Source organism: Stegodyphus dumicola, chromosome 6, assembly GCF_044657685.1.
Source record: "Stegodyphus dumicola isolate Sdum_Otavi_A_Nest chromosome 6, ASM4465768v1".
Lineage (NCBI taxonomy): Eukaryota > Metazoa > Arthropoda > Arachnida > Araneae > Eresidae > Stegodyphus > Stegodyphus dumicola.
The window spans coordinates 76,184,585-76,663,950 of record NC_140773.1 but is presented as its reverse complement, the minus strand read 5'-3'; the positions used below and the strand labels follow the sequence as shown (position 1 = coordinate 76,663,950).

The 479,366-nt window shown below is 33.1% G+C and overlaps 3 protein-coding genes and 1 long non-coding RNA gene across 5 annotated transcripts; 2 read left to right on the top strand and 2 right to left on the bottom strand.

The window, feature by feature from the left end:
• Window positions 1–17,438: 17,438 nt before the first annotated feature.
• msps (msps cytoskeleton-associated protein 5) lies at window positions 17,439–59,787 on the top strand. 2 transcript variants are annotated; one of them, XM_035366497.2, is made up of 3 exons: window positions 17,439–17,682; window positions 29,039–29,208; window positions 43,623–59,787. In XM_035366497.2, exon 3 carries the CDS (start codon window positions 43,636–43,638, stop codon window positions 49,645–49,647), a length of 6,012 nt encoding a protein of 2,003 aa, XP_035222388.1. In that variant the 5' UTR covers window positions 17,439–17,682; window positions 29,039–29,208; window positions 43,623–43,635; the 3' UTR covers window positions 49,648–59,787. The 2 variants fall into 2 exon arrangements, with proteins under 2 accessions (XP_035222388.1, XP_035222389.1); XM_035366498.2 differs by lacking the exon at window positions 29,039–29,208.
• On the bottom strand, window positions 58,250–308,531 carry LOC118197042 (kinesin-like protein KIF21A). Its single transcript, XM_085818558.1, has 35 exons — window positions 308,380–308,531; window positions 305,144–305,323; window positions 280,873–280,915; window positions 273,849–274,031; window positions 269,889–269,945; window positions 262,590–262,682; window positions 242,934–243,065; window positions 236,335–236,511; window positions 227,279–227,394; window positions 223,863–224,058; window positions 221,647–221,836; window positions 214,846–214,912; window positions 214,198–214,413; window positions 213,731–213,779; window positions 213,190–213,259; window positions 209,923–210,114; window positions 184,945–185,138; window positions 182,742–182,988; window positions 182,609–182,661; window positions 180,412–180,480; window positions 157,277–157,348; window positions 153,748–153,867; window positions 151,259–151,360; window positions 144,173–144,344; window positions 141,590–141,638; window positions 135,779–135,836; window positions 124,480–124,637; window positions 110,308–110,409; window positions 102,120–102,253; window positions 83,691–83,874; window positions 77,594–77,761; window positions 72,711–72,831; window positions 70,765–70,938; window positions 66,975–67,174; window positions 58,250–61,818 (listed from the first exon to the last, which is right to left on the bottom strand). The coding sequence occupies exons 1-35, from the start codon at window positions 308,412–308,414 to the stop codon at window positions 61,752–61,754; spliced, it is 4,440 nt and encodes a 1,479-aa protein (XP_085674684.1). The 5' UTR covers window positions 308,415–308,531; the 3' UTR covers window positions 58,250–61,751.
• A 19,354-nt stretch (window positions 308,532–327,885) lies between these two features.
• Window positions 327,886–430,053, bottom strand: LOC118197043 (uncharacterized). The gene is made up of 5 exons (XM_085818557.1): window positions 429,614–430,053; window positions 415,967–416,093; window positions 357,419–357,561; window positions 345,227–345,368; window positions 327,886–331,748 (listed from the first exon to the last, which is right to left on the bottom strand). Exons 1-5 carry the CDS (start codon window positions 429,654–429,656, stop codon window positions 331,553–331,555), a joined length of 651 nt encoding a protein of 216 aa, XP_085674683.1. The 5' UTR covers window positions 429,657–430,053; the 3' UTR covers window positions 327,886–331,552.
• On the top strand, window positions 403,989–412,357 carry LOC146996786 (uncharacterized). Its single transcript, XR_015041468.1, has 3 exons — window positions 403,989–404,091; window positions 406,425–406,624; window positions 412,153–412,357. It is a non-coding gene; the product is annotated as an uncharacterized LOC146996786 (long non-coding RNA).
• Window positions 430,054–479,366: the final 49,313 nt, after the last annotated feature.

The window sequence follows — 479,366 nt, the reverse complement described above, 5'->3', positions numbered from 1 at the left end:
CCCTGGTGAAGTAAATGGAATTAAAACAGCAAATAAAAATTTTACACGTTATGAATTATCCAATCAAATGCATTGAAACGGAAACTAACCTATTCTGAATTAAGATTTCATCTTGAACAGAAGTCACTTGCTTTCTACTCCTAGGCCTAGATAGATTGCTACTTGCTACTTTCTTTTCTTCTGCAAAACAGGATCTAAAATGTAACTGCTCAACATCATCTTCAACAAATTCCTCAGGATAAATTCGTGTTTGCATTTTATAAATGATTTTGTGGAAATTTGCGGCGAACTTAATTCAATTTTACCTGGGGCCCACCAGCGGCCGAGCGGTAAAGTCGCTGAACATTGGTAGTTCGGTCCGAGGCTCGTATCCCGCGAACGGGCTGGCTGCAGGGGCGTTTTCGTGGTTTTCCCCATGTGTAACGTGTATACGAGCCAGTTTTCCTTAAAAAGTCCTCCACGAAGGCATCCCTCTCCTTAGGCAGATAGCCCTAGTGTGCTTTGCCATAATTAAATAAACCAAAACCAAACCAATTTTACCTCGTTAACTTCTTTTCTTCCTTTTCGTTTTTTTAAAGTCACTATAATTATGTAAATACTTTAAACAATAAGTCTGAAGATCGTCGAGTAGCAATAGCTATGAGGCTGCTGTGAGGTGCTGGCGGAGAAATCAAGTTCTGATCATTTCGGTGAAAGCTGGTTGGCGGAAGAGAGTCATGTGATGTGAGTTTGGTTTCATGCACATTTCATACTTAACCCTGACATTACTCAAAGAAAGGAGGTTTAAACGGAAGTGAGACAATAAAAGATTCATGTTTTGTACTGCCACGTCAATGAAAACAACTACGTATTTCATATAACAGTAGATGACCACCATGTGCTAATAGATTTATTATCTATAATTAATACCGAAAATACCTTAGAAAATAACGGTTTCACAAAATTTCAAAATAGCAAGAAACACAGATATTCAGCATACCATACACAGATATTCAGCATATTCAGCATACATAGCCTATAGCAAGAAACACAGATATTCAGCAAAGGTACATCATTATTGCAATCTTTAGCTGGCATTCATCTTAACTTGAAAAGTCAAATGACCAATTACTCATACTTCTGGCAATTAAAATACCACATATATGTATATATAGAGCTGAATTTGTAGGACGATTTTAAATTAGGCTTATTTTTAACTTTAACAAAACCTTATCTCTTGGCTTAAACGCTGATTGTCATTCGCAAATATAGCAAAATTTTACGTAAAGTTTTTATCATAGTTTTGAAATAACAGCTCTTAATTAATAATACCTATTTTATTTCAACAGAAATTTATTACTGAATAGTGTTGTTTCATCATATTTTATTCAAAAGTATTTGAATGAGGATGAAAGCTAAGATCTGTAATTTTGAGTTAATTTATTTTTTCTGAAATTTAGTATGTCTGTCTACAAATTAGAAAGACCTTTTGATACATAATCTAAAGTATAAAAGAGCAATCTGTTTAAGGATAGGGATGTTATCGTGGAGAACGTTCTCAGGGAATTTTGCTCATTTTCATGAACGTTACCGACACAGTAGGAAACGTCTGCATTTTATAGAATATCTAATAGGTATTTTATAGAATGTATAGTATTTTTAGGCGGAGTATGAAATATGAGAATTATTATGTATTTTACCTACATAATAATTACAATGCATTGTATATAATATTTAGGCATTCTATAAAATGACAAATGCTCTTTAGGCAAAGTTTGTAAAAAAGGTCATGATAAAGCTATTATTTTAAAAGAAGTGCATTCCTCAAATGCAAATGTTATTTTGAAAAAATGAATGAGAAAGTGCAATTAAAATAATGCTTATTCAAAATACATAACGAAAATTAAATTTGTGCGAAACGAAATTTATGCCTTTCTTATTAAAGAAAACAAACTTTTTGTATAAAAAATAAGAAATTAAAATTATTGTTGCAAGCGGACTTCAGCGAGATTTGATTTCACTTTATTACTTTTTTCACATACAAACATTTCACATTTCGGCACTTCGTTTCGCATATGAAGGAATTCATGGCTGCTTCCATTAGACTGAGCAAATGCAACTGACCATAGAGGAATTTCGTGGTCAGGAATATCTTCAATTCTAAACTAGTTTTTAGAACATAAAATGAATTGTGATCTCGTATAGTTGTTTTAAAATTCTTTCAAAAGTTCAAGATGGTAGACACTATGCTCTGTCACATTTATTACGATTGCAAATATATGGCACGAATTATTATACGCTTTCCCTAGGCGTTATATAACATAAAGATGTGTTTCATACTTTGCGGTTTGTCATTTGGCTTTTTATAGAATACTTAGACAACGTGTGAAATGTTTAATGGTTTTATACACAGCCGGCCAGTTTCCGCATTCTATAAAGTGCCTAGGTATTCTATTAGAATGTCGGATTTCATACCTTGCTATTAAATTATATATGAGAAAATCCACGAAAACAATTGAGCTAGTGCGATGGGACTCGAAGTTAAATCGAACTGCAGGTGCTCAACAGTCTTAACTACTCGGTACGCTTCCAAGTTAGAAGGACTTTGACTCTCTTAAATCAGATCTCATAGTTGGGAACTTTTACAGATTTCAGATTAAAAAATCTGAAAATCGAAGCAAAATTACTAAAAGGAACAGAAAGAAGTCAGGGAAAGCTGCAAACTGCACGGCTTAAAGGCATGTGAGAAATAAAATGTTAGATTGTTTTTAATGTAAGTATTAAACAAATTTAGAAAATTTAAGTTAATATTTTATGTTTTTAATTTAACCATCACAAAAGTGTAACTACAATAAATATGTGCATTTCAAGATTGCGTTGAAATACGTTTCCCAACAAAAATCGTTTGCACCTCTCCTCATTAAAACTGCGACACCATGAAGAAAGCTTACAATAAACTTTACATTTGTACGAAAGGCAGAATATGGAATGTGTACATCATAGACAAAATAACAAAGCAATGCCAAAAGGCAGATTTGAAGAAAGGAAGAATTTGAAACAGTGTCAAAAAGTGCGCTTACTCTGTCACATTACTGATTGTTACTCATTGTTTTTCGTGTTGGAGGTTATGTTATGCTTCATGTAAGAAAAAGGAACTCATACCAGTATCTCTCAGACTTCAGTCTGGAGAATTCGTAGTTTACCGGGACTGGCGATTATTGCAACGTGCAGTTACCTCTTGCATTAGTTGAACCCCAATGAATCCTATAAGAATTTGCAGTCGAAGAGAAGAGGGCCTCGCAGTGTAACGTGCGGGATCTCAAACATTCCTACTTAACTAATGCTTCAGACAATCGACATTCTTGTCGGTGTTGATGCATCGATGATATAATGTAATCTTTTCTCACGAATACGGTTTTTGCTTACAGCATCTTGATGATCATGTCCTTTTGTCAAGGCGTCGAAGGGAAAGAAAATTGAAAATTTGCTTTATTCATCATTGTGCTCCTCCCAGCAAATTTGTATGGGGGGGGGGGAGAATGACTACACGTTCCATTCACTTTAATCCTCATACCTGATACTTTGACTAGCCAGTTATACCCTGCTGAGGTTTTAATGCTCGTGGCTCTGCCATGCCTTCAAAATTTCTTTCGCAGGACAATGCGAGACCGCGAGCTAACCTTCGTTTCTTCAATAGGCAGGTACAGATAGATGACAGCAGAGTACCAGAATTCTAGCTTTGTTCGTAAAGATAAAATCCTATTGCATTAACTGTGCGTCTCCGTCCCAATTTTGATGGATTTCATCCCGGGGGACAGATTCATGTTCTCTCATCCTTCTTGCTCTACAACAAAAAACTAGAGAGGACTTAAATTTTAGTCCCTGTGAATTCGTGCACGGAAAAAATTTTAGAACTCCCCAAAACGATCGTGTACGAAAATTGGCTAGAGAAAGAAAATTCAGTTCCCGCTGTGGTCGAGTATGTCTTAGACTTGGTAAATAGATTAAAAAAGGGTCAGGCGTTGGCTGTAGAGAGGATAAAAGAGTGTCAGAGTAAAAGGAAACTCTAATATGATCGCAACGCTGTTACGGTTAAGGTTTAAGGTCCGGAATCTCGTGCTTGTTTTAGCGACGTCTAAGCCTCACAAAATGGCGGTAAACTGGTAGGACAAGGGAAGGTATCTAATGTGATTTCTGAAACCAACTAAACTGTAGAAATTCTGGGTAAGCGTAACAGTGATACCATTTAACATGTGAATTTGATGAAACCCTATCAGCAGCGCTCCGAGTTTCTGAATCTGATGATGGAGGAGAATGTGGAGGATATCGAGGTAGAATCTAATATTCCTTATCCTTTGGTTGATTCAATGCAAATCGTTTCGAGGAAAATGATAATTGTTGCAAAAGTTTTTGTAGTGTTTGGGCATTATATGTTTTTAATTCAAAATTATTTTCATCGAGTGTTTCTTTTTTAAAATAGTTAGAATCAAATGTTTTTCTAGTAAGTACTAGTACTTTGTAAAAATCTGGAGAATGCTTAGTTTCGAAGTGGGAATTAGAAAATTTTAGTTTCCAAAACTGAGTGATGTACTTTGCGGCAGAAAATAGTAGTAGTTTAAATCTTTTTATTGTATATCTGCTTTTATGTTATTTGTCTCAAGATGGTGTAATCTAAGAATGAGTATAGATAAAGTAACTGGCTTCTCTATTATCACTTAAATTCACTTTTGTTCTTGAAGCAGTGAAAAGTACTTCAATAGTCTAGGAAAATTCTTCTATGAGTCGAGTTGTAATAAGGTCGCATAGAGGTTCTTTGTCTAGTTTGCCCAGAATGACTGATTTCCGAACGCAATGATATCTCTTCCACACCAGAGGAGAAATCCGGTTGTAACGAGGTTCCTTTATCAATTATTTCGTTGCAGTCTCAAAGATCACTCCAACGGTTCCAGAGAGTGTTTCACCGGCGTCGGAATATGGACACCTTTATTATGTACGAGTAAAAAATCCCCCCCCCGGAGTTCAGCGGAGGTAACAACAGCGAGAGTGAGTAAAGTTTTGGCAGCATGAAAGTAAGGTGGTTTACTGAGAAGAGCCAGGTCCTTCCTGTTCGAACTATGGGCATTTTGGCCAGTTAGAACTATGACTCCGAGTATATGCAGTCAATAGCGCACATTCTTGTTTAACAAATTTCTGAAATTATAGAACTGAATTTATCCAAGTCCCACATCGTCATAAACCGCAATTGTTAATGTTTTTATTTTAGTAAAATTCATGTTAATGTTAGAACTTGAGTTAGAAGTTCATTTCAACCTTGTATTTTCATTTCAACCCGGGTTTGTGTAGCGATTTCGGCCACTACACCATAAGGCATTCGATAATTATTCCATTAGTGAGTTGCTAGCTAGTTTCATGCTAAATGGCCACCAGAATTTCATTTATCCACATTTTTATGTACATAATTTTTCGTAAAATTACTAGAAAGTTATCTTTTTAAAATATGCCACAAGCCAGGAATATACAGTATGTTTAAAAACGTCTGGGGAGGTGGGGTTCCAGAGTTATTCCTCTAGACACTTCTTTCTTTCTGTACTAAATATCAATCTTATTTACTTAGGAATCAACGAAAATATTTGAATATTTTCTGTCATTGGACAAAATAATGCGCACAGTTTTCTATTGAAAGATTAAATGAGCCAATCTGATACTTCCAGCGTGAAAATGTATTTTCATCATCAACTTATTTCGACTGTAGTGCAATTTTACTTTTGGTATACCCTTATCTAAACATAATCCTTCTCTAAATAATGATTTGTTTGTCGTTATTAAAATGAAATTTCGGTCAGGTCCAAGAATTTGGGGCGTTCAAGAAAGAAAAGTTTGCTCCTGTTATTCGTGAAGGTTTTTGTGGCACTTAGGGAGCGTTCAGATGGTGATATAGCGGTCACTATTGTCATCATAAGGCATTCGAGTATATTTTAAAAACCTCCATGCTGAAACGAAATACACATCCATGTAAGACAGCATGCATTCATAAGTATTCATGTGTTCTTCGGGATTCAAACCCGAAAACAAATCTATACAGGCCACCCTGCATTTACCACCATGTTGGACTGGGCAATAAGATTTCTTTAAATAAACGAAACATACCTTTTAGATTAGATTTTTCAATAAACAAAGAACAAAATAGATTGATACATTTTGGGTTGTTTTTTTTTTTTTTTTTTTTTTTTTTTTTTTTTTAATTTTTAGTTTTATTTTTTTTTTTTTTTTATTTTTTATTTTTAATTTATTTATTTATTTTAACTGACAGTACTTATTTTGGAAACAAGAACAGAATTCTAAATGTAATAAAACTAACTCATTCAATTTGAGAGTGACCAATATTCAACTTTCTCCCATCCATATCTTTCTGCAGAGAATTGTTTTACGTCTGTTTTCCTGTATAACAGAAAAGTTCTTATTAACTTCCCAACCGGATCCAGCGACGCCAACGTTTTTTACTAGCTGGCGTGCACTCAAGCATTTTAACTGCAAAACAAACAAGCCTAGCTTCTCTTAGCATCTGCTGATTGCAGAACTCTGATTTCCGGCATCACGGCATGTTATCAAGTTACGCGGAGATAAACTCCTTTTCTTTTGCGTATAAGAGACACGTATTGGATGTTAATGACATACAGTGGTACCTCGATATACGAGTGCCCTAGTATACGAGTGTTTTGAGATACGAGCCGACGAGCGAGCGACATTTTGCTTTGAGATGAGAGTAAGATTTGAGATACAAGAATCGCACACTACACCGCTGCTCGCGACCGCAACATGCGCGCCTATGTTGGTGTCGTGTGCAGCTTCTAATAGTTTCTCCCACCTCAGTTACATGACCTACATTCGCAGCAGCATACGGTGGTTCAACGGAAAATTAGTTTTGAAGAGGAGCCAGAGATGGAGAAGGTTATCCCTACAAGAGATATAAAGGAGATCTTGGGAATGTGGGAGAAAGTTGTAGAGTTCGTAGATAAAAATCATCCCGAAAAAGTTGCAAGTGGTCGTGCATCGGAGTTGTTCAACGAAACTTGCCTAACTCATTTCTGCAATATCCTTAAAGGGAGAAAGAAACAAACCTCCTTGGACAGTTTTTTTCTAACGATTTGCGGGTGAAAATGAGCAAAGCATGACCGTAAAAAGCGAAGAACAGAGACGAAAATTAAGCGCTTCCGTAAGCACTTCCCTTTTTTCTTTTAATTATGTTTTTATAGAATGTGTATTTGTTATTTATAAATAAATCTTTCTTCTTGTAAATACATTTTTCTTATTCAAAAACACTTAACAAAAACAACTGAGGTGGTGTTTGGGGAGCTGGAACGGATTATGGCATTTCAGTTAATTTCAATGGGGAAAACTACTTTGAGATACAAGCAACTTGACATACGAGCAAGGTTACAAAACGAATTAAACTCGTATGTCGAGGTACCACTGTATATCAATAGCATAACCCGAACCTTCAAGCGATATGACTGTTAGTGCTGCCATCTACGTAAAGAAGGTGAAAACTAATTTCAATCTGTTTTCCAAAATATTGATTTTGAAAATGGTACAGAATAGTTTCACTGTACGAGCACTGTTTCTTACCCATACAGCCGAGTTTTCAGTAATGGAAGAATAATGCAATTAAATTTCACATTCGCAAGTACACTTAATTTATGAATAATAATTATAATAAAATTCATTGTTAAATTATTTTCAACCAAACTTAAGAAGGTAAAATTTATATTATTATTAGATATTCGATTATTTATGTTATCATTAAATATTCGGTCTTATTTTTTTTAATCTAAAGAACGCAAAGTAATGCATTTATAATTGTTATAATATTTAATATTATCTATAGATATCGAAAAATATTCAGATTTTAAACAGTTAAAAAAATATAAGTTTAATTATTTGGTTAAATAAAATTTTATTGTGTTGTGTACCAAAATTCTAAAAATTTTTAGATTCAATTCTACATATCTTGCAGTAGAAAAGAAACTATGATTAATGATATTACTTATAAAATCAAATAAAAATTTGGTGTACATTTGCAGTTACACAATTACTCCAATGATATCAAAGTTAACAACAAACCCATTAATTCAGGATGTTACCTCTCTGCTAGTTGAAGTGAGACGTAAGAAAATACCTTGTATTAAAACTTTGCATTCTACAGAAGTCGGTGAAATAAGTATCAACCTTCAAGACTATACTGATACTACTGTAATAACTCACTTTGACCGTGTAAAAAAGCACGAGGAAAGTAAACGAGGGTATAAAAAAGCACGAGGGTGTAAAAAAGCACATTTTTAACTTCTTGACTAGATGTCGGCTCTGATTAAATTTTACAATAGAAGCTTTATAAGAAATTCTTTTAAAAAAAAAGTTAATGATGAAAGAGTGATTCTTTAGACTGGTTTCGGCGAGGGGAAAGAATAATTGCATTTGAAGAACACTTATTTTCTAGATTTTGTGAGTTACCGGGTAATACCTCAAATACATAATTTTTTCCTCTTCTTTATTTTTGATTTAATATTTATGTAGCTGAGTTCGGCCAATTACCGATATATGCTTGAACAGAATGCTTCCAGCTATTTCTGAAATACATATATCCGCCTAGAAGTGTGTGAAATAATTTAGAACAGAAGATTCAAATTCTTGCAATAATGGCCGATTAAACACATTTTTCTTTATTCCTAAGAAGCACATTCTGAACAGCTGAGCGGTGAGGTGTTTGTTCACAAGAAAGCAACCAAGAGCAGGAATGCGTCACTTCCCTGACGAAAGTTCAGCTCAAAGTGAGTTTCATTTCTGAAATTTCTTACTGGATATTAAAAAAAAGTTTCGGTATTAACTGAAATTTTATTCGCAGAAACTTTGTGTAAATGCATGCATCATAGCGTTATGTAAGAATCATACGACTCTGTTTAATCAGTAAAGGACGTAGTTTAGAGAGATTTATATTATAATAAATTTACTTTTTTAATACAAGGAGAAGAAAATAATAAATAAATTAAAATAGATATTAAAGAAAACAAAGGCGTAGCTAGAGATTTCAGCGCCAGGGGAACAACTGAAGATTTTGCGCCCCTTTCCCTGCACCAAGAACGGAAACATTTCATTCTAAAATTTCGTAACATCAATTTGGCGCCCTCTGAATGCTGCGCCCGGAGACAGATGTTCCCCCTTGCCCCGCCCTAGCTACGCCACTGAAAGAAAATGAAAATGAAAATACTGAAGCAAAAAACTCGTGTACTTAATCGCTGTTTTACTCGTGTAAAACAGCGATTAAGTTTCTATCACAGAAAACGAAAATTTATGAAAAATGAATTTGTGAAAAGGAATCAAAAGGAAATTAGAATTATAAACTAACCTAAATTTAATTTTTTAATTAAAATTATTTTGGGGTTGAAAATCAGTAATTTTAGTTAAACTTATAGATAATTTAGTAAAAGTATTTTAATTGTGTGAAAAATAGAAATTTAAGAATAGTTGTCTTGAATGTAGTAATTTATAACAAGAAGTAACTTGGATGAAAATGGGAGAAAGAAAACTTGTGAAAAGGAAAAAGGTAAGTAACAGTAAAAGTTTTCGCCCATTTTTTGACGTGTAATGGGACAGAATAGGAATGGCTGTTTGTTTAGCAGAGATACAGGTGCTGCTTTTAAATCCAATAAATACCTGTAAGTATTTCCTACCATTTTCATCAGTATTTCCTATCATAAGTAAGTATAAAAATGAAAACGACCTAATGTGTAATTTTTGGAGTAGTTAAATTAATGAAATTAAGAGGAATCTGATTATTAAGCGTAATGTTTTAATTCTGAATTTCTTGTTGTAGGTCACCAATGGCAGCGAAAATATTTTTAATTCTCAGAATCCGATTGATAATGGCAAATTTATTTATGGATATAGTTTAATTACTTTTTAAAGATATTAGAATTCAGTGTTTTAGTTTAATGGTATGAAAATTAAAGACTCTTTTATCATTTTTTTTTTTTTTTTTTTTTTTTTTTTTTTTTTTTTTTTTTTCATTTGAGAGTTTTTAGGTCAAAATAATAATTGATAACTAAATTTCGAAATTTATTTATAAATGCATATATATATGTACATATATATGAGAATAACAAACAGTATTAAAACGATCAATTCTAAAAACTAAACTCTCAGAATTTTATTGTTTGCATTGGACGGGGGGGGGGGGGGGAATACGTGAAATAAAGTTTTTTGAGATTTTTATGTATTTCTGATTTCTGTTTATATAAGAGCTCCTTTTCTCTCCTACAAAGTTCTCTGCTTCGAATAATTTTCCCTTTTCGATTTTTAAACTGCAAAATTAGCCAAAAAAGGGGAGGGGATTTATTAATGAATACAGTAAAATCATTAATAGGTTGTTGTGCAGATTTCAAGCAGGGTATTAAAGGTGTAGCATAAACATCTTTATTTTGCATTGGTTTTATCCAAAGATGTCTCAACAAAATACCCATTATTTTGTCCAGACACTTTTTGAAAGCTATTGAAAAGCACTGCTGAAAGGTCAAAATGTAAAGGCCTAAAAATCAATACTTTTCATAACAACTATGAGTCTTTGGAAATCCCCCTTTTTATGATATCATACTACTGTATCCACCTTCAGTTCCGCTTGTTAGTTATTAAAGCGCTCATATCGTTTCCGTAAATGTTTGATTTCCAGGGGTGAACGACATAGCTGGAATACCGTTTCCCGCGGTCATTGATGAACATTAATGCTGCTCGGAATTATCCGCTGCAAAAGAATTTAATTTCTTCATCTGAAATAATATATTGAAATCTTAACATAATTTCTGATTTCTTAGTGAATTTTCAAAAATTTCCTCATTTTTTCGACTACTTGACGTCAATTTTAAAACTTCAACATCTTAAATGTATAGGGTACAAAATTTTGAAATTTTTACAAATGATAAAATAAACTCTTTCCCTTCTTAATATTAATATATTAATATATTAATTAGGCGGGTTTCTAATTTTTTTAAATATGCTACAGTATGAAAAGAAGGGGAAATATCCGTTCTTCGAGTTTAAGATTATGATATCATTACGTCACACTATTTTTCTTAATTTCGTATCTCAAAGGTAATAGGATTGATTAGCGTTTAAAATTTATTTGAAATGAAATCTACTTTTTCATATTTAATTTTTTATATTTCATAAGTTTATGTATATTTTTCTCAATACTTCATTTAGAAAACTGATTTTCTTAATTAATTTTATTGCGATACGTAAAGAACCTTAAAATTCTAACATCCAAAAATGTATCTATCATAAATATTTGAAATTTTCGATGATTGTAACATATATCTATTTTAAAGAATTGAGATTTTCAATGGTTGTAAAATATATCTGTTTTAAAGATTTCAAATTTTCAATGACTGTAAAACAAACTCGTCCCTTTTTCCTAAAACAAGAATGATTTTAAAATATTAATTAGACGACTTTCTAGGATTTGGTAAATCTAGTTTCATTTTCGTAAGCTTTTAGTTAACTCTCTCGAGATATTTGTCACTATGGATTAAACTTTCCCATTTTTCATTTAAGCTATCCCCTTAAAAGTTACAGAGATCAAATTTTCCACAAACTGGACGATAATACAATGAAGCGAGTCTTTCCAAATTTATGTTCAGTTCTTTAAAGTTGAAATAATTTTTTTTTTTCACGTATCTTTATCCAATGAAGAAACTAAAACTCTCAAAATTTTATTACTTGCAGCATCGAATAGCAGAAAAAAATATTTTAAGTAAAGTTTCTTGAGATTTTAATGTATTTCTGAAAATTTAGCAAATTCCCTGGATGTTTATTTTTACCATTTTATGCAAAAGATTTGTTCAAAATAGAAGAATGACTATTCATTGTTGAGAAAAGATTTTTCACTGGGTAACCATCACCATCAACCTGACAACTATTACATAGTTTATTTTCCTGCTGATTACATCGGTTGAAATAGAAAGGAAACCTACCATGTCGAGGTAAAACCTGATTAATGTCAATATTGTTCATACATTTCATCTTACGCGTGATTTTAATTAGTTCCATAAATACTTTGTTTTTAGGTGAAGAGAAATACTGAGTTTTCCATTTGTTAACGTAAAACTCTTTCATTCTTCTAACAGCAATTTTCTTCGAACTTGTTACTTCAATATCAATTGCACACTGGCATTTGAGACGGCCTGCTTGGCCAGGCTGTCAGCCCTCTCCTTACCAATAAAACCAATATGGGCGTTAGCCCAGTGTAGCTTAATATTTAAATACGAAGTTATCGGCCTGTATCATATTTAAAGAAATTAAATAATGAAGAATATGTATGTTCTCGCACTGCGAAAAACAAACGTATTTAGATACATACAATTTTGATTAACGCAGTCCTCCACCCGAACATAGGCACCTGCAAGCCCGAATTTTGAATTTCAAATTTGTTTTATTATTTATTTTATATTTTTTAAAACTTGAACTAATTTTTGATTAACAAACTCAAAGATTTTAAAGCTGGCAATGTCAACACTGTGCGGGAAAAACATATCTTTATCTCCAGCGTTCGGGACTGTCTATTGGAAATTTTAAAGATATGCTGTTTTTAAATATTTTGTGATATTGCTGGTGAATTGAACTTTATGTGGTTTAAGGGCTAAGAACATGATATTTAATAAATAAATGTAACGAATAAAACGTTAAAAAAAGTTCCTTGGGGCGAAATATAAAATCTGAAAGGTTTCATAATTTTTAGCCCAAAGAGCGTTAGACCAGAAAGGCTACTAATTTCATTTGGGCATTTGCGTTAATTCACTTTTCAAACTGCTGCCACCAAATATTACAACCCTGTATTATATTTAAATAAATTAAATAATGAAGAATCTGCATAAATTGTATGTATGCTTCTCTCATTGTAAAAACAACGGTAACTGGAGCCATCAAATTTTGAATAACTTAATCCTCCACCCTAATTTGGAATTTGTTTTATTATCTATTTCATATTTTGTCAGACATTAAAGAATTTTTGATTAACAAACTCAACGCTTTCAAAGCGAAGGAAGGTAACACTTTACGGGGGGAAAAAATTATCTCCAGCTCGCGGTTTGTGCGCGCGATTGTCGTGTTTCGGTAGTTATTTATTTTTTCTTATGTGAGTGACATTACCCGAGTCTTCATTGAGCATCAGTCATGCCAAAACGAAAGTCGAAATTCAGCGATGAATTATAAAGCGAGTTTCCATTCATAAAGAAGGTTAAAAGCAAACCGATAGTGACGTGAAGTGCGACAAATGTGCATTACATTTCTCCGTCGCTCACAGCGGGCGAAGAGATATAATAAAGCATTTGAATACGGATCGTCACAAAAATGCCCTGAAGATGTCGGCATCGTCAAGTGCAATTACAAATTTTTTTTCAAGATCTGAGTTAGGTGAAAAAGGAGCTCGGTTGGCTGCTACAGAAGGTACCTTTGCGTACCACACGATTTATCTCAATCAGAGCTTTAGGTCGATGGCCTGTACTTCCAAATTAATGCAAAAGTGTTTTAATCCAAAATTCACTTGCGTACGAACAAAATGTGAAGCCATTGTCACGAATGTACTTTGTCGATACATAATGAACCAGTCAAGGCAAAATTAAATGTCGCGAATTTTGTGACAGTGTCTACAGACGCGTCGAACCATAAGGATGTCAAGCTATTTCCTGTGATAGTGAGATATTTTGTGCCACTGTCAGGCGTGAAAGTTAAAATTCTGGACATGCAATCTCTTTCTGGAGAAACAGCACAGACGATTTGCAATTTTCTTGTAAATGCATTAAAACGGCATGGTCTGACGAGAAAGACTGTTGGCTTCTGCGCAGACAACGCTAACACGAATTTCAGGGGATTAAGAAAAAAAAGAGGTAGAAACAACGTTTTTGCTATATTACAAGGTACCCTTAGGAGAAAACTACTAGGTATTGCTTGTGCTGCTCATATCGTCCACAACGCAATCCAAACAGCAGAAGATAGTTTGCAAATTGATGTGGAAGCAGTTACTATGAACGTTTATTATTATTTCTATATCTACACTGTTCGTGTTGAGTCATTCAAAGAATTTTGCGACTTTGCCTGTGTAGAGTACCAGCGCATTTTAGGATATGGGAAAACTAGATGGTTATCACTAATGCCTGCATTAGAGAGAGTTTTAAAATAGTTCCCTGCACTGAAATACTGTTTCTTGTCGGAAGGGAAGTGCTCCACCCTAATCCACAACTTTTTTTTAGAATCACTGTGCTGAATTGTGGCTCTATTTCGTACATAACATCGCTGTGGTGTTTCAAGCAGCAATTCTGCAGGTAGAAGAACAGACTGTTACAGCATTGGAAGTATCTTCTGAATTGGATGATTGAATACATAAATACACTGAGAGAAGCATAAAATACATTTTGTCCAATGAAGTACGTTTGCTGATTACCCAATTAGAAGAGAAAGGATTGACGAGAAAAAATGACATTATAACAGAGTCGTAGCTAGGGTTTTCAGCGCCCAGGGAGAACTAAAGATTTCGCGCCCCCTACTGCTTGCCAAAGATGGAAAACTTTTAATTCTAAAATGTCGTAACATCAGTTTGGCGCCCTTTGGATTCTGCGCCCAGGGACAGATGCCCCCCTTGCCCCCCTCTAGCTACGCACCTGCATTATATGAACCATTGTAAATTTTTAAGACAACTGTGCTGGATATCTGAAAGAGAAGGTGGAACAATTCGAAGATCTAAATGCATTTATTTGGGTTACTTTATTTATTTGGGCAATCTACATCCCATCGTCCCATCGTCAAACAGGCCCATCGTCCGCGTCGAATGAATACATTCGCGGCGCCGTGTGCTGGATGAGCACATTCAAGCAGTAAGGTAGGTAGGAAGTTACAAACTTTGTCACAACTTCAGTATAGCCCACCCAGAATTTTAACCAAATCAATATCGCCAACAGTGTCGATAAATGATATGATGTAGTAACCTATACTTTTCTCCAAACGCAATGTAAACAAGAGGATGGAATTACGGTTACAGCTAATATAGTAGTCAGTTACATTTATTCAACTTCAATACAAATTACCGAGATATCCATTTACTCATAGTTAAATGTACGTGCCAATGTAGTCTTAGTTTTACGGCATAGCTTTTCTTAAAATTTACCTCGCGCTGCATTGTACGAGGAAATACAACATTTTTTAATTAGAATTGTAAAAAATTAACTATCTACACAAAATTCGTAACACTATTTTCGGCGATTGTTTAACGCTTAGATATTGTGGAGAATACTGTTTTGGAGATCAGATTTTTGCATTTAGTTATGGATTGCTCTAAACCTGCTGTTAGTGATGTTGTAAATAAGTATCGAGAGATTTAAAAGGAAAATTTAAGGTGGGAGTTTTTAAACAAGCGTAAAACTTTAGGAAAGCTAGGCATTCCAAACAGATATTTTATGTATGAATTAACAAGAGAGTATGAACGTTTTAGAGGATTTTTGATGGATTGTGGATTATTGAAGGATAAAACTTGTTGTGAAAAATGTAAGATACCATGCAAAGGTACCTTACATTTGGAAAAGCCAAGCAAAGGTGAGATTTTCCGGCATTGTTTTTGAAATTACATCCTTTTAACCTTAATCATTTTCATTAATGATTCCTTAACCTTTTCCCGTTAGCTCGAAAAACAGTTGTGTACCTTTACTGGGGGCTCTTGGCTCAGCGGTTATGGAAAGGGGGAAAAATTATCGAATCGAGTCCTTAACGAGTGGGTGATTAGTGTTCTTTTGTCGGCAGGCAGGCAAACGCTCAGGATTTCCTTTCAATCTAGTTCCAACGCTTAAGGCGTTAGAATGCGGGATGTACTCTAATCGCTCTCACACTGCAGGTAGATGAATACAGTTTTCCCAAGGGAAAAAAAAAAAGTATTATTTTACCTTCAAATGAAATGTATGCTATAACTAGAAATTTTGTTCTAAAAAGTGTTCCATTTTACGATTAAAATAATTTTTTAAACTTGCACCTATATTATGTACTAAAAAACTAGCGAAGTAATCAGTGTTAAATATATTCACTTGTCGTCGTATCGAAAATTCAGTAATTTAACATATTCAAACATTTCCTTCAAACAATATATGCATTTTCATTTTAATAGCATTATTATTCTGATGTTGAAAAGCAAATTAAATAGAGTTTATTTATTACAAGTGCCATTTAAAAAGCATTTTCGGATTCCAAAATGAGTGTTAATACTTTTACATCTCTGGTAATATTCATTCCCGGAGAAATAGAATTTGCTCACTGCGTTTGTACTGCACTAAATTATTATTGAACAACGCCAGCACTAAATTATTAAATATATAGTATATATATAATAACTACTTTATATTTATACTATATATAAATATATAGTATAAATATAAAGTAGTACACATCAGAGTTGATCTACCTTTACATCAGGGATATAAGATGTTTAATTTATTTAATCGCTTTATAGTTTTTGGTTCAAGAAAGAAATGCAGATGCAGACCCTGGAGATGGAAAGGGAACAGTTGTTCGATGATTTATATTGCTACTCCATTTTTTCTTTGAATGCAAAATTGCATATACAGGAACGCATTGAAATTTCAAAATGTAAACATCTTTGTCGAATGGCGAAATATTTCTTCAGTTTTTTATGATCTACATTTTCAGAATGCTAAAATCGCCTTTGAGGTGTCAAACTGTTAAGCGAAATTTTCAGATCTCAAGCTAGTTACTGTTGCTTTCTATGGAAGTAATGAAGCTGTGAATGAAGATTCGTACTGAGTTAATGAATATTAATGAAGATTCGCACTGAGTATTAAATTCAGGGAACTAAAAAGTAGTACACATCTGAATTCCTGTATACATGCTTAGTATTCCAATATCTTGTTGATTCCCTCCAAAACACGATTCTCACGTAAAATTAATTACTTTCTAAACACTACAAGTTACTGAGAGGTTAAGGCCGTTGAATGCTGGTAGTCAGACATAGGTTTGACGTTAGGCGATCGAGCTGGCCGCATGGTTGGTTTTCGTTAGGGTTTTTACTTTTTACAAATTATGTTAAAATATTATTTTGTATTTGCGCATAAACGAAAGTTTAATTTGAGAAAACAAAAAAGAAGATGAATTCTAGAAATGAAAAAGGAAATTTAATTTGATCAAATAAAATGAGAACAAATTAAATTTTCTTTATTTTTTTTCTGTAGCTATTAACAACTCGTAATTTAATATCATTTTCTAATATTTAAATCAGAAATGCTTTCTGATAAATTAACCATTTACAGAAAGAGAGGAAAAGTGAAAAGGTATATCTGTATCTATCTATACAACATAAATAACCCATAGAGGGTGTGATAAGCATCATCTCAGGAAAGACAGAATGCCAGAAAGTTTTTGTCTCAAATCTACGTCTGTCTGGATAAGCAGCGCCAACTCTCTGTTATTATAAAAATGAATGACGGTTAGCGCTGTCAAGTTTATCGGCGAAAATCTGGCAATACTGATTAATGCAGTTCAAAATTATTCTTTTTTAATAAGGTAGCAGCTAGTATAATATTGTAGTATATAAACACGATTATTAATGTTACTGCCTGAATTCTTTTAAGAATTTTGGAATTTTTTCACTTGGCAACTCACTAAGTAAGCAATTTTCTTTGCAAATTATCACTCCCAGCTTTTTATTGTCAAGATGAAATGAACCGTATACATATTTTACAAATAAATATGTTTTATTTGTGTACTTTCTGTTTGTATATATCAGTTTTTGATTCTTTACGATTTTTTCTTACTCATCGTTCTTGTATATATCATGACACTGAGGCATTGTAGACGGGCGGCTAATTGGTTTCTAACTTGGCATCTGTGAGCTAAATTTAAGTATGTGCCATGCATACTCATTTAAATGCAGTATACATCGTACCTTAAATTTAAGAATTGTTTAAGAAATGTATTTTGTATATTTGAGAGGTGAACAAACCTTTTCTGAGCATGTCCAGTTATATGTGGCAATATACCATATCAGGATAGTATACCTTATTCGTGGAAATGAGTATGAAGTTATTCATTGACAAATTAAATCGAAATTGTATAGCCACTTTTGCGAAAAGCATGTATGAACAATTGTGTGTAGATGTCACTTTATTGAAAATGCTGAATTAAAATGTTTTATATTTAAGTTTTAATATTCTCTAAAATGATTAGTGAAAATACATATTTCTTGATTTAAGAAATTAGAAATGAAAGATTAGTTTACAACGAATTTACATTTTGTATTGGGATGACTTTTCAGTGAAAAAAAAGTTCTGAAGTTCTATCTAAAGGAACACTTCAGAAATCATGATAAATGGTGGTTAATTTATGAAATATCAGTTAAATAGTACTTTTGTTGTATTGAATGGATCTGTGAGACTTAGAAAGGGATTCTGACATGGATGCTGTGTGATCTGTTCATGTGTATGTAAATGAAGTTATCTAAGGACTTGTATGGGACATTAATTTGGATGCTAATTTGTCTATCAAAGCAGTATTATTCTTGTGTTTTTCATAATTTAGAGTCCAATTTCTCTAATAAGTATTGAGGAGATCAAAGAGGCTATTAGTGGTCAAAGGGGCATTTGAAAGTGAGGGGTTTAAGGACATACTTGAAAGATTTGGTTCCTTAAATATTTTTGAAGTAAACATTAAACAGGCTTTTGATTATGCAAATATAGCAATCATGCATTTTTACAATATTATCAATCAACCCATCACATAATCTTGGTTTGAAGTTGGGGGTTCATTTTTTACTCCAAGGAAATAAAAATTATAAATTGTTAATATAATATTCTAAAAACATGCTTATGAATCCATATTTGCAATGCTATCCTGAATATGTAAATTGCAAGTTCTTGAAATATATGCTCATGCATGTATTGGGATAAGAATTTGTTCATTATTGCAAATGCTTTAAGAAGTCTTTAATTGTTAGCATTTTTTTTTAAAAATATTATCTGGTGAGGTTAAATAAATATTTCGATGCAATAAATGCCTCTTAACGTCAAGTGTTTTGAGTTAATACGTCTTTTGGTTTTCCCCATGTATAACATAAATATGAGCCAGTATCTTAAAAAATTCCTGTATAAAAGCATCTTTTCCCTTAGGTACATAGCTCCTGTATGCCTTGGCTAAATCAAAGTCCAAATTCAATCAGTGCCTACAGCTTACATTCTAAAAACATCTAATATTGCATATGGTATTGAGTGACAAAATGCTGGAAAACAATGTTCTGCAGTACTTTATAAGTAAATATCACTAAGTGTTTTGAGGTGATCTTTACTGTATAGTCACTGGTAATTAGGCAGTAACTTAATAAGGAAGGTTGTTGGCTGGTAGTTCAAAAATGATCTCTGTTTCAGATTGCTGACAGTAACCTAAGAATTTAGTTTTTCTTAGTATATTTATGTAAAAATCAGTATCCTGAAAGGGGATAAATAAATAACAAATTCTGCAATACTTTATACCATTTTGTATATTTTTTGTGTTGTGTACATCGAGTTTTCTTGTACTTTATGACTTCAGTCCTGATAACAAGAGAGTACAATAATAATTGTCTGAATTTTAAAATGATGAATAATTATGAAAATCCCTTTGATACTTTGAGTGAAAAATTACTGAGGAGGTATTATAAATCATGGTTTTTAGTATTTTTAACCATTTCTATTTTTTCTGTTTAAAACAGTGTTTATATTTTATGTGTTATTTCATAATATTTTGTGATACCGATGATCCATTTATAAATTAGCATTTATTGTTTTTTCTTTTTGCAAATATCTATTAAAATTCATTTCATTATTTTTACATTAAATAAATAATCTTAACTCCAGCATTCGTGATTTTGCTATGGTGCTAGCAAAATATTATTTTCATATGTAGTTATTTGTATTACTCTGTGGAATCATATATTTTCTCCCCTTAAAATTCTGAATATAAATTTGTGTAAGTTTCAGATTTGAAGTGTTTTAATTACAATTAAATAAAATAGCGGGAAAAGTAGCGTGAAACAAGTAAAGCAGAAAAGTGTCTTGCCAGAGCAGTGATATGGATGAGGCAGTTGCCTCAGTAGGAAAAATGCCAAATTTTCTCTGGAAATTTAGAAATTTTTAAAAAAGAAATTACGATTGCTAAGTTTCAACTTTGGATCACATCAAGACAATACAACAATTTTGTGTTACACAGTCCATCTGAATTAAGAGAAGGATTAATAATAATTTTTCCTTAAAAGTGCTGAGATTTCAATGCTATATATAGTACAAAGTCTGAGATATGGACTCGTAAGGATTTCAGCATTTCTGTATTTGGGACTTTTTGAGTTATTAGAACATCAGTTTAAATCTAGTTAGATGACAAATAGAAATTATAAAATTAAAAATATGAAACAGTGATATAAAAATATGAACAGTGATTAAAAATATAAAATAATGAAACATTTATGATCTAAAGGGAATCAAAATATTTTTAAAAAAATCTTCACTCTTTATTTGTTTGCTTTATTAAAAATTTCTTTTAATATGAGTTATTTAATTTTTTTTGGGGGGATAATACTTTTATTTTAATTCTATAGATAGATATAATTTCTTGTTCAGTTTCAAAGTTCCATTTGTTCAAGATTTGCAAGAACTAACCATTCTCCTTCCTCCTAATAAATTTAAAATAAAACAATTTTACATCTAATATTCCAAAGTGTCATGTTTGTTTTCAAAATCCATAGAACTGCTACAAAAAAGATCAGATGGTTGTCACTCTTACAATGACAAACCATGAAAGAAAGATGACAATTGAGGCTTAGTTCTAACAATACTCCCACCTTTTGGTTTATGACACATACTTAATAAATCGAAACAATATATAAAAAATACTGCCCATACAAATATTAGGGCTAAATAGTAAATAAAAAGAAAATTAAGTTCTTAAATTTCTACACTAAAATGACTCAAGTAGTGTTCAGGTAAGAACCTAGATGGGATTTTAATTTGTCATCCGCCTCTCGTCACAACAGTCTTAATGTCCTTTGATAAATCTGGAGCTGTATTATTCTTTGGTAATTTTGGGACTAAATTGGGTAAAAGTTTACAATTGGGTGCCCCTTGTTTTTTGGCGATTCTTTTTTGACGTCAAGATCGGCGCCAGGAAGAAACAATTTCAAGATGGCCGCTATACAAAACCAAAATAAGAAGTCAAAGAATTGCATACACTCTATGTCCGTGTACACATCGATCTGTTTTCACTTAAAAAAAACATCTCAGAATTGCACAAACTAGGCATTGCACACTGCTTTAAATTTGTCCATGTACACATCAATCTATTTTTATTTAAAAAAAAATCAGCAGGCTAAAGCAAAGTTAAACTATCATGATAACCAGAAATGAGATTTTATCGCCAAAATTTTACAAAAAATTGTCGCTAATCAAAGGGGCACCCAATTCTACTGTCTGTCTATGGTAAGAACAACTCTCGCCAGTTTGTCTGCGGCTGTCTGTTGCCGTAGAAACGAGCCCTGACCTATTTTTTGTAGGGGTGTCTTGAAGATTTACTCCTCAGTTTGCCACCTTGGCGCATTTAAAGATGATTTGGCGATATTCACATTTTGTTTTAGGTTCAAGTAAAATGCTTGTTGACCCTTTGCATCGACCCCGACATTCAATTTCTGAAAATGAAAATTGGTGGCGTAGATAAAGTTTTTGCAGTTAAGAAACGGTTTTTGATTTTGCCGTGTGAGGTACAAGTCGCTGAATTTGCCATCCTTTTAGATGTACAATGAGTAAAAATATATCAAAATAACTTGTAGGGAAATACATTTAAAAATCCGTGCTTATTTTTGAAGAAAAATTTTAATTTTTACATTTAAAAAAAATCATGCTATTATTTTGCTTGCAAAATCTTAGAAATCTACTTGATTGCCCCATTCTCTGTAATATAATATAGACACACTTCATAAATGTCAAATAAATTAAATTTTTATATTTCTCCCCTCTAGCTAATCTACTGTGAGCATTCAAAGCAATTTCTTCAGTCTTTAAATGACGTTCTGCTATGTTTTTATTTCAAAATTTTCTATTAATTTATTGCTTGTGCTTTAATAATGACTAAAAATTTCATCGTTAAATGTATATGGAATCATCTGAAAGTAAAAGCGTTTATTTACATATCCATGCTCTCAATAAATACTTTTTGCGAACATTTCTTCTTTTCCCATACCTTCAAACTAAACCAAAAGCTGGTCAATTTAATGACGAAAGGAAGCGAAGGTAAATTAAAATCAAAACTGCATTTTACTTAATTAGCAGCGGTTTGGGTTGGTTTATATGATTACGGAAAACCTCCAGGGTTAAATGCCTAAGAGGAGGGGTGCCTTCGTGGAGGGCTTGCTAAGGAAAACTGGCTCGTATACACAATACACATGGGGCATGCAGCCAGCCCATTCGCGGGATTCAAACCTAACTACAAGTGTTCAGTGACTTTACCGATCGGCCGCTGCTGGGCCTCTTAATTACTAGCGCCCATTTATGCATTATGCTGCTTTTTATAGACACTGTAATAGCTTGTAGCATAATAGAATGTTAAAATCAGAACAAAATTAAGGTCTCTTAAATTGTTCAGTTACCTATTTTACATTTAAAATTATACAAAATTTGGCTTTATAACTGCAGTGAGCATTGTTGCATTAACATAATTTTGTATTAATATTTTCATAATAAAACGAAACTTATTTAATTTCCATTAAAGATTAAAAATTATTTTTTAAGCAAATTATACATGGCTTGTGGGTCTCCAAGAACACAGTAATGGGAAATGAAGCAACCATTCAGTGTTCTTTATTATCCACAGGAGGAGGTTTCGCCTCTGCCGAAGGCTCATTGTTGCCCACTTTTGGTAATCTTTCATTTACATAGTGGCAAAGAAAATACTGAACCTAGAAATATCCTCACAACTTGACAAAGCTATCAGATGAAGAAGAAGGATGCCTTCGTGGAGGACTTTTGTAGAAGTATAACATCTGAAAAGTCATCTGAATCACCGTCGCAAGATTCCGTTCCTTCTGAATCAGAATCTCTGCTGCCAGTTTGAATTATTAATCCATCCACTATCTCTTCTAGAAGTTCGTCCTTGTCCCAATAATAATTTTCAAGTTTTTCTACGTGGTTGCAGTGCGCCTGCCATTCTTGAAAAGGGACTTCATCCAAAGCTTTTTGTGTTAAATTTTTCAAATTTTCCAAGCTTAAGTCACATTCCTTTCCCTGATCAGTCTTTTAACTGATGACCAAACATATTCAATTGCGTTTAGATCACAGTGGTAAGGAGGGAGATGCACAGCATGATGCCCATTTTCATTTATGATGTTGTCAATTTTATAGATTACTTTTTTAGGACGATTGCATTCTATTAAGTTAAATAGTTCCGCTGTTTGCATTTTGGGATCGCAGCATATCATCTTCTTCATCAGCCAGTTTACCATTGTTCGCTTTGTAGCATATTTCGTGGGTGTCGGATCTTCAATTTTTGTGTGATACGGGGCATTATCCATGCATACCACACTTTGGGGTCGTAAATTTGGAAGAAGCTTTTCCAAGACCCATTTTTCAAAATTTCCATAGTTTTCATTTGCCCATGGTAATCCCCACTTTGAGCTGATGCTTTATATACAAGGTGGGCACCTGGAATAAATCCTGTGGAAGAGCCAGCATGGACAACAATCAGTCTATTTTTTGAACTGACATTTATCTGTGTGCCCAAAACCATATCATGCTGCCAACATTTCTTAAAAGTTAAATTGCTGTCAATCCATGTTTCATCGATGTAAATGATGTGGTGTCCACTTGCTCTGAGTTTCCTCATTTCTCGTAAATAATTGTTCCTCCAAAATACAATGTGAGGTCTTTCGATAAGAATTTTTCGAATTTTTCTTTTGTTAACGCATTTCTTCCAGCGAAAATTCATTGAACGCAAAACTTTGCACAAAGAGTCTTTTTGCCAAAGTCTATTTTTTGCCTCAAGACAGGCAATAATTTCCACACAGATGGCACTTTCTTTTCTTTGATGTAAAAGTCTTGTATTGTCTGCCATATAACGCATTTGTCAAAATCATCAATTTCGCACTTATGATTAGCAGAGCTTTTACGTTTCTTTCCAGGTGTATTTAGAAGTTAATCTTCACCCATTGTTGATACGTCGTGCTTAATTTTTTTAATTGTATACTCCGATACTCCAGTAGCTTGCGATGTTCTCTTCAAAACTTGAAGAAGAGGAACTACTAAAGAGTTTGCCGAAGCTTCAGAAGCACAAAATTCTGCGACATTCAACACGATTTGACGTGCCTGAGACTTTAAAGATTGACCTTTCTTAAACTGGAAGGGCATTTTAAAAAATTGGCGATTAACAAAGCACTACAAAAATCAAGCTAAATAGAAGCAAATTTGAACAAATACCAGTACAAAAGATATAACAACGAAAATAAAAATAGCTAATAGTAATAATATAAGGCTTAAGAAAAGATGCGTGCAGCTGGAATGAAACCGAGAACACTCATTATAAACTCTTTTCCCTTCAGCCAACAGTCGCCAAAAACAAAATAACAATAAAGCAACCCTTGGTTCGTCCCTATTTGAAATATACTAGCCCTGTTGCTATAGCGACCCCCACCCGCCAGACACAGTGGCGGAAGGTGTTCTTACCTTAGACAACACTAGAGCCCTAAATTGTCTTCACCCTGCATCTCAGTTTAATTTGCCTTATTTGACTCCAAAGATGAAGGTATTTCGAGAGGGAATATTCTCTGGAGTGGTTGAACTAATTCTCCAGACGTAGTTCTGACACGTACTACTCGAATGTTGCCGTCTTTTCGTGGATATAGCTCAATCACTTTTGTTAGAGCACACTCGATGAGAACTATTTTCCCAATTTTTATCTGTTGAAAAATCAGCACTGTAGATGGACATTGCACTAGCAGGCCAAGGTATTCACTTCTCAAATCTCTCTCAAGAGTTCTCATAAATTCTGTAGATGTCTGTCTCTTGTTAAAATCAGCTTTATCAAAGTGATTTAAGTCGGAACTCTAAAGACTGGAATTTCACCTAAAAGCAAGGACTGTGTCAAAGGGGTGAGATCATTAGAGTCCTCTGACACATAAGTAAGTGGTCTGGCATTCACAGTTGCTTTGCATTCGCACAGCACACTTATCAGTTCTTCATAATTCAGACATGACTCGCCTAGTCCTCGACGCAAATGCTTCTTAATCATTTGAACTAGTTGTTCCCAAAAGCCATCCTACCATGGTGCTGTAGGTGGACTGAATTTCCAGTTGATCTTTTTTGTGGCGGCTTATATCAAGGGAGGTGATGGTATTCCAACTAATTGATTTTAAGAGATTATTTGATCCGACAAAATTGCCTCCTTTGTTGGTATAAATTATTGATGGCTTCCCTGTACAGGCAGTAAATCTAAGACCAAGTAAAAATCCTTGAGTCGAAAGGGGCAAAATCAGTTTCAAATGAATTGCTCTGAAAACAGCACAGGTGAAAAGTAAAATACAGTCAAAAGTCTTTAATCTGGACTCGTCGAGACTTCAGCGATTCCGGATTATAGATCATCAATTTAAATCTGGTAAGATGGCATGCAGAAATTATAAAATTAAAAATATGAAACTGTAATTTATGAAATAAAGAACAGTTATGATCTAAAGGGTATCAAAATTTACAAAAAAAAAAAGCTTAATATTTATTTGTTTACTTTATTAAACATTTCTTTCAACGCGTGCATGCATAAAGCATACATTACGCATAGTCAAAATTAGAAAATTGCAACCAGAAAACTATTTGATGTGTATTCGGGATATTTATAATGAATTTGACTTAAATCATATCAAAGACAGAGTACATCGAGATGAAATACTACATTTAGTAATGAACTATAAGCAGAATAAAATAAAAACATCTTCCCTGAAGATAAGGATAGTGCTGACAGATCATTAACTAAAATAGATAATTTTAGCTAAGCTTATACCATCCGTTATACATTAAACGCGCATGCGTAAACGTATTATGCGCATGCGTAAAAGCATATGTGAATGCTTGAGCGCATTATGCATTGACGCATGTGCAGAAAGTTGTAGCTTTGTGGTCTGTATTATGGGTGTCCAGATTAACAACAAGCTTTTCTTTTATCTTTAAAAATTAATAGGCCAGCTAAATCAACTCCGACAATCTCGAAAATACAAACATCTCTAACTCAGTTTTCTGGTAGATTAGCAGGCACAGTCTCTAGTCATTTACTTCCATGTCTCGTGTACCTGACATATGCATATAAAACTTTTTGAATTGTAGCTCTGCTTTTCAGGATCCAAAACGTCTCTCTAAGTATTCACATCAGTAAGTGAATTCCTGCATGAGACATAGATAGATGTTTATTAATTATAAATTTCTCCACAGTTTCATGATTCTTTGGAAGTAATATCAGGTAAATAAAATTTTCATGGTCGTTCCTCTCAGTCGACCTTTCAGTTGACATATAAAATGCCTTCGTCATCTTTGAACACACTAATTAACTTCAGCTTCTTAATATCATCTGATGAAAAAGAATCATTGAATAATCTTCACAATAGATTTCTCAGCTCTTGTCAATTCATAAACTTTTAACTGTTCTGCTTCTCTTTCTTTCCTCTTTCAGGTATTTCCTATGAATCTGTGTATCTACCCAATCATTCTCAATATTTTCTTATACTTTGAAAAATAGCCAAAGAATCATGAAGACATACATCACTAGCATTGCTTAACTATAACTGCTAATTAACCTCTTTATTATCGATTGAGATAGAACGAGGCCATTCCTGTTCAGGCAATCCCAACCAAAGTGGGTCTTTCCACCATCTTGATTAGTGATGGGCAACTTCGGTACTTTCTTGTACCCGGTACAAAATACCCGTTACTCAAGTAACCATTACTTTGAAAAGTACCGAAAACCGATTTCAAGTACCGAGTACCCAAGTAACGATTTGGAGTACCGAAGTAACGAAATACTGGAGTAACGGTTTGCTGTACCGGAGTACCCTAGTAACGATTTGGAGTACCGAAATACGCAGCTAACGATTTTGCGCACTGAAGGAACTCTGCCACGTCACCACATGTTTGATTTTATCTGTACGGAGGAAGATTTTGAATATCAGAAAACATGTCAACTACGTCTGAGGAGCAGGCAATTCATGGACACAAAGAGTGCATATCACCATTTCGCAAATACAACCAGATACTACTGTCCTTGTACCAAAACCGAAGTGAGCTGAACCCTCATCGATCCTCCAGTAATGAATACCGAAATACCGAGAAGAGACGCATATTTTCGTTACAAAGTAGCGAATACCGAAAAGTACCCGTTTCGGTACAGAAGTAACGAATACCGAAAAGTACCGATTTCGGTACTGAAGTAACGGGTACTTGGACGTACCGATTTTCAGTACCTGTTACAAAATACCCAGTTCGGTAGTACCGACTCATCACTAATCTTTTAAAAATTTCTAAACTAAAAATTTCTTTACAGAACATCCTCTTAATCGCATATTGGGTGGGTTTTCTGCACCCAGTACATGGTGCCAATTTTCACGGTGCGATAGGATTCCAAGTTCTGAAACCCTGTTATTTACAAAAGTGCTCCAAACTTCTACGTTCTTTATCCAGAATAGTGCTGTTGAAGAATCGGTACAGTAATGAAATTTCTACCTTAACCCGTTCAGTACGGGCGTGTCATATATGCATCAGCAGCAAACATTATCTCGCGGCCAGGTGTGTCATATTTGAATCGCCATTTAGTTCACTCTATGGCTGGGCGTACCACATTTGACTTTTTAGATAGAACATTTAATTAGTATTTTTTATTGCCGCTAGATGTAGCTGTATGTCTGTTATGGTGAAATATAACGAAAGTTAAGATGTTTACCTTCATTCCCACCCAATGTTTTTTTATATTTGGTATTTTTCGGAATGAGAGCGAGATTCGTGGGTGGGTGTTGAGCAATGTAATGTCCCTTTAACTGCGTCATAATGCACGTGTTCTCGCTGCATCGAGGTACATTTTTATTTTTTCAATATAGTGGGATAGATGTTCTATCATTAGAGATTTTTTTTATTACACTTAGATTTTTCGTTTTTTTTTTTTTTTTTTTTTTTTTTTAAATTACTGTTAGATTTTTCGGGCTTTGAGTTGAGTATTTTTTTATCATCAGCGAAACCTATTTTTTTTTAATGGCAAATGAAAGCAGTATCTAAACGTAGAATATACACAAATGCTAATTCATTAGTGTTGAGTAATGTAATGGCTCTTACTGCATTTTATATAAACAAATGAACATGTTCTCGATGCTCTGGAATACTTTTAATTTAATTTATTAATTTTTATTATTTTTATTTTATTTTTTTATCCATTATAGTGGAGTAGATGTTCTATCATAAGAGACTTTTTTTATTACTCTTTGAGTTTTCTGGCATTGAGATGAATATTTTGTATCGCTTGGTGAAAGGTCTTTTTTTTTTTTTTTTTTTTAATGGCAAAACGAAAGCACTCTCTGACCGTAGAACATATACAAATGCTAAATGAGTGTGACATATGCCACGTTGGACTTTGTGTACACCCATGTTTCAAAGAATATCATACACTGTCTCATTTTGAAATATTGCTTACTTTTCGTTATTTGCTCTTTGAATTTTTATGAAAGACAGTTTTAATATTTTTTAATTTTAATTGTGTGTTTTGTTAAATAAAATCTGTGATTGTTTGGATATTTTGCCATATATATTTATTTGTGGGATAAGGGGAAAATTATATTATTCTAGAATGAGTATTTTATAAAATTTTTAAGGAAAATATAATAATAAAGCTTTAAAATTAATTCTGACAATTACCTGAATATTCTCATAATGTACCAAAAATTGGAACAATTGGATGAAAAATTAAATTTATACAAATTTTTTTCCAGAGTTAGGCTTAGCAGCGCGAATTGCGCATCTCCACAAGACGACGCATCCGGTTAACGTGCTGTCCCAAGACAACGCTTTGGTAACAGAGATGCCCGTCGTGAACGGTTAAGGTTCTTGACAAATGAGCCTTATCACACTCCAATAAGACAAGCAAGGGATTCAAGTCAAGGTATATATTTTTTCTCAATGGAGCTACTCATGATTTGGCTTGCAGTAGACAGGGTTCGACTCATGATTTGGCTTGCAGTAGACAGGGTTCGTACGATTCTTAAGAGTCCTTAAAAGTCCTTAAGTTTTTGGAATCGATTTTTGGTCCTTAAAAGTCCTTAATTTCGGCCAAAATCGGCAGAAGGTCCTTAACTTTAAACATCGGAAATAGCTGTCTGTTTTTTACGACTGCCATTTTGAGTGTGAATTAGCATTTTGGAGGAATGTTTTTGGTGATTCAAGTGACAGATATGGTTATCTTTTGAATGGGTGAATGGGTTATAATTCGTTCCTATTTCTAATATAAATCGTGGGATTTTCGAGTTTTATAGTAAAAGAAGTGCAGCATAAGTATTTTAAAATGATTTCATTTTTGCTAATGAAAAGCTCTTAAACAACTTTTGGCTTTTCGCGATGTGAATTCTTTTATTAAACGACTCTGAATTCGGCAACTTGTCGGCATTTTGGCGATTTTAAGATCAGTTTCTGTAGAAAATTTTTAATTTCGAGATCTGGGAATTTTTCGACATTTTTAAAACATTGTAACATGGATAATTTTCATTAAAATAGTGGTAAAATATTGAAATTATGTTTAAAAAATAACATTAAAATAAAAAGTTTTTAATTTTCGCTGTCATATTATAAAGTTTCATTTTGGCCACTTTTTTTACAATATTTTGAATCTGCAAAATAAGCAAGGTATATGAAACAATTAACGAAACAGTTTTAGCAAAAGCAAAATAGCTATGTAAATAATATAAAATGTCTTTTTAAATTTTTTCATGGTAAGAGTTTTTCCAATGTAATTGTCTCAGAGTATTCAAAATTATCAGAATATTCAGTTTTCTCTATAAAATTAATTTTACATCTTTTCCCTCTGATATTTTTTCTCAAAATATTTCTGGCTTTTTACTGTTACAGAATTTTTCTTTAGAATTTTAGACATTGCAGCTTAGAAAGTTTAGAAGGATTTGAAGGCAAAATTTATAGACCCAAGATTCTAGAAAATTACAGAAAAATGTCTCCGTGCTATTAACACGTAACGAATGTATTTTGCAGAAAGTTTACAATGTATTTCTTACTTTTTGGAGAAGGTCTGGAAGAACAAAGAAAACATAATATTTGAATGTTTTACTTCTGATACTAGAATCTTTTTCTTAACACGTTTATCTTCCCTTTATTTTCTCTAATTTTCACTAGACACAGACATGGAAAATATCAAAAATGTTTTATTCTTATCTTATCTTATTAGGGTAGGTGAAATCTATTAGGTCAAAAAATCTCTGTATAATTAATAGTACATTGCGTCTTGTCACTGAGAGATCAATTAAGTTGATATTAGGAATGTCATAAAACAATGAATCTTCATATTTATCCCACAGAAGACCACGTACTTTCAATGGTTTGCTAATTGTAGATTTTTCACTGCTCAGTTCTGTTTATTCCCACCCATAAATCAAAATTAGCACTTGCCATTAAGTGAGTTGATTTTGCAATAAAGTATTCTGCTTCACTTGAACATTCATTACTGAAGTGACACAGTTGTCAACATAGAGGGAATTTTTCAATTTTGTAGCCACTTCCTTCAAAGAAGGTTCACATTGGTCTAAATAAGGGTTGATCACTGCTCCTAAAAAAAAACGGACTATATTTTAGTCTGAAGACTACTCTGCAATGGCGAAATTTTTTTTTTTTTTCCTTTTGTTTGGAGTTTTTCCACCACAGAAATCGACAATCATTTCTTTGAACAGATATTTGAAGAAAAGCACTTTTAATATCTGAGATAATCCCTGTTTTTCCTTGCCTAAATCCAAGAAGCAATCTAGGTATCAATTCAGTTAAATTTTGACCTTTTGCTAAATATAATCATTAAGTGACAGGAAATCCTTTTGCTTGCATAAGGCATCAGATACAGGTCTTATTGCTGTTGTACAGTTATATTTGAAGACTGGTCTGTGGGAAAGATAATAATTAACTAGTTCCTCTTCTTCTGGTACTTCTTCCATTAGTCCAAATTCGAGCCACTCTTCGAACACTGCATTGTATGTTTCAAATTTATCTTTCAACATCAGCTTCTTTGTGATGGAAGTCAATTGTTTTTCTGCAACTTGTCTGTTTCTTGATAAAGCTTCTTTATCGTTGATCCAAGGTAAACTAACGTCATATCGATCGTCTACCCTCTTCAGAGTCTTGTGAAAGTACCGTAATTTCGCGCGTATAGTCCGCGGACTATCTGTGTTTAAAATGCGAATTTTTGAACCTGCGGACTATCCACCAGTGCGGAAAATACGCTGGTTATTCACGGTTAAAATTGTTGAAATTTAAAAAACACGCTGTTGTGAACTGCCGATGATGAAATATAAAAATAGCGTGAGATTCCAAGTATCCTTCGCACTGCTTTAGCACAACTGCCGGGAGGGGGAAAAGTCGATGCGTCAACTCGGTTTTTAGGAGCCATAGTAGCAAGTACCTGGAGTACGAAAAAAAAGCGTGATTTGTTTACTTTAGCGTGGTTTGGCAACACCGAGTGAGTGGGTGGGGTCGAAGGTCACATTTCATTACCACTTATCACGAAGATAGCACGTTGCACAGTATTTTGTTTTCGTATTTTGTCTTTCATCTTCGCTAACGTTGATGAAACATCGCCGGAGATTTACTGCTGAGAGGTAGTTGAGAAAACTGAAAAAGATGGAAATAGAGAAGCGGGCCATTATTGGTTTAATCCTAGTATCCGGTGCACAGGGGATTTGACTACTTTTGGCGACTTTATGATGAGCAGTAAAAACGGGACATATACGATGAGTAGTTAACGGGTCATTCAAAGAAAATATATAGTTAAACATAGTATATACTATGTATATAGTATATATACTATGTGTGTATAGTATATATATAGACGTTCTTTGGATCATTTTTGGTGTTGGCAAAGTCGCGCCAAGGCTGCACCGTATACTAGGATTTTACTCTATTATTTTGAAGTGGACAAGAAAGCGGTGAGAAATTTGCGCAAACAAAAGGATGTGTTTAAAAAGCATGGGAATATTGCCGTATTAAAAAAAACGTAATTTCGGACGTATAGTCCGCGGACTATCCAGTGGTGCGGACTATCTGACAATTTTTAAAATTTTTTTTATATAAAATCGTGTCTGCGGACTATACGTGCGAAATTACGGTAATCCCACACTGCTTCTAATTCTGAATCAGTTTTATTTTCTTTAGAATATTAATTCTCAGTGCTTCTAGCTTCCACAAGTTTTCTATGCCACTGCTGTGAGTCAACATGAATGCTATTGTGGATGACATGGACAAGGAGTTTCTTTGTGAAACGTAATCAACTATCTTTCCTGTGACTTGTTCATCCAAGTAGTGATTACACAGCAGTCAGCCCATTTTCTAATTTCTGAATTCTTCCGGTTAACATTTCACCTGCAACGTCAGCTCCAATTAACACTTTGTGGGCCGCTGTCATGTACGCATGACTTATTTTTGCCAATGACGATGCTTCACATCGACGTTTGTATAGATAGACATACTATAGCAAAACATTTGATGCTCAGGAAACATTGGTTTCAACTGTTTTCCTCTCCCAATTCACCAGACTGTCTATTATTGAAATCTTTTTTCGTGGATGCTTGTTTTGTTAGTTTGAGACTGTCTTTCGCTGCCTTCAAATATTGGAAACTTACGTTAGATTTAAAGATATCCTTCAAAATGCTCTTTGATGAGGAAATATATGCTGATCTGTTATCAGAAGAGGAAAATTGTTCTGATAGTGAAAGTGATTTGGACTGTGGGAGCGATATAATTGTGAGATGATTCAAAAATAAGGGAAGACCAATAATTAGTGAATCTGAAAGTGATGAAGAGAATTCTGTGGCAAATGATTGGTCAGAAGTTGATTTTAAACCTAACTTTCATGCTTGCTTGGAACGGTTTGGGTTACAGGTACCATACACACCAGATAAATTATCAACTGTGGAATTGTTCATTGGGGACAATTTATTTAATTTCTTTGCCACACAAACAAACTTATATCATAATCAGCAGAATAATGATAACAACAATGCATCAACAAAGAATAAAGCTTGGATTGATACAAATTGTTGTAGAAATGGAAAAAAACTTTTGGGGCTTGTTATTCTAATGGGAATAGTAAGAAAACCAGAACAAGATGATTATTGGTCTACTCACCCTGGATTACCAGGGTTCGTAGCGGTCCTGACAAGTGCTTTATAAGTCCTTATATTTGAAAATAAAATATAAAGGCCCTTATAGGTGCTTACTTTTTCTTTAAAGCCCTTATTTTTTTGTTTTTGTTTTTAGTGCTTATTTTTTGCTTTTAGTGCTTTTTTTAATGAACGTGCATTTTCCCCCCGTACAAAAGCCGAAACTAAAACAACTTTTCTTCCTTATATGGAACGTCAGATGGTGAATCATACTCCCGGAAATAGCTTTTCCCCCTTTCTCTGCATTAACGTAACCTATGGTGCGCGCGAGAGTAGAGACAGGTACACGTTGTTCTATTGGTCAAAGAATTGCGAAAACCGTAGAAAATTCCGGTACATTCGGTATTCTTTTCCTCCCACCCAAATACTACACACATTTGAATTTCTATCAAGATTTTAATAATTTACATTCTCGTTCCGCGGGGTCAGTTCATATTCGTGTTTATTATGATTGTTATGCTTATATTATGAGCATATGTATGAATATTTATAATAATATAGTTGCAGTAGCTGCTGAAGTGTAGATAAACTTTCAAAAATGGGTTTATTTTTACACAGATTAGCTTTCTAAGGAATAATATTCGGAATGGCTTAAATAAAAGGAAAGTAATCGAATAGTCAAAATAATTTAATTAATTTCTTTTTTTTTCCAATACATTATACAGTACAGAGGTTGAGAGGTTCTCCCCTTTCTCTGCAAAATCTCTAATATTGAAGCAGTGCTGTCCAACCCCAGATTAGTAAGTCTCTTTCTTTTCCTTTATTTAGTTCTTTATTCTCCGAATACCGGCAGCTGTTGATTCCGATTACGATTCCGTTATATCACGTATGGAAGAATTACGCCGCACGTATTGCGCAATAACGTTTGTGGTATTTTGCAGAGATAATTAATTTTGATGTTCAGTCTGATTTATTTATGAACACTTAAAAGAGTTTTACTGTTCTTTCTAAGCAGAATATTTCTCAGTTCCATTGGTCTATTTTTATATGATGCACATATCGAAATGTCAGAATCATTTATTTAGCCGAGAAATCTAAAGAACGGCTACAATCTCCCCCCTCCTCTTTTTCCAGTTCGCTCGACTATATGGAATATTCAGCAGTTTCCGAGTATGCGGGTTAGTCAAGCTTTTACTGTTAAAGAATGACTGCATGAAGCAATTTCCCGTCTCCTGATTTCAGAAATGTTCCACTTTTTCACTTAAATTACTTTGCTTGGAATATATGTTAAGGGAAAACTGTTATGCAATGAAAATGTAGAAAATGTTCAGAATTTTGATTTAAGTTAAATTATTTAAATATTAATATGAGTGGAAAAAATAAATTGTATTTATTATTAGGTGCCAAGCGAATACAATTAGTATGGCTTATTATTATTTATTTTCTATATTTTGAACTGAAATTTCATCATTAAATCTTGCAATATAGTTTAGTTCTGCATAGTTTTTTTTTTTCTCTCATTGTAAACTAATTCTGTAAATTGAACTGTCATTTAAAATTAAAAAAAAAATAATAATTGTTTCCCATGGTTGAGGTAATGCTCATTCTCTTAATAAATATTGCATTGCTCATATTTTAAATTGCAAGTCTAATTTTTCTTTTAAGGTTATGCAGTTGTGTATAATGTAATTAGACAGGTGCTTATTTTTTTTCTTAAAATGTGCTTGAAAAGTGCTTATAGGTGCTTATTTTTTTAACTAAAATATAGCTATGAACCCTGATTACATACACCTATTTTTGGGAATACTATGCCAAGGAACCGATTTCGGTAGTTATGGAAGTATTGGCACTTCAGTAATAATGAGCATTGCCAAGAAAGGCTTGATAAAATAAAACCAGTTTACTCATATCTGCTAGAAAAGTTTCAAAACATTTATAAACCTGAGAAAGAATTATCGCTGGATGAAGGTATCATTCCATGGAGGGGCAGGCTATCTTTTCGTACATATAATCCTGCGAAAATTATAAAATATGGAATTTTAGTTCAAGCAATGCATTGCATAAAGATGATTATAAATATATTTCTTTTTGCTTATGTCATATACAGTTGACTTTCCAAGGTCATACTCCTCGCATAATTTTGAGACAGATATGCCTTTATCCATTTTTTACAGCAATTCCACCTTTTATTTGATGGACATCGAAACATGCTATCGCTTTGTAGATCCTTTGGCAGCTTCAGAATTAGAAACTCTTTTTGACATAATTGAAAGTTCAAGCTTAATTTTTATAAAATTCCTCTAACAGTCTGCAAAAAATAATAAGCCAGATCCAATTAGAATACAGTCAAAAGTCGTTAATTCGGACACCCAAAATCCGGAATGATCTATAATCCGGACCTCAAAGCTACAAACTTTCTGCGCATGCGTCGCGTTGACGCATGCGCGTAAGACTTTTACCGCTGCTAATTTGCGTGTGCGCGTGCACAAAATACGTTTACGAATGCGCGTTTAATGTATAACGGACGGGATAAGCTAAGCTAAAATTATCTAATTATCTATTTCAGTTAATGTTGCAGATTGCGTTGTTCCTTAATCTTCGAATTGGATCCGGATTATTATTTTTTGCAGACTGTTAGAGCAATTTTATAAAAGTAAGCTTGAACTTTCGATTATGTCAAATAGAATTTCCGATATATATTTACTAATATGTAAAGGATATACAAAGCGAAAGTATCTTTCGGAGTCCATTAAACAAAAAGTGGAATTGCTGCAAAAAATGGATAAAGTTTATCTAACTTTAACGTTTGTTTATCTAAACTTTGTTTATCTTTAACGCTGCGGCGGCGTGCATTGAATTGGAAGTTGATCTGTCAACACTATCCTTATCTTAAGGGCAGATGTTTTTATTTTATTTGGCTTATAATTGCTTACTCAATGTAGTATTTCATCTCGTCTTTGATATGATTTAAATCAAATGCCCCGTCATTATAATTCGCTTCCGATAGCGAAGAAAATGACAGAGGTTATTGAAAACGAAAAAATTCCGATTGACAAATTAGTCGGTATTCTCGACACAGCAATTATATCACTTGAACAGCGGAACTTTGTAACTGAACAAGAAATTATGTCTGTTTATAGAATTAAAGAGAATGTATTATAACATAAAAAACGAAGCAACTTAAACAACTTACATTGAAAGAAATGTTTAATAAAGTAAACAAATAAATATTAAGCTTTTTTTTTTTGTAAATTTTGATACCCTTTAAATCATAATTGTTCTTTATTTCGTAAATTACGGTTTCATATTTTTAATTTTATAATTTCTGCATGCCATTTTACCAGATTTAAACTGATGATCTATAATCCGGAAAAATCGATAATCCGGAATCGCCGAAGCCCCGACGAGTCCGGATTAACGACTTTTGACTGTATTAAGGGACAGTGCAATCTGCAACATTAACTGAAATGACTTAGAATAGAAAAAGATAATTTTAGCACTAAGTTTATTTTTCTTCACATGAATAGAAATATTTGAATAATGTGTGAAATGTAGAAAATTCATTTCTTTTTGCATGTTTTATTACTTTCATTCCAAAATCATGTGATTTCTCTCAAAATAAATTTAGGTTTAGTTAGCAGACCAAAACTTCTTTTATGTTATATGCTGGCCTTTTCACATAGAGGGGGATTGGAATTTATGTTCATCAAAGCAGCCTTTGCAAAGAAAGTCGCATCTCGCAGATTTCACATTCCCATTCGCTTTGAGTGGATTTGTTTGCATTTTATTTTTTTGTTACTGACATCTAAAAGCCCCGTTCAGAAGAGCAGATTTGACCGGTAGCGAAAACTGGTTCTTCCAACTTGTCCCATTCACAAGGTGAACAAGCATTAACTGCTTCTCCGAATTAGAGGTAGAATTTGGTAGAACATTCCTACCTCTCAGGAGCAGGGCAAATGGGAGATTTCCCATACTGTACTGCACGATTGCATGGTTCACTTAATTTTAACAAACAACATGGCTGACGTGCAACTGACTGCTCGCTGTACTGTCAGCGAAATAATCGCATTGGTAGATATTTGGAGATGTGATATCATCCAAAAAAAATTAGATATTTTTTCTCTATTATACCATTTTCAAATTAAAATTAAAAACACGCATATCACCTTCAACACTACAAGGGGACTCTGTAACTTTTGAAAAATATTTTTATTTAAGAACTTGCATCTGCTTTTTATGAATATTATTAAATGGTTTAGTAAAAGAAAATAATTTTAAGCTGAAAACTTTTTTTGCCAGTAATTTTTTTAATTAAAATTTTTAGAAGAAAATTTGAACAATTAAAATATTTTTCTTCTCCTCCAATTTTCAGTGTTTTTCCCCCAAATTTTCTGATTGTATTTATTAGAGCGTTCTTAATAACTTTAAGGATCGATTTTGCAATTAATGAATTAGATTCTGAGAAAAAAATAAAAACACATTCTTATGTAAAAACTTTGAAACAAATATGATCTCAATCACGTTTTCCTTCAAATAATTTTTCTTTTCAGTATTTTGCAAAACCTATTCATGTTTCTATAAAGTACGTAATTTTAAATAAGCAGTAAAAATATTAAATAATTTAGTCCATATCCCTATATAAGTTTTAAGACTTTAAGTAAAAGGATTTATTGAAAAAATGTAAACTGAGAAAATGCAGTTTGAAGAATGTAATCTATTAGTTTATTGTGAGTTTTAGGTTTCGCTCGAAGCAAATACAAAGTAATTTCTCTTCTAAAATTCACATGAGTCATTTCTAATGTGGTGTTTTTGTGTAAATCAGTGTGCAAGATCCACTCAGCAGCCACAACCATATTCAGTGCGTCGATAAATACGTTCCAGTACAACGTTTTGCTGTGAAATTTTGGTTGATATCTCCAAGAAGTCAGTCTAACAAATCTACTCCACCCATTCCTTCATTATGTTATTTTATAATTTAAGATTGCAGAACATCAACCTTCTTTTTTTAAGCTCGGATTCATCTTTTTGCTTTTCCTAATGGTTCGTGAGTGATAAAATTTGATGCAATAGTTACGACAGAATTGTCGTCCCAATGGCACATATAAACTTCTCCATCGCATCGGTAATCAAATTCTCCACGTTGAAATTTCGACATCTCTTTTGCTCATACTGTGCCAATTGCCTTAAAGCCGTTGTTAGACAAGTCTGTTAGCAGACTGTGCGATGAAAAAAAAAGGTTGATCTTTGGATTATAGTAACTTGGCGATTTTTTGGCGAAAATTTGGCGACCAACTCTGCTACAGCAGCCCTCTATTTTTTTTTTCGCCGCCATTTTGTCTTCACGAAGTAAAGACATGTTTCTTTTCTTTTTATTTACTGAACACTTTTTCCAACAATCTACTAGCCGAATTACACTTATGCTAGAAATTTTATGTAACAAAACTGCTTAATCATGACAAATATTAACTGCAAAATTGGGAAAAAGTGTACAATCACAATCTCTTTGCGCGTTTTTCAGAATAGCACATACACATAAACCATTTACACGTCGACTTATTTTTACTTAAAAAAACATCCAAGAATTCCACAAAAAGGGCATTGCACACACTCTTAACTTTATCCATCTACACTGCTATTTTCTCATAAATTACAAAAAATTTGCATGAAAATGGAAAAAAAAAAAAAAATACTGTGAATCTTTAAACTCGGTAAAAAGCACATATATGAAATTACCTGATCGCAAAAAAGTATATACCCTTTCCAAGGATGAACATTTCCACGTATAAAATATCCAAAAACTTACCATACTCTAAATTATCTATTATATTATAAACGTCACCAACGAATTCATACCGCAAACATTACAAATGGTTACAAATACTTAGTGTCAAATATTTAAATTATTTCCATGCACGTTTACTTCCATTGAAACGTATACCAAATTCCTACAAACATAAAATTCACAAAATAACTATCATTTAACTAAAATATCACTAAACCATGTACACGTCGACTTATGTTTACTTAAAAAAACATCCCAGAATTGCATAAAAATGGCATTGTGCACACTCTTCACTATATCCACGTACACTGCTTTTTTCTCATAAATTAGAAAAATTTCACGAAAATGCATGAAAATTTTTTGAATCTTTAAATCCAGTAAAAAGAACATATATGAAAATACCTGATCGCGAAAAAGTATATACCCTTTCCAAAGATGAACATTTCCACGTATAAAATAAATAAAATATCCAAAAACTTTTACCTCTAAATTATCTTATTATATAATGAATGTCACCAACGAATTCATACCACAAACATTACAAATGGTTACAAATACGTAGTGTCAAATATTTAAATTATTTCCATGCACGTTTACTTCCACTGAAACGTATAGCAAATTCCTACAAACATATAATTCACAAAATAACTATCATTTAATTAAAATATAATTAAATTCAAGAACACTACTTAAAATATAAATAAGCACATACATTAAATTAATAAAAATTAGCTTACCATTCAACCAGTTCTTTTGAATTATCAGATAAACGCATTAAAAGTTTAGAATTCACTTTAGACAGCGCCATGCAATCCGAAAATTAATCAACACTACTTCACATAACACACAATGAAACTTAATACAAAATAATAGACTGCTACAGATATTTTTCCAAATTTTCCCCCCTTTTCCGATTAAAGAACTGTAATTCGTCCATTAATATTACATGACATATCTCATGGTCTCTCATTTCCCTCACACAACATAATGCGTAATCGGAACTGAGTACTTCTCACATTATTACCAAAGTCCTAGGTAGTAACCTTTATCGCCTCCAAAATGTCACCAAACTACCAGTTACCATATTCCAAAGATCAGACAAAAAATTATCAAAAAATACTTTGTGTTTCTCTGGATTGTCAATAAAAGATAATTGTTCAGAGACAACTTTTGATCTAAGTGGGAAATTTTAATTTTTTAAACTTTTTGAAAGACCTAATATAAACAATGAAGCAGATGTGGTCATTTCTAACAAAAGAAACAAGCAGATATCGGAGCTCAAAACGGGGAAATACAGCTGAAACCAATTGCCACCATGCCTTGGCGAGAAGTCCTTTCCTTTCTACAGAAATAAATGACACACCATTAATGCCTCTAAAAAAAGAGCTTTTAAAATTTAATAAAGAAAAATGTACATGTGATATCGCTGATTTTGTATATCATTACATGCCAATGTTCATTTTTTTTTTTTTTTTTTTTTTTTTTTTTTTTTAAACATTGCAGTTTTACGCAGTCTTGAGGAAATATTTCTTGTTATTATTTGAATTTCTTTTATTAACTCATTAAAGTTGTCCTTTGCAAGTAGGATGGGAAAATATTTGGGTCGATTTGAATTTTTAAGAATTTTATAGAATTTCTTTCTTAAGTGCTGTAAAAATCGTAATGAAAGCCGATTTTTAGAAATTTTTCTATGCTGAAATATTCATATTTGAAAAATAAATTTTACGTCAAAAAATCAATCATACATTCTATAATAAATGACTTTTTTAACTTTCAGATATGATAGTTTCAGAATTTTTGAAACTGACAGATATAACTGTTTATTTTTTAAAAAATATTAAACATGATGTTCCAAAAAAAGAACATTGGCATGTTAAAGGTTTATATGATTTGTTTCTTAATCATTTGTCAATTCTGATAACAGAAAAAGTGCATTTATTATGAAAAATATGTACCCTTGGAGGTAATATGTTATGCACATTTGTGTTTTCATTACAAAAATGCTACAGGTAACATAGTGCTTTAAGACATACCAGATTGTTCAATAAGTTCGCAGAACGGAGATGAAGAAACCAATTTTTATTTGTAAAAATGACTTTATTTTTCAATGTAGTTTCCCTCAACTTCAATACACTTATTCCAACGGTTTTCTAATTTATGGATCCCTTGACTGTAGTGGTTTTTCAGCAGCTCTGCAAAATATCCCTCCACTGCAGCTATTACCTCTTTGTTTGAAGAAAATCATTTTCCGCTGAGATATTGTTTGAGGTGTGGGAAGAGCCAGAAGTCGGAGGGAGCTAAATCTGGCGAAAAGGCTGGATGTTGCAACAATTCGTCGTACTTCAATTCAGTTATTTTAGCAATGGTTTTTTGAACTGTGTGCACAGGTGCGTTATCTTGGTGGAAAATGATTTTCTTCTTCTGTAATCCGGCTCTTCTTTCATGAATTTTTCCATCTAATTGATTCAGAAGGTTGCAATAATAATCCAAATTGATTGTTTTGCCAGTTTGAAGGTAATCTATAAACAAAATTCCTTTCGCATCCCAAAACACTGATGCTGACACCTTCTTGGCTGATTTTTTGCACACGAACTCGCTTCAGCGCCGAAGAGCCGGGTTCACACCACTCCTTAGCCTCCTGTTTTGATTCAGGATCATGATTGTAGACCCAAGTCTCATCCATTGTGATAAATCGACGGATAAAGTCGCTTTTATTCTTCTTAAAACGCTCCAAATGTTGCTGGCAAAGTCGCATACAAATGTGTTTTTGCTCCATCGTTAGAGAATGTGGCACCCATTTTGCACAGAGTTTTTTGAAATCCAAATTAACACTCAAAATATTGCTCACGTACGACCACTTTTGAATAAACTAGCCCACTTGCAAACCATTGTTTTTGAAGGAGCAGATTCAACCCAACACATTCACCATTTCGGTATGAATTTCCATTACCTTTAAGCCTTTCTTTACAAAGAATTTGATAACTGCAAGTTGCTCAATTTTATCATACCTGAAAAAAGGCACAACACATTAGATATAAAGGGCGGTTAAACAATGAATAAATTAACAGATCGAAATGAAACTTTTGACGTGTTCCTAAGAAAGAACAAATATGAAAATGGCGTCAAAGTTTTAGGTCTGATATTGACAAATAGATGGCGCTCCACGAACTTATTGAAGAACCTTGTATGCTAAAGCATCCTGGTTGGCAAACTACAGGTATTTGCCCTAGAGAGAGTGTTCAAGTAGCAAAACATGTAAGAGTCTGAGATGGGAGACAATTCTGGTGAATGTGTGAGATGATCAGTCCCAAATTTTTCTTTTTTTGCTTCCAATAGACGTATGTGATCTGGCTTCATCTTATAGTCTGCAACAAAAAATGAGTAATGTTTTTTACAGTATAGTTTATGGTAACATTCTAGTTGCTTGTGATTGTTTGATCACAGGGCAAAAGTTCACATTGCATTACAATTTTAGTAGACCCCTTATAAATATCAAGAACTTCAATAGATGTAGACTGGGTTTGGATGTTTGTTGCAGTGATTTCATTTTACACAGTGGTGTTGATTTTCTTGTGAACAACACAGAATATCATAAAACATCAATTTTCCCATCTACTCTAAGAACTGGATGTAGAAGGCTAGGCTTCATGATTTTGGAGAGCAGTACATACTTCCAGATGCTGCATCTGTTGATATTCAGTGAATTCATGTATAGCCTAGAGATCAATATGTCTGAAAACTGTGCGGTGACACAACAGGCACTGAGCTTATGTAATGTTGATTTCCTTCTAATGTATACCTTAATTCCGTCTCGCATGCAAACAGTTAATCAACTCTTCATTAAAGGTTTTATCATGTTTAATTAATAAAAAAGTTAAACTTATCTTATAATCAAGGTGAACATTATTGAAATGAAACTTTTGAAACAGTCTATGGACAATTCTGTCACTTATCATCACTCCATATATTATTCATAGTGACAACGTTTTCAGACAAATTACATCCAAGTTTGTGCATAATTGCTATCTTTCATTTTGTGTCTTCATCACATCATAAACTGTTTTATTTTCACTAAAGTACCTTTTTCAAAGCATGAACTGACCCTGTTCATTCTGAATGGTATTTTTTATTTATTTATTTATTTTTCCAACTATGATGTATCCATTGCAACCAGCTCTGTAAGTTATTCTTTTTGAAACCGGGCGATAATTACAAGACCCACTGTAAGTAGTGTGTAGTAACCATTAATTTATAAGTAGCACTCTTCCAAAAAAGTTATAAATAAATTAAAAAGATGTTAAGAATTATTACAGATGGAATTGAAACATTATCTTACATATATGTATATTTTCAGATTCACTGCTTGAGTATATATTCTGTTTGTGCATGTAGTTAAGTTTTTTTTTTTTTTTTTTTTTTTTTTTTTAGTTTTTGTAAAAAAATGGAGGAAGAAAATGATTTTTTGAAATTATCCATTGAAGACAGGTGCCAACACAAGTTATGGAAAGCAAGATTAAGTGGTTATGAGGATGCTGCCAAATTGTTCCGGACACAGGATGATGAAAAAAGTGCAGAATTCATGAAATATTTGGGTTTGTTGAAAAAATTTGTTATTGATAGCAATGCTGTGGCACAAGAGAAAGGCTTAGCAGCAGTATTGGCATTTATAGAGAATGCAGCATGTGCTTCCAAGACAGTTAGTGATGTAATGAGTGGACTTGTAAGTAAATGTTTTTCTTCACCTCGGGCAAAAACTCGGGAACTAGCTCTTGAAATAGTTTTAATGTATATAGAGATAGAAAAACAAGATGTAGTTTTAGAAGAATTGGTGAAAGGACTTGAAAATAAATCACCTAAAGTTGTATCAGCATGTGTAATGGCATTACATGAATCCTTGCATTTATTTGGTTCTCAAGTCATTACCGTGAAACCTCTCGTTAAAGTCTTGCCAAAGCTTTTAGAAGATAGAGATAAAAGTGTGCGAGAAGAGTCAAAGCTTTTGTGTATTGAAATATATCGGTGGGTGGGAGATGCTATTAAACCACAGTTGCAGACATTAAAACCTGTTGCGCTTACTGAATTAGAAAATGAATTTCAAAAAGTTGGAGGTGAAAGAATATCACCTACTAGGTTTTTAAAATCTCAACAAGAAAAGATGGCCAAACAGAAAGAAACCTATGGTGAAGCAGCAGAGGAAATGGAAGATTTGGAAGAAAATGCTCCTGTACAAGTTGATCCTTATGATTTAATGACAGAAGTTGATATTCTTTCAAAACTACCCAAAAACTTTTATGAACAGTGTGAAGCCAAAAAATGGCAAGAGCGTAAAGAAGTTCTTGAAATCTTATTGCAGTTAACAACAAATGTTAAATTAGAACCTGGTGATTATGGTGATCTTGTTCGGACATTGAAAAAATTCATTACTAAGGACTCTAATGTTTTAGTAGTTGCTTTGGCAACTAAATGTTTAACAAACCTTGTTCTTGGTCTAAGGAAAAAATTTCAGCCATATGCTTCAGCATGTGTTCCAGCAATATTCGAGAAATTTAAAGAAAAGAAGCAAAATGTTGTATCAGCTCTTCGTGAAGCTATTGATGCACTATATAGTATTAGTTCTTTAGAAATAATGCAGGAAGACATTCAGACTGCACTGGATAGTAAAAATCCTCAAGTGAAAGCTGAAACTTGTTCTTTTCTAACACGTTGCTTTTCTGCATGTTCTTCCACCCAGTTGAATAAAAAACTGCTTAAAGCATTTACAGTGTGTCTGTTAAAAACACTTAATGATACTGATTCTGCTGTCAGAGAGAATTCTGCTGAAGCTCTAGGTACAGCTCTAAAAGTTGTTGGGGAACGTACTATGTCACCATTTCTACAGGAAGTTGATGCAATCAAAATGGGTAAAATTAAAGATTTTTGTGATAAAGCTGTGGTAACAGCCAAAACTGTGGCAGTTGTTGAGAAGAAGCCTGTTTCAGCACCTGTAAAACCAAGTGTTGTAAAAGTAATGCCTGAAGAAACAGTTAGCAAGTCTGCTAGTGGAGGAATTAAAAAACCTGCTTCTGCTGGTCCTGTCAAAACTAAGGTTGCTACTGCGTCCTCACGTGTTGTAAGGTCCGGAGCTAATAAAAAAGGAGTTGGTGACACCATTGAACCTGAATTCAAGGAACAAGAACTTTCAGAGGAAGAAGTTTTGGCTCAAGCTGCTGCTATCTTACCTGATCATGTAATAGCTGGTTTAAGTAGCTCTAATTGGAAAGACAGATTAGCTGCTGTAGAGAAATTTTTTGAAGTTGTTTCAGCTATGGAAAAAGGAAACATACCTGCACAAGTTCTTATAAAATTATTGGCTAGAAAACCTGGCTTTAAAGAGAATAACTTTCAGATTTTGAAACTTCGATTTGAAATCTTAACCTATATTGCTGAAAACGCACAGATATCTCATACTGCAATTGAAAGTTGTTTGTCTGATATAGTTGACAAAATTGGAGATGCTAAGAATGGTGGATATGCCGGATCAGCTTTGACTGCTCTGGCAGGAGCAACTAGTCTTGAATATATAAGCCTTGAAGTTTTAAACTTAGCCTTTAACCAAAGAAATCCAAAAAATCAATCGGAAGCTTTACTTTGGATGTCCAATGCAATTAAGTTATTTGGCTTAAGAATTCAGATGAAAGAAGTTATAGATCATCTGAAAAAAGCTTTTTCTTCAACTAATCCTGGTGTCAGAAATGCTGCATTATCTCTTATTGGAGTAATGTATATGTATGTAGGAAAACCTCTCCGAGCTTTCTTTGAAGATGAAAAGCCAGCTTTGTTGCAACAGATAGATTCTGAATTTGATAAAATAAAAGATGCAAAACCTCCCGTTCCAGAAAAAGGAAAGTCTGCCAAATTATCTGGATCTGGAGATGCTACAGAATGTTCAAAATCAAACGCCCAAGTTAATCTTTCAGATATGATGCCTCGGGTTGATATAAGTAATCAGATTACTTCTCAATTACTGTCTGATCTATCAGATAAAGACTGGCATTTACGAAGTGATGCTTTGCAGAAAATTTCCAATATCATTAGTGAAGCAAAATTTGTATCTCCAAACTTAGGAGATTTACCTAATGCACTGCGACCTCGATTAGCAGATACAAACAAAAAACTTGCATTGCAGGCTTTAAACATATGCCAAATGCTAGGTACATCCTTAGGGAGCAACTGTTCAAAGCAAATACGAAATTTTGCACCAGGAATACTTATATGTCTTGGAGATAACAAAGCTCATGTCAGAGCTGCTGCTCTTCAGTGTCTAAATTCATGGATGGATCAATGCCCATTGGCGAATTTATTCGAAGGTGAGATGATTTATGACGTTCTCCGAACAGATAATCCCTTTTTAAGGATTGAACTCTTTTCGTGGTTAACAGAGAAAATGACAACTGTTACATCATTACCTGCAGCTGATTTAAATATCTGCTTACCTGTTTTATATACTTGCTTAGAAGATCGTAATGCTGATGTGAGAAAGAAAGCATCAGAGTGCATTTTACCTTTTATGATGCATGTTGGTTATGAATCCATGGCTAGAGCTACAACAAAACTAAAACCTGCCTCAAAAGCAACTGTTATGTCTCAGTTGGAGAAAGCTCGCCAGAGTCTACCAGAAAAACCTAGCAGTAAACCTAAACAATCTAAAAGCTCAGTTCCCTTGCCAAGTGAAAGAACATCACCTCCTCAGACGGTTAGTAATGAAGATGCTGTAAAAGGTAAATTGCATCGTAGTACATCTAAATCTAAACTTGCTTTGAAAACTCCAGGAACTAGCAAAGGAAAAAAAGAAGAAGAAATTGATATATCACCACCTCTTGTAGCTAACAATATGAAAGATCAAAGGTTGTTAGATGAAAAAGCTTTAAAAGTCTTAAAATGGAATTTCACTAATCCTAGAGAAGAATTTTACATTCAGTTGAAAGATCAAATGATTGCTGCAAACTGGAGTAAAACATTAATTTCTCACTGTTTTCACAATGATTTTAAATTTCACATAAAGGCTATTGATTTGCTAATTGAGTCACTTGAGAACAGTGTGGAAGCATCTGCAGCAAACTTAGATCTAATATTGAAATGGCTTGCTTTGAGATTTTTTGATACGAATCCTAGTGTTTTAATCAAAAGTTTAGAATATTTATTAGCATTATTTCGATCACTTTTAAGTATAAATTATCGCTTATTAGAAGCTGAAGCTGCATCTTTTGTTCCTTATCTCATTCTAAAAATAGGTGATCCAAAAGATGCTGTCCGTAAAGGAGTTAGAGAAATTATTAAAGTTATTGGTAAAATTTATCCATATAGTAAAATGTTTTCTTATATAATGCAAGGATTAAGTTCAAAAAATGCAAGGCAACGAGCAGAATGCCTTGAAGAATTAGGTTCGATGATAGAATCGTATGGTTTAAATGTCTGTCAGCCATCCCCAGCAATAGCTCTGAAGGAAATTGCTCGTCAGATATCAGATCGTGACAACAGTGTAAGAAATGCATCCTTGAATTGTGTTGTGCAAGCTTATTTCATTGAAGGTGAAAAAATATATAAATATGTCGGGCAACTTTCTGACAAAGATATGAGCTTACTGGAAGAACGTATTAAACGTAGTGCTAAAACTAAAAGCATGAAACCAGTAGAAAATACACCTGTGATCACTCAAAAGTTTAGTGCTTCACAATCTATGAATAACACTTTTGGACCAGCAGAAGATGAGCCTAAGGTATCAGAAGTAGTTGCTTCTGCTCAACCTTCTGGTCCTCTTCGACTTGAAACTGAGGACATAGAGCAGATGTTCAGACACAAGCAAACAGAAATAAAATTACCTGGTCTTGTACCAGTTAATGCTGATGAAATACTCAGTTTACCTGACATTCAGCTTCCACGAACAAGGCTGAGGCCACCAGCATCTTCACTAAAATTACTGAATAATTCAGCTGAAGCAAATACTGCAGTTAATCTCGTTATGGCTCAGTTGGCTGCTCAGGAAATTCCTGTTGTAGTTGAAGCATTTGCTCAAGTTGAAGAAGTACTTAAACAAAGTGAACAAGCTATTACAGTTTTGGGACCTAGAGTTGATCAGTTATTAGTTATGGGAGCTATGCAGTATCGTTATGCTCATAATAAACATATGGCAGATGAAAATATTTGTAAAGCTGATGTCATTCGTTTGTACAGATGTGTAACTGTGGCATTAGTAACATTATTTGAAAATCCTGTTTTGGCCAGAAAGGCTAGTAGAGATGTTCTTAGGGATCTAATACCCCATCTTCTTACTGTTATGCTCGATAACCGCTTGGATGATTTGCAAGAAGGTGCACAAGTAGTAAAAGTAATTAATGTTCTAATAATGAGAGTTCTTCAGAAATCACACCCAACTCATGTTTTAAGTGCTTTAATAAAGCTTTTGCACGATTGTGTTGGTAGTGCTAATGTTTCAGACCGTTTCACTGATTTGGTCATGAAATGCTTATGGAAAATGATTCGATTAATTCGCCATGTTATAAATGATTTGAATATTGATAGAATTGTATTAGATATTCATGTGTTTTTAAAAACATATCCATCTTCCACCTGGAAAGAGAGACGAGATGACACCCCAATAAGGACTATCAAAACCATTTTATACAAGCTTGTTGAAATTAAAGGCGAAGACATTATGAAACATTTGTCATTAATATCAGATCGGCAAGAATCAGATTTGTTGAATTATTTGCATAAGCTTCTTGATAGAATCAAAGATGACAATCGTAAATCCTCTCATAAAAGTACAGCACCTGATGATAATGCAGGTGGGAATCGTCACAAGCGAAGTAAATCTTCCCCATTAAAACTTTCAAAATCCACTCATGAAGCTCTCACTGAAATATTTAAAAAGATAGGTAGTAAAGAACAAACCCAAGAAGGTCTTGCTGAATTATGTGAATTTACCCAGAAACACCCTGAGGCCGACATAGAACCATATTTACAAACATCTTCAGATTTTTTTCAGAATTATATTCGTGAAGGCATAAAGGAACTAAAAAATAAAAAAAGTTCAATGAAATCTAATGAAAGCTCCTCATTATTTATGTCTAAGAAATTTGAGGAAATAGGGTGGAATTCTAACCTCTCTACTAATGATAGTGTATTTTCAAAAGAAAGAATCCAATCCCAGACATGGGAAGAAAAATTTCCACCATTGCCCCCTCCAACAATTGATACCACACCAATGGATTTAGTTGAATGGTTAAAGAATGTTGTAGCTCGGCTAGGCATGGATACATCAAACTACGATAATCCAGCTTTTTTAGATAAAATAGCTGGCAGTGATGAACAGCTCACTGATGTAGAAATAGCCCAGATATCTTCAGATATTGAAAAATATAAAAAAATAATAAATGATCTTAAAAATGACACTGGCTTAAAACTGAGTAGTTAATTGTTTAAAAAATGAATCACGAATTATAACTTTGTTGCTTGCAGTTTAATATACAGTAAGAATATCTGTACATGATCTCTCTTCTGATACTGTAGCTTATGTTTTTGTAACATTGTCTTATATCAATGTATGATTTGTTTTAATTTTAAAATAATTGAACCACAATGGCTTTCTTTTCTGCCCTAGAAATAGTTTGTATGTAAAGAGTTTACTGAATTAAATAGCAAACTTTTTTTTTTATAGTTTGACCATAACCTGGGCCCATTTTCTTCATGGCAGTATTATTATTGAATCTATTTCAATTAATGTAATTATTTTCAGATACAAATTTGAATAAATGTGTCTGATTGCGAGAATTTTCAACGTCTATGTAAATATTGCATTACTGTACATTTTTGCTTGTCTAATTTTGTGAATATGTTATATCACCATTAAACAACTAAATTTTTGAGGAATAAAAATGTTAATTGCCAGTTTTGATCAAATGAGGATATTTGGAATGTACTAACTAGCATGTATTTTTCTAAATAATTTTCATATTTGAAGTGCTAAAAAAAAGAAGGAATTTTTGAATTAAGTTCTGAAAAGTATTTTAGCTAAAATGTACAGTGAATTTGAGAATAAACTTATCGTATCTATAAAATATTCCATAAAGTTGTTATTTGAAATTTATTCATAAATGAGCCTTTTCTTTCAAAGTGATGCAAGTCCATTTTATATTGTATGGAGATATTTAAAGGTTTTTATTTGAATGGTTTGAAAAATATTGGTATATGCTAATATGCTCATTTTATGTTTTTTAAAAATATTAAATTGATTTAAATTTATTATGTGATAATTTGTAAAGTATTAGGTAAAAAAAAAATATATATATACTTTTAATGAACTTGAATGGACGTATACCTCTTTCAAAGTCATCAAAATGTGAAAATCATACATTTATGAAATATTAAATATGGGATTTCAATTAATCAAATCAATTTTTTATTAAATAGATATTGCTTTCATTAGAATGATTCCAAGATTATTTTTGGTTTCTATTTATTGGGATGATTTCTATAAAATAATGAAACATTAAAATGTAAAAGGTAATTATCAAAATAAAAGTTTATTTTACAAATACCTATCTTAATCACTGCCCGATTCTAAGGTGACATTATCCATTTTGAATATTACATAAAATGACACTTGTTATATAAAATTAACAGTTGGTAATTTTAGAGGTAATCGTACTTATTTACTCCAAGTTAAGTGCACAAACAAAACACATTACTACGTATTTTACTCTGCAAAAAAACGGACAAATTACCAAAATTCCAGTGAAAGAATGAAAATTTTTGTCATTAATAGTGTTACTACACACGTAAAAACGAAGTAGAGAAATTATGCAATATAATTTTTGAAGTAAATTTTTTCATCTCTGCAGAAAGTGGACTTAACTACTTGCAAAGTAATTATATTTGTAACTTAACTTACTATGTAAATTTATATTGACAAAATGATGAACATTTTGAAGGATTCTTTTGGGCAGGGGACTGTTTATAGATAAAAAGCTCATAGCAGATAGTATTTATTGTTATTAACTAACTTTTGTCAAAACTGTGTACTTACACCACTTTCAAAGAAAATGGCTCAAATAATAATAATATTTTTGTTTTCTACTTATTCAGATTTTTTTTTTTAGATTTCAGTTCATGCATTTTGTTAAACTGTTTTGAATTTGAAAAGTTTTAGAAGTGCATAATCAGAAGTTTATTTCTTAATGCTAATTTTAATTATGTAAATTATATTTTTGAAATTTAACAAGCAATTAATGTAAAATATTTTTAAGCATAAGTTTTTAATTGATTTGTTTTTAAATATACATTTTTGCATCCCATATTTCTACATCAATGATTAGGTGATCATCCTTCCATTCTTCATTTACTATTGTAATTATCCTAGGTATAAATGTTAGCACTGAGATTTTTCCATTCTTATCATGTAACATATTACTTTGTGGAAAATGTATATAACTAATCTGTAGTAAAAATAAATAAATCAGTCAGTATTTATAATTTATATGAAATAAGAGTTATTCATTAAACTTGCAAAGTTATGAAAAAGTTTCCTAGTTAATTTACTACATTGAAAATGTATTTTCTTTTTTCTCCTATTTACCATAATTTCCGGAAGAAACGCCGCGGCGTATACGTGTTTAAAACTTAAAATTTTCAGCGGGTGCGGCATTTCTACCCATGCGGCGTTTACGTGCACTAAAAATAAAATATTTTTAGGATGGTCATAGTTTGGATGGCCTTGTCATTGTGCATAGACTGGTGCTATTCCCACACAAAAGACCACTCAGTTGCTTTTTGCGAACGTTATTTTGTTTACATTCTTTCCCTTGAACGGACCTACATGCCTTATTCACCCTAAACGAGATCTCGGAACAATAACATTCTTCCCCCTTTCAAATCAACATTCTCATCAGTTTGAATAGTCTCTCTTCTCTGCTATTCGATGAATCTTCCAGAACCCATCCTCTCCCCACCCCTGCCTTTTCTGCAATTTTTTTCAAAGGCGGACACGACTCCACCTGCCTCGCAATAACGAACTCTGACGTATTTCCCCTTCAGCATAAATGGATTTTTCTTGGCATTCTGCCAAATACAGATCCCATCAGTTTGGGTACAAGTACTTCTTGAATAGTTTTGAAGTAAGAAGGGAGCGGAAAATTTTTGAAAATGTCTCTAAACGGCACAGAAGCTATACATTTCTTACCTTTAATTTATTTTTGAGTTATGGTTTCATTTCATGCATTTTTCTTAACTGGTATGTCATATATCAGGACTTAGGTTGAGTTTTTGCATCTATACGGCCCACGATGATGTCACGCGCAATTTAATCTATTGCTGCATTTCTGTGTAATTTTAATTTTTTTCCTGCCATTTTTCTCGAGTGCGGCGTTTACGCTGATGCGGCCTTTCTTCCGGAAATTACGGTATTAAATATATTCATTGTAGGTATTATTAATCTGAAATTATTACATTTGTGAGTTTAAAAATATATTCATGCATTATAAAGATTACAAAACCATATTTAAGATGCATGATCTCACAGATTATAAACTTATACTAATTTTGAAATATTGATATCAAAAAGTGGAGCAATATTATGAAATTAGAATTCATACAGTTGTTCGTTTTCAGGAAAGGATTAAGTGATATGACACATAGATTGTCAGTTTTATTAACTTTGGAGTTGTAGCCATTGAGTTTCGGATTCCAGTTACAGCAACAAGTATATAGTACTGATTATTTAATAATTAAAATGGACAAAAAAAATATTTGGCACTTGGCATCAGTCCAATAGACTATATCAAGATGGCCAAACTTTTACAATGCTTAAAGCCAGAAGTAAATATACCAAATTTAGCAGCAGTATTTCAGTAGAAATAAATATTTCCAGTAATTTAACAATAGTAACATTACATTTAATAATTAATGTGGCTGTTTAACTTAGGTATAACTAATTTTTATAAAATTTTAATTTTTTATATATTCTGGAAAGTGTGTTCTTATTACTCGTGAATTTTAAATTGACAGTCGAATATTCTTCAGACATAAAACCACGTATTTTTTCCCTCCCTCTTCTTCTAATTATTTCTTTTCTCATCACTTCCTCTGGTTATAATTATCAATTGATTCTAATGAAATAAAAGATATATCACTCTTCACTACAACGTAAAAAGCTTTTTATTTAATTGAAGAATAATGCACTGGAATTTTATATTTGAAAATTATTTGAAATAAACGGGATTTTTCCAAAAAGAAATAGTTTAGTTTCCCTATATTACTGATATGAGAAACAACATATAAACTTCAATTAAATGGAAACTGGATCATCGTATACATTTTGCTTTTTTTAACACAGTGATTCTGAGCCCCCCTGGCACCCCTTTCACCATTGTGAGATGATGATTCGCCACTGCTTTCCAAACTTGAAGACTACAAATTTACATTTTTTCGATTTGGATTATTTTCTAACTTATTTAATAGATTAAATAACAAAAAGTATAGAAAATGTTGGTAAATACCAAAACTTGAATAAAAGTTTTTAAGTTCATAAACTAGAAATGAATACTTGACAGTTCAATAAAAGGTTGACTTCCATGGAGGTAGGAAGTAAGAGGAGAGCCCTAACCAGTTTTTTTCTCGATACACTGTGTAAGTACTGGCAATCCCTTCGTGGCGACCAAAACATTCAGTGACTTACCATTATAAGATCAATTGGTTTTGACACAATCAGATGTAAATATTTTGCAATTGTGTTGTAAATATACATATAAATGTATGCATTTTCTTTTTGTATGCTATTTCAGAGTCCTAAATATGTGAAAAGCATGCATTTTTAAACACCATTCCATTCTGAATGGAATTAAATGCTATACTTTTCACAGAACCGTTTAATTTGAATGAAATATTATCAACTTTTCGTTAATTACATTAGGAAAAAAAAATTAAGGTAATTCGATTTTATTTGGTTAAGGATTACAAAAATTAAGATCAAAGTTTATTGTATTATGAATATTAAAATTATCCATTATTTCTTTTCTATTTATATCTCAAATATGACATGATTTTTTAGCTTCTGAAGCATCTTTAAACTGAAAAATCTAAGTCAATTTATAATTAATGCTCTATTCTGTCCATTTCAAATTAGAGCACCTTTTATTTTAATAAATACGTTAAATATTGGTGCTGATTTCCATGTACTTAACTTTCTCTGGATATTTCTGTAAGAGAATAAAAATATTTAAAACTTGTAACTGAATTATTATAGAATGTAAAGGAATAATTCTTTTAACTGCTTGCATTATTATCCCGAGAAAACTCGGGCAAAGAGGAATTTGTCAGTATGATTCGATTTATCACGGTTTTACTTGGCTTGGAGGAAATATTCAGCATTTATTGGCACTTTGCCAAGTTTTGTTGGTTTTTTTGGTGGGACTGATGATGTGTTTTCCCTATTGTCTAGTATACATCGGCTTGTGGATTAGTAATGTGTAAAGAATGATTATTGCGTTGAAAAAAAGTAAAATAATGGCAATGATGCAAGATAGCGAAATTGATGATTTTTCAGATAGTGATGATAACCTCAAGGCATTTTCCAGATGTTATTCCCGCTACTGAAAAAAAATCAAATCCAATGAGACAATGTTCTCTGTGCTCTCCTAAAAGAGAATCCAGAGGTAAGCCAGTAAGAAAAGAGACAATATACCAGTGTATAGAATGTCAAGTATCACTTTGTGTTGTCGCTTGTTTCAAAAACTATCATATAATGATTAATATTTAATTTTTTTTTATTTGCCCAAGATAACTTGGTTTAGTAAACTGATATTAAAACTAAATGCTTTTACACCTGTAAAAAAATTAAAAATTCAACTTAAAGCCTATATATTTTGTTTTCTTTCCTTGTATTTAATAATAAAATGTGATGATTTTTTGCAATTTTTTTCAAAAAATTTGTAAGGGAAGCGGTTAATTATACTTATCAGATTTTTTTTACCCTTAATTTCAACAATACATATTCCAAAACTCTTCTTTATTAGTTCCTTAAGTATACAATTTACAAAACCTTTTAAAAGATTGCTTTCCAGTAAGAATTTCTTGCTTGTTTTATAAACGTATTTGTCTTCAATTTATGTTTACAATTCAATGTTAAGGTTTATATATTTAGGTAATATTTATAATCATTATAAATTTAGACTAATTTAATAATTGGATTTCTTCGCAGTAACTTTTACAGGAGTTTATGCATGTATAAATCCTTCATGTCAAATACATTTATAAATATTTATGTATTTTGTTAAAGGCAGATACATGCTTTTTGCAAGCATATGCATAACTCAGGATAGTAAACTAATAATACCCATATGTATTTCGTATTTTTCATTTTCTGCATGTGCAAATCTAATTTCTGTGCATTCACTATATTTTTCGAGAAAAGTAATTTACAATAATTTAGCATATACCCAAAATTTTAACATAAAAATATGTATAAATATACTTTGAATGAAAATATGCATTATTTTTAATACCTACTCAAAGATAAGTTTTTCTTTGAAATTCCCCCACGATGGCAATCTTCCTTTAGGTAGATAGCCCTTGCATGCCTTACTCAATTTAATAAAAACTTAACCTGACCTATGTGCCTAATTACACATATTTTAACATGCATAATTTTATATTTACATTTAGCCAACAAGTTTCAAACTTTTTGACTTAAAACACATTTTGTGATTATTTTTCAGTTATATAAAAATAAAATGATGAGTTTAAAATCAGCAACTATAAAGCCTCTCCTCTAAAAATTTTTGAAAAATACATGTTAAAATAATATGTGGATGACAAAAAAAATTATTTAAAACATTTTGGCATTTGAAACATAAAATAAAAGTAGCAAATACTCTATCAAGATTATTGAAAGACGTATACAATTTTAAAGGTGCCATAAGGCATTTTTCAACAAATTACTATTATCCATCACACAATGAATATTTCTTTTATGCGGAAGTGTCCCATTTTTGATTTGTATGGAATTAATGATGTCGAATTAACATCAAAGCACTGGCAAGAGAGCTTTTGAATGTAACAAAAAAAAAAAAAAAAAACACCTCATCTGGAGACTGAAACCTCAGAGCAGTGTTTCACTCATAGTGCAGGGTTGGTCCCTCCTTCCTTTCTTACCTCCACGGTGACTGCATTCCATCTCTTAAACTATGAAATCCCGTCTGGTTGAGAACCACTACTATAATACAAGTTATGGTTAAACAAGTTCATAGTGTGAGATCATAGTGTTTGAACTAGTTAATTCTGCATGAATATGTGAGAAAATTAATGGATTATGTTCCACTCCCTTTATCTTTCAAAGGGCTACAAGTGTCATCGTTGTTCAATGGAGCTGAAAGGAATGTATTGAAAAGGACCAGGTATAGTCTCAACTTTGATTCTAGACATATTCTGAGTAGGAGGGAGTGAAGAATATACAATTTGTCCTCCCTTTTTCATTAAAGATACCATTTCCATGGAAACTGATTTGGAATAGAATAATAAAAAATAGTCATTGAACTGCATATCTTTAGAAGTTCTATAGCCAGTCATAAATATGTGAGGTCTTGTAAAGCCACTTAAAAGTGCTGTTGGACCAAAATTTTTATAATTCATGACAGAACTCATCTGCATCCAGTGTGTATAGTGCCAAAAAATTTGTAACAGAAGATATCAGTTAGATGGATAGATTAGCTTACTTACTAGACTTGAACGTGGCTGAAAATGTGCAGGATGCTATATCTGCTTGAACTGCAGGTACAGCAAATACCTTCTTGGACTCTCCAGGCAAGACTTGATAAAAGGGTTAGTGAAATCAAGATGCAAGTTTATACAGGGTGCGGCAGGGAAACTGCCTTATTTTAAAAATGAATAACACAAATAGTATAAGCGATATCAGTTTAATTTTCTTCCAAGTTATAGAGAGACAATTTTTTTTTTTTTTTTTTTTTTTTTTTTTTTAACGGTTTAAAAATAATATCATTAAGGTAGCCTCCATTCTGGTCAATGCATTGAGATAGTTGAGTTTTGAAGTTTCTTCCCACTTTTACCAGCATATCAACGAGTATGTTGTCAATAGCAGCTTGAATATTGTTCTTCAGTTGGGTGGTCTTTGAACGTTAGAGATTTCAGATAGCCCCACAAAATGAAATCACACGAGCTAAATCAGGTGAGCACGCTGGCCACTGACAATCGCCTCGTAAGGAGATAAAGGCGTCCAGCGAAATGTTCTCTAAAAAATCGTGGTCCAATGATGCCTATTCTGGACAATGCACACCAAACAGTTACACGTTCTGTATGGAGGGGCCGCTCATGAAATTCTCAGGGATTCATGCCGCTTCATTATCGCATGTTTTGCTTAATGCATGCTGCAACCGAAAAGTTGAAAATGAGCCTCATCGCTAAAGAACACAAAGGCGTATTGTCAAGACCAGCTTTGCATACATTTTTTGAAATGAATCACATTGATGAAAGAAAATCACATGGATTAAATTTTTGGACCACTGCCAATTTGTCTGAATGAAAATGCAGCATGTTGAAAAGTACGACTCCATGGAGAACGTGCGCTCCTCTCTCAAAAATCGATATGATCGGTAGTAAACCTACATGACATAAAACTTTAGGTACCACTCTTTTCAATGAGCGCCACCCTACCCTTCTCAGAATAAATGTTGCTAGATGGCGCACGTTTCAAATAAGGAAGTTTCCCTGCCGTACCCTGTGTTTTTCTTAGAATTGACCAGTTTTTGCAAAAAAGGGGAGATATATGTCAATTATGTTAATATTTTCAGTTATTTAAAACACAGAATTGTTACTGCCTAAATCCATTTCACTTTTGACCAAGATCTTGTCATTGAAGGCAAATATTCAGTTTCACCTTGTCATTGAAGGCAAATATTCAGTTTGACATCATGTGTATGTGTCAGTGAAAGTAATAAATATAGATGTGCTTTTTAATCCCTGTGTCGCTGGAAAACAAAATTTCAGTAAAAGAACAGTAAAATCATATATATATGTTAAATATTTTTATTTAAATAAGTCTTCCTATATACAAATACATATTAAAAAATACAACCTATTTTATAAGAAATGGAATGCTTGTTTACACCACAGCTGCCACATAACATTAGGGTAAAGGAAGACATCAAATCTGGAATATTCGTGACTTGGAGTAAGTGATCATGAACAAAATTATTCTGCTGTTGTCAGATTTAATGGGAACGTTGTAGATGTAAATAAAAAGTATTTCAGGATATTAGCATAATTAGTACCACAAAAAAATGATAAATTACATAAACGCACATTTCAAAGTTCTGAAAACTGTGAGACGTTTAATTTACTCAATAATATGCAAGACTGAATTATACTATACAATTTAGAAAATGACACTATAAAAACATCACTAAAATATATGCACTTTTACGTAATCAAAAATATAAGGCACATACATTGTGTGTTAATCCTTATAGTAATAATATGCAATTTAAAGATTGTAATTTCTAGCTACTTTTATAAAAATGTATTTAATATCCTGCATTAGTAACTGAATTATACACTGAAATTATCGAACATAAAATTTGGGTTTTAAGCATTTAATAAAAAACATTAAGCAATTTTTATATCCACATGTACTCAATTGTTAAATTTTGTGTTTAATATACTGTGAAAATCAAGAATATCACATGCCAAAAATAATAATTTTCCCCTTTCTCATGAATGTAACATGAAGGGTGAAAAATAATCACATATTATAACTATCTGAAGTTTAAAAATAAAAACTATTTTATCAATAGTAAAAAATGCTTAGTTTAAAAATAAAAACTATTTCATTAATAGTAAAACATGTTTAGGATTTTCAAATGTTATAAAAATCAATGAATAGAAAATTCTTATGAATACCTGTATATTTACTTCAACATAAATAAAATTATTAAGTCTAAAACAATAAATACTTAATTAGGGAAACATAAAATTATAGATAAAAAAACAATTACTATTTATGTATATATCTCAACTACTTATATATATGTTCTAAAAAAGTTACTCTATAATGATAACAGAGTTACCCAACCTAGGCTTACAGGCCAAATGTAATTCTACCAAGCATTTCAATAATGAATGAAATTAACAAAATTACTAGTTTTAGCTATTATAGACATAGGTATAAAAGCTATAAAAAATTTAACTATTTGTTCCCTTTATTTACTTTTTTTTTATGTGTAAGCTACCAGAAGAATTACATGATCAGCTGTAATTGTTGGCTGATGTACAATTGCAGCTGAGCTGTATGTCAAGAATACATTTATTTTGTAGTAGTTTTTGTGTGTCTAGTAAGATCATTGCACAGTGAAAATTCAACTATTTACAGCATAAATTGCATGTTTTAATACATTAGTAGCAGAAAAAGATATGATTTTTTTTTTTTTAGCTTGGGGAAATAAAAAGTCAAACACTGATAAAAAATCCCATTTGTTGTGCTATACTTAAAAAGTATTTGGTCAAATCTATCACATACATGGTCACTCCAATTTATAAGCCAGACACATATTTAAGAGTTTCAGTATTTTTGTGGTAATTAAATTACTTGAAGTATTTAAAATTTCCCCTTTTACAATGGCTTACAATTTGCGTGTAATGTACATCTGGCCCAGGACAATAAATAAGGAGAGTAAATTACACAATATATTTTGAAACTTTGAATTTAGCAACTGGTTCAAAAAAGTCACATAAACATAAACCTTCATTCAACTTTTAAATTTTGTAAATAGCAGCTTCATCTATTAGCAAACCATGAAAGTAAAAAAAAATAAAACAGCTTTTTAAAAAATTCTTGAAACTTCATGGAATTTTTAGAACAAAATTTCAGCTACTGAACCATTCATTACACAGCAATGAGGAAAGGAAACATTTCCCGGCAGGAGGACACTTTTAATATGGTGGTTAAAATATTTCAAAGAACTCAAAATTTTCTGATATCCATTTGTGGCTAAAATACCTGTTGGCTACAAGAAAATTAGGAAAGGGGGATTTGACAGTGGCTGGATTTGAAAATTTCGCATGAAACATACCTTATCTATCTCTCTCTCTATATATATATATAAAGACCATTTGCTAATGATAACTGTATTACAAATTTGGGAAAATTCATTTCAAAAGCATGCAAGTTATTCAAGCCACATAACTTGTATAAAATTAACACAAAAAGGGAAAAAATAAAGAAACTGCACTGCTGCCTGGCAGAAAAATAACAGCAGCATATGCTTAAAAAAGTACAACTAAGAATTCTCATAAATATTTTTCAAGAAATAAAACATCATTATTAATTGTGGATAATCATATGGTTCGATTGGTCACATACCAAATTTAACTGAATTATATTCTTGTTGCCAAATCTCACAAACAGTGTATTATAAGTTTTGTATTAAAATGCAATAGTTGCATTTTACAGATTTAACAACAAAAATAATTTTGCATTTTCATCTCAGTTGTAGCATTCAGCATTATTAAAACTTGAAATGTGATACTCATGTAGTTGATTTTGAATTGCTTCATATGTATGATTTTGTTAATAGAAGTAGAGGAAGAAGGTACAATATTCCTTCTTGTAAATCAGCTGAGCATCTTCAGAAATACAACAGTAGTGCTTAGATAGATCAGAATGTGTAATGTAGATAACTTGGTTTAAAGTTGCCAATGAGCAAAATGATAGTATTTTAGATGTAAAATTTTTAATGGCAACATCTGATACTATTAAAGAAAATTTCAAAACCTGGTAATAATTTATGCAGAGCTGTTCAATTCTTCTGAAAGAAAACAATGTATTATTTTATTAGAGCTGTTCAATTCTTACTGAAAAAAATAATAATGTATTACAAATTTATGTCAATTTCAGAGAGTTTTTGATTTAATTTAAATTCCTATGCCATGTTGTCTAAAAATCAGGTAAATAAATTTTAAATGAAGCATCAACATACATTTAAATTTTAATTACATAAATTATACATTGAATGCTTAAAATTTTTAACTGGTGTCAATATTAATATTTTATATTATCATCATTATATGTCTTTATATTGTTACAAATAAGCTCCCTTTTGTTAATCTATAAGTATGATCTTATAATAGTGTTTGACTACATATAATTTTAATCATTAAATGTTTTTTCTAATTCTTCATTTCTGCATTTCAAATTTAAAGTTGCAATAATATTTTAGAACTAGAAAATCCTAAAACATACAATTTACGTGTAATATCGAATTTAAAATATTTGAATTCAGTCTTCTGATTATATAAAATTATTAGCCTGTGCCTATGAAGATTGGGCAGTCCATTAAGCTATCAGTAAATATAAGTCAGTGACATAAGTTAGTGTTTGAAGGTCTCAAAATAACATTACAAACTCAACATTACCTACATAAAAAGTTGTACAGGCTATTCAAATGCTAAGGCACTAATATCACATATTAATGTATTAAAATGGAATGTAACCAAAGTTCAGAAATTCTTTAAGACCTATCTTAGAACCCTGAGTCCGGAATGTTTTTCTTTGATCATTCTCCATACACCCACAGTACAATCGCTAAAATAAATAAACAAAATATATATTAGTAGAACACAAACTCTAAACAATAAATCAACCTAAATTACTTAAGATTCTAGAAGGGATAATAGTTCAGTTTCACTGAAGTCTTAAAATCCTGGCTCTTCATTTAGAAGATGCATTTTCTGCTTTATATGGATTATTTCAATTAATATTTTTAGAGGAAAAGTATGAGTCCAGTTTTCCCACTATTTTGCACACATAATCTAATACGTTGTTAAATAGATATACTTATACTAGAAGGAATGTGCAATTTATAATTTTAAAAAAGTGCAATTTATATAATTTTACGTAGTGCTGTGATTCTTAGTATTTAAACTTTCAGAGGAGAAAACAATTTTCATAATGGAAAGACTATAATGACTCTGCTGGCTTTGACTGTCACTTTACAGATAAAGCCTTTATAATACTGCAATGAAAACAATCATGGTGTTAAGTTATCAAATCACATTAACAGGAAAAGTGTGTAACACTTGAAATATTAATGAAATCTTATGCAACTGACATTAATAACTTTGGTTTTCATCAGTAACAGCAAAGCACACAAGGAATATCTGGCTACGGATACTCTAAGAGAAATCAGCTCCTAACAGCTTATTTGATGAAAATCACTTGCATAATCATCAACAGAGAGTGATTTTGTCATAGCTAAAGTAAGGTATTGGCTATCAGCTCATAACCAGTATCATATCTGCAAAAATTCACGATAAAAAACTAAAACATTATAACAGGGTTCATACACATATCTGCAAACGGAAATTAAGGACCATTAATGAAAAAATTAAGGACCTATGAGCAAATAGGAACTTGATGAATTCAATTGAAAATATTATCTATGCCTGAATTTCACTTTTGTAATACCATCCAAAAAATAAAATAGATCCCTAAGTAGTATGCATTATTACTAAACATGAATTAACATAATTGTTAATAAGTTTGAGAATAAAATAAACTTTGTACAATTTATGAGGTAGCATCAAATATTTTACACATATAATAGTTGTCATATTTGAAAGAAGAAAAATGACATTTACGTTTTACTAACAATTAGCTTTATGTTAATTTTTTTTTTTTTTTTATGTCTCATTTTGTCACATACTTGGTCAGTCTAGAAGTTTAGTAAATAAGCGGGTATATTTTATGTCAAATGGCATACATTCAAATGACAGATAAGATCCTAATCAGCATGATTCATAACAAAAGGCTGAATGTTGTCACCGCTGCTGCTTGCCTAGAGAGAGAGACCTGCTGATTCAAACAAACCTGAAACGCCTGATGTAGGCACGGTTGGCAAGTGTTGAAAGTTAGGCTATGTTTGATGCATTAGTGTCAGCTTTCTGTAGAGTTCCAGAGGTTGTAACCCAGTTAATATACTTTAAGGTTCCAATAAGCTATTAAAGCACCAGAGGTGATAAGTTGTTTTGTATTACTTTAAGTCTCACTAGATGCAGAGATTAAGTTTTACTTGAATTTTTATATTTTATCTTGTGACCATAGTGATTATTAATAAAAGGCAATAACTCACATCAATATGTAGAGATAATTTCTAGGCAGTTAGTTATAATTAATTAAATTAGGTAGTTAGATAACCTTAGTCATTATGGATTTACATGACCACTATTAAATTTTATTTTTTAACAATATTTGTTAAAAAAGCCTTATTAAAATCAAAATCTAATAAAATTTCACAGTTTAAAATGCATGTAATTTATGACACAGATTCTTAAACAATATTGCGATAATTACACATTAAAAGCTACAAAACATTTATGTTTTGTAACAACAATATTCAACAAAATATTTATCCATCATTTTAATTTGAAGCCTTCCCAGACATTTTGGCTAGTTTATATCGATTTCCTTCTCTTTAAGCATCTTTTCTAACAATTAGAGATTTGTCTCAATAATCAAACAAATGCTCTCGCTAGTTTCTGCATGCTTTATCTCATAACTTGTCAAACTCTCCACAATGTACCTATGAGGGTTTAATTGATCTGGTAAAAGTTAAATAGTCCAAAACACTCGGCAGACGTGAAGCAAATTATCTCTATGTCTGAAATTAACTACAATATCAGACAAAGGTTTGAATAAGCCTCTTATTTAAAAATTAATTAGAACATAAAGGCATGTTCTGTTGCTAACAAAATCAATTACAGCTCACAGTGACGTAATTAAACAAGAACAGTCAAATTCAAAGTAATAATGCTGACAAACATATAAGAGTAAAGAAACTGAGATCACTGAGCTGGATAACAGAGTGGATATATACCGGGTGGCCACAATTAAACTGATAGTGATCACAATGTTCTGTAGCGCGATCTATTTGCGAGAATGACACCACATTTTGTAGGAAGATTAAACAAGACGGAGGACGAAGGATTCCACGAAAAAACAAATTAGTTCCAAAAGTAACCGCTAGGGGAATATTGGCGCTGTGTAATAGAAAATAGAGTGTTAACAAATGCAAATCAATACGGAAATTACCTTTTATTTTGCATTCAAATGAGGTTCAATGTGGCTGCCGTTGTTGTGGACCACATATTGCATTCTGTGCACAGTATGCACAACAGCAGAAAGTAACATGTCTGCAGGAATCTCCCGTACAGTCCGTGATATGTTATCCTTCAAAGTAGCCAGGGCCTGGAGCACTCCTTGATAGACCTTGGACTTAAGGTAACCCCACAGCCAGAAGTCGCATGGGGTAAGATCAGGCGACCGAGGTGGCCATGCTGTTGGAAAGTAGCGGCTAATGACTCTTTCTGTTGTGAATTTCTGTTGTAGCATCTGTTGCACCCGTACAGCTACGTGTGGAAGGGCTCCATCTTGCATAAAAATGATTTCCCCCAATCATTGTCTTTGCTGAAGTGCCGGAATGACAAAGCTGTTCAACATGTGGCGATATTTCTCTCTGGTAACAGAACAGGCTTCCGGTCCTGTCGGGGTAATGTTCTCATAGAAGAATAGATCTACAATAAATTCTGCTGTGAACCCACACCAAACAGTTACCTTTGGTTAATGTAAGGGAACTGCTGTGACTGCATGTGGTGGTTTGTCATCCCAAATTTGGCAGTTCTGGGTATTCACAGTTCCATTCAGGTAAAAGTGGGCCTCGTCTCCCCATAAGATTTTCCACGGCCAAGCATCATCCACCTCCATTCTGGCAAGAAAGGTGAGAGCAAAAGTCAATAGCTTATCATGGTCGGGGTACAGTAACTCCTGTACACGGCTAATCTTGTACGGATAGAAGTTGATAATCTTTCGTAAGATTTTCCGTACCGTACTGTAAGGCATATCCATATTCCGAGCTACTGCGCGAGCGCTAGAGGTGGCAGCAATATTGTCTGGGCCTCTGTCGACAATCGCCGTGGCAACTGCTTCGATTGTATCCTGTGGTTCAGGTTTTCGTCTTCTGCCTGACTGAACCTTCAGAGAACCTGTTTTCTCAAACGTCGCAACCATTGCTTTTAGCCCATTAACTGACACAGGACCGTTACCTTTATGCATTTTTTTGTGCATTCTAAAAGCACGAAGAACGGCTGATGCGTCGCACTGGTTGAGGTAAAAGAATCCGACCAGTAACGCACGCTCGACTAAAGAAGGAGACATTGCACATAAACTTTCAATCCGATTGATTCGAAACATAACACACTGCCTTTTAAAACCCAAGCAGCTGGCACTGTGCGAATGGATGCAACGTGAAATTTGAAGAAAGAATTCTTCTTCTTCTGCTCAGCATACGTGATATTGCAAATGATGAGACTTTATCGGTGTTTATGTAGATTTTATGCTTTTAAAAAAGTGTTGCCATATTGCACTTGAACTAAATCAGAAAATGTGCATAATAAAAGGTAATTTTATTCTGTATTAATTTGCATTTGTTAACACTCTATTTTCTATTACACAGAGTCAAATATTCCCCTAGCGGTGACTTTTGGAACTAATTTGTTTTTTCGCAGAATCCTTCGTCTCCTGTCTTGTTTAATCTTCCTACAAAATGTGGCATCATTCTCGCAAATAGATCGTGCTACAGAACACTGTGAGCACTGTCAGTTTAATTATGGCCACCCGATATATAAATATATTTATATACGTTTGGTGCATTTGAAATGCAACCAAAATACAAGGTGCACATCTACATGTTATAGCAGTCCTATATACAAAATTTCAACGTTCTGAGGCTACTCATTTTTGAGTTATGCGAGATACGTACATACGTTCGTACAGATGCCACAAAAAATTCTCTTCTGAATTCATTTTAAAGCAATTTTATAATTTTTTTGGAGGAAAAGAGTATTTTATTCTGTCCTTATGTACAAATATCACGCAAAAACATCGTTAAATTGCATTCGATAGTGGTCAAAATGGATATATTCGTTGAAATATGCTGCCTGAAACTTTTCGCGATTACAACACTTCCTTTTTACTTCGTACAAGGAAGCAAAAAATCATCGAAAAATTCTCAGATCTCGGAATTAAAAAGTTTTTATAGAAACTAATCTTAAAATCGCCAAAATGTTGAAAAGTCGCCAAATTTAGAACTGTTTAATAAAAGAATTCACATGCCCAAAAGCGAAAAGTTGTTTAAGAGCTGTTTATTAGAAAAAATTAATTTTGCAATGCTTATGTTTTACTTCTTGCTTAGAAACTCGAGTATTATTAGTAGTCATTTATATTAGAAATAGAAACAAATTATCACTCACGAACCCTCTCAAAAGATAACCATATATACGGCAGTGAATCCCAAAAAATATTCCTCCAAAATGCTAATTCACACTCAAAATGACAGTTGTAAAAACAGACAGAAATTTCAGATGATTAAAATTAAGGACCTTCTGCTGATTTTGGCCAAAATAAAGGTCTTTTAAAGGACCAAAAATCGATTCCGCAAAATCTAAGGAGTCTTAAGGACCATACGAACCCTGTAATAAACCATTTGCTATTATTATGCAAACAAACAATGGCCAAATTTTATAAATAACACATAGCATATACATTATTATTCTCAAATCATTTGATATATTGTTTTTACGGGTTTTAGATTCAGATTTTCAAATAAGAAGAAAGCATGCTATGATTCAAATAAGTTAAATTTCCCCCTCTTCCCAAAAATGCATTGAAAAAAATTAAGTACTTACCTAGAAGCTGTGAAAATAAGTGAACTATTAGATGCTATGCTGTTAATGGAAGACCCATGAGCTCTGACTTCTTCTAACATTTCACATTTATTGCTCAACCATAACTTAATGTACCCAGACCTACAGCCACTAACAAATTTGTCATTTCCTTGCAGAACATTTAAAGAACACACCCAGTCTTTATGAGCTTGGTAAACAGACTGAAATGTAAAAGTTGTTACTTATACAACTTAAGTAATTCCATAACTATAATGATCATAAAAAATTATATATTACCAAAAAATATACACGAATAAATTTTAACATGTCGCACATATTTTTGCAATTTTAATATGTTGCTTCAACAAAATGAATATCAGTTTATACTGATCTATGCATTATCTTGAATTAAAAATGATTCTTGTACAATCTGATAGACATTCATATCAGAAGCAGTTGCCAAATGCTTTACCACGCAAGATCCCAGAGATGGCACTTTCATCTTAGTATAACAACTTTAATGCAATCATGTTTTTGGCACTACTATGCAGGGCACATGTAAAATTCCAAAAAGTAACTATGTATTGCTTTGTTACAATGAATAAGGCTCAGCCCAATACTGATACCTGTCTAACTGATCATCAAGTTCAGTTGGGAGGTTTACGCCTCAATCAGTATGTTTTATAAACCATCTCCTCATTATATCATCTTTATTTCATCATTATATCATCATCATATCATCATTATATCATCATTTCTAACTGATCAACAAGTTCAGTTGGGAGGTTTATGCCTCAATCAGTATGTTTTATAAACCATCTCCTCATTATATCATCTTTTCTGAAATGTAGTAGCATCATGTATCATAGAATAATGGATGGACTTAGAAAGATTGATATTTTGCTGATAAATTATACATGTATTTCTTCCCTCTAAAGCTAGCTCTCCAAGACTGTGTTAGCTCACTTGTCAACTGATTGTACAATGAAACCAATTTTGATTAGTAGAGATTTAATTGTGCAGTGGGAATCTTAATTTCTTATAAATATGAGTTTGAGGGTTTGCTTTCTTTCATAATCTAAGCTGAAATCACTAATGAAACTAACATTTCTTTTTCTTTTTAATATCCAACAAACTAAGAATTTTTTATTAATATTCATATTTCAGTAAACATAACTTAAACATAATGAACTTAATAGCATATTTCATTAAACATAACATTTCAGAACAAAACAGAAAATCAATCGGAGCTCTCAACTTTATAGTAATACTGCATATTGTAAATTTTTTCTAACAAAACTAGGTACTTATGTATTATCCCATTGACCAAGAAACTTGGCAGAGGTCCTGCCAAAGTTGCGCAAATTGTTTCTGTAAAATTATGAAGGAACTGGCATATCTTTATTTAATGAAAAATCAGTACTCGACCCACTTTGTTCGTGCTTCATAAAAAGGCTGTTACGAATTTGAAGTTCTTCTTCTGGCTAGCATTTATTTTTTTAACTTTTGTGGCAACACTGCATTCACACAATTGAGATCATCTGGGCAGCCATGAAGAGAGCTTGTTTCTTCCGTTTTCAATACAAAATTATGTTACTGTAACTGTAAAACAATTCTGTATATTAAAGTTTGTGTTATGAAAATTACAGCAGTCTACTAATTTGATGGATATCATGAAAGGTGATGGTCAACGTCGGCCTGATGAACTTTAAACTGTTTTTTTAAAAAAATAATTTGAAAGCGAAATGATTAGCAGAAAATTGGCTCCTGTTGAAATCTCACAGGTCTTTAAGCAAAAATGGGGTTATATCAAACTGCAGATAACAAGAATAAAGTTATTCTTACAAGATAAAGTGCCATTGGATAATACAGATCAAAAGCTTCAAGCAGTGGACAAACTATGTTCTAAGTTATAGGACTTATGAAATGAATGCTACAGCACATTTTCAGATGCTGACTTGCCAGCCCCTGAAGAAAGCCCTGATGAACTGCAAACTGACCTCGAAACATACGAGTTTTAAAAAACTTCTCAATCCAAATTCTATTGCAAATGTTAAAAGTAGTTCGTCTTCTGGCAACTGTAAAGTAAAACTGCCGTCAATTAATTTCCCCAAGTTCTCAGGTTTATATGCTGAATGGATATCATTCAAATCACAGGTTATGGCATTAATTGATAATAATGATCAGTTGTCAAAACAACAAAAATTATATTATCTTCAATCAGCACTCAAGAGTAACGCAAAACAAGTAATTACGGTAAATGATACATATAATAGTTTGAGGCATTGAAAAAACATTTTTTTTAAACGTACGGTTGCTTATTACGAGTTATATTAATGAAATATTTAATTGCTCTAAATTTAATTTGAATCTGCTTCTAATTTAAGACAGATGCTTGATAAAATTGAAAGTAATTTGCAATCGTTAAAACACACAAACCCTCTTTGCGAAGCAATCTTAATATATGTAATTCTTCACTGACACTCGTAAATTATAAGAAATTATATTGGGTTCTGAATTACAAAGCTGAGAAAAATTTACAGGAATTATAAACAAAAGATGCCAAGCTTTGGAAAACGTAAACAAAAATATGGGAGGAAATTAATTTAAACAGGAATTAACTCCAAAATTTAAAACACTAATAGTAAAAAATGACAAAAATATTTGTATGTTAGGATGCAGAGTCACACCCTCATTTTCAGATGTAAAAAGTTTATTGATTCAAATGCAGACAAGAGATTAAAATATGCTAGAAAATTTAATCTCTGTTATAACTGTCTTGGATCTCATACAATGTCTAAATACAAGAAAATTCATTTAAAGTGTAAAACACATAACAAAAATCATAGTATAATGTTACATGAAGTGAATTTTGTGATTGAAATGCAAAAACAAAACAATAATGAACCAAGAATCAATTATGGTTACAAAAGTGAGATATTATGTGTGTTGTTACTTCATGCTTAACAGCTTGCCTGATTATCCCGAGTTATCTCGGGTTCGTATATATTGCAGTTAATTATTATCCCGAGAAGTACGATTTGTTTTATCATGGTTTCATTCGGCTTGGAGTTAATTAAAGGAAATATCCAGCTTTTATTGGCAATTTGCCAAGTTTTGTTGGTTCGCGGTTCTTTTGGCGGGACTGGTCACGTGTTTTCCCTATTGTCTAGTATACGTCGGCTTGTGGATTAGTAATGTATAAAGAATGATAGTTGCGTTGAAAAAAGTAAAATAATGGCGATGATGCAAGATAGTGAAAGTGATGATTTTTCAGATAGTGACTATAACCTCAAGGCATTTTCTAGATGTTATTCCCGCTACTGAAAAAAAATCAAATCCAATGAGTCAGTGTCCTCTGTGCTCCCGTAAAAGAGATTCCAGAGGTAAGCCAGTAAGAAAAGAGACCAGGTACCAGTGTATAGAATATTAAGTATCACTTTGTGTTGTCCCTTGTTTCAAAAACTCTCATACAACGACTAAAATTTAATTTTTTTTATTTGCCCGAGATAACTCGGGATAGTAAACTAATATTAAAACTAAATGCTTTTACACCTGTAAAAAATTAAAAATTCAACTTAAAACCTATATGTTGTATTTTATTTTGTTTTCTAGTATTTAATAATAAAATTAAAAAATGTGATGATTTTTTGCAGTTTTTTTCAAAAAAAATGTATAAGGGAAGCGGTTAATCCATAACTGGCCCAGCTTGGCAACAGTTTCACAATAGGATAATAAATAAGTACCCCAAAATAACACCTTTATAAAAGTGTGCTCTGAAATGCAAACCACATATTTAATAAATACTTACATGCTCTACAACCTGATGCTTCAAATCCCATTTTTTGATGGACATATCCCTAGAACCAGAAAACAGGGTATTGTCACTTATGGCTAATGCTTGAATTGCATCATAATGAGGAGGAGATAGACTGAAGTGAGAATGGTGAACTCCATAATCATTTTCTTCTTTAACTTCAAAACCCTGAAAAAGGTTTTTAATAGTATAAAAACCACATTTACCTTCTTCCCCCACCAAAAGAAGTATTTACAATTTTATACATTTAAAATAAAGATATAAAAAAAAAATAATTAATGTGAAAAAATATTAATATCAAATTTAAAATCTGAATGGCTAGTTATTTAATTTTAACAAAATAAGACCAATCTGGACATCAAAAATGTCTTCCAGTATGGGAATCAAGAGTCTAATACAAAACTTTCATCATTTGATAACTTTATACTTTTGTCTAACTCATTTTAAAACACTGAATAAAAAGCAGCAACTAACTTCTTTCAGCAAATTATCCATAAAACGGATGCACTGATTCTCCTCAGGGGATTATCATATATATCAAACGCCGCACTCGAGAAAAATGGCGGGGAAAAAATTTAACTTACACAGAAACGCCGCAATAGATTAAATTGCGCGTGACATCGTCGTGGGCCGTATAGATGCAAAAACTCAACCTAAGTCCTGATATATGACATACCAGTTAAGAAAAATGCATGAAATGAAACCATAACTCAAAAATAAATTAAAGGTAAGAAATGTATAGCTTCTGTGCCGTTTAGAGACATTTTCAAAAATTTTCCGCTCCCTTCTTACTTCAAAACTATTCAAGAAGTACTTGTACCCAAACTGATGGGATCTGTATTTGGCAGAATGCCAAGAAAAATCCATTTATGCTGAAGGGGAAATACGTCAGAGTTCGTTATCGCGAGGCAGGTGGAGTCGTGTCCACCTTTGAAAAAAATTGCAGAAAAGGCAGGGGTGGGGAGAGGATGGGTTCTGGAAGATTCATCGAATGTCAGAGGAGAGAGACTATTCAAACTGATGAGAATGTTGATTTGAAAGGGGGAAGAATGTTATTGTTCTGAGATCTCATTTAGGGTGAATAAGGCATGTAGGTCTGTTCAAGGGAAAGAATGTAAACAAAATAACGTTCTCAAAAAGCAACTGAGTGGTCTTTTGTGTGGGAACAGCACCAGTCTATGCACAATGACAAGGCCATCCAAACTATGTACAATGACCATCATAGGAAATATTTTATTTTTAGTGCACCTAAACGCCGCACCAGCTGAAAATTTAAGCTTTAAACATGTAAACGCCGCGGCGTTTCTTCCGGAAATTACGGTAAATTTAATTATATGATTAAAACAGACAAACGAAATTTTGAATCACCATAGCTTTTTCTCCTTTAACTTTTGATTACAGTCACCAAAAATTACAATTTCATAGAATTGCACTAGTTTTATAATAGAATACAAAATCTCAGTTAAGAAATTTAATATAAGTTAGCAATCAAATTGAAAGCTTTTCATTTTCAAGGTAAAAACATGATTAGATATGTTAACAAAAAAAGCACAGGAAATCTCCTTTTGCATTTTTCCTTACATATTTTATAACTATATACAGAAGTTATAGATCACAACAATGTAACATATTTTATATGTAGAGTTACTGTGGAGAATACAAAATCATCATTAAAAAAAACTTATAATTAAAAAAAAAAAAAAAAAAAAAAAGGCTGAAATTGAAATGGCTCAGGTCCCTAAGAAAGATTGGCTGGCTTGGGATGTTTTGCCTACTAAAATCTCCAATATGAAAAGTACTGGATAAATTAGGCTCATGAACTGTATAACTATTTTTGGAGTAGAATGCAGATTTAAGCACAAAATAAAAGCAAAAATAATTTATTAACTTACAAACAAAATGAAGGATTAAAATTTAATAATACTAAGAAGAACAAATACTTTTATTGATTGATCTTGAGATCCACAAATAATTCTAATTTTTTCAAATTCAATATCATTTACAGCTAAGCAAAGAACATTTGCCTGATATCCAACATTCAGAGCACCAATCCACTGCATCCTACAAGAAGTGGAAATACAAAATACAGAACAAGTTTTAAAAAGTGTAAAGTACATTAAATATATTATAATTTCTATTTCTTTCAAAATTAATGTATTTCCAGCACACAAAAATTGCAAAAAATATGCATACATTTCCTAACATAATATGAATTGAAAAATCAATGCTTGGTTTTAAACTAAGCTAAAAAACTATGCACATTAATATAGCCATCTCAAAAAAGCTATGTAATCATATATAGATATTAGCTATAACAAAACTTAAATTTGTCTTCAGTAATATCAAATCTTTAGAAAACAGTTTTCATAAAATATACAGTGTAAAAAAAATCCAAAGCCTTTTGTTATCCAGATATGATACACTTAAAGGATTTCACCATTTCCTTTGCATATCAAAACATGTAATGAATAACTTGTTATCATACTGTAAAGAATATTCAATCAATCGGATGTATTCTTGTGTAAGTGTTTCTCATTGTCAATAACTGTCCGCTTCAAAATGATTTGATTAGATGAAGCAACGTAAAAAAAAAAGTAAAATATTAATCTAGATTTACTGTTTAACTTTTGTTAATATGATGTGTCCCCCCAAAAGTAGAATGAATCGAAAAGGAAAATCTATGAGCATAATCACAAATCCATGTGATCATATTATTGACAACGATGATGACTACATTGTTCCTTTAAAGTGCAAAAGACAACGCATTTTGAGTACTTCAGAGGATAGTGATAGTGATTTATTGCATCAATGTCCACTGAACAGTCTACAAGTTGCTGAAGACGTTTCTAATCAAGGTGATCCTCTCGAGCATAGCGAAGAATCTGGTTCGCGATGTAACTTCTCTAGCCAGAGTAAACGCATTGAAGACTTTGAACTATTCTTTAATTCGACACTATGGTCACTAATAGCTGAAGAAACTAATAAATATGCAGAATATTCAAGACATTCACCTAGAGAATTGGAATCATTTGATGCAGATATTTGAACACCAGCTACCGTTTTAGAGATGAAGGCATTTATAGCAGTGCTAATGGAAATGGGAACACACAATATATGAAAACACAATATATGTTCATATTGCTCTGAAAATTCGCATAACATACAGTGGTTTTGAAGAGTGTTCTTTTGAAACAGATTTCAACACATTTTGAAATATTTTCACTCAAATGATAATTTTTTATGTTTTCTACCTGGTCACTATAAATACGATCCTTGTGCAAAATTTAAGCCACTTGTTGAACACGCTAGTAAAGTATTCAAATTACATTATAAATTACACAAAGAATTATCAACTGATGAGTCGCTAGTTGGGACGCTGTGTCATTCTAGAATAAAGCAATACTTGCCAAATAAAAAGCATCATCGTTGGGAAATACAATTCTGGATGCTGTGTGATTCTGTTTCAAAATATTGTTTGTTGTTCTCTTGCTATAAAGGTGCAAAAGAAACAACTGCTACTGATAGGAAAAAGTTTGAACTTGGACATGATGTGGTGGTAAATTTATTAAAAGATAGTAATTGTTTGAATATAGAGCATCACATTTTTGTCGATAACTTCTTTACCAGCATAGAATTAACTACACTCATGTCCATAAATTAAGGATAATGCAAAATCAGGCAAAGAAAGAGTTAGAAGCAAAACAAATTTGACTTTTTGTAAAGCTTATTTAATAAACAAAAGGTAAAGAGTAAAAAAAGATGCTATATTTTTGATATTATTAAAAAATTAGCGATTTTTTCTCCCTGGAACAAATTACAAAAAAAAAAAAAAAAAACCTATTTACAAAAAACCAATATTACATGGTTGGTATGATTGTTAATACATTGTATGTCTCCCAGATGATGCAATACAGTCCGTACAACGCATAGGCATGCTGAGTATCAAATTATCGATCTCATCTTGGGGAATATTACACCACTCAAAAAGCAATGCTCTCTGAAGTTCCGGTAGACATGTAGACATGTAGGAGGAGGTTGACGGGCTACAACTCGTCGGCCGAGCATGTCCCACACGTGCTCTACTGGATTCAAGTCCGGTGAGAATGCTAGCCAGTCCATACAGGTGATATCCTCCGACTGAAGGTATTCGCTTACGATGTTTGCACGGTGAGGATGGGCGTTGTCGTCCATAAACACAAATTGTGCGCCCATGGCGCCACGAAACAAACGTACATGTTGTTCCATAATGATGACCCGATAGATTTGGCTTGTCATGGTTCCAAGTTGAACATGCTGGTCAGTTCTGAAACCCAGAATAATTCCACCCCAAACGAGCACTCCTGCACCACCACAATGGTGTCATTCAATGATGTTTTCTTGATGGTAATGGGTACCTGGAGCTCCCTATGAAAGTCCGGCGAGATTCAGACTGCAAGCTAAACCTGGACTCTTCGGAAAACATCACACAAGCCCGCTGTTGCAGTGTCCACAATGCATGGTCTCTACTCCAGGCTAACCGCAGGCGACAGTGAGTTGCAGTAAGTGGAACGCATCTGACAGGTCTACGAGCATATAGACCAATCTGCCCTAAGCGTTTGTACATGGTCTGCCTTGAAATTGTCATACCAGTGGCTAGAGAGAGCTGACGAGACAGGTCTGAGGCTGTGCTCCGCCTGTTTCTTTTGGCAGTAACTGCCAAATACCGGTCCTCATTCAGCGTTGTAACTCTGGGGCGACCTGTGCTGTAACGTCTACTCACATTACCATCATCTTGGAATCGTTGCCAAAGCCTGGAGATGACACTCTGGGCAATTCCAAGTTCGTCTGATACTTCTAGTTGGGTATGCCCACATTCCAGACGGCCGATAATTCTACCACGTAAAAAATCATCCAAATGCATCCTTTGTGTCGTAACTATTCGGTTATTGCACTGAAATGCTTATAAAGCACCCGCGAACAATTTTACTTCTTTGCCTGTATTCCTTATATATCACTCTCTTACACTCTCATCATTGTGACGTACCATCGGTGTCATCTGGTTACTTCCTGAAATTTGCATATGATTCTTGAAGATGTGTGTAGTGATTTTACAGGTGATATATTTATTTTAAAGTTTGATTTCCGCGTGACTCTGAATTATCCTTAATTTATGGACATGAGTGTAGATATTTATATTCTATGGATACTTACTTAACTGGAACCATTAGAAGAAACAAGAAATGCATTCCCGATAACTTGAAACAAATAAATGTAAACGAGGTAAAATATTTTCGAAATATGAAGTATTATTCTGTGAAAATATAGCGAAAAAAAGTTTAAAAAATCCTGTATTATTAATTTCCACAAAAGCAGAAGAGCAAAATGTAACTATAACACAAAATTGGCAAGGCAGAGAAATACGTTAAACAAAAATCGCTATTAATCAATCTTACAATGCCTTCATGGGAGGTATCGGATAAAATGCTGTATACCTAACTCGATGAACAAAGATCAGTTAAATATTGGAAAAAGGTAAAATTTAACATAATCAAACACATGGTTTTAAATGCATATATAATCTACAAAGAAAGAATTGAGTGTAAAGCAATACTTCGGTTACATTTTATGCTCAATATTATTTTTGAAAAATTTGAGTGCTATGTAAAAAAGGAATTCATCCAACACGTTTTGATAAACACCCATGTTACAAATTATAATTGTTACTCTCCATTTAAATTGTTTGTTCATAACACAAAAATATTGTTAATTTGTAATTCCGTATTTTATAAAATACATCTGTGTTATTACATATGCATACTGTAAATTTATAAATATTTCAAGTTTTGTTTGATAAAAATTATTAAGAAGATAACAATGAAATAAATTTTATTATTTTGTATTGTATTATTGCATTATTATAGTATTACTCTACCTATTGTAAAAAGTACTCTTTACATTAAAAGAGCTGTGTGATGTACTTGCTTCAGTATATCTAAGCGCGCAACTTCAACAATCGATAACGCACTGTCAGTTATCCACGATGTTCGAAATATACTGGGTTTTCTTGACATAAAATCTCAGCAGCAGAACCGTGCTGCTTGGGTCTCAAACAGTTAATAATGTAAATATCATCTTAATGAATGTAAGTTTATGAAGATACAGACTAAAATAAGTAATTATACAAATTCAATTAATAAATGCAGTTTAAATACCGGTGTTCATGACGGATCTAAAATCCTGCACCTCTCAGAGGGTTAAACAAATGGCCCAAGAGAAGTGAAGGTAACTGCAAAAATATAATTACAACACCAACAACAAAACTCATGCAAATGACTTTATTCTTAATCTTGCAATGCATAGCTCAAAAACTTTATAGCAATGTCTTTTTTTAACTTTTACACTACTGCATACCAATTATATGATATAAACTGAATATCTATATCAATAACCGAGTTTGTCAGTTATTTTATATTAATAACTCAGAACAATAACTGGCAAACCCAGTTTTGTCAATTTTCATCAACCAATTCTCTGGAAAAATTATGATATTACAAAATACACAAGAAAACTTAGAGTGTAATAAACACAATATAAATATAAATTATGCATTAAAAGCTTTTCTCTGCTCAGACCCAGAGGTATTGAATAATATTTTTTTCAGGCCATTCACTCTTTTTAAAGTTCGCATAAAAGCAATATATATAACAAAACAAATAAAATCATATGATTCATTCCTTTTAAAAATCTAAACCTCACTAGAAACAAATTTAGTATGTATTATAAAACAGTTTCAATAATCAATTTCTAAGATCCCATCATATATAATAAAATTTTAATTACTCACTTTCTCAAATCCCATATCTGTACAGACCGTGAAGTAGCACAAAACAAAAGTGTACCATACTGGCTCAAAGAAATATCATTTATCTGGTATTCTTTAGCCCAGAAATGATCTTGCATTTCATTTTTAAGAGCATGAGATGTACCACCAGAAAATACTTGACCAGAAGACCTGTAAAAATTATAATAAAGAACTGAAAAAATAATTACACATTTACAGCTATCAATTTACTGATATAGCTGGAAAAATAAGTAAAAAAGTAATTAATTGATGACTTCTATACATGAAAGAGTACAACAAAATTCCAAATGTCTGTTTAATTTCATGTGCATATCCCTTGCATTCTACAAGGCAAGTGAAATAAACGTATGCTATAATCCAACATATTCTCTAACAGAGTGAAAGTAAGCACAAAATATTTCAGGACTAAGAATTTTATGATATACATGAAAATTACAAAATATACAAAGAAAAAAAATTCAAGGATTCTGGATTGGATGGTAAAGCACAAAGCACACAAGGGTTATCTACCTAAGGGAAGACAGGCCAACATGTAGGAATATTCAAGGTAAACAAGCTCGTACCTACCTTACACATGGAAAAAGTCATGATAACTCCCATGCACACAGCTCATTTGCTGAGATTTGAACAGATTAAACTTTCAGTAATTTTACAGCTTAGATAGTGGCATGTCTCAAGGGTTTTGTGTTACAAAAGTCATTACTATACTCTGTGTATTCAACAAATAAATATCTCTATAAGAAAATGATGCATCCAAATATCAAATGTAAAAGTGGAGAATAATATATTAGAGTGGTATAGATTTTACAGAAAATTCTGTACAATGATTTAGTGGGCATTAGTTTAATTTATTTTAACAATAATTTAAAAAACAGCTCTCATTGTAGAATATCTTTTCTCCTTTAAGATGAAGAACCTTTTACATGATGCACGTGGAATTAATAAGTTTTCATTCCTTACATATTTTTCTATCAACCATTTTTGACAAAAACTGTCAGCAAACAGTGCAATTTAACAGCAATCACAACAACGAAATCACAATATATTCATAAAATCATTTTGGTTTTATATAACTAGATTCTCAACAAACCAGGGAAATTTTATAAAGAAAGATATATGTTAGCTGATTTTTTACAAAAGAACAAGCAGTAGTGCATTTTTAGAATTTAATGACTGGTTATACCAGGATTGCCACTCAAACAGGAGAATGAAAGTCACTGACTTTTCCATGTGTGTTTTAACAAAATTCCAGTCTATCTGCGTAGTGCGCATTAATTGTGCTGAGAGGTAAATTAATTATGATACCACTTGAAAACACCAAAGTTTGTGTATTACACATGACTTATATATATCAGGGTTCACACACATTTCACACACATACCCGAAGAACTAAGAAGCTGAACAGACCTTTCGCTGAGTAAAGAAAGTCAAATTCATACAATTCTAGAAATCATTTGGGATCTAAAGAAGAAGTATTCAGAATTAGAATAAACCCACCTATGGATGGTGTTTTAACAAAACGTTAACTTCTGTCAACTAATGCGAAAATTTACGATGCTCTTGGGTTTTTATCACCTACAACGATACAATTAAAAATCTTAATGCAGCATTTACGGAAGAAAAATATTGAATGGGATGATTTATTATTTAATGATATTTCCCAAGCATGGAATTGTTAGCATAAATTTAGGTATTTTGCATAATGAAACTCGAAAGGCATACGAAACGAACGTGCGCCAAGATATATATTGGCGAGATAAAATAAAGTTCGTGTGCAATGCAGTTCAGTTAGTACTTTCTTTTTTCACATACAGTGTTAAAGTATGTTCCTGTTTTTTCTTATTGCCTAAAATAGGTAAGCCTGATGATATTTAGGACTGATGATGATTCTATGTAAGTTATTCTTTTCAATACTTCAGTGTTTTAATGTCTGTGAAGATTATTACTTTTTGTTATGCTTAAGTTAAGAAAAATTATGCTATTTTATTAAAGAAAGATTTCGTAGTTAATTTTTTGACTTATGATTCTTTAATGAAAACAGCGTCTGAGGAAACTTACTCACTATGCCTTCAGTGCTAATGCACAAACCGACAGGAATCTCATTGTATCGCACTCAAATCTCACTTGGGGAACAATAAATAATCTGCCTGGTTCTTTGCTCTGCGCACCTGCTTATCTTGTTCGGGATGGTTCTCTTGATGCTAATTTTGACCCAGATGATCCCTATTTCCCTAAATTTGATGTGTTAAATCTCAAATAGAACATTTAGCTGAAACCAAGATTTCACGAATCATGATGAAAAACAGTTCTGTTAAAACTATTCAATTAATTGGCTTTTGCGATGTGTCTGAGCATGTCTATGCAGCAACGTTTTGTCTATGAACAATATTCGAAAATGGAACATTCCACGTTTCATTTATTACTTCAAAAACAAAAGTTGCTCCTGTAAAGACAATAGCATTGCCAAAACTTGAACTATGTGCAGCACTTCTTCTTTCTAGACTCTATAAAGTTGTTTCAACATCCTTAAGGAAGAATATTCACATTGATCAGACTATTTTATATTCAGACTCAAAAATAGTTTTAGATTGGCTTAGTTAATCTTCTCAAAGGTGGAAATGTTTTGCTGCTAATAGAATATCAAACATTTAAAACTCAGCTTCAGAAGCTTCATGGAATTATGTAAAAAGTCAAGAAAATCCAGCAGATTGGGCCTCAAGAGGTATTTCTGCATTAAAACTGAAAAGTCACACTTTGTGATGGCATGGTTTTCAATGGTTGTATCAGCATAATATGCTCCCTCTGCCTAGAGACCCACAGGAAGCATACATAGATGATATCAGATGCGAAGAAAAGAAATTGTCTCTGTCCGTCAATATCACCATTTCAGATACACCTGAAGTTACTGTTATGTTAGAAATTATTTCAAAATATTCATCATTTTCAAAATGCATTTGAATAATTTTGTGGTGTTTAAGATTCATAAGAAATTGCAAAATACAAGCTCAGAGTAAAAAAAAAAAAAAAAAAAAATCAAAGGTATACTATCACCTGGAGAGCTTGAAGAAGCAACTAAATCTATAATAATGCTCATTCAAAAATTAGAATTCAAGCTCGATTACAACTATTTACAAAAGAGACTTTCCTTGCCTCAAAACAGTAAACTGATTCCAATAAATGTTTCCCTTCATGGAGAAAGAATCATATTAGGAGGACGGTTAACAAACTCGAACTTAGATCACAATCAAAAACATCAAATTCTTATGCCAAAGAATTATCATTTCACTACGCTATTCATATAATATTATCACAAAATGCATTTACATAGTGATCTTCTATTTACTTTGTGTTGTATCCATCAAAAGTATTGAATACCCTCTGGAAGAGATGCAGTCCGACAAACTCTATCTAAATGGTTGACTTGCTTAAAACTGAAGTCGCAACCATGCCATACCATCATGGGAGACTTGTCTTTTAGTAGATTTAGTGTTGGAAGAGCATTTCTTAACACTGAACTTGATTTTAGTGTACCATTCATTACAAAATCTAACCTAACACACAGCAGAGTAAGATTTAAATTGAACATTGCTCTTTTTATTTGATTTGCCATTAAAGCAATTCATCTGAAGGTTGTTTCAGATTTATCAACAAATGCCTTTTTAGTAGCTTTAAGACTGTTTATCTCTAGACGTGGAAGGCCGGTAAATCTGTATTCTGATAATGCAACAAATTTTCGAGGAGCAGCAACCTACATAAAAGACGAATCAGTGCTTCTCAATTCTGCTAAAATTCAAAACTTTGCAGCTCAAGAATCTATTGTATGGCATTTTAACTCACCTCCAACTCCACATTTTGGAGGACTGAGGGAGGCTGGAATCAAAACTGCAAAGCAACATTTATTGAAAGTTTGCAAGTCAGCTATCTTAACTTTTGAGGAACTTACTACTCTAGTAATATACATTGAAGCATGTCTAAATTCTAGGCCACTGACTTCTCTTTCTTCAGATCCTCAGGATTTAGAACTGATTAATTCCAGGACACATTTTAAAAGGCGCTCCTGTACCTTCCTTTCCTGAGAATGCTCCAACAAAGTCTCTTTGCTTAAAGTCAAGATGGCATCTGATTCAACAGCTTCATAACCAGTTTTGGTCAAGATGGAAGAAGGAATATCTGAATCAACTACAACTACAAGAAAAGCGGGCTTTGCATGCAAACAATATTCAAGTGAATGACTTGGTTTATCTCAAAGAGGATTCTCTTTCTCCTTTCAAGTGAAATCTTGGAAGAATCACAGAAGTTTTTCTTGGAAAAGACGGAGTCATTCGAGTTGTTCAAGTAAAAATGTCAACTGCATTTTATTGATGTCCAATTTCCAAATGTTGTCCTCTTCCTAAGTAGTCATTCTTGAACTTGAGTGTTCAGCTCAGTTTTTAAAAATGTTTATGCCTAATTTTGTCCTTTTCTATAGATGGCGCTGCCCTCGTGCCAGATGTTTAATTCGTAATGCATTTTTTAATTTCACCCTGTGTTTGTAGAAACAGATTAAATAAAACAAAATGACTAGTATTCGATGATAAGAAAGAATGAACTTGTACAAACAATTCTAATAGTTGATAAGGTCAAAATCTTATTCAATTCTTTGAGTCTCTTTACTGTGTCAAATTCAAGTATTTCCAGATAACTATAAGTCGATGAAAATTCTAGGTAAGCTATTTAATAATTATTAATTATTGAAATTACCAACAAACAGCTGGTATTAAATTTATTTTTTAAATATATTTTTAAAAAAAAGCACTATTAAAATCACAATATATTAACATGTCACAGTTTAAAATACATGAAATTTATGACATTTGATTCTTAAATGATATTAGGATAATTACACATTGAAAGTTACAAAACATTTATGTTTTGCAGCAACAATACTCAACAAAATATATCTGCATCTTTTTAATCTGAAGCCTTTCCAGACATTCTGAATAATTTATATCAATTTCCTTCTCTTTAAGCATCTTTTCCAACAATTAGAAATTTGTTTCAATATGCAAACCAATATTCTCACTAGTTTATGTGTGTTTTATCTCCTAACTTGTCAATCTCACCACAATGTACCTATAAGGTTTTACCTGATCTGATAAAAGTTAAATAGTCAATAGCCATTACAGACGTGAAGCAAATTATCGCTATGTCTGAAAGTAACTACAAAGTCAGATAAACGTTTAAATAAACCTCTTATTTAAAAAGACCTTAGAACATAAAAGGCATGTTTCTATGCTAGCAAAATCAACTGCAGCCTATAGTGATCTAATTAAACAGGGACAGTCAAATTCAAACTAAATATGTAGACTAGTAGTCAAAAACTACACAATTTAATTTTTACCTAAGCTGGCTCAGTAACATGTCGTAATGTAGTTATCGTGTAACAAATTCAAATATTGGCAACGATAACGCAAAGACGGATAATTACGAATTACCAAAGGTGGTAGGAACTAATGCAGCATGCAAGCGAAGACCAGAAACAAATTCTGTCTTACAACCCCAAATTTTCTACAGAAACTGATATTAGAATCGCCAAAATGTTAAAAGATCTCCAAATCTGGAACCATTTAATAAAGAATTCACATTCCCAAAAGGGAAAATTGTTTAAGAGCACTTCATTAGGAAAAATGAAATACTTTCAAAATGCTTATGTTTCACTGTTCCTCAGAAACTTTATTATCCCACCATTTATATTAGAAATATGAAAAAATTATAATCCATGAACGTATTCACCCATTCAAAAGATAACTATAATATTTGTTAATGAATCGCCAAAAATATTTGTCCAAAATTCTAATTCACATTCAAAATGGTAGTCTTAAAAACAGACAGAAATTCCAGATGATTAAAATTATGGACCTCCTGCCGAATTTGGTCAAAATTAAGGACTTTTAAAGCACCAAAAATTGATTCCAAACACCTACAGAATTTTAAGGACCGTACAAACTATTATGCTTATAAAACATTTAACACAATATTTAAAAAATGAATGTTTTAAGAATTATTTTCAAATTTTGAAGTTTTAAATTTAAATACATACCAAAGGACAGAAATGCAGGATGAAGGTCTCTGGCGCACATCCCATACTTTCACCATAGATGATGATGCAGTAAATGCTTGTCTAGTATATTCACAGTAGCAAACTTTAACAACACTTGAAGTATGATCATCTAAATTTTGTATTTCTGTACCTGTACTTAAATCCCAAATCTTTACTGTGCCATCTAAAGTACATCAAAAGATCATGTTCTATATTAAAAAATATCCAGTTACTAAAAGTACAACTATAAAAGTTTTTTGCAATAAATCACTTTCTTGAAGAACTTTCAGAAATCTTAGAAATGTAAGTGGGAGGGATAAATTTAACTATAGTGTAATTCCAGTTAATGCAGGAATCTAATTTGCTTCAGAATAAACTTTAAAAAAATTTTTCATTGATTAAAAAAAATTGCTTCTTTGATACAGCAGCTATTTAACTATTATCCTAAATTTGGGAAAGAGGGCAGCACCAGTTTTTTAGCCACTTCAAATACCATAAAAATTATGGTATTTTAAGTCAGGGAACTGATTTTAATATAACTGCTCACAAAAGAAAAATTCTCAAATTTCATTTTGACTTTCTTTCTCTAAGCCTGCAACAGAAAAGCTTTTAAGCTCAATGAGCTGGAATTTTGAAAAAAACATAGCATAATTCTGGTGCTGTGCCACATAAAGAATCATTCATCTGCCAAGAATACACTGGAATGTACTCAAGGTAAGCATAACAGATGTTGACTATGACGAGATTGTTGCAAGAGACAAATTTTTTTTTTATCATGCAATTTTTTTGTCTCCACTGATGGCTCTCATTCCCTATCACTGCTCTAAGCATTTCATTCAGAATCAAAGTGCTTCTGTGTTGTTAACACAATTGCACCTAATATTTTTTGTTAAAAGTCATTCGGGGGAAAATATAAAGGTAGAAAATTTGCTAATTTTATAAGTATGTACTCTTTTCTTTGAATATCTGCATTCTTAGCCTCATTCTGTGTAGCAGCTGTGCATTATCAACATACCATTTCAAAGCCTGCAACACTTGGTTATGCTTGTAAAAAATTTTAGCCTTGGAAGTCCATGATTACTATTAATAAAAAAACTGATGTGTACACCACATGACTTCCTTGAATTGGAATATTGAACTATACGCATTTTTTCTCGCATTTCATTTAAACTTATTGGATTGAATTATATCTACTTCGCCGACAGCGCATAAACCACAACAGAATAAATGCACTCTTTAAAATTCACTCTAGTATTTGTTTACCATAGCGACACTGGCGCTAGATTCACTTAACAGTATTAATAATTATATAACAGTTAACATATATAATAATTATATAACATAAACTAAGTTAACTGTTATATAATTCAATAATTATATAACAGTTAACTTATATATTTCGTTCATATTATAACTCATAATGCACAAAATTTATGTCATTTAAAGAATAGAATTATCTAATCGTTGCCACATGTTCTATTCAAATACTATAATAAAGCTAGAATGATGTATAAAAGAAATTAAGCGAACAAAACAAAAAAGAAACAGTTTTTCACAGACGATTGAGTATTTCTCATTTAATTAATTCAGTTCTCACTTCGCAAGAAGGCAAAAGTACATAAAAACTCAAAATATCTATATTAAAAATTACAAAGTAAATCTTAAACACTTATTTCCTCGAAAAAGTTCCAGAAAGAATTAAACATGATTTAATTGGCAATAATAAATGAATGTGTTATCTTTGTTGTTGCGAAGCTAAGTTTCTCTAGATTGGCAACAAATCCACTAGTCTCCTGTTTCAAATGTAAACATCAATGGCCGCCATTAAAAAAAGGCTTAGCTGCACTTAGACAACTTTAAAATTGTTGATAATTCTAAAAATATTGCATACAGATTTACTAAAGGCATAAAAACCTTAATAAAAACAACATAATACAATCATTTTTAAAGCAAAAAATATACAATTTACAAACATATAAGAGTAAAGAAACTGAGATCACAGAGCAGGATAACAGAGTGGATACATATATAAATATATTTATATACGTTTGGTGCGGACGATTGCAACCAAAATACGAGGTGCACATCTATATGTTATAGCAGTCCTATATACAAAATTTCAACGTTCTGAGGCTACTCATTTTTAAGTTATGCGAGATACGTACGTATGTTCGCACACACATACGTTCGTACAGACGCGACGAAAAATTCTCTTCAGAATTAATTTTACAGTTGTTTTATCATTTTTTTTGAAGGAAAAGAGTATTTTATTCTGTCCCAACCTACAGATATCATGCAAAAACGTCATTAAATTGCATTCGATAACGGTCAAAATGGATACTTTCGTTGAAATATGCTGCCTGAAACTTTTCGTGATTACAATACTTCCTTTTTACTTCGTACAAGGAAGTAAAAAGGGGAAAATTTATGATGAGACATCAATAACAAAATTCTTTTTTTTTTTTTAGTCTTAAAATTGACTAGTAAAGAACTGTATCATATTTACATTTGAAAGTTATGAGAAAAAGAATAGTACAATTTTAAATAAAGGAAAAAATGACATCAAAGGAAACAAATAACCATAGATACTTGAGAAATGTTATGCAGGTTACAAGCACTGTAGTGATGTAACAAGTCTGTTGGAGAGAAGGATATTTTTATTACTTCAAAAAGTGATCTGATCACTCTTCTGAGAGATAAAATTCATTGCAGGTAGTTTGACGAGACAATAAAGAAAAGATTTCTTTCATTGCAGCTTTACAAAGTTGGCCATAAAATTAACAGAAATATTTGAAATAGAGTTTAAATACATCTCAGAATTTCAGCGACTAAAGAACTATGAAGAATTTGAAATTATTAGAAATATAATCCTTTACTGCAATGACATACTTTCAATCAAAACATCTAGCCTGGGTAAATATGAAGACCTCATATAGAAGTTAATCAAATGAACATATGAAAGCAACAGCAGTTTATTGTCATTAATATAGTGTTAAATATCTGTGATGATTCTGTTCAATTCATACTCAGTCACAAATTTTTCTAATTTCTAAAAAGACAAATACATGTAATATGTTAAGTTAAATATATAAATATCAGGAATCCATCATCTCCCTATTTTTCCTAAAACTATTATTTTAATTTAGTCATTGTGAGAAATATTTTCAACAAGGACTCCTCCGAAAAGCTACAATATTGGGGAACTTATTGCAATAAATGAGTATAAAATTAATAATATTAAGTATAACATAACATAAGTATGTCCAAGAGCAGCCAGGCAGAAACAAAGTTGCTGAACACTGGAAGTTTGACTTGTGTTTAATTCCAGGTGAATGGGCTGACTGCATGGGCATTTTCATGGTTTTTCCCTGTTTTTAAGGCAGATACAAGCCAGTTCTCTTAAAAAGTCCTTCACAAAGGCATTCCTCTCCACAGGCAGCTAGCCCATGAATGCTCTGCCATAAACAATTAAAACCAAACCAACCTAAATGTAAGTATAGGGATCAGGGAACGTATAAAAAGTTTGGTTTGAAATTTTTATAAATTTTTTTTTTTTTTTAGATTTGAAAATGCAAAAACATGATTTCTTGTATCATTTAAAACATTTTTAAAACTGAAGTCTATGATGAACAATAGCAAAAATATAAAAGGGCTGTAAAAATAAACCAGCAAGGAGATTTGTGAACACACTGCATATATGTGTGTACATACAGTGTCTCACAAAAAAGTGATGGGACGCTTGTGCTTTACAAAAGGAAACTGTAATAAAATTTTAAAAAAAAAACATGTAAAATTTTTTGTGGGTGTGTTTCATACTTAAATTTAGTAACAATTATTACATAACATACATTTTTTCAAAATATTAAAATATTAATTTAATAAAAATACAATTGTTTAGAACGGAGCAAAAAAATGGCTCACATAAGTGATGAGACACCATTAGATACTACTACGTACTACAATAAAAATATTTTTGGAGGTTTTTATTTTTACTCAAAAGCAATTGGCAATAATTTATAAAATCGTCTGCAGTATTTCTCTCCAGTTTGTTTTGGACTTTTTGTGTTTTTTAGACATTCTGCGCAGCCACGAATGCTAAACGAAAAGAAACTTTGCCTGAAATTCGAAAATGAGTTATTAATTTGCATATTAAACGTGGAAAATCTATTAGAGAAAGTGCTGAAACAGTTAACTTGAGTCATTCAACAGGTTTCAATACCATTAAATGATATAAAAAGAATCATATGATTCAGGATAAAAGAAGACCTGGCCGACCATCAAAGCTATCCAATGGAATAAAGCAAATTATCCTTCGAAATATTAAAAAAAATCCAAGAATGAATGCTCCTACAGTTCCTACTGATTTACAAGCCTTATATGGAGTAATTGTTAATCCTGAGACTATTAGAAGAGTAATTCAATCTGCTGGATATCACGGAAGAGCAGCCAGGAAAAAATTCTTCGTAAGTGAAAAGAATAGAAAACTCAGACTGGCTTTGGCAAAATCCATCATAAATAAGAATTCTGATTGCTGGAATGAAGTTATATTTGCTGATGAGAATAAATTTAATATATTTGGTTCTGACGGTAGAATCTTGGCGTGGAGAAAACCCAGGGAAGAATTTCGCAAACAGAACTTGGTGCCAACAGTAAAACATGATGGAGGAGGAGTTATGGTAAGGGGGTGTATGTCGTCCGCTGAAGTTGGTAATCTTGTTTTTATTGACAGTATAATGGATCACTACAAGTATATTGACATTTTAAATCAAAATTTGAAATCTCCAGCATGAAAATTGAACCTTCATAACGATTTTAAATTCTATCAGGACAATGACCCCAAGCACACTGCTTTGAACGTTAGACTTTGGCTGCTGTATAAATATCCTGAAATAATAAAAACAGCACCACAATCTCCAGACTTAAATCCCATAGCGAATATTTGGCAAGAATTGGAATCAAGAATTCACAAACACACCATTTCTTCAAAACAATTAAAATCAGTGCTTGATGGAAAAGTAAGTGTCCTATCACTTATGTGAGCCCTTTTTTGCTCTGTTCTGAACAATTGTATTTTTATTAAATTAATATTTTGAGAAAATGTATGTTATGTAATAATTGTTACTAAATTTAAGTATGAAACACACCCACAAAATTTTTTTACATGTTTTTTGAATTTATTTCACTACAGTTTCCTTTTGTAAAGCACAAGTGTCCCACCACTTTTGTGAGACACTGTATGTATATGTAGAACTATGATGTGTAGTCGTGATGGAAGAGTGGCAAGACGAGATGAAGATGACGAAACTGGATTCCGACAAATCGCCAATCTTTATTTTCACACCTATCCAGGATTCGTACACATTTCTGCACACGGAAATTAAGTACTTTTAAGGACCATTAATGAAAAAAATTAAGGACCTATGAGCAAATGGGAACTTAATAAATTCAATTCAAAATATTATCTATACATGAATTTCACTTTTGTAATACCATCTTAATAAAATAGATCCCTAAGTAGCATGCATTATTACTAAACATGAATTAATTTACATAATGATTAATAAGTTTGAGAATAAAATAAACTTTATGGAATTTATCAAGTAGCATTAAATATTTTACATTTATAATAGTTGGACATATTTAAAAGAAGATAAGTGACACTTATACTAACAGCTTACTAACAGCTAGCTTTATGTTGATTTTTTTTATATCTCATTTTGTCACATACTTGGTCAGTCTAGAGATTTAGTAAATAGCAGGTAGATTTTTATGTCAAATGGCAGAGGTTAAAATGAGAAGAAGACCATAATCAGCATGATTCATAATAAAGGCTGAATGTTGTCAACGCTGCTGCTGGTCTAGAGAGAGAGAGAGTTGCTGATTAGAACAAACCTGAAAGGCCTGATGTAGGCATGATTGGGCAAGTGTTGAAAGTTAGTGTCATAGCTTTGTGTAGAGTTCCAGAGGTTGTAACACAATTAATATACTTAAACTTAATTAATTAACTTTAACTTGATTAATATACTTGCAATAAGCCATTAAAGCCCCAGAGGTGATAAGTTGTTTTGTATTATTTTAAGTCTCACTAGACGCAAAGAATAAGTTTTATTTAAATTTTATATTTTATCTTGTGCCCACAGTGAGTTTTAATGAAAGGCAATAACTCGATTTAATATGTAGAGATAATTTTTTAGGGTAAGCAGTTAGTTATAAATAATTAAATTAGGTAGTTTGATAACCTTAGTAATTATGGATTTACATGACACTATTAATTTTTATATTTTAACAATATTTGTTAATAAAGCCCTATTAAAATCAAAATCTAATAAAATTTCACAGGTTAAAATGCATGTAATTTATGACACAGATTCTTAAGCGATATAACGATAATTACACATTAAAAGCTACAAAGCACTTATGTTTTGTAACATTGTAACAACACTCAACAAAATATTTATCCATCATTTTAATTTGAAGCCTTCCTAGACATTTTAGCTAGTTTACCTGTATATCGATTTCCTTCTCTTTAAGCATCTTTTCTAACAATTAGAGATTTGTCTCAATATGCAAACCAATGCTCCTGCTAGTTTCTGCATGCTTTATCTCCTAACCTGTCAACCTGTCCACAATGTACCTATGAGGTACACAATGTACCTATGATTGATCTGATAAAAGTTAAATAGTCCAAAACACCCGGCAGACGTCAAGCATATTATCCCTATGTCTGAAATTAACTACAATATCAGACAAAGGTTTGAATAAGCCTCTTATTTAAAAAGAAATTAGAACATAAAGGCATGTTCTGTTGCTAACAAAATCAATTACAGCTAACAGTGACGTAATTAAAATTCAAAGTAATAATGCTGACTAGTGGTCAAAGATTATAGAATTTAATCTGGCTCAATAACTTTATCATATGAGGAAACAGAAATGGGAAATTATAGTAAAGGCTGAAATCATAAACAATTGGGTAATTTACATAATAATAACTGCATATATCTTTGAAGAATAATTTTCTCTATGTATTCAGTTCCTTTCTTCAACATGTTTCCTTTTCATTTTAGAATTTTTGGATTTAATTAAGGATTTCTGCTATTCTAAAAAACATCAAATGCATTTAGAATGCACAGAAAAAGGTTGCTTATTTTATTTCTTTAGTAATATGAACATTCAGAAGAAATATGAAATATATATAGTAAAGGCCATCTACAGAGCTGATGTAGCAGAATTTCTAGAATTTAGTGACACACCGAACAACAAAATCTAGACATGGCAAAACTTTTTAGAATTTAGAAGCAGAATTTAGAAAGGCACTAGGCAGCAGAACTTAGGATCCACAGAGACTGCATCAGGTGGGAAAATGTCTAGTGCCAGCTAGGTGTATAATGCATTAAGACAGATGATTCTTTTAAATTTTAAGTTTTCAATTCCTTCATTAATAAAAAAATCTCTATATATAATGCTTGCCCATGTTATAAGATGAGAAGCATTTTTGATATTTTCCATGCTTGTGTCTAGTGAAAAGTAGAGAAGATAAACATGTTAATATTCTAGTATCAAAAGTAACACATTCAAATATTATGTTTTTATTGTTCTTCCGGATGTTCTCCAAAAAGTAAGAAATTCATTGAAAACTTTCAGTAAAATACATTCATTACGTGTTGATACCATGGAGCCATTTTTCATTTTGACGCATATGTCTCAAATCTTCTAGAATCGTGGGTCTATAAATCTTGCCTTCAAATCGTTCTAAACTTTCCATGCTGCAGTGTCTAAATTCCTAAATAAAAATTATTCTTACCATTTCTGTAACAGCAAAACACCAGAAATATTTTGGAGAAAGAAAGGAGGGGGAAAGTATAAAATTAATTTTATAGAGAAAACTGATGCATGCACATTCCGAGAATTTTGAACATTCTGAGACAATTACATGGGAAAAGCTCTTACTACGAAAAATTAAAAACAACACATTTTTAATTAATTTCATAGCTAATTTTGCATTTGCTAAGAGCTGTTTCGTAAATTGTGCTTTATAGCATTATATCTTCTTTATTTTTCAGATTCAAACTATTGTTTAATAAGTGGCCAAAATGAAACTTTATAATATGACAGCAAAATATAAAAATGTTTTATTTTAATGTTATTTTTACATATAATTTCAATATATTACCATTATTTTAATGAAATTTATCAATGTTAAGATGTTTTAAAAAAAATCGTCGAAAAATTCTCAGATCTTGGAATGAAAAAGTTGTTATAGAAACTAATCTTAAAATCACCAAAATGTTGAAAAGTCGCCAAATTTAGAACTGTTTAATAATAAAATATTTCACATCTCCAAAAGCGAAAAATTGTTTAAGAGCTCTTTATTAGAAAAAATTAATTTTGAAACGCTTATGTTTCACTTCTTGCTTAGAAACTTGAGTATCCCATCATTTATCACTAATGAACCCATTCAAAAGATAGCCATATATATGGCAGTATTTTTGGCGTATATAACCATATATATGCCAAAAATATTCCTCCAAAATGCTAATTCACACTCAAAATGGCAGTCATAAAAACAGACAGAAATTTCAGATGATTAAAATTAAGAAACTTCAGATGATTTTGGCCAAAATTAAGGACTTTTAAGGACCAAAAATGGATTCCAGAAAATCTTACAGACTTTTTAAGTACTCTTAAGCACTGTACAAACCCTGCTATCCAATTAATTTGGCAGATACTTATTCAATCACAATTAAATACGATAAATTTCTATGTACATAGGTTTTTTGAAAGAAATGGTATAGGCATTTAAGAAGCGAAGATGTTAGCAAGGTAGAAGCTAGCAAAAGAATAATGTAAATAATCCACCAGCAGTATTTATACTAAGTCTGATGTATAAGTACAGGTAATCTGTGATCGCTTAATTTTAGTTTTAGTTGCTCTTTTTAAGTAGCGTTATATAACATAAAAGGATCTCGAATTTGGGATAACAGATAAATTTAGGGGAAGAGCATCAAATCTAGAATAGTTAATTTTGAGGTTGCCAATTATTCTTAAAGCAGCTATCGTGTTTTGTTATATCTTACATGTATGCATACACAAATCCTGCAATGGAACTTGGCATTTCAGCCATTGTAAAAGTTTTCAAACACATCAAAAGTTAACATCTTCTATAGGATTACTATCTGCACATCATTAAAATCACGGTAATTGTATAGATCAAGGGTTGACAATTTTGTTTCTTTTATCAGGAAGGCACATTTCAGAAAAGCGGGAGTTTGACAAGCATTGTAGCAGTGATAAAATCTCTTTCCATGTTACATTTTTCAGCAATCGCTACAACTGAATTGCATAATAAATATACACATTTTTCTTTATAACTATACGAAACAAATTTTATCTTTCCGTTCATTATTAAACCGATATGCGTTCTGCTTCTTATTTCCATGGTGATACTCTGTTTACAACTCTAAATACAAATTCATGAAATGACAAACAAAAGATATGAATGTAAAACATAGTGCTTCATGGTTGGACAGAGTTTCTAGGATGAAAACTGATTCTTCTAGTCATGCAGTATTATTTAGATGTCCCTAAATTCAGTTTTTGTCAAAAATTTAATTGTACTATTTGTACATTTGCTTAAGTGTCAAAGATAAAACAAGAATTTTCATTAGAATTATTCATCACAATTATGAGTGTGAATTTTATTTTTCACCTAAAATTTAGGTGACTGACAGGAACTCAGGGCCGATTCCTAACCGGGGGGGAGGGGGGCAAGATGATGCACAGCAAGTAGGCAACAAAGTGGTTGTCAAACATTGTCAAAATTTCTGTAAAAAAAGGGGGGGCAATTTTAACTTGCATGTGGGCGGCCGACAGTCTAGGATCAGCATTGTGGGCAATTTAAAATCGCTTCGTTAACACCACGTTGTTGACTCCTCGTATACAGGATTATGTCATTGAGGACATATAATGGTTACACTGGTACTAAGAATCTATAAACAGAACTCTTTAAAATTGCTGATACCAGTTTACATTTACACAACATAAAAAATTATAATATATAAACTAGTAATTCATCATTAATAACATGAAATCTAAAAATAGAGCTCCTAACACTCAAAAAAATTTTACACAAGTTTTTAAAAACCAAAATTAAGGAAGATATATAATTACAGAAAAATGCATATATCTATCTTGAAAACACATTTTTCAAAAATTTATGTAACAGAAACAAATTTAATTGAATGCACAACAATACAGAATTTGAATAAAAATTACACACATAATTTAACAATAAAAATGTGAACAATGTAAATTAAAATTAACATTTAGGTACTATCTATTAGCACAATCACCTGGCACAGTTTAGCACTTTTTAGGGGGGGAAGGGTGATTCAGCGAAATTTTTTATTGCAACTTACGACGAATATGGTTATACGAAGAACTGCTATGAAAAAGGTTGCAAGAATTTGGGGCACTCTGACAATTTGCCGACTTCTATTTAAGTGGCTGCGATAATACACTGAAGTGACAAAAGTCATGGGATAGCAATATGTAAATATACAGATGGCAGTAGTATCTCGTAGAAAATGTATAAATGTGAAGTGCTTTGGCAGGGCTTTCATTTGTGTTCAAGTTATTCATGTGAAGAGGCTTTGACGTGATTATGGCCGCACGACGAGCATTAACAGACTTTGAACGCGGAATGGTAGTTGGACCTAGACGCATATGGGTCATTCCATTTTGGATATCGTTAGGGAATTCAACATTCCAAGATCCACAGTGTCAAGAGTGTGCTGAGAGTATCTAATTTCAGGCATAACATCCCACCATGAACAGCGCAGTGGCCGACCACCTGCACTTAACGACCGAGACCAGCGACATCTGCATAGAGTTGTCAATGTTCACAGACAAGCAACACTGCATCAAATAACCGCAGAAATCAATGTGGGATGTACAAGGGATGTGTCCGATAGGACAGTATGGAGAAATTTGTCTTCCTTGGGCTGACAGGACGACATCGCCTGCAGCGACTCTCGTGGGCTCGTGAGCATATCGGTTGGTCCCTAAACGAATGGAAAACCGTGGCTTGGTCAGATGAGTCACGATTTCAGTTGGTAAGAGCTGATGGTAGGGTTCGAGCGTAGCGCAGACCCCATGAAGCCATGGACCCAAGTTGTCAACAAGGCACTGTTCAAGCTGGTGGTGGTTCCATAATGGTCTGGGCTGTTTTTACATGGCATGGACTCTGTCCTCTGGTGCAACTGAACCGATCGTTGACTGGAAATGGATACCTTCAGCTACTTGGAGATCACTTACAGCCATTCATGGTCTTTACGTACTCAAACAACGATGGGATTTTAATGGATGACAATGCGTCATGTCACCGGGCCACAATTGTTCGCGCTTGGTTAGAAGAACATTCTGGACAATTCCAGCGAATGATCTGGCCACCTAGATCTCCCGACATGAATCCCATCGAACATTTATGGGACATCATCGAGAGGTCAATTCGTGCTCAAAACCCTGCACCGTCAACACTTTCACAATTATGGACGTCTATAGAGGCAGCATGGCTCAATATTCCTGCAGGTGACTTCCAACGACTTGTTGAGTCCATGCCATGTCGAGTTGCTGCACTTCGCTGGGCAAAAGGAGGACCGACAAAATATTAGGAGGTATCTCATGACTTTTGTCACTTCAGTGTATGTTAAGTACCCAATTAATCTAAAACCCTCAGGAACCATTCATTACACACCACACATATACACACACATAGATATGTTTTAAATATATAACATGTATAAATTCAAATCATATTCAGACTGGAATAATGAACTGGAAAAAATTAATTTTAAATGCAAAATAGCTAGTAAACATTTCAAAATCCCCAGACAAACCAATGTGTTTAAAAAGCAAAATTACTACAAAAATTACTACTATAAGAAATTTTATAAAATAAAAAATAGAAATAGTTTTACATCTGCTGGTAAATATTAATCATGGGTTTTACTTCTCTTAGGAAAAGCCTGTTTCAGAACTGAGAAATGCACAAATATTATTAAAAATTAAGTTACAAAAATATAAATTAAAACAGTATGATACAAATTACATTATTATGTGAATCCATAAGTCCAGGTAGGAAAGGAAAAAGCAAATTACACAAAGTAGCTGCAAATAATATAAAAAAGAAGTCAAGCGAAAACTGAAAAAACTTCAGGAAGTATAATGCAATACACAAAGATAGAAATACAAATAAATGTACTGTAACAAAAAGAATTATTTCTCTCTTATTCTTAACACAATAAATTCAACTCTATTTATATCTTTGCATATTGCGTTGAAGGTACTTTCTAAAGCTTTTTTAACTTAATTGTTACCACAAAATTTATCACTTCACAGTTTGCATACGTTAGGGTTAGTTTCTTCATTTTAAAAATTTTTTTCAGTATTTTATATACCATTGTATATTTATTATTCAAAGGTTTCTTGAATTTATTTGCATAATTTGTGATCGTACATAATTAAAATTAAATCTATTATCTAATCTCTCATAAAGCTTTGGTTTTGGGTCTGTAAATTACTTTCTATTTATGACCAATTACTTGCTTTGCAATGCAACTCTTTTTTATTTATTTTGCACAGCTTGTTATCCGTAACACATTCCACAAAAATATAATAAATCTAAATTGTTATTTTTTACTCATTTTTTAAATTTTTCAGTTCTGCTTAATTAGTTTAAATTTGTGCAAGGTGCGTTTTCCTTTCCAATCTGTAGAAGTTGGACTGATAGATGCACACATTATTTTGAACAGTGTTGTTTCAATTTATAATTTCCTAATTTAAAATTAATTTCATACATATTTCTGCATTTATGAATTCATAAACAAGCTTTTGCTTTTACATCCCTTGCTAAACCAACCCTAGCAATATATTAGGAGATGTAAAATGGCCTTTATGAAATTTCCTATTACAGCAATTTTTGTACAAAACTTGCTTTTACATATGCTTCGCTTGAATAGGGGATTTAAAAAGATTTTGTTTATGTGCTATTTCGCATTTACAAAAATTACTTTTTTCAATTCATTATTTTATTGTGAATATGATTTGAATTTACTTTGCTCATGCTATATATTTAATAAATACTGCCACTAAATTATTGCAGTTACTGCAACTTAATTTGTCCATTGTTTAAAACATAATATATAGTGTGTGGTAATAGTTAATTCTACACAGCCACCAGAGGGCATCACCTGCAGCGAGAGCGAGGTGAAAGAGGAGGATAACATATGGACAGATGTCGATCCCATGCGAAGGTGGTAACCATAAAACTGTATGAATCCACGCGGAGGTGGTAACTAAACAATATACGATAGAGTGTGAGTAGGAGCCAAGAAACTATTTAAAATATGTAAGAGTAATAATGATGCAGAATTTTGTTTGTATCCAACAGCACTGTGATTTGATTAAATCTGTACCTTTTCTGCTATTTTCATTAATCTGTTGTATTCATGTGGTGTGGAAAACACTTGGAAATGTTATTTACCTTAGGATATCATCTTCAACTCCCCTACCATAGAAAATCTGGGGGCTTGACCGAGATACTTCAATGAAGGTACTGTGAAAATTTTGCTTACTTTCTTTCTTCAAGATAGTGATACTTCTGTTTCGTTTTTGAAATGAGTTTCTTAAGTAATTTAAACAAGAGTGACTTAAAATTAATTCCCGAAAACATTGGAGAGACTGTTCCAAAAAAATGCTAAAAAAGCTGACATTAGAAAAATTATCAAAAATTCTGATGTCTTCAAAATGAATGTTGAGTTTGTTCGTGGCGTCATCAAATCGATTGCCGAGGATTGGACGCCTACAACAAGTAATGAACACTATCTGTTAAAGATCGAACGTCTTAAATTAGCCCAAATTGAGAAGCAGATTGAGCTAGAAAATTAAAAATCACAATTATTATCAGGTGATCGAAGAAACGCGCAGTCTAGTGTTGAAAATTTACTAAAAAGTGTTAAAACGCTTACAATCTCTGTCCCTAAGGGGCCAGAGGCATTGCATTTGTTTTTCATTTCTCTAAAAAAAGCTTTTGCCACCATAATTCTATACAAAGAAGTTCCCCAAGACTTACAAGCTGAGACAGTAATTAATTTGCTAGGGGTTAAAGGTAATAATGTTTTAACGTATGCTTCTGAACAAGAGATCACGGATTATGATAAATTAAAAAACACTAATCTAAGCACTAATCTTGAAAGAATTTCAGCCGACACCGCGTGAATGTTTGAATAATTTTAAAAATGCTCAGACACATTCATCTGAATTGCATGTTCAGTTCGTGTATTGACTCAGTACAACTTTCAATTATTATTGTAAGTTAAGAGAAATAGATGATTTAAAGAAATTGTGTGATCTGATTGTATCTGATAAGTTCTATGAAACTCTTCATTCTAAAACAGAGGAACATGTTAGTGTTCGGGAGGGGCAAAGTTGGTTCCCACCTAATCAATTGGAGTGAGAATGTGATTTATTTTATTTGTCCAGGGGTAAGTCTTTAGCTAATACCAGTAACATAGCATCAAAACTCCAGAAAATAAAAAATTTTCCAAAAACAATCTTTGAAAAGCTCAAAGCAATTTCAAGGATTCAGGGAAGCTTGTAAATCAGAATAGTAGTAAAACAGAACGTATTTGCTATGTATATGGGAGTAAAGGTGAATTGTTTCATTTTGGGAGAAATTGCCCCACATGTTTGGAAAAGGAGGAGAATTTGTCTCAAAAAAAGGTATCTGAGTTAAAGATTTTATTGGATAATGCAGCTAGAAATAAGTTAAAACTTATTGAACTGTTGATTGATGGTAAGAAAATAAAATGTTTAATAGATTCTGGGAATGAAATCATAGTTGTAAAGAAATCTCTTTTTTCGGATAAAATACCATGTGGATTAATAGAAATCAAAAGTTCTTTTGGTCACGTGGTTAAAGCGGAAACGGCTAAGTTTATTTTTTCTTTATGCGAAAGCGAAAAACAAGTTGAACTAGAGGCAGTGATGGTTTATGAGCTGATAACGGAATGCATTCTGCCGCCATCGAGTCTAAAAATGTTTGCTGGCATCTGTTCTGATCGGGTGATGATTACGGAATATGAAAATGATTCAGTCTCTCTGGAAAGGATTTTTTTGTCTTTTATTTCTGCAGCCATTGAGGGATTGGGTGCCTTCACGGTGTAATGGTCAGCACACTGAGCCGGTATTTCAGCCATTGAGGGAGACAGAGAAATAGATTTATCACACATTAAGGATAGAAGATTATGCAATACTGTTTTCATTCTTATGAAAGAGTATAAATCACTAGAAATCACTAGAAATACAGACTTAAAGATGAAAGTAATATTAAAAGATGAAATTTCAGTTTCTCAGCGTTCGAGGAGAATTCCTTTTGCTGACCAAAAAATTGTTCATGACCAAATAGATGAATGGTTAAAGGATGGGATCATAATCAGAATATGCTTCGCCAATTGTTTTGTGTAGAAAAAATTGTGGCAAGACACAAATTTGTGTTGACTTCAGGCAGTTAAATAAAAAAATAGTTAAGGACTCTTTTCCCATGGCACAAGTAAAGAGGTTTTAGATCATTTGGGTGAAGCACAGATTTTTTTCGACATTAGACTTCTAGAAGTAAGCAAAAATATTCCGGTTCCGGTTTTTCATGTTCCGGTGAAGGAAAACTGCACTAAACATTTGGCATTTATTACACATGCAGGCTTGTACGAATTCCTAAAAGCACCTTTTGGTTTGTGCACGTTTCCTAGTGTGTTCCAAAGATTTATTTATAATGTGTTTAGAGATTTAATTCGGGATGACACTGTTGTTACTTACATGGATGATTTTATTATTCTAGCACCAAACAAGAAAGAAGGTTTAGAAAAGTTAAAACACATTTTAGAAGTAGCCAAAGAATTACGGTTTGGAGATCAATTTTAAGAAATGCCAATTTTTGCAAAGAAAAATAGAATTTCTCGGGTATGTTATTGAGGATGGTACAATTCGCCCCTCTCCTGAAAAAACCAGGGCTGTTCAAAATTTCCCGGAACCCAAAAACCTTAAGCAGAGTTTCTTGGGTCTTACTGGGTATTTTAGGATATTTATTGCCAAATATTCAAAAATAGCGAAACCACTAAGTGATCTTCTTCGTAACGGAGCAGAATTCAAATTTGGGCGTGAACAAAAAGAGGCATTTAACAAATTGAAAGAACTTTTATCAACAAGTCTGGTTCTTCATATTTTTAATCAAAGAGCACCATTAGATTTGCATACAGACGCAAGCAGTCATGGTTTCGGCGCTGTATTGCTACAAAAGTCAGATGATGGACAGTTACAACCCATTACATCATGAGTAAAAAAACTAGCCTCCGACAAGAGAAGCTATCTAGTTATGAGCTTGAAGTTTTAGCTATAGTAGAAGCTCTAAAGAAATTCAGGAATTACCTTTTAGGATCTACGGTCAGAATAATTACTGATTGTGACGCTTTTCAGAAGACTGTTCAAGAAAGATTTAACTCCCAAAGTGGCGAGATGGGGGTTACTTCTAGAAGAATTTAACTATGAAATTGTTCACAGATCTGGGCAGCAAATGAAGCCTGTGGATTTGTTAAGTAGAAATGCTGTCATGATGGTTACTTGTTCTCAGAGAGAACGTGCAGCCAAAATTGCAGCTGCCCAAAGAAGTGATGAGCATCTCCAGTTGCTAAAATCCGTAGTCGAGCAAGGACTAAGGAAAGATTTCCTAGTGAAGAATAGTTTATTATACAAGTTCGACAATGGTCTCAAGTTACTTGTGGTACCCAAAGCATTAAAGCTAGAAAATCATATGTAGTATCCACAAGGGACACTTCGCAGTATTTAAAACAGATGATCTGCTGAAAATTAACTTATATATTCCTAACCTTAGAAAATGAATTGAACAAGTTATCTCAAATTGTGTAGAATGTATTTTGTGCGACAGAAAACGAGGTAAGGGTGAAGGGTTGCTGAATCCCATACCAAAAGATAGTGTCCCTTTGAGCACTTTTCATCTCGATTTTATAGGACCATTACCTTCGACAAATAAGAACTACAATCATATCTTAACTGTGGTTGATGCATCCACAAAGTTCCTGTGTCTCTATCCAGTAAAGTCTGCATCCGCTTAAGAGGCATTGCAGAAGGTGAAAGTGCAACAATCAACTTTCGGTAATCCTTTGAGAACAATAAGCGATAAAGGTATGGCTTTTACATCTAAAGACTTTGAAAATTACTGTAATCAAGAGAAGATCCAGCATATATTTACAACTACAGGCGTTCCAAGAGGAAATGGACAAGTGGAAAGAATTCATCTCACTCTGATTCCAGTCCTATCCAAATTATTCATAGATGATTCAACCAAGTGGTACAAATATGCTGGAGATGTGCAACACATCTTGAACAGCATTAAGAGCAGAAGCACAAAGAGTTCTCTTTGAGCTTCTCACTGGTGTTAAAATGAGAAATCGAGATGACTTAAAGATTATGGAAATTCTCGAAGAAGAAGAAACAAATATTATGATGAAAGATCGAGAAGATATGAGAGAAGAAGCAAGGAAAAACATTCTAAAAATTCAGGAAAAGGATAGAAAAACATGCAACAAGAAGAGAAAAGAGGTACAGGTATACAATGTAAACGACCTAGTTGCCATACAAAGAATGCAGTATGGTGGTAGTCTAAAGTTCTTCGGTCTGTATCGTGTAACAGCAAGGAAAGGCAAGGATCGGAAAAAGTAGAACACCATGAAGGTCCTGGTTATACCACTACAGCAGCTGATAACATGAAGCCTTGGACTGTTCCCGTTTAGGACTGTGCGTGGTTTTTCCAAACTTCTATCTTTCCCTCCCCCCCTTTTTTTAAAATTTATTTTTAGGTGCTGTCTTGATGTACCAGTGTCGATCTGTGTTTTCGAGGGCAAAAACAGAGTCAGGATCGCCGAAACTGTAACAGTTAGTTATACACAGCCACCAGAGGGCATCACTTATGCACCTGCAGCAAGAGCGAGGTGAAAGAGGAAGACGACATGTGGACGGATGTCAATACCACACGAGGGTGGTAACTATAGAACTGTATGATTCCACGCGGAGGTGGTAACTGAACTATATATGATAGCAAGCATGAGTAGGTGCCAAGCAGCTATTTAAAATATGTAAGAGTGATGATGCAGAATTCTGTTTGTACCCAACAGCACTGTGATTCGATTAAATCTGTACCTTTTCTGTATTTTCATTAAATGTCTGTGGTGTGGAAAACATTTGGAAATGTTATTTACCCTACGGTATCATCTTCAACTCCCCTACCACGTATATAATGTCATATATACATACATATATATACATGACTTTAAATTCAGTAAAATGCATAAATGCTCTTACCTTCAGATCCACTAAAAAGAACATCTTCAGTGCAGTCAACAGTGAGGACTGCTTTTTTATGCCCTTCTGCGATGTGAGAACATTTCAAGTATGAGCTCTGAATTTCATTTCCTCCAATAAAAGGTTTAAATATGCTGTAAAAAATAAGAAAGAGAAATTAATTCACACACTATACAAAATATCTGTCAATTTGATAAAATAAACAACAAAAAAAAAAAAAAAAAAAAAAAAAAAAAAAAGGTAGGGAGGGAAAGAAAGAAATTTTAATCTAACTAATTAAATTTAAAAAAATATATACGAACAAAAGTGAAGCTATATGCAAACTCGCGTAAATATTGCATAAATTTCGATTCGCAAAATATAAATTTCTAATATTTTAGAATTCTTTACTCAGTTAGACAATTACACTGGTGTGCAAAACTTAAGCAACAGCAGAGTTTTTAGCCATAACTCCATGAGAAATCAATGGAGAGACATGAAATGCAAAAATGAAGAAGAGTATTATGTACATAAAGGATGACGAAATCATCGGAGCTGAAATAAAATACAATGCATACGGTACGGAATCAAACAAAAACAAGCTTTATTGAACGCATAGTATCGTGACTCATGATTGTCTATCCAAGAGGAAGAACAACAAGCAGATGTTCCTTAATATGGGATATGCTCTTCCCTCACTGCAATGGTTGCTTTGCACCATCTTCGCATACTCAGAACCAGCTGGTGTAACATTTCTTGCGGTAGGAGTGCCCATTCCTCAATCAGCATCTGTTTGAGTTGTTGGCTGTTCTCTGAAGGATGTAAGTGTGCTGCAATGCGTCTCCCCAAAGCATCCCACACATATTCGATGGAATTTAAATCTGAGGAGTACGCTGGCCAATCCATTTGAGTGATATCTTCACTTTCCAGTAGCACCTCAACAGCAAGAGTCCGATGTGGCTGGGCTGTGCATTGTCATCCATAAAAATTAAGTCTGGGCCAATGGTACCTCGGAACAGATGCACATGGGGAAGGAGTACCTCCTCACAAAAGCGATCCCCGGTTACAGACCCTCTGTCGAAAACATGGAGCTCAGTTCGCCCATTCAGCATAATGCCTCCCCAGACAAGAACTTCAGGACCAACATTACGGTGTCTTTCCTTGATGTTACTGGGATAAAGCCGGATCCCGACCTCTCTCCAAATCAAGACGCGTTGAGAATCGCTTCTGGTACTGAACCGACTGTCATCCGTAAAGAGGACATGACTCCATTGATCAGTTGTCCAGTTTTTGTGCTCTCTACACCACTGCTAACGGTGGAGTCGATGGCCAACTTTCAACGGGAGGCAGCATTCAGGACGGCGGGCGAATAGGCCCCCTTTGTGAAGGCGTCAAGCCACAGTAAACCCCGACACTGCTGTACAGAGTTGCTGAGCAATGGTGCGGCGCTTGCTGACTGCTGTCAGCCTCTTTTTGCTTGCAGGATGATATATGGTCATCCGCTGCAGTTGTTGTCCTTGGGCGGCCACCACCAACCTTTCTAACAGCTGTACCTGTGGTTTGGAAGGCTTTCCAAGCACGCGAAACGACACTTTTGTTGATTCCGAACTCTGCAACTACACTGGTGACAGTACGCCTCTCCTCCAGCTTTCCAATCATTCTTCCACGTGTGAAGTCGTCCAGGTGATTTCTTCTAGCCATACTTCATGAACTGACTCACCGACACTTGCAGCCAATATGTTGAATTGCGTCTCCATCCTTCCTTTCATTCTACTGTTCAGCTGCACGTTGACATCATGCGTTTTGTGTATGCTCACATCGCCTCTGACATTTCGTTCCTGATATTTGCATACGCATGATGTTTCTACTGACTTACGTGTTCATTGTACTGATCTCCAGACCTCCTTTTCTGCAATTTCATGGCTATCTGCTAAATTTTTACATTGTTGAAACAGAAATGGGAAATTACAGTAAAGGTTGAAATCATAAACAATTGGGTAATTTACATAATAATAACTGCACATATCTTTGAAGAATAATTTCCTTTATGTACTCAGTTTCTTTCTTGAACACGTTTCCTTTTCATTTTAGAAATTTTGGATTTAATTAAGGATTTCCAATACTCTAAAAAACACTAAATGCATATAGAATGTACAGAAAAAGTGGCTAATTTTATTTCTTTAGTAATATAAACATTCAGAAGGAATATGAAATATATATAGTAAAGGACGGTTACAGAGGTGATGTGGCAGAATTTCTAGAATTTAGTGCTAGAATCTAGTTTTACTTTTAGAATTTAGAGCAAGCATTGGAAGCAGAATTTAGAAAACCAGTAGGCAGCAGAATTTAGGATCCACAGAGATTGCATCAGGTGGGAAAATGCCTAGTGCCAGATAATGCATTAAGAAATATTAGATGAATCTTTTAAATTTTAAGCTTTCAATTTCTTTATTAATAAAAAAATCTCTTTCTATAATGCCTGTCCATGTGATAAGATCAGAAGCATTTTTGATATTTTCCATGCTTCTGTCTAGTGAAATGTAGAGAAAATAAAGAGAAGATAAACATGTTAAGATTCTAGTATCAGAAGTAATACATTCAAATATTATGTTTTCATCGTTCTTCTAAATTTTCTCCCAAAATTAAGAAATTAATTGCAAATTTTCTGTAAAATACATTCACTACATATTGATACCATGGAGACATTTTTCAGTTTGTCACATATTTCTCGAATTTTCTAGAATCGTGGGTCTATAAATCTTGCCTTCAAAATCTTCTAAACTTTTTAAGCTGCAATGTCTAAAATCCTAAAGAAAAATTATCCCTACCATTTCTGTAACAGAAAAAAGCCAGAACTATTTTGGAAAAAAGTAGGAGGGAAAAAGAATAAAATTAATTTTATAGAGAAAACTGATGCACATTCTGAGAATTTTGAATATTCTGAGACGATTACATGGGAAAAACTCTTACTATGAAAAAATTAAAAACAAGACATTTTTAATTAATTACATAGCTAATTTTGCTTTTGCTAAGAGCTGTTTAGTAAATTGTGCTTTAAAGCATTATACCTTGTTTATTTTTCAGATTTAAAATATTGTATAAGTTGCCAAAATGAAACTTTATAATATGACAGCGAAAAATAAAAATGTTTTAATGTTATTTTTTAAATATAATTTCAACATATTACCATTGTTTTAATAGAATTTATCAATGTTACGATGTTTTAAAAAAATCGTCAAAAAATTCTCAAATTTTTTAATTAAAAAGTTTGTATAGAAACTAATCTTAAAATCGCCAAAATGTTGAAAAGTCGCAAAATTTAGAACCTTTAATAAAAGAATTCACATTCCCAAAAGCAAAAAGTTGTTTAAAAGCTCTTTACTAGAAAAAATGAATTTTGAAATGCTTATGTTCCCCTTCTTGCTTAGAAACTCGAGTATCCCATCATTTATATTAGAAATAGGAACAAATTATAACTCATGAACCCTTTCAAAAGATTACCATATATACAGCAGTGAATCACCAAAAATATTCCTCAAAATGCTAATTCACAGTGAAAATGACAGTCGTAAAAACCGACAGAAATTTCAGATGATTAAAATTAAGGACCTTCTGTTGATTTTGTCCAAAATAAAGGACTTTTAAGGACCAAAAATCGATTCCAAAAAATCTAAGGACTTTTAAGGACTCTGAAGGACCGTATGAACCCTGTCCATAGTATTCGTTACCAATTTGCATCTTCTGGGTGGAAACAAATTTGTCTAAACATCTTCTCTACGTCGGCACATACCACAATTTTGTAAGTTCTGAAGAAATGGAAACATCTCCTGCTGAACTCTTGGCCCAACCATCAAAATGTCATTTAATGAAAGTTCCAATGTTGTTTTAGCTGAAGCATCGCAAACATCTCTCAGCTTAGTAGTAGTACTTGATTTGTTCAACACGGCATGATGAGGCATGTAATATGTAGAACTAATAAAAATCTCTCCCTCGGGCACTCTTTCCATATGTCTCATCTCAAGGTATTCCCTCATGAAATCCTTACATTGTTCATATATCTCACGTTTTAAAAGTGAATTCTCTGAAGACTTTAATCTACACGCATAGCTGAGATAGCCGAGATTCATGAATCTACATGCATAGCTGTCTCAAATCCCCAAGCTTAGAAGGCGGAGAATGGAACAGTAATACACCACTTTCCTCTCTTGTAAATGTAGATTTGAAGTAATCCTCACACGCTCTTTCTGATTTGGTAAGCATGTCAAATGTAGGTACAGCATCAAATTTCCAAAAGTTTAGACAGCAATTGCACAGTTTCCACTTGTATATTATTCCCACAGATAATGGGATTAACCTCTGCTGAATTATTCACACTATCCAAAATAATCCATCCCAGCTCAGAACTAGAGGCTACTGGTTTACTTTCTTTGCATTTAATCACTTCCCCCCCCCCCTTCAAAAGAGGTAAAGCGATATCTAAGCCTAAAAGTATATCAGCAGGCCCACTCTTATATATAGAATGTTGGATCCGCCAATATTAAATCATTATATTCCTCAACATTCTTCTTATTTAATGTAACATGTGGCAATGTTCCAATAATATTATTGATGTTAAATACTGGTGTTGTTAATGACACTTTCACTGGAAAATGTGGGACGAAATTGATTTCTGTATTTCCATTAGTTTTTGTATCCAATGGCTCTAAACATGAAATAAAACTTTTGCATGTCTTCTTGGTAACTTTAGTTTCTGTATATAATCTTCTGAAATCAGGCTTACTTGACTGCCTGCCTGCACATTGAAAATTAAAGTCTTGTACATAAGATTTAATTACTGGACTAGAACTCATGAAATTCTTCCGACTTAGCCGACTGCATATGAGATTCTGGCTTCGGAAAAAAAATGGCTTGGCTGTCACCGATAATTCGTTCGAACTGTTTGTCACTACTTTATGCACTTTTGGACTCTTTCAAAATGCAGTAATGTGTGATGATTTTTAAAGCCTGAAGTAAATTATTTTCTTCATTGATTATCGCCATATAACATTTTGCTTGGCACGTATCATCATCTATTTTGATCCTACAGAAAGAATTTCTTTTCATTCGGCAATGACAGCTCCTTACTGATGGCTGCAGTAAGAGATGAAAGCAGGTCAAAAAAAGATGGAAAAGAAGTGTCAGTGCAAGAAAAACTGAAGAAGGTCAAGAGAAAATAAAAAGAGAGATTATTAAAATAATAGAAAAAAAATTTGAAGCTATGAAAAGCAGAGCAGACAAGGTTGGGAATAAAGTTGGAGAAAATGAAGAGTATCATCTGTCAAAGAACAAATCAAGGAGTTTCTGCCATGACTTGGAAGATAAGGGCCATTTCGTATAGCTTTTCCCTCTAAAACAGGAAGTGAGGAGTGATGATATAGTCATGTTAACACTGGCAGCAATTTGTGCAATTTGCAGATATAAATGCTTGAAACACCAGCCGAAAAAAACTGTGTGAAAAAATAACTTTAATTAAAGAGTGATTTTATTACTGTAAACATTGATAATGTTTAAAGGTTACTTATTTATTATTTTTAAAATAATAGATACAATACAATATGTTTTCTTAAAAGTTGCAAGTTTTTCCCCTGTGTGTTGGTTATTAAACCATGCAGAAAAAACTATAGCATTCAATATCTTTTCTTCATCTGCATACTAAAAGGGAGAATTCTATTACTCTTTCTAAGATAACTATAATAACAGATTTTTAAAGTTAGACCAAAATAAAATTTTCCTCCCCATTGGTATGTTTCTCTTCCGATTTGATATAAAAACATTTTTAAAATAATTATCTAACTTATACTCACATTTATACACATACGTTACATTTAAATAAATAAATACAAGATCATTGTCTTAAGTTTGACAAAATAACTCTGCTCACAGTATTGAAAGAGAATTACTTTATCTTTCAAAAAAGGGCAAAGGAGGAAGATCTTTTTTATGCAAAATTCCATCAAACATTCCTACATTCTACTACATGTGTAACATTCAGACTGTCTGTATCTAGAATAAAATTTAATAATTTTTTTCCAAGTTTTCACTTGAAGATGGCCAAATTTCATGGATATGTCATCTGTATCTAGAATGAAATTTAATAATAAAGATGAAATGCATACTATTGCTTTAATTTTAATAACTATAACTGAAATACATACTATTTATTGCTTTTAATTTTATTCATGTGTTAGTGCACTTTAATATTTTTGATATTTTCATTATTTATTTATTTCACTTGTTCTAGCAGCTAATCATGACAAAATTAAAGCCATAATTGAATCAGACCGTCATATAACTGTGTGAGAGACTTCAAAAAGTTAAATGTATCACACACAACAACTGAAAATCACATAAAATGCCTTAAACTCATTAAGAAACCCAATATTTAGGTTCTGCATGAATCACTATTTGCGATACTCATTACAAACATAATACAATCAACCTTTTTTTAAATGAATTATAATTGATGATGAAAAATGAATCATTTACAAAAACACTGATTGACAAAGATCATGGTTCAAGCAAGATGAATCAGTACAAATCATACTTAAAGCTAAATTGCACCAGAAAAAGCTCATGCTGACAATAATGGAATTACAAAAGTGTTTATTTTGAGCTGACTTCAAATAAACAAATGATAACCTCAAATGCTTATTGTCTACAACTTATGAAAATGGAGACAGTTCTCAAAGAGAATAGACCAGAATTAGCAAATCGGAAATGAATCATGTTCTACCACAACAATGCAAGGCCCCACTCATTTTTAGCAGCACTTTGGAGTTTGTTTAGGAAGTGATGTCACATCCCTAATATGGCCCGACCTTGCAGCATTGGATTATTTATTTCAAAAACTGAAATTACTTTCTTGCCAACTCAGCATTTGCTTTCAAGAAAGTTTTTAAAGCCAATTTTCATACTACAGTCTGTTTTTAAACATTTCCAAAATAAAGTTTCTTCAAGGTTTTATTATTTACAGTTTGCAACAAAATTTTGTCCATGAAAATACACATTGTTGCTAATCTATAATTTAAAAAACATTTCAATTATCTGTAAAATTTTAAAGTGCAGTATTCAAAGCAGCATTTACAATCTAAAAAAGATATTTTACTGGAACTTCTTGACAACATTTTATGAGTACTTTTTTATTCAATGACTACCATAAGTAAAAAAAAGGTTTCTAATATGCTGTTACTGAAGGACAGAAATATTCCTACCAATAATTTCATGGTTATCTGTATCTAGAATAAAATTTAATAATAAAAATGAAATGCATACTATTGCTTTAATTTTAATAACTATAACTGAAATATATATTATTTATTGCTTTTAATTTTGTTTACATATTAGTGCACTTTTTTTATATTTTTGATATTTTCAGTTTAACTTATCACAACCCCTCTCCAAAAAGAGACAAACAGAGCTCTTATAACTGAATTCATTTTCAGTTGACTTTTAATTTTATTTACTTATACAAATTTAATATCATGCACATATCAATTAGCAAAAGCAGGCATGTTTTTTAAATAAGGGTTAAAAATTGTAAGCATTTAATTAAAATTTAAAAAAAAAATCTTTATTTTTAAGTGTTAGATCTTTTTTAGTGTTCTCCTCTGTCCCTTTCAATTTCAGGAAATTTTGCTTGAAAATAAAATATTCTGAAAATTCTAATACGATGACTTTCCTTCTCATTCATTATTGATCTCTCCCTCTTATACTCCACACTGCATACAGATGATACATGTCATAAACTATGTTATAAGTGCACATTATTCCAATAAAAATAAAGAAATAAAGTGTAAGATATCAAATCTAATTTAAAAGGCAATGCTTATCCCACAAACAGCTCACTGTAATTTTTAATTCACATTTAGCTTCTTTTGCCATTTTTGTATACAGTCTCAGGCTTTTACATTAATTAAAATAATTCTTAAAATTCTATTTTAATTAATACAGAAGACTGAGACTTCCTGGGACAAAACTGTTATAGGAGAAATGTATTATTACAAACTTCGCATAAATTGGAAAAAAAAAAAAAAAAAAGCTATCTTTAACTAAAAGCACTTGAGGAAACATGAAAACTTTCTGCATAAAATCTGTAATATAATATATTTAATACTGAAACTTAGAAAATAATTACTATGATAATTTTCAAATTTGCTTTGATGCAACTTACGAAATTCGGGTCGTTTCTGCATCTCCAGAGCACACATGGGATGCTTTATCAAATTTATCACAATCTGATGCTGGTAAGATAACATATGAAAGAGATTTGTTGCTAAAAATAAAATTCATAGATTAAAAAACATTAATAGGTAACTTGAAAAATATTTATCCACTTAACAAGCTTTAGGATAAATTTTTATTTAGGATAAATTTTTATTGCCCTTGAAAATAAGTGGTATTTTTTTTTCCCTAGTTGTAACACGTTACCAATAATTTAATACTGAAATTTTAAACAAACGAACCACTTCATATACATTATAATAAAAAAAAGTGATATAGATATTTCTTATTTAATACTATTTTGCACCTTGACTAACCGAAAGTAATTGCACTTGCTTTACTAACTGAAAGTAATTCATGCAGAATTTTTTCTTTTCGGGAAGATGGGGGGGGGGGAATAGATTCAGCTATTCCTTTTTATACTAAGAGATAAAAAACATAATTTCAATTTTGAAAGGACACATAGTTTTAGGGTTTCAAGCCTATTATCTCATTTCAGACTTTCAATATCAGCCACAACAAAACTAAAATTACAGTTTTCAGTACTCAAGCAGAAAAATATAAAAGTTGTAGAGGTGCATAAACAGATAAAAAAAAATGAAGAAATATTAATATGGTAATTAATCATTGTGTCTTATATTGGATTTCTCAGCATTTCATCAACTCAGTCTCGCATACCCCATCATTGCTGTCACCAGCTTTAAAGCTTCAGGTGGGTTCCTATTCTTGAAAGTGAAACTAAACCATATTTACATTATTTCTCCCCTTTTTTTTATAGATTAGGACATTTATCACATAATTTCTATTTTTACAATAAGTTTTTATTCAGTTCATTCATGGTGTATCATTGTTGGTGGAATTTTGTCATCAATTTTTAACTTACTTTCTGATAAACTACAGAGTTCAAATTTTGTACACATGCTATTAGTCGAAGATAATGCAATGTGTTGAAATGATTTCTTCAAAATTTCATTTTGATTTTTTTAACATTTCATAATTAAATTATTTGTTGCACAAATCTTCATTTAATGAACAAACTAAATACATCAGAATGCTGCTCTTTGCACTATTGAATACGGGGGGGGGGGGGGATGTTTTTAATGAAATATGTATGAAAATTGTAACTTAGTTTTGACAAATTTTTTTAAATTGCTTGATTTTTTTAGACTATTTGATTTTAAAATTTCAACATCTAAAAATGTATTTTATATAAAGTTTTGAATTTTCAGATTATAAAACAAATTTTGTGTCCTCTTTTAAAGCAAGCATGATTAAAAAATATTAATTGAGAGAATTACTACTCTTTCTTTTACTTTTTATTTATTTCCTTTTATGTGTTGCAGTCTGAAGTAGACAGAAGATAAAAGCACTTTGAGTTTGCCATCTTGTCACAATGAGAAAGTTTGTCATATTGCAGCATTTAATGATGAATCGACAATATTAATTTTTTTTTTATTTTAACTTTAGCTAAAATGCTTGCTGCAACACTGTTATTATATCCAATTTCTAGAACTGAATATTCAAAGCTTAAAGTTCAAGGAACTTTTCATTCTTTGAACAACATTCAGTTACTTTTCATTATTTCATTATTTTCTTATAATTCGTTGTTTATAATAACAATAAATTAAAAATATATTAATTTTTTTAATATGTTTAAATAATGCTAAAAATTTCATCATTAATAATGTGTAAATGAGAATAAAAAATAAAATATAATAAAAAAAGATTTCTTTATAATAAGCTTTTATTTAAAATAGGTATGATAATTAATGCACTAAACGTAGAAAAATAATTTATCCAGGGTTCGTACACATTTCTGCACATTTCAGAAGATAAAAGCACTTTGAGTTTGCCTTCATGTCACAATGAGAAAGTTTGTCATATTGCAGCATTTAATGATGAATCGACAATATTAATTTTTTTTATTTTAACTTTAACTAAAATGCTTGCTGCAACACTGTTATTAGATCCAATTTCTAGAACTGAATATTCAAAGCTTAAAGTTCAAGGAACTTTTCATTCTTTGAACAACATTCAGTTACTTTTCTTTCATTCTTTGAACAACATTCAGTTTTCATTATTTCATAATTTTCTTATAATTCATTATTTATAATAACAATAAATTAAAAATATATTAAATTTTTTTAATATGTTTAAATAATACTAAAAATTTCATCATTAATAATGTGTAAATGAGAATAAAAAATAAAATATAATTTTAAAAGATTTCTTTATAATAAGCTTTTATTTAAAATGGGTATAATAATTAATGCACTAAAAGGAGAAAAATAATTTATCCAGGGTTCGTACACATTTCTGCACATGGAAATTAAGTACTTTTAAGAACTTTTAAGCACCATTAATGAAAAAAAAAATAAGGACCTATGAGCAAATGGGAACTGAATAAATTCAATTAAAAATATTATCTATGCCTGAATTTCACTTTTGTAATACCATCCTAAAAATAAAATAGATCCTAAGTAGTATGCATTATTACTAAACATGAATTAATGAACATAATTATTAATAAGTTTGAGAATAAAATAAACTTTAAGCAATTTATCAAGTAGAATTAAATATTTTACACTTATAATAGTTAGACATATTTGAAAGAAGATAAATGACATTTACGTTTTACTAACAGTTAGCTTTAAGCTGATTTTTTTATGCCTCATTTTGTCACATACTTGGTCAGTCTACTTATTCATTGGTCAGTCTACTTATTCATTGGTTTCGTAAACAGCAAGTAGATTTTGTCAATCGGCATAAGTTAAAATAAGAAATAAGATCATAATCAGCATCATTCATAACAACAGACTGAATGTTGTCACCACTGCTGCTAATATAGAGATCGATCTGCTGATTCGAACAAACCTGAAAGGCCTGATGTACGCATGGTTGGCAAGTGTTGAAAGTCAGTCAGACTCTTTTTGATGCAGTTAGGGTCGTAGCTTCGTGTAGAGTTCCAGGGGTTGTAACCCAGTTAATATACTTTAAGGTCCCAATAAGCCATTAAAGCACCAGAGATGATAAGTTGTTTTGTATTATTTTAAGTCTCACTAGATGCAAAGAATACGTTTTACTTGAATAAAGGGAGGGATGCCTTTATGGAGTACTTTTGAAGGGAAACTTGCTTGTATACACGTTACACATGGGGAAAACCATGAAAATGTAAATGCAGGCAGCTCGTTCATGGGATTCGAACCTCAGACTAAATTACCAGTGTTCAGCGTCTTTACCGCTCAGGAGCTGGTGGGCCTGACCACAGGGAGTATTAATGAAAGGCAATAACTTGCTTTAATATGTAGAGAAAAATTTTAAGGGTAAACAGTTAGTTATCAATAATTAAATTAGGTAGGTTAATAACCTTAGTCATTATGGATTTAGATGGCCACTATTAAATTTTATTTTAAAACAATATTTGTTAAAAAAGGCCCTATCAAAATCTAATATAATTTCATAGTTTAAAATACATGTAATTTACGACATTGATTCTTAAACGATATTAGGATAATTACACATTAAAAGCTACAAAACATTTATGTTTTGTAACATTTGTTACAAAACATAAATGTTACAAAACATTTATGTTTTGTAACAACACTCAACAAAATATTTACCCGTCATTTTAATTTGAAGCCTTCCCAGACATTTTGGCTAGTTTATCTTTTCTAACAATGAGAGATTTGTCTCAATATGCAAAAACCAGTGCTCTTGCTAGTTTCTGCGAGCTTTATCTCCTAACTTGTAAACCTCTCCACAATGTACCTATGAAGGTTTATTTGATCTGGTAAAAGTTAAATAGTCCAAACCCTTCAACAAACATGAAGCATATTATCGCTATGTCTGAAAGTACCTGCAATATCAGACAAAGGTTTAAATAAGCCTCTTATTTAAAAAGAACTTAAAACATAAAGGCATGCTCTGATGCTAACAAAATCAATTACAGCTCACGGTGACGTAATTAAACAAGAACAGTCAAATTCAAACTAAAAATGTGGACTAGTGGTCAAAGATTGTACAATTTAGTTTTAATTTAATCCTCTAAACGGCAAGGCTGTATATATACGGCCCAGAATATTTTTTGTGATATCTGTAAGAATGTATATATACGTGCATATTAAAATATGTTAAAGAAATTGACGCAATATATCAAAAGTACAAAAATCCAGGTATGTAATACCAGGAGAATTTTTACATTAAAATCAAAAACATAATTTGTTCTCATAGTAGTTTTGGGAAATTTGTGCTTAGTGAAAACCCTAGCCGCTCAGAGGGTTGGCTCAGTAACTCTATCATATGAGGAAATAGAAATGGGAAATTATAGTAAAGTCTGAAATCATAAATAATTGGGTAATTTATATATTAATAACTGCACATATCTTTGAAGAATAATTTTCTTTGTGTATTTAGTTTCTTTCTTCAACATGTTTCCTTTTCATTTTAGAATTTTTTTGATTTAATTAAGAATTTGTTATTATAAAAAACACTAAATGCATTTAGAATGTACAGAAAAAGTGCCTAATTTTATTTCTTTAGTAATATAAATATTCAGAAGAAATATGAAATATATATGGTAAAGGCCAGTTACAAAGCTAACGTGGTAGAATTTTTAGAATTGAATGACACACCGAATCTATAAATGGCAAAACTTTTAGAATTTAGAGCTGGCATTGAATGCATTTAGAAAGGCACTAGGCAACAGAATTTAGGATCCACAGAGATTGCGTCAAGTGGGAAAATGCCTCATGCCAGCTATGAGTATGGTGCATTAAGACATATTAAATTAATCTTTTAAATTGCAAGTTTTCAATTTTTTTATTAATAAAAAAACCCCTTTCTATAATGCCAGCCCATGTGATAAGATTAGAAGCATTTTTGATATTTTCCATGTCTAGTGAAAAGTAGAGAAAATAGAAGGAAGATAAACATGTTAAGAAAATTATTCTAGTTTCAGAAGTAAAACATTCAAATATTATGTTTTCATTGTTCTTCCAGACATTTTCCAAAAAGTAAGAAATTCATTGCAAACTTTCTATAAAATACATCGATTACATGTTGATACTATGGACACATTTTTTATTCTGTCACATATTTCTTGAATCTTCTAGAATCCTGTGTCTATAAATCTTGCCTTCAAATTCTTCTAAACTTTCCAAACTGCAATGTCTAAAACCCTAAAGAAAAATTATCCCTACCAATTCTGTAACAGCAAAAAGCCAAAAATATTTTGGAAAAAAAAAAAAAAAAAGGAGGGAAAAGTGTAAAATTAATTTTATAGAAAAAACTGATGCACATTCTGAGAATTTTGAATATTCGAGACAATTACAAAGGAAAAACTCTTACTATGAAAAAATTAAAAAGAAGTCATTTTTAATTAATTACGTAGCTAATATTGCTTCTGCCAAGAGCTGTTTCATAAATTGTGCTTTATAGCATTATTATGTTTATTTTACAGATTCAAACTATTGTATAATAAGTTGCCAAAATGAAACTTTATGACAGAGAAAAATAAAAATGTTTTATTAGTCCAAAGGGGCCTTGTCCCTGAAGGACTATTGTTTTTGTTTTGTGATTTTGCATTGAATCATTATAAATGTCCATTTCACTTTTCAAACTGTTGCCACCAAATGTTAGAATTATGCACTATATTTGAAGAAATTAAATAATAAAAAATCTGCATAAATGTATGTATATTTCTTGCATTGTGATAAAACAATGGCACATAGAGCCATCGAATTTTAAATGACGTAATCCTCCTACAAATATGGACATGTGGAAGACCAAATTTGAAATTTGGAATTTATTATTGATTTCATATTTTGTAAAACTTTAAGGAATTTTTGATTAATAAACTCAAGGATTTCAAAGCGAACAATGGCAACACTCTACACGGGTGGGAGACTTTTTATTTACAGTGCATGGAACTGTGTGTTGGAAATTCTAAAAATATGCTCATTTTAAAATTATTTTGCGGCACTGCTATTGAACTGAATTTTATAGTTTAAGTGGAAAGAACATGATATTTAATAAATAAAGATAACACTCCTTTAGATGTAATTTAAAATCTGAAACCTTTCAGATTTTTTTCCCTTAATGTTATATTTTAAATATAATTTCAATATATCACCATTATTTTAATGCAATTTATCAATGTTACGATTTTTTAAAAAAAGGGTTGAAAAATTCTCAGATCTCGAAATTAATAATTTTCTATAGAAACTGATCTTAAAATCGCCAAAATGTTGTCTAACTCGCCAAATTTAGAAGCATTTAATAAAAGAATTCACATTCCCCAAAGCAAAAAACTGTTTAACAGCTCTTCATTAGAAAAAATTAAATAATTTCGAAATGCTTATGTTGCATTTCTTTCACTATGAAACTCGAGTAACCCACCATTTATATTAGAAATAGGAACAAATTATAACTCATGAAACCATTCAAAAGATAACCATATATACGGCAGTGAATTGGCAAAAATATTTCTCCAAAATGCTAATTCAAACTTAAAATGACAGGCGTAAAAACAGACAGAAATTTCAGATGATTAAAATTAAGGACCTTCTGCTGATTTTGGCCACAATTAAGGATTTTTAAGGACCAAAAATCGATTCCAAAAAATCTGAGGACTTTTAAGGTCTCTTAAGGACAGTACGAACCCTGAGGTACATGTTAAAATGTAACTTCCTACCAAGTGATACACCGATTCATTTAGGCTACATTCAGCTACTCTTCGCATTGTATGTAGAAATACTGTTGATCTCTTTGAATGTTTTTCATCAAAGATTCATCATTAATTAGCCAAACACTACTCCTGTTGTAGCAGGTTTTCTAAACAGATGCTCAAACTGATTTACAAAGTATGTTCCTCTTTATTATGTAAACAACAAGCAATATTTTTGCTTCTTTTGTTAATATTCTGCGATCAATTCTTAGTACATAAAATAAAAATAAGAATTCATTTCTTTTTCACTATAATGGATCAAGATTTTATAGATACCTAGTCAAAGTGGGCCGAGGAAATACAAAACTGGAGGAAATGTGTTGCTTCCTTTCGAAAGGAAATGAGGCCAAGTGGAAAAGTTTTAATTCTTTTATCAGCATGATGAACTATAAATCGGATTTTAAGAAAGTTTTTAACCTTCCAGCGGGTGCGCGTATGTGTGACATACATTAGATTTTAATTTCGAATTTGTTTCGTAGACCAGAAGGCGCTATGACCGCGTGTCCTTGGCTATTCTCTCCTCTTCGTTCGCCCTTCTTAAAGTCGTCTGATGAATTTCGAGGGTTGATGCGAGTCTGCAGATTTACTAATTGTATTCCTGAAAAATACGTGCGACCATTGAATTAAGTTTTTGTTATATCTAATTTCCTTTTTTATTATAGAAAATCTTTATTCTTTTGCATCTAAATCTTATGATTTTGTATAATTTGTGTGCATACTTACTTTTAATGATAAAATAGAAGCACTGTATGCGTCACATACGCGCGACCGTGTATGATATTTTTGTTCTTTTCTTTTCAGTTATGGCAAATAAAAGTAAAATGCTCGACATGAATGATCCGAAAGATCTTGAGATTATAAGAAATATGCTTTTATGTGACAGTGATAACGATGAGGACATTATTTTAGATGAAAGCATCACAGATGAAGAAGAGCAAATTTCAGAAAAAGGTGATTCAGAATTAGAAGAAGTGCAGAGAGCAATTCTGAAGAGGGACATTGCGATGATAATTCTTCCGAATTGTATATAGCTTATCAAATGAAAAACAGAAAAATCATCCATTCTTGGACATAACATAAAAAGAAAACTAAACGAGTGCCTCTTAACATATGTGTTCATGTTTCTGGAGTCATCGGTGAAACTAAATATCTAACAGACATTTTGGATATATGGAAATGCCTCTTTACTGATAGTTTGATAGAAATCATCGCTGAAGATACGAATAAGTTTATTTCTTCTGTGAAGTCTAATTATTCTCGTATAAGGGACAGCAGAGAAACGGATGGAGCAGAAATAAGCTCCTTTGGGCTTACTTTACTTAGCTGGTATTTATAAAGGTAACAGAGTTCTGGAATCTTGAGGAACTGTGGAGAATGGAGGAATTTAAAGTAGTAATGAACTTGAAGAGATTTTTGTTTTTACTAAGAGCTTTACGGCTTGATGACATAAATACAAGAGCAGAACGAAGAGGAGTCGACCGCTTGGCTCCAATAAGAAACATTTTTGAAAAGTTTGTCTCTAATTGCCAGAAGTGCTATTCACTTGGAGATAATGTCACAACCGATGAGAAATCAAAGATTTTGAGAAAGATGCGGTTTCATTCAATACATTCCCAAAAAACCGAACAAATATGGCATAAAAATTTATGCCATGGTAGACGCTAGTATGTTTTACACATACAATATGGACATTTATGCTGGAGCGCAGCCAGGTAGTCTTTTTACTTAAGCAGCAAACTACAAGATGTTGTAAAAGGGTTGACAGAACCTATTGATAACACTGGAAGAAATATAACCACAGACAACTGGTTTTCAAGTTTTGAGTTAGTACGAGAAATAGATGAAAAAAATTGCCATTTGTAGGTACTTTGAAAAACAATAAACCACAAATTCCGGTTCAGTTCAAGCTGACGAAAAGTCGGGAACCCAATACGAGTCTTTTTGGATTTAGAAAAAATATGACACTTCTCTCCTATGTACCCAAACGCTATAGAAACGTCCTATTGATTTCAAATCTTCATGATGACGTAGCAATAGATGAAAGTATCCAAGACCAAAAAAAGCCTGAGATTATCACATTTTACAATCGTACCAAAGGAGGTGTGGATAAAGTGGATAAACTCTGTGCTTTCTACAATGTTGCCAGGAACACCAGGCGTTGGCCTCTTGTAGTTTTCTTCTCTATGCTGAATATAGCAGCAATCAACAGCTACATAATTCATTCAACGAATAGTAGTGAAAAATTACTTAGAAGGTAATATCTGCTAGCAAATGCTCTCGTGAAGGAAAACGTTGAAAGAAGAAACCCTAACTCTCTTCAAAGTGAGCTGAAATTTAAATTGTTGAAACGAAAAGCAGAATTAGCTGTTGTTGAAGAAATGACTTCAGAGAAAAAAAGATGCAAACCCTGCCAAAATGACAAGCATATTAGAATTACAAGGTTCAACTGTGAGATTTGTTTAAAATTCATTTGTCTAGAGCACTGTAAACATATTTGTTCAGACTGCACCGATGCAATGAAGTGACTATGAAATTGATTTGTTATGTAATATTTAATGTGTTTTTTCATTTACTGATTAAATATATAAAAGTTCAGTTGAAATATTGACAGTTTAATTTTGTTTTACTTTCAAGTTAGTTTGGTAAGTCTTTAGTCCATTTTATATTGTTTTTTTGCTTTATACTTATTTTATTTTCCTTAATTTAAAGTTAATATTGTTTAACTCAATTGTACTTATTAACATTTAACTGTTCACAAACTAATTTTAATATTTTTGTGCTGGAAAATTTATTTTTTATACCGTATCTAAGAAATACGTGCGACCTTTCTTGTTGGTGCAGAAGGCGCGCCTGCCGGAAGGTTAAGTATGTTAACATTTTAAAGGGTTAAACCTTCCCAAATTGCTAGAGCCCCCTTTAAGGGCCATCATGGCATTTTAACTAGTGACAGATATGGCAAATGATTTTATTTCGTTTTATTCTAAATCACAAAGACTGACAGTCAAGATTCCAGGAGAATTTAAAAAAATGCTGAAAAGTAATATTCAAAAAGCTGTAACTGGTCTTGGCTCGCTTTAGTTGGTGTTTAGTGCTGACTTTACCAAATTTAAACTTGAAGGCTCAATTAAATACCTTAAAAAGCAGAAAGAGCCCCGACCCAGACTGTCTCCACCCAGAATTTATTAAGAAGCTAAGGCCTAATGGTCGTTCAGTGCTTTTAATGCTGATCAACAGAAGCTGGAACTCTAACATACCAGCAATGTGGAAAAAAGCTATTACTGTCCCAATACATAAGCAGGGCAAAACCTCTGACGAATTTGATGGATATAGACCAACAGCCCTCATGAGTGTTTTGGCAAAAATTATGAAGTAGATGACCACTGCAAGACTGACCTAGTTTCTCGAGCATCATGGTCTTATCTGTAATTCCCAGGCTGGCTTTAGACATTTTCCTTCCACTGCTCAGCAGGTGGCCTACCTTAGCAAAAATATTAAGGATGATCTTGCAGATTTGCTTTGCTGCTGATGAGAAGTCCTTTATTAACTTCTCATCAGCATATGATAAGGTCTGGCATACTAAGATAATTTATAAGCTGATTTCCACAGGAATTACTAACAATACATAGTGCTGGCTGAGTGATTTCCTTGGTCAGCGGTTTTGTTCACTGAAATCTGGAAACTCTTTATCCATATTCAAACAAATGGAATCTGGACTTCCTCAAGGCACTGTTTTGAGCCCTATACTGTTTAACATTTATATCAAGGATCTGACCAAGTCATTGGAAAGCATTTCCAGGATAAAAACTGCTCTGTTTGTTGATGACCTGACAATGTGGGCAAGCGAGCTAAAGAAAAACCAGGACAGGCTTAACACTACATTTAACAAAGCCCTTGAGCAACTCAGTTTTTGATATTCTGACAATGTTAAGAATGTCTGCTAAGAAAGCCAAAATCACCTGCAAATTTTTCTCCCTAAATAGGCGTCCTTTTGTACTTAACCTTAAATTCCAGAGTATGGAAATTCAAAGAGTAGAAAGCACAAAGTATTTAGGTTGCTTTCTTGTTTCTGAGTTTGAACAGACATGTTAATTATGACAGTGGAAAAGCTGTTAAAAAACTACCTGTTCTTAAAAGGTTGGCTGGTTACAAATGAGGCTGCAGCCAAGACACCTTGAATACCGCCTTCAAGCTTTTCATTCAGCCAATCTTCAGTTATTATAACGAAGTTCTGGTGTCTGCTGCTATTACTACTATTTGAAAACTTGAAACTGTCTAAGAGAAAGCACTCCATATTATAGGTGCTGTAAGAACCACTCCTATTCTAGCAATGCAGTATTTATCTCAAAACCCTTCAATGAGAAACATAATTGAAAGAGATGCAGTCCTTCTTTATGAAAAGCTGATTTGCCTGACCAATAATACTTTTTGGAGGGATTACGACACCAACACAGCAAGAAATCTTAAAACTCAAAAAGGGTTTATACAATATGCTTATTTTGTAGCCACTAACATGAATGTCCACCTCAATCCTCAACTTCTCTGCAGGCATGTTTGTACTTTGGGACATGGAGGGATCTTGGTGCATCTGAAGCTGGATATGCAGATTAATAAGAGTCATATGAGTGAACAACAGGTTTGTGCCATTGCTCTGTCTACCATGAAAACAAATACCCTACAGGCACATGATTACATGTCCACACAGATAGATCAATGTTTAACGAAGACGGAGTGGGAGCTGGTGTGCGTTGTGATCATTTTCATGCTATGCACCAACAGGTGCTCACTCCACCCATTACAATGCCAAAATCAAGGCTATTTCTATAGCATTAAAGCAACCGGCTATCCACCCTTCGTCATTCTGCAGAATGGTTATTTTGCCAGACTCCCTGTTTGCTCTTCAATCTCTTGCAAACAGACAATACACAGATAATACCCGTATACTGGAGTACAGAGCACTCTCAATGTCAATCTCTGTTTCTTTCCAGTGGATCCCAGTTCCTTGCGGGATTTCCTAGAAACGAACGTTTCGGCCAGATGTGTGCAAGTGTCCTCCAGAGACCTTTGAAAATCCACTTATTTCATTCTGTCAAACTCCTGATAAAAGAAGATGTCTCGAGGATAAAGCAGAGAGCACTGCGTGACTCTGCAGGTAAGCCCCGAGCCCTCAGTGCTTATGAATACACAGTTGATCCCAGATTTTTTTAGAAGTGCAGTTGCGGTACTTTTGCACATTACTGCATGCCATGACTGTTTGCCCTCATACTTGTATTGGCTTGAGCTTTGTGATTCTCCCTTATGTCCTCTGTGCAGACAACAACCAATTTTTTATGCTACTCATCTCGACTCATGCTCTGCATTTGAGTTTTTAAACTTTACAGTTCAAATATATTGGAAGGCTAGAGATCTAAAAACGTCATAGCCAATCTTTTGGGCATGTTTAATAACTAAATAGATACCTAGCAAAAATTAATGATAGGTGCTTCTTTTGTTTGACTTACAAAATATTTCACAGAGATGCTTTATCTTTTATTAGTAAGGGTAAACATGCAGCAATATGAACTAGACTACCTCTGAATGCTTTATTGAAGAGTGACACATTCGTCGCAAATAAATGCAAATATACTGCCAGACCACCATTTATCAGAAAGCTCAACAGTAGTGAAGTGTTTTCACTAAACAACATATATGAGTGCTTCCTTTCTCAGTTAAGATATATTGGCAGATTAAACTAAATCATATTTGCTAAAGTGACACAAACGATGTGCAATATGTAATATATTCCAATACAGTCAATAGACAGCAAAAGCTTATGAGCTTTTGAATACTGGAAAATCTTAATTTATACCACGTAATTAAATATATAGCAAATTTAAATCAAAAGCAACTTTTCAAGTAAAAAAAAATTAGCCACAAATAACATATGTGTGCTGCTAGATCACAGAAATAATACAGCATTAAAATATTGTTACAAATTTTGTATTTAGATACATAATTTTAGAAGAATTTTAATTAAGGTAGCGCAAGTAAAATTTTAAGAGAAAGCTATGCCGGAAAAGTTAGAATACAGGAGCATGTGCATTTAACATAGAGAAAATGGGTATCTAGCTAATCTGTATTGAAATTGAATAAATGTAATTGACCACTATGTTAGTTGTAAACATAATTCCATCCTCTTATTGCTTTTCAATACTTTCGAGTAGCAGAAAGTGCTAGAAATACCTCATAGGCGGTTGAAAACTATCTAATAACGAAGAGAGAGCATCTGTTATCAGTTGTTTAGATAGCTGCTGTTGTTATTGCTGCGAGTTCGGCATGAGATTGGATTAGCTTTCTTTTAGATTGTGTTGTGTTTTACGTTCTTGGGAGTTTCTACTGTAACAAGTGATTAAATTGTGTGATACTGTAAACACTTGTATGAATATTCCTGTGGAAAATTTCCAGAGTTCTGAAATATTTCTTTTGATAAAACCAAATTTTTATCAACCTATCAGACTTGTGCATTCAATCTATTACGAATCCATACATACGTAACACTTTTTGGTGTCAGATGTGGGTTTGAATGCCAGTAATAAGAGCGATGGAAGAGCAGTTAAGACAGCTGGTGGCAGCCTTTGCTGCATTTAAAGAAGAAATGAACGTGGAATAAGAAGAGATGAAAGCTGGCCAAGATTCTGTTAAAAAAGAGATGAAGGCTGATAACGTAGAAATGAAAGTGGGCCAAGAAGAGATAAAAGTTCGCTAAGATTATGTTAAAGAGGAAATGAAAGTAAGTCAAGAGGAAATGAAAAGAGAAATTACTTGCATAATAGAAAACAAATCTGAGACTATAGAAGGCAGAATAGACATTGTTGAAAATAATGTTGAACACATTTAAAAAAAAAAAAAGTTTTTTCTGTGAAAGAACAAATAGAAGGAAGAGTTTCTTCCATCCTATAACAAATCGAACAACAAACTGACGATAGGGTTTCCACGGTCGCCAAAGAAGTTGATAACTTGAAGAAATTCATAGTGACAATAGGTAGCAAAACTCATGGTTTTAAATTTTACCCAAGCCTGCTGGTCCCTCTATGAAGCTATCCATGTATAATGTGAAGACCTCCTGCCAAGTATATAAGACATAATTTTTATAGCGGCGGATGCGAATCTAAGGCCTGTCATCTTGCCGCTTCTAGTTTGTAGTGCAACTACTAATTATATTGCGAGATACTGTGAACAATAGTCTGAATATTTCTGTGGAAAATTCTAGAATTCTGTAATATTCTTTTGATAAAACTAAACTTTTATTAATTATTAACCCTATTATCGGACTTGAGCATTCAATCTATTACCAACTAATACACATGCAACAATATGGCAACATGATATAAACAAGTCATGGAAACAGCATAATAATCTTACTTTAAATCACCATTAGCTTCCTGTAAAATTGCAGGAGCAGCAGGCTGTGTATATATTGCTCCAGATTTTATATCATTTAACTGCTGATACTGCTTATCAGTTGGTCGAGAATCTGGTGAAAAAAGTAATTCCTCGGTAGTTGCAGCAACATTTCGAGCCTAGGATTTAATGTAATTTCAGACCATAAATAATAAAACTGAAATTGGTACTTTAGAAAACAGGTTGACACCACTAAATTCATACAAAATATATAAATAACTTAAGGGATAAGTGATAAACTGGAAAAGTTCAAATAAAGATTCACAAAAGAGTTCAAATAAGTAATTTTTATTTATAATAAATTATTCCAGACTACTAATTTACACATACAATATATAAATAGTATTTTAAAATTACTTTTAATTTTGTCTGGGTTTTTCACAGTTCACATTTTCACAGATCAAATTTTTAAAAATATTAAATAAAATGATTAGAACTAAATATTATAAAATGATACAGACTCTAGGAAGTATCTGCAAATTAAACTGCATTCCTGCAAATTTCGTGAAAGTAAAATTGAAAAATTTTTAGGAAAAAAAAAAAAAAAAAAAAAAAAAGGAAATAAGCATAAAATAAATTTTATAGAATAAATTTATACCTATCAGAATATTTTGAAACCTACATTTAACAAAAACAAATGAAATTAATTTTAGCTTTCTTACTTTTACTCAAATATAATTCAGAAATTACATTTTATAACATTTAATACCTTATATTTCAGACTCAAGGAGATTCAAAAATCGCCAAAGTAGAGACATTTGAGAAACATGACAAATGGAACTTAAAATATTTTATTTTAATGTTATTAAAAATATTTTAATACAACATTATATTAATGATTTATCACACTTAATTTTTATATTTGTTAAAATATTGTCCTAAAATTTGCAAATGAGGCAAATAAAATTTTTGTAAATGAACTGATCTTAAAATTACCAAAATTATGACAAGTCACCGAAAATAGTGTCACACTATAAAACTATCTGTATTCCAAAAACAAAAGAAATTGCTTTTGATAAAGAGAGTGAATCTAAAAAGTAACCCAAATATCTGCCAAAGGTATGCTATGTGACTACAAAATTGATAAGAAATAGCCAGTTTTCATGTTTGGCAAAATTTTTGGTGCTTTTTATAAAATTCATAAAAAATGAATTTTGCATGTAAGGTTGCAAAACTAGAATAGTTTTAGGAAAAATTATGAAAAATTTGTGCAAGTTGTTAAATATGATTAAGTAAATATTTAAAAAATTTATAACTAAAATAAGAATTAAATATTAAATTCATATAAAAAATGCAAAAAAAGTCAGATCCAGAACTATTAGGACTTGGGTCACTCCAGATTTCTGAAATTTCCCGATTTAAGATTATCAGTTTAAATCTAGTAAGATGACTGGGGGAGAGGAAAAAAAAACTCAATATTTATTTGTGTGTTTTTGAAGTTGTTTAACTTTTCTGTGCTAATACTTTCTCTTTAATTTTATAGACAGACACAATTTCTTGTTCAGTTACAAAGTTCCATTGTTCAAGTCCTGTAATTGCCATATGTCAACTAAACTGTTAATCAAAGTCTTTTCATTCTCAGTAACATCTTTGACACTTTCTTCACTATCAGTGGCAAGAAGTTATAGAATTTAAGTACCAATTATGCTTTTGCTTTGCAGATTCTTCTACAACTCCAGAAATAAAAACTTTTTTGACATAATCAAAAATTGAAAATTGTATTTTGATAAAGAACAAACAAATTTAAAGTTAATTAAATTTTAAATGAAATTGAATTACAAATAAATGATTAATTATTGCTGAGAACTAATCTAGTTTCCTAATTTGGCATACTGCTCCACTCTCCAAATTCAAATATAGTTGGTAAGTTAAATTAAGACTTACTATTACTTGCCTTTTTAGCATTATTTTAGTATCATTTATCTATTTTTTATAAATAGTATCTAGTTTCTTTTTGATTTATATGCATAATTCGTGTCGGGGAAGTTTTTTGTAGGCAAGAGTTTCTAAATTTCTACTAAAATTCTTAAATTTGTTTTCTACTTTATTGACTTTTATTTTAATTCTAGTATTTACTTGCTAATTTCTCTAAATTTCACTTGTTTAAACTTGTTTAAATTTCTTTTTAGTAATTCATAAAATTTGGTTTTACTTTTGGTTTTGATTTTTAACGAAACATGAATTGAATAATTGACGAATTAGGTTTGAAGGCAACTTCCCCTTGACAAGTCTGCCTCCTGCCTGCTCAACAATTATTCACTTATCCATTTTTATAAATTTTTAGGATTGAAAAATTTATTGGAATTATATATTCATAGATTTTGATACTTGCACTTGATTTACATATGCTCTCAGAATTTAAATGATACTGCAGATTAGTTTGCAGCAATAATTAATCATTTATTTGCAATTCAAATTTATTTAAAATTTAATTAAATAAGGCAGTTTTCATGTCTTTATTATTATTTATTATTTTAAGTCTTTTAATTAACTAAGCCAGTTTTTGCAAATTTGCTTTTTACAAATAGAGAATGTTTGTTAAATTCAAATTTCATTCCTTGCAGCAATGGCACAAGATAATTATTTAAATTTATCTTTACTATAGCTTTTGAAGCAATTTTATTTTGATAAGATAGTTGTAATAATAATAGCTTGAAAAAAATTAAGCTGGATTAAATTAGTAAGTTAACTGGAGTTTACTAGGTTAACTGAACTTAAGTTCTAATTCTTTCTCTGTTTGCTACTGCTATGCCAACAGAAGAAAATAAGTATGAGCCACTCCAAACAAGTACATCTTGGGGCTTTACTTATTGCCAGATAGAAAAATATTAACCTTTTTACCATAACCATTCAAGAGTCAAAAGCATGATCATAGCTAATGTCAATTAATGTGTTGTCAATGGCTACGCAGTTAAATCCCTTTGAAGTAAGATGGCACTGCCATCCTACTATTAACAGAAAATTATTCTTTCCCCTCTTCAGTGGCAAATCAGTGTGCGGTTGTTCAAGTGTCTTTAGAATAATCCAAACGACAGGTATAACAAATACTAATTATAAGTTAGCATGGTCTCTACTTGAGGAAAGATACTCAAACCCTAGAGAACAAGCGTATGCACAACTCAAAAGATTTACAAGTACTCCTGTTATTCAAAACAAGTCGGTTTCCGTGATTGTAAATTTAACAGTGTTAGAAGCGTAGTTGTAAGATCGTTAGAATGTCTAGAACAAATGTTAGATGGGGTTTTGTCAACTACAGTTGCCTTTATTCTTAGCCAGAAACTTGATCAGAATACTAAGTTACGATGGGAATGAAATTTAGAAAAGGAAAAAATACTGAACATCCCAGAATATAATTTCTGAAAGATCCCACGAGGACATTAAAGGCTTCTAGAATTCCATTTTTGTCTAAACGAGGTCAACCAAAGGTTTCTTTAATGATTTAACATATGACTGAGAAACATGTATGTATATGTAAACTGTATTATGTGGAACAAATTTATAAATTTAGGACATTTAAATAAATTTGTTTTGGACATTTAAATGTCCTAAATTTATAAATTTGTTCCACATTACACAGTCTACATCTTGAAAGATACAGTCGCATATGTCAAAAAGCACAAATTATGTTTCTGCTGTTTTAGAAATCATGGAGTGAGAAATTGCCCTTCAAATTACTTTTGCCGGCTATGCAGAAAAAAGCATAATTCAGTATTGTGTTATGAGGAAGAAACAGTTTTGATTCCACAAAATAAAAACAACTGTAAAATCGCATCTCCATCAGATCAAAAGTCAGATGCCAATCACAATAACAATCCATTTAGAATTTACAGAAAAAGCGGCTAATTTTATTTCTTTATAATATGAGCATTCAAAAGAAATATGAAATATATATAGTAAAGGTTGTTTACAGAGCTGATGAGGCAGAATTTCTAGAATTTAGTGACACACGAACAACAAAAATCTAGAAATGGCAAAACTTTTAGAATTTAGAAAAGCACTAGGCAGCAGAACTTAGGATCCACAGAGATTGCATCAGGTGGGAAAATGTCTAGTGCCAGCTAGGTGTATGATGCATTAAAACATATTAGATGAATCTTTTAAATTTTAAGTTTTCAATTTCTTTATTAATAAAAAAATCCCTTTCTATAATGCCTGCTCATGTGATAAGATGAGAAGCATTTTTGATATTTTCCATGCTTCTGTCTAGTGAAAAGTAGAGAAAATAAAAATGTTAAGATTCTAGTATCAGAAGTAAAACATTCAAATATTATGTTTTCATTGTTCTTCCTGATGTTCTCCAAAAAGTAAGAAATTCATTGCAAACTTTCAGTAAAATACATCCATTACGTGTTGATACCATAGAGACATTTTTCATTTTGACACATATTTCTCAAATCTTCTAGAATCGTGGGTCTATAAATCTTGCCTTCAAATCGTTCTAAACTTTCCAAGCTGCAGTGTCTAAATTCCTAAATAAAAATTATCCCTACCATTTCTGTAACAGTAAAAAGCCAGAAATATTTTGGGGAAAAAAAGGAGGGGGAAGTATAAAATTAATTTCATAGAGAAAACTGATGCACACACATTCTGAGAATTTTGAATATTCTGAGACAATTACATGGGAAAAACTCTTACTATGAAAAAATTAAAAACAAGACATTTTTAATTAATTACATTACTAAATTTGCTTTTGCTAAGAGCTGTTTTGTAAATTGTGCTTTATTGCATTATACCTTGTTTATTTTTCAAATTCAAAATATTGTACAATAAGTTGCCAACATAAAACTTTATAATATGACAGCGAAAAATAAAAATGTTTTATTTTAATGTTACTTTTTAAATATAATTTCAATATATTACCATTATTGTAATGAAATTTATGTTGTAATGAAATATTATAGTAATGAAATAATGTTGAAAAGTCGCCAAATTTAGAACCGTTTAATAAAAGAATTCACATCCCCAAAAGTGAAAAGTTGTTTAAGAGCTCTTTATTAGAGAAAATGAATTTCGATATGCTTATGTTTCACTTCTTGCTTAAAAACTTCAGTATCCTATCATTTATATTTGAAATAGAAAAACAGAGCTTAATTTCTAAAATTAGAAGTGCCGGAGTCCTACGGTAGACCGTCAGAAAAGAGGAATAAGAATAAATAAATAAAATTTAAAAAAAAAAACTGAACGTTTTCATATTTTATAATACACACAAAGGGACTTTTTTCACGTTTTGTGTATTACCTTTATTAAATATTATGTTCTTCATACTTAAATCATAAAATTCAGTTCAACAGAAATATCGAAAAATAATTTTAAAATTAGCATTAGTATTTCCGATGCAGTCTTGCGCGCTGGAGATAAAACTGTTTCTTTTTCCAGTGTTGCCATTACTCACTTTGAAATCAAAAATTCCTTAAAATGTTAAAAAATATGAAATGGGTGATAAAACAAATTTCAGATTCCAAATTAGGACTTCCAGATACCCATATTCTGTGAAAGGTTACATTACTCAGAATTTGATGGCTCTAGGTACAGTTGTTTTAACTAGATGGCTCTAGGTACAGATGAGAAACATACATACATTTATGTAGATTTTTCATCATTTAATTTCTTTAAATATAACATAGGGCTCTAACATTTGGTGGCATGAATTTGAAAAGTAAACAGACATTTATAGTGAACCAACACAAAATGCCAAAGCGAAATTAATAGCCCTTCTGGGCAAACTTCCTTTTGACTAATAATATTACTAATAAAATTGTTAATAATTAATAAGTTAACTAATAAATGATTTTAGCAACAATTTTAATACTAAAAATAAAATTTTCGACATCAAATTTGTACTGATATTGTTGTTCAATTACATAAAAGAAGTGCCTGAGCTTTCTTATTTAAGGCTCCGGTGCACTCTGCCTAGAATTATGATTTATCCCCAAAACTAAGAAGTTCCGGAGCCAGGTTCTCATGGGCTCCGGAGCAATTTAAGCTCAGAATAGAAACAAATTATAACTCATGAACCCATTCAAAAGATAGCCATATATGCATCAGTGAATTGCCAAAAATATTCCTCCAAAATGCTAATTCACACTCAAAATGGCAGTTGTAAAAACAGATAGAAATTTCAAATGATTAAAATTAAAGACCTTCTGCTGATTTTGGCCAAAATTAAGGACTTTTAAGGACCAAAAATCGATTCCAAAAAATCTAAGGACTTTTAAGGACTCTTAAGGACCATACGAACTCTGAGTCAGTCTAAGGAAATCCCGAAACTCAAAGTCCATGCGGAGCCATTCATAAATATCTATAATGAGTGCTTTATGACAGCTATTATTGTAAATAAAAATTGTAATAGAGTGAATAGAGTGCTATTATCGACAGCAATTGTTTGTATAAAGGGAAAATATTTCCACCCAGAACTTTGCTTGACAGTGGAAGTATGATCCATCTTTGTTCATCAGAATAGCTGAAAAGCTTCAATTGCAAAAGGAAACTGTAAGTAGGATGTTTATCTGAGATTTCAACAACGATGAAATCAAAAATGAGTGCGGTTATTTTAAACAGAGATAAACGTACAGTTAAATTAGATGTTTTTTATAATTAAGAAAATGACTCATTTGATGCCTTCTAGATAAATTGATGTGTGTAATATTGAGATTCCATAAAGAGTTACATTAGCTGATCCAGACTTTCACAAACCGGGTAAAATTCAGTTACTTCTTGGATCTGAAATATTTTTTGATTTGGTAAGATTTGGGCAAATTTATGTACCCAATACAGTTTTAGTGTTACAAAAACCAGCATTCAGGTGTTTGGTGGGAGGATGCATTGAAGATTTACCATATGAGAAACCATTCATCCATTGTGGGTTAATTTATGACAATGTCGAGACACAATTGAAGAAGTTTTTTTGAATTGGAACAAACTGGTATTAGAGATTATCCCAATTCTTATTATAAGGGTTCGTACATATTTTTGCGCATGGAAACTAAGTACTTTTAAGGACCATTAATAAAAATAATTAAGGACCCATCAACAAATGGAAACTGAATAAATTCAATTAAAGATATTAGCTATGTCTGAATTTCAATTCTGTGATACCATCCTAAGAATAAACTAGATCCACAAGTAGAATGCATTTGTTATTTTTTCTGAATTTATTTTTGATTTATTTCATATTTTTTACAAACAGAATGAATTTTTGTTTAACAAGCTCAGCGACTTGAAAGCGACAAATGGAAACACTGTTCGAAATAAAATATTTTTATCTTGAGCACACCAAACTATTGCCATTCGGCAAAATGTAAGATACAGTACAAAGTCCAAGATCTGAACTCATTCAGATTTCGATTTGGGATTTTTTCAGATAGTAGATCATTAGTTTAAATCTAGTAAGATGGCATGTAGAAATTATAAAATTAAAAATATGAAATTATGATTTATGAAATAATGAAACATTTATGATCTAAAGGATATCAAAATTTACAAAAAAAGTTTAATATATATTTGTTTACTTAATTAAACATTTCTTTCAATGTAAGTTGTTTAAGTTGCTTCGTTTTTGTGCTATTACCTTCTCTTTAATTCTATAGATAAGACATAATTTCTTGTTCAGTTACAAAGTGCCATTGTTCAAGTCCTGTAATTTCTGTGTTGAGAATTCCAATTAACTTGTCAATTGAAATTTTTTTGTTTTCAGTAACCTCTCACTTTCTTCACTGTCAGTAGCGATATTTTCTGGATCTAGAACCATAATACAGATTTTGCCATTCGTTAATTGATGATTGCGGCATTGTCATCGCAATGAAAGATTTCTGTTATATCACCTTCATTTATTACCACTTCTTAACATTTTTTAAAAATACAATATTCATTAATTGGAAAATTTCACCTTTGGTTTGCAATATCCGAAAACCTTCAAACTCGCAGCTATCATCTTCATCAGCTCCACCATGAAATATGGTAGCAGGTCATAAATTATACAAGCAATTTTTAAAGTATCTGGAGACATCCTCCCACGATCTTGTGATGCTCTACATTGCAGATTTTATGCTACAATTATTTCAAAAAATTCTTGAATAGTCTTGCCCTTATTCAAGAAATTTAACATGGATTTTAAAAATGCTACTTTATATTTCCAATTCAACACATGCACTATTCCAAGAACCATAGGTTGAACGATGGACATACAATTTAGAAGAAAGACTAATACAGATACATTATCTTTCACTAAAACTTTAAAAGGAAGTATGAGCCAAACAGTTGTCCTTAATCAGGACAATTGTTACGTCATCAGGTAAACCAACTGAATTCAAATGAAATGTTGCTGAGCCTTGGGTATGAAATGACTTTCAATCAATCATTCACTAACGTTTATGTCATCTATGCTTTTTTATTTGCATGATATATAACAGGAAATATCTTTACTTCTTTAAATGCTCAAGGTCGTGTATTTTTTCCAATTACAAAAATAGTTTACACATGTGCATTTCTGCATGCTAAAATTGTTAGTTATTAGTTAGTTAAAATTAGTTATTTACTAACATCTATTTCTTGCACATGCTTAAGGACTATCTGAGTTCTGAAAAAATAAATTCATACATATACTTATTGAGGGTCGGCTCTAGTATCATACTGTCTGATGCAGCATCTGCGACCTAAACTCTGGTACCAAGTGCCTCCCTAAGTTCTATATTTTAGCCATCTCTAAATTATGGATCCTAGCGTTTTCCCTATCTTCTAAAAGTTTTGTCATCCCTTAAATTTGTTGGTGCTTCTCTGAATTCAAAAATTTTGTCTTCCCTAAATTCTGCCGCCCGCTGCAGCAATACAAGCTCTGGCGCCAGTTCTGGGTAATAAATCAGTTATTTTTCATTCACACAGCACTAAATGTAATCTTTTGGCTTATGAGTATCAAAAACAAAATTTATTTTTAGCACATGAAAAGAAATTTTTTTAAATTTTTCCTCACCAACATTTCAATGCACATTTAACTTAAATCTGTAATCATCACCAAGCATAAGTAATGTCAACATAAACACTATACTCTTTGTTAATCAATTACTCGTATATATATAAAAAAATTTAGGCATCACTGCACGAGTTATTACTCAAGTTGTCATGTGTCGATAAAAGTGCGGTAAAGAAAGCAAAATATAATAAATAATGATTCGGCAGATTAGTGTCAAGGATATAAAATATTAGTAGGTGTAAAATTAATGATGTTTTTATGTAGAATGTATGAGATGTATGCCAAGCAGATATGCAGCTACGAAGCCAAATTATTGATCAAATTTATGTTAAAATGATTGTCTCTTCAATAACGAAGTTTTTTTTTTTTTTAGTACTGAAGTGAAATAGAGACTCTGCACACATTTGTTTTTTTTTGGGGGGGGATAAAATGTGCATGTGCAAAGCATACAAAAAAATTCATTAAAAAAATGGGGGTTCTTAGTGGCCTTTGACGTCCAGATTTTCGATCATTCCAAATATTTGACATCCGCATCTTAGATGTCCAATACCTGGACCTTTATTTTGCATTTAGCTTTCAATTTTAATCCACACATTCAGCTATTTGAAAGGGATGAATTGCCAGTGCGTCAAACAAGATCTCCATGTACCATTGCATTTTCATTCAAGAATGAACAAGATATATAATTTTCAAATTTAATCTGTTACAGAGCAAATGCTTTTCCCCCCACTGGTGTTTTAGGGGCCCCAAATTTTAGAATTTGTATTATATTTTCTCTTTCTAATAGCAATAAAAACTTTTTTCTTTTCTTTCTTTTTTTTTTTTTTTTCTTTTTTCTTTTCTTTTTTTTTTTTTTTTTTATCAAAGTTAAGTTACTAAAGCATAGAATTTTTTTTTTTTTTTTTAATCAAGCTTATTCATGACCACAACTCAAAAATAGACTACCTGACATTGAAAATGCAACAGCAAGAAAGAGTGGCCAAAAAGTGATGAAGCTTGGCAAACAGAGACAGACAGCAATGAACAATAAGTGATCTTTATTTCAAAACGATATGCATGATACAGAGCAAAAACAGCGTCGGCTCAGTAGGTTGTAGGACCACCTTGGACGGCGATACATGAAGCAACTACAGAATCAATGAGACTACACATGGTGTCTTGAGAAATGGCTCTCCATTCCCTGATAACCATTTGCCACAGTTCCTCTTCTGCAAATGGTGTCCATTCACATCCCAAATGTGTTCAATTGGTGAGAGATCAAGAGAGAATGGTGGCCAGGGAAGCAACTGTACACCTTGCAGAGTGTGTTAATTGATGCGAGCAGTGTGTGGTCGGGCGCTATCCTGCTGATAAAGGGCCCTCCCTGAAGGCAGGGCAGCACATCATCCACATATCATTGGGCCATCATAGTGCCCTGAATAAGAAGTAACCTAGAATCACATGCATTTGCGCCCCAAACCATGATGCTACGTTGTCACGCTATGGGACATTCCACAACCGCTGCCAGATAGGACCTGTCTCCACCTGATGCCACACTCGTATGTGGCGACTTTTATAGGAGAAACAAAAGCATGACTCATCTGATCAACATTATTCTGTGCCATTCTGTTGTCCATATATAATTCGAGCATGACCATTGCAGATGTTGGTGTCTATGATGTGGTGTCAATGGCAGTCTTTTAGCAGATGCCATGTGCAGGCCACTAGCCACTAATTGATGGCAAATCGATATGGTAACATCCAGGGTGTCTTGAACGTGCTACAGAATAGAGGTAGAAGTGGTGCTTGTGAATGCGCCACTGCTTGTTGGCAGATGCATCGATCCATGTAAGCTAATGTCACTCTGCCTGCACTGGCACCCCTCAAACTTGCGACATTTCCTTATTCCAACCATTGCCATCACAGCTGGTGCACTATGGACGTGTTTAGGGGTGCGTTGGTTGAAATTTGCCATATGGACCAATCTACCCTTCACAATCCAAACACCATCCACCTTATAAAATTGTCTGTATGCTTTAACTGTCTCTATTGATGACAGCTTGGCCTTCTCTGCTATAACATATGCTCTCTGAGACAAGAACAAAGTTTCTATGATGATTTTCCTAGCAGAAATAACGGCACAAAATTTGGACCACATCATTAGCATAACTTGGTGACGTGCATCTACCTTGAAATTTGCTTAATTTTTGGGCCACTCCCTCTGGGTGTTGCATTTTGAATGTCGAGTGGTGTACATAGACACTTACAATTCACAAAACACAACAGTATGATACAGATTTGAATATATAATCCTACCTTTCTAATTCTTGATCTGTCACTGGTAACTGTTGATTCCCGGAAAAAACTTGTAATACTATAAATGAGGAGTTATGTAGGTAGGGGTACAAATCAAGCAGAATGAGAAGAAAAGGAGCAAATAATGTAATAAAACAATATTTTAATAGTTGCAACATGCATTTACTAGCTACATGTAAATAACAAAAATAAAATAAAATATATTAAAAAAGAAAGAAATATAAAATATAATAATTGCATAAATGTAAATAAAATTACAATGATTAAGAAGCAAAATGAAGGCAACAAGTATCAGAAAGTTAAAAAGGTGGATCAAGTTTTAAACTGTTATAGAAAATGTTAAAATAAGCATGGAAACGAAAATGCACAGAAGTTTAATTTACATGCAAAATATACTGGATTTAGAATGTTAAGTGATTTTCACTGCACTGTTTTCCATCCAAAGAAGACAAAATGAAAACTTAGGAAATTACTGTAGCATGCTTGAATAATGTCTCATATAAAACTTAGTATGCTGAAGAGAAAGTAGTCACCTGTTAAAATTAAGAAAGAATAGCAAAAAAAGATAGATGCTTAGAAAAGCAAAAATGAATAGAAAAAAACTGCTATATGCATTTGCATTAATACACATGCATATAAAAAAAATTGTGTTGAAGGGAAAGAAAAAGGAAAGAAAAACTCTTATTAGTTATTAATGCATCAAATCACTATAAATACAGTAATCAAAACCCAACAACTTTTTTTTAATTCAAAATATTACTGATATATTAATTATATAGTTATAAGTTAATAATACTCAAACTTTTATGAAGGAGAGAAAGAAATCATTGTTTACGCTGAATAATTCAACTGAAAAAAAGGATTACTAAATTCTTCCAATAAATATTTTTATACATTTTCTAAACCATATACACATTTAAAAGAACAGCATTCTTAAATACTCGATGAACAAAGAAAAATGACTGGTAATTACAAAATACAAACATAAAACATTACTCAAATCTTAATCATAAAATTTCAAACTAAAATAATTATTAGAAGGAAATATGCAACATTTAATTCATCTAGACTTATGAACAACCACAAAATAATGAATAAAACAAAGTTAAATACCCCCCTTTTTTTACCTTAATGGCATGCACTAACCTTTTTAGACTCTGGCCACTAAGGTCAGAAATAGCAGTCATTTCATTATGGAGGCACCTAATAAACTGCATTGCCATCTGGGCGGTGTACAAAAAAAGTAAAAAGTAAAATATTGATTTTTATATGTTATCCTTTAAAGCCTTTGTTAGATAAATCTGTTGGCAGACTGTGCAATGTATAAAACTGAAGTATTCTAAATTTTTCCAAGACATTTAAAAATTTTAAAATTATATAATGATAATCATCAGTCATCAAGATACAGCTTTCTTGATCCGAAGAAAATTATATACAAAATACAAATTACATTTTTTATGCTAGAAGAAAACTTGGTTTATATTTGTAAAATAATCAGTAACGTGAAAAACTGAAGTGCTAGAATGCACAAAATAACTGCAAAGAAAAGACAAAAATTGACTGAAGTATGAAAACACAGAAATCTTAAAATAAACATAAACATAAAATTCCAAAATTCATTTGCCAAGATGTTGGATGAGCAGAAAAGGAACACTCTTGAAAACCAAAGTAAACGACTAAATAGCTAATGTTTTCCATTAACCTTAAAAAAAAAAAAAAAAAAAAAACACTGAAAGATTTCACATTTTAAATTACATCCAAAGGGGTGTTTTTTTAACATTTTGTCTGTCATCTTTATTTATTAAATATCGTGTTCTTCGCACTTAAAGCATAAAATTCAGTTCAAGAGCAATACCGCAAAATAGTTTAAAATTTAGCATATCTTTAGAATCTCCGATACGCAGTCTCATGCACTGGATATAAAAATATTTCTTCTGTACAGCATTGCCATTGCTCGCTTTGAAATCCTTGAGTATGTTAATCAAAAATTCGTTTAAAGTGTTACAAAATATGAAATCGATAATACAACAAATTTCAAATTTGCGCTTCCACATGCCCATATTCGCAATAGGATTACGTCATTCAAAATTCAATGGCTCTATGTACCATTGTTTTATCACCATGCAAGAAATATAGTTACATTTATGCAGATTTTTTATTATTTAATTTCTTCAAATATAATGCAGGACTCTACATTTGGTGGCAAAAGTTTGAAAAGTGAAATGGACATTTATAATGAACCAACGCAAAATCGGAAAATGAAAATAATAGTCCTTCAGGGACAAAGTCCCTTTGGACTAAAAAAAGAGAATATGGTTAGTTTGTCTTTAAGTACACCAAGATGGCAAACTCATTTTCGTTCAGGCGCCACGATGGTAAACTCAAAAGCAATTTTTCGCGAGAAACACTTTTTTAGTTATTTTTTTTTTATCATTCTTGTTTTAAAAGAGGGCCAAAAAGTTTGTTTTATAATGTTTAAAATTTCAAAACTTTATATCCGATACATTTTTAGATGTTGAGATTTTAAAATCAACCCCGAAATAGTCTTTAAAAAAAATCGAACGATTTTCAAATATTCTGAAATTAAGTTCCAATTTTCCTGCTTAGTTCGTTCATGAAAAAAACATGCGAAAAATCTTTTAACCGTTAAATAAAAAAAAAAAAAAAAGAGAAACTTTTTTTTTGGGGGGGGGGAAATTATATTGCATTGACAAACAATGTGTATGCAAACTTTGAATTCTATACCTTATAACTAAAAAGGTTAAAAATCTTTGACAAAATTTCACCCACAGTGAAACACTATGAGTGAACTAAATATTAGCTTACAATAAAAGAATAAATTTGAAAGTAAAATTATTGTAAATATCTTGTATTCGCTTTGCTGAACGAGAGAACACTTTTCGTGTAAGACTAAAATATTTTAATTCAAGCAGTGGCAACTCATTTCTGTTAAATTGCGAAGTTCCTTGATTGAATTCGAAAGGCAAATATGTAGCGAGTGGCAACATGTTTCATATTGCCGAGTTTTGTAATTAAATTTTAAAAATAACCTATCATATACTTTTTTCACAGCCGCAACACAACGCTTTACCGATTGACACATGACACACATCCTTAGCACATTATATTATAAGATGGTACAATGAAAAACCTTAAAAATTAAAGCAAAAGAAAAATACTGTCATAATCATGGGAGCATTCTTAATCTTTTATACTGATGATAATAGGCAGAGTCGATATTGTTCAAAAGCCATGATCACAAAATGAGTAGTTTAAAAATTCATTTACTTTTTTAAAATAATTTATTAAGCAAGTTATAATTATCATATACAGAATTAAACCTTATAAGGTATTTCTCCCCCCTTCTTAGTATGCGTTCGTGGTGTAATAATCAGCACGCTCGACGCGTATCCGAGAGGTCCATGGTTCAAGTCCCGGCCAGGGCATTGCACCTTTTCCACGTCTCTCCAGCATCAAAAATCCTATTGTCTCTATAGTAGCTCCCGAACTAAAAAAGATGATGGATGATGATTCTAATAAGAATTTGACGATTGGGTCCTCTAATCCCCACTCGCACTTTAAAAGGGGAAGTATATAAGGTATATCTCCTGCCTTCTTAATATGCCTTCGTGGTGTAATGGTTACATGCTCGACGCATATTCGAGTCCTGGCGAGGGCATTGCACTTTTTCACGTCTATCCAGCATCAAAATTCCTAATGTCTCTACAACGTGTGTTAGGAATTTTGTATATATGTAAATAATTTTGGTGAATTTCATGCATAATGTAATTTTAAAAAAAAATTAGATACTTTAATGTATGAAAATTATGCAGAATATGAGTCTTTATATTTCAGACTTGATATATTTAGCTTCTTGTTCAAAGCTGGCATAATTCACAAACTTAAAAAACTTCTAATTTAATCACAATTTTCAGGCAGCAATCACTACAACAAGACCTTCAGGGCAAACAAATCCTTCACTGGTGGTTGCTTGATTAGGTCATAATTTGCAGAACTACATCTGGTTACTCCTGAAAATCAGCAAGAACAACAACATAACATCCAATATATAATGTAACAATCTAATGTCATATGGTGGAGGAATAAGCTGGATCCATTTTGAGTACCATTTTTCCTTGTCGTTCATAATTTTTAAAGAATTTTATATGCACCCACTGGCCATATACAACTGCTCTTAACAGTGAAACCGCGACCATCAATCAAGCCCTACTATAACTACAAACTCGCCTGGGCATTTTTCAAAGGTGGTTTTCTTATCAGATTCCAGAACCATCCTTTAAGCTGTTGAATTAAGAGTGATTCCTGCTCTTCAATTGTCAATTCTGTTTCAATCTCCTTAACTGGTTCTCAAGTAATGACAAAGATGTTGTGTTTCAATCGATTCTTGCTCATTATGGAATATCTGGGTAATAAAACCACCAATTTCTTAGCTGAGAAGGGAGCTTTCTGCCTTTGAAGCATCACAACCTGGTCTCCCTACAACTCCAAGTCAAATGTAGGAAAGTCCTCAAGAACTCCTTTTCCCAAGAACTCATAGATAGAAATAAATCAGATTCTTGAAGTACCCAAAAGACAGTTTAGACACATTATTGAAGTACCCAAATAGCAGTGTAGCAATCTTGAGAGCAACTGAACGCTTGCAAATTTGACAGAGTTGGAATTCTTGAACCTAGCACATGGGAGATCATTTGCACTAGTAATTCAACTTGAATTAAACAAACCCAGAATCGAATCTCCAGGTCATTATTATCTTCAAGGGAATGTGAAACTTATGTGCTGCTACACTTCTCATTGGTGTTCATAGATGGCAACATGAATAAGCAACTACATACTCAAACCCACCGAGGTCTCTCACACCATGTGATCACTACATTGGTGACCCAGAGAACTACAAACACTTCTCTTTGCTGAGGATGAATGATTAACTGCATCACGCAAGCCAAGGCCCCTCTTCACACAAGCTCCACCTCAACCCAATGAAGACACAAATGCCAACAGAATGGACCTTCTGAACCATGCTCCACCATACATCAACGGTTCCAACTGAGCATGCCCACAAACTGGAGCCACAGTCATCGCCCATCAAGGCAATGATCAATAATATCAGTGCACTGTGGTCGTAAAACCATGCTCACACACTAGGCCTCTCTTCAGATCACATCAGAAATACTTGGGAAGGGAGCGTGTAGTGATTTGGAGAGCAACTCCAATGCTTGCAGATTTTAAAGAGTCAGAATAGCTAGTGCACAGGAGCTATTTTGCGCTAGTGGTAAAGATTTGACTCGCATTAAACAGACCCAAGATCGAATCCCAAGGATTTTATCTTCTTCAAGGGCATGCGAAACTCATGTGCTGCTACACTTCTCATAGGTGCTAATAGATGGTGACACGAGTAAAGCAAATACACACCCGAAGCCACTGAGGTCTCTCGCACCATGCGATCGCTACTGTAGTTTAGACAGATTCCCGAAGTACCCGAATGGCCTAGAAAGAAATTTTGTCACATTGTTCCATCTTATAGCTGGCCATGACTGCCTTCATAGAGTACTCTCTACATATTCTTTGTCTCTCTCTCTCTATATATATATATATATAAATTTACCAAGAAATACAATACCTTCTCATTTACTTATAATGAATTCTATATTATTTACTTCTAATTATTTATGGTTTACTTATAATGAATTTTTAAAGTATTTTGAATTCATAAAATATTCTGCATAAATAGTACTTAATATGAATTTTGAAAATATTGTAAAACAGAAACTATTTCATATATTTCAAACTTACCTATCAACAGGAGAAGCTGACCTTGAACTCGAACTACTTCTGGAATGATCTATTAAAAAAATTAAGAATGCATTTTTTTGTATTCTACAGATTTCAAATAACTGCAAAGAAACATACATTATAAACCGATCTAATAAAAAGCAGAGCAAGAATCAACTATATGGAATAAAATCTCCTAAACAAAAGTTATGATACTAAGCCATTGCATTAATATCTTAGTGATCATTCCTGTCAATATATAGAACTGAAGTGTAAAAAACCTATTACTTGTTGCCATTAGATTGCTCAGTTATGATGAAGTTACCTGCAAAGAAAGCTTATTTAGCAACCCCCCCCCAAAAAAAAATTTCTTAATACATCAGATTTTACAAGAAAAATCAAATAACAACATGAATGTGTATATGATTTATTAAATTAAGATTACAAGCAGATTCGTAGTAGCTTAGAAATTTGTTAATTACATACAAGTAGGCTTTCTATTTACAATACCTGCAATGCAATTCTATTTGTGCCCATTATAAATTTTTACAATATGATTACAGCAACTGGAAATAATACTGGAATGAGTAAATTTTTAAACAATACAGTTAATAAATCAGATAAACAGTTGTGACTGAATAATCAGATAACAAGTTGTGCAATATTACTAACCGAGTACACATTTTGGTTGCTGTAGCAAATTATGAGATTACTTTTCAATAAACTACCCATAATTTCTAAACCAATAACACTGCTATAAATCATTATCTCTTTTACACTCATTTGCACATTACAAATTATATTCTGCAAATTGCTTCCTCATAATATCTAATAGTTTCCCAAATTAACTCTTTTTATATTAAAACTGCTAATAAATAATTAGTCTTATCAAATTGATACATTTCTTCAATAAACAAGAAACATTGTATGGGGATTTCTACAACTAAGCAGTCTCTAAGAGGTTAATTACGAGGGTAAGTTGAAAAATAAGTTTCCCCTGTCGACTGTGGTCAGAGTTGTGTATGAAAGTCAAAAAATAGAATGAGACATTAAAGATATGACATACCTTTATTTTATTATTCTCGTACGAGTACATTGACAAATTTGTCATATCGCTTGATAAAATTCAAAAAAGTCCTCCAAGAAAAATTCACGCTTTGCATATGGAAAGCGTTGAACGGCTATGCGCGAAAGGCAACACAGCAGGAAAAAGCGCAAGTCACCGATACACCATTGGATAGAGATCGCTGAAAATCAAGCAGATGGCTCTGTTGCAGTGCCAGCGCAAAGCGGAAACCAGCCTCTCATTTGAGCCCCGGTAGGTATGGAGAGAAGGTGCATTTTGAATTCATGGTCAAAGGAGGAAGTGAGAGCGGTTATCCGCTATGAATGGGCACAGGGAGTATCAGGAACAGAAATTCATAACCGCCTCGTGGAAGTCTGTGGGCCAGGTGTGATGTCGAAGCAAATGGTGCGGAGATGGTGTTGCACATTCAGTGATGGACGTATGCAAGTGGAGGACATACCAAGAGCTGGACGGACGCGCACGGTCACTACAGATGCAAATGTCAGGAAGGTGGATGACATGATTAGAGCAAACCGGCGTATCACCATCGATAAAGTAGCAGAACTTGGAATCTCACATAAGTGAGCTCAAAACATCATCCCCGACATTCTTCGATACAGAAAAGTGTCAGCGCGATGGGTGCCCCGACAATTGACCTCGACACACAAGGAACAATGCATGGGGGTCAGCCTGGAACATCTCGTGCGTTACCATGAAGATGGCAATGACTTTCTGTTTTGGATTGTGACGGGGGGATGAAACGTGGGTCCACCATTTCATGCCAGAATCGAAGGCCGCATCTATGGAGTGGAAACATCCGTCATCAGCTGTCCGAAAAAAGTTCAAGACAACTCTCTCTCTGCAGGTAAAGTGCTCCTCACAGTTTTCTGGGATGCCCAAGGAGTTTTGTTGCTGGACGTTTTGGAGGTTGGAACCATCAATGCTACGTGCTACTGTGACACCCTGTCGAAACTGAAAGAGGCAATTCGGAAAAAGCGGCCTGGCCTTCTGCTGTTAGATGACAATGCCAGACCACATTCAGCGACGGTAATGCAAAACCATATTGCAACTCTTGGTTGGGAGTGCCTACACCATCCGCCATACAGACCTGATCTCGCACCAAGCGACTTCCATCTGTTTCCAGCTTTGAAGAAAAATCTCGGGGAAAGGCGCTTTGGAAGCAATACTGAAGTGAAACAAGCCGTTCAACGCTTCTTCCATATGCAAAGCCCTGATTTTTTCCTGGAAGGCTTTTTGAAGCTTATCAAGCGATATGACAAATGTCTCAATGTACTTGGTACCTATGTGGAAAAATAAAGGTATGTCATATCTTTAATGTCTCATTCTATTTTTTGACTTTCATACACAACTCTGACCACAGTCGACAGGGGAAACTTATTTTTCAACTTACCCTCGTACATCAAAAAATGTTTTAGAAAAGTATTTATGCATTTAACTTGCAGAAGAGAATCATATACACTCATTTTAAAAATGTCAATTTACCACTTAAAACACTAGATAAAACAAATTATAAATACCTGATTCTTCAAAAGGAGCAGGTAAACTAACATTCAAATCAGCAAAATGCTCACTGTTTTGTTGAAAAACATGAAACAAAAGCTGTTCTTGCACAGCACTATTATCAATCACTTGTTTCAATTCAGATTCCAATTCTTTAATAGTTGCTTCCTTCTGCGCAACTTGAAAACTCTAAATTATTAAAAACAGTTTAATACGCTGCTCATTTTTACTAAAAATTAGGAATCTGTAAACTAATAAGCATCAAATATAATTAGCATACAAAACTGTAAATAATAAAGATAAAACACAGTTTAAAAATTATCTTCCCTGTGTATTATGCTTATTAATTACAACCCATGAGGAAATCCCATATTTGAAAAACACAATTTTAAAATACAAAAGTAATTTTAAATACAAAAATTAGTTAAACATATTAATTTTGTAGGATAAATTATTTTGTATCACTGTTTCAAATTACATCATTTTAAATACCTTTCTTGTTAAAATAATTTCGTTTTCTTATTAGGATGGAAAATTTGTAAATTCATTTGAAATGGGAAACTTCCTTTGATAAAATTCTATATTAAGAAAGCATCAGGTTTTTTAACCTCTTTTTTATGCACATATTACCACTTTATTACTACTGCTATTAGTAATTTTTAATGTAGTTCTTATTGAAGAGAATTTTTAAGTGCTTTATAAATTTAACATTCATTAGAAGATATTTAGCATTAAGATAATATAAATACTTTTTTCAGTTTTGCAAACATCTATGGCCAAAGTAATTTTAACAACATAAGATTAAAACACCATCAGCTATACCACCACTTTTGTGACTGAATATAATATATTAAATAAGCTATATATTTCAAATAGGAAAAAAGAAGGGAAATTAAATAAAAATATTTTATTACTATTACTATTGTTGTGTACGTATGGGTTCATTATGAAATAAATGCACAAGTCTGATGAAAAATGAATAAAAATTTATTATTATCACAAAATGCTTAATTTTCCTTAGATATTCGTACAGTATTACAATAGCTCACAGTAGTTTATCTATTAACTACTCAAACGTTCAACAGAAGTTAATTCAAAACAGCTAAAGAAAGCTAATCCACGAATTCGCTACAGTCAACAAGAACAGTTTACTAAATAAACTCTTAAAACAACAACAAACTAACTAAAATCACCGAACTGAGAGGTTGTCCTCCTTTTATAAGATTTTAAATCGTGCACGAGAATTTTCTGGAACTTTCTCGAAATCATAAAGAGATATTTATTTATTAAATTTTAAATGCACATGCTCTTGCATTTTTAATCTTCCGGCTTAGCTTTCTTTTAATGTTCATCACACGCTGCACTGCACGGGGAATAAAACAGTTTTATTTATAATTCAACTAACATTAGCTATTCAAATACCAAATCCATAACACTGCCCCCTTCCCAAGGACTGCATGTCCTGGGCAGTACAATCCCTGGACAGGAAGCCAAACTTACAACTATGGCATAAATGAAATAACTAAAACAAATCAAATGCAAAATACAAATCAAATACAAAATACAAATCAAATACTAAATACAAATCAAATACTAAATACAAATTAAATACTAAATACAAATCAAATCAAATACACATTTGGAAACAAAACGGACCATGGTCTTACACTATTTGAAATTATTTACGCTATGTACTATGGCCATAGTAATGAGCTAACCTGTCATAATGAACGACTTTAGGTTTAGAGTTCGAAGACTTACGAATCCGAACCACGATGTCATTCAGCCTGTTTAGGACTGTGTACGGGCCATCCCAAGGTGACTGTAATTTCGGACAAAGTCCTTTCCGTCGAGTCGGATTCCACAACCACACCTTGTCTCCTTCGTGAAATTGCTCAGTAGCCTTTGTGTAGTATCGGGTCTTCATCTTCTCCGTCACCAAGTTGACTCGCTCTCGTGCAAAGTTGTGCATCACTTCAAACCGGGCCTGTAGATGTTGAATATATTCCTCAGACTATGAAGCACCATCCAGAGGGCGACTAAACAGGCAGTCACAAGGCTGACGACGGTCTCGACCGAAGAGCATCTGAGATGGAGAATAGCCGGTAGTCTGGTGTTTCTCTCCGACCCTAGTATGATTTCGACAGCTTTCTGAGCAGGGTCTTTCACATGAGACGTCGGCGTTTCCAGGCGATGATCCTTTTTGAAGATGGATCGTCATGTCCTCAGATGCTGAGAACAGCTTATTGTTTTTGAAGTCTAAGGAAAAATTATATTTCCTTAAAATGTCCAATCCAAGGCCGTGTGATGGTAGATGGCACTTCCAAACATGATGCTCACATTTAACTTCCCAGCTATGTAGATTTCTTTGCCAGAAGCAGTCTGGAAAGTAACATAAGATGGCATCCAAATCAGTTTATCTTTAAATTGTTGAGCTAAATCTTTCCGAATGATCATAGCATTAGCTCCTGTGTCAATGATCCTATCGCAAGGAACTCCGTCGATATGCCCATTGATGGATAGTCCATTACTGTTACCACTCACTGCAGAAACCTTGAGCACTCTTAAAGGGTGTTTTTCCTTCTCCTGCAACAACTTCAGTTCCTCGATATGGTCACTAATTTGTTTCCTGCGTTGTTGCTGGGAAATAGTCTTAATTTCCATGCTCTGGGGTGTTCTGCAGTACCATTGCACGTGGCCTTCAGCTCCGCAGTTCCAGCACTTTGGTCTCTTGTCACTTCTTTTTCGTTTCAGGGCATTTAATATTCTGTTTAACTCCTCTGTCTTATTTTCTGTGCTCTGGGATGTTCTGCTGTTCCTTCGTATGTGGCCTTCAACACCGCAGTTTCAGCACTTTAGAGTTGGTTTCCTCTCACCAATATTCTGTCTCAAGGCATTCACTGGTCTTGTCAAATCATCCGTTATATTATCTGTGACCTGGGGTGTTCTGCAGTGCCATCATATGTGCCCTTCAGTACCACATTTCCAACACCTTAGATCCACTTTGTTCTTTCTCCTACTCCATATAAAAGCATTGACTTGTCTGGATAAATCATCTAAATGAGAGATCAATTGATCCACAGGCTCGTGGACTCGCAAAGCTCTGACTGGGTAGCGATCTCTACGAGTAGCTTGCTGCGCTGACTCTAATTTCACGGCGTACAAAGAGCGCTTTTAATGTCCTTTACATCTGCCATTCATAGAGCTTTCTGTATTTCAGAGTCCCGGATGCCGTCGATAAAGTATTGCAGGGAGAGTATTTCCCTTGTTTCTGTCGGGCACTCTGAAAAGGCGAGATGGGACAGCCTTTCAACATCTGTGACGAGCTCCTGAAGTGTTTCGATGGGCTTCTGTTGATGGGATTTTAGTTGAAGCCTGCTGTAGTCTTTTAAAAATTTCTCGCCAAAGCGCAGCTCCAATTCACCAGATACAGCTTCGAAGTCAAGTCTCTGGTTTTCGGGAAGAGTCTGCAGAATATCCACTGCGTCTGCTCTCAGAGAAGCAGCGAGATGACAGGCCTTAGCTTGGAAAACCCATCCATTCGCGTCCACCACTATTGAAAATTGTGTCTTATACACTTGCCAGGAGGTCTTCCCATCATAAGTGGATAGCTTCAGAGAGGTACAAGGAGGAATAGGTAAAAATTTGAAACTATCAGAATTGCTCCCTGCCATCGCTATGAACTTCTTTAAAGTATCGACTTCTTTCGCAATTACTGAAACCCTGTCATCAATTTGTTGTTCTATTTGGTGTTGGACGGCAAAAACCCTTCCTTTGATTCGCTGTTCTACAACAGGAACTCTATCTTCTATTTGATCTTTGACAGAAGAAACTCTTTCTTCTATTTGTTCTTTTACCGAAGAAACTCTTTCTTCTATTTTTCCAACTTTAGTTCCAACAGTGTCAATTCTGTCTTCCATAGCCTCAAAATTGTTTTCTATTATGCAAGTAATATCTCTTTTCATTTCCTCTTGACCTGCTTCAATCGCTTTCATCTCCCTTTTAACGGATTCTTCTATCTTTTCCTGGCCAGATTTCATCTCCTCTTTAATGGATTTAATCTCTTCTTTAAATGCAGCAAAGGCTGCCATGAATTGCTTTAACTGTTTTCCATCGCTCTTGTGATTGGCATTCAATATCCCACCGCTGCCACCAAAAATTGTTGCGTGCGTATGGGTTTGTTACGAAACGAACATACAAGTCCGATGAAAAATTAATAAAAATTTATTATTATCACAAAATGTTTAAATTTCCTTAGATATTCATATAGTATTACAATAGCTCACAGTAGTTATCTTTTAACTACTCAAACGTTCAACAGAAGTTAATTCAAAACAGCTAAAGAAAGCTAATTCGCAAATTCGCTACAGTCAACAAGAGCAGTTTACTAAACAAACTCTTAAAACAACAATAAACTAACTAAAATTACCGAACTGAGAGGTTTTCCTCCTTTTATATGATTTTAAATCGGGCATGAGAATTTCTGGAACTTTCTCAAAATCAAAAAGAGATATTTATTTATTAAATGTTAAATGCACATGCTCTTGTATTTTTAATCTTCCGGTTTAGCTTTCTTTTAATATTCGTCACGCGCTGCATTGCACGGGGAATAAAACAATTTTATTTATAATTCAACTAACATTAGCTATATAAATACCAAATATGTAACATTATTATTATTATTTATTTTTATTTATTTTTTTTTTTAATTGACAGGGGGAAAACTGATGGTAGGCTCTCTCTGCTAGTTTAAAAAGCATTGTTTTTTAATGCATAGGATTATTAATGGAAGTGTGAGGATGTTACAGATCAAATAAAACAAACAAAAAATTTTACACACATGCATATTTTATTTATTTTTTACTTATTATGTTTAATTCATTCTGCATTGCACGGGGAATAAAACAATTTTATTTATAATTCAACTAACATTAGCTATATAAATACCAAATATGTAACATTATTATTATTATTTATTTTTATTTATTTATTTTTTTTAATTGACAGGGGGAAAACTGATGGTAGGCTCTCTCTGCTAGTTTAAAAAGCATTGGTTTTTAATGCATAGGATTATTAATGGAAGTGTGAGGATGTTACAGATCAAATAAAACAAACAAAAGATTTTACACACATGCATATTTTATTTATTTTTTACTTATTATGTTTAATTCATTCAAAATGACCATATGTTAAATTAGTCGATGATATGAGAAATAAATAAGATACATAATTAAAAATGTCTGCAGTTATATTTCTAGTAAATGTTAAATATATTAATGAACTTCCAAGTGTACTTGGATAATTACTTGGCACCATACAGAGATTTAAATGATGTTTCATAAACTCAAATGCCTTTTCACTTCGTTTGACAGCTACATTGAGAACACCCAGGGAGAATGCGATAACTGTAATTAATTTTTGTTGTTTAAAAATACTCAGTATTTGATAATGTGAGACCTTGTGCTATATATCCCTTAAGGTCTGTGTGCTGCAACATGATGTGGAGGGAGTGAATTAACCTCGGTCGGTTCCTTTTGCAAAACCGCATTTCTCCTTTCTTTTGCAAACCTGCATAACTCCTTAGAGTTATATGTTGTCATCATCTGAGGGCTCCGTCAAAAGGTCTAAAGTTACTCTTCACATAGTAGTAGTTATTGGTGCAAACAGGGATAAAGAGAAGAGCTAGTTCATTCCTTTATGCGACTCCTCTCTGACGTGATCCTCATAGGGTTTAACAGGAAATAGTCCAGCGTCATTATGTTGCATCTGCTTTAACTTCGCCTGTTTAAAACTAGCAATGTGGATATCCCAAAATAATTTTATTCACATATATTGTTTTTAGTAAAGCAGTGTCAAAGTCAAACTGGCGCATTTGAAGTAATTTTATGGTGGCTGCGAATAGATTTCCTGTGAATTAATTAACATTATTATTACAAGAAGCTGAAGAAAAAGTTTAAGAATTTAATGGTTTGGAGTCCAGTTTCACGTTATGTTCATTACCAAAAACAAACATAACTCTTTCAAAAAATTCCCCCGATGCAGCTACAACAGACCTGGATTTAAGTGAATAACAAATCATTTACTCTCAATTCAGACAGCATGAAATGTAATCTTGATGTAATGATAAATGTAATGTCCTATGGGAAGAAACTCCTATTAAATTTCTCCATGGCAACACACTCAATATTTCACAGTGAGGCCAATCAGTAATTAAGTCACTGAACACTGGTAGTTTGGTCTGGAGATCTAATCTTGCTGAACACCCTGGTCAGCAAGACAGTTTTTGCAGTTTATCCATGTGTAGGCATCCCTTTCAATAGGCAGATAGCTCTTCAGTTGCTTTGCCTTAATCAATTAACCTAATCTAACCTAACCTAACTTTGCAGCAGAGTTAGCTGAAATCTGTAATCATCTCCAAGTGTAATGCCAACGTAAAAGGTTACCATGCTCTTTGGTAACCATTTATTGATATTAAAAACAAAACAAATGTTTAGGCATTACTATGTAAACTGCGAGAGTCAAAAAAAAAGATAATAATAATAATAATTGCCAGGTTGGTGTCAGTGGTGAAGCGAAATTAAGAACTGGGACTCTCCACATATTTCATTACGAAAAAATATCAAATGTGCAAGCCTAAAGCATAAAATATTTTCTAAAAAAATAAGCAAATAAATAAAAATGTTTGCTGGAGATCTGGATTTTAGATCATTCCGGATATTCGATGTTCGCATTTCAGACTTAGTACTGTATTACAGCAATTCTTGGCTTCAGTGCACTTTTAAACTATTTTATTCCTCTTATAAACCAAATCAAAATTTATGAAATTCAACAGTCGACATTCCACATAAATTCTCATCATGTATATTACTACTATTTACACGATCAATACCTAAAAAATATTACAAATTGAACGAAATAAAAAGCAAAAAACAGAGAAGAAACGCAAAAATTGTACACAGAATAAAAAGAAGAAAAATAAACTTTTTGTGCTATTTTCAAAATTAAGGAGAAAAAAAAATTTTTAAACAATTACAGTAATTTTTTTTTAAATTTTGATTCATTTTTCAATAAAGACACATATCTAAACATAATTTATGATTTACCTGATTTATAACCATATTAACAATCTTTTCTATCAAATAGGGTGCTTCTTCCAACTGCATATTACATAAGGTATTTATTATATCACCTGGATCAGCATCTTCCTGAAAGCACATAAAAACATTTAAAAACTTTGAATAAAGACTATTTTCAGACACGAGTCTTAAACAGTACTCAAAGCTCTTAGCTTAAAACTAGAACAATAATGTTCCTATGCATACAGAATACTTTAATAAACTTTCAAAGCTTAGAATATGACACTATTACCATAATTAAATATAAATATTAGTAATGAAATGAAAAATGATACAAAATATATCAATATAAATATAGCCCAACACTGAAGGGCTTAAAATTGTTTTAGACTTTATCTTAAAAGAAAGGAAGGGGGAAGAAGTTTTATGGTCTTAAAATAATGAAAGCTTCTTGCTTATATTTTTGCTTTGCAGCATTCTTTGGTTAATTTTTTGCAAAAGTTTCTTTACTCTTCTTTATCCAGAAAAATGAACAGAATATATCTTGTAAGAAAATAGATGTCAGTCAGTCTTAAAATAATGAAATTTTTCTATACAAAACAAAAGTCAACTTAGATATAGTTTAATTTTAAATGACTAGGATATATTCCCTAAAATGACCAAAGTACAAAGGCAAGCATTATATAAACAATACTTCATATAGCTCAAATATGCCACTTTGTAACTCCTTAATTTTCCAGTACCAACAATAAGTTCAGGTTAAAAAAAGTTTCTAACATCAACAAGAAACATCCAACAAAAAGCATAAATTCCTCATCCCCCCCCCCATTTTCTTGATTTTGTTCCAGACATACATTTCATGTAAATTTACAACCACAGTCAAGATAAAATTAACTGAATTAATTAATTTATGAATAGAACTGCAGTGGTTTGCAGGATATTTCCACTGCTTGTTGTTTTGAGGTTTCTGCCAGTCTTTTGATACCATCTATAATTGGTATTAAGAACGAACTGCTCCTTGGTTTGGTTTTAGTTAGATATTTTAATGGTGACATTTATCAACAGAGGTCATCTGAGATGTGTCTGCTCACTTGGATAGTTGCAGCCAGCTAAGGATAGATCTTAGGATCTCTTCGAATGAGGAGCAGATTAATGGCACTACAAAAAACTTTTTTGGAGGGAGCTATAAATATCAATGTCTTTCAGTGGCAGTGCTCACACCACACCTGAATGAGCTCCCTCACAGCATTTTAAACTTGACAGATACAGTATTTTGATAGACAGCTCATATAATATGGCAGGCACATCTATTTCAAGCTTCAAGCACATGGGCAGGATTGACAGACCCCAATCTCTTGCCATTAGGTTGTGGATGGGATGTAAGCAGTTTAGTTTTTTTAGTGTTGCTGTTATGCAGTTGGTTGGTTGGGAATGGCCCCGTGGGTGGTCGATGCAACTGTGATGCAGTTGTTTTGTCTGAGTTGGAAAGGCAGCAGCAGAGCACCAATCACATCTTAGGGTCCCCATTGTGGCAGCATTCTTAGATGTTTATGCAGCTTTCTGTTTTGACACTGTGCCAGTCTAGTAGTGCTATTTATAATTGGTACTGTGAATTAATTGCTCCCTGGTTTGCTTTCAGTTAGATATTTTAATGGTGATGTTTCACAACAGACGGTGCCTATGAAGTGCATGTTCATCTGGACAGTTGCTGTCCACTGAGGACAGAATTTGGGTCCTTAAGGTCTTCAGCACCTATCATGACAAAAACAATTGGCTTTGGGGCTAGCCACAAATACGATGCCTTTTGTGGGCAGCACTTGTAGTGTCCCCGCACATCTCACAAAGATAGTTAAATCAGTAATGAGCTCGCTTGCAGAAATGATTTGGCATATTTAGCACTTGTACTTGAAGTATGTATTTAATCCAATCACTGTAGTATTTGAACCTTAAGCTCAGTGGTTCGGCACTGGACAATAGGATCATAATGTCATCAATTTTTCTAGATAAATGTTAAGGTAACTACCATCAAATCAACATCTATGAGCCATTTCCATGGCAAACTGGGTATAATGCAATCTGTTTTACTCAATTCAATCACAATTTTCCCTCAATTCGAAATAATTACTTCAGTTACATCCTTAATGCGATATCTATTTTACATCTTCCTCATTTCAAAACAAAAACTGGAGTTATGCATATCCTTCAATGCACTAAGGGCTCACTTGCAACACAGCTGCCTTTTCAGATTATGCTGTGCACTAAGGAAAGACTATATAATGATCTGCTTGCAAAATAAAAAGATATGCTGTATTTTGTGTCTGAACTAGAACCATGCTTTTGGTCCCGTCACTAAGCTACTTGCATAATAGTGAAAGTAATTTTATAAAACACAATGGGAAAACTAAGCTTTGAATTCCCAATAATAAATTATTACACCACAGTAAACATTGCTAAACCAAAAATAGTATGCCACTTCAAGCATCTAACTGTTGTGCTTGAAAATTACAGAAACTCACCTTTGCCTCCTCTATCTGCATAATGCTTGTCTGACAATCATGCAGATTCTCATGAATGTACTCTATATTTGCCTTCAAACTTTCTATTTCATCTTCCAATTCAGCAATTATCTGAGGACTCTGAAACACAAAATTTATATACATATTTAAAATATTTTTAATTTTCACACAGTTTTTATTCACTAATTTACATGTCTCTAAAACGCTATAACAAATACTTGTAAAAATGCATAAAAATTAATTTCCTTTTATTATTATTTAAAACATAAAAATTAATTTCCTTTTATTCCATAAAATAAATTATTTTATATTAAAAGATGGCAAATATATTTCTATTAAAACAATCAATTAATTAATTTTTAAAACAGCTAATTTTAAATAGCGGTATTTATTTTTAGTATTACACTGCTGGGCATTAAAATTGCAACATGAGGAAGGAATGATCTGACGAACGTTAAAATCATATGAAAGGAAGAAAATGTTGGAATATGCAAATGACTAGTATTTCAGCGCATTTAAACGATGCAGGAGTGAGAAATGATATCTAAAGCACTGCATAAAAGGAAAGTTGTGTAGTGGATTTTCCATTCAGAAAGTGCTTCATAAGGTTGAAGTTTGCTCAGAATATGATATTATGTCTTGAATAAAAAGCAAGCAAGTTTTGAAATTTGGTACAGGCAGGATTGCTCCCTATCGAAAATGCAGATTATCATTCCACGATATCGCTGGTTGCACTGGTCGACATCGAACCACTGTCATATGAATATGTGACCAATGGGTTGTTGAGGTTCATACAGAATGGCATGCAGGATCTCAATGCCCTCCCATGACTAATGCCCGGCAGAGCAGACATACTGTGAGGTCAGCCCTGCAACACGGACTACTAGTCAGGAAATGAGCATGTTTGTAGCATGCCCAGTATCGGCTCGTACGGTGAATCCCTGTTTGCAGCAGCATAGACTATCAGTATGGCGGCCATTACTTCAACTTCCCTTGACACTGCAGCATAGAGAGAGGAGGTGAATCTGGCATGCCAAACAACAAAGCTGGATACAGAAGCGGCACAATGTTGTCTTTTTAGTCGATGCCTGGTTCTGTGTGCAGTAATCTAATGGCCATATACGCATCTGGAGGCACTGAGGAGACCGCACATCGACATAAGGGCCCTGCACCTGGTGTTAAGGTTGGTTGGTAACGGAGGACGGGGACGCCTGATGTCTAACAGAGGTAAACAGGCATGTGTCCCTCACCCTTCACTAACCAGGAACAACTCCCTGGGGCCTCAAGAGGCTGCCTCGGGAGCTTTTTAGGATGTTAACAAGAGCAGATTGCATTCGTTTTACCGTTTTGACATTTGTTGTTGTAATTTGCTATGGTAATTTAGCACATTCACAATAAAATTCAAATAAAAATACAAATTAAATATACAGATACATAAATACAGTTACAAAATAATAGGATTAAAATACAGGCTCATAGGGAAAAAAAATAAAATAAATAAATAAATAAAAAATTAAGTATTATGCATATCAGAAGAGGAAATGTTAAATACATTTGATTGTACATTATTTGAAAGGTGTCTGTAATAGGGACTTATGTAAGTTTTAGGAGTAGACTTATGTGTCTGAGAATGTGGAACTGCATGCTGACTTAGTTAGTGTATCATGCCTTGAGAGTTTTGGTTAATGAGGAGAACACAAATCTTGGCTCATTCTCTTGAGCTTGTTAACAACTTTGCAAATTGTATTTACTGCCGGTTTGTGCTTTATAAGGAAGCGGTGATAAGCTTCATTATTGTTGATGGGAAGAGGGAGGTGATTTCCTGCTGTTAGATGGCATTCAAAAACATAGTGGTCTGGGGAGCCTTCCGCTCCGCAGGCGCATATGTCCGTGCTTGTTATGCCATGTCTATTGAAGTAGGTCGGGAATGGGCCGTGTCCCATAATATAAGCCATAAGAGGAGCTATTGCAATATTGCGTTCAGTGCTGACTTTCGGGAGGTAGCTGTATGTACGTCTTCCAGTTGTGCTGTGCGTCCAGTCTTCCTGCCAAAAATTTAGGCCTTGAACCTGTAATAGCCCTTTGAGGTAGGAAGGAGGGGCTGGGATTGTGATTTTTTCAGCTTCTGGATCAGTGGCTGCTTGCTTGGCCAGGCTATCAGCTACTTCATTCCCCTCATTTTCTGCATGTGCCTTGATCCATGTTAAGGAGAGATGTTTCTGCGGGTTGTGCTGTAAAAGTTGTTGTAATTTGATGATCAAGGGCGAGGTGTGGTTGTGATTATCTAGTGCTAGAAGCGTTGACATACTGTCAGTGAAAATTTTTGCCCGTTCTATATTATTGAAAATGTAATCTACCGCGGTTATAATTGCCTGCACCTCTGCCTGGAACACACTGTTGTTTAAGTCAAGGCGTCCTTTCCATACATGGATGATTCTTCCTTTGTCATAGTGTGCAAAGGCGCTGCCTACTCTGTCTTCCTGCTTAGAGCCGTCGGTGTATATTTGCATATTCCTTGAAACTCGCATCATTGACAGTGGCTGTATCCGTGAGATGTTAATTCTTATTCCTGTGCCTTTATGTGCAGGATGAGCGTGAAGAGTGTTACCTGGGCTTTGAAATTGCAGAGGGCTGTATGTTATGTTGCCAAATGTTGCATCTTTGCGGAGGTATATGAGGGTGGTGTAGACTGCCTCTTGTTCTGCCCGTATGTGGAGTGGAATGAGCCCTGCAAGGACTGTCGCTGAGCTGGTGGCTGTGGTGCTTTACAGAGATTCAGGGCGAATGGTCATTGAAGAGATGTAAGATGTTTGATCTTTCGTCCTCCCATCGATCCCCATGTGAAAGTTGGTCCCCCATGTGAAGGTTGGTACAGGACATACTTATTTGTAGTTTGGATCGATGGTAATTTGGTCACAGATGGGTACATTTCTGAAATCTTATGTCCAGTGGTTTGCCCTATCTTTGAGGCCTTATTCCAACAAGATAATGCACGACCACATATTGCATGTTGTGTCCTGACCTTCCTCGATATTCAGGGTATTTAACTGCTGCCCTGACCTGCATGGTCTCCAGATCTGCAACCACTATAAACATCTAACCATTGGGTTGCTGAGAGACTGGCCCACTACCCCTCTCCAGCTAATACAGTTAACGAAGTGTGGCATAGACTTGAAGCAGCATGGAACGAGTTGCCCATTTCTGTCATCCATGCCCTGTTTGACTCCATGCGTAATGGGATAAGGGCCATTTTAGCTGCCATGGATGATAGCTGTTTCTACTAATTTCGCACCCCTGTAAACCTCCAAAATGCTTACAAATTTAATCATTTTGTCTTCATGCCATATTGTTTATGTGAAATAAATATCTTTTTTGCATTTATTTTCCTTCATGGTGTTGCAATTTTAATGGCCAGAAGTGTGGCATAGAAATACTAAAATTAGATAAAAAAAAGTCGTAAATTATCAATCTACATACTAATACGTAATTATTACTATTAATTTTGAATTTTTGTGATAAAAAAGGTAACCTTTTGTTCAATGAGAGCTCTCTGGTGTTTCCTAGTTACTTTATCAAGACATCTACCCAACTTTTCTCTCTCCTGCAACAAATTAAGTTATATAAATATATTACTGTCACAAATCAAAGAATCAAAGGTAAAATGATTATACATTAAAATGACATTTTTTGACAGCTGAATAATCATTCAAGACCTACTGAACTTAATGAAGACTGATTCAAGACTTAATGAAAGTAGCTACACTGTATCCTTATTACTGCAGCATGCGTATAGGTTCATAATAGATTGAATGCACAAGTCCGATAAACAGTTAATAAAATTTATTCTTATCAAAAGAAATATAACAAAACACTGGATTTTTCCTCAGAGATATTCGTACAATATCACGCAATATAATCCGTAGCCATATTTTAAACTACTAAAACATTCAATAGCAAGCAATCGAAAGTGCAGAGAAAGCTAATCCGATCTCACCGCGAATTCGCTACACTCAACAACAACAGTTAACAAAACCAACTCAACCGTTTCTCTCCAGCTTTTATACCTTTCTAAATTAGCTGCACAAGACAGTCCTAGCAATTTCTGAAAAGCAAAACGATTAGAATTACGGTTACAGCTAACATAGTAGTCAATTACATTTATTCAAATAAAATATAAATTACTGAGATAAACTTTAATTCAATGTTAAATGCATGTGGCCTTGTATTTTTACTTTTCCGGCATAGTTTTCTCTTAAAATTTGTCATGTGCCGCATTGTACGGGAAAATAAAACAATTTCAATTATAATTCTACTAAAAATATCTAACTAAATACAAATTCCATAACACTACCCCTTCCCAAGGACTTCACATCCTGGGCAGTACAATCCCTGGACAGGAAGCCATAATTACAACTAAAGCATCAATACAATAATAAACATTACAATACAATAACAAACAACAAAGAATAATTGAAATAAGTAACTTCAAATAAATCAAATACAAATTTAGAAACATACAGGACCATGGTCTTGTACTATTTACATTATATACACTAACTACAGCTATAGTAAGGAGCTAACTTGTTATGATCAACAACTTAAAGAGTTGTTGGCTTAGAGTTCGACGACTTACGAATCCTAACCACGATATTATTCAGCCTGTTTAGGACAGTATATGGCCCATTCCGAGGTGAGGTGACTGTAGTTTAGGACAGAGTCCTACCTGTCGAGACGGATCCAACAGCCCCACCTTGTCCCTTTGTTGAATCGATGTCCAGTAGCTCTTGTATTGTATTGGGACTTCATCTTCTCCGTTGCCAAGTTGACTCGCTGTCATGCAAAATTGTGTATCACTTGAAACCAGGCCTGGAGATCTTGGATGTATTCCTCAGGCGATGAAGGTGACTCTGGAGGGCGACCAAACAAGAGATCACAAGGCAGCTGAAGGTCATAGCTGAAGAGCATCTGAGATAGGGAATAGCCGGTAGTCTTGTGGACAGGACTGTGGTAAGCCAGTAAAAAACAATGGTAACTTCTTGTCCCAGTCTTGTTTCTAGAAATCACCAATGAGAGGTTTATTAAGGATGGTTCAATTAAACCTCTGTACCATACCACTGGGGATGTAAAGGCGTCATTTGGACTTTATCAATGGCTAGTAGCTTTCAGAGTTCTTTCTTTGATTACAGACAAGGTTAAATTCCTTCCCTGATCAGAATGTAACTGAAGAGGCACTCCGAACCTGGAAATCCAGTGCTGTATCACACCTCTGCTACTGTGACAGCCTCTTGATCAAGAATAGTATACGCTTCAGGCCACCTGGTGAAGTAAACTATGACAACAAGGATGTTTTTGTTGCCATCAGTGGTTTGTGGCAGAGGTCCCAAGATGTCAAAGGGGATACATTCAAAAGGCGCTCCTATGATGTAATGCTGCAGCTTGCCTCAACTGCATTTCTGCTGTCCTTTCTGACTCGCACAGGCATCACAAGATTGGCACAACTTTTGCACATCATCCTTTGCATTGCTTCAGTAAAAGCGCTCACGAAACTCTCTGCAAGTTCCTCATTATTCCGAAGTGGCCTCTTGTAGGGTTGCTATGTAGTTGTTTAAGGACATCCGGAATCCAGGAAGTATCAATTATCATCGGAAAGTTTTCCCTTCATCCAATTCCAATTTCTGGAACAAGGCGCCATTCCGAATATGGGTTTAGTCCCAGAGAGCCCATATTGTTTTGTCATAGGGCTGTAGATCAAAATGTCCTGCCTGGTAGGTTTTCTGTTTGAAGACTCAATTAAATCAATTATGGGTTAAATGCTGACATCTTCCAGCTGGTCTTTTCTGAGTTCTTTGTCTCTTCATGGGTCTTGATCAGTCGATGCTGATGTTGTAATCTGTCATGCAACCGAACTCAGCAGCTCGTATTTCGCTTCGAGCCTGGAATAATACCAGAAGCTTCCTGAGCAAGGTCTTCTACACAGGTATTTCCGTGCGATAATTTCTTCCGATGATGGATAGTAATGTCATATTTCTGGAGTCTCTGTATTCACCTGGTAATCTGTTCTTCAGGATTCTTGAAATTTAAAAGGTTAACGAAGCATGATCCATGTGGAGTAGACATTTTCTGCTGTAGAGATAATAATGGAAATGTTCTATGACTTTAACAATGGCAAGCAGCTTTCCTAGAGACACAGTAATTCCCCTCCAATTTTGATAGGCACTTGCTCCAGTAGGATATGACACATTCTTGGCCATTTATAATCTTGAGACAAAACAGCATCGACACTCTCATTGCTCGTAACCGTGTTAAGGATAAATGGTTTGTCGAACTGAGGATATGTCAGGATTGGAGGTGATATTAGAGCTTCCTTCACGCTGTTAAGTGCATCCTCACATTCTTTCGTCCACAAGAACTTTTCTTCGCTTACTGTCACTTTGCAAAGGGGTCTTGCAAAGAAAGAAATGTCCTATAGTAAGTGCAAAGGCCTAGAAAACTTCTCAGCTGATGAACATTTTTGCTACGTTTCCAGTCTTTAACAGATGTGTAAAAAAGATTACCTTAAAAAATGTTCTTGGCCCATAAGATGGCGCCACTGTTTTTTATATTCTTCTATAACTGTGCACTCCAATAAAACTTCACTTGTGTTCCAAACTCCCAACAGGTATGTTGTGTATTATTTATTCTCATGCATGCACGTAACCACTCTCTGCTATATTGAGTTTCTAATAGGTTATGGGCCCAGGCCAGATTAAGAAATGAGAATAAATAATCTAGTAACTAGTTAAGTTAGTTTGTTTATTCAATTCTATTTGTAAATTTTTAGAATTACTTTAACCAAAATTGACCACATGGTTATGTTAGGGTTAGCCAAAGCACATGGTTGCAAAAGCTTAACTAGTACAAATATTTTTGACTGTTAATTATTTGGGCAAATGTTTCTTTGAGAATAAAATTAATTCAATAGAAAATTTATTTGAATTTATCTCAAATTATATTTTTTTTTCGTCTCTTGTTGATTAAAGTTAAAAAAGAAAAAATGCCAGGGGGAGAAGGTTCATTTAGTCACAAACAATTGAGTGGAAGGGAAAATTACATGGATTGGAAATTTTCCATGAAAATGCATCTTATTAAATTAGATTTATGGGCTTATGTAGAGGGTACAAAAGAAGATCCAGTAAAGGATACCAAAGCTCTGTCTTATATAGTTGAAGGGGTAAGTGAAATTATTTTCAATGATATAAGGGATTTAACAAGTGGAAAGGAAGCTTGGAAAGTATTAGCTGAAACATATGAGGATAAGGGAATCACAAGAAAGGTTTCAATAATTAAAACATTAGTGAATACCCGTTATACTGATTGTACGGATATGGCTGACTATTTATATAGGGCCATTTCAGCTTATCAGCAGTTAAAATCTACTGGTGTTAAACCTGATGAAGAATTAATTGCAGGAATAATTTTAGCTAATTTACCTGATAGGTTTGAACCTCTTATAATGGCTTTGAAAAATTGTGGTGAGGCAATAACAGTTGACAATGTTAAAAATCGCTTGTTAGCTGAAGATTCAAAACCCCTAGTCAATGAAAATAAGGAATATGCATTTGTTAATAAAAATATCGGAAGCAAAAGGTACTTTAAAGGAAAATGTTTTAAATGCAATTTGTTTGGCCACAAAAGCTCCGATTGTCAGAAGTCACCTCTCAAAAAGGATAGATATAATGAAAACAAGTTTAACAAAAAGTCTTATGTTGGATTAAAACATAAAAAAGGGGAAGAAGCTTATGTAGTGGAAATTAGTGTAGCTAATTCTAATCCACATCCCAATATTTGATACATGGATTCTTGTGCTTCTTACCACATGACTCCACATAAAGAATTATTAGATGATTATCAGGATGCTAGTATTCATCAAATAAAAACAGGAAGTTCAGTAATAGAAGTAGAGGGTAAGGGTAAAATAACTTTCCTCTTATCTAGAAATAAAAAAAGGGAGTCTGTAACTTTTAGTAATGTTTTACACGTTCCGAAATTAACAGCCAATTTGCTGTCCATTAAGTATTTAAATAAAGTATTTGGAATGGTTAGTACTTTTACAAGTGAAAGATGTTTTGTGTATGATGGTAAACATTTAGTTGCTACTGGAACAGGTATGGGAGATAATTTGTATTCTCTTGATTTATGTAATGATTGGGCTTTAATTACTGATAAAAATATTTCAAATGAATTATTACACAAAAGAGTGGGCCATTTAAGTGAAGGAGGAATGACCAGATTAAAAGGTATGGTCGAAGGTTTTACATTTAACGGAAAATTGTTAAATTGTGTGTCATGCATTAAAGGCAAAATGCATAGACAACCATTTCCCAAGGGAAAAGCTAAGCGTGCAAAAGAGTTATTAGGCATAGTACACAGTGATCTGTGTGGGCCTATGAACGTTACATCAATTGGTGGTTCTAGCTACTTTACTAGTTTTATTGATGATTTGTCGCGAATGACTTTTGTTTATTTTTTGAAAAATAAATCTGAAGTTTTTGAAAAATTCAAAATATTTGTTGAAAGGCAAACTGGCAAATCAATCAAAATCTTACACTCAGATAATGGTACTGAATATGTAAACAATGAGATGGATAACTATTTAGCATCAAAAATCTATTTCATTTACACCAGAGCCGAACGTAGTAACAGAACTCTTGTAGAGCGAGCACGATCAATGTTGGTGGATGCTCAACCTTGATCAAAATTATTGGGCTGAAGCAGTGCAGACTGCAAATCACTGTAAAAATATATCTCTAACTATTGCAGTTGCAGGTATGACCCCTTATGAAAAATGGTATGGGGATAAGCCAAATTTAGAATACTTGAGAGTATTTGGATGACATTTGCTCACATTCCAAAACAAAAATGTAAAAAGTGGGATATAAAAGCAAAGGAATTAATGGTTGTTGGGTACTGTCAGGATAGAAAAGGCTATCGATTAATAAATCCCAAAACTTATGAAATAATAAATACACGAGATGTACAATTTTTGGAAAATGAAATGTACTACAAAAAGGCAAGTAATATGCCAAAATTCTATGATGAATCCTCATTCAGTGGGAGCGTGATTATGACATTTTCAGATACTGAGAATGCAATAGCTGATGATCAGAACGGTGAATTGGAAGGGATGGTTAATGATAATACTCAGTCTGATCATGAATTAGTTAATACTAGTATTAATTCTAATCACGATGAACATAATACTGCTCAAAATGATAGCCATGATAACAGTAGTGTAGTTGATGAGCTACCTACATTGACTAGAAAGAGAAAACTTAGATTCCCAAATAGTTATCAGGACTTTGACACACACGGGATGCCAGAAATGCCAATGCCAAATTTAGATCGAATGTGCTTTGTTAAAGCTTTGGCAGCAGCAACAGATGGTGTGTATTCTGAACCGAAAACCATTGATGAAGCATTAAGGGGCAATGATGCAAACCATTGGAAGGATTCTATATGTGAGACTATATTAAGCCTTATTAAAAACAAAACATGGGAAATAACAGATAAACCTTATGATAAGAACATTGTAGATTGAAAATGGGTTTTCAAAATTAAATGTAATTCAGTAGGCAAGATTGAAAGATATAAAACACATTTAGTTGCTAAGGGCTATTCTCAGATTGAGGGAATAGATTATACTGAAACATTTGCACCAGTTGTCCGATACGTAACATTAAGAGTTTTATTAGCTTATGCAGCTATATATGATTGGGAAATTGACAGGGTTCATAGCCACATTTTAGTTAAAAAAATAAGCACCTATAAGCACTTTTAAAGCACATTTTAAGAAAAAAAAATAAGCACCTGTCTAATTACATCATACACAACTGCATAACCTTAAAAATTAGACTTGTAATTTAAAATATGAGAAATGCAGTATTTATTAAGGAAGAATAAGCATTACCTCAACCATGAAAAATAATTACTTTTATTTATTTTATTTTTTTTAATTTTAAATAACAGTTCAATTTACAGAACTAGTTTACAATGAGAGGAAAAAAAAACTATGCAGAACTAAACTATATTATAAGATTTAATGATGAAATTTCAGTTCAAAATAGAGAAATAATAATAAGACATATTTATTGTATTCGCTTGGAACCTAATAATAAATACAATTTATTTTTCCACTCATATTGATATTTAAATAATTTAAATCTAAATTCTGAACGGCGTTAAATTTCTGGAATGGAATAGAATCATTCTTTGCTTGGGTTGGTAGACCGCAGAACTTTTTAGTCCTATTCAATCCAGATTGAAAAGTGACAAAAAAAAAAAAAAAAAAAAAAAAGGTCCGTTGCTTGTTTTGCAGCGAACTGTTACAGTTTCAATATTCGAGATTTTGCGGAGAAAGGGGAGAACCTCCCAATCTTCATACTGTATAATGTATTGGCCAAAAAAACAAAATTATTTTTACTATTCGATTACTTTCCCTCTATTTAAGCCATTCCAAATATTATTCCTTAGAAAGCTAATCTATGTTAAAACACAAACATTTTTAAAAGTTTACTATACTTCAGCAGTTACTGCAACTATGTTATTATAAGCATTCATATATATGCTCATAATATAAACGAATATGAACTGACCAAGCGGAACGAGAATGCAAATTATTAAGGTCTTGATAGAAATTCAAACGTGTGTAGTATTTGGGTGGGAGGAAACGAATGCCGAACGTATTGGAATTTTCTCTATTTCCGGGAGTATGATTCACCATCTGACATTCCATATTAGGAAGAAAAGTTGTTTATTTAGTTTCGGCTTTGGTACGGAGAAAAATAGTGCGTTCATTAAAAAAAAAAAAAAAAAAACTAAAAGCAAAAAATAAGCACTAAAAACAAAGAAATAAGGGCTTTAAAGAAAAAGCAAGCACCTATAAGGGCCTTTATATTTTATTTTCAAATATAAGGACTTATAAGCACTTATAAGGACCGCTACGAACCCTGATTGACCAAATGGATGCTTGTAATGGCTTTTGTACAGGGAACTCTAAATGAAGACATTTATATGAAAATTCCAGACGGTTTCAGTGAATTTTACAGGCAAAACTTAAAGGGAAAGGTCCGAAAATTAAACAAAGCATTAGACGGTTTAAAGCAGAGTGGTAGACTATGGTACCAACTGTTAGAAAAGGGTTTAATAGAAATGGGACTGAGGCAAAGTTCTTTTGATAGTTGTGTCTATATTAAAATAAATGAAAATAAAGATCTTGTTATTGTTACTATTTATGTTGATGATTTACTCATTTTTAGTAATAACATAGAACTTAAAAATTGGGTAAAACAACAACTTAAAGAAAAATTTAAAATGAAAGACTTGGGACCAGCAAATTATTGCTTAGGAATTAAAATTGAACGAGATAGAACTAAAGGGTCCATTAGCCTTAGTCAAACTCAGTATGTAGAGAGTATGCTTTGCAAATATAATATGCATGAATCTCATGGTGTAAAAACACCATTAAACCAAAAGCAAGTGTTATCTAAACTGCAGATACCAACTAGTGAGAAACAAAAGCTACCTGTTCCTTATCAGGCTGTCATTGGGAGTCTTCTTTATGCAGCTCAGGCAACACGGCCAGATATAACTTATGCTGTGAATTTCCTTAGCCAGTTCCCCAATAATCCGGCAAGGGTTCACTGGAATGTTGTCAAGCGCATCATGCGGTATCTTCGAGCCACTACAGATGCTACATTGTCTTTTTCAAAGGACTGTAGTGCTGATGTCCTTGGTTACAGTGACTCAAACTATGGAGGTGATGCTGGGGATCGACGATCAACCACTGGATATGTTTTCCTCATCGGAGGTGGTGCAGTGTCATGGTGTAGTAAGCGTCAACCAACCATAGCAACTAGTACAACAGAAGCCGAATATATGGCTCTTTCTGCAGCTACTAAAGAAGCCATATGGCTCAACAAAATTGTTAAAGAACTTGGAATTATTACTGCAAAGCCAGTATTATTATACTGCGATAACAACAGTGCTATTAATCTCAGCAAAAATAGTGTGTATCATGGTAGATCAAAGCATATTGATATACAACATCATTTCGTGCGAGAAGCTGTGAAACTTCAGCACATTGGCATACAATATAAGACTACTAATGATATGATTGCAGACTTTTTGACAAAAAATGTAAACAGTGCAAAACATGAAATGTGTGCAAAAATCATCGGTTTAAAATGAAGACCAATGTAGTTTAATGTTTTATTATATGTATGTGTGCTGATGTAATTTCTCATTGTATTTAATTAGGATGATATTTAAACCTAAAGTGGGAGTGTAAAAAAGGTTAGCTTTAAATATGTTCTTGGCCCATAAGATGGCGCCACTGTTTTTTATATTCTTCTATAACTGTGCACTCCAATAAAATTTCACTTGTGTTCCACACTCCCAACAGGTATGTTGTGTATTATTTATTCTCATGCATGCAAGTAACCACTCTCTGCTATATTGAGTTTCTAATAAGATGTCACTTTTCCAGGATCTGTACACACACCTTCAGTGGAGATAACATGTCCGAGATAAGTCACTTCCTGTCTAAATAATTTAGACTTAGTAGGACTCTACTTTAGATTGACAAAGCAAAGTCTAGTAGAATCATCTTTCTTTTCACCAGGACAGTTTGACTTGCAAAGGCTCGATGACATTGCTTTATTGCAAATCCCTTAGAAATTTTCCTACCTTTGCCTGTTTAACAATCGACAAACATCTTGGATGTTGCTTAATTGGCGAGTGATCCCCAGTATCGATTCTATGGTATGTCAAACTGATTCGACCACGTCAGAAGACAAGTGGTGAAAACACCTTGAAATTCTTAAATGACACATCCGGCAACAATCCTCTCTTCATCGTTTAATTGCGCATTTTGCAATAACTCGACATAATGCTCTCTGAAGGTACAGATTTTGAAGTGTTACTGTTTCATTTAACGCTGGTTACTGAAGTAGTTTCTGCAACCACTTCACCTCTCTTAATAACTCTTCTCTTCTCAGTTATGCTGGCAACTCTCACCAGCATAACGGTCCTTGATAAGTTGATAAGTCCTGAGGCTACTAGTACTCCTTTCGGGCTGTTACAGTTCTGGGGATAATCTATGATGCCATAGCAGAAATTTCTGTTCTCGGCTATGTATCCAAGGCATAAATATTCTGTTTTTGAAGGTATTGTAATTTAGTCTTGAGCTATGGTTTTCTGGATAGATTTCACTCCTTTATCATTAATATCGAATAGGGCTATGTCCCCAATGGCAGAATGCAGTTCGTTATTTTTAAAGTCCAAAGAAAACTGCATTTCCTTAGAAAGTCCAATCTGTGTATGCAAGGATGTGTAATTTCTGATACATATGCCATGTCATGTTAGGCTACACTTCCATATGTGATGTAAACACTTGATTTTTCATCAATGTCGATTTTATTACCGGACACAGTCTGGATGGTGATGCAGGACAGTGTCCAGATGATGACCTTTCAACTGTTGAGCCAAATTTTTTCTCAAATTTCTCTTTCAAAATCGCTTTCTTTCAAATGGTAACATTAGCTCCTGTATCGATGGTCATATTGCAGGGAAATCCCTTGATATGTCCCATGATGAAACGTCCATTACTGCTGCCACTCACTGCAGAAATCTGAAGCGTTTTGAACAGGGACTTTTCGTTATCTGGCAGCCTATGCCTCGCAAGATGATTGCTAATTAGTTTCCCTCCTTCTTGATAGGTACTGTCTTAAATTCCGTATCTTGAGGTATTCTGGAGTTTCTTCAAATGTAGCCTTCAACACCGCAGTTTCAGGACTTAGTGTTTATTTCACGCTACTCCTATTCTGCCGCAACTCTAATTGGATGGCGATCTTTGCAAGCTGCTTGCTGGGCTGCCTTGAATTTCATGGCGTACAACAAAGTGCTTTCCAAGTCCTTGGCATCCACCATTCGTACAAAATTCTGAATTTCCAAATCCTGAATGCCATCGACGAGAGAATTTCCCCAGGTGAACTCCTGGAGTGTTTCTGTGGGCTTCTGTTGATGGGATTTTAATTGAAGCCTGCTGTAGTCTTATAAGCATTTCTCCCCAAAACACAGGTCGAATGCGTCGGATAAAGTTTCAAAATATAGCCTCTAATTTTCGAGAAGAGTCTAAACGATATCTGCTGCATCTGCTCTCAGAAATGCAGCATGTTGACAGGCCTTAGCTTGGGAATCCCAACCATTCGCTTCTGCCACTATAGAAAATTGTGTCTTATATACTTGCCAGAAGGTCTTCCCATCATACGTGGATAGCTTCAGAGAGAGACAAGCAGGCATGAATAAAATTTAAAACCATCAGAATTGCTCCCTGCTGTTGCTACAAATTTTTTGCAACTGCAGAAACCTTGTCATGAATTTGTTGTTTGATGGTAGAAACTCTTCCTTCTATTTGTTCTTTCACAGAAAAAACTCCTTCTTCAATGTGTCCAACTCTGTTTTCAACACCTTCTATTCTGCCTTCCATAGCCTCAAATTTGTTTTCTATTGTGCAGGCAATTTCTCTTTTCATTTCCTATTAACTTGCTTTCATTTCTTCTTTGGCAGCATTCATCTCGTCTTTAACAGAGTTTTGGCCATCATTCATCTCTTCTTTAAAGGATGCTTGGTCAGCTTCCATCTTTTCTTGGAATCAAGGCTGTGAAGTCGGAGTCATGGAGTCGGAATTGGAGTCGAGCAGATTTTGGGGTAAAAGGTGTCGAAGCTGGAGTCACTAAAAACAGGTCAACTCCAACTCCGAAACCGGTTTTGTTGCACAGTTTGAATTTGAAATGAAATTAAAATGAATTGAAAAAAATTAATGACAAGTTGAGTTATTATATTTATTTATGGACTATATACATTAAAAAATAGTTACTTTCTATTTTATTGACATATTAATAAATAAATATAAGGGAGGAGGATGGATGTGATATTTGCCATTAGTGATTAAACTGATTCATTTAGTTACAAATCTCACTGGTAAATTTAGGTAAGCAGCAATAGCAACAAGAACTCCCAAAATTGATGCCATTCTTAAAAAGCGAGCAGGAAAAGGAGCAATTATTGATCAAGCAACGCGATAAGGAAGTACATATTTGATTATAAAGAGGTTTTTAGAATTAAGAACTTTTTTAGAAGATGTACATAACCCTAATGTTTCACTAACAGAAAGACTGTGGAATGATCTTGCAGAATTAGAAACTCTTCTTTCTACACCATACATAGGGGAAAAAAAAAAAAAAAAAAAAAAAAAAAAAGCTGCAATCTGAAGAATTGATAAGACACAAGAATGGAAGAACGAGATGTTTGTTCTTTCTGAAACAGAGGTTTATTGAAGAAGGAATCATTTCTTCAATTAAGAAAAGAGAAACTAGTTGTCTAGACAATGAGATCTTGCTGGGTTCAATATATGTAGATCCAAAACACCGAATTTTCTTGGATGATGAACAAATTAAAAAGGCAAAGAAAGCCAACTATGAAGTTTCAATAAGAATGAAATTATTCTCAGAACAGTTGAAGAATTTGAATCAAACTGCAGACATTGCAATTGAGTCTCTATTCATCCTCTTGCAGTGATAAATTAGATTTTGAGAAATATTTTTGGATAATATTGAAAAGGCTATGGCAAAGCAAATGAAAATAAAGAACCAAGAGCCTTTAGATATAAAAATGAAAAAATACAAACAAGATTTCTACACGGCCTTTGAAGAAATAGATAAATATGATTGCACTTGCAAGACACCTCTTTTAGAACTTATAAAAATCTATCCTGAAAAATTAAAAGAAGTAGCTCTAACAGTAATAGCTTTTCCTTCTACTCAAGTTAGTGTGGAAAGACTCTTCTAAGCTCTGAAGTTTATCAAATCGGATCTATGGCTCTCCAATAAAGAAGATCTTGCTGAAGCTATACTGTTTCTTAGAAATAATTAATGCCAGTTTTTCCATTTCATAATAAATGCTAATTTATATAAATAACTTCCTATGCCATCAATTCTTCCCTGTAGCATCTATTACTTCTTTTATATTAAAAAAAAAAAATAAGCTGTAACCCATGTGTATATGTTTATAAATATATATATATATATGAGAGAGAGTGGGAGTCTTTAAAATTCCAGGAGTCGGAGTCGGTCATTTTCCCTACTGACTCCACAGCCCTGCTTGGAATGCAGCAAAAACTGTGACGAGCAGTCTTAATTTTTCTTCCATTGCTTGTTACTGGCATTCAACCCCACTTCTGACAACAAAATGTGTAGTGTGCATATGGGTTCATAATAGATTGAATGCACAAGTTGATAAAAAGTTAATAAAATTTATTCTTTTCACAAGAAATATAACAAAACAATGGATTTTTCTACAAAGATACTCGCACAGTATCACACTACATAATAAGTAGCTATATTTTAAATTACTAAAGCAATAAATATAATGCAATCCAAAAGGTTATTCAAAGTTTTTCATTATTCAACTTATCACAGGCCAAATAGTGACGACTGCTAAGTATGGTAGTTCACTCCTAATTTAAATCTTGGTAAATATGCTAGCTGCATGGGTATTTTCATAGTTTTTTTTTTTTTTTTTTTTTTTTTAAATGTATGATGACAATATTAGACAGTTTCCCTTAGCAAATGCTTTATGAAGTTATCCCTCCCTGTTACATTTTCATCATAATGAAAATATTAAAACACAGTCATTAAGAATTTATTAGCATTAATAATCATATGGTATTCATAATATAAGCATTAATAATTAACATTAATTAAGCTATTAAAGTTATTAATGATGAATATTAACATTGTCACTTAGACCTTATAGTGGTTAGGGGAGCCTACTAGGGGACCAAAGGGCCCGGTTTCAATTCCCAGAGAAGACATGGATGTTTGTACATGCATAATGTTGGTGCGGCATGGTGGCATTCTAAATATGCAGTGAGCTGAAAGTCCTCTTGTGTGGATTGATGGAAGAGGAGAGGTGTGGGACACTCAAAAAGCACATTGCTACAAATAAGTACTCAGTGTATACCATGACTGAAAAAATAAACTGCTTAAGTTTTGATATGATTTCCTCAGAAGTCTTGTTTGACAGTTTTATTATATACATCCGCTTTTCTAAATAATATCAGGTAATATTATCCCTGTATTGATAAATATCCATTCCAAATTTTAACATAAAGCAATTTTGAACTTCAACATTACTGCTCTACATTGGCATTATCACATCAGATTTCTCTGAACATATATGTCATTTTAAAATTTGAATTATTTCTGAGCTTCAGCAGGTACATTTTTCTCAATTGAAGTCCATTCTTCAAATCGCAGTTTGATAAATTAGGCAAGACCAACATCACTTAGCATTGCTTCTTTGAAATTACTTTCCTCATTTGCATTCATCAATAAATATTTGGTTAAAACTGTATAATTTTTGTCCTTTTCCGGTCATCCTTAATAGATTTAGATATAAATGATAGTGATAATAAACCTGCAATATACATACATTTGCTAGGAAGATACTTAAAATTTAATTGACATTTTAACAATTTTATTTTCATCCATTATTAACTAGAAGATACAGCACTGGCTAAATTATTATGCATTATGGGCTTTAGAGGCTTGTGATAAGTTAACATTTCCTAAATAAATAACACTGAGCATAAATGAAATAATGGAATTTAGCAATAGCAAACACTATACTTGAAAATTCGTTTTCAATTTGATATTAACCTTTTTCTGCCTCACATAAACTTTCAAGAAGCAAATGGCCATTCATCCTGCAGCATACAACCTAAGCTATCTTTGGAACTATCTGTTTTTATTACAATGAGCTTTGAACATTCAAGAACATCCAAAACTAACGCAATCTCAGTTTTCAGCTGAAAGAGATTCCGATTGTACAGGTAACCATTGCCATTGTACACCTTTTTTAGAAGTTCCCTAAACGGAGCTGACATAGTTGATGCCTGGTGCACAAATTGCCTTAAGAAATTAATTATGCCTAATATTCTTTGCAATGCAGTTTTACTAAGTCAGGCATTTTAGTGTATCAGGCATTACTTTGACATAATCTGGATCAGATTTCATTCTTCTAGAATCAAATACATACCTCAAATATTTCATTTTTTGGTACTTAATTTTATTCTGATTGAATTTCACATTCAATTCGTTAGCTCTTTAATTTAAAAATCTCGTCATTATCTTATTCTGTTTCCTCAACAATAAGGATGTCATCAAAATAAACTAAAACTCCTGGAAGGTCACCAAAAAAAATTTTTTTTTATCTCTCTTTTGAAAAATTTTAGGTACATACAACAATCTCATTGGGAGTCAAAAAAATTTGTAGCAACCAAATCGAGTGGTAAACGTGCATAAACCACTGTTTTTTTAATTCACTTCAATTAAAAAAAATAAATAAATAAAACTTAAGATAATGTAAACTAAAGGCGGTTTGACACATAATTTAGAAACATGTTCCTCAATTTTGGGTGTTAAGATATGGCCTCTCATAATTGCTTTGTTAAGATTTTGTTGATCTAAACAAAGTCCAAGAGAATTATCTGTCTTCTCCACTACCACAAAATTACTAACCTATCCTTGAGGACTTGTAAATTAAGAGATAATCCCTTGTTCTAGCAGCTGTTTCAATTTCTTCATAAGTTTAGAGAACAAACTGGCTCGTAAATGTCTTAAGTGGGGAAATAATAAGTGAACAATTTTCTTTAATTTCAATATTGCATGTTCCATCAAATTTTCTTATATCTTTTTTAAACTTCCCCCCCCCTGCAATTTTGCAGAAACTGCTTTGTTCAATTGTGACTGTAGCTATTTGACCAATACATTCATTCTTAATCCTACTAATAAGATTCATTCTTAATCCTAGTAAAAGTTGAGATTTGTTATTGTTTACAATAATAAAATCCCCAATCTTTTGTTACCAACAAAGCAATATAAATTAACTTAGGTTTAATTTTTTACCCCCATAAACTTCTAAAATTATATTAGTTTTCTCAAATTTACCAGCCAATTTTCTTTCACCGAAGTGAAATAACTCTTTTGAATTGTACTGGGTTCACTTCCCCCCTCAAAAAAACTTCTACAGTCATTCTAAGAAAATATTTCTGATTTTTGACTATCACTACCAGACTCTTATACACAGGGTTCATACACATTTCTGCACATGGAAATTAAGTACTTTTTTAAAGCTCATTAATGATAAAAATTAAGGGCCTCTAGCAGAAAGGAGCTGAATATATTAAAATCAATCAACTTATGTCTGAACTTCACTTTTGCAATAACACTCTTAAGAATAAAATAGATCCGTAAGTAGGATGCATTCTTATTAAACATAATTTAGTAAACATAAACATAAAACAAATTTGAGAATAAAATCCACTTTATACAATTTATCAGGTAGCATTAAATATTTTACACGTATAATAGTTGAACATATTTGAAAGAAGATTACGGACATTTTATTTATATTTTACTACAGATAGCCTTATGTTGATTTTTTCTTTTATGTCTCATTTTGCCAAGATTAGCTGTTGCCAGTGCTGCTGCTTGAGAGAGAAACCTGCTGATCAGAACAAACCTAAAAGCCTGATGTAGGCATGGTTGACAAGTTTTGAATGTTAGTTTTTCTCCATCTGTATGACATAGTTAGTGTTGTAGCTTCATATAGAGTTTCTAGGATTGTAACCCAGTTAATATATTTTAAGGTTCCAATAAGACACTAACACACTAGAGGTGATAAGTTGTTTTGTATTAAGTCTCGCTAGTTGCAAAGAATAAGTTTTACAGTAATTTTTACATTTTTAGTGCTGTATCTTGAGGCCAAAGTAATAATTAATGAAAGGCAATAACTTGCTTTAATATGCGGAGATAATTTTTAAAGGCGAGCAGTTAGTTATAAATAATTAAATTAGGTAGTTTAAATATTCTTATCGTTATAGACTTACATGACCACTATTTAAATTTTATTTACAATCAGAGTTTAACATACATGTAATTTATTGATTCTTAAACGGTATTGGGATAACTTTACATTAAAAGCTATAAAACAAAATATTTATGCATCTTTTTAATTTGAAGTCTTCCCAGATATTTTGGCTAATTTATATCAATTTTCCTTCTCTTTAAACATCTTTTCTAACAATTAGAAAACTGTTTCAAAACATAAACCAGTGTTCCCACTAGTTTCTACGTGCTTTATTTCCTAACTTGCAAATCTCTCAACAGTGTACCTTACAAGGTTTTACTTGATCTGGTAAAAGTTAAATAATCCAAAATCTATGAAGCAAATTATCGCTACGTCTGAAAGTAACAACAAAAACACAAAGATTTAAATAATATACAGGCTTGTTCTTATGTTGACAAAATTAACTACAGCTTGTAGTGATACAATTAAACAGGAACAGTCAAATTCAAACTAAAACTGTATACTAGTAGTCAAAGACTACAGAATTTAATCTAAGATGGCTCAGTAACTTCAATATCGTAGTAACAGTCTCAGTAATTCAATATCATGGTAACTAATTCAAATGTTAACAGCGATAACGCAAACATGAATACTTACAAATTATCAGAGCTCGCAGGAGCTAAGGCAACATCCAAGTGAAGGGCAAAAACACTCTGTCTTACAATCCAAAAATTGCAGTTTAAAAACTATCAGATTTGCATTAGGGTGAGAAAACTGAAAGGGGAAGTTGTAGTAAAGGCTAAAATTATAAACAACTGGTTAATTTGCATAATAATAACTGTAAATATCTTTGAAGAATAATTTTCTTCCTCTTTACGTATTCAGTTTCTTTCTTCAGTATGTTACCTCTTTAGAATATTTGGAATTAATTTATGTTATGTATGATTAATGTTACTCTAAAAAAGCAAATTCATTTAGAATGTAAAGAGAAAGCTGCTAATTTTATTTCTTTAGCAATATGAACATTTAGAATTAATATGAAATGATATGTGGTAAGGGCTGGTTTCAGAGCCAATGAGGCAGAATTTTTAGAATTTAGTGACACACCGAGCAACAAAATCTAGAAATGGCAAAACTTTTAGAATTTAGAGCAGGAACTGGGGCAGAAATTAGGAGAGCACTAGGCAGCACAATTTAGGAGCCACAGAGATTGCATCAGGTGAAAAAAAATGACTAAGCGCCAGCCCTATCTATGATGCATTGAGACATATAAGGTAAATCGTTTAAATTGTCAGTTTTCAATTTCTTTATTAACAGAAAATTTCTTTTTTTACAAATGCCTTTCCATACGAAAAGATTAGAAGCATTTTTGACATTTTCCATGTTTGTGTCTAGTGAAAAGTTGAGAAAATAAAGGGAAGATAAACATCTTACGAAAAAAGACTTCTAGTATCAGAAGACAACATTCAAATATTATGTAATTATTGTCCTTCCAAAAATTCTTCAAAATATAAGAAATTCCTCACAAAAATTTCTGTAAAATACATTCGTTATGTGTTAGTACAATGAAGACATTTTTCATTTTGTCACATTTCTCTGGAGACTTCTAGAATTGTGGGTCTGTAAATCTTGCCTTCAGATCCTTCTAAACTTTAGAAGTTGCAATGTCTAAAATCCTACAAAATTAGCCCTACCAATTCTGTAACAGAAAAAAGGCCAGAAATATATTGAAAAAATAAAATCAGTGGAAAAATGTGTAAAATTAATTCTGTAGGAAAAAACTGATGCATATTTTGAAAATTCTGAAACAATTACAGGGGAAAAATTCTTACCATGAAAAAATTAAAAGGAAGAAATTTTTAATTAATTACACAGCTATTTTGCTTTTGCTATGAACTGTTTTGTAAACTGTGCTTTATAACATTTATTACCTTACTTTCCAGATTCAAAATATTATATAATATGTCGCCAAAATGGAAAGTAATGCCACTTTATAATATGACAGCAAAAGAAAATTAATTTTTTAATGTTATTCCTTAAATGTAATTTAAATATATTACCATTATTTTAGTTAAATTTATCAATGTTATAACGTTTCCAAAAAAAACTGCCAAAAAATTCCCATATCTCCGAATTAAAAAAAATTTCTATAGAAATTGATCTTAAAATTGCCGAAATGTTGTATCAGAAGTCACCAATTTTGAGCCGTTTAATAAAAAAATTCACATCCCCAAAAGCACAAAGTTGTTTAAGAGCTCTTCACTAGGGAAAAAAATGAAATTATATCGAAATGTTTATGTTTGACTGCTTGCTCAGAAACTCCAGTATCCCACCCTTTATATTAGAAATAGGACAAATTTAACCCATTCACCCATAACCATTCAAAAAATAATCATATTTGTGAATCGCCAAAAATTTTCCTCCAAAATGATAATTCACACTCAAAATAGCAGTAGTAAAAACAAGACAGAAATTTCAGATGATTAAAATTAAGGACCAAAAATCGATTCCAAAAAGCCTAAGGACTTTTAAGGACTCTTAAGGACCGTATGAACCCTGATATATTATGGTATTTAAAACATGAAGTAAAACTATTTAGTTTATTCCACTATTCTATAAGATTTGCTTTCTCCACACCTGTGTTTTTTCCAGTGGCATCTCTCGCAACGATGGATACTTCCATATGAATTCCGAAAACCGATATTAGTGTTAAAGTCATGTATCCTTGATAAAGATTTCTTTCACATCAACACTTTTGGATTGCACAACTTGAGCCTGAGTTTTACTTCAGCCATTCTATATATATCTACAACTATCCAAGATACAAGGAAGACCTACTTCTCTTAAAATTCTTTCTTGCAGCACCTTGTCAGTAATGTCCAGTATGATTCTGTCTCTTACAATATTATCAGTTTGATCCCCAAATTCACAAGATATCACCATTTTTCTTAAATGGATGCAAAAAGCTATCTAAACTTTTGCTTTCTTATTGTATATAGTTGTTGAATAGAAATCATTCCATAATAACACTTCCTTTAGGTGTTGTGTACTGTTCAAATGCAGTTAAAACTTTATTACAGTACAATGTCCAAAATATGGACTAGTCAGGACTTCTGCGATTCCGGATTTGGGATTTTTCGGGATAATAGATCATCAATTTTATTCTGGTAAGATGGCATGCAGAAATTATACAATTAAAAATATGAAACCGTAATTTATGAAATAAAGAACAATTATGATCTAAAGGGTATCAAAATTTACAAAAAAAAAAAAAAAAAAAAAAAAAAAACAGCTTAATATTTATTTCTTTATTTTATTAAACATTTCTTTTAATGTAAGTTGTTTAAGATGCTTCCACAAAAAATTCAAAAAGTTCCTTTTTTTTTTTTTTTTTCCCCCCTCTTGTGTCATATACAGTGGACCAACGCGATACTCCTCGCATAATTTTGAGACAGGCATGACTTTATCCATTTCTCTGCAGCAATTCCACTTTTTCTTTAATGGACATTGAAACATGGTTTCGCTTTGTAGGTCCTTTGGCAAATCCAGAATTGGAAACTCTTTTCAACATAATCGAAAGCTTAGTTTTTATAAAATTGCCGTAATAATAACAGTCTGCAAAAAATAATAAGCTGGATCAAATTGAAGATCAGGGAGCAGCGCAGTCTGCTACATAAAATTGAAATGTCTTATAATAATTGTCTTATAATAATAATTGTCTTATAATAATAAGATAATTTTAGCCTAGCTGAACAGCATTCATTATACATTACTGGCTGAGTATCACAAAATTGTCGACAAGCTAAGTTGTTTCGCTACATTTTGTCTTGCTCCTATTACATATTGAATTAAGCCTGAATTGTATTAGTTATTTACTACACTTAAGTTTATTTTATGCACATGCTTCAAACTAATCTGAGCCCTGAATAAGTAAATTTCCACATATACTTAAAGCTTTATCTTATAATTTGTAAGAATTTCTCTCCAAAGCAGCTTTATCAGAATTTAAATGCCATCAAACATCAAACTATGGTAAGAAATAAAGAAGTTTGTAATTATTTACATATAAACAGATGTACTTTTATTTATGTGTCGAAGAAAAGTTGAATAAATAAGAGAAATAGACTATAGGCTGTCATTATTTTTTTCTTAAGTTTTGCAGCACTTGGGAAATTTTCTCTGAAAACTTTGAAAGTTTTCAGAATTTTAAATTTTTAGCTTTAACTCAAATAAGTTAATTTATTATTAATTAAATATATACAATTATTTGAAATAAATTTATTATTTAGTTGTCCACATATTTAAATCACAAAATGTAACCAACAAAAACATCTATATGTACCAAACTTTAGATTTCAGATAGAAAATATATATGAATTTACTGAATTTTTTTTACTGTGCAATATTATTATTGTTGTTAACATATGCTTTGATGAATATTTAGTACACAACATTTAAAATTTATTTTAAATATTTTATTTTGTTAGTAAAAGTTTTTCATTTTGTTAATATAAAAATATCTTCATCAATTGTTTTCAGGCATTTGGCCCATGAGTTCGAGACCATTCTTCTTCGGAAGATTCACCGAGTTATTTAAAATATCCACTGTAATTTCAGTTTTAAAAAAAAAATACTACATGCTTTTATATACACAACAAATAATTGCTTAAACTTACAGCAACTTTTGGTCACATTCTTGTCTACGCTTAAACCCACAAGTGGTTTTAAGAATTCTAAATTTGATTTATGCTTTGAGATGTACATTGAGCTTTCATACAAATTATTTAAAATCTGGCAATGATTATGCTATGTTACATTTTCATTATAACTGAAGTATTAAAACACAATCATTAAGCAGCACAAATATTTACTAACATTAATAATCCTTTACATCATATTTCAATCCTATTACAATTCTTTAGTTACAATGTTCTGGTGTCACAGGCAATGCATTTTTTAATATTGTCAATTTTTTTATTATTCAAGGTAATATTATTCAAGTACAATGTAATTTTCTCAAATTTCTGGAAGAAATACATTTCTGATTTTTCCCATGAACTTAATGAATAATTTACTGTAATTACACATTCATTTTTTCAAACATAATGACAATTTCTTTTCAGATGAATATCTTAAATTATTTAATTAGGCACCTATGAACGAATTAATCATACATATATATTCTCAGGCTTTTCCGTCTAAACTATAATGAGATTTTTATATTTTGAAAGTTTCAATTAAAAGACTATCACAATACTGCAATATATTTTAGAATTTATAATGACTTAAATACATAAAAACACAGTTTTATCATTTTAAAACTACACTAAGCTTATATTTAAATGAAAAAACATTAAACCAAACAATGAATGTTTCTATTGCCTCGTAATCCAATCAAAATTCCTACTATGGGGGAGGGGGAACACATTTAATCAAGTTTTCACGGTTTGCATAATGCAATCAAAATCCTTATTATCAAAAATGAGAGGAGAATTAAGATATTTATATAAACAGTGCTTTTTAATTAATGCTACCCAACCTGGCACCAACCTTAAACATAAATATTGGTGTTAAATCTAGCAAAACATAGGAATGGTAGCTCAAATGATATATAAAGATTCATGAAAAGAAAAATTATTTAATTAAATCCAAAACAAATAAAAAAGACATAAAAGTGCATGTTATTATTTCCATCAACAATTTCACAGCTATTTATTCCAAGCTGCAGTTGATGAATTCTAGTAATGCAAGTTTCTGATACCAGAAGAAATAGATCAAATAACCGTCAAAAAAGGAATATGGAAACTTTTAAACTAGTTTCTACTCTATAAATATTTCTCCTTGCAGTATGATCTTCTATTGTAACATCATTTTGGTGCTTTGATATTCGTAAAATATTTTTTTTAATTATTATTTTCCAAACAAAGTGTTTCATGCATCGATGATATATCCACAAGATCCAAAATTCAATGTTTTTATTCTTTTATATGTGCTTTACCATTGTTAAATTTTGTTTACATACATCTGATTTTATTTTGTTTCAGCTATTTAGCTCAGTACATTCAAACTACAGTTGTAGAGACATTAAGATTATATATATATATATATATACTGGAGACATGAAAAATGAGCAATGCTCTTGCCAGGACTCGAACCTTACACCTCTTGAATACGCATCGAGCGTGCTGACCATTACACACGAAGGCAGGAGAAATACCTTATGTACCAAGAGGTATTATGTACTACCTTTTTTAAAGGGCGATGGGGACTACGGGACCTAGTCGCCAAATCCAGGTGTGGAGAATCATCATCCACCACTTTTTTTAGTTCAGGCGCCACTGTAGATACATTAGATTATTTCAAAGCAGAAGACATGAAAAATTAGCAATGTTCTCACCGGGAGTCAAATCTTAGATCTCTTGAGTATGCGCTGAATGTGCTGACAATCACACCATGAAGGCATGCTAAGAGAGCGGGAGAAATACCTTATACAGTCAGTATATTCACTAAGATATATTTCTGAATCACAGCAAAAAGGTTGAAATAGGAGTAAAACAGATTATAACACAAAATTAACTATATTTGATTATTATAGCAAAAAAAAATTATTTTTCAAAAACATTGCAAAATAAATCATAAATTCATTTGAGTATTAGAGATAACTCTCAAGGAATTAACATGATTAAAAGGCTTACTGCAGCATAACATATTACTTACTTTTAACCAACGATTCATATCTTTTTCTATAGCTGCTACACTTTGTTTGTTTAATGCTAATTTATTAATCTGAAAATAGAAAAGTTATTTAGATCTAATTATTATGTTACAGTAAGACTACATTAAAACAAATTACATATTTGTAACTTAAAAATCAGCTTGATAAACAACTATAAGGATAAACAATAAGAGTAATATTAATGTACAAATGGCGATTAAACTCTGAACTTTTATCAGGAAGCAAATACATCAGTTTATTAAAATTAAAACTGCATATTGACACTAATTAAGTAACAAGTAACTAAAAGATAGTTGACAATCAACCACCTGTTATAGAATGGCCTCATATTAATTAATATTTACATGGTCTAAGTTAATGAAATTGCATGTTCGTTATCTGAGTTGACAGCACTGAAATAATTATGACAAAATATCAATAGAAAAAGCCCATGTGGTACAGAAATAAATCCTTGCTTTTGTATGACAGCAGTGCTACTGTACAAGTTTCATAACTTCTCTTAAAAAATCTGATGTGTACACCACATGACTTCCTTGTACGGAATATTAAATTATACTCATTTTTTCTTGTATTTTATTTAAACTTATTAGATTGAATTAAACCTACTTTGCCGACAGCGCATAAACCACAATAGAATAAATGCATTCTTTAAAATTCACTTTGTTTACCATAGCGACACTCTGGTGCTAGGTTTACTTAACAGTATTATATTTCATTCATATTATAACTCAGAATGCATAAAATGTGTATCATTTAAAGAATTATCTAATCGTTTCCACGTGTTCTATTCAAATACTATAATAAAGCTAGAACTATGTATAAAAGAAATTAAGCAAACAAAACAAAAAGAAACAGTTTTTCACAGACGATTGAGTATTTCTCATTTAAATAATTCAGTTCTCACTTCACAAGGAGGCAAAAATACATAAAAACTCAAAATATCTATATTAAAAATTACGAAGTAAATTTCAAACGCTTATTTCCTCGAAGAAATTACAGAAAGAATTAAGCATGATTTAATTGGCAATAATAAATGAATGCATTATCTTTGTTGTTGCGAAGCTAAGTTTCTCTAGATTGGCAACAAATCCACTAGTCTCCTGTTTCAAATGTAAACATGAATGGCCGCCATTAAAAACAGGCTTAGCAGCAATTAAACAACTTAACAAAATTGCTCAAAACAAAATTAAACAACTTAACAAAATCAACAATTAAACAAAATTGCTGATAATTCTAATATTGCATACAGATTTACTAAAGGCATGAAATCCTTAACCGGAAGATAAAAACAACATAATTCAATCATTTTTAAAGCAAAAAATTTACAATTTACAAACATATAAGAGTAAAGAAACTGAGATCACTGAGCCGGGTAATAGAGTGGATATATTTATAAATATATTTATATACGTTTGGTGCGGCCAATTGCAACCAAAATACGAGGTGCACATCTACATGTTATAGCAGTCCTACATACAAAATTTCAACGTTCTGAGGCTACTCGTTTTTGAGTTATGCAAGATACGTATGTAAGTACGTACGTTCGTACAGACACCACGAAAAATTCTCTTCAGAATTAATTTTAAAGCAGTTTTATAATTTTTTTGAAGGGAAAGAGTATTTTATTCTGTCCTTACGTACAGATATCACGCAAAAACATTGTTAAATTGCATTCAATAGCGGTCAAAATGGATATTTTCGTTGAAATATGCTGCCTGAAACTTTTCACGATTATAATACTTCCTTTTTACTTCGTACAAGGAAGTAAAAATGAAGCTAAGAATGTTTATCCAGCCTTTCCTTTCACCTACCTAGCCCAATTTCACTTTTTGTTATTTCTGAAATTAATAAAATTTATTTATAAAATATGAAGGTTCAACAGAATTCGTGACATTAAGGAAAATTAATAAGCAGGGATATGCAAGACACAAAAAAGTATAACAGGATTCCTTAAAGATACGGCAATGATATAGTAAATAAGTAGGGCTATTTTGAAAATAAAAAGCCTGAATAAGATGTTAAGCACCCTAAAAAAATTCAGAAACTTTTTTTAACAGATCTTGTACATGAGCACCTAGTTTAAAAACTACATTAAGCTTCATAGAAAAGGCATATTTTATAACTTAGCAGCCAAAATCATAAGTGGAAAATATATTCTTTAGAAAATGCATGCATTACCTTTTTCTCCAAATTCTGCCATTTTTGCTTAGCTGACTTAAGGGAAAATTGGCCTAAAAAAATTATTTCATTAAATCAGACATCAGTTTGAAAATCGTAAAAACTATGAGTAACATTAATTTTAAAAACATACCTAGTTTCCACCGTTCAGCAGTTTTAGGAGACACATATTTTGGAACTGCTTTTTTGCGTAAGCTTAAAATCTCTTCTGTCTTGCGCTTCAGAATATTATCTTTGTGCTTTTTCTCTGCTTCAAGATTTCTAATCTGAGTTTCCTTATTTAATTTTTCTCTTTTTAATTGTGCTATTTCCTTATTTTTCTTTTGCTCAGCATCTCTGAACTTTTTAGCTTCTTCTTTCATTTTTGAAAGCAACTGAACCTACATAAAACAGAGTGAGAACATTAGGCCTTTTTTTTTTCAAGATGTGTCTAACAAACAGTACTAGCATAGAAATTTAAAAATATGCAACAGATATTCTTTAATAATGGCAGAAAGAAGGTAGAACTGAATGGTAGTTGATATCCCACAGTCTTCAACTTCAGAATATCAGTGATTTTATTTCAAATGTCAAACTAAAGCTGAATTTTGTTTTTAAAGATAAATCATTTAAAGAATCATTTAAAGATGACAAGTTTCAATGCTATATATTGAAATAGTATATTTCTTACAGCAGAAATGCAACATTTATGAAAGTAAGTAAAATGTGGTATAACATTTTGAAAATATCTAACTTAAAGTTTTATCATAAAATTATGAATTTAGTTTGCCCAACAAAGAAAATGCCACATCATGAAATTGTTAATGCAGCACCATGCAAACTGCACAGCACATACAATACATGCAAGTTTTTAAAATGATTATATATTATTATTATTATTATATTCCGTGCAAGTTTTAAAAATGATTATAACTTCTGTTTTATCATATACTGTGTGCATAAGCATCTAAGCAGATAACCAGCACATGAAGACATCCTCACAGTCATAAAAAGAGTGTGTCTTTTCAGTTATTATGTTTGAAGAACAAAAAAGTTTTCCCAAGCCTTTAGACTGCCAATGTATGCAATTTCAGCAAACAGGTACATTCACAAGAGCTTTCATCAATGGTCTCCATACTGCGATGTGACCCTTATGTTGCATTAAAGAAAAAAAGGTGACATGATATCACAACCATCAGCTGAGTACGGAGACAATGATCCCAAGGAAAAAATAAACGTTAAAAAATCCATTGCCAACAATATTTTGTGAAGTGGTTTACAGGAAGTTTTCAATAATCATATATCAACACAGACAATGTAATATCAAATGGCTGTAACAGACGTGTTGCTAAGACGTGCTGCATTATCAAAGTTATGCTCAAGAGTGAGCAATCATCAACACTACTAAATAACATCAATTATTGCATTTGTGTTCCATGAGGTGCAGAATGGGAAAATGTCCAGCAAAAAATCTCATTTCTGACTCATCAATAATGATGACCATCTGCAAATCTGGCAAATTCCTCTGCTGTCTTACAGTGCCACACAGCTTATTGCTATTAGTATAAACAACAGTATAAACAACAACTCAAGTATGCATTACAACAGATTAACAGTATGTCACCATGTTGATGCAGAACATAGACTACCATACCTGGAAAACAACTTAAACATAAATTTTTAACAAGATAAAAACTAATTATATATATATATATTAGATCAGTTTAAATGGTTTATAAGGTATGTAAGTGCTATCCTGGCCAGCCTGATGCCCTGTCTCTCACCATATGAGAATTTGATAGATAGAACTGTACATTAGTTGAATTTTCTCCTACGCCTACAAAAGAAACTTGAATTTAGACTCAAATAAACACTGCATGGCACAAGACATACCAATAGATTATTCAGATATTTACTGAACTGATCTCATTAGCAAGTTCAACAACATATATAAAGTTGCAAGTCCCATTTCTTAATGATTATTCTGTACTTGGATCGTTGGAGCATGGTCTATAGGTGAAAATTAAATTACATCAATTTTATGCCTGTATTCCTACCTAAAACTGCAGTTTGAGCATTCTTTTACAGCTGGCATTTTCTTTAACGCATAGCATACAAAAGGATTTATTATTATTTTATTTATTTACTACACATAACAACTATTCCTTTGAAATTTTATTTTTACTTATTCTCTGGAGTCTTAACGTCGTAAAAAAAAATCATATAAAAAAGTAATATTAACATTTACATTAAAAGATTGCACTTTATATTTAAAACGTAAAAGTTAAAAGTTTCCAATTAATTGCAAAAGTTTATTTTACAATAAGATTTAAACATTCAAAACACGACTTTGATACCTTTGCTTGCTTCATTTCTATTACTTCCTGTTTCAATCGTTTCAGTCGAGCATCTGAATTAGATGGTGTTTTCATATAATTCACATGTTGCTTTTTGGCAGATTCAAAATTCTTTACATCATTTTTTAATGAAGAAAGCTTTTTCTCATAATCAGCTCTAATTTTTTGTTCTTCAGATTTGCCTTGCGCATTTTCTGTATGATAAAAAAAATAAATTAATCACCAAAAAAGGAACACATGTATGGTCATATGATTAAAAAAATTTATCTGTGTAACAAACATTCCCATATTTACAACAATAATATAATTTTCAATATTTTTATAAAAAATTCTTTTCAAAATTTTTAAACAGAATTATGAATTACAGCAATAACTAATTTGATGTATTAATTCACAGAGCTCATGTAAACTTTAAACTAAAAACAAACTTTTTTGCGTAAGCTCTGAGCATGTTTTCTTAAGAAAGGATATTTTTTTGATAAAAAAAAAACATTGGAGAGAGAATATAAACTGAAAATATTCCAGTAGTAACAGCAAAATTAGTTTGTTGGGCAAAACAGCACATGTTTCAAGAGATTAAAACTTTAGCACATGTTTCAAGAGATTAAAATTTTAAAATGGAAATAAGAAAAATATTGGGGAATAACATAAATTGAAAATACACCAATCTGAACAGAAAAATTAGTTTGTTGAGCAAAACACCATATGTTTTAAGAGATTAAAATGGAAATTAAATATAATGAAATCTGTCAAAGATGATTATCCAATGGTTCCAAATAATTCAATCTTCTGTGAAAATGATTACTTAAGAAACTGATATTCAGTATTAATGTTTGTATAATGTCCTCCGAAATATTAAGACACTTTCAGAGGTTGTTTTTAAATTTTATTAAGATGAAGAAACAAATTTTCTCATGTAATAAGATGGTCCTAGAGTTAATGTAGTACAGTTACAAATATTTTACCAGGAGGGAGGTGGAAGTTGGATTAAATAACAATGAAAGAGGCCTTTAATTATTCAAGAGAAATTTTAGAGAAAAATGCAAATTTAAAAAAATAATTTTTTGCATGCAAGTATTATGCATACATATTTGGCACACATATTAGTAAATCAAAGTATTTAGTATTTGATCATTTTTACTAAATCTGTGATAGCCCTTTACTGACTGGAGCAGTTGTATAGAAAACATATGAAACCTAATGTGGTTCATACCTTTTTTATCATCAACCTCCTAAAACCAGGCAGAAACTCTAGTAGTATAGTCTTCAGACTTGCACATTCCAAAATATTTTTCCCATTCCTGGACTTTTTCCTACTCAGAAAAGTCACTAGAGTGGTCATTTGTCCCCTCCATAGATGCAATAAAATTTAAATGTTTGTCGGATGGTGTTGAGTAGTCTAGAATAGGTTGCTAAATTTGAGGTTTTTTAAAGTTTTGATTTAATTTAAACTAACCTGTATTATTTATTTAGAGCAAAATGTATGTAATGTTTATACAACACTTATTATTTCTGATTAATTTTTTATAATAATTAGCAAATTTTATGAACTTTTTTTTCACACTTCACTTATATTTCCATATTTTTGTATTAGACATTAGGAAACAAGAGCAGAACTTTGCAAAATATAATAAATATAAACTAGCTTTGTAGGTCTTCAGGTTGAAATGCAATTTTTGATAATCTATTTTCATTAATAAAATAATAGTAATGGATAATTTAATGAAATAATAATAAATTCATTAATAAGATGATCATTACTACTTGACGATTAGAATAAAATTCATTACTATTAGATTTTGAGATGAACGTATAGCAATAATAAAGGTTTAAATTATTTTTTTCCATAATTGTTATTATAAGAAAATCATAAGTTGTGTTTGATTATTTAACTTTCATAAATATTACATTGGACTATAAGCCAAAGGCTATATCTTTAAAGAGAATTTTCTTTGTAAAATTGGTTTTTGTTTACATTAACTGGGAAGAAAAATCTCCGACTTATACATGCAATCCATTTTATACCTGCAGTGTAAAGTCAAGTCTGATAAGATAATTTCTTAAATCTTTGCATTTTAATGATGCCCATAGAGAGAGAGCATTCTTAAGCTTCATTTTAATATTTGCTAAAGAGAATTTTAATACATGATTTAAAATTTTAGAAAATACAAATTCATCAAAAATATTTTTCAGAACAGTTTTAAACGTTTACAAAGAAGAAATTATATGTAAATTTTCTTTCGTAGGCACAATTTCATCTAAAACCGTTGTTATATCCAAAGCTTGAATGCTGCTTGATTTTAAATGAGATGGATGTTCACTGCGAAAAAAAAGGCAGCCCAGTAGAAGGGGCCCAGGCGTCAGTCGGCCCAGTCGAACGGGAGCAGCTCTATATCTCCCATTTTACTGGGCCGACTGACGGAATTCAGATTGCCTTTTTCATGTCTCGAAAGGCTGATTTAGGATATATGTTAGATTTATACGTAGCATTGTTTTAAAACAGGTATTTTGACACAAAATCTGACTTTTTCTGAAATGACATGCCAATGTTTTTTCCATATTTCGATTCTCGACACAAATTATGCCTAGATGCCTCAATTATGCCTCAAATTTAGATATTATGCCTCAAATTTTATAAAATTTGGAGCATGAAATTTATGTAGAAATTAAGAAATTTATTTTGGTGCATCTTTTTCACGTTTGTGCCAAGAATAATTCACATGGCGAACTCCTTAATTTATAGCAACCTGTTTCCCTTTTCCTTTTTGCATTGTAGACAAGTGGAAAAAAGTCATCAATCATGCTTTCAAATAATTTTAAAAAAGTGCATAAACACATTTGGCATTATTATCGCTTTTAACAAACATGCCAAATTTCAGAATGTGCCATTATGTAAATTCATATATACCTTAGGAAATTTTGAATAAAAAACTAATTTTCTGCAGGTGTGCCTAGAACTACATCTAATTTAGGATGATGTTAAAAATTTTATAGGCTATAATTCCAATTTTTTTTCGAAAAAATTATAAAAACTACTTAAAAATACCAATTTTAAAAATAAGACAAAAAAATGGGCAAATTTTATTTGGAATGAACCCAAATTTTGAAATGTGAAAGGAAAATTCAAATAAGTATAATAAAAAAAGAGATATTAGAAAATTCAATCAAATCTGGGGAGCTAATTTTTAGAGCTAATTTTTTAAAAAATGCAATTTTTACAAACTTGGCAGTTTGACATAATTTGATCTGAAGAATCAAAATATGGAAAAGATTTTATGTGTCATTTCAGGAAAAAATCCGTTTTTTTTTTTTTTTTTTTTTTTTTTTTTGTTATTGTTGTTAAAACATCTATACAGTCAAAAGTCGTTAATTCGGTCACCCATAATCCGGACCTCAAAGCTAAAATCTTTCTGCACATGCGCCGCATTGACGCATGCTCATAGGTGTTTTATGCGTGCGCGCAAGACATTTACGACTGCGCATATGCGTCTGCACAAGCGCAGAATACGTTTTCGCGTGCCGTTTAATGTATAATGGACGGTATAAGCTAAAATTATCTAATTATCTATTTCAGTTAATGTTGATGATTGCATTGTTCCTTAATCTTCGAATTGGATCCGGCTTATTATTTTTTGCAGACTGTAAGAGCAATTTTATAAAAGTAAGCTTGAACTTTCGATTATGTCAAATAGAATTTCCGATGCTGGAGCTCCCAAAGGATCTAGAAAACGAAAGTATGACTCGATGTCCATCAAACAAAAAATGAATTGCTACAAAAAATGGATAAAGGTATATCCTTTGTTTATCTAACCATTCTGAAATCTGTTTATCAATTTCACGCTGCTCTGTGCGCGGGGGGGGGCATCGCGGCGCGCAATGAACTGGAAGTTGATCTGTCAACACTATCGTTATCTTCAGGGCAGATGTTTTTATTTTATTCGGCTTACAATTCCTTACTAAATGTAGTATTTAATCTCAATGTACTCCATCTTTGATATGATTTAAATCAAATTCCTCGTCATTATAAATATCATGAATACAAATCAAATAGTTTTCTGGTTGCAATTTTCTAATTTCGGCTATGCGTAAGGTACGCATGCGCGCGTTGAAAGAAATGTTTAATAAAGTAAATAAATAAATATTAAGCTTCTTTTTTTGTAAATTTTAATACCTTTTAGATTATAATTGCTCTTTATTTCATAAATTACGGTTTCATATTTTTAATTTTATAATTTCTGCATGCTATCATCTTACCAGATTTAAACTGATGATCTATAATCCGGAAAAATCGATAATCCGGAATCGCCAAAGTCCCGATGAGTCCAGATTAAAGACTTTTGACTGTATTAAAACAATTCTATACATAAATCTAATACAGTACAAAGTCCAAAATCCAGAATCCGGGACCTCACGGACACAAATTTCGCCCCTCCCCCCTTTTTTTGTATGCTTTACGCATGCGCATTTGATTTTTCTTTCCATATTATAACGTGGAGATTTTCATTTAAAAATTCCGATTCTTAATTTCACTTAGGCACTAAATAAACTACCTCGTTATGGAAAAAAAAACTCATGTAAGCATGAATTTGTGAGATTAATAATTTGACTCCGTAGCTGAGTATCTGCTTGGCATACATCTCAAATGTTCCGTTCCCTTTACCGCGCTTGCCGAAACATTCACCTATTTTATATCCTTGACCACGACCTGGCGAGTCATTATTTATTATATTTTGCTTTCATCACTGCATGTTTATAAATACATGACAGCTGCAGTAATAACTCATGCAGTGATGTCTAAACTTTTTTTATATTAGTAATTGATTAACAAGAGTATGACAACTTTTTGTGCTAACATTACACTTGGCAATGATTATAGATTTTTAAATGCTCTAAGAAATGTTGACGAGGAAAAATTCAACAAAAATTTCTTTTTATATGCTAAAAATAGATTTTTTTAATGAAACTCATAGGCCAAAAGATTACATTTAGTGCTATTTTAATTAAAAATAACTGACATGTTATTTATTCACCATAAACCCAGAAGCAGTGGCAGAATATGTTGGCTTTGGACGGCAGAATTTAGGGAAGACGAAATTTTTACAATTTGGGAGAGCACCGAGCGGCAAAATTAAGGGGTGGAAAGTTTTTTATAATTTAGGGAAATCACTGGGATGCAAAGTTTAGGTGCGGTGAAAATTTAGATCTTAGAAAGGCGCTTTGTAGCAGAATTTAAGACCCGTAGAGACTGCACCAGGCAGTATTTAGCGCCGGTCCTAGATAGAGCCATAAGTATATGTGGGAGTTTATTTATTTAGGACTCGGATTAGTTTGAAGCATGCGCAAGAAATAAACGTAGGTATAGTAAATAACTAATACGAAGTTAACAGTTCTTAACGGTTTCAAATAAAATTAACAGTTCTTAATGGTTTTATGCACTCCACTAAAAGGGACAAAATAACATTTTATCATACATAAGGCTCAAGTACGAAATGAAACCTAAATGATAAAAGTAGTTTTATTTACTTTGTAAAAGGAGCTTTAAAAACACTAAATCCGGTAATCTTAATGTGCGTGCAAAATAGCTGAAGTTTGAATCCTAACATCAATTTATATGCATATGCGCCGAATGTTAGCCATATAAAAAAAATTTGGTTCTTTGTAACAATGGAATGCATGTTGCTTAGTTGATTTTGATAAAGCAGGCTAGGACTAGTTACCTAAAAATAGGGATCCCTTTGTGGAGAGGTATAGCCACCAAGGGGAAAGCAATAACATTAAAACTCGCAGTTCGACCCACTTTAAAATCCAGGCAATCATGGGAGGTTTTGTGGCTTTCTTTGGGTATACCATGAATATGGGCCAGTTTCCTTTAGGAAATCTTCTATCATGGCATCTCTCCCCACAGAGCTAGGACCTTGAGTTCCTTCTCTTAACTAATTAATGTAACCTTCACCTTCATCAAGGACTTTTGGTGAGAAAGATAGTTATAATCACGTAATCACATGGGGGGAAAAGCCTATGAAGTCTGTTCATGCACTTGTATTGGAATCTAATCAAACTACCTGTTATCAAATGAAATTGTCAAATGTCTTATTTGCATAGCAACTGGCTGTTATGTAATTAAATACAATATTCACTGGCCTGAGGGTAAAAGCTTAAAGATCAGTTGGATTATTTGATTAAGGCAAAGTACAATATAGGGGTTATTGTTAAACAGAGCGAACTTTTACGGAGGACTCGGAAGAACTACCTCCCGTTCACATTTTGAGGGAAAACCATAAAAAAGATCATACAGCTGGTTCATTCGCTGGTACCTCAAACAAAGTATTTAAATGTGAAAAATTCAATGTTGTGTATTTCTTTACACTAGGATCTTCTCAACATAATTTCTTTTCCCAATGTTTCTTCTTTTTTTTTTTTGGGGGGGGGGGGGGTTAACCTCAGCTTTGTCATGCTCATTTGTCTGTCTCTATTCAAATTAATTATGAACATTACCTTTAAAGTCTATCTTTTTTAAAAGACTAATCAAAACATATTCCTTCTGCACCTGAATAGTCAGAATCAATATCAGCAAAATTTTCCTTTCCTAAATCTCTCAACTTGTCGTTCTGACTAAGACCTTCGAAACGAGGTGCCATTATATGAATTAAATAGTGCAAGGAAAAATTTAGCACTATAAAATAATGAAACAGTGTTCTAAAAGTATAAGAAAGAGATAGCTTCCATTTGATTTTCAAGTATATTGGTGGGAGATGAAACCTGCGGTTTTTGCCAAAATGCAGCCAAGCTTAAAGAAATGGGAAACAATGTGTAACCAGAGATACTCTGAACAGTGACAGTGGACAACCCAGAGATTGATCTAAAATGGGGAAGGGAATGCTGGTATGACAGTTATACCGCAGCCAGCGTTAAGAGAAATAATTTTCCCAGTAAAACATTTGTATCACTGGCTTTAAAAAGTTAAGTAATCTGAATGAGACTTGCATTTTTTTAGCATTTTTCTTTTAAAATGCACTTTTTCTCAGGCAACACCTGTCTAACTTAAATTGTATAAGATCTAGAAGTTTAAATTTCATAAGATCTAGTCGGATAACACGCAAGCCACTACATAACAAAAGTAAATAAATACCATTTTTACACCTTTGTTTATTATTTAATTAAATGTACAGGTAGCCCTCCTACAACACAGTTTTGCTACAGCACGAATCATAAATTGCAAGAACCCTCCCACAACATGGCATCCTATAACATGGTTTTGTTCTAACATGATAAAAAAATTGCCCAAGCAATCTCAAGAAATTTAACGAACTCCGCACAACATTTTTTCATACTGAGCAAAGGACCAACATAGTCCACTTTGAAAACAGCAGACGAAATATAGGCCAATAGGTCAGATTTGCAGGGTCTCGAAAAAAAAGGGGGGGTTGGCAAAACTCTCACCCTTCAAGGTGTGAGGATAGTCATTGTCCAACAAATCTTCCCTGCCATTCGCCCGATGACCTTCGTGCCTTCGTCCTAGTCTGTTATTTATAAAACGAACAAATTAACAAAGATTAATTAAGAAAATTTACAAAGGCAACACCCTAAAAAAATCTGATGTGTACACCACATGACTTCCTTGTACAGAATATTAAATTATACACATTTTTTCTTGCATTTCGTTTAAACTTACTGGATTGAATTAAATCTACTTCGCCGACAGCACATAAACCACAATAGAATAATGCATTCTTTAAAATTCACTCTATTTGTTTACCATAGCGACACTCTGGAGCTAGGTTCACTTAACAGTATTATAACTCTTCTGTCTATGTCTTATCACTTAGTAAGAGGCAATCGACCATTAATGGCCTTTACCAATATATGATACTTGACTTTTAAATGCTTGAAGAATCGAGTAAGTTGTATTCAATAATATGGAATTACTTGTACACATGCTGTGCTAAAACTCGGAGATTACTACTAGCGACAGAGGCTCCTGTGCCGCCGTCCATAGAATAAGCAAACTTTGAACAAATGAGGTGCTCGTGTGGCACCATCTATTAGTAGGGATCAAAAGCACTTTATTTGACTGGAGCTCTGGTTGCGTCATCTCTTGCAGGATGTATTGTAAGGCATTTTTAAAATTTCATAAAAATTGTTCTTCTGATAAGCAATAATTCGTAAGTAAAATGATGAAAAACACAATTTGCAGTACATTGAAACGTTTCACAAGAGTAAAAACTATTTACACACAAAGTCTACCTACTTTGGCAGGAACAAAGTCCATAGCGCTTTGTAATTTGATAAGTAAATCTATAAGTAAAGAAAATGAAGTAAAATCTTGGCTAAATAAGAAAACGAAAATATATACATTACCACCGACCATTATGGTGAATAGTGCGGGGTATCTTGTGGCGTTGTTCAATTATGAAATCATAATTTCCTAGTTTTTTGATGATATTCTTAGGATGACTGTCACATTTCATAAAAAAGTTATGAGAAACTTTTAGAATTTCAGAATCCGTGGGTTTAATTTTTAAAGTCATTGTGAAGAGTGCCATTTCGTACGAACCAAGGCGCATTTGTAATTATTCGGAAGGCCTTGTTTTGAATTCTTTGTATATTTTCGCGATGAGTTCTTGCAGTTGCAGCCCACGCTGGAGAAGCATACAGTAAAATCGGGCAGATAGCTAATAGATGAATAACTCTTTTTGTAACGAGACTAAGTTTATAACTCTTCTGAGTTATAGCACAAAATTTATATAATTTAAAGAATTATCTAATCGTTGCCACATGTTCTATTCAAATACTAAAATAAAGCTTGAACAATGTATAAAAGAATTTAAGAAAACAAAACAAACAAGAAACAGTTTTTCACAGACGATTGAGTCTATCTCATTCAATTAATTCAGTTTTCACTTCGCAACAAGACAAAAATACATAAAAAGTCAAAATATCTGTATTAAAAATTACGAAGTAAATCTTAAACACTTATTTCCTTGAAAAAATTCCAGAAAGGATTAAGCATGATTTAATTCGCAATAATAAATGAAGGCATTATCTTTGTTGTTGAGAAGCTAAATTTCTCTAGATTGGCAACAAATTCACTATTCTGCTGTTTCAAATGTAAACATCAATGGCCGCCATCAAAACATTATTAGGCTTAGTGGGACTTAAACAACTTTAAAATTGTTGATAATTCTAAACATATTCCATACAGATTTACTAAAGGCATAAAAACCTTAACCGGAAGATACAAACAACATAATTCAATCATTTCTAAAGCAAAAAATATACAATTTACAAACATATAAGAGTAAAGAAACTGAGATCACTGAGCCGGGTAACAGAGTGGATATATATATATATAAATATATTTATATATGTTTGGCGTGGCCGTCTGCAACCAAAATACAAGGTGCACATCTACATGTTATAGTAGTCCTATATACAAAATTTCAATGTTCTGAGGCTACTTGTTTTTGAGTTATGTGAGATACGTACGTACATACCTTCGTACAGATACCACGAAAAATTCTCTTCAGAATTCATTTTAAAGCAGTTTTATATATTTTTTGGAGGAAAAGAGTCTTTTATTCTATCGTTACGTACAGGTATCACGCAAAAACATAGTTAAATTGCATTCGAAAGTGGTCAAAATGGATATTTTTGTTGAAATATGCTGCCTGAAACTTTTCGCGATTACAAGACTTCCTTTTTACTTCGTACAAGGAAGTAAAAAGGTTTCAAAAGAGTAGTAGTTTCACATTGAAATAGCAATTGAAGGGATGGAAGTAACACTCCCACTTCTCATCCTTTTAAGTAAACCTTTCCAAACGTTTCAGTCTTTTAAATGTTAACACATAAGAACCCTTGTTTCAGCTTGTTTCAGTTCTGCCAGATGTCTTCCAAGATCTGGTTCACATAAGAACAAAAATCTTCAGGGAGACGAGCCACATGGTGGAAACTGATCCTTAAATTTTTAACCAATATCAAGGGAAAATCGTTTCCTTCCATGGCCGTCAACGTAAAGCACGATACAAACAATACACAGTCCATATGGACACAGACCCCAGGTAACAATGAAGAAGCCTCACTATCGCAGAAGATGAACAACATGAGCTCAGAATAAGAACTCCAAAATTTAAAACCTGAACGTTCGGCTTCCAAAATTCGAATCCTCATCTATGTGGCCTGAAAAACAAAAGTGTCTCATGCCGCTGGTTATCAGTCTGCGTGGAGCTACGATGTGTTAAAGGACAACGTTTTTGCATTAAAACATTAAGTTTCAGTCCCAAAATATGTCCGATAAAGATAAAAACACAACTTTTAAGAGAAAGTTTATTTCTTTCCAAGTAAAGATACAAATCTTAAATAGTCTTTTAAAAGGAGAAAAGGCATCTCACACTGGAAAAAGTCTTAATTAAAAAAAGCAAAAGTCTGGAGTATTAAGAAAAATGAAAAAGAAATAAGTACATGTTGCTGCAGGATGTTCGACATACACAAAACCGGCAGCTTGCCATCCCCCGGGCGCCAATAATTGAGAAGATGGAAAAAGCAGTCAGCATTTGGATTTATGATAGTTGTCAAAGAAGAATTCCATTGAATGGTAATATCATTAAACAAAAAGCGCTCAAAATTTGCAAGCACCTTAAAGAACATGGAGAATCCTCTGTTAACCCAGATTTTGTGGCAAGTAAAGGTTGGTTCAAAAATTTCAAAATGTGCTTTGTCATTCACAGCGTAAGAATTCAAGAAGAATCTGCACTGACTGATTATGAAGCTGCTAGGACGCTTCCCGAAAACATTCAAAATGCTATAGAAGAACAGGGATACACAGCAGAACAAACTTGCAATGCTGATGAAACTGGGCTGTCGTGTAAATAAATGCCCAGTAGAACCTTTATATCAAAAAAAGAAAAAACTGTACCCAGATTTAAAGTATCTAAGGATCATCTAACATTACTTTTGAGCAGTAACACGTTGGGGGACTTTATGACAAAACACTTGTTAGTTTAGAGATTTTGAAATCCTTGTGCATTTAAAGGCGTAAATAAAAATACTGTCTCAATATATTGGAAAGCAAATCCAAGAGCTTGAGTTATAAGGTATTGCTCCCGCCTTCGTAGTGTACTGGTCAGCATGCTCGACACGTATTTGAGAGGTCCGAGGTTCAAGTCCCGGCGAGGGCATTGCTCATTTTTCACATCTCTTTCTTTCAAAAAAATACCTAATGTCTCTACAGAGTAACTGCATATTTATTTAAAGATTGGATTTAAATTTTTTGTGCAAGACATTGAATATTATTTAAGGCACAAATATTTGAGCTTCAAGCCGCTATTACTATTAGATAATGCTACATGTCACCCACAAAATTTGAATCATCCCAACGTTAAAATACAGGGTTCGTACACATTTCTGCATACAGAAATTAAGTACTTTTAAGGACCATTAATGAAAAAAATTAAGGACCTATAAGCAAATTGGAACTGAATAAATTCAATTAAAATTATTATCTACGCCTGAATTTCACTTTTGTAATACCCAGAGCCAGACTTAAGGCCCTACGCTATTCAAGGTATGGGGCCATTTTTGAGTCTATTATACTATATTTTAACTTTCTGAGGCCCTAAGCTATAGCTTGTATAGGTTATACGTAAATCCTGCACTGGTAAATAAACTATATCTGTAAGTAGAATGCATTATTATTAAAAATGAATTAATTAACATAATTATTGATAAGTTTGAGAATAAAATAAACTTTATGAAATTTATCAAGTAGCATTAAATATCTTACACTCATAATAGTTGGAAATATTTGAAAGAAGATAAGTGACATTTTATTTATGTTTTATTAACAGTTAGCTGTATTAACAGTTAGTTTTATTAACAGTTAGCTTTATGTGGTTTTATTATTATTATTATTATTATTACAGTCAAAAGTCGTTAATCCGGACTCGTCGGGACTTCGGCGATTCCGGGTTATCAATTTTTCCAGATTATAGATCATCAGTTTAAATCTGGTAAGATGGCATGCAGAAATTACACAATTAAAAATATGAAACCATAATTTATGAAATAAAGAACAATTATGATCTAAAGGGTATCAAAATTTACAAAAAGAAAAAGCTTAATATTTATTTGTTTAACTTTATTAAACATTTCTTTCAATGTAAGTTGCTTCGTTTCATGTGATAATACTTTCTCTTTAATTCTATTAAACAGACATAATTTCTTGTTTAGTTACAAAGTTCCGCTGTTTAAGTCCTATAATTGCTGTGTTGAGAATACCGACTAAATTGTCAATCGAAATGTTTTCGTTTTCAATAACCTCTGGGTCACTTTCTTCACTATCGGAAGTGAATTATAATGACGAGGAACTTGATTTAAATCATATCAAAGACGGAGTACATAGAGATGAAATACTACACTTAGTAAGGAATTATAAGCCAAATAAAATAAAAACATCTGCCCTGAAGATAAGGATAGTGCTGACAGATCAACTTCCAATATGCAGCGTGAAATTGATAAACAGATTTCGGATTTTGAAACATACTTTCGCTTTGTAGATATATATTAGTAAATATATATCGGAAATTCTATTTGACATAATCGAAAGTTCAAGCTTACTTTTATGAAATTGCTCTAACAGTCTGCAAAAAATAATAAGCCAGATCCAATTTGAAGATTAAAAGGAACAACGCAATCTGCAACATTAACTGAATTAAATAATTTTAGCTTAGCTTATACCATCCGTTACACATTAAACGCGTATGTGCACAAACATATTTGCAGCCGTAAAGGTCTTACCCGCACTCGTAAACGCCTGTGCGCATGCTTGAATGCGACACATGCGCAGAAAGTTTGTAGGTTTGAGGTCCGGATTATAGATCATTCCGGATTATGGGTGTCCGAATTAATGACTTTTGACTGTATTATTATTATTAGCTCATTTTTGTCATATTATTGCAAAGTATAGAGGTTTAGTAAATAACAGGTAAATTTTTATGTCAAGCGGCATAGGTTAAAATGAGAAGTAAGATCATAATCAACATGATTCATAACAAAAGACTGAATGTTGTCACTTCTGCTGCTTGCCTACAGAGAGACCTGCTGAATGGAAGAAACCTGAAAGGCCTTATGTAGGCACGGTTGGCAAGTTTTGAAAGTTAGTTGAGTTCTGTCTGACGCAGCTAGTGTTGTAGCTTCGTGTAGAGTTCCAGGGGTTGTAACCCCTGGAACTCTACACGAAGCTATACTTTAAGGTTCCAATAAACAATTAAAAGCACCAGAGATAAGTTGTTTTGTATTCTTTTAAGTCTCACTTAGATGCAAAGAATAAGTTTTACTTGACTTTTTACATTTTTGTGTTTTATCTTGTGACCACAGTGAGTATTAATGAAAGGCAATAACTCGCTTTAATATGCAGAGATATTTTTTAAGGATAAGCAGTTAGTTATAAATAATTAAATTAGGTAGTTAGACAACCTTAGTCATTATGGATTTACATGAGCACTATTAAATTTTATTTATTTTTTTAACAATATTTGTTAAAAAAAAGCCCTAGTACAATCACAATCTAATAAAATTCCACAGTTTAAAATACATGTAATTTATGACACTGATTCTTAAACAATATTAGGATAATTACACATTAAATGCTACAAAACATAAGTGTTTTGTACGTCTTTTTAATTTGAAGCCTTCCCAGACATTTTGGCTAATTTATATCAATTTACTTTTCTTTAAGCAACTTTTCTAACAATAATTAGAGATTTGCCTCAATATGCAAACTAATGCTCTCACTAGTTTCTGCATGCCTTATCTCTCAACTTTTAACCTCTCCACAATGTACCTATGAGGGTTTACTTGAAGTTAAATAGTCCCTGACAGACGTGAAGCAAATCATGTCTTAAAGTAACAACAACGTCAGACAAAGGTTTAAATAAGCCTCTTTCTTAAAAAAGAACTTAAACATAAAGGCATGTTCTGATGCTAACAAAAATCAATTACAGCTCATTGTGATATAATTAAACAAGAACAGTCAAATTCAAATTTAAAATGTGGACTAGTGGTCATTCATTTTGTATAGAAAGAGATTATATCATGATGCATGTGGACTTAGTGGTCAAAGACTATGCAATTTAATTGTAATTTAAGCTGGCTCAATAAGTCTATCATATGAGGAAACAGAAATGGGAAATTGTAGTAAAAATTGAAATCATAATCAACAGGGTAATTTACATAATAATAACTGTACATATTTTTGAAGAATAATTTTTTTTCTTCAACATGATTCCTTTCCATTTTAGAATTTTCGAATTTAAATAAGGATTTCTGCTATTCCCCCCCCAAAAAAAATGCATTTAGAATGTATAGAAAAAGCTGCTAATTTTATTTCTTTTAATAATATGAACATTCAGAAGAAATATGGAAAATATATGGTAGGGGTTGTTTACAGAGTTGGTGTGGCAGAATTTTTAGAATTTAGTGACATACCAAGCAAAAAAACCTAGAAATGACAAAACTTTTAGAATTTAGAACAGGCATTGGAAGCAGAATTTAGAAAGGCACTAGGCAGCAAAATTTAGGATCCACAGAGATTGCATCAGCTCTAGCTCTAGTTCTGTGTATGATGCATTAAAACATATTAGATTAATCTTTTAAATCATAAGTTTCCAATTTTTTTATTCCTTTTATTCCACCCCTGTCCAAGTGATAAGATTAGAAGCATTTTTTTTTTTTTTTTTTTTTTTTTTTTTTTTTGATATTTTCCATGCTTGTGTCTAATAAAAAGTAGAAAAAATAAAGGGAAGAAAAACATGTTAAGATAAAGATTCTAGTATTAGAAGTGAAACATTCAAACATTATGTTTTCATTGTTCTTCCAGACGTTCTCCAAAAAGTAAGAAATTGATTTCAAACTTTCTGTAAAATATATCCATTATGTGTTAATACCATGGAGACATTTTTCATTTTGTCACATAGTTCTAATTTTCTAGAATAAGTCTATAAATGTAGCCTTCAAATCCTCTTAAACTTTCCAGGCTTCAATGTCTAAAGTTCTAAAGAAAAATTATCTCTACCAATTCTATAACAGCAAAAAGACAGAAAAATTTTGAAAAAAAAAGGAGGTAAAAAGTGCAAAATTAATTTTATAGAGAAAAACTGATACACAATCTGAGAACTCTGAATATTCTGAGAAAATTACATGGAAAAAAACTCTTACTATGAAAAAATTAGAAAGAATACATTTTTAATTAATTACATAGCTAATTTTGCTCTTGCTAAGAAATATTTGGTAAACTGTACTTAATAGCATTATACCTTGTTTATTTTTCAGATTCAAAATATTGTATAATAATAGAACTTTATAATATGACAGAAAAAAAAATAAAAATGCTTTATTTTAATGTTATTTTTTAAATAGAATTTCAATATATTATCATAATTTTAATGAACTTTATCAATATTAGAATGTTTTAAAAAATACTGTCAAAAAAAATCCCAGATCTTGGGAATTAAAAATTTTCTATAGAAACTGATCTTAAAATCACCAAAATGTTGACAAAGTTGCCAAATTTAGAACCGTTTAATAAAAGAATTCACATCCCCAAAAGCGAAAAATTAGGAGCTCTTCATTAGGAAAAATGAATTTCGAAATGCTTATGTTTCTTAGAAACTCAAGTATATTAGAAATAGGAACAACCATTTATATTAGAAATAGGAACAAGTTATAACCCATTCAAAAGTAACCATATATATCAGTGAATCGCCAAAACTATTCCTTCAAAATGCTAAATCACACTCAAAATGGCAGTCACAAAAACAGACAGAAATTTCAGATGATTAAAATTAAGGACCTTCTGGCGATTTTGGCCAAAATTCAGGACCAAAAATTGATTCCAGAAAATCTTATGGACTTTTAAGGACTGTTAAGGAACGTACGAACCTTGAAAATACTGTTCCTATCACCTACCACTACTCGTTACTTCAAACATCAGATCCAGGTATTAGTTATACCTTTAAAATATATTACATAAGAAGAGCATTACAGTGGATTTTACACGTAACTGATACAAAATTCCTTAATGTAATCAAAGCTCGGAAGAAATTTTCAATCAGGCACTGTATCAGCATCATATCGTTGTTGCTGAAAGAACTGAAAACATCAATGTTAAATGCGTGTTGGAAGAAGATATACTGTATTTGACGGCATATAAGACGCACTTTTTTCCGTAAATTTGGTCTCAAAAAAGTTATCTGCATCTTATACATGAAAGACACAGGTTAACTTTCAATACTGAATGGATTAGCCCGGATAAAAGTCTAGACACAACTTTTTCTATATCTGCCATAATTATTTTTCGCCTGTCGCCAAAAAGCGCTAAAGCTCGAAGCTGATGTCAAAAACAGGTTCGAAGGTCACATTACGTCTATGGAGCCTTTCCTTCTTTACATACACTTTCTTTGACTCAGCCGACACATGGCTATCGGTGCTACTCTGTATACACGTGTCGGTAGAGGTGCTTAAAACTATTTGTTTAAAAAAAATACTCTGGAAAATATGATTACAGGAAGCAAAAGATTAAGCTATATAATTCAGTATAAACTAGGAGTGTTAAACTATGCTAAAGTGCATCGAAACAAAGCAGCAGCAAGGCATTTTGGTCCACCACCTACCGAAAAAATGATACGTACTTGGCGACTGCTGGAAGATCAACTGAAGACTGATAGACAAGAGGAAATCTTGGATAAGTGTTTCAACCAAAATGATAATCAATAAGGCCAAAGAATTTTCTGAAAAACATGGGAATCGGAACTTTTCAGGGTCTGAGGGCTGAAGCTACAGGTTCAGGAAAAGGCAAGGCTTTTCAATGCGAACAAAAACAACTATTGCACTGAAAATGTCAGCAGAAAGAATAATGAAGAAAAATACTAGCATTTCAAGGTTTGTTATAAATGCACGCAAGAAAACTTCTTTTGAGCTCGGTCAAATAGGAAACATGGATTAAATTCCACTCACATTTGATGTACCATCCAATAAGACTGTGAGTATTAAAGGGTCTAAATCAATAACCATAAAAACCACGGGTCATGAAAAAACTCGATACACGGTAGTTCTAACAGGTTGTGCTGATGGCACAAAACTACCGCCGTTTTTCATATTCAAAAGAAAAACTCATCCAAAAGAAAAACTTACAACGGGTGTAATTGTTCATGTTCATCCGAAAGACTGGATGGATGAAGCTGGAATGAAACTGTGGTTACAGAACGTATGGGCGAGGCGACCTGGTGGACTCTTAAGCAAACCCTCTCTTTTGGTTTTGGATCAGTTTAGCACCCATAGAACTGAAAACATAAAGAATAAAGCGAGAGAATTAAAAACTCAGATAGCTGTCATTCCTGGTGGACTGTCTAGCCGCAGCCTTTAGATGTATCGGTGAATAAGCCATTTGAGGAAAAAGTGCAAGACTGATGGAACAACTGAATAGAAGAGCCACATCATGCCCTCACACCCTCAAGTAGAATGAAGCGGCGCTCTCTTTCACAAATGTGCGAGTGGGTACAAAGATCTTGGGAGGACGTAAAGGTTGAAGTAATTGTTAAGTCCTTTAAGAAGTGTGGAATCAGTAATGCTCTTGACGGAACAGAAGACGACACATTATTCGAAGAAGGTGATACTAGCGATGACAGAAACAGTAGTGATGACGATATTCTCATTTTTGATGATTATGATAGTGAAAAGGATTTTAATGGTTTTGAAAGTGATTAAAGTCTAATTTCATGATAGGCAACAATTTACTTGAATCTGTGTTTTTTGTTGTTTCTGCTTTTTTTCGTATTATGTTTGATTGCTTGCCGTTCATTCATTTATTCATTATTGAAATTTACATATCATGTTCAAAATAGCTTGCCGTTTGTTAATTTTCCTTAATAAAAATATGTTTGGTAATTGCATTCAATGATTGTTTATTTGGCTTTTACGAAATGTGAGAACTAAAAGAAACCACATTTTAAGTTATTGTGGTACTGTGCTCTCGCGCAGACTATTGAAACTTTTTCCCCTTGTGCGTGGCCTTCTAAATAAGGGTGCGTCTTATATGCCATCAAATACGGTAACCCTTTTCAGTTGAAATAGAAAACGTGAGTGAATCATTAGAAAATGAAATTGGTAGCATATTAGAACTTTCTAAGTCAATCGGAGGGAAAGGTTTTCTGGATATGTCTATTGAGGACGTTTGAAGATTTATTAGTGGAAGAAGAAATTGACGAAGCAGATTTGATGGAAATGTCATCTGAAACTGTAAATCAAATCGATTCTGAGGACACTAGCACAGATGAAGATATGAAGATTGTGCAGTTGATAATTTAACAGTAAAGCATTAAGAGAAGGCTTACGCTTAGCTGAAAATTTCAAGTCATTTTTCTTGAATGCAGACCTTTCTGCTGAAAGAAGCTGAAAATTCAAAAGAGAGCTGCAAAATTGTCTAGCTCCATTTCGAGAAGTTTACAACGACTTGGTAATAATTAGTAAGCAAAGTAAAATTACAAATTTTTTAAAAAGGGAAGAAGGTGCCAGAACTTTAAATGATGAAAAAAAATTCTGAAAATGAAAGCGATCTTATTCCACCGAAAAAACGTTCTGGGTTGATTATACTGGGCAATGATGACAAAGAAATTAATTAAATTGAAATTGCATTAAATTAAAATAACATTTTTTGTTTTGTGTTGTACATACATTTATATTTTTAATAAAAATTAAAGTTATTTATGTAGAATTAAAAACAATACTTGGTTTTAATAATGACTTATTAAAAACAATACTTGGTTTTAATAAGTCTTCAAAAAGTAATTCCCCTTTTTGTACTAGCTCTGGATCTTGTACAACATGGTTTCACACAACACGGCATTTTCTGGGAACCTTTCTACCATGTTATAGGAGGGTTACTTGTATTTAAATAACTAAAAATACTTATCCATATGTTATATTTGCTTGTTACCCACAACTTTTCTTTTTAAATTACTATCTTTATTGCACATGTATTCAAAACAACCCAGAGACAGCAACCTCCTCAAAACTTAAGAATGAAAAACGTTATGCAAAGTTATTTCTGCAGAATCTAACAAACTGTGAATTTAAAATAATCACAGAGAAAGTCAGTGAACACGCAAATTTTAGATTCCTGCATTTAGCGGTCACATAGCAGAAAAGCATGTAAACAGATAATTAGCACTACTGATGAACAGTGTTTGTAATTCTAAACAAAAATGAATAAATCTCCAAACCTGAAATTTTCTCATATCTCAAAGATAGTGAGGTGATTTTATATATGGAAGTGTTGTAGGAAAATTGGAAGAAGTCTCACAGCCTCTTAGTTGCAACAAAGTATAGAATCATGTAAAGCATGTTGTCTCCAGCAGGGCTGTGGAATTGGAGTCACGGAGTCGAGTAGATTTTTGGGTAAAAGGAGTTGGAGTGGCTAAAACATGTCGACTCCAACTCCAGTTTTTGTTGAACATGAATTTTAAGTGAAATTAAAAAGGGAATTGAAAAAAATTTAATGACAAACTGAGTTAATATTTTTATTTATGGTTTATATACATTAATAAATAGTTATTTTCTATTTTATTGACATATTAGTAAATAATTATAAGGGAGCAGGATGGATGTGATATTTGCCATTATTGATTAAACTGATTCATTTAGTTACTAATCTCATTGGTGAATTGAGGTAAGCAGCAAGAACTCCCAAAATTGTTGCCATTCTTAAGAAGTGAGCAGGAAAAGGAGCAATGCAATGGAGAAGTACATATTTGATGATATAGTGGTTGTTAGAATTAAGAACTTTTCAGAAGATGTACATAACCCTAATATTTCAATAACAGAAAGACTGTGGAATGATCTTGCAGAATTGGAAACTCTTCTTTCTACACCACATATAGCCACAAAAAAGCTGTAATTAAACTGATTCATTCAGTTACAAATCTCACTGGTAAATTTAGATAAGCAGCAATAGCAGCAAGAACTCCTAAAATTGATGCCACTCTTAGGAAGCGAGCAGGAAAAGGAGCAATTATTGATCAAGCAACACAATAAGGAAGTACATATTTGATGATAAAGAGTTTTTAGAATTAAGAACTTTTTTAGAAGTTGATAATCCCAATGTTTCGCTAACAGAATGACTGTGGAATGATCTAGCAGAACTGGAAATCCTTCTTTCAACACCATATATAGCTACAAAAAAGCTACAGTCTGAAGAATTAACAGGAGACGAGAATGTTAGAAGATGTAAATAACCTTAACGTTTCACTAACAGAAAGACTGTGGAATGAACTTGCAGAATTGGAAACTCTTCTTTCTATAACATATATAGCCACCAGAAAGCTATAATCTGAAGAATTAACTAGAGGCAAGACTGGAAGAATGCGGTGTTTCTTCTTTCTGAAATGGAGGGTTTATTGCAGAAGGAATCATTTCTTCAATGAAGAAAAGAGAAACTAGTTTGCTAGACAATAAGATCGCACTGAGTTTAATATATGTAGATACAAAACACCGAATTTTGTTGGATGACAAACAAATTAATAAAGCAAAGAAAGCCATCTATGAACTTTCATTAAGAATGAAATTATTCTCAGAACAACTGGAGTATTCAAACCAGGACAGTCAAACTGCACATATTGCAACTAAGTCTCTATCATCTTCTTCCACTGGTGAATTATATTTTGAGAAATATTTGGGTAATATTGAAAAGGCTAAGGCAAAGCAAATGAAAATATACAACCAAGAGCCTTTAGATATAAAAATGAAAAAATACAAACAAGATTTCTACACAGCCTTTGAAGAAACAGATAAATATGATTGCACTTGCAAGACACCTCTTTTAGAACTTATAAAAATCTATCCTGAAAAGTTAAAAGAAGTAGCCGTAACAGTAACAGCTCTTCTTCCTACCCAAGTCAGTGTGGAAAGACTCTTCTCAATTCTGAAGTTTATCAAATCGGATCTATGGTCCTCTAACAAAGAAAATTTTGCCGAAGTTTTACTGTATTTTAGAAACTACTAATGCCAATTTTTCCATTTCATAATAAATGCTAATATAAAAAATTTGCTATGCACCAATTCTTATCTGTAGCATCTACTACTTCTTTCATATTAAAAAAAAATAAGCTGTACCCATGTTTACATATATATGAAGGAGTCATTAAAATTCCGGGAGTTGGAGTCGGTCATTTTCCCTACTGACTTTACGGCCCTCATCTCCAGACTTTGAAGAATATTTTAAATGAATGGATTGCATTCTAGAAGTTATATTTCTTCTGTGGCTTTACAAGAAGATTAATACTTAGTGGTAATAGCCAAACACTATTGAGACACAGCCAATTCATAAGTATTACACACAGAAAAGAAGATATTTTGTAAATTGCAACTCCATCTGAATTACATACAATTACATACTATGAGACCAATCATCTGTTTGGTACCAATGAGAGAAGACAATAAAATGCATTTGCAAAAATGCCGGATCCACCCAAATTAATCAATGCAGCAATCTCATGTTATCCAGAGCGAATTCACATGTCAGTTCATCTGGTATGAAAGGGGCAAGCTGTAAGCAGGAAGGTATATTAAAAAGAAATTATTATCATGGCATTATAATAAGAGGCAGCATCAGGACTGATGGATAGTTACAGGTGTTGGACAATAGCCTGCGATTTTCAATTGTAAAAAGGTTACTGAACACCATGGATACTTGTTCTATGATATTGTCGACAAAGTATTTCTTTTTATGGATGATAAAGCCATGCCACAACAAACCTGAATAAAGAAATCTCCTGAAGAGTGGGTATGTCTATTAAATGACTGACCTTCATATTCTCCAGACCTCAGCGTCATTAGGTACATACATAATATTAAGAGAAAACAAATACGGTACAATATCTGTAATTCGGAATGATCTATAATGCGGACCTCAAAGACACAAACTTTTTTTTTTTTTTGTATGCGCTACGCATGCGCGTTGCAAGGATGTGTTTCCAGATATGTTAAAAAATACTTGGCATAATTTATGTCTAGCTACCATATTTCATGGTGAGGACAATGAAGACGATAGCCATGAATTTGAAGGTTTTCGGACATCGCAAACCAAAGGTGAAATTTTCCAGTTATTGGATTTTGTAAAGAAATGTGGAGAAGCAATATTAAATGAAGATAATATAACAAAAGTTTTTCATTGTGACAATAATGCCCCAATCATCAATCAATTAATGGACGGCGAAATCTGTAGTATGGTTCTAGATCCAGAAAATACTGCTTCCAATAGTGAAGAAAGTGACAGAGAGGTTATTGAAAACGAAAAAATTTCGATTGACAAGTTAGTCGGTAATCTCAACACAGAAATTACAGGACTTGTACAGTGGAACTTTGTAACTGAACAATTATGTCTGTTTATAGAATTAAAGAGAAAGTATTAGCACAAAAAAAACGAAGCAACTTACATTGAAAGAAATGTTTAATAAAGTAAAGAAATAAATATTAAGCTTTTTTTTTTTTTTTTTTTTTGTAAATTTTGATACCCTTTAGATCATAATTGCTCTTTATTTCATGAATTACAGTTTCATATTATTAACTGTATAATTTATGCATGCCATCTTACCAGATTTAAATCGATTATCTATAATCCAGAAAAACCCCTAATTCAGAATCGTGGAAGTCCTGACAAGTCCCGACAAAATGATGTGACCGACAAAATGATGACAGTCCCGACAAAATGATGTGAACCAAGTGATGTATGAAACCCTGGAGCAGATTATTCCATTTTGTTATTTAGAGCATGGATTAGGCTTTGCTTCTTTTCTGGTGAGGGACTGCAAGCTGCTACAGTACAAAGTTCGTAATGGATTACGCAGTCCCTCACCAGAAAAGAAGCAAAGCCTAATCCATGCTCTAAATAACAAAATGGAATAATCTGCTCCAGGGTTTCATACATCACTTGGATTACGGACTTTGTACTGTAGCAGCTTGCAGTCCCTCACCAGAAAAGAAGCAAAGCCTAATCCATGCTCTAAATAACAAAATGGAATAACCTGCTCCAGGGTTTCATACATCACTTGGTTCACATCATTTTCATGTACTTATTAACTCATTACTCTTGACTCATATATATAACTTCTCTGTAAAAAGTTTTGATTTCTTTGATTTGCAATTTCCACTAAGGTCAGATAAGGTCATTATCTTGCATCAGATAACCACAAATAAATAATTTTCATATGTCTCCCCATTCATATACAGTACAGTTCTCTGTATGCAAACAAATGTTGCTAATCCTTAAGTTCTGGACATATATGTAGAAGTATTTCAATATTTATTTCATTTTATATTAAATATTACAAATTTTAAAAACTTAACTGTTTCTTCATATTTTATAGACGTGATTATTTATCCATTCACTCAGCAAATTTCAGCTCTAACTTCGCTAACTTATCAATTAGATATGTAGTAGGAAAAAACAGAATAACTGACATGAGAACACAAATTTTATTGCAGTCGTTCATCACTAATCATGTAAATCCAGCTCGCCGATAAAAGAAAAAAAGTATAATACAAATATCCATTCTCTATTCAGAATGCAAACAGGTCGATCAGCATTAAAAGCATTTATGCTTGCCACCATACTTAACAATGGAGCAAATTTGGGGGATCTTTAGGAACTTATTTTTATTTTGCCTATCTAATTAGTAATTTACAGCATTAAAAAAAATAATCATCCTAAAATGCATTTGCATGTAGTTTAGATAAAAATACTGAGTATTATGAGGGGGGAAAAGGGCTACTGTTGTTAAAAGTGATCATGATTCTGTGTTTGAAGGAAAACTAAATAAATAAAATGAAAATGAAGATGATTATTGATCTCAGAGAAATGAAATGTGCATATCATGATCTCAGAGAGATCAATGATATTTCTAAATTAATTTATATTCTGAATACATTCGAAATATTAAAAACACATTTAAAAATTTCTATTTCAATATCTTTAAGATGCTAATCTTAAAGATATTGAAATAGAATCTTTAAGATCTGCATCTTTAAGATGTTTTAACTTTATTTAAAGGGAGATAAACTGTTACTTTATTTTGCAAGAAGATTTTGAAAAATAAGATCTACAACATATCATACAGTACTTTCTAGTTTGTAAATTGTTATACGTAAGCTTATACACAAGCATAGTTGAATGAATAACTTTATAGCTTAAATACAATTACAAATTGTATTTAAGCTATAAAGTCAATTAAATCAATACTAAATTTTGTATTTTAGTTGCCTGCACTTAAGACTGACAGGTAAAATAATAAATAAATAAATATAATCTTATATAAACTTTATTATTTAAAATATAAGTACTCAAATATAATAAATTTTGCTCTTAATGAACAGAAATTAATGATTTCTCTTGAAATACACTCATTTTTTGATTGAAAAAATATCACGCCCCCCCCCAAACTAGATTTCTAATAAAACAGCTGCTATTAATTAGAAGAATTGCTGCCCAGATGGAACAGTGGTTATGGAAGCCTGACTGTGATCCCGAAGGGCCCGGGTTTAAATCTTGGAGAAGACATAAATGTAAAATTGTCTTTCTCTTCATAGGAGGTAATGGTGGCCACCTACTAGGTGCCGTCACAACAAAATGGCTACTAGTGGCCAATGCTGTTATAGGCAAGTACCAGGCATTGGAGAGGGAATAGAAGAATTTACTTAAATTTCTTTAAAAAATTTTTACTTTATATAGTCCCCTTTATAATATTCTTATGGTTTAAGTTTCTTGTTTAAAAAGTGTTAAACAAGAAAGTAATACACAAGAAACAAGTCGTTGTCCCCAGGAAATGTTTCATTGGTTTGACAGTACTGGTCTTTAAAGCAAGAAATCTATACTAAGAAAAACAATTTTTTCACACTTTGCAAGACATTTACAAGTATGATTGTAAATTTACTTACTTGCCAGATTGGCCAAAATTTTGTCTCTCTCCTTTTCAGTCTCAGCAATTTTAGTCAAAAGCTGACTAATTTTCCCTTCGTAATGGTGCTTCATATTCTGCAAATGCTTCTGGTTTGCTTCTAGCTGCCGAATCAGTTTTTCTTTCAATGATATGTCACAAGTAAGTTCAGCAAGATTCGCACTCAGTTTTTCTGAAATAAAAAGATATATATATATATAAACAAAAAAGACATTATCTATGCACTTTGAAATATCAGTAGAAAGGTTCAGGGAAAAAAAACCTTTATTCATCCCTGCATGCTGATGCCAGATGAATAAAATATGCTTAGGGCTATTATACAGTTGATAAACTCTGATCTGAGTCAAATTAAGTAAATTTTTGCTTTGATTATATTTAAGTCTAAATTAATAATTGATGCAAAAAAAAAAACCTTACAAAACATAATAAACCTGATCATTCCACATCCATTTTTTTTTATTCTAAATAAATAACAGTATCTTAAATTGAGTATTTTTAATAAACTCAATTTTTAAGTTATGAGTTAGGCAGTTTCACAAAAATGACCATCTGACTGACTGATTTATCTCCTTATTTATTTCTATCACCTCATTCTTCAACTAATTATGATATTAATATTTTCACTTTTCTAAAAATATTTCAAGTTGAAATACAGAATGCAATGTAATAAATACTATGTGAATAAAGTAGAGGGCTGACTAACTGGTTAATCTCAGTGTGCTTTTTAATCGCTTGTAGGTTATCCATCTCTTGCATTGTAAGATTCTAGCTAATTTGGAAGTCCTTCAGAGCTAGAACATTGAAGTACTGTGTAGTGACTTATCCCACAGTTCTATTCAGTGAAAAACCAAAGAGGGGTTAAATTTACCCTTTATCCAAACTCAAAATGAATGAACAGATGGCCCATTCTCGGGTTTACAATAAGCCTCCATTCGGGCAAGAAAATAATCTAATACTAACTAAAATAAAACCAGCCAAAGCTGCAGAGAATTAACTAACAGACTTAATGCTTATTTAAGATCACCAGTGGATATTAGCAGGCACGTAACAATATGCCCGAATAGTAGTAAAATTAGACTATTATTAGCAACAGCATGTCAGAACACACTCTTTTAACTCTTCTATGTTCTACTAGGCTCCCCTAGCAAAGTGATCCAGACTTCAGTTTAAATAATGGTTTCAACCTCACTTGCATAAAATGTAATCCTAAAAACACATTCTGGCAGAGACACATAGGTGGGGAATGAGAGTAAAGGAAAGGCTTCTCCTGAAACCTTTCCTTTACCTCAGAAATAGCTATTAGAAAATTAAAATAAACTCCTACAGCATTGTAAGATTGTTATTTTATATCTTTTCTGTGCATTGTATATAGCAATATCACTGCAGGAAAAAAGTGCAGCTCCTGTTGACAAAAAGGTTGAGCACTTTGGCTTACTATTACTTATTAGTACTTTACATGTGTACCTAAAAGAGATATAGTAAAAGTGCAGAAATCCGCAAAGCTTGGGACCAGAGGTTATGTGGATTTTAAAATTTTGCTGTTTCAAGACAGGAAAGATAAATCATAATATTCAGGCTAAAAGTGCAAAATAAATAAGGCATATTAGATACATTTAATTAAATAATTACATAAGAATAAAATTGAATTTAATTAAATAAATACAAATTTAATAAATTTTTTTAAAAAATTTTAATTTTTTTTTTTTTATTATTTAAAAAAAAAAGTTTAATACTTGACTTTACTTGCTTGTTTATCAAAAGAATTCTTTAATTTTTTTTCTTTTTAGAACTTTAATTCTTAAATGCTAATTTATAAGGGTACCACTTTATTAGTATTTCTTTTTGGACATTCATCCCTTTTTTACTTTTGGTTTTAACTTTTACCCTTGCCTACATGAATGACGAAACATGAATTGAATGATTGGAGAGATAGGTTTGGAGGCAACTTCCCCTTGATAAGTCTCTCTCCTGCCTGCTCAACAGTCATTCACTTATGCATTTTTTAAAAAATTGTTTGAATTAATTTTAATTTGCTAAATTATTGAATTTATTTTCATGGATTGTTTTTGCACTTGATTTGCTTATACTTCTGAATTTAAATGATATTGTAGATTAGTTCGAGAATTAAATCTTTTATATGTTTGCACAATGTTTTTTTAAAAATTATTTTGGCTTTAAATTTAATTTTGGCTTTAATTTTGCTTTTTTACTTTTATACGTGTTTGTTAAAATTTAAATTTAAATTTGTTTAAATTTTAATTAAATTATTATATATATTATTGCAATAACTTATTATATGCATTAAATTATTATTACATATGTAAATCGATTATATATTATTCATTGTATTATATGTACACAGCACTGAGGTTTGCCGATTTCTCATGCAAAGATTTCCGGTTTCGGATTCCGGTGTTAGAATCACTGTTGCTGTAAAATTTCTACAGCTTTTCTTTATTTTTCCATATATCATACACAATCGTGTCTCAATTCCATACGATTCTGCTATAAACCTAGGAGTAGCACCTGCCTCCATCTTTTGCAGAATTTGCACTTTTTACATTACTGTCAACGTAACGAGTTTACGTTTTTCAACGTTGCAAGTAGTAAAATCATGAATGCGTTTCTTATCTGTCATTGCTTTAAAAAGGGCTGAAATTTAAAATATTCTTAATTCTTCTTAATATCCACAAAATATCCGGATTAAAGAAAAAAAAAAGGCAGCACTAAATAATCTCATGAAATAACAAAGCTTAGAAAATACAAAGTGAATAGTGAACTTGAAAGAAGAGTTGAGTGAATTGTCTGCTTTTTTTACCTCGATGCAGATTAGAGGTGGGGAGAACATTTATCATGATGTAAATAACTTGGTATTTCCGTTATGACTCATTCAGTATTTATGACGTCATCATTCGGTAAGTATTTTTTCTTCGATATTTCATATTCAATATTGCGGTTTCCGGAACCTATAAACTGAATGTTTATATTTTGAGAGGCAAAGTGAATTTCATGAGTTGGCGGATTTCAGGTCGGCGGATGTTCAGTATTTGACTGTACTATATTTGGAAAATAAGTTTAAAATTTTAATAATCATGAAATAAGCAGATGAAAAAAATTAAGTTATTAATTAAATAAAAATAAAAGTTTTAATAATAAATAATGAACAAAAAATGAAAGAAAACAAGTTGTGCAAGTCTCTAAATATATACAAATTATTTTTAAGATTTAAATTAATCATTTTATTTACCTTTTACATCAGGCTTTTCTGTCTCAGATTCAGAAGAACTGTTTTCATCTTCATTATCCTCATTATTATTCTGGAATATAATATAAACAGAATTAATAGATATTAAGAAAATATATTTCCGTGTAAATTACTAAAAAAAGTTTAAAGATGTTTAACATTAATCTATTAAGATTGCATACATTTTTTTTAACTATAGATAGTAGCCACTAAATTTAGTGAATATTGTTTTTTAAGTTTGCAGCATCTGAATGTTAGCACTTTGGCTTCTAAGAAATCTTTTAAAGCCATAAAAATTACCTAATTTTCTCCCTTATTACACACATTCAATATTTATTTATTATCATGAAAAAGGGAGCACTAAATCAAAAATATATAGATCTTTGTGTAAAACAATATTGGTGTAATTTGATCATTAAAGCAAATATGCCACTTAATATAACTTGATTAATATATTTCAGCTCAAATCAAACCTTAAAAAATATATTTAAAGCAAGTTTAGCACAAAATGTTATGCTTGATTAATCCAAAAATAGCGACTTACCTCATCGTCAACTTTGTCCTTATCTTCATCACTCACACACTCCTTTTCCCTAAAATGAAGCAATACATAAAACCGTCAGTGAAACTGTAATTATCAGTCCTCATACTAGAACAGCTTTTGCTTCAAGTTAAACTCAATTGAGGAAAAAAAGATAAGTGACATTTTTAATCATCTATACTGACTGAAATTTTAAAAAATTCCAAAAATTTGAAATAAAGCTAATTTTAACTTCCACTTATTTTTGTGAATACTGAATTCGGGAAGGGAGCATTAATTTCAATAATACAAAATCAAAATCTCATATATATTTATCCTATGGCATGAAATGCATAAATTATAAAACATTCAAGAATAAATGGATGCTTCCCATATTTTAGAGAAATTGTATGGCAAAACTCTAAAATCGTACTTCTATACACTCAAAATCATAAAACAGAAAAAAAGTAATATACAATTCTGAATAATACCCTTTTAATTTCTTTTCTTTCTGCTTCAATTTCTTGACGTTTCTTTTAGCCTCTTCCAGAATTTCAGTAACAGACTGTGTTGCATCAATTCTTATATCATACTGACCAGTAACTGCCACTGTAGATGTAGGACTGAATGCATAACGTTGAGGAGAGACTTTCATAACACTTTTACGCAATAAAGCATATGCTTCTTCAGATTCAATAAGTTTTGCCCTAAACAAGCACAAAAAGATAAAAATTAAATATAACATGGAAAAAAATTATTGGAAAAATTATATTATGGTATTTTAAGTATTTATAATTTAAAATTAGATATCATATTATTTAAAGGAAGGGAAAAAATTCATATTTAAGTCATTAAAAATTTTACAAGTTAGGAGAAATGAAAAATTTTAAAGCCCTACATATAATCATTACAACAAAATAAATTAAATGATCGGTAGGAAAAAAGCAAACAATATTTACAAATTCCAAAACTATATTTTAATCTGTTCAGCAGTAAAATATAAGCTGAATTACAAAGCACATTAAATATCAACAGGGCATTGCAAAATTAAGTTACCTGAAATCAAAACTATAGATTAAATATTTCATCATAAATGAGCTCAGGTATTAAAGAAATAGTACTACCACTTCTTTTATTACCTAAGAGCTTCTATCTCTGCAACATATCCTTGAATTACAGCAGATATATCTGATTTGCTGCCATCACCTAAAAATTCAATTGTGATTTAGATCGAATTTGAAACTCAGGTATAAGTAATTAAAATTATTTTTCCCATCAGTTTTATACAATATACATATAAAATAAAGCATTTAGAAGACATACCAATATTTTTATGTATTTTCAAATATATGCTACTAATATATAATATAAAAATATATCTAATATATAATATAAAAATATCTAATATATCTAATATATTGATATATAATATAAAAATATTTAATATATAATATAAAAATAATATACAAGAATATAACATAAATAAACTCTTTTAAAAATGATATTATTTAATGTTAAGCAACCCATCACCTTAACAATAAGTTGAGCCCAGACATATAAGAAATACATCAAAATATTATCGTGCACTGGTAAGCAAATTTTTTTTATTTCCTATGATTACATAATATTTATTATCATCCAGTAATAGCATAACAGTAGACAATTAGGTCTGAACTTTAGTATAAACCCATTGGTACACAAAATATTTGCGCATTACAATAATTATTAAAATATTCTTGTTTATATCAGTTCTAATATTTGACTATTATATAAACATTTACATATATTTATTTAAGCAATGAATTATTGCCAAATTGGAATAAAATAACTTGGTTGAAAATGATTCTTTTAAAATACACAAAATATTTTTATGAAACAAACATCAAGTTGAATTGGCCTTATTTTAAATATTCACTTCCCACTCTTCCGACTTGCAAAAGCCCTCATTTGCTATGCCAAACTATTTCAATATGCTAAAAAATAATGATGCTTAGAGTATACAATGCCAAAGGTTACAAAAAACTTTGTAATACCATATGTATATATTTTCAGAATATACAGAATAAAAATAAAAAAGATTACACAATGTTTATTTTTATATGCTGCATAACAACTGCCAATCTTCCATTTAAATAATACAAGTACGGATTGCTTTAAAAAATTTAATTTTTTTTTTTTTTTTTTTTTTTTTTAATTTACATACAAAAAAAATTATGTTTCTTGTTTCACTACATAAAAATATCATTCAAAATGCTTAATCTGAAATACTTTTTACACACTTTTGTCTCGAATAAAAATTAAGAAAAACAAGACTAGGAAAAAAATTTAATTTTTCATTTAATAAAATATCTATTGTTCATACTGATACATGTAGCCTCCTCCAAGATACAGCAAAACTTGTCAGTAGTCAACGCGCAAAAAACATTTTTACAACTTTGAGAATGCACATTTAAGGCACATTTTTTAATTAACCATTTGTTAATTTTTAATCAATTATTAACTGGTTTTCGATTCATAGAAATTTTGGTTGCTTTAATTCATGGAAATTCTGAAGAATATGAATCTTTAAATTTCTGCTTCGATAACTTTAGCTTCTTCATTTGAGACAGCATAATTAATAAAAAAGCTTCCAGCTAAATCCAGTTCACAAAGATGCAATAGCTACGCTTTCACTTTAATCTAAACAAAGAATCAAGGCAGGCTAAACAAGCCCTTTACTGCAGCAAAGAATCTGGGAGTGCAGAGAGAATTACATTACAGAGATCAAAGGTTGGAAAAGTTTACTTATCTACGCTTGGCTACTCTTCAAAGCCAGCAACACATTTAACACCTTATGCAAGATGACATGAGTATTCAGCCAATCATCATCACATGAATTATTTGATTCCATTTTGTGTATTAGTTCCTCTACCCTCTTTCTGTAAAATCTGTAGTTTTTTTCCCATATTTTTCGCAGCTCGTAGTTTTTCAGGAATTTCTGTAGAAACTACGGAGAACAGATCTGCGGTTCCTACAGATCTATGGATATACAATCCAAGACCAAAAAATCCAAGACCAAAATAAATAAAAAAATCATAACACATCATAGTATAAACTTTACTTTTAAAACCAGAAATATGAACAGAAAATAGATTAACAAGTAACTATTCTAAAAATGATGCAATAGCACAATATATAACTTTAAAATAAGTACTGGCCCTCTATAATTTTATCAATGATTCTGTCACAATAACATATTTTTCTACCTTCATAGTGACATGCCTTTCATTGTGAAATTTTATTAAATCACACCAGAAGTGTTACATTAAAATCTTTCTAAAATGTTTGAAACTTTTAATCATAGGTCTCAAATATTTTTAAAAGAAAATGCATGTTATACTAAATATCTATATGAAATGACATCTTAAAACAAACTAAAAAATGTAAGCGATGCTCATGAAAATGCTTCAAAGTTTGATCACGCAGAAAGCTAATGAACAAGGAATTTAACCAACTTTTAGTTTTCTGGAAGGAGGATGACATTCTGATATCACAGGTTACTTTCTTTCCAACTAAACTGGTGGATAATTGCTAAGGACGGATGACAGTAGCAGTGATAGCAACCACAAAATGGAAGGCTGGAAAATGTGGAAATTAGCATAAGTGCAGATACAGCAAGATGTGTTGTACACTTAAGAAAATTTTGGCTTGCAGAAATTGTTCGTCACATTATAATGCTGATAACCAATATACAGGATTTGATGTGTATTGACCATTCTTGGTCAAAAGCGAAATTTAATGGGAAAGAATCAACTGACAAGTTTGAAATTTTTGGTATGTCTTCCTGATATCACTTAGATGATGTTATGTGTGGTCATATTATTGGCAAGATTGAAGAAGGGCGAAAAATAAATGTTGCTAGGGAGTTTGATGATACCCACAGTATTGTTTCAAGGCTTTGGAAATCATTTCAAATAAATGGAATGTAGGACAAATGTAGCAAACTTCATGAGGGAGGTCATGTTCACAGTACCACGTCTACAGAAGATACATAGTATTATTGGCAAAAAGGAACCAGTGCAGCACAGCTATTGAGGAAGCAAATCAGCTACCTGCTGCTACTGACAAGCCAGTGTTCCAAAAAGCCATAGCCAGATGTTTGCATCAAGGAGAACTATATGCCTGCTGTCCTGTGGTGTGCATTCCATTGTCTAAATGGCACCATCCCAGCCATTTTCAATGGTGTTGCAAGCATCGCAATGGGAGGGATGACGATTGGGCTTGTGTATATTCTCAGATGAAAAGAGGTTCAGTCTCTCACCTGATTATGGATGATAACTGATGTAGCATGAGAGTGGTACTGCATAAAATCTTCAAACATACAAATATCCTACATGTAGTACCATGGTTATGTGCTGAAGTGATGGTCGTACATTGCTCTATATGCTTCCAACTGGGACTATGGCCGGCCAATGATACATTAATTATATTCTGCTGCTTCATGCTTGCCTGTTCCGTGGTGCTGTCAGTGATAAATTTGTTTTCATGATGACAACACAAGATGTCATCAAACAGTCGCTGTCTAGGAGTGTCTAGAGAGTGAGGATATTCAACATCTGGTATGGCCAGCATGCTCTCAAGATCTGAATCCTATTGAAAATGTTTAGGGTGCTTTGGGTAGGAGTCTTGCTGATTGACAATGCCCTCCAATAAACAAGAACAGCCTCATCCGTGCATTGACAGAGGAATGGGATAAATTATCCCAACAGCTGCTGGATAATGTTGTGCAAAGTGACCATTTTGTTCCCTGAACACATTTCAAAACTTTCTGGATTTCAGAGCACAATAATAAATTACCCTTGTTATGTCTTAGTATCCTGGCATTATTTTATTTCACTTGGCATCCAACCACACTTATTTTTTTATGCATTACATAGCTGCTTGAAATCCATCCTTAGCAACTGTTCAGACCTTAAGAATTATATTTCACATTTGAAATCTCAGAGAATTTGCAATTCCTTATCATTCAAATATGAAGAGAAGTATATTGAAATTCATGTTAAAAACATGCCAGGAAAGGAGAAATAAAGAACTCTTCTAAAAGTAAAAATAATTGTTGATCAATTATCTTTTCTTTTTAGTTCTACTAAAATTACTCACAAGACTCCTTTAGCTGTGAATTATGACTTTCTTGAAAAACTTTTACATTCATCACAATAATTTCAGTTAAACTGAACCTAAACAGGTCCTTTCCTAAACCTAAATCAGTTTTTCCTATAGTTTAAGCCATATAGTTTCTTTTCTTTGTTTTTTTTTTTTTTTTTTTTAAAGGCACATAAGAGCGCTAGCGCGGATAGACTATGGATGGATAGATAGTCTCGAAACAGGATTTTGTGGCATATCACTTTAAATGTCTGAGTCACTTTTTAAATTGTTGCCACGAAATATTATCGCCTTGTATTACTTTCAAAGAAATTAAATAATAAAGAATCTGCATGAATATATGTATGTTTCTCACACTGTGAAAAAAACGATACCTAAGGCCATCAAATTTTGAATAATGCAGTCCTCACCCGAATATGTCCATCTGAAATCCTGAATTTTGAATTCTGTAAAAATTTAATGAATTTTTATCTGAAAGTAAAAAGTGCACTGTACGGATTTAAACATTGCTATCTCCAGCTCACGAGACAATACATCGGAAATTCTAAAGATATGCTATTTTTTAAATATTTTGTGATTTTGCTATTCAACTGAATTTTACATGGCGTAAAAGCAAAGAACGTGAGATTTAATTAATGAACTTGACACATAAAAAGTTACTAATAAAAGGACAAAAAGTTTTTTGAAACATCTTGCTAAGAAACCTTTACATTGATATGATAAACTGAGAAAAGACTGGACCCAAAAAATTAAAAATTTTAAGCCAACACTTAACACTTCACCAAGAATTCTAAACACATGCTGCTTTTAAAATTTTTTTTAAATTTTGCTATTAAATTATATATATAGCATAAGTGTAAAAGAAAATTATGCTTAATAATAAAGATAAAAAAAAATAAAAAGAAATGGGTTAGCAAGATTGAATGCAACAGCAGACTGGTAGACTATGGTCTCAGTGAGAACGTTGAAAATCTTTAACAAACCCTTTTTGCCGACCATTAAAATCTGAGCCCTTTCACATTTTTTTAAACATATATATATAATGGCACCTGACGTTACAACTTTAATCTGGCTTGTTTGCTAATCACAACTGTCTTAACCACTGCTCAAGGGCTGAACAAGGCTGTCCTGTTTCTTTGAAAGGAAAGACTGAATTTGAATTTATCACCTTGCAAAATTAAAACGTGACTCTAAGTCTAAATAGAAGTGAGTGATTATCAATCAGAATAATTACCAAAACAAGTGATCATTTCCTCAAAAAAGATTTAATCCAAGCAAAAAATGATCCTTTAGAAGAATGCCTACATACAGCAAATTTAAGAAAGAAAATATTATTTCTCTGAAAATCAAAAGGGCAATCATTTTTGTCCATCTAAGAGCTTCACAGTGAGACTGATCAAGTGACAGAAGAATTTGCCTCACACCGGCGAATGAAAACTTGTATTTTCAAAATTCAACAATGGTTCCAGTTTTAAAAAATGCAAAAAGTGCATGCAATTTGCAAAATTGTATCATATCAAAAACTAACCAGAGAAATTGAAGAAATGTTAGAGAAATATATCTTAAGAGGTGAAATAAAATTAAATTTGCTTGGAATGAATGGAAAACAATATGTTTGTCTACTTGAACACCATACATATAATCGAAAATACACAAGGAAAATTATTAAAGGTGGAAATGATAGCTTTATGTTGAGAAGCTGTTTTTTGTAATATGACATAGACAGAGTTTTTCATACAGACAGTATGATGACCATAGAAGTATGGTTATCTTAGACAGCACAATGCTATCAAACGAGAAGAAAACATTCCCTACCATGAGATGGTGCTGTCAACAAGATAATGATCTGAAGTTTTCAGAAAAGCTATCAAAAATGCTGGTTTGAAAAAAACAGATTTAATGCTTTGCCATGGCTCTCTACGTCACCAGACCTAAATGTAATTAAGAACAAACTAAAACACAAAAAGTGGGGACAACCATCACATATCAAGTTTGAAATACTATTTAACTCCTGTTGAAAAAAGTCATAAATATGCTGACTCTATGGCAAACAAATAGTTCAGACCATAAGAAAAAAGTTAAATCTTTTTTAATAAATAAAAAGCTTTTTGCTCTCAACAATCACATGTTCCTATAAATTTAACTATTAAATTGGTAGATTAAACATCTCAGGATAAATACTAAACTTCACACATGGAGAAAAATCTCAGCAGACACAGGTTGTGTCAGTACATAAATAGATCAAGAACAGTTCTCCATTTCTCTTCTGTTTGTCTGATTCTGTTCGTCTTAACCCCTCAGAAAAAAGGGAGGCAGTCAGCAGAAGCTTTTCATTCTTGAAATCTCCTTTTCAGATCACTGAATTTTAATGTGAAGTAAAGACCCTTCCATAGGCTTGAACTTAGGTTCCCATGGAAATGAAAACCATTGACTATAAAACAGATACTGTAATGTTACAGTTCAGAGAAAAACATTATGATGCAAAAATAGTAATGACATTTACATAATCAATAAATTATATCAGTTTCTAACTACACATTAACCATGACTTAAAAAATTGACACATTACTCTTAAATCTGCGGTCTTTTGCAAATTTAAGAAAAATGTCTAATCTTTCTAAAAAGGTCTCTATTTCTTTAGGCCTTAGCTGGTACACAATCAAATGCATAATGGGTAACACAGGTTACCTAATTTATTTTGAGATGCACTTAATTATACAGCACCTATTTCGAAGAACATTCAATACTACACATTATATAATGCACTAAATTATGCATGCAATATAAAAAGAGATTACCATTTAGAATCCATTCACCATTTTGTTTTTCAACTATCAAAGCAGTATTTTTGGCAGTTAGACGATCAACAGTTTCCTGAAGTGCTTTTATGCGAGTCTTCAAAGAATTATTTTCAGACTGCAACATTGTATTTTCATGATACATGTCATTAATACATTCCACACCATCCTCTCCTACTAGTCTCTTCCCCTGTATTTAGAGAATAGCATAACTAATAAATAATTTGTTAAAAATTTAAAATAATTCATTAGCAGCTGAAATCACCTATCTGAATACTTCATTTCACCTACCTGAATACATAGCTGCAAACAAGGCAATTATGAAAAACTGGATAGTTCTTGAAAGAAAGGCAGGAGTTTCAGAATGTTTTCATAAACTCCAAATTGGTTTAAATTCACTTTACAATGACTGATTTAAGTTACAGAACTATTTATAACACAATTGTAATGCAAAATATGCTAATATTTAATTATCTTTTTTAAGTATTATGTTCTTTAGTTAAGTTTTGTAATTTTCTTACACTTTTATATTGAGGAAATCCTAAATACAAGAGCAAAGCTTATCAATGAAAAATCAAATTGAACACTAATGAACACACCGTGTAGATAAAGTTAGTATTGTCCCAATTATTGATGTAAAAGTAAACACAAACTCGTTAAACATTGGTTAAATTTTCATAAAAAGTCCTGCAAATATCTACAGAAGATTAAGAAAGTTTGAATCTAATAAACTTTAATAAGAAAAATATTTCAGAAAATTAGTAAGTGTTTAGGAATGGAATTGACACAATTTAAGTTTCATTACCTCATTAAATTTCATTTACCACTGGGAAATACTTTTCTAAGTTTTCCTTAGCAAAGGCTAAAAATTAAAAATTATGAGATGTGATGAAAAACTGATAGTTTCTCAGTAAAACTTGAACAGCTGGCAACTATGTAAATCCTATCATATATTAATATTTTTGAACTTAAAAAGTGCAACTGGACAAAAAGAGGAATAATGAATTTTTCACAACAGAAATTATTAAAAACAAGTGCTCTTAATAATATATATATATATAGAGAGAGAGAGAGAAAGGAAAAGAGAAAAAAGAAAAATTGCTTATTTTTCCATACCATCTTCAAGATAAAATGCTGTTTCTTAATTCAGCAGCTTAGGCATTGTTAAATAGAAATACAGTTTAAAAAAAAAGACAATACTTATATTATGTTTATTGCAAAAAACATCAATAAAATTAACATTAATATGAAAATGCTTTGAAAGTTTTAAAAAAATCACACTATAGCATTAATAACATTTCTTCTTACAATATGAAATCTCAAATGTGAAAAATTAAGAAAATTAAAACTATAATTTTGAATATTATGAATATTAAAAACTGCATACTAATACAAAGCTGAGGAGACATACGAGGGCCATCCAGGAAGATTACGTTTCCGTCTGTGTCCGCTAGGGGCGGGGCTAGCGCGGCCATCCTGGGGTCAGAGCGTTGCGCAGCTCAGTCTGCATCTAGCCGTGCTAGTGAGAGGTTCGTGCTGTGCTCTGTTCAGATACTGTGACGGTTTGAAATGTCTGCGTTAATTGAAAATCCCGCGAGCTGCGAGGTGCGCTCAGTAATAAGGTTTCTGACTGCAAAAAACTGTAAACCGATAGAAATCTATCGGCAGCTTCGTGAAGTGTATGGGGACAACATTATCACTGAAGGTGGAGTGCGTCAGTGGGTCATAAGATTTCAAAATGGCCGAACCAATGTTCACGACGAAGATCGAAGTGGGAGACCCAGCATAGTGACCGCCGAACTTCTCGAAAAAGTCGATGCTAAAGTCCATGAAAATCGAAATTTCACAATAACGGAACTTTCTTTGAGTTTTCCACAAATTTCGCGAAGTTTGTTGCACGAAATCATCAGCGAAAAGCTTGGTTACCACAAGTTTTGTGCAAGATGGAAGGCAAGAAGAGGTAACGAAGTGGTTGAAGGCGCAGGCGGCCGAATTTTTCGACGAAGGAATTTCCAAGCTCGTACATCGCTACGATAAATGCCTTAATTTGTATGGTGACTATGTAGAAAAGTAGTATTTGAGTGTGGCTTTCATCTGTATATAATAAAATTTGTTTCCTATACTTTGTTTATTTTTTTATTCCAAAACGTAATCTACTTTCTGGATAGCCCTCGTATTTCATTATTATTTCAAAGTTATATTTAAAAGTTACAAACCTGTTTGAATTCCAACAATTCCATCTGGAGATTTTCTACTTGCTTAAGAAGTTCACTAATAGTTTGACTGGACTTGTCTTTATTAGCAGTTACTTTATTCTTGATATTTTTAGCTCTGTTAGCATATTTCAGAGTGCTTAAAGTCTCTACAAAATCTCGATCAGATGGGGAAATACAAGCAATCATTAATGTCCGACTAACAAAATAAAAAATAAAAAAACAATAATTCATGTGGCAATATTTTAATATTTGTCATAATTATGTTATTCAAAACAATCACTAATACCAGATACAGGGCCGGATATAAGATACTAGGATAGCTCGTTTTACAATACATAATGTAAAAAGCCCATTATTATATTTGATTAAAATGTCATATAGACTGATAAATTACAATTTTAAATGTTATTAAAAAAATAAATGTAAAATGAAAAATTGGAATATTTTTGTAAATTTTTTAAACCTGTCAATTTCATTTTTTAAAACTAACTTAAGACATTTGTCATATATGATATCACTTACACAATCATTAAAAATGGTATTAAAATATTGCAATTGTTTACAAAAAGTTGACACCTTTCAATATGTTATGATGATATATTTATCAATACATTTTATTAACTTACTAAATGTTGAAAAAAGCAAAACAGGCATAAGTCACTGTAAAACCACAAAAAATAAATGTTACGTGTTTGAATACTAGACTAACTAAAAATAGCTGCCCATGTATCGTAATACCATTTTAGCATAATAAATAAGCATAATGAATTGAATAATAATTATTAAAGAAAAATATTGCAAAGATAGTAACAATAACTATAATGGTAGCCATATAACAAAACTGGCAACTTTCCTTCATCGCAGCAAAATATTTAAATTAATTTTTGAACTAGTTTCATATTTATACAATTAAATATGTATTTTATTCATATGTAGCTGTACACACAAATGCATTTTATGCCTTTATTATTTTGTCCCCCCCCCAGGACCACATGACCTATATGTAGCATTTTGAACATTATATTGGATATCTAATTCCCTTTTATTCATTTTACAATGCAAGAAATAAACACAATAAAGGTTAAAAAAATTACTCTTTTCTGAGAGTGAAATAAAAATGAGTATGAACAGATGTGTACAAGTGCTCAAAAGGAAAATACCACACATTTCCAAATATAAGCCGATCCGTGTGTAAGCTGAGAGTGTTTTTTTACTTTAAAAGTTTACTCAAAACTTGCATATTAGTCGAAATGAAAAAGGAAAAAAGAAAAAAAAAAATCTTGTACTGTTCAAACATGTCATCATGAAGGGAAAATAATGACAAGCAGGCAAAATAAATGGAATACTTTCGATCAAATCACTGTAAAGTAAAACATCACACAACAATGATGATAGTTTTAACTCTGGTAATCTTATATGAAGCTAGCACATTTATTCCATCCATTTGTTATCTTGTATGTGATCTGCAGTATCAATGTTAGTCTTATTTTCTGTGCTACTTTTGTCTGAAAGATAAGCAGGAAGAAAAATTCTTATAAAGTTTCAAATCACACATGACCGCTTTAGCTGAAAATTTTAACAACAGTATTTTTAGCGATTTGTCACTTAGCTTGGCTACCAGAAAAATACCTACATTTTTTTTAAGATTGGCAGATCCATATATAAGCTGACTCCCATAAAAATTCTCAACTTATACAATGAAACATAAGGTAAATGAATTAATAGTTAATCATGATATATAAAGGTAAGCTCATATGCAAAGAATTAATAAAAACTTTTCTTGCAAAAGCAGGTAGAGCTTCTTTTGCCAAGAACTGCCAGTTGAAGGAAAAAGGAGGGCAAAGATGAAAAGTAAAACAAAATATTCCATAATTGAGGCATGTTGAAAACATTGATGTATTTTATCTAAATATATAGATTTTAAAAAAATAATTCATTTATAAAATCTTAAAATGTAATGATAATTTTTTTACTGGGACAACATGTTCGAGAAAGAAAAAAAAAAAAAAAAAATTCAGCGAACTATTACATCAGTAAATGAGTAAAAATTCAACCAAACTGTCCACTGGGCATTTGAGGGGAAATTAATTTCAGTACATTGCATTTTACTGCAGAAATAATACATTTATTTTGATAAGAACTGAAGAAATATTAATGACGATAAACTGCACACTGATGCAAATTTCCCTAGAGATTTTGTTTGAGACTTAAGAGTATATTCCCAAATGAAAAGAACAAGAAAAATCTTCAATTAAAATCACAAAAAGTGCAACAAAGAGCTTCTTTAGTTCAGCAGAAATGCTGCTATCATACTTGTTTAATGTCCATGAGTGGCTGAGTGGATAAGTTCGCTGAAAACTAGTAGTTTGATTTGCATTCAAATCTCTGTTTTTTCAATCGTTTCACTACATTATTTTGTGCTGCTACCTACTTTTTTGGTTTCTCAATATTTTAAAAATAACTGCTGTGTTTAGCTTGTTTTCTGTTTGATGGGGGTTTAATTTTTTTACACTGCAGCATTAATATTTTATTTTTGTTATCAACTGAAAATTCAGTAAAGCACTTTGATATTTTGGCTTTTCACTTAATCTTTTAGATTTAAATTAGAACTTAAAGTATGCATATTAACAGATGTTGAAGATGAGGTATTTCTAAAAGGAAGAGAATGGTTCATCGATTTGGTAAAAGAAGAGAATGATTCATTGATTTGGTAAACTGTTCAGCAACAAAGAAGTTAGTAAGGTATATTCTAATTTCCTTACTGCTTATTTCAACACTAAATTATTTCTAAAATCTTAACCAATAAGCTATTCACAAAGAACTTGTAACCCAAAAGCTTCCCATGTATTTTGATATAATGAGAATAAATAATGTCCCATGGTCTGCACATCTAGGTTATCAGTCTTCAAGAAGGTTCTACAGTGTCATTATATATCAATCACAAATTAATTGAACTTTCAGCAACAGGTACATGGAAGCAAATTTGGACAGATTTAATCAGTTTTATCAATAATGGGTATTTCTGTTTTCTATCTTATTTTAGCCTGAATACTTCAGCTTCTAACATTCCTCAATAATCTAAAAGTTTTAAACTTATACAAACTCTAAATGATATTTTCTTTAAAAATAATATGAAAAATATAAATACATTACACAAATCCTGAAATTCTAGATTTCAAAAGTTTAAAAATTCAGAAGTCCAGCTACATCTAGGAAACAATCACTCTTGTAAATGGATTATGAAATTAGATTACAAACAATAAAACTGTATTCCACTGTTCCTATTAAATCTGCTATTGAGTATAATGAAACATTTAAAAAATATATTAAAAATTCACATTTATTACCAAAAATTTTTGAAAGCAAAAAAAAGACAATAAACTGAAAAAATAATAGCATGACGATTTAAAGATTACCTATTTCCACCAAGAGAATCTTGTAACAGCCTGGTCAGCTTTGAATCCCTATAGGGTACGTGAGTGGCTTTCCTTGATTTATCCCCAAGGGCAGATATAACATTACCTAATGCAAGCTGAAAATTCGAAAACATGCATTTTTTATTTAAACAATTTATTTTACTGTCTAATTCTTTCTACTTCCTTTTTTTTTTTTTTTTTTTTTTTTTTTTTCCAAGTACTTATCAGTATACTTTTAATCCTAAAACTGAATTTTAACAGCATGAAAACAATGTTTCAACTTACAACTTTCTTAACAAATTGAAAACACAACAAATTCTTCTTTGGAATAAATTACAAATGATAAGAAAGTTCTCGCTCTTCTTAGCCCCTTAACTGCCGCGGGCGTATGTATACGCCTTGCTCAGCCGATGCGTTAACTGCCCCGGGCGTATATATATGCCCTTCCAAAATACTATCATTTGCTTTGCGTTGCTATCCGTAAAATTATTCGCAAAACTTTGGAATGCAACACCACAATGACCTTGACAAAGTATGTGAAGGAGGATACTATTTCAGAGAAGGGTGGGAAGAAACTGGAGAGAGAGGTGTGTCTAAAGCGGTGAAAGTAATGACTGTATAAAATATTATACTAACCGTCAAGATTTCAAGTTATCCTGGTTCAAGAAACACTCATTCAAATCACACATAACGCCAAGGTAAATGAACATTATGAATCAGGTTTCAAAACTGCCAAGTTTATTCACGTCCAACACACATTCAACTGGCACTGCCAGATCGAAGAACAAGAAGTATCACATCATGAAAGATTTACGTCCTCTTTGGCAATTAAAATATATTTCCACATAAAATTTCTTACACGCTGGGCCCGGTTGAACAGTACTTCAGAATAATCAAAATTATCAGTGTTACATGAACATTTTCAAGAATTATTTTCTAGAATCATTATGCATTTTAATACAAATTCAAGTTTTTGTAATCAAGAAATGTCACATAAACATCAAGAACATGTAAAACTTACCGTATGTTTCAAGAATATCAAGTAAATTTTTATTCATCAAGGATTATTGTTATAACATTCCTGCTCAAGCATCAGGATTTAAATCAAGAATTTATATAACTCAAGATATTAAACAAATAACATTTCTATAATCCAACTAAAATACTAGAATTATTACAAGAAACCTGTCTTTTTTTTTTTTTTTTCCTTCAGAATTAAATTAAATTTTAAATACACTTATACATTTCTACAACCTGAAAATTTTCTAATACATACATTTCTTTAAATATTAAATTACTTTAGCAATTGAATAAAATAGATGCAACATTAGTAGCATTAAGATTACATTTTCAATAAGAAATATACTATCATGCAATATTAATACTCTTAGCATTCTAACTTAACTAATTATTGAAAAGGTCTCTTTATAATGCCTTTTTCAGTCTTTATTTCACTACTGCGAGTTAGTCCATCTCTACCAGTAAATATTTTGAGAACCTTTCCTAATCTCCACATGTTACCTGGTAAATGTTCATCATGTATTATCACGATATCATTCACACTCAAGTCGTGCTTTGCACGGTGATTGTTCACACAATTTAGAGATTTTACATTCAACAAATAATCTTTATAAAAGATTCTCCAAAAGTTATTTAATAATTTTTCATGATATAGATGCGCTTTTAAAAGAATTTCTTTAGTACTGCACACTTCATGAGTGTACATGACAGGAGGGAAATTAGCAAGTTTCTTCCCTAGCAGAAAATGAGCAGGTGACAGAACTTGGGGCTTTTTATCTTGGACGTAAGTCAAGGGTCGACGATTCATCACCGCCTCAATTTCAATCAGTACAGTTTCCAATTCTTCAGGTAGCAGTGATGTTCTACCAAGAATTTTTCTTAATATTGTTTTGACGGATCGCGCAAGTCTCTCGTAAAATCCACCCCACCAGGCTCCTCTTTCAATTATATACCTCCATTGAATGTCCTTTGCTGCATAATAATTCTTTACATCGGGATGGCTTAATACCTGCCACATCTTTTTTAGCTCTGCATCAGCTGCCTTGAACGTATGCACGTTATCTGAGTATATTCAAGAGCACGAAAGCAAGTAGGAAAGATTTAGTTGCGAGATCTTTTGTTAGTTCAAGATGAATGCCTCTAGTTACAGCGCAAGTAAATCTAATTATCCAGTATTTTTTATGGAGGAACATGAGAGTACTAGCTACACCTGTATGAAGAACTTGTTCGTGTGCATCACGTACCAGAAGATCTGTAAAATGAGTTTTTGAAGGAATAATTATAGGATGCTTTTCATGAAAACTTAAAGTTGATTTTTGTAGTCTTCCCCCTACTAACAACAAAACTCTTTCCTCACTTAGAAAGGGATTTAATTCATAAATGTTTGAGGTTTTTGAAATCAACTGTCCAGACTTTAAACTATTAACTTCATCAGCGAAATGTTCATATTGAGCATCTTTTATCAAATATAATTCTGCGGCAAAGAGTTCTTCTGCTATCAAGGATCCAGTTTTCTTGTCAGTTTTATTTTTCAGATTGTGAATAAATCTAAATATCCATGCAGTCACTCTAATAGCTCTAATCAATTTACTGTAATTTTCAAGATTCAACAGAGAACTAGATTTTTCTGCAATAGACAGTAGTATTGTGGTATTATTTATACACTTTTTCCGCTCTAATTCAGCATCGGAAAACTCCATTGTCGCGATAAATTTACTAGGCCAAGCACTCGCTGATTCAACTAACCAATCTGGCCCAGACTGCCATAATCTTGAAGACAACAAATATTCGGCTGAACATCCTCAAGATAAAATGTATCGGACTTCCATTACAATATCTCCAGTTATTTGGGCAAATTAATGATTGTATTTCAGATACTCGATTTTTTACAAACATTTTCCATCGTTCAGGAGCACTATGAATCCAGTAAACCACTACCATACTGTCAGTCTACAGATAAATATTATCTTCATGAATTGAAAACAGCTCTTTTAAATTTTTAGCATGCTTCTAACAATTCTAACCTTGGAAGTGTGAGTTTTTGTTTTATTGGTGCAATTCTAGATTTTGCCATAATGAATACTACCTGCTCTTCTTCAACCGATCTAAAATATGCAACTGAACCATTTACTTTAATAGATGCATCACAAAATAAATGAAGTTCGATGTCTTTATTTTGATTCAATTTGCCGAGGAAATATTCTCAAGAAATTTCAAATTTCTTTAATTTTTCGATTTCACTGCTCCACTCGGACCACAACTGCTTACATTCTGTTGGAACTTCATCATCAAATTCTAAACCCAACTGCCAAAGATTTTGCATTATCAATTTTGCACGTAATACAAATGGCGCCAAGAAACCTACTGGATTGAAAATAGTAGCCGTCACCTTTAATATATTTCTTTTTGTGGTTTTTCTACAACTATTTAATGTTTCTCACAAGTCATCTATGTTCAAGCAAATTGCATCTTTACTCGTACACCAGTTAAGCCCTAATACTTTTAAGGAGCTATTTACTTCATTTCCTGATTTAATTATTCCACAATTATTCCAAAGTTTTTTTAGTTTCTCTGAATTTGTATAAAACTGACGTAAATTCATTCCGGCATCTTTAAGCATGCAATAGGCTCCAGTACTTAACTCAAAAGCCTGTTCCACAGAATCTGCCCCATAGAAAACATCATCTACGTAGATCAAACAGTTCAGCATCTCGAAAATATCTGGATTTTCTAACTCTATTTTCTTTATATGCTTTTTTATAGTGCATGCCAGAGTGAAAGGGCTACATGATACACCGAAAGGAACGCGAGTCATTTTATAACGTTTCAAATTGTAATTATTATCAAAGTATAAAAACCGTAATACATCTCTATCAATTTCAGAGATTCCAATCTGGAGAAAGGCCTGCTGAGAACGCATGTTTGTATTGTCTGAACCACAATATCAAGTCCGAAACAGAAGGATTCAAATTTGGGCCAGGCATCAAACAATTGTTCAGAGATACCCCATTACACTTCAAAGATGCATCAAACACGATACGGACTTCAGTTTTTGATACATTTTTTCTTACCACTGGAGAATGTGGCATATAATACATTTTACTACTGTCACAACATTCAATTTTGCACTTTTCAGTTATTTCATTTTTTAACTGTTCGTTTATTATGCTATCATAATTCTCTTTTAGCCATTCCTCATTTTTTAGTTTATTAACCAAAGATACTAGACGTCGCTTGGCATTTTCTAAATTATTACCTAAGTTTTCATGATGTGATTTCCATAACAAACGAGCTACATATCTACCATTAGTAAAATGTAGTTCTTTTTCAAATTTCTCAATGACTGATTTATCGTCAGGATTCTCCTTCTCCTCTAAACCCAAGTGGTCCAAAGTCCAAAACCTTCACAAACAGTCATTAACTGAATTATTATCATCCTTCAAGCAGTGAGAAGTACCAGTTGTAAAAATACAGGCACTAAACTGATCACCTTTTAAAGATCCAACCAAGGACCAACCAAATATAGAAGAAACTGCAAATAATTTACTACTTACTCTTTTCTTTTCACCTGTTTGCACTTTCCAACATGAATCAGATCCTAACAATATTTTTATTTCAACTACTTCACCATTATCGGCTAATTTTAGATTTTTTTTATTTTAATATTTCTAAAATGTTTTTGGAGGGAATTTTTATGATCGCTCCAGAAATTGTATCCGTAACAAGAGCTTCAACAGTGATTGAGTCATTAGGGCAATGTATACTTTTCAGGGTAATTTGAACAACATTATATTCCATTAGTCTACACTGGATATACCCAAAGGAATAGATATATAACCTTTCTTTCCTTAAAATCCTTAATTTTAGTTCTTTAGCCAAATCAGATCTAACAAATGATCTCTGTGATCCACCATCAATTAAGATTTTTACTATTTGGTTTCTAGTATTATCTGTATCTGAAGCGTAAACTGTGCAAGTTTGTAAATATACACCTTTATCAGCAGTTTCAGAAATAATAGTCTTAGAGTTAAACGACAGGGATGCAACTACATTCTGCTTAGAATCTGATACTGTAACTACTTTCTGTTTAACATCTGAAACTGCTTCCACTTCAGGAACAATATTTTTATAAAATAACTTATTATGATTGAAACCATTACACAACTCACAAGGCTGAAGTTTCATTTTACATCTGGAAGATACATGGCCTCTCTTACACATCTGTAACAACGTCCATGGTTTTTTAATATCACTCTTTTTTGGCCGTTTGTTTTCTCACGTATTCCTACATCATGTGTATTTTCATTACAATAGAAACAACACGTCTTAGTCACTGTGGCTAACGCCAAAGCAGTAGGAACGCTTGCCCCTTTTAAGTAATTATTTTTATTCTGCTTAACACCTTAATTTGTGACTCATTTCTTTGAGTTTATTATTAAATTAGAAGCTTCCCGACTCTCAACTTCCAATCTAATGAATTCGAGAAGTTATGTTAGGCTATATTGCTGTTTAGAGTTTCTTTTTCTATTAAACTCTAGATTCATATCGTCTGGTAAAAGCTTTAAAATAACAGGTCCTAAAAGGGTCCCGTAAGCTTCCGACACAATACCTAATAAATTTAAACTTCTTATATTGATTTTACAGGAATCGTAAAGTGTTCTTAGTGCTTTCACATTGGACAAACTTCTAACCGGTTCAAGATTCAAGAGTTTATTCATGTGCGAAGATATTACCAAATCTGTTCGTCCAAATCTTTCTTTAATTAAACTTATAGATGAGTCATAATTTTCATTAGATAGTGCAAACCCAGATACTGCACTTAAAGCAGGTCCTGCGAGTAAGGATTTAAGATAGGTAAACTTCTCTACCTTTGTTTACTCATTATTATTACCAATAGCATTTTCAAAAGAATTATAAAATTCCAAAAATAAACTAGGATCACCATAATATTTAGGAATTGAAATTTTAGGTAACCGAATGTTAGTTTTGTTTTCGACCTTTACGGCAGCAGTATGGTTACCAGGCGATTCATTTTCAATGCTCACTATCTGAGAACTTAAATTAAGCTTCTTTTTAGCCCTAAAAATACATAAACTCATTTTTTCATCATACTCTGACACAGTATTTCCTTCTTTCTCAATTTCAGACTCATCCTCTTTAAAACAATCCAGTATTTTTTCATTAATTTCTTTCAACGCAGACTGTTTAGAAGTAAGTAAAAACACATTTTCTTCTACCATATTCTTATCTCAAATGTCTTTTTTAATTTCAGGTTCTACAACATTTATTATTTTAGCAATAGCTTGTCTCATAGTTTTTCTAGTAGCTTTCAATTTAACAATATCGTCTGCCATAATAATAACAAAAGTAATTTTATTCTATTACCTGTGCAGTCTTCAAATAGTTTAATCCTAATTTAGTAACTCACTTTCGTGGTGAAGCACATTCACTAGTATTCTGAACATTTATCTTGCCACGTTCAGTGGCGAGGAATAATTTTTCACTAACACGTAAAAACACTGCATTCTAAATAAAAAAATCTGATGTGTACACCACATGACTTCTTTGTATTGGAATATTAAATTATACACATTTTTTCATTTCATTTAAACTTATTGGATTGAATTAAATCTACTTCGCCGACAGTGCATAATCCACAATAGAATAAATGCATTCTTTAAAATTCACTCTAGTATTTGATTACCATAGCGACACTCTGGCGCTAGATTCACTTAACAGTATTAATAATTATATAACAGTTGACTTATATAATAATTATATAACGGAAACTAAGTTAACTGTTATATAATCCAATAATTACCGTAATTTCCAGAAGAAAGGCCGCATCAGCGTAAACGCCGCACTCGAGAAAAATGGTGGGAAAAAAATTAAAATTACACAGAAACGCCGCATCCGCTTAAACGCCGCAATAGATTTAATTGTGCGTGACATTGTCGTCGGCCATATAAATGCAAAATCCCAACCTATGTCTTGATATATTACATATAAGTTAAGAAAAATGCAGGAAATGAAATCATAACTCAAAAATAAATTAAAGGTAAGAATTGTTGAAAATATATTTGCGTTCACGAATATACTTATATATATCCACTAAAGAAGTCCATATTTGTAATACTCCGACTATATTATAAAAAATGTTGCAACAACGAACTATTAAATTTGGATTACAAAAGGAAATTTTTAATTTTACTTACGAAAGGAATTACAGCAAACTATACATCATATGAAGCCATCAAAATCCGATTCTTCACTTTCTGAATTAAAAAGATTTAGTAAATCCTGATCTAAGTTCATGTCTTCCAGATCGTCACATTCATCCTCTTGGTTTACAGTCTCTTTATCTAAAGATATAATTTCATCTTCTTTGAATCCTGCTACTATTGACGATGTTTTTACCAATTTCCACGCACTTCCTACCCACTTTGCAACTTCTTCATAAGATGCTCTACGCATTTTGCCGCTTGTGGTATACGTATGCAATCCTTCACTCATCCAACACTCCCACCACTTTCGGACTTCAGCTTTGAAAAATTTATTACCTGACAAATCTAATGGTTGTAAAATTTTTGTCAAACCACCAGGAATTATTGCTACGGCCGACATCTGGTTTTCACTGACTCAAGTAAATGCGCATGCATGGAATCCATTATCAATAACCCTTTTGGTTGGAAAAAAGATCCCTTACGATACTGCCAAACATTTTGTAGCCACTCAAGCATGATTGTTTCGCACATCCAGCCGTTCTCGTTTGCACAAATAATTACGTCATTAGGAAAATCTCCCTTCGGAATAGTTTTCCGTTTAAAAATGATCATCGGCTTTAGCTTGTCACCGTTTGCGGCACAAGCTAACACACACGTAAATGATGTTCTTTCATGCCCCGTCGTAAGCACAGATAAGCACGTCGTAAGCAGATTTCAAGTTATCCTGGTTCAAGAAACACTAATTCAAATCACACACAACAACAAGGTAAATGAACATTATGAATCAAGTTTCAAAACTGACAAGTTTATTCACGTCCAACACACATTCAACTGGCACTGCCAGATCCAAGAACAAGCAGTATAACATCATGAAAGATTTATGCCTTCTTTAGCTATTAAAAAATATTTCTACATAAAATTTCTTACAGACTGCACGGTATTGGCTGATGTTGTTTGAGTAAAACGTATTCTTTTTTTTTTTCCCTTCTATTCTGTGTACTTCATTTTCGTTTACTTTTTGTAATAGGTTTCAAGTATAAATAAAGATATAACGGAAGTTACAAACCCATTTACCTTTTTAGAATTATTTTTTGATGAACTGCTCATGCTTCATATTGTTACTGAAACTAACCACTTTGTAGACGAGTATATGAACCAACACCTTGCAAACGAAAAATCAAGAACAAAATCGTTGCATTCAACCAGTTCAGAAGAAATATATGTTTTTTTTAGGCATACTGATTTTACAAGGTATAAACTGAAACCTGATATTACACTTTACTGGTCTAAAAATGAATTGATCGAAACTCCATTTTAGGGATTTTTTAAATTTTTATTATACTTGCATCTTTATCTTATACTTTTACTCAAAACATTAAATTTTGAGCATTCATTTTTTCCTTTATTTTGTGAAAGTAGAACTTGCACTTATTTTCCCTCAAACACATCACATAACTAAGCACGTCTGTGTGAAAAAACATGGCACTGGGAAATGAATCTTGTACGTTTTCCGCGGAAGTTATGGGTTAATACTCAACTTCAATCTTTTTAAATGGTTTGGTTGAAAGGAGATTTAACTATATATATTACATTTACCATATAACTCTTTCATACATTAATTAGCATCTGAATGTAAAAAAAAAAAAAAAAAAAAAAAAAACCTTACATATCAACCTAAAATGTCTTGAATTCATTATGATTACTATAACTAAAAGCTCATTTTCCTTTTAGTTTATTTGTTTATATTATAGAGAAATTCCTTTAATAAATTTCTTTACAAAAGTATTTTCTTTAAAAAATAATACTGCTTACCAGACCAGAATTGATAGAGATGCTTTCTTTCTGCCTTTCACCAACAGCACCAGTTCGTTTTAGACGCTCTGAACCAGCCAAGTCTACAAAATGGAACTTTGCTGTCAGTGTTTCAAATTCTTTAAGTGATTCCTTGTGCTCATGTAACTCTGAATTACATGTGTCAGCAGACATTGACTATAGAAAAAATCCAACAATTTGAAATAAATATTTACCATTTTTGGATCTATGAGTATTACATTTATATTCATTATAATAAATCATCATTATGAAGGCATTAAGGACACTTTTTTCCTAGGAACAAGGTCTCCTCAATTTTTCAATTTGCATATTATAACTCAATTTTTTATGGGAAAGAATTATATTTTTCAACCAAAGAACCTTATATTTTTGCAATTTATGCCTTAAAAAGGACAAAACCATACACTAACATTTCATACTACACATGATTTTTACCTGGCAATTGGAAATATAGATAAATATTATAAACTAATTATAAAAAATATATCTGCTTTGATTGCTAATAAGAGCTTACATTTACTCACTTTTTAATTTCTTTTAGCCATGTTAAATATGTAATATTCTTTCCAAAAATACAGTATTTTGCTTGCATTTGAACACATTAACATATTCCTATTTCAGGGTTCGTACACATTTCTGCGCAAGGAAATTAAATACTTTTAAGGACTTTTAAGGACCATTAATGAAAAGAATTAAGGACCTATGAGCAAATGGGAACTGAATAAATTCAATTAAAAATATTATTCTAGGCTTGAATTTCACTTTTGTAATATCATCCTAAAAATAAAATTGATCCCTAAGTAGTATGCATTATTACTAAACATGAATTCATTAACATAATTATTAATAAGTTTGAGAATAAAATAAACTTCATGCAGTTTCTCAAATAGCATTAAATATTTTACACTTATAATAGGTTGGACATATTTGAAAGAAGATAAGTGACATTTACGTTTTATTAATACTTAGCTTTATGTTGATTTTTATGTCTCATTTTGTCACATACTTGATCAGTCTAGAGCAGAGGTGCTCAACCGGTGGTACGTGTGCCACTGGTGGTACACAAGAAAAAAATAGGTGGTACACAAAGAAGCAAAGTATTTTTAACTATTTATTTCAAAAATTAAAATCCCAACATCCTGATCGAGTTCCTTTTTCTACCACTCATAAATTTATGTGATCTCCCGCTTTGTTCAAGATTGGTGGTGGTCATACTTTTTGTAGTGGTGGTACTAAAGGTTTTCAATTTTTGTTTAGATGGTACACGTAAAGGTTGAGAACTGCGGGTCTAGAGGTTTAGTAAATAGCAGGTAGATTTTATGTCAAAAGACATAGGTTAAAATGAAAAGTAAGATCATAATCAACATGATTCATAATAAGACAATATTATCACCGCTGCTGTCTAGAGAAAGACCTGCTGATTAGAACAAACTTGAAAGACCTGATGTAGGCACGGTTAGCAAGCGTCGAAAGTTAGTCAGGCTCTGTTTGATGCAGTTAGTGTCATAGCTTTGTACAGAATTCCAGGGGTTGTAACCCAGTTAATATACTTTCAGGTTCCAATAAGCCATTCAAGCACCAGAGATGATAAGTTGTTTTGTATTATTTTAAGTCTCATTAGATGCAAAGAATAAGTTTTACTTGAATTTCTACTTTTTTGTGTTTTATCTTGTGACCACAGTGAGTATTAATGAAAGGCAATAACTCGCTTTAATATGTGGAGATAATTTTTAAGGGTAAGCAGTTAGTTATAAATAATAAAATTAGGTAAATAAGTAACCTTAGTCATTATGGATTTACATGGCCACTATTAAATTTTATTTTTTTAACAATATTTGTTTAAAAAAAGCACTATTAAAATCAAAATCTAATAAAATTTCATTAATCTAATAAATTTTCAATCTAATAAAATTTTTCAGTTTAAAATACATGTAATTTATGACACTGATTCTTAAACAATATTAGAATAATTACACATTAAAAGCTACAAAACATGTATGTTTGTAACATTAACAATCAACAAAACATTCATCTGTCATTTTAATTTGAAGCCTTCTCAAACATTTTGGCTAGTTTATATTGATTTCCTTCTCTTTAAGCATCTTTTCTAACAATAATTAGAGATTTGCCTCAATATGCAAACCAATGCTCTCACTAGTTTCTGCATGCTTTATCTCCTAACTTGTCAACCACTCCACAATGTACCTATGAGGGTTTACTTGATCTGGTAAAAGTTAAATAGTCCAAAACCCCTGATAGATGTGAAGCAAATTATCACTATGTCTGAAAGTAACTACAATATCAGACAAAGGTTTAAATAAGCCTCTTATTTAAAAAGAACTTAGAGGAAACATAAAGGCATGTTCTGATGCTAACAAAGTCAATCATGATGATGTAATTAAGCAAGAACAGTCAAATTCAAACTAAAAATGTCGACTAGTGGTCAAAGATTATACAATTTAATTTAATCTGGCTCAGTAACCCTATCATATGAGGAAACAGAAATGGAAAATTATAGTAAAGGCTGAAATCATAAAAAATTGGGTAATTTACATAATAATAACTGCACATATCTTTGAAGAATAATTTTCTTTATGTATTCAGTTTCTTTCTTCAGCATGTTTCCTTTTCATTTTAGAATTTTTGGGTTTAAATAAAGATTTCTGTTTTTCTAAAAAAACACTTTAAATATATTTAGAATGTATAGAAAAAAAGACTAATTTCTTTAGTAATATGAAATTCAGAAGAAATATGAAATATATATGGTAAAGGTCGGTTACAGAGCTGGTGTGGCAGAATTTTTAGAATTTAGTGACACACCAAACAATAAAATCTAGAAATGGCAAAACTTTTATAATTTAGAGCAGGCACAGGTAGCAGAATTTAGAAAGGTACCATGCAGTTGAATTTAGGATTTACAGAGATTGCATCAAATGGGAAAATGCCTAGTGCTAGCTCTGTGTATGATGCATTAAGACATATTAGATGGACCTTTTAAATTGTAAGTTTTTAATTTCTTTATTAATAAAAAATCCCGTTCTATAATCTTTCCTTTTTTCTCCCAAGTAATTAGATTAGAACATTTTTGATATTTTCCATGCTTGTGTCTAGTGAAAAGTAGAGAAAATAAAGGGAAGATAAACATGTTAAAAAAAAGATTCTAGTATCAGGAGTAAAACATTCAAATAAGTATGTCTTCATTGTTCTTCCAGACATTCTCCAAAACGTAAGAAATTCATCGCAAACTTTCTGAAAAATACATCCATTACGCGTTGATACCATGGAGACATTTTTCATTTTGTCACATATTTCTCGAATCTTCTAGAATCGTGGGTCTATAAATCTTGCCTTCAAATCCTTCTAAATTTTCCAAGTTGCAATGTAAAAAATACTAAAGAAAAATTATCCCAACCAATTCTGTAACAGCAAATAGCCAGAAATATTTCGGAAAAGAAAAGGGGGGAGAGAATAAGTGTAAAATTAATTTTATAGATAAAGCTTACTATGAAAAATTAAAAAGAAGACTTTTTAATTAATTACATACCTAATTGTGCTTTTGCTAAGAGCTGTTTTGTAAAATGTGCTTTATAGCATTATACCTTGTTTATTTTTCAGATTTAAAATATTGTATAATAAGTTGCCAAAATGAAACTTTAAAATATAGCAGCAAAAAATAAAAATGGTTTATTTTAATGTTATTTTTTATATATAATTTCAATATTTTGCCATTATTTTAATGAAATTTATCAATGTTACGATGTTTAAAAAAAATCGTCGAAAAATTCTGATTTCAAAATTAAAAATTTTCTATAGAAACAGATGATAAAATCGCCAAAATTTTGACAAGTCGCCAAATTTAGAACCGTTTAAAAAAAGAATTCACATCCCCGAAAGGAAAAATTGTTTAAGAGCTCTTTATTACTAAAAATGATCGAAATGCTGATGTTTCACGCAAGACTTAGAAACTCGAGTATCCCATGAAACTCGAGTAAATATTAGAAATAGAAACAAATTACAACCCATGAACCCATTCAAAAGATAACCAGATACGTCAGTGAATCGCCGAAAATATTCCTCCAAAATGCTAATTCACACTCAAAATGGCAGTCATAAAAACAGATAGAAATTTCAAATGACTAAAATTAAGGACCTTCTACTGATTTTGGCCAAAATTAAGGACTTTTAAGGACCAAAAATTGATTCCAAAAAATTTAAGGAATTTTAAGAACTCTTAAGGACCGTACGAACCCTGTATTTAATGAAAGAATTACGAAATTTAGATCAAGTTGAACCCATTCAGATATTCAAAAAATTCTAATAACTAGATTTTCTGCTTCAACAGGCCAAATACATATTTAGTGTAATGCAAGTGATGAGATTTTAGCCTCTAATTTATTTAAACATAAAATTAGATAGGTAAAAACATAAAATATTTCCATTTTTTATGAAATAAAATAAGAAGCATTCTTTTCCCCCAGCAAAATTAAAGAAAGAAATTATTTTTTATTTGCCTAAAACTAATTCCTTTTCCAAATAAAATGAAACAATGGAATTAATTTTTATTTGTGGGCCTAAAAACTACTAGCTATGTAGTCTTGTTTTAACTGTTACTGCAATAAAAGAGAAATTATTTTTTTATTTGCATAAAAAATATGTAACATACTAGTCTTTAATTAAAATTAAACTGAGTTATCATACGTTATGTGAGGTGCTAATTTTATTTTTCATAAAGGCTTGTAAGCTACATATTTCATGAACACTTACAGATATATCTGCAGGTTCTACATAATCATTCAAATTAATTGTATAGTAACTTAAAAATTATGCATGCCACTGTATTATCTTTTATACAGTTTAATCAATAAAAACATTAAAATCAGTAAGTCTTTCAAAAGCTTAAATAATCTAGAAAAAACAAGCAATCTGGATAACTGAAGTTATACAGCACTTTGCAACACATGAAGGGGGGGAATTACTATGTATCTGTAAATGACGCAAAAGTATTCTGCATAAAAAAAGAATGTATATTATAATAAAAGTGTTTTAAAATAATAACTTAATTATGTTAGCCATAACTTAATTATTTTAAAAAGTAATGCTAGCAAACATATGTCAGAAATTAAAACTTGACTTTGAAATAGAAACATACAATTGATATTATATAAAATACTAAATATGTTTTATATTCAATACTAAGTTTAATTAAGTCTAATACTTATCTAAAATAATACTTCACTTAAAAAGTTTTATGTTTCTTAAAAAGGTCTTGTTCAAAATCACTAATGTGCAGTAATTTTAAAGTAATAATATATATATAGTAGCATTTTACTGTGTTTCAGATTTCTAAAAAAACAATAATAAATTCTTGGATATTTATAAGACATTGAAAATAATGGTTCTCTCCCCCTGAAAACATCAAAAAATAGCTGCAATATCAGTTACTGAATATTTATTTTTTATACCCATTTTTTTTAACAAATGTAGCCATTCACAAAGTAGAATCACACATAAATAATTTCTCACTGATAAAATGGCTTTGGTTTTCTTTCATACGTAATAAAAGAGGAAAACCAAGTGCTTTTAGATACCCAAAATCACTTTTCTTTTTTTGGTGCAAATAACGAAGTATTAAGTCAAGTTACATAAAAATCATGAGAAATTTTAAGAATAAGAGAAAGTTGGGAAAAATATGTAAATCGAATTGGTGGGAGAACGGTTGGAAATCGGAAGTGATGGCAAGTCTGCACAATTATTAGATTGTTTTTATTATTTAAAAATCTTAATGCTGCTTTTATTAGAATTTCATAAAATATGTTATGAAGTAATCTAAAATACACCCAGATTCTACACCAAATCTAAATCCCAAAAATTATCAGACTTCTGGAAACATGAAAAACACTGTTTTCCTAAAATGTTAAGCAACCATATTTTAGGTTATCTGACAGTATTCACAAAATCTACGTAGGCATACACCATCCACCTAAAATAGAAAAATCTTGACTTTGAATATCAGCACTAATTACACTGACATAATCTGATTAATTAACAAATGTAAGTATCAATGCCTAAAATGCATAATATAATATCTATCAAGTTTCATATTAATTGTCTTACTCCTTAGCCTCAAACAGATGGTTTTGAAAACATAACGTGAATCTCTTCTTGAGAACCTGTAACTTCAATTCTAAGTCACAAATTTTTTTTTTATTTTTGCTCAAAATCAATCTATTAATTTTGTCTCATATTACCAAGAACTTGGCTTCTTTAATAAAATTGCTATCATAGCTAATAATACTTAATTCAAGTTATTTCCTTAATTTCCTTTATGCAGATAACAAGGAAATCATTCAAACTCATATTCATCAATCAATTATGTCAAATTTCACAAACATATCATTGATATACACATACTATTGAAAATACTTATATAAACTTATATAAAAAGACATATTATAAACAATGAAATACACATGTATTAATGTATGAATGTTTGTTTATTGTGCTGCTAAAAATTAAATTATGAACGTAATAATTATACAAGATATAGATGACTATTCTAATAGAGTTTCATTCATTACCTTGCCTAATTTTACCATTCTTTGTTGTTTGATATGAAGAGTAAAAATTGCATGAGATCTGGAAGACTGAATATTCATGCCAGTGCTGGCAGTCGTTCTAGAAAGGGAACCAATTTTCAAACACTGCAGAGCCTAAAAAAATATTAAGAAAAATGTATATATATGCAGTTCAATGTGCAAAATTTTTGACCAACCAGGTCTTTTTTAATTTGTTATCCTTTCTAAAATTATATATATATAACACACTAATACATTAATTGTTATATATATATATATATATATATATATAAATTAAAAGATAAATTCTAGTACGAACACTAAAAAGCTGCTTAAATACTGTGGTTCCGTGAAAACTTTAAGCAAAATAAGTTGAAATGAAATGTGTTAAAAGAGAAAAATATGGCATTTGATTATTTACAAGTAAAAATCAATACTAATAGTAAGCAATATGCTAAATTAATTAAGGTATATTTAAAACATAGTTAAGTATTAACTAATTAATCAAGATAAAAATAAAAATTAAGAAGCAGTAAATGGTCGATTAGCCCAATTCGAAGTTCATTAAGGAACGTCAGGGGAAATATTTTTTTAATGAATTTTGAACTAAGCCAACTCCATCACGCGTTTCGCAGAAACAGACAATTGAAACTGTATGGGAGACATTTTTCAATTAATTAAATAAACTTTGTCAAAATCTTGAGTCTCAATTCTCTGTTCCAATTTCTTGATGCGTCCGCTTGAAGAAACACATTAAGGTGTAATAAGGAGAATAAATAATGGCATGGAAATGCTGATGTACAGAATAAAATAAATAGCAATATGCTATTAGTCAAAATATACAAGATTTTATGGGTGGACCTGCTAGCTTAAAGAGTTAATACTTTGTAAAAGTACCGAAAATTATTTTTAATTCAAAACTGAAATGATAATAAAATAGAAGAATTGAAGCAAGGGTCTTGCCAAGACCTAGAAATTTTTTAGAGAAAAAATATTATTAAAAACAAACCTGGAGCAGTGCCGTCTTCTTTGGCTAGCGATGAAACTCAAAAAGGGCGGATCAACCCTGAGCATGCTTATTGCTTTCCAATTCACAGGATGATGTAGAAAGAGGGGGGAAACATCACTGGGAAAGAACCAATATAAAGTGACTGACCATTGGCAAAAACCTGACTCGGTGCAAAGGGGGGTAAAATGTGTTGAAATAAGCGAAAAAGGTTCAAAATGGCGTCTTGCCATTTTGAACACATCTATGAATGTTTGAACAAATCTATGGAGTTTGAAGAAAATTGTACTGGGTGAAAGAAAAAATGGCTACTTCAACAAACTATTATCTAAAATGGCCACCAAAGTCAGCAGAAATAATGAAAAATAGCAATTTGTTAATTAAAGTTGTAATTCTTCAAGCTAGAGGGTGTTCAAACTGCCAGAAACGAAATAAGTTAAATGACAGGATAGAATTGGCCAGCAAATGTTTAAAATCTATTTAAGAATAGAATTAAAAGTATTGTGCCAAATTTTAAGAGGAAAAATAGATGCTGTGACAGGAATATTTATACATTTATACATTAGATCTTCTGAATCAGCCATCCACTTTACACCGTCCCATAGGGCTTTAAGCATAAAATTTCATTATCTAACTCAAAAAATCTAAAAAATAATAAGGTTAATGCCAGCTTTTTTAACGTATTTTTAATTACTTTTTGAGGAATTAGGTAATTTTTCAATATTGTGACAAAGTACAGTACTTCTTCTTGAAGGTGTTTTGTTGTATTTCAGATTCTTTTAATTCTAAGCAGCTGTGAGTAAATTGTATTGAGGATGACTTTTTTAGAAATATTGGGATTCCAGTTGGTTAATTTAAGTCTTGTAAAGTTGAATTCCCTTCATTTATCATAGATTTCAAAAAATTGTAATCTATAATATGCAAATCAAGGTAGACTATATCATGTTGCACGGTATTTGTAATATTAAGTTTAAGGCATGAAGGGTAGATATTAGCATTTTCAATCTTGTTGAAGTTGTTGAAGGCTATTACATAATCAATATATTGAAAGATGTGTTGGTAAAATTTATGATCTTCATTTTTGAGTGAACGTATAAAAGTCAATTCTTTTGTAAAAAGGAATAATTCACAGACAGCACTTGAAAAACTGCCTCCCTTAGGAATTCCCTGTATTTGTTTAAATATGTTGTTATTGAATTGAACATAATTACTGAAAAGTATGTTTGAAAGAAAAAGTTGCCATTTTTGAGCATTTAATATTGTAGAAATTTGGGGAAATAATTCAGGAAGAGCAAGAAAACTTTTATAAATTTCTTCAAGTGGCAAAGTAATATAGAGGTTTTTCAAAGTCGTATCATTGGATATGTTCTATTTTAAGTGTATTTAAGGTTATTAGAATTTGTTCGTTGCTTGAAATCATCCAGTTGCAATATATATCTTTAAAATCATAATTATTTATGAAGTCATGTATGAGATGAAGTTTTTGTGCAAAGAGATAATCGATTTCCTTTAAATAACTTTTGGTACTATTGGTAACGAACCTAAACTTAACTGGAGTCTTGCGAAATTTTAGAAGTGCATATAGATTTGCAAATTTGTTATTATATTTGTGAGGATGGATTTTAGGTTTTTTATGAAGTGCATTAAATTTATTGAGAAGAATCTTAGCACTGGTAGTGATATTTTGATAGGTTCAAGCACTATCCAGTTTTTATGTAGAAGGTTGAAATAAAACGTTTTTTCAAATGACACTAAAATTGTTGCTAGCTTTGTCAATCTTTGTGATGATAAAGTTATCTTGCTGTTTCTGAATAAGAGTTTCTAGATGCATGTTATTGTGTAAATAATTGAAATTGGGTAACTCGAAAACCATAAGCTGAAATTCTTTAATTAGTGCAGCTTTCCATTCTAGAAAAGTAGTTGTAGGCAAGTTGGTTCTATTACTAGCTAAAATTATAAATTTATCAAGATCATTACTAAATTGTTTAAAGCAAAAGTGCTGATTAATACTGAAAGTTGAACAAAACTTGGTGCCAAGTTGCATAATTTCACGCAATTGCTCATCTTCAATGATATTGAGATCTCCTGTAACAATATGCTGGTGAAACGGATCTACATATTTATTGTAAGCAGGAAGCTTGCAATTACAAATGCTATCTTCTATTACATTGTGGTGGTTGATAATTAGTTAACCTAAGGTCTTTTCAAATTTAAAACAGGGCTTGACCTGAAGTGGTTGGTCAAGTAGCAAGTGTTGACATTTTTTAAAAATGCTTGGAATTTTTAACTGATCATAAGAACGATGCTTAACCAAGAGATAATAAATCAAAAAAGAAGTGAACAATTCCAGCGGGTAGTACATTTAAAACAATAAACAAAACAACTCGATAAAACAACATATTAAAAATAATGTAACAAATTGTTTAGAATCTTTGGTATTTTTCATAGTGCAGCAAAAGAATTTTCGACAGAGCCACATTTGAAATATAGCTAATGATTATAACGTCTTGAAATAATTCAAAAAGAAAATTTAAAAAAAAGTGGCAAAAAAATTGAATTTAAAAAACTAATTAAAGAATAATAAAAATGCTATAAAGTATAAAATAATAAGATATAGTCTGCTCCGTATGACCCTAAAACAAAAGATACAAACAAATACAGTGAAATATGTTTAACGCAAAAATGCTTAAGATGAAATATTGGTTAATATGAAATAGTACAATGGTCCCAACAAACTAATATGTATTTTCATACATTTTGTTTCCTTTAACACGAAATAAAAATTGCTTTACATGAAAAGATTTCCTATCTGGGAATGAACAAAATAAGAAAACAGTGGCCTCGCAGCTGAGATTCAAGAGGGGGTGTGAAATGAAAGAGAGGCGGTTTCACATGTTTCATAGAAAGGAGGCTAACTTGGCTTTGAAATACTCTTGGACACGAGCCAGTTTTGGTTATCTCAGCTTCTTTCCCTCTCCACCCCTACAAATGCCACACTCGGTTGGAACTCGGTGACAAGTACATCGTAGTGTGAGTAAAAATCAGTGATATATGTAATCAGTAAAAATATGTTGCACTCTGCATGGAATTCAGCGACTCCAAGGGTGATTGAAAATTGTTTTTGTCATGCACAATTATCAAAAGTACCCGATTCTTTCATGCCAAAAAAAGTGGAGAAGGATATTGTAACTGAGCCTACACTTAAATGAAATGTTTAAGAAAGTTCCCGTATTATTGGACTGTCCTACTGTATTATCTGAAGAATTCGTTGCAGTAGATAATGATAATGTGTGTACATCCCCAATTGGCAGACAAAGACATTTTGGAGTTTGTTCAAAGCTCAAAAAATACCATTGATGCAGATTCCAACAATGAAAATGAAATGAATAATGCAGCTTCTGTTCCCACGTCATCTGAAATGAGGAACATCATAAAAAGTATGCGTAGCTATTTAGACGCACATTCCAATGTTGAAACGGATAACAAAATGGACGACGTTGAAAAATTTGTTAACAATTTGATGCTAAAAAGGACAATGCAAAGAAAAATAGCAGTTCGTTTTCCAAAAACTCAATAAATGTTTTGTTTTTCATAAATCTTGAAAATTTTGTATGAAATTTCATTATATTTTCGTTTTATTCATTTTTATTAAATACATGCATAATACATATCTATATAATATATACATGCATATATACATATCTATGTACTCTAATAAACTTAAATATTGTTGAATATATTTTTTTTCCAATATCCTTTAACACGAAAAAAATATTTCAGTCCCCTCAGTTTCATGTTAAACGATTTTCATTGTAGTATAAAATACGAAATACTACTATGTAAATTAAAAGCAATGTATGAAATGAATATAAGTACATTTTTTACCAAAGAAAAAGCAAAACTGAGAACAAACATTGTAAATCAAAAGAAAATATATTCTAAAATAAAAAATTTGAGAAAACAAATTTATTTTAGTGAGAATAAGAAGCCTTAATAATAAGTTAGGCTGTTATGAAGAGTCAAATTGAGAGATAGGATGGATGGATGATGAAAGGAATTACTAAAAAAGCTAGAACTGAATTACTATAGCCAGTAAAACTGAAAATGTTAGAGAATATAAAGTAAATTTACAAGTATGTTTACAATTGTTATGCATCCAGTAAATACCACCAAATTTCATTAAGCATTTCTTATCATTAGCAACAATAAAAATTAAAACTATGTCATGCGCAATTTCTGAAGCAATAGTTGATGAAATTACGAGAAGTTTGATTATTAATAAGTATAATTCTTAGACACTGAATTTCTTGATTAATATCTTCATCAGTAAAAATATTCTTAATTCTCAGAATCTGCTTAATAATGGTGTTAGTAATTGCTATTTTAAAAATGTTGGAATTCCAATACATTAGTTTCATGGCAGGAAAGCTAAAAAGTCTTTTTAACAAAAAGTTTAATTTCTTTAGATTTGAGAATTTTAAGGTAGAAGTAATCAATTACGTCCTTAATGGAATTTATTTCATTAAGTTTCAAACATTTAGAATAAATATGAGCAGTTTAGATTACCCCAGAACTATTGGAAGTTAAAAGACCATCTATGTATCTAAATGTAAGGTCCAAATTTTTCTTTTTGATCACATTTTTGCATAAAACTGAACTCGTGTACAAAACAAAATACACTGCAACAATGAAGTTGAATAATCGATGCCCATGGGAATACCATTAACATCTAGGAAGATTTTATCTTAAAATTTAATAAAAACTATGGAAAAGTGAATATTTAAGATAAGCAATTGATTTCAAAATTAAGCATGCTTTTGAGTTTATCTGAATGTTATTACTAATCAGCTCATCCACTGCTTAAGTGGAAGAAGCATGAGTTACAATACAAAGATATCATATATACAAAGATATCCTATTTTATATTATTTTTCATTTACAAATGAAAGCATCAATCACTCACTTTTTTCTGGACAAAAGGTAAAGCTCCATCCAAAATTCACCAAAAAATGGTGGAAATGTAAAGTTATGCTTAAACTGCAAAACTACAAAAATATCTAACTAACTGCATAACTGCAAAAATATCTCTAGCTTCTTCGAAGACAGCCATGTAAATATTACTGATTTACTATTATCTTTACCATCTGTAATCATTTCATTAATTACCACTATCAGAGATAAAAAAACAAACAACTAACAGTGGACAACATATGCAAACACTGTCAAAAAAGCCCCCAAATGCATCTACATTTTGTTATTATAATTCCAGAAAAATTTTTATGGAAAAGGTACACTAAAACTGGTACCATGCTCACAGAAATGTTGGTACTTGAATGTTGAAGGAGACAGACTGGCTTTGAACGATACTGATGAAAATGAATATGCCACAATTAATTTTAGTTTCCATCATCTGAAAACTTAAAACACATTTCAAGATTTGAGAATAATACTAAAAAAAGTCAAATTAGTTTAAGCATGATACCAGGTTGTCATGCAAATTCCTGCTTTTTTAAGCCAGCTATTGAGCATTTAAATCACCATGCAAGAGGCACATATAATTACATTCTTACGTGCTTTTGAGGAAGTATCCCTTGATTGAAAGAATGAAACTGGGTCGTCTTTGTATGGCAGATCTTAGATTACAGTTCAATAAAATAGAAAATTAAATTAAATTGAAATATGTCAAAGATTAGGTCCTGTACCAGCAATCTTCAAATAACACAGAACTAACAAACAAAACAAAAAAAATCAAAATAATAACTATATAGGAGTCAAGTGCTGTATCTCAAAATTTAACATATATTTGGCAATACAATATAACAGATATAATCCCTTTAATACGCAAGTTCTGAAAATTTTTAAGCATCATGGTCCATGCACATATAAATAGCTAGGACATGTAGCCTCACACAGAATACATTTTGTTATGGCTATGTGTTAAACACTTTTAGAGAGAAATATACACTGCTCCAATATTCTTGTAATTAGCAATATTTTAAATCTCTGACATGGAATCCCTGAAGAATAAATGAAAATTTATAAATGAATAAAGTAGGGAAAAGAACTCTTCACATATGCAAAAATAACTACCCATCAAAGAAAATACACTCAATATATGGCATTTTTCTGTTAACGGAACGCCACTTAGTGCAAAATATAAATACTGGTTCATAACCTAATTAGATCGCTGCAATCTTAATTATATGTAAAGCTTCATGAAATGAATATCAGTTTTATTAAACTCAAAACAAACAAAAATATACGAGGGCCATCCAGGAAGTAGATTACGTTTCCGTCTGTGTCCGCTAGGGGCGGGGCTAGCGCGGCCATCTTGGGGTCAGAGCATTGCGCAGCTCAGTCTGCATCTAGCCGTGCTAGTGAGAGGTTCGTGCTGTGCTCCGTTCAGATACTGTGACGGTTTGAAATGTCTGCGTTAATTGAAAATCCCGCGAGCTGCGAGGTGCGCTCAGTAATAAGGTTTCTGACTGCAAAAAACTGTAAACCGATAGAAATCTATCGGCAGCTTCGTGAAGTGTATGGGGACAACATTATCACTGAAGGTGGAGTGCGTCAGTGGGTCATAAGATTTCAAAATGGCCGAACCAATGTTCACGACGAAGATCGAAGTGGGAGACCCAGCATAGTGACCGCCGAACTTCTCGAAAAAGTCGATGCTAAAGTCCGTGAAAATCGAAATTTCACAATAACGGAACTTTCTTTGAGTTTTCCACAAATTTCGCGAAGTTTGTTGCACGAAATCATCAGCGAAAAGCTTGGTTACCACAAGTTTTGTGCAAGATGGATTCCAAAAATCTTGACAGAGGACCACAAAAATCAGCGAATGGCTGCAGCGTTGAACTTTTTGGATGCTTACCATAAGGATGGTGACTCTTTACTCGATCGCATCGTTACTGGTGACGAAACATGGGTGAAACATGTGAACTGTGAAACGAAATTGCAATCAATGCAGTGGGGGCACACAAGTTCTCCCCAAAAACCCAAGAAATGCATGCAAATAATGTCGGCAAGGAAGATGATGGCGACTGTTTTTTGGGACAGAAAAGGTGTAATTTTGGTGGACTTCCTGGAAAGAGGCACTACAATAAACTCTCAAAGGTATTGCCAAACTCTCCAAAAACTCAGAAGAGCAATTCAAAACAAGCGCAGAGGAATGTTGAGCTCTAAGATCTTGTTGATTCACGACAACGCCCGGCCCCACACGGCAAATGTCACTCGTAAAGTTCTTGAATCTTTTAAGTGGGAGTTGTTTCCTCATCCGCCGTACAGTCCCGACCTGGCACCGAGCGACTTCCACCTATTCCCAGCAATGAAGAAGTGGCTGGCTATGCAGCGTTTTGATGACGACGCACAGCTGCAAGAAGAGGTAACGAAGTGGTTGAAGGCGCAGGCGGCCGAATTTTTCGACGAAGGAATTTCCAAGCTCGTACATCGCTACGATAAATGCCTTAATTTGTATGGTGACTATGTAGAAAAGTAGTATTTGAGTGTGGCTTTCATCTGTATATAATAAAATTTGTTTCCTATACTTTGTTTATTTTTTTATTCCAAAACGTAATCTACTTTCTGGATAGCCCTCGTAAACAAGTAAAAAAAAAACTGAAAGGTTTCAGATTTTAAATTACGTCCAAAAGGGCATTTTTTTAACATTTTGAGTGTTACCTTTAATAATTAAATATCACGTTCTTCGCACTTAAACCATAAAATTCAGTTCAAGAGCAATATTGCAAAATAATTTTAAATTAAACATATCTTTAGAATTTCCAATACACAGTTTCAAGCATTGGAGATAAAAATGTTTTTCTGTACAATGTTGCCATTGTTCACTCTGAAATCCTTGAGTTTGTTAATCAAAAATTCGTTAAAGATTTACAAAATATGAAATTAATAATAAAACAAATTCCAAATTTCAAATTTGGGCTTCAAGATGCCCATATTCACAGCAGGATTACATCATTCAAAATTTGATGGCTCTAGGTACCATTGTTTTATCACAATGCGAGAAACATACATACATTTGTGCAGATTCTTCATTATTTAATTTCTTCAAATATAATACAGGGCGATAATATTCGGAGGCAATAGTTTGAAAAGTGAAACGGACATTCAGAGTGATTTGACGCGAAATCGCAAAGCGAAAACTATAGTCTCTCAGGGACAAAGCGCCTTTGAACTAATAAAAATATACTCTTTCTGAGAAAAATGTTTTGCTTGACTATCTTAATAACTTGTAGCCTGCTGCTCATAAATAATAATAAAAAAGAGCATTTCATATGAAACAATTTTACAAGGGGAAAAAAAGAAATTTATGTGAACAATTCCTTTTCTACAGCCAGTTACAGCTGTTGAGCTGTAACTGGCTGTAGAAAATACTGATCAGTGAAATGATAGAACAAAAATCACAAAGTATGATACACACATTTCTTTAAATGCAAATTAAGGACTTCTAAGGATTTTAAGTATTACCAATGAAACAAATTAAGGATCCTCTGGTTCCAGATATATCTGGAACAGTATCAGAAGAAAAACAAAATCATTGATTCGTCAGCCCTCCTCAAATTGAGAAGCTTTGATGACAGACATAGTGCAGAATGCTAAAATCTCTTGACATTGGTCGTGAAGTTATGTCTCTTGCACTTCCAACTGGAATGAATTACTGCGTCTGCAATGTCAGATCAAGTCGTGTGACACCTTATAAAAGCTTGAAAACAGTGACTTGCGAGGACCGCATGCATGATTTTCTCACCTCTGTGTGGTCCGTAGTATACACCGGGTCACCACTGTGGCAGGTAGCACTTCTGACTCCATGAGCAATTAGTATATTTGTGAGGTTGCGTAATACTTACATTTTTTGGACTCAAAAATATTTACTACAATTACGAGAAGCTCTTTATACATATATATAATTCATGGATAGCATAGAGCATTATTGTAGTGAAGTATAATCCTTGTGACGTGAGAAACCTGCTGACGAGGGTTTTTCTAGTTGAGAGTTCAAGAGCATTCTGGCATGTTTTTCAGTTGGAAAAAATCTGCAATTAGCCATGCTTTCTTAATTTTTCAGTAGTATTTTACATCCTTTGATTCATTATGTCTGGAACGATATCAGAGGAAAAACAAGATCATTGGTTTGTCGGCCCTCCTGAAATATAGAGGTTTTGATGACAAGCACAGTGCAGAGCGCTAAAATCTCTCGACAGTGTGAAGTTATGTCTCTTGTACTGTCAACCAGAACGAATTACCAGGTCAGCGATCTCAGACCATATCGTGTGACACATTGCAAAAGCTTGAAAACAGTGACTTGCAGAGACCACACACACAGTTTTCTCATTGCTGCAAGGATTTTTCAGTAAGTAGAAGAAATGTAAAAAAATTATCCACTCATTCACTTTTACTCTTGCAATACAATTCCAAACGGTTCTAAGTAAAACACAAAAAAAATGTAGAGTGTGTTATTACTGAATGCAATCTAATATTTAAAATAATTATAAAAACAATTTCGAAAACACTACTATTATGACTTGGTGGTTAAGGAGCTGAATGCCATAGTCTTGCACCCCTAAGAATTCAGGAAAAGGCATGGATAAGTGTACAGTATCTTTGTGCAATGGGTGCACTTAAAATGCTGCTAGGCTGAAAGTTCTCTTGAGAGGTTTTGTGATTAGAAAAGAGAGGTGGGAAACTTCTGGAACATCCTCAGGGTGTTCTCCATAAAAACAAGGATGGAACTTTCTCTTCCTTGCAGGTGCAATTCAAAATGCAAAATTCTCACTGATGAGATGGCTCAGTGTTGAGAGAGTCCAATGGATTTCAGCCCTTCCCAATGTACGCATTAAATTGCAAGTGTCTAGATATTTTAAAGTGTAATAATTTGAAAATAAAACTCTTTACATCTTTTCAAGTAATTAATATTAAATTACAAATATAGTTTTCTAAAACACATACTTATAACAGTGAAACATTTTTTAAACATAATTTATTTTTTAAATCACTAATTAAAAGAAACATTTAAATCAAAAGCTAAGGAAATTTTGCAGTTTAAAATAAAAGATAATTACATATCAAATTTGTTATGCTGATTTTAATCATCACTTACTTCACAAATCACTAAATCAAAGTTTAAGCAGACAAGTTTGGCAATGCAGAACAAAATTGATTCTTCCTTGTTTATGATCAAATTACATTCTAAATGACCTGGGCGTTCCCATCAAAACAAGGATAGAATCTTCTCTTCCTTGCAGGTGCAATATAGTTACCATCACTGCAAAATTACCATTGATGAGAAACATTCTCAGTGATGAGATGACTAAACGTCCAATGCGTTTTAGCCCTTCGTATTACATGCTTGTTCGTAAAATTTTATAAGATTCACTACCTATATTTCCTAACAATGTTCGTAAGATAAAATGATGTTATAAATAATACCAAATAATTAAAAATACTAAAATGAATAGATAATATAGTTTAAATTTTAAATAAAAATATTAAAAAATAAAATTATACAGAAAGAACTACTTTACTAATTACAGTATGTAACCTGAATTGCTGTCTTTACAGCGATGAAGCTAATAGACCTTTACATGTGTGACACACTCTGGAGACTCAAAAAAAGTAAAGGGGACATTTGTGATGAAGAGGTTGAATCAGAGGAGGAAAAATTTGGCATGTGTGAGGGGCCAGCAATTGATTTCTGAAATGTCTTTATTGTGAAAATAAGTGTCTAACCTTGTTTGAACAGGTTTTCTTTGTTTTTCATCATAAATAAAACCATAGCACTGTATGGTCTCGTGCACAGCAGAGTGTAATTTACTTAACCTCTCAGAATTTGGATCTTGGTTTCCCCCAAAAGTGAGGTCTTCAAATATTGAAAATGCTACTGCCATAAATTTTGAATAAACTGGTGCACGCTCTTCCTTCTGCTCTCTCTGTTGCTCTTTAAGATGCATCAGAATAGTCTTTGTTAGTCAATTCTTCTTCATATGAATTAAGGAATTTTTTTATATACTCCTCCGATAAATTTATATAATTGTTAGATAATTCCTATTAATGTTGACAAGATTCAAAGAGATTTCTTCTTTTCATCATCTTGATTTTAAAACTATGAGAAAGATATGCACGTATATTTTTCCAAATACCATTTATGTTAATGTCTGTTACATCTCCCCATGCATTTATGGATGTTCTGTACAGAGTTATAAATGTTGTAGTCTATCAAAAAGCACTATAAACAGATAAAAGCTTTTCATCAATGTCTTTAAATGCCCAGGAGGACATAAGGCATGTATAATATTTTTTTTAAAAATAGCAATCACACCCTGGTCCATTTGGCTTCAAGTTCAATGTTGTATTAGGTGGTAAAAACACAACTTTAATTTTGGGATCGAAATAATCTAAATGGATGGACAGGTGGATCTAAGATCAAGAGAATTTTGAAAAGAATCCCTTTTGTGTGACAATATAATTTCACCTCCACTCCTCAAATATTGCCAACACCATTTAAGGGTTCTCAATATCCATCCATCTGCTGGGATGTCAATTCTGTTGGGATAGAAGGTTTTATTTGTTTTGCAATGTTCTAGGATAGAATAAACTAATAAATACTTAAAAAGAGTTTGCACTACTGTAACAGCACAAACTAGTATTAAACTTCTAATAGATGTAAAGAAAATTATCACTGGTCTGAAATACCAGTCTTGAAAATATTTAAACAATCTCTTTATTGAAGTAGAATTTGAACATAAATGCATATCACATGCTTGACAGCCACCACTTCTTGCAATGTGACTTAAAAAGTAACAGTCAATTTCAAAAGTTAAACTAAGTTTAGTAGTCAAAGAGTTGGCTAAAAACTTCTCACTAGTGTAATAATTTAAATGTGAGCAGCAATAATACAAAGACATAGAATTACAATCTTATCAGAGCTGGCAAACCTCAACAATGTAGCCTTGAAAGGCAGATACATGCTCTATCTTACAGTTCCAAACCCTCAAACTCATTTACATTTCTGGTGAGGAAATGGACAAGAGAAACATACTAACTGGTTAATTAAAATAATAATAATAATCCTACATACTTCGGTTTAACCCTTTCAGGATGGGCGTCCCATATACGCATTCCCTAAGAACGTCTCTTACAGCCGGGCGTCCCATCCACGCATCAGTAAAGATCGCATTCAGAGGACGGGTGATGCATATACGCATTTTGGTGTATACGTTTATATTGGTGTATACGTTTATTTTGGTGTATACGCAGGTGGAACGTTTTTCTGAAGGCCACTAGATGGCATCCTGTGTCCATTACTTTTGAAATGAACACAGTTTTAGGTTCCTGACCTTGAGTTTGATATATTCTGCTTGACTTTGGCATTTTACACATCAGCTGTTTGAAGGTGGGAGGGCGGAGGGAAAGCGTAAACAGAGGTGGGCTCTTTAAATCGCTGCGTGCTAATAAAAACATTCTCGTATCTGATTTATATCCAATTCCTTTTTTTAGTCTATTTTTTTCCTCTACTATGTACGGTCTTTTAGGGTTACAGTGTGGAGTTTTTTACGTTTTGCATTGCCTTCAGATACATTTCCGTTCCTTCTTTTTTTATTTAGGAAAGCCTCACCTCCAGTCTATTACGGCGGGAAGGCGCTATTTATCAGAAGAATACCCTAGTATGGTTAGTGAACCATTTACTAACGCAAATGAGAGTACTGATTCATTTTCTAAAGAGTTAAAAAGTGATACTTTTTCTAAGAGTTACAAAGTGATACTTCTCTGTGCTCCGAGATTTACCACACTCGTTTTCATTTTAAATTTTGTTACTTCTGTAAATACTCTTTATTGTGTTCTTTTTATTAATTTTAAACTTTATTGATGGATTTTATCAATTAAAACTTTGGAATAATTTGAATAGCGCTTCCGAAAATTATTTTAGAAGATAAGCAATTTTTTAAGTATATTTTCATGTAAAATAAAGAAAAAAATGTTTTAAGGGCTAATTTTAACATATATAAGAGCTCAAGTAATAATCTAAAATGATACCAACAATTATGATGCTAGAAGTGAAACTTTTGTTTGCTTTTCTGATTTTTGTTATAAAATTAGACTTAGCAATGCAAAACCTCCGTCCTGTACAGTGACTGCCTTCGATTCTCTTCCATCCTGCACAAGCGTCTTAAACAAAGGTGCACCGTCGCGAAAAGGTTAAAGTCTCTAACAGCATTTCCTTCCAGCAACAACATCAGTCTATCCTTCGCTGCTTTTCACAAATCATAATTTTTCCTCCTTGAGTGATATTTTTCCCCTGCCATATTCTTCCAAAAAAGAATTATCTCATTTGCATTGATTATTTGTTGTGCAATACTGCTGCCAGCTTTAAGAATTTTATTTAGTGTTGATTTCAATTCTTCAGCTGCAGCCACATCAGCATTTACAACTTCTCTATCGATAGCAGTTTTTTGAAGACAAGAGTGTTTCTTGAATTTATTAAACTACCTATGATTTTTACTGAGTGTTTCATTGGTAAAAGTTGAACCACATTTTGCTTTTACAGTTTCAAATAAAGAATTCACTTTTCTTTTCTTGAACGTTCAACATTCACCATTTTCTCACCAATTTTAAGTCTTAACGCAATGACTTTTGCTTCAAACGAAGGCATTCATCACTTTTTTGCAATTTCACTATCAGCAATTGATTTTCTCTTTCACCAACCATTTCTAATATTATTTATTTACAGACAATCCAAAATAGAATAAATAATGCACAATGAGTGAAGGTGATATATAAATACACACACACACACACATATATATATATATATATATATATATATATATATAATAAGACTGCTCCATTACTGTAATGAGTTGGTGAAAAGGAACTTTCAACGGATTGGCGGTTGTTCTCGGCATTATAACAGCACAACTGGCAAGATGACACTCGAACACACATAAGGATAAATTCCACACATAATTTTATTCCTTGATAATGCACATCATCATTGTGGGTGTGCTAAGCACCCGCCAATTTTGTACAACTTACATTTCTTAAACAATGGAAGAAAATTGGAAAAGTAAACTCTGTGTGGCTAGTTGCAAGATAAAACAAGCGTCTAGAAGAAGTGAAGAGCGAAGAGACGAAGCTGTGACACAGTTAACCTTTTATACCGAGTCCCATTTCAAATCACGACAGATTAATAACCAGATGTTGGTTTTAGATTTCATCAAGAAGTGTGCAATACAGAATTGCAGGGAGTTTTAGAAAATTATTGCGCTGTTATTTTTAGAATGAAAATGGAAATTAAAGAGCTATTATTAATTTATTATTTGAAAGATAGATATTTTATACGAGGGCTATCCAGAAAGTAGATTACGTTTTGGAATAAAAAAATAAACAAAGTATAGGAAACAAATTTTATTATATACAGATGAAAGCCACACTCAAATACTACTTTTCTACATAGTCACCATACAAATTAAGGCATTTATCGTAGCGATGTACAAGCTTGGAAATTCCTTCGTCGAAAAATTCGGCCGCCTGCGCCTTCAACCACTTCGTTACCTCTTCTTGCAGCTGTGCGTCGTCATCAAAACGCTGCATAGCCAGCCACTTCTTCATTGCTGGGAATAGGTGGAAGTCGCTCGGTGCCAGGTCGGGACTGTACGGCGGATGAGGAAACAACTCCCACTTAAAAGATTCAAGAACTTTACGAGTGACATTTGCCGTGTGGGGCCGGGCGTTGTCGTGAATCAACAAGATCTTAGAGCTCAACATTCCTCTGCGCTTGTTTTGAATTGCTCTTCTGAGTTTTTGGAGAGTTTGGCAATACCTTTGAGAGTTTATTGTAGTGCCTCTTTCCAGGAAGTCCACCAAAATTACACCTTTTCTGTCCCAAAAAACAGTCGCCATCATCTTCCTTGCCGACATTATTTGCATGCATTTCTTGGGTTTTTGGGGAGAACTTGTGTGCCCCCACTGCATTGATTGCAATTTCGTTTCACAGTTCACATGTTTCACCCATGTTTCGTCACCAGTAACGATGCGATCGAGTAAAGAGTCACCATCCTTATGGTAAGCATCCAAAAAGTTCAACGCTGCAGCCATTCGCTGATTTTTGTGGTCCTCTGTCAAGATTTTTGGAATCCATCTTGCACAAAACTTGTGGTAACCAAGCTTTTCGCTGATGATTTCGTGCAACAAACTTCGCGAAATTTGTGGAAAACTCAAAGAAAGTTCCGTTATTGTGAAATTTCGATTTTCACGGACTTTAGCATCGACTTTTTCGAGAAGTTCGGCGGTCACTATGCTGGGTCTCCCACTTCGATCTTCGTCGTGAACATTGGTTCGGCCATTTTGAAATCTTATGACCCACTGACGCACTCCACCTTCAGTGATAATGTTGTCCCCATACACTTCACGAAGCTGCCGATAGATTTCTATCGGTTTACAGTTTTTTGCAGTCAGAAACCTTATTACTGAGCGCACCTCGCAGCTCGCGGGATTTTCAATTAACGCAGACATTTCAAACCGTCACAGTATCTGAACGGAGCACAGCACGAACCTCTCACTAGCACGGCTAGATGCAGACTGAGCTGCGCAACGCTCTGACCCCAAGATGGCCGCGCTAGCCCCGCCCGTAGCGGACACAGACGGAAACGTAATCTACTTCCTGGATGGCCCTCGTATTTTACATATATATACAAAAACACTATTGATATCTTGGCTGCCTGAACAATAATGCAGTATGCATCATATAATCTCATTCACTACGTGCTATTTGTTTATTTTTGACTCTGAACAAATCCTAATTCTTTGAAAACAGATTTATTTGTATCTCCAAACGTTCGTAAAGTGGACAATGTCTGCATAGTAAATACGGAGAAATGTTGTTTGCACAGTAAAGGGAACAAATTTAAATAGTAAACCAAATTTCTGACAACAGTTCATGTTTTAAATACAAATATGATAAAAAAAACTGGTAAATGTTTTAGCGGCATTAAAAAAAGTTAATTTCCCATACAAGAACTTAAAACTAGTGCAATTTTCTTAAAAATTAAGGAAAATTCATCAAAGCTGGCCAATATGATCTAAATTTTGCTATAAGCCATAATCTGACAGAAAGAGTGTCTCAACAGCGAACCACCACTCCAAACTTTTTCTTAAAATGTATTTATTATTCTTTGATGGTCAGTTTTTCTCCAAAGAAATGCTCTAAATCAGTGGTCTTCCCAGTAGGGGTCGTGGAAAATTTTGGGGGGCTGCAAGGTTGCTGAAAACTTTATAAGAGGAGGCCAAACCTATTATAAAACATTTTTGAGAATATGGAGTCACAATACGGAGTGAGCAACTAAAATGGGATTGTAATACTAAAATATTTGGAAGCCACTGCTCTAGATGGTCTCTGATGTTTCTAATAGGACTGAAGCAAAAGCAGGCGAACTCTCTACATATATGTGGCTTTCTTCAGTTTTTGACTGTTTTAAATCCAGCATTTTTTTTAAAGAATATCTTCCATTTTTTTTTAGAAATCATTCTTCCATCATTTTCAAATGCCCTGTTTATGACTTTTGTCCTCCCCTCATACAGAATTTCTAGATAACAGTGAGTGGAAGTGCAAGTTTTATGAAGTCTGAACTTCAACTTTCCTGAAGGTCCTATTTTTCTCACAGTAAATCACAGCATGACCATAAGATTAAGATTGAACTTTAAAAAAATTAAATAGATGGTACTTTTGCTAATCACTTATTTGTTTTCTAAAATATTATTTCCCATTTTGAATGGCAGTCACAGAAAAGAAACAGAAACATCAAACAAGAAAAATTAACGACTATATAAAAACTTTCATCCAAATTAAGGACTTTTAAAGACCAAAAATCATTTCTAAAAAACCTAAGGACTTGTGGACAACTCTTTATTTGCTAGCTAACCCAAGAGAGGGTGCTACCAGCTTTCTCGCTCTTGTCCAGTAGGGGAAAATTTGGATTGGTTTTACACTTTGTTACCGGCTGCCGTCGGTGAAGCATGAACTCGCCTCTCTTCTCCCTTATGATGCTTACCTGTAATACAACTTTTATGCTTATAGCTAACATGGATTTATTACCTGTAAAATTCTTGAGTAACTTGCACCTGATGTTATTTTGTTATTAGTGAACGTGCCTTGAAGTACATATGTATTTTCTAACCTTAATAAAAATGGTAATGTGAACTCAGCCAAGATATCATTGTTATATCTGCAGTAACAATGCACACCCCACTCTAGACTCTTAAGGACTTTTAAAGATTGTATGAATAGTTTATATATCTTCAAAAATACACAGGTCCAGAACTTGCTTCAATCTGCACCTAAATCAAGATCAGTGTCACCCCGATGGTATACTGGTTAGCAATGCAAACTTCCATAGTAAATCAGCCTGGGTTCAAATCATGAAGAATGCATGGATGTTTGTAATTCAAGAATGTGCAGGTGACCCCCTTGCGACAAACTGTACCTGCCTCAAGATTAGTAATATATTCCTTGTTAACTTGCAGGTGTTCATGTTCTACAACTACCAATTCATTAACTTAAAGCAACTGAAAAATCTAGGAAAGAAAATTCCTGCATTGATGTTCACTCTTCCCACTCATTCACACCAACTCTGTTGCACAACTATTCATAAGGCAATATAAAGACTACCACACTTGATGCTTTGGCACACATGATTGATTTCCATTACTAGAAAAATAGTATCTAGTATTACTATTTACTAATTTCTTTTTAATTCTATGCATTAGGGAAACAAATCCTACACATACTATTTAAACCCAGATGTGAAAACAAATAACATAAATTATGATGAATGTAGTGAAGAGGAGGAGAATTGACACTAAGCATTTCCATATGAAATTTTGTATAAATATTTCTCTCTACATTTGGTAATCATATTTATTCTTCAACACAGACATGAAACTTGAATTATTCTAAACTGTAAATAATATGTGACCTCATAAATTTATATTAAAATGAAAAAACCACAGGTTTCATCAGTTCTCCCTTATCACTCACAGAGTATAATATCCATAATGCTCTATTACAAAATCAGTCCATTCTTTAAATTTTTCTCATGAATGGTCTTTAAATTACATATCCATCTTTCAAGAAGCAATACAAAAGAAACTACATAAACAGTTCCAAAAACTTTTAATTTTACTATGCATTTATCAAGGTCATAAAAAAAGTATGATTAACAAAGATACATTCCTCCTTATAAAAAGTTAAACCAGCATTAGACATTTTTCAAAAAGAACATTTTTTTAAAAAAATTAATACTAATATAAGACTTAATTTTTCTTATCTGCAGTTTAAATGGCCAGCATTTTTTTGCATTTAATATTTACTTTTTTATTTCAATTTTAATTCTGAATATTTTAAAGTTTTCATGGTAGAAATGTTTCCATATAGGAAAATTATCCATAAAGCATACATATTTAACATTCTTACAAAAAGTGTAGATTTTTCTGTCATCCTGATGATTTAAAGTGGATAAAAACCGCATTAGATATTTGAAAAAATATAAACTTTATAATCTGCTTAAAAATTAATAGAAATTTGTCTTCACATATGTAAAGCAGAGTCAGGAGAAGGAGACAAAAAATAAATGACTGCAACTTACTTCTTGTACATTTGTAACACATTGAGCAATAACACCATGAGTATAAATCTTCCCATCAGCATCTTCATGAATTCTGATATGAGCCCGTTTGTTCTTCAAAACAAAATATATTAAAATAAAAATTATGGTATTAAAAATATAAAAAGAGAAGTAAATGAAAAGGTTGCAATTCACACAACATACGCTACAAGAATGAAATAACAATAACATTGTATTAATATTAATTCTACAGTGGAAAATAAATTGGCAAATACAAAGTTTCTGCAAAATAAAAAACTTTCGTGTAAACCCAGATAGGTCTGGATCAAACTAAGCACCATATCTATAAATTCTGTTTTGAGATGATATCAAAACAAAGTTGACATATATATATATACACTTCATACAGGTTTTGATCACCTTATAGCAATTAATGATGTAGTTGATTAATAAACAGATCTTTTTATGATATCTGCTATAAATAGACTTGCTTAAAAAGATGGTAATTTTAGCACATGTTGAGGAACTTTATAAGAGACAACAGAATAACCATTTAAAACATTAAAATTCATCTTCATGAGTAAAATACCAGAGCCAATTTTTAATCCAAGGACATGATAATAATAGAAATTGCCATATACTTTCAATGGTAAATAAAACAACTATGAAATATTAATCACATCATTTCTTAATATTTTTCATATTCATCATTTCTTAAATCATTAAAAGAATGGCTGGACAGGAGTTAAGCTACTAGCCCCATCCATTGATGAAACATGCAAACTAAAACATAATTTCCTTAAGGGCTGAAGGTAAAGATGGATTGGAATTAGAATTTTTTTTTTTTTTTTTTTTTTTTTAATTTGAACCACCTCTTGAAAATCTAATTCAGCAACAGAATACGTTTTTCAATAATTTTGGCTGCAGAAAAATGGAAAGTGTGATTTTTGGACTAACAATGCTGGGCAACAGAGGACTTGTGTTTCCTTTTTTTAACACACGCCTCATGTTCCTTAACACGAAATTTTAAGGCTCTCTTAGTTTGAATGTAAATTAAACCACATTGGCAAGAAATCCTGTAAATACTCCAGAAATTCATATTCAGAATGGAGTCCTTAAGTATAGAACTGGGAATTTTATTGATAGGAAAATAAACAATCCGAAAGTTAAATTTCTGTAAAATACATGCAGTTTTATAGCTAATTGATGCAACGAAAGGAATGACAAAAGAATGCTTATAATCTCTTATAACAGAAGTGTGCCTTTCGGTGTGTTGAGATCAGAATTTTTTAAGTGCTTGGTTAATAATTTTGGGTGAAAAGGCCCCGTCAATAGCTTCTGCTTTTAAATAATTTAGTTCTTGATCAAGAGCCAATTTGAAGGAGCAAACTTGAAGTGCATGGAAAACAAAGGAATAAAATGAAGATAACTTTTGTTTAGATGGATAACATGACATGATTTGAAGTGTGGTGGAAGGCAAACTGATGAAAGTTTACAGTAAACTGCAGTACTGAAGCTGGATGTCTTACTTATGACCAAAATGTCGAAGAACGGAAGAGAATTGCTTGTCTCAAGTTCAAAAGTGAACTGAATAGCAGGAAAAATGCAATTCATTATTGAAAGAACTTTATTCAAATCATCTTTATTACTGTCACACAGGGTCAAAGTATTGTCTACATAGATAAACCATACAAGGAAGTTTAAAGTTTCAAATAATTTTCATTAATAATAATGCATGTAGATACCAGCCAGGATGGGACTAAGAGGCATCTCATGGCTTATCCCTCAGTTTGTTTGTAGTACTTATTTTGGAAAACAAAATGTGCTTGTTTCAAAGAGTTGAGTGAGGGAAATTAGCTCATCAATTTCGATGCAGGAGAAATGAAATTCACGAAGTCTAGACATCTTAATGCACCCTGCACAGGAACATTGGTGATAATGATTTTACCTCAAAAGAAACCATGAGTAAATTTCTAGGAGAAATGCTTTTAACTTTTTTTACAAGCTCTATCGAATTTTTTATGGTATAAATCAGCGGTTCTCAGCCTTTTGACTAACGCATATCATCTAAACAAAAACTGATAATCTTTAATACCATCACTACATTTTACCATGATTATATTTCAATTTCTCAATACAAATATTTTTAAAAGAAGTATTTTGCCATTTGCACAACCTATTGACTATTTGTAGTGTGTTTAAAAAATATATATACATATTTCAAATGCATATATTTATTAAACAGTATGATAAACGAATATGAAACTTCACACACATATGTACGAACCTCTCAAGTTCAGATTACAGATGTTACAAATGTTCAATATGTCCTCCATCATCGACATGGACAATATCACATCGATACTCAAATTCCTCCCATAATCGGGCAAGCATGTCCATCGTCTCTGATGTTATGACTGTACAGATCCGGTTCTTTACCTCGTCCAGGTTCTGTGGGAGTGGTGGTACATAAACGTTGTCTTTAATGAAACCCCACAGGATGTCAAATCCGATGACTGTGGAAGTCAGCTGAGACATGCTAAGTCGCCAGCTCCTTGATGACCAATCCAACGGTTTGGTAGAGTTTCATTTGGATAATTACGCAATTGACAACACCAGTGAGGGGAGTGCCCCGTCTTGTCGAAAAATGAAGTTGTCTTTGTGCAGCCTCGGAAACAACCAGTTTTGTAACATAACGAGATACTGCTGACCGTCAACCATGTTTCCATCAAAGATGAATGGCGAGTAAACAGATGATCAGGATATCGCACAAAACACATTGATTTTGGGCGAATCTTGTACATATTCAATGGCTGTATGTGGGTTCTGTAGGCCCCAAATTCAACATTGTGTTTGTTTACATGACCACTAACATAAAAAGTCGCTTCATCACTGAACATGATGCATTGTGCAAAAGTGTTATATTGTCAATAGCATCTGTTTGGAATTTTTGCGCTCCACGTGTCTACTCATTTCGCTTCTGTTAGAAAGTTTATTTTTCAGTACATACAAATGTACTTTACTTCATTTGGATAGTTTTGTTGTTTTGACCTGTTTACCATGTCACATAGAAGCGTTGGTAGAAAATATCGAACACAGAAAGGGATGGTGAAAGATTTTGAGAGCCTTTTGGATGAAAATTCTGCTTCAGAAATTAAACTTGATGAAGAGTTTCATTCCGAAACTACATACAGTTTATCTGATGAAGACTGAATTGTTCCTAGTGAAACAAGTGAATGCGATTCATCTGATGGAGAACCTGTTCGCAAAACAGAAAAGGAAAGTAAAAATTTAGATCAATATCCCAAAGACTGCAAACTGATTCATTTGCCCTTGTTTTGGATATCTGGAATGCTTTTATAGAAAACTGCTTGAAATGTCATAAGATGGGAGAAAATATGACAGTGGACGAACAACTATTTCCCACGAAGACCCAATACTGATTTATTCAGTGTATGTCTAAAAAGCCAGACAAGTTCAGCATTAAATTTTGGCTTGTTACTGATGAGCAGTCAAAATATTTACTGAATGGTTTTCCTCATTTGGGAAGTGACGAAACAAGACCAGCTGGAGAAACAGTAGGTGAGCATGCAGCTTTTTGCTGGAAGGAACCGCTGAAATTAGTAAAGAAATGAGGAATTCAGGGATAAGCTATGTTGGCACAATAAATCGTTCAAAAAGAGAAGTACCTTATTCTTTCAAAAATGCAAGGGATGAGCTCTGTTTCTAGTAAAATTGCTAAGGCATGACAATATAATCCTTATGTCTTATCAGGAGAAAAAAAAACAAGAATGTCATGCTCCTGATTACCATGCACCCAATATTGGAAATCGCATCTGATAGAAAAAATACACCAGAAGTAGTGAATTTTTACAATTCAACCAAATATGGAGTTGATATTTTGGACCCGATGGCCAGAAATACACAGTGAAGTCCTCATCCAGCCATTGGTCGGTTCAATTTTTTTATTTTTTATTTATTTATTTATTTTTTTTTTTTAATATTCTTGATTTCTCTGTGACAAATGCATGAATAATTTACAAGGAAACAACTGAAAATAAGAATATCAATCATCGTCATTTTATTTTGAATATGCCTGAGAAGCTTCGAAAGATGTGCATTTCATCCAAAATTCACAAACTTTCTGTATTAAATGAAAAGAGAATTGGTACTTGTGTCAATCCTTCCCGTAAGCGTAAAAAATACCAAATAAATGCATGCAGATGCAACAAAACTTTGAATAGGTGTGAATACTGTAAAAAATATATTTGTGGAACCTGTATCAGTAAAATTAGCAACATGTTACGAATTGCAAAGCTAAGTAATGTAAGTACTAATATGTGTAATTTTTAATATATTTATTCAATACTGAAAATGTTTATGAGGCAATTTATTAAATGATAAATTTAAAAATATCTAGCGTGATCTGCATTCTCTTTCAGCCCTTTGTTATATTAAATTATCCTTCAATTTATATATTTACTCACTTTGCTTTATTTTGCTCTTTGTTATATTAAATTATATTTTGGTTGCATTACTTACTCAGTTTACTTTATTTACTAATTAACAAGCAAAATATATCATTATAAGCATTCACTTTGCATAATATTAGCAAAACGCAAGCCTTTTCTTTTATTCGAAACAAGTGGTCAAAATGACCACTGATCATAGCTATAGGTATATGGAAAATGCCGTAATGCTAGTATTAAATGAATATTTCTGTATTTAGGATTATGTTTTCTGCCCATAACAGTACAGATAGGGGAAATTTTAAATAGAATTATCTTATCAAGCCTAGGTTTTTAATTATTTGTGATTGCACTTACTGTCAAATTGTTCATATGAAAGAAAAATTAAAACTTGGGTACTTCCTTATTATAGAGGCTCCCAAAATTTAATCACTAATCAAATGAGGTGTAACACACAGCAAGGTATTCCAGCGAGATATCTTGTTTGATAAGCGATTCAATCTTGGAAGCCAATATAATAAGGAAGTACCAAATCTGTGTGTTATCCATTTTGGTATGCAATTACTGATCTAGAATTTTTTCTACACAACACATTCAGTGTCATACAGTGAAAAGAATTTTTCCCCCATCCATTTCACTTTTTTGAAAAGAATATTTGTGTGTTGTTAAAGGTTTAAAGTTCAGAAATAAAAAATAAAATTGCATAAAGATATGGTTTTAAAAATGTCTTTAAAATAAAGCTCATGAAGAAACCTTAAACGGCATACAAATAAAAAAAGAAAAATTCCTTTTATACACTTAAATTAATCCTCATTCTAGCTTTAACTGTATTAAAAAGTATAGCCTAACCCAATGTATTTATTACAGAATTTTTTAAAGGGTTACTTCCCAGTTTTTGAAATTTACACTCTTGGAATTCTATGAACTTAACAGTCAAAGTCTGCAAAAAGGCGTTTTCTTAAAAATCACATATCACAAGAATTCAGGCCCTTTCCTAAAGCATATATTATAGGATGAGAAGAGAATACATTTCTAATGCTTTGTCCCCCTAAAAACAAACATTTGAATTGTTCTGTCATGAAAACAATAAAAGTGAGCTTAAAATTACAAAATTTGAAAGCCTTTTTACCTGTGGTATTTAGACTGAAAAAGAAATAAAAGAAAATACAAAATGAAAATAAGAAAAAGGAATAAAAGAAATTAAATACAAAATGAAATTTCATTACACTATTTTTTTTTGGGGGGGGGGCAATATTCCCCTCAAAATGCTTGAAAAACTGCATTATTCTCTCTAAAAGTATGTTCTTCCAGTTTTTGTAGTTATTCTTCAACATAGTTTAATACAATGTATTCATCATTTCTCATTTTGTTTTTGATCAAGCTAATAAAAAAAAGCAAATTTTACCAGATTTTTTATTTCAAATGTATTAATTCAGTTTTTGAAGCTAAATAATAAGGATTTTTGAAAATGATTAAAGAAACAGGATTAACTGTTAACATTTATTATGGCCTGCTATTAAAAAAATCATTATCAGGCCAAAATATTGTGCCTTTTTATTATTAAAAAATGAAGAACTGCATTAAATAGATCCTACAAAATATTAAACCATTTTTTTTCATATTTTTTCATTAATAAAAGATTATTTTTAATCAAAAATATAAACACACATTTCAAAGAAATACTTCTAAAAAATACTTAAAATTCATTGTAAATGCTGCCAGTAACTTTCTTTGATTGAGGAATAAGAAATTTTTAAAGCATTATTTTAAGAAATTTTTAAAGCATTATTTTAAGGAATTTACTTAAGAATTGGGTTTCAGTATAGAAAAAGGTGGCCTTTGATCTAGCGCCCAATACCAAAGCTGCTACCAGTTTTCTGGTAACCCAGAATCGATTCTGTTTCCCCAACATTATAGCAGCTATTTGTTACATACTAATGTTTTTCTTAAGTTCAATCTGATTGGAACTTCTTAGATTAGTGATCGAGGGCTACACGATTTGTAGTACGTGTATTACATACTTTAAATTTTGGCTCTATTTTGAACTATTGGAATTTTAATTGCCATTAATTGACTTTTGATGGGTGGCTGATTCTAATTAACCACTGTCCTGCCACTTTCGCAAAGTATGCCTGGCAAGATAATTACTCATTATTTTCATGATTTCAAGCAGAAGAGTAAGAAAACTAAAACTAATTGACGTATGAATGATGGTTCAGTTAGTTCCTGTTATGAATGTCAATTTCGTATGAAAAAAATGTGTCTGGTTGAGCTTAAGGATCAATCGGATGGATGGTTATGAAAGGGTTTGTTGTCAGAAAAGCGCTCAAAACTGATGCTCATACCAATACCATTGAGGGCATGTTGATCCAAATTAAATGAGTTTCGCAAGTGGGGTCTGCAGCAGTCAGTGGTTGACATTTCCAATTTCTATTTGAGGAATTTATGAGGCATCGTTAAAACCCAGATCAGGAAAGGAGGATCCATTCTGGGATTATATCAATTACATAAAAGAATTATAGTTGCTGCAATCATCTGATACTCACAAGAAATAGCCAAGAACAAGCGACATGAGTACTTTTGTTGTTTTTGCAACATATGTTTTCAGAGTTGTTTTGGACGACAGCCATCTTGGAAACATTCTTGGTGTCAAAAAAAAAAAATCGCTAAACGTATCAAGGGGCACCCAACTGTAAACTTTTATTAAAGACACCTCAAAATGCTTAAAAGGTATTAAGAACAAATTACAAATAATACAAGAATAAATAAAAGAATAAATAAATTCAAACTATGCTTATTCTGCTATCTAAATCTTAAAGCAGTATCCAAGAGGTAAATAAACTATGCTTACTTTGTTATCTAAATCTCTAGCAGTATCTAAAAGGTCAATAACTTCTTCATTGTACAGCTGAAAAAAAAAAGTAACTTGTTAATTCACACACACACATACCAAAAAAAAAAAAAAAAAAAAAAAAAAAAAAAAAACTATAATCAAAGTTCAAAAGGTATTCAATAAATTCTTAGAAAATGTTTAATCTAAAATTTAGTGCCAGTAGCAGCCAGGGGTACTCATGCTGCAGAAATAATTACAGAAAAAGGACATGGTCTCAGTCGCAATCACGTTAAACTTCAAGTGTTGCGGATGTGTTTGAATTACACCATGAAACACACCTTTAATTTATTTTGTGGCAACAATATTTTGTCAAGTTTTATTTTTTGTGGCAACCATGATTTTTTTTTCATTTGTGGCAACAATTTTATGAATCACGTGCTTTGAATGTTATCAACTTTATATTTCTTTAATATTTTCAATTATTTAATATGTGATTAATTTTAATTATCTAGTACATCATTATTTTAAATTGTCTAATCTATTATTTAGTTATATTTAAGCAATAAATTTTATATAATTGCACGAGTTTTAAAAATACTCTTAGAGGTGGCATTCAAACCTGCTGCTTCTCGAATGGGAGACACGCACATTACCGCACAGCCAGTTTTGTCATTTGAATCCTGTTACTATCTTGTCCATTTGACCTTATGCAGGGAAAGACACCAGAATGCCAACTGGGTGAAAGACTGCATATGCACAAACTTGTTGAAGTGGACATAGATTTATTTTACCTTTCTAAATATCATTACTTTATTCTTTTAAATGTAAGATTTTTCTCATATTTTACATGCCCTTTTTTTGTTTTAAAAACATATATATATATATTTTTCTTACTAAATTAAATTTGTTGATTTTTCATCCCACATTTATATTTTTTTCAAACATAAATTTTACTTTTAATTTTCACAAATTAATGTTTCTTCATTTTTATTTCTACACAAAAAATAAAGAAATCTATTTTTATATTTCTTTTCATAATTTTTTTAAATTAGGGAAATCTCCCCCTTCCCAAAAAAGAATTTTTTTCTCCTTTTCACTTTTTAACTTTTACTTTTAAAAGTCATTTTTTTTCCTCTTTTACTTTTTTTGTTTACACAAATGCATATTTTTATTTTTCCTCCGAAAATAAAATTTTAATTTTTTTATTTTCATTTTTTACTTCCCTGTATAAAGTAAAGGAACTATTGTAATCAAAAACCATTTCAGGTATAATAGTTCAACGAAAATATCCACTCTGACCATTCTCGTATCCATTTGAATGATTTTTATGAATGATTTTTTCGTGAAATGGAATTATAAGAAGTTTGACACAAAAATTGAGCAGGATATTTAATTTAAAAATTGCAGTTTTTTATGTTAACTAAGAATAATTCAAGAGAATAAGTTTAAAAAAAGAGCAGCAAAAAAAATCTGTATAATTCAATAGGCTTTACAAGGAAGTCAAGTGTTGGAAAGAAAAGCTGAATAGCATGATAGGTGATTACCTATCATAAAAATATTTCTTCAATCTTAATTTGCTATGCAGTCTTCCTTTTTAGTCCAGAAGGACTAATGCAGTCTTCCTTTTTAGTCTAATGTTGCAATTCAAAGTAATGTTATATAATTATTTTTAGTTTTTTCTTAATTTATGCACTTAATCTTATTTGACACTATAGTAAAAAAGTACTTTTATCTAAGATCAGGAGTTTTCACTGATTCCAAAACTAGTGATCATTTGCCAATAAAGGCTTGCATCTTTGTTATAATCCTACCTTTAAAACTTCTTTTAAGCATGTAGTTCAGTTCTTCCACATGTTTGTAATTTGTTATGTTCGTCACGAGTCTCTGAGGTGTTTTAAACATACAAAGCTATACAATTTACTCAGTGTTACCATTCTACTTTTGTTCTGAATCTATACTGAAAGTATTAATTAAGCAGTATCTACCAGGGGGAAGACACATGTCAGACAAGACAGTTTCAGTTACTTCTGCGGCAAACAAAGTTATCATTACTCTGATTGTTACCAAATTCAGCTTAATATATATTGAAGCTACTGGTCTGGATGAGACACAATCCATATTAGGATTTTACTTCATCTTCTGTGATAAGTTATCAACTTATCACATAAAGTGCTATTTTAAATAAACTACCAAAGTGCTTAAATTTACAAGCATATACAGTATTTGACGGCATATAAATAACACTTTTTTCCTAAATTTGGTCTAAAAAAAAGTTACCTGTGTCTTATACATGAAGGACACAGGTTAACTTTCAATACTTAGTGCTATTTTTAGCCTGGATAAAGGTCTAGACACACATAACTTTTTCTACATCTGCCATAATTATTTTGCGCAAGCATGAAATATCTGTCGCCAAAAAGCGGCAACTTTTCCTTCTTTACATAGACTTTCTTTGACTCAGCCAACACACGTGTCGGTATCGGTCCTACTCTGTATAAATGTGTCAGTATCGGTGATTAAAACTATTCGTTTAAAAAAATTACCCTGGAAAATATGACTACAGGAAACAAGAGATTAAGCTATAAAATTCAGTATAAACTAGGAATGTTAAACTACGCCAAAGTTCATGGAAACAGAGCAGCAGCAAGGTATTTCGGTCCACCACCTACCGAAGAAATGATATGTACTTGGCGACTGCAGGAAGATCAACTGAAGACTGCTAAAAAAACAAAAACATAACCTTCGATGTCCAGTTCCATCTTGGCCTGAACTTGAAAATGCCGTAAAAATGTGGGTGATAGATAAGAGGAAATCTGGGATAAGTGTTTCAACCAAAATGATAATCAACAAGGCCAAAGGATTTGAAGAAAAACATGGGAATCAGAACTTTTCAGGGTCTGAGGACTGCTGCTTCAGGTTCATGAAAAGGCAAGGCTTATCAATGCGCACAAAAACAAGTATGCACAGAAAATGCCAGCAGATTATGAAGGAAAAATACTAGCAGTTCATAGGTTTGCTATAAATGCACGCAAGAAAACTTCTTTTGAGCTCGGTCAAATAGGAAACATGGATGAAATTCCACTCACATTTGATGTACCATCCAACAAGACTGTGAGTATTAAAGGGTCTAAATCAATAACCATAAAAACCACAGGTCATGAAAAAACTCGATACACGGAAGTTCTAACATGTTGTGCTGATGGCACAAAACTAAAGCCGTTTTTCATATTCAAAAGAAAAACTCATCCGAAAAAAAACTTCCAATGGGTGTAATTGTTCATGTTAATCCGAAAGGCTGATGTATCGGTAAATAAGCCATTTAAGGAAAACGTGCGAGAATGATGGAACAAGTGGATAGGAGAGCCACATCACGCCCTCACACCCTCAGGTAGAATGGAGCAGTCCTCTATTTCACAAGTGTGCGAGTGGGTAAAAAGATCTTGGGAGGACGTAAAGGCTGAAGTAATTGTTAAGACTTTTAAGAAGTACGGAATCAGTAATGCTCCTGACAAAACAGAAGGCGACACATTATTCGAAGAAGATGATACTAGCGATGACGGAAACAGTAGTGTTGACGATATTCTCGTTTTTGATGATGATGATAGTGAAAAGGATTTTTATGGTTTTGAAAGTGATTAAAGTCTAATTTCATGATAGGCAACGTTTTCCTTGAATCTGTGTTTTTTGTTGTTTCTGCTTTATTTTGTATTATGTTTGATTGCTTGTTCATTCATTTATTCATTATTGAAATTTACATATCATGTTCAAAATAGCTCGCCATTTGTTAATTTTCCTTAATAAAAATATGTTTGGTAATTGCATTCAATGATTGTTTATTTGGCTTTTACGAAATGTGAGAACTAAAAGAAACCACATTTTAAGTTATTGTGGTATTCTGCTCTCGCGCAGACTATTGAAACTATATTTAGATATTTGTGCACTATTTTACACAAAAATGCATAAAACATAAAAACCTACTTCCATAAATTGAGCATTGACTTTGAATTCAGGAGGCACCAAACCTTTTTCTTTCTCCGCTTCTTGAATTTCAGTAATTTTCTTAAATAAGTGCTCAACAGCACGAGGAATGATGCCTCTTTCTTCATGGTGAAAGCTGTGATCAAAACCAGTACCCATAGTATAAGTTTTGCCTGAACCCGTCTGAAATACAGTTTAACAGTCAAAAGGCATTATAAACAGCTACATAAATGCAATATGCAAACATGAAACATAATAAAGCAATATATTAACAGCAAATATGAAAAATAAGAAAGAAAGGAAATAAATAAATTATAAATATCTTGTAATTTAAACTGAGAGTATGTCTAACACGAAAGATAGTTTCAATGCAATCACTTTTAGCTCTAAAATAATAAACTAATGCAATAATAACATACTGGTGCAACTTAATCAACTGTGAGTTGTAACTTAATTAATTGTTAGGTTAGGTTATTTAATTACGGCAAAGCCTCGAGGGCTATCTGCCTAAGAGGAGGGATGCCTTCATGGATGACTTTCTAAGGGAAACTGGCTCGTATACACGTTACACATGAGGAAAACCACGAAAACACTCATGCAGCCATCCCGTTCGCGGGATTCGAACCTCGGACCAAACTACCAGTGTTTAGCGACTTTACCTCTCGGCCGCTGGTGGGCTAATTAATTGTTAAAATCCAGTGAAGTTTTTCTTTTCTTTTTCTGTCAAAATAGTTATTTTCCAAATGTTAAAGAATTTAAGCTAATCTCTGTACTGATTTCACAACAGATGCCACTTACAGCTATTTTGGTACTTCAGTGTTAACCCTAGAAGCCTAACCTAACCACAGAAAAACACTGAAGGCAACCTTTCATAAAAACACTACTACTAACATTTTACTTCAAAACATGCCTTAAACTTTTCCAAAACGTATTTGAACATGCTGCAACACATTGTGGCCATTCACTGCTTAGAATCAGGGTAGAATGTACAAATTGTCATCTTGCTTCTCTTCTACTTGACAATATCTTGGATCATTCACATTAAGAATTCTGCATCATGTCAGAAAACGGGTCAAAGTTGGAATTGTAAGATGTTTCCCTAACCAAAGTTTGATCAATTCCTTGCTTACATCTGTCTTAAATTCTTGTCAGTCCCAAATTCTTTGCCTTTACTGATAAACATTTGATCATTAAAAATTCAAATTTCTAACCATATTATCAGATTTAAGTCTTTTCAAATCAGACTCATTTAAATTACCTAAGTTAAGATGACATTTTATACAATCACTTACCTGTGATATTGCAGCTCTTTCAGTGCTTGGATACATATAATAAAGATCAATAATATAGATCCATTTGGTTCTATATTATTGATCTATTAATTTGGTTCTATTAATTTAGCATGCCATTCTGCACAAAGCACTGAAGGATTATTTGCGATAGGTTTAAATGTTGACAGCAAATTGCATTTTAATACCAGCATACATAGCACATTTCTGAGTGTCAGATTAGTTGTCCCATTCCCATTAGGTACTGTTATCAAGACAGTTCCAATTCCTGTAATTTTTACTGTTTTGTAAATTGCTAGTTTTATTGACGAATTCATTTGAGGATGAAATTCTGAAAATGATCTTCTATCATTGCATATGCGAGATGTGCAACCACTATCTAAACGTCATAAGGAAATCTGTTGATAAGCATTGTTTACTGCCAAACTAGTCAGTTCTTCATAACTAGTACCTATCATTAGAACCTTGGTTTCCCTTACTTGATTGCATGTTTTCTATCAGCTGTTTTCTTTTTACATTTATTTGCCTTGTACCCAATTTTTGAAAAGTGATTACACTTCAAGTTGCGATAACTTCTTTCCCCAGGAAAATCTTTGTTTTAATTTAGCCTCCATCTTTTAATTTTTCTTCTGTTCTTGACACCTCCTTTTATTTTCAGTATAGTACTCATTTTGTAAATCTTGAGATGCTTCTTGCTTCCTATACTTGTAGCCTCTTAATTTTAATCTTTCAGGCTTAGATTTTAAATTTATTACTGTCTATAATTGAATCAAACTGAAAAAAACCAACCTAGAAATATTGTTATTTACATTAAAAAGTAATGTATTAAATAAAAAAGAGAAAATGTGTTCTGTGTTCCATCTTGTGATGTATTATAAAGAGATACTGGTCACCGGTCAAGTTGGCCTCTGCTCGGGGTGTTAATCATTTGGAGTTCTGATGGCAACTCGTCAGAAGAAACTAGGGCTATATGGCTGTAAGGTAAGTTCTGTTGATCTGTCCAGATATACATTACTGTAGCTTGGAAACTGTTAATGGTGATAGGACACTTTGATTTACAGAACATTTGAGCATACACATTACTTGGAGCAATCGGAAAGACAAATCTGTAACAGTGCTGTATAAACAAAGTTAAATTGCAGCTAGAACATGAAATAACACCTAAAGCTATGGGTAGCTGATAAGCAAGCAAATAAACTGAAAATATGTAACAGTATTGAATATAAAGGTATCTTGTGCAGATCTGTTACTGCTAGCGATCACAGCCCATGCTGACCAGTTTGCAGGAGCTGGCTTTTTAAGATAATATCTTGAAGTATGTGAGCAGTCAAATATATAATGAGCTGTTTTTCCTTCCTTACCGCATACAACACAGAGATGTGTTACCACACAGTGAAACTCAAACAGAATGTTAGATATTTTTTGCTAGGAAATACTTTTCAAAATTTACTCTTGCATTACTTATGTTACTTCAACTTGCCACTCCTCAGAGGCTCCTTAGAACATACTCTTGAATTCCCTATCTTTTAGAGAAGGAAAAAAATTCTTTTACTCATACGTTCTTTCTAATCCTTTATTTGAAATACCATTTTCTAAGAAAAATTTTAGATAAATACTTTTTATTGCCCACCATCAGAAATGGGTCCTTCTTTATTATAGCAGCCTTCGAGATTGAATTAACAATCAACCAATGATATCTCAACAAAATCTGTGTACACATTCTTATATCTCACCACTTACTCATGTTTTAGGGGCATGTTACATTTTTGCTCACACTAAATGTTCTTATATTATTACTTTTTATGAGGTTTTTGAATTCACATTGTTTATATTTGAAAATATACTCATTTTTTTTATGTGTGAATATGGCGTTAACAATCTTCAGTTTACCAAGTAATGAGTTGGATGTCATATAATTTTCTTTCCAGAAAGATATCTTTTACCTGACAAATGATAATGCAAAAATTGCCGCAACATGAGACTTTATGTTAATGACGAAATCATTTGGAGATGCACTTTTAAAAAACTTCAAAAAGAAGAAGGGCCTCAGTGTCAAAAATTTGTTTTCAACAGTTTCAAAATATCATTCATCACTGCTACTACATTTATATTCTTAGGCAAAGTAGTTAACATCCATGAAATGGTATAACAAACAGCTTAATGTGTTTGGAAGTGCTGCAGTTGACTGGAACAATTAGGTGTGATAAAATAATAATACTTAAGATAAAGATACTTAAAAATATTCTTAGAAAACAATATGTATTATTTATTGTTATTTTATATTATGTTGTTTATTTACTTTCTCACTTTACAAGCTTGGCAAAATTATAGCCGAGATCTTGACCCAACGCAAATCTAAAATTGCCAAATATGGTTAGGGGCCGCTATAACAAAGAAGTACCCAGAAATGTATGTGTTACGAATTTTGTACACATGTAAATAATTTTAAGGTAATAAGTCAAATTGTAAGCGTATTTTTTTAGCTCAAAGGGGCAATTTGCCCAAAGTCTATTAATATCATTTTACATTTTCCGTTGATTCACTATAAACAGAGAATCACTTTAAATTGTGGCTACCAAATATTAGAGCCCTGTATTATATTCAAAGAAATTAAATAATGAAAAAGCTGCATAAATGTATGTACGTTTCTCGCATTGTGATAAAACAACGGTACTTAGAGCCATCAAATTTTGAATAAGGTCTTTACCTGAATATGAGCATCTGGAAGCCCGAATTTGGAATTTGTTTTATTATCTACTTCATATTTTGTAAAGTATTTATGAGTTTCTGATTAAGAAAATGATTTCAAAGGGAGCAATGACAACACTGTATGGGGGCGATTCCAGTGCGCAAGACTGTGTATTGGAAATTCTAAAGATATGCTCTTTTAAATATTTTGTGATGTTGCTGTTGAACTGAATTTTACGGTTTAAGTGCAAAGAAGATATCTAACAAATAAAGGTAATACACAGAATGTTAAAAAAATGCCTTTTTAGATGTAATATAAAATCTGAAAGCTTTTTCTTTTCCTCTTATTTTTTATATTAATCAAAGAATATGCTGGTCAGTGTTGAATAAATTAGTAATAAAGAGCCAAAGAGTGTGAAACCACATAAAATTTCTTCTCTTTGGCAATATTTCTAGTGCAACTTTTATTTATATTCTCAATAGGTAAAAACTGAAAGAAATTCATATAAATACAGTGAACTCTCAATTATCTTGTTTGTCCATTATCTGTGAGTGGCAATGTCCAAGTATGCACACTCAACACTACGTGTGAAAATGTGCAAAAACTAAACATGCACAAGTTCAAGCATGCTATGTAAACTGTTGAACTACATCTTTAGGTTCAGTGTCAACAGTTACCTCATACCATCCGAAGATAGAATTCGGAGATTTATTTAGTTGTGAAAAAGTCGAGGCAAAAACTGAAGTTAAATGCCAAAAACTGAAAATGTAAAATTCTTCGAAAATGTCGATAGAGAAAATATCAAGGAATGGTCTGATGCCGATTCAACTGAGCCAAGTTTTACATGCCTCAGTGATGCGGATATCATTTCAGATGTCAGAACAACAGAAAAAAAAAAGGGGGGAACGAGAATGATAATGAAAATGCAAGCAAAGAAGATACTGATAATTACATTAGTCCAGAGACAGCTATAACTGCTGTTGCAAATCTGTCAGATCTTGTTGACCGAAGAGAATTTGAATTCATTGATAAAATAGTGCTTCCAAAAATTGGTGTTTTTTTTTTTTTTTTTTTTTTTTTTTTTTTTTTTTTGGTGTATTTAATTATGGCAAAGCACACTAGGGCTATCTGCCTAAGGGAAGGGATGCCTTCGTGGATGACTTTCTAAGGGAAACTGATTTGTATATACGTTACACATGGGGAAAACCACGAAAACACCCATGCAGCCAGTCTGTTCATAGGATTCGAACCTCGGACCTAACTTCAGCGACTTTACCGCTCGGCCGCTAGTGGGCCCCACTTCCAAAAATAAACAGTAAAATTCTACAAATAACTAATTGTTCTCAATAACAAAGTAAAATTACTGATTTTTCTAGAAATAAGCACCTTGGATGATGCTTGATAATTAATAGTTTGAATATTCCTTTCTTTTTCTTAATCCAAAGGGGCAATTTTCCCTGAAGGACTATTGATTTAATTTTGGCATTTTGCATTGAAAACTTTCAAAGGCTGTATCACTTTTCAACTCACTGCCACCATATATTATCACCGTCTTATATTTAAAGAAATTAAATAATGAAGAATCTGCATAAATGTATGTATGTTTCTCGCATTGTGATAAAATTAATGGTACCTAGAGCCATCAAAATTTAAATAATGTAATTTTTATAGAATATGGGCATGTGGAAGCCTTAATTTGAATCTGAAATTTGTTTTATTATCGATTTCAGATTTTGTAACACTTCGACAAATTTTTTACTTAAAAAATAAACGATTTCAAAGCAAGCTGTACGAAAAAACATTTTTATCTCCAGCACGTAAGACTGTCTTTCGGAAGTTCTAAACGTATGCTGTTTTTAAATATTTTGTAATATTGCTCTTGAATTGAATTGAATTTTATTTGGTTTAAGCGCGAAGAACATGATATTTAATAGCGTGCAAGACGCTGCACCATAAATTCTAAAGATATGTTTTTTTTTAAATTAATTTGTGATATTGCTGTTGAACTGAATTTTATTGTTTGAGATGTAGAACATGATATTGAATAAATAAAAGTAACACAGAAAATGTTTTAAAAAATGTCCCTTTGGACATAATTTAAAATCTAAAACCTTTCTTTTTTTTTTTTTTTAAATAATGTAACATGAAAATCTAAAGTAGTGGAAGCTCTGCTATAAAAGTAAGAAACAGGCCAAGTGTTCTACTTAACATTGAGTAAATGGCTATCTCATTAAACTGGCGAGATATCTTGGTGACATTTTTGTCCAGTCCATGTATAGTTGTAATTAGTATTGTGACTGAATAAATGTAATTAATCTACATATGTAAAATTTGTAACTGTATCTGACCCTCATATTCCTTCTAGTAATTTCAAGAAATGGAATGTAACAGATTTCTTGCCGGCCAGGTGAAAACTCTGTAAGACAGAAGAAAGCACTGCTCTCAATTGATGGTTCAGAGTTGAATTTGGTGTATTGAGATATCCATGAAAGCTTCGCCTTTTAGATGCACTTTACATTGCACTGTGTTTATTGGTCTTAGTAGTTTGAAGTGTAACTATTGATGGTGCTCTGTGATACTGAGAAAAGCTGTTTTGAGTTTTTTTGTGGAAGGTTCAAGAATCGTAAAATGTTTCTTTTGATAAAATAAATTTCATCATGTTATCATCAGTTCTGAGTGCCTTCAATCTATTACGAACACATACGAATGCAACATATGCTATAGGTGAAGTACATTAATGTTTCATTTCATGAGTTTCATGAATCCGAGAATTTGGGAACTATCCTGTAATGAAAAATATCTACTAAACAATGATGTCTGAGATTTGATTACAGAACTGTTATGAAAACAGAGGGAGAAGACCTCAGAAATTTTCAAACAGAAGTACTATAATAAGCTATAGTCCATAAAACTATTTAAAAAATCTGACTTATCTAAAATATATAATAAAACTAAAACCTAAACACTCCTAACTTCTTTTCGGTGCATATATAATTAAAGAAAGGAAAAATATATACATGTACAAAAATATGCTTAATGTACATACTTGTCCATAGGCCAAAACAGTTGCATTGTACCCATCAAAACAACTGAAAAAATACATACAGAACAATAATCAGGTCATTAAATACAAATTTTATGAGAAAATATTGCTGTAAATTAATGCAAACATGTGAACAGTCCATTAATGCATATTTATTATCATTATTATTATTATTTTAATAATAATTAAATTACATTACTTCAATGAAGAAATGAATAATTACTCCAATGAAGTAATTGCATTACTCCAATGTTAAATATATTTTTTCATTAAATTTATATATATATATATATATATATATATAATAATTTAGAAGAAAAGGCTGAGATACCAGTATTTATGGCAAGTAGAACAATTATTTTATTTCTTGACAAACTGCTTTTGATGTACACAAACATTTTTGATAAAAATATGCATAAATTGGCACAGTAAGTGCACCTGTTCTTAAAGAGTTGCATCAGTAACCTTTAGAATTTTTACACATGCCATATATTTCCAATTACAAGCTGAGAATTTTTTTAACTTTTTTTACAGGGTAAACTAAATTACGGGGTTAGCTTACATATGGATCTACTGATCTCGGAAAAACATAGGTACATTTCCATTAGCCAGGCCCAAGCAATAAATTACTAGTTTATATTTCTTAAGCTTCCGAAAAAATACTTTAAATGAAATATTTGTATTATGAAAATAAGTTTATTTTTTAAATTGTTTATATTGCTGGTTTGTTGCATCATCATCAAAATGAAAGATCTTGTGTTGGTAAAATTAGCACCCAGCTTTCTACATTCTTCAACTTATTTTCATTGATGGAGATATGCCAAGCAGCCATACTGTTATTAGAATTTTCAGCAAACATCATCGCAATTTGAAAAATGACCATATAAAAATTTCTTTTCCCATTCATCTTTCAGACAAAAAATAAAACGACAAAGAAAATAAGAATACCACAGATTGTACACGACAGCAAATGAATCGAATAAATGTGCTAGCTTCAGAGTTACCAGAGTTAAAACTATCATCATTGATGTCTTGTATTTTGATTTACAATGATTTGATTGGAAAATATCCCAACTGTTTTATTTGTATGGCAACATTTTCCCCATTATGGCAACATGTTTGAATATTTCGAGTCCCCCCCCCCATTTTCGCTTATATATAGTTTCTTAATTTTAGGTAAATGTTTGGAAGAAAAAATGCACTCTCAACTTATACACAGAATGGTTTATATTCAGAAATATATTGTATTATGGTATGACAAAGCAGCAGAAAAATTAGCAAGTTGATAGCAACAAAGCCAGACAGAAAATGCAGCATGTCTAAGAAAAGATAAGAGTTTGGTTAAGAATGACTTAATTTCAACCAAGCTTTATTTTCACTGGTTAATTTCAAGTTTTTATTCCCATGTTTGAAATTATTATTAGCTCAAATTATTATTATGTAAGTTAAGTATCTGTAACATGAATGTTTGAAATTATTATTATGTAAGTAAGTATCTGTAACATGAATGTTTGAAATTATTATTATGTAAGTAAGTACATAATAATAATTTCAACATGAATGTATCAGGTGAGGAACATTAATTTTTAATTGATGCATTTTATTGAAGTTCATTACAAGCAATTACTATTTTTTGGATAAAAAATAGAAATAAACAAATTAAAATGGACAGAAGGAACCAAAACAAATTAAAGCTAGTGTTCTGATTTACATATTTTTTATATTACGCATTCTGTATTATGGCTATAACTGTTTTATTGTTGCAGTTTGTCAAATTCAGTAAATAAAGTAACCAGTTGCAAATTAATAAAAATATGCGTTTCGCGTGGTTATGAATTAATGCATATTTGTTTTTGTATTTTGCATTATTTCAGTGTTAACTACGTCTGGAGCATTAAATTCATATAATTATTTTATTGTAGTAGTTTGTGTAGTCTGTGGATATAATCATGAAAGCTTGCAAACAAACATGTTAACAAGTTAAACAGAATGGACATACTGATGTGAAATCACTAATAAAATCACCCTTAGAAACATCTGGTAAAGTATTACCAAATTCAACTAGCTTCACATAGAAGCTTGCTCATCACAAACAGCCACTAGTTGCCTATGAATTTGTGCTGCTGATTGTCCTTTTTAAAGAAACCATGCAGTCCACTTTCGAGCATATGCATGACAATCCGTTGAAATATCATACACTTGCTTATGGTTCTCTGCACCATACCTCATACAATGAGTTCATATTGTTACTGTTTTTGCTCTGGGACTGGGTGTAAACCATTTTATGACAGAAACTGTACTCACATCACCATCTGAAACAAACATCGCCACAATGTTCCACTGTTTACAAAATTAGAAGAGCAGCATAGCCCTTGACTTTTGCACTATTCACCATTTCACATATTTAAAAAAATTCAATATTTTAAAGATTTTTGTCAATATTCCAAAAATTGTTCATTTCCACTATTACCTCTTATGAGGGGACAGACAATTTACATGTATGCCTTCTCCAGGATTCGAACTCGGCCCCTTCGATACCCCAATCAGCTCCACTAACCACTCAACCATCTGGGCATCAGGGCTGAATACATAAAATGCATTAAACAGGTTTAGTCTTGCATTAGGGCCAGTGTTGATGCATTGTGTATTTTGCCCATTTATTTGTTTATGTTTCAATATTTTGTCCTTATAAATTTATAAGCATGACTGAGAAACAGAGCTACAGTGTTAATACAAACAAAAAGAAATTTAGGGCTCATAAACTTCATATGATCAAGACAAAGTTAGAAATAATTAGATGTTCTGAAAGTGCTGAATCTTTTGCTCTAATCAGCTGTTCATATGGCATAAAAAAGTCTATGTGTTCAGTTTTGAAAAACAAAAATTAAATTAAAAAGTGCCTTTAAAATTGTGTACTATATCTTCAGAGACACAACAAAGTGACGGATGAAATGGAAAGCTCTTTATCATCATGGATTGATAATCAACACCAAAATAGTGTCCTTCAGAGTTTTTCAATTATTCAAGCTAAGGCTTTTATTTTGCATGAAGACTGGAAAACTAGATTAAAAGAAGACTCTAACATGGTTTTTAAAAGCACGTAATGGCTAGTTCAACAAATTTAAAATGAGGTATTCTTTACATAATTTTAAATTTGGTGATGAATTGACTGATGCAGATAAAGATAATGCAAAAGAATTTATTTCCTCATCATCCAAAATTATTGTAAGTGGCGATTATTTTAGCCAAATATTCAGTGTAGATGAGATTGGTTTATTTTAGAATAAAATGCCTAATTATACCTTCTTATCGAATGAAAGATGAGTTGCCCTTGGACAAACTCAGAATATCCTCCTTGAACCAGGAACCTGGTCCTTGAACCAGGACACCTAAAATCCCCTCAGAATTTACACTTAGAAATTAATGTTGTCCATCTACCTCCTGTACTATCTGCCTTATACACTCCACAGATCAAGCAGTGATAGCTATGTTTAAACAATATTATTTGAGCATAATAATGAATCAGACCATCAATGCAACTGGAAGAGAAAGTGGGTCTACATTAAAAGATTTTGGAAGAGCTATAATATATAGAGATGCAACAAATAATACTGAAGACTCGTGGCTGAAATTAAAGAACAAACAATGAAAAGTTTCTTGAAACAATTACGCCCACAAATGATGAGTAATTTTATAAATTCTGAAGAAACTCCTGAAATTATCACAGATAAAATAGAATGAATGAATTAAACTCATTAGAGTTGATTGAATCTCATTTAGTACTTGATCAAATAAATATTTAATTTTAGCAACAAGAGCTAAATGAAATTCACAATGAAAGGGAGAAAGAATAACCTTATAAAATTACCAAGCCTTTTACAATAAAAAGTATGAATGAAGCCTTCAATGCATCTTGACAAATTAGTAGTGAGCTGATTAATTTCACTCAGTACCTTAGCCAAATGAATATAGTACTCTTCATTATCCAAGTGAGGATTACTCAGTTTGAGGATTATCCATGTGTGCCCATACTTTCACCTTCAAAGTATATGTAAAAGCATGTAAAAAATAAACATATGTAAGTTTGATTTTAAAGAAAGATTCTTTTTGATATAGAAATTGGAGTTTTTACTTCCTTATACAGGAAGTAAAGGAAGTATTGTAATCGCAAAAATTTCCGGGTATCATATTTCAACAAAAATACCCATTTTGACCGCTATCGAATGCAATTTAATGATGCTTTTGCATGATATCTGTTATGTAAGGACAGAATAGAGGACTCTTTCTCCCAAAACTGGTTGCAAAAAAGGTTTTAAAATGAATTCAAAAGAGATTTTTTCGTGACATGAATACGTACATACGTATCTCACATAACTCAAAAATGAGTAGCCTTAGAGTGCTGCAATTTTATATACAGGACTGCTATAGCATTTAGTTTTGCAACTCTCTTTTTGGTTGCAATTGGCGACACCAAAAGCATATAAATACATACAGTACAAAGTCCGTAATCCGGACTCATCGAGACTTCAGCAATTCCGGATTAAGGGTTTTGCCGGATTATAGATCATCAGTTTAAATCTCCTAAGATGGCATGCAGAAATTATACAATTAAAAATATGAAACCATAATTTATGAAATAAAGAGCAAATATGATCTAAAGGGTATCAAAACTTACAAAAAAAGCTTAATATTTATTTGTTTTATTTATTAAACATTTCTTTCAATGTAAGTTGTTTAAGTTGCTTCGTTTTTTGTGCTAAACACACATGCTTAAACATTAGACGCTCATGCGTAACATTAAACCGCATGCGTAAAGCATACAAAAAAAAAGTTTGTTGCTTTGAGGTCTGGATTGCAGATCATTCCGGATAATGGACATCCGGATTACAGACTTTGTACTGTATATACCCACTCTGTTGCTTGGCTTCGTGAGCTCAGTATTTTTTTTTAATTCTTATGTATTGTAAATTGTACATTTTTTGCTTCAAAAATTATTGAATTATGTTGTTCTTACATTTCAGTTAAGGCTTTTATGCTTTTAGTTAACCTGCATGCGATAAGTGTAGAATTATTAACAATTTAAAAGTTGTTTAAGTGCTGCTAAGTCTAATTTTTTTACTATAGTAGCCATATTTGTTTACATTTGAAATTTGGAAGAATAGTGAATTAAGTCAGTTTCTGCATTTTCAGTGTCATTTTGCCAAGTGGGACCAGTAGTAAACTTTCAGTTTTGTGCACCAAAAAATCTGCCTTCTTGTCCACTGGCTGAATTGCTTGTTTTTGCATAGAATTTTAATTGTATATATTTTTTTAATTGTTTTAATTGTATTTTGTGTTTTATACTTTTCTATATTTTTTAATTTTTAATAAAGATATTTTGAGGTTTTATGTATTTTTGCCTTGTCGCGAAGTGAGAACTGAAATAAGTGAATGAGAAATATATCTAATGAAATTCAAGGAAATAAGTTTAAATGAAATGTAGCAAAAACTCCATATAATTTAACATTCTGTACAAGGAAGTCGTGTGGTGTCTACATCAGATTTTTTCTACATGTGAAAAAGTCTAGGCAATAATGGAACTTGTATGCCAAAAAACTGAAAATGTCAATTAAGAAAATATCAAAGAATGATTCAACAGAGCCAGGCTTTCGCTGCTTGAGTGAAGTGGATATCATTTCAAATGAACATGAACAGAAGAGGCAAAGTATGATACTGAAAATAAAAGAATATTGGTGCTGGAACAGCAATATCTTCAGATAAAAGTCTGGTGGACTTAGTCTATCAAGAGGATTCAAGTACAGGATTAAAATAGCACTTTGAAAAATGCACAGTGAAATTCGACATATATTTAAACATTCTAAAAAGCACAAAGTAAAATTACTTACATTTTTTAGGGAATAAGCATGCACAATATGCATAAAAATCAATAGTTTGAATTTGTCATGCTTTTCAATTATCCATGGCCTATTTCAATGGAATTAGACTGTACACTGCACTTATTTTTAACAAGAAGAACAAAATGAAATACACAATATAAGTAAAAGACACAAACTTATCAAGATGTTGACAATCAAAAATATGAATGAAGCCTTCATGCATCTTGACAAATTGTTTACTATCATGGAAGAATGTGATCTCAATGGAGACTATATATCTCAAGTGAGTTTGCTAGTCACAGGAGGGTGCAGCTTTTTCGGTTTACGTTTACTGTTTTTCTTATTGCTTTGTAATTTTTTTTTTATTGAGACGTAGTGGCAACAGCAGAAAAAATGAGCAAACGAATTGTAAATAGCTGTAAATAAAATTTTTACGTGTGATAAAAGGGCAAAGAATTTCAAATGTCCTGTGGATGAAAGGTAAGCAAAAAGAAAAGGAAAGGTAAGCAAAAAAATTTTCTCATGAAATATTGTTAGATGTCAAAGGTAACATCAAGAAAACACAACTTAAAAAATAAGGCAAAATCAAGTATGGAAAAAGACTAAGAAAGACACAGCATGTTATAGAACTCGAAAAGAAAAAAAAAAAAGAAAAAAAGGATAATACTCAAGGGGGAGTAAAAGGTAATATTCAACTAACTCTTGATCAGCTTACAGAGTTTATAAGTGTTTAATACATCCCTTCGACTTTTTAAAATCAGAAGGTTTCACTTTTAAATGTTAACATGTGTATTTATGTTCTGTAACACAGTCCAGTTTTGTCTATATTATAAATTTTGTGACGCTTGTATTCATTCAGCAAACCAAGTAAAATGTCTTTAATCCAGTTATAAGGCACTTGATGAAATGTCTTTTCCTTCTCACCATGCAATTTCTGATAACAATGTTGGATTTCTTTTACTGTAGCTTGCCAGTTATCAGGCAGTTGATGCAAAATTCTTTTCCTATCTTTTAGCAAATTACTGAAAAAAGCTCTAGCAATAGAAACACTTTTTTGTTTTAGATCTTGAAACAATTCTAGAAAAACCGTTTCAACATCTTGTGATTTCCTTTCTTCTTCTTCTTCTTCTTTTTTTTTTTTTTTTTCCTTGAGACATTTTCCTTTTTTTATTAGTTCATTAATTATAAATCCTGGTTTAAGTAAACTGAATAATGCTCTTTGCTTAAATATAGTTTTTCTCTGGCTGCAATTACCAAGAACATCAAAATTTTTTTAACAATTTATCCTTTTCTGTTAGACTTTTTCATTAGGCATTTTTGACATGTTACATGTAATGGGCACAACAAATTTTTTTTAAAAAAAAAACTTTCAGTAATTCATTCAAATATTTAAAAACTTATGTTTCCAGCCAGCAGAAAGATTGTTCTTTGTCTATTTAGTTGATCTACCATTTCATGCTTATAAATCTGACCAATGCCTTTTTTGCTTTTTCTTCAGCCTACAATTATCACTTCCTGCTCATTCAGAGATTGTAATGTATGGTTGTGCTAAAAAGCATTTCATGATTTTTTTATAACCCTCTATGAACATAAGTTATATCAGCTTGCTTGACCTGGATGTACTGCTACAGAACAGAATGTTAACACTGTCCAGATAATTTTAGATGATCAGTAAATGTCATGGGAAGACACTGCAGTATCATCTAACATTTCAAAAATATTGGTACAGTCAAAAGTCGTTAATCCGGACTCGTCGGGACTTCGGCGATTCCGGATTATCGATTTTTCCAGATTATAGATCATCAGTTTAAATCTGGTAAGATGGCATGCAGAAATTACAAAATTAAAAATATGAAACCGTAATTTATGAAATAAAGAACAATTATGATCTAAAGGGCATCCAAATTTACAAAAAGAAAAAGCTTAATATTTATTTGTTTACTTTATTAAACATTTCTTTCAATGTAAGTTGCTTCGTTTCATGTGATAATACTTTCTCTTTAATTCTATTAAATAGACATAATTTCTTGTTTAGTTACAAAGTTCCGCTGTTTAAGTCCTATAATTGCTGTGTTGAGAATACCGACTAAATTGTCAATCAAAATGTTTTCGTTTTCAATAACCTCTGGGTCACTTTCTTCCCTATCAGAAGCGAATTATAATGACGAGGAACTTGATTTAAATCATAACAAAGACGGAGTACATTGAGATGAAATACTACACTTAGTAAGGAATTATAAGCCAAATAAAATAAAAACATCTGCCCTGAAGATAAGGATAGTGCTGACAGATCTGCTTCCAATCCGCAGCGTGAAATTTCAAAACATACTTTCACTTTGTAGATACAATTTACATATTAGTAAATATATATCGGAAATTCTATTTGACATAATCGAAAGTTCAAGCTTACTTTTATGAAATTGCTCTAACAGTCTGCAAAAAATAATAAGCCGGATCCAATTCGAAGATTAAGGAACAACGCAATCTGCAACATTAACTGAATTAAATAATTTTAGCTTAGCTTATACTGTTCGTTACACATTAAACGTGCATGTGCATAAACATATTCGCAGCCGTAAAGGTCTTACGTGCACTCATAAACGCCTGTGCGCATGCTTGAATGCGACACATGCGCAGAAAGTTTGTAGCTCTGAGGTCCGGATTATAGATCATTCCAGATTATGGGTGTCCGAATTAACAACTTTTGACTGTATTTCACATTCTATGTGGCAGTTTACTACTTTGCCATGCGTGTTTCAGATGGCTTCATTATCACCTAACAGGAGAACCAATGGACACAGATAGTTGAAAAGACTATGAATTTCCAAAAGAGAATAACAGCAGTTGATGAAAACTGAACATAATTCTGGCATTCCCTTTGAAACATATGATAAGCATCTTCAAGCACAATGTTTTCAGTCCTTTAAAAAAAAAAAGATCTGCCAAACCTTTTGGAAAGAGAATAATATTTCTTTATTATTTTTATTTTATGTGTAGTCTATCAGCACATTTTTCCATAAACTAGTGTAAAAACTGCACACTGTTATTTGAGTAGTGAAATATCTGCAATATCAAATATCAAAAAAGCAATGTTAATTGGTAGACAAGTGCATGCTGTACCTCAGCGTTTAACTGTGGGTTGCGAACCTCATGGGGGTCTACTGCGGGACCGTCCCATGTGGGTCATGGGGTCTACCACCCTCATGGGAGGTCTACTGCAGGACCGTCTCATGTGAGTTATGGGGTCTACCACCCTCGTGGGGTCTACTGCGGACCGTCTCATGCGAGTTATGGGGTCTACCACCCTCGTGGGGGGGTCTACTGCGGGACCTGCAGTAGGGAGTCACCAAAAAATTTAGCAGTTTTAATATTTCTTTAACTTATTATAATAATTTTACAATTACCAAATATTTTTACACAATGTATCTGAAAATAGATAAAGATAAGACAATACAGAAAAAGGAAAATATTTTGATGCATTCTTTTTATAATAGAAATGTTCATTTTACTTGCTTTGCACATGATGCTGTCATTTTGATTTTTACTTATTTAAAATTTTCACATTGTTCTATGTCTTAAAATTATAAATTAAAGTTAATGACCTAAAACTGCAATAGTATGTTACAGTGCAAGTGAGAAAAATTGACAGTTTCACATATGCGTGTGTCAGATTTGCGCAATGCTTATGGGGTCCCACAAAATTTTCGTAAATATTATGGGGTCCTGGGGTTGCAAAAAAAATCTCAGTGATAAAAGGGGTCGCGACTGAAAAAAGTTTAAGAAGATCTGCAATACCTTAACAGTGTCTACCCACTTGACAATACTTGTGTGCAGTAATTTCTTTTGAAATGCACTATTAAAATCTTGCCACAGTTTATTTACAATAATGACCTTACTTACTCAATGTGATTTCTAGTTTCTCCATAAGGTAAAACAGAAGCTCCGTAGAAAAAAAAATTCACTTCAGGTGCTGATTTTATTTCAGATGCATAAGGTTCATTGAAGCAACTCACATAAACCATCTTCGCTACATGCTTTGAAAAATGGATTGAGCAAATGAAACTTTTGCATATCATTTGACAAAAGGTGTTTGGAAAAGGATAACTTTTTTTTTTAATTGTATCTAAATTTGACTTTTATGACCTACTCTTAGTTTTTATGAGCACTCTCTATATTTTATGATGATTATCCATCAGAAATGTTTTTAAGTTTACTAAAATTGAGTTACCTAGTTGTTCAGTATTTAAACTCCAGTTTTGTCTGCACTCCCAGTTTCAACATTCAGAACTGCTGCACTCTAGGTGAATTTCCAGTATACAAGTGATAATAATCAACCTTCACATACCCATACGACACACGTGTTTGAGTACACATGGATTTACACAATTTATATTTAACTATAAATTTGCAACACAGCAGCCATCAGATGCAAAAATGTAAATACTGGCCATACAGTTTTTGCCTTTTTCTCAAAACATTCGTTCTTATAAAAGGGTTCTATTTATTATTATTTATGAACCTTATTTGTCATTAAAAATTTTACCATTCAATGAGTTTTGCATGGATCGAAGTAAGTAGAAATTTGAGGGACAAGGTCAGGGCTATATGATGGATATGAGAACATATTCCAATCTGGCTGTAATAATTTTTGGTAAGAGACTGAAGATGTGTGCATAATCATTTTGGAAAGTAATTCCCTTATGATTAGATAATTTTGACAGCTCTTTTCAAACTGCATTGATCAGTTTGGTGACTTGCTGAACATAGACATTTGAATTAACCATATGATTTCTTAGTAAAAGTTCCAAAGTGCAGAAATCCTTTATAATCCTACCAAACAGCATAACCTTCTTTTGGTGAATCTCAGCTTTTGATGTTGTCTGGGTTGGTTCATCTTGCTTCACCCACAATCTTTTTCGATTAAACTATTCACTTTTAATCACCACTAATCGGTCATTTCAGGAATGGATCAATTTTGTCAAGTTCAGAAGCAAATCAACATACTAACATGTTGAGTCAAATGAATTTCCTTAATCTGAGGGACCTATAAGTTCAAGTTTTTTAACCCTCTAACTGTCAAGTTATTTTGATGATTTGGGTACACAAATTGTCAAATTTTTTTATTGCAAAAACAAAATGTTTAGTACAAAATAAAATATACTTAAGTAGTTAAAAATTGATATTTTGACGTACATGGGTAAAATTTTTAAAGTTTTGTAGCCACTGCATATTTGCTTTGAGGCGGCTGCCACTCAACATGGCAGTTGCAAAGTTCGCTTCTAGTGGAGCATTATTTTCTAAAAATGAAAAAAATTAATTATTTTCTAAAACATAAATAAATAAATATAAGTGAATACCTATTAGTAGTTCAGTAATTCAGTCTTGTGTGGTACAAATGGAAACACTTTTCCAAGCACAAACCAACTCCACAATCACTACACCAGAATCGTGATTCCTTCCTTATCTTTTCCCCATTTTTATCCTTTTTTGAACAACACACTTTGCACTGTCTTGTAGGCTCACGTTTCGCAGGAGTAAGAGGAAAATGGGATATAAAATGTCGTTCAGTAAGACAAGCTATTGTAGGTGGTCTGCGAACATTCTTTTGTTCAGAAGCTGCATCATCATATTTATGTAAAAGCTCTTCTACAACTTGGATTCGAAATTCTAAAAATGTAATACATTTCCCAACTACATTTTTATAGAGCAAATATGAGTTCTAGAGTACCTTGTCTAGTAAATGTAAAAATATCTTTCTTATAATATTTTTTCTGACGTTTTCGGATTGTTGGATGAGAGGATATTTCCTGATCACAGCGATCTACACCACCCATAGTTAGACCGTAATTAAAAACAATCTTCGGCTTGAGTATATCTCCATTTTTAATTTTTGAGGCTGACCATGGAAGTATCATGAATACTGCTCATCAAACACACATCCTTCACCTTCGGTTGAAGAATCTAAATCATCTATATAACGTTTCAAAGAACTGGAGGCTATTTTACAACAAAAAGACCCCATGCACTTTGAACCAAATAACCTCTAACCTTTGAAATCTTCAGTAAAGTGCTGTCATCTATTGAACTGAGCGCACATTAACTTTTCCCGAGATACAGACGGGTTTGACAAAGAGATGAAGCCGAAATAAACGTCTCCCAATATATATTCGGGTATAACAATACGATGCACTCAAAATAAAAATTACCCCGAGTAATACTCGGGCGTGACATTTTCGAACACCAGTGCTGTACCCAAGATTATCTCGGGCATGACAGTTAAAAGGTTAACATAAGCTGTTTTGAATTTTTTGAAGCAATGAACATGATACAATGAGCTTCAATGCTGTGCTATGACAACTGGAATCGATAGTAGCCTTGATATGGTCTCATCAATTTTAACAGGATGGCTAGATTGTTGCACATTTTTGAGTGAAAAAAAAACTAGAAAGAAATTTTGAAAACCAATTCTGCGCCTTTCGAAAATAATGCAATAAAATATGTCAGACATTAACATTTTTGTTCTTACATTTTTAAATTGGGATAAAATCGAAATTAAATAACTAATCAATACAGTTTTCTTCTGAATTAAAGGCGAAAATCCAAACAACAAGAAAACAATATAGTAAGTCCTTTGAACACGCTGACAAAACAAAAGAATCTGATAAAACCATCTATTGACAAAACCTGCAATTACTTAGTTGTCAACCCAATGTAATAGACAGCTTTATTCGGTTGATCTTTGGATTATGGTAACTTGGCGATTTTTTGGCGAAAATTTGGCGACCAACTCTGCTAAAGCAACCCTCTATTTTTTTCGCCGCCATTTTGTCTTCACGAAGTAAAGACATGTTTCTCTTCTTTTTATTTCCTGAACACTTTTTCCAACAACCTACTAGCCGAATTACACTTATGCTAGAAATTTTATGTAAAACTGCTTAATTATGAAAAATATTAACTGCAAAATTGGGAAAAGTGCACAATCGCAAACTCCTTGCACGTTTTTCAGAATAGCACATACACATAAACCATTTACACATCGACTTATTTTTACTTAAAAAAACATCCCAGAATTGCACAAAAATGGCATTGCACACACTCTTAACTTTATCCATCTACACTGCTATTTTCGGTTGATCTTTGGATTATGGTAACTTGGCGATTTTTTGGCGAAAATTTGGCGACAAACTCTGCTACAGCAACCCTCTATTTTTTTTCGCCGCCATTTTGTCTTCACGAAGTAAAGACATGTTTCTTTTCTTTTTATTTACTGAACACTTTTTCCAACAATCTACTAGCCGAATTACACTTATGCTAGAAATTCTGTATAACAAAACTGCTTAATCATGACAAATATTAACTGCAAAATTGCGAAAAGTGCACAATCGCAAACCCCTTGCGCGTTTTTCAGAATAGCACATACACATAAACATTTACACGTCGACTTATTTTTACTTAAAAAAAAATCCCAGAATTGCACAAAAATGGCATTGCACACACTCTTAACTTTATCCATCTACACTGCTATTTTCTCATAAATTACAAAAATTTGCACGAAAATGGAAAAAAATACTGTGAATCTTTAAACTCGGTAAAAAGCACATATATGAAATTACCTGATCGCGAAAAAGTATATACCCTTTCCAAGGATGAACATTTCCACGTATAAAATATCCAAAAACTTTTACCTCTAAATTATCTATTATATTATAAACGTCACCAACGAATTCATATCGCAAACATTACAAATGGTTACAAATACTTAGTGTCAAATATTTAAATTATTTCCATGCACGTTTACTTCAACTGAAACGTATACCAAATTCCTACAAACATAAAATTCACAAAATAACTATCATTTAATTAAAATATCACTAAACCATGTACACGTTGACTTATTTTTACTTAAAAAAAATCCCAGAATTGCTCAAAAATGGTATTGCGCACACTCTTCACTATATCCATGTACACTGCTTTTTTCTCATAAATTAGAAAAATTTCACGAAAATGCATGAAAATTTTGTGAATTTTTAATCCGGTAAAAAGAACATATATGAAATTACCTGATCGTGAAACCCCTTTCCAAAGATGAACATTTCCACATACAGTCAAAAGTCGTTAATTCGGACACCCATAATTCGGAATGATCTATAATCCGGACATCAAAACTAAAAACTTTCTGCGCATGCGCCGCGTTGACACATGCGCAGAGGCGTTCACGCGTGCGCGTAAGACCTTTTACGACTGCGCATATGAGTGTGCGCAAGTGCAGAATACGTTTTCGCGCGCGCATTTTATGTATAATGGATGTATAAGCTAAATAATTATCTATTTCAGTTAATGTTGATGATTGCGTTGTTCCTTAATTTTCGAATTGCATCCGGCTTATTATTTTTTGCAGACAGTAAGAGCAATTTTATAAAAGTAAGCTTAAACTTTCGATTATATCAAATAGAATTTCCGATATATATTTGTTAATATGTAAAGGATCTAAAGCGAAAGTATGTTTTGAAATCCGAAATCTGTTTATCAATTTCACGCTGCTCGGCGGCGGGCGCGTAATGAACTGGAAGTTGATTTGTCAGCACTATCCTTATCTTCAGCGCAGATGTTTTTATTTTATTTGGCTTATAATTCCTTACCAAATGTAGTATTTCATCTCGATATGCTTCGTCTTTGATATGATTTAAAAACAAGTTCCTCATCATTATAATTCGCTTCCGATAGCGAAGAAAAGTGACAGAGGTTATTGAAAACAAAAAAATTTCGATTGACAAATTAGTCGGTATTCTTGACACAGCAATTATAGGACTTGAACGGCAGAACTTTGTAACTGAACAAGAAATTATGTCTGTTTAATAGAATTAAAGAGAAAGTATTATCACATGAAACGAAGCAAAACTTAAACAACTTACATTGAAAGAAATGTTTAATAAAGTAAACAAATAAATATTAAGCTTTTTCTTTTTGCAAATTTTGATACCCTTTAGATCATAATTGTTCTTTATTTCATAAATTACGGTTTCATATTTTTAATTTTATAATTTCTGCATGCGATCTTACGAGATTTAAACTGATGATCTATAATCCGGAAAAATCGATAATCCGGAATCGCCGAAGTCCCGACGAGTCCGGATTAACGACTTTTGACTGTATAAAATAAATAAAATATCCAAAAACTTTCACCTCTAAATTATCTATTATATTATAAACGTCACCAACGAATTCATACCGCAAACATTACAAATGGTTACAAATACTTAGTGTCAAATATTTAAATTATTTCCATGCACATTTACTTCCACTGAAATGTATACCAAATTCCTACAAACATATAATTCACAAAATAACTATCATTTAATTAAAATATAATTAAATTCAAAAACACTTAAAATATAAAAATCATTGCTAATAACAATTTTCCAATAATACCATATTATTTTATTTACTCCTTACATTTAGAACAATGCATAAAAATAATATCCTCAAATAATTAAAAATACTAACTTACCTAATCTTCTTCAGAATCTCGATTATGTGTCCGATAAACTTTTCTTATTTCCTCCGCTAAATAAAAAGCAAGCGCATACTTGCCAACCTATGACACTCAAAAATCAGGAGATTTTTTTAAGAAATCGGGAGATTTTTCACAATGTTAAAAAGACTTTTTAAATGATGAAAATATAGTTTTTAATAATGAATTAACTTTAAATAGTAACTAATTCTTAAATGCAAGCAACACAAAAATACCTTACACATAAAAAAACATTTTTATTACTTGCATCGATTAAGAAAAAAGAAAACCACTTTAATTAGTTTTCGTACAAATGTTATAAACAGTGGCAGATTTTGCTTTCTTGAAGAAAGAAACTTCATAATTTTGTTCATAGTAATTGCCACGTAGGCCTGCTTTCGCTAATAAAAGCTTTTCTAATGTGTCATCACTAATATTAGATCTAAATTTAGTCCTCGTTTTTGCAACAATACTGAAAATTTTCTCACACTCTGTATTATTATGGGGAACTGTCAAGATGGCCAACATAATTCTAGACAGCTCCCTATATTTTAAAATTCCATCAGCAGACATTCTGCATTAGCAACTTTTTGGTCCTGTGTTTCCGAAGAAAAATTCTATTTTTCGTTTTTTTCAACACAACTCATGTTGTCCTTGTGTTTTTGTGTACGCACATGTTTGAGAACATCCGCCCTTCCACCATGCGAAATCGAAAAATCTCAACGACAGGCAGTACACATCACAAATTTATTACATTTCCTTGAGGAAATAATGGAAAGAAAGTCAACTGTGTACGATTTTTGAAATGTACACGAGTATTTCACCTTTCTGGCAGACATAACAAAAGATGATAATTTCTAAAACTATTTCCCTAAGGCACATATATTCAAACAACTCAGGATAAAATGACCGAAATAACTAAAGAACATCCAAATAACAGCTTGCTTTGTCCTCATTGGCTAATTAATATATGCCAGATGACACGTAGTAGAGCACGATGCCCCCATTGGAGAACTGGAGAACGACGTTTCTGGATACATATATGCTCTGCTCTCACTTACAAAGCAGAAGTTATCTAATTCGCAAGGTTTTGTTTTAGATATAACCTAGAGAAAATTCAATTGCTTTCAGACTGCCAGCCAAGTTCCATAAAAATCGTGAGAAATTTTAAGAATAAGAAAAAGTCGGGAGAAATATATTGTAAATCGGGTTGGCGGGAGAGCGGTCAAAAATCGGGAGTCTCCCGCCTAAATCGGGAGAGTTGGCAACTCTGCAAGCGTATGTGCGCCTGTTTCAGGATCTTTAAAATCATACTTATAGTTCACAGCAAGGTACCAAGTAAAATAAATAACTTAATAAAACATCTTTACTTCTATCTCACACAACCTTAAAAAAACACTTATTACTACCCCTTTCAATACTACTAAATACCCATTTCGAATTCACTTTAGTTAGGGCCATGGGATCCAAAAATTAACCAACACTGTTTCACACAACAAAGAATAAAGCTAAATACAAAATTTCCCAATTTCACCCCTTTCCCGATTAAAGAACTGTAATTCGTCCATTAATGTCACATGACATATCTCATGATCTCTCATTTCCCTCACACAAAATAATGCGTAATCGGAACTGAGTACTTCTCGCATTATAACCAAAGTCCTAGGTAGTAACCTTTATCGCCTCCAAAATGTCGCCAAACTACCAGTTACCATATTCCAAAGATCAGCCCTATTTTCTCATAAATTACAAAAATTTGCATGAAAATTCAAAAAAATTCTCTGAATCTTTAAACTCGGTAAAAAGCACATATATGAAATTACCTGATCGCGAAAAAGTATATACCCTTTCCAAGGATGAACATTTTCACATATAAAATATCCAAAAACTTACCATACTCTAAATTATCTATTATATTATAAACGTCACCAACGAATTCATACCGCAAACATTACAAATGGTTACAAATACTTAGTGTCAAATATTTAAATTATTTCCATGCACGTTTACTTCAACTGAAACATATACCAAATTCCTACAAACATAAAATTCACAAAATAACTATCATTTGATTAAAATATCACTAAACCATGTACACATCGGACTTATTTTTACTTAAAAAAACATCCCAGAATTGCTCAAAAATGGCATTGCGCACACTCTTCACTATATCCATGTACACTGCTTTTTTCTCATAAATTAGAAAAATTTCACGAAAATGCATGAAAATTTTGTGAATCTTTAAATCCGGTAAAAAGAACATATATGAAATTACCTGATCGCGAAAAAGTATATACCCTTTCCAAAGATGAACATTTCCACATATAAAATAAATAAAATATCCAAAAACTTTCACCTCTAAATTATCTATTATATTATAAACGTCACCAACGAATTCATACCGCAAACATTACAAACAGGGTTCGTACACATTTCCTTACATGAAAATTAAGGACTTTTAAGGACCATCAGAGAAAAAATTAAGGACCTATCAAAAAAAAAAAAAAAAAATAGAATAAAGCAATTATCCATTTAAGAAACTAACATAAGTGTGTATTATGCACTTTTATTAAATTCATTAAATTCAATTTAATACTTAACATAAAACAATTTTGAAAATTAAACTAACTCCCTACAAGTTATGAAGTAGATAACATTAAATTAAGAACATAATTTCTTGAAAAACTTGTATAAGTGTATTTAACACTAATAACAGCCACAGATATTTTAGAGATTTGCATGATTATTATTTAACTTATTTGATATTTATTTAAACACAGTCAACTACTATTATAATAGCAATGTAAGAATATTTTGCAGATTAAAATAACAGATTTGTAAATATACAATATATTTCTTTGGTTTTTTGAATGATACTAGAATAATAAACTATGCAATAAAAGATACAAAATATTTATGCTTTTTTAAAATCTGAAATTTTTTCAGATATTTTAACATCTAATTTATTTATGTCTATGTCCTTTTCTTTAACTATTCTTCTAAGTTCATTTGTTTTGATAAACAAATCAATGTTTCTGCTGGTCTCGGCTTCATCTGCTAAAAGCATCTATCAAAGCTGCTGCTGATCTTATTTCTTTATTAATTTCGATATTAAGAATACCTCCAGAAAATTTTAGAAATGTATAAATTTTCAATTTCAACTGCTTTATTTACAGAGAAGCCCCTTTCCACAAAGGCCTGTCCATGTGACAAGATAAGAATCATTTTCACTATTTTCCATAGTTTTAGAATAGTGAAAATCATGAAAATAAGAAGTGAGAAATGCATCAAGAGAAAGATTTTGAGAATCAAAAGTAGAAAATTCATGTAAATTTGTCTTAACTACTTTGTCTAGAAGCTCTCCAAACTGCAGCAGAATTTCATCACAATTATCTTGTAAAACACGTTTATTCCGCGTTAATACGGTTAGAACTATTTTCATTTTGTTCTGGGCTTTTTCTGGACTTTTAGCCATCAACAGTGGGTCTATACAAGATGCATTTCGAATAAGAGAATAATTTATTGGACATTTCGCCATTAAGTGTTGTACCATTGTTAAGACACATTATTGACCTTCTTGTTTCAATGCAAAACTTCCAGCTTGTGAAATGACCTTCTTGCGGCATTTATCATTCATTAACTGCTCAGCAATGAATCCCAAATAAACTTTACTTTTATCATTATAACAATTTGGATCATTAAAATTAAATTTATAAAGATTTCCTGCTTTAGTTATTTTTTAATATTCTAGTTTCAAAATTTTAAAGTGATAAAAGCAATCATTTACAAGTTTTAAGATATCTTCAGCAAAAAAGGGAATAAGTGGTTTATCGCTTTGACAATATTCAAGGAAAGGCAATATTTTCGGCAGAGAGAGAAGAAAATTTAATTTTATAAGAAATGTTTTATCCTTAGTTGCCTCCAAAATATTTGAGAAGGATTTTAATGAATTTTTTAAACTGCCCCATTTCAACTTTTTTAACATATCATCCCATATTTCAATGGCTCTTTCAACTGCTGGGACATTTTGCAACCATCGGTAAAAGCAGAACTTCACAGCAGAAAATTTTAATTAAAACATTATTTCTTTATCTATCAGATGATGGAGCAAAGATAAAAATTCTGCAATAATTGGTTTTATTGTTAAACAAAAATGTATGAATTTTTTTAGGCATTATATTTTAACACTTAAAAAATGTACTATCTCGATAAAAAATTGCGACATCGCGAAATATTCTAGGCAAGCATTCCTGCAGAGATTCCGTTACATCGCTCAAATTGCCATAAGAATGCTATATTGGCAACACCATGAACACGTTTTCTCCGTGTAGCAACCATTCCGCTTATCGGTCATTTTCTTCTAATTTATTAATCTTCCGTTTCTTTTATTTTTTCCTTATCATTTCAACACTGACTTTTTATTCAGGATTTAGCTTTTATTTTAATTTCTAGTTATAAATAGGTGAAATTAGCTTAATAACAAAAGATAATTTCAATCATTATCACAATGAAATTTTATATCGACAACTATTTGGATAACTGATGCAATATTAAAATTCAAGGTACTTTTCCGTTTTGCTGGCGCAAGCGATAAAGTCGCCAATAATGGTACAACCCATGCCAAACGAAATATTCTCGCTGGTAACCTTTTACGCCTCATTTTCAAAACAAGTCGCAGCTTTTTCTTATCAGATTGATTGTTTCTTTCAATACTGGCATATCATTACATAGAATTTTTATCAGATAGTTCAGTTTTATGTTTAAGGCAATTTTCGGTAATTAAGTTAATTAGGATGCACTCACAGCACTTACCCGAAGCCGAAAAATATAGAAAAGGTAAAGTCAAGGGTTAAATTCATCACTTCTAATGAGAATGCATTAGCGAAGTAAAGCACTGCAGTTTTACATAATTTCTGAGTAAGCTATTCGTACGAATTGAAATATTTCTTGCATTTAAACTTGTGTTCCAAATTAAGATTTAACTTGAAATTAATGTGGATAATTACTAAGAGCATTAGATTTTTGTAGAGTAGTTTACGTGAGATGAGATCGCTTGGGGTCACGTGATATGAACCGGCGAATCAGGATGTTGAACAATGAAAGCATAGTAAATTCTTAATGTCTTTTTACAAATTTGTTGTCTTTATTTATTGGCTTTTTATAAAATTTTAAGCGATATTAAAATGTTTATGCCTTCTTTTTTAAAAAGAATTCTTAGAACTAACATTTTTTTAATATTTTTTATGTGTATACTGTATGTTGTCGCCAATAAAGTCTGCTTGGCGAGATTTGCGCCGGCGAAACGGAAAAGTACCAAATTCAATAACATTCTTCTGAAAGCAGTATTCCTTTTATAAAAATACTTAATAAAATTCTAGTATACGGTGCAGCCTTGGTGCAATTTTGAAAACTATCGCCAACACCAAAATGACCCGTTTAACTACTCATCGTATACGTCCCGTTTACTGCTCATCATAAAGTTGCCAAAAGTAGCCAAATCCCTTATGCAACGGATACCTTGTGCATAGGATTAAACCAAATACTTAATTGTCTATTGAAGCTTCAAAACGTATTTCCGAACTTCACTTTTTTTCGGCTAGCATTACCGAATTTGCCCTTGGCGACCTCAAATCGAAATGGAGCCAATAGATTTCCCGCGAAATTGATAACAGACCCTCTGCAGAAATAAACTCATAATCCCGATATCCCATACATACATATATATGTGCAAAGGAGAATATACATATATGTGCAAAAGAGAATAAGGTTGATCTTTACATTACGGTAACTGGTAGTTTGGCGACATTTTGGAGGCGATAAAGGTTATTACCTGGGACTTTGGTAATAATGTGAGCAGTACTGAGTTCCGATTACGCATTATTTTGTGTGGGGGAAATGAGAGATCATGGGATATGTCATGTGATATTAATGGACGAATTACGGTTCTTTAATCGGAAAAGGGGGGAAATCGGGAAAAAATCTGGAAATTTTGTATTTGGCTTTATTCTGTGTTGTGTGAAATAGTGTTTGTGAATTTTTGGATCCCATGGCCGTAAGTAAAGTGAATTCGAAATGGGTATTTAGTGGTATTGAAAAGGATAGTAAGAAATGTTTTTTAAGGTTGTGTGAGAGAGAAATAAACATGTTTTATTATGTTATTTATTTTACCTGGTATCTTGCTTTGAAAGATAAGTATGATTTTAAAGATTCTGAAAGAGAATGAAGAAAAGTGTATCCGCCACGTAATGAAGATTCTGAAGGAGATTAGGTAAGTTAGTATTTTTAATTATTTTTATGCATTGTTGGAAATGTAAGGTGGAAAGGAATTTGGTATTATTGGGAAAATTGTTATTAGCAATGATTTAGTTTAAAGTAATTAGGATTGTAAGGTAATTTTTATTAATTGAATGTATGTGCTCATGTATATTTTAAGTGGTGTTTTTGAATTTAATTATATTTTAATGAAATGATAGTTATTTTGTGAATTTTATACTTGTAGGAATTTGGTGTATGTTTAAGTTGAAATAAATGTGCATGGAAATAATTTAAATATTTGATAATAAATATTTGTAATGCTTCATGTATGAATTCGTTGGTGACGTGTATAATGTAATAGATGATTTAGAGGTAAAAGTTTTTGGATATTTTATTTATTTTATATGTGGAAATGTTCATCTGTGGAAAGGGTATATACTTTTTCGCGATCAGGTAATTTCATATATGTTCCTTTTACCGGGTTTAAAGATTGAGAAAATTGTCATGTATTTTCGTGAAATTTTTCGAATTTATGAGAAAAAAGCAGTGTACATGGATATAGTGAAGAGTGTGCGCAATGCCATTTTTGTGCAATTCTGGGATGTTTTTTTAAGTAAAAATAAGTTGGCGTGTACATGGTTTATGTGTATGTGTTATTTTGAAAAACGCGTAAGGTGTATGGTATTGTGCACTTTTTCCGAATTTTGCAGTGAATATTTGTCATGATTAAGCAGTTTTGTTTGATAAAATTTCTAGCATAAGTGTAATTCGGCTAGTAGATTGTTGGAAGAAGTGTTCAGTAGATAAGAAGAAAAGAAACATGTCTTTACTTCGTGAAGACAAAATGGCGGCGGGGAAAAAAAAATAGAGGGTTGCTGTAGGGGAGTTGGTCGCCAAATTTTCGCCAAAAAATCGCCAAGTTACCGTAATGTAAAGATCAACCGAGAATAAACTCCATAGGTGATCAAAAATTAATTTAAGGCTTAATTCAAACAAACACAGAAATTAAGGTAAGCAAAACCGTATAAAAACAAATTGAAATGATAAAACGAAACTTAGCTTTAATGTGAATTTTCAGCGCTGACTCTCCCATTCTAGAAATTTCAATTTGTTTCAGACAAAGACCACATTTAGCTTTATAAGGATTGTCATCCATCAATATCCAGTCTTTGTAGTCAGCTTGATGAAGCCACAGTTTATTGAAAATGCACTTTCCAGGCATCTCGTTCCTATTGGCGTCGGAGGGGTTGTGGCCTTCCAGGTTGGAATTGTTCTAATTTTGGCAAATATTTTCAGAATCCCTCCCCCTTTTTTTTCCTCGAGCACCTTCTTCATCACTTTCGCCTCTTAAAGAACTTCCGGCTTCACGCTTTCATCACAATCTGCATAAATTTATGGATAACACCTATTTCGAAAGATTGGGTGAATAGCCAATCAGACACCAGATACTTTCGTCCTAGGGTAGCTAATTGTTTTTTTATCGTTTGCAATGCAAATCCGCCAACAGATTGGTTAAGAGCCGTGTAATTTTAATTCCACATTCATGAGAAATCGCATTTCACACTTATAATAGCAATCATTAGAAATGATAAGAAATGTCAAATGAGAAAAATTAAGGACCATTTATTCATTTTGACCAAAATTAAGGACTTTTAAGGACCAAAAATCATTTTTGAAAAATTTAAGGACTTTTAAGGACCGTACGAACCCCGTACAAATGGTTACAAATACTTAGTGTCAAATATTTAAATTATTTCCATGCACGTTTACTTCCACTGCAACGTATACCAAATTGCTACAAACATATAATTCACAAAATAACTATCATTTAATTAAAATATAATTAAATTCAAAAACACTACTTATAAATAAATAAATAAGCACATACATTAAATTAATAAAAATTAGCTTACAATCCTAATCTAATTTTTCCTCCATACTTCCTCCGATAAATAAAAAGCAAAATTCTCTTTATCACAATACCTAAATACCCATTTCGAATTCACTTTAATTACGGCCATGGGATTCAAAAATTAACCAACACTGTTTCACACAACACAGAATAAAGCTAAATACAAAATTTACAGATTTTTTCCCCGATTTCCCCCCTTTTCCGAGTAAAGAACTGTAAATCGTCCATTAATGTCACATGACATATCTCATGATCTCTCATTTCCCTCACACAAAATAATGCGTAATCGGAACTGAGTACTTCTCACATTATTACCAAAGTCCTAGGTAGTAATCTTTATCGCCTCCAAAATTTCGCCAAACTACCAGTTACCATATTCCAAAGATCAGCTCTTTATTCAGTTATTGCTATATTCTTATTATATATATTGCACAGCTATATTGCTTATTATATATATATTATTGTTTATTCAGTTATTATTATTTATTATTGCTTTGTAGCATTTTAATCCTACAAAGATTATTACTTAGTCAATTTAGATGTAAATTTTAAAAAGGATAGAAGCAATGTAGCTGCCATCTGAATGCAGGAATTGAGAACTTTCAAATTTGCATATTTAATGTATGTAAATAAAACAACTCAATTTTACAATATTTTTGCTCAAAAGCAAATATTAGAAGTCACACACAGCATATTTTGAAAAATTTAACAATCTCTTACCCATCCACAAGATCTTTGACACAGCTTTCAAATATTTCACTCTGTTGAGTTGGCATGTCAAACACTTGATCAAATGTGTATGATTGCTCATTCCCAATCCAGATTTGGGGAACATTTGGCACCGTTCTTGTACAGACATGGCACAAATCTAATATATCACGAGAAATTTGAGGACGGATTCTATATAAAGAAAATTATCTCATAAGAATTTTTAGAAATGTACCAGATTCCATATAAAAATATGATAAATAAACTAGGAAAATAATACTAGGATAAATAAACTAGAAAAATAATTGTTAGAGATTATCAGTTATCTCTTTGATTAATCTCTTTGAATGATCACTTTCAATAACAGGACGAAATTAACTATCAAACTAATTACAAACAGCAATTTAAACACCTTAAGTAGAATGTAGATATAAGTAGTTTCTTCTTACGGTGCAAAAAATATTGGCAATTGCCAAAAATCGCTTACAGGAAACTCACTATTCAGCTAAATTCTGCAGTTGAATAACAACTAAAATTGCAACAATAGCCCAGGCTCTCTTACCAGTATTTATATAAGAGGAGCATTCCAGGAAATTTAGGAAAGATCAGTCACAAGAAGGTGTATCTCGCTTTCACTTAAGCTATTTTTACATTCTGAGCATTTGTCATTCTCAGATTAACATAATCAGCAAGTCCATATTAGATATAAGTACACATGCACAAACATAAATGTGACAACAAATACAAAATAAATAAAAAATTAAGACAACAATGTAGTAAAAAGAATTTAAATACTCATAAATATATACACATAACATATAGATACAACAATACATATATATATATATATATATAAAAGAATAAACAAAATAAATACTCTTTAATAAGACAGCACAAACCAGAACAATAAATTCCAAGTATGAACAAATATGAAACAAAAGCAATAATGCAACTTTGCTGCATTTTGTATATCAATACAGCAGTTTGAAAATTGCAAAATTAAAAAAAAAAAAGTTGTATAATTTTTAAAAAAAACAGAGCACATAATTAATTAATACAAAAGCTTTGTAGATTTTAATGTTAATTAAAGAAATAAGAAAATCCCCCTATAAATTCACTATAAGCAGTATTGTGCTCAAGACAACTATTATCATGGTATATTCTAGTATTAATGGTGGTGCCTCAGATGTACATCCCAGCAGAAGAAAAGCTAAATGATAGAACTAAAGTACATTTTAAAAAAATCTGTAAGAGTTCAGATTTTAATGATTGTCGAGAAGACCTCTTTCAGATAATAATGTTTATCAGGAGAGATTATTAATAGAGAAAGCCCAGTGGAATAGCGAAACATTTATAGGATATTATATTTAATAAGATATTAGACGAATATACATTTAAACTAATACTATAACATCTGTGTATATGAAAAGTGAAAAAATATGTAACCCAAGTCTATAAAAATATTTAGCATGTTTAATTGGATATATCACGAATTAAATGCATTTTTATTTAAATCAGTCCTAAATGTAAAGGTAAAAGAATAATATTCTTAATAATTACATCTATTGCTTTTAAACGCAGCAGAACTCCAGTTGTCCGAATCAATTAGGAAGAGACCCCATTCGGATAATCAAAAATTCAGATAATTGGATTTTTTTCAAAGAAATCGTCTACATAAACTTTAATTAGTTACTGTATGTTGAAAATGGGAGGGAAAAAACTATTTTTAAAGAAAACGAGGTTTTAATTAAAATGAAAATGAAACACTTTTATGTACATGTTATATAGCGAACTGTACAATACTTACAAGTGCTGAAAGTCGCTGCTTGCTGAAAATCTCGGTCAAAATAAGCTGTTTGACTGTCTTCATCTGTTTTCCAGCAGCCAAGTTGCACATCTGCTTGACAATGAGAAGGTGAATGTAGTCACACTCAGTTTGATGCTCCATCTACTTTAACACAGTTTCAAGGCCAGCAAACACTTCACCAGCCAATGGTCCAGCATTAAAGTCATCTTCCTCCACACTTTCTTTTCTCACACCTTCTTCACCTTAGAATTTGAAATGCATGGTCTGATGAATCACACACCATTCATTCTGCTGTATCCTCAGCACTAACTTCTGAACATCCAGGAATTTTCAAAAGAATGTTTCTTAATTCCTCAAGTGGCACGTCATCCTCATCTTCTCTTTTTCTTGAGCTTTTTTTTTTTTTTTTTTCCTTTTCAGTTCTGAAATTCTGCAAGCGATTTTGATAGTCGAGTTCAGATAATTGGAGTCGTAGTTTAATTTGTCAATCAATAACAGGCAAATTAAATTTGAAAAATCAATATCTTATATTTTGCCAAATAGTAACAGGCTCAAATGAAAAGTGAAAGAACACATTCACAGTGGACAGCATTTATAGCTAATCAATGCAAAATCATGGTTTGATACCAATAGCACTTTGGGCTAAGAGCAAGTAATATAATCATTATAATGATGCCAATAATAATATAATTATGAAAATTACTTTCTATTTCAAACATGTTTCTCTATAAAACAGAAAGACATTTCCTAACTTAACTGTTTGGATTAAGAATGCTGTCAATTGTCAAACAAGCACCAAATAAAAATTACAGTCATCAAGAAATCAAAAGTAGAGTGCCAGTAAAATTCTAGTATACATATGATATGTTTTTCGGGAAACAGATATATACTTTCTATTTTGAAAACTTTACAATTATAAGTTGTAAAAAATTTAAGTAAATCGCCATTCATCATTGAAGTTCATCAGCCATCAGGTTTTATACATTTTATGTTGTTTTGAATTAAAATACAAAAAAACTCTTAATTTTCAAAATGGTTTATTTCACCACTTAAGTATTTATTTCGTCTGCTGCCCATTTTTAATAAACACATTATTATAATATGTAAAGCATTAATGTGATATATTGATTCGTTAAACATATTCTCCATAACCTCTTTTTCGCAAAACCAAAACCGAAAGTGAAAAAGAGATAAAAGACCAGCTCACGTAAGTAGCATATTTTATTCATATTAACGATTATAAAATACACAAGAAGAATTATCAATATTGCTTCCGATTCCCCCCCCCTTTCTACATCATATTGTTGAAAGTAAGATGTATTTCGGCCGCCTACATGAATTCAGTTTAATGATGTCAACAGTAATTCGCAATGCCTAATTTGGCCAAAAAAATGAATAAAAATTGTTAGTTATTGGAATGTCAGTCTGATAGAATACTCACCTCACAACTACCTTCACCGCTGTTTCATCCATCATTTACCACAGTTTGGCAGAATATTATACATTTCGTTCGCAGGTGGGATGTTTAAATTAAGGCACATATCATTTTCGTACAGAATACTCGACTTTTAAGAGTTGAGCAGAAATGATCCTGAGAAAAAACATTCATTTCCATTATTGGATAGCTGACAATCATTAAGGTATCCGACTACGTTCTGATCGTCAATTTTAAAGAAATTGTTCAAAAAAATTTTATTACTTTAATTTAAAGCTTATATTTTTAGCTTCCAAAAACTATTTTTGTTTTGTCTCTCCGGTGATTAGAGTTATGGCAGTTTTTGTTCTACACCATGAACCGGAAGTTGCTGGTTAAAAGGACGGAAGTTGCTGTTTAAATGGCAGGAAATTGATATTTAAGGGACACAGACTGCTCTAAATAAGAATATTTCATTTGAATACTGTTGGCGATATTCAAAAGATGATTTGAAATATATATATTATTATTATGTGCTTGGAAGCAAAATTACTTTCGAAAGATTTGACATTTCCGTTTGTCTTTACATTCTGATTTAGCGTGCTTGCTGTTATTCAGTATTATTTTTTATCTTATTCTGCTTTGTTATTTTAACATTGTGATAAAAATATTTTCACTTTATTATTGTAAATGTCGTAATGGGTCAGCGTGGAACTTTTCGTTCTAAAAAATGGCGATTTGCTGGAAACAGATATACTGTGAAAGTTTTTGCCAGTGAATCGAAACTAGGAAACAATTAAATTTTCTGAAAATTATAATAAAGCTAATAATGTTGCTGGTAATGAAGCTGGTAATAGAATATTCGATGTTGAAATTCTAAAATCTGTATTTCCGGCATTATCCTGTCCAGTGTGTTTCGAAACTCAAAACAATGAGAGTTTTAATAAGTGTCATGCCAAAAGTATCATACCAAAACAAGTGTTTGTTGAGTTGACAACATTGTGTTTTGGTTCCTATATAGGAGTAATACAGTTTAATAATGGATTTTTGGGTATGTTAAAAATATCGGCAATACTTAATATGAAACATGGGCAATATACTATCAAGGGATATAACTGTATTGATAAAACTCGGATTGTCGATTCAAAACTGCATTCTTTACATTCCGCAAAAATCACAATAAAAAAATTAAGAGCTTCCTTAAAGTAAAAATCTTCTAAAATAGAGTTAACAGAAGGTGTAATATACAAAACAGAGCAGTTTTAGCAATGTAATATATCAATTTCTAATATATTTTCTAAAGATAAAACTTTAAATTTGTTTTTTGAGAAACTTGTTTTTGTCAACATTTCTAATACGAAAAACACCGTAGCTTAGAAAATTTTATGATACTTCCCACAAATATTCTATAGAATATTGGGAATTAAATGGACTAAAAGTTTAGGTTTATATACATATTTAAGATTTTTTCAGACAATTTTGTAAATGAAGAGAGAAAAATTTCTCGAAAAATAGCTAGTGTATGTACTCAAACAGGTACATTTAATAGACATTTTGTTTTATTACTTAGATTTTAGTCCATTTTATTCCTTATGCTTTAATAACTATAAGTGAAAAAAATAAAAGTAAAATATTGATAAAGCATTTTGAGGGAACTAATCTCGTGATACTGAAATTTGAATACATTTTTTATCCAAAATGTGAGAAACAAGTAAAAATTACATTTTAATAATATGTTTATTAACCGTTTCTATCATTTTAGGTAGCATTCTGCTTATTAACACCAAAATTAATTTATTTGTACACTTTTTAAAAATTAGGGTATCGAACGTAGTCGGATACCCTAATAAATTCCTCAAGAAAAATTCAGTAACATAAGATATACAATATATCAACAATTCTCAGCATTATATTCACATATTTGGGACTAGTAGCTTCCAGATTTCCTAATAATTCCGCCAATAAGAACAGTGTAGTATGGGACGGAACTGGAACTATCGGGTATTCTGCGGAGAACAGCCTTGATGCCAAAAAACGGAAGAAGCGGTCCACTGGGTATTTGTGCTTAGAATTGGGAGGCAATTAGATGATTACTGTGGTTTCTGACTTTATTGAAGAAGTTAGCTGCGGTTTCTATTATATTATCGAATATTCTATAATCGTTAATGCGCTTGACTTTGAGATCGTCGGGAATATTTACATTCGGGAGGAACCAGGGTGCGTCAGTGATTTCTCTTAAAGTTTCATTTTGAATCACTTGGAGTTGTTTTAAATTTGTCTTTGCGGCATGACCCCATATTTCACATCCGTAGAGTAATGCAGGTCTTAAAACTTGGTTATAAAGAATGATTTTGTTTCTTAAGGAAATATCGCTTCTTCTTCCTAGGAGGGGACGCATATTGACCCTGGTGTAATTGAGTTTTTGTTTTGTTGCTTTAAATTGCTGACGAAAAGTGAGTTTATTGTCAAGTATTATTCCAAGGTATTTTGCTTCGATTTTCCCTTCTATTTCTTATTCGAAAATGATAGCTTTAGGAGGTCTTTTATTAGAGTTGCCTTTTTTAAATAAAACTGCTTTGGATTTTTGGGTATTAATTGCGATTCGCCATTTGGTGAGCCAGTCTTCAAGTTGATTTAGATAGGTTTGTAGTTGCAGCTAGACGTTAGTTAAGATGGAGGCATAAGTTAAAATAGCTGTATCATCTGCGAAGAGCACTACTGTGATAGATGGATTTCTTTGAATATCGTGAGTATATATATTATAAAAATATGCGGAAAGTGCTGATCCTTGAGGTGTACCTGCAATTGTACTTCTTCTAGAGGAGAGACTGCTATTAATTTTGACCGAGAAGGTTCTGTTATCTAGGTAGGAGGCGGGAAGTCGGATGAAGTGGTCCGGGAAATTTAATTTGAGGAATTTGAATATAAGGCCTTAGTGCCATACCCTGTCGAACGCTTTTGCGACATCCAGGAATATGGCACCTGTGGGCAGTTTGGCGTTGAATCCATGCGTGATATAGTTGATGACTCTTAATAATTGATGTGGGGTGCTATGTTTTTCTCTGAAGCCAAATTGTTCGTCAGGCAGATAGTTGAAGAAATTAATTTTTTGCTGGATATTGTACAATATGATACGGTCAGCTATTTTGCAAGGTTGCTCAGTATTCTAATGGGACGGTAATTTTCTGGGAAAGCCGGATTGGAGTTAGGTTTTCGGAAGACAACAATAATTGCGTGTTTCCAAATTTTAGGATAATAAGCCAGTTGATGATGCTGTTGATAATTTTAGTGATACATGTGATCGCGTTGATGGGAAGATTCTTCAGAGCAATATTTGTGATCCCGTCGTACCCTGGGGCTTTTTTCTCCTTCTAATAATTGATAAATTCCGCTACGGTGATAGGATTTGTGAGGAAAGTATAAAGTTGCGAGGTCCAGGTGTGTTGTTAACATGGCTATTGACTTCATTTATTGTGTCTTCGTCATATGGGTCTGGATTATGAATGAATGTTTCTTGCAAAGTGTCTGCGATGGCGTTTGCTTTGTCTTGGTTGGAATATACTACGCCGGAGCTGGTGGGAAGATTAGGGATTTGTTTATAACTATTTTTGAGCTTTCTAGTGATTTCGTAAATACTATTGTCTTCTGTAGATAAGTCATTTAAATAATTTTTCCATCTGTCTTGCTTGAAATTTGCGATGCTTTTTTCTTAATTTCGTTTTGGATCCTGTTGAGTTGGTTTTTAATAATGGGGTCTCCAGTGTTTTGCCAGATTTTTCGAATCCTGTTTTTTCTTCTAATCTTGTCCTTGATTTCCCTGGGAAGCGGCATATAATTATTTTTGATAGTAATGTTATTGGTAACTAGATTGATGGCATGTTGATATTTTTGGGTCAATTTATCAATTTCTTCTTCTATTTGGGATTCCTTTTCAATTTTTTGGGTTGTCTGGTATCGTAGAGGTAAAAATTTCGGAGAACTTTGGCCAATTTGTAATTCCCACACAGCGTTCCAAATTCGGGGAGTAGGCATTAGTGGATATTTCAAGCATGATCGGGTTGTGGTCGGATGCTAAGGCTGGAATGGCAGAGATTGTGCAGTTTGGAGTTAGGTTACAGGAAAGAAAAAAGTCTATTGTAGAGTGGCTATTGTACCCGTAATGGGTGGGCTCATCGGTGACATGTATGTTAAGATTTCTATTTTGAATGAAGTTGAAAATGTCCCTGCCTATTTTATTAGATGAGTAACGATTCCATAGTCTATGTTTGGCGTTGAAGTCGCCTCTCAATATTTGTATAAGAGTTTGTAGGAAGTAGAATTCCTAGTTCCGTCCTGTCCGGGTTATTTCTTGGTGGGATGCGAATATTAGAGATGATATATCTTTGATTGTTGAATTTCACTATTATGCTGTTGCTTTCAAATGAGATTGAATTATTGGGGTGAATTTGATGATCAAGACTTCTTTTGACATAGGTACAAATTCCTCCTCCTCTTCCTGTGTCCCTGTCTGTCCGGTAGATATTATAATTTGCTATTAGTACTTTTTGCACTGCTTCAGGTGAGTTTCTTGAATGAGAATTACGTCTGGTTCCAGTTTCTGAATTAGGCCATTAAATTCTTCTTTTTTGCCTAACAGACCGTTCGCATTTCAAGAGAGGATTTTTAGTGAGCTGCGACTGTTACTGATTGGATTGTTAAAAATAGTTGCTAATTTTTTCTAAGACGTCTATAACGACTCCGAACTTTTCGATTGGGTTGGTTGCTGATTTAAATTGCTTGATTCCGTTAATAACGACTTTCCACGCATCTTTTAGACTATTGAAGTTGATAAGTCCGGAGAGTAGGGAGCTATTGGATTCTTGGGAGGGTTCGCTACTATTTTGTGTTAAATTTGCATTAGTAGGTAGTACAGTTTCTGTCTGGATGTTGTTTCTTGTCCACGGGTTGATTTTAGGTGGTGCACTTGGTATGAACTTGTATTTATCTAGGTTTGGGCGTGCCGGACACTGAGAAAAATTGTCTGCATGAGGCCCATTACAATGGAAGTCCTTTGCTGGTTCCGTGAGTGGTACGTGTTAAGGGTATGCGAGCCTCCGAACCTGACACATACCCAATCTCTGGTGCAAAGCAGGGAGTTGTGAAAAAAAATGATTGATATTTATAACATTGGGGGGGGGGTCCGTTTTTTTCTCTTGAGTGATTCAATCTGAACATTGAGGTAGCCAATTCTTTTTATTTGGTGTATAGCCTTATTTGCATCAGTTTTTTCAAGGTGTATAAGAAAAAGGAGTATTGGTCTATTTTCACGTCGATTTCTGAGAAGAGTGATGTATTTGACGTCGAATCCTTTATTTATAAGAGAGATTAAAGATGCCAGGAAAAATGTAAAGTACGAAAAATAAATAAAAAGGGAAGCGAGAAAAAAAAACAATTATCTGTGAAATATAATGTGTGTGTATATATTGTTGCGTGCGTACGGTTTCCTAATAGATTGAATGCATAAGTCTGATGAAAAAGTTAATAAAATTTATTCTCATCACAAGAAATAAAACAAAATGCTGAAAATTTTCCTCACAAATATTCGTACAATATCACAATATCGCACAGTACTTATATTTTAAACTACTAAAACGTTAAATAGAACACAATTCAAAGTGTAGAGAAAGCTAATCCGATCTCATCGTCAATTCGCTACAGTAAACAACAACAGCTATACAAACAACTGAACTGAGATGTTTTTCTCCGGCTTTTAGAAGATTTTTTAATAATGCACGAGAACATTCTGGCATTTTCTCGTGGTTTCTGAAAAGCAAACGAGTACAACTGCGAAATATCTATTTATTAAATGTTAAATGCGTGTGCTCCTGTATTTTTACTTTTTCGGGGTAGCTTTCTCTTAAAAGTCGTCCCGCGCTGCATTACACGGGGAAATAAAACAGTTTTAGCTATAATTCTACTAAAAATAGCAAATTAAATACAAAATCATTAACACTATTATGTAAGATATGGGAGAAGATTGTAAATGCCATATTTAACCCTTTGTGGTGCAGTATACTTTAAAGTCGGAATTTCAGCAAAAAAAAAGTTGTATGCAGTCTATTTAGGCTTAAAGCAGTATACAGGTAAAATTTTGTATAAATTGCAGTTACCGTTTCAATTCTGTGGGTGTTCCATGAGGTGGAACACTGCGCCGCCAGAAATTTTAAGTGTGACTAAGCGAGCATTGCAGTGAAGCAAGATACTTCGATAGCTGCAACATTCAAATCTGTCTGCCTTTTTAAAAATGGGACAAATGAAGCCCTCTTCCCATTCAATGGGCATCTGCTCCATGGTCCAAACATAAAGTATAATTTTATGAGTGGCATCAATTATCAATATTAATAATTGCCTGGAGACACAAATGGTATTAAAACAATTTTTTGCCTTAATACCATCTGTTCCTGCAGTCTTGTTGCTGTTTAAATTCTCAATAGCCTTCCTCGTTTCACATAAGGATGGTGCCTCATGTTCCAGAGTTCGATGAATTTCAACATCATCCCCAGGGAAGATTTCTAGAGAAGTCTCTCCGTCTTTTTAGAATTTCAAATTGATCACTTGTAAGTTCGAAATCAACTTTTCTACAAATAATTGTCCCGGGATAGTCAAAGCGAGATAGAGCGCTGATTTTGTGGTAAAATTTTCTCGATTCTTTTTGTGTTCTTCATTTTTCTACTTCACTAAACTGTTATTTCTTATATGCTTCCTTTTTCATACGAAACAGTTGTTTTTCTTGTCTTCTCATTTCTTTATAATATTCCTCTGCTCCTCTAGTATAGTGTTTTAGAATCATAAGTTTATAAGCTTTGTTTTTGCCCTCAGTAATTTTTGCACAGTCACAATCATGCCATCCATGTCTTTTATTTCTTTTCAGTTCTGGCATAATTTCCCTTGCATTATCCTTAATCATTTCTTCAATCTGTTTCCAGGACAAATCGCCATTCTCTAAATCATCACATTTCAGTAGCCTTTCTTTGACTTTATTTCTATAATCTTTCATTGTCGCAGGTCTGCACAATGTGTCAACACCTAAGACTCCATCCCTTTGTTGCCTATTCCAAAAGGTCTTACTTATCCTTCTTCTCAGCTTGGAAACCACCAAAAAGTGATGGGAGTCAACATTGGCTCACGAAGGTGCCTTAGATCCACCAGGAAATGATCAATCTGATTTAGTGTTTTTCCATCTGGGGAGCGTGACTTTATGTATACATTCAATAATAAATGAAATGATCAATCTGATTTGGTGTTTTTCCATCTGGGGAGCGTGACTTTATGTACTACATTCAAACAAGGTACGCTGCAAAAAAAAGGGGGGGCAGTTCTACATCTCACGTTCTATTGCGCCGATTGACAAAATTCAAATTGCGTTTTTCATGTCTCGAAAGAGTGATTTAGAACATATATTAGATTTATATATAGCGTTGTTCTAATGTAGGTATTTTGACACAAAATCGGACATTTCTGAAATGGCATGCTAACTTTTTTCCATATTTCGATTCTACGATTCAAATTGCGCCTAAATATTAAATTTTGTAAAATTTGGTGCCAAATTTACAGAGAAATCCAAAAATTTATCTTGGCGCATTTTTTTAAACTTTACGCGAAGAATAATTCTCTTGGCGATTTTCTTTATTTATAGCAACCTATTTTCCTTTCTCTTTTCTTCACTGTGCACGAGCGGGGAAAAAAGTCATCGTTCAATGACTTTCAATTAATTTTAGCAAAGTTTAAACAACACCTGATGTTTTATCGCTTTCAACAAATATGCCAAATTTCAAAACGCGCCAATATGTAAATTCCCGTATATCTTATGAAATTTTGAATAAGAAACTCAAATTTATTGCAGATATGCTTAAAAATACATATACTTTAAGAAGATGGTAAACATTTTGTAGGTTATAATACTGTTACGAATTGTACAGGTGCGGTAAGATAGTTTCCCCGCAAAGCAGGTTTAGGGTTGCCATAAAATGGCAAAAGAAAGCAGGGTTGCCACGTTCGGCGAGAAATCGCTCATTTGGCTACAAAATCGGCGATATGCCATGGACGGATGGAGAATCATCTGGAACGAATTCTTACTTGTTTAGCCCAGAATGTTCCCGAACACAAGCCCAAGGCTATATAAACCCTGCTGGTCCGCAATTAATGTCTCTCATAGAGGTCGAGTGCGAGTGTCCATGCGGAGTAGATCGAGCTGACAGCCGGCCAGCGAGTGCCGAGTGGGTCATCGACTGCATCGAAGAGTCTCTTAGTGTATCGCGGCTAGTGCATCGTCGAGAGAGTGTGCTAAGCTCCGGAAATGACTGGACCGAAGAGTCGGGAGCTATGCTCTGTGTGTCGTCGAGCGCATCGCAAGTTGTAGCGTGGAGAGCCTCGAGAGTACGTGAAGTTCCGAAAACGACCAAGCAGAGTTGGGAGCTGTACTCTGGTGCTTTGCAGTGAAGCTGTCTTCACCGTTATTGCCTGACAGTGTAAAGGCTGTGTCGCTGATTATTCCAGCGGGTTTATTGTAGATCTCCAATGAATGTAAAAGTGTTTTTTAACTGTCCTGATTAATATTGGCTAAATAAAGTGTGTTTCGATAGTTCATCAAATAGTATTGTCATTATTCACTCCAAATCCTCACAAACAACTGGTGTCTGAAGTGGGATTTGAGGGTGAATGCCAGTGACAAGAACAATGGAAGAGCTATTAAGACAGTTCGCTATTGCCTTTCCTGAATTCCAAGATACGATGAAAGCTGGACGGGAAGAGATGAAAGCTGAAATGAAAGTCGGATATGCTGAGATAAAAGCTGGATATATAGAGATGACAGCTGAGATCAAAGCCGAACTGAAAGAGATGAAAGCCGGGCTGGAAGAGAAGAAAACCCGACCAGACGAAATAAATGTCGATCAAGAAAAGGTGCGAGAGCAACTCCGACAGGTGAAAGGGAAGATTACAAATGAAACTGGAGCCATAAAAGACGATGTGGAAATGAGAGGAGTGGCATCTGAAGAATCAAAGGATGAAGAAATGAAGGAAGTAGCTAATGAACTGCCTGAGAAAGATCAAGAAATGATGGATGAACCATCTAACGGGATTAAATGAAAAACAACGAAAACATGAGGAAATAAAAGACGGGAAAGAAGCTTTTGGATTCACAAGTGCAAGAAGTGGAAGAAAGTGAAAATGCGACTGTCAAGTTCGTAAAACTGATAGTGAAGTTATGAAATGAAGTTATGAAGTAAGTGTTGAACCATCTGAAAGTGCATGTGATACAGAGATGTAAAGACGGAGGAAGCTGATGTGCGGCTTACGCAGAGTGCTCCTGTACTGCAAGAAGATTCACCAATTTCTCAAAGTGCGTGTCGCCTAATACAAGTTGTACAGATACTAACTAGACTTTTAGCGAGGATACTTGTGTTTGTGAAGAATCGGGTTCCGTTCATGACTCTGATGCAGAATTTGGAACTGCTTTTCAGGAATCGGAGGAAAATAAGCATGCACCAATCGCTAAAAATACCGAGGTGAAGTGCACGCATGCTGCGAATGAAATACAGAGTGATGAACAGACCGTTTCAGATCTTCCTGTGGATGGGAAGTCGGAACGGACTGAATCTTCAGATTGTGATATGCAAAGCAGAAATACATCTGAGAACTGCAGTGGAAAAGTATTTGAAACGGGTATATCTTAATGAAAAGACTGAGACTATCAGATTCATTTTGGATTTTAATTTGTAAAATTTGAAATTGTTATGTGTTTAATTTGTGTATATAACTTGTACATAGTGTAAATATTTGTTTCTTTAGTTATGTTATCTGTATGTTTTAAAACGTTTTATTTGCACTTATTTGGCTTCTGACCAAGGGTTGCACTGCCCGGGACGTGCAGTCCTTGGGAGAGGGCAGTGTTACGAATTGTACAGGTGCGGTAAGATAGCTTCCCCGCAAAGCAGGTTTAGGGTGTTTTAGGATTGCCATAAAATGGCAAGCAAAGCAGGGTTGCCACATTTGGTGACAAAATTGGCGATATGCCATGGACGGATGGAGAACCTTCTGGAACGAATTCTTACTGGTTTAGGCCAGAATGTTCTCGAACACAAGCCGAAAGCTATATAAACCCTGCTGGTCCGCAGTCGAGTGAGTGTGTGTCTCATCTAGTTAGTCCGTGCGGAGACGATCGAGTTTACAACCGGCTAGCGAGTGCCGAGTGGGTCGTCGAGTTCACCGAAGGAGTCTCTTAGTGTATCGCGGTTAGTGCACCGTTGAGAGAGCGTGTTGAGCTCCGCGAAAGACTGAACCGAAGAGTCGGGAGCTATGCTCTGTGTTTCGTCGAGCGCATCGCGATTTGTAGCGTGGACTGTCTGGAGAGTACGTGGAGTTCCGAGAACGACCAACCAGAGTCGGGAGCTGTACTCTGGTGCTTTGCAGTGAAGCTGTTTCCACCGTTATTGCCTCACAGTATGAAAGCTGTGTCGCTGATTGTTCCAGCGGGTTTATTGTAGGTCTTCAATGACTGTAAAAGTGTTTTGGAGCTGTCCTGATTAATATTGGCTAAATAAAGTGTGTTTCGATACTTCATCTCGTGTTGTCGTTATTCACTCCAAATCCGCACGAACCCGTACGTACGTAACGTCAAGAAGGAGAAAAATAACGCAGCAATACAAAATTTCTTTTGAAAAATTTATAAAAATTATTTAAAGATACAAATTTTAAAAATAAATCATGAAAATGGGCGATTTTATTCGGAATGAACCTAAATTTCGAAATGTGAAAGGAAAAATCAAATAAATTTAATAAAAAAGAGATATCGCTAATTATATACCAAATTCAATTAACATAGAGGAGCTAAAACTTTGAGAACTAAGTTTTTAAAAACTACTCGTGTGATTTTTAAAATACTTGGCACTTTGGCATAATTTGAGTCGCAGAATCGATATATGGAAAAAAAAAATTGGCATGTCGTTTCAGAAAAAGTCCAATTTTATGTCAAAATACCTTTATTAGAACGATATGAATTTTACAAACATTCTCTGTTCGTGAAAAGCAAAATTTAAAGCTAATTAAATTTTAAATGAAATTGAATTACAAATAATTGATTAATTATTGCTGCGAACTAATCTACATTATCATTTAAATTCTGAGAGCATATGTAAATCAAGTGCAAGTATCTAAATCTGAGAATACATAATAAATGTATAATATAATTCCAATCAATTTTTTAATCCTAAAACTTTTTAAAATGCAATTGTTAAGCATAATTGCTGAGCAGATAGGAGACAGACTTATCAAGGGGGAGTTGCCTCCAAACCTAACTCTTCAATTATTGAATTCGCGTTTCGTCATCCATGTAGGCAAGGGTAAAAGGAAAATTCAAAACCAAAGAGTAAAAGTTGTGAATTACTAAAAAGAAATTTAAACAAGTGGAATTTAGAGAAATTAGCAAGTAAAGACTGGAATAATTAAAGTCAATTAAGAATAGAAAACCAAAGTAGTTTAGAAACTCTTGCCTACAAAATACTTCCCCGACACGAATTATGCAAATAAATCAAAAAGAAACTAGATACTATTTATAAAAAATACATAAACAATACTAAAATAATATCAAAAAGGCAAGTAAAAAGTAAGTTTTAATTTAACTTACCAACTACATTTGTATTTAGAGAGTGGAGCAGCTTGCCAAACTAAGTGATGTTAAACTAAGTGATTAATAGAACAATGCTGTATATAGATCTAATAAATATCCGAAGTCGGCCTTTCGAGACATGAAAGACGCAAGTTGAATTTCGTCAATCGGCTTAGTAGAACGAGAGATAATAGAACTGTCCATTTTTTTTTTTTTTTTTTTTCGCAGTGTACCTCCTATAATAAGTTCATTTGCATTTGAAAAATCATTAAGTCTTAGGCCGTTATCACTAATTTCCTCATGTAAACTGTGATTATCCACAGAGTTTCCCTCTAATGCCAATCTTTGCATTAAATTCATGCCAATCTTTGTATTAAATTCAACAATAATCAATTTTATATGATCTGAGGGACACTTGTCGTAGGAGTCTACAAGTTTATTATAAAAATCATCCTTAATAGTATCGCATTTGTCCTCAGTAGGTGCATGTACGCTGATAATACTAGCATTTTTAGGACAAGCTTGAATCCGCACTTTACAAATCCTTTCATTTATAGGTTTGAAGAATTAGGAAGTTCACTTGGGAATAAAACTGTGCATTGACCATTATTATAGAATATCTTTCTGATATAAACTGCAATAAGATGCTAATACTTCTACTATTTACATACATAATTATGCTTATATTTGATCTAAATTCGCAATGAAAATGTTCATAAGAAATCAACGATGTTTTAATTAGTTTGTACAGGAAATTGCGTGGCAAAACATTTTCAACCATTTTGTTAAAGTGTGGCAAATGTCATGTGAAACGACAGAATATTACTGGAAACCCATTGGTCCATTCTAGAAGCTACGCCTTTTGATGAAAACAGCTGTGAAATTGCATCAGATTATAATGTGGACAGCTAACAGAGTTTTATCAGTTTCTATTGGCGATACGTTATTCGCCAACTTAATTTGAGTTTGATTGATAAACTAGAGGAATTTTATCATTGGTTGTTCTTCTCATTGGGGAATTTTTTCATTGGACGAAATGCTTAATTTTTGCATTATTTACATGTGTGTACTAGCTTATAAAAAGCGTGAATCTGTGAACCCGAAAGCTTTTCTCCGCTTCTTTTGCAAGTGAGAAAAAGAGAATTACTACTGGAGGCGAGTTTATGCGCAGATGCTGTTATGAAGGCAGTTATTGTTATTTCCAAGCTCCTTTAATGCGCGTAATTTCACTTTTTTTCTCTTCTCGAGTTTGCTGTCTGGGGACTTGAGATGCCCCGATTCTGAGCATAATGCCCGGACTTGGTTTTCCGTCCAGCGCTTACTGAAGATAAGTGCGCATAACTGGGTGATGTTGGCTGCTATTACGGGGGCTACGTTCGGAGTATAGGAATGCCGGTTTTTAATGCCAGGAACAAGAGGAAGATTTCTACTTTCGCAGGTTTCGAAGCATCAATGTGGATCTCAGTCAAGCAGGAGAAATGAATAAATAATCTTTGTAAATGTAACCAAGTCCCGTTGCTCTTTGTTTTGAAGACAGCTCATCATGACCCGAACAGGAGATTAAGAAGGAGACACGAACAGGAGCCTATTTTTTGACAAGCGAAACAGTTTAACCTCATAAAGGAAAATTTAATAATACGTATCCTTCCAGCAAACGCTCAAAACAGCAGGATAATTAGGTGAAAAGTCATTGTCTACATCAAAAGGATTTGTTGATCATAGTAGAACTTCAATTGTTAGCAAAGAAAAGTATGAACATAAAATATTACTGCTAAGATAATTTTTGTTTTTCGAAACGTTTTAATCTATACAGGCATCTTTATCACTGCGCCTGGCCAACTTTAAATCCACTTTGTCGACATTTACAATTCATTCGATGAAATGTAGAAAGTTAGAACTCTTTATATCTGATGGCTGCTGTAGTCTTTTCTCCCTTTATATTTGTTGAAAGTCCAAATATCTTGCTCTCTATTAAGCCATGTTATGTTAATAATGAATGTGAAGTGTGTAAAAACTACATGTAAAAAATATTGGCTCTAATTAATAGATCCTATACTTAAAAAAAAATTATTGCGAATATTATGAAAATACTAAAGAACTAGTAACAAATACTTTGGCAAGGAATATCTCATGAGACCATTGATAGCCTCGTAGACAGTGTGCCACGCCATTTAAACGCCTGTCTAGCCGCCTGTGGTGACCACTAGATATTGAACCAACAGTTTAATTTTTATTATCTTGTTTGTTTCATTAACATCTGCATATATCTTACCCCAACCGATATTGTTATTTTCACACTGCTACGCGCTTTTCTTCATGGTATTGCAATTTCGCTTTTGACAAGTATACGAAATCCCGGGGAGAGCATCTCTTTTTATTTCAGAATCAACTGAGATAGCTATACGGAGTACTGAGATATCTATGTGCGAACTTCGCTCTTTAGAGACGCTTTTCATTGCATTGTGTTTAACGTTTTTAGTAGTTTGAAGTGGTAACTACTGGTTGTGCTCTATCGTACTAAGAATATCTGCACAAGTGATTCTGTGGAAAGTTCCAGAATATTTAAGTGTTTCTTTTGGTAAAATAAATGTTACCAAGCTATCATTATTTCTCTGTGCATTCAGTCAATTACGAACGCGTATGCACCAACAGTATAAACTCAGTTTTTCAACTTTATTCTTATGTCTGCTTCTAATTTCGTCCTATCTTTCACCATGGGAAATGCATTTACAAAGGCGTTTTTAAATACAACGAACTTAAAATTCTCGCTATCCGGTTCACTAGACAAAAATTTACCAATGCATTTGTACCAGATCAGTGCCTGTCCTGAAAGCACAGCAGTTGCTATAGTGACCTTCTGCACTATTACATATTTCCCGCGTCATTCTGACTAGAGGGCGCTGTGTTCGTCCAATAGTCAGTGCTAGGCAGTGTGCGAATTTAAGGGTGCGAACATGGAAGGCTGAGATGCCTAACAATATATCTCCAACTGTTTGAAAATTCTATATATTTATTTGTAAATAAATGTTGTTAATGTTTACAAAATCTCTTGTTACCTCTTGGATGCATCTTTAGACTCACAGAACCATTAGATGCAAAATGCACTTCTGTAACTCTATCAAGTAAAAAGTGGAAATCTTATGGTTCCAGAAAGGTAACTACCGCACTTATGGTTAAAAAATAGCTGCTGATTTCATTGACACTCGCATCGTATCTATGATGAACACGAAGCCTTCCGTAAGATATCCTGGTGCTGCCGTTGCGATGATCGGAAGCAATGAAACGAAAGAAACTTGTACCTTGAGCGAAATGAGCAATAAACAGCTAAGTATGGCAATCACCTGTCTCAACATCGGCGGTTTCCTTAATTTATTATGTAGCAGATTCGTAAGTGACATTTTATTATACCAACGGATGTTAGTGTCATGTACATATAACGAATAACCCGTTTGTTATCAAAGCTGTTCTTAGAATACTATCTGACTTTTGGATAACAAGGAAAATACTGCTACAATCAATAACACTAAAACTGGGTATTTTTGCTCGTATATCTGCTATTACATTCCTGTTATGCATATCCGTTTTGGCTGTAATCTCCTCGAAGCCATAAGCAATGCAACGAGTGTTACGTGAACAATCTCTGTCGCTATAGCAACAATCTAGCCTAATGGCCAGAAACTTCTTTTGTTCCGTTGATAAATATCTCAGAGAGTCATAGACAGTATTGTTATCATGAAAAAAAGAAACAATTCTTACTTCTCTATAGGTAAATACTCTTCAAACGATTCGAATCACGCAAACGAAATAAGTCACTTAAATTTTAAGGGCCACTATGCCACACAGACACTATATATGCAAACATCCATACTTCCTCCGGGATTTGAAATCGGGCCCATCGTTACGGCAGCCAACGTAACTAACCACTATACAGATCAGGGTAGCAAGCAAGCAATATATCTTTTTTTTGCTGATTGTCACTTCATCTAGAAATAATATTGTAGAGACTTTAGGTATTTTTTGAAAGCAGGAGAGATGAATAATGATGAATGCCCTCGCCAGGATTTGAACCCCGGACCTCTCGAATACGCGCCGAGTTTGCCGACCTCTACACCACGAAGCCATGCTAAAAAGCCTCATGCTTGTAATATTATGAGAGCGATTTCCTTAACTCCAAAAAGTCTTTGTATCAAGATTGCTTTCAAACAGTTGTCAGTATTCTCAATGGAGCCCAATGCAGATCCTTATTAGCAACTCCCTCTTGTCATATGTTAACATATGAAAAATGCCGTTCTTGGGGACACGCGGGATTTCTGTTAGAAGAGCATTTGTTCCCAATTTGTTAGATTTCTACATTTGTAGCCTAACTCTGATAGATATCGGATATCCTGATTTTATGCCATCTGGAAAAGATACCTTATTCGCAGCAAATGACTGTACATACGAAGGTAACAGCACAATCAAAAACTGCATCTCTAGGCATCTAGAGGATTGTCTGAAGAGTTTCTATTCGTTGTTCATCCTCAGCTTTTACGTTTCTGCATCCCATAACACTCATTGAACTGCGCATTAAAATGTTATGAATCAATCATTTGCTGTGTCTGATGTACCACAAGATGGGAGATGGTTATTATAGAGACTTAACGTTCAGAAAAAAGGCATTAGATCGAAGATTTAAAAAAATACGCTTAATAATTTAAACATTTATTACCCTACCTCGAATTCTAAAAATGCGCAAACACTCTTTGTACTTAAGAAAATGTATTTTAAATAATCAAAATAGAAGGATAACTGTATTTCGAGTTAAATAATTTTTGCAAATTTTGTATGCATGCAAGTAATTTTAGTGAAAATATATGTAAATCGTAGGATCGTTTGTACAAGCATGCAGGAAAAATAGGGATACAGGGTTAAGTCCATGTAACACTGAGGTAAATAGTTATCTTGCCAATCGAGAAATTTTTGTTCCCAAATTTGGCAAGAAATCGCTTAAAGTCGCCAAGATTGACGATATTTTGGTCCAATCTTTGTGTAACTCTAACTGTATCCGGCCCTGTGTAACTTTAGCTGTGTATGCCTTCCAACAATTTCAAGAAATCAAAACTACTCGAAATTTTTATTGCGGACGGGAGGGGGGACCATATATCCAACGAGAGAGAGCATCATTTTTCAGTTTAGCTAAGAGTACTGAGTTCAGACCAGAGACGTAGCTATGGCTTTCAGCGCCTGGAGACAAGTGAAGATTTTACGCCCTCCTCCTATTTGCCAAGAATGGAAAACATTTCATTCGAAAATTTCTTAGCATCAGTTTGATGAGCATGGGAACAAATGTCCTCCTTTGCTCCCCCTAGCCACGCCTCTGGATCAGAATATTGGGAGATCACCGTGCTTTGCATAGTCTTGTATTTAACATTACTATTAGTTTGAACAGATAACTTCTGATTGTGTTTTGTCATACTGAGAAGAACTGTACCAGTACTTTTGTGGGAAAAGTTCTAGGACTGTGAAGTGTTTATGGGAAATAAATTTCATGAAGCTTCCAACTGTTCTGTGTGTTCTGTAATGGATCTAATTACCAACATTGGTATTACGCACATAAATGATGATTCAACTTTAAAAGCAAACAAATAATTATGAATTGCACTTCAAGAAAGAAGTTATTTTCTAATTATAATTTTTATTATATTATGAATAGAGGGTATGGATAAACGCAGATTGTCAGTCCCAAACTTTATCAGTTTTTATAAAACTTTAGCTCAACAGTCCGGGAGCATTGAACATGGTGATTCAACCCGAGCTCAAATCTGGGACGAACGGGCTGGCTGCACGGTAGTTTACTTGGTTTTTCGTATGTGTAACATGAATAAGAGCAATTTTTCTTTAAAGAATCTTTTCCATATGCATCTTTTCACAAGACTAAATAGTCTCTCGTTGCATTGTCATAATATATATAATCCAATCGTGTACAATCTCTAGGTCTAACATAAATCGATGAAAACCTGTGCTTAGTATTACTGGGTCGGAGCATAAGTCCATGTCGTTCTTCACTGGGTTGGCAACACTGTATTCTGAAGCCTTGGTTTTTCGCTATTAAATCGTTTCTTTTCAGTTTGTTTTGATTTAGTTTATGTGGTTATGGCAAAGCCTCGAGGGCTATATGCCTAAGGGGAGGGATGCCTTCGTGGAGGACTTTCTAGGGGAAATGGCTCGTATTCACTTTACACACGGGGAAAAACACGGAACCGCTCATGCAGCCATTCTGTTCGCAGGATTCGAACCTCGGACCAAACTACCAGCTTTCAACAACTTTACCGCTCAGCGTTGTCTTTTCAGTTTGGATTTTGATTGCTGCAAATAGGAGCTTGTATGCTGTTAACAGCTTGTTTTGGCCATTTTCAAGGATAATCTGCATGGAGTGTTAAAAAGAAAATAAATGAACTCATTTTACTCTTCGAGTTTAAGCAAGGATCTAGTGCTGCAGAAGAATTCATCGTGTATACGAGAATCAGCAGAAAGTTATGGAATCGCCAGAAATTATGAAATGCGAACACATAACCACCTTGCGGAATTTTGATTCATTGGGTAAGAAGAGGCAAGAGAGTAATTGAACTCCTACCTGAACGTTGGCGGGCGGTTATTGACAAAGGTGTTGATTGCATCACTGAGTAAATTAGTGAGTGAGTAGTGGTTTATGACGTAGCGTATCAGTGTCTTGTTATTGTGTATTACATTGTTTTGTAGTGTATTTTATACTAATAAAATTACAGCATGGTAAAAACGATACTGACTTAAGTACCGAACAAATAATAAAACTGAATATTATGCTTAAATAAAAATAAATAATATAAAATCCAATCTTGATCAATGATTGAATAAATAAATAAATTCATAAAATTCAATCTTATATTTCTGTTGCTCTTAAATATGTAAAGTTTTATAAATTTCGAAAATTTCGAGATTAATTTTAATGTAGATTTCACTTCTTCATACAGTAGGGGTTTGTGCTATTTCTTGAAGTAAAGTTTAGTATAACTCATAAACAGTTCCTAATTTTTAGTTATCCAGTTTAAAAACTTTAAAAATGAGAACATTCCTTATTGAAATAAAATAATATGTATTTGTACAGAAGCTACTTATTTAATTTCTTACTTTATACTTATTCCTCTGTTAACAAAAGCGATCTTCGATAGATAAGTTCTAAAACATAAATGAGATTTTTTTCTTTTTTTTAAATTTGCAGTGAAGCTACGTATTTTAGGGATTTAGGAAACACGGAGACTATTTCTTTCTTATTCTTCCTCATTATTTTAAAACATTTTGATCTCCTTTCATTTCATCTGCAAAATTCTAAATGCTCATTGCATAATGCTACGTATTAAAAGAATCCAAATAAATGCTACTATTTATTTAACGGAATGCTGTTTAAAAAGGTGAAAACATTACTATAGGAATGTGCGTGGTTGTAAAGTCATTACAAGTATATTGCCTAAGTTAACTTTGTGTGCTCATTCTGATAAAGGTGAATTTGCCCTACTAACCTCAGATAGTGGGTATTTGGTATTACTTCTACGTGCGTCTCATTTGCCATAGAAGTAAAACGTAGTATTTCTTCTTGAGAAAAGGAAAATTTTCTATATCATGCTTTCAGAAATTGCGCAGTTTCTCGAAAACTGAGAATTTTTTCCCAAAAAAAAAAATGTAAAATTTCTGAAAATTAATTTCATTGATTTTGAGGAAAAAAAACGCATGAGAAATGTATCTCAGTATTTTCTGTCGCAGAGACTTGAACTATAAAATAACTATCGAATGCCTAAGCAGAGAAGTTTCGATGTTGCAAATTGTGAAAACATTTAAATTTGTGTTTTCAAATTTGTAAAAGAAGTAAGTCAACAGTTTTTCAGTTTTTTTATTGAAATTAAAAATGAAGTTACAGAAAAAAGAAGCAATAATATTATCACTAAGTACTTTTTTTATTTATTATAAATAAATTTAAGTAACTTAATAATAAAAATATCATCAGCAACAGTTTTGTTGCTGAATGACTTCACAATGAATGTCAAAAAAACAGTAGTCATAAAAAAATCATTCTAATTATAGAATTCTTTAAAAAGGATCTTAATGGTATATTATTTTATGATAATAGAAAATATACTTTAATTCATTTAACATTACAATTTTTAATAACGGTGTATAGACGAATTTGCCGTTATTGCTTTGATAAAATACAGATTGAATTCTATGATAGAAGAGGAAATATTACAAGATCATCTTTTTCTTCATGCTGCAGAAGATAAATATTTCGTAATTATTAACATTACTCTTTTACTGCGAGTTTACTTATCTTAAAGTACACTGATAGAAAATGAAATCCCATTACCAAAAACGATAAATTAAATAGATAAATTAAATTTGGAATGCGTGTTTGTAAGTATGAAAGATGACATACTCGTATATTCGAATTTCGTGCTAGACGAATATACGTGGCGTTACGCCCCTATGAACAAGAAAATCACGTTTGATTTAAATGCGCGATGTAAACATCGTGTGTTTATTTATCTTGAGGATTAGGCGTTGTCAGCGAGATTTGATTTCAGAATGCCTTTAAGAAGATAAAGAACATAAATCGACATACGGTATCAGCAGCTTGCTGAGTTTGATGGAGGCCATGTATCCACTGTGCATGTGTGTTGGCAGGGGTGATCACAGGGAGGTACTGTCTCAATAAGAGCAGAGTTCAGTCACATATATGTGCCACCGAAGGGAAGATGCTGTACTTGTCGCATATCGCACTGCATCTCCAACTGGCATTCAAAGTTTTGTTCACACCAGACTGAGCAGCGAACTATAATAAACAGATTACTTGAGGAAAGCTCTGAGCTAAACGACCTGTAACATTCATACTATTAACTCCACATCACCGACATCTGCAACTGTGATGGTGTCAAGCTCACTGGAGAGTGGAGTGGAGAATCTGTTGGATTCTCAAATGAGAGCCGTTTCTGTTTTGGTGCCAAGGATGGTCATATGTTGGTTACAAGGAGGCCTGGTAATGTCGTCGAGCCGAGCTGGCTGTGGCGTGTATACACACTGGACTACACCAGGAGTTATGATCTGGAGAGCAATTTCCTATGACAGCTGGGGTAGTCTCCTTTCCCACACCTTGACAGAAAATTTGTACGTCTGGTGATTGCACCAGTTGTTCTGCAATTCTTATGCAATATTGCAAGGGTATTTTCCAACAACATAACTCTCGTTACAGCATACCGCTGTTATTATCCAAAGTGCTCTACAGAGCATCGATATGCTACCTTGGACTCCCAGATCACCCAATCATCCGCACATGATTGAACGATAAATCTAACGTCATCCACAAGCAGCATGGACTATTGCTGATTTGATTTACCAAGTGCAACGTTTGTGGAATTCCATCCCACAAAATGACATACGGTACCTGTGCGGCACAGGCATGCGCATTTACATGCTTGCATTCAACATGACAGCAACTACATCTGATATTAATGTAACATATTCTGGAGTACCGAGGGAGATGCAGACCGCCCCGAGTCTCTGATCAGGATATTCTTATTTATATCCTTAACTAATTAATCAAGGTAAAACAAAACTGCTTACCTTGTTCCAATGGGTTCGGCCAGGGACACTGGGCTGAAGTTCTTCTCTATGAATACCTGCATCTGCAAAATCTTGAGAGGGATAATCCATAAATGATAAACTTTCTTAACACAAACATATTTAATGAAGACGCAACGGTTACAGAATATTTATATAATGAAAGGTTTAAATGTTCGCACGACGCAGCGTGCGATTTCTCAGTTCGAGTTCTCGTGATCTCTAAGCGAGAGTTCAGAGTTCGAGATGACGTCACTCAGCCATCGGATCTCAGCAAGAGTTGCAACACAGGAGGACCTCGGAAGAAACTTCTGTTCTCAAATGTACGTACATGTAAGAAAATATAAAAGTGATTTTGTATTCTGGGAGGTGTTTTTTGGGTTGGGTATTTGATTACGGCAAAGCACTCCAGAGATATCTGCCTAAAGGAAGAGATGCCTTCGTGGAGTACTTTCTAAAGTGAACTGGATCCTATCCACGTTACACGTGGGAAAAGCCACGAAAACGCTTAAGCAGCCAGCCCGTTCACCGGAATTCGAGCCCCTGACCGAACTACCAGTGCTCAGTGATTTTACCGAGGAGAAATGTGTATAAATGTATCGTGTTTACTTTTAAAGTTTTCTCAAGTAAATATTGATTCTTAAATATGCCTAACAAATGTTTTGCTTATATTTCATCCCTCTAAACCAGCGGTTCTCAACCTTTCGATTAACGCGTACCATCTAAACAAAAATGGAAAATCTTTAGTACCACCACTACATTTTATAATGATTATTTCTCAGTTTCTCAATAGAAATATTAAAAATTTATATAATATATGTATTTTGCCATTTGCAAAACCTATTCGCTATTTTAATTAAATATGCACACATTAAAAACATACATTAAAAATTGGTTACCATTTTAATTATCAAAAACTGGTTACCATTTTAATTATCAAAATTTAAGTTTAATTAATTTTAAAATTTAGTGTAAAATGTAGGTCTGTTTAAGAACGATCAATTTCTTTACGTCTGGTTTTTATTTTAATTAGCTTTAACCGTATATTAGAATCACTTTTAATTTTGTTCTATATTTATTTTTCAAATATAACATGGAAGAAAATCCTTGTTCGCACAAATAGATTGTGCAAAAAGGCAATAAAAATTTGATAGCTTTATTTATAATGCCTTTAAATTCTTTCTTTTCGGTTCAGCCAAAAGTTAACAAGCGTGTTGTTTTTGAAATCTTTAGTTAGAGTTCTATCACAGGAAATTCCCATCAATTGCTCTTTTTCTTCAAGAGATTTTTGAGTTTAATAGTTAAAAATACTTTGTTACCACTTATTTTTATCTTCCTTACCAGGAGTGGTACGCGTGCCAACGGTTGAGAATCCCTGGTCTAAGCGGCTATTGACCTTGAACAAAGCTCAGATCGCAAACATTTACGAGTGTTAGAGAAAAAATTTTTGAATTAAATAGCTAAAAATACTTTGCCTCTTTGCGTACCACCTATTTTTCTCTTGCGTACCACCAGTGGTACGCGTACAACAGGTTGAGAACCCTTGCTCTAAACTGATTTCTTCTTGGTGTAGGGATTTCATTTTCCATCAGTGTATGATGCAAAAGCGCTCTTAATCCTGCTCTATTTTAAAACACGAAAACTTACTTTGTCAAATATTTTTAATGCAACAGAATCAGACTTTAAAAAAATCAAAGTTCATCTGATTTTAAAACAGGAACAAGAACAGGCATTTCAGTACCCGATACTTCCTTTTTTAAATGACCAACGCGTTTAGTAGCCGAAACTGGCAATCTTAATTGCCGATCCCGTTATTGAAACATTAAAATTCCGCTAGAAACTTATGCAGTGGGCGCTGTAAAAAGGAAGTGTCCAATATTCTTATCTGCTATAAATTTTAGCCTTCGTGTAATATTTTGGTTCTTGTAACATTTAAAAAAATATTTTCTTTTCTTTATCCAAATCATCCGGTATGTCAGGCTTATCCGCGTTTTCAAGAAGACCACATTTGAGGTACCTGAAAGGTCTGACAGATCTCTCAACTAATTGTGCAATTAACCGTCCAGCAGATTCCCCACAGTGTGTTCCAGCAATATCTCTCAGACAGCCAACTAATTCGATGTGAGCCCTATATAAATAAAGAGAATATGTCACTTACATCACACAAAAGTTAATATACAAATACTGGATATTCATTATCATTCATTATATACAGGGTATCGACAGTGGCCTAACTGGAACTCTAGGACCCCTATGCAGAAAACTTTCTTGCCCTTACCCAATAAATTTACAGTACTCCTTCCTCCCCCACCCCAAAAATCGAGGTTTCCAGGAGCCAACATTTTGATAATGATTTTTATCAGAGCAAGATTAATAATTAAAAATCTGGTACCGCCTATATTAAATTCTACACATTTTTGGCTGCACTTCATTTAAAGTTATTTCCTCCAATGATTTTATCTTAATTAACCGATCCCTAAGAGCAAGGTAAAAATGACATAAGAAGTTACAATTTTTGAATTAAATATCCCGGTCAGATTTGTCGGACAGGAGTAAAACTAATTCTTATTTATTTTTTCATAACGAGAATAAAACTTTTCCAAGTATAAGTATAGGAACCGGGAAACGGCAGGAAAAGTTAAATTTCGCTATTTGTCGAAAATTTATGATTTTTTAAAATTTGGCATTACCAAAATATTTTTCGTCATTTAAAACACTTCTGTAATGGGAAGATATGACTACGACCAACGATTGCGAAAACAAAGGCCAGGTAAGGGGGTGGTATATATATATATATATAATTATTAAAAGGAAGGGAAAGCCAGATCTTAAAATGATTGCATATAATTTAATGAAGGTCCTAACTATATATAGCCCACCAGCGGCCGAGCGGTAAAGACGCTGAACACTGGTAGTTCGGTCCGAGGTTCGAATCCCGCGAACGGGCTGGCTGCATGGGCGTTTTCGTGGTTTTCCCCATGTGTAACGTGTATACGAGCCAGTTTCCCTTAGAAAGTCCTCCACGAAAGGCATCCCTCCCCATAGGCAGATAGCCCTAGTGTGCTTTGCCATAATTAAATACACCACACCACCTAACTATATATATGTGCACTACCAATTGCAATAAAAAAGAGAAGTACACAAATGGATATATAGTAATCCCATGTACAAAATTTCAACGCTCTATGGCTAACCGTTTTGAGTTATGCGACGCATATATATACGTATATGTACGAACGTACGTACGTGCGAACATACAGATAACAGATATCAAGAAAAAAATCTCTTTTGAATCCATTCTACAATCCTTTTTGGAAAAAGGAGTCCTTTATTCTATTCTGTGTATATACGTACAAACGTCACGAAAAAAAAAAAAAAAAAAGAAAAAAAAAAAAAAAAGATTCGGTTTGGTTTATGTGGTTACGGCAAAGGCTCGAGGGTTATCTTCCCAAGGAAAGTGATACCTTCGTGGAGGTCTTTTTAAGGGAAACTAGCTCGTATACACGTTGCACATGGGGAAAACTACGAAGGCCCATACAGCCAGCCCGTCTGTGGAATTAGAGCCTCGGACCAAACTACCAGTGTTCAGCGCTTGGCCGCTAGTGGGCCCAGATGGGTTAAAGAACGGTCAAAATGGATATTTCCATTGAAATATAATAGACTGAGTTTTTTGCGATTACGATACTTTCTTTACTTCGTACAAAGAAATAAAAAAGAGAACTTTTAACTTCATCCAAAAGCTTTGTTTTCAAACGACTATTTCTTAAACAATCAGTTTTTTCTCCTAGTCAAAGTCTGCCTGTTCAATGGTTCATTCCTGAAAAGGTCGGCGAAAGTTATCTCATTTTATGTTACAGAATTCAAATATTTAACAGTGCTTGAGAGCATTTTTATAACGTCATTTATCACAATATTATATGCTGCCAATAATTTGACATCAGATAAAAAATTAACTATATATGTATCTGAGGTACTTACTCTGTTCCGCAAAACGATGTGAACTTCACTCGTACTTTTTTCTTATGGGTAATGTTTGCCAGTACTGTATTTCTGTCGTCCACATCTCTCCTTATTTGAAATTAAACAATATGGCTCGCAATAGTCTTTGTTAAGTGAATAACAAAGCAAAATCTGTCTCTAAAACGGAGTTATTAATCATAGTATAATGAACAGAAGAAAATGATTTGTTATTTTGATTTTGGGGAAAATCGGTATCTTTTGGTCTACAAACGCCAAAAGTTAAAATAAATCCTTTCTTATACTTTGCAACAATTTCTGCATAATGACTAAAATCGGACGGATATCTTTCACTTTTTACATCTCTAAAAGCGATTGGAATATTGTCTGACCTTTCATCACTGTTTATGACTGGAGCTGAAATATTTTCTGATAGTTCTCCTTCTTCAGTGATTTCAGTCGAAATATTTTCTGGTACATTTTTAATTCTTAAAATTATATTTCAACTGTCTGATGATGCATTCAAATGTTCGCAAATTTCTGATGGCTGTTCCTGTGAGCTCAAAGTTGATGCCCGATATTCTTCTTAACTAGAATTTTCAACTCGGAAATACTGATCAGCAGTTTTGATCTTCATTATTGCCCATTCAAAAGCATCGCATAGTTCTTCTCTCTTTTTGCGCCCCATTTAAAGTTTTCTTCTCAGTGTTATAAGATTTTTTAATGTTCTAGTTTATTAATAAAAAGGTAGAGTAGTAATAAAAAAGTAGAGTAAATAATTTAATTCGTCATTTAATTAAATCAAGAAGAAAATTTCAATAGTATAATTCAATATTTTATGCCTATTGAAAACAGTATATTCTGTATCGTTTCTTAAAATCATAAGCAATTTGTTTCACATTTTTCTTTACGTTCATTTCCAATCTAAACATTTATTTACTCTTAACATTCCATTACTATCATCTGCGCGAGCTAAAATTAAGGCAGCCTCATCCTACATGTGGTAAATTCCCACAAGTGGCCGAATGAATTAAAACCACTGAACAGTAGTAGTTCATCCTGGGTACGAAACTTAGAGAACAGTCTAATTGTAAATATTTTTGTTGTTTTTTCTATGTAAGTAAATACGAGTTACTTTCTTTTAAAAAGCATTCTTTCCACTAGGCAGACAGGGCTCTCGTCCTTTAATATAATCGACTTATGAACAAACAGTACCTTAACTTCGCTAGCCTATAAGGAAAACAATATCTAGACTAGAAATCGCTGTTTTAATCTTTCACAGCTAAATGCAATCTTTCACATAAATGAAAATAAAAAATTTAACTGAAATTTAGCAAGTCATGAAATTTAGCAATTAAAAACATGAAGTGAAATAAATTACATTTCATGTTTTTCGTTTAAATGAGTTGTTTAAAATGAGTTTCGTGTTTTGTTTAACTGTGCGAAAAGTCGCCAGGTTTCTTAGTAAGATCTAGTGGTATTTATGAAAACAAAAAGAGTGAGATCTTACAACTTTAATTCGATACTAAGCCATTGTCATAAGATTTATGTAAATAAATTAATTGCATAGCCAAGCTTTAAAATAAGAATTGCTGTAAAGTCTACAATGCGCAAGAAAAGTAGTAATTCTTACCGTCAGCCAACTCATTCTTTCTGTATTTACGAGAAAATTTGATATGTGGCTACAATACAAAATCGTTTCCTAAAAGTGGGAGTTCTGGGCATTCTAGTGGACTTCAAGAGTCCTTCATTTTTGCCGTTTGCTGTCACATGCTAGCCTCCAAAAATTAAGGAAGTGTTCTCACAATAAACCCAAGGAAAAGTCTGTCCCCAGTTAGCACTAATGATTTGAAAGCTCTTCTCTAGAACGGAATCAAAATAAAAGCAGACAGCTTTTCCGTTTTGTATTCAGTTGAAGTTTTGGTGTATGTAATTCAGCTTTTTTGTTGCTTCCAAGGGCCCCCTAACCGTATCATATGACGCAGAGCGCCTCTGAAAATTTAAAAGCAGACGGATTCTATATATAAAAGAATCAGTGGGCTTTTAAGTTAGCATATGCTAATTAGTTACACATAATGTGTGTGTGTGAATAATGTGTGAGTATGTGTATGTATGTAGTATATATACACGCATATTATTAAATTATATTTACATGTTGTTGATTCAATAGAAGTAATTCAATGCAATTCAATAATAAAGAGTTATAAAATATTCTACAGAATTACTTCACTGCCTAGATTTTTATAAGCTTCATCATATTTCTTAAAGAGAATCTCAATGCTAATTCCATTTCCAAGTCTCTTTTGTTTTTCTGTACTGAATTATATTTATAGAATTATTTCACATGATTAAAAATGAAAATGCAGTTTTATAAACGAAGAGGGAGAAAAGAGGTTTAGGTCCTTTCTAAATTATTTTTTAAGCATTTAAATTATAAAAAAAAAATGGTGCATTAATACAGATCAATGAACCAAGATACTTGATAGAAGACAGATTAATTAGCTAATAAATTTTAGTTTTCATTGAGTAAAAATGAATTCATGTGCATTCACGAGCTTTTCTACAGTATACCACTGTGTTTAAGCATTTCGTGGTTTTCCTTAAGTGCAATGTAAATATAAACATATTTTCCCTAGAAAATTCTTCGTGAAAGCATGCCTTTGTCTGCCAGTCCTCATATGCTTTGCCATATTCAATTAAATAAACACACAAAATCTCTAATTCAGAAGTCAAACAACAAAAATCAGAGTTATATCTCCAAAATTTCACAGGACTAGTTTTGATGGTTTTAACGAACCAACAATGTTGAGCAACAATGTGGACCAACAATGTTGAGCAACAGAAGACTTCTATGTTTCCTTTTTTCTAACATATGCCTCATGTTCCTTGACGCGAAATTTTAAGGCTCTGTTTGTTTGGCCAATGGTCCGAAAATCACACTTTCAATTTTTCTGCTGCCAAAATTATTCAAGAAACATCTTCCATTGGAGAACTGGATTTTCTAGAGGCATTTCACATTCAAAAAAATCTTTCTGTTCTAGTTAACGATCCTAATTCCAATCCATCTTTGCCTTCGGCCTTTAAAGAAATTATGTTTTAGTTCTGGTTTCATCAACAGATGGCGCCACTTGCTTATTCTTGTCCAGGCTTTCTTATCTTATCTAATCATTATTTCCTACTTTGTTCATTTGCAGTTTTGCAGCTAAGGATTGTGGTTCGGTAAAACCATCAAAACTAGTCCTGTGAAATTTTGGAGATATAACGCTGATTTTTGTTATTTGACATCTGAATTAGTATTTGTTCGACGTGTTATTGTGCTTTAATTACACAAAATCTCCTTATTTTTAACATATTAAGCAATTAATTTCACGAAGATTTTAAAAGCTAAGGTAGTTTTTATAAACAGTTATAGTGGTAATTAGTGCTGTTCAACTGGAATTGAATCAGACGATTTATTTATAACAGTGTTTCCCAAGCTTTTTAACCTCGCGGTCTACATGTTTATATTTCTTAAAGGAAAAGAAAAGGAAATTCTTAGATGAAAATAATGTAATAATGAAATGTTAGTAAACTAATAGCTTTAATCAATAAAATTATTTAGTAATTTAATTCGCGATTATAAGTAGATATATGTTATTCATAATGCAAAAAGTGCATACTAATATTATTAAACTGCTTAATAATACATAAAACAAAAAGAACATTTCAAAACTTTTTGCGGCCCGTATAATTTGTCTTCATTTTGATACCGTGTACATCCATTCATGGACACATTTTTGTAACTACTCACTTACAGTAAAGTATAGATGAGAGCTCTTTTGTCTGTAGCACCATTCTAGATTTATTCTTGATATATTGATATTGAGAGTGACCTAAAAACAACTTTTACAATATATCTCTCCTTATGACCTCTAACCCCCACCCGTTTACTTTCCTTTCGCCATTAACGTCATTCTCTCTTTCTTGACTACATATGCGACGACACCACTTAAAATGTCATCGACTGTCAGTTCTCGGTTTACAGTAAAATTAACAGCTCGTTTACTAAATGGAAACAGAGGGTATAATTTAAAAAGAACAGGAAAGTCGTCCTAATGAGACACTTTTCGTATTTGCAAAAACTCCTGATGCTGATCATCTTTTAGTTTACACGTGGAGTGCAGTGGCCATAGCAACTGCTTCTTCCCAGCAGACAGCAATTATTTTCAATATCACTATTAGCTGTTCTTTCATCTTTCTGGTTATCGGCATTGAAAGAAATTCAGAATTCTGACACTAGTTGCTGGAAGTCGTTCTCCAATCCAACCAGTTGTTGGAAGCCACGGGTTCGTTTATAGTTCTTTAAGTGGTCACTCCAGATAAGCGGGAAGAAACCGACAATTTATTATGAAACTTCATGATACACAATAAATAACTAAAAATAGGTCAAGGAGGACGCGGAATTTAAGCAATACTTACTTAGTGTTTGAGAAAAATCGTCAGTTAATAAAATCATTCACAAAGTAAACATCAATCGCGATTTGAGCGAAATATCACCGCTGCTTAAAAATTGCTGAATTATCCTCGAACCAGCATTTATAGAGCATAACATGGGCTTTTGGAACAGTCGATCGCAAGGCTTCGAAAATAAGTTTTCCCGAATCTTCCAAAAATTCTAGCTAGCGGCAATTACGCTAACTTGGCGACGAAAATTGCCGTTGAGGCCTCCCAGGAGTCAATTTACTCGTATTTCATATGCTGCTTGAGCTATTTTTACTATTTAAACATTGTTGCACGCCAAATTGAAGCCATTTGACACTATCATCGGTATGGAGATACTTAAATAAGTTGAAATGATTGTTGGTGTTCGTATTTCTAAACATGTTGTTGAACAAATTGATCCGGATATAAATCAATAATATTTCCTTTAATGAAACATTTGAATTAGAAATAGTAGGTCCTACTGCTACAAAAAACAAGTTACAATTATTGAAAATCTTGTGCCCCATTATAAACCTTTCAAAACCGAAAGTATGAGCATTGTTCTAATTATTTCTAATTATTTAAGTGAAAGATAAAATATCTATTTCTCACAGACTTAGAGATTATCTTTTGTCGAAAGAGACGTTGTAGATAAACAAGTCCAAGCTTGTTTAGCTGACGTCATAATTGAACCGTGTCCTTCCGAATGTTCTAGTAACAAAAAGGAAAGAGGGTAGACTTAGAATATGTATATACTACTGGAAATTAAATAAGAAGATAGTTAAAGATCGCTATAGCGTTTGCAGAAGATTTACTCGATTAACTGAAAGATGCCCGTACGTTCACTACCATACACTCAAAAAATGCCTTCTTCCATCGTAGTGTCGATTCGATTTGTGTACCTCACCTTCTGTATTTCAACAATTCATAAACTCCGTTTTCAAGGAATTAATCAAGGTCATGTTTAACTGTATTTAGATGTAACTGTATTAGGCGTAGTTAGATGATATCGTAATTCCCGCTAAAGATGAAGGTGAAGGTATTAGTTGTTCGGAATTTGTTTTCTCAACAGCTTCTGATTATGAACTCGAAATTAATTTTAAGAAATTTAAATTTTTAAGTTGTAGAATTAAAGTCTTTGGTCATGTCTTCGAAAATGGTAAATTGTTGTCATCTCCTCTTAAAACAGCTGCTGTTATTTATTACCCTGAACCTAAAAGTCACACAAACTTACAAATTTTTCTTGGTTTTTCCATATATTTTCGTAAATTTACTCTAAGTTTTTCCAGAATTGTTCAACCATTAAGTGATATACTTAAGAAAGTTAATGACTTCCACTTTGGTGAAAACGAACAAAAAGTTTTCAGTCTTTTGAAACGACGATTATGGGAAAAACCCGTACTTAGCATCTATAATTAGCGCAGCGGTACTGAAATACGCACTAATGGTCAGTATCTATGGTTACGTTTGCATTCTCATGCAAAACTCTATGAATGAGAATTGCCTACCTCCTGCTTACTGCATGAGCAATAAGACATCTGATGTTGAAAAGAAATTCACCAGTTATGAACTTGAAGTATTAGCAGTAATTCAGGCTTTGAAAAAATTTAAGAGTTTATCTTTTAAGCAAATACTTCAAAATTATTACTGACTTTAATGCCTTCAAAATGCCAATGAAAAAGAAAGACTTAAATGCACAAATACCGTTGGGCACTGATGTTAGATGATTTCGAATACGAAACAGAACACCGAACGGGAGCAAATCCTCCGTTATGGTTATCGCTCAAGACAGCTACATTTTGAAATTAAGAAATGCTCAAGAACAAGATAACGTGGGAGTTATCAAAGGTTAAACCTTATGATGACGACTGTGTTAAATCGATATACTTAATAAATTTATAGACAGTTAATGAATTACTTGTTCCAGAATCATTGTAAACCGGTATAATAAAACACGCACATCTTAGTGGACTTTTTCCTTCTAAACGAATTGAAGAACTCATCAAACACGAATTTTATACACTTAAAGACAAAATTGATAACCATATTGTATTCCTTGCATATTAACTAATCATAAATTTGAAAACAAGTAGGTATGTTGCACCCTGTATACCCAGAGAAGATGTACCACTTCATACATAATATATTAATCATTTAGGACACTCGACAGTAGTCATAGAAATTATACGTATGTATTTGCAGTTATTGACCTCATTTACAAAGTTTGTATGGCTTTACCCGGCAAAATCTACTGATAGATAATCCAAAGTAAATTGGAAAATCAAAACTTTGTCTTTGGAAACCCTTCTCGTATAATTTCTGATAATCTAATCTCGTATAATTTCTGATAGCATTTGCTTCTAACGATTTTCAAAATTATTATTCAACCAACAATATCCAGCATATTCAAATTACTACAGGACTGCCTCGTGCCAAAGGTCAAATTGAATAAATTCTATTATAATTTCTGTTCGCTCCAAATTATTAATTCAGTATCTGACAAAAGGCTACACACAAGTTGCTCAAGTTCAGCAAGTGATTAATTCAACGCACCAACGGGGGATCAGTTCCATTCAAATTCACGTTTGAAACTAAAATAAACTATATTAAATAATTATAGCAAAATTACAAAGCTGTTAATCTTCTCTGGGTATACAGAGATCTTCTCTGGGTATACAGAGATCCAGTTAGCTATCGTGAATGCTCGTGATGATCTTTGGCAGGAAGCTAAAGAGCAGATTTTGAAAGTGCTAGGCTGAAAATAGTAAAACGTACAATCTACGACGTAAACCGGCCCGTAAGTTCTAGCTTCATGATCTAATGGCAATCAGGCGTACACATTATGGACCTGGTCTTAAATCCAAGTTTCTCGGACCGTACAGGATTGTGAAAATCAAGCCAAATGACAATTACGATGTTGAAAAATGTGGCTTCTTCTACGGGCCTATGAAAACAAGCACTTGTGCCAACTTCGTTAAACCTTGGACTAGTTTATCAGAACATATTACCTGAATTTTAGTGTTTTATATACATTTTCTCATATGAAATGATTAATAGCTTTGGACTTTAACCCTATCAGTCTCTTCTTTGATAATGATTACTAACTTTTTATTTTTCTAGATGCTGTTATTAGAGAATCCTGATTCCATACTATTTTATTTATCCTTATTATCCCAAAGGGGCAATTTACGCAGAAGGGCCATTAATTTCGTTTTGGCATTTTGCGTTGATTCACCAAACACGGAGAATCACTCTTTAAATTGTTGCCGCCAAATATTAGAACCCTATATTATATTTAAAGAAATTAAATAATGAAGAATCTGCATGAATGTATGTATGTTTCTCGTACTGTTATAAAACAGCGGTAGAGCCATCAAATTTTGAATAACGTACGTCTCCATCCGAATATGGGCACCTGGAAGTCCAAATTTGGAATTTGTTTTATTATTTAATTCATATTTTGTGAAGCATTTATGAGTTTTTGATTAAGAAAAGCGCGAATTCAAACCGAGCAATGGCAACACAGCACGAGCGAAAAAAAATATCTCCAGCGCGCGAAAATATCGGAAATTCTAAAGATGTGCTCTTTTATATATTTTGTGATATTTCTGAAATAAATTTTATGTATTAAGTACGAAGAACATGATATTTAAAAAATAAAGGTAACACATAAAACATTAAAAAAACGCCCCTTTGGGCGTAATATAAAATCTAGAAGCTTTCAGATTTTTTTTTAATGTTAGTATTTTCATTCATTGTTTAATAGTATTATTGTTTTCAATTTTAATGTATTTTACATGTTAAATTTCACGGTTTGGTATTGTGATCTGAGGTCAGGTGACAATGTAGGATGGCCGAATTATATGGAAATAGCCATGCAACTGTGACTGTAACTGAGTTCTATAATGCTAAAGAGCCATCTGGATCAGCGCAGATAAGAAATAAAGACAGACGAATGAAGACGCATGATGTAACAATTTTTATTTTCCTATCAATTTTTATTTCATGTAAATAAATCGTAGTTTTGTAATAACTTAATGAGTATTAGTGATTAATTTAGAAGTCAAACAACAAAAATCAGTATTATATTTGCAAATTTTCATAGGACTCGTTTTGATGGTTTTACCTAAGCATCAACCTCAGCTGCCAAAGTGTGAATAAACGACATAAGATATAGTGAAAAGATAAGATAAGATAAGAATGGCTGCGCAGGAGTTAAGCTAATGGCGCATCTATTGATGAAACAAGAAAACTAAAACATTATTTCTTTGAATGCTGAAGGTAAAAATGGATTGGAATTAGGGTCGTTAATTAGAACAGAAAGAATTTTTTGAATGTGAAACGTCTCTATAAATCTAGTTTACGAACGGAAGATGGTTTTTGAATAATTTTGGTTGCAGAAAAATGGAAAGTATGATTTTCGGACCAACAATGCTGGGTAACAGAGGACTTCTTTGTTTCCTTTTTCATAACATACGCCTTATGTTCTTTGACGCAAAATGTTAAGACTGTTTTATTTAATGTGTTTTAATTAGTTTAACTAATGTCAGTTAAACCACACTGGCAAGGAATGCTGTGAATACCCCGGGAATTTATATCCGGAATGGGGTCCTTAATTATGGAACTCGGAATTTTATTGATAGGAGAAAAAAACGACCCGAAAGTTAAATTTATGTAAAATGCGTGCAGTTTATAGCTAATTGATGGAAAGTATTGTGTATGTGTGATTATGGCAAAGCCTCGAGGGCTATCTGCCTAAGGGGAGAGATGCCTTTCGTGGAGGACTTTCTAAGGGAAACTGGCTCGTATACACGTTACACATGGGAAAAACCACGAAAACGCCGATGCAGCCAGCCCGTTCGCGGAATTCGAACCTCGGACCGAACTACCAGTGTTCAGCGACTTTACCGCTCGGCCGCTGGTGGGCCCTAATTGATGGAAAGAAAGGAATGACAACAGAATCTCCTAAAACAAGAGTCTGCCTTTTGGTGTGCTCAGATGAGTATTTCTTAACTGCTTCGATAATAATGTTAGGTGAAAAGCCCCTGTCAGTAGCTCCTGCTTTTAAATAATTTAGTTCTTGATCAAGAGCCAATTTGGAGGAGAAAACTCGAAGTGCGTGAAAAGGAATAAAATGAAACTAACTTTTGTTTAGTCGGATGACATGATTTGAAGTGTGATGAAAGGCAAACCGATGAATGTTTACGGTTAACAAGTAGATATGTTGCACCCTGTATACCCAGAGAAGATGTACCACTTCATACATAATATATTAATCATTTAGGACACTCGACGGTAGTCATAGAAATTATACATATGTATGTGCAGTTATTGACCTCATTTACAAAGTTTGTATGGCTTTACCCGGCAAAATCTTCTGATAGATAATCCAAAGTAAATTGGAAAATCAAAACTTTGTCTTTGGAAACCCTTCTCGTATAATTTCTGATAATCTAATCTCGTATAATTTTTGATAGCATTTGCTTCTAACGATTTTCAAGATTATTATTCAACCAACGATATCCAGCATATTCAAATTACTACAGGACTGCCTCGTGCCAAAGGTCAAATTGAATAAACTCTGTTATAATTTCTGTTATAATGTTCTTGTACTGAAGTTGTGTGTGTTACGTGTGACCAAAATGTCGAGGAACGGAAGAGAATTTCATGTATTAAGTTCAAAAGTGAACTGAATAGCAGGATCAGTGGAATTCATTATGGAAAGAACTTTATTTAAATCATCTTTATTACCGTCAAACAGAGTAAAATATCGTCTAGGGAGCGAAACCATGCCGTAAAGTTCAAAGTTTCAAATAATTTTTATTCATAATAATGCATGTAGATATCAGCCAGGATGGAACTAAGATGGCTTCCCATGGCTAATTTCTCACTTTGCTTGTGATTCTTATTTTGGAAAACGCATTTTGTTTAACCTAGAGCATTAGTGATGTTTTTCCTATATAGCTATTCATCTTATGGAACTTTATGTATAGCTAGTTAGATTTCGCTCCAGAGTTTATGTTTGACGTTAAGTGGTACCCCGTTCAAAGAAGAATATGAAACCAGTTAATGGCTTCAGTTACGATTATAAAGACTTGAACACTGAAAAACCAGGACTTAAAAGAGGACTAAACCAGGACTACTTATCCCTGCTAAAAACCACCGAGGATGCGATTTCCTCGAATTTCGAATTTCTTTCAAGAATTCATTTCCAAATATTAAACACAAATGTTTACATGAAATATTTATATCTTGTTATCCTTATTATGCCTCAGCTTTTCTCCTATGCCTTCTAACCTCAGCAAATATACATCCTTAGATCCTGACATTTCGCAACTGCAAAAGTGAATGACAATGGAAAACAGTTTAGGACACATTGTCTAAACTTAATAGAGGAAATTAAATTTAATTTGCTTTTATCAAACGGATAGAGCTGTAGGTAAAGTATAGAGATGTTTTTCGAGCATGGCTAGGGAATCTCTGTCTCAAATAAACAACATTATAAACAGACTAGCTTAAAAGAAATACTTTCAACAGCATTTCTTGTTTTTCTTTTTGTTGCTGGTTACAGCAACTCTTGATTCTGTTGCTGTTCTGGAAATACAGAGTAATCTGGAAGACGTAGCTTTTCACAACTAACTGACCATTTTGAATCAACAAGACGTAAAAATGCTATTATTTGGTATTCAGTTAACCCTATAAGTTCTGTAGCAGGTCTAGAATTTTAAGTTTAGGTAACCTTGGAGAAAAATCGCTTTCTGGGTTCAAATTAAAATAAACTCCCTTTATTTCGTGAGTTATGACAATTAAGAACTCAAGATTTAAAAGCAAGAAATAATGCTATTTAGTTTCTGTCTTTCACTACCAGCAAGTTATGATAGTGGGAAGAAAAATAAAATATTCTTTGTCAGTTTAAATTATTTCTGATTAAAAAAAATGCTCTCTAGTCGCACATTTCTCATTGCCGCTAGAGGGCAATTTCAAAATTATTTCAGAAACTCGAACGTGGATGCGACATTTCTTTTAATAAGCAAGTAAAAATTTATACATTAAACATAATTTAAATAAGATTTTAAAAATTAAATGCGTTACTGTGTGTTAAAGAAACTAAATTAGTGAATTAATTAGTTTCGCGAATTTTGAGTACATACAAAAATGAAATTATTCTTAAAAATATCTGGAACTTACAAACAACGATAGTAATGAACGTTCAACAAATGAAGATTAACATTATTTTTCAATAATACAGCTACTTTCTCTTCAGCAATGGCAGTGCAGTTTTGAAGAGTTTCTGAAATCTTCGAATAACATGGTGCATGCTTTGCGTAATCTGTAATAAAGACAAATTCAGTAAAAAAGTAAACAGAAATTTAAATTTATGTATATAAATAATGTTAAGTAGAGCATAAGAATAAATAAATTTAATTTGCTTAGATGAAAGGCAGACTTTTTCTGAAGTAGTACTTTGCACTATATTAAGATATTTTTTCCTTTTCCTCATAATTTGTGTGCCTAAAGCAAATTAATTTAGTTTTAACCCATGAAATAGCATACAGACTCATTTAAAAAATCGAATTTCGTAATATGTGAGACCATGTTATATGAGTTTAAAATATTTTCGAAAATGAAAGTCGTCTTTTATGTGAGACCTACTTATTTCCAATTATAGCAATTCGCAAATTTAAAAAAAAAAATTAAAATACGAAAACGCAAGCAAATACGGAAAACATAAAATTTTGGTGTGATAAATGATGTGTAAACGACAAAGCTTTCTGTAATAAAAGTATATTTTCCTTGGATAGTTTTCCAATTCTAGTGAATTTTTTAGGAATTTCCTTTCGTATGTATTACGTATTGTGTTAAATGTAAAAATTGTTAAAATGTATTGTGTTCATTATCCTTTTGATTTCCAAACTGATTTACAGCTGAATTACTCATTTTATTTATAATACTAACTCGAAATAAACGTGGGATTCGTAAATCCGCGTTAGTTGCTTAATGGACTAAAAATGAGAGACAAGATAACTTGAAAGCTTCTATTTAACTGAAGTTTACAAATTTTATAAAATAAAATATCATTGGAAATACAATAGAAGTAGTCAAAGATGTAATTTGCATTAAAATATTGCTTAAATCATTATGAACTATTGTAATGTACGAAAAATTCAGTATTATTTTATTTTTAATTCAAATGTAGACATCAAAAGTTTTCGAAAACCTGCAAAATTTAATGTATTGAATCTTTTTGCTTTGAAATCAGTTCCAAACTAAGGCTGTGTTTTAATTATTTTTCAATATAATGCTGTTATATTGAAATAATTATTTTTCAATATAATGAAGTTCAATATAATGTGCATCGTTTAAGTCCATAAGTGTAGGAACTAATAAATTTTATCCTGAAGCGATTAGAAGAACCGTATTTGTTTCATTATTCACATATTCTTACAAAATAAATACTACATATGTTTTTATACTCCCTTGTGGCTTTTCGTTTAGTTGAATTTGTATTACTTAGGGTGATTCAAAAGGCTTAAGAAGAATTTTAAAGATGGGTAAGGACCATTTTTAGACGAGAGCGCATAACCGCAACATACCACCGACGTGTCTGTAAGCTTTTATTTGCTAAAAATTCCGTTGGGCGGCGCTAGTCATTATCACTCAACACACTGACATTGAATTATATCTGGACGATTATAAAATAAATTAATAAAAAATTCAAAAGTAAGTGCAAAAATAAATAAATTTAATTAAATTTAAATTAAAATGCAGGGCCATTATTTTTTAAAGAATGCTATTAAATTTAGGTTTAAAAAATTTAATTAATCAACAGAATGTAATCTGATCCGTCGTGACCCTGACCATATAATATTGTATAAAAATTAAGCAGTATAAAATAAAAATTTTCGAGATTAGAAACCAGAAAAATAATCATTCAATTTTCAATAAATGTTGAACCTAAGAAATGTCAAAACTGCTAAATAACTGTTGCCAATCAAAGTCAAAATTTAAGGAAAGAATGTCAGAAAATTCGTGCCAAGCCGGATTCCTGTACCAATACCAGCTAATAGAATATAAGAAGCATATCCTTTTCAAACGACTGAATTGGATTATTTATGACCCTTATACGATCAAGGTATTATGAAGAAGACTTATGTACTGCTTTTCATTTGTGCCGCAACGAGAATGATAATTTGGAGTTGACTGCTGACCACTCATATTTTTACAAGCTTTTCAAAAATTTGTTGGAAGGAGAGGCATCATCAGTAGCACTGCAGTCTACAGTGAATTTGCGAGAACATTTCACAAGGCAAATCGAGAAATGAATTTTCTGTTAAAAATCGCAAAAGGGAAAGAAGTGTAAAATTTATTTGGGCCGTTTTCTATCAAATGGAAATTTATCGTCGAAAGGGCCGTCTGGTGGGGTGGATTTTTGAAACGCTTAGTGAGGTATGAGGGGAATTCCAGGAATTTTGTTTCAAGAACTGGAACTTATACTGATAGAGACAGAGGCAATTATCAACTCCAGGCGTCTCACATATTTTTAGTGTTCCAAATGAACCGGAGCAGAAAACATCTAGACATTTCTTGCTCGGATGACGATTATTCACTTTTCCTCAAGAAAGTAAAGGGATTTCTTCCTTTCAATCCCAACATTTGAAAATGAGAAGATACCAAGAACATTTATTTAATCGAATTGGGAAAAGAGGGAAATCATGTTATCCTTTTCAACTTAGGTGAGCTCATTAATCACGATCAGTCAAGGGGCCCACAGAACTTTGATAGAACACTGGAGGTTCCATAAGCGATGACAACGTGCCTAGACTTTTACGGAGAATGGGCATTGTGACAAAATTGCATCCTGGACGCGATGGCTGTATTCGTGTATGCACAGTGAGAGTTTCGAATGGAACTTTAATTGCGAGACTTGTGCAACTTGTCCTCTGTGTTACTTGTGTTATGTCCTCTGAAACTCTCAGTCAGAACTTAGGCGGATTTTTTTCTTCTGACAAATTTTTGGCCATTACATTATGCGCACTCTAGACTATAGATTGCGCTGATGTGTTCTAAATGTTTCGTTGTGGTTAATGTTTTAGTGTAGCTATGATGTGTTGCGTATCGTCAAGAGTATAAAGTTGTCCCTTAATATATTGTACCAACAAAGGAATAATGTCTAAAATATCTTTAATTAATGTCTGGAAAGCTCATTAGATCAAAAACTAGGTGAGAACTTTCTATTTTATATTAGCTGACTGTCGAGTGAACCTTTTTGTTTTAACATTCCCTAATTGGCGTGTCATAGGACTAGAATAGAAATGGCTATGTTAGTAAAATATGTAGAGGAAATATTTTCGTATTTACATGGATATTTGCAATTGTTAAGTGTCCAGTAAGTAACTTCAAATTTGTTCTACCTATTTCCTATCATAAGTAACAACAAATATTAAAACAACCCAATGTGTAATTGCTTGAGATGGAAGTAGATAAAATTTAGAGGAATCTGATTATTAATAACTGTAATTTTTGGATACTGAATTTCTTGATCGTGGTCTTAAATATCAGTGCCAATATTTTTAATTCTCAGATTTTGGTTGATAATGGTACCACTAATTCCGTTTTTAGAATGATTTAGATTTTAATGCATTAGGTTAATGGTCTAAAAGTTAAAAAGTTTTTTTTTAGCAAAAAGTTTATGATTTTTTTTAAGTTGAGAATTTTTAGGTCAAGAGAATCAATTGTTATTATTGGCATTGGTTTTATTGACTTTTGAACATTTAGATAAATATTGACAGTTTCAATTAACCGAGAATAATTGAAAGTGATAAAGTCATGTATATATCTAAAAGTAAGATTTTTTTTTTTTTTTCTTTTTTCTCCCACATTTATGCATAAAATTGAACTCTTGTACGATAAGATAGAGATTGCAGATTGAAGTTGAAACTGATGCCCATAGGTATTCTATTAATTTATTGGAATATTCTACCTTTAGACAAAATTATAATAAAATAAACATTTAAGCCATGTAATCAGTTTTTAAATTTAAGGATGCTATTGAGTTCTGGAAAAATTCCGTAAAGTTTAATAAGAGTAATTTATATCATTTAGGAGAAAAAAAGATGTGCAGGTTTTCAAAATCATAATTTTTAATATCATAAGTACTACAAATTTTAACGATTTTAATAATATTTTTATTGTTTTAATAATCCAGTAATGGTTAGGAAGGAGATTAGTGTTATAGGCTATGTGATTACAAATTTTAATATTTTTCAAAAGTAAAGTCTATATTCTTTTTAAAATGTTTAGTACCATTGGCAATAAATTTGAACTTAACTGTTTTTTTTTAAATGAACTTTTGGAAGGGCATAACGATCGGGAAATTTGTTTAGTGAGATTTATTAGGAATTTTAAAATTTTCGTGAAAGACTGTTAATATTTTTATAATGGTTTTTTATTAAATTTTATATGTGATTTCATTATTTAACTCTTTCAATGATTTCATAATAAAAGGATTGAAGAATAATCTACTATTTCAAATGATACCAAAATTATTATTAGCTTTATCTAGTAATGTGTTGATAAATTGATTTTTTAATACCTGGATGTCATTAAAGATTTCTGAGTATTTATTTTGAAAAATCTAGAATTCTGATTTTGAAAATTTTATCTTTTAATAATTTTAATAACATAGTTTTTTATAGTAGAAATGTACTAATAGGAAGACCAAATTTAGAGCTTGTTAATTATGTATTGGCTGATATTGTGATATTGTGGTCAAAGCATTTTTAATATAGATTTTGGAAGTAACACAGAATTTAAAATCTCGTTGCACAAGATTTTTAAGTTTTCGATTTTTAATTATTTCTAAGTAACCTATAATATAACATTTATGATAACCACCAACAAATTTTACAAACGAAGTATCATGACAGAAGCAGATATTTTCATCATATATTTGGTTATGGTTTTTAATTAAGATTTAGCATATTGTAAGAAAATCATAATGTTGACGCTGGAACTAAAAATGGGATTTCATTAAAATTACTTTGACCGAAAACTGGGTGTTCGAAACCAGTAATGGAATAGTAGCCAATTTTATTTTAAAATGGTAATTTATACTGTAAAAGACCAGTAATAATGTCTCTAATAATAAAAACTTTGAAATATAGAGGAAAAGAAGTTTTTTTTAGAATTTTAAGTTTTTTTCCTTCCTATTTAGAGAGAAAATTAATTTTTGAAATTGGAAAGTGTCTCCGATTGCCAGAGTTTTGGAAACGTAATATTGCTGTCCACCCAGGTTTCGTAAAAAAAAAAAAAAAAAAAAAAAAAAAAAAAAAAAAAGAAGAGGCCTTTTTTTACGATGACATAGCCTCATTTTTTTATGTTATTGCAATCTTTTCAACATAGTATCGCTTCTTTCAATTAAAACGTTTTTCTTATTTTGGCATTTTCTCTGCAGAAATCTAATACTATAGAGTAGACTTCTTAACATTTCTCGTTCTCATTTAAAATCTGTCTTCTTTTGCAACACAGGAAGTAATTTTGAAAGCAATAGATTTTTTTTCCCTCCTTAATATAAAAAGTTCACGACATTTCTTCGTATTGCATTACATTCAGAACTTGCTGAACCAGTTCTTTTTTTTTTTTTTTTTTTTTGCTGCTTTTTGGAAAAATGGAAAATTGCCTCTTATTCCTCCCTTTCTGCCTCCTCGAAGAAATTTCTTTGTCAGCAATACTCCTACGATGTTTTCGTCAGCTGTTGGATAGAAATGCTACGTTTCCTATTCTCAGCTTCCACGCCACAAAATGTAGTGACATTATGCAGCATTTTCTCATCAACACTGTAGACTGCCTTATTTTTACCAACTGAATTCATTTTAACTTAACAGTAGAAAAAAGCTATCCCTAACACAAAAAAGACCATAATATTAGCAAATGGTGAAGTTTTGAGTTTTTATTATGAACGTATTTAAGAAATCAAGTAAAGATTGCTTTCCGTTTTACGGATAATTTGTTTCAATTGTGAAGAACACTTTAGCAATAATATTAAGTTACGCATTTGGAGAAAAACAGGAATTACCTCTGAAAATAAGTAATTTAATCAATTATTAATTTATCAGAAAATTATTATTTCTGAAAAGACTTTTTGCAATATTTTTAGTAGTTAATAAATGTTTTCCAAAAGTAATAATTAAATATAATCTGGTTTTAGGTATTACATAACAGATATATGAACATTTCATGAGATTTTTCATAGGTGAACGAATACGAATATTATCATCATGCAAATTTAGATATCCAGTCAGGAAAACGCCAAGCTTAACATTATAAAGACAAACATATTTGCTGTCAAAAAATGCACGAGTAAAATGTTGATAGGTTGATCTTGTTGATAAGTTTACTATTTTTTATTATAAAAAAGAATACTTCCGCTAAAGAATATATAGTTCTATTATTATTAGTGACATTGTCTTTAAAAGTAAACGATGAAATATGCATTGTTCATGTAAAATTGATAAATTTTGAGGAAAAAATGCAACATTCCAACCTGCAACTAATCCATGTCTTATCATTTATTTCTGCGAATATGCCGCTCAGACGGTATAGTAGTTGGGGGAGCTTAGTGCAGTACCAAAGGGCCCGTGTTCGAATCCGGAGAAGGCATGGTTGTAGTCCGTCCCTTCAATAGGAGGTAACGATGGCTCACCTATTAGATGCTTCCACAATAAAGTGGCCAAGCCTAAGTTAGCTAAGTGGCCACCAATGGGAAAAAATGGGGGAATATGACCAAAGGCGGGAAAGACAGCTGACGACCCTCCCTCGGTTGTATAAATTCCCTCTTTCGAGCGATGAGAGGACTTTCATGTGACCCCTCATGTAATTAACGTGCCTTTTGGACGATTCTATCTGTTTTGGCAGAACGCCAGCCAAGGTTGGATTTGTGACAGTTCCAAAAATTTTATCAAATTTAAAGAAGAATATTACAACAGATTAATGGAATATTCATGGGCATGAATTGTTCAACTTCAATTTCCAATCTGTTTCTTATCGTACAGGAGTTCAATTTTACGCAAAAATGTGAATAAAAAGAAAAACGTTAATCTTACTTTTAGCTGCATAAATGACCCTATCATTTTCAATATTTCTGGATTAATTGAAACTTAACATTTATCCTAAATCTTTAAAACTTAATAAAACTAATACTAATAATAACAAAATTTCTGCGAATATGCCGAAGTATCTAAACATAGGCAGTTAAAAATTTATGGCCGTTTTTAGATTAATCTCAAGTTATTAGATTAGGTGGTAGGCTAGAGGAATCAAACTTGCCCTTTAATAATACAAAGCATCCTGGGCAGTCTTACCAGCATAAAATCACAAATTGACACGTTTAATTATGTTAGACCACCATATTCGAAACTTCCATACTGGAGTACAAGCGCTCTTGCTCAGTGTTAGACAAAATTTTTGGCAGTTAAGTGGACGAAATCTTGCTAGAAGAATCACTAGAGAATGTGTAATGTGTGCCAAGGTAAAACTATTATCACTATATCAAAGGATGGATAATTTACCGTTAGAAAATTTAAAATCCTTCCTTTTTCTTTAATCACATTTAATTTATGTGGGCCCCTTTCCATAAAACACACAAATCAGACGAAGGGCATATTACACGATATTTATCTTGCAATTTTCGTTTGCCTCTCGACTCGTGCTGTTTATGATTTAGCAATTGTTTCAAATTTGTCTACAGAGTCATTTATTGCAGTCTTTAAACGAGTCATTTCTAGAAGAGAGAAATGTGCATCCATATTTAGCGACAATGCTCGAAATTTCGTTAAGACTAACAATGAACTCAAGAGACTATACACTGACTACCAATCAGTATTTGGATACCTGTGATAGAAAAGAAAAACTAACTTTATTCAAAATCAATAGTTCGTAGAGCCTCCACAAGACGTAATTACAGCGTGGACCCTCCGGGGCATACTTTCTACAAGTCTTTGTATGACAGCTAGTGGTATTTTTTTCCACTCGGCTTGGAGAAGACATAGAAGTTCCTTCCCCGATTTTGCACGGGTAGTGCGAATTCGGCGATGCAACTCGTCCCAGAGGTTCTCGATAGGGTTCAGGTCTGGACTCTGGGAAGGCCAGTCCATTCGATGAACTCTATTGGCACCATACCAAGCCTTGGTTAACGTCGAAACATGACAACTGGCATTGTTGTCCTGAAAGTAACAGGGGTCCAACCCGTAAAACTGCCACAACTTAGGAAGCACATTGTCATCCAAAATAGTGCAGTAGGCATCGGAGTTGAGCTTACCATGAATGGGGACGAACGGTTTCAGCTTATATCAGGAGAAACACCCCCAGACCATAATTCCACCTCCGCCGAACTTGACTGTTGGCACAATGCATTCTGGCAGGAGACGTTCTCCAGGTAGACGCCAGACCCAGACCCTGCCATCCGAACGGTAAATGTTGAACCTTGATTCGTCACTCCAAAGAACACGTTTCCACTGATCTACGGTCCAATTTCGATTTGCTTTGCACCACATTAACCGAGCAGCACGGTTGGACTTTGTGATTAAAGGCTTATGGGCAGCGGCACAACCATGAAAACCAAGCAGATGTGCTTCCTTACGTATGTTATTAATTAAAACAATACTCCCGGATGCCTGTTGAAACTCCTCGCGGATGAGGGCCATCGGTTGGGTGCGGTTCTTCCAAATTTCTCTGGACAGCACTCGTCGATCTCTATCTCCCAGTTTCGTTGGTCTGCCGACTCGGAGCACATTCCGACAATCACCGCTCACCTTTCACTTCTTAATCACATAGGCCACTGTCGATTTTGGGTACTTCAGCTCGCTAGATATGTCCCTTAAGGATCGGCCACATTTGTGATACCCGATAATTATACCTTTCTCGAAATCAGAGAGCTCCGAACTGCGAGGCATCTTGCATGTGACTAAAGCCGATGCTGTTTCCTACACGATATATACCGACGGAGTCCGTGCTGTACCTTAGGACCGCAGATATCGTCATTTGCATAGGTGTCCAAATACTTATTGGTAGTCAGTGTATAATTTGATGAAGTGTCCTGATGAATTCTTAGATAAAAAAACTGACATCTGAATGAATTTATTGGAAGTTTATCTCTCCTAGAGCTTCTCACTTTGGAGGATTCTGGAAGGCAGGTACTAAATCCTTTAAGTTTTATCTTAAAAGTGCAGTTGGAAAGCATAGTTTCTTGCATTTTTGAAGCAAACTAGAGGAATTTTAAATTCACCCCCAATACCGCTTAATCCGATGACACCAGTGATTTTAAAAGCATTTACATACGCACATTTTGTAGTTGGGCGACCCTTAACATCTATAACTGAGCCTGACCTTACTGATTTTTTTAATAACTCTTTGAAACGCTGGCAGCGCAGCACTAAAAGTTACCCAACATTTTCGGAAAAGGTAGAAAACAATTATATTAGTCATTTACAATAACGATTTAAATGGTATTTTGCTGAGGATAACATAGGAAAGGGCATTATAGCTGTAGTAAAGGAAGACAAGATGCCCATTGCAACTTGGTTACTGGAAAAAAATCCAAAACCTAATTTATGGTAAAGATAATAGGGTAGGCCGCCCAGACGGTATAGTGGTTAGGGAAGTCTGACTTCGATATCGAAGGGCCCGGGTTCGAATCCCGGAGAAGGGATGGATGTAATTGTCTGTCTGTTCATAGGAGGCAAAGGTGGCCCACGTATTAGGTGCCTCCGTAATAAAGAGAAGGAGGAAAGGCCACCACATCTGGCTTTAGAAGTGGCCGATGCCAGCACAGGCAAGTGCCCGCCATTGGAAAAAAAAATAATAATAGGGTTAGGGATTCAACCAAGTCTGTTCAAATTTGAACCGTAAAAACGAACTTGGACTCTCGAATATGCGCCGAGTATGCTACACTTACACCACGAAGATATCGGGAAAGCAGAAAGAAAGTACCTTATAATATATCAAGTTTATTTTTTAAAGCGAAAAAAACCTATAAACCCAGACGGCAATCAAAAATCCCGGATCTGGGTGGAGGAACCGAGGCGTGGGAGTCCTGATTGAACCTGCTCTTACTAATATAGATGGAAATCAATTAAAGAGTTGATAAAAAATCACGAAAATTTTTTAGACTGTATAGAAAAAATGAAGCTATGGCTATTTAAATAATGTATAAATATTATATATATATATATATATATATATATATATATATATATTAAAAGCATAAATGGACGTTTTTTAAAGACAATGTGAAAATAAATGTTGATGTTATAATTAAGGAAAAGAATTTACCACTCCTCAAATGGTCATGTGCTAAAATTCAAAGAGTATATACAAACAAGGACAATAAAATTAGAGTAGCAGAAATGAAAACAGCGTCAGGTCGTTAAAAAAGACCAGTTTCAAAATTATGTTTATAACTATAAATAATTTTTTATATACTGATGAATAAAATATATGAATTTTTATATACTGATATGAATTTTATATAATTTTAGTGTTTTGATGTCTTTTCGCTACCTCATTATTGTAACCAATAGTATATATGCAACATTTCTGTTTTGCATATCAGAGTCTGAAGATTCAGTCCTTTCAGATTTTTCATCCACAAGACGATCTGAAACAGTTTGCTGACCACTTTGTAGTTTATTCGCATCATGTGTACAGCTCATCTGGGTATTTTTAGCAGTTGGTGTATGCTTATTTTCCTCTATTTCCTGGGAACCAGTTCCAAATTTTGCATTAGAGTTATGAATTGAGTCCAATTCTTTACAAACGAAAGTATCCTGGTTTGGAATGAAGTTTGTGCCTGTACAAATTGTATTATGAGACACACAATTAGTTTCTGAAGATGTATTTTTCTGCAATACTGGAACATTCTGTTTAAGGTGTGCATCAACTTCTCCCATCTCTGCATCACAGGAATTGGATCACAACGTAGGTCCGGTGGCTGAGGTAGCTGATGAGGAGATTATTAGGAATACGGGCTCCATGCAATGCTTCTGTTATAGTGGGCCACTACAAAGAATCGAATGCGCTTTGTAAACCCAGACTAAGAACGGCTGCATGGCATTTGTTGCTTTTAATTGCTCTCACTTCACGTTGAATAATGTCTAGGGCATTTAACGTAGATCTCTTTTCTCGAAATCCAAACTGAATCTCAGAGATTGTGCCACTGATTGTTAAGTGATACTTCAAGCGCATTACCGCTAGCTTTTCGTATACCTCCCCCAGAGCCAGGAGCAGGCAGATCGGCCTGAACGAAGCCGGGTCAAAATGGACAACAAGAAAGACAGAAAAGCTAATTAACCTAAAATAATTGGTTAATAAAACTAAATGCATACTCTACAATGTTATTCATTGCCCAGCTGGCGCTGTGTTGAGAGCAAAGCGTCATCTATGTATAAAAAAAAATAACCTGTATGCATATTGCCCACAGTATGTGATGATTGGGTTTAAGTGGATTGCAGACCCATTGAGTGCGTTACAGACCCATTGAGTGAAGAACTGCAGGCCCGTTAAGTGTATTGAGTTTCATAAATAAATGTGTGACATTGTCCCAAAGTGAGTGAGCTTATGTCTACGTCAACTATTTCTTTTTATTGTGGGCTATCGACCAAACGTAATTACTTCTGATTTGTAACAGTGCCATTTCTTAAGTTCAACATTTATTGAAAACTATTAATTCAGCTAATTCTTTTAATCTGACTAATTGTTTTACCGGCTTCTAAATTCAAGAATTCTTATTTTTACACTATTTAGTTGTTATACAATATCATTTGCTTAGGGTCACATTGGTGATGATTAATTAAAATGAAAAAAAAATTAATGGCATTCTTTAAAAAGAAATTAATGTCCTTGCATTTTAATTTAAATTAAAATAAGGTATTTATTTTTACACTAATTTTTGAATTGTGTATTAATTTGGTTTCACAATCACCCAGATACAATTCAGAAAAGGGACTCTGTTGAAATTTTTTGGCTGCTCCATGAAAAAGACCAAAGAACTTTGCTTATTAAGTATTTGATTAAATATTAAGTATTTTGATTTATGTTATATTATTGAGTTGTTTTGTTTTGGTTTCAATTTTGATTTGCATCTTTCCTTTTAGTTGATCGCTGTAGATAGATATATATAATTATATATATATATAATTATAAAATACATATATATATATCTGAATAACACCCAAAAGTATAGTGCAGCTAAAAAAATAAATTAAGCAAGTAGGCAAACTACTTAGAATATATTGTAACAGACAGTGCATTCTTATTCTTATATCACATTACATAAAAAAAATATCATAATTAAATTTTTAAAAAATGCATTTAAACGTTGCTTACTTTTTCTTAAAGTTGATGTGCCATCACAGAGCTCTTCTAATACCTGTTGTAAACCACTCATGTACGTAATCAGCGTATCCAGTGCTTCAGGCGAACAGAGCCTCCAGTGATCTTCCAAACATACAAAGGTATCCAGTATATCCCTTTACCGAAAAGATAAAGATTAAAATATTAAAAATACGTTTCTGGTAGATATAATCAAGTGGAGAACCCATTTAATATTATACATGACGACAGATGGGCCACCAATCATGAAATAACTTATCCAAGCATTTACATTAATTGTGCAGAAATACAGACTGACAAATCTCACTTCTGTAAAGAATTAACGTTTATTTTAATTAATATGTTATTTTCTTATGTTAAATTTTCCGACATCTTCATTTTCCCTGTAATGTAAGCAATTTTTTATAATGAAATTAAACTACTATAATACTTAAAACTAATGGTGCAGGACTGATTAAATTTCCTACACCGAATCTATAGGTTGATATTAATACCAATTAATTAATTTTATCTCGTAAACTAAACTAAATATATTAGTTCTTTTTTAGTGCTTTGGTGCAACCGAGTTGCTAAGACCGCTGAGTATTGAAAGTTCTGCCTGGGTTCGATACCAAGCAAACTTGCTGCATGGTTGTTTTTCGTGGTTTTCCTCATGTGTAACGTGAATACGAAACAGTTTCCATTAGCAAGCCCTACGCGAAGACATCTTTCCCTCAGCCAGACAGCCCTCATGTGCTTTGCCGAGTGCAAGTAAACTAATCCAGTACCTTGGTATAAATTCATATTGTATTTCATCAGTAATGAAACTTCATATCAACTCAATCTAAATGAAGGGCTCCCAGCGAGGGCGTGAAAGGGTGTCGATGAAATTAATAAGAGGGAGAATGATGATCAAGAGGTCGATTGTGGGCAGGAAACCTAATATAAATCGGCAATTGATCGTCATAATAAATATCTCATTGATTACAAAAAAATAATAATTTGTTAATATAAATCTGTAATATAACTGTAAGGAAGAAATGATATAAAATAAATATACTGAAAAGAGGTTCATAAAAATTATATAATCTGTATTTAAAATCAATATTTTTCATGCAATTAGGGGGAAAAAATCGAACTATATTACTGAACCAATTCCCCTTATTATTAAACCACTGACTTTTCTCTCTTCTTACCTAGAAAAAACTAGATTTAGTCAAGGCAATAGTTTGCTATGAAAAACAAGAAACAGGTTGAATACTTCTGAGCAAGATGATTTAAAAGTTAAGTAATTTTACGCCAACTATAAAATATATTGCATCCATGAATTGGCACAGAAAATCGAATTTGAGCAATTAGAATATGCAATGTTGTTTCTGAAAACTTAATTTCATATTTAAAATTAAATTAATGACCATACAACTGATTATAAAACGTAAATCTAATAAACCATTTTTCTCAAAACTTCTATTCATAATCTTATCTGAATTGTTATCTTTAAATAATTTATATGCAGTTATTCGTATTATGGTTATGTTACGTACTGTATATTATAGAGAAAATTGTAAGAAGATCGATGGTTTTTTTTTTTTTTTTTTTAAGTGAGTGAATGTAGGGAAAAGGTTGGAAAACTCTGATCTAGTGTGACTTTTTCTATACCTCGTTAAAATCTCTATAACTTTGTGGTGTTGCGTGGCCCCAACTTGTCCGCAACAATAGTAGTGACTGCTATGAACTGGAAAGTACACAAACTCTTAAGAAGGGTTTAACTCCCTTTTTATTCCACTTTAGAAGTTACAGATGCGTTCACTTGACGCTCACAAATTACGCCGACCCGGCGGTTAAATAAAAATAAGAAAATACAACTACAAATAAATAATAACAAGTCACTACCTACGAGTCTCTCTAAACGTGACTAACTTAACCTCGTTCTAAGATACAGCTAAGATTTCAGCAAACTTTCTGAATAAAAAGTTGAAAGATTCAACTAACTGCCGAAGCAAGCACACAGGCCGAAACGCGCGGTTCTTCAATTTCTACCTAGCAACCTTCACGCTCATGAATCAAGAAAGCACACTTACGAACTCGTTTTCCTTCTGTTTAACTCAAATTACTTCTGCTAAAAATTTGAATGCTTTGCGCGTTCTACTAAAATTTACATACTCTGGCATTGGCAATTCCAGGGGAAAGTTAAGGCTTGACAGGAAAGATAGCTTAAAATAAATGTTAGTTAAAATAAATATAAACTCTACATTTGCCGCTGCCAGAATTTGGTAAACTTGGAAGCAGGTCCTAGAAACGACCTGTTGAAAAGTTTCCATATTCTGAACTAAAATTCAAGAGCTTCGTTTACATAAAACAAACTGTTTTCTCAAAACTTAGAATAAATTTCTGTAAATAATCATTTTATCATCTCTTCTTATAGGAACCTTTCCTGGACTTCAGCAATTAATCTGTTCTCTTCCTTCCAGCATCTGGAAGGAATAAGTATCAGTATCTTCTAAATACATTATAATTTACACTTTCTTAACACTGGATAAAGTTTTTGTTTTTGATCGTTTTATTTTCCTTAATTAACTGCTTGATTCACATTCATTCAAGTATTCAAACATGAATTTAACTTTACCCTGGTTCTCCACCATGTGTGGTGTCAAACGGGAATATTCGTGTTTTAGTATTACAACACTTCCCCTAACCACAATGATTTGTTAGAATTCAGCGACCAAATAGACACACCTTAATCGACATACTAAAACTCGATGAGCTATGATTAACATTCTTAAAATTCAAGTGTAGGTGGAGAACCCTACAAAACACATTCATTCTAAATTCCCCCTCATTCATCTTTAGACATGCAGGCTTTCGCTCTAAAGCATGATTTTATCTACAGTTTAATACTTAAATTTGAATTCATTTGTTTCGAGTATTTACTTTTAGCATCTAAAATTTTATGCTTCTAGACTAAATTCTACTTTTACATGACTTTCAAGTATTTACGTATATTTACAAAATTCTAATACATATGATTTTTATACTTTACCATAAAATGAATAAAATAAAAGTAAAGTTTTACTTCACGCTTTCTTCGCCAAGCTGGCGGCACTGAAACTAAATTTCTCATTAATACAAGAATACGAAGTTATTTTACTTTCGGCCAAATTTTGGCTTTAACATAACAGAATTAGTCTTTCGACCAACAGGAACTGCTTGTTCTTAGATTTTATACTTAAAGAAATAATACTTTTGCCTTAGCTAAATAAAGTAAAACAAAACTAAGTCTCAACCGAGACAAACTGACTTCCGTCAAAACATAGAACTTCGTCTTTACGCATAACATTTCGGAACAAAAGAAAAAATTTATACAAGATTTTAACTTATCTTTGAGTTTTCGATGATTGGAACTCCGACATCCTCTTCCGGCAGAACTGCTCCCACGTTATAGAGGTCATAGAAGTCAGTCGTCTCCTTTGTGTTTTTCGAGTTTCGTCCATGGGGATTTTTCTTTTTCGCCCTCTGTACGCCGGCCTCTTGGAGTGGTAGTCGTCGGGTTCCTGTCTTTTCCGTTTTGCTCCTGGACAGCTGGTCTTGGCGGCCTCCGGTCTGGAATTGTGCTTGAATTTCTTATGTTGGTGGTGGTCTTTTCGTTCCTCCTGCTGTCTTTTTGTTCTCGTGAACGGCGGCCTTGTTTGCTCCTGACTATCTGGCCCTGGAAGTGTTTTCCTCGACGCAGAATTTCTACTGCATACGTTGTAACTGGTCTTTTACTCTTTACCAAAGATTCTTTACACGGCGGCGTTGCTTTCTTGTATTTCTTAAATATTGGAGTCTGAACATTTTCCTTTCTTCTTTTCGGGACCGTCGCATGACTTGTAGAAGGGCTAGTTTCCTCTTCTGTTCTCTGCTTCTTGGGTGGTGGAGCGGGTGGCGTTACTTCTGGACCTTCCACTTCTTTTGCGCTTAAGTCCTGCAAGAAACTTTTAAGGATTTCAAAATCATTTTGATTATAATATTTTTTCACATGGTCGGGACTTGCTTTACAGATTTCCCCTCTCTCATTCTTAAGGTACAATACGACTCCCTTGATTTCCTGAATTACATAGGGGCCTTCAAATTTTGGAGCTAACTTTGCAGTAAAATTGTCTGGGGCACTTGATAAAGAAAATTTCCGCTTCAACACTTTATCTCCAACTTTAAAATCTGCTTCACGGCGTTTTCTATCATAGTACAATTTCTGTCTATTTCTTGCTGTATCCGAGCTTTTAACCGCATGATCAATGAGTTTTTGTACATCTTTCTGTTTAAATTCTTGCTCTCTTTGTTGCACAAAGAATAATTTATCTAGTGGCGTAATTAACTTCCGTCCTAAAAATAATTCTGCTGGAGTTTTCCCCGTAGCATCGTGATTTGCTGTTCTTAGCATAAGCTAACTCATTTATGTAGCCATCCCAGCGCTTGTGATGTGTGCTAACATAACTTCGAATTATTTTTACAATATTTTTATTAACTTTTTCTGCTATGTTTGCCTGTGGTCTATACGGAACCATTTTGATATGGCGTATGCCAAATCCAGTGCAAATGTTTTCAAATATTTGACTAACGAATTGTTTACCGTTATCGCTAATGACTTTTATCGGTGCACCGTATTTTAAAATGTATCTGTGTAAGAATGCATCTGCGACTGTTTCGGCTGACGCGCGTTTAAGTGGAACAATTTCTGTCCATTTTGAAAAATGATCTACAGTTACTAAAAGAAAACGATTTTTTATTTAACTCACTCTGGGGGAAAGGACCAGTAAGATCTATGCCTAAAATTTCATTCGGAAATGTAGCGCGAATGCTATTTAAGTACCCGGCCGGGCTGTAATTAATATCATTTATTAACTGACATTGATTGCAGGACCTGACATACGCCGTTATTTTGTATAATTGCGGGAAATATACCGCCTCGCGTACCCTTTTTAAAGTCTTTCTGACCCCTAAATGGCCAGCTGTTTTTGCTTCGTGCAACTCCTTCAAAATGCTTAATCGAAGCGAGGCTGGGATGACTGGTTTATACTCAAGATTTTCGTTTGTTGTTTTCGTATAGAATAATAAATTATCTATTATTTCATAGTTTTTTGCTCTATTTCTTATCGCATCGATATCTGTGTGCTCGAAGCTTTCGGGGTCTTTCAAATAAGTATAGATATTTCCAAATTCAGGATCAGCTTTCAGTTCAGTAATAACCGTATCTCTAGAATCTAAAATTTTTGAAGTCAACACAGCGCATTTAAGTTCATTTCCTTCATCGTCCAGTTTTATACGAGAAAGTGCGTCAGCTACATTGTTTTCCTTACCCGGTTTATATTTTATTGTGATATTATATTCTTGGAGTTTTAAAGCCCACCTTATTAACCTGGGCGTTAGGTTTTTCCCCGAGTAAAGTCTACCAACAGCCGCATGATCCGAAAAGACTGTTACTGGCGCTTTGCCGAAATAAACTTGAAATTTGTGTACAGCCATTAATACGGCTAATGTTTCTCTCTCTGTAGCTGTATAATTCCTTTGCGTAGGGTTCAAAGTTTTACTAAAAAATGCCAAAGGATGGCCATTTTGCATGAGAACAGCACCTACAGCATAGTCCGACACATCTGCTGCAATTTCCAGCTTTTCGTCCCCTCCCGGGAATTTCAAAACAGGGGCATTGATGAGCGCTTCTTTTAACCTTTCAAAAGCAGTATTTGCTTCTGCTCTCCACGTGAATTTACTTTTCTTTCTTTTAATTACTAACAAGGGTTCAACAATATTCGAAAAATCTTTTATGAACGACCGATAATAAGAACATAACCCAAGGAAAGAAGAAAGTTTCTTGGCAGTGTTGGGAGGTGTGAAATTCTTGATGGCTTTTATTTTTGAATCTTGCGTTTCTATACCCTTTTGCGAAATTTTATAACCGAGATATTTAAGTTCTTTAGTTGCGAACTTGCATTTTGAGGCGTTAATTGTAAGACCGGCCTCTTTTAATAATTTAAAAACTTGTTCGAGGTCATTAATGTGTTGTTCCAACATACTACTCGTTATAATTATATCATCTAGATAAATTAAAGTTGATTTTCCTAGGACAGGCTTTAGAACAATGTCCATAGCTCTCTGGAATGTTGACGGTGCCCCACACAACCCAAAGGGCATGCGTAAAAATGCATAACTGCCCGATTTTGTTATAAACGCGGTTTTATGTATGTCTTCGGGTCTCATAGCTATTTGATAGTTGCCAGACGTTAAGTCCAACGTAGTCTTGTATCTCATAGACTTAATCTTTCTAATAATTTCCTCTATAACCGGCAAAGGGTAAACTGGGAACTTAGTAACACTATTAAGCTTTCTGTAATCGATAGCAAACCTCCATGCCCTTTTGTCCGAGGGAGAAAACTCATTCTTTTTCCTACATAGCACGACTGTACTCGTGTACTCACTATTTATGGGCGTTATTATCTGGTTCTTTAACATTTCCTGAATGTGTTCTTCGATGATTTGCTCTTTCTGCTTATCATACCGGTAAGGTTTAGTCCTACAGGGTTTGTCGGCAGTTAACTGTATATCATGCGTAACAATTTGACAGTTACCAGGCCGTTCTGAAAACAAGTTCGAAAAAGTACTTACCACTTGCTGGATGGCTTGGCTTTCATGGTCATTCAAATGGCTAAGGTCGACTTGAGGTTGTTCCACTGGCTCCACCACCCTCCGGTCCATTTCCAGCATAATAGAATTTTCCTGAAAATTCAGTTTGGCCTTCGCGACTTTTAAAAACTCCATACCTAAAATAAGTGGACTTTGCAAATTTTTCACCACAAAAATTAATACTTTAAGGCTTTCGTTTTTAACCTGTATTTGTAATGATAATTTGCCAATACACTGACAAGTTTGTCCTTGCGCTGCTATGATTTCTGTGTTTTTATTTTTAAATAATCGTAACTTATTAAAATTCTTCTTAAAAATGTATCACTCATAAAGTTACCTTTTGCCCCTGTATCGATGAGGGCTTCTACTGGTACATCGCCAATCAGGACTTGTATAATCGGTAACTGTGAGTTCTTTACAACGACCGTATTTAGGTATCTTCTTGAGGGTGTTTTCGAAACTTCCGGGGTCTGGACCCTCGCTTTTACAGGCCCCTCTACTCGTTTAAAGCTTTCCTTTCAACTTCTGCCTTCTGGGTACGCGGACGGTTGTTTTCAAATTTCCTTTTTGGGCCTTGACCTTCGAGCTTCGATGAGTTAGCTTGATAGCTCTTTCCCCCATAAGAGCGATTTGTGTTTCTGGTCTGTTCATTTGAGGATTGCCTTCGGAGACCTTGAGAATACGATGCCCCTCTAGCTTTTTCCGCTATTCTGTGATTTTGGAACTTGACCGCCAACTCGAAGAGTTCCTGCAATGTGTTTGGGTTTCGAATTTCGAAGTAATCTTGAACAGCAGGTAGCAATCTTGGTAGGATTATTTCAATAATCTCCGCGTCGGGTTTCTTCCCATACAGCATATCCGTCAGCTTAATTTTTCGCAGAATAAAGTCCGTCAACTCTTCTATATTCCGTTGATAAAAACTATATAGTTCGGCTTCTAGCTTTGCTCGGTCTTTCACTATGGGGAAGGCCTTTAATAATGATTTTTTGAAATTTTCAAAGGTATATGTTTGGCCTTCGAATTCCCCTAATAAAAATTTACCTATATTCTTCCACCATAGTGAGGCCTGTCCTCTTAGTGCAGATGTGGCAATGGCAACTTTTTGTCTTTCAGGCACAGAGTAGAGCTGGAAATGATTTTCGAGACCTTCTAAGAATATCGCCACCGAATTTTTTCCGTCGAAATTGACGTTTGGCTTGATTGATGCTCTCATCGTCTGGACCAGGTATCCAAATCCTTCCAATTGGCTCGCCATTTCTTGTTGTTGGACTTGTCCAGGAGCTTCCATCCAGTTTTCGGCCATTTCAGTTCGAAAAGTGTTCGGGCGCCAATGTGGTGTTGCGTGGCCCCAACTTGCCCGCAACAACACTAGTGACTGCTATGAACTGGAAAGTACACAAACTCTTAAGAAGAGTTTAACTCCCTTTTTATTCCACTTTAAAAGTTACAGATGCGTTCACTTGAGCTCACAAACTACGCCGACCCGGCGGTTAAATAAAAATAAGAAAGTACAACTAAAAATGAATAATAACAAGTCACTACCTACGAGTCTCTCTAAACGTGACTAACTTAATCGCGTTCTAAGATACAGCTGAGATTTCAGCAAACTTTCTGAATAAAAAGTTGAAAGATTCAACTAACTGCCGAAGCAAGCACACAGGACGAAACGCGCGGTTCTTCATTTTCTACCTAGCAACCTTCAAGCTCGTGAATCAAGAAAGCACACTTACGAACTCGTTTTCCTTCTATTTAACTCAAATTACTTCTGCTAAAAATTTGAATACTTTGCTTGTTCTAGTAAAATTTACATATTCTGGCATTGGCAATTCCAGGGAAAAGTAAGGCTTGACAGGAAAGATAGCTTAAAATAAATGTTAGTTAAAATAAATATAAACCCTACAACTTCATTCCCTGAGAACACAAACATTACACAAGATAGATAAATACGTAATATCTTCCAATACTAAACTTAAAATATAAATCCTTAAATCATTTTCATAGAAGTGTACCAACATAAAATGTAAGTAGTTAATTTAAAAGTAACTCACAAACATTTTAATATTATAAATGTTTACTTTGCATATTATCTTATTTTATATTATGTTTTTTGTCAACAGTTTTTATATTGGGTTTCTTTTAGGAATCCAATGTTTTGTTTTAAACGAAAATCAGTTTGACTACCAAAGTTGAAAATTAAAGGATTTGGTGTTAATGTTGGGGAGTTTCAACCTTTTGTCTAACAGCTAAATATGTAGGAACCTCGTGAACAAGTAAGTGAATAATCAATCGCTTTAGTTCAGAAACAGAAACGTAAAATTCAGGAAGGGTTAATTATCATTTATTTCTCAAAATAAGAACTTACAGTCAACTCCTTCTCGGAGGGTACAACAAAGCCTCCACTTGGACTTGAACTCAAAGTAATAAGAAGCAAAACTTAACTAACCTTTCACTGGAACATTGATGAATAATGGTTTTACATCAAAAGAGAACATGAGTAAATTTCTAGGAGAAATACTTTTAACGTTTTTACAAACTCTATTGAATGTTTTATGGTGTACTATAAATAGTACAACGCCATAAACTCGACATAACATTCTGTATTCGGATAAAAAGATATAGCCGAAGCTATCGAGATTTCTAAGTAGTTGGCCCCTAAATATCAAATAAGCTGTCGAAGCTATCAAGGGCCTGAAATACATCCGAGCGTAGAGATAGTGTAGCCAAAAGGCGAACGCGCATAAGTCAGAAACTCTCGCTCTCTAACGAAGTCAGTGGAACTTCGACTTGAATACCACTCTTACTCATTTCCATTAAACGCGATTCTAAAAACACATTCTGGTAGGAAATTATAAGCTGAAATTAGGAGAGACAGACAAGTAGCTTTAACATAAAGATAACTGTTAAAAACTTAGGATAAACCTTACAATATAGTAATATTATTCGCAGTACAAGGTTAAGGTAGTAAGTCTTTATTTGCATCTTATTATTCTCAGCTGAGAACCAGCAGAACTACAATAATACAAAAGCATCAAGACACCAGATATTAGAACTGAAAATACTTGTTTACAAAAAGATTGGGTTTGGGTAAAGAGAAATTCTCATAGCCTTGGAAAACGGAAACGTAATCGCCATTTGATAGCGTAGTTTGAAATTTGTCGTATTATATTGTACTGCTTATATTAGTTTTTTATCGTAAAATATTTAAGCACTCGAATATAGTATCGATCAAACGTCTGATGGATCAACTGGTTCTTCAGAATTGGAAGTAAGTGAAACGTACCTTTTATCTTACAATCTGCACTTGTTATATTTCTTTTGATTTTGACGAATCTGACTGAATTGGCAGATTCGGGTTTGCTGTCACATCACAGAAGAAGAATCAACACATGCTACATCAATCCCCAGTATTCAAAGATACAAATTCAACATTCCACTTTAACTTGATATTCTAAGTAGCAATTAAAATAAAAAAAACTTAATAATTTTATAGGCACCAAAATACAAAATGAAATTTCAGTTACCCAAATTTCAGTTTCAGTTTCAGTTACCATGTTTTCAGCACCAAAACTATCCTAACCTAGATTCTTATTTCGTACAGTTCGTAAATTCACGAAGGAATTAACTACGGGACGGTACAGTAGATTCTTGCAAAAATTAAATTCAAGGTTTCAAACTTAAAAACCATTTATTAAATGCAACTCAACGATTGTATAAAAGCCATTTCTTAAAGGGTTAAGTTTTTACGGTTTCGCAACCTTGTATCTTTTTTTTTTTTTTTTTTTTTATGTTTAGAATAAATGAAGTAAAAATGCACCATGACTTTGCATTAAGGTGGATTGCCCGTATTACTTGATTATAAGTTCCTTTTAATGGAGTACCGACTGAATGAACAAAATTCAGGTAGAGTCTCGTAACATGGTGACCGTATGACGTGGTATTAAAGGTACGTTATTTTGAATTACCTATTATTCTGAAAATGGAATTATTTCTTAAAAAACGCTCTCCTATAAGAGCTAACTTCACAAAATGTTTTAACGGTTTGAATCACTCATTAAAGGCAGATAATGTTAAAGAAGAGAGCATTAGATCTAACTTTGCTAACTTACGTAGAATTTATTGTCAGCTAACTGAAATAGATCAGGAAATAAGCTCTTTATTATTAGAAGATACAGACGATAAAAAGTATCAGAACGAGTACGCGATAATACAAGAATATAATGAAAATTTCGTAAAAGCGGAAGTAATCCTAGAAATGTATTTAAATAAAATTTCTAAAACCGAAAGTTCTGTTAATTCTTCGCCCGTTCAAAAACGAAAGTTGAAGTTACCGAAGATCGAACTTTTGAAATTTGACGGGGAAATTAAAGATTGGCTTGCCTTTTGGAGCCAATTCAAAAGAATACATGACGATGAAAATATTGCGAAAGAAGATAAATTTCAATATTTAATTCAATGTATGACTGAAGGCTCTAGAGCTCGCGATATTGTTGATAGTTACCCACCGACATGTGAAAATTATGATAAAGCTATTGCATGTTTAAAATCAAGATTCGGCAGGAAGGAATTACTAATTGAATTTTATATACGCGAACTTTTAAATCTTGTTGTAAAAATTTTTACCGAAGAAAAAAGAAAGTTACACACCTCAAAATTATATGATAAATTAGAATCACATCTAAGGGCCTTGGAGTCCATAGGCTTAACATCGGATACATATTCAGCTATACTTTTCCCTTTTATAGAATCGTGTATTCCGGAAGACATTTTTAGAGTTTGGTTAAGAAACCCTATAGTTAACACCAAATTCGATTCTTCTGAAGAAAATGCTTATGGGAAGAAATTAAAAAATTTATTATTGTTCCTGAAAGCTGAAGTTGAAGGGGAAGAACGTATTCGTTTAGCAAAGGGATTTGTTAGTAAGGAACACAAATTTCAGAAGGAAAAAATACAGCGTTCTGTTCCTAGTAATCCACCGACGGCAGCAGATTTGTTTGCGGGAACAACAGAGAATAAAAGAAAAAAATTTTGTATATTTTGTGATAAATTGCACGAAAGTAAAGATTGCTTTTTTGCACTTAAACTCAAGCTTCAAGAAAAACAAGAAATTGAAAAAAAAAAGGCCTTTTTGTCTGTTTAAAAATTGGACATCGTTCTAAATTTTGCAAGTCCAACATCAAATCTATCCTTTGCAGTAAAAAACATTCGATTTTGATGTGCCCAGAACTCCCTGGAAATAAGATGAAAGGTGACGTACAGGAACTTGAGAAGACGTTGTCGTCTGATGTTAGTTCGTCTAACTTATGCACTTCTGATGAAATATTGCTTCAAACGTTACAAGTGAAACTGAAGACTAAAGGGAAAGAGCTACAAGTACGTGTACTTATTGACACTGGCTCACAACATTCTTACATTTTTAAAGAAACAGCTAAGAAACTAGGTTTGAAGCCTACAGAAAAGAGAATCTTAATTCACTCTCTATTTGGTAGAATTACAACTGAGAAAAGGGAGCATTATGTTTATGACGTTAACCTGATATCTTTGAAAGGGGACCTTTCCTGTAACATAAAGGTTTTGGATCAGCAGATCATTTGTGGCAACATTCCTCGGTTGAGAAGAGACCTTTATAAGGAAAAGTTAAGAGAAAATAAAATTTGGCCCACTGACTATGGAGAAGGTTGTCCTGATATTGATCTGTTAATAGGTGCAGATTATTGTGGTAATATATTTGCAGGAAGAATATGTACATTGAAATCCAATTTGATTGAATGTGAAACTTATTTAGGATGAGTTATCATGGGAAACATGTCCGAAGAAAGGTTTGACAAACTTCATCCCACTTAGTGACATCTTTACTGATTAAAAATTCTTCTGTGGCTGATTTGTGGAAATTAGATACTATAGGTATAAAGGATCCTACTGAAACAAGAACTAAAGAAGAAACGGAACAGTCCATTCTTCAGCATTTTCGAAAAACCGTTCAGAGAGATGAAAATGGCCGTTACATCGTCAAACTACCTTGGTTAGAGACGTACGAGACGTTAAGTGAAAACAAAGATATAACTGAAAAAAGATGCATAACTACTACTCAGAAACTTCTTAAAGAAGGAAAATACAATGACTATGAAGCTGTATTTAAAGAATGGTTACAGGAAACTATCATCGAAGAAGTACCAGATAGTGAATTGGGAAATCCTTGTCATTATTTGCCTCATAGAGGTATTTTTAAAGGAAATTCTACTACGAAGGTACGCCCTGTATTTGATGCTTCGTGTAGAAGTAAGAACTCACTTTCACTCAACGACTGTCTAGAAACTGGACCAAATCTTATCGAAAAAATTCCTCCATTACTTATGAGATTTCGTCAGAAAGAAATTGGTGTAGTTTCGGATATAAAAAAGGCCTTTTTACAGATATCTGTGGCCAAAGAAGACCAAGATTTTCTTAGATTCATATGGAGGGAAGATTATAAGGAAAGAAAACAAAAAATTTATCGTCACCGACGAGTAGTGATTGGACTTACGAGCAGCCCTTTCTTACTAGCTGCCGTTCTAGATTACCATTTGGAACAAAATGAAAGCCATTTTCCTGAAACCGTAGAAAATCTGAGGAATGCATTCTATGTGGATAACTGCATAACTTCGGTAACTAGTCAAGATGAAATTAAAAAATTCATTTTTGAAACAAAACAGATTCTAGCTGCGGGTTGTTTCGATTAAAGAGGTTGGGAACATTCCAGTCTAACAGGTGAAGAATGTCAAAAAAAAAACTTGTCCCTGTTCTTGGATTATTATGGGATAAAACTAAAGATGTTCTGTTTTGTGATCTTGAAAAAATTGATTTCAAGAAAAAAACCATTACTAGAAGATATATTCTTTCAACAGTTCACAGCATCTTCGATCCTATAGGAATTCTGTGTCCAGTAACGATTCATTTGAAACTGTTAATACAGAATAGCTGGAAGCTGAAGATTGGTTGGGATGAAAGCTGTCCAGAAGATATTCGCCTGGAGTTCAATAAATGGCTTGAAGATTTACATCTGTTAACAGAGATCAAAATTCCAAGATATGTCCAAAGCAATGTTCACTGATAAAGAAGGCTTAATGAGACTGGAGACAAAAGTCCTTCGAAGAGATGATACAGATTATTTCGTGTGTCCCATACTTTTACCTTCTGATCATCAAATTGTAGAAACGTTAATTTTCGAAAGACATACAGTATTTTCACACGCTGGAGTTCAAATTGTTTTGACGGATATTCGTCAACGGTTTTGGATTTTAAGAGGACGCAAAACAGTTCAAAGGGTAATCGCAAAATGCAAAAGATATAATGCAAAAAAAAAAAAAAAAAAATCGAAACAGTTCCAGCCCCACTGCCTGAAGATAGGGTCCGAGACGCTCTGGTTTTTGAAGTAACTGGAGTAGACTTATCTGAACCTCTTCATCTAAAGGATGGAAAGGAAAGCTGGATACTTTTATTCACCTGTGCTGTTTATAGGGCCATACATCTTGAATTGATACAAGGACTTTCCACCGAAGATTTTTTGTTGGGCTTCAGAAGGTTCATAGCCAGACGTGGACGACCAAAAACTATGTATAGTGACAATGGTACGAACTTTGTTGGGACGAACAACCTCTTTCTTTCACTCGATTGGAGCAAAATTATGCAAGAATGTTCTATTTTGAAGATTACATGGAAGTTCAATACCCGCACAGCTGCGTGGCGGGGGGTTGGTGGGAGTGTATTATTCAGATGGTTAAGAAAATTTTGAGAAGAGTATTAGGAAGAGCCTGCTTGAGATATGAAGAGCTATGTACCATTCTCTGCGATACGGAAGCTGTAATCAACGCAAGACCGTTAAATTATTTGTCTGAAGATCCTGACGATTTAATGCCTTTAACACCCTCTATGTTCATTCAGGATAAAAGAACGGTGGGAGTTCCGGACTTAGACCATATAGATGATGTCAGTATCAATAAGAGATATAGATATCAGCAGAAAGAAAAAGATTTAGAGACGAATATTTTGAGTCTCCTAATTCAGTCCAGACATAATAAAGCTACTCGAAAACAAATATATTTAGGAGATGTGGCACTTGTGGGAAGTGACAACAAAAAAAAAAAGATTGGACTGGACATTGGGTCGAGTTATTGAACTATTCCAGAGTCAAGATAATTGTGTTAGAATGGCAAAGGTGAAAACAGCTGCAGGTGAATTGATCCGTCCTGTGCAACGACTGTATCCTTTGGAAGTGATGGACGACGAGAACTTGTTTTTACCTAAAAAAAACCAATTTAACATTCCTGCTAGTAAAGAAATTAACTGTAAACCTCCTGATAAGATAATTAAAACTAGATGTGACTAGCACTATTGTAAAACCTTCGCGTTTTAATTAGTTTTTTTCCTTTTATGATTATACTATGTATTGTTTAGTCTCGTTATTAAGTATATTGTATTTTGATTTATGTTCCGCCCACCATAAATCAAAAGGTGGGAGAAAATGTCGCGAGCAACTCAACGATTGTATAAATGCAATTTCTTAAAGGATTAAGGTTTTACGGTTTGGCAACATTGTATCTTTTTTTTTTTTTTTTTTTTTTTTTTTTTTTTTTTTTTTTTATGTTTAGAATAAATGAAGTAAAAATGCACCATGACTTTGCATTAAGGTGGATTGCCTGTTTTAAGTGAATTAATTGGGTGGATTGCCCGTATTACTTGATTATAAGTTTCTTTTAATGGACTACCGACTGAATGAACAAAATTCAGGTAGAGTCTCTTAACACTCTAGATTAAACATAACTTACGAAGGCTGGCTCGTCTACCTTTACAGAAAATTCTTTTAGCAATTATTTTCAAGTATTCTATAGTCACATAAAAATGTATTCATCTTCCAAACATTTAACAGTTTTTTTTTTTTAATTTAAATTATTTCCAATAAAAAAGACATATTTCAGACACAGTCTGTTCCTAGTATTAATATTCTTATAATCCTTAAAAATTAGGGATACTTTGCTACTCAACTAACAACTAATTTAATAATAATAATAATAATCAATATTTTTTAAGCATTACGTTGTTTTTACTCAACGATTAACTTAAAAGTCGTTCTAATCACGAAATAATAGTTTTTATCAAAAATTAAATTCAAAAAATAATTTTAAACGTTAATTTTCATTTACAATAAATCACTGGTCAGGCATAAAATTAATTTCGGTCTGCACAAATAGATAGCGTTATGCTGATTTTGTTATTCTTTCGTCAATATTTATTTTTGTTTGTTTTCCGCACAAAGGGCCACTAGCGCAGAAGGGCTTTTAGTCTCGAAACGGCATTTTGCATCGGTTCACTACAAATGTCTATTTCACTTTTTAAATTGTTGCCACCAAGTATTATCGCCCTATATTATATTTAAAGAAATTGAATAATGAATCGCATGAGTGTATGTATGTTTCTCGCAATGTGAAAAAACGACAGTACCTAGAACCATCAGATTCTGAATAACAAAGTCCTACATCCGAATACAGAAAGTTATGTCGAGTTTATGGTGTTGTACTGTTTATGGTACACCATAAAACATTCAATAGAGTTTTAAAAACATTAAAAGTATTTCTCCTAGAAATGTACTTATGTTTTCTTTCGATGTAAAACCATTATTCATCAATCTTCCAGTGCAGAGCGCATTAAGATGCCTATAAACCAGACGTGAATTTCATTTCGTGAATTTCATTTCTGTTGCATCGAAATTGATGACTAATTTCCTTCACTCTGTTTGAAACAAACGCATTTTGTTTTCCGAAATAAATATTCCAAGGAAACTGAGGGATTAGCCATGGGAAGTCCCCTCAGCCCCATCCTGGCTGATATCTGCATGCATTATTATAAATCAAAATCATTTGAAACTTTAAACTTCCCGGTATGGTTACGCTATGTAGACCATTCTTTTACCCTGTCTGAGGGTAATAAAGGTGATTTAAATAAAGTTCTTTCAACAATGAATTCTATTAATCCTGCTATTCAGGTCACTTTTAAACTTGAGACATGCAATTGTCTTCCGTTCCTCGACATTTTTGTCACATGTAACATATCCAACTTCAGTACTACGGTTTACCTTTCACCACACTTCAAATCATGTCATCCGAGTAAACAAAGTTAACTTCATTTTATTCTTATGTTTACCGTTAGCTTCAAGTTTGCTCCACCAAACTGTTGATCGAGAACTAAATTATTTAAAAGCAGTAGCCGCGATATACAGCGGCTCTTAACTAACATTATTAATCAAGCAGTTAAAAAATTCTCATCTCAACGCACCAAAAGGCACACTCTTGTTGTAGGAGATTATAAGAATTCTGTTGCCATTGCTTTCTTTCCATCAATTAGCTATACAATTGTACGTATTTTACAGAAATTTAACTTTCAACGTCGTTTATTCCGCTATCAATAAAATTTTATTATCGTTTATTCTGCTATCAATAAAATTCCGAGTTCCATACACAAGGGCCCCATTCCGGATATGAATTCCTGGAGTATTTACAGGATTCCTTGCCAATGTGGTTTAATTTACTTAAAAACTAAGACAGCCTTAAAATTTCGCGTTAAGAAACATGAGGCATATGTTAGAAAAAAGGAAACACAGAAATACTCTGTTGCTCAACATTGTTGGTCCGAAAATAATACTTTCAATTTTTCTGCTGCCAAAATTATTCAAAAAACATCTTCCATTGGTGAATTAAATTTTCTAGTTTCAGCCTTCAAGGAAATTATATTTTAGTTCTCGTTTCATCAATAGATGGTGCCAGTAGCTTAACTCCTGTGCAGCCATTCTTATCTTATCTAATCACTATATCTTATCTCGTTCATTTGCGCTTTGGCAGCTGAGGCTGGTGGTCCGGTAAAACCATGGAAAATAGTCCTCTTGTTTTCTTACCCTACTGAGAACTGAAGCAAGAATAACTGATTTTGCATTCTGTGAATGTGAAATAACCTTTTCATTGCACCACAACTTGCTTTTTCCAAATCTATTCTTCCCCTTTTCCCAACTGAAAAGCAGTTTTGAAAAGAGAGGATTACCTTTTCATTTAATTGTTCCCTTGTCACAAAACTATCATTCACTAAGCATAAATTTGCCCTTTGAAGCCTCAAGATTGCTGACAAAGAGTATTTCTATTTTTATTTATTTCTCTACGTCTATCTTATTTTTTAAACTAATTTTCAGTGTTTCTTAATTAAAGGTAAATACATTAAGGTTCTTATTTAAAGGAATCGGGACCAACAGAATTGTCCCTATAAAATCGCATTGTCTTTGGTAACATAAGCTCTGCTAGATTCTACAAAGGAACCTGGCGACTTCTCGCACAGGCGTAAAGAATACCAGCGCAGAAGAAGAGTAAAAATAACCCTTTATTATTCGTCAAACTCTGAATACAAAGGCACGTATTCCGTGCTTACAGTAACACCGACAACTTGCGGTGGAACTTAAGAATCGTTACACAGTAAATTAAAGATAAAGAGTAGTGCTGGACTAACAAGTTAAGTTAATGCTAACTAGGTTAACTCAACAACCTACCTAGCATTATACTTATTAAATGGCCAAAAGACGTATCAGCAAGGGCAGACTTATAACGCACACTGGCTAGCAAAAACACGCTCTAAATAAACTACAAGATTTACCCGTTTAAATGCTCACTTTACTTAACTTTAAATCTTTATCCTAGCGAGGAAATGAGAGGTTCGGGAAAAGTGTCAAACTTAAAATAATTTGTTACGCAAAATAAGGGAAACCGTACATCCCTTAAACAGAGGTGTCCCTTACAGTAGGTACTACTGTATTTTTAATCCTATTTTTGTCTATAATATGCTTTTTATTCTAAAAAGCTTCTGCTTTGTCCACTGTATTCTACACTCAGGCAGAAGTTGTTAAATCAGAGTGATTTCGCTGTCTGAATATTTAGTTTCAGAAATATTACAGCTCAAAAGCAAGAAGATTTTGAATGACAATGAAATATACCGTAACCAAGCGAACGTGGTAGCTTATTTTTTCACTCTATTTTATGAATTCACTGATAGGTAGCAAAACTATAATGCACTAGTAGTGGTAAAATAGGGGTTCTGCAACAGAAATTCAGAGGGTTAGGGGCACTGCCAGTGATGTCACACAGAAGGCGTGGTAAGAGACATCACAGGTGCAATGCACAACCTCATCCATTACTAGAGGTGACTCGTAGCTAGAGGTGAGTTTTACCAAGCTGCTGGTTGAATTGTGCGTATCCTGATGCTTCAGTTTCCCATTTGGATTCCGATTTTCAAAATTAAAAACGATCAACAGGATTTTTGTCTCATCTCAATTTTCGAGATATGCTTATGCTGCCCTCTGTTGACGAAAAAGAAAATTGTATATTTTAGAAATTTTTTAAGTCTGTTGCTTAAACCATTCAATGCACGTATCTGAAAAAATGTACATTATGATTTAAAAAAATAATAAAAAGGATTTGCTCGTAATGAAAATTCTTAAAAGATTCAGCTTCTGTTTCTAATCACAATTCTTCACTAGAATTCTCATGAAAATGAAACTATGTGGAGAAAAGTTTTTAAATTTGATTTCCAATGAAATGTATCTTAAAGCACTGCAATTATTGAGTACCTTTATTAAAAGAATGAGAAACTTTGCTTTGCGAATATATACAAGTTCGTATCAACATGCACTGGACAACTGTTTATCAAGATAAAGATTTGCTTCATATGGATAAAATTTACCTATTTTTTTTAAATTAATTAATGGAACAATGCCCCATAAAAGTTTAATTTCTAGTATAGACGAAACTTATTGCATTCTTCATTTAAATATAAACACCATATATTTCGATTTATGTAAAATGGGTGCTTCGTATTTATTTGTAAAAGAGAGTTATAGTTTAAGAATAATATTAAAGCAATGAAATATTTCAAATGGAAAGTTTCATTATGTTTCATTATATTGAATTGTTTCAATATAATGAAATGAAATTCATTGAAATGTTTCAGTATATTATTTCTAATATGTAATATGTATATATGTAAATATATAAAAGACACAAAGTAAGAAATTTAGAACTAATATTTCACAAAGACCAAAAATTGAAATTCATAATTAATAAATTTCAAATAATCTTATAAATGCAACAAAGAATTTAAACAATGTTAAAACCAAAACTTTTCAAACAAGCAAAACTCCATTTCAAAAAATTAATGAAATTTAAAGAAAAATAAACAAACGCAGAAAAAGAATTCAATTACTGCAATGCTACTTTGTCAGGGGTGAGGAACATTGAAATCAATTAATCTCTCTCTTTACAAAAAATTCTTGCTTTTCTGTATCCAAACTTAGCTGATGAACAAATTCAATGTATTTTAATTATAATAGTTCACCTGAAAATTCTGGCCCTTCCCCAAAGCAAGGAAAAAACAAAATAAATTCTAATTAGAATAACCTTAAATAAAGAGAACACTATTTTATTAAAAGAATTGAAAACGAAAGTAAAAAAACAAAATACTTCAGTGAAAAATTTTTTAAATCAAAATGTTTACCTTTAAACAGGTCTTTAATGATAATTTTTCTGCAGCTTAATTCCCGAAAATACTAGGCATGTTAATATTTTGTTTTCAAAAATATTGTTTTGTAATTATATATACATATATATATATATATATATATATATATATATATATTAAGAGACCTTTTTGTCTTAGAATACATGCAAAATCAAGATCTTCAAATTAAAAAAGTTTGTAGAGAAACCTTAATTATATAGTTTTGTTAATTATATTATTAACTAACTTTATTTATGTTATTAATTAACCTCAATCTATCTTATTCACTTAGAAGAATCTTACTTAAGAAAATCTTATTTACTATCTAACTTACTTACCTAAAAAAATCTGTCTTACGAAACTTACTTCTTATCTTACTTACGAAAATCTGACTTACCTATTTACTTAAGAAAATCTTACTTGCAGGCCCACCAGCGGCCTTAGAGGTAAAATCGCTGTGCACTGTAGTTCCGACTTGTTTCGATCCAGGCGAAAAAGGCGTTTTCATTGTCTTCACCATGTGTAACGTACACTCATGTCCATAAATTAAGGATAATGCAAAATCAGGCAAAGGAAGAGTTAGAAGCAAAACAAATTTGACTTATTTGTAAAGCTTATTTATTAAACAAAAGGTAAAGAGCAAAAAAAGATGCTATATGTTTGATATTATTAAAAAATTTAGCGATTTTTTCTCCCTGGAGCAAATTACAAAAAAAAAAACTATTTACAAAAAACCAATATTACGTGGTTGGTATGATTGTTAATACATTGTATGTCTCCCAGACGATGCAATATAGTCCGTACAACGCCTAGGCATGCTGAGTATCCAATTATCGATCTGATCTTGGGGGATATTACACCACTCAAAAAGCAATGGTCTCCGAAGTTCCGGTAGACATGTAGGAGGAGGTTGACGGGCTGCAACTCGTCGGCTAAGCATATCCCACACGTGCTCTACTGGATTCAAGTCCGGTGAGAATGCTGGCCAGTCCATACGGGTGATATCGTCCGATTGAAGGCATTCGCTTACGATGTTTGCACGGTGAGGACGGGCGTTGTCATCCATAAACACAAATTGTGCGCCCATGGCGCCCCGAAACAAACGTACATCTTGTTCCAGAATGACGTCCCGATAGATTTGGCTTGTCATGGTTCCAGTTTGAACATGCAAGTCAGTTCTGGAACCCAGAATAATTCCACCCCAAACGAGCACTCCTGCACCACCAATAACGGTGTCGTTCAATGATGTTTTCTTGGTGGTTAACGGGTACCTGGAGCTCTCCATATGAAAGTCCGGCGAGAATCAGACTGCAAGTTAAACCTGGACTCTTTGGAAAACATCACACAAGCTTACTGTTGCGGTGTCCACAATGCATGCTCTCTACTCCAGGCTAACCGCAGGCGACAGTGAGTTTCAGTAAGTGGAACACATCTGACAGGTCTACGAGCATATAGACCAATCTGCCCTAAGCGTCTGTACACGGTCTGCCTTGAAATTGTCGTACCAGTGGCTGAAGAAAGCTGACGTGACAGGTCTGAGGCTGTGCTCCGCCTGTTTTTTTTTGGCAGTAACTGCCAAATACCGGTCCTCATTCGGCGTTGTAACTCTGGGGTGACCTGTGCTGTAACGTCTACTCACATTACCATCATCTTGGAATCGTTGCCAAAGCCTGTAGATGACACTCTGGGCAATTCCAAGTTCGTCTGATACTTCCAGTTGGGTACGCCCACATTCCAGACGGCCGATAATTCTACCACGTAAAAAATCATCCAAATGCATCCTTTGTGTCATAACTATTCGGTTATTGCACTGAAATGCTTATAAAGCGCCTGCGAACAATTTTACTTCTTTGCCTGTATTCCTTATATATCACTCTCTTACACTCTCGTCATTGTGACGTACCATCGGTGTCATCTGGTTACTTCCTGAAATTTGCATATGATTCTTGAAGATGTGTGTAGTGATTTTACAGGTGATATATTTATTTTAGATTTCGATTTCCGCATGACTCCGAATTATCCTTAATTTATGGACATGAGTGTATTTAGCTACCCGTTTCTTTTAAATAGTCTTCTACTAAGGCATCCCTTTCTCTTAGGCAGATAGCCCTAGAATGTTTTGCCATAATCAACTAAACTAAATTTACTTACCTAAGAACATGTTAATACTTACTAGATAAAAGAGTTATGGATTCAGATTGTAATATAAGCAGTGTAAAGTTTAGAAAGAGATAAAGTTGAAAACTCTTGAAGCTAGTGTCACTTTTAATTAAGAGTTGATTATCACTAATTTAAAACTCGCGTTTCAGTTTTGTTCTTGTTAAATTAATAAGGAATGTACGGGGCCATATGCTGTTGATTTCAAAACTATGAAGCAAAGCCGCAGTAGGATAAAGGTGATCAGTCGAATTTCCCGGTTAGAGTGCTTGCCCCCCTTCTGGTGCGCTTCGAAGGTTAATCATCTTAAAATAATATTCTAGGATTGTAAATTCTAGGTAAGAGCAAATGTCAGATGTCCACTTAGAGTATCAAGAAACTGCATACATGTTAGCTTTGCGATAACAATACTGTTACGTGCGTACAGGTTCGTAATGAATTGAATGCATACAGAACCGATGATAGCTTGATTTTATTTATACAAAAGAAACACTTCTGAAATTTCTGGAATTTTCTACAAAAATACTAACACAGCTCTTCTGAGTAGGCCAGACCACAATCATTAGTTACCACTTCAAACAAACACAACGCAATGCAAAGCGCAGCCAAAGAACGAAGCTCGCATGATCTCTCAGTAAGTCAGATCAGTCAGCTCTCAACTGAAACGTTGATACTTCGATACTTTTGGGTAGGCCTGTATCCCGCTATTACAGGTACCTCAGATGCTCCGATTAGGGGAACCTCATATGGGAAACCTCAGATGGGGTTACTGGCGTGTGAAATGATTGTGTATAATAATATTTCAGGGCCTGACCTCATAAATATTGTGTGATGGAAAGCACTATGTGATGTGAGTATATTAATTAGTTCGATCTTAGTTGATGAAGTCACATGAGTGAAAGCCGACGAATCCTGACTGACTGGATCATCTTGTATCGCTGGACTACCACGCAGGGTGAAGTTTCTGCGGCGCACTCAAAATAATGCCACATGAGCGCATCACGTAGATCTGTTCGAACATGTATATCCGAAGAAGAGTCAAGGGGAAGTAAAGAAAGAGCCTAAAAATCACAGTCGAGAATCAAAGTCCTAATGGCTAACGTTTTCATGCGCGAGAAAAACAGTCCAAAGTGTGGCGCCATCTAGTTGAGCCCTGGTACTAAAAAGAGAAAAACATTTTAGTAATCATAAAATGGAGTTCATGCTGGCTTACCAGTTCATTTTTATCATCTCTTCCACCATTCCCAAGGTAAAAAGTACTTTCTCCTGAGAGGAATTCAGTTTCTTTCACTTTTCCACGAATTCTATCAATTTGCAGAACAGCAGCTTTGTATTCTCACCTAATTTAAAATCCGAAGCAACGTTTCTTACCGCATCTGAGTAGGATTCTGATTTCCTTGTGAACTGCGGAACTTTTATCACAGGAAAGCCCAACCGACGAATCATCTGTTAGTCCACGAAACACTACGTTCAACGCGGTTTCTTTCTTCGTGCGGAACATACTAAAATGTACTTCATTCTTCATAAGCACAGTTAGTGTTCGATCTCTAGAACTGGCAGAATCGGAAAAAATGTTAATCATTTCCCTGGTCAGCATGCCAGTAAAGTTCTGTACTCCATTTTGGGAAAACAATCCTCTTAAACAGCCCAATTTTACCTCTGGCCTGGACAAATTATAGAAGGCACTCTCTCTTTTTTCTACTCGGTCAAGAGATCTGAAGAGATCTCTTGATTTTCATTTACCGTCATGACGTTTAGACTGTTCATTGCTTCCATAACGGGTGGAATTGCATGCAGTATCTGGAAATTATTTTTCGTAGTAATATCAAGAGCAGCTGCCGATGCAGGAGTAGTCTTAACTGGTGAGTCTCTCAATAGTCGAGGCGTGAGTCAAATTCTCAGTTTTCAGTGGTTTTGACCACTTTTCTTCATCTTTAATATTCGCAGGAGTAGCAGGCAGCGACTTTACTTACATTTTGTTTTTCCGCATATTCTGTCTTCGCATAAATTCTCTAGAAAACTCGGGGTCCTTAGGAAACTGCTTGGCATGATTTTTGTCGAAAATATATATCCCTATCTATCTATAAACGCATAGAAGATCTCTGCTCGTCGAAGGACCTCTTTAACGGGCTTTCCATCTTTTAATTGCTGTTCTAAATGGTCAAGATTTTTGAGTGCTTGATATAGCTCTCTATCCTCTAATTCATTTTCAGAGTGTCCGTAACAATGCAGGACTGCATAAGATTGGTCTACTAAAACAGAGTGATGCTCGTTAGGCATAGTGAAGTAACTCAGCATGAGGCAGGAACATCTCACGGAGTCACGTGGTTAACACCAAACATAAGCTTCAACAGCGCACAACCTTTACGGATGAAAGCAACCCCCGAGCCCTGAAGAATCTGGGAGAGAGAACGGAGTGATTAATAATTGGCTGGCGTCAGTCACGTGGGTGGTCCCCTCCCAAGTACTGACCGCCGCTAGTGCTGATTGAAAACAGAAAGTAAGGGAAATTGAGATAAATATTAAAATGGGAGACAAACTAGTTAAATATCTTATGTAAAAATATGTGTTGCCTATGGACGTAGGTTAAAATCTTCCTCTAGTAGCTCATATTTGAAATTATCAGCGTAATTAACTGAGTCATTAGTGGTTGCCTTATTAAAGAAGTTGTCATTGAGCCACCCGATGACTGTTTTAATATCCTCAATTTTTAAATCTTTATGCAGGTCAGAATTCCGTGTGAATCATGGAGGATCCGTAATGCTTCTAAAGAAATTGTTTGCAGTTTGATGAAATCGGTGTTTGAAGCATTGCACCAGGTCGGGGGGAAGCAAAAGTGAGAATTGGGCGACGAATCTAGTGTATATTCGCCTTTTCCTTGCGAGATCAAGTGTTAAGATGTCGAAAGAAGGATATTATGCAGTTTCCTTGACATTTTTCCTTTTAAAATAGCAGCAGAAACGTGTGGATTCCATGTGAGAGTGGTATTAAATCTTACACCTAAATATGTCGCTTTAGTGACCAGTGGCACTTTTTCATTAAATAGCGTCAAGTCGGCATCTACATTTTTTCTGCGATGGCGACCAATGAGCAGTAATTGAGATTTTGAATCGTTTTTACTATTTCTCCATTTGCACACCAATGCTCGATCTCATGCATCCTGCCCTGGATGCGAGTGATAGAATATTTGGGATTTGGGGATGAGGAGAGAATTGCGGTGTTGTCTGCTATGCGGATAGCAGACGCTAATATAGTTATTGTTATTGAACATAAGAAAATATATTGTATATATTAAGTAAAGGCCCTAAATTCGAGCCTTGTGGAACTCCTGCTGATGTTTTTCGGCGTAAGGAGTGATGTTTTCCTAGTCTTATGCTGAAGGTGCCGTCGTTAATAAAAGAATTTATGAGAAGAGCCAATTCCCGGGCAATGTCGAGATTGATGAATTTGTAAATAAGACTATTATGCCAGACGTGGTCAAAAGCTTTGGCCACGTCAAGCATATAGAAAGACGTATGCTTGCGTATGGTTTGATGTCTGTGTATGGCAGAGCTAATAAATTCTACTATTCTCAATAGTTGCATGGTAGTGGAAAGACCTCCGCTGAATCCATACTGCTGTTTAAGCAGAGCGCAGAGTATCAGATCCCATCGTTCATAAACAATCCTTTCTAATATTTTTTACGAACGACGGAAGTAAACTTATCGGGCGCTAGTTTTCCACACAAGTAGGATTTTTCCCACGTTTTAGAATTAAAATAATTGAGGCATGTTTCCACGTCGTCGAAAAATTATTCAGCTACAAACTGGAATTCATGATTCCGCAGAGCCTGGCAATGTGCTTGTTTGGGAGGTTCTTAATCATTTTGTTTGAGATATTACCATGACCTGGTGCTTTTCTATTATGCAATTTAGTATTGAGATATTTAATTTCAGAGGGATTTGTGAATTTCGGCAGATTGTTTACAGCAGGCTATAGAAGACACCTTTCAATTGTGTTGTTGACATGAGTTCTAAATATGGGATCAGAGGGTACTTCATTTGCTGTGAACTGTTTTCGAAGTTATCGGCGAAAGCCGCTCTGGTTTGAAGGGGCATAGGTTGGTTTTTGTTGACTTCTAGTTACGTAAAAATTTCCAGAAGGCGCCATTTTCAGTGTTAAGGTTGTTTACTTACACCTAAATATTTCACGTGTCTATTCTATGCTCTCAATCTGATTTTTAATTTTCCTGTTTAATTTATTGACACATTATTTGACCGCAGGATCGTGGGAGTATGTATAAATTTTTCTAAGCATACTGCGTTCGTGGATCATGCATTTTACGTTCGGAGGCAGTTTCATCATATGTTTTTTTTTTTTTTTTTTTTTTTTTTTTTTTTTTCAAAACGTGTTCAGCTGGGGAGATGTCAAAGGCACTTTTTATGTTGTTTGAGAGGGCATGTATTGTTAAATCAATACCTTCTTTTGCTTTGAGTTTGAGTTTGAGGGAATTTTATTTAAATTTTCCTTAAACTTGAGCCAGTCAGTGATTTTGTAGATATTTGTACTTTCTGATTTAAAAATTCCACTATAAGCAAGTATAGGGACATGGTCAGAGGATAGATTATTAATTAGCTCCAGATTAACGGAGGTGTTTGAGGAAGCGAGGAATAATTTCAGAATATCCCGGTATTGCCTGGAATTGGTAAGACGGAAAGTGAAATCTTCTGGTGGATGTAAATCTTCTGGGTTGTTGAATAGAAAATTATAAAGTACGTCACCATTACGATTTGTTTTCTGCAACCCTAGCTAGTGTGTTTTGCATTGAGATCGTCACCTAATATGGTGGGATAGAGGTTATCTGGTAAGTTAATTAAATATTGGGCCTGTAAATGTAAACTGTGGGGTGTATAGTGAGCAAAAAGTCACCTTTCCCCAATTTGGGAATTCAACAATAACTCGGATTAACATTTTCATTAAATATGTACTGTAAAGACAGTTCGCAAGGCTTGTATTTCAAAAATAGATAAGATAATGTTACTTAAAAACTGTATTCTGCTTATTAAATGTAAGTTATTTAGAATTTCAAAAAAATATTTAAAAGTTCCTGCCTATTTTTTCAGATGAAATTATGTCGATTTTTTTTTTTTTTTTTTTTTTTTTTTTTTTTTTTTTTTTTTTTTTTCCATTTCGCATTAATCATTTGTGTCTGCAGTACATTCATGAAACGTGTCATGAACTTTCTACTAGAACAACCATGTGAATAGTATGTAGCTTTCTATGTGCAATATTGGTATCTTCCATAACATTTGGACATGGGGTAAAAAAACTACATGTTATTCGCGTTACAAATGCGATTGTACATATTTAGAATAGCAACAGAATTATGATGATGTTAGGACACGTTTGCGAGCTTAGCTAATTTTTTTCCCTAAAATGCACGAATTATTCGTATTGTAGGTGTTAAATGTCGTTGGTGATGAACTGTTTCTTCCAAGTGAAAGAAGAGAAAAGTCACTTAATGATTTTTATTTAAGAAAATTGTTTTATAAATTTTATTAATTTTACAAACATGTAAACACGGATACAATAATAATAATAATAATAATAAAGGATACAAATTTGGGGCGACATAATCCGCTTTTTTGCTTGAATATTTTCCATGTTTCTCACCGCCTAAAACAGGCGTCATAAAGAGGATATTTGTCAGGCACACAGACCAAAATCTCTCGCGAACCCCCACCTTCACATATTGCAACAATCTATGATATTGTACAAGATTTACAATAAAGCAGAGTGATACTATAGAAAATTTAGGATAAAAATGAGTCAATGGAAAATCAAACTTATTTTCGAGCGCATGTAAAATAATTAACAACACATGGACTCGAACTCTTTAATTAATTACTTAAGGAGCCTCGAGGGCCCTAAGTAATTGATATGCGAGTTACCGAATATCAGTTATAGTGAGAACTGAAAAGTGCATGACATCAGTAGAAGACCACTAGATAACAAGCATTAGTAAATGCCAATAATCTTATCTAGTAATACGTTAATGCTTAATTGCTTTTCTTTGGAAAAAATTTCTTTGGAAAAATTATTGCAAGATTCGCATACCTAAATACGCCACAAATGGAATCCCTTCTGAGTGATCACCAAATGAGTCATTTGCCCACTATTACGTTTTTACAGAAAAAATAAAAAATTGAAAATTAGGCAGCATAAGAAATTTATGAATTCAAAATATCTTGATATTTTACACTTGTTATCCATTTTCATAGACATGAAAAAAGAAGAGTATGAAAAAATAGTTTTTTCAACAGCATTTTAATTTCATACTCTATATATTTGTTGCTTTAATTTTTTCCCTGTTTAAAAGCTCTGCGAATTGGGAAAATTTAATCCTGTTATTTTTCGCAAATTTAAATAATTTAATCATTATTCGGAAGATCACATATATGAAGCTGAAATTTAGCAATGATTTTTAATCACATGCGAGAAATTTATGTATATCTGCATCGAAACTGTTACGAATATTATTAAGCTGTAGATTTTCAAATGAATTTATATAGTTCCTTTTATATAAATTTGTCCTTTATTCATATAAACTTTTAACTCAGAATATGATTTCCTGTATGAAAATCATGTCGTCCAATTAACTAGAAGCTATTTACATATTATTTCTGATATTTAGCAAAATATTCGTTGTTTTAATGAAAAGCAAATTTTATTTGCATTGCTCATCTATTGACAATAACATGTAAACAAAGTATTCTTGAAAACGCTTAACTTCTTGAACAATCGTGCGTGCAAAGCTTATGCACATTCGGTAAACATGGAAAATAATATTATTCATTTCCAAAGTTTTCCAAAAGTTTTTTCGCAGAAGTCTATGAGCAAATGTTTTTGATTTTCTTAAAATTTTTACCCTGTGACTATGACTCATTCTCGAGGATTCAAAGTTTTACACCGAACTTGGATGAAAGGCCTCAGGTTCCCGCTGCTTTTGACCATTCTCAAACTAGCTTTCAAGACATCGTGGGGCGCCAAGTGCCTCGCCTGTGGCCACGTCTGTTAACAATAAAACTGATCTTTCTGGTTACCGACCGCATTATTTCCTTTTCACAGGATACAATAATGTTTACGTCCATTCCCAAAATGCCAATATAAAACAGCAATTGGATCGTTTCAAGATATTCGATGATTAAGAACTTTAGGTTTCCGTTATAACACTGTGAAGTTCATCAATTCCAGATTTCTACAACTTTTCAAGGTTGTAGGAAAAAATGTCACCCGGAAAAAAGGAAACGGAAAGAATATCCCCGGAAAATAAGGAACGGAAAAAATGTCCCCCTTCGTTTGCAATGGGAAATATAAGGCATGTTTAGAAAGATCGCCAAGCTGGGTGATAAAAGTTTTATCCCAACAACCGTAACTTCGGATGACCGGAAACATGTGCGAGTAGAAGCAAGAAGATGTGTTGGCTGCTTATTTCTTCCATGGAGCCTACCTCCATAGTTTCTTCTCTAAGGTTAAAAATAGAGAGTTGTTTAGAGAAGGAAGCTTTCACGATGGACGCCAGGGGGGAAAGGCGGGTTGTCCAGCGTCGGTCATTGTCAGGTCTTTAATAATTACTTTCCTCGCACTGCATGTAGTTATAGCCTTAAGCTGCGGTCTAGTGAAACATTTATTGACGCACAACAGAAAACTAATTCATCCTGAGCTTTGGTATAAGAAACAGTTGTAGATGCAATTTCAAGTTACGGTTTGCGATAAGAATAGGACTAAATTTTTTACCTAATTAATTTTCGCATATTTTTTTTTTCTCATTTGATTTTAATTAAAAGTAACGCATCTGCACAGAAAACATTTGTTTAAATTTGCACTTAAGTTTGAAAACAAGAATACCACTCTTAATTAAAATTAAGAGGTTTATTTCAAAATTATTAGTCCAAAATTATTAGTCTCTGAGGGACTAATGTTTTCATTTTGCGTCGAATCACTCTGAATGTCCGCTTCACTTTTCAAACTGTTGCCACCAAATATTGTGATAAAGCAACCGTACCTACAGCCATCGAGTTTCGAATGACGTAATCCTACTGCGAATATGGGCAACTGGAAGCCCAAATTTGAAATTTGGAATTCGTTTTATTATCGATTTTATATTTTGTAACGAATTTTTAATTAACAAACTCAAGAATTTCAAAGCGAGCCATGGCAATGTTGTACAGAAAAAACATTTTTATCTCCAGCGCGTGAGACTGTGAATCGGAAATTCTAAAAATGTGCTCAATTTAAAATTATTTTGCGATACTGCTCTTGAACTGAATTTTATGGTTTAAGTGCGAAGAATATGATATTTAATAAATAAAGGTAACACACAAAATGTTAAAAAAAGGCCCCTTTGGACGTAATTTAAAATCTGAAACCTTTCAGATTTTTTATTTTACTAAAATTTTAAAATCTAATTAAAATGGATCCCATAACCACGCGATCTGGATTTAAACATTTAATATGCAATGAACCCTCTTATAGCGACCTCTTCCAAAATAATTTCTCAGAGTAGAAATTAACACTTGTACCGAGCATTATCTCTTTAAGATGACCACTTCCACCAAAGACCAGAATAATTAGAAACGTAGATGATCGTATTAGAGAGGATTTAATGCATTTTACAATGCACCAATGCGTAACCTACTCAGAGCCGGACCATCTAGTAGCCCATAAACGATTGGCGACCATCTCCTTAATACGATCACTTCCAAAAGTGACCGGCATTTCTATAGGTATAAACAAACACTTGCACTGAATATCATCTTTCTAGGGTGGTGATCTTCACAGATATCAAAAATCAACTAGAAACATGGATGGATTAGGATTATTCAATTATGGCAAAGCGCACGAGGGCTATCTACCTAAAGGGAGGGATGCCTTCGTGGAGAACTTTCTAAGGGAAACTGGCTCGTATACATATTACACATGGGGAAAACCACGAAAGTGCCCATGCAGCCAGCCCGTTCGCGGGATTGGAATCTCAGACCGAACTACCAGTGCTCAGCGTCTTTACCGCTCGGCCGCTGATAGGCTGAAATCTGATGGATGGCTGATGGATATCTTAGAAAGGATTTTTACTTATAGTAGTTATATTAATTACAATTACGTGTAGAGCTTATGGAAACTTAAAAGCGGCCGAGCGGTTAAGTTGCTGAATACCCTGGTTGTTATATCTGGGTACGATTCCTAGCAAAGCAGCTTTTTGTGGTTTTTCCCCTATATAACGTGGTTACGAGCTAGTTTTCCTTAGGAAGCCCTCCACGAAGGCAACCATTCTCTTAGGCAGATACCTTTCGTGCGCTTTGTTATAGTCAAGTAAACCAAACCAAATTAAAGAAGCTTATTTATTCTACTCTCCAAATTGAGATCCAAATAAGTCATACGTGGGAGCTTTTCGTATTCATAACGTAAAACGTATCAAAATGGGGAAATTAAATAAATTTAATTATTTAACTTGGTTATCTAGAATTCCAGTTTTTAATTTATCTCTTGTTTCCAAAAATCTGTGCATGAATAAATGTGTAATAAAGCATAGACAGATAACTTTGAAATTCAGAGAATAACTTAAATGACCTTTGACCACTAGCAGCCGAGAGGTAAAAATAGTTGAATATTGGTAGTTCGACTGCCACGCCACGATAATTTCCTGGTAAGCAGCACATCCGCCATGGCGTTCAAACCATGGCGGATGTGCTGCTTACCAGGAAATTTTCGTGTTTTTCTCCATGTGTAACATAAATACGAGGCAGTTTCTGTCAGACGTATGAAATAATTTTTGTCAACTACTCGCTATAAACAGTCCTCCATGAAGGCATCCATATTCACTTCGGCAGATAATCTTATGGTACTTTGCCATAACCTAAATAATCTGAATTGATGATTATGCTAATTTTTTCTCATACTGAATCCTGTGATGCTTTAATTAATGTTTTATTTATCATAAACTGTGTTAACTGCTTTAAATTAACCAAATTAGGATTTTTTTCTGTTAGATTTCCTTTTTGAAATTTTTCACATCATTTTAGAAGCCTAAATATGTCAGATCGTTTTAGTAAGACGTATTATTTGTAACTGTTTTACATATAAGTACAGAGAATCTCATGACGGCGAACTCTAAAAGTGTTTCCTACAACATAAATAAACAGGCTTTTATACATTTGCCTCTCTAATGCAACCATCTACTGTATAAGTGGCCTAAAAATCGCTTGAAGCCGCCGTTAGTGGTCGCATTAGAAAAGTCTCATTATATTTGCATTTTTGTGGCATTTAATAATTTCAGTTACATGTCTGCCTTATAAACTATAATATTGATTTTTCAAGGTCGTGTAACAACTTTCAATATAAATTAGAATAGTAATAATCTTTTACATTCCATTCGGATTATTGTATTCGTATGAAAGCCTTGAATCAATTGTTGATCATTATTTTGTACGTATGCTATTGCAAAAATTTAAAAATTCTTAATTATGATATTTTCCAATATTCGGGCTTTAAATGCCCAAGTTATTTAATTTTATGCCAAGATTTAAACATTGTGCATTTACAATGAGAAGATCTTAATTATGGAACTTTTTAACATCTGGAGCTGGTTAAAACTGGTTGAAATGTGTTGCAGTCGCAGTTCGTATGCAAAACCATTCTCGCACTGATTTGTTTTATGCTTAATTTATAGCAATTTCCCTAAGTAACCAAATTTTAGATTTATATCATTTTTTTTTTTTAAATTGTGAAAATAAACAAAAAGAAATCAGAAAATTTTTCTTTCTTACATTATAATTATTTTCAGTTCATCTTTTATGATAATTAGTGTATTTTTCAATTTTCCTCAACTGTCAAATCTTGTTGTATTTCTAAATATCTTTAGATTATTTACAGTCCCTGCAATTTTAGAGGTTTTATGTTAAACTCTAAAATAGTTATTAGAATAATTATTAGAAGCATTTGATGTAATTAATGACGTACGTCGCCCATAGATTCGCAAATTTTGAATTTTCAATATTGTTGCATGCACTTGAGCAGAAAATTCGTCTTTTCTAGCAGATTTTAAAATTCAAAAAATTCAACTCCATCAATCCAGTTTTCAGACTCAATTAAAGGCACTGAAGTTATTTAACATTTAAGAACTCTCGGTGATTTAGAATTCCCCGGAACTGGTACTCAAGAAATGATTTCAAAAATGCTCTTCTACATCTATTAATAATTGTTCTATCCCTTGAATAGCTAGTATCTACTGCATTTTCTCCTCATTTCTTCTTTGGTGGTTATTTGAATCATGGCAAAGCACGGGAACTGTCTGTCTAAGAGAAGGGATGCCTTCGTAGAGGACTTAACGAAGTATGAGAATGGGAAACTTGATTGTATTTACCTTACACAGAAAGAAATAACTAAATTATCTTGCAACCAGCTTGTTTGCTGGGATTTGAGCCCCTGTCGAACTGTCAGTGTTAAGCGACCGCCAGAGTCGTAGCTAGGGTTTTCAGCGCCCAGGGACAACTGAAGATTAATTCTACAATGTCGTAATATCAGTTTGGCGCCCCTTGGATTCTGCGCCCGGGGACAGATGTCCCCTTTGCCCCCTTCTAGCTACGGCCCTAGCGACCGCTGGAGCGCTGATGAGCTGCATTATGTATTCTGCTTAAGAATATAGAACACAAATGACTGTCAATTTTATTATATCATCAGTGTTTGGTAACTTTCCCTATGAAAATAAAATTGTTAGAAATATGAGTGAAAAGACATGTAAATATTTTGAATTTGGATTCAATTTAATCCCCTTCATGTAACATATAATGCAGTTTACGTAATAGCATTTAAAATTTTTGAATATATTAACACAAAAGGATACGGCAATGCTGTTACGGCATTCGACAAAATATGTCTCGTTTACGTATATATATATATATATATACGTATATATTCTTTGCAGAAGGAAGAAAATTATAGCCAATGCAGAAAATTTCTAAATTCAATTTCGCCAGATAAATTTTACATAAAATGAAAAAACAATTTTCAGTACATATAAATAATTAATTGAATGAATGTAAATTTTTACTGCGGAATACATAAACTTATTTTCAGCTCAATGTAAAACTGTTCCCACGCAAAATTTATATTATAAGAAAAAGTTAAATGTCTGTTATGTCGAATATTTCTTCACTTAGATTGCAGAGACATTCGATATTTTATGGAAGCAGGAGACTTGAAAAATGAGCAACCCCTCTCCGGGAATCGAACCGCGGATCTCTGGAATACGCCCCCAGCGTGCAGACCACTACACCACGAAAGCACGTCAAGAAGGCTCAAGTCTAAAATTTATTCATATTTAGTATTAATTCTATATTTTGCATATTAACATTTTAAAAATACCTGACTAAATTACTCCTGGACGGTTGTGTATAAACCTATGGTTTGTTTGATCAAGTGCGACTCATTTGTAAAGTATTTAATGGTGTACTCGCTTGCAAAACCTTGTGAATTTTGTTTTTCTTGAAAAATCGGCAATACTAAGTATGATTGCTAAATATTACATTCTTTTTAAGGGAACATTATAGTATAATAATAAGAATATTTTCTCCTGGGATATACTTTTATCAATGATATGTTACTGTAGCGCAGTTTTGCTAAATTCCTATAAATCAGTTCTAATTATTCTAAGCTGATTTACTAAGACTTGGAATGATGCTCAAGGCCGGCGCTAGACGTTTTGCCGCACGGTGCCTGCTTTACAACTTCAAAATTCTGCCGCCCAGCTCTTTCCAAAGTTCTAAAAATTTTGCGTTCTCTCAATTCTGCCGGCCGGTGCGGCAGCACCGATTGCATATGCTCTGTCACCGGCCCTGATGATACTAGGAATGACTAGGATGGATTGGATTGGATTATTCAATTATGGCAAAGCACATGAGGGCTATCTGCCTAAAGGGAGGGATGCCTTCGTGGAGGACTTTCTAAGGGAAACTGGCTCGTATACACGTTACACATGGGGAAAACCACGAAAACGCCCATGCAGCCAGCCCGTTCGCGGGATTCGAACCTCGGACCGAACTACCAGTGTTCAGCGTCTTTACCGCTCGGCCGCTGGTGGGCAGGAATGACTAGGAAACGATATTTCAGATAATACTTATTATCTGAATTGTCATTTCCTCATAAACATGATGCTTATTAAAAATTACAGATGTTTTAATTAATAACAACCTTAAAAACTGGTTGTTAGTAGCTTTAATTTTGACTCCATACACTTCAACAATTAAAAAATCCAAAAGATAGGAAGTTTCCTTGTCAGCTCTTTTTGAGGCCTTTTCTAATACTGCTAAAATTCTGCATGATATTTGTTTTAGAACTGCTAACAAACTGCTAACAAAATTTTAAATACAAAAGTTATACTGCAATTTTAAGTCTGAAAAGTAATTAATTCAGACTTGAAAGCTCTTGAAACATAGAACTTGAGCTCAAAACAATAAGAATAGAATTTTGCATTCATTTTTTTAATTATACGATTGTTGCTTCATTGATAACAATGTTATAAATAGTTCATTTAGAATTACACTACAATTGCTGCATTAGAATCCATATTTCTTACTAATTATTTAAACATGAAAAATGAGAACTATAATATTTATATGTACTTTTTAATCTCCAAAGTCATAATAAAGTTTTCTCATAAATAGGAAATTGACTGTTTTCAACAGTTTTCACCTCTTCGTCAAGATGCATTTCTTTTACGGTCCTAATTAAAAATTACAGAACAGCAGAACATAATCTTCTATCTCATGAAATTTGCTAAAACAAATTCTTTCGCATTAATTTTGAATTTTATTTAACTCTAATTTATTCAATATTTCGAGTTCTGGATAATCAAATTAGCGGTATCATTCTAAAGCTGCAAAATGTAATTAAGAAGCTCAGCTTCGTTTTTAATGATTCATTTTACCACGCCACTGGGGAAAAAAAAAAATATCTGAGTTTTCAGATTTTCAATTACGTCCAAAGGGCGTTTTTTTAACATTTTGTGCATTACCATTATTTATTAAATATCATGTTCTTTGCACTTAAACCATAAAATTCAATTCAATAGCAATGCCGCAGCATATCTTTAGAATTTCCCATACACACTTCCGCGCGCTGGAGACAAAAAGGTTTTTCCCAGCCGTAGAGTGTTGCCATTGCTCCCTTTTAAATCGCTGAGTTTGTTACTCAAATATTCGTTAAAGTTTTGCAAAATATAAAATCGATAATAAATCAAATTCCAAATTTCAAATTTGGTCTTCCACATGCCCATATTCGTAGGAGGATTACGTCATTCAAAATTCGATGGCTCTATGTACCGTTGTTTTATCACAATGCGATAAATATACATACATTTATGCAGATTTTTCATTATTTAAAGGAAAATCTGAAAGCTTTCATATTTCATATTGCGCCCTTAAGGATTTTTTTTAACGTTTTGTGTGGTACCTTTATTTATTAAATATAATGTTCTTCGCGCTTTACCATAAAATTCAATTCCACAGCAATATCACAAAATATTTAAAAAGCGCAAAATTTAAGAATTTCCAATACACAGTTTCGGGCGCTGGAGATACATTTCTTTTTTCGTACAGTGTTCCTGTTGCACGCTTTTAAATCGATGAGTTTGTTAATTAAAAAATTCGTTATGTGTTGCAAAATTGGGAATAGCTAATAAAACAAATTCCAAATTCGGAATTTCAAGTGCTCATGTTTGGTTGGAGTACTGCGTTATTCAAAATTGGATGGCTCTAGGTACTGTTGTTTTTTGAAAATGCGGAAACATTCATGCATTCATGCAGAATCTTCATTATTTAGTTTCTTTAAATATAATGCATGGCAATAATATTTTGTAGCAACAGTTTGAAAAGTGAATCGACGCAGAAAATGAAACCACGCAAAATGTCGTTTTGAGACTAATAGCCCTTTGGGCTTAAAAAAATAAATAAATAAATAAATAAATGTTAGATTAGCAAATTAAAAGTCAGAAATAACAACATTTAACCGATAAGAAAATCAGAACTCTTTACTATCTCGCTCAAAAAATGCAATTTTGAATAAAATAATAATTTTGCTTCTTTATTAAATTATTCTTATAACAGGGCTTGCAGGAATGGATTATATTCTACTATAAGAAATTTTTTCATACCAATAAATTGCCACAGTTAGAGACAGAAAGTACAGTAAACCCTTTCTAAGATGACCACAGGTTCATAAGATTTTGGGCTTTTGCGAATTAGAGAAATAGTTCTCAGCACCGATGTCCAAGTTCTCAGAAATACTGATCATCATAGGAAGATAATCACCAGAAGAAAGTTCACTATTCACATTCGGAAGTGCATTATTCTATAAATGAAAGTACATTAAGCCGATTCGATTGCGTGTATGGCCATATCTATTTATATATAGGAAAAATTTTAATATAAAATAAATATAGTGTAAAATATATGTTACCGTTAAAGCGTATAATTAAGTTATTTCCTCGAATAAGTAAGTATTTGGCGGGGGGAGGGGGAACTAGCCAAGCCGGTTTAGCTAATTATTTTAAAATAACTATATTAATTAGTATAGAATATAATATTCTATAAACTAACTAATGATAAATGCCGCTCAGACGGTGTAGTGGTTAGGGGAGCCAACTTCGATACCTAACGGCTTGGGTTCGAATCCAGGGGAATGCATAGTTCTAATGGTCCGTCACTTCATAGGAGGCAAAGGTGGCCCACCTATTAGGTGACTGCATAATAAAGTGACAACTGCTTCTGGTCAAGTCGAAGTCGGCTGAGGGACCATCATTCATATTAAAAAAAAAAAAAAAAAACTGAAAGGTTTCAGGTTTTAAACTACGTCCAAAGAGGGCGTTTTTTTTTAACGTTTTGTGTGCTACCTTTATTTATTAAATATCATATTCTTTGCACTTAAACCATAAAATTCATTTAAATAGCAATGTCGCAAAAGAATTTTAAAAAAGCATATCTTTAGAAGAATTTCCGATACACAGTTCCGCGCGCTGGAGATAATTTTTTTTTCGTATAGTGTTGCCATTCCTCGCTTTTAAATCGTTGAGTCTGTTAATCAAAAATTCGTTAAAGTTTTACAAAATATGAAATAGATAATAAAACAAATTTCAAATTTGGGCTTCCAGATGCCCATATTCGCAGGAGGATTACGTCATTCAAAATTCGATGGCTCTATGTACCGTTGTTTTATCACAATGCGAGAAATATGCATATATTTATGCACATTTTTCATTATTTAATTTCTTCGAATATAATGCAGGACTCTAACATTTGGTGGCAACAGTTTGAAAGTGATTCGCCGTTTATAGTGATTCAACGCAAAATCGCAAAACGAAAAGAATGGTCCTCCAGGATCAAAGTCTCTTACACCTAATGATAAACCGTTAAAGTGGGGGAAAAAATGACACTATAAAATATCTGTCGTTTTATAAATTAACTGATGATAAACCGTTAGTGTTTAGAAAATTATATTTCATATTACGGATAGATTAAATAATAACGGAATGCATAATATAATATTATTGCTAGATTCGTTAAACCGTAATAAAAAATAACAAACTATACTACGCCAATAGTTCTGTTTAGCAGCTTTCGTGTGCCGTCTTTACTGACAATTCGTCATTTATCAACACTTTAATGTGAACAAGCTGTTAGCTTCCAGTTAGGGATGGATGAAATGTAGTTTAAAGACCGGCAATCATTATTTAACAGAGGAGAAACATTTGCTCCCCGTGAATTCTTTCCTTCCGGGTGAGGTGGGTCGGTTTCTTTAAGGAAACGGGTGAAGCAAACCACGGGGGAGAACATACGATTTTCCCGCAGGCAAGTTGGAAAAACCTGCTATCGAAATGACCTTGCTCAGCTGCAGCCAGCTCAACGTCTTACCCTTAAAACCTCCCTCAAGAGAGCCCGCTATAACCCTGCCCGTTTGGCAGGTTTCCCCATCTCCAATCGGCGACATTATTTGGCGAGATTTTAGAGTTCCTTTTTTTCCGTTCCTTATTTTCCGAGTGACATTTTTTCCGTTCCTTATTTTCCAGGGACATTCTTTCCGTTTCCCTTTTTTCCGGGTGACATTTTTTCCGCACACCCTTTTCAATTAAATCTAAAAGTGCATTTTATTTCCCTTTATAACTATATCCTTTCAGTACTTACTTTTATTATTATTATCATCATCAAAGAACCGTTTTTTGTATACTGTTTATAAGGAACAGAAAATGTTTTACTTTTCACTTAGCACTGTTATCTCTGATGAAACAAAACTTGGTATGTACAAAATTTATTCATTTGTAGAGCAATAATCACATTTAGCCTACAAATAAAAGATTTAAAGAACTACCCAGATTTTTCAATTCAGAATTTAATATCTAGTACCAAGTACTTTAGAACTCTGAATATTTGGAGTTATAAAATACTTGTTTCGTATCCGTAATTAGTTCAACAAAGTAAATAAATATTTTCTACATGCGCTAATCCAAACATTAATTATGAAACAGAATATTCTCTTATTCAAGAATAATTTTATTTTAAATATGTGCATACTGCTCTACTTAGCGATGAAAATTTCAAATGAAGCAACACAAAGCGAGTTATGTGTTTCTTCAGCAAAAGAAAAATAACTTTCTGGCAACATGGTGGTTAAAAAGAAGATTTTTCTCTAATAAACTGGCTAAAATAACGCTGATTATTGTTTAGAAACCAAACCTATATGTTCAAATATTTGATTACTATTATATAAATGTTCACATAGAAATAATTAAAATTTACCATAAAATATTTTAAGAATATTTATTTTTAAAATATCCACATAAAATTATCGCCTCCCCCCCCCCAAAAAAAAAGAAAGAAAGAAAAGAGAAGAAAAACTTAACTTAAATGGTGCAGTATAATAAAATCTATAAAGACTTTATATTTTTAATAAACGTGCACATATAAAATTTCAAATACACTCAAAAAATCCTTTTGCGACTACAGTATTTTAAATTGTTGCATACAATACGTCTGCATGCATATAACAGCATTCGAAACCTGTTAAACATTTGTATATCTTCTTTTGTAATAAAAAATTATGAGATTTTCATAAAAATTGCAATCTGATCCTGCAATATCCAACTTAATAGCTAATATGAGTTTAAACTGAGGGCATTCTGTACCATTTAAATTATACATGGCCATAAAAATTTTAACTTAAATGAAATACGGTGCATTTAAATGATGTGTATAAGCATAAAAACTTTTTATTAACAGGGAAATTTATTATTTTCATAGTTATATGAAGCTAATGATCGTTATAACGTCATTTCGCATCCTTAGAAAATGTCTTTGAGTATCAACAATATATGAAATGTAAACCAAATAATTCAATTGAAAATAAAATTCAAAATAAAAATTGCACAATGTTATGGAAATAATGTTTAAAAAATATTATTCGTTTGTTCTATATTGCACGCTAGACGTAATTAACGTCAAAAAAAGTTGAATGTGATTTTAAGAGTGATGATGTGCGTTCTACTTTTGTTAGCATTATTTCGATATTTTGAAACTGTAACGTATCATGGAAAAATGTTCGCTGAATTACAATTTTATTTATTACCTGATCTTTGGATACCTTGCAGATTGCCGTGTAGAATCATATATGATGATGGAAAACATGGAAGGTAAAACATAGTCGGACACATGCATGAATTTTTCAGGAAAACACAGAAACTCGTTATATCTTGTTATGCTCACAGCAGGAATGAATGGCACTTTTTATTTATTCGTAAAAGGCAGGGATTTTTAATTTTATCTTCTGCATCTATGTAGCGCGAAAAATTCTGATAGTCATGTACGATTCACGCTGAAAACAATCTGCGAAACTAGTTGAGAAATGAGAACTGAAAGCTGTAGTCTCAAATTCAGGGCATTCGTAACTTAATACATTCTTAGGAATGGCCAGTCTTCATCAGTTATTTAGCCATTCCATCACCGAGAACTTTGCTGTGAGTGCGACCGATCTTCTGCCGTGAGAAAGGAAAAAGTTTCGTCGCAGTTTTGATGGAGAACACTCCGAGGGACTCTCCCCTCTCTTTCCTAGCCAGCAAAACACTCGAGAAGACTTCCGACTCGTCAGTCTTATAAATGCTTCTTTAGAACTGGCAAGTAAGAACTTAAAAATATAATATATATTTTAAAATATTTTAAGGAAAATTTTAAAAGAAATTCCATATGTTTCTGTGAGACATCTAGTTAAATAAATTGCAGTGTTTAGATTTTATTTATCTCTTACGATCTAGTCTAATACTTATTTTCATTGCAATAAAGTTAATAAAATAATTCAGCAGAAAGGTTTGCAATTAGAAATCGCAATTTACAGGAAGGAAGTGCCGCATTTGAAGAGTTCTTTTACTATGCTTCTATTCTATTTAGCTATGGAAAGTGTCCCTTCTTTCCGCATACCATCGTAGTGTAATTGCAAGCACGCTAATACGTATTCGGAGGATTCGGAATTCGAATCCTGGTGAGAGTACTGCGGATTTCTTGTTTCGTGAGTTCTAAAAAGCTTTACAAGGGACGCCCGAAATAAAAGATGGTAGACAACAATTCGTCACTACCAGGATTTTTCGACTGAGCCACCTCATACCTAGTCACCCTTAAAAGAGAAAGTATATAAGACTTCTTTTCCTCACGTGTTTCATGTTTCCTGGATCGATTTAACCTAATGATGCTACGATACCGTAACTGATCCTGCTATTCTGTTACTTATATAATCGACTCAAAAATAGTAACCAATGACACAAATAACAGGATCATGTTCCGAAAATGTAAAGCAGGCGTTATTCACGGTGGTGTCAGTAACGTTTTACAAGAACGTTCTGAATTATGCCTATCTGTTACACCTTTTATCCGTATAATCGCACGTCAATTACCGGTATTAACAGTTTCCATTACATGTAAAGACAGTATAAAAGTGTCTCATAGACGGTATAGTGGTTAGGGAAGCCTACTACGATACCGAAGGTCCCGGGTTCGAATCTCGGAGAAGACATGAACGTTTGTAAATGTATAGTGTCGGTGCGGCATGGCGGCACTCTAAATATGCGGCGACCCGAAAGTCATTTCGTGGGGATTAGTGGAAGGGGAGAGGAGTGGGATATCCCCGGGATGCTCTCTCTCAAAATTTGGGGTGGAAAATAGAAGTCCAACCTCTCTTCAGAATAAGCTCTGGCAACCATTGTTCCATGTAATATGGACACGACAACAACAACAAAGTATAAAAGTTTACGTAGTAGAGCACATTAAAACGTGTCACATGGACAGTGTATGTTCATGAAGGGTATCTTTTTTTTTTTTTTTTTTTTTTTTGTATGTTTAAGTATGATATTCATAAATATCTCTTAAGAATAGTTTAATATATATAAATCAAATACGTATGTGCATTTATGGATTCTTTGAAATACTAATGTTTCTTTAAATATCATTAATATGTAATAAATAAAGATGTATGCTTTTTAATATTTCACAATGCATTTAAAAAGAAAGCTAAGAAAAAGGATGCTTTCTTGTAAAGCATTCAGATGCAGAATTCAAAAACACACACGAACATGCCCAATAAATAAATAAATTAAATTAAACTCGGAAAAGGACACTCTAATATTTCTGTGTTAATAGATTTAAATTTCCTACTACCTTCCAATCATGAAGATCAGCTTAATTTCCAGATATATTGGACAAATTTCAAAATATTCGAATATACTTTTTAACCAACTTTTGTTTACTATCAGATATAAAATATTTCATCATAGTCGTGCTATGGTACGTTGATTTTTCTATGATAATTTTTCTAAAATTATAAAAACATTTGTTGATGTCGACGAGAATACGAAAATATGTTGGTTTTCTGCCATAATTATCTGATTAAATTTTGAAATTAAAGTAACTTTTGCAATGTGTGGAACTTACATCACTTGCAAGGAAAGCTGCTAGTTAAATTCTCGACTTAATGAAAAATTTTAAAATTAACACCTCCGTTTTTGACTAACTATTATACTATTACCGTATAAAAACACTATAAAAGCCAAAACGTCTCTGCAGTGAATGTGTTGTAAATTGTAAAGTGCCTAGTAAAACATTTTTAATTTTTGGTCGATGAATTAATCAAACAAAATGTTTTTGTACGTTTACTTTTTTATCATCTCACTTGACTTATGGATCTGCACACAGTAGACTTTAGGCTGGAGCTCTTTCGGCTTCTCCATATGTTGTCCCACAGCACTACTTCTCTCAAGGACGAAATCACTTTTTTTCCCTCAAAGTACTCTCCCTCAAAGTATGGCCTGCGGTCCAAAAAACGTATGTAACCAATCAAATCCTGAAATTACTGACGTCCGGCTGACTCTGACCTCAGTCATTCTTAACAGGGATAAATAGAAGGGCTAGCTCATCTTTGTTCGACTTCTCGCCGACGTGAGCCTAGTGGGGGGACGTAACAGGCAATAATCTGACGTCACTGTGATGCCACCTGTCCTGATTTCCCGCGTTTAAAACAGTATTTTCATTGAGCTGCGAGACGATTTTCTAGAGGTTACATATCCCGAATTAATTTTAATAATATATATATATATATCTGTTTTCTAATAATGTATATATTTAAAATAATTTATATATATGTAATTTTAGTCAGTTTTTATTTTAAATTCTATATTGTAAAGTATCGTTTACGTAATATGGCTTTTTGCGCTGCAGTAACGTGCCGTAGCACTTACAGAAGTATGAAAGGATGAGATATTTTATTTCATGGGACCAAAGGATCCAAATGAGAGTTTGCTTTTGAAGAAAGTATGGATACACAAATGTCAAAGAGAAGATTCTATTAATGTGAAGAGCGGAAAAATCTGCAGCGAACATTTTCTATGCAGTGTTTATGAAGATGATATGAAAAATCGCTTGTTTGGATAGCCACAAAAAGAAACTGTTGGAATAGAATGCTGTGCCGAAAGTAAATTATGATGACAATAATAAATCGAAATTGATGATGACAATAATGAATCAAATTTTAATGATTTTGAAATAAAACTCACAAATGAAAATGTAGATCATCCTGAATGTTTAAGGATAAACAAGAATGCATTGATAATTTGAAGAACAAAATAATATCCTTAGAAAATTGTATTAAATTGTATTAAAGTATTGAAAAATAGAGAAAAGAACAATTTTAGAATGTTTGTTCAGCGACAAAGAAGGTGGACGACATCTAGACAGAAATTGGTATCAGAAATTAAAATCTCAAATAGCGAAATTTGGGGGGGGGAGCACAAATCGGAGAATTTGGAAAAATGTCTGAAGCCTATTTTTATAAAGACGCAGATTAATGCATTACTGAAAAAGAAGAAAAAAATCAGGTGGACTAGTGAAAATATTTCACGTAGCATCGTCATAAGAGCTCTGTCATCTTAAAGCTATGATTTTTGGAAAGAAAAAAAATTGGAATATCTTTATCTAGTATTATCAAATTAAAGAAATGGTGTTTATTTTATTTTTTAGTGTTTTCTAAATTTTAGTGTAGTCCAAGAATTCAAAGTAATGTTCTTACTCTAAAGAAGGAAAGAGGCGAATATTTGTATTCTGTAGAAAAAATATGCGTTCTCAGTTTCGACGAAATGCATATAGATTGAAAACTCTGCTATGACTCTAAACTGGACTAAGTTGGTTCTTTTCAAAATGTGCAGTTTGTTTGAATCAGAGTCTCATTTCGCGCTCTGCCTCAAATTACTGAGAAACCACGTTTTAGATAGAGGATTTGTTTTAGAAGATGTAAATGTTTTAAATTTTGATATTATTAAAGAGGTTTTAAATAGAGATTGAGAAGAAATCAAATTGTGTCACAAACTGAAACCAAATTATTTAATGGTCAAGGGAAACGAGAGACAAAAAGTCGCTCCAGAGAAAACATTATTTTCCAAAAGTACCGCAAAAGGTATATTCTACCCCACAGGAAATCAGAAAGCATCTGACTTCTATGAATTAATCGATAATATCTTCGGTATTTTGTGTATGTCTGTATTTAATTATGGCAAAGCACACTAGAGCTATCTGCCTAAGGGGAGGGATGCCTTCGTGGAGGACTTTCTAAGGAAAACTGGCTCGTATACACGTTACACATGGGGAAACCACGAAAACACCCATGCAGCCAGCCCGTTCGCGGGATTCGAACCTCGGACCGAACTACCAGTGTTCAGCGACTTTACCGCTCGGCCGCTGTTGGGCCTCTTCGGTATTATGAATAGTACCAAAATAGTACCAACAAGAATAACAAGTATTTAACAAACTAATTTTGTAAAGTACTTGTTAAAGTTATTTTTATTGTATCCTTTGTAACTAATTATTGATTAGATTTTGTGCTAGATTAGCATTCTAGATAAAATATAACAGTATAAAACATCAAAGTAATTGGCATAAAAAGACCTGCTTCCTTTACTCACACTTTTGAAAAATTAAATAACTGTTTTAGGTACTCTGAATAAAGCTATTTTGTCAAAATTAAGGTAACAATCTTATATACATTTATTTAATTGTAATATAGATATAAGTATAAATTACAAAATTATTTAAAAAATATCTATTATATTGAATCGGAAGAGAATTATAACAATGTAAAATTTACAATTAGGCAAAAAATCAAACGTAGGTTAGCAGAAATGTTGCCATATATGTCATATATGTTTAAACCTATGTCGATGTAAAGTTGTTTTTTGAGTAAATTTAAATAGCTGCTATTATAGTTATCTTAGAAGCAGCATAAAAATTCTCTCAGTTAGTATGCAAATAAAGAAATGATTAGAAATAAACGTGCATTAAATAAAAAAACCACGGAACTTTATGTTAAAAGAGTAGCACATTTTATCTATTATTTTAAAATTGAGTAAGCATTATTAAATTTTTTAATGGTTCAGTCTAAAATTCATAAAGCAGTAACATTGCCTCTTCCAAATTATAGCTATCTTTCACACACAGCTCATTTGAAACGCTGGTTCAAAAACGCTAATTTCCAAGCTGTGAATTATATTGGCGCGCTGAGCGTCATCATGGCTACGTCATCACTTCTCACTTTCTGCTTCAGGGGGAAAAGCTCTATGAGCTAGCCCTTCTCTTCTAAGTCCTGCATTCTTAAAGAAGAACGATTCGAAAGACCGGGGCTTGAGGTCATCAAGAACACCGCTAAAATTATTCCAGATCGAAGGGAAGTATTGATGTCTTTGTTTTACCCGCTCTACTAAAAGTGTAAGTATGCATATTTTCACATTTTTAATCATATTTTTAATAATGAAAGTTTGCTAAAATTGTTTTGTATATGTCTAAAATCTTCCAATTTGTATATGCTATAATCATATTGATCTCAAACTTATCATAGCTGCCAACTCAAGTTTTCAACTCAGTCCCAGTTTTTCATCACATCTCAAGGTAAATTACCAAATCTCGAGATTTTAATGTCTCGAAATTTAAATCTTTACTAAAGAAAATTTTTCCCAGCAAAAAAACGAAATTTATCAAAATAATGAAATTTTTAATTAGGCGAATTGTATTCGTTCACCTGTAATGATTTTCATAATAATTTTTCTTGTTAAACTTTATTTCACAAAACTGTATTTTTTATTAATTTTATTGACCTTAATAAATTTTTCTTATCGGATTTCGTTTAATCTGAGTTGTTTTGATCTGCTGTAGACATCAGTAGATTTTTATGTGAAGATTTAGGCAATGTTTAATTAGTTAATTTTCGTGTTTAATTTTGTTTACTTTAGTACCTGGCATATTACTAATTTTATCTAGTGTTATTATGTATGTTAATTATTAATTTCACATGCATCGTATATTTAAAAATACTTTGATAAATAAAAGCTTTGCTTCACTACTGAAGATTTCCTCAGCATAAAAAAGCGAGGAAATAAAAAAAATGAAATTAGTAAAGAGCATAAATTTTAGACTATCTAATAAAATGCTAATGCATCTTACATCAAAATTGAATTACAAGTACTATAGTAACCTGAACCATCATGCATCATAAACTGAATCAAAGCGAGTTTGGAATTTCTTTGAAATGGTATAACCTCGCAGAGTGAAAAACCTTTCATTTTTCTAGAGCAAACCCGTCTTTAAAGAAAATCTCCCGTCTTTTAAGATTTTCCAAGGCTGGAAACTATGATCTGCATGCATATACGATTGTGTTTATGGCTTTAGAAATACAATTTTTATACTATTCAAATGTAGTACAGGTATTTTATGCACGTACTGTTTTCATTAAATTGTAAAGAAAAATTAAAACACTAAGAGAATTAGATATCTTATATTTACACAAGCAATGAAATAGACATTTTTTATTATTTAGAGTTAAAAACTGAAATTTTGGCTAGTTTTTTTAACTTTTTGATAACTATTTTAGAGCAGTTTAAGTTCTCCAGCTAAAGCGGCAATAAATAAATAAACAAATAAATAAGTAAAAATTTTAACTTTCAATAAATCACTGGAACTGCACTGGAGCGATGTAAATGAAATATCTTCATCTCACATTGGTCTAAGACATTACGTACCAAGCAAATTTAGTCGTAAACCTAGAATACTTAAAGAAATACAGAGTTGGAAGGCAACAAAGTTTCTTTATTTCTTCTATACACTAGGCCTGTTGTTATGAATTCAATTTTACCATCTGCTATGTACAACAACTTTCTTTTACTACATGTGGAAATTTTTATTTTAATAAAGCCTTCAGATATTGCTTTCTCTAATGATGCATTTGCAGAAAATGATTTAAGAGCTTTTAAACACAGTATTCGATTACATGGGAAAATATTTATTTAATAATTTATTTAATAATGTATAATGTTCTATCTTTGATTCATTTAATAAATGATGTTCAAGTATTTGGGCCTCTTGACACTTTTTGTTGAAAACATTTGAACTTTTTGGGAGAACTGAAAAATATGCTTTGTGCTCTTTCAAAACCTTTGCAGCAGCTTGCACGCAGATATGCTTAACAAACACGTTTTGACGAAGAAAAGGAATCAATAAGTGAAATTAGCAAAATATATCGTTTCAACTCTCAGAATTTAAGATATCTGCTGACACTGGTGATAATTGTTGTTTATTTATAGACAAATCAGTTCTAATAATCAAATATCTGTTAGAAAATTCATCGGAAAAAGAAATTGTTTTTTTTTAGAGATTTAATAAACAAAAAGAATTTTAGTCATCCTTTCAGTTCTCTAAATTTAGGTGTCATTATAATTTCAGAACTATCAATAAATTTAGAATCTACATCAGTGGAATCTGTTAACTGTATATATATATGCTAGTGGCATATAGGGATTATTATGTTTGTTATCCATTATGTTTTTAATAAGGTGTACTAACAGAGTTTCCCTCACCTAGAAAATTTTAAACTGCCATGGAAAATACAAAATATATTCAGAAAGTCAGGGAGGAATTTTCCCAGAATGTCAGGAAGTTTGAGTTCGTATAAGACAAGCTTTTTAATGTTGATAATTAACTACATATAAAGTAAGATTGCTTCCATTCAGTCTCAGAACATTTACGGATTTATTTCATTACATTCACAGAAAATGGCATTTAGCGTTGTACATTTGCTAATGACCGATGAAGTGGCTGTCGTCCAAGCAAATGAGTGTCAGATGATAAAAAGGGACATGTAACTGGCCTTCGTATAAAGAAAGAAGTCACATGGAAAGAGCAATTCTGGAACACAGAGAACCAGATACATCCTGAGAGAATTTTTATATTGTTATCCTGGGAGAATATTGTAAGTATTCTACAAATGATTTTTACGTCTGTTTTCCCATATTAATTTAATTGGTAGGAAGTTTTTCGAGAGCATAAAATTGAAATAATATGTTTTCTGAATTGAAACCGTGAAATTTTAAAAAAATGTTTTGATGCGTAGGAAAATGTATTAAGCATACTTTAATTTTTCTAAACAAATATTATTTATCCTTATTCTCTCTAATTAATTATGCTCATATTATGTCAGCTTATGTTTTAATAGTTTCGCTCCGAAATAAATCATATCTACATTCTTAACATTCTTAATTACGGTTCATAGTAAGACTCTAATATTCAATATACTTTGCTAGTTTGTGAATTTTAATACAACCTCTTTAAAAACTTACCCATATATAAAATAATGGATGCTCAAAGGAAGACTGAACGAGAGATTTTAGCCTGCGGATCCATATAAATGTCAAATTCAATTCCATTGAGTGAAGTCATGAATCAGGCTCTAGAATGGAGCCCACCAGCGGCCGAGCGGTAAAGTCGCTAAACAGTGGTAGTTCGGTCCGAGGTTCGAATCCCGCGAACGGGCTGGCTGCATGGGTGTTTTCGTGGTTTTCCCCATGTGTAACGTGTATACGAGCCAGTTTCCCTTAGAAAGTCCTCCACGAAGGCATTCCTCCCGTTAGGCAGATAGCCCTAGTGTGCTTTGCCATAATTAAATACACCATCACCACCACACCAGGCTCTAGAATGTTAACACTTTGTTGAAATTTAATTAAAAAACGCCTATCTATATATTTTATTTACAAATCTGAATAAAAATATAATTTTCAATAATAAGATTTGAGTTTTCTATAAGAAATGTTAAAGTGATTAACGATTCTAAACAATAAATATGTTGTTGAGTTGAAAGATGAGACTGTATCTAATGAAAAATGTATGCATTTTTGTAGCTAATTATGCTACAGTTGAATTTAAGTTCAAAAACGGCTTTAAAGACATTGAATTTTAGATTCAGGTTCAGACTTTGAAACACCAAAACAGAAGCGAAAGAGGCCATTAACATTCTGATACATGTATATATTAATATGCATGTATCAGAATGTTAATTCTTCGTATGATAAATTAAATACAAAAAGAAACAAAACAGAATTACCTCCTACTAAATTAAATTATAGCTAAATAAAAAGAAATCCCTTTTAATTTTTCCTCATGCGGTAGTAAATTAAATTTTACTACACTTTCTTAAGCTTCTTTACTTAGTTATATTAATTACAGTAGTAGAAGATGTTTTTAATCATTTATTTCAGTTTTTATTTTTTTATAATTAAATCGAAATTATATGTTTAATTCCATTATAATAATTTTGCTTGCTGATTATTTTTTCCTTTATCAAATTTTAATTTAATTTTGAAATTTTGCATTTTAACAATTTCACATTATGAACGTTTGTCTATTATAAGATTTTTGAATTCTACAGTTTTCTTTTTCTTGGTGACTTGTGCTTTATGTCACTGTACTTTTTCAAGTTCTTTTTATAAAAAGTTTGTACTTTAGTAGTACTTTTATAGTACATTTTATATAAAAAGTTTCTAACTTTCAAATTAACAAAATTTGCTCTTTTCAAAAAAGTGTTGACTTTTTCATATTTTTATATATTGAGTAACTAATTTTGAATCACGTCAAAAATTAACTAGCTATTTAGTCATTTACTTTTATTTTTCAAGAATGTTCATTTCAGAGACACTTAGCGCTATGTTTAATTCCTCAGCATTAACTTTGCTTATTAGCTATTTTTTCACGATCTAAATTCATTAATCTTCTTTTGAATTTCATAAGTTTACTAAGTCCATATTTTCAAAATTTGGCCAGCTTTGCCTTCTCTGTGGTTTTGAATTCCGCATGCGTCTTTTTTTTTTTTTTTTTTTTTTTCATGTACATTATGTCATTCCTATTTTCCAAGTTATTAATTTTTTAAAAACTTTTTAATTTAAAATTAATAAATATGCTTTCACTTATTCTTCAAAATCTTCTAAAGAAAGTGCGTTAAAAAATACTTCAAAAGGCGAGTTTAGTCTATTTTGTCATTTATGTATTCGATTTTGAGTCACGTCGGAGTAAGTGATATCGTGATAAATACTGATTTCAGATACTTGCAGTTTTTATCATTATTTCAATTTGCCTCATCGGTTGCTAAATGTATAACACTAGCGAAGATTGGGAGTTCGTCTTGGCTTCTATTCCAGACGAACGGTTTTGTTGCGTAGTTGGTTTTCGTGGTTTTTCCATGAGTAGCATGAATACGAGCCAGTTTTCTTTTGAAATTCCTCCACGAATTCATTCCCTCCCTTAGGCAGATATCATTTGTACACTTCGTTATATTCGAGTATCCTTAAATAATCATTAAATAATTTTTAAACAGTTTTAAATTTTTTGAAAAATTTTAATTTTGAATTAAGGTTTTGGTCTTTTAATTCAAAGGACTCTTTGATTACTTGTACAATTCATGTAGATATAATTTGATTTCTCTGTTTATAATTCCATTTTCTTTCGGCTGCTCTTTGAGAAAGACCGAAGATATTTTTTAATTCTTTAAATTTCATGCGAACTTTGTTTTATTTATGTATTGATTTAATTATGCTCCAATTTTGTTTTCCATGTTTTTGATTCATTCTTTTGATTTGTGACTTATTGTTACAGAGTTCATCATTTTAGGTTTATATTAACTCCATTTGTTTGAATTCACATGTCTCTCTGTATGTATATATATATGCAAGGAAGAGGAAAGTTCAAAAGCGATTGCTTAAAAGTACATTTGGAAATTAAAATTTTAAAATCAAAAAATACCCTCACTTCCAATATTTCACTTAACATGATCTTTGAGACTAAATCGCGATTTCAAAATACATAAAAATCATATTCTAACCATATTCTAATCATATTCAAAAAAATTTCAATGATTTTTTTCAAGGATTGTATATTTTTCTTCAAGTGAATTTAACTAAATTCAAATAGTGACATTACAGAGCGTGTTAATTTTGTATTTCAATCTCGAAAATGATTGCTTTAAACGGCGACCATTTCGAGAGCATTTTGACATAACTGACGATATATGAAATTGAAGCTCAATTTGTTGGCGACGTTTGGTGCTAAAAACAATTCTTGACCAATAATCTTCTAACAAAATTAATTTTAGTAAGTGTTATAATTTGTTTGCTATTTCACTTTTAAACTTTGAAAAACCGTCAGTCATTTCTAGGATAACCCATATTGATTTTTTACTTTATATTTATTAATTATATACATATGTATAGATTTATATATATCCGTCGATCTGTTTTTTTATATGTGTTAACTTTTCACATATCACATCGATAAGGTTAGTTTTTAGTGCATTCACATGTTTTCCAACGTTGATTCTAACAGTTTTATTTCGCGTGTAGGCTGTTTTTTCACCTTTCCATGTTAATATTTTTTTAAAAATTACTTCCATGTTAATATTTTAAAAAATACTGCGTTGAACTATTTTATGGAGACACAGCTCCTGGTAACTTTTTAGCAAGCTCACTAGAATATTTCTTCCTATTATTTCATAATTTTGCAGCATTTTGCGCAAAAACATTTTTAAGACCAACTAGGTCTTACGTCAAATTACTTGTTAGCTTTTCAATTTCTATTTCAATTTATATATATATATATATATATATATATATATATATATATATATTAATATATATGGCATTGCTTATTAAAAGTTTTTTGTGGTTAAAATTGATCAGATCTATTTTAGTAGAATCTAATGAGTAAGTATTATGTTGCGCTTCTTGTAGTTGTTCTCCATCACAGGTTTAAAATCATAAGCACTCATTAAATGAATCATGAAATAGCTTTAGCACTACTGTTATATTAATAGATGTAATTGTTGCCCCAAAATTTGGCTACTCGGCTTTCCTGAAGCCTATTGCTCTGAAAAAAGAAAAGTCTATAGTAAAATGCTTTATTCGATTTAAAACAAGGGTGCCAAAATTCCTAAATACATATTTGTAGGAATGAATAGAATTACATATTAAACGTTTTTCTCACTTACACATTTCTCCATTTACGTTGACAAATTTTCATGACTAAATACTACTTCACTTTTTGTTAAGATTATTTCACGTTTAATTAGATACCTGCGCAAAATTAATGCAAATAAAGCACATTTAACAACATATAATGACACAATTCTAACTAATCAATGCACTAATCTCTAATATTAAATTGAATTTACATTGTAATTTGATTTTAAATTAATTGTAAATCTCTCATATTAAATTAAATTTTAATTTGAATGAAACACTAGCATAAAAAGTTATTCTGATTACTGAAATGTATTCATATATGCAAAATGTAAATAGCAAATAATATTTCAAATCAAATTTCTCAATTTTATATTTATACTTATTATATGTATAATAAATTTTAAAATATTTAGGGAGTCATGGTAGGATATTTTTGCTTGTGAGTCAAAGTTCTATTTAATTTCCTTAACATTCGTATTAAAATACATATATAGTGTGTATATATACACACACACACATATATATATATATAATAATTTATTTCCTAAACAATATTGATTAATTGATTATATTATCTCCTAAGTTTAATTAAAGTAAAATTATTTTAAAAGAGTATATATATATATATATATATATATATGTAAAACGTTTATCTTTACATGCATATGCACATGTACTTAAATTTTTATCATAGTTGCACTGTACTCTCTTATTTTAGTATAAGCATTTCAAGGTGACAGTATCCATGCTCCTTATTTTCGTTCGTAACATATATGTTGCCATCCCTTCAATGAAATAATTTTTTCTACTCCATGACTGTAACTCATATGAACCTTTAAGTGCGGTGCCGAAATAAAAGGAAAATAGGAAAAACGAATCTCCAGAATCGAAAATCTTTTGCAGCACATGTTACCCTTGTTCACTAGAGAAACTAAATGGGAAAATAGCTACTTGAAAGAAACACAATTCGACATTTTTTGTTTGTAATACTTCATAATTTTATGACCATTTCATTCTTTCCAAATATTTTAACTAGACCAGCATTTCATGATTTAAATAACCATTTTCGTTTTTTTTCTGGCAAGGAAACAAATTTCATTTTTTTTTATTGTTGATAATGCTATCTGAGAATGCCAAAAAATGAGGTGTTTGTATTGCAAACCTCAAAATCTTTAACCAAAAATTATCTGTTAAAAAATCCTTTTTCTTAATTCCATTATATTTTTAGTTCCCGTTTTCTAAATAACAGTTCAATTTGCACTTATCTAATTTTTGAAAAATTGAAATTTATCTAAAATTTTGATTTTTTTAAAATCAACTCTAACGACGAAATCTCAAATTGAAGCATTATTCAATAGTACTATTTCAAGATAACATAATTTTACATTAAACCGACCACATAGGATGAAACAGCATCGCTTTTATTAAAGTTTGAGAAAATTTATTATTTCTTGATTATTTAGTTTAAAAAATATTTTTTTTAAAATTCTTTTAGGTGCTTTCAAAGAAAATCGGGCCACCAGAGAGGTACCTTGCAGTATTATTGAACATATTATAAAAGACTGGTTGAAAAGTGTTTTATTTAGAGAAAAGTATCATAAACAAAAAGGAAAATGTACAAAAGAAGGAAGTTTGTAAACAATGGAATAAAAAATTTGTGTATTAGCTTGTACGAAAATACTGTAATTAAAGTTATTAATTGTTCAGTTTGTTTCCTAACTTTCATGAAGACTTGGATTAGTAGAGGATACTTAGCTTAAGCAAATATTGTATCTTATACATTGTATTACTGAATATGAAAATAATTAGTTCATTGAATTTGAATGTTTGATTCTAGAAGAGAAATTTATTACATGAATATGCAATATGGAAATTAATTTCATTACATTTCCTTTAATACTTTTAATTTTGCTTTAAAATTTTATGAAATAATATAAAACTATCAGTTTATAGATTTTGGGAATTTAATGCATTCCTAGTAGCTGAATTCAATTAAAACCTTTTGCAATAAATGCTTCAAATTTTAAATTATGACAATAATTATATTTTAACTGAAAATTGCTTGTTAAGAATCTTATCCATTGATTGGACCATCCACTGAACTAATTTTATAAATCAAATTTATGGCAAAATAATGAATTTGTGAAAGATATATGTCATTTTATTTGTTTATTAACTTTCAAAATACGCCTTCTAACGTTATAAAAAAATTACATGGACAGAAGTAATTTTAACAGAGAACTGTTTAGTACAGTTAAATTGCTTGTAAACAGAACACAAGAAAAAATATTTATTTTTAAAATTTGCATACATTTAAATGCAAACTTTTAAATTTATTTTAATGACAAGAAATGTCCAAGCATTCACTTTAAATTCCTATCATCCTGATGCTTTTAGTCTACTGCAATGACAAAAACTCTAGACAGCAGTAGTCTCATATAAAGTTTAAGTACAGTTATTAAACTGGCATATCAGAGCTTATTAGTGTTGAAAGAAAACAATTTATTTTTAATTTACTGCAAAAAAGTACCGAGGATTATATTTAATAAGAAATAATTATTTTGTCCAGAATATAATACAGTCTCCCATTAAAATAGTTTGGTGTATATGATCACATGAATAAGGTTTCAGAATTTTGAAAATTGCAATGATTCTGGCCATATATTAAAAATCGTGATTTGCAGTCTGATTCCTTTTCCTTCCAGTGAGAACAATAACTTAATTTCTTCGTTAATTTATTAAATTTAAAATACATTTCTATCATTATAACTGTAACAAATCTTGTTTTTATATGTAGTTAATAAGAATGGTGTGTAAAACTTCTATGGGAATATAATGTCTAGATAATATTGCATTGGAGGAATTGCATGTAAATGTAGAGAAAAAGTGTAAAGTTTCATTAATAAGTGGCATGTATGTAATGAACTAAGAGAATAGAAAAAATAATAGAATTTGAATTTTGATGCACATATAAAGCATAACATATATTTGTAAATGTAACATTTCAGGCTCAACTCTTCAAACAGATAATGTCTTTTCCAGAAAATTGCAGTGTTCTCTTCCGTTAAAGAAATGTAAATTATTATATGAATTCACTATTTGGAAACTAAGTTTCTCATTAGACGCAAGTATTACAAACACAAATATTTCATGTACTGTTGTCCTTCAGAGACTGTACATATAGACCGGATTCAGAACGTTCTAGTTAGACGTAACTCAAAACGTTCTAGTTAAACGTGATTCGGAACGTTCTTTGCATGTTATACAGAAGTGTTAACAGTACAAGTATTTGACGTGGTATTGCTCGTCATAAACCTTTAATCTATAGACGACATTCAGAACGTCTGCCCAAACGTTAAGAGAACGTTCTGCTAGCACGTTATAGAAACTTTCAAAGAACGTTCTAGGAACGTTATATAAAATTATTACTAGTACCACATTTTGACGTTCTATTGTCCATTAACGAACTACATCTTACAGACGTAATTCAAAACGTTTTGCCTGAACGTTACAGTTGAACATCTGTGATTAAAAGAAACTAGAACGTCTGCTAGAACGTTGAAGGAACGTTCTGTTAAAAAGTAACGGAGCTTCCATATAACGTTCAAGGGACGTTTTATAAAATTGTTAGTAACACCATTTTTTGACGTTCTACTACCCGTTATTGAACTGTAACATACTGACGTGATTCACCACGTTCTGCCTGAACGTTAAAGGAACGTTCTGTTAGAACGTTAGAAGAACATTCATAGAACGTTATAAAAAAGTGATAGTAGTACCACTTTTGACGTACTACTGTCCGTTATTGAACTGCAATACATAGACGTGGTTCAGAACGTTCAGTTAAAACGTGTCAAAAACGTTGTACTAGAACGTTAATGACACGTTGCATGAAAGTGTTACAAACACAAGTATTTGACGTGTTATTGCCCGTCTTAGAACTGTAACATGTAGACGGCATTTTGAACGTTCTGCTTGAACGTTCCCGACACGTTTGTGAAGCACTTGCTCTGAACGTTCTCTGAACGTTCTTGTGCTAGTTCGGTTGCTTGCGTTTTTGGGGGAAAAAAGTATTTATTTTGTTCACTCGAATGAAACTGATTTTTTTTTTAAATTTTGCTATTCAGTTTATTAATCAATATACAACCAAATGCAAGTTTGGTTGTCATTATTCAACTTTGATATGAACATCCGAATTCTATGTCTTTCATACAGCTGTAATTTTTCCTAAAAGTAATTATAGAAGAGGATTGGAGTAAATGCAGGCTATATAAACAAGTAAAAATGTTGAAGTTAAAAAATAAGAGGTTTTCAGATCTAGGAAAACGAGGTTATTCAAAAGAATGTGTAAGTATTCTTCAGGTTTGAAGCTTTTTTTTTGGAATGACATAGTGTATAACAAGTAAACTCATAAGCAGAGAAATAGTGAAGGACAACATTTATGCAATATCCGTACGGAAATTATGCAAGATTGATTATATTACAGTTGTCCGTAAAGTGCGGTTCCAGCAAAGTAAATGTGACTGCAATCTCCTGAAAGTCTAAACGGACATTTAATCTTCGCTTTTGCTTTTACGTATAATTTACAGTTCTTCTAGGACTTTTATAAGAGCCAAGATCACGTGATCACTTAGTTTCAAGAAGTTTGCTCACATACTTCCTTTGATAGAACCACTCTTTATGGAGAACTGCAATATATTCAGTTTTTATAATTACCGCCCGCATATTGAATAAACGTTGTCCTTCACAACTGTCCTAGCATTGTTATTTAGCAATAACGTTAGTTTTCCTCAAAAAGAAAATGAGGGGGGGACTTGTGGCAACTGCATAAAAGTTATTATTAATTGTGGACATATAAAGGTCGTATCGCACAATCAAAACATTTCGGAAGAACAACTCTTTAGAACAAATTTTCTTCTTTTTCACACGATATGAAACAGCTAACGACTGCGGTTCGTTTTGGGGTTACCATGTAAAAGGGAAACTAGTTCTCCATTACAAATGATGTCCAGTGACGGGGAATACGATGCTCATAGCTGATTGGTTATTGAAAGCGTACAACTTATAATTTTTCGCTGAAGAAAGGAAAAAATCGTGAAAATCGTGGGCCTTTTTTTTTCAGTGGTAAAGCAGACAGAAAAATTGTCTGAAACAGTTGTTCGTCTGAAATAAATGGATGTGTGATACCAGCCTAATTTTTTAATTTAATTTTTTTTTTTTTAATTTTTAATTTTTTTTATTTAAAGTATAAAAATACTTTAAATTGAAAGATGATAATTTTTTTTTTTTTTTAGCAAAGTAAAACTTACGTGCAGTTGTCCCGAAGTGTTTCCTCACTAATGCTGAACATTTTGTCTTTTTCAATCACCTTAGGGATAGCGTTGCAATATAACTTGTCGACAGGACCGCATTTAAAGTTCTGAGACCCAAAAGCACCTATTAAAAAGTAAAATTTGTAATGAGAACAGTCACAAGTTGTTACGAATTCAGTCATATTTAATAGAAAATCTATCTTGTTGCACATCTCTGTCTTTTGTGTGTGTGTGTTTGTGTGGGGAAGGATGGGACAAAGCTGTACGCTTCTTCTGCAAGAGACACCATTAACCTGCATACTGAAAACTTAATTAATGTGTGCAATTTTCGAAAAAATGATTATGGGTTTCATTTCCTTGAGTATCGATTTTAGATGTATATTTTCAAAATTTCTTGAAAATAGGGCAGATGTTTATGAAAACAGTATTAAAATAACAAAGTGCACCTTATGAATTTCTCCTCGAATTATTCATGCATGAATAGTTTCTTTCAAATCATCCATAGAGAATTTTATGTAGATGCCGCTGTGGGGCGAGAATATTTGTTTTATATTTGATTGGGGGGAAAGAAAAGAACAGAAATGGCCGGCCTGTAATGACAGGAATTGCTCGTCTCAAATAAACGTTTTTGTTTGTTTGTTTGTGTGTGTGTGTGTGAATTCAAGCTTCATACATGGCTCACGCGGATTATTACTACTAAGTCAACCCACCTCTTAGACCTAAAAAGACTATAACATCATCAAATCAAAGGGAATGTTTTACAAATAAAAAAACTTTAGCTTCGAAAAATACATATTCTTTAAGAATTTTTCATATACAACAATTTTCTTCAAATCACCGAAAACAACAAAGTGAATGTTTTACTAATTAAAACTTAATATTGGAAAAATACGTAATTTTTATACATATTTTCCCCACAAATCTTAGACTTGAGATTTTATTAATAAAATTTTGCTCTTAATTTTAAGTAATTTTGCAAATGAAAGTACATACATCTGTGATTAAAAACTGAAAGGCATGTTTCTGAAATATTTTATACATGTAGAAAATACTTTAGCAAGCATAAAATGAAAAAAAAAAAAAAAAAAAAAAAAAAGGACTGACAGAAGAAATAAACAACATATATTTTAAGATAGTGCTGATGGTTTAATTTGGTTTATTTGATTACGGCAAAACATCCGAGGGCTACCTGTCTAATAAGAAGGATGCCTTTGTGGAGGACTTTCTAAAGGAAACTGGCTCGTATCCACCTTACACATCCGGAAAACCAGGAAAATGTGCATGCTATCAACCCGTTCTCAGGGTTTCGAGGCCTGATCGAGCTACCAGCGTTCAGCGACTTTACCGATCGGCCACTTGTGTTGAGCCCATAAATACTGTATTGTAAACAACGGATTTTGAACTTCAGACTACGGAAGCACACTTAAATTTGAATTGCATTGTGTCAATAAATGCATTAATAATATTCATATTATGAATACTGTTAGTTTGTTAGCATGGATTAAATACCGTTATGCCCACAAGGCCAGGACTTTAGTTCTCAGGTTTAAGGAGCCTCAAATTATAAATCCTCACAACTCTTTTTACTTCCTTGTACGAAGTAAAAAGGAAGTATTGTAATCGCGAAAAGTTTCAGGCAGCATATTTCAACGAAAATATCCATTTTGACCGCTATCGAGTGCAATTTAACGATGTTTTTGCGTGATATCTGTACGTAAGGACAGAATAAAATACTCTTTTCCTTCAAAAAAATTATAAAACTGCTTTAAAATTAATTCTGAAGAGAATTTTTCGTGGCGTCTGTACGAAAGTATGTACGTACGTATCTCGCATAACTCAAAAACGAGTAGCCTCAGAACGTTGAAATTTTGTATATAGGACTGCTATAACATGTAGATGTGCACCTCGTATTTTGGTTGCAATCGGCCGCACCAAACGTATATAAATATATTTATATATATATCCACTCTGTTACCCGGCTCAGTCATCTCAGTTTCTTTACTCTTATATGTTTGTAGATTGTAAGTTTTTGCTTTAAAAATGATTGTATTATGTTGTTTTTATCTTCCAGTTAAGGTTTTTATGCCTTTAGTAAATCTGTATGCAGTATTTTTAGAATTATCAACAATTTTAAAGTTGTCTAAGTGCCGCTAAGCCTTTTTTTTTTATGGCGGCCATTAATGTTTACATTTGAAACAGGAGACTAGTGGATTTGTTGCCAATCTAGAGAAACTTAGCTTCGCAACAACAAAGATAACGCATTCATTTATTATTGCCAATTAAATAATGCTTAATTCTTTCTGGAATTTTTTCGAGGAAACAAGTGTTTGAGATTTACTTCGTAATTTTTAATAGAGATATTTGGAGTTTTTATGTATTTTTGCCTTCTCGCGAAGTGAGAACTGAATTAATTAAATGAGAAATACTCAATCGTCTGTGAAAAACTGTTTCTTTTTTGTTTTGTTTGCTTAATTTCTTCTATACATCATTCCAGCTTTATTATAGTATTTGAATAGAACATGTGGCAACGATTAGATAATTCTATTCTTTAAATGATATAAATTTTGTGCATTATGAGTTATAATATGAACGAAATATATAAGTCAACTGTCATATAATTATTGGATTATATAACAGTTAACTGAGTTTCAGTTATATAATTATTATATTAGTTAACTGTTATATAATTATTAATACTGTTAAGTGAATCTAGCGCCAGAGTGTCGCTATGGTAAACAAATACTAGAGTGAATTTTAAAGAATGCATTTATTCTATTAAGCGCTGTCGGCGAAGTAGATTTAATTCAATCCAATAAGTTTAAATGAAATGCAAGAAAAAATGTGTATAATTTAATATTCCGTACAAGGAAGTCATATGGTGTACACATCATATTTTTTACTTCCTTGTACGAAGTAAAAACTAAGTATTGTAATCGCGAAAAGTTTCAGGCAGCATATTTCAACGAAAATATCCATTTTGACCGCTATCGAATGCAATTTAACGATGTTTTTGCGTGATATCTGTACGTAAGGACAGAATAAAATACTCTTTTCCTTCAAAAAAATTATAAAACTGCTTTAAAATTAATTCTGAAGAGAATTTTTCGTGGCGTGTGTACGAACGTATGTACGTACGTATCTCGCATAACTCAAAAACGAGTAGCCTCAGAACGTTGAAATTTTGTATATAGGACTGCTATAACATGTAGATGTGCACCTCGTATTTTGGTTGCAATCGGCCGCACCAAACGTATATAAATATATTTATATATATATATCCACTCTGTTACCCGGCTCAGTGATCTGAGTTTCTTTACTCTTATATGTTTGTAAATTGTACATTTTTTGCTTTACAAATGATTGTATTATGTTGTTTTTATCTTCCGGTTAAGGTTTTTATGTCTTTAGTAAATCTATATGCAATATTTTTAGAATTATCAACAATTTTAAAGTTAAGACACAATAACACGCCGAATAAATACTAATTCAGAAGTCAAACAACAAAAATCAGCGTTATACCTACAAAATTTTCACAGGACTAGTTTCGATGGTTTTACCGAACCATCATCTTCAGCTGCAAACCGCAAATGACTGTTAAGCTTCAGCTGCAAAACCGCATTTGCGGTTTTGCTGCTGAAGATGATGGTTCGGTAAAACCATCGAAACTAGTCCTGTGAAAATTTTGTAGGTATAACGCTGATTTTTGTTGTTTGACTTCTGAATTAGAATTTTAAAGTTGTTTAAGTGCCGTTAAGGCTTTTTTTTTTTTTTTTATGGTGGCCATTGATTGTTTACATTTGAAACAGCAGACTAATGGATTTGTTGCCAATCTAGAGAAACTTAGCTTCGCAACAACAAAGATAACGCATTCATTTATTATTGCGAATTAAATCATGCTTAATTCTTTCTGGAATTTTTTCGAGGAAATAAGTGTTTAAGATATACTTCGTAATTTTTAATATAGATATTTTGAGTTTTTATGTATTTTTGCCTTCTCGCGAAATGAGAACTGAATTAATTAAATGAGAAATACTTAATCGTCTGTGTGAAACGGTTTCTTTTTTTGTGTTGCTTAATTTCTTTTATACATCATTCTAGCTTTATTATAGTATTTGAATAGAACATGTGGCAACGATTAGATAATTCTATTCTTTAAATGATATAAATTTTGTGCATTATGTGTTATAATATGAACGAAATATATAAGTCAACTGTTATAAAATTATTGGATTATATAACAGTTAACTTAGTTTCCGTTATATAATTATTATATAAGTTATCTGTTATATAATTATTAATACTGTTAAGTGAATCTAGCGACAGAGTGTCGCTATGGTAAACAAATACTAGAGTAAATTTTAAAAAATGCATTTATTCTATTGTGGTTTATGCGCTGTCGGCGAAGTAGATTTAATTCAATCCAATAAGTTTAAATGAAATGCAAGAAAAAATGCGTATAATTTAATATTCCGTACAAGGAAGTCATGTGGTGTACACATCAGATTTTTTTTTTTTTTTTTTTGTCTTATGAAAACAAGGAAAGGGGGCCTTTAGGTTTCCTGAACGGACGTTATATCTAGATCAAACTACAGGGATATCCAAATTAAACTTCCCCAACTCAAAGGCCTGTGCAGAGTGTTGTATGGATCATAATGTGACGACATTTTGAAAACAGACACTTCAGATCATGCGCTCGAGATTTATTACACAAAAAAATTAGTACAAGAAGTTACCGATAGGTGGCGCTGTAACACTAGTAATGTGCATATTGCAGCAACGTGATTTGCAGAAATAAAGCTTCTGCGATACGTATCCAAAAGACGAGCCCTACAAAAGTCGAAGACAGGCCTCGCACAGGCAGTTGTTTCCAGCTCGCTGATGCACAAAGGGACTTTGAAAGACAAAGCTCTGTTAGTGAAACTTTTCTACCAGAATGACGAGAACTCCTGTGCTGCGATAAGAGCATTCCATCGGCTGAAGATCTTACGCCGAGGACCAATGACACCACGCGCTCTCGAGACATGATGAAGAAGTTCGAAAGAACGGGACAGCTGGGAATTTTACCAGGTAGAGGACGACAGGTTGTGGAATCTGCACGCGTAGAAGACGTTGCTTTGGCGGTCGTGGACCCCACTAGCCAATCGCCACATGGTGTTGTCAGTGTGCTAACTGTTTCTCGTGCTGTTGATCTGCGTTATACGACCGTCTAGCGTGTGATGCGTCGAATCCTCGATTCATTGGGCCTTATTTTTTTGAAGAGGTGACTCCAACAGGGTTCAAAACCTGCTCTGTCACAGGAAAACGGTATCAGGACATGTTGACAACGTTTGTGATCCCTGAACTGCAACAACGTGGCCGCCTCCAGGACACGATATTTATGCAGGATGGTGCACCTCCCCATATTCTTCGTGGCGTTCAACAGGTGTTACGGGCAACTTTTACCGATGCACGTGTGATCAGCCGCTGTTTCCCTACAGCTTGGCCTCCCCGCTCGCCTGATCTCACGCCATGCGACTTTTGGTATGAGGATTCTTAAAGGATCGGGTCTACCTAGAACACCCAGCAACCTTGGCACATCTGAAAGACGCAATTATTCGACATTTTCGTGGAATTAATGTGGATTTACTGCGTTCCGCTGTGGAACACCCTGCTTTGCGAATGGAAAGAGTTGTGGAGAACCACGGCACACATATAGAACATGTGTAGAATGTCTTGTTGATCTGCAGCGTCACCTATCGGCAACTTCTTGTACTTTTTTTTTTTTTTTTTTTGTTTAATAAATCTCGAGCGCATGATCTGAAGTGTCTGTTTTTAAAATTTCATCACATTATGACCCATACAACACTCTGCACAGGCCTCTGAGTTGGGGAAGTTTAATTTAGATAACCCTGTATTTTAATCAGGTCTTTTTCTGGAGGACTTTATGATAGAAACTGCCGCGTAAATATTTTATATATGAGAAAATCTATAAAATTATATGTAGCGATACCTTTCAACTGATTGGAATAAAAGCACGCTGAAAATAGCTTTGGTTTCCGACTTTTAACCCTTCAGCCATTAGTCGACCTTGACATATGAACAGCTGAAAGCTTTGGAGATTGTGCCTGTTCGTACGATTTTAAGATCATTATCGTTAAGTGATAGTAATAAATATCTCTACAGTTGAAGCGTTTAAAGAAAAGCCTATGATTTTTTAATTAATTCTATGTATAAATCTATTGTTATAAAATCACATTTAAATCTATTGTCAGAAACAAAATACGTCATTTGCTCGAATATAAGAACCCCTTTTCTTTTGCTATATTTTTTACTCTAAAATTTGGTAGGTCTTATAATGAGACATTTTAATAAATAAAATCGCAGAATGAGAGGTAGGTGCTTAATTATCATACTACACAGAATAATTAAACTGCTTAAATACCAAATAAACTGCGTAGGTAATTACCATATTTTTTAGATAATTATAATAGTCACATCTAGAAGAAAAATTCAATTTAGGACTGCATCCACTGTACTGTAACTGGCATAATAATGTGTCATTAATTTTTCCTAAATTTTCTTTCTATACCATAGCAAAATAGGGTATTTAATTATGTTGCTTGATTACAAATGAGATACAAGTGAATTCTACTCAGGACCACGTTTTAATGAAAGCTTTATCCAAACTTTTTTTTTTTTTTTTTAAATCCTAAAATGGTACTTTTACATTCGAGGGGGCTTATTTTCGAGTAAATATGATGAATAAAATCGGAACTATACAGTTATATAATATCTCACAAAAGTCATCTGATTATTTTAAATTACGAATATAATGTCGAAAGATTTAAATGGATATAAAGTAAAATTAAAAACGTGTTTTTCTTTGAATTATGTGAGAAGCTAGTCTTATTTTTATTCTAAATTCTTTTCTATAGAAAAGAATTTAGAATGAAAATAAGACTATTATAAGTAAATTATTCAGTTTTAGAATTAAAACCTTTTCTATTAATTGAATAAATCATGTCCTAAAAAACATCGGGCACTAATGAGAGCTGAGGGAGACGAGATCCTTCTAAATACTGAAGCGCAAGAAAGAAATTCGGCTATAAGAGATATTTCTTATAAGGTCCATAGCTGAACTGGGTATTCGTCACAAAATGGCGCGGAAGGTTCCGAATGCAAAACACATCCAGCACGTCCAAGTGCAGAAGATTCAACTCCTAGGCGATGCCAACTACTCTCATTGGGTAGATAGAGTTTGTACGCTGGATACTTGATGCCGCACAGAATAAAGCACAGTTTCCCGCCACTGTTTTATTCTCAGATAAAGCCTGCTTTACGAAAGAAGGCGTGGTCAACATGCACAATGCGCATAAGTGGTCGTCCAAAAGTTTCCACAGCACTGCCTCTTTGAAAGTGCAACACAAGTTGGGTATTAATATCTTGGCATGGATTTTCGGAGATCATTTGTTGGGACCGTACCTTCCACCGGAATGCATTAATAGCGTAAATTACCTTGTTTACCTATAACATATCCTCCCGGATTTGAGACAGGGAATACTAGCGACTGTGCGCTAAAACATGCGATTCATGCATGATGGTGCACGAGCACATTTTGTGATTGCGATGCGTAACCATCTCGATGCTATATATCATAGAATGTGGCTTCCACACTCCCCAGACCTCAATTCCTTGGATTTCTTCTTTTGTGACCACCTAAAATCGGTTGTATATAAAACTTCTGTAGATACACTGAAGGATATGACAACAAGAACAGGCGTCGATTCAGCAGGCATCGCCAGCACACAGAGTACCCTTGAACGTGCCCGGCAATCCTTCGTTCGTCGGTGTCGCCTGTGCAGTAACCTTTGCGGCCGCAACTTCGAACAGTTCCTATAAAGCTTTCTCGTCTTCTCCTTTCTCACAATGAATTATCTGCACTGTAATCCTGTTTCATATCAAATAAATGTTTTTCTACTTATTATTGGCCCCTTTTGCTCCATTCTACGTTACACCCTTCATAACTATTTTTGCGATTTTCTCTTACTAAACGTGGTTTGCGACTCCATGTTCTTTGGCAATTTTTCATCCTCTTGATGCCTATTATCACTTCTCTGAATTTGTCAGTCGAAATCGGAAACACCCTACATATGAAGGAAAGCTGCCATAGAAGTAATGTAAACCAGTTTGACTACTGCGTCTGTATATCATGGAAGGACTAATTCCCGTTGCCAAATCGCAAGATGCACAGGAAATTGAGGAATACGGTACAAATACAAAGAATTTATAGAATTCGTTCTTCAACAAAACTTTCCGCGATAATTTAAACTCGGATTTTTGTAGATTTTATTAATCAAAATAAAAATTCCATTGATTAATCTACTTGCGCGGATCAGAGATTTGATTTACGTCAATACCGCGAGGGAAAAATGGTATCACAGAGCTTTAAACTCTTCGCGAACGTGACATTCGATCTTCGACACCAGCTGAATCATTATTTCGCCCATGCGCTAAAAATAAAGGCTGGATATTTTTCGACACCGGTTCGACAGTTATTTTACGCATGCGAAAAATGATACTAAAGCTGGAGAGATATCCCCTATTTCCCTCTGCGAAGCTTTCCCTCTTTAACATACATATTCTTTGATTATACTATTCCCTCGCACGGGTCCGTGACACTCGGCCGACAACCACTTAGCCGACGGAACACTTAACCGACACCAGTTAGCCGACAGGACAGTTAGCCGACACGGACACTTAGCCGACACGGGCACTTAGCTTACAGGTCATTTAGCCGACAGGTCATTTAGCCGACACGGGCACTTAACTTACAGGTCATTTAGCCGACAGGACGTTTAGCCGACAGGATATTTAGCCGACGGGACATTTAGCGGACAAGGACACTTAGCCGACAGGGCATTTAACCGACACAGAGAGTTAGCTATCAGGACATTTAGCTACGGGACACTTAACTGTCAAGACATTTAGTCAACAGGGCACTAAGCCGACAGTGACGTTTAGCTGACATGTACCCAATAATTATTTAAACTTACTATCAACTATAAAATTTCTCGACTTCTCCATAAGTTCTATATTTAAGTTATTTTTTAACTTATCAGTAAAATTCATTTTTCGATTCTTAAAGATCTCCATATGTGCTTGGATAATTTAGCATTGTTTGATGTGTATCGTGTTGTTTGGTGTATATTGGCCAAATTGAGAAAGCGCTGAAATTTCTCATCAGGCAATATGAATTAATTTTCGAAAGTAAAAAAGAATTTTTTTTAGCTAAGTACGGCTGTCACTTAATTACATTTGGGGCCTTCAAAAATTATCCGTAAAGCTTTTTCATTTAATCAACTGGGTTTCCTTTGAACACTTTCACATCATTAATAGTTTTTCTTGTTTACTTTATGATATTAATTTTCCAATCTCGCTCTTCCAAATGCTTTCAAATTTATAATACCTTTACGTTTGATTACTATTTTACTTAATACATCAAATTACATTCTTTCCCTTACAAAATCGTTTCGCTCCTCCCACTTATGAAATTTCCTTTCCCTGTCATGAAAAATCTGAATAATGCAATAAAAATTATTGTTATTCTTGAATTATGCTTTTTATAAAAACATACGGTCGTGAAGGGTTAGTTTCGAAATATATATTATTTTGTTATTAGAAACAATTTTAAAAAAAGAATTTTTAAGACAAGCAAAGGTTATTGACCTCTATAATGGGCTGTTCATGCCATACTTGAGATAAATATTCTGTAACATTTATTGACCACGCCTCTCGCTGAAAATACTAACTTAGATTCATGTTTACAGCACTAAACTAGTGTATTATGTTTAATTTAGAAGTAAAGTGTTCTTTAAGGTTTTATTTCATTCATAACTGAATACATTTCTGCCAAAACTATTTTTCACTCTTCATATATCGAAAACGTTGCTGATAGGAAATTCCGGACGTGGGAAAATCTCCGAAGAGAAATCGGAGGAATCTCCACTGGGAGGGGCACCAAGCAGGCCGGAGCAAAGCGAGACATCCTGAAAAGTCACCGTTATGTGGTGTCATCTATCGACGCTAGATTTAACTAGATCAGTCATGTAACTAAATAATATCATGTACTGTGCTTTGTCGCGATGATGTCTGCTAAGTCGCGATGTGTAACTTTCAATATATGTTATATTGTTTCATGTTTTTCTTATAAAATGTAACTTTCTCAATATCTGTTTAAAATGTATAAATTTTCATTTTACTTTTAATTAATTTTAATTTTTTTCTCTTTCATTCTCTTTCTCGTTTCTGTTTCAGCTACATGGTAATAGAGAAATTTTTGGTGCCCAGTTTGGTGCCATTGCATTTATAGAGTTCTAGCCTAAAAAGGCAATTTTCGTTGGAAGAGACTGGTTATATATTAAGTAAAACGGTCACTCTATTTCTGTTAAGTTCAGCAGCAGCCGAGCGGTAAAGTCACTGAACACAGGCAGTTCGGTCCGAATTTTGAATCCCGCGAACGGACAGCCTGCATGGGTGTTTTCGTGGTTTTCCACATGTGTAACATGTATACGAGCCAGTTTTTCTTAGAAAGTCCTCCACGAAGGTATCCATTCCATTAGGCAGACAGCCCTCTTTCTTTGCTGTAATTACATAAACCAAACCTACTTCTGTTAGGTGGCTTCAGGCCACGAGGTACGAATTCCCGTGCCGGAGCCCTATCTCAGATTAATAAATATGCAATGCCTAACCCGTAAATAGCATTCTGAGGGTGTAAATAACATTTTAGATAAAAAAAAAAAAATAGTACCAGTGTCGCGAGGAGTAGGGCGAATCACTCTACTTCCTGACAGGGAAAGGAAATTTTAGTGGGAGGAGCCAAACGACTTTATACGGGAATGAATGTAGTGTGATGTGTTGAGCGAAGTAATGAAATGTGAAAGTATTAGAAATTTAAAAGCATTGGGAAGAGCGAGACTCATTGTCGGCTAAATGTCTTGTCGACTAACTGTCCTTGTCGTCCGTGTCGGCTAAATGTCCTGTCGGCTAAGTGTCCATGTCGGCTAAGTGTCCCTGTCGGCTAAATGTCTTATCGGCTGACTGGTGTCGGCTAAGTGTCCGCTACCGCCCTCGCACATCTCTGAGAATTACGTTATCCGTTAACTTTTTGTTAGCCGAATTTCTTGCGCATACAAATTTATAAATACAAGCCGTGAGTTTTTAAGTTTAAATAAAATAATTTGTTCAAGTCTTCTTCTAACTACAGACAGGGTGAAAAGTCGCCTGGTAGTCTCACCGTTATTCTCACAAAAAAATAACCAAGGATTGAATTCAAAGGATGTCTTCTTAGAATTTATATTTCTTTCCCCTGCCGAATTCATGCTAATTCAAGAAATTAAATGTAATTAAGAAAGTTGTAAATCTGCAGATAAATATACCCCCAAATTGTTAAAGCATTTAATAATTTTTAATGAACTAAAACGCTATTCAAAACATTATCCAATTTAATACTTGGAAGGCCATCAAAACTTTCTTGTGGAATACAATAAAATGAAATAAAAAATATTAAATTAATCGAAAACTGAATGTTTCTAAGCTTGCATCAGAACATTATTAATCACACGATGTATCTGTTAATGATTTCATTATTAAAATATTTTCCAGTCTGTTGAATGTAATGAACGATAAGCAAGGAGGGGGGGATTTCACATTAGTAGAAGCATAGAAAGCTTCATAACTTTTTCCTTAATATATTTGAGAAATAAAAGCTTTAAACACTTCAGTAGGATAACGGAAGATAACTTAACAAAATTAGTCAGAATATTTATCAAATGACAGCGTTTAAAAAAAAAAAAAAAAAAAAAAAATCCTAAATAGAATTTAATTTTAACAATGCAATATGACAGAAAAAGGATTATGTCATTGGTTATATACAATATATTGCAATTGCAATCTTAAGCTTATTTATTGATGGCACAATAGATCCATAGAAACATACTGATGCTTTGAAAGAATGTGCGAATATAGTTATTCTTTTAAAAGCTGAAGTAATCAAAATATCGGGTACTAATGATAAACGAATTTTATATTAATTAACACAGTTATCTTATTAGTCTGCCTGTACTTTCTGCTTTCGACAAATTTTATCAGAATGCAAGTATTTAATTATATAAGCGCTGACTTCTTGAGGGACAATTCTCGGTGCTTGTTGGCCCGCTACATTGTTTACGCCTCCATGTTACTTGAATCGATTGACCGGCTTAGTCGCATTTACTTTTTGATTAGTTAGACCCGAGCCGAAGTTTACTTAGGGGTGTGTTACTTTATGTACAAAAATATGTTATGTACAAATATTATACACAAACAATATCGTATATTTTACATAGAATGTTATATACAAATAGTTTAATTTACATATTTTAATTTGACTTGAACTTTTGTTCGGCATTTCATGCAAGCTGCGGAGTCAACTTCTGTCATTGCGTTAATTTTGTTTAAACACCAATTCGATGCTTTAATTGGGTTTTGTTTTAAAGCCTTTAAGTCTATGATTATTGTGATTAGAAGGTAAAATAGAATGGAAAGTCGTCTGGCTGTATTTAAGATTTTAGTAGTTTGGCAATTTAAAATGAGGTAGAATACAAAAACGCTTTTGAACTATTTAACACAGTAAAATATTTTAACAATAAAATGCGGAAGCAAAGTATTTTTAAAACAATGATTGAAATTAATATATAAGATGAATAATGTAAAATTAGACGAAAAATAATAAGAAACTAATTGAAGCTGTAATAGAAAAATATTAAATCATATTTTATAAACTATTCACAAAACGTAACTGCGCAGTCAGAAAAGAAAGAAAAGAAACCCAGAAACATATGTCGGATCTTTTAAAAGTGAAATTCTTTACGAGTTGAGTTTTAATTTGATTTGATAGTAAATATTTAGTTTTTGAGTTGGCAAAAGTAGATATTATTTAAAGAGGATACAATAAAGGAATAATGGATAGAACTGAAATAATAGAATTGAATAGCATAAAACAGACTTTTCATATTTTTAAAAATGCTAATGAAAAACTCTTCTTTAATCGGTAGACTGCAGTCTGAAACTTTCAAATCTCAAGTTTTCTTTTTCAATATTATTATTATTATTCATTTAAGAAAAAGGTCGGCATTAAAACTTTAGCCTGCCAGTGCAAGCTTTACAACTCCCATTTTTTTCCATGAATTTTTAACATTCTGCCGACCGGCTCTGGTTAAGAGTTACGGAAATTTAATCTAACGGCTTATTCTGTAAGGATTTTCTGATTCTTAAATTCAAATTCTATGCTTTAACAATCGAATAAAACACAATTTTCCAAATATTGAGTCGATGAAAGATTTAATCATATATACATTCTATATTATTCGGCTTTCTGGCATAATCATAAATTTAAGTCTTCACTGAAGTTATTTCTATATTTAAATTATATTTAATTTTTAATCATTAAAAAATACATTTTCATTTTCATTTTTACTTATATTTTCAACAGCATTTCTGAACTACAGCATTTCTAAACTAAGTTCTTATGCTAAATTCTTAAAATAAAAATCTGCATTTTAGGTTATAGAATGAACTACAAATTCGGAAAACATTATTATATTCCCAAAACATTATTTTAATACTTACCTGAAAGAAAAAATGAAGTTAAAACGAAAACTGCTATATCCATTTCTAAAATGGAGTTAAAAAAAAACGTATTTGTTTCTATCAGTACAAAGACATCTTTATTTTTGTTATCAACTCTCTCTCAAAGCGAACATCCTTTTCCTTTTCCTCTATCGGCTTTCATTCTGCGAAAGTCGCTCCCAAAGTATGTTATTGAAAACGGTAAAAACCCCACAGGATCTTATGATGATGGGTTTTCTACGCTTTTAGAAGAAACAGGTTTTATTATATTGGTAGACTTCCAAACTTTTGCAATATCAAACGCTTTAAGTTTCTCTAAACTAAATTATAGTTTTTCTCGTTCTGATTTTCTCATCCAACATATTTTGCGGATTACCGCTCGGTGGCGAAATGGCTAGCGCGTCGCGCAGCAGGTTGGGCAACGTTGACTCAGCCTTTCATCCCTTGAATGGGTTGATAAAATGAGCACGAAGTTAGCTTGAGGACCTAACACCGGGGGTCCTGCGACAAGCTCACCACTTGCCCAGGGCATATGCTGATGTACCCCGGGCCCCAAGGTCAAGACAGCAGATTTCGGGGCACTGCAGGCCATGGCCAACTAGTGCTGTTGCGCCGCTGAGTTTAGTTTTTTTTTTTTTTTAGTATATTTCGAGGATTAATACGCAAAATGTACCACGTTGAAAGTGAAATTTCTAACCTTAATAGCAACATGAAAAAGAATTCAGAAATAGACATTCAGAAATAGATCAGATGGAAAAATAGACAATACGCTCAGATGGCGTTTTTTTAGCGTTTCGTGTATTACTCTTATTTATTAAATATCATGTTCTTCGTACTTAATCCACATAAAATTCAATTTAAGAGTAAAAGCACAAAATATTTAAAAAAAGCGTACCTTAATAAATTCCGACAGACAGTCTCGCACCCTGGAAATAAGCATGTTATTTTCCGTACAGTGTTGCCGTTGCTCGCTTTGAAATCGTTGAGTTTTTGAATAAATAATTCGTTAAAGTTTTACAAACTATGAAATAAATAATAAAACAAATTAGAAATTCGAGTGCCCAAGTACCCATGTTCGGGTGAGGATTACGTTATTCGAAATTTGATGGCTCTAGGTACCGTCGTTTTCTCACAATGCGAGAAACATACATACATGCATGGAGATTCTGCATTAATTTCTTTAAATATAATACAGGGTGACAATATTTGGTGGCAACAATTTGAAAAGCGAAAAAGGACATTTGTAGTTAAACATCGCAAAATGTCGTTTAGAAACTAATAGCCCGTTTGTGCTACCACCCCTTTGAGATGGGGGGAATAGATTTTATTCATCAACAAACCGATACTGATAGTTTTGGTATTTAAAGTATTTTCTACGTAACTTTATTTTTGTGTTATAAAAAAAAAAAACATATAAGTTGACGCAACGCTCTTGATTTTATCTCAGTAAAAATTATGTGCTGTCATTATAAATATTATAATTAAAACACATTCGACATTCTAACGTAAAAACTAAATTTATATATATATATATATATATATTTTGTTTGTTTGTTTGTTTGTTTCTCCATTCATTTTTAACATTTTTTTTCAAGGATTTGTGTATACAGCTCGTTCAAAAATAGTATGTTTTACTTACTTCCAAAGTCGTTTCTTCCTGAAATTATTAAATGTACCATTCATGGTCTCGCAGGAAAACACACATTCTACTATGTTATCGGAAAATAGTTGCTTCTCCCTACTTTATCAGTCAAAGTGCTGCAAGGTTCTGATGCATGAATGCAACCAGGATCCAACCCGGGATGGGGGGGGGTGCAATCGTTGTTAAACGTGAAAAAAACTGAACTAAGAAAGGATTTGAATCCGGTAATTCGGTTGAAGATTTCGAATCCCTTGGTTGTCTGCTTGATTGTTTTCTTGTCTTCCTCCTGTATAACAAGAATAAGAATCATATTTCCTATAAAAAACCTCCTCGTCTTTTCATAGGAATATAGTTTTCTCCCCATAGACTAATAAACGAGCAAATAAACAATGAATTTGAATGCATGAATGTAAGTAGATTGTTGAAGATTGATAAATAGGAGCAAAGACATTTTTGAACTTTTTTGCCTCAACTAATTTAGCCTTTAATTTATACTAGAACAATTTTTCTTCTTGTCTTTGCTAAATCCGTCTCGAATTTCATTTTTTGTTTCATTTCTTCTTTCCTGAAATAGCTTTTCATGTACAAACACACATAGCCTATTCAAGCGATCCTCTGTCATTTCTGAGAGCAACAAAGTTTTTATTTGGCTCAAAAATTGATCCCATACACAACGCGTAGTCTTGAGCATATTTTATTTGTGAGGTTAAAAAAATCGTCGCTTATTAAGCCTTCCATTATAACTCTCTCATGTTACCGATCTTTGCATTTTCTTCTCTTTGTAAAAACTGTAGCAGCAAGAAAGAATTGCACCGGAAAAAGGCACTACGTATTTTGCAATAAAGAAAACAATGCACCTTTGAACTTTATTTAGAAGTATCGTCAAACTGGGAGGCAAAATGACCGCTATTACAGCCATGATTTTTGGCTAGTAGATCCCCCGTGATATCTATTGCGAGAAGCTAACACTGTTATTTAGCTATCCGATAGCAGAAGAGTGGTATTAAGATGCATCATATTCAGCCTACCAGAAGACGCTTTCCCTGTGGCGTAAAAATAGGGGTATGCATGGGAAGAAGTCGCATAGGGAGCCCAAGGCCATAGAGGGCTTTAGATACTCTTCTGAATTAAATTTACATGTTTAAGATTTAGAAAGAAAATAGAAATAGGTCGGTTCATTTTGCTTCCATAAAAGCTTATATACTATAAATACTATAATGATTTCACAGAAGCAAACGCAGAGGTTTATATAGTTATTGCTAGGGGCAAGTTTCTCATTTCAGCCCATTTAATCTTTTCCAGCTTCGTTTTTATGTAATTCCAGTTAGGTAGCAGTCCGTAAGCGAAGTGGAACAATTGCCGGTTGAAAGAAAATTCGAACACAAAACAAGTTGCATATTTATATTCTGATTTCCTGAGACACGAACCTTTCAAGTCATTAATGATAATGAATTACTGATTCTGCGTGAGTGATAGTTTGACGACCAGACTTATTGCGAAAGCAATTTCCAACTTTATAGAGGCAAAGCTGTAACAAGTGCAGCTAAAACGAAGGGACGAATTCCCAGAAACCTCTATACTTCATCAAATATACAAGTAAGGAAATCTAACAATTGCATTTGCATTCTCGTAGCATGTCAGGTATTTTCCCATACACGAAAAGTTTCGGGTAAAGATTAATAATGTTTCTGTGGACATCAATGTTACATGTCCTTTGCTGTTTTAAAAGTTTTTAGGTAATTATTTACGTTGCTGTCATATAGCACAACACCGAATAGCATTAAAAAACAAATAACTAAAATACTTTAAATCCTATTTCTGTACATTTATAATTCTAATTTCTCCTTTTTTACAGTTTCTATCCCCCACCCCCCAATTACCAGAATAGCCGATTAATTAATTTGGGTGGTGTTTTATTTCCCCTTTCCCAGTTACCAGAATATCAGATTAACGAAATTTTGAAATGGGCATTACTTTCAATACTTATTTAAATGTATTTAATTTTAAGAAAATTATATAAGTTCTTTGTCTATTAACAAAATTGATTTTCTAATGATAATAGAATCTTTTTAGATATGGTAAGATAATTAATAGTCGAGGAAAATATAGTTTATAATTTTTTTGTTATCACGGTGACGTTCATTAGAGACCTCCCATATCCAACATAAGAAGAAAGTTATAACGCGTGGCCATTATAGCAAAAGTTGCTTTAATACGCCATTGAAGGCTTTTTGCACCAGTCGTTGTTATGGAATAGTCGTTATAGCGAGTATCGACTGTATTAATATTTCCAGTGTGTCTGTTTTAGATGGAAGGTATACAGATATCAGCTTCCAAAATTTGAGAAAAGTCAAAAGTTCAAAATTCAACTATTTCCATAAATATTGTAGGTTTCCTTAAATGAAAAGACCGAAGATGTTTTTTCTTTTTTCCTGAAATTGAATAATTCATGTTTACATAATATTTTAATGGCTTTAGAAATTTTGGATAAGCGGTCGTAGTTTATTCAGTTAGGGAAATTTTCAGGAATATTTTGAGTATTTCATTTAATAATTAAGTGGCTGCAGGGTTAATATTAATCTGAAATCAAAAGTCGGTATTCTTAAATTAATGAAAATTTGTAACAAAAAGTGTTTTCAGAAACGAATGTGAGTTCTATAAATGAAATGGAAACTTTTTATTCCAAATGTTTCTCGATATTTTTCCTAAGTAAAAGTCGATCCCTTTCCAGATTTTTAAATTAAAAGCACCTCCAAAAAGCCAAATAATTTCCATGTTCTAACTACTGAGTTTGAGAATTTCATGTCAAATCGAAGTAAGGTAGCTTAACTGTTTTTGAATCTTACGTTTTGTTTAATTAGTTTTAACTAATGTTATGCAGTTTTAGAATTTAAAAGGCTGTCATACATTTTACTGAAATATATTAAGTAAGAGTGTATGTTTCCCAGGATAACTGAAATCTTTAAGTACATGCATATTTTATGACATTGGCTTTTAGATATTAAATGATAAAAAGCATAAACTAATATTTTTATGGATAATTAATATGGTCAAATTTCTTATGATAACTACAGTTTTATTAATTTAAAAGAGTAAAAAACGACTACATACATCCTCTGAAAATATTGCACTTTTCTTAGAAACAGTTAAAGAATTGTTCTCCTGAGATGAGTCTATTGTAGGAATTTTCCAAAAGGAGGCAAAGAAAATATGGAAAAGGGCAGTCAGTGTAATCTTTGGAAGCCTAAATGTTTTCAGGAAACAGGGACAGCAAGAGGCTATTATAATTTGAATTAACGGGAGTAATCGGAAACATTTCTATTTTAAATGAGACAGCTCACAAAATCCAAAATACATTTGCTGTAAATTTCACGTATGCTTTATTTTGCTGGTAGTGCTTACAAAAGTTAATAGTTAAAGTAGTGCTAATCAACGAATTTGACTTATCTCTGTATTCAAAATCAGTACCGTAATCTACTAAGTAAGTCAAAAGAAGTGTTCTAATTTTGCGAATTTTACAGAAAAGGTCTAGAGCTTTTTATTTAATTAATTAAAATGTATTGAATATTTTACTAATTAGATATTTTACTCGACAGAGGCTATATTAAAATGTTGCATTTTGCTCCTTACACAATCTTCTCAGTCACTGAGAAGTTGTTACTACAAAATTACCTACATTTTAGATATTTCATAAATGGATGTATAAGTTTAGAAAAAAATATTTGAGGAAATTACTCTGGCGAAATGTCTTTCGAGCGCTCTTTGTTATACAGTAAACAAATTAAAATAAAATTTTTCCATATCTTGTAACAAAACACGAAAGCTGATATTCAACCTGCTTTCAAGGTGTTAACTTACACAAAAGAAATATTTGAATATTTTTTCAGACAGTTCGGTTTCATACACTGCTCGACATTGAAAATGCAACACCAAGAAGGAGTGGTGAGAAAGTGATGAAATTTGGAAAATAGACAGAGACAGCAAGCAGCAAAAAGTGATCTTAATTTCAAAATGATAGTCAGAATACAGAGCGAGAACGGCATCGGCTCAGTAGGATGTAAGACCACTGCGGACAGCGATGCACGAAGAAACACGTCTAGGTATAGGGGTCAATAAGAGTGCGGATGGTGTCCTGAGGGATGGCTCTCCATTCCTTTTCAACCATTTGCCACAGTTCTTCTTCTGAACGAGGCAGGGCAGAGTCTGCAAACGGCGTCCAATCACATCCCACACATGTTCGATTGGTGACAGATCAGGAGAGTACGGTGTCCAGGCTAGCATCTGTATACCTTGCAGAGCATGTTGGCAGATCCGAGCACTGTGTGGTCGGGCGTTATCCTGCTGCAAAATTGCATTAGGCAGCCCCTGAAGGAAAGGGATTGCCACCGGCCGCAGTACATTATCCAAGTATCCTTGGGCCGTCATAGTGCCCTGAATACGAACTAGAGGTGACCTGGAATCGTAGGCAATAGCGCCCCAAACCATTATGCCACGTTGTCGGGCGGTGGTGCGTTCCACAGTTACTGCCGGATTAGATCTGTCTCCACGTCGACGCCACACACGTATGCGGCGACTGTCACTGGATAAACAGAAGCGTGACTCATCTGAAAACACGACGTTTCGCCATTCTGTCATCCACATCGCTCCAGTCCGGCACCATTCTAAACGTTGGCGTCTATGCTGTGGGGTCAATGGCAGTCTTCTTAACGGATGCCGTGAGTGCAGGCCACGTTCAACCAATGGACAGGAAATGGTTCTGGTCGACACGGGAACATCCAGGGTATCCAGGGTATCTTTAGAATCGCGGTACAAGTGACTTGCGGGACCGCCACAGCTTGTCGGCGAATGCGTCGATCCACGCGTGTTGACGTCACTCTCTGGCTGCACCTGAACCCCTCCTTCTTCCCACAATTCCTTGTTCCAACCATGTTCGCCATAGCCGATGCACCGTGCTCGCATCCATGTGGGTATCAGCTGCGATTTGACGTAAGGACCAACCCGCCCTTCTCAGTCCAATCACCATACCCCTTGTAAAATCGTCTTTCTGCTGGACGTGCCTTCGTTGACGGTGGCCTGGCATTCTCTCCTATTACACGTATCTCCGGGACAAAAACCAACTTTCTTCGATAATTCGTCTGGCAGAAATAACGACACGAATATTGCCCATTCTGCACGTTCCTTCTCTTATATCTTATTTCACGTACGTCGGAGAGCTGCGCATTTCTCATCATTCGCATAACTCAGTGACGTGCGTCTACTCTAAAATTTGCATAAATTTCTGACCACTCCTTCTTGGTGTTGCATTTTCAATGTCGAGCAGTGTACTTCAGCAAACATCAAAGCGCTCAAATTCTTCTGTTCGCGAGAATCGAACATAGGATGCAATTAAGAACTTTCAACACGAAAACATTTATCCCCATAGGCAGACAGCTTTCGTGTGTGTAACAAATAATCAAATCCCGCTGCAATAAACAAATGTAATATTTTTTAGACAAGGCTTGGTCATTCGGAACCTAGTTCAGTATCTCCTGGATGAGTGTAATAATATACCTAAACAAAATACAAATAAAAAAAATTACACAGCAAGCTTTTATTTAAAATGCTTATGAAAATTAATACACTAGAAGAACAAAACTAATTTATCACAAATTTTAATGGTATTAATAAATTAAATAATTCTATATATCGAACTCATCTACAACTTTATATCGCGAATAATGAACGCATGAAGCGGCCATAATAAGTTTAAAAAGATAACAATTTTTACATTTAACAATGGAATTAAATTAATATATTCTGTTATTTAGCCTCCCTGCGATTTTATTATCCGCGATATAAAATTGTAGATGAATCCTTGTAAAGAGAGATGTATAATTTATTATTTCCATTAAATTATATAAATTATTTTTCTCCTTCTAGTGCATTAATTATCATATCCATTTTAAATAAAGGCTTATTGTATGGACAATTTATTTTCTATTTTTCTGTCTCAATTACACGTCATCAACGGTGGAATTTTTACTCATTATTTAAACACAAGTAAAAAATAATAACAATAATTTAAAATAAAGAAAAATAACTCAACTTTATTCAGAAGACAAAAAAATCGCTTTGAATATTCAATTTCGGAAACTGGACGTAATAACAATGCTACAATAAGCATTTTACATAAAGTTAAAATAAAAAAAAAAAAAATGTATGAAAAAAAGATAAAATAAAAATTATTGCTTCTCATCAAACTTATAAAATTTTATTAAAACATTTATTTTGAGGCCACATATTGTTCCAACTCACTGAATGCATCAATGCCAAAACTGTGCTTACAAAACCTTGTAAAGCCTATTTTCCAAGTCCTTGATTAACTGTATTTATTGTTAGGTGTATTGAAATTAAATATATTTAAAAGGTAAAACTGACACTCAGAATTTTTTGAAAATATTAAAAGTAAAATTTATAAAAAAATCTGAAAGGCTTCAGATTTTAAATTATGTCCAAAGGGGCGTTTTGTTAACGTGTGTTGACTTTATTTATTAAATATCATGTTCTTCGCACTTAAACCATAAAGTTCAATTCAATAGCAATGTTGCAAAATAATTTTAAAATGAGCCTATATTTAAAATTTCTGATACACAATTCCGCGCGCTGGAGGCAAAAAGATTCCCCCCCCCGTAGAGTGGTGCCATTATTCGCTTTTAAACCGTTGAATCTGTTAATCAAAAATTCGTTAAAGTTTTACAAAATTTGAAATCGACAATAAAACTAATTCGAAATTTCAAATTTGGGCTTTTACACGCCCATATTCGCAGTAGGATTACGTCATTCAAAATTCGACGGCTCTGTGTACCGTTGTTTTATCACAATGCAAGAAATATACATACATTTATGCAGATTTTTCATTATTTAATTTCTTCAAATATAATGCAGGACTCTAACATTTGGTGGCAACAGTTTGAAAAGTGAAACGGACATTTATAGTGAACCAACGCAAAATCGGAAAATGAAAATAATAGTCCTTCAGGGACAAAGTCCCTTTGGACTAAAAAAAGAGAATATGGTTAGTTTGTCTTTACATCAAGATGGCAAACTCATTTTCATTCAGGCGCCACGATGGTAAACTCAAAAGCAATTTTTCCGCGAGAAACACTTTTTGAGTTATTTTTTTTTTTTATCATTCTTGTTTTAAAAGAGGGCCAAAAAGTTTGTTTTATAATGTTTAAAATTTCAAAACTTTATATCCGATACATTTTTAGATGTTGAGATTTTAAAATTAACCCCGAAATAGTCTAAAAAAATCGAACGATTTTCAAATATTCTGAAATTAAGTTCCAATTTTCATCTAAGGAAGTTTTTTTTTTTTTTCGCTATAGTCGATGGTGCAAACATAAAAAATCTGGTATGCTTAGTTCGTTCGTTAAACGAAAAAACATGCGAAAAATCTTTTAACCGTTAAATAAAAAAAAAATAAATAAATAAAAAATAAAAAAAAAAAAAGAAAGAAAAACTTTTTTTGGGGGGTGGGGAAACAATTACATTGCATTGACAAACAAAGTGTATGCAAACTTTGAATTCTATACCTTATCAGTAAGAAGGTTAAAAATCGATGACAAAATTTCACCCACAGTGAAACACTATGAGTGAACTAAATATTAGCTTACAATAAGAGAATAAATTTGAAAGTAAAATTGTAAGGATCTTAAGTTTTACTAACGTTTATTTTATTTTAAATCTTTACTATCACTTCTTATTTTCTACTTCCGGCCAGAATTATAAGCGTTAACGTATTTATGCAAAGTTTGTCTGGCGAACGCCAAGTACTTAAGTTGTGGCTTTTTGCCAAGCGAGAGAGATGAAGCAGTTAGTCGAAGCAGGCCGCTTACCTTAGAAGTTTTACTCAGTTGCTGGTTGCCTTCCAGGCCAGAGGTTTAATCCTCTTGATAACTTTAAACGTATTGTAGTGTTCACAGTTCTCTGTACTACATACGGCTTCCTGTTAATATAAAACCAATCTTCCACGTTTATTATTTTAAAGTTAAATTAGAGTTTAGTTTTATTTTTATATTTTTACGTTTAGACCACAAGTAGTGGGTCTTTGTATTCCGAAGTACAGAAGTTATTGTAAATAGAGAAAAATAAAGGGTTTTGTATACCCTTCTTGTGTATCCTGTCTACTTCCCACAGTTATTGAACATAGCTTTAGTAAGCTCTCTGTTCCGAGTCAGGTCCTTGCATGTTCCCGAAGAAAGTAAGACGGAACATTGAACCTGATAGTGGCGCCCAACGAAGAAGAATAACCATGCCCGAGTTTCAAGAAGAACCTGTGCTGCCTGCAGAAGCGGCTCAGAATCCAGAAATGCCAGCTGCCGTCCTGGAAGGATTTGGTTACATCGTCCAGACCATGCGCGCTTCGATAAAACCAGAAGCAACATTTAATGGAAACTCACCGGTTACCAGTTTTTTGGAAAAACTAGATGACCACTTCATGCTCTACGCCGTGCACGAGTTTCAGAAAGTTACCTTAGCTACCAGCGCTTTGAGGGGCCAAGCGCTTAACTGGTTCAAATGTATAGGCAGCAGTCTCTTGGGTCAAGCAGGAAGTCCCACCTATACTTACGAGAATTTCAAGACTGCCCTAGTAAAAGCGTTCCCTGTTGTAAGGGATCGTGCGAAATTAGAAACGGAACTTTTTAGTATATATCAGCAAAGAATCGAAAATCTCTCAAGCTTTATTTTAAGAAAAATTCACGTCTTCAAACTCTTGTATGGAAACCGTCCGGATCCTGAGATAATTCAAGTGATTTTGCCGAGGTTACTACCCCAAGTGCAAGACTTTATTGAATTAAGAAATCCGACTACACTGGAAAAGTTATTTGAGCTAGCAATCCAGTTTGAAAGTAGAAGAACGGCGGACGTCGAAAGAAGACGCCAATATCAACAGCGAAACCAATTTGGTGCGCCAAGACTACAGCAAAATCAAGCACACGGCTACGGAAGCAAAGCAAATCAGTGGGCAAGGAAACCCGAGCATTCAAAAACAGCCGGCGAACGTCCACAGTTCAATAGCAATCCAGGAAAAATTCTCAAGGCCAGTGGAAAAAGAAGGAAAGCACGGAAATGAAAAATAATTTAAACTAAAACGAATTTCTGCTGACAAGAGAGTGCGGAAATCCGAAGACCACGAAAACCCCTCTTCCTTCAAGTTAAATACAGTAATGGTGAAAAATTTGACTCTTCCGAAGATTGAAGTGTTGGTGAATAATATCCCAGCCACCGCACTCCTGGATACAGGCGCGCAGTGTTCCTGTGTGGCAGAAGATTTTTTAGGAAGTATTTTCGGAAATACCGCATATATAATTCGGATAATACGACAGTGTTAGCGGCGCAAGGAGGAAAATGTAAGTGTATAGGTAAATTACCGCTGTATGTCCGTATCAAGGACGAACAAGTAAAGGTTATGTTTTTCATAGTAAAAAATCTGCAAGCACATATTATCTTAGGGATAGATTTTCTTTCAGAGGCACAAGCACCGCTGGATTTTAATGAAGCGTCCCTTAAGCTGACGATGAAACCAGTTCATGGAGAAAAGGCTGAACCGCCGATGTTAAATCTTGACCACCTGCCTAATGACGAGCAACGAAGAATCCGACAAGTGGTAAGTGTATTTGCTTCGTTATTTAGTGATATTCCAGGATTTACTCAGGTTACTAACCATAGTATTGACACCGGAGATTCAATGCCAGTTCGCCACAAAGCATACCGGTATGATAAGAAAAAGGAAAAAAATATAGAATGGCATATCACCGATATGCTACGTAAAAAGATCATAACGCCCATCTCAAGTAGTTATGCTAGCCCGGTGGTTTTATGTAAGAAAAATAATGACTATCCTTTGACACATCCAAAAAGGTGGAGATTCGCAATTGACTACCGTAAATTAAACTCCATAACTAAATATCCGGTATATCCGTTACCTATTATTGAAGAAATTCTAAGGAACATAACATCCACCAAATATATGACGACTTTAGACTTAACGACTGGTTATTTTCAAATAGGGGTTAGGCCTGAGGACGTGCCTAAGACTGCTTTTATAACCAAGTCTGGCACTTATGCATTTTTGCGTATACCGTTTGGCCTTTCAGGGGCACCGGAAACATTTCAGCGATGTGTGGACATTGTGTTAAGGCCTGTTCTTGGAAAGTCCACATTTATCTATTTAGACGATATCATTATTACTAGTGATAATCTCGACCAACATGTACAGGATTTAAGACAGGTGTTTGCTTTATTAAATGAGGCCGGTCTAAAAGTTAATGTCGAAAAGTGCAAATTTGCAGCCCCTGAATTAAAATATTTAGGTTACAAAATATCTCAGAAAGGAATCAAGACAGACGAATCAAAAATAATCGCTGTACAAAAGTATCCGACTCCGAACACGGCAAAGAAACTCTCTTCTTTTCTAGGACTTTGTTCATATTATAGGTCCTTTATAAAAGATTTTGCAGCTATTGCTGAGCCATTGTTAAAATTAAAAAGGAAAAAGGCAAGATTCTCGAGGACGGCCGAAGCCAATAGTGCTTTCGAAAAATTAAAACAAGCATTAACGCAAGCCCGTGTGTTGAAATTTCCTGAAAAGGATGAGAATTTAGAAATTTCAGCGGATGCTTCGGATTATGCGGTAGGAGCGGTACTTTCGCAAAATCAACAGCCCGTGGCATTTTTTAGCCGAACTTTGAATCAAACACAAAGAAACTATTCCGCGAGCGAGAGAGGGGCACTTGCAGTTCTGTTAGCAGTGCAAAAGTTCCGAGTCTATTTTGGAAAGGCGCCAATAACAGTGTACTCTGATCATGCGGCAGTAACTAGATTGTACTCAGGGAAAAACTTATCCCCGAAATTAATAAGATGGGCACTCAAGCTACAAGAATATAATCTGGTAATCAAGCATACCCCCGGAAAGGAAAATATCGTAGCAGATGCCCTATCCAGAATTAAAATAGATGAAGAAGGTAATACCGTAAAAGTGGCAATGCTCACAGCATGTACAATAAATTCCCGAGAAACTGTAATAACCGAACTGGGTAAGGATCCTGAGTTTGGAAGCATTTATGAGTATTTAAAGGATCCTGAAAATTTTAGCCACCAAGATATTGTGGCGATAAGAAATAGGGCGGCCCATTACGAACTAATAGATGGTCAATTATTCTATACAAAAACTACGAATTCCAACAACGAATTTCGACCTGTTATCCCAGCTAGTCTTAGATTAAATATCCTGCAGGAGCTCCATGACAGCCCTTTAGCTTCTCATGCTGGTATTCGAAAAACTATCCAACGCGTACGCGAGGCAGTCTATTTTCCTGAACTGCAAAAGTTAACAAGGGCGTATGTCCAGTCCTGCCCAACATGTCAAGCAGTTAATTATATTAATTTCCGCCCGGCCGGGTTTCTAAATAGTATTAAATCCGAATTTCCAAATGAAATAATTGGCATCGATTTATTGGGCCCTTTCCCAAAAAGTCAGTTAAATAAAAGTCGTTATCTCCTTGTTGTGGTTGATCATTTTAGTAAGTGGACCGAAATTGTTCCCTTAAAACGAGCCTCCGCGAAATTAGTTACTGATTCTATTTTAAAATACGGGGCGCCCCTAAAAGTTATATCGGATAATGGTCCTCAATTTGTAAGTAATGTATTTGAAGACATGTGCAAAAAATTTTGCATACGTCATTTGAAAGTGGTCCCGTATCGGCCGCAATCAAATATAGCGGAGCGGGTCAATAGAAATATAGTGAAAATTATCCGTAGTTATGTTAAAAATTTTCATAAAAGCTGGGATAACTATGTCAATGAATTTGCTTTCGCCCTTAGGACCGCAAAACATGATACAACGGGCAAAACTCCTGCTGAGTTATTTTTAGGCAGAAAGATTATAACGCCGTTAGATAAATTATTTTATGTGCAACAAAGAGCCCCAGAATTTGAAATGGGTGATATAGAAAAACTAATTAAAGAAGCAAAAAAGAATACTGAAGTAGCACAGAGAAAACAAAAGCTATATTATGACTTGAAACGACGGGGAGTAACTTATAAAGTAGGGGATAAAGTATTAAAAAATTAAGCATTCACTTTCTTCAGCACCAGAAGATAAAACTGCCAAATTTTTTCCACGATTTGAAGGACCATATGTCATAGAAAAAATAACTCACGCTGTAGTAGTGTTAAAAGCCAAGAATGGTGAAACCTGCTCCGCAAACATTGATCAAATCAAACCCTACTATGATCGTAATAAAATGCAAATTTTCAAAGATCTTTTGCAGGATCCGGCACGGCAGACACCGCAGGCACAAGCTCCAGAGGTGGAAGAACGACAAGTACAAGGGCAAGCCATTAAGAGGCAGGAGCAAGTGAAAAGAAAGTTTCCCCGCGGGAAAATTGAAGGTAGCAAGAAAAAGAAGCCGTTCCACCGTCCAGAAAAGAGAGCTCACGAATACCCCCAGAATGAAGAAGGGAGAAGGACGACATATGCAAAGAGAACCAGGAGAAATGACGGCAACTATAACCCGGCTCTAAAACGGAAGATCTACTCATCCGACAGGACTCTCCGCAGCAAATGTCGCCGAACTGCGGAAGGGCCACTAGCGGCGGAGGAAAAGTTACAAGGAAAATTTGAACGGCCAGCAACGAGGTCCAAGCAGGAACACGAAAGAAGTTTCCCGGTTCCGCCAAGACCAGCTGCCATCAAACGGCCAAGACCACAGGCAGAGGCGAAAAAGAAGGTATTCAAGGGTGACCGAACTGGAAAAAAAAGAAAGCTTCCAGAGGAAAGCACTGAAGGGCGATCCCGTACAAGAAGGAGGATAAACCAGGCTAATATCTGCAGTACCTTTAAAGACTGGGCCCAGAAAAGGATGTCCGAATATTACAAAGATAAGTAAAATTTTATGTTACTTTGCAAACTTAAGTTAATCTTTCATTCTTACTGCAAGTGGCAGATTTCAAGAAGTTTTACCTCATGCGAGGTCTACCTTTATCGCCAAAAGGGCGAGAAATGAGTTGTTACCGATTTTCGTATTATGCTTTTCAATTACTCGCGCGTAAAACTAAAGTTGATGTATAATAGCAATGGATAAATACTTAAATATTGTAAAAGTTATTGTATAAATTTTATTTAAAACATTCTGGCAAGAAAGAAGTTTTAGTCTGAAAGACTTTTTGAAATGTATTATTTCAATGTAGAAGAATTGGCACTTGCTTAGAAAAGAATAGAAGTTAACAATGTACTACTAATGTATGTTTTCAAATGCATAAAATTAACGCATGCTAATATGTTCTTATATACAATGTGAACTGTTATTTTAAATGTTAAGAAATACCGTGATATGGTAAAAGTGAAAGTAATGTTAATTTTTTTTTTTATTCGTGTGACTGTAAAAAGACTAAATTATGATGAATATGTGTTAAAGGTTGAATGAATGTAGTTAGGCTCTCTGACGCTACACTTCAGAGTTAGCCACTTTCAGAATAGTATCTCAGGGTTTAGAGTTGAAGTTAGGGTGTGTTACGAGGTCTTGGTATGTTGAATTTTTAACACGTTAGTGCTTTGATTGTAGGAGGAAGTGTTGAACACGTAGACATAAACACGTTCGTGTTTGGTGTTCTTTTACAACACATGTCAGAGAGCACGGGGAGAGATAATTAAAATAGTCATGAATGAAATAAGAATGTTAAGAGAAATATAATTATAGATGTTACTTGCCATTTCATTGTGTAACATTTCATTAAACTAGTTTTCCTTCCAGATCTCTGGAAGGAACCAGATTTGAATAAAAGCTCCTGTTTAGATGCAGTACAGATGAAAAAATTGCGTGTCCTGGGAGCTGCTATTGTAAAAACAAATTTCTTTCTTTTAAATTTCTAGTTTCTACCGAAAAATGTTTGTAAAAGATTGGCCTCGCGTTAGATTCTAGAGCTAAAGGTTTTCAACAAGGTCGTTTTAAACCTCAGTTTCAAACTAATTAACTCTGGCGGGAAGTATGTAAGGATCTTAAGTTTTACTAACGTTTATTTTATTTTAAATCTTTACTATCACTTCTTATTTTCTACTTCCGGCCAGAATTATAAGCGTTAACGTATTTATGCAAAGTTTGTCTGGCGAACGCCAAGTACTTAAGTTGTGGCTTTTTGCCAAGCGAGAGAGATGAAGCAGTTAGTCGAAGCAGGCCGCTTACCTTAGAAGTTTTACTCAGTTGCTGGTTGCCTTCCAGGCCAGAGGTTTAATCCTCTTGATAACTTTAAACGTATTGTAGTGTTCACAGTTCTCTGTACTACATACGGCTTCCTGTTAATATAAAACCAATCTTCCACGTTTATTATTTTAAAGTTAAATTAGAGTTTAGTTTTATTTTTATATTTTTACGTTTAGACCACAAGTAGTGGGTCTTTGTATTCCGAAGTACAGAAGTTATTGTAAATAGAGAAAAATAAAGGGTTTTGTATACCCTTCTTGTGTATCCTGTCTACTTCCCACAGTTATTGAACATAGCTTTAGTAAGCTCTCTGTTCCGAGTCAGGTCCTTGCATGTTCCCGAAGAAAGTAAGACGGAACATTGAACCTGATAAAATTATTGTAAATATCTTGTATTCGCTTTGCTGAACGAGCGAACACTTTTCGTGTAAGACTAAAATATTTTAATTCAAGCAGTGGCAACTCATTTCTGTTAAATCGCGAAGTTCCTTGATTGAATTCGAAAGGCAAATATGTAGCGAGTGGCAATATACTTGTTTCATGTCGCCGAGTTTTGTAATTAAATTTTAAAAATAACCTATCATATACTTTTTTCACAGCCGCAACACAACACTTTACCGATGACACATGACACACATCCTTAGTGCGTTATATTATAAGATGGTACAATGAAAAACCTTAAAAATTAAAGCAAAAGGAAAATACTGTCATAATCATGGCAGCATTCTAAATCTTTCATACTGATGATAATAGGTGGAGTCGATATTGTTCAAAAGCCATGATCACAAAATGAGTAGTTTAAAAATTCATTTACTTTTTTAAAATAATTTATTAAGCAAGTTATAATTATCATATACAGAATTAAACCTTATAAGGTATTTCTCCCCCCTTCTTAGTATGCGTTCGTGGTGTAATAATCAGCACGCTGGACGCGTATCCGAGAGGTCCAAGAAGTCCCGTCCAGGGCATTGCACATTTTCCACGTCTCTCCAGCATCAAAAATCCTATTGTCTCTATAGTAGCTCCCGAACTAAAAAAGATGGTGGATGATGATTCTAATAAGAATTTGACGATTGGGTCCTCCAATCCCCACTCGCACTTTAAAAGGGGAAGTATATAAGGTATATCTCCTGCCTTCTTAATATGCCTTCGTGGTGTAATGGTTACATGCTCGACGCGTATTCGAGTCCTGGCGAGGGCATTGCACTTTTTCACGTCTATCCAGCATCAAAATTCATAATGTCTCTACAACGTGTGTTAGGAATTTTGTATACATGTAAATAACTTTGGTGGATTTCGTGCATAATGTAACAAGAAACGTCTAAACAGTGCGAAGCCTAGCTGGAAAAATAAGGTTTCAACGCTAAGTTGGCAATTGATTTGGCGATTAATTTTTGCCCCCAAATTTAGCGAGAAATCGTCAAACCTGTTTACTATTCAGCGACATTTTGGTCCTATCCCTGCATGACTGTAACTGGGCCAATCCCTATGTAACTGTAACTGTATATGCCTTCCAACAATTTCGAGAAACTGAAGGTACTGGAAATTTCTCAGAAGACGGGAAAACTGTATAAGAGAGAACAGAGCATGAGTTCTCAGTTTAGTTCAGACTATTGAGAAAACAGTGTACGAGCTTACGAATGAGGCATTTTATATTGCTTTGTGTTTAACGTTGTTAATAGTTCGAAGTGGTAACTACTAATTGTGATCTGTCATACTGACAAAAGCTGTACAAGTACTTTTGTGAAAAGTACTAGTACAGCTTTTGTAACCGGTAAAGTGTTTCTTTTGGGAAAATAAATTTTATCAAGATCTCGGCTGTTCTATGTGAATTCAATCAATTACCCCTAATAATTTTTGCTAACAGAAGTGCTATTGAATGCGGGTGACAAAAGCGATTGATGAGAAACTAAGGAAACTAGTGATAGCTTTTGCTGCATTTAAAGAAGAGATAAATGCGGGCCAATAAAAGGTGCACAGTTCCGTGAAGTTTGTTGAGGAAGAGAGGAAAACAGTTCAAGAAGTGATGCAAGCAGGCCAAGGTTCTGTTAAAGCAGTGATGGAAGCCGTTCAACAAACGATGAAAGCATGCAAAGAAAACATGGAAACAGGCCAAGAAAAGATTGAAGTCGGCCAAGAGGGAACGAAAAGAGAAATTACTGCCATAACACAAAACTAGTTAGATGCTCTGAAGGCAGAATAGACGCAGTGTAAAATAAAAGTTGCAGCAATTGAAGAAACAGTTTTCATTTGCGAAATCCAAATGGGAGAAAGTCTCTGCTCCCAAACAAGAAATGGATGACAGAGCTTTCACTGTCGCCAAGGAAGCTGGCAGCTTAAAGATATCCCTACTGGCAGCAGGAAATAATTCTGACGACTTTAAATTCCTATCTTTGTCATCCCAACACTCTGTAAAGCTATCCATGTATGATGGCAAAGCCTCCCGCCAAACGTACAAACCCAGTTCTCTGTAGCGGCAAACGCAAATGGATATGATTCCGAAACTACGGCTTGCAACCTCGCCGCTTCTGTGAGAGTAGACGTAGAGGATATCCTTCAAACTCTGCCCGAAAACCAGAAGCCGGACTTCAAAGTTCTAACCTGCGCGTTGGAGCTGCGCTTCGGCGAGAAGTGTTTAAAAACTATAGGAGGCTTCAATAAAATCTCGTCAACAGTCCCCCTGAAACACACCAGCAGCTTACCATAGATGCTTAAAATCTGTTTCATTTCGCGTTTCCGGACTGAATATCAGGAACAAGAGAAATCCTGTCCCTTAGCACTTCGTCGGTGCATCCGAGAACTTGAGATAAAAAAAAAAGAGCTGCAAATGTCGGATGTCAAGTATTTAAAAAGAGCTCGAGTTTACGCCATGAAATTCGAGGCATTCTAGCAAACAAGACATAGAGATCACTACCGAGTCAGAGCTTCTCAAATCCAGGAGCCAGTGGATCAAGTGACTACTCGTCTAGACGATTTAACCACGCAATTCAATGAGAACATGAATAGAAACAAATCGATTCATGTTTCTGCAATGAGTGGAAGCAGTAATGGACTTTTCATCATGGGACACATCAATGGAGTTCTTTCCATTATGACCATCGATACAGGAGCCAATGTTACCATCATCCGAAAAGACCTAGCTCAATGACTGGAAGGTAAATTCATCTGGGCCCCGCCTGCGTTACCCCCAGACAGTGCCCGTTGATAAGATTTACATCGGTGTAAACGTAAACATCGTGTTTGGAAGTCTCCCCTGCCTACTTGCAGGCGGCATATGTGGCAAATATTACAAAATCATAACCAATCTAAAGTGAAAGAACGTTATATGATGGTATATAAGCAAACCAACCCCAAAACTCATCTACCCTATAGAAATCGAGAAGATTCCCTATACTAGGCAGCCATATGAGCAGAACCAATGACAAAAAGAAAGAAGAAAAAGCTTCATGCAGTCCAGCGGCTCTTCCTTTTGTACTTCATAGAAGCTAAAAACAACAAATGCAGCCCTCTTTCAAATTGCCAACAGCACAGCACTTTTATATGAATTGAACAAGAATTCCACAAGATAACAGTGCTGCAACTACGAAAGAATAGCCGCTACAACTTCCTAAAACTTATTAGAGCAGAGAAATACGAGACACATGCACACCCATATGAGCAGGAAAGGCAAACCCAGGAAAGAAAAGTAACATCAAATTGAGCATAAAAAAGAATTAAGGGGAGTTGGAACCCCAAAAATCTTCAAAAAATTGTGATTTCTGATTTTTGCATTTTCAAATTCTCTACACTTTTATCTTTCTAAAAATACCATTCTTTAATCTCTATGAAAATTAGAACTGTAAAAATCTAGTTTTAATTTGTCATCTACTGCTTTGATCAATGAGGATTTTTACATAAAAACGCGTTTTTCTCCAAACGTGATTTTTTTATACTCGATGTACCTTTTCTCAGGAACTACTGCTCACAGGTATCTAAACTTTTTATGGTTTATTTATTAGGTTCTCTAATATTTACTGAAATGAGCTTTTCGTAATAAACTTAGAAAAAAAGTTTTTAAAAATTTTTTTTTGTGTGAGAAAAGTGCTAAATTTTACTATGCCTAACAAAATATCCTGTAATTTACTCTAAAATTCAAAATATTTCAAAAGCTCATTTCAGTATAACCAGATAGGTATACTTTAATTACAGAAAAAAATTTCAAGCTTGTATCTACAGCAGATTTTGAGAAAAGGTACATCGAAAATGGCCAATTAACATTGTCGGTATAGGGATTTCTGATACCCCTTAAACGAAAAGAAAGTTCCCCAGTTCCGGCCTGGAAGAAGGTAAAGGCAGCCCAATCGAAATCTACCTAGACTCAACAATTGAACAAAAGTTCCCCTTACACCAGCAAAATAGTGTATTCCAAGCGAAATCAGTAATGCTTTTGGAAGCAATAAAATACAACATCACAAACTCCTTAAAAACCTCATATATATTCACAAGCAGGCTTTCATAGACCAAAATTAGTTCAAAAGATTACAGAAAGAACTTCAACATCACAAAATCAGCATTCCTTTATCATTTGGCTGAAAGCACATGCAGGAACACAAGGCAACGAGGAGGAAGACAAGGCAGACTGGGCTAAAGTGCACAAAACATTTCAGTGCCATAGTCTGACTCCACCTAAAAAAACTCATAACCAATGAATCTAAAGATGAATGGCAAAACTGGTGGGAAAACTCCAAATAAGAGAGAAGGACATATCAGCTGTTCCCAAATGTATGCCTTGCACCCAGTTCATTAACAAGATAAAGAAGATGGTCCATTTGGAGGCATGAACCTTTTCTCACTTATATTTATGCAAAGAAATTAGCTACATCAGATCAGTGAGTATGCGGATTAAGAGGCAGCCCCAAACACAATTGATTTAAATGCTGTTTCACAGCTGAGCATTATCTAAGACTTCCGAACTCAGAAAGTGAAATTAATTAAAATTTGTAAGATTGTAACACAAAACGTTTATGTTTCCAACCAGTTAGTTTATGTTAATTTACTTTCCTATCGCCCTTATTTCCCTTTTCCTGCTGGAATGTTAATTTCTCCCTTGCTTGATAGTCAAATAGAAGAGAAAGTAGAGACTATTTAAAGGAAGCTTGTAGAGGATAGAATCAGAGCGTATTTTGGCTGCTTGAAGATCACGTTGCTAATTTAATTCTCATGCGAATAGTATTCTGTGGTGTTGAATTATGCTCTCCGTTAAGCTTGTTACGCCGACCTTAGGTCAGAGCCAGCTTGCGTGTTATTCTAATTATGTAGTCATTATTGTCTAATTCTGTAGTCGTTAGGTTAAGTTATTTTCTTCGGTTTTAGTTAATCCGTTACCTTTAATTTAAGCCAGGCTTCTCTAAGCACGAGTTAGTGCCGTCTGTTAAACTTTTATTTGATTGAAATAAAAGGATCCTTAGCACCCTTTCCCTGGTTCTGTGGTACTTAACAAGACATGGCGAAAAGTCACTTAAGTCGTTTAGAGTTTTATTCTATTTCATACTACCTAGGAAGACAAAACTCTACACTGGCTCAAAAACATTGAAGGAAACCATGTCAGAAGAAACCCCAAGATTTAGTTTTTGCAAGTTGCAAGTTCTGCAAATTTGTGTTTTTTGACCCAGGAAGTGATACCTATACATTGGAAAATAGAGATATAACAACACACCTAAGTATCCTACCCATACCTACCCAGTACTAGGCTATCCCCTACCCATGACATAAAAAATTATTCGAAAATTTAAATTTACAAAACTCGTGACAACGTAGAATTTAACATCTTGCTACTTCCAGATTGGCGTGAAAACTGAAGATGTCCCTAAAACCGCAAATTATTACGAAGTCCGTCGTGTACGCTTTCCTGATAATGCTGTCCAGATTATGCGGGGCCTTTACCACTTTACAACATGCTATGGATACAATATTACGATCAGTCCGTGGGACTAGTCTTCTAAGTTTACCCATTTAAACGATATCATAGTCACGAGTGAAACAATCGACGATCATATTAAAAAATTAAGTAAAATATTTTCGCTTCTAAATGAAGCTGGACTAAAACTAAATACTGACATTAAGACACAATAACACGCCGAATAAATACTAATTCAGAAGTCAAACAACAAAAATCAGCGTTAATTTACAAAACTTTCACAGGACTAGTTTCGATGGTTTTACCGAACCATCATGATGGTTCCTGTGAAAGTTTTGTAAATTAACGCTGATTTTTGTTGTTTGACTTCTGAATTAGTAAATACTGACAGTTCACTGCTCCAGAACTTCATTACTTAGGATATAAAAAAAAGGAATTTAAACCGAAAATTCTAAAATAATCATTATCAAAATCTACCATCTTCCATCCGCCGAATTCTGCGATGAAACAATCTTCATTCTCCGGCATGTGATCATACATATACACTGAAGTGACAAAAGTCATGGGATAGCAATATCCAAATATACAGATGGCAGTAGTATCGCGTAGAAAATGTATAAATGCGAAGTGCTTTGGCAGGGCTTTCATTTGTGTTCAAGTTATTCATGTGAAGAGGCTTTGACGTGATTATGGCCGCACGACGAGAATTAACAGACTTTGAACGCGGAATGGTAGTTGGAGCTAGACGCATGAGTAATTCCATTTTGGATATCGTTAGTGAATTCAACATTCCGAGATCCACAGTGTCAAGAGTGTGCCGAGAGTATCTAACATCCCACCATGGACAGCGCAGTGGCCGACCACCTGCACTTAACGACCGAGACCAGCGACGTCTGCGTAGAGTTGTCAATGTTCACAGATAAGCAACACTGCGTCAAATAACCGCAGAAATCAATGTGGGATGTACGAGGGACGTGTCCGATAGGACAGTACGGCGAAATTTGTCTTCCTTGGGCTATGCCAGCAGAAGACCGACTCGAGTGCCTTTACTCACAGCACGACATCGCCTGCAGCGACTCTCGTGGGCTCGTGAGCATATCGGTTGGTCCCTAAACGAATGGAAAACCGTGGCTTGGTCAGATGAGTCACGATTTCAGTTGGTAAGAGCTGATGGTAGGGTTCGAGTGTGGCGCAGACCCCACGAAGCCATGGACCCAAGTTGTCAACAAGGCACTGTTCAAGCTGGTGGTGGTTCCACTGTAAGGATCTTAAGTTTTACTAATGTTTATTTTATTTTAAATCTTTACTATCACTTCTTATTTTCTACTTCCGGCCAGAATTATAAGCGTGAAGGATTTTATGCAAAGTTTGTCTGGCGAACGCCAAGTACTTAAGTTGTGGCTTTTTGCCAAGCAAGAGAGAGGAAGCAGTAAGTCAACGCAGGCCGCTTACCTTAGAAGTTACGCAGTTGCTGTTCGCCTTCCAGGCCAGAGGTTTTAATCCTCTTGATAAATTAAACGTATTGTAGTGTTCACAGTCTCTGTGCTACATACGCTTCCTATTATTATAAGGCCAATCTTCCACGTGTATTATTCTAAAGTTAAATTAGAGTTTAGTTTTATTTTGATATCTTTTGCGTTAGACCCCGAGTGGAGGGTCATTGTATTCCGAAGTACGGAAGTCATTGTATATAAAGAAAAATAAAGGGGTTTGCATACCCTTCGTCTGTATCCTGTCTACTTACTACAATTAGTGAACATAGCTTTAGTAAGCTCTCTGTTCCTAGTCAGGTCCTTGTATGTTCCCGAAGAAGATTAGAAGAAACATTGAACCTGATAGTGGCGCCCAACGAAGAAGAATAACCATGGCCGAGTTTCAAGAAGAACCTGTGCTGCCTGCAGAAACGGCTCAGAATCCAGAAATGCCAGCTGCCGCCCTGGAAGGATTTGGGTACATCGTCCAGACCATGCGCGCTTCGATGAAACCAGAAGCAACATTTAATGGAAACTCACCGGTAACCAGTTTTTTGGAAAAATTGGATGACCACTTCATGCTCTACCCCGTGCACGAGTTTCAAAAAGTTACCTTAGCTACCAGCGCTTTGAGGGGCCAAGCGCTTAACTGGTTCAAATGTATCGGCAGAAGTCTCTTGGGTCAAGCAGGAAGTCCCACCTATACTTATGAAAATTTCAAGACTGCCCTACTAAACGCCTTCCCTGTTGTAAGGGATCGTGCGAAATTAGAAACGGAACTTTTTAGCATATATCAACAAAGAATCGAAAACCTCTCGAGCTTTATTTTAAGAAAAATTCACGTTTTCAAGCTCTTGTATGGAAACCGTCCGGATCCTGAAATAATTCAAGTGATTTTGCCGAGGTTACTACCCCAAGTGCAAGACTTTATTGAATTGAGAAATCCGACTACACTGGAAAAATTATTTGAGCTAGCAATCCAGTTTGAAAGTAGAAGAACGGCGGACGTCGAAAGAAGACGCCAATATTAACAGCGAAACCAATTTGGTACGCCAAGACTACAGCAAACTCAAGCATACGGCTACGGAGAAAAAGCGAATCAGTGGGCAAGGAAACCCGAGCATTCAAAAACAGCCGGTGAACGTCGACAGTTCAATAGCAACCCAGGAAAAAAGTCTCAAGGCCAGTGGAGAAAGAAGGAAAGCACGGAAAGGAAAAATAATTTAAACTAAAACGGATTTCTGCTGACGAGAGGGTGCGGAAATCCGAAGGCCACGAAAATCCCTCTTCCTACAAGTTAAATACAATAATGGTGAAAAATTTGACTCTTCCGAAGATTGAAGTCTTGGTGAATAATATCCCGGCCACCGCACTCCTGGATACCGGCGCGCAGTGTTCCTGTGTGGCAGAAGTCTTTTTTAGAAAGTATTTTCGCAAATACCGCATATATAATGCGGATAATACGACAGTATTAGCGGCGCAAGGAGAAGAATGTAAGTGCGTAGGTAAAGTACCTTTATATATCCGTATCAAGGACGAACAAGTAAAGGTGATGTTTTTTATAGTAAAGAATTTGCAAGCACATTTAATCCTAGGAATAGACTTTCTTTCAGACGCACAAGCTACACTGGATTTTAATGAAGCGTCCCTTAGGCTGACAATGAAACCAGTGCGTGTAGAAAAGGTTGAACCGCCAAGGTTAAATCTTGACCACCTGCCTAATGACGAGCAAGATAGAATCCGACAAGTGGTAAGTGAATTTGCTTCCTTAGTTAGTGATATTCCAGGATTTACTCAGGTTACTAACCATAGTATTGACACCGGAGATGCATTGCCAGTTCGTCAAAAACCATACCGGTATGATAAGAATAAGGAAAAAATTATAGAATGGCATATTACCGATATGCTACGTAAAAAGATCATAACGCCCATCTCAAGTAGTTATGCTAGCCCGGTGGTTTTATGTAAGAAAAATAATGATTATCCTTTGGAGCATCCAAAAAGGTGGAGATTCGCTATTGATTACCGTAAATTAAATTCCATAACGAAATATCCGGTATATCCGTTACCGATCATAGAAGAAATTTTAAGGAACATAAAATCAACCAAATTTATGACGACTTTAGACTTAACGAATGGTTATTTTCAAATAGGGGTTAGGCCTGAGGACGTGCCTAAGACTGCTTTTATAACCAAGTCTGGCACTTATGCATTTTTGCGTATGCCGTTTGGCCTTTCTGGGGCCCCAGCAACATTTCAGCGATGCATGGACATTGTGTTAAGACCTGTTCTTGGAAAGTCCACATTTATCTATTTAGACGATATCATTATTACTAGTGATAATCTCGACCAACATGTACAGGATTTAAGACAGGTGTTTGCTTTATTAAATGAGGCCGGTCTAAAAGTTAATGTCGAAAAGTGCAAATTTGCAGCCCCTGAATTAAAATATTTAGGTTACAAAATATCTCAGAAAGGAATCAAGACAGACGAATCAAAAATAATCGCTGTACAAAAGTATCCGACTCCGAACACGGCAAAGAAACTCTCTTCTTTTCTAGGACTTTGTTCATATTATAGGTCCTTTATAAAAGATTTTGCGGCTATCGCTGAGCCATTGTTAAAATTAAAAAGGAAAAAGGCAAGATTCTCGAGGACGGCCGAAGCCAATAGTGCTTTCGAAAAATTAAAACAAGCATTAACGCAAGCCCCTGTGTTGAAATTTCCTGAAAAGAATGAAAATTTAGAAATTTCAGCGGATGCTTCGGATTATGCGGTAGGAGCGGTACTTTCGCAAAATCAGCAGCCCGTGGCATTTTTTAGCCGAACTTTAAATCAAACACAAAGAAACTATTCCGCGACCGAGGGAGAGGCACTTGCAGTTCTGTTAGCAGTGCAAAAGTTCCGAGTCTATTTTGGAAAGGCGCCGATAACAGTATATTCTGATCATGCGGCGGTAACTAGATTGTACTCAGGGAAAAATTTATCCCCAAGGTTAATAAGATGGGCATTCAAGCTGCAAGAATAAAATCTGGTAATCAAGCATACCCCCGGAAAGGAAAATATCGTAGCAGATGCCCTATCACGAATTAAATTAGACGAACAGGGTAATACCGTAAAAGTTGCAATGCTTACAGCGTGTACAATAAATTCCCGAGAAACTGTAATAACCGAACTGGGTAAGGATCCTGAGTTTGGAAGTATTTATGAGTATTTGAAGGATCCTGAAAATTTTAGCCACCAAGATATTGTGGCGATAAGAAATAGGGCGGCCCATTACGAACTAATAGATGGTCTATTATTTTATACAAAAACTACGAATTCCAACAACGAATTTCGACCTGTTATCCCAGCTAGTCTTAGATTAAATATCCTGCATGAGCTCCATGACAGCCCTTTAGCTTCTCATGCTGGTATTCGAAAAACTATCCAACGCGTACGCCAGGCAGTCTACTTTCCTGAACTGCAAAAGTTAACAAGGGCGTATGTCCAGTCCTGCCCAACATGTCAAGCCGTTAATTATATTAATTTCCGCCCGGCCGGGTTTCTAAATAGTATTAAATCCGAATTTCCAAATGAAATAATTGGCATCGATTTATTGGGCCCTTTCCCAAAAAGTCACTTAAACAAAAGTCGCTATCTCCTTGTTATGGTTGATCATTTTAGTAAATGGACCGAAATTGTTCCCTTAAAACGAGCCTCCGCGAAATTAGTTACCAATTCTATTTTAAATAAATATATTTTAAAATACGGGGCGCCCCTAAAAGTTATATCGGATAATGGTCCTCAATTTGTAAGTAATATATTTGAAGACATGTGCCAAAAACTGGGCATACGTCATTTAAAAATGGTCCCGTATCGGCCGCAATCAAATATAGCGGAACGGGTCAACAGAAATATAGTGAAAATTATCCGTAGTTATGTTAAAAATTTTCATAAAAGCTGGGATAACTATGTCAATGAATTTGCTTTCGCCCTTACCGCAAAACATGATACAACGGGCAAAACTCCTGCTGAGTTATTTCTAGGCAGAAAGATTATAACACCGTTAGATAAATTATTTTATGTACAACAAAGAACCCCAGAATTTAAAATGGGTGATATAGAAAAACTAATTAAGGAGGCAAAGAAGAATACTGAAGTAGCACAGAGAAAACAAAAATTGTATTATGACTTGAAACGACGGGGAGTAACTTATAAAGTAGGGGATGAAGTACTAAAAATTAAGCATTCACTTTCTTCAGCACCAGAAGATAAAACTGCCAAATTTTTTCCACGATTTGAAGGACCATATGTTATAGAAAAAATAACTCACGCTGTTGTAGTGTTAAAGGCCAGAAATGGTGAAACCTGTTCCGCAAATATTGATCAAATTAAGCCCTACTTCGATCGTAATAAAATGCAAATCTTTTCAGATCTTTTGCAGGATCCGGCACGGCAGACACCGCAGGTACAAGTTCCGGAGGTGGGAAAACGACAAGTACAAGGGCAAGCCAATGAGAGACAGAAGCAAGTGAAAAGAAAATTGCCCCGCGGAAAAATTGAAGGTAACAAGAAAAAGAAGCCGTTCCACCGTCCAGAAAACAGAGTTCACGAACACCCCCAGAATGAAGAAGGGAGAAGGACGACGTATGTGAAGAGGACCAGGAGAAATGACGGCAACTATAACCCGGCTTTGAAACGGAAGATCAACTCATCCGACAGAACTCTCTGCAGCAAAAGTCGCCGAACTGCGGAAGGGCCATCAGCGGCGGATGAAAAAGTACAAGAAAAATTTGAACGGCCAACAACGAGGTCCAAGCAGGATCACGACAGAAGTTTCCCGGTTCCACCAAGACCAGCTGCCTTCAAACGGCCAAGACCACAAGCAGAGGCGAAAAAGAAGGTATTCAAGGGTGACCGAACTGGAAAAAAAAGAAAGCTTCCAGAGGAAAGCACTGAAGGGCGATCCCGTACAAGAAGGAGGATAAACCAGGCTAATATCTGCAGTACCTTTAAAGACTGGGCCCAGAAAAGGATGTCCGAATATTACAAAGATAAGTAAAATTTTATGTTACTTTGCAAACTTAAGTTAATCTTTCATTCTTACTGCAAGTGGCAGATTTCAAGAAGTTTTACCTCATGCGAGGTCTACCTTTATCGCCAAAAGGGCGAGAAATGAGTTGTGACCGATTTTCGTATTATGTTTTTAAATTACTCGTGCGTAAAACTAAAGTTGATGTATAATAGCGTTATGTAAAGACTTAAATATTGTAAAAAGTTATTGTATAAATTTTATTTAAAACATTCTAGCAAGAAAGAAGTTTTAGTCTGAAAGACTTTTTGAAATGTAGTATTATTTCAATGTAGAAAGAATTGGCACTTGCTTTGAAAAGAATAGAAGTTAACAATGTACTACTAATGTATGTTTTCAAATGTGTAAAATTAACGGCATGTTGATATGTTCTTATATACATGTGAACTGTTATTTTAAATGTTAAGAAATACCGTGATATGGTAAAAGTGAAAGTAATGTTAAAAAATTTGTTATTCGTGTGACTGTAAAGATTAAATCATGGCGAATATGTGGTAAAGGTTGAATGATGTAGTTAGGCTCTCTGACGCTACACTTTAGAGTTAGCCACTTTTAGAATAGTACCTCAGGGTTAGAGTTGAAAGTAGGGTGTGTTAAGAGGTCTCGTTATGTTGAATTTTAACACGTTAGTGTTTTGATTGTAGGAGGAAGTGTGGCACACGTAGACAGAAACACATTCGTGTTTGGTGTTCTTTTACAACACATGTCAGAGAGCACGGGGAGAGATAATTAAAATAGTCACGAATGAAATAAGAATGTTAACAGAAGTATATTCTATATGTTATTTGCAATGTCATTGTGTAACATTTCATTAAACTAGTTTTCCTTCCAGATCTCTGGAAGGAACCAGAATTGAATAAAGCTCCTGGTTCGATGCAGTACAGATGAAAAAAAAAAAAAGATTGTTGTATATCCTGGGAGCTGCTATTGTAACAAATTTCTTTCTTTTAAATTTTCTAGTTTCTAACGAAGTTATGATTGTAAAAGATTGGCCTCGCGTTAGATTCTAGAGCTAAAAGTTTTCAACAAGGTCGTTTTAGACCTCAGTTTCAAACTAATTAACTCTGGCGGGAAGTATGTAAGGATCTTAAGTTTTACTAACGTTTATTTTATTTTAAATCTTTACTATCACTTCTTATTTTCTACTTCCGGCCAGAATTATAAGCGTGAAGGATTTTATGCAAAGTTTGTCTGGCGAACGCCAAGTACTTAAGTTGTGGCTTTTTGCCAAGCAAGAGAGAGGAAGCAGTAAGTCAACGCAGGCCGCTTACCTTAGAAGTTACGCAGTTGCTGTTCGCCTTCCAGGCCAGAGGTTTTAATCCTCTTGATAAATTAAACGTATTGTAGTGTTCACAGTCTCTGTGCTACATACGCTTCCTGTTATTATAAGGCCAATCTTCCACGTGTATTATTCTAAAGTTAAATTAGAGTTTAGTTTTATTTTGATATCTTTTGCGTTAGACCCCGAGTGGAGGGTCATTGTATTCCGAAGTACGGAAGTCATTGTATATAAAGAAAAATAAAGGGGTTTGCATACCCTTCGTCTGTATCCTGTCTACTTACTACAATTAGTGAACATAGCTTTAGTAAGCTCTCTGTTCCTAGTCAGGTCCTTGTATGTTCCCGAAGAAGATTAGAAGAAACATTGAACCTGATACCACAATGGTCTGGGCTGTTTTTTACATGACATGGACTCGGTCCTCTGGTGCAACTGAACCGATCATTGACTGAAAATGGATACCTTCAGCTACTTGGAGATCCCTTACAGCCATTCATGGACTTCACGTACTCAAACAACGATGGAATTTTTATGGATGACAATGCGCCATGTCACCGGGCCACAATTGTTCGCGATTGGTTAGAAGAACATTCTGGACAATTCCAGAGAATGATCTGGCCACCTAGATCGCCCGACATGAATCCCATCGAACATTTATGGGACATCATCGAGAGGTCAGTTCGTGCCCAAAACCCTGCACCGTCAACACTTTCACAATTATGGACGTCTATAGAGGCAGCATGGCTCAATATTCCTGCAGGGGACTTCCAACGACTTGTTGAGTCCATGCCACGTCGAGTTGCTGCACTTCGCTGGGCAAAAGGAGCACCGATAAAATATTAGGAGGTATCCCATGACTTTTGTCACATCAGTGTAAAACTTTCATTATAGAATTCTCTAAAATAGCTGTTTTACTACAATTAGAGAGAAAAAACAGCTTTATTTGGTCAGTCGAGGCCATTATGGCCTTTGAAAAAACTCTAATGCAAGAAGCTAAGAGAAGCTCTAATTTAAGCGCACTTGTAAAGGATTCCTGAAAGCGACGAAAATTTAGAAATTTCGGCAGATGCCTCTAACTACGCAGTGGGTGCTTTTATCATGCAGAAAGGTCAATCGGTTGCACATAAGAGTAAAACCTCAATTCGTCACTGAGAAACTACAGTGCCACGGAGGGAGAAACGCTCGCAGTTCTGTTAGCAGTATGAAAATCAGAGTTCACTTTGGCAAATCACCCATCGCAGTTTCTTTCGATCATGCGGCCGTAGGACGTGCAATTTATCGCCAAGATTTCTGAGATGGACCCTTAAGCTTCAAGAAATCAACTTAATTATTAAACATATTCCTAGAAAGGATTGGATTGGATTGGATTATTGTAAATTGGCACAAAACCTGTCAAGGTTATCTGCGCCAGACAAATGAAACTTCCAGCTTAGGTAAAAAGAGACAGATTACAATCTATGATAAAAGCTGATATCTTTTAAAAAACAGGTTAAAGTCTATTATAAAAGCCAATATCTTTTAAAAACAGAAACAAATTACGAATATGTGTTTTTCCAATTAAATTTCCTAAGTCCAGTTCAGAACAATTAAAATGTTTTTGGCGAAAATAATTAAAACTCTGGCATTCCACCAAGATATGATGGACTGTCAGATATGCATTGCAGTTTGGGCAGCTGGGATTCTCTTCTCCCTTCAGAAGATACTCATGGGTCAGGCGACAATGGCCAATTCTCAGTCGAGTCAAGAGGACATCCTCCTTTCTATTAGCCATACATGGCCAGTATCCAATGGAGGGTTTTACATTTCTCAGCTTGTTATATACTTTGTCATCCCATTGCTTCTGCCATTTGCTGAGAATTTTGCTTTTGACAAACCCTTTGATGTCTGCTAGTGGAATCTGAAGATTGTACATTGTGGTTGAAGTTTTTGCTGCAATATCCGCCAATTCATTCCCCTTAATGGCAAAGTGTCCAGGGATCCACGAATAAAGAATCTGGTATTCCCGAAATTTTAAAGAATGATTCAACTTCAGGATTCTGGTTGCAACTGGCGTGAATGAGCGTGATTTTCCAATGACATTAAGGCACTCATGGAATCTGTGTAGATAATAAACTGTATGTAATTTTGTTTTGAAAGGTAAGTCAAAGCCAGATGGATTGCAGTAAGCTCAGAAGTAAGCACAGAGCAAACTGTATGTAATCGAACCCCTACTATTGTTTTCTCTGTGACGAAAGCGGCGCCAACATGATCCTGGGATTTGATCCGTCTGTATATAGAGGGATATATTTCCTATATTTGTTTCTATGTTAAAAAAATCTGCTTGTAGATGATTTCGTTAGTTTGTGATTTACTCCAGTGTCGAAAAGTATCCAGAGAATGGATTCTCCAATCCTCCCAGGGAGGAATTCCAAAAAAATCCTCCACCTGTATATGTATATTAGACAAATTATACTCCTCCACCAAAGCATTCATCCCCAAGCCGAAAGATGGGACACATGATGGTCGTGCCTGATATAAACGGGAGTATTGATCACTAAGCAATTTTGACAGCGTAGAATTTTCGGTTTGTGATAAGACTTTGAAATAATGCTTAAAACAAAGATTTTCACATCTTAACCGCAGCGAGGTCTCGTTACTTTCCACATACGAGGGCAATCCCCAAAAAAAGGTCTCCTATATTTTTAGATATACAAAGAACCGTTTATTTTCTATAATTGCAACATCACTTTAAAGATTGAAGAATGCTTTATTTTTCAACATAATCGCCATTTCGGTCGATGCATTTTTGTAGACGCTGTGGCAGTTTTACAATGCCCATGTCATACCAGCTTGCCGCCATGCCCTTCAGGAAGCGTCAATCGAGTCCAAGAAGTTGTCCTTTTCGTCTCCATAGCGGCGAAGAAATTCGTGGAAAGAATCAACCCGTTGCCCTTTGTGGTCTTCTGTCAGCATACGCGGCACCCACCTTCCAACATTGCAACTTTTCCGTTAAAATCCTGTGGATGGTGCTTCTGGAAACCTCAGGGACCAAAATGCAGAGAGCATCCAGAGTGATCCTCCGATCTTTACGCATGAGTTCTACAACTTTCGCGATTGTCTCGTCGGCAATTGACGGCCTCCCGCTCCTTTCTTCGTCATGGATTTCAGTACGACCGGCTGTAAACTCTCTACACCACTTGCGAACGTTTTTGACATCCATGCACGACTGTCCATACACTTCCGTCAATAGGCGGTGAATTTCAACCGGTTTAACGCCTTTTGCGTTCAAAAATTGAATAACTGCGCGCACTTCGCACTTGGCGGCAACGTTTATTGGGAGCTCCATTTCGAATGGCTGCCAAGCCAAGACTGAGCATCCTGGCGAAGCGCCTGCGTGCTTATGTGGTAGCGGAGAAGGCACCACTCATAACAGTGTTGCCAACAACCGTATTAAAACTTTCTGTACGTCCCCCAAAAATAGGAGACCTTTTTTTTGGGATTGCCCTCGTACAAGCTTTCCACTGGAGAAGTTCTAAAGGCACCAGTGCATATCCGAAGTGCTTGGTGATGTATCGGATCAAGTTTGGCTAATACTGAGGGCTTTGCCGACCCATAAATGATTGATCCATAATCTAGTTTCGAACGAATGAGAGCTCTATATATAAGAAGCATTGAGCCTCGATCAGCACCGCAAAAAGTATTTGACAGTACTTTCAGAATATTCATAGTTTTTAAGTATTTCTTTTTTAGATAGGTAATATGGGGAAGGAACGTAAGCTTATGGTCAAATATCATTCCTAGGAATTTTATTTCCTTTTCTACAGGAGTCAGCACATCTTGCAAATAAAGTTCGGGGTCAGGGTGAGGAATTTTCTTTCGACAGAAATGTACACACACAGTCTTTTAAGTAGAGAATCTAAAACCATTTTCCTGCGACCATTTAACAATTCTGTTGAGAGATGTCTGCAGTTTACACTCAATGTCTTTCAGGTCTTCTCCCTGGCAACTGACTTGCAGGTCATCGACGTAGAGCATACCCTGGACTGCTGGAGGCAGTTGTTTTAAAATAGAGTTAATTTTTATACTAAACAATGTAACACTTAATACACTTCCTTGCGGAACGCCCTCTTCTTGATGGAACATGTCAGAAAGTGTATCGCCTATCTTCACATGAAACTTCCGATCCTGTAGGAAATGTTTGATGAATATCGGCATGTTTGATGAATATTGGCCTCGTAAACCATTGCTATATAGGTCACGAAGGATACCGTATCTCCAGGCGGTATCACAGGCTTTCTCTATATCAAAGAAAATGGAAACATAATGATTTCTTCTAACGAACGCTCTACGGATACCTGTTTCTAAGAGTAGGACATTATCGACAGTTGCTCTTCCTTTTCTAAAACCGTTCTGATAAGGGGAGATACAATTATTTGTCTCTAAATAATACACCAGACGAGTGTTGACCATCTTTTCAGAGTTTGCAGAGGCAGCTAGTTAGAGCGATGGGGCGGTAATTTGACGGATTAGTAGGGTCTTTTCCCAGTTTAACAATGGGGATGACAAAAGCTGTTTTCCAGGCATTTGGAAAGAATTGTTCCTTGCATACTCTATTAAAGAGAAAGAGGATGGCTGCCAATGACTTGGAAGGAAGATGTTTCAGCATAGGATAGGCAATATCATTTGGACCAGGACATGAAATTTTTGTCTGCAACAGAGCTCTTTTCAGTTCAAGCACAGTAAAATCCTGATTATATGGTTCAGTATTGGGAGATTTGAAATTAATTAGTTGTTTTTCGATGCATTTTTTTGCGGATAGAAATTCAAATGGGTAGTTACTACTGTGTGAGACGGCTGAGAAACTCTGTCCAATAGCGTTGGCAATTCCTTCCCTACTAGTAACTGTTTCACCACTTGTCTTTAAAATGGAAAGTGTGTGCTCTTTGTAGATACCGGACTCTCTCCCATACCTTCTTACTCGAGGTTGAAGAGCTAATCGAAGATACATACGAGATCCAAGAATTCGAATTCTTCTGACTTTTCCTTGGCACCTGCCGAGCTTTTGCTTTAGACCTTTTGAATATTATGAGATTTGATTCTGAAGGATATCGCCGAAAAATGCTCCAAGCTTTCCTTTGTTTTCTGATGGCATCCTGGCATTCAGGATTCCACCAGGGCTTTGGGTATTTTGGCTGTTTTACCGACGTTTTTGGTATACATATATCAGCTGCTTGAATAATTTTATCTGTAATGATCTTCACAGCCTGATCAATGTGCACATTCTTTACAATTTCTTCAGTGAAAGGAGCATAATGTATGAAAGAGTCCCAGTCGGCTTTGTCCAACAAAACGCGTGGTGTTCTAGGTATAAAAACACTCCTGTTTCCTGTAATGCTTATGATAATAGGAAAATGATTGCTATTATATAGATAATTCTCGACATTAAAGAAACAAAATGGCAAAAGCTGTGGAGAAACAATAGCAAGGTCAATGGAATGGAAGGTCCTTGTTGGCTGATGAAAATAAGTGCTTTCTGCATTGTTAAGGATACAGAGACAGTGGTCGTGGAGTAGCTGTTCAATTTGCTTCTCTCGTGGGTTTGTGTCTTTACTACCCCACAAGGGATTGTGTCCATTGAAATCACCGACTAGAATAAACGGAGCTGATAGTTGGGCAATTAGGTCCTCTAAATGTCTTAAATTAATGTTCTCATTAGGAGAGATGTAAATACTGCAAACAGTAGTCAGTGTTCAAATGCTCAGCTGTACTGCAACTGCTTGGAGAGGAGTATCCAAAGGGAGAGCACTCGAAGGGCAATTAATTGAGGTAAGTAGACAGACACCACCACTTGCGCGTTCACTGAATGTCTTATCCTTTCTTATCATCGAGTATCTACGTAGCTTTGCAAAATTACCAGGTTTGAGGAATGTCTCTTGTATCGCTATATAAATAGGTCGATATTTATAAATGAGTTGCTTAATGCCATCAATACCCTGATAGAAGCCCCGGCAGTTCCACGAAATGAGAGTAGCCATTAGGAATGTTTATTGCTTCGATGCTGTTTCTTTGATTTGTGAGGTAGAACATTTTCCGAGAGATCTCTGCCTCCATCTCAGATTCGATAAAGTGAAAAGATCCCTTCAATAGAGCTTCTCTTTTCTGAGCTTTTGATTTTCTTTTTTGAACTCTCTGTTTCTTGTGTTTTTATTTCTCGACTTTCTATTGTCTGTTTGGGAGGAGGTAGAGGAAAAACTTTTTCTTTGTCATTTGTTTTTGGTTCATGTATCTTCTTCTGTGTGCTTATTCACCGATATGATTTAGTGGCTTGTGCATAGGAGACATTTGATTTTGACTGACCCGTGCTAAAAAGTTTCTTAGCTTCAGGATAGATTTTTCTTGTAGTCTTAATATGCTGTATTTCTTTCTCTTCTTTCCACTTAGGGCAGTTTCGTGAGTATGCTGGATGATCGGCATGACAGTTCGCACATTTTGGATGAGCTACACAATCCTGGCTTACGCGACCACCTGCAGAACAACGAGCACATGCCAGGTTTTCCCGGCATGCGGCCTTCGCAAGGCCAAACCGTTGACACTTGAAGCAGCGCAGTGTGTTCGGCACGTAAGATCTGATGGGGCTATTCAGGTTTGGGTTGACGAGTTGCTCGTCTCTACGGCCTTTTATTCGGCGGACCCCACATACATTTTGCTCGGCGAGTTCTTTTGAAAGTTCATCCTCAGAGACTGATATCAAGTCTATTTCCGAAATGACACCTCTTGACGTGTTCAAAGACTTATGTGGGGATGCAGTAATAGAATGTTCCCCCATCTTGGTCATTTTTAGGAGAGAGGAAGATTGTGCATCAGATGTAGTCTCGATGAGCAGAGATCCTGAACGGAGCTTTTTTATGTGTTTTGGCTCGCCTGCTGAGGCCACAATATGCTTATGGATGAAGAATGGTGATAAATTTTCTAGCTGACCAGTAATAACTAAGAACTTTGGACATTTGCTTGTGCTAATTAAGGTCGAAGTGCAAATTCTTTTAGCAGCTCCAGAATTTTTCGTATCCATATGGTTAGGAGAAGAAGTTAAAGTTTTCATATCGAAAAGAGAGAAAGTTTCGGGCCCGACCGCCCCACTCACCATGGAGCCCAACAAGGGAACACAGATCCCTGTGTTAGGGCTAGCCGGGCCTATACGCAAACTGAAGCCCCACAATCGGCTTTCCCGAAAGCGGAGACTTCCGAGAGCTTATCCCCTAGCCATTGACCAATAGGACTAGTGACCAGCTAAGTGCCTCCCGTTTTAAGTAGAAGCAGAGGCCAAAGCAGTGTGTTGGGGAAAATACCTCGCCTCTCAACTGCCAGGATCCTCCTTTCCCACCCTATGGGTCACCATGCACGGCAAACGCATAGGCGGTATTCTCACCATGGTGAAACAGAAACCAAGAATAGTAGCTGCATCTCACAGTGAGCCCCAACCTCCAGTAGAGGAAACCACAAGGGAGAGAAATAGGAGAGAGAGAGAGCTAGATAAGAGGAGAGGAAAGAAAGAGGAGGAAAGGTCACTGGGGCTCCGGGAGTGTGACACCCGATCACCAAGACGGCAATCCCCTGAGGGTTCTTCACCTGCTATGTTTTAGCTGGGCAATCCTTGAAAGGAAAATACGGTGGTCGGTGCACTCTCAAGAATTAAGTTGGATGAGAAAGGAAATACTAGAAGAATTGCAAAGGAAACCCGAATTAAAAAATGTTTATTCTTATTTGAAAGATATGGATTATTCCGAACAACCAGACATTGCAGCAATAAGAAATACAGACGAGAACTATGAACTTATCGATAATCTTTTATTTTATTAGTTTCAAGTCATGCAAAGTCCAAGCTGAATTTTCTAAATTAATGTATTGTATATGTTTTATTTAATGCAGTATGCCTTATGTTTGTATTGTGAATTAAAATGCTCTTAAATATATGTGTTAAAGTAAACTTAAAATTTTCACAGTTGTAGGAACTAAATTTGTATTGCGTGAAAGAGACGTTTATAGGCAAGCTAGCAGAATTAAGCAAAATTTTGATATAAAAGTAAAAAGCTAGCTGTGTGCGCATAAAGTTTAAAATTAGGCTCTCCAGCCAACACCTAAGCACGATTTTGTTAACACATTAGGTACAATTTTGAAAGTAAGGGCCTTTGATGTCTAAGTGAGTCCGAATTTCTAACATGTAGGTTGAGGTTTAGGTGTTAGAGTTTGTGTTATTTAGACAAAAGACCCTATTTCGATCTTAACAGCACATTTTCACCGGAGAGCAGATTTTATTGATAGAATACATGAGTTTAATGAAAGTTCAGTTAAATTTAAATGAAAGTTTCGAATAGAAAGATTGAAAAGAGGTAAAGTAAATTAAAGTAATGTACGATGTTTTGAATTTTTTTGCTAAAGTCGTGTTCTTTCCAAACTATTGTCACTGAAAAAAGGAACCAGCTCTTTGCTATGTAATTTTAAACTTAAAATTCCATGTAATTGTAAGAAGTTAGCTGTGTAGTATTACCTATTTAGATTCAAGTCCATAAAGATCTCTTTTGCGTACACTTAAATCCTGTCAGCGAAAGTTATAAAGTTCACGTTTAAGTTTCTAACCAGTTATTTTATGTTAATCTACTATCCTGTAGCCTTCGTTTCCGTTTTCCAGGCAAAATGTAAATTTCTAACCCGCGTGATATTCATGTGATGTAGAAAAAAAAAGAGACTATTTAAAGGAAGGCTTTAGAGGATAGATATCTCAGAAAAGAATTCATAAACATAATGAGCTTCCTGTTCACAAAACTATGCAACACATCATAAAACACAGGAACGCTGGCAGAGACCCTGTGAAAAGTAGTTATGCGAAAAATTAGAGCGGGGGAGACAATACCTATGGTTAAACAATAAGTATCCACCACACTTCATATCCATAAAAAGCCTTCAACAATTCCTTGGGCCTCTTCCACTGTCCTTTCCCGAAAGAAGGATGTTTTGACAGGGTTCATAGCCACATTTTAGTTAATAAAACAAGCACCTATAAGCACTTTTCAAGCACATTTTATGGAAAAAATAAGCACCTGTCTAATTACATTATACACAACTGCATAACTTTAAAAGAAAAATTAGACCTGTAATTTAAAATATGAGCAATGCAATATTTATTAAGAGAATGAGCATTACCTCAACAATGGAAAACAATTAACTTTTTTTTTTAATTTTAAATGACAGTTTAATTTACAGAATTAGTTTACAATGAGAGAAAAAAAACTATGCAGAACTAAACTATATTACAAGATTTAATGATGATATTTCAGTTGAAAATATAGAAAATAAATAATAATAAGCCATATTAATTGTATTCATTTGGCACCTAATAATAAATACAATTTATTTTTCCACTCATATTAATATTTAAATAATTTAACTTAAATCAAAATTCTGAACATTTTCTAAATTTTCATTGCATAACAGTTTTTCCTTAACATATATACCAAGCAAAGTAATTTAAGTAAAAAAGAGGCACATTTCTGAAATCAGAAGACGGGAAATTGCTTCATCCAGTCATCCTTTAACAGTAAAAGCTTAACTAACCCGCATTCTCTGAAATTCCCGAATATTCCAGATAGTAACTGGAAAAAGAGGAGTGAGGGAGATTGTAGTTGTTCTTAAGATTTCTCGGCCAAATAAATGATTTTGACGTTTCGATATGTGCATCATATAAAAATAGACCAACAGAACTGAGAAATATTCTGCTTAGAAAGTACAGTAAAACTCTTTTAACCAGTTAACTGGGGAATAAGCTTTCAGTAAAATCGTTTCACAATGGGGACTTTTTCCTTTGCAGTAATTTCAGCACATCGCAAGGAATAAATAAAAGAAAATCGTTCTAAAATATTTAATGATATTAAATATTAAACATTTGTAATCCGGAAAAACAAATTAATTGAACGAATTTAAACAATTATTTCGTATGATATTCCCTAAAGCAATGCGGCATACACAAAGCAACACTGCAGTCCGGACACCAAAATCTCGATTCTTTCCTAAGACCTTTGGAATAGCATAATTTGCATCTCCTCGTTACATTTACTCTTGAAGAGTCGGATGGTATATAGTCTGCAAAATGTCTTTCAAAGAGTCGAGATAGTTTTGGTGTCAAAGATGATCGTCCTGTACTAGTAGATGGCAACTGCGATCCGTCTCTATATTTTTTCAACACCTTTTTCTCAAGGAGGTTAGAATAGAAGGAGGGAGGGTTCGCAGTTTCCTCCACTATCGGGGAATGAAACTCCGCCGAAAAAGCGGCGTCCATGTTTGTGACTTCAAAACATTGCATTACGGCAGTGACATGTACGTGTTTCTAAGCTGTTCCGTGCATTTATTTTCCAGTAAAATTATGTTAAATTTATAATGAAATCCCCCGCTATTGTTGAATTTTTGTTTTAAAGTAATAAAGATGATATCCATAATTTACTATGTACAGCAAATTGTTAAGAAATAGTTCGAAATCTAAATGCATGTGCATAACATTAAAGCCTTTAAAAAATGTTGTTTCTGCATATTTCACGGATTCGCTTAGGTTAGAAAATAAATCTTAATAAAATAAAACAGAATTCATTGATTTCAGTTTATGCGCATTTCATATTTATTAATCTCAAAGAAACTGCCTTTAATTAAGTTGAATTACAGAAATACACCTATATAAGTTTTTGGATACATTTTTCCACATGTTCAATTGTGTAAATATTTTACTTAATTTTATCACTATACTGCTCAGAAATTTGTAAGTTTATACAAAAAATTTTTAACAACAGAACAGTTTATCTTAACTTAAAAAAATGAATAATAATTAATATATAAAGAAAAGCATTGCTTTATTTAACACCTTTACAATTAATAAAAATAGTAACAATTGATTTCTTACTTTTCATGAACGTTATAAAACGAATTAACTAAAACGTTCAAATTATACAATTTAAATCCTACCATATAGCATTGTATCTTAAGGAACGAAGATACCAGCTATAAACAGAAACATTAAAATGTATTTAATATATTTTGATTATAGTTATATTAAATAACCTATTTTAAGTCCTTTTTTTCACATCTGGAAAGAAAACCACATGACATTGTGATATTTTTTGACATAGTTGTCATATTACATAAAAAAAGAAAATTAATACTTACGTGTGAAAAATAATGCCCGGAATTTTTTTTCGAGAATCTATTTGTGCATCCATATGCAATACAAGCTGACATGCTTCAAAAAGCAAAGAAAAAAATTTTGCAATGACAGACTTCCTTGCACAAGTCACGGTGATAACAGGAAGATGGCCGTCAAGCTTCACCGTTTGAGTTGAACCTTCCCTCCTTCTATTCTAACCTCCTTGCTTTTTCTACAGTTTCGATAAGGAAATGAAGCCTATCTAGGTGACTGCCATCTTTCTTGTATAAAAGATATGCATTCAAACACACCATGTCTAGTGCATGTAAAAATATCTTATAGTAATACTTTTTTACTTGGTTTCTAGCGATTTCATAAGTTTTCATTTGTCCGTCAGTAAGATCAATTCCTCCCATATTTTTGTTGTAGTCAGCGATAAATTCCGGTTTTGATATAGTTTTCCTTCGTTTTTCCATTTCTACAAATTTATTGTCGTGGATAGTACTCAATATAATTACATCCTTTTTGTCTTTCCACTTCATAATCATTATTTTGTCTCTGTACCTAGCAATATGTTCATCTTTTTTCAAAACACAATTTTTGAAATCAGATGGTATTCCCTTTCTATTTCTTCGCATTGTTCCTACAACATCGGTTTTTCTTCACATCTTCTCAGCTAGATCAGTACTAGTATATCAATTATCGAGATATAGCGTATATCCCTTATCCAACAAATCGTGGCACAATTCAAGAACAATACGATTTGGTCCCTGTTCTTCTGGATAGTTCGAACCATACTGCGTGTCTTTACCTGTATATATAATGAAATCACTTATGTATCCGGATTTACTTTTACATATCTTATACAATTTAACACCAAATCGACTTCTTTTCGATGGAATGTACTGTTTCCAAGACAGTCTTCGTTTCCATAGCAAAAGAGACTCATCTACAGATATTTCCTTATCTGGTACGTATAACACCTCAAATTTGTTTCTCAAATAGTTCAAAACGGAATCGATTTTGTGGGGTTTTTTGTTGCACACTTTTAGATCGAAAGCATTGTTATCACTAAAATGTAAAAATTTTACTAACAGTTGGAATCTTTTTTCTGACATAGTTTTATAAAAAAAAAATGGAGTCTCCAGACTTTCTCGCTTTGTGAAATAAAGCTGATAAGAAGGTTTTCCTATTATTCCTTGCAAAATTAGTAAAAAAATAAATACTCTTATCTCTTGGTCATCTGTGTCAACCCACGAGAGACATCTTGAACGCGGTTTTATGGAAGTATTTTTTCAAAAAACTGTCCGACGTATTTGTTTGATTGTTCCACAATAAGTTCTACAAAATTCTCATCGATAAATTTCTCAAAATAAAAAAGGCAATCCTTTTCTTCAGGTCCTTCAAATGTAAGTCTAGATTGAGATAAAAACGGGAAAGGCGATCGCAATATTCTTTCACATTTCCATTCAGCTGATGTCGGTTGAGTATTTTGGTCTATAACATCATCATCCTTTGATTCAATGTCCAGACCATCAGTAAAGAAATCGTTATCGCTTTCTTCCAAACTGGTAGTTATTCTTAGAATTCGACGTCATTTACCAAACCTCCCGGGCAATATTTCATCGTCACTTTAAAACAATTCAAAAATATTTTCTGCTTCACAATAATTTTTAGCCATATTTATAAAAAACTAACAATTACTCAAATCAACGAGTTATTACTAATATGTAAAATACTGAAATGCAGACTAAAATGAAATTAAGTTGTGCAAATTAGGAGTGTTATCACAATTTATGAGAGGACAAGTGTTTCCATTGATCGATTTTTCTTGAACAACGGTCAAGTGACAGATTGCAAAAAAATGTAAGAAAAATTTCATCATGTCCATTGAAATAGTCTTCCCAGCATGACGAAAAATTTCGTCATACCCAGTTAACAGATTAAGTGTTCATAAACAAATCTCAGACGGAACATCAAAATTAATTATCAATGCAAAATACCACAAACGTTATTGCGCAATACGTGCGGCATAATTCTTCCATATGTGATATTACGCAATCGGAATCAACACCTGCCGGTATTCGGAGAATAAAAAACTAACTAAAGGTAAAAAAAAAAAAAAAAAAAAAAAAAAAAAGAGAGAGAGATAAAGAAAAAGACTTACTAATCTGGGGTGTTTCTGATTTCTAATTTTCAAGAGACTGTATTAAATTTCCGGAATAGAATCAATCTTCGCTTGGATTGGGTAGACCGCAAAAACTTTTAGTCCTATTCAATCCAGATTGGACAGTGACCAAAAAAAAGAAAGTCCGTTGCTTCAATATTAGAGATTTTGTGGAGAAACTCCCAACCTCCGTACTGTATAATGTATTGGCAAAGAAAATGAAATTATTTTGACTTTTCGATTACTTTCCTTTTATTTAAGGCATTCCGAATATTATTCCTTAGAAAGCTAATCTGTGTAAAAACACACCCATTTTTGGAAGTTTATCTATACTTCAGCAATTACTGCAACTACATTATTATAAATATTCATAAATATGCTCATAATATAAGCATAACGATCATAATAAACACGAATATGAACTGACCATGCGGAACGAGAACGCAAATTATTAAAATCTTGATAAAAATTCAAACGTGTGCAGTATTTGGACGGGAGGAAAAGAATACCAAATGTACCGGAATTTTCTACCGTTTTCAATTCTTTGGCCAATAGAACGACGTGCACCTGTCTGTACTCTCGCGCACACCATAGGTTACGTTAATGCAGAGGAAGGGGGGCAAAGCAATTTCCGGGAGTATGATTCACCATCTGACGTTGCATATAAGGAAGAAAAGTTGTTTATTTAGTTTCGGCTTTGGTACGGGGAAAAAATGCGCGTTCATTAAAAACAAAGGATTAAAAAAAAAGCACTAAAAGCAAAAAATAAGCACTAAGAACAAACAAACAAACAAACAAAAAAAAAAAAAAAAAAAAAAAAAAAAACAAAATAAGGGCTTTAAAGAAAAAGTAAGCACCTATAAGGGTCTTTATATTTTATTTTCAAATATAAGGACTTATAAGCACTTGTAAGGATCGCTACGAACCCTGTTTGACTAGATTTTTCGCTGATTATCCCAGGTTGAACGAAATCATGAACAATAACAACTAACCTCTTCCTAGAATTCATATTTCATACACTCTTTCTGGAAGGAAGTGGTTTACAAACCTTGATTTAAAGATGGATATCCGGAAGTAGAGAAGCACATGATGAGCGAGAAAAGACGGCTTTGACAGCTCAAGGTGATGCCGTTTCTATTATGCAATATGCTGGTAACATTTAAATGCCTGATGAAGAACGTGCTGAGATGTCTTTCCTATGAAGCTTATCTGACAAAATTGGATGGCATCATCACTGTCGGGATACGTTTAGAAGGAGAGTACATTCAAGATCTCCAGGAGCGGTTTAAAGTGATACACAGTTTTGCCCGAGAAGGAGTCACCTTGGCAAAGGAGAATATGAAAACCTGATACGACAGGATAGCTTCAAGACATGGGTTCAATGAAGGCGACAAATTGTGATTATGAACTCCGATTCGAAGAGAACTTTCCCTTAGTCACCCAGGAAAGACCAGTTGAGTTTGAAAACGAGTTAAAAGTTTTCAAAGGCAAAGCGTCTGGGTGTTTTGCTTTGGGAAAAGACATAAAATGCCGTCGCCAACGTTTCATCTCTTTGTTTAGAAATTCCGGAGATAGTAAATCGTCTTTGCATATCATCTTCAACTGATTTGCAGGAAGAGAGAAGAGAAATATATTAGAGTAAAACATACAATTAGACAAAGCAAAAACCTTGTGTTTGGCGTAGATTAACCAATACGTTATTGATTTAGAGGGCGAACAGGTACACATCCTTCTACATCAGGGGCGAAAAATTCTTCAGCATATTTTATTTTCATTAAATACTTTATTTAGTGTTCAAGACATATAAATTATTAAAAAAATAGCTCATTCAGATGCCTATTGAACTATTTTTTAAAGTTGAATCCGGAAAGGACTTATTCTTAACGTGAAGATTTTTTATAGATCGCAAATTTCAAAATTATTAAAAAGTCGAAAACTTGCGAAAATATAAAACTTTTAAATTAGACATCAAATGCTAATTTATGAGGTTGAGAGGTCTGACTGAGGGAGGGGACACACTCACCCTTCCAGTTTTCTATTGAAAATTGCTTTAAATAAGTTAATAAATTTTTTGTTTTATTGCATTTTAGATTTACTTTCATTGAATTTTTTTTTTTTTTTAAAGTTACATTAGGCCACTGAAACCCTCTGCCTGATTCTCTTCCTCCGTAATTTGTTTTAGGGAATCTACAAAAATTTTTGAGTCGGAGATTAGACATTGGGACTGAGTGCATACATGAAGTCGACAGCTTGGCCGAAATTGAGAAGAAACTAAGATTTGATTGTTTGTGACGATTCTTTTATTGGCAGTGTTCATGCCTCTTTCACAGCGTTACTCAGAGCTATTTTAACCATTAATTATTTTCGCGCCTTAATCGAATTTTCTTCCCCCTACGACATATAACACGTTTTTGTTGATGTAAATTTTATTTTTATACCGTAAAGCAAATTTTCGTTCTCTAAATGGCTTCAAGAGGTTATAAAATGTCTGAAGATTTTTTTTTTGTTACATCTCTAGTGAGTTAATGGTGGAAAGGCATGCAAGTATACCTCGCTTATTTCAGAGTAAAAACAGGACATCAAGACGAAACTTAGGTACCCTACACATATGCTGAAGGATTCAGATGATGGTCAAAGCTTCAAAAATAAGGGTAAAGATTGAGTTCCAGTAGTGTGGCAAGAGCCATGAAATCACAGCAATGATTGTTACATTTGTTCGACTGTTTGAATATGAAGAACAAAAAAGAATCTTCCATCCAAATATACCATTTGCTTCATGCTCAGTTTCCCCATGGTCCAGAAGTACAAGTGCCAATTCTCTCAGAACTCTGTGCAGCTGGTACCTGTACATATGTATGCATTTTATCCAAATTTTATTACTTCCACCTGCTCTCAAGTGCATTTTAGCTTATACTGTACTTTATTTTATGTGCAAACTATTGTATCCCCCATCCAAATTGGTTGTACTGATCAAGTGATATTCAACTTCGTTTTTCCAGACCCAGTACACTTCCAATGAACTTTTGACTCTACTGCACATTTGTATCATTCTGTTTATTGCGTTCAGCATTTTTTACACAGAGTTCTTAATGGATCTTGTAACTTAAATTTTCTGATGAGGAAGATCTGCGATTTGTTCGGATTGATGCAGATCTTCCATTTGGAACACCAATTTTTCACATCGGGCATTTTGGCTAATAGTTTTTGAAGCGTGTGATTTGGTCCCCTGGAATTTTTAAATAAATGTGGTATAATCAACATAACAAGCTAACAAGAAGTTGTAATCGCCTCAGAATTTACAGAAATCGTTCATGTAATTAAGATAGAGCATGGAGCCTAGGAATGAATCCTGAGCAATATCACCTCAGAAAGGATAGCGGAGAGTGCACTAGCTTCACTGAGAACGTCCGACTTTCCAAAATTTCATGGCTCTTGCCACACTACTGGAACTCAATCTTTACCCTTATTTTTGAAGCTTTGACCATCATCTGAATCCTTCAGCATATGTGTAGGGTACCTAAGTTTCGTCTTGATGTCCTGTTTTTAGAAGAGTGACTTCCAGATCATGATGTATTCTCGTGGGAAGTTGAGCACAGCAGAGAGCCGATCCAATGAAATCAAAGATCCGGATTAGTTGAAGAGTCATCGATAACCCTGTTTATTTGGAATGAGGCTTAGATGCTGCAGGATATGCCTTTCAAAAATTTTTCCTAATGAAGAGAGAAGACTGAGGGCTCGTCATCCAGTTTCCCTGGTTTACAGATGAGAAATGTTAATGTTTCCACATTTTTGGGAAATATGCATTTGTCAGACAAGTGTTGCAGATAGCATTGTGCTGTAAATTTTTGAGTAATTTATTCAAAATCTAGTAATTCCCCGGGGCTTTTTTAGACTTGAGATGTTTAAATAATGTCTGTGATTAGTCTTGGGTATGGTTAGCTGGATAACATTCTAAGGAGATGGTGTTAATCCATTCCTGTACTGCATTTCAGTCTTTATTTGTAATAAAACCATTTCGTGTAAACTATTGGGTTAGGTGACTAGCAAAAGTTTCACCCTTTTTGCCCGATTGGTGGCGTACAACGGCAAGAGGCAGTCAGCCTCCGTTCATTGAGTCGCCTATCAATGGTCATCAGATCATTGGTAAGGACACATTAGGGACTGTGAAAACTGATCAGATGATTAGTCTATCACCGCTCTCAGTTGTCCGCTACCTTCTTGACGCTCTGTATGGCCATGGTTTACCTACTGCTGCCAACATTGTCGAATGGTAGTCTCACTCTGACCCAAGTGTCTAGCAATTTGAACACACTGCTGTCCTTTAGTCCCACTGCACATCCTCTCTCAAATGACAACATCTACTCATACTGTTTAGGAACCCATCTGGCAGGCATTGGTACAGGCCACGTGGACCCACGAAACCAAATATGCACAGAAGTTATGCTTTAGTACTGGAATGTTCTCCATTCTGTGCAGCATCCGGATGCTCCATTGCACACTGCAATGGAGTTCAGCTAGTTAGTACTTGCCGCCAAAAGTTAATTCCATCGTAAGGTATGGGCATATGCAATTTCGTTGCAGCATTAATCTCCTTGGTGCATTGCTTTATGTTAAAAGAGTGTAATTAAAAAATACACTGCTTATTGCAGCTTACACAGCAAAACTGTTTTGAACTTTTTTTTTGTTTGCCACACATATATTATTTTGCTCATAAATCTTTATGACACTTAATTCGAGGTAATATGTGTTCAAGGGTCTAATATCCCATAAATACTACATTTATAAGTGGAGATGATAGGAATAACATAATATGTTACCATTTAGCTATCATTTAACTAAGTGAAAAGTATAACAAAATAAATTAGCATTAAATACATTTTCCCACATCCAAAAATAAGCAGCTTCAAGCATTTTCTTTGAAGATCTTTTATACGCACACATATTAGATATATAAAAAGATAAATATTGTATCATGTCACTAAATAAGATACAAAGATATACAGTTATGGCACTTTAATAAAAATTACTTCTTTAATGTCAGAAGTAAGATAACTATAAAAATATATAAATCATAGCAGGATAGCTTACAGCTCTGGCTTTGGAAATTTTGTTGCATATCACCTGCAGTGCAATGGCACCCACTGAAACTGCACACTGGGATAAAATATTTAACTTTACTGTCTGATATTGCATTAATTTAAAATGTTCAGAATTCCAAGCTGAAGATAAATGTAATTCATACAAGGTGGGCCAGAGACTTTTGCAGTTTCAGAAATTAATAAAATAAAAAAAATAATAAGGTTACTTTTTCAGCTGTTAATTAATAGGATATAGCTAGATACCTTTAAAAATAACATCTACCTTCAGGTCTCTGGAACTCTAGCAATTAAATATGTAGATTTAGTTTGTTGCTGCTATTTTATTTTTGTACAAAAGAGTTAAGATTCCCCATGAAATAAAACCAGCGTGAGGAAGCTCCAGGTTCTATAGAGGCCATGGAATGTCACCTCTACAAGAAACCAATTTAATGGGAAGCATCTACTTAACCACGGGTATGAATACGTTTGAGGTACAGCATGTGACACTATCCTGCTACATTCACATCCTCTTTCATAACCTTCAAATGCTTCACAATTTACTCACTTCACAGAGAGTGTAGCTGTCCTGCCCATTTCATATTTACGTTGAAACAAAGTTTTTTTGAATTTCCTGACTTAAGAGTAAATTAATGTAGCACTGAAGCCAAATAATGTTGGGTAAATTGTACAGTAATAAATACAGGAACTGTAGCTTTTTACCTGAGAAGCGTTCCATAAATATGTAAACTCCCAGAACTCTAGCCCTACTCACGATACCTTTTAACAAGTGTTAAGTCAGCGCAGCATTAACGTACCATGAGTTTTTAAATCCATCTTTCAGATATTCTCATCAGCCAAGTTGTGAAAATGATTTTTAAATTTAGTGCCAACTGTTAAAATTTATGCTCAGGTTGAGGAGCTTTATATAACAGCTGTCCTTAAAAATAAAATGGGACCTACTTGAGGTGAAGCTAAACCAGAATTTTGTAGAAATTCTCATGTAATAATGCAGTGGTGCTATCAAGTACCCAAAGCTCAAAAAGTACATCCATTGTAATAAAATTTTTCTTTTCAAGAATGCCTAATATTACACAGCCATATCTGCTATAAAATTTAATTATACATATTTTATGTGTCACTATTTCATCAAGTATGGAATTATACTACATTTCAGTCTGTCATGGTCAACGATTCTATCTAGTGGGCTGCACAGCAAATATCTGTTAGATGGAGACCAATTTATATTCAATCATAAACCTTTGCACAATAATACACTCAAAACGTATTCTTGCAGGTTGCACATCATTTCCATTTCTTCTTTTTTTTTTTTTAAATTAAAATACACCCCCCATTGTTCTTTCCCCCACTTCAACTTCTGCATACTTACTACACTAAAAATGCTCTTTTATCTATGCTAGATTTTGAACCTGGTTTTTTTAAACGAAAAATCATCTACATTTCATTCATTTAGTCCACATGCTACTATGTAATTTTCAATTTTAAGTTATATTTACATTTTAATTGTCTGGGCAGCATGACCAACTTTATTCAATCATTAGATTTTTTTTTGTTACTTGATACATATTAGCTTATGATATTTTGCTTTCTTACTGCTTCATAAATAAAGTTAACACACAAAACATTAAAAAAAGCACCTTTGGGCATAATATAAAAATCTGAAAACTTTCATATTATTATTATTATTATTATTTTTAATCGTAAGAGCTTTTATGCATTAGGTG

What these genes read in the sequence shown, in the direction of transcription:
- msps (XM_035366498.2), top strand. Translation starts at nt 43,636, where the DNA reads ATGGAGGAAGAAAATGATTTTTTGAAATTATCCATTGAAGACAGGTGC.
- LOC118197042 (XM_085818558.1), bottom strand. Translation starts at nt 308,414, where the DNA reads ATGATGGATGAAACAGCGGTGAAGGTAGTTGTGAG. An exon ending in TCTCTATCAATTCTGGTCTG is followed by an intron (nt 227,395 to 236,334) that starts GTAAGCAGTATT and finishes TCGAATTTTCAG; the next exon opens with CTTGCATTAGGTAATGTTAT. An exon ending in TGCAGATAGAGGAGGCAAAG is followed by an intron (nt 151,361 to 153,747) that starts GTGAGTTTCTGT and finishes ATGTGCTTTCAG; the next exon opens with GAAGATGCTGATCCAGGTGA.
- LOC118197043 (XM_085818557.1), bottom strand. Translation starts at nt 429,656, where the DNA reads ATGGATATAGCAGTTTTCGTTTTAACTTCATTTTTTCTTTCAG. An exon ending in AACTTCATTTTTTCTTTCAG is followed by an intron (nt 416,094 to 429,613) that starts GTAAGTATTAAA and finishes ACTTTTTAATAG; the next exon opens with GTGCTTTTGGGTCTCAGAAC. An exon ending in ACACTTCGGGACAACTGCAC is followed by an intron (nt 357,562 to 415,966) that starts GTAAGTTTTACT and finishes TTTTCGGTAAAG; the next exon opens with GGATATACTGGATACCTTTG.